Source organism: Onychomys torridus, chromosome 17, assembly GCF_903995425.1.
Source record: "Onychomys torridus chromosome 17, mOncTor1.1, whole genome shotgun sequence".
Taxonomy (NCBI): Eukaryota; Metazoa; Chordata; class Mammalia; order Rodentia; family Cricetidae; genus Onychomys; species Onychomys torridus.
This window is the reverse complement of record NC_050459.1, coordinates 8,150,696-8,721,638: the sequence shown is the minus strand read 5'-3', so window position 1 is coordinate 8,721,638 and position 570,943 is coordinate 8,150,696. Positions and strand designations below refer to the sequence as shown.

Here is a 570,943-nt window from a genome sequence, read left to right as displayed (position 1 = left end):
CCTAGTCCATCCATTTGTCTACAATTTCATGATGTCATTTTTTTAACAGCTAATACTCCATTGTGTAAATGTGTCAAACTTTCTTTATCCATTCTTATGCTGAAGAACATCTAGGTTGTTTCCAGTTTCTGGCTATTACAAATATAGTAGAAATGAGCATGGTTGAGCAAGTGTGTTTGTGGTATGATGAAGCATCCTTTCGTTTGTTTGTTTGTTTGTTTGTTTGTTTTTCAAGACAGGGTTTCTCTGTGTAGCTTTGAGCCTTTTCCTGGAACTCACTTGGTAGACCAGGCTGGCCTCAAACTCACAGTGATCCGCTTGGCTCTGCCTCCTGAATGCTGGGATTAAAGGCGTGCACCCGGCTAATGAAGCATCCTTTGAATGTATGCCCAAGAGTGGTATAGCTGGCTGGACATTGAGATGGATAATTCCCATCTTCCTGAGGAACCACCACATTGACTTCCAAAGTGGCTGTACAAGGTTGAATTCCCATCAGCAATGTATGAGTGTTCTCCTTACTCCACATCTTCACCAGCATGAGCTGTCACTTGTGTTATTGATCTTGGACATTTTGACAGGTATAAGATGAAATCTCAAAGTAGTTTTGATTTGCATTTTTGTGATGGATAGGGATGTTGAACATTTTTAAGTGTCTCTCAGCAATTTGAATTTCCTCTTGAGAATTCTGTTTAGATCTGTACCCCATTTTTTCAACGGGGTTATTAGTTTCTTGATATCTAATTCTTCAGTTCTTTATATATTTTGAATATTAGCTCTCTATCAGATGTGTAGCTGGTAAAAATCTTTTCCCATCCTGTGCACTGCCAATTTGCCTGAATGATGGTGTTCTTTGCTGTGCAGAAGATTTTTGGTTTCATGAGGTCCCATTTATTGTTGATCTTAGTGCCTATGCTAACAGTGTTCTGTTCAAAAAGTCTTTTCCTATGCCAAAGAGTCCAAGGCTATGCTCCACTTTCTCATCTATCAGAATCAGTGTATCTGGTTTTATGTTGAGGTCTTTGATCCACTTGTTGAGTTTTGTGCAGGGTAATAAGTACGAATCTATTTGGATTCTTCATGCAGACATCAAGTTGGCCAGCACCATTTGTTGAAGATGCTGTTTTTTTTTTTTTTTTTCCTCCAGTGTGAATCTCTGGCCTCTTTATTAAAACACAGGTGTCCATAGGTATATGTATTTCAATCTGGGTCTTCAACTCAATTCCATGAATGAACATGTCTGGTTTTGTGCCTATACCATGCTGTTTTTGCTGAAAGTCTGGTAGAATTCTGCACTAAAACCATCTGGCCCTTTGCTTGCTTTGGTTGAGAATCTTTTAATGACTGCTTCTATTTCACTAGCAGCTACAGGTCTGTTTAAATTGCTTGTCTGATCTTGATTTAACTTTAGTAAGTGGTATGTATCAAGAAAATTATCCATTGCTTTTAGATTTTCCATTTTGGTGGAGTACAGGTTTTTAAAGTTTGTCCTTATGATTCTCTGGATTTCCTCTGGTATCTGTTCTTATGTCCCCTTTTCATTTCTAATTTTGTTAATTTAGATAGTCTCTGTCTTTTAGGCTTTGTCAATCTTATTAATTTTAAAAAAGAATAACCTCTTGTTTCACAGATCCTTTTATTGTTTTGTTGTTGTTTCTATTTAGACTCCAGCCTGAGTTGGATTATTGCTTGTTGTCTACTCTTTTTGGTTGTTATTTCTTCATTTTGTTATAGATAATTCAGGTAGGCTGTTAAATTACTAGTATAAGATCTCTCCAATTTTTTTATGTAGGCCCTTAAGACTATGAGTTTGCCTCTTAGACTCTCCTTCATCGCGTCCCATAAGTTTGAGTATGTTGTGTATTCATTTTCACTCAATTTTACAAAGTCTTTGGTTTCTTTCTTAATTTCTGTCAACCCATTTTTCATTAAGTAGAGAGTTGCTCAGTTTCCACGAGTTTTTATGCTTACTTTCTATTTTTTCTGTTGTTGTTGTTAGGAAGCTTTAATCCATGGTGGTCAGACAGGATGCAGGGTGTTATTTCGGTTTTCTTGTAGCCATTAGACTTGCTTGTGTATAAGTATATGACCAATTTTAGAGAAAAGTTCACGAGGAGCTGAGAAGGTAGATCTTCTGTGTTTGGCTGAAATGTCCCAGCTTCAGTTAGTTCCCACATCTCTGTTTCAGCGTTGTCAGGTGACCCATCTATTGGCAAGAGTGAGGTAGTGAAGACTCCCACTATCCGTGAATGAGGGTCAATATGTGGCTTAAGCTGTAGTGGTGTTTCCTGTGTTTGGGGCATAGATATGAAGAATTAAAACGTAGTCTTGGCGGATTTTTTTTCTTTGAGTAAGTAGTGTCCTTCCCTATCTCTTCTGATGAGTTTTGTTTTAAAGTCAGGTATTAAAATGGCAACACCAGCTTGTTTCTTAGGTCCATTTGCTTGGAGTATCTTTGTCCACCCTTTACTTTGAGGTGATGTCTATCCTTGATGTTAAGGTGTTTCTTGGATTTAGCAGAAGGATGGATCCTATTTTTGCCTCCATTCTGTTAGTCTTCTGTCTTTATTGGAGAAATGAAACCATTGATATTGAGAGATATCAATGACCAATGATTTTATTCCTGTTATGTTGTTGTTATTGGTGGTGGTGCTTTGGATATGAATGGCCCCCATAGACTCATGTGTTTGAGTGCTTGGCCCATCAGGAGTGGCACTATTGGGAGTGCTGGCCTTGTTGGAGTAGGAGTGGGTGTTGTAGGAAGTGTGTCACTGTGGAGATGGGTTTTGAGGTCTTACATGCTAAAGCCAGGCCTAGTGTGCCACAGACTCTCCTTCTGTTACTTGTGGTTCGAGATATAGAGCTCTCAGCTTCTTCTCCAGCACCATATCTGCCTGCATGTCACCATGCTTCTTTCCATGATGATAATGGACTGTAAACCAGCACCAATTATATGTTTTCTTTTATAGGAGTTGCAGTGGTTATGGCAACAGAAATCCTAAGACGGTGGTGGTGGTGGTATGTATGTATCCCTTTTGATTTTGCTTATCTGGTATGATTGGTTCACTGTGTTTTCTAGGATGTAGTTAACCTCTTTAGGTTGGAGTTCACCTTCTAGCACCTTCTATAGAGCCAGAGTTGTAGATAGATATTGCTTAAATTTAGTTTTATCATGGAATGTCTTATTTTTCCCATATATGGTGACTGAAAGTTTTGCTGGTATAGTAGTCTCAGCTGGCATCTCTGGTCTCTTAGGAGTCTGCAGACATCTGGTCCAGGCCCTTCTGGCTTTTTAAAAAATATTTTTAAAATTATATTTGTGTTTTAATTTTACATATCAGCCATGGGTTCCCTTGTCCTCACCCCTCCCCCTTCTGGCTTTTAGGCTCTCTTTTGAGAAGTCAGGTGTAATTCTAATAGGCTGGCCTTTATATATTACTTGGTTTTCTTCCCCCCTTGCAGCTTTTAATAGTCTTTAATCCTCCTTCTTTAGGTAAAGGAAATTTTCTTCTATGATTTTGTTGAATATATTTTCTGTGCCTTTGAGCTGATATTGTCCTTCTTCTATTTCTATTATTTTTAGATATGGTCTTTTCATACTGTCCCAGATTTCCTGGATATTTTGTGCCATAAGCTTTTGAGATTTAACGTTTTCTTTGACCTAGGTATCCATTTCTTCTTTCATGTCCTCACTGTCTGAGATGTTCTCTTCCATCCCTTGTATTTTGTTGGTGAAGCTTGCCTCTGTGGTTCCTGTTTGAGTTCTTAAATTTTTCATTTCCAGATTTCCCTCAGTTTGGATTTCTTTATTGATTCTATTTCCACTTTCAGGTCTTGAATGGTGTTATTCATTTCTTTCCACCATTCACTTGTGTTTTCTCAGACTTCTTATGAAACAAGAGTTTCTATCATAGTCTTCCTATCGAGTTCTATCATATCTGTCATGTCTATCATATTCATAGACTGTTTTAAGGTCTTTTACTTGTGCTTCATCTACGCTGCTGTGGTAGGGTTGCTGGGTTCTGGTGGAGACTTACTGGTTATTTGGGGTTTTTACACAGGCATCTAGGCACACAGAATTGAGAAAATTGTAATTCTAAGTGCTGATGTATGGTCTCACCTTTGTTGGGTGACTGTTCAATGGTTCTGTTCCTCTCTGGTTCTTAGGAGAGTGTGGGGGCTGTCTGTTGCCTGTAGGGAAATCTTCTGGAGTGCTGACAGGTATGGGCACTGGGGATTCCAGGTAAAATGTGTTTCTGGGCTTTGGGATCTGAGACTTAGGAATAGAGATGAGCTGGAGGGGGTGGGAGAGGAGTGGAGGCTTGCCAAAGGGAGGAGATCTGAGTGTTCCACCAGGATCTGCTTAGTTAGTCTCCTGGGAATGAGGCCAGCAAGTGAGGAAAGGCCACAGCAGAGGTCTGCTACAAAACTGGGGATGACACTGGGAGCCTAGACTTGGAGCAATGGAGAGACAGGAAATAATCTGCAGTTAGCCTACCTGCTTCCATGGCAGGAGTAGTCTGTGGGTTCCTAGGGAGTGTCTGCTGGAGTTGAGTGCTGGCATAAACTAACACATGGGGGAGTTAGGAAGGGAAGATCTGTGGGATTCACTGGTCAGGGGGTAGAGGGAAGGGAGGCTGCAGCAGATGTTCTGTTGCAGAGCTTGGGATGAAACTGAGGGACTGGACTTGGAAGAATGGATCGAGAGGTGAAGATCTGCAGTCATCATACCTGCTTCCCTGGCAGGAGTGGCCTGTGGGTTCCCAGGGAGTGCCTGCTGCAGATGGGGGAGGGAGGTTTCAGGGGAAGAATTGTGGGATCCAGTGATGGACAGGGAGGGGGAACACTGCAGCAAGTGTTCTGTTGCAGAGCTGGGGAGGAGACTGGGACATGGACTTGGGAGAATGGAGGGAGAGGTGAAGATCTGCAGTTAGCCTACCTGCTCCCCAGGCTGGAGATGCCTGTGTGTTTGCAGGAAGGGCCTGCTAGAGTTGGGGGTGGTGATGATAGGATTATCTTTCTTTTTCTTTTCTTTTCTTTTCTTTTTTTTAAATAGATTTATTTATTTATTATGTATACAGTATTCTGCCTACATGCATGCTTGCAGGCCAACAGAGGGCACCAGACCTCATTACAGATGGTTGTGAGCCACCATGTGGTTGCTGAGAATTGAACTCAGGACCTCTGGAAGAACAGCCAGTGCTCTTAACCACTGAGCCATCTCTCCAGCCCTCTTTTCTTTTTGTAAAATGATTTTGTTTGTGGCTCCAGCTAAGCAATTTTTGATGGTCTGATGCCAAGAGGATGGCCTCATGTTTCCTGATTTGTTTGTTTGTGGTTCTTGTTACTGCTACAAATCCTAGTCTTGTCTTCAATTTCTTTTTCTTTCTTTCTTTCTTTCTTTCTTTCTCTCTCTCTCTTTCTTCTTCTTCTCCTCCTCCTCCTCTCTGTCTCTCTGTCTGTCTGTCTCTCTGTCTCTGTCTGTCTGTCTTTCTCTCTCTCATATATATATATATATATATATATATATATATATATATATATATATATATATATATATATATATATATTCTAGCTTTGTAGCCCAGACTGGCCTCAACTTTACAATCCTAGCTCAGGCTCTAGAGCTGGCTCTTCAGGCATGTGCCATCAGGCCTGAGCTGCTGTTTTCTTCTCAATCTTTCTCAAAGTCACTTTACATAATTGTAAGCAAGTGTTGAGATCAGGTCTCCTCTAAGTTACTCCATGGTATAAAAACAGTGTTTTGGGTTTGTTTGTTTGTTTGTTTGTTTTTCAGGCAATAACTTATCCCGAGACTCTATTTTATAAGCATCTTTTGTCTCCATTATGAGGATGGAGGATGACTGTGAACCTGGATGGACACAAACACCACCTTCTGTCCAGCACCATCCATACAGTGCATATTGACAAATGACTTATTCCTAAACCCAGCACAGTGGTGCATACTTTTATTCCCAGCACTTGGGAGGCAGAGGAAGGAGGCTCTCTGTGAGTTTAAGGCTAGCTTGGTCTATGTATTGAGTTCTTGGTCAGCCAGGACTACTTAGCGAGACCCGTCTCAAACATAACAATAAATGATTTATTCCTTAGAGTAGAAAGTGCCCTGACAGTCATAACGCATATTGATAATTTATAGGTACATGGGTATATTAAAATCATAACAGGGAAAACCAGGCTAAAGAATATACTGGACATACCAGATCAAGGAAAGGGCATAACTCCCTTACATGTTCTCTATAAAGAGGGAAGCACCCACCACTGGTTGGGTGACACAGTACAGTCCCTTACCTGTCATCTTATACCAGGATGTGTGTGTGTGTGTGTGTGTGTGTGTGTGTGTGTGTGTGTGTGTGTAAAAACATGCAAAGAACCCACAACTGTCCCTGGGGGCCTAACTCAGATCAATCCATGCTACTGATGTGACCCAATGACCTGCCTTCTGCTGTCCTGTGGTTTGCCTATCCGGACCTGATCCTCCCCGTTCACCTCTGTAGCCAGACTCAACTCCATAGCTCAGCTCTCAAGCTTGTGACCCACAGCACCAGCTTCTCCCCTAAAGCTGTCAGAATTTACTGAACATCAAGATCCCCAAGCTACAAAAATCACATTGATTGTGTGTGCACACGCTTGAGCAGCCTCCTTCCACCATGTGGGTCCTCGGACTCAGTAACGTGTGCTGAGCCGTACTGCAGGCTTCTGCACACCAATCTTAACCAGCGGTGTCTATAACCTTCAAACTATTATAAGTGCAGGACAGTTGCATTTATGAGGTGGAGAAGGCTGAAATGAGGAAACGGACAATGCATCATGTCACTGCTGCTGGCTGGGTATTAGGTTAACAAGCCAATTACAGAGATGTCTGGACGGCTGCCAAGTGGCAGCCCAGGGGATTTCAACTGAGCTGTGCCCAGGATCAATGAGGAGTTTGTTTCCTGGTGATCTCCTGGGCAGAGACTGTGAGGAGTCCCCCAGAGTAGACTCTGAAAAAGTAACAGCTGAGCATGCTGTGTGTCTCTTTATATGTGTCTGTGTGTCTCTATATGTGTCTGTGTGTCTCTTTATATGTGTCTGTGTGTCTCTCTCTTTATAAATGTCTGTGTGTCCCTTTATATGTGTCTGTGTGTCTCTTTATATGTGTCTGTATCTCTCTTTATATGTGTCTGTATCTTCTTTCTTTATATGTGTCTGTGTGTCTCTCTTTATATGTGTCTGTGTATCTTCTTTCTTTATATGTGTCTGTGTGTCTCTCTTTATATGCCTGTGTGTCTCTCTTTATATGTGTCTGTGTATCTTCTCTCTTATTTGTGTCTGTGTGTCTCTGGTCTGGTCTCACAGGCCCAATATGTTCAGTGTGTTGTCAATACAGAAACAGAGTTCTGACCTCAAAGGACATAAGAGATCATTTATTCCAGAGCCAATTATGAGTAACCATGGTCTGGGAACTCAGATTCATGGTATACTAAACACTATGTTTCAATGTGGTAGAAGTTTCATTATGTTTTATAGTAACAGAACAATGTGCAATGTGATAGCCAATTTTCCAATATATTGAAAGAAAACATCAGGTAGGAAGGCAAATAGGTCTAGTCTCTGCTACAAGCCTCAAGCGCTAAACAATGACATCCTGACCCTGTAGGTTGGGGAAGCTGGAGATCTATTGGCACGGTTAAAAAAGAATTTTAGCTGATTGTTGTTATAAGGATGTCAAGCCAATGCTCACAGCGGTGGTCTTACCCTGCAACATTCCAGCTTTCCAGGGCCACTGAAGTCCTAACCAGTCAACCAGCCTCTAAGGTAGCCTAATGGTAGCACAAGTGCTGTCTTTTCTGAAAACCTCAGTTCATAATGTCCCACATCCAGTGTGACTTCAACTGTGTCCTGCTCAGTTCGCCAAGTCCAGTGTGTTGTCACTCCCAGCAACGGATGGTGGCTCACCCACACGAGCAAAGTGCTGACTCACTCCCTTGACAACCGGTCCCTTCCAATGGTGACCAGGTGCTGCTCCATCCACACCATGCCACATTTAGCAGACATTTGAGCAGGGTATGCAGTGGAACCCTCCTTTTGCCCATGTTCTCACTCACTGCCCCAGGGATGCATGCTGGGGGAAGAGTTGGAGGAGTGAAGGGTGGCCCACCGAAAGACAGCAGCAACAGTCTTGGGCGTCTGGGTCAGCGCACCGTTTCTAGTTATTCGAGTTTCTGTAGAGTCGCGCGTCCTGGCTAGCAAACTCAAACCTGTCTGTGTAAGGCACTGAGCAGGTTATATAGACTGCTCTCCGCCGCACGAAACAAACGAAGAAGAAAGGGCTTGTCTCAGAGTCGGTGGCTGTGGAGGACCACCGCGACCAAAAGCAACTTGGGAGGAAAGGGTGTATTTCAGCACACAACTCTAAGGTCACAGCCATCACTGAGGGAAGTCAGGGCAGGAACTCAACACAGGAGCATGGCAGCAGGAAATAAAGCAGAGGCCATGGAGAAATGCTACTCACTGGCTTGCTCCCCATGACTTGCTTAGCCTGTTTTCTTACAAAACTCAGAACCACCTGCTCACAGGTGGCACTGTCCCCTGGGGGCTAGACCCGCCCACACTAATCATTAATCAAGAAAATGAATGCCCCACAGGCTTGTGCACAGACAGTTTCTTGGAGGTATTTTCTCAAGTGAGGTTCCTGTCCCTAATAACTCCAGGTTGTGTCCAGTTGACAAAACAAACAAACAAAACCCACAACAACAAAACCCAAGCAGGACAGGGCTGCCTTACATCTTGGGCGAAGGGCCAGAGGAGCAAGATCCCCAGCAGAGGTGACATCCCAGAGACGTCCACAGCTATGGAGATGTTCAGCAGAGGCGATCTCTCAGGGACACCAGGCCAAGGAACAGAGAAGGGGTACCGAGAGGCTCCAGGGTCATACTCAGGAGCAGACTGAAAAGAGAAAGCTCCAGAGACCTCTACTTTTATACCGAGCCTTCAAGGAAAGAAAGAAATAACAACCAAGAGGAAGAGGCAGCATCAGAAACAGCAGTGACCCAGATGTCTATGAACTGCAGCCAACTGTCACTCAGCAAGGGCACTATACACAAACCTTCTCAGAGCCAGTCTCGTCTGACCTTGACAAGGGTGTCCCTGGAGTAATTATTGTCTTCATTGAGTAAGGAAACTAAACTAGAGAAGCTGAGGAACTCTCTCCAGCAAAGCAGACTTCACCATAATCTTTACCCTCCCACAGAGAGGGAAAGGCTGACAACAGAGAAATTAGCTGTCCCAGTGGAAAGCCCCTGGGCACCTGCCCCTGGAGCTGTTGTTTTCTTCTGCCTCTGTTCCATTTTGGGTGCCTCCCTAGATGCCCTATGATTGCTTAAAGAGATTGCTTTCAAGTTTAAAATAACCAGGAAGAGTTGTGCAAGGTTCTATGCTGTCTTCACTCTAGAGACCATATTGTGATACAAGCATTCACTGGCTTGGCGTCTACACTCTGTGCAGGTTAAGAGTCATATTGAGGGGCAGGAGAGATGGCTCAGAGATTAAGAGCACTGACTGCTCTTCCAAAGGTCCTGAGTTCAATTCCCAGCACCCACATGGTGGCTCACACCATCTGTAACGAGATCTGGTGCCCTCTTCTGTGTACATAATAAATAAATGAATTTAAGAAAAAAAGATTCATATTGACTCAGTTCTTGTCAAGGTAGCTAAGACGGTCTTCTCTGTAATGAAGAGTCCTGGCAAACCAAATGCTGTCTGTGCATCTTTTTTAAATACAGGGTCTCATGTAGCCCAGGCTAGCCCTGAACTACTGACCAGGAGGATGGCCTTGAAGTCCTGTCCCAAGTACTGAAATTACACCAGCTTCCCTTGGTTTTCTTTTGGAGTCAATGTGATAGTTTCAGTTAAGGTGAGAAAGTGACAAATCTCTTCAGTGGCATCAGGTATCAGGGCCTGTCAACTAGTGGCTATGCAATAGCCTCTGCCTGGGCTGACATGCCCTGGGTAGTAGAGACTTCCTGCCTGCCCTTCAGGAGGTAGGGAAAGCCAGCACCCTCCTCAGGCACTGAAGCACTTTTCAATAACAGCAGCAATTGCCTTGGGACTTTTCTCTATGGTGACATAAGCAAATCAGTTGAAAACATTTTAAGTATCTATGTGGCTGGGAAACTGAAATCTACCTGAGTATTATCTTACCCCAGGAACTGTTTCCCAGGATGAGATAGTCTTTTCCTAGGTAACAGTACCTGCTGTACCTACAGCTATCTCCAAAGCTCGCCTCCACCCAGTGATGGTATGGTCTGAAGTGCCTCTGAGTTCAAGGATAGATCCCCAAAGTGGAACTAACTGCTACAGAGGCAGGAGGACCTAGTAGAAAGGACCCCAGGTAACAGGGTGGAAGAGATTTTTTTTCAAAGGAAACTATGATATGAGACCTGCCTCTCAATTTCTGCCTCACAGAATGGCATGTTCTACCACACAAGCCTGCCATGAACTGCTGCTTGGCCTGAGACCCAGAGCCACAGGGCCACCTGATCTGGGACTGGAATCTCCAGAACCATAAGCCAGAATAAGCCTTTTCATGGTGTTCATGCCTCAGTTATTTCAATACAATGCCATAATACTGACTTCACATGTTTGTTGCTGGATTCTAACAGCTCTCTCTAGAAAGGGGGTGAGAAGGTGTGGAGTCAACAGCAAAGACACCAGGAGTCAGGTAAAAGCAAACAACAGACTCGTTTATTCAGCAATGGGGAGAACCTTATATACCCTCCTCCCAACACCCAGGCTGCATCCTGATCAGGTGACATTGCATGGTCACCCATCATTGACTAGGTACAATCAGGACCTCTGACAGCACCTGTTGCTAGGCCCTCAGGCAGCCTCCAGGTTGGCTTATCTCTTGGCCTAGGTATCCTCCTACATATCCACCCTTTTTTATTTATTACTTGGGCACTCAGCGGGAGCCAGAGTTCTTTGCTCAGGCCTTGTTGACCCCACTTCAGGAGGGCTCAGCAACAGGACTGTGCCTGTCTTAGATTGGCCTGCCAAACAAGCTTTTACCTGTCACTGACTATCAGCCCTCGAAAAGCATCCATTCCTGGAGAGTTACCAGGGTGGGGGGATGAGGCGGTAGGTAGCCTTTTGAATTTCAGACAACCAGGCATGCATAACCTCCTGCAGGTGACTGCCAGAAGGATGCCTACGAGCCATTAACACCTGAAGAGTTAGTCACCTTAGTTGCTGCCGGCTGCTGTGGAATATGCTGCAGGAGACATTTAAAGAGAGTAAGGATTAACAATACCACCCCACCAATTAAGGCATAGGTGAGCATCCAGGAGGGATCAAATAGCCTTTTTATATTATGTCAAACCTTTTCACAAAATGAAGAGCCAAAGGCTATAACCTCTTCCCTTGTCTGATTTAATTGGAAAATTTCGTGTGTTAGCTGTAATGAATAATATAGAAACTTAGTTGACCATGGGCCCTTAATATATTTAGCCAGCTCCTGGCATGCTAAACTAACACTCTTCACCTCAAAAGGCATCATACAAAATGAGGAAAAGTGAGGGTCGCAATTGAGTCTCATCAAGGTATTTAAAGTGCTAATTTCTTCCTCTAATAAATCAATTTGTCTAGAGGGGCAATAAGAGCAAGAAAGGGGAGTACATACATTATCCATCCTGGGTTATTCCCACCTTGGTAAAAGCAGGCTGATCCATGGCCAGGCACACATCTCTTACGGGACCCATATTGACATGGTGGCAGTCTGAGGAAAATATGAGCATATCCTTGCCCACGGGTCAGCAGGGGGGCTGGCAGCTGCCACTGGAGGGAGATAGGATCTCTCCATCTCACCAGGGGCAGGGACATGTTCCTTGGCAGAAACACCCAGTGCTTGTAGGCTAGGCTGAGCCTCTTGTCATTAAAACAGAAAGCTCATATGAAAAAGGACCTCTGTTAAGGTCAGATGAGGATCTCTCCTAGCCTCTGGCAAGATAGTCCTGACCAACAGCTTCTTAAGAGCTCTGTTGGGCTGGATAGTGGTGGCACACACCTTTAATCCCAGCACTCAGGAGGCAGAAACAGGCAGATTTCTGTGAGTTCAAGGCCAGCCTGGTCTACAGAGTGACATCCAGGACAGTCACCAAAACTACACAGAGAAACTCTGTCTCGAAAAAACTGAGAGAGAGAGAGAGAGAGAGAGAGAGAGAGAGAGAGAGAGCACTCTGTTGGTCTTTTCCACAATGGCTTGTCCCTGTGGATTATAGAGGATGTCAGTGGTATGGGAAATCTTCCAGGACCCCAGAAATTTATTGAATTATTGAGAGAAATAGGCAGGGCCTATTGGTTAGATTATTAAGGCCACTCCACGTAGTTAAAAGGGAGGTTTATTTTGTGGGGTAACTTACAAATGAAGGGGTAGGTTACAGGGTCTGGCAAGGGTATAGCGCAGTCCGGCGGTGTTCTCTGGAGAACTCTGCTCGGTCTACCTCCAGCGTCCAGAGTCCGGGAACCAAGAGACAGAGCTCTTCCCGATCCTTCGTCTTCCGCTTCCTCCTCTGCCCCGCCTTGTGGGCGTGACCATTACCGAAGCCTCAGTGGGGGTTGGAACTTCCAGGCCAATGCTGGGATGGCTACCCACTACATCTCCCCCTTTTGTCTAAATAAGAAAGCTCTAACATAATACAAGACTATATACAAAGAGATGCTTATCAAATATTGTCTAGGAGTAATGAGGGATAATGACCTAGATAAGTTGGAATTACAATAAGTACAAACAATATCAAGCAAAAAACACATAGTAAAATCCAGGGAAGTCTAGGGCATGGGTAGGTGGCGTGTTACAAAGATCATTCCAAAAGGTGTCCTATCCTAAAGAACCTGAGTCTAATACTTAATATATCCTATCTAAGATATTATATATGTATATATACTAAGTTGTAACTATAACTGCTAATCTCCAACCTCATCAAAGACCTGAGAAGGAATATAATAATACCTGAGAAATGGGAGAAGGATGTAAGCAACTTTCGGGAGTCTTGCAAGAGTAGACAGAGACAGCTAGCAGCCTGGACAGTCACCTAATGTTTCTCAGCATCGTTGGTGCATTCAAATTGGCTACAGGCCTAGAGTATCTGACAGACCATTTTCAGAAGCAGGAATTCTGAAAGACCATCTTACCCTGTCTTGGCAAAGTATAGTGGTCGCTTTCCTTGTGTCCCGCTTGTCCAGAAAGGACAGCATTTGTACTGTCAGCAGTTGAGGCAAGGGCAGTTCTTTGCCCAGTAGGCCATTTTGTGCCAAGAAGACAAACTTCCAATTGGAAATGTCTTAGAAGCCCAACATTCTCTCGGGAACAAATTGGTGCTGCCAGGAGCAATTGTGTCTCACGTCAACAGAATTCTAAGATATTTAAATGCCATGTTCTCTAGGTCCATGAAGTGTTTGAAGATTACCTGTCCATCTGACCTATGTATTTATTAATCTGGATGACCTAACTAACATAATTATAGAGATGACAAGCATAGGTGACAATAACTATGCAAGTCTTGTCTACCTAAACAACCTAAGGACAGTTGGTAGAGCATGGGACTCTTAATCCCAGGGTCGTGGGTTCGTGCCCCACGTTGGGCGCCAGATATTGGTTAGACTATTAAGGCCACTCCATGTAGTTAAAAGGGAGGTTTATTTTGTGGGGTAACTTACAAATGAAGGGGTAGGTTACAGGGTCTGGCAAGGGTATAGCGCAGTCCGGTGGTGTTCTCTGGAGAACTCTGCTCGGTCTACCTCCAGCGTCCAGAGTCCGGGAACCAAGAGACAGAGCTCTTCCCGATCCTTCGTCTTCCGCTTCCTCCTCTGCCCCGCCTTGTGGGCGTGACCATTACCGAAGCCTCAGTGGGGGTTGGAACTTCCAGGCCAGTGCTGGGATGGCTACCCACTACAAGGGCCATTGTCAGTCTTAAGTGCCCAAGGTACCCCCATAACTACCATGGCCAACTTAAGGGCCTTGAAAACATTGATGGCCTTCTCCCCAGAAAGGGCAAGGGCCTAAACAAAGGAGGAACAGGTATCTATTATCACATGAACATATTTAAGATTGCCAAAGGAGACATACTGCATGACATTCATCTGCCAGATGGCATTAGGCAACAAGCCCTGGGGAATAACCCCTGCATGTTGAAGTGGTCCTAAGGAGGCAAGAGGGGTGCAAGTGCACATGCCCAGGACAAATGTTTACATAGGGAAATGGTAATTCTGGAAGTCTATTCAAATTCTGTAGAGACAGATGGAAATGCTGGTGAAGAGCCCTGGCTTGCTCTAGGAGATCCATAGTGGCTGTTAATTTGATGGTGTCTGTGACTTCATTTCCTTGAGCCAATATTCCAGGTAATTTGGAGTGAGATCTAATATGTGACAGGTACCCGGGCTCAGTCCTCTGATTTAGGACATTTTGTATGAGCAGCATAGTGCTGGCAATGGGAGTCAGTGAGTCTTTGACTCGAGAAAAGGCCATCACATGAACTGCTTGTATAGGATACTGGCTGTCAGAAAAAAATATTAATGGGCTTGGTCTGGCACTCCAACTAGAACCTTGAGGAGGGCCAATGTCTCACCCAATTGAACAGAACCAGGGTTAGGGATAACATGTGTAACATCTTTGGAGCCAGGACGCTGGATAAGAGCACCATATCTGTTTTTATTGGAATCTAAAAAGGCCAGGGTGGCCTGAGGGTTGGGAGTGAAATAGGGGACTGCATGGGGCTGTATCTTTATTGGAAGTGGGGGGGGGGAGCTCTGCTAAGATCTTGCTTTTTAGCAAATGATTGTCAATAGTTGCTATGAATCTTGCAACCACTTCCTGAAATGAGATAGAATCCTCCTAGGGGGACTGGGTATTCTTTAAAGAAAAGGGGAGACAAGCTTGTCTGGATCTTGTCCATATGTTCTCCTTCCCAGCATTTGTGCCTTAAGGCCAAGTTGGAAGGATTAATCAAACTCAGAGGTGACTTTGAGTAGATCAGAATGTGCCTGATGATCCATAGAAGGGGCCCAAATTGCCATAACACTCCCCAAAACCCCCTGGGTGTCCAGAGGATCATTGCCAACAAGGGCTTTTGAGGGTCGTGGCATTACAGGCTAGAGGAAGCTGGACTGGCCAAAACCTTTTGTAGTAGATCTCTACCCTCATGAGTAAGCCTAACCTTGATGGACGGGCAGGTGGGGCCCTCCAACAATGAAAAGAGGTATCTTATCTCTTGATCAGGGATGGGCAGAAAAGGTGTAAGCCAATTAACCATGCCACATAATTGCTGTAATTTTGAGAGTGAGTACAAGTCCTTCATCTCCAATTTAAAGGAAAGGGGGCAGACCTGTTTAGCAATGGAAAAGCCTAAAAAGGCAAAAGGGGGGGTACAATATGAACCTCATCTGGTGCCACCATCAGATGTAATGACGAGAGATCTTTTAACTCTCTTTCAGCAGTCCCTTGCAGACAGACTGCTTCCAGACGTGCCAGAAGATCATCCATGTAATGGATTAAGAGGATATCCTTGGGAATATTCACCAAGGCCCGAGAAACATATAACTGGCAGATTGTGGGGCTATTCTTCATTCCTTGGGGTAAAATAGTTCATTGATATCTCTTGGCTGGTTTATGCATATTAGGTTCCCATACTGTAAAGGCAAAGTGGTCTTGATCCTGTGGCACCTAGGGAATTTGAAAAAAAAAAAAAAGTAAGCCTTAATATCTAAAACTAATATATAATAAGATGGGAGGAATAGAGCCAGGGTAGGGGAGGCCTAGTTGTGTAGACCCCATTTTTTTCAATTTGATCATCAACTGCAAGAAGATCCTGCAAGAGGTGATAGTGTCCTGAACTCCTGGGAATAACAAATATGGCGGCGGGGGGGGGGTATATTTACTTGTAGTTGGTTCTATGTGCCCCATCTTTAGTTGTTCTGCAACTAATCCCTTTAGGATTGACAGTGTGGATTCAATTATACACCACTGTTCCACCTACACGTCTTGATCTGAGAGCCATGTCAACGGATTAGGGATAGGAGGCTCAATTGTGGTGGATTTCTGAGGGACAGTGGCCCTTAGAATTGAGGGTGCAACTCATGTTTAGGATTGCGATTTGTCAAACCTGTCTTTTCATGGGCCTGAAGGTCATCAAAGAAAGCTCTATCATCAGTAGTTAGGACAGCACCCATATCCTCCAGGATATGGCTCCAGGGGGCTCCCTTGTTGCCATCAATGTCTTTTCAATGGACCAGATGGGTGGTAATTTTTGAATCTTGTTGGCCTCCTACTCCAGTAATGGAGGGCCAGGTCTAAATTTCCAATGGGGGAGCGGAGCACCTCCATCTCCACCAAGCCTTTAACAGCTTGTCCATCAAAACAGACAGTCATCATTGGGGAGTGTGGAAAACTGGGCAGTGTCCAATAGAGATTTTTATTACCAGAGCTTCCTCTTACTGGCAGGGCTGAGGAGCACCCCAACTAGAATTTAAAGGGGCTGCTGCTTTGGCAGGTTGTAATCTGCAATCCTTTGCCCAGTGAAATCCCTTATTGCATCTGGAGCATTGGGTCCTAGGTTTTGCCCAGGAGCAGTCATCCTCCAGGTCAGCTGCATCCCCAGCAAGATCTATCTACTTGTGGGCCCTTGGGTGTGTCGTTGGCAGGCTGCCTGTCCGAAAGGAGGGCATCCAGGGAACAATGAGGGCAGTGATGGGACAGTTACTGGAGTCAAGATCTCTTGTAGCCAGTACCCACTTGTGAATGTCCTCCTTGCGGAAGGTTGCAACCACATTGCGAGTGAGGGCATTAAGCCAAGTGTTTGATTAACATTTCCCTAGTGGGGCCTGGGTCTGTTCTCCACTCCACTGCCTCATTGACAGGTGCAAGAAAATCAGTAGAAGAGTCCCCTGGCTGTTGAGTAAGACTGTGGAAGTAAGCTGAAGGGTCTCTCAGGTGCACGCCTTAAAAGCCTTGGAGGCCAGGTCAGAAACCTTTTGGTAGTAGGCTTGATGGATGGGATGGACAAAGTTACCTCGTCCAGTGAGCATGTCAGGGGTCACTGGAATGTTAAATAAAAGGTTCATTTGTGCTTGAGCTTCTGCTTGATAACTGTATGAAACCAGCTTCAGCACAGCTTTGAGCAGACTCCACCAATCAAAGTGCATCTGTAGTTGCATTGCTCATTGAGTGAGGACCTGTTCAAAGGTAAAACCAGGCCTGACTCATGAGTTGCCTTCTGGATAAGGGAGAGTTCAGCTATGGGGGTGGGAATCCAGGGCTGGCTGGTGGCATTTTTGGAAAGGCCTCTGCCAGCCTTTGAGGCCTGGGGGGTGGATGGTTCTGTGGTGGCTGGTGGACATACCTCAGCATGAGGGAATGTCCACCTTCAGGGGCAGATGGGCATTGAGGCACTTCACTTCTGGGGTACCGAGGAGGAGGTGCAGCCTCCTGAGGCGGGAGTCGGGCTGAGGGGAAAGCAGCACATGTGGTTTTAACTTTGGCCGTGCTGTCCTCAGGTTTCCAGGGGCCTGAACTGTCCACCTCCCCATCATGAGATGCATAGAGAGACCAGACATGAAGGGGAGGAGGTGATGGAGAGGTTACCCATCTGTAGAGGGAGGCAGCAGGCGAGCGACTGTCAGAGAAGAGGCAGTCAGCAGGGGTGGGAAATTGTGTCGGACCTTTAGAGTTTATGCTTGGGGGGGGTCCTCCATGGTTTTTAAGCCACGGCCATATGCCCACACAGTGTCTCCAGACAAGGGACAGCTTTCGGGAGCTGAACCTTGGTTCTGCCTCCTGGGGGTCAGCCCTTATGTGGAGGCACTAACCAAACCGAAACAGAAAAAGTGTGCCTTCCTAACCGGACTGGCAGACAAACATGACCGACAACACAGAAGAAGGAAAGAAAGGGGGGTCCCAAGGCTCACCTGCCGAAGGGACCAAAACCACACAACACTGAGAGGCCTTCTCACTGCAACACACCATCTTGGGGGTGCAGTCCAGTGCTGTGAGCGAAGGGAAGGAGATGACTAGAACCAGCATCAGGAAAGTGAAAGTAACCACTCATGCCGTAAACAGCGACAGCAAAAACACAAAAACCAAAACCCAAAAATTACAGCTCCCAGGAGAGCTCAAAACCCACGCCAGAAGTTCTGTTCAGGTGCCAGATGTTGCTGGGTCCTAAAGGCTCCCTCGGGGAAGAGGTGAGAAGGTGGGAGTCAATGGCACAGACACCAGGAGTCAGGTAAAAGGCAACAATAGACTTGTTTATTCAGCAATGGGGAGAGCCTTATATACCCTTCTCCCAGCACCCAGGCTGTGTCCCCATCCAATGACACAGCATGGTCGCCCCTCATTGGCGACTGCTGCTAGGCCCTCGGGCAGACTCTCAGCCTCCTAGGCCTTATTTTCCTTCACATGGTACCCTTCACCTTCTGTCCCCAACAATTCTGTTTCTTTCAGTTTGATAACAAATAGACTATGATTTTGCATCTAGGTAGAATACCTCCCCCTTTAAAAGTTGTGCTCAGCACTTTTTTTTTTTTTTAACAACATACAAGCAAGACACTGATAGGTAAATTCTAGGGTGTGTGTGTGTGTGTGTGTGTGTGTGTGTGTGTGTGTGTGTGTGTTGTTTTTGGTGTGTTTTATTTGTTTGTTTGAGACAGGGTCTCTCCATTTATTTCTGTAACTAGCTATGTAGACCAAGCTGGCCTCAAACTCACAGAAATCCTTCTGCCTCTGCCTTCCAAGTGGTTAAAGGCATGAATCACTACGTCCTATAAGTTCTAGAATCTTGATGGTCTCTTTAATCAGGATGTCTGGCCACCTTCTTTCTGAAAATAAGCTATCAACTCACTGAATCTCAGTCTTCAGTTTTGTGTCCCTCGGCAAATGCCAAGCCGGAATTAAGCATGGGCTGGGGTCTGTCCTGAGATTTGGGGGATAGAGTAATGAGGTGTGTGTGTGGGGGGGGGGTTACCATAGAGTTCCTGCTCCAAAACAGAGAAGGGCAGCCAAGAAGACCAAAGTCCACCTCAACTCTGAGGCACAGGGTGGCATCTGGCAGTTTCCTAATCAGCAAGAGTCTGTGAAGATGGGGCTAGGAATAAGGCTCAGTTGGTAGAACATTTGCCTAGCATACACAAACTCTTGAGTTCCAGCCACAGTACCACATAGAACCATCATCCCAGGATTTGGGAGGCTGCATGAGGGTTAAGGGTTCAAGGTCATCCTCAGAAACATAGCAAATCCCAGGTCAGCTTTAGTCACATGAAACTGTCTTACAAAAAGAAAAAGTAAAGAAAGCCTGTAAAGGCAGAGGTGCAGTCTCAAACACACTGTGAGATAAAATCTGAAAGGTATTTTGGTACTTCTCGGTATCAAAGCCATACCCTCAAGCCAGCTAATCAAACACTCTATTTCTGAGCTAGACAGCCAATATGAAACAAAAACAGATTTCCTTGATGGTTTAAAATGAGTAATATTAGGGGCTGGAGAATGGCTCAGTGGTTAAAAGCACATACTGCTCTTAAAATAAACCTGAGTTTGGTTCATAGCATCCACACTTCGAGGCTTACAATCACCTTAATATCAGTTCCAAGGGATCTGACATCTTCTGTTCTCCATGGGCACCTGCACTCACATGACATTAACATTCACACACACATACAATAAATCTTTTAAAAATGAATAACATTAACTTATCTAGTTTTCATATTTATTTCATTTGAGAGTGTCAGGAAACAAAACTGATAAATATATGCCTGCCTGGAGCAGAGGAAGCCTACTGTGACAAAGGACAACCTCCAGGGACAGCGGATGGCCTGAGTGTGATGGGTGGGACATCTGGGACATTGAGTTCTACCTTGCAGCTCTGGAGGCTGAGACAAAGGAAGTGACAGACAGGTTACTGCTGAGGTAGCAAGGATGATTCCACAGGCTTCCTTGTTGTCTGTGGTTGGCCTACCATCTTTCATGTTTGACGGCAGTCTCTGCCCTCAGAGCCAAGCCCCAGGCCTCATGGGGCGCCTCCCCCTCCCATCTTTCCCTCTTTTATCACTCTTAAGCAGCACAATAAAACCTCTAAAAGTTCCACCTTGGTCCACTTAGTTCAGAATACAATCTGGCTTCTGCCTTTTCTCTCTATCCCTTCCTCCCTTGAGACAGGTTCTGGTGGAGAGCAGCCACGCAAAGATGGCTCGGCAGCACCTGACGCCTGACACTCTACATTGACTGAGCCTCACCCCACTAAGTGACTCCTTTCATGATACCATCTTTGGTTGGAAAAACGCAGTTCCAATTTTAAAAGCAGGGAGTTTTTGTTTGTATTTTCTTTTATAATAACTGAACAAAAGTGGGCATGGTGGTACATACCTACAATCCCAGCAGTCTGGAAGCTTAGGGGAGAAGGATGGTGAGTTCCAGGCCAGCATGGACTACACAGACTAAAGTAAACAAAACAAACAAAAACAAAATTGAGCAAAGTGTGTGTCACCAACTAATTGGAATACTGACACTTGATATACCCAGTCCACAAATCCCATGAGCAGACTCTGGGGACCCATTCATTAGTGAGCACATCAGTCTATTTATGCACAGGTACAGAAATATGCATTATATGGGGCTGGAGAGATGGCTCAGCAGATAAAAGCAATGGCTGCTCCTCCAGAGGACCTAGGTTCAATTCCCAGCACCCACATGGTGGATCACAACTGTCTGTAACTCCAGGGTCCAACACCCTTATACACACATACATGCAGGCAAAACACCAATGCACATAAAACAAAAATAGATAAATCATTAGAAATATGCATTATTGTGTAAGTAATTGTAAAAGCTAGAAAGTGATCTTGAGGAAAGATGTACTCTAAGAATCCTAACATTATGTTTTATTTTACTAGACCTTGACACTGTATGCAAAATAAAACCCAAGCTAAATAAGGCAGTGAGATGGCTTAGCAGGTAAAGAACCTTGCTGCCAAGGCTGATGCCCTGAGTTCAATCCCACAAACACAAGTGGTAGAAGGAGAAAGATTCCCAAAGCTGTCCTCTGATTTTCACATGAGCCACGAAGCGTGCGCGAACACACAATAAATAAATAAATAAATAAATAAATAAATAAATAAATAAAAAGAACGTGTTTTTTTTTTGTTTTGTTTTGTTTTTTTTTTTTAAAGGCAAACTAACAAGGGTTTGACATATGGTCCAGTTCCTTTAAGAATCTGTGTCAGGAGGTTGGAGAGATGGCTCAGCAGTTAAGAGTGCTGACTGCTCTTCCAGAGGACACTGGTTCAATTCCCAGCACCCACATGGCAGCTCACAGTTGTCTGTAATGCCAAGATCTGACACCCTCACACAGACACACACAGGCAGAATACCAATGCATATTAAAAAAAACAAAACTGCCTCAGGCTCACAGCTCCCAGAAGACAGGGGAAAGTGCAACACCTCCCTCTTTTTTTGCAAAAGCTGACAAAGTACACTTGTCATTTTGCAAAATGAGACTCTCTTTCCCAAGCTAGGCCTTAAAAAGATGCACTCAGATTAAGATGGATGGCATGCAAAACAAAATCCACTTCTCAGTGAACAAAGCTTGAAACATAACAGGCAACTAAGTAATAACATAACTATTAAAATATATTCTTGCCTCATCGATTATGAACTTGAGACAGATTCCGTCTCATATTTCCCATTCATTAGTCACTGCTCAGTGAATCGAAACATCGCAGTTTTCTATCTAGATTGGAACATTTCCCAACATCCTTCATGTTCACAAGGAGTGTTTGTTGTCTGAAAAGATGGCTATGTCGTGTGTTAACACAGGTTAACAATTTCCCTTTGTCAATTGTCTGTTTTCTAATTACTTGCTTTTCACTACTTAATGTTGCAACGTTAGGTATGTAGCCTGATGGCATGCTTATAATCCCAGCAGCTGGGAGGCTGATGCAGGAGGATGATGCGTTCTAGGCCAGTCTCCGCAACACAGTAATTTAAATCTCTACTATGTAGCCTCCTTAAGGAAAAACATACATATGTAACAAATATATATGGCTAGGAAAATACTTCAGTAAGTATCCGTGAACACTGTCCATTCCTTAATGTCTCAGTGTAATTTAAAAAACCCCTATTTTTAAGCACAGAATTGTACCATTTGAGACTTCCGTAGCGTATTTTTCTCGATAAATAAAATTTATTTCACCGTGTGCCCAGCTTGCTTTCGTGACTCATGTTTGGTAGTTACAGACGCCAGGGCCCCTCGATCCTCCCCTGCTCGGTCTCCGGGCAGCCATCCCAATTAAAGGATAGCGGTGTAACTAGCTGCACCCTTGTTTTCGGGTTTTTAATGAGGAGCTGCGCTCCGCAGGCACCCAATAAACACTAATTGGAGGAACTCAGGCAACCGCGGAAGCAGCCCCAGGGCCGACTGCCAGCCAACACTCGCGCCCAGGGTCCTGGATCCCTACTCGCGAGCGTGTTTGACGATCAACAGCTTTCGTAGCTGCGCCTCCAGCACCCGCTCAGCCAGAAACTGCGCAGCTGCATTTGCCCCAGGCCACACCCACCTGCGCGAAGCCACGCCCAGCCGCCCCAGGCGTGGACCACCACCAGGCCGGGCTCTTACCCCAGACCCCACCCCTGAGTTCCAGGCGTGGCTTTCAGGTGTCAATCACAGATAGGCGGGATCTTGGCCGTCCCAGGCAAGGTTTTCATTCGAGGTTGCCTCCGGTGTCCGGGTCAGCCAGGTTTCAGGGAAGCGGGGTCTCAGGAGCGGCCGCCTGGAGCGTCAATCACAGCCAAGCCTGGCTAATGCGCAGGCCCTTCCTCACCTTCACTCCCAGCGCTCGCATCAGCAGCGGCCTCCCCAAGCCGCATCACCTCCCGGCCCCGCCCATCCCTGGCTGGCTCAGGTACCACCAACCTCAGCACCAGCCGCCTAAGGCGGTGTTCCCGGCCAGGCCCCGCCCCGGACCTCAGGCTCCGCCCACTCCTGGCCGGCTTCAGAGACAGCGGCCTGTCCAGGCGCAGGCCCCGCCCCGGAACCCAGGCTCCGCCCACTCCGGGCTGGCTCTTCTTGAAGCAGCGGCCTGTCAGGCCCGCCCTGTCCAGGCGCAGGCCCCGCCCCGGAACCCAGGCCCCGCCCCATCCCGGGCGCCAGCCTCAGCACCAGGCGCCAGAGGCAACGGTCTCAGCCGGGCCCCACCGTGTCCAGGCGCAGGCTCCGCCCCGCCGCCCAGGTCCCGCCCTCAGTGCTCGCCGCGCTCGGCAGCGGGTGGGAAGCGGCAGCGGCTCGCCCGTCCTTTGTGCTTGAGTGGCGGCGGACTCGCAGGCCTTCGCCGGCACGTCCCTCTCGCCGGTCCGAGTCGCGCGCTTCCCAGCGACCCCATCATGTCGGCGGGAGCGGGCGCGGGCGTGGAGGCAGGCTTCTCCAGCGAGGAGCTGCTGTCGCTCCGCTTCCCGCTGCACCGCGCCTGCCGCGACGGGGACCTGGTCGCACTCTGCTCGCTGCTGCCGCACACGCCGCGCGCTCACCTGGCCGCCGAGGACTCCTTCTACGGCTGGACGCCCGTGCACTGGGCCGCGCACTTCGGAAAGGTGGGCGCGGGCACTTTAAGGCGCCATTTTCCGCGTGGTTTTCTCTGAGGGTCAGAGTGCACCCCACCGTGCCTGGAGAGCGCGGCAAAAACTCGGTCGGCCGCGCCAACACCCCCCCAGGCTTCCAGGGCGCATGTGCGGCAGAACGCGGTCTGAGACCCAAGGGGTGGGGGCGCGGAAGCTGCGCGGGCCCGACGGAGCCTCGAGGGGTCCACGGCGCATGTGCGGCGCCGCGCGCGACCCAGGACCTCGGGGGGCGCGGGGAGTGCTGGGAGGGCGGGGAGGAAGTGGGGTCGGCCTAGCCGGCGCCCTGAAGGACCCAAGGCGCATGTGCAGCACTTATGGCTGTGGTTCGAGAGAGGGGGTGATGTAGGCCGGAGCTGGGGCGATTTGCGCGGAGTCCGCCCCCTCTCCGGGGAGTAGTGTAGAGGGTTCCTGTCTAATGGAAACCCGGCGCAGAGCGCCTTTAAGACGGGAAGGGATGGGCGCCGTCCTCGCGGTCGGGGGTGTCAGGTCGGCACCTGATGTGACCGCAGGCCCTCCTCCGACCGGGCCCGCCCTGTGCAAGCCTCGCTGTTGGTTCCATCCTCCTGGGCTTGGACGGATGGCGGACAGTCGTGAGCGGGCCTCCGTGCAGGTGGTCGCTGGGAAGCCACCACGTCTGCTTAGTTACCTGCGGACAAACTTCGCCTTGTACTGTTTTGCCACAATGTAAGATACAGCTAAATGAGCTTTTTCGCTTCTACGGAGGACGAGTTGTAGACTTGGCTTTGGACCAGGGATGTAACTGAGGCGAGGACTCTGTTTTTGAGCTGTCTTATAAACCTGGATAGTCTTAAGATGTGGAACCATCTTGGAAACCCGTTCTGACTGGTAGGGAAAGCTCTTAGATCGCAAAGGCAGCGCCTCTTTCCCCAGCCTGGCTATCTGTTGTTGCCTCCCTTTCTGTAGGTTTCTAGCATGTTTTCCTCAAGATGTACGAGTGATGCTGAAGTTACCCAGTCATTTGTGAGGGTTATTTATTCCCGGAAGATTGGTCATTATTAAGGCTAATTATGCCTTGCTTTTACAAAATGCCACCATTTAAAAGTACTCTGCATAGGTCCAGACCCAGTTTCCTCGGTTGAACATGACCTAGCTAACAGGTTCATGTCCTGGGAACTCTCCACGTTAAAGGTTAATTAAAAGCTTTTCATCTGACACCTATTCATCTTACCACTGGTTTGTACTTTTATTTTTCCCTTGGGAAATTAAAGGAACTCTTCACCAGCCATTGCTTTCAACCTCTAACACTGTTTTGTTAAATCTGTTCACTGCCTGCTGTGCAAGTTTTGTAGCCTGCCAGTCAGTAAAAACTCAGTTTATATTGAGGTGATCTTTATGAGGACAAGCTTAAATTGCTCAGAGAGACAGATAAGGAGACTCAGGGTGCTGTTTGTTCTTGGAATTGCTTACAACCGAGCACAGTTTCTTCACTGCCTTGTGGTCCATTGAGGAGAAACAAGCAGTTCAAAATTGGAGAACAAGTAAGTTCCAAAAATTTCCTGGCCACATGGTAGGCACTTGGTGCACATGTTGACCTGTGATGGCCTCGAAACCAGCAGCCAGCACAGCAGGACCTGGCCTATATCTTGTCTCTGCTTGCCAGTCTTTCCGTTAGTCACCTGCTGGGTGGGCTCAGCTGTGCTGTGACCTTTTTTATCCCCATAGTTTTCTTCCTGTTTAGTTTTTAAAGACTGAGAGAGTGGAGGGGAATGAGCTTTGAAGACTTTCGGTGTAGACAGGTTGTGCACACGATGAAAAAGTCTGTGACTCTAAAGAGTTTACAGTACTTAGACATTTTTTGTAGCCTGCCAATCATTAACAATTTTATCATGTGTGTGAAAGTCTTGATTAGAAGTTTTAGAATAATGCACTCTTAGTATAAATGTTTTGAAAATTTTTCAGTGTTGGGAAGAGATTAAATTACTGTTAGAAGAAAAAATGGTAACAAAAATGCCACTGGTAACCATTGTGGAATTGAGTTTATGTACTGTTATATTAGTTGGTATACTGACATGTCCTGTTTTTGTCCTTCTGCCTGTTTGAAGCTGGAGTGCTTAATCCAGTTGGTAAGAGCAGGTGCCTCACTGAATGTCTCCACTACCCGCTATGCCCAGACCCCAGCCCACATTGCTGCTTTTGGAGGACATCCTCAGTGTCTGGTTTGGCTGATTCAAGCTGGGGCCAACATTAACAAACCGGTAAGAAGGCCTGATTGATGGTGCCTTTGTTTGTTTTTCCAGTTACAGTTTTTCACATGGTACTGTTTTAAACTGAATCCTTAATTAGAGTTTGATGTCTTTACCTGAGGCCAACTGGAATTTGTTCCTTCAGTTACTTGTGGATAATAAGCCCTTTCCTCCCGAGGCAAACATTCGGTTTGTAGAGTGCTTTTACCTATGTGACTCACCCAGATTTGATTCAGTGATTTGCCCAAGGTCACAGCTGATAATTGAAGGCTGTTGGCCCACAGCCCAGATTTCCTGGCTCCTGCTCACTGCTGCCTTAACTTCCTAGATACTGGAGAAACACATCAAGACCAGCAGAAGGATGGCTTTTATCAGCCTGGGAGTGGGTTTGCCCTTCAGACACAGGTTGAGGGTGGTGACTGGGTGTAGAACTGTCTCTTTAAGTGTCATTTACTTAGTGGGAAGAAGTTTGTGTTTAAGTGTGAAGACTAGAAGATATATGAGTCAGATTTTTTATGGTGTATTTTTATGGATGTTTATATTATTAGCCTATAGTAGAGAAGCATATAGTAGATGGTCTGAAATGGAGCAGACAGAACGTACTGCCCAGCTCGGGTGGATTACATGCTGGCAGCTCTGGTAGCTATGATATATGCCCGTTTTTCCCCCCTTTCATTTTCTTTTTCTGTTTTGTTTGTTTGTTTGAGACAAGGTTTCTATGTGTAGCCTTGCACCTTTCCTGGAACTCACACTGTAGCTCAGGCTGGCCTTGAACTCACAGAGATCCGCCTGCCTCTGCCTCCCAAGTGCTGGGATTAAAGGCGTGTGCCACCACTGCTCAGCCCCCCTTTCATTTTCTATATACTTTTCTTTTTTTAAAAAAAAAAATTATTATATGTGGGTATGTGCACCTGTTTGCTGAGCCCAGTGTTGGATCCTCTTGAAGCTAGAGTTACAGGTGTTTGTAAGCCACCTGAGGAGGAGGGTGCTGGGGGTGAGACTTGGGTCCTCTGGGAAGCAGTACATGCTCTTAACTAACAAGTCATTTTCCAGTCCCTCACATGCTGCCATTCCCTCAGCAGCATCTTGTGTGAAGGGTCTTGAGCTGCTCCTTCCTGCCTCTCTCTTGAGGTTTGTTCCTGGGTTATGACAGTTGTAAAACAGTTGTGGGTCCTTCCTGAGGATAGGTTAGCTACCCACGTAAAATGGCGAGTGTCTGGGCCATGGGTGGGAACGAGGACTGTAGGAAAGGGGTACAAGCGGATCATGTAGGTTTTTTTCTCCTGAGACTTATAGTAAAAAGGCAGTGTAAGGAGAAGCCCCTTTTTGTTACCGAGACTTGACTAGAGACAGCTTTAGATCCTTACATATTTCCTTTTCTTCTTTCACATGAATTTCTTCTTTTGCACCCTCACCTTGCAGGGCAGAGACATGTCTGTCCATCTGCCTGACATCCATACTGTTGCTTCCTGGTGTCAGCAGAATGGGCACTGTGGATTTGAGTCTGGGTTCTGCTGTTTGGCAGTCTGGCTTTGGACAAGTCACTTACTTATTAGACTGTGGTTCCAGTACCACCAATAAAATATGAGTAATAAGTTTGTGAATGGAAATAGTTCGTATTTGCTGTTAATATAGACTTTAAGTTTAAAATTTTCTATATGTTAACTTTTAAGTAGTTAACAAAGTGTGTAATTTAGAGAGGTATAAAGAAAGTGGTACCTTTTTGGGGGAGGGCTTTTTAAAAGCTCGATGCTCCTTTTGACTAGTATTTCCTATTAGTTCATTGTTTCGGCAGCTGTTGAGAGTACAGGCTCACAGGTGTGACTGTGTCCCCACTGTTCAGTGCGGTGCCTTCAGATAGCACCACCACTTCCTGGCTTCCCCACAGGTCTCCCTAGCCTTGCTTGTAGCCTCCCGTGGGCACTTCTGAAATGTAAATAGAGACCACGGGGCACCATTGAGAAGTGTGGTTTTCTTGCTTCAGTATCCACCTCTCCTTCAGAAGTGTAGACCACAAAACAAGGGCAAAGTAGCACTGCCTGTCCTCTGGCCACTGTTACTATCCCTCCAATATCCCTCCACCTTTTGGGGAATTTTTTCTCCTGTTCCAAAATTAACTAAGATTTTTTTTCTTTTGAACATATTTTGCAAAACCGCATCTAAATCTGTTAGCTTTCCTGCAGAGTGTGTCTGTCTCTGTGTGTGGTATTTGTATGTGCTCATTTGGGTATGTGCAGGTGGGTGCATGAATATGCGTGGGGCAGGGCTGGAGGTCAGTGTTGAGTGTTTTCCAGTTGCTCTCAATCTGTTTAAGATGGTTTCTCACTGAACCTGAAGCTCCATCAGTTTGACCAGGTTAGCTGCGGTGAGCTTCAAAGACCTTCTAGTCTCTTGGTTCCGGTTCCAGGGTTGCAGACACACACACCACCATGCCTGGCTTTCATGTGGGCACTGGGGATCCGAACTCGGGTCCTCCTGCTTACACAGCAGATACTTCATAGACAACCACCTTCCCAGCCAATTTTTGTGTAGTTTTTGTTTCCTCTACCCTTCTTTAAAAAGGTAGTTTGGGTGGGCATGGTAGCACACACCTTTAATCCTAGTGTTATGTAGGCAGAGGGAGATGGATCTGTGTGAGTTCAGGGCCCTCCAGTCTGTGTAGCAGCTTCCAGTACAGCCAGAGTTGCACAGTTGACAGACCCTGTCTCCAGTAAAGGGGGGAAAATTTGAAAGCAGTTTGCTTTTTTAAACATCTGAGTTCACTGTATAGTTCTTGGATAGTCACATGACTTTCTTCAGAAACCCTAACTTTTTCCTGAGGACCTTTGTGTCAATTCCAAGTCCATTTAGAACCTTGTTTAAGTAAGTGCGTGCTCTTCCCCGTGTGGGGCGCTGGGAAGGAGCTCGGGCATTTGCTAAATTTATGAATGACCCTTTCCCACACACTGTACAATTGCACTCCTGCCCTTTTTCTGTATCCCTTAATTATGTGGTATGCAGGTACTGCTAACTGCTGCTCCTGGGACCTTGAAGTGGGATCCATTCAAGTACTGGCAAAGCTCTCCCACAGGGTTTCCTAGACAGCACTCACTGCATATCTGACAGAAATCCTCCTCTTGCTTTGGCTCTTACAGCCTAGAGACATTGTACTGGAGGGATTTTCCCGTTAAAGCCATATAAGCAAATTACTCTTCCTTTTTTTTTTTTTTTTTTTTTTTTAATATGACATTACACTCCGGAGTGGCTTCCCTGAGTGCTCACTCCATCTGTTGCCCTGTTGTGCCTCTATTGCGTTTGCCATGCCAAAGGTCTGTTAGCACTACAAAGCTCCCCTGTCTGGCTTAGTTTTTTCTGTGTCTTTACCCTGTCCTCCAACTTGAGATCATCTTTTCTAAGATCCAGTTCCAGTCAAGACAAGCTCTTTGCTTTCCTGGTGTCAGAAGCTATAGAGAGAAGGACATACAGGAGGTTGGACTTTCAGTTGCCTTGTGATCGTTTCTTGGCCTGGGGGGTGCTGTTTTAATGTGAATTTGTTTCTGTTGGTCATAAGATAGTTATTTTGAGTTTCTATACAACACATTTGTGCCAAGCTCCAAGATAAAATGATTGGTAATTCAGCATTACTGGCCTTCCACCATCCGTATGAGACACCTCCCAAGTCTTCATCAGTATCCTGTAGCTAAGTGTTGTGGAGAGCATGCCCTGCAGCCTGGCTGTCAGCAGCCTTTCACAGGTACACAGCCTTCTGCCCCACTTCAGATTTTGCTCACATTACTTTATTTCAAAGATAAGGGAGGCTATGCATTGATTACCTGCTTCTCACTGTGAACAGTTTTGGTAAATCTCAGCATGTGCATTTTGTGTTTCAGGACTGTGAGGGGGAAACTCCCATTCACAAGGCGGCCCGCTCTGGGAGCCTGGAGTGCATCAGTGCCCTGGTAGGGAACGGGGCTCATACCGAGTAAGTGTCTTCAATTATTCCCCTCACTTAGAGACGTGCCCAAGGTGTTACATCCCGAAATAGCATTTAGAGCAGCAAAAGCCTTAAACATCTTTGTTTCTAAAGTTAGCAATACAGCTCTGCCTTTTTGATCTGGTGTTACTGAGGAAGGTTGGGTCAGGCTGACCACTGGCAGGTGCAGGCTCCATTCCCCCAGCTCAGAGTGAGACAGCAGAGTGGAATGAAAAGAACAGTCGGTCCATTAGAAACCGGAACTCAGTGCCATTGACTTTGCCACTAAGTAGCCATGTCACTATGGCAGGTCTTCCTCGTGTAAACTGGAGCTGTATGCAGAGAGACTTCACTTTCTTGGAGTCTTTGATGCTGAGGGTTAGTTTAGAATGCCCTTAATTTAGGGCCATTTGCATGAGCTGTGGTCTATTACCTGCTAGAACAGTGCTAATGTGTGAGTGTGTTAGTTCAGAAATGTGTCTTGTATGCAAATCATTAGCTAGCCATAGTATTATACATTATCTAGGTATATTCATTTGTTTAACTTTTTTTTATATTGTAAAAATTTTCTTCTGCAATTCACAGCATTAACAAATGGATGCGGTTTTTCACCCTTAAAACATTGAGTGTAAGCTGTAGAAAGCAGTAATAACCAAAATAACTGATAATACCAGCATTTAAAATTTTACTGTAACTTAATGAGTAATTCATTAAAAATTAATTAGAAACCACTTTATTTTAACAGGAAATGTGAAAATTGAGACTTTTGGATGCAGCGAGACCCACAAAACTTAGTTTAACCCTTTGGTTTCCATTTCATTGTTCTGAACATAGGTCCTGAGTAGCAAAACCATGTATGTTAGCTCATGTAGGCATGTCTGTCTCCAGAGCTCAGCTTAGTTACTGTCCTAGCTTCCGTTCTCTTCTTTATTGGCGAATGTTGCCATTAGTTCGGGCTTGGAGATTTAATGTTATAAGTATGGCCTGTGTTGCCTAAGCATAGCAGCACATGGCAGTAATCCAAGCACCCAGGAGGCTGAGACAGAAGGAGTGGACTTTGAGGCCCACTTGAGTTACATTGTGAGACCCTGTCTCAAAAACAAAAAAAAAGATATGGCATGTATTAACTGCTACATTTTAAGGACCCTTGTAACTATATTTAGTTGTGATGTGAGGTAATGTAAAAACAGTTTGATAATGTGAATATGTATTATATAATCTTAAAACATTTAAGATGATTCTCAGTTGCTTTAAAGTTACAGAATCAGTTTTATTCACTGTATTTATATTAAAAACTTAGACCTTTAATACCAAGTTTGATTATAAATATAGTCATATATAACAATTGATTAAATTACTTAATTATCATTTATGGAAATAATGGGCAATTAAAGTTGGCTTTTTTAAATAGCTTATTTTTTCCTAAATTATACTTTTATTGGTCCTGAACATTTTATTACAGAGATGTTAGTTTTAATTTTGATGAATAACTTAATCCTTTGAGCCAGTAAATATCTGTCAGTATGTCCTTTTTTTTTTTTCTTTCTTTCTTTCTTTTAAGTAGGTATCTTAAAATATGAGTATCTTTTATTTACAATTCTGTCATTGGTTACAGGACCCTCAAGTGTCTCTTTTCTACCAGGTGTGGCTGAGCATGGCCTCAAGTGCCAGTCTGTCCCCCATCTCAGTACAGGAGCCACCCCCTCGAGACCCTGCAGTATGGTGACTGCCCTGGAAATGAGCTTTCACATTTTTTTGGAAGGAACATTTAACTTGAACTACCTAGGCAAAAGCAATTTTTAAAATCAGAAGTCTTTGGCCTGGAGTTAGACTACAAGTAGTCATTATTTATTGCTATTGTGTATGTGGTTATTCATTTTATCATCTAATGAAAATGTCGGTTTTACCAGTAAGCTAAATTGAAAACTGCTTTTTACTGTCTGTTCTGCACATTTTTGTAACTTATCTTGTTAGTCTGTCTACATAAGCAGTTTGACTCCCCCAGATAGCAGTGCCTAGGTCTGTGTTCCCCTGTAATGCTACTTACACGGCCAGATATCGTCCCAGCACATAAGTCTTCCCTAAGACCAAAGGTTTAGCAAGTTTCCTTATATTAAAATTACTTAATATATTGTTTCATTTCATAATGAGCCAGATTGTTAATTCATTTTATAATCTATAATACTTAGGAGATTAAAAACTTTCCTTCTCCTGTGACTAGGTTAAAAGCTGCCTCATACTGCTATTTTTAAATTAATGATTTTGCTCTTAATTCCTACTCTGCCTTTTATATGTCTGCTACATTAAAGTGGCCAAAGACTAAAGTTGTGCTTTTTTTGATCATCAGGTAGATGGTGAGGGTAACTGCTAAGTGTCTGTGGCTAGAGTGGTTTGTTATATGACTGACTTGTTAATGTAGGTTGCAACTGTAAGATAACACATTTCAGCAGCTGTGCATCGTATTAAATTATCTAGCACCACACGTGAGTATGTTGATGGACTTTTGTTTTCTTCTCTTAATGTAAATCTGGAGTTTTGGTGCCAAGTTATCTTTTCCACATGAGCGTCTGCTTCTGGCTTATGTGGTAGTCCTCAGTAATTGCCATTTTTCACACTGCAAAGTCTAAATACACAGGCTCAAATCCCAGTTCTGTGAGCACACTAAACGTTTGTGTACCTTAAAGGACCTGGAGCTGTGTCTAAGCATGTTGAACTCTATTGAACTTCTGAGTCAGTCTCACAGGCAGGGCAGGTACCAGTCTCCCCCCCCCCCCCAATAGAACATGGATTCATTAGAAGTTGTGTATTTTGGCAACCAGATCTAGTGGGGTACCTTTGAAATAATTACTGAGCCTCACTGCCCAGGAGCCGGCTGAAGAAGCAGCAGAGGGCTGAGATGAGCAGGCTCCTTCCCCGCGTGTGGAGAGGGGGGGCTCAGTTGTCTGTGACAGTAGACTAGCCACAGTTGGGGGCCCTGTGGATCTGCTAGGCTTTCACAGTCACTGAAGCGGGTGCGTGTGCTTCACCTGGAGCCCGCCTACAGGCAGGGTTATCACCAGCCAAGCACATGTGAACATACTTAGATGTGTGAGTGCTCTTGTAACTCTCTTCTGGGCAGAGTGTAACCAAGTCTTAGCCATTCGCTTCTGAAGTTGATGGTTAATTCACTTCCATGCATCTGTCCTTGAACGTCAGTCCTCCTAGGAAACGTCTCAGACTCATTAGGACAGTCAGTCTGATGCCTTGGTGCTTTGAGTCCTTTCCACCTCACAGGCTTGCCACTTTCCTGACTGAGGGTCTCTGGCCTTGCTGCTGCTTTTTCCTCCACTAGGACGGCAGGATAGAGGTGGCTGTGCAGGTCTGCCCACAGGCTGAAGCAGTCAGTGTATGACAGGGCTCAGGATTATTTTATTAATATCTTAAATGACCTAGATTTCCCTATTTCTCTAACTGTTGCTTTTATATTAAATTGGTGTTTTAAAAACAAACCAACAATTTATAAATACTCATTTTTCTTTTTGCTAAATCGTAGTGGAACATGCTAAGTATTTTAACGTATGCAAACAATAATTGTGTTTCACTTGCAATGCTAATCATCCTCAGTAACGTTGAACTTGAAATGAAAACTTGGCACCAAACTTCTTCAGGTAGAAACTTTAAAAAATAGTTTCTTCCTATTGTTAACTGAAGAGTGCATTTATGAAAGTCTTCATGATTATGTGTTTGGATACCAAAGGGTTAAAAATACACCTGTATTTCTTTTACTGCAATAACAGATGTTTGCTAATGTTTTGACTGTATAAATAGACATTTAGTAAATGTTTTTATTTTTTTATCTTTTGTTAATGATTCCATTTATTTGCTTATTTCCATCTAGGAATAGTTACTAATGTATTTGAGATACAGCATACCAAATTTTAAAGTAACCAGAATCGTGAGTTGATGGTTTTTAGTCCATACTGTTAAACTTTTGTTGAAATCCTGACATAAATTAGCTTCATGCTGAAGTTACTAGAGGTACTTCTTAAAGACAGCACTAAAGCAGTGGCGGTGGCCACACCAGTGGCCTGGCTCTGTGGCTGCCCTGCACCTCATGTGTGTATGTATTTTTAATCCAGTGTTGCCTGCAAATGTGATCCCTTATGATTGACGTTTCCTGTGTATGAACCATGCCCGTTTAAGTCACGCAGAAGATTCTGAATCTGTAAAAACTACACATGTCAATGTTTTACAGCTACGTAATTCGAATTGACTTGGTTTTTTCAAGTAATCCTAGAAAGGGGGAGCATTCACATAGAAACTGCTGAAACTGCCACAGGTGCTTCTCCGAAACCTTACGGTTGTGGCATTGAATGTTCAGTATGGCTTCCCTTCTTCACACAAGCATACTGTTGAGGTATTTGTTGCGGTGATTGGTTTTAATGCTAATCTAGGAATTCAGATATAGATTCTTTAGATTTGCATGCTTTGCTTACCCTAATTTATGATATCTACCTTTTTATTTGTAAACTAACAATAGCTAAATTCAGATCAGAATTTTAACAGAAATATTTACATAAAAATTGTGGTTATTTTTTATTGTCACATGGCATTAACATAAAGTATCACAAAGGTGATGTGACACCTTGAGTTATGAAAATGATGTCAGGTGTTTCCTGACCTGTCATTATTATGTTAATTAAAGAAAAACCACTCGTTGGAATGGCTTCTCTATTCTGGTATTGTGACACTGTAAGTGGAAAATCAGAGGGATAGCTGGCCTCTGTGACAGTCAGTTCTGAAGCTTCTTGGGAGGAATTCTTGAGAAATTAAATTTAATGCTCCATTCAAAATATTCCTACAGGAAATTGTGTTGGGTGACAGTTTGATTCATTTTTGCCACTTTGGCAAACTATTTAATTTGTAGGTGAGATTACTTTCTTCTCATGTGCTAGTTTTCTGATTCTGAAAGATTAGCAAGAGGGCTGGGGATGTGGCTGAGCAGTTGAGAGCTTGTCTGGCATGTATAAGGTCTAGGTTTGATCCTCAGCACTGCTGACAGTCGCCTGCCTGGGAACTGTTTGCCTCCCTCTTGGAGGGGATTACAGAGCTGGGATTGACAGGCAAGAGCAGCATATGGAGCTCAGCCCCATGAAAGTCTGATCCCACCAGCCTCCTTCTCAACTCCATTTCGGAGCCCCAACAAGACCAGGCTTCCTAACAGACTCCCCATTTAGTATTTTGTGTGTGGATGTCAGGGTCAGGGAGAGTGGGTCAGGCGGGGGTCAGGCTGGGGTCAGGCTTAGGCAGTTGTACCATTTCTCCCAGGTAATTTGTCTTTGGACTTCGTCAGCGCCTGTCTGCAGGACCCAGTTAGTCCTGTGTGGGGAGTACTGGTGAGGCACAGGCTGAAAGGGTGGACTGTTAGCAAGCACAGAGGTCGGGAATGAGTCGTGTCCTTCATTCAAGTGCAAGCCTCGAAGGAATTAAAATTGGGAAAGGTAGTTGGAAGCCCTCGAAAGCAGGTCTTACTCTTCATACTCCCGCCTACTGATTGCACTGGGAGGCTCTCAGATGGAGGCATAGCAGGTAGTGAGACATGGATGCTTGGTCTGATGGTTTCCTCGGTATCTAATATTTTGTGATAGATTTGGCAATTTGTAGAAAGTTATCTTTTTTGTTTGACTCTATAATGAATCCAGTAGTGTATAAAACAATGAAGAGGACCTGGAGGGTGCTGGTTGATGTGAGGTGAACAGCCTCATGCTTGTCAGCAGCTCTGACTCTGGCCTGCTGCTGCAGGGCCTATGAGCTAAGGCTGGCTTCTCATTTCTAGATGCCAATTTAACAGGAACCCAAATAGAAATAATGGACATTATAGGTAAAGTTCCATGTGACTCGAATATCATTGTCCATAAGCGAGGATAGAATATAGACACACTGTGCAGCAGCTTTCAGGCTACAAGAGCTGATGTTGGGGAGAGAGAGAGTATATTCTGCCTACTTGGCCCTCCCAAGAAAAAGTACTATATCCTGAATTAGATGTTGCCTGCCAATCAGTTCAGGCCAGCTGCCCTGTGGAGGTCTTTGATTTGATTGGACAAGACTGAGGGGCTGTCACTCAGGAATAGAGAATACAAGTGGTGAGTGAAGGTGAGCGAGAGAGGAAGTGATCGGACATTGAAACAGATGGCAAGTGGAGGGTGGTGGCTGGTGTTTGATGTACCAGCATCACCGAACAGATCTTCAGCTTGTGAGGGCAAATGTTAAACTACTGTGTGGTCAGTCCTGAGCAACACAAGACACCATACTAGAGTCAGAAGGGTGCTTTATATTCTATTTTCTGATAATGCTACACGGTAGTGCCAGTTAAAATTGAACACAATTACTGTCTCTGCAAGCATTGTGTAGCACAGATTCTGATGTGTCCGGTTCACTTTTTAGAACTTGTTTCCTGTTCATGTTTACTTCTGGTCCTTCAGAATTACATGAGGCTCAGCTTGACCTTTGCTCTACTTGCTGCTGCACCGGGTGGGTTGGCTGTCATTTTTTTGAGCTTTCCTCTTCAATTTGAAAGTTGGCTCTGTAAACATCTAGAAGTTGGTTGTCTGTAGTGTAAATAGAGGAAAGTGCCAGTGGTGACAGCTCCCTGGGCGATTGGGGACAAGCTGTTAGCCAGTCCACTGCAGTTTATGGTACAGATTTCCTAGTGCATTACTTACCCTACTATTGAATGTTGGCTTCTCGTGTCTGTGTTCTTTCATTTTGGTGAACAAGACCATCCTTTCCCACAGAAATGATCATTTGAGGGCTAGTGAGACAGTGAGTTCAGTCCCCAGCACCGGTATGGGAGAAGAAGACAGTCTAACAAGTTGTCTTCTGACCTCCACACATAGGCCATAGTACACGTGTACACACACACATGGAACAGTAAAGAGATAGGCCATAGTACACGTGTACACACACACACATGGAACAGTAAAGAGATAGGCCATAGTACACGTGTACACACACACATGGAACAATAAAGAGATCGTTACAGATTTTGTCTGTAGTGTTGCTCGTCTTCAAATTCTCAAGACGTTTAAATTTTTCACATAATTTGTTTCTTGACAAGTAGACATGTCTAAAACATCTTTACTTTGCTGTCTGATAAGCTCCACACTTTGATAAGAATTGTAAGCCTTGTGGCTGTGTGGGGCACTTAATATCTGTTTGAGTCGTGTTGTAATGACAGGTGGGCTTTGTTTTGGCCATGTATTAAATCATGTTTTTATATTCACATGTCAGTAAAGATGCTGGAATGAATGTACATCACAGTTAACTGTGCTGAAGTCTTAACCACATCAACTTTAGTTCTTACTGGTCCTGTGTATAATTGCACTTTATTTTTAAGGAAGTGCTACTGATTTCCAGGATTCTCAAGTCTTGCCTCTTTATCTCACTAGCCTGGACTTGAGGGCTGGTAAAATCACTCAGTCAGTAAAGTGTTTGTTATGCAGGCATCAGGACCTCTGGTACTGGGGAGACAGGCAGATCCCTTGAGCTCCTGACCAGCCAATCTAGCCACATCAGTCAACTCCTGGTTCAGTGGGAGACCCTGTCTCCAAACACAAGATGGAGAATGATTGAAAAGGTCAGTAAGCCTCTAGTCTACACACACACACACACACACACACACACACACACACACACACACACCGGCACTATACCCATGTGCACCACACCTACCACAAACTGGGCTTGAGTCTACCTTCCATATAGGTATTACAATTAATGAGTGTCCAAAACAGTTTCTGCAGCTGGAGCCTTATGCATGTGACCACTGGAAATAGAGTATAAGGCTGTGATTATCCTTGTAAACTAAGAACCGTTATTTGTCCCTGAGCCTCTAGATTTTATGCTCCAAATTTTTAAGTTTGTTTGTTTGTTTGTTGCCTTAACAGTAACCCTAAAGAGCACAAGCGTCAGGGTTTGGATTGGTCACCTCTGACACAAAGCGAGGCCTTCATTTCATCACGTCTTGGTGGGCGTGAAGAATAGCTGACTGAGTAGGTATGGAAGCCCTCCTCACCGTTGGTGTGCCCGCCGGTGCCAGTTGATGAGCTTGAACCAGAGAACTGTTGCTTCCCTGCAGCCCTGCTCTCAGAGCTGCGCACCTTCCTGCCTTCTGAGGGAGTTTTAACAGCATAGCTTGTGTTCCCTCGGTCTGTGACATGTTTAGTGTTATCACCAGGTGACACAGTTCCTTTTGGAGAGTAGGACTGAGCCTGCGGCAGTACTGCAGGGTACTGTACATTTTCAACTCGATCACTATGTTTCTGCAAATTTTCCTACGGAGGGCAAATCGATCAAAACGTAATTTGCCTTGTCTCAATGTAGGGGCCAATGGCAGGTTACTTTGTTAGGATACCTTCTGAACTTCCACTTAGAGTGTCGCATATCAGCCAAAAGTCTGGCTTATTTTTGCACTGTGACTTTGTGGTCAGGGAGCCACTTGATAAGAATGCCATGGACAATGGTGTCAGTACATGCTTGTTATAATTTTACCCAGGCTAAAGGATGGGCTCATTTTAAAATGAGGTACAGGTGATACAGAGTCTGTTTCAGGTGAGGTCTGAAGTAGAGTAAATTTAGATTCTTCAGACTAACAGAAAACACAGCTTTGAGAAGTCCAGTAGGAAGATACCTTATAAGTTAGTATATTGATTTTTGTTTTTGTTTTACTGTCTCCCAAATCAAATATGTGTAGGAAAAGTTAGTTACAGACCAGGCTGATTAACTGCTCCCTTAATGAAGATTTGCTGTAGATCTGTTGTCAGCTTCAGATAGTTTAGTCAGTTTGGCAGGAGCAGACACCAGGGTCGAGTGCTGTGGGTATAATTCATTGTTTTTGTGTTGTACAGCCTGAGAAATGCCAGTGGCCTGACCGCAGCGGACATTGCACAAACCCAGGGTTTCCAAGAGTGCACCCAGTTTCTCTTGAGCCTCCAGAGCCATCAAATGAGCCGTTTCTGTCAGAATGGCACCTTGAGTGGAGGCCATGAGAGCATACTTCCCAATCACATTAGCCTGGGAACAAATCGAAAGAGATGCTTGGAAGACTCAGAATCTTTGGGAGTAAAGAAAGCTAGAACCGGAGGTGAGACCCTTTGGGCGTTGTTTACTTGTACAATGTTCCACTTTACTTGTTAATGTATTTTTTTAAGACCTTTGCTTGTTTCATATAGTGCCCAGTTGGTATACTGAAATTGTAGTGTTCCTCTGAAATAAATTGTACATGTCTGTTACAATTGATAGGTCCAATTGATACTTTAAAGACAGGTCCTTTGCTTTTCCTTGTTGATATTAAATTTTAAATTCTGCTTCATTTTAAACAATTAGATTTAGCTGGAGAGATGGCTCATAGGTTAAGAGCAATGACTGCTCTTCCAGTGGACTCAGGTTCAGTTCCCAGCACCCACATGGCAGCTCACAGCTGTCTGTAACTCCAGTTCCCAGGGACGCAACACCCATGGCAAAGCACCAATGCACATAAAATTTAAAATTTAAAAAAAAAAATTAAATTACAAAAAAGAAAGGCTGGGCGGTGGTGGCATGTGCCTTTAATCTCAGCACTCAGAAGACAGAGGCAAGCAGATCTCTGAGTTCCAGGACAGCCAGGACTACACAGTAAAACCCTGTCTTGAAAAACAAAACAAACAAACAAAAAAAGAACAACAAAAAGATTTATTTATTTTACACATGAATGTTTTGCCTGCATGTATGTTTGTGTACTATATGCTTGCCTGGTGTCTGCAAATGTCCGAAGAAGGCAGGCATTGGATCCCCTGGAACTGGGGTTAAAAACAGTTGTGAGCCGCAATATGGGTGCTGGAAATCAAGCCCTGGCCTTCTGTAAGAAGTGTTCTTAACCACTGAGTCATCTTTAGCCCTGGTCTGCTTCCTGTTTTAGATGATCATTAATATTCTGAGCACACTTTGAAATGCCAGACCTAGAGGGTTTTAAAAACTAGTTTCGTTGTTGACTTTTGAGATAGGGTCAGGTTACATGGGCCAGATTGGCCCTCAACTTACAGTGATCCTCCTGCTTCAGGCTCCAGAGAGCTGGAATTATAGATCTGCACTGCCAGCACTAGCTCACAAAGTTGTTTTGTAAACTTGGCCAGTGTCTCTTTGCTTGAGCATTCTGGTCCTTTTAAAGGATTCCTTAGTTTCCTTAAACCTTGTTCTGCAGACTCAGCTGGTTATGCTGGTTTTCTGTGGATTCCTTTTGGTTGGCTGGTGATTAGAGGTTTCGTTTATGCATTAGTACCTCTGTAGACCCTTCATAGGCAGCTGCACATTTCTAACCCGCATCCTGCAACTGCTAATGCAGAGTAAAGTGAGGCAGGAACCTAGCATGACCGTCTGGGCTTTTGTGGGTGATGGTGCATTGTGTGGGAGGGAGGCCCACTCCCACCTTTTTCCCAGAGTATTCTTGAAGAGAGAGGAGTGAGAAATATTTAGATAGAAAAATACAGGGGTAAGAAACAGAAACACTGGATAGCCATAAGAGAGCCTGGATCAATACCCACTGGCCCCTTCTGTCTCTTCTAAAGGGCTATTTATAGGAATGCCAAGGGCTGGAGCAAAAGACCTCCCCTAGCTCAGCCAAGTGCAGACCCTTCCCAATCACTGGTAACCACACTTGTGGTCAGTCCATCCCCTTATGCAGCCTTGCTGGGTAAAGCAAGCTCAGATCTCACTAGGAAACCTCTGTGGGCTCCACAGTGCGTGAAAGCCAAAGCACTCTTCCAAACACTCGAAGTAGTAAGTCCTCATATGGACACCATAGTTGGTTCTGGTAGGGCCATGCATGTGCGTGTGGCCCAGAGCTGCTCTTTTTCTGTTTGCTCTCCATGACTTGAGCAAGTCTCTTCATAGTTTAGAGTTTATGTGAACAGTTGGGCACAGAGACGTGTTGCTTCCCTTCCAGCCCTGCTGCTGCTCAGTGTGCTTCTCCTTCCGCTGTCGGCTACTGTGAAGTGTAGAGCATGGGCCGCTGTGATGGCTTTCCACAGTCAGAATGTGCTGAGTGCTCTAGGGAGCCTTTCTTCAGTCTGTGTGGTGGCCCGCATTCTTGCAGGCTTGGTTTTTAGCTGGCAGTCCAGCATATTTTCTGACTTGTTTTCACTGTCATTTTTGGCATGTTTTGATGGCTGTTTAAATGTGTAGAAGTTTGCTCAGTCTGAATCTCTTATTTTGTTAGAGGAAATAGAAGAACATTCTATTGTAACACAGGTATGAGATTTTTCAAAAGTAATTCTCCACTGTTAAAGAGTGCATGCTGATTTTGCTGAGGAACTGAGTTTGATTCCCAAGAACATCCTCTCTAGGGGAATCTGACACTTTTCTTGTGGCCTCTTGGAGTACACGTACATACTCACACACAGACACAAACGTGCACAAAACAATAAAGACATTTTAAAGACTTAGATATAAAAATAATTTCTAGGGGCTGGAGAGATGGCTCAGAGGTTAAGAACATTGACTGTTCTTCCAGAGGTCCTGAGTTCAATTCCCAGCACTACATGGTGGCTCACAACCATCTATGAAGAGACCTGATGCCCACTTCTAGCCTGCAAGCATACAAGCAAACAGAACACTGTATATGTAATAAATAAAATAAATCTTTAAAAAAAATAATAATTTCTAAGGTTGAAGCCACTTTTCCACTTGTGTAAAAATGTATAAGCACACAGAATATTTGGGTGCGTATAAATAAATAGATCAAACTTTCATATTAAACTTGTTCCATTCTGTCTTAGCATTCTAGAATTATATATGGTGATCTCAATATGGAATTCTGTTCCTGAAACCAAAGCTCCAGCAGATTTTTCTAAGCTCACTCCTCAAGAGTTTCTTATCAAACGGAAGAATGATGAAAGTGATTCCCAGGAAGTGTGGTCTGGCTTCAGTGTCCCGCTTTGAACAGTTGGCGATGGGCACAGTGGTGATGAAATGCTTAGATGTACACACTTGAAAGGATGTCTCATAACGGTGTTCTGGTCGGTCAGTCAGACAGAATATAGACGTGTGAGCTGTAGACATGGACCTGGGGACGGGACATGAGAGCTGAAGTTCCTTGAGCAATTGGTGTTGATGAAATACACTGGGGTGGTACTTCCCCCAGTACCTGGTTTCCAGAACTGTGTGTGTCTGTTTTCCCCTTTACCAGCCCTTTGCTCAAGGCAGCATGACCAGTGGACGTGGGGATGGCCCTGCACTGGCTGCGTCTTGAGTCAGCTGAGGTTTGCTAATGCTCTCAGTTGGTCTGAAGAACTCAGTGCTCTCTCAGTCTGTGGTTAGTAGTTGCTTTCTTTGGAAGTCCAGACTGACTGGACAAGGATTGGGAAAGCAGCTGCCCTGAGAAACAGCCTGAGTGTGACGTGGGTGTTGCAGCCATGAACACTGCAGCCTTCCCTGACCATGGTTGGCACTGAGGTTTCTGGGCACACCTGTGTCCTGGAGTGAGTTTGGCATAGAGTTTCGTTTCTTTTCTTTTCTTTCTTTCTTTTTTTTTTTTTTCTTTTAATTTTTCGAGACAGGGTTTCTCTGTGTAGCCCCGCCTATCCTGGCTTTTGCTCTGTAGACCAGGCATAGATCCACCTGCCTCTGCCTCCGAGTGCTGGGAGTAGAGGTGTGTGCCACTGCCGCCCAGCTTAGGGTTTTATCTTTGTGTCAGTCATCCTTGACAGGTGTCCTGAAGGAAAACAACCTGCCTAACAAGGTTGGTAAATAATAGATAATTTGCTAATTGTCTTAAATATGAAATTCACAAGAACTCCTCCCAGAAATAAAATTTCCACTTAGTTCCTTTAATTTGTTATGTCATCAGTGTCCTCAGATGTGCAGCAGTTGTCTGTTTATATTTGTTTTTAAGTTTTTAGGGGGGGGGCAAAGCTTACCTCAACTTTTCCAAACGGATCTTCATCCTGATCCCTGGAGGCATCATTTCTGTGTGTGTGCACCTAGTGTTGTGCCAGGGGACCACATGGTGCCTGTGGCTTTCCTATCACTACTGTGGTCCAATTTTTCCCACAGTTGTGAGCAGCCTGTTTCACACACAGTCCTTTGCACTCTTGAAATCCAACCTCAGTCCTTCTGGGTTTCTGCAGAGCTCTGCCAAAGTCTGTGCCTTGCTGCCTCTCTGTCTGTGTTGTCCCCCAGGTGGGCTGCCTCAGAGAAGAGCCTGGGTGTAGACCTTGAACTGCGTTGCAAGAGATAGTTGATGGACAGATGAGGTAGGTAGGTGACAAAGATGTTTGAGCAAACAGCTCTTGTACATCACAGTTGGCTGCTAGAAGCCAATATGCAACTAGTTCTGCACCCGCTCCTTTTGTTGGAGTTGAGACCTTCCTCTAGCTTAGCATTCCCTGATAATGAGTGTACTTGAAACTATAAGGGCTGCAGGGCATGAAGGGATGGGCAGCACAGACTTGTACCCACCTCTCAGAGGTGAGTGGGCCAATACCAAAAGCCCCTTTCTAGGGTGCTGGAAGTGTTCTGAACCTTGTGGGTTCATTGTCTGAAAGTCCTTGGCTGTTTGGGCCTGTGTGCTTAGCATCTGCTGCTTTGGTCATATGTAACTTATCAGGGTGAGTCTTGGAAGCATTTCTGTTGGGTGACTAGAGCACAGAGCACAGGAAGCTTGGCTGTGCGGCCTTAAGAGCGGTTTGTTATTGGGTGATGGTGCTGCACGCTTTTAATGCCAGCACTCAGGAGGCAGAGGCAGCTGGATCTCTGAGTTGAGGCCAGCCTGGTCTATAGAGCTAATTCCAGGGCTACACAGAAATCTTGTCTCCAAAAAAAAAAAAAAAAAAAAAAAGGACGCGCTTTCTGCTACCTTACCAAGCCCAAGCAGAAAAATCATGGGTCACTCTGAGACATCCACATAAGCTGCCTTCTGAGATGTAGCTCCAATGGCTTCTTTAGTAGTAACTACTCCGGCATCAGGGTATGATGGGGAGCATATGGAGTCCAGTATTCCTAGGAATACTGTGGTCTTTAATTCCACGGTCCATGACCTACATTTTAAAAGTAGATAATGCTAGTTGTGACGCCTGCTTGCAGCTGCTCTGCTTCTGCCACAGGCAGCAGGAACAGCACCTGGGCAGAAGTCACGGCAATCGTGATTCTGGGGCGGAGGATTATGAGTGTCTTCCCAGAAACCCAGAAAACGCGATGCTAAGCTGCAGAAGGGATTTCCCTTTCTCTTTCCCCTGCTGGGTCAGTGACAGACAAAGCCCTGTGTGAAAATCTACCTCATGAGGCTTCCCTGGGGCACCACACCTTCTTGTGGTGCTGGGTTCCTCTGCCCCTGCTCTGTAACTCCAGCCAGGCCTGACCGAGATCAACGTCTTTGGCCCTGCTGCTTGGAAGGGTTATTTTCCTGTGTTTGTTTTTCCTGGCCGGTTTGTGGGTTTCATTCCCTGATAAGGGAACTGCCTGCCCTAGGTGTTGGGCATCAAGAATAAAAAGACCATCCCTGACCAACTGGTGGTGGTGCACACCCTTAATCCCAGCACTCAGGAGGCAGAGGCAGGTGGATCTCTGAGTTCCAGGCCAGCCTGGTCTACAGAGTGAGTTGTAGGACAGTCAGAGATACATAATGAGATGCTGTCTTGAAGAAGAAAGAACAAACAAACAAAACCCATACACCTCTGTTTCCTGAGGCTTTGTGGAGGACAAAATGGCCTTCACGTTTATTGGATGTTTTTATTTTGGGGACAGTTTTCACTGTGTGGTCCAGCTGGGCTCAAACTCATGGTCCTCCTGACTCAGCCTTCCAAATGCTGAGAATATAGAGGGCACCCCACATTTATGCTTCTGGCCAGTGGATATGAAGGCATTTAATCTATTTTCCAGAGACGTGGACTTGCACAAAAACAAGCACCGGTAGTTGCCACTTTATACGAGGCCTGTTGAGACACTGAGCTTCTGGCATGGCTGTTTAAAGAGTACTTGGGTTTGGTTGAGCAGACACAGCAGAATGGGGACCTCACTGTCCTCGGGGTCCCAGTGGAAGGAAGCATTGTTACCTACTCAGGTGGATAGTTGACCCCTCCAGATCCCGACTTCTGTGGTTGCTCCTGGTGGCACTGACCTTGTGGAGTAGAGCCAGTTTGGTACTGAACTAACTTGAGACTTTTGGATTTTAAAGAGCTTTGTGTGAGGACAGCTTAATGGCTTGTAGTTCCAGAAGTCCTGTTTAAGATGCTTTTGGTCTCCCCCCGGTGCAGACTTGCCTTCCCCCAACCATGTAGCTGGCTGTTTAGGTCCATCCTGCACTGCTCATTCACTGGGGTTCTCAGTGTCTCTGTCACATTCACATCTTTAGGGAAGAATGGATGTTGGTGCAAATAATTGAAGACCTTCATGCCTCTAAAATGAGGACTAGTTAAAGCTATAAAGTTCATTTCTTCTATTTTGAAAACTACTTCGTATCCTGAGTTGTTTATTTGTATCCTTTGACCAAGAGATAATTGTAGGTATTTATTGAAGAAATGTCAACGAAGATGAGCTTATGAGGGTTGTGAGTGTGCAGTTTGGGAGAGCGCAGAAGGGAAGCAGCCTGGGCGCTGTCTGAGGCCATACAGTGAATAAAAGATTCTCTTGACGTAGTTAGCATGCAGAATAATAACTGCAAATGATATTTTCATACCTGTATTGTACCTTGTTTGACACGCCTACTCTTCTTCCCCCCAAATAGTCCTTCCTGTGCATGCATGTGCAAGTGTGTGCGCGTGCAAATCTAGACTTTACATGTGAGAGAAAACAGTGTTTGTTTTTGTATCTAGCTTGTCTTGTTTGGTATGATGTCCAATTCACAAAATTCCCTGCAGATGACATGCATGCCTCCCCGCCGCCCCCCACCCCCACCCCTCCCCAGGCTACTCTTCAGCTCTGGCTAGCCTGGAACTTGCCGTGGCTTGCCTCAAACTCACAGAGACCCACCTGCTTCTGTTTCTCAAGTGCTCAAACCACACCTGGACCAAGATTTCACTCTTCATGCTTGAATGGCTGATATATGTGTCAGTGAAGCAACTCTGAAAGCCATCTCTTAGCATTATTTTAACAGACAAAAGAAGCCCATCCTTACTAAGATTAGAAGCCATTTGTCAAAGAGAGGGGAGGTTTGGGACACAGGTGTCTACAGAGCGTGGACCTGGCAGGGAGTGATGCTGTCCGCACTTCCACCCTCAGACACAGAGCCAGTTGAGACTGCGTAGTGTGTGCCTTTGGTTTGCTGTGTTGGGGACTCAAAGCGGACATGGCTGTAGTGGGTCCCTGTTGACAGGCTGAGCTTGAGTGTCACCCTGTCCTTCCGTAACTGTCTGAGTTAACATCAAGACTGTTCTGAACGTTTCATAGTGAGAATTGTCTTCACTAGTTCATTAAACCCACTGGTGGTGGGGCAGGGTAGGGTGAGCTTAGAATTATCTCAGGTTATACAACTCTGTTACCAAGGAACAGCTTGGGAATTACAGCTTTTGCCATCAAAAAAATGAGCAAAAATCTGAAATTGACTTTGAGCTGAAATTGCATACTAAAACACTTTTTTATTGTAAAAAGTACTTTCGCAGTAGTATAAAAGTTCAATAGTGCTCTTTGCTTCTTTAAATTGTTTGATAGTTGTTAAGCTTTTAGTGTAGATAAAGGGGATGGAAAGCATGGCTTTGGTTTCTTTTTGGACACAGAAATCTAAAATCACCCATTTCCCGTGCAGTTCCCAGCCTGGATCACACCGTGCCACTAGCAAACGGCGAGGCTGAAGAGGATGCTGACAGAATGCATGTTGACAGAGAGTTTGCTACCGTATCAGGTGGGAGTGGACAGTTTCCTGTTAGCTGCAACAACACCCCAGTGGTCGAAGACACCAAACAGCAGGAGAGTGGTTCTGTTGGACCCAGAGAAATAGAAATATATACTGTTTCAGCAATGCAAACCCCTTGTCGTTGCAAGAATCAGTATGCTTACTATTTCTAAGTTCTCAGACTTTATATTTCCTTAACCAGTGTCTTTAAAAAATGTTCTATTATAATTTACAGTTTGGGCACTTGTATGGATGCAAGAATTAAGCATTTCATTGAATTCTATTGCTGTGAGAATTAGTGCAATCTCCCGGTTTTGATTTGAAGCTTTTCCGTGATGTGCCTTGCTTGTTTCTCATGAGGTCTGCAGTTGGTTTCCTGACATGGCCTTTGGGTGACTCTGCACATGCTGTTACAGAGACTTCGATGGCTGTGCAGCATGTGGACAGCTCACGGGGAACACTGGGAACGTGGAGGGTGGCTGCTGTGGCTGTGACCCACTGGTGACAAGTTTGGGCTATCTGCCCCACGCCCTAGGTTGCTTTGGTGTCTCGCAATCCCTTGAAGACTGTTCAGATGCTGACTGTTTTCAGCAGTGCTTTACATGTTAAAATGTTCAGCATATGACAACAGTTAACTCCTACTTTACAGTTGAAAGTCAAAGGCGCTCAGTGTGTGCAGGGTTTAGGCTTTCTGAAATGGTGTGTTTACTCGGCGTGTGCCTTTCTCCCGTTCTTCGGGGGATGGCGGGAGGTCACAGCTGTTCTCCACACGTCTGTCTGTTTAGAAGTGCTGATTTTATAGCAGGGGGGGTGAAAGGTCACCTGTGTGCTCCCAAACCACAGGAAATGTTTGTGTGCCCATAGCACAGTCATGCACAGTCAGCCAAGTAACTGGTGAAGTGGGTGCTCAGCTCTGTACAGTTAGCTCAGAGAGAATAAGATTTGCTCTCAGCAGATGCTGTCTTTGCTAACAAAGGAAAAGTAACAAATGACAGAGCCTGTCCTTTATGAGGACGACATTGTTCTCTTCCTGGTCAGCAGGAGTAACTCCTTGTGTTAACAGCCAGCCCCGTGCTAAGCCAGTTTGTCCTGGATGTCAGAAGGCCATGTGGGCCTTCTGGTGCTTCCCAATACTTACTGGCTGAAGAAATGTGTTAGGAATCCCTAGACATCCTTGCCAATTCCTTGTGTGAAGTAGCACCCGTGTACTCAGAAGCCTGAGGAGACAACTGCCACTGCCCCGGGGTCTTACAGAAGGAAGGTGTTCCTCCTTAAATGCATCTCCACTTTTGAAAAGCTGTTTAGTGATCTCTTCACGTTTTTAATGCCCCTCACTTGAGACTCGAGGGGTGGGGGGCTCTCCAGTGGCTTCTTTGCCGGCTCAGTCTGGCTACCTGTACCCAATGCTTTGGACCGAGTGGCTTCCGTTCACAGCTGGGGGAGGGGGGTGTCTGTCATAGTCTCAGGCTTCTGCCCTCCAGATGTTGGTACATTGCCCTGATTAGCTAGACTGCCAGGTTCCTTTGATTTTGAGATGAAATAGTGAAACTGATTTACTTCAACTGGGTACTAAAGGAGGAAAAAATGCTGTCTGTGGGACATTAATAACTTTGAAATTTACCATCCTATTTATGAGTTAACAAGAAAGGTGACTTTATTTAAAAAAAAATACAATTTTCCCCTTGAGAAAAACTTGCTTCATTTTAAAAATAGTTTTGTTCCTAGTATTTGAAATATTAATTCTCTAATAGAGAAAAGCTATAATTTTAGGGGGGGGATTATCCTCTGAATGTGTTCCAGTTACTAAGTTAGGATTACTACTAATCTGAAAAAAAAAGTTGATGAGGGATCTTGATGTTTTGTTTACTTAATAACCACAGTTCTTGACAGGACACATGTAAACTGTAGGGTACAGGAGAAAATCGCTGTGTTCATCCACAAGCCACTAGAGCTGAGCTGGTGTAGACTTAGTGTCTGTCTGTCTTTACAGCCCAGAGCACTGAGATAAAATTCAATATTACCAAGCAAGAGCTCCTTCTTTTACTGTGTGTGAATTCCTGGGAACATCAACTGTAACTCTCTGTACTCTAGATCTGTGTGTCCACATGTGTTTTCGTATAGCAGCAGCTTGTCAGTGGACATTTACACCTGTGGACTAAACTGTCCACACTTTTCATCTTAGATAGTTTCTGAAAATGGCCAGATAGGAGATCTTTGTTGCTGGACTCAGTAGAGACCCTCAGGACTGCCCTTGACCCAGGACTGCGAGAGCCACGGTGTCGGCAGCCTTCCTGTGCTAAGGCGACCGTGCTGTGCTGCACCACTGCTGAGCAGCAATTGTGGGGTCTGATGCCGAGGGGCGTGTGGCTGAGACAAAAGCGGTTCCTTTTAGGAATCATGTCCCTGTGGTGCACTAGGTCAAGCGTCCTCAACGTAGCCACTCATTTGTCGCCCCCCCCCCCTTGACTCAAAGAGTTCCCTGTCTTAAGTAGAGAATGTTCTGCTGGGTTCTGGGCCCTTCCGGGATGATTGACACTGTTCTTCGGGGGTTGCTTTCGTAGATAAGTATCTACTGTCCTGTGTTTACTTTTGGTGACAGCTTGCATTTCCGATCTCTCTCCAAGGCTACTGAAATATATACACTTTTCCTGTCTTACTGGACAAAATACTACAGTTGTGTTTTACCTCTAAATCTGTCTGTATAACCTTAAAAAAGGACTGGTTTGTTTAGAAGGGGAAAAAGCAACAGGACAAACCCATATCTTTTCTAATTGTGGCAAGAGTTGAACATATTGCTAGTTTCTCCTTCCCCATTGGTCTGCGTTTTGGTGACAGGTATATTTCTTAATGCAGATGTGAAAAACGGTAGCTCCGTGTTGAATACATTGACAAATGGAAGTGTCATCAATGGACATTTGGACTTCCCCTGCGTGACACAGCTCAATGGGATGGAGAGCAGGAGTAACCCGTGCTTAACAGGATCTAATGGAATTAGCAGTGGACAGCCATTTTCCAGTGGCCAGGGTTCTCTCTGTGCTAATGGGACTGAGGAGCCAGAAAAGACCATGGGCATTAACCCTGAGATGTGTGGGTCTCTGCATCTGAACGGGAGCCCAAGTAGCTGTGTGGCCAGCAGGCCATCCTGGGTTGGGGACGTGGGAGAGAACTTGCACTATGGACACTACCATGGGTTTGGGGACACTGCCGAGAGCATCCCTGAACTGAGCAGTGTGCTCGAGCACTCGAGCTGTGTGCGGGTGGAGCAGCGTTATGACAGTGCCGTCCTGGGCACCATGCAGCTGCACCACGGCTCCTGAGCCCAGCCTGCCTCAGCTCCACCGCAGAGAGCCTTTGGGTTCCTTCACGAAGTGAGTGCCGCTAGAGCAGAGGGCTTCCCAGCGCTCCTGCAAGAGCACTTTGGGGGGGTTCACCTTTTTTTGACACCAGCCCCTTTTTGTTTCTTTGTGAATTCTAGCTGATGAGGATGACTTGGGTTAGTAAATGAGGTGCCTGGTAACACAGGCACCATTTCAAATCATTTACCAGACAACACAGCTCTTCCTGTGCAGGTGCAACCTTACAATGGTGTCTTACCGCCACCTAGGAAGAGGACTGTCAGTGGCCAGGGCACAGTAGTCTCCCTGTTTCCTGTGGAGACCACTGCCTGTGTTTCCTTAGGAACAGGCTCTGCCTGGGGTAGATTAGGGTGGTTGTGTTTTTACTCCACATTTCTACTTGGTCTCTGGACTTTTTACCACAGATAATGGTTTTCTTTATATTTAGTGGAAGTCACTGTTTGTAGGAACTGTCAGGTCAGAATATTTTACTATGGTGACCTATTTTTTTGTTACTGTTTTTTGAGGTTTTCTGCTTAAATATATATACTACTATATATCCAGTTAACCGAGAGAATTTTGGATTTCTCTTATTAAAACTGCATTAAATTTATGGTTTTATAGAAATGAGCTTTTGTTTAGGCAACTAGTGGTTACACTGCAGACACCGCAATGACTTCTGATTTTTGTAATAACGATTGGTGCAGGTGAACTGTGAAATGAAGAAACCAGTGCTTTAAGGATGTACTAGCATTTTGTTTTTAAACTGTTCTTTACAAATTGAATAAAAAACCACTGCTGATGTGCAGTCTGAGTGTCCTTTCTAGGTGGAGTTGGGATTGGGTGGGAAGAGGTGCCCGTCTGTTGGGTTGCTAACACACTCTCAACTTTGTAGCTGACCCACTGCGCCTCGTGGCAGCATTGTTGCCTCGGGTACTAACTTTTATAGGTTAGAGTGTTCTCAGCCTTAGTTTCAGCAACTGCTAAAATGAACTTCGGCCTTTTAAGGATGTAAATTATAGTTAGAAAACCACAGTAAAATAGCCATCTGGCATGCCTGCAATAGGCTACTTCAGATAGCCGTTTATATGTATTCTTGTACAGCTTAGACTCATGTGAAGAATATTAAGTTTTGAAAATGTCCCTCATAACAGTCAAGGTCAGAACCCTTGACTGAGCTCAAAAACCACTCTCCAGGGTCTGAGAAGCTGCCTGTATTGCTGACTTCCTGAGGAGACTTAACACCATGCCCTGTGAGCTCTACCCTGAGTATCAAAGGCTTGATACAGAAGCAGTTTGTCAACAAGTTCCTGAGCAACTCTCAAAATATTCTATAAAGGGGGCTGGAGAGATAGCCCAGAGGTCCTGAGTTCAATTCCCAGTACCAACATGGTGGCTCACAGCCATCTAAAACAGGATCTGATGCCCACTTCTGGCCTGCATGCATACATGTGGACAGAGTACTCACATATTAAAAAAAAAAATTCATGGGGGGGGGGGTGACGGACGACAGCGCACGCCTTTAATCCCAGCACTCGGGAGGCAGAGACAGGAGGATCTTTGTGAGTTCAAGGCCAGCCTGGTCTACAGAGCGAGATCCAGGAAAGGCGCACAACTACACAGAGAAACCCTGTCTCAAAAAACAAACAAATTCTATGAAGATAAAAATGTTTGACCCATCTTGAAAATTATTTGGCAGACTATGACTGTTAGGGTGGAAATGCTTTCTAGAACCTGCAGTGGGCAACATGGATGCTTTCCACAGTCATTAGTGGCAGCTGTGTGGTCACCAGCATGGTGGGGAGGAGTGAGGACCTGGGTCCCAGCACAAGTGAATGCGTGCACACTGCCACTGAGCAGGCACACTGCCAGCTCTGCTGTGTTTGTTTCCCTAGTCAGGCTAGGGCTTAGAGGGAAAGAATGCTTTCAGAAATTGTCATTTCAACACCCTCCAAGAATGAGCCTAGGGGCCTGGAGAGATGCCTCAGTGGTTAAGATGTTCTTCCAGAGGACCCGGATTCAGTTTCCCAGCACCCGCATGCCAGCTCACACAACTGTCTGTAACTCCTGTCCCAGGGGATCTGACCCTCACACGGGCAAAACACCAATACATTTTAAAAAATTATAAAGGAAATAAAAAGCAATGTTAAAAAAAAAAAAAAAGAAAGCCTAGATGAAGCCACACCGTGGCAGAGAACAAGGCAGGAAGAGGTGCCAGGGTTTCCATTTTCAAAAAGAAAGGTCTGAATCCACATACAACTAACATTCTAAAAGTAGAAAAAGACCACATCAGAACAGCCCTGCTGGGTTTCCCAGCTTCCTCCTACCACCGCCCTGTCCTCGGGGGACCCCTGGTCCAGAACCGCCTCCAAGGACCCCTAGTTAATGTAGTTACCATGTTCTCGGCAGCATTACAGAAATTGTAGCTGGGGTGCACCTGTCTCTGTTTCCATTGAAGATGTTTTCATGACCGTCATGGGCTAACGCGGCTCTTCTGACAGTTGGAGGTAACTGAAAGCCAATTTTGCAAGCATGGTTCATGAATCATGGTGTCAAATAGCACATGACAGCAATACCAACTCCTTATTCTGGGGTTCTGAGTTTGTCTCCAGGAAAGGAATATGAAAGGCATCCTGAAGACTGTCACTCCAGCCGCGTGGGCTCCTCGGCCAGAGGCTGAGGGGATTTAGAGCTGGAGTGCATGTTCCATGCCAAAGACCACTGTGGGCAGAGCCTGCTCCTGGGCTGCAACTGTCTGGGGGCACCGTCCTCTAATAACCACTCAAGTTATAACGATGCAAGTTCCTAGAGAGGCCAGAAATCCAAATGCCATGGCAACAAGTGAGGAGGCAAGAAGCCAAGGACTTGGTGGACGGTGGAGCTCAGCCCTACCGAGCTCCTTATTCCTTCCCACTGTGCTGGTGACCACAGTGGCTGTCACTAAACCACCTGTGGAGAGCATTCATGTTGCTCTTCCCAGACCTTTGGACAAACACCCTGCTAGCCAAACTAGTGGAAACACATGAACTATAAACCAATAGCTGAGGAGCCCCCAACTGGATCAGGCCCTCTGGATAGGTGAGACAATCGATTAGCTTGATCTGTTTGGGAGGGACCCAGGCAGTGGGACCAGGACCTGTCCTTAGTGCATGAGCGGCTTTTTGGAGCCTGGGACCTGTGCAGGGACACTTTGCTCAGCCTGGAAGGAGGGGACTGGACCTGCCTGTACTGAATCCACCAGGCTGGGCTGAACCCCCATGGGAGATCTTGCCCTAGAGGAGATGGGAATGGGGGGAGGGGGCTGGGGGGAGGGTGGGAAGAGGGAAGACAGGGGAATCTGTGGCTGATATGTAAAATTAGATTAAATTATAAAATAAAATAAATGAACACCCTGCTAGCATCAGATTTTCGGCAAGTCTCCATCTCCAAAGCCACCAAACTGCATGCATGGCCCTGACTTCCATCACCGGGCATGGTGCACACCCAGTCAGGAGACCCATAGCACAGGGTTACCTGTCTCCTCACACCTTTACCAAGTCCAGATGATCAGAGACCTTGGTGACTGAGCAACAGAACCACTGTGGGTCTCAATGAGAGTCCTGCCTGGGAGGTTCTGAAGAGTGGGTTGTAGCTCCTGACCAGAAGTGCCTCGCTGAGCTGACCATGTCCCCTGCACCCTGGTGAGGACAGCAGTGATAAGTGGTAATGTGGGCTGGTGCCACAGCCCATGTTCTGCCTTCAGGCAGTGTTCGCTGACGGCGTTAATATTTACTGTTCTGTGTCTGTGTGTGGGTATGTGTGAGCGCAGGTGCCGGTGGAGACCAGCGACATTAGAGATCCCCAGGAGCTAGAGTTACAGGTGACTGGGAGCTGCCCAACATGAGTGTTAGGAACAGCACTCAGGTCCTCTGTAGGGGTAGTATGCACTCTTAACCACTAAACCCTCACTCAGCCCCTGGCTTTAGTATTTAATGAGGGGGCTGGGTGAGACATTTGATCAGGAATTGGTTTGAAATATAAATGTACCGCTGCCTTCAGTAATAAGCTGTTGAATTTAATCCTCCTTCCCCCACTTCAGGAAATCCAAGGGTTCAGGGACCCTAATGTCCTCTGATAGAACAGTGGGGTGCTGGTGGGGGAGATGCAGCCCATGTCTTGTCAGTGAGGAGTGACTTAAGCATGTGTTGGCTGCATCCTCCCCAGGCATCTGTTCCACACCTCCTGTGTCTGCTGACCTGAGCACTGGTCACTTCCTATTAAGGTCCACTCTGAATCCTCCATGTCAGTTAGTGAAACAGAACAAGACTGAGAAGCATGTCCACTTAAACACAGTTCACATCTTTTTCTCCTTAGGTCATTTTTAAAAAATAGTTTGTGGAGAATTTGATGCGACATATTTTGATCATATGCATCCCCTGAATCTTTGCCCTAACTCCACCCAGATCCACTCCCACTCCAGGCAACTCCAGTTTGTGCCGCTCTTAGGCTCCTGGGTTTAGAGTCATCCACTAGAGCGTGGTCAGCTTACAAGGAGCCACGGTCTTTAAAAATCGGTGTTCTTACCTTTCGGTGTGGTAACAGATGTCAAGCATTTTGATGTAGCAAGAATTGTTAGAAGGTCTTACTAATAAAAAGAAACCCAGAGCTAGGTATTGGGTTAAATGCTGGAAGATCAGAGAAGCAGAACAAGCCATAGCTACCTCACCTAACCAGTTCCTCAGCTGATCCTGTTTCCTCAGACTGGAAGCCTCTGAGTCCTCATCCCGAATGGATCTCAGCTGAACTGCTTCTCAAAAGTCTGAATGCTTAACTAGCCAAATGCTTCTAGTTTCTGGTTTTCACACCTTATATACCTTTCTGCTTTCTGCCATCGCTTCCTGGGATTTCTGCCTTCAGAATGCTAGGATTAAAGGCGTGAGTGCCACCATTTTCTGGCCTCTGTATCTAGTGGCTGTTCTGTTTTCTGACCCCAGATAAGTTTATTAGGGTGCACAATATTTTGGGGAACACAATACCACCACATTTTGGTCCCTCCCAGGATCAAAGAGCAGGAATCACCCTCATAAAGAGTCACTTCCCTTGAAGGGTTAGTGAGTCCATGTCTAATTGCCAGCAAATCAAGCCCTCAGTCCCCCTGGGGACAGACTGTAGCGAGACATTTTACACAAGCCGGGTGTGGTAGTACAAGCTTAAATCTCGAATTCAGGAGCCTGCGGCAGTTGAATTACCGCAAGTTCAAAGCTAGCCCGGGTTACAAAACCAGGACAGGTTAGTTGGAACAGTGTGACAGCCAAGCGTGTCATTTGGCAGGTCTTTAGCCCATCTGCCAGCAGCTGGCTGCAAACACCAGCCTCCTGCTTGGCTGCTGCTGGCAGAGGAGCTGGAGGTAACTGCAAGTGCATTTAGGAAAGCCACTGCCTGGAGTCAGTGCTGCTTCCAGGAGCCGGATGCCGGCTCTCCACTGGAGTGTGTAACAGGTGCTTGTCTGTCCACCAGATGAGGACAAGTTGGCAGGCAAACCTCTGGGTGGACAGACAGGGCTGCAGCCAGGTGCCATCCCTCTCTCTGGTGCCTCCGGGCTCTGCATCATGAGAAAGTCTGCTAGGACTGACAGGAAATGGTGCCCCTGTGCCAAGACAGCAGAGCCTTCAACCGTGAACCAGACACAGCCTGCTGGAGCTGCTAATCTATAGGGATCCCCCACCCCCACCCCCACCCCTTAAATGAATTAGTCAGATTCACTATCAGCAAACTGAAGACTGGAACATCCAAAACCAGGCTGAGGGTTGTACTGTGACTAATACAGAGCTGGCTTAGTATTCCTAAGACTGAGTTCCAGCCCTGCACCCTCCCACAATCACCAAAACCAAGGTGGACACAGTCAGACGAAGGGTCATGGAGGGGAGTGTCTTGCTCCCAGGCCCGCGACCCCTTGGAGATGACCCTCATTCTCTCATGAAGAATGACTTGGCACAGACCCAGTTCTCCGGCATCTCTTGTGGCTTCAGCCAAGTCCCCTCTGAGGGAGAGATGGGCTTCCATGCGAGGAGAGCAGGCAGACTGCCCTGAGTAAAGACAGTGGGCCTGCCCGGCACATTCTGCCCCAGCTCCAGTCAGGATATCCAGTCGTACTGAATGGCAGCTGAGGCCAGGATGTAGCCTCCTATAGACCCAGGAGAGCTGAAGAAAGATGCCTGGCCTCTGCTCAGGACGCCCGGATTGTACCCACCAGAGGGTAGCTTGGCCCTCTCCCAGGTACGTGAGGGGCTGATTGATGCTGAGGAGGAAGTGCCATGGCTGAGGGTTGGGAGCCTGTGAACATGGGAGGCAAGTCCATCCACATGTGTGGGGAAACAACATGGTGTCACTTTGTCCTACTAGGAAGCATGTTCTCGTGGAACTTGGTTGTACAGCTCGCTGTGACCATTGGGGCACAAAAAAACCCTGAGGAGAAAGTACTTGAACTATGCAAGTCCCTAGTTTCTGGTACAAGGCTTGTTTCTCTTCCTCCTCCCTCTTCCCACCCCTCCCCCCTCTCTCCCCATCCTCTTCTTCCTGCTCTACATTTATTTACGTGTGTGCACATGCACACACCGCAGTACATGTGTGGAGGTCAGAGGACAACTTAAGGAAATGGTTCTCCTGCCTTCTTGGGGATGGAACCTGGGTCTTCAGGCCCGGTGGCCGGCACCTTCACCTACTGAGCCACCGTGTGACCATTTACCAGCCACAGACTGCCCAGACACCCACCGATATCTACAGTACCCAGAAGGAGGCACGCGGGACTGCAGCTGCCTCCTGTCCTGCCAAGGCTGACTTGAGCAGCCTGTGAAACATGGATACACCAAGGCAGTTCCCAGGTGCTGCCACAGTAGGAGGCCTGATGCTTATGCCGTACATGGGAAGGCTGAGGCAATTTTTAGATGTGTGGCAATATTCTACACTAAAAAACTAAACAGAAATATGCTACATTTATAAATGCTACTGGCTGAGACATAAACGGCACTGATTCCTGAACACCTCTGCTCTGAATAGAAACTGCTCCTGCCGGGCGGTGGTGGCGCACGCCTTTAATCCCAGCACTCGGGAGGCAGCGGCAGGTGGATCTCTGTGAGTTCGAGGCCAGCCTGGTCTACAAAGAGAGTTCCAGGAAAGGCTCAAAGCTACACAGAGAAACCCTGTCTTGAAAAACCAAAAAAAAAAAAAAAAAAAATAGAAAGAAAGAAGAAAGAAGGAAAGAAACAGTGCTCCAAGATCTCGGAGAGAGCCAGGCTTGAAGGGGTTAATGTGGGACACTTTTCTCTGAAGTGAAGGGACAGCATGGGTAATGGGAAAATATAATCCAAGCCGTCTCCACAAGTATAAAAATGTCACCCGAAATCCATGGCATGGGTAATTAATATGAGCAGATAATAAAAAGCTAATACAGGAAATACAGAGGCTGTCAAATAAAAGTAAACCATAATATAAGTCAGAAATACGCATAATTCGAATTGGCACAGCAAACGTATCCCTATAAGTGTTACAGTGTATGAAGTAAAATAAAATGGAATGGATTTTTACAAAGGTGTCCGTAATACGCGGAAATACAAACAGCCCAATAAGGATGAACACACAATAGAGCAGATTAATACATCTCAGGTCGTTATAATCCCACGTATCCAGTGAAGTATTTCAGTAGATTTAAAATGTGGGCCAGCAAAATTGCTCCGTAGGTGAAGGTGCTTGCTGACGACCTGCGCTTCCTCCCCCAGGACCCACGTGGTAGACAGAAGTGGCTCCGACAAGTTGTCCTCCAAATCACACACTGCACTGTGGTGTGTGCATGTTCACATACACAAAACAAGAGATTTAAAATGGGTGAGGGGAAGGGAAAAGCCAATCCTGCCTAGAGCTAGCTTGAGGCATTAACAACACTGTCTTAGAGTCACCAGGCTGGGCAGTCTTCCTCGGATCCAGATGTTAGCAGACAGCCTCTGCACCCAGCCTGCTGTGGGTCCTACCCCGCTGAAGCTGCCTGGCTTCTTTGCTCCGGGATCCGACTGTCTTCCTCTACCAGTAGAGGGCAGCAGCACCGTCCTCGCAGTAAAGCCAGCTAGTCAGAGCAATTCTGGGCTGTATTTTCAGCAGACTCCACATGGCACTTACGCCTCTGTATTGAACCGGGAATGGTGGTTAGGGGCAGCCAGTGACTGCTCTGTGCCAGACTCTAACAGCATCACAGCCAGTCCCCGGCTGCTGGGGATGTGAGGGGTTGTGAGGTCCTCCACTCGTTCTCTGAAGCAGGTGACTCAATGGCCACTTCCTGAGCGGCTGGCCTCTGTACAGACCGGGCTGCATTGGACTGACAGGCCGAACCATCCACAGACAATCCGCGGACTTTGGTGTCGGTGACCCCCTTTGTTTCACATTCAGCTGGGAGAGAAAAGGATGGCTCCCAATTAAACAAGAACACACTGTGTTCCCAACACCTAGCATGCTCAGTTTACACTTGTCAAAAGAGCTATTTTCAACTTATTTAGACATAGCCTTTTATCAGAATTTCTCCTTCGCATCCTTAACTAGGGAAACACGACAGAAGCAATTAGTTCTGACTTTCTTGTTGTTTCTTTTGGAGCACAGCCCATCACCCAGCTCTCTGCTGTGAGCAGGCATACCCACAGTCAAGCTCATGTGGCTTTGAGACAGGGTGAGTGGGTCCCCATTACTCTCCCTGCAATGGCATTCACCTTGCAAGTTTCAATGCAGCAAGGCTGAACTTAGCCTGCCAGAGGCACAGCCAAGCACCCTAACTCCAGAGGGTACACAATGTGAAGAGTGCCTCCACCCCACAGCATTGGGTCTGCAGCCTAGTGAAGGTGTGTGTGTGTGTATGTGTGTGTAGCTGTGGATGCACACAGGTGCATGGCACTGGGTCTGCAGCCTAGTGAAGGGGTATGTGTGTGTGTGTGTGTGTGTGTGTGTGTGTGTGTGTAACTGTATGCACACAGGTGCATGGCACTAGGTCTGCAGCCTAGTGAAGGGGTGTGTATGTGTATGTGTGTGTAGCTGTGGATGCACACAGGTGCATGGCACTGGGTCTGCAGCCTAGTGAAGGGGTGTGTGTGTGTGTGTGTGTGTGTGTGTGTGTAGCTATGGATGCACACAGGTGCACAGCACTGGGTCTGCAGCCTAGTGAAGGGGTGTGTGTGTGTGTGTGTGTGTATGTGTGTGTGTGGCTGTGCTGCAGACACATGGGTGCCCTGCCAGTTCTCTGAATCGTGAGGTATGAAAGTGAATAGGAAGACATTCACTCTTGGCAGCACTCCATCTGCAGGTGACTCATGTTCCCTGCTTCCTGTATTTCCTCCTTTTCTAGAGTAAGAAAAGGTCATTAAAGACAATCATGGGTGGCCTGAGAGATGGCTCAGCAATTCTGTTCCCAGCGTAACTCACAAACACCTATGAGTCCATTCCAGGGGATCTGATGTCCTCTTCTGGCCTCCATGCACAAAACACATCCAGGCAAATACACGTATATGCAAATAAGCCTTTTAAAAAAATAAAACAGTAACAATACAAGACCACTTGTAGACTCAGATCACTCTCATCTTAGTCACAACGGGATTTTTTTTTTTTTTTTTATGAAGACTAAAGCCCGATCCTCATACTCACATGGGGAAGATGAAGGGCCAATTACAGACAAGAGTCGGGAAAGTGTCCCCCGAAGGCTGAAGTGAGAGCAGGGTGCCTGGGTTTATGGATGGAGCTTAGTCAGCATGGGAGAAACCAGAGCCCAGAGCAGCCTGGCTTTATGCCCGATCAGATGTGTTCTGTTTAATAAACCACGTAGGTGTGCATGTAAGTAAATGATGTGCAGGTCCAAGGGCAGTAACTGGAGAAAATAACCTTAGATCTTGTTTGTGGTTTGAATCTGAACGTCATCCCCCACAGCTGATGTGTTCGAATACCTGGTTGCCATCTAGGGGTGCTGGTTTAGTGAGACCCGGCTGGCGAAGGCAGGTCACTTGGCCTGGCCTTTGAGGTTATGGCCTGGCTCTGCTCCTGGTTCATTCTCTCAGCATCTGATCACCCATGTGAATAATCTCATCAGATACTCCAGTTGCCATGAGTGCCGCCATGCCTTCCCCACCACGGCAGGTTGGGTGGTCTGAAGACAGGCACACATCGTGGAAGAATTGCTGTACTTTAATTACATTAGAATTAAGAGTGTGATCAAGAGACTGACAGGCCAGGAAGTAGGGAGAGATGCTGGCTGCACACTAGCCTAGAAAAGATCGTGGAGAATATGGGAAGAATTCATGACAATCAACAAGAGAAGCTAAAAGTGCCCAACGATCACTGTCAGGCAGTTGAGAGGTGGTGAAATGGTCTGTAAGACATGAAGGTCTCAGCTGGGTTAACAGTCCCAGAACATCGAGGTCCAGTGAGCCACCATTTCATACCTGAAAGCCAAATGGAGTCCAAACACTGCTGGAATGTAGCACAGAAATAAAAAGGCCATTTTTCTCCTCTTCCACTCCAGAGAGGATGGAACTGTCATAGCCACTGCGGACACACAAGAGTCCATCTGTCAGACGCAGGCACCTCCTCCTTCAGCCCAGGATTTGTACACACCTGGGAAATCCTGGCCTACAGAAGCAGGACTGTTGATAAGAGTGTCCACGGCAGAGGACTGATTCCTGGGAAGAGCTGCAGGCTATCCAGGCTCCCCTCCGTAGGCAGCCACGTCAGCCACCATGCTGTACTTTGCCCCAGTCTCCAGTCTGCAGCAGTAAAGAATGGAATGAGGCTCGGTCCGTTGACAGGATGTACGATGAGCAAAAAGACACGTTGTAAAAGATCATAAGATGCTGTTTGTCCAAGCATCCAGAACACCAACACCTTAACAAGAAATGCATACGCTGTCACACACGGGAGCTAAAACTCCCAGGAAAAGCAGAGGAATGGCTCACATAGCAAGGGGCAACAACTTCTCCTACAGGGTCGCTAAAGGGATGGCCATGGAGCCATGGCGTGGGCATGCTGCAAATGGAGGTGTTGGTCATTCCTTCCCTTTAGACTGTGTATAGGTTCTGAATATTCTTTCATTGCATAACCTCACTTCACAGCCTAAGAGACAACAAGAAATATGTATTGTCCTTGCCTACTGAGCATGGGGACCCTTCACAAACCCTTGATTCACAGAAGAGGGCGTAGGGAAGGCGGCTGCAGGCATGTTCGGGGCTTTGGTTCTGGTGTTGCTGGAATATGCGTGTGCGTGTGTGTCTTCCACAAACCTATGGTCTCCACTTGTCGGGATGGACCTAGCACTGACTCTGGTCTCCTGGGGGTTATACCAATGTGGAGAAGCCAGCCAACTAGGAGTACTTAGAGGTAGCTTCAGGCCCCCGGCAGGGACTTTCGTGAATCCCTGAAGTGTCAGGTGCCTCTTCCCATAGTAACAGGGATGTCCAGGTGTCTTGACTGTATGACAGCAATACCCTCTGGCCTTCACCTCACACGCATCTAGAACCCCCAGCCATTCCTGGTTGAAACAGGTCCACATGCAAACTGGCCTGGAGAGAGCGGAACCCTGGTCTACTCAGAGTCCCTGCGATATAGTCAGGCGTTCCTCTCTGAGTCTTTTATGTTCATTTAAGGTCAGCACACAGGTGCTGGGTCCGTCAGCTGACTTGTGCTGATGAGCCTGCAGGGGTGAGTGTGATGCTGACCGCCTTCACATGGATGCCACGTGTGGGAACTGTGTGATCTCACACAGGTCCACCAGGGAACACCTACCTGAATCCACTCTATGGGGAGCAAAGAACATGATATAAAGACACCTATGTATAAAAATGCCATGATGATGCCCATTCCTTTGAATGTTAGCTAAAAAGATACTAACAAAAGGAACAACAACCCACAAACAAACAAACAAACAAAATCCACACTTCTGTGAGTAGAAAATTCAAAAGAATATATTGATACAGTCACACTGTGAGGATATGCATGAAGGAACCCCTGACCTGTTTCCCAGTCCACACATCCCGACCTTGGCCCCCGAGTCTCTGGTTCCCTGCCCTGGCTCAGGGAAAGCCGAAGGTGCCTGGGTACCCCCCAACCCCTCGCTAAGTCTTGTCCATGACCACAGAGCTGAAAATATGGGCGGAGCTGGACAAGGGGAGGAGCAAGAAAGCTGGCCACTGAGTGAGCAGCAGGGACTCCATCAGCCAAAGTGCTCCTTGGATGCATGAAGCGGTACCTGAGGGTCTCTGTGAACCTCCTCTCCTCCGTTAGAGCGCAGCAGGGAAGCTGTGTGGGTGTTGAGCAGAGAAACAAGATGACTGGGAGAAGAACCAGCCACAGATGCCTCCTGCTGGGGCATCAGCTGCCACGGACCTGAGGCGCAGACACCACTGCTTAGCAGGCTGCAGGAAGAAAGACCTGGACCAGAACTGATAGGCCATGGGGTGGGGGAGCAGGCTAGAGACCCACGAAGACCAGATGCCGCAGTTCACACCACCACCTATTACAAAACCCCCTTGCACAAGAGGGAGGCCATCCTTCCATCTAGGCAGACCTGGCACCAGCTGGACAACCACTGCCGCTGCTGTGGTTCAAATGAGAGACATCTTCCTTAAGTCGTGGGCATTTGAACACCTGGTCCCTGTGGTACTTCAGACAATGGCTCCCACAGCTGATGGAACTGTTTGGGAAGAATTTGGAAGTGTGGACTTGTTGGACCAGATATGTCACTGAGGGTGGGCTTCAGGGTTTCAAAAGTTAGTTCTCTGTCTCTCTGTCTCTGTCTCTCTCTGCCTCCTGCTTGTTGCTCAGATGTAAGCTCTCAGCTATGGCTCCAGCACAATGCCTGCCTGTCTGCTGCAGTTAAATGCTCTTTTATAAGTTGCCCTAGTCAGGGTGCCTCTTCTCAGCAACAGAAAGGTAAGTAAAACAGTCCCCAGTGCGGCTGTTTGGAGATTAGGAAGTGTGGGCTAGCCAGGCGGTGGTGGTGCAGGACTTTAATCCCAGCACTCGGGAGGCAGAGGCAGGCGGATCTCTATGAGTTCGAGGCCAGCCTGGTCTACAGAGAGTTCCAGGATAGCCAAGGCTACACAGAGAAACCCTGTCTCAGAGAGAGAGAGAGAGAGAGAGAGAGAGAGAGAGAGAGAAGTGTGGTCTTGCTGAAAGAAGTTATGTCACTAGGGGTGGGCTTTTAGCTTTCCAACCAAAGTTATCTTGCTTTGATTTCCTGAGCTCTCAGCCGCTGCTCCAGTGGCCTGATGCCTGCTGTCCCCACTCCACCATCATGGACTCGAACCCTCTGAGACTGTGAGTCCAAGACAAACTCTTCCTTCTATAAGTTGCCCTGGTCATGGTGTTTTATCACAACAATAGAAAATTGCCTCAGTCTCAAAACTCAGCGGAGTCGGAGGAGTTCTGAGCTCCAAGGCTATGAAGATACAACTGACCTGGCATCTCGGGGCTACCCTTGTCTTCCTGAGGAAGCAGCAGCAGGTATGACCTGTTCGAGCAACTGAGTCAAGGCAGGCAGGGGGCCTCTTTCCTTTGGTCAGGAGTAGAGTTCACAGGCATAGCACCCACCTGGGCCCATCCATGGGGCAGCGCCTGACCCTGGAGATGAGGATGTCTGCCCTGACATCACTGTAAAGGAGGTCCCAGCAGAAGGCCCCTCCTGGAGTGCCTGTGGGAGCCGTTAGACAGGTGGCCCCACTTCCCTGCATGTGTCTTGTTCCTCAGGCTTTGGGTCACCTGGCTGCTGCAGCTCCACACCCCCGGGACGGTTTCCAGGGCTGACCCCGGTGCATCGTGGTGTCCCTGGAGCTAGAGAAAACATGTATACTTACCTGCTACGGGGCTGTTCTGTACACACTGGCAGTCAGTGCCAACAGTGAGACCCTTGTTCCTCAGCAGAATGTCAGAGGCGTGTGTGTAGAAATCAGATAGTAAGTTTTAAGGGTCAGTTTCTCCCCTTGTGCCTTGTTGGACACAGGTCTGATGTTTATACTGCACTGTGCACTCCAGCAGCTTCTGTCCATTCTCCTTTCCCATCCCAGCTCTGTAGGAGTGCTGGGGTTACAGATGTGCAGCACGGCACCTGACTTCTTATGGGGGTTCGGGGACTCAGGTTGTCAACCTTATGACACGAGGGCCTGGACTTACTGAGCCATCATCTCACCGGTTCTAGATGAAATAATTTTCATGGGGGTGCTGTCCTATCTTTATTATAGGCTTCCATACGTGTACCTGGCCTGTCCGTGTCCTGTGACAGAAGCAACGGTCATAGCTCTGACGATCAACATGTCTCCTGGGGCTGCAGAGATGGCTCTGGGGTTGAAAGTGGCTCTTGTCGAGGACCCAAGATCAGTTTCCAGTGCCATGGGAGTCCCCAAGTCTGACCCTCCAGTTCAGGGGATCCAACGTTGTCTGGCCTCTCTGGGCTCCTGCACACATGTGGGCCCCATAAACTCAGACAAGCACACACACATACACATAACAATAATTAATTTAAAAACTGTAGGCAGAAACTGCCAGACATCCTCCTGGGTGGCAAGTTGCCGGCCCATGAAAGTCATGGACATTGTACTAGACGCTGTGAGTGTTTGGTTGTGAAAATCGGGATTCTGTTATATTCTCCTGAAGAGTGCTGGGTTTTTCCAATTTACATTTTTAAAAATAATTTATTTAAATTTATTTTATGTGCACTGGTGTGAAGGTGCCTGATTCCCTGGAACTAGAGTTACAGACAGTTGTGAGCTGCCATGTGGGTGCTGGGAATTGAACCTGAGTCCTCTGGAAGAAGCAGCCAGTAAGTACTCTTAACTACTGAGCCATCTCTCCAGCCCCTCCAATTTACATTTTAACCTTGTTGAAATCAAACTGCAATCTCAGTTTCCAGCATGTCTATTTAGTCTCCACTCACCACTTCTGTTCTTGTCTTATTTTTATTTTGTTGTTATTGTTGTTGTTTGAGACAAGGTGTTTCTGTGTAGACCTGGCTGTCCTGGAACTCACTCTGTAGATCAGGCTGGCCTCGAACTCAGAGATCCACCTGTCTCTGCCTCCCGAGTGCTGGGATTAAAGGTGTGCGCCACCACCGCCCGGCTCCTGTTCCTCTCTTTCATTATTCTTATTGTCCGTGTTTTGGCTCCATGTGTGTCTGTGTACCAAGCACACACCTGGTTCCTTCGGAGGCCAGGAGAGAGCATTGGATCTGCTGGAACTGGAATTCCAGACAGTTGTGGCTCTTAGCCACTGAATCTTCTCTCCAGCCCCCAGCACCTCTGTTCTGAGCTGAGTTGTCTGGCACCATCTCCAAGAATGCTCAGTTCAAAGATCAGCTAGACTTGGGTTGTTTATGCACAGAGCCTGGGACTTCCCGAGTACGCTGTCTTCCCTTTTTCCATATTTTTCCCGCCGTGTCCCTGAGGCAGGTCAGACTCCAGGTCTTCATGCTAAAGAAGCTTCCACTTCCTACATTTCTCCAACCCTCTGCTGCCACCACCACGACGCTAGCCAGGGGCTCCCCCCAGCCTTGCAGGCTGATCTCCGCCAGCCCGTCTCTAGAGCTCTCTTGATCGGGGCCACAGCATTGGTTACTTCTCCTCGTTCCCGAGATCAAATACCGGACAAAGAGCGACTTAAAGAAGGAAGGCGTGTTTCAGCTTGTTTCAGGGGCACGGGGTCCACCCTGGTGGGGAAGGCGAGCAGGGAGGGCAGTGTCTGTGATCAGCAGAGAGATGAATGCTGGAGTTTCACTCGCTCCCTTCTCGTTCAGTCTGGGATCCCAGCCCATGGGATGCTGCTGCCCATATTCGGGGTGAAACATCCTTGGAAACGCCCTCACACCAACCGGCTCAGACGCTTGTCTTCTATGTAACTCTGAAGCCCCTCGGGCCGACAACAAGGATTAACCAAAGCAAGTCGTTGTCAGCTTGATCTGATTACATCACTTCAAACAGGCCGCCTGATCCGGCTACGGCTCTCCCCCACGTCCCCTCTGCCCTGATGTTTCTTGTTTGTACGACTCTGCGTGCCCTGGAGTGAGCTTAAGGATCAAGAACTCCAGCCCAGGGGTGTGCTCCTACCCTCACCTCTTAGCCCCTCCCCGAAGCCTTCTGGTAATCCTTCAGCCATTGGAGCAAGTTCATTTCCTGGAAAGGTCTTAGACCTCGAGGTGTGCTTTTGGGTGACTTCCAACAGGAGAGCCCAGGTGCTTTCCTGGACAGCACCAACCAGTACATAACTTATTTACGGCACACCATCTCTTGTTTCCCTCAGAACATGTCCCAGTTCACCAGGCGCCACCACTGTCCCCCAGGTCTCCAACAAAGACCCCTCGGCTTGGACAGTACCACACAGTTGTGTCTTGGCGAGAACAGCATGACTTTTGCCTGAAAGTAACTTTTTTATGTGGTGAAACTCAAGCATGTGGCTCGTCCTTGGCACGACTGCCCTTGGTCATGGTTTAATACAGAACAGGCTGGAAATCCCCCAAAGTGAGTGATTCTACTTGTTTTTCCAATTCTTGTGTGAGTGTGGAGTGTGTGTGTGTGTGTGTGTGTGTGTGTGTGTGTGTGGTGTGTATGAGGGTGCACGTGTGGAGGTCAGGAGAGGGAGGCACCCTCTTCTCTCATACTTAAGCTTAGATCTTTGAGGCAAGGTCTCTCCCTGAACCCGGAGCTTGCATTTACTTTGCTAAACTGGCAGCCAGCAATCGGTCCTCCTGACTCTGTCCCCCATAGCACTGGATTATACAGGCATGCATGAACCCACACCCAGCTTACTTGGATACTGGGACCTGTGCTCAGGTCCTCACAATTGCAAGTGCACTTAACCACTGAGCCACCTCTCCGGCCTCAGATGGGTGGCTCTATTTGAGCTTTAAATGTTTGCATGAAGGTTTCTCAGTAATAAACTGTCAAAGGAGGCCCAAGCTGCTCACACATCCCAACCTACACAAGCCTTCTCCCCAGCCCTATTCTCCTCTTCCAGGTTTCCTGCTTCTTCAGGGAGGCTCCTAACAGCACGAGAGTAAAATGGAGACCAGCAGGTCATCGGAGCAGTCCCTAGGTTTGTGGGTGGAGCCAAAAAGCTCTTGGCTGCGTAAGGCTTGAGGGATCACAGCCTGCCCCACTCAGCCACATGTACGAAGCCAGTCTGTCCACCCTTGTCTGGGGTTCCTCCAGATGCTGCAGCAAGTGCAGTCTGAATGTGCCACATACCATAAAATTCTTTTGGGGGGTATGGGATAGAGCTCATGTCATTCAGGCTGGCCTCAAACTTAATATATAGTTGAGGATGACCTTTAACTTTTGATCCTCCTCCATGCTGGGGTCACTGGTGTGTCCCACTATGCCTGCTTCATATGGTACTGGGGATGGAATTGAAGGCATGTTACCACTGAGTTCCCCGGTCCATGTCCCCAAGATTGATAGTGTACCCGTCACGAGGAAAGAGCCAATGCACAGCAGGTAGGAATGGTTCCCCTCTCCCAGGCTACGCTGACAAGGCAGCATGTTCACAGCTCACATGAGTGGTATCCTCACCAGTTCTGATATAAAAATCCCTTCCCTCTGTATCCGGTGGGCATGGAGCACGTGATGCCATTAGCAAACCTTCCTGGAAGGATTCAGAGGGCTTTACCGTGCCAGCTCCAAATGGGGGAAAGTCCGCTTCAGTACAGCCTGTGAAACCCAGAGTCCTAGGGGCAGGAGAAAGAGGCAGGATCTGATTTGCAGCCTGGCAAATCCTTTGTTTTCAAACCAACACTAGATTTCGTAACTTTTCACCTTCTCGGGTTTCCTGAACTAAATGCTAGACCCAACTATTGCTGTACAGATGTGACCTGCCACCCATTGTTGGGAGACGACAGAATCCACCCTGCTCCCTTAGCAGACAGCATTTGGCTCTTCCCTTCAGCACAGATCTAAACAGCTCTGAAGGCACAGTGAAGTCGCTGACCCTCCTGACGCGGCACACACAAGTTACCTGGGCAGTTGGGGTGTGGCTCTGTTGGTACAGTGCTTGCTTTCTAGCCTGGTATTCAGGAGGTAGGGATGGAGGGAGGGACAGAGGCTCAAGGTCATACTCAGTTGCATCGTGAGTTCAAGGCCAGCTTGAATTACTTGACACCCTATCTCAAAAACCAAAACAATCCAGGAGCCTGAGTCCAGATGAAAGCCAACACAGGGCCAGTCTGTTTTCTCCGTCTACATCTCTCCAGGCTTTGTAGAGGCCTGGTCAGCCCCACTCTCTTCTTCCTTAAGAACATGATCTGGCCAGTTTGTGGGGTCTCTGTACTTCAGACTTGGCAGCAAGCCCCATTTCCCGCTGAGCCATCTTTCCAGCCCTTAGTGCCTATTTTTTTTAAAACATGCAGCCAAGAGCATTTTGATAATAACTTAAGCTATTCTGGACCACAATAAAATTTTAGCCCATCTGTCTCTAGAAGGTTCCCTCAAATATCTTTCCAAAAGATGCTGATTTTCCTTGTTACTTTAAAAAACAACAAATCACCTTTCTCTTGAAAGTACAAATTACCAGTGTTTTGTTATTTTTCATTTTCTGCCAAGAAACGTGCATCTGACGGCCATTTGTCTTCCAAATGGTAAACGACAAATCTTGAATAAGTATACTTTCTTTCTTTTTTTTTTTTTAAAGGAAAACTCTTTAATTCACCTTGGAGCACAAGGCCCTTTTAACCAGCTTGCTGTAAGGTAAGGAGGATAACTTTATGGGTTAAAAAGGGTTTGACATTCTGCCCATTCTGAAGGCTGTAATAGCCTTCTCTTCATGAAGATATGTTTTTCCATCTTCAGGTCAACAGAGCCACCCTGGAAGGCTCTGGCTACAGCTTCACTGTCTCACTTGATGAGGGAATCTGTGTGGCCCTGCGCTGTATCACTGTGACCTGCTCTAAACCCTTTCCTTCAGTTTGTGGGGTGCTCACAGGTTTCCTATCAGATGTAGTCCCATTTTAAGAAATAAGCCACTTACTGTCAAGCAAATATGCTTTATGGTACAGCTTTCCTCCGATATATAGAACTTCTTTAAGTTTTAATTTTGATCTGAGCACATCAGTCCATGCCTGCAATCAGCACTTGGAAGACGCAGGCAGGAGAATCTGGAACAGGCCAGCCTGGGCTACACATGGAGAACTTGTTTCAACCATCATCATCCATAATAATAATAAATATAAGGCATATAGTAAATTTAATTAGCCACAACCATTAACCATATCATGTATACCTTGATTAGAAGTGGTCTATTTATAGGCTCGCTGTCTACCCATGAGATAATCAGAGCTACGGCAGGAAGCAGAGTCATTTTATAGGAGAAAGTCCTTTACGGAGTAGATCCAAGTTGCCATCAGATCCAAGACGCACTGACTTTACTTAGGGCACATATCCTCCATGGGATTCCTGCCAGAGCTGCAGAGCCTCAGTCCACTCCTGAAAAATAAAGTCATGCAGCCCCCAGGTGAGAGGCACCCTAAAAACCGTGGTGCTGTGGATATCGCTCTGTGTAAATAAAGTTCTGATTGGCCAGTGGCCAGGCAGGAAGTATAGGCGGGACAAGAGAGTAGAGAATTCTGGGAAGTAGAAGGCTGGGGGAGACACCGCCAGCCGCTGCCATGGAAAGCGACATGTAAAGACACTGGTAAGCCACAAGCCATGTGGCAAAGTATAGACTAACAGAAATGGGTTAATTTAAGATAGGAAAGGTAGATAACGAACAGCCTGCCACGGCCATACAGTTTGTAAGCAATATAAGTTTCTGTGTGCTTTCTTGGTTGGGTCTGAGCGACTGTGGGACTGGCAGGTAAACTGGTGGGTAAGAGAGATTTATCCTGACTGTGGGCCAGGTAAGAAAACTCTAACTACACCGTGGCTTGGAATTCTCCCCAAGGATCAGGTAGTGGTGGACAAGACGATGTAGGGCGCTGTCCCGATGGGAGAGGCCTAGGGAGATTCCACAGTAAAGGCAGGTCACATTCGGTCCTGAAAGAGAAAGCAAACTTAAAGCTTAAAAGTAAGACTGTCTGTGCTGGCATCAAGAAAAATGTGCCTCAGCGGTTCGTGTTCCTGGAGTTGTGTCCATGCCAGTGGATGCCCACACGCTCCAGAAGAGAATTTGACATTGCTGCTGTCGTTGTTGCTGTTATAACAGTGACGACCACCACTACTACTGTTTCTGGGATTGCCATTTCATAACTGGTTACTACAGCTAGCACAGTGGAGACCCTGGCAGCAAAAGTAGCTACCATAGTTAGTTAATCTTTCATTCTATTGGACATGATACATTTAATTCAATAGTTATATACATTTTTATTGGTTTTGCAAGTTATAAATTTACAAACTCAAGTTCCATTTGCTCTCAGGATACCATCTTACAAGGACTCCAATTTGCAGTAAAGCTCGTTAAGGAAGGGAATGGCTCAGCTGCCTTTAGCCTACTGGCTATGGGTGAGTTAAGACTTCTGTTGGTCTTTTCTGTGTCGAACACACAGATTGCAAGCCCAGCGCCACTTAGAGATCTTTGGCAACAGTTAACTGTGCAGCTCTCACACGATTGAGCCTGTATGATAATGAGTATTCAGAGACGGGTAATGCCTGGGGGGCGCTCACCAACCTAAGACAGAGAAAAAAAAAAGGAAAGAAATTGAAGACAGCAATGTTCTAAAACAGGAAATGGTGATGGTGTCAGGGGCCTATGAAGATGCTGGACTAAAAGCTATCAAATTGTGCAAGCAGGAAAATTGTATACTATGTGAATTATCTTATAAAAGATCTTATAAAAATAAATAAATAAATTGGAAAAAAAAAAAAGGTAAGACTGTCCAGGCCAGTGAGATGAGTCAAGGTGCTTGCAGTCAAGCCTGACAACCTAAGTTCAATCCCGAGGACCCACATAGGGGCAGGAGAGAGCTGACCCTGGGTAGTTCTCCTCTGACCTCCACACATACTCTATACCTCCACAATAAATAAGCCAATACATAAATAAATGTAATTTTAAAAAACAAAGCAAAATTGTCACACTTAAAAGTACTTCACAAAGAAACCAGGTCCGGGTGGAAACTGATCACTGGGAAGTCCTGTCTGGCTGGCTGATTTTTATGTCACCTTGACACAGTCTAGAGCCACTGGGGAAGAGGGAAACTATTGTTTGAGAAAACTCCTCCATAGACTGGATTATAGGTGAGTCTGTATTGTTTTAATTAGTAATTGGTGTAGGTGGGCCAGCTCAGTGTGGGTGGGGCCACCCCTGGGCAGGCGGTCCTGGGTGCTACAAGAAAGCTAAGTGAGCAAGCCATGGGGCACAGGCCAGTGGACACTGCTCCTTTATGGCCTTGCCCTGAGTGCCTGCCCTGACGTCCCAGGATGGTGGACTACACTGTAAGGTGAAATAAATCCTCCACGTTGCGTTTGGTCATGGTGTTTACCACAGCAGCAGAAAACTAAGATGGTAAAAACCAGCCCAGAGGGCTGTGGCTCAGGAGGTCCCTGGCTCCAAGGTCTGTGCTGTGACTGTAGGGATGGGGTGAGGTTGTGTAGAGCTCTCTTGTTTTCCTGTAAATGTCCTTTGACCCAGCACGTGCCTATACTGAGCCTGGAGCTCAGTCCTTCCGTCCAAAGTTTCCCACATGTGCTGCGGCTCTTTTGCAGGAGTGAATTTTCTCTTTTCACCCATTTTCTGTCTTTATCCCGGCTGCTTACGACACACCTGGATAGGTTTTCTCAACGGCATTGGACTAAAGCTGCTACTGAGTTAGAACACTAAGCTTATCACATATTAAGTGAGTTTTCGTGCTGTACTGTGGCTTAGGGTCCTAAATAGTAAAAGTGTGTTTTCGTTTTCCAGTGTCTAGCAGGGTCTGCATCATCAGCTGACATTTCCAGGTTTGGCTATGCCTTCGGCTGTGGGTGACAATGTCCGGCAGACCAGCCCACCACTTGGTACTCTGCAGGTTTCCCTCAGCCTTGACTAGCCACTTAGGATTCTAACCTGAACTGTGACTATTGTGACACAGAGGTCCTGCCTTGCCAGCCTCTGGTTTGCTAGGGCTGGTTTCAACCTGACATTCGAGGCAGGATTCTCTTTTTTTGTGGGGGGAGCTGAGAATTGAACCCAGGGCCTTGCGCTTGCTAGGCAAGCGCTCTACCACTGAGCTAAATCCCCAACCCTGGATTCTCTTTTCTTTTGTCTGCCTTTTTAAAAAAATGATATTGGCATCTGGGCGGTGGTAGCGCATGCCTTTAATCCCAGCACTCGGGAGGCAGAGGCAGGTGGAACTCTGTGAGTTCAAGGCCAGCCTGGGCTACAGAGTGAGTTCCTGGACAGGCTCTAAAGCTACACAGGGAAACCCAGTCTAAAAAAGAAAAGAACAAAACTGGACTTTGGCAGGAAAGATTAACTTCGGCTTATGGTTTTAGAGGCTCCATCCATCATGGTGGGCTCTGGCTCTGCTGCCCCTGCACTTGGAGTGAGGCAAATGTGTCTCAGCAGCAGGAGTATGTGACAGACAGAGAGAGGATGGGGACAGAGGCAGGACGTCACTAAGGAGGCAGGTGTGATGGTGCCGCCTTCAGTCTCAGGAGTCAGAGGCAGGCTCATTCCCGGAGGTTTGAGGCCAGCCTGGTCAGGCAAGTTCCAGGCAAGCCAGGGCTAGTGAGACTCTCTTTCAAACAAACAACCCTAAGGAACCACTCTCATTTCCTCCACCTCCATCAAGGGTCACCTCCTAGAGTCTCTAGAACCTTCCCAAATCTTTTGCACTATGCAAAAGATTTTTTTAATGCCAATACTCTATTTTTCAAGGATTAATTTTCCTTAAAACCAGATAAATCAGAAGTCCAGTAAACCAGACACAGGTGGGGGGTGGGGTGGGTGTTACAGTCAACTCTCCCACTTACACACCCAGGTGCCAGTGACCATCTAGACTCAAACTCCACAAGGGTCCCGCTGTCACCCTGGATGGTCTACATCAGCACAGTTTAGGTGAGCTTATTCACAGAAGTCCGGAATCCCGGCCTCCTTCTCTAAAGTTTCTCTGTCCACGTACCATGACTTAACTGTGTAGCCGTGTAAATACAAGTTAATGGAAAAGAAGAGAAACCACTGAACTGGACCGCTCTACGGGAGTGTCAAAGCTATCTCTTGGTGGGGGGGGCGGGTGAAGAGAAGCAGAATGTCAGGAAAGCAATCATGTTTTATGATGGTTGACAGGGTAGAGTCTCTGTGTTGTTATGTGCTGTTCAGATTAACTAGACACCCTTGCCTTGGGTAGTTGACATTTGGAGGCTGATTAAAGACAGGTTTCTGGTAAAAAAGAAACCCACCATAGGCCTCTGTTTACCCAGCCAAAGTCCTTGTGTTTAGGACACTGTCACCAGCATTACTAATTGGGGGAGCAGTTTGGATCTCGCATACTTCGAGTGTGTTTGCACTGGCACATGCTGCTTTTCTTCGGGCTCACACTGGCTCAGCCCCAGATAGCCCGGAGCAGGCACTGATGGCTTCTACCACAGCCCTGTGGGGAGGTGATACTTGTAAGGTAATCACCACAGCAGCCTTGCCTGGAGTACCACGCTCCCAGGCACAGATAAGGGAAGTGCAAGGTTTTCGCCTCCATTGTTTGGAAGGTTTTCTTCTTGACCAGGCCTTTCCCGATGCTGAAGGCCTTCAGCGTGGGGGGTGACCCAGGAAGCCCTTGTCAGCTCTGCTGAGGTATGGGTGTGACAGAAGACAGGCGAGCTTCGGAGCCAGCTTGGAACAACTTAGGCTTCACACACGTGAAAAAAAAAACAAAAAACAACAACAAAAAAAAACCACATCACCTTGGGTCTCAAGTCCCCTAAATCAGCCCCTTGCCTCGAAGAAAGGGGTAGCATGGGTCCTGTGTTTTATCATGGAGAGGCTTATTAAGATGTCAAGGAAATACAGCCCTCCAGGGAAACCACTCAGGAAGGATGGAAGGAAGAGGAGGTGGGAGGGAAGAAGAAGTGCCAGGCTGCTGTTCCAGGGTTGATGGGCCAGAGGAGCCCATGGTCAGATTCCTGGGTGGCTGAGAGTACTGGGCTGGGCGTGGGCTTGCCTGTGATGAAGAAGCAAATGTCACCTTCCAAAGCTGGAAACATGGTACCAGTCAACCCATGAGCTGGCTGCCCGAGCCCTGGTTGGCAGGTACCCTGGGAGAGTCTCTGGTTGCCCTGCAGTGTTGGAAGGCCTGGCCCTGAAATGCCAGCTCCAGTGGGAAGAGAAACAATCCTAAATTACTGTAACACAGGAAGTAGAACCATCCTGCCAATCCCTCTAGGCACAGAGCAGGGCATGAGCAAGGCTTGCAAACTGACCCTGGAGAAAGAGGCACCTGGGTTACCAGGGCCTGTCAGGAGAGCTATAGCTCACTTCAGCCACAGGATATGACATCTGTTTTTACTCCGAAGCCAAGTCATATTTTTCCAAGTCTGTCTCAATGCTGGGTTTTCTTTTACTGGCAAACCAGAATGGCGCCTTGTAAATCTGAAGGCAACACTTTTTGGTAACTTATTCCTTCTGAGGACATAATTGGAAGATGGAGAAACCTGTATCTCTGCCTCCCTGCACAGTATTCTAGTTCCTTAGGGCCTGGACACAGTGCCCATGCTCCAGGAATAGGACTCTAAGATCCTGCAGTTCCTTTCCTTGGATAAAGTCAAGATGTGGTCACCTCACAGGGTCAAAAAGAGAACCAAGTCCTGTTCCACACAATGCTCCTCCCCCTTAAGTCACCTCCCCATTGCTGTAATACAACACCAGGACCAATGCAGCTTATGGAAGAATGTTGGATTTGGGCTTCGGGTTTCAGGGGAGAGAGTCCATGGGGCCTGGAGGAAAGGCTGGGGGAGGAGATGCCAGCCCGCTGTGGGCAGCTGAGAGCTCACATCTTGATCTGCAGAGAGAGCAGAATGGCGAGTCTTTTGGAACCTGAAGCCCATCCCCAGTGACACACTTCCTCCAACAAGGCCACACCTCTTAATCCTTCCCAAACAGTTCCACAAATGAGGGACCAAGTGTTCAAACATATGAACCTATAGGGGAGGCAGCGTTCTCACTCAAACCACAGCACCCTGCTTCCCTCCCCCCTCCCTCCCTCCCCCCTCCCTCCCCCCTTCCCCCTCCCCCCCTCCCCCCTCCCTCCCTCCCTTCCTCCCCCCTTTCCTTCGTTTCTGGGATAAGGTTTTGCTATATGCCCTAGGCTGGCCTCACACTCCCAGCAATCATGATGCTTCACCTCCTGAGTGCTGGAATTATAGGTGTACCACCACAACCAAAGGAGAGGTCTGGGGGCTGAACTTGGGCTCTCTGGAAGAGCAGCAGGTGCTTTTAACCACTGAGCCATCTCCACAACCTGAGCCTCCTCAGCAAGACCCAAAGAGCTTTCTCTGTCCTTGGACAAAAGCAAACAGATGTCTGCCTAGTGTCCAAGGGATGTGGCAGATTCGAGGTGACAGCGGCGCTGTTGTCTTCTTCCTCAAGGACCACTTTCTTCTCCTAAAGATGCTTGGATGACAAAGAGATAAAATATCCTTCCAGCTTACCAGCATCCTGGCAGACACGTTAGGCTTCACGCACACTCAGTTACAAACACTGTTTTCTAGGCAGTCTTCCATGGTGGTAGACTTGGTTTGTTTTGTGTTAATTATTATTGTTGTTGTTGTTATTATTATTATTATTATTATTATTATTATTATTATTATATTTTACCAACAGTTAGTGGTACTTTTCCACAGGGATGTTTCTGAGTTTTTATTTAGCCAACTTCATCAGTGTCTCACTGGCTTCAGCTGTCAATTCTTGAAAGGTCAAGCTTGTTTTCTTCTCTCAATAATTTATCTTTTACACTGTTCACACATACTCATAACAAACCGGGGATGTATACTACCTGGTGAACTGTCATGTGCTGTTGGAGCTCACTGGGAAGCTGGCCCTGGAAGCAGGGTTGGTTGACACAGTTCCAACTCAAACATGTTTATGTCAAGTGTCCTCCAAGACCACAGGTCTGAGGATGGGTTCCCCTCACTCCACTCCAGAGAATAGTAAAACAGCCCAAAAGTGAAGCAAATGCCCTTGAGAACAGCTGGAAGGTGATACTTTCCCAATAGAAGGAGACTATAATTGTTCATCTTGTGATAGAAAACAGTGTGGCAGTTCTGCAGGAAGCTGAGAATAGATCTACTTCAAGATACAGCCATACCACAAGTGGGCATATTCCCAAAGGACTCTGCATTCTACCACAGAGATATTTGCTCATCCATGCTCATCACCACTCTCTCCATAACAGCTAGAAATTGGAAACAGCCTAGATGTCCATCAACTGATGGACAGATAAAGAAAGTGCGGGACATTTACACAACAGAATGTTATTTAGCGGCTAAGAAAAATGAATTATTAATTTTCAGGTCAATGTAAGAAACTACAATCATCCAGACCCAGAAAGATAAATAGTGCATGTTTTCTCTTATATGTGGATGTTAGCTTTTAATCTTTAGATATGTGTGTTTCAATTAGAATAACCACCAGGGTCAGGGACCAGGGGAGAGGGGGATCTTCCAAGGAAGGGGAATTAGAATGTGGTGTTACAAAGGAATAAAGGGGAGCTGGAACAGGATTGACTGGGAAGAGAGCAGGGTAAAGGAGGGATTATGGGGAGAGACAACTAATACTAAAGGGCTTTTGAAAAGTCATGTAGAAACTTAATACTGTAGACACTTCCTAAAATATGTAGAAAGGAATTTAAATGTAGTTACTATATAATGAGAGAGATGATGCCCCAACTAGACATCAATCCTATGCTAGCAACTAAAACGCCCAGTACCAGGAATGGGTTACATCTGTCTAGTCACTGGGTAAAGGGATCTCATAGGCCCTCCCCCCAATTATTGCTAAGGTTTTGGCTACTCTCCACAGCGTGGTAGTAAGGCTGTCTCGCTGAAGGTAGCACATATATGTCATCAAACAGGGAGAACTTGAGCTGGTTTCCTGCTAGAAGCTTTGCCCCTACTGACTAGCATTCATAGACACTATCGGAGAGAAGAAACCATCAATTTCACCTAGCTGCAAACCCTGCAATCTACCAGTGATCTGCCTGCAAGATATGCTGGTACAATAATGGCACAGATGTTATGGGAGCCACCAACCACTTTCTGCTTGGATTTAAGGCCCGCTCCATGAGCTGGAACCCATACCTGACACTGCTAAAGTGGCCAAGAACCTGAGAATAGATAGGCCATGGGTATGAGGGGGTGGGGGGGGAGGAACCTACTGCTATTATTCTGCTAAGGAAACACAGCAATAAATGACTATGAATAACATATCTCTATACCCATGGATGATTCCAAGGAAACAGTGTCTTCCAGACACAACAGGACTGGTGTACATACAAACTCAGAGTCTTGTGACAGCGTGCCCAGGACCTGCACAGGTTCAAACCAGGCAAAATCCCAGCTCTGAAAAGGGGAAGCAGACACCAAGTCCTGCCCATCCCGGGAAGCTGTTTGCAACTGTTACCCACTGGGAAAGGGAAATCAGTTTTCTTCAATGGAGAGTCACTGGGTATATGAACCACACTCCAGAGCAGGCCCCACATTTGGTAGTAGTCAATGCAAAATGGACTCCATGTTTTTGTGTGAGCTTTGTTGTTGTTATGGTTTGGCGTTTCTGTCTTTTTGCTTTGTTTTGTTTTTTGAGGGAAGAAGAAATAACATGAGTTAGGTGGGAAGGATCTGGAAGGACCTGGGGAGGAGGGTTAAGAATATGATCGAAATATAGTGTATGAAAAATTTTTTAAATATAATAAAAAAATAACACGAAGTCAGAAGTTCAGCCACGGGAAGCTCACCCAGAGAGAGCTCAGTTGAGAGCTCTGGCGTCTGTCCTGTTTCTGCCTCCCTGTGTGAGCCTCGACTCGATGATGCCGCCTCTGGCCATCACTGCAGCTTGCTTTTTTACTTGGAAGCCTTCCTGAGGGGCTGCTGCTCACCCTGCATTCCGCTGGTCAGGAACTGGGGCTGTCCGCCTCAGCATGCTCCCCCAGTCCATTCTGTTTGTGAGCCCTGATTTGACCTTTTGTTTGTTCTCAACTGCTAGATGCTGCGAGTGCCAGATTCGATGTGCCACTGTCTACCTGTTGCTCCTCTCTAGCTGCTATTCGCTATTTATTCTTTTACCTTTAGCTTGCCATATACTTAACAAATCATTCAGATCCCTCAGTGCTCCTGTTGTAGGCCATTCTCCGGAATGTGCACAACCAACTCCACACAATACACTACGTAAGGAGCCAGAAAAGGATGGGATGTCTCTGGAAGTATGAGTCCCCAAGTCCTCATAAGAACCACAGAGAGCAGTGGTAGAGCTCTCCCACCCCAGAAGCCTCTCCACTCACGCCCTCCGGTGTCCTGCACAGCCTAATGAGTGGTGGTGGCCTCACCTCTGCCCATCTGAACCTCAAGACCTCAACCTGAGGCTCTTAGCCCTGGGCACCATCCCTGTGTCTCCACCATCTTCCAGAGCCTAATGATAAGGAGTTCAGAACAGTCCCGGTCTGAGGAGCAGAGTACCAGCCAAGCAGGATGACACCAACAACCTCCAGCCTCAGGGCTGCCCTTTCCATTACAGGCTCCGGTCCTGAACTCCACACAGCCTTCTTTGTCCCCAACTCACCTGTTTCGCGGCACATGGAAAGGTAATGATCCCTTGGGGCTGTCATGGCTTGGGTTTGCTAAGCTGCTTTCCGTCTCTCTCAGTGCAGAACTCAGGGACTTGAGCTGACAGCCTATAAATATATACTGCTCTCCCGATTTTTTTTCCAATCTAGAACCCAAGGCCTTGTACACACTCAAGTGTTCCACCATCGAGTTACTGTCAATATGCCCCCGACTTGGGTCTCCAGATGTTGACAGCTTGCAGCTGACACTTAATATTTACTACAAGCTCTCACAAAGAACAAGAAACACACGTCTCTAAAAACAAAATGCAATTATGTAGCCTAGATGTGTGTTACCTAGAACTCGACCTCCCCCAGAGGAAAAGTTCCTCATTAAATGAATTAATATCATCACTTGGAGGCCAAGAGATGATGCAGAGGGTATCTAAGACTCCTGCCAAAACACGACCCCCCAGTTCTTTATTGGGCACCCTGGGAACAGTCACTGAATTCCTCCATTACGAACCTCCTTCCCTGTGTTTTGAACCTTCAATGTCTCTTCCTCACTCAGGCTGACAACACGCACAAGCTGCTCACTCTCCCTCTTCTCAACAGAAGTAAGACACAAGCTTCAGCCATGCTCTGCTAGGGGCCCACGGGGTGCTCCAGCTTGGCCAGGCCCAATCCTGTGCCAGAGCTGTGCTAAGTGAACATCGGGCCGCCGTGTCCGAGTCCTGAGCTCAGGCCTTGTTCCACTCCTCACAGATCAGACTGGAAAGGCTTTGGAAAAGCCATCACCTTCACTCAGACTGGCTCCTGCCCCTACTCCGAACCTTTCAGCTTCTTCCTTCTGAGTGCGACCTCCCTTCAGCCCTGCATAGCCTGTAGCAGAGGGTTTGGCTCAGGCTCCATGCTGGCTTGTGGCGTTTTGAATAGGAAACACTTCACAGACGCTCCATAGCCTGGGGTCTGCCTCTTGAGCAGTATTACTCAGGATAGCCCAAAGGTAGAAGCCACCCGGAGTACATCACCAGACCGCAAACACACTCATGATGGCAGTCTCAAAGAGGAAGACGGTTCTGATCTATACTACAGCTAAAGGTCACTAATTCCTCCATGAGGGATCTAATGAAGCCTGAAGTGGCCGCAGTCATGTGAAGGCCCAGCGAAGTCACTTTCACAGACGTGGGAAGAGGCTGGAGATGGGGACGGAGCCCCAGACCGGAGGAGGAGGATGCCAGGCAGGCAGGGTGTTAGGTGACAATGCAACTCCGTCTGTATGTGGTCAGAAACCTCTGCGGTCGTGCCTCATGCGGTGGTTAGGCTGAGCAAGTGCGGAGTGATCAGGTTTGACATTCAGCTCAAAGACCAAGGGAAAAATAACCCGCTTTCTCCCACCAGTCTGCTTCCTTGTGCTGACACCCTCGGCTGGCATCATGGACCAAGAGGAAGCAAGACAGACACACACAGCAGTAAAATCCTGAGATCCTTTTCTACAGATGTAAAGTGTGCACTTAAAGAAAAGGCCCTTGTTGGGGGAATGGTGGCAAAAACAGCTTTTTTTTTTTTTTTAATTTATTTTGTTTTTTCAGGACACTGTTTCTCAGTGTAGCTCTGGCTGAACTGGATTCAATCTGTAGAACAAGCTGGTCTTGAACTTGGAGATCTGCCTGCCTCTGCCTCCTGAGTGCTGGGACTAAAGGTGTGTGCCACCACCGTCTGGCAAGAAAACAAACAAACAAACAGACAAAAAACCAAAACAGCTTCCATGTTAGATATATTTCTCCACATTAAAAATAATTTATAAAATGGAAGCTAAGTTGCTCACTTATGTCTTCCCACTCTCCAAGCAGTGGCTGCCCTCAGCCCAAGCACCCAGGGGCACCATGGGTCTGAAGGAAACTGACAAGTAAATACAGATGAAGGACAGAAGACTCATGTAGCACCACCCTGAGGCCACACCGCTCTATTCACACTTATTAGGCAGGCTTTTCCAAAATCAGAGCTGCTGGGGGGCTTCAGGGGAACAGAGGCCGAGTGTCAGTCGACAGACCTGATATTTAACCCCTAGATGACTAGGCCTCTCAAAGGTCAGTCGCTTGAATTGCCCTTGGCTTCTGAGAGATAGCATGATGAATCAAAAGCCTTCTAGATCTCCCCATAGACACTGGTGGGCCAGACAATGTCACCAGGCCCCTTCCACTAAAATGACCCAGTCAAAGGTCAAAGGTGCAGGACTTCAGCCAGCTCCTCCCTTATCTTTACACATGGATTCTGCCAGAAACACTAGTGCAGTCCAGAGTAAAAAGATCAGCGACTCCAGCAGGGACATCACCGTGACAGCTGCTGACGCTCTTGTCCTGAGGGCAGCTCTTTGCTCTTCTTTAGGCCTGAAGAAACAGACCCATGCGCCACCAAGTACTTCCTCTTACAAGGACATTGCTGCTGTCGCCTGTGTCCCCTATGGGAGTGGAATAAGCCCTCAGAGTTGGAAAACTGCAGCCAGCTGAGCTCAGGACCTTAGCGTGCTTCTAGTCCCAGCGGTTCTGGGGCTGCCCCTGGAGCTCCATCAGTGTCTCCCCCACCTCCACCCCACACCTGAGTCATCTCCTCAAGTACTTCTCACCCTACAGAGCATACTTAGACTTGTCCCCCAACACGTTGGATCTGCTCTGCTGGACATCCCACAGAAGCCCCTAGGTTAGCCTTGAGCCAGAGACCTCCACTTCTGGAAAGCCACACCGATGTTGAACCGGTTGGCGGGGGCAGATAGATGCCCCATGTCACGGCTCAGCAGTGCCCAAGCCTTGGGGTGTCTCCCTCACCTCCTCCTGCACTTCTGTCTCTGGTGGTCGAAAATAAAGTTTGCTGTCTTTCGCTTCAGGAGGCAGACATCCGAGGGCTTCACTGGGTGAAGGTCAAGATGTCAGGGGTCAATGCCCAAGGATGCTGGGGAAGTCCCCTTTCCACCTCCAGCCCCTCCAGGCTTCCTTCCGTCTTTCTTTGGTCTGGAGTTTCTTCAGAGTCTCTCTAGCTCCAATCCCCACTATCACAACTGTCATCTGGAAGTTCCTCCTTGGACATTCTCGTGTCCCTCCCAGAAGGACCCCAGTGACATCAGGAGGACCTCCCTGCCTTTGTCACACCAGCAAGGCTCCCCTGACATAGAAGGCCTTCAGGTGAAGAGCTCAGAATTGGGAATTCTGGGGAGGTGGCATTGTTTTGTGTATGATCTCCAATCACTAATCCACTGCACAACTCCAGAAAGTATGTAGACCCTGGGGCTGTCTCCAACTCAAAGGGATAGAAGGCTTACTCCAAACAGAAACCCAGGGCAGCAGGGGGCCTTCAACTTGGATCTTCAGAGGCCCCCAACAGCAGGTGACAAAGTCAGCTGCTGCCAAGGGACAGCGGATGGTACTGTGTCAGCCGTCCCCCACAGATACTGAGACAGGGTCTCTGGTTGCTGTCTGCCCTCGCCAGCCCACTTGGCTATTTCTTTACCATCAGCTTCTGACCTGGCCTCCCTTGAGGTCCCCGCACTCTCTACGTGGCTTGCCCTCACCATCCTGTCCTTCCCAGCCCACTGCTCGAATGAGATCAAAACTCATGGTCCATGTCCTCCTGGGGAACCACCAGACCAGCATCTGTCTCATCTGTGCCGGGAGCCCAGAGAGGCCTTTTCCCGTGTTTTGTTGTCTTTGGATGGTCTATCAGTATGCAGTCTAGACTGGCCTGGAGTTAGTTCATGTCTCTTTCCCCAGCATCGCCTGCTGGCTTGAACTAAGGAACCTCAGGGTTGTGTCTCTTGAACCACTGGTCGCTCTCTCTCTCTCTCTCTCTCTCTCTCTCTCTCTCTCTCTCCTCCTTTTTTTTTTTTTCAAGACAGGGTTTCTCTGTGTAGCCCTGGAACTCCCTCTGTAGACCAGGTTGGCCTTGAACTCATAGAAATCTGCCTGCCTCTGCTGAGGTGCTGGGATTAAAGGTGTGCACCACCACCGCCACCGGCTTCCACTGGTATCTCTTGAAAGCACATGCTCCATAGAGTCCTTAGAGTCAGGTGTGGGACCCTGCTCAGCCAGCCCAGAGACTGTGTGCTACAAGCCTTGCCCTGGGTTTCCTTTTTACCGCTTTAGGCTGGTCTGAGAAAAGGGTCAGGCCCACCTCTGTGGCTCTGCAGTGGCAGCAGGGACATGTGGAGTGACCGTGGTCTGTGCACGCCAGGCATGTTCGCTCTCCCTCTACCCTACCCACCACTGTCCTGGCATCCAGGGACCTGGAAGGCCTCTCAGGCTCCTTTTCCATCTGAGTCTAGGCTGCTGAGGACTGCACAGCCTTATGGAAATCAGGCTTCAAAATTCAAGCCATTGAGCTCTAATTCCACCAGAGTCAAATTGTCATTAAAATTTCTGCTCACTCTTTCCTGTACAAGTACTCTGAGTAGATTCTTAACCCATTTTGGAAAGTTGGGGAAAGTAATGGCTTACTCCAAGGTGCTTGGTGTTTGTGAGGCCTTCTGGTATGCTCTTGGCTCCATCCTGGAGACTGTCATTCCCAGACAGACAAATGCCACATAAGGCCCAGGAGGAGCCCAAAACGTGTGAGATCTGGGACAGGTAGGACCTCTCTGTCTGCTGCTGGAAGGCTTCTTGGGCTCTGCCTCTCAACTTTTCTCAGGGTTATCTTCAAAACTGGTAGACTGCCAGGCAGTGGTGGCATACACCTTTAATCCCAACACTTTGGAGGTAGAGGTAGGCAATCTCTGTGAGTTTGAGGCCAGCCTGGTCTACAGATCGAATCCCAGGACAGCCAGGGATTATATTATACAGAGAAATCCTGTCTCGAAAAACAAAACAAACAAAAACCTGACTCTTTAGCAAAGAGTGAAAAGGTGTGTTTTGCTTGTGGCTATGGTGTGTGCAATGTCACTGGTGGACACCTTCCTGTCTTTTTCTTTATGTAAGTTCTCACATATGGAGAACATGGACTGAAGATTCCTATTACAGCCAAATTTGGTGGCTCATGACTAGATTCCCAGCACCCACAACTTTGAGGCCAGCCTGAGCTACATAGTAAATTCCAGGCTAGCCTGAGCTACAATGTAAGACCCTGTCTCCAGAGAACAAAATAAAACCAACAAAAAGAGAAACTTCATGTATTTGTGCCCCCTTGTATCTTTTAGATTCCACATTATAATCTTGACATTTGAAGGGAAGCTCTGCCAGAGGGCATGGCTGCACATCTGTAATCCCAGCATTTGGAGGTGGAGGCAGAAGGATCCAGAGTTCAAGGTCATCCTGGGCTAGCACGGGCTATTTGAAACTCTACCTCAAAAACAAAACACAACCACCACATTAAAAAATTTTTTTTTTTTTTTTTTTAGATGATTTCAAACTAACAGGAAGGCTGCAACAACCAAACTGACATCTTTTCGTGGTCCCCAGCTGCTGGGGTCTGACCATGGCTGCAAGCATTCCCTTTGTATGTACCTAGCTGCGCTTCCTGAGTCACTGGAGAGTAAGTTTGAGACTTGAAGTCACTCTCCCAGTGCCTGTGGCACAGCCCAAAACATGTGGACACGACCACCACGGCTGCTGAGCCGCCCTCAGACGCAGCCTCTGCCCAGCAGCACAGGCTGTCTCACTAGCACCCTGCGCAGGGCCAGGATCTAAGCCAGGCACCTTGCATTTAACTGCCCTGTCCCTCCGGAAACGGTTAAAGGAGCGGCTGAGGGGTGTGAACAGTGAGCAGGCCTGAGCTAGGCAGGCTGGCGTTCCCACTGCACCTCCCCTGTGCCTCTGCTGCACTCATAGTGAACTTCTGCAGCTGCTTGGTTTTTGCTGAGTTTTAAAACTTGGCATCTGAGTCCAGGAGAGCTTGCAGGCAGTGTCTGAGCTGCCCCCCCCCCCCCCCCCCCCCCCCACCCCTCCACCCCCGCCATTATGCTGGTTGTAAAGAAGGAAGAGGAACCATGAGGGGTCCATGAGCCAATCTGAGGTCATGGCCAATGTCAGTAGAGGACAATGTGGGAGCATTTCTGACAACAGAAGAGGCAAACTTCATGCTGCCATCATTTTTCTACAACTTTGCAATCTGATTCACATAATCGGGCAATTTACCCATGCTGGAAATATCTCTGTTCCCCTAGTGGAGTGGCTGCATGTGGTTTAAATTAAGGTCCAACCGGGCCACTTCCCAGTTAATCCCATTAACACAGATAGCTCATGTGAATAACCAACTTCCCGAGAGTCCCACAAGCCACAGGGAGGTGTTGAGTTACAGGATCAGAGAGTCTGAAAAAGGAAATTGCTTTGATGGTTTTCAGAATTGCAAAATAATTACTTGAACTTGGAATGACTGTATTTGGCATTCATTGAAATTGTATTTCCTGTACACACAGGTCCTAGGAAATAAATGAGTCAACAGTAGTCCCTGGAATCAGGATCTAACAGGTGGTACTCTGTTCCCAGCAGTACACAGCAGGTTGGACACCCTGGACGTCCCTCAGATCCAAGTGGATATATGAAAATGCCTGCTTTTCAGACACAGCCTCATGCTATATAGTCTGGGCTGACTATAGGGGTCTGAATAAGAATGGATTCCATTGGCTCATTCATCTTAATGCTTGGTTCCCAGTCAGTGGAACTGTTTGTGAAGGATGAGGTGTGGCCTTATTGGAGGAGGAAGGTTGCTGGGGGTGGTGTAGCATGAATCTTAAAATGTCTTATTAATAAAAACAAACCTGTGGATCTCTGTGAGTTCGAGGCCAGCCTGGGCTACCAAGTGAGTTCCAGGAAAGGTGCAAAGCTACACAGAGAAACCCTGTCTCAAAAAAACAAAACAAAACAAAACAAAAAACCTGGACCAGGTATTGGGGTAAATGCTGGAAGATCAGAGAAGCAGAACAAGCCATAGCTACCTTACCTCGCCAGTTCCTCAGCTGATCCTGTTTCCTCAGACTGGATGCCTCTCAGCTGAATTGTTGCTCAAAAGCCTAAAAGCTTAACCAGCCAAATGCTTCTAGTTTCTGGTCTTCACACCTTATATATCTTTCTGGTTTTGCCATCACTCCCTGGGATTAAAGGCTCACTTCCTGGGATTAAAGGTGTGAGTCACCATGCCTGGCTGTTTCCAGTGTGGCCTTGAACTCACAGAGATCCAGAGGGATTTCTGCCTCTGGAATGCTAGGATTAAAGGTGTTTGTGCCACCATTTTTTAGCCTCTATATCTAGTGGCTGTTCTGTTCTTTGAGCCCAGATAAGTTTATTAGGGTGCACAATATTTTGGGGAACACAATACCACCACAGGGTGGGCTTTAAGGTTTCAAAAAAACTGGCCCCCAGCCTGGCCTGTAGAGCCAGGGCAGTTACACAGAGAAACTCTGTCTCAAAAAACAAAACAAACAAAAGAGAAAACTGACCCCAATCCCAGTGTCTTTCTTTCTGCCCAGTCTTTGGGGATCAAATGTGAGCCCTCAGCTATGCTCCAATGCCATCGCATCTGCTTATCTACTGCTACACTCCCCACGTGACGGCCAGGGACTCGCCCTCTGGACTGTAAGCCCCAACAAACTCTTAAGTTGCTTTGGTCATGGTGTCTTATCACAGCAACAGTAAAGTAACTGAGACATGGGCCTTGAACTAATCCTCCTGCCTCAACCTCCTGAGTGCTGGGACTGCAGGTGTAAACTACCATGTGTGCCTTGAAAATAGGCTTTTGTTAGTTTGTTTTGTTTTATGAGACAGGGTTTCTCTGTGTAGCTTTGATCTTTCCTGGAACTCACTCCATAGCCCAGGCTAGCCTCGAACTCACAGAGTTCCACCTGCCCTCTGCCTCCCCAGTGCTGGGACTACAGGTGTAAACTACCATGTATGCCTTGGAAATAGGCTTGTTAAAATGGCATGAGGGTAGGAGAAAGCCACAGAGGCTGAGACCTGGGTGAGCACCAAAGTCCTTAATGCCAACAGTTTCTCACCAAAAACTACACAGACCCCCCAGATGAATTCAAAGTCGGGGGTAGTTTTAAAAGGTGCCAGTAAACAAACAAACCAAGCTCACATTGAAAGGCAATCTGATGAACTACTGACTTCTGCAGAGTAAGAGTAGAAGCTGGAATCAGTCAGTGGAAGGTTCACAGTGTGCACAAACGTTGTCTGCCATCTGCAGGTCCTCATCCTGAGCCACCGCCTCATAAACGTGAGATACATACTTGGTACTTTCCACAGAAGCTGAAAGAGTGAACTTGGCTTCATCAAACAGAACTTACACCAGTGCTTTAGGCAGGAAAACAAATCCAGATAGAACTTCTAAGGTGCAAAAAGCAAAGAAAACAGACACCGAGTGTGAGCATAAATCCAGACACATATAGGCGCTGCAAATCAATGCTACTGTCTATTTTGAGAGGAAATTACAGCCAAATGCATATAGACTGGTTTTTATATTGGGAAGGTATGTGTGTGTGTGTGTGTGTGTGTGTGTGTGTGTGTGTGTGTGTGTGTGTGTAGTTCAGGTCTCTCAAATAGTGCAGTGTCTCAGTTACTATTCTCTTGCTGTAATAAAAAACCATGACCAAGGCAACATATAAAAGGAAGCATTTAATTGGGGGCTTGCTTAGTTTCAGAGGGTGAGTCTGTGAGCACCATGGTGGGGGGCGTGGCAGCAGGCAGGCAGGCAGGCATGGCACTGGAGCAGAAACTGAGAGCTTACATCTGATCCACAAGCCCACCCCTAATGACACACCTCCTTCAACAAGGCCACACCTTCTAATCCCTCCTAACCAGTCCACCAGCTGGAACCAGACATTCAAATTTACCAGCCTCTGGGGGCCCTTCTCATTCAAGCTACCACACAAGGAAAGTGGTAACTGTCAACAGTGAAAGCAGAGTGCCCAGTCAGTCCAAGCAAGAAACCTTACAGGAAGAAGGAGTTTTTCATACTCTGAGAAAGAGCAGTGTTAAGGAGCACTGACTGGCTCAGCAGCTCCCTTCTCCACTCGTCCTGCCGAGGTAGGAAGCAGAACTTCTTGCTATCCACTGCTCTGTTAGCTGTGGCCACTGGCAGGCACTGGTGAAGATGAGGTAGATGGGGGGAACTCCCCTCTAGTTTGTAATGGCAGCACTAAGTGTCACATGACACGTAGCTTGCTTTCAACCCTATTTTCTCCCGAGTGGAGAGATGGTACAACAGTAAAGAGCACTGGCTGTTATTGCAGAGGACCTAGGATTGGTTCTCAGCACCCATATCAGGTGGCTCAGGACTCCAGCATGTACAGAAGACCAGTTGAGGCACCAAACCTTGTGGGACTGAGCAACTACTGGATTCTCAGACCTTCCATTCACAGCTAGCCACTGTTGGACTGCACCAAGGCTGGGCACCAGGCAGTAGATGGTACAAAAGAGGGACAGGTCCTGAACCACAGTCAGGTGTGGCCTTGTGTGAATCAGTCCCTCACCAGAGAGTGAAACTTCGAGAGAAGCTGGGGGTGATGGCACACCCTGTAATCCCAGCACTAGGGAAGTGTAGGCAAGATGAGCAGGTGTTAGATGCCAGCCCCAGCTACATAGGGAGTTTCAAGCCCATCTCAAAAATAAACAAAACCAAAGTCCCCAACCAGGAACTGGATCTTCTTGGCCACAGGGATGTAAGGAAGATCGAAACATAGAAAACAAACCCACACAATCTTAGCTCATAAAACTAAAATACTTTCATCACCTGCTCAAGGCTAATGTGAGCAACATAAGACTTAACAGAGTCCACACCTGTTGGAAGAAGTTTGGTGGCAGAGCACTTGTCCTGGAGCAGGGCTGCATGGGTGTCATCCCTAACCTTCAACAGTGAGTGTGCCTGCTCGCAATGCTCAATGCTTTGACCTCAATTTGGCTTGCTTAACAACCATCAAAAAATGTACTGTGTGTGCGCAAGCAGGCGTGCACTCCGTGTGCACATGTGCCAGGCACAAGTGTGAAGGTCAGGTGTGAAGAGGACAACTTCTATGAGTCCAGTCAGTCTTGGGGGCTGGAGATGGCTCCCACGTTAAGAGCACTGGCTGCTCTTCCAGAGGTCCTGAGTTCAGTTCCCAGCAACCACATGGTGTGATGTTGGAATCTTAGATCGTCTTTTAATAAAAAACCCAGAATCAGGGTGAAGGCTGAAAGATCAGAGAAGCAGAACAGCCACCACCCATCACCTCACCACTCATACATACAATAAATAAAATGTAAAAAAAAATACATTAAAAGAAAAGAGTCCAATCTTCTCAGTCAGGCAGCGGTGATACTTGCCTTTAACCTCAGCACTCAGGAGGCAGAGGCAGGCAGATCTCTGTGAGTTCAAGAAACACTCTCTCAAAAAAACCAGGAGTCCAATTTCTCCTTCCACCAAGTAGGTCTTCAGGAGTGAACTTAGGTGGCCAGACTTGGAGGCCTTGAGTCTTCTGAGCCACTAGTCCACAGGGATTCCCCGCCATATACACCTCCCCCCCCCCCCCCCCCCCATGACAGGGTCTCTCTGTGTAGCCCTGGCTATCCTAGAACATACTCTGTAGCCCAGGCTGGCCTCAAACTCAGAGATCTGCCTGCCTCTGCCTCCTCAGAGCTGGGACTAAAGGTGTATATCACATCTGGCCACAAGTTTTATAATAGACTGCTACACTTATTTAACCTGTTGCTTCTGGTAACTTCCTTCACCCAGGATTTTAAATGGAGAAAGATACTATCCCCATCGTTTTTTAACAAAATGGGGCAATACCAAACATGAGGTAAAAAGGAAGGATGGGGATTCACTCTTCTCATTGCCTGTGGCAGCACACCAGGACCTCAGCACTGGGGAAGGGTGGGGTATAGCACCCTTCTGTTTATGAGTTAAAAACTCAGTGGAATAGTCTACAAACCCCTAGAGGCCACTTCAATCCACAAATAGGCCACTTCTTTACTGCTCCCACGCTGTGTAACTATCTGTTGCCTTCCTGAGCCCCTCCTACAAATTCAAGAGGAAGTTTAGATCATGCATGCCCTGTGTGTGCCTCAGGAAAGCCCGCCCAGGCTAGGTTTCCAGAGGGAAAAACCTAGACCCCATCAACTCTCGAGCTACTTGGCCTTGGGGATCCTGAGACTAAAGGCAGTAGGTTAACTTCAACTTAGCATCTACTCTTTCCAACATACAAAGGGCAGTCTCAGAACAGGCACAGCTCTACTCATCCTGTGAGTAGGATCCTGTAACTAGGCAACTCCCTTCCTGGCACCTGGGGTGTCCACCCTCCTGAACCCCTCAAACCTCACTTTATTCAAATTGTCCTTTCTTTTGTTCAATTTAAAACAGGTGGAGCTGGAGAGATGGCTCAGCGATTAAGAGCACTTGCGGAGGACCCGTGTTTGACTCCCAGCACCCACACGGCTCATGTTCACCTCTAACTCCAATTCCAAGGGGCTCAATGGGGCTGGAGAGATGGCTCAGAGGTTGAGAGCACTGGTTGCTCTTCCAGAGGTCCGGAGTTCAATTCCCAGCAACCACATGGTGGGTCACAACCAAGGGGCGCAATGCCATCTTTTGGCCTCTGTGGGCACCAGACACAAAGTGGTGTAGACATCCGTGCAGGCAAAACATCTACACACGGAAAAACAAAAACAACCACAATACCAACAAAAGGTATTGCATCATATAGAAATTATGGCGGACCTATCTGAACTGTGTCCACAAGAGAGTACTGAACGGGTAGAAGCTGCTGTCCTAAGAGCAGTATCCTGCTCCAGTGTCCGCCTGGGTGGCAGAGCTCTCCTGCGTCATAAATCCTGCATCGTAAATGACCACAGCCCTAAATCCTGACACGTCAAGGTGCTGGCCTGTGACTTTCTTACTGCCCACTGGACCGCAAACAACACAACTTGTCTGAGGTGGTGCCCTGATTTGTGCGCATGCAGGGTGGTCCCATGGGTCACTATGAGAAGACTCTCAGCACGGCGAACGGATCGCCGCCATCTTACTGGAGTAATGGCCCTTACTTCTCAAAAGCACGCTCACAGGAAGCAGGCGCTGCCGAAGTGAAGAAGAACCCCAAAGGGCAGATGAGGGCCACATACAGCAAGGTGCTCCCTCTCCCCTACCTGAGCTGTCTACATGAGGAAATGTACCTTTCCCTCTTCTGACTTTTCATTATCGGCTCAATTAGAGAGGAGCCGCTCCCAAACAACTGTGAATTTTTACCTTCTTTGTTCCTGTGAGTCTGGGTCTCACTGTGTAGCCCTGCTGGACTGGAATTTGTCATTTAGGCCAGGCTGGCCTCAAATCACAGAGATCTCTGCCGGCTGCTGCACCCAGTGTTTTTTAAAAATTGTTTTTGTGTCAGTGTTGGCCTGCATAAACGTAGGTCAACATGCATGTGCCTGGTGCTCGTGGAGGTCAGAAGATGGCATCGGTTCCGAGTCAAAACTGTTTTCTGTAAGAGCAAGTACTCTTAACCCTGAGTCTTCTCTCTGGCTCCTTTTATCAAGTATTTTAATTCTCATCATTTATTAAACTCTGGCTTAGTATATTTTTTGGTTGTTTTTGAGACAGGGTTTCTCTTTGTAGCTCTGGTTGCCCTGGATCTCACTCTGTAAACCAGGCTATCCTTGAAGTCACAGAGATCCACCTGCCTCTGCCTCTCAAATGTTGGGATGAAAGAAAGGTATGTGCCACCATGCCCAGCTAGTAGATTTATTCTTGAAGGTTCTAATCCTCTGCTAGAAAGTAAATACTCAAGTGTCTGTGAACATCAATGAGCACAAAGTTCAAATACTAATGTACAAAGAGCTCAATTTTAAGAATTATCAGCTGTAGATCAGTGCTCATGCAGTAACTCTACAATGGAAAGACCAGAAAACAGAATTTATGCCCAGTGTAAGAAAAAAGCAATTGTTAGAAAACAGCTAACTGCTGTACACTACAAACAGAAGGAGCCACACTTACAGTGACCAAGCCAAGGCCCCAGACTCTGGCAAAACACATCTCAACGTACTCAGAGCTCAAGCACAGCACACAGCACCCAGGGCTAGAGAAGTGGACTCCAGTTAAGTGGGTAGTTAAGGACACGTGCCATCGATGGGTGGCCAACGCCAGCTGTCAGCAGGTCTTGGTCCCACACAAGCAGCCACAGACAGCACATAAGGAAATAAACATGGCTGTGTTCCAATGAGTCTTTATTTATGGACACTCCAATCTGAATTTCATAGGACTTTCATGTAGCATGAAATGTGATTTTTAAAACCACTTAGAAACACAGAGACCATCCTTAGCTCACAGGCCACACAAAACAAATGGTGGGGCTGGATCTCAAGTACACAGTCACTTTCTACCCTCTGCTCTAAGTATTTTTTGACATTTATTTGCTGGCATAGACATAGTGTCTACTTCCTTATTACGTGAGATCAATAAGATACAATTTGCTTAAGGCTTTGTCTAAACTGCTGGTGTATAAATTTTTAAGACAAAAAATTTAAAATGATTTGTATGTTAAAATTAAATGCTAAAGAAACAAATTGGCCAAGTTTCATTTATTTCTTGACGCAACATCTATACAGCTCACACACGCAGCAGGACGCGCACCTTGGCTTCACAACAGCACCAGGCTGCACTTCCGGTTATAATACAGCAGGGGCAAGGTGGCTGGAAAAATGTACATTTATACACTTCATAAGTTAAAGGTGGCCACACTATGACCTAGGGTAGCAAAGGCAAGACTTGGACCCACTGCCTGGACCACTTGTGTCTGGCCTATTAAAAATGTACCCAGTCATTAAAAATGGCCAGTTGGGGAATAGGCCATGTATAAAATATGTCATGTAAAATTTACCCATTAACCTTTTTAAAAAATAATATTTAGACATTAAACCTTTGACCAACTTGTCATGTGGATATACATTATGGCAGCGAGAAGCACACTTGCTGTACTTCAGCAACCTGGCTAATTTTTTTTTTTTTTTTTTTTTTGTAAACCATAACATTTTTGTGAAAACAGCCAAATTAAATCTCTTCTTTATACATCTGTTAGGTTATTTCCAGGTCACTCCCCAACCCCAAAAACCAGTCTGACACTTGCTGACATGTTTAATTCGAACCTCTATTTGTAGTTTCTAAAACGCTGATCTGCAGACCCAGTCTGGCTACAGGTACACCAACCATGAAGACACAGGCTGTTTCCGCCATCCCGAGGAGAGGATCCATTTCTGACAGTCTCTAAAAATACTCATCTGCCCGTCCTGGGACCTGGGTTTTGCTCTCCTGTGTGCATGTCCACACACTACCTGTTGCAAGCCCTCTTTTTCTTGGACTTTTCCAGGGCTTTGTCCATTGTTTTCTCGTTCTCCCCGCGACATTTGGGGCAGTACCACTTGCCCTTCGGTTTATGGTTGAGTCCCACACAAGAGAAGTGGAACCACTCGATGGGGCACTCGTCGTTGTCACAGCCGATCATCTCTCCATAGGAGACCTGATTGCACAGACAGTACGTGGGCTCGTTGGGGTCGATGGGAAGGTCTGCGGGAGAGGCTTCCCTCTCTGCTTTGGCCTTGGAGCGTTTCTTCTTCTTTGAGGTTTTTGCTTTCTTCTCCTTGGGTGTTCCTGAGGTGATGTCGTCGTGGTCGTGATTATTAGACGCGTTCTCTCGGTTCTCGTTGTTTCGCTGTCTCCGGGACCGCTTGTTGTTGGGCTTGTCCGCCTGAGTGATTGTCTCACTCTTCGACTTGTCCTGGCCGGCCTTGCCGCTGCTGCCAGTGCTGTCACTGATGTCCTGGTGTGCCTCGAAGAGCTCCACGTGGCTGTCCACCTGCCTGGTGCGGTTCTCCACCAGCTCCACCATCTGACTCACGATCTGGATCTTCTCATCGCCCAGCTCCTGGCTGCGGATCAGGGCCCTCTGGATGCAGTGCAGCACCCGCCTCTTCTGCGTGCCGTCCGTCTCACGCTTGAACTTCTCATAGTAGTCATCCAATTCTTTCAGGATCTCTATAGACAAACACAGTCTGTGTTACACACTCACAGCAAACTGGTAAAGAAACCCAATACCAACTATGTAAGCTTTTGGTCTAATTCTCTTATTTCTAATCTAAAAAAAACACAAGGGGCAGAAACAGCGAAGGCCAAGTTTCCCCGTGTGAAACCCTTGCCATGAGTGAGCCGTGTTCCCAGTTAGTGAAATTGAGGTGATAGAATAAAAGGTTCCAGTTAGGGAAGTGCTTGCAGCCTGAACTTTTTCTTCCCCCGTCAATCATATGTCCACAGCTTCTGTTGAAATATCTTGGAATAACTTAAAAGCTTCGATTCTGTACTTCTTTGTGTTTGGGTACTGCTCTCCACCTTATCTGAGACAGAGCTCCAGGGACCTTCTTATCTCCACTCCCCAGCTGGGGTCACAGGCACTTTTTACCTGTATTCTGGGCATCTGAGGTCAGGTCTCCCTACCCCTTGCATTTGAACATCTCAATGTCTGGAATGCTCTACAGAAGGCATGTAGACTTAGATGATGGTGCCCTATGGTTTAAAGACTACGGTTAAAACAGAGGCCCGCTGTGTATCTGTCCCTTATGACCACTCTAGCATGCTGTTCTCTATTACTGAAAACAAGAATGCTCTAGTCACAAGACAACCTTGCTTTAAAACAAAAACGACAGTTTTGACTTTACAAATACTTTCATCTACTGCTTACAATATTAAACAATCAAACAAACAAGCAAAAAACAGTCTCTCTGTGTATCCCTGGCTGTCCTGGAACCTACAGAGATCCGCCTGCCTCTGTCTCCGAGTACTCAATAATACCATTTTGAGAACTAAACCCTAGTATCAAATTAAAGCCTTCCTAGGAAGGCTAAAAATAAGCCTGTATGCTTATAAAATGTCATTTGGCAAATGTAATTAGACAATTTCCAAGAAATAAAAACTGCTAAGTAATCTAATTGAAATCAAAGAATTCAGCTCACAATTTCAGGACCCAAGACACTGCAGCAGAAGCCCAGTGTGAGACCAGCCTGGGTTACACACTTAGACCCAGTTTAAAAAACAACTAGCTTTTCCTTTGCAGACAGGGTCTCTGGAGGCTTGGGTGTTTTCATGGTTTGGCTTTGTGGTAACCCATGCCACAGCCTAAGGAGGGGTTTCTGCTTAAGGTGGAATGACATCAATATTACTTTACAAGAAGTGCTGCAGACTGCCCTCATCCACCAGCCCTGCACATGAAATTTACCAAGCAGCCCAAGGCATAGACAAGTGCCAAGCCCACCTCTGTGTGCGTATTTATGTGAGTACGTGAATCTCTGTGTCAGATTAAGGCTGATAACAAGAAAGCATGGGATGGGTGGGCGGCTGTAAAAGCTGACAGAAGGGAAACCTATGAAGTGGGTGGCTTGAAACAGTGTAGTGCTTAAAGACCACAAAGGATCTCACGCCAAAGATGTCAAAGACTGCTTCAAATGCCAGAAATGAACAAATAAGATCACTGGTCATTTTTAAAATAAATATGATTATTGTTCTTGAGACCTTTTGGCCATTTCTTTTTCTTCTTTTTTTTTTTTTTCTTTGAGACAGGTTTCTCTGTGTAGCTTTGCGCCTTTCCTGGATCTCGCTCTGTAGACCAGGTTGGCCTTGAACTCACAGAGATCCGCCTGGCTCTGCCTCCCGAGTGCTGGGATTAAAGGTGTGCGCCACCACCACCCGGCCCTTTGGCCATTCTTAATGCAACCACTGAAAATGCTTTTAACTAGGGCACTTGTGTGGACAGGCTGGAAGTCAGAGCAGTATCTAGAAAATTACCACCCCACCCTGCTCTGTTGTCTCCTGACAGTTTGAGGTCAGCAGACCTCTTTTGAATTCCACACCACTGTGGTTTATACAGGCCAGGCAGGGCCACATATGGAGACCCTGTCTTAAAACAAATAAAAATAACAACAAAAATCCTACTGGACAACAACACAGGGCTGACTCTGAATGTCTCAACAGGTAAGGCCATGTCCAGGTTCTGGAGGTATTCCAGGAAGAACCACACAAGAGGATGAATAGTCCCAGTCTCTAAAGAGGTAAGTCAACTGATCTGACTTATGGAGGGTAGCCCCAAACATTCGGTTTTTAGGGTATGATGGCACATACCTTAAATTCCAGAGGCAGAGGAAAAAGCGAAATCTACAAGAGTTCCAGGTCAGCCAAGGCTACACAGTGAGACCTTAGCAAAAAAAAAAAAAAAAAAAAAAAGAACGATGAACAAACCAACCAACCAGCGTGGGTACCATGCTATACAAACATGCTGTACAATCAAAGCTGGCCTTGAACTGCTTGCTGATCTTGCCGCCACTGGGATTGCAGGCATGTGTCACCACGCCCAGCCAATAAGATAATACTGGTGGTATTTTGTAGAAGAGCAATTCTATCCATTGCTAAGTTAAATTTAAATGTAAACAAATGCTTTTTTCAGCTTTAGGTGAGGCGTGTGGTGAAAAATTCCATTAAAAATTACCACGAAGTCACCGTGGGACCCACAGTAGCAGACTCCTAATTACCCTAAGCAGAGTATTCTAGCAACAAAACCACAGCTCGGCTTCGGACTGCTGCTGGACCACCATAAAGTACCGGGGACGATAAAGGTGGTGAATAAATCAGTACCATTTAGTCTGTCCAATTACCAAAAAGGCATTTAACTTACATAAGACAGCAATTAAGTTTTTAATGAGGCATTGCTTCCAACGGGATATGATTATAACATTCGAAAAATAACTCAGGCAACAAACTCCATTTACAACGAGCAAGCCACAGTCTCTTCTTCCAGATTCTTGCTTCAGACACCTGAAGCACTAGGCGACCGTCAAAAAGCTCAACCTGCAACAGTAGTTCTGAGCAAAGACTTATTCCAAAGCCGGCCCGACATACAAGCCCGTAGGGGCCGCGTCGGCGGGGCTCCAGGTGGACAGCGCCCGGACACGGCGACCCGCAGTCCCGACCGGGGTGCTCCCAGTTCACTCACGCCTCCCGGAAATGCGAGAAGCGGCCAGAGCTGCCCGCGCGGCGCCAGAGCGGCCAAGGCGATCGCAGCGGCCTCCCGGGAGCCGACGCCGCCATGGCCCCGCGGCCGGAAAGCGACTGCGACGCCTCCAGCCTATGAGACTCGCGGAGCGCGCTCCGCCCCGCCCCGAGGCCTATGTGAATCGAAGACACTGAGGGCGGGGACCAGCAGTGAGCCCAATCAAACCGCAGGACCCGCGAGGATGGCCCGCCCCAGCAGCGGCAGGAGCCAATCCAAGGCCAGAGGACGGGCGACCCGAAGACATTCAAATCAACTCGCCTCCTCCCTCCGCCCGGCCCTCTTCCACAGAGAGAATAGCAGGCAGCGGAAACACAGACTGGAGCGCGTCCCCCCGAACAAGGCCCGCCTCCATGCGGCCGGCCCCCCCAATGACTGCTCAGCACACTGATAAGGACATTCCACGGAGGATGTTACGACCAATCACAGGGCCGCAGAGGCGGAACGCTCCGCAGTATGTTAATGACTCCCCTATAAACGGAGCTGCGAAGCTGCAACTCGGATAGAGCGCGCAGGGGCGCTTTCCCCGGCAGGTCTAGCTGTGTGGGTCTGAACGGCGGCCCTCCACCTCCCCCAACTCTTCCGTTTCCCTGCTGCGCAGTTCTGTAAACAAGAGTAAACTCCGAGCGGCCATCCACGTTCTAAACAGAGCCCCCTGGCCTCGCAGCAAAGTTTCCCCAACAACCAACAGTACCCGGCGGGCACGCAGGCTCCGCCTCTTCGCCACTCGGGGCAGCCCGGGTCTCCGGGAGGACTGACTGCAGGTCCCTCACCTGCCCCGTCCCTGTCCGGTCGGAGCCCAGCTCGCGCCCACCGAGCGCAGCACACTCGTGCACCTAGTCGGCTGCGAGCCTCCCTTCCACCCTCTTCCTCCGCAAGACACACCGCGCCGGCGCCCCTCACGGTCGGCCCGGAGCCGCGTCCAGAGCCAAGGGAGGGCCCCGGCAAGGCAGGGCCTGGGCGATCGCGCGACCCCGGGCCGGGACTGCCCAGGACTTTATGTAACACTTAGATCCAGGACCGGGCGGGGGGCGGCGACACTCCGGACCGGCACTCAGGTCCGCGGGAGCCCGGCCCGCAGCCGTCCCTCCAGCCGAGCGCCCGCGCCCTGCGGCCGCGGCGTCCGTACAGCAAGCGCTCCAGCTCGCGCAGCGGCCCGCGCCCCCTCCCCGAGGACGCGGCCGAGCCCCGCGCCCCCTCCCCCGCAGCACCGCCTCATCACTTCACTACAAAGAGCGCTTTGGTCGCGCAGCCTTGCAGCCAGCCGTTCGCGCTCCTTCCTCCTCCGTGTCCCGGGGCTCGGCACACAAGGACCTCGGCGTTATCAAAGGCGCTCCAGACCTTTTGTTCCTAGCCCTCCGAGGACGCTACCGGGAGCTCCGGCTCCAGCAGGACCAGCCAGCCCCGTCGCCGGGACCCAGGGATGGACGCGGCCGCCCCCGCCCATCCATCACCCGCCGTACCTTGGTATTTGGCGTCGATCTCCCGCATCAGCGAGACGTTCCTCTGCAGGTCGAAAGGCAGTGACTCGATTGAGTCCAGGTAATCCTCCACATAGTTCACCAGGTGGATCTGCTCCCCGTTGGCAGGACTCAACATGGTTCACCCCGGAGGTCCCCGGCGACTCGGCGGCTTTCCGCTTCCTCCACCCCCCGCCCCCCTCAAACAGCACTGCAAAATGCAAAGCTCTCGCCCTCCCGCGCCCCCCCCGCCACTTCGGCCGGGCCGGCCGGCGGCTACATCGGGCGCCCGCCGCGCCGCCTCCGGGGCCGCGGGGACCCCGGCGCCTGCAGGCGCGGGCCGCGGCGGCCGAGGCTCTGGCGCACGCCCCGCCGGCGGGCCGTGCAGGCCCCCTCCCGGGCGCCGGGCGGCGCGGGGGGCCGTGCGTACGAGCGCGCACACACCCAAAGGGGGCCGGCCACCGCCGCCCACCCGCCACCAGCGTGGAGAGCGGAGAGAGCGGGGCCGGCAGCGGGAAGGGCGCGCTCCACCGCCCGCCTCGCCGCACTTGTCCAACGTGGAAAACCCAAATACCAGTTTCAAACACTTGGGAAACATTCAGCCCCGCGCGCAGCGCGCATGCGCCTCGCCACCCCCCCTCCCGGAGGCGGCCCCGCCCCCACCGCATTCACGCCCCTCACCGTCCCGGGCCAGGGGGCGGCGGGCCGCGAGGCCGGCCCGCGCGGGGGCGTGGCCTGTCACTGTCGCTGGGGGCCGGGGTCGCGGAGGGGGCAGCAGCAGGGCCGCCGGGGCAGGGGCGGCCGGCGACGCGAAACTTTACTAGGAGTTTGCTACTCGGTGGCGGACCTACTGGGCGGAGCCGCTCGCCGGCCAGGAACGGCGGGGTGGTGGCCTGCTCCTCTAAGGACTCTCCGTGGCCGGGCGAGCCTCCAGACCGCCGCTTTCGAGACCCGACTACACGGAGAAGAGCCACCATCCTGCGGGCTCACTGCATTCCCCCGCCTCCTAGCACGGTATAAATAGGGCCCCCGAACAGAACTGGCAACGGCCACAGCCAATCCCCTTGCGGCTCTTACCTCTGCGGCCAATCGGGACGAGGAGGAGGTGTGGTGGGGCCGGCAACGCCTCCCGCACTCCCTAGTACTAGAGAGCTGTTCTTCGCGAGGAGCCCCGAGCGGGCGGGTCCAAGGGAGGCGGAAGTGGGCGCGCATGCGCAGGTCTCTGGCACTGGCTGCGGACCCGCGCGGGAGGGCATCGAGCGAGGCGCGGAGGGACCACCACTCCCAGCATCCTCGGCGGCCGTCCGCGCCTGCGCCGTCCGCCCCCGCCGTCCCTTTGTGTCGCCTCTCGGAGCTGAGTTTGGAATGGCCTGGAGACAAAGGGGGCCCCCGAGGGGTGCTGCTCCCGGTTCAGCTCGGAAATCTGCGGAGGGCGGGCTGGCGGGAGCAGCGCCCAGATCTTAGCCCTTCCCCTGCCGCACCTGAGGCTGCCCGTGTCCTCATCATACTGAGGAGCCTGCCTGCACCCGGGCGCACGCCCGTAGGTTCCCGCAGCCTTCGGCTCCCCATCCCGCCCTTCCCCCACAGTCCCGGATTTAGGGCTTTCTGAAAAGCCCGGGCAGAACAAGTGGTTGCCTAGGCGACGGGCCCCGGAGGTCCCGCCCCCTTCCGGCCTAGGCACCGCCCTGGGGCGGGGCCTGGCCTGTGGTCGCAAAATTCGCGCCTTTGCATGGCTGCGTTCCGTTCTGTGAGTCTCAGGGCCTCGGTCTTGCTCTGGGCGGCGCTACCGGGTCCGCTGCTGTGGCCTCGTGTGCCGAACGCTTGATGACCGCTCTCCGCCTCGCCTGCTGGAACGTCGCCGAGGCGCCAGGTCTGCTCACTGTCTTCCGCCACCTCCGGTTTGCATGGTGTTGTATTTCAGCCTCTGGGCTTCATCCTCCAGCAGAACAGGACTCACCACTTCAGACCTAGAAGGTGTAGTTTGAAAGAATTTGGAACGGCTCGAGAGACACGGTGACATCCTAACCGCCTCGGCACGCGTGAAAGTACTCTGCAACCCCGTGACATCTACGTTTCCAATGCAGTATATCTACAATAGAGTACTGCGGGGGGCGGGGCGGAGCTCCTGGCAGCGGTCGGCCACAGGAGTGTCAGTGCAGCAAGAGACGTTCAGTTCAGCTGTTTTGCGAGCGGGGTCGTTCAGACTGGGACGTTGGTGTGGGGCTGGCTGCACCTTGACTCGCAGGGCGTGCAAATTTCTGTAGGCGAACGTTCGCTTGGATGACATCCTGTGGTGGTTTTTACTAACTGATCCAACGGCTTTCAGTCCTAGCCAAAAACAGGAGAATGGAGTTTCACTTAATTGCTGGAAGAAAAAATAATTGCCCACTACTCTGCACTACTCTGCACAAAAGCCTAACAATATGACTTGGGAACACGACGTGGAATAAACTGTGGAGAGGGGTACAGAACTGGAAATGAGAAGTGGAGCCTTTTCCTCAGAGGTCATAGAAGCAGTTTAAGGGCACAATAGCAATTAAGAGACAGATATTTTAATCTCAGGGCCATGAATGAACAATATTTATCTGGGTTTAATAAAGATTAGGTAAAACTGACCCTTTCCAAAGATAACCAAGCTGGAGTTTGAACCTGGTTACCTTTGAAAGTCACAATACTCTCAATCCATTCTGCTGTTCATTGAGTCCATAGATACACAAACCCAAAGGCATCTTATTCAGTTGACCAGGATTATGTCACAAGTGCTACTGCATGCTAACTACAATGTTTTATGTTCTGAGAATTCTGAGTATGTTCACCTCTTTGGGGTAAAAATGTTTTATTCTTTTAGTTGGCTTTATAAAGTGGCTTTCCGGGCAAGCTCAGAAGACCAATAGATAAAACATAGTTAACTATACTCAGGCATTTTAAGTATACTGTATAGAAAATCAAAGGCTGGGAACATGGCAGTTAACCTGAGTTCAAGCCCCTGAATCCACATGGTGGAGAGATTGAACTCAGTCTGGAGAGTTGGTCCTCAGGCCCCCACATGAACACGTTATCCCTTGTGCCCTCCATCTGCATACACACTAAATTAATAAATGCGATCTTTAAGAAAACCGCTTCCTGTAAAACAGAGACAAGCAATGAACATGAGCCAGAAAGAGAATCTGGGAAGATGTGTGTTTGAGAGGCTCCTTGAGTCCCTGGTTGGAGGTGTTCCCTGGGTGAGGTTCCTGGGACATAGGGCACCCTCCTGCTAAATGTCAATTTCCCTTTCTCACTTCAGCTAGCCTGAGCTTAGCATCCATTGCCAGCCCAAGCCTCTGGACATGTACAACCTTTTCAGTTTTCATGAGAAACAAACCTGGGGACGGCAGGATGGCTCAGCCAGAAAAGGCGCTTGCCATCAATCCTGACGACCTGAGTTCACTCCCTGTGACCCCACATGGTGGAAAAAAACTCCCCCAAGCTGTCTTCGGACCACCACACTTTCTGTGGCATACACATACATATACAAATAAGTGTAATTTATTTATTTATTTATTTTAAAGCTGGGGACCGAACCCAGGGCCTTGTGCTTGCAAGGCAAGCACTCTACCACTGAGCTAAATCCCCAACCCCATGTAATTTTTTTTTTTAAGGGAGGCGACTTAAGAGGAACAGGAGTCTTTCTGAGGTATATTCTGATAAATTGTCCTGGTTGCTTTCACTTCACCTAAATAATCTGTGTGTGCTTAGGAATTCAGTACACACGAGGATTGTACATTTAACTGTCAGTACAGAGTGGGTTATATTTATCATTTTCTTTTTTGAGACAGGTTAATATTGTACTTCAGGCTGGACCAGAACTCACAGTGAGGCCCAGACTGGTCTCAAACTCCTGAAGAGCCTCAGATTCAGCCTCCTGAGTGCTAGGATTACAGGCGTGAGCCACCACACACATCCCACAAACATTTGAATGACCCTCAGAAGGCTTAACAAGGAGCAGGCTTGCTGCCAGTTGAGGTACAGTGAGTGCATGAGAGACTGCCTTCCAGCAGACAGAGAACGCTATTGTTAGTTTTGAAACTGATTTCCTCTGGCCAATCGAAACATGCCAGCTGTCCGAAATCATGGAAAGGTTGGCTCTCGGTATTCCTAGAATTGCTTTTTAAATGTCTGCTCCAGCTCTTAGTTCTGCATTCCAGCCTTTGGTTTCTGGGTTTTGGCAGGCACGTATAGGAATAAAAGCTTTCTCTAGCTGTATTTTACTACCTGCACGGGAAGAGTTTCAAGGGACTTTCTCAGGCCAAGCTCTTTGGTGAATTTGCAAGATATGGCAAGGAAGTCAAACCAGTTTACAGGTAAGTATCAGGGAGTGGTGACCCCCACTTGTAATCCCCAAACTGGGGGAGCCTGAGGCAGGAGGATTTTCGAGCCAAGTAAGCTAGTAAGACTTACATAGTGTGCCTTTAATCCTAGCACTAAAGGCCGATCTCTGTGGGTTTGAGGCCAGCCTGGGCTACAGGGTGAGTTCCGGAACAGGCTCCAAAGCTACAGAGAAACCCTGTCTCGAACCCCCCCCCCCCCCAATAAAAGATTTACATAGTGACAGCTTGGACTACTGAGTGAAACTGAGCGGGGCAGGTGGGGAAAGAGAATGCACATTGCTATAGAAAGGAGACAAATGCACACACATACGCAATGACAAGATGTCCTGTAGGCTGTGAGGAAGAAGGGAGAATAACACTCCAGGAGAACTTGGGACGTTTGGAGACCATGAATGACTACCCTAATGCAGGACAGTCTATAGTACATGGCTGTTTAGCTTCAAGCAGCCTGTGAGAGTCCAGAATCTTCAGGGAAAAGTACTCTAGGCACACGGCTACATAATCATTTGCTTTTCCAGAGAGCACCAAAGAGTGAGACCAAAAGAGCCGAGGCCGCTCAGTGTCGTAAGGACTGAGCAAGCAAGGGGACATGACAGTTATCGGGAGATGGGTGGTAACTTTCTTTTTCTTTTTTGAGACAGGGCTCCTGCATCCCCTTCCAGAAAGCTCTGGTTACAGATGGACACCACCAGTTTGACTCTAAACAAATTTTTAACCATTTGTTCTTATGTGTATGGGTATTTCGCCTGCATGTCTGTCTGTGGACTACATGTGTGTAGTGCCTGCTGAGTCCAGAGGAGGCATTGGATGGACCCTCTGGAACTGGAATTACAGACTATTGAGTAGCCCTGTGGGTGCTGGGACTCAAACCCGGGGCCTCTGGAAGAGCAGCCATCTCTCCAGCAGACATTTCCAGTTACACACACTCGAGGGAAGTGTCATTTCCTGGCGTTGTTCTTTCGTCCTAAGCCCACGCGACAGTGTGAAGTACACGAATACTGTGTGTACTGGAGCACAGACATGTCTGGGGATGTAGTGTTGGACTACACGTGCTGAGGGTGGCTAGGTGCATACTTGCAGATATGCTGTGTGTACGCTGGGGTACAGTGTGTGTGAAGGCACACATCGGTGTGTTTGCAGACATGATGAGTGCACGCTGGGGTGTATAGTGTTTCTGGAGTAGGCAGTGTGTTGGAGTGCCGGGTTGAGGTCACGTCCTGTGCACGCTTGGGTGCACACCAGGTCCCAGCGGCAGGCATAACGATGTACACCGAGACGGATCTACCCACAAGGACGGGCTGTGAGAGGAGAGCCCTGTTTCTGCGGCCATCACGCTATCATTATGCCGCTACACTGTGCAGGGTTCACCACCAGACTCCAGCCAGCAAGTATTCGCTTCCGGGAGTGGGCGGAGCCCTGTGACACCATGGGCGTGGATTCTGGACCGCTGGGCGGGGCTCGTCCTTCGTGACGGGGCGGGGCCTGGCCTGCAGAATTTTGCCTTCTTCTGCCAGGTCTCTGGATCTGCCCCCGCCATGCTGCGGTTGCGCGGGCCTGGGCCGGGCGCTCTGCTGCTCCGGGAAGCGCTGGGTCTCGGGCGGCGTGGGCGAGCATGGCAGCGACCGCAAGGCCAGGACACTGGCGTGGAGGTGCACAACAGCCTCACCGGCAGGAAAGAGCCGCTGATCGTGGCCCGCACCGACGCCGTCTCCTGGTGCGTGCGGCGGCGGGGCGGGGCGGAGCGTCGTGAGGGTCTGCAGGGGCCAAGTCAGCCCCGAAATCTGGAAATGTGGTCTCCAGAGCGGGCACCTAAACACCGAGCTTGTGTGATGGTTGTTACAGAGGGTTTAGGGCACTTTTTTTGCAGATATCTCACATGGTGGGTCTTAATTTGTTCCCAGGTATAGCTGTGGTCCGACTGTGTACGACCATGCACACCTTGGCCATGCTTGGTAAGTTTCCTGGATTTGAACTTTATGACAAAGTCAGAGGGCCATTTATTATGGAAAGGGTAAATTGTTAGGTTTTTTGTTTTTGTTTTTCGAGACAGGGTTTCCCTGTGTAGTCCTGGCTGCCCTGGAACTCATTCTGTAGCCCAGGCTGGCCTCAAATCCACAGAGATCTAGCTGCCTTTAGTGCTGAGATTAAAGGCATGCGCCACTAGTTAGTGTATTTTTTTTTAATCTGTTAAGTGAATTGAGTGATGACTGCATTCTGGGATTTGTGAGATGCCAGAATGTTAGTCTCGTTTGGTGTTTGTACCTGTTCCGAGTTGTGAACGCATTACTCAGCTCTGGACACTCAGAGAACTGGTGTGGAGGAATGGAGAGTGACCGGTTTGCGAATTAGATGTTTCTAAGGTTGGTCCAGGGACTCGAATCCAACCATGGGGCGTCATTGCCCGGCCTTGAACTGGTCACTTTCTTGCTGAGTCCGGGTTCTTGTTTCGAGTGGAGACAGAAATGACAACAGCTCAGTCTTTGGAATGTTCTTGGCAGTTTCAGGAAATAGTATATATGAAGTGCCACTTAACCCCATGTGACTCGTCTGTCCTCAACCGCGATGACAGTGGTAACTCCGTGGCCACACTCTTGGGAAGCATTGGAGCTGGGATCAAGTTCCTTCTGCATTTGTTGACATTCCCCATTTCCTAATATCTTGTTTGTTGTCTTGCACATTTCTACTTGGGTATTTTTAGACCTAAATTAAACACAAGTGTGAACGCCAGATGACATCCTCAGATGTCATCATCAGGGCCGTCCCCTGTCTGTTTTAAGACAGACTTTCTCTTGGCTTGGACCTCCACAAGTAGGCCAAGCTGGCTGGCCAGTGAGCCTCAGGGATCCACCTGTCCGCCTCCCCTGCACTGGGATAATATGGGAAAATCCCAGTTCTAGAACATGGACAAGAATGGTCAAAAGCTGTTGCCATTTGACTCTTTATTGATGTTGTATTACAGGACTTTTTTACACACTTAGATGCAAACTCACTCAACAGCTCTGAACTTGAAAACAGCAATACCATATCCTGAAATTGGTGCAGTTGCTTTGGTTGCTTCTTGCAAGAACTCATCTGGGCCTGCAGGTGGGACCCAGTTTGTAAACAAGTACTTGGATTAGTTCCCTAGGAACCAGTTGTCATCTATAGCACACAGTTGGGAAGTTGCATAGTGCTATGTTAAATTATAACACATTTCTTTTCAAGAATAACACTGATGGGGCCGGCAAAGACAGCTCACTGTGTAAAGGCACCTTCTGTACAAGCCTGTTGACCTGTTTGACCCCAGGACTCACGTGGTGAGAGGAGAGCACTGAGTCCCAGACTTTCCTCTGACCTCCACATGCACACTGCTGTAGGGTGTACACAGCCACCCTCTGTGTGTGTGCATGCACACACACACACACACACACACACACACACACACATGGAATAATAATAAATAAAATTGGGGCTGGAGAGATAACTTAGTGCTTAAGAGCACATGTTGTTTGTAGAGGACCTAGGTTCAGTTCCCAGCACCCACACAGTGACTCACAACCATTTGTACTTCTAATTTCAGGGGCCCTGACACCCTCTTTTGACCTCATTAGGCACCAAGTAAACATATGTGCACATACATATATGCAGGCAAAACACATGTACATGAAATAAAACAAGTTAATCCAAAGTAAAATAATTTCAAGTTAAAAATAGAACAGGGGCTGGAAAGATGGCTCAGAGGTTAAGAGCACTGACTGCTCTTCCATAGGTCCAGAGGTCCTGTGTTCAATTCCCAGCACCCACATGGTGGCTCACAACCATCTGCAATGAGATCTGGCATCCTCTTCTGTATACATAATAAATAAATAAATCTTTTTAAAAAATAGAAGAACAATTTTAATTCTGTGTTGAAGACAATCCAACAATTTGTTTTTCCTTCAGCTCATATGTTCGATTTGATATTATCCGAAGGATCCTGACCAAGGTGTTTGGCTGCAATGTGATCATGGCAATGAGCATTACTGATGTGGATGATAAAATAATCAGAAGAGCTAACGAGGTGAGCATAGCTGCTTCTCCTTGGTTGGTAACCTGGTGGCTGAGTTCTTTGCTGATTGTATTTTCCTGTATTTCTTTTTCTATTCTGCAATTTATTTTTTAATTTTACTTGCATTGATGTTTTGCCTGCATGTATGTTGTATGTCTGTATGAGGGTGTCAGATCTTGGAGTTACAGACAGTTGTGAGCTGCCATGTGGGTGCTGGAAATTGGACCCAGGTCCTCTGGAAGAGCAGTTAGTGCTCTTAACTGCTGAGCCATCTCTCCAGCAGCACCACCACCTCCCCCGCACCTTTTTTTAGAGACAGGTTTTCTCTGTGTAGTCCTGGCTGTCCTGGAACTTGTTCTGTAGACCAGGCTGGCCTTGAACTCACAGAGATCCACCTGCCTCTGCCTCCCCCAAAGCTGGGATTAAAGGTGTGAGCTGCCACCACCTGATACATGTTATGTTGTGATAAACCATACTGGGTGTCTCAGTGATTCAAACCAGAGTCACTCTTTTGATTCAGGGCACTAGCTTGCATGTCTAGCTTCCTGGGAAGATGGTGGAATGTGCTAGAAGCCCAGGGTTCATTTGGAGTGCCCAAGGCCTGGCCCAGTGGCTCCCTGTGAAGGAGGGGATGGCTAACTTGGAATGACTCACATCATAAGACAGAGTTGGGAAATAACCTGAATAGCAAGGACTAGGATTTTTGACACTTGCCCTGTATAGTTTGTGTTATGGTGAGTGTCCCAGTGTGCCATGTGACCAGCCACTAGGGAATGAAATGTAACTATCTGACTTTGAGAGTGGGGTTCCCCTGAACAGAGTATCGAGGGAGTAACCCAACCAGATGTTTGGCCGTATTTAAAAAGCTATAGATAATTCTTTGTCTATATATGCATGTCTATACATATAAATACATGTGTGTGTATCTATATGTGTGAGTGTGAGTATGTATATGTGTTGTGTACTTGCTTTCTCTGGGCTGGACGAGCATTACTATTGTGAATCAGAGCAGCTGGGGTCACCTTGGTATGGGACCCTCAGAAGATCATTCCCACTGCTACTCCCTCCCCGGAAGAGGAGGGAGGCCTTCACATCTCATGAGATCATCAAGAGGCCTCTCACCTGAGACTGGAGTGGGATTCTTCATTGATGTTGCTGGACAGTTAGTTCCTCAGGGACTTCACTGTTGCTTAGTTGCCTTTGGGTCATCCACGCTTCTGTTGGGAACCCCCATAAACTCACTGGCTCACCACGGACTTGGACGGAATCCTTCCTTTGGTCCATAACCTTCTCTGTGCTTCCTTCCATCTCTTCAGTAAAAAACACATGGTACTGTGTGTGTGTGTGTGTGTGTGTGTGTAGGACTGATCTGTGGTAGGTTGTATGTATTTTCCGAAGGCAGGCAGCTTGATGGGAATTAAGGTGTCTGTGCCCTTCTCCCTAGAATATTCTCCATCCCTTCCTCCTTCCGCTCTCTTCCTGTCTTTGCCTCTGGTTCCCAGACAGCCCCTGCTTGGCCCTCTTTCCAAGAAAGACTACAGCAGTTAAACACTGTTGTCCTGCACGTGGATAGACAGACGACGGAACATACTACTGAGTGCAGAAATATATATAATAATTAGTGGGACTTTGTTTTATGATGAAAAATGGCATTTTAGATCACTAGGTTCAGATTATCTAGTACATAGTACTGACAGTTGGGTAACCATCTGGAGAAAATAGGAACCCAAGTTAGGGCCATGCCTCATCGCCAACTTAGAGCAGATCAGAGATTAAATATAAGAGTAGTGGAGACACAGATTCCTAGCAGAAATCCCAGGATGTTTCTCTGGCCTACTTGGGGAAGAGTTTCTCAGTATGTTTCCAAGTGCAAATCCGTTTATGTAGAAAGACTCAGAAAGAGAAAAGGGTGGAAAATGTAAACCAAGTTTTCAGTGTTCTGTGAATGACTATACATACTGTTAACAAATTGAAAAGGGAGAACTGAAGAGATGGCTTAGTGGTTAAGAGGACCCAGGTTCAATTCCTGGCACCAACATGTCAGATCTAACATCTGTAACTCTTCTGGCCTCCTTTGGCACTGCAGGTGGTACACAGACATGTATGAAGAAGGCAACATCCATGAAAGATGAAAGGTATCAAGATCAACATAAAAATGAATCTCAACAGAAATAGATGTAGATATGTGCAAAAAGAATACCACAACGTATCAAAACACTTCCTACAAATGTTAATAAAAGTTAATAAAAGAAAAGTTAAAAAATGGGTTTGGGGCATCTGGACATATGGGATGTGTTTCCATTTACTCAAAATTTAAAAAGATAAAAACAGAAAAAAAATGAGCTGGATGTGGTGGCACACTCCTTTAACCCCAGCACTCGGGAGGCAGAAGCAGGCAGATCTCTGTGAGTTCAAGACCAGCTTAGACTACAGAGCGAGTTCCAGGACAGCCAGGACTACCCAGAGAAACCCTGACTCTAACAAAACAAAACAAAAAAAGGGAAGAAAGAAAGGTAAAACTTACAGCCAAAGGCATTTAGGCGGTGTGTGGACAAGATCTGAAAGTGTGTTCTGTGCCTTACAACTGTCCCTGGAGAGGACGTGGGACCACTGGGCGCCGTGGACGCCGTGTCTTCCACAGTGATGCTACCGTGTTTGTGTGTCACCTCCACACACTGCATCATCCCAGCAGTCTAAGGAGGTGTGGGGTGAACCACGGGCTGAGCATTCTGGCTTAGTGAAGAAGTGGGTAGCAGGCTCCTGGGCCACCCACCGTCTCCCTGAGGTCGTCCTCCATGGTTGTGCTTTCTGAGGTGACTACTGCTTTCGCAGGAAGTCAGCTACCAGGCTCCATACATGTCACTCGGAAACTCGAGAGAGATTCTTGATGTCCCAGAGCAGAAATTTCTTATCTCATGGAAAAGGAGCCATGTTTCATGCAGTGGGTAGGTGTGCTTGGGGCAGTAGGATGGCCCAGCACCAAGGGTGCTGCGTAAGCACTTGCTGAGTGTATGTGGACTGAGGGTTCTTATACAAGGTGTGCATGAAGGCTGCTTTGACAGGGTCTTGCTATGTAGCCCTGGTTGAGGTGGAACTCACCATGTGGTCTAGGCTGGCCTTGAACCAATAGAGTTCTGCCTGCCTCTGCCTCCCCAGTGCTGGCATTAAAGGCGTGCACCAATAATACCCAGCACCTGATTCTTTTAATTTTTCTATAAAATTTATTTGTTGACAACTTCATACATCGGTGTGTGTATGTCTGTGTGTGCATGCGTGCTTTGATGTTCTCTTGTTTGTCTTTATAGCCCATTGGATTAGATGGTGCTGTCTATATGAGCATGCCACAGCCGTGTGGAAAATGACTTCCCTATTCCAGCAGCCATCAGTTGCCTGTGGCTCTTCAGCTGGGGTGGAGGAGCCTCACTCCCCCCCCCCCCCCATCTGCTCTGGGATTATTGACAAGAACTCTGCTTCTGGGCTAGCGCTTCTGTGTCCCCTGCTGGGTCCCAGCCTCCTCTGAGAGTCCAGCACTAAGGGTCCCTGTGCCCAGATGTTCTACTGTGGCAGCCTTCTGCATACTCAGGAGCTCAGCACAGCCCCAGCCTAAGGACATCAGGACCAGCTCCCTGATTCCTGTGTCATGCTACTCAAATACTTCTCTAAGGCTTTTTTTTTTTTTTTTTTTTTTTTAATTTTTAAAAATTTTTTTATTTAACCATTTCTTCCTGCTGTAGGTAAGGTGATAGGTGAGATAAATATTCATGTCTTGGTTTGTAAAGGAAATGGCTGTTGTACTCTTTTGTAGAGGGGAGGAGAGTCAATTTGTTTCTCAGTGTATGGTAAAAATGGTACCCAGCGTCTCTCTGTACCAAGGACAGGACCCACAAGCCTTTTAACTACTGAGCTTGAGGGTAGGTTTAACACTTACAATCAACATTCCCTTCTTGGGGCTGAGCCCCAGTGGGGCACATGGTCACTGTCCTGTCTGCAGGGGTGGCCTGGTCTGCTATAATCGGTCCACGTGGTCCTCCAGGTGTGCTGACATGGTTGTCTGGCCTTGTGCAGATGAATGTGTCTCCCGCTTCTCTTGCCGGCCTTTTTGAAGAAGAATTTAAACAAGACATGGCGGCCCTGAAGGTAAGCTGTTGTCTGCCCTTCTGTAAAGGGCAGTGGTACTGACCTGCTTGATCCAGAATGATCCAGTGCCAGTGCCTGAATACGGGCCTTGTGGTGTCAAGGAAATAACTCTAGACCTGCAGGGTTGACCCTGTGATGGGCTCAATGGAGGGAGCCGGTGATGAACTGGGTCCCTCTCCTTTGGGTCTGAAGGAGCCCGTGTGCATAAGTTCGGATGATGTGATTGCAGCCTTTCCAGAACGTCCCTGGTGTATCTTACATTCCTATCAGAGTCAGGCACATTCCTGGCACTGAGGTCTGGCTGCCTGGCTCCTTGTTCCCCTCCAGTAGTCTTGTCTGTTGGGAGTTAATAGGGAAACCTCACAGGAAAAGCCAGTTGGATCACTGGGGCATCATGCCTCAGATGGTTGAGCCTGTGCATGGGTCCTGTGAGCTTGGAAATTGCCCAGGGTTCTTAATGTCTCTGCTTCTTTCCAGGTTCTGCCGCCAACGGTGTACTTGAGAGTCACTGAGAACATCCCTGAGATCATTGCTTTCATTGAGGGCATCATTGCTCACGGCCATGCTTACTCGACAGACACAGGTAGTGTGAAAGTTAAAACTCATGCTTGGGGGACACTGGTGGAGTTCTGAGATGGAGGTCATGCCTGGCCTGATATGTGCTGACACTTCGCTGCCTATGTTGATATGGGGTTCCTGTGCTGCTGAGCAAATCTGTCCAGTTCATTTTTAAATTGTTTGTTTTTATTTTTGTGTGTGCATGCACATGTGTGTTGCTGAGTGTAGAGGCCAGAAGAGGGAGTAAGATCCCCAGGGGCTAGAGTTACAGGAAATTGTGAGTTGCCCAACGTAGATGTCAGACAGTGTGGATCCTCTGCAAGAGCAGCAAGCTGTAATACGAATTCTAAATAGTCTTTTAATAAAAGAAATCCCAGACCCAACATTGGGGTAAGTGCTGGAAGATCCAGAGAGACAAAGGAGCCACCACCTCTTACCTCACGAACTCCTCAGACTGAAAAACCCTCTGAGTCCTCATCAGAAAGGCTTCAGCCGAAAAAGCCTCTAGTTCCTGTCTCCACAGCCTTATATACCTTTCTCTGCCTACCCATCACTTCTGGGATTGAAGGCGTGTTTGCTTCCCAGTGCTGGGATTAAAGGTGTGTGCCACCACTGCCTGGCTCTGTTTCTCTCCTAGACTGAATCAATCTCATGTAGTCCAAGGTGGCTTTGAACTCACAGAGATCCAGACAGATCTCTGCCTCCTGAGTGCTAGGATTAAAGGTGTGTGCCACCACTGCCTGGCTCTGTTTCTCTCCTAGACTGAGTCAATCTCATGTAGTCCAAGGTGGCTTTGAACTCACAGAGATCCAGACAGATCTCTGCCTCCTGAGTGCTAGGATTAAAGGTGTGTGCCACTACTGTCTGGCTTCTACATTTAATCTAGTGGCTGTCTCTGTCCTCTGATTTTCAGTCAAATTTTAATAGGGTACACAGTATATCACCACAGCAAGCACTCTTAATTACTGATCCATTCTTTTTTTCAGATTTTATTTTATCATCTTTAATTGTATATAGATGTGTGTATGTCAGGGGGTTGACACATGAGTGCAGTACTGTAGCTGACATTTTCCTGTGTCCCACCTGGTCCACAGCCGCTCAGACCCAAGTAAACAGAGGCTTATATTAATTAAAACTGCTTGGCCATTAGCTCAGGTTACCTACTGACTAGCTCTTGCACTTAAATTCAGCCCATTTCTGTTAATCTATATGTTGCCACATGTTTTGTGGCTTTACCTGTGTGTCATTACATGCTGCTCCCTGGATGGCTGGGGCTGGCGTCTCCTCCTCAGTTCTGTTTTTCCTTCCCAGAATTCTCCTTGTCTGCTTATCCCACCTATGCTTCCTGCCTGGCTACTGGCCAATCAGCATTTTATTTATCAACCAATCAGAGCAACACATTCACAGCATATCACCCATCACAGTACACAGGCCAGAGAGGGGCATCTGATCTCCTCGAACTGGGGTGACAGGCAAGTTGTGAGCTGCCTCGTGTGGGTGCTAGGACTTTACAGGAGCCTTTGGTCCTGCAGGAACTCTCCAGCCACCAACCCACTCTCCAGCTTTTCAGGTCCTTGCTTCAGCTTTCTCTTACAATCACAGAACACAGGCAAGCTAGTCCTGACCCCTGTCGAGTCTGGGAGGGGGGTAGCTGTACAGATGCTCACTGTGATCCTATTTCACTTTGGGGTGTGTGTGTATGTGTGTGTGTGTGTGTGTGTGTGCATGCTAGTGTAATGTAGGTATGTTAAAATTCTATGAAAGTGCATATTCAGCCTATCCAGCTGAGCAGTTACAAGCAGAAGTTTCTATGCCGAGTCTACATGGTCTGTAGAGCCACTTGACCAGATACCAGGTAAAGACAACCTTACTTGGTTTTAAGCAAATCCTCCACTTCACACTGGCCACCTGCCCTCTGGTAGTCATTATCCTCGGAGAGCTGTGGAAGATGCTGCCTCTGCCTCCTGCACACAGTGGCACCTCATAGCCTGCCATGTGGCCATTGCTCCAGCAGCCTCACCAGCCATCTGGAAGCTCCTGGCTGACAGCCTGCTCCCAAATAGCTGACACAGAGGCTTAATATTAATTACAAATGCTCAGCCGATAGCTCAGGCTTATTACTAACTAGCTCTTACATATTAAGTTAACCCATTTTCCTTATTTTGCTCTGCCACGTGGCAGTACCTTTATTAGCATGACACATTCATCTCCTGCTCCCTCTGCGTCTGGCTGGTGACTCCTCTGACTGTTTCTTGGGAAGGATTCCTGGATAGCTTCCTGCTCTCCTCCTGCATGTAATGTGTCGAAAAGCAAGGGTAACAGTGTTCCCACATAAATGTGATAAAGGATGTACGTGGCTGGGAGCTGACCACACAGCTGGTAGGACTCCTCTCAGTGTGAAAGAAGCATCATTTCAGTACAGGCACTGAAGCCTCAAACTGTTAAAACTGACGGAGTAGGGACGTCACCAAAGTCCCATGTACCTGGGTGATGGTTTTCCTAATGAGCCCACGGCATTTGTTCACCCAGACTCAGGATGCCGTGTGGATCATCAGATAGCAGTCTGCACAGCCCCCGTGCTTGAACCACACCACGGTAGCCTCCCTTCTCCTCCCTGCTTTTTGAGAGGGTTTCTCCCTAAGGCTGAACCCACTGTTTGAGCTAGGCTGGCTGCTGCGCAGTGAGCTCCCAGGATGCCCGCCTTCACTCCTTAGCACCGAGGTTACAGGCATGGGGAGCTGTTCCTGGCTTTTATGTGGGTGCTTCGGGTTTGAACATAAGTCTCTTTGCTTTCACAGCAAGCACCCTTACCACTGAGCCGTCTTGCTATTCTGTTGAGGAATTTTCCCAAGAGCTGGAGACAGGGCAGGTCCTTCCTGTTGGGCTCAGCCCTGGGCTATTCATCTCCAAGCGTGCCTTGTGTCTGAGGGTTTTATTGCTGTGAAGAGACACCATGACCACAGCAACTCTTATAAAAGAAAGTGATTAATTGGGGCTGGCTTACAGTTTCAGAGGTCTAGTCCATTATCTTCATGGCAGGAAGCATGGCGGCATGCAGGCAGACATGGTGCTGGAGAGGGAGCTGGGAGTTCTACATCTGGATCAGCAGGCAGCAGGAAGAGAGTGCAACACTGGGCCTGGCTTGAGCTTCTGAAACCTCAAAGCCCACCCCCAGTGACAGGCATCTCAGAACTATCCTGGAAGTGCGTGAAGTGTGCAGGCATTGTTGGTGTGGAAGATGCCTGGGTGGAGAATAGTGTGTGTGTGTGTGTGTGTGTGTGTGTGTGTGTGTGTGTGTGTGTACTGAACCTGTAACTACTTGTCAGTTGTTAGGCTTGCTTCCCAGATGTGGCTGCCTCAGACGGGGAAGTGCTGACCTCAGGACTGTCTATGCTCAACAGGCAGTGTCTACTTCGATCTGCAAGCACGAGGGGAGAAGTATGGCAAGCTCATCAATGTGGTCCCTGGTGCAGCTGCAGAGCCAGGTGGGTGCTGGTGGGCGTCCCTGTGGGCCTCAGCCTCTGACTGTGGGTGCTGAGGTCAGATCTGTAGCCGGGGAGATGTGGGTTGACTTGGGGTCGTCAGCCCTGCTATGGGGTCAATCCATGTCTATGAACAGACCAGCAGATGACATTTGATTGCAAGTTCAGCATCCCGTGCCTCTGTCCTGCTCTGCACCCAGCCGTGCTGTTTGCGCCCTCTCCCTTCTTCTTCTGGAATTTTCTCTGCATGGGACAGCTTGCGCGCATGTCATAGCGTGGCCCTCTTCTACTTGCTGTCCTACACTGAATTCCTGACGTAAGTCAGTAGATTCCCCTGCTGTTTGGGCTTCAGCCGTTTTGTTAGGTTGATGTTTTGTTGCATTGTTTTGTTTTGTTTTTTGAGTCAGGGTTTCTCTATGTAGCCCTGGCTGTCCTGGATCTCACTCTTTAGACCAGGCTGGCCTCGAACTCACAGAGATCCACCTGCCTCTGCCTCCCGAGTGCTGGGGTTAAAAGTGTGCACCACTGCCCACTGGTCAAAGTCATTTTTATGGAGAAGAAATAATAAACCTGCAGAACTAAATTTAAACTATCTATTAAGAATGCCTGCCATAGCAGCATGTGCCTTTAAGTTACTTATTGTTTTTTTAACTCTTTTGGGGGCCCTGCTGCCAAGCTTCCAAAGAAATCACAGAGTCTTATTCTCTCTTATGAAAGCCTGGCCTTTTCTTAACTTAAATTAACCTGTCTACCATGTGCCTCTGGGCTTTTGTCTTTTTCTATTTCTGTATACCTTTCTTTACTTCTCACTCTGTGGCTGGCTGGGTGGCTGGGTGGCTGGCCCCTGGAGTCTTCCTCTCCTCCTTTTCTTCCTCCTTCCCTCTCTTTTTCTCCTTCTATAGCTTCTCTCTGCCTGCCAGCCCCGCCTATCCTCTCTCCTGCCTTGCTATTGGCCGTTCAGCTCTTTCTTAGACCATCAGGTGTTTTAGACAGGAAAATAACCCAGCTTCACAGAGTTCAACAAATGCACCATGACAGAGTGCAGCACAGCTTTGCATCATTAAACAAGTGTCCAGGGCATAAACAAATGTAACCCATCTTAAGATACTGTTCCACAACAGTCACTGCTCTAATTCATGACCCCCATGGGTCCCTGGGTGCTTTGTATTATTCTCCAGTCTTCTGTAAAGTTTCTCCTGTGTTCCTCCCCGACGTCTCCTGCCATTCTTCTGAAGAACCGTCCCCCATCCCTGTTTGCTCAGTGGGATTTGCTGGTTATGTTACACAGCTTTCTCTGTATGCCATGTGCTTTCTACAGATGGGCAACTAGTCTGCAGGCTTAGTCCAACTCTGAGTGTCTGTGGATAGACTTGTGGATAACACACTCATCACCAATCGGTAACTTAAACTTAAAATTTTTATCATTTCTTTTTGAGACAGAGTCTCACTATGTAGCCCTGGCTATTCTGGAACTTGCTATGTAGACCAGGCTGTCCTCAGAACTCACAGAGTGAGGCCAAGTACTGGGATTAAAGGCGTGTATCACCATACCTAGCTTCAATCTAATTTTTAATAGCCTTGTCTACTTGGCTCTCGGAAATGATATGCTACTTTTACCCAGTCAGTAGCCTCCTGCTGTGTCCCATGCCCATGGGCTGTGGTTTGAGGCAGACTCCAGACTCGGGTTGTGCCTTCCAGGAAGAGGACTTTGGGAGAGTTACAAGTTCTGGCAAAGGCGAGCTAGTTTTGTTGATCTGTATTTGGTTTGTGGAGACAGGGTCTCCTGTAGGCTAGGCTAACCTGGAACTCGCTGTACAGCAGAGGGCGCCCTGGAACTTCAGACCCTGCTCTTACCCCCCACTGCTGGGACTAGATGTGGCCACCAGGCCCAGCTTTTGATTTTACTTCCACAGGCTTTGGTTTTTTCAGTGTCACTTAGGGTTCAAGTCCAGCAGTGAAGGTACAGAATTCCCCTTGGCCCTCCTCCCAGGCACAGCCCCCCCCCCCCATCCCCCAGAGCAGTCTGAGCCCTCAGGGAACTGCATCACCTGAGTTTATAGTTCATGTTAGCATAGCCCTTGGTGTAGACAAAAACGTCTGGACAAATGCCACATGTCATGTTCCCACATGACACCATCCCATGAAGTGGCTTCCTGTCCCTGAGACCATCTTGCTCCATCCTCTTCCTGCCTCTGCTACCTCAACCCTGGCGACCTTTTCACCATCCAAAGCTGTTTCTCCAGAATGTTGCAAAAGGGTACACATTCAGCCCAAGCCTCTCCAGGTTCGCCTCTTTCTGTTAGTCACAGGCTTTTGTGGTTTGCTTTTTGGAGACAGTCTTGCTTGATACTATGTATCCCAAGGTGGCCTTGGCCTTGGTCTTGAGGAACTCTTCCTGCCTCAGCCTCCCGAGTGCTAGGGTTAGAGGCATGACCACCATGCCCAGCTAGTTACATACTTTGAAGAGTCTTGGTCTTTGCATGCTCTGGTAGCCCAGCTCTCACGGATACTGAATAATGGATGCTCTGTTGTCTGTGTGCCGGAGTTTCTTAGTCCATCCACCTACTGAAGTCCATCTGACTGCATCCATGTTTGGGCAGTTGGGGATGATCCGGCTGCCATGGGTATTTACGTGCAGGATTTTCAGTATCTTGGGTAAGCACCAAGAGAATGATGGCTGCATCACATGGAAAACCTGTTTGCTTTTGGGAGAAGTTGCCAGCGCCCTCAGCAGTGAGTGGTAACCCCCCAGTCCTCTCAGGCAGCCCTGTTGGGAGTCACTGCCTTATTCAAAAGCACGGTGTGAGTAAAGGTTTGAAATTGGGGATTAGTGTTTAGCAAAACAAAGGTCCTGAGCGATCCTGGCGCCAGGACAGGCTCCACCCCCACCTCCCCACCCCCACCCCCATGTGTCATTTCAGGGCGAGGGTTTTCACTTTCTTCAAAATTTGAATTCGCAGCAGTAACTCAAGGATGCAGGAGTGGGTCCTGCTCGGTGACTTCTAGGTTGACCTGTGGTCACCCCAGTGAAGAGAGGTGGCCCGGCACTGGGTTTCTGCATTGCGTCACCCCTGCCCCGCTCTGGCTGATTGGGAGCGACCCCTCCTTTATGACAGTGCTTGCCTTTCCTCCCCACCCTCCCAAGTGGCTGCATGACCCGCACGTGGGTCCCCAATACCGTGGTTGTCTCTGTGTGTTTTGTGTTTCCAAGTCTTCTGTCATACTCTCTCCCCACTCTCTCTTCATTCTCCCCTGCCTTTATTCTGAAGAACCATTCCCATCCCCATCTGCTCAGTGGGATTTGTCTCTGCTGCCTGCCCTGCTGAGCGCCTCTCTGTCCCTGCCAACTTTGCCCCACATCAATGTGCCAGAGACCCCTCTGTGATACTCTGGCCTTCCCATGCCGTACCGGTCCTGTTGACTAGCCTGCGATTCCCAGTGGGCCCCACCTTGGGCTGTGCTCGGTACACACGTGACATTGTGGGGCAGACTGACCCAGTGACCTCATTTCTGTTGACGTGAGTAGAGGACAGTAAATCCAGTGACAGCCACGGGACAGTGAGTTGACTGCCTGCCTGGCATTTAAGGGAAGACAGAGTCTGGGGGACTCACCGAACCCTCTCAGGTCTGTTGAACACAGCAGCTCTGCACAGTCCCTCGGGGACGACACACCTCTTCTGGCTCTTCCTCTCCTGACTCTCCTTGTCCTCTCTCCTGATGTCGCTCTGTGACGGCCACCTTTGCCCTCGGCGGGATTGAACTCAGTCTCTCAACGGTGGCTGAACAGACCTGGCCAGGCACTGGGCTCTGAGTGCCCCGGTGTTTGCAGGCTCAGCTGTCCCTGCGTCTTGGGTACCACACCTCTGCCCCGCTTGGTGACATGGAGGCATTAGTCCTGCTGCCCCACTGGGGAAGCATTGGGCACACTGGGAAGAGGCGTGGGGTTTGCACAGAGGGAACTCGCCACCCTCTGGCCGGGACACAGCGAGAGTGCTGTACAGCCATTTCCCACTCATCAACCCTCTGTCACCTCCAGTTGACTCTGAGAAGCGGCACGCCGGCGATTTTGCCCTGTGGAAGGCAGCCAAGCCTCAGGAGGTGTTCTGGAGCTCGCCGTGGGGAGACGGACGACCTGGTTGGCACATCGAGTGCTCTGCCATGGCCAGGTAAGGCCCCAGCAGTTCCCAGGCTTCGAGTGTTCTAGCCAGGTGGCACAGGGTGGCCTGGCTGGCGGAGAGAACGTCCTGGAGGCCCTAGGGCAGCTATTGGGGGTGGGGAGGAGAATGAGAAAGAATGACTAGTTCAGCCCAGGGCATGCCAGGCCTTCGCTTTAGTCTCCTGTTAGCAGAACAGGCTCCTGTCACACAGCAGCAGGGGTACCTCATGGTCCCTAATGGGTAGCTCAGGCCTCGAGCATGGAAGTACAAGAGCCAGGTCAGGGAGGACCTTAGCTAGGCATGGCACCTCTGAAAAGACATTTGAGGACATGTATGTGCCCTGGCCAGGCCACCTCTCTGGAGTGCAGAACTCCCCTGTGTCTTAGGAATAGCCCCCCTACATCGGCTAGGAGAGTTGGACTACTCTCTGTCCTCAGGCAACCCTGTGTTTCCCTAGGGTTCTGCTGACAGCTGCAACAGTGGGTCCCCACATGTTTACGGTGTGAGGAAAGCTTCTGGGAGTGAGTGTGAGGTGTGGACCCTGATGCTGAGGCCGCTCACACACGCTTGCACTCTGCCCCGCAGCCAGGTGTTTGGAAGCCAACTGGACATCCACACAGGCGGCATAGACTTAGCTTTCCCACATCACGAGAACGAAATAGCCCAGAGCGAGGTCTTCCACCAGTGTCAGCAGTGGGGAAACTACTTCCTACATTCTGGTAAGCCTGGCTTGAGGCCAACTTCTCTCCGGTTCTGGCAATTCTGCGGATTGGAAATACCCAGATCTGCTGGCAGGGAGGTTGGTGGGCATACCTGAAGTCATGGCGTGGATTTCTTTTTTGTTTTTTGTTTTTTGTTTTTTGTTTTGAGACAGAGTTTCACTGTGTAGCTTTGCGCCTGTCCTGGACCTCACTCTGTAGCCCAGGCTGGCCTGGAACTCACAGAGATCCGCCTGGCTCTGCCTCCCGAGTGCTGGGATTAAAGGCATGAGCTGGGCTCTGTGTGGGTTTCTGTAGTGTCTTTTCTTTATTCTTTGCCCATTTCTATCTGTATACAATGTATCTCTACCATGCCGATCATAGCTACACTCCACCCTACCACTTCCTTCTTTTGGTAACCTCTGAGCCCAATTAGTGTTGACTGATCTTGTTGGCTTCACCTTGTGTCAGCCCTGTGTTGGTAACCATGGCTACAGCAAGCTCCTGAGTGTAACAGCCACATTCTGTCTAGAAGACATTTCACAGCCCTCCTCCCTGCTCTGCCTTTTAAATTCTAGTCTTTTTTTTTTTTTTTTTTTTGAGATGTCCCTTGAGCCTTGTGAGGGTCTAGATCTCCCATTGAGGGCTGGGTAGTCAACAGCCACTTATCCTTAGCGCTTGGCCGTGTTGACCTGCCGCCCACTGCAGGAAGAAGCTCCTCTGGCCAAAGCTGAGAGCAGCACTGTGTGTTGAAACACAGATATTTAGAAGGCAGTTTGATGCCGTGTTGTTCAGCAACGCGACAGTACAGGCTCCCTGCTAAGGCCTGTGACCCCCCCCCACCCACCCAGCCAGGGGCTTTTGACCAGGTTGACGGCACCAGGCACTCATTCCCTCCTGTGGAGCAGGCCTCAGACCCAATCTGAACGTGCTGTTACTACATCGGTGAAATGCGGCAGAGAGAACCTCAGAGGCACCAAAATGCTCCAGTGTTACACTGAAAGGGAAAAAATTCAGCACTTCCTCTTGAGTTAATTTGACTGAAAGAAAGCCCAAGTTTGAATTCTCCACCTCTCTCCCTGTGTCTTCCATTGTCTGTCCCTAGTTTGGTTTCTGGCTTGTCTGGCGTCTGTTGTGTGTCTGTCTATGCCTCCCTGATGTCTGACTGTGAACCTGTGTCTTGTGTGTCTAACCAAGGGCTTTGCTCTGAATTTATTTGATCCCATGGGGAAGGAGTGAGGGACACGTCACAGAAATTAACAGAGTTTTCCAAGGGGGTAAGTTATCTCCTCCAGCTAACCCCAGCCAACTCAGTTCTACAAACACACCATCACAGAGATACCCGTGTGCTGCTTCCAACATATATGGTGGTTATTTGTTGAACAATGTCCCTTTTGGCCTGCTTATTCTTTTTAGCAAGTGATTACTATAACACACACACACATACACACACACACAGTGCTGTCTGGGTCAGGGGCCTGGAAGCATACATAACTTAGGAGTCAATCTATGCATTAGCTTAGGTTGTAAAAGTTGATTACATGAGAAACACAAAACGAGTTAGGTTGGTTTTTACATTGTTCTCTTAAAGGCAGGTTAAACAAACAGGCTGAGTACACAGTGGGATTTCAGGCTGTCTTACATGACCTCAAGGTGTATTATTATAACTTGGCTGTGAGGTCCAGTATTGCCACAGGTTACCATAACCTTTGTGCCACCGTTACATCAGTGGGCACACCATGCCTGGCAGGTTGGCATTGTAGCTTGTAGAATTCACTGCTGGGGGATACTGTTAATGACCCTTCTTCCTCAGATCATCATAGCACCTGCTGGAGGGAATTTTTCAGGTCCAGCCTGTAGAGGGGCAGAGGCAGGTGGATCTCTGGGAGTTTGAGACCAACCTAGTCTGCATAGTGAGTTCCAGAGCAGCCAGGAATACCCAGAGAGATTTGTCTCAAAAACCAATACCCTCCACCAATAACAACAAAACCCAAAGACCCCAGTGGGATGGCAGTGGCCATGGTTCCCAGAAGCAGGTCAGAGGTGGGAATGAGCTGGCATCTGAGCTTGGTGTCACGGTGGTAAGTGATAAGCAGGAAAATGCACTTGTTGTGTGTGCTGAAGGTCACAAGGTCAGCACTGCCCTTTCAAATGACAGTTCAGGTAGGTGAGGCAGACAGGATGAAGGTTTGTCGGTGGTGGGGTTCTGAGGAACCAGACACAAGCATGTATAACATGGGACATGTGCAAACGTAAATGCAGTTCCATTAAGTCCTAGAGTTTGGAAGCCGTGGTGCCCCATAGAGTGACATAAAATGCAAGTTCACTCTGGTGATGCTTCCTGTATCACCAGAAGTCCACAGAGAGGCTGCTGGCCCGGAACATGCCGGCCATCCTGTGTTCTTGACATGAAGTGCTGCATTTCACTTCCCTGATACTGTCAATGCCGCATATGACGTATGTAGAATTCAAGGCTCACAGTTTTGTGTCATTGGAGAGGACACATTTTTAATAAGTTCCCAGGAAAATCAATCTTGCAGCACCCTTTGTGTGAAGGTGCATTTGGAAAAGAGGGAAAGTCTGTCTGGAACACAAAGACCCTCCTCTGGAGATGAGCCTCATTGAGACACTGAGTGGGTTTGGTTTTCCGCCATGTTTCTTGTACCCATGGGAAGACAGCTGTAGCAGAAAAACTGACAGCCACACCCCAAACCTGGGTGACCAGTGACAGGTGACCGGCTGGTTCCATCAGTGTTTCCGAATAGGGCAGGGAGACGTGTGGGGAAGCTGTGCTGTCCTCACACTGTCTGTTGGCTGGGGGCTGAGTGGGCCTGTTATCGTACCCCGTGGTGCAATCTTGTCCTTGGAGGGCTGCACACAGCACACATTGCTGGTGAGGTTCCTGTAGGTGTGGGCCACTGCCCTATATCTTGGGGGGGGACAAAAGCCTCATGGCTCCATGGGCCCAGCCATGTCCTGGCTCAGGGCTGTGGATAGAGAAGCTGAACTCCGCTCTGGTGTCATGTTAATTGTGCAGGGGTCTGCCCAATTCAGGGTGACCAGCCCCAGCTATGGTGGGGCTCAGGGCTATAATTATATGGGGTGAAGGAGGGGTCTCCTCACCCAGCTCAGAGGAATGCTTTTCTTTTTGTTTCAGGGCATTTGCATGTGAAAGGCAAAGAAGAAAAAATGTCCAAATCCCTGAAAAATTACATCACCATTAAGGTAATGTTAAGTGGTGTGCATTCCTCTGCAAATGGGTGGCTGATGACTGCAGAGTGGCTTAGGGGCCTGTGTGGGTCGAAAATCACAGCATCAGCCTCAGTCCGTCCCAGCTCTGCACGGCCCCCTCCAGGGAACCACTCTTCCTTGGCTCACGGTCCAGGGCACCTCTTCAAGCCTGCTGTTCTTCCCTCCGCTGCTTCCTCCAGGGACCTGCTTTTCCCCTCGCCTTCCCGGAACATCTCCTCCCCCCCCCCCATTTTTTGTAAATTTTTAAAATATTTATTCATTTTTATTTTGTATGAATGCCATGCCTGTATGTATGTCTGTGTGTGCATGCTTGGTGCCTATGGAGGCCAGATGAGGCTGTTGGATCCCCTGGAACTGGAGTTACAGATGGTTGTGGGTTGTGAGCCTCCCTGTGGTCGGGAGAATCCAACCTGGGTCCTCTACAAGAGCAACCAGTGCTCTTAGCATCTCTCAGCCCTGCATCCCCCCCCACCCCCAGACAGGGTTTCTCCGTGTAGTTTTGGTGCCTGTCCTGGATCTCGCTCTATAGACCAGGCTGGCCTTGAACTCACAGAGATCCGCCTGCCTCTGCTTCCCCAGTGCTGGGATTAAAGGCATGCGCCACTGCTGCCCTGCATCTCTTCCCTCTTGTAAATTTCCTCTCAAGATTCACATTTGTGAGTGGCTGAAGAACCCTTCCTAAATGGCTTAAGTGCCATGCTCCGTGGTCAAACTTGTGCCAAGTTTAACTGGAAAAGTGGACCAGGGCAGCACTCCTAACTGCTTCCCAGGCTCCTGCCTCCCAGACCCAGAGTAAGCCCCAAGGGTTATTCTGCCCTTCCTGGGAGCTCTCAGTCAGATCAGAGTCCCAGGCTAAGCGCTCAGAAAGCAGCTCCTGTTTTGTTTTGTTTGCTGTGCATGGAAGACTGCTTCTTTGCACCTTTCAGATGCTTCCGCCGGGCCTTGAAAATCCTAATGGCCAAAAGACAGAATAACAAGAGACAAACACAGAGAACATGTGCCACATGCCTGCTTGAGTGCAGCCCACCGTGGCTCAGAGCCATGGGGAAAGGGCTTGAGTCGGGGTGGCCAGGTGGGGCGTCTTGGCGAGTGCCGGGCTCTTCTGCGCAGGGAGGGTCGCTGTCCCCGTCGGGAGGGGCCTGGGCTAATGGAAATGTCCTTTGAAAGGACAACCCGGTGCCACTTTCAGTGTTTTCCTGTACCTGCTGGTTCTCAGCAGCTCGGAGTGGTCCTCGTGCCAGTGTGTGGATTCTGGGGAGGCCTGCTCTGGCACCGGTCTGTGTAGTGCACCCACACCTTTACACACAAACTATTGAGTTGTCAGAAAGCCCATGTTTGTGACATTCCTTTCTCTATTCTCAATGCAACTACCAACAGCTAGGTAGCTGATTTCCTGCAATCCAGATGGCTAGGGTCACCAACAGTCCCACAGTGCATCTCACTCACCTGTGTTCTGATTGCCGCCCTTGTGGCCAAAATACACTTTGTAGCTTTTCCTTCTTTTTAAAACCAGGACCCAGCTGGGTGGTGGCGGCGCACGCCTTTAATCCCAGCACTCTGTGAGTTCGAGGCCAGCCAGGTCTGCAAAGCAAGTTCCAGGAAAGGCGCAAAGCTACACAGAGAAACCCTGTCTCAAAAAACAAAACCAAAAAAAACCAAACACAAAAAACCAGGACCCAGTGACAGTCTATGAGTTCTGCTCTGCTGCCCATCTTCCCTGGCTTTCAGGCTGACTTCACTCCATTGTTCATGTTAGGCTTCTGGTATAGGGCAGATCCTCAGCTCTCATTTTAGGATTGTGTGTGTGCACCCTGGCTGGAGTTATAAGTAGAAGTGAGCTGCCTGACATGGGTGCTGGGAACTGAACTCCTTTGTGAGGCAGTATGTACTCCTAACCCCTGAGCCATCTCTCCACCCTCAGCTCTCATTTTCCCCAAACGTGGACTCTGAGGAGTCTGAGCTGCTGTTTCGTTGAATACCCCACGTTTTGGGTCTGTCTGTTTCCTTCTGGTATCCTTTCACCGTCTCTCGGGTGTGTGTTTTGCTGGAAGTGATGCTCACAGGTGTGGTTGTGTTCAGGTGGGGCTGTGGTTATGCAAGCATGTCTCAGGTAGTGGGAGCAGGTCTCAGGTTGTGGGAGCAGGTCTCAGGTAGTGGGAGCACGTCTCAGGTAGTGGGAGCACGTCTCAGGTTGTGGGAGCACGTTACACGTGCTTTGTCGCCGACCGTGCTTTCCTCAGGGTTACGCTCAGGGGTGGTGTTTGGCCACTGTGTTACAAATGACCACCAGATCCTTCCATGCAGGAAGGCTTGCCTCCCTTCTCATGAATTTGAGGGATCTGAGCCGGGATGCCCTGCTCCCCAGCCTCCTTCTACCTGGAGCTTTGGGGGTTCTCATGGTAGGGGGGCTCTGTTCTGACACCTCTTTCACAGTGGATTTTTCATAGTGGATTTTAGACTCACTGTGTGTTGAGGGTGTGCTTGCTGCATTGTGAATTCAGTCCTATTCTTTAGGGAGTTAAATCACCCCAGACTCAGCCAGGACAGGCCCCGTGGCTCCCACACCCTGTGGACATGGCCCACTTTGTCTCCAAGTGACCTCACATAATCTTCTGGTTTCTGTCTGCCTTCTCAGGGGGGTCTCACTGCCTGCAGGCAGGGGTCTGGGCACACGTCATGCTGACCAGCACTTTCTGACTTCCTCGGGGGTCAGAACTGAGGGTGAAGACAGACTACATAAGAAACAGGTCATGTTATTTTCCTGGGACATTATTTAAGTTTTTACCTTTACCCCTTTATTACAAGCTTTTTTCCCCTGTAACAGTATATGAACTAATTGCTTTAAATTAAATTACACAAAATAAGTAGAAAATTAGTGATGCTGGGCGGTGGTGGTGCACGCCTTTATTCCCAGCACTCAGGAGGCAGAGCCAGGCGTATCTCTGTGAGTTCAAGGCCAGCCTGGGCTACCAAGTGAGATCCAGGAAAGGCGCAAAGCTACACAGAGAAACCCTGTCTCGAAAAACCAAAAAAAAGAAAATTAGTGTTACAATGTGACAATTAACAGTAAAACAAATGAGTAAAATTTAAGAGTTCTGGTCTCTTATTTGTTTAGCGGCCTGCACTGGGGCCTCACCTGCTAGGTAGGTGCTCTCCCACTGAACCACATCTGCAGCTCACGTTTTTTACTTTATATTCTGACCCACATGGTGGTAGGGGAGAACCACCTCCAGCAGCTGTCCTCTGACCTCCACACACACTGCAGCATGTGTGCAGCCACCATGTACACACACACACACACATACTGCAGCATGTGTGCAGCCACCACGTATGTACACACACACACACACACACTGCAGCATGTGTGCAGCCACCATGTACATACACACACACACACACACACACACACACTGCATGTGTGCAGCCACCATGTACATACACACACACACACACACACACACACACACACTGCATGTGTGCAGCCACCATGTACATACACACACACACACACACACACACTGCATGTGTGTAGCCACCATGTACACACACACACACACACACACACACACACACACACACTGCATGTGTGCAGCCACCATGTACACACACACACACACACACACACACACACACACTGCAGCATGTGTGTATCCACTGTGCACACACACACACTCCATCTCTTGGTTACTTGCAGTTCTTTGTGTGTGGTTGAGGCCCCCTGGCTCTCACCCGTCCATGGTAGCATGTCTATTGTTGTCCTTGTTCAGATCATGTGTTGACAGTCGTGTTGGTGAGACCTCACAGTTGTAGCTTCTCTGTTTCAAGAGACCCAGTTACAACAAAACCCCTGCCCCTCTGGCTCTTAAATTCCTTTCGCCCCTCTCCTACAATGAGCCCTGAGCCCTGGGTGCTGGAGTTGTGATGTAGATGGATCAGTTGAAACTGGGTTCTCTCTGTTATGGTCCCTGCCCATTGCAAAGAGAAGTTTCCTGATGAGGGGCGAGAATTATGCTCATCTGTGGGCATAAGGACAAATATTTAAAATGTACTTAGGGACTATGCTGGTTTAATAAAGAGGTGGTTGTAGGTTTCCCTCCAAAATCCATAACTTCACTAGCCCTAGGTAGTTATTTGGCTAGGTTTCCAGTACCAAGCAGGCCTAAGTCCAATTAAGAAGAGTTGTTGATTACTTCCAAGGTACAGGTATCATTATTGCCCCCTTAGGGTTACAGTGGTTCATGGGTTCATCACAGCTGGCTAGCAACATGGGTTGCTTCCCTCCTTTGGAAGCTTGCGTAATACCTTCTGGTACTATGAAAGCTGGTCTCCAGAGTGGAGGCTTTCAGGTCAAGTAAATAGTTTCATAAATAACCAGCAGGGAGGTACCCACTGGGTGTCACAAAATCAGAGCATCCTCGGTGGTCAGGGAACAGGGCCATCACATGGGCTGGGCAGGGCCCTCGATCCTGACCTCAGTCTGACCCTGAGCTTGGATGTCAGCTTGTTCTCATCTGGACTGAGCTGTTGTTCATAGTACGAATCCTAATTGGTCTTTTAATAAGAACCCGGAGTAGGTATCCGCCTGAAAGCTGAAAGATCAGAGAAGCAGAGCAACTAGTTCTAACCTCTATGAAATCCTCAGCCTGGAGGGAAGCTGAGCTCCTGTCTCCTTTTGCCTTATAGTCCTCTCTCCACCCAGCCCTATCACTTCCTGTCTCCACCTCCCAAGTGCTGGGATTAAAGGTGTGTGCACCACTGCCTGGCCTCTATGGTTACTAGTGGCTAGCTCCGTGCTCTGATCTTCAGGCAAGCCTTATTTGTTAGATCAAGCAAAAGATCACCACATTGTTGTACTCTCTTCCCCACCAGTGAGGCCAGGTGCAAGCGTGGCCTTTCTCTTCCCATTGTGCACACTGTCCCTGTCAGTCACTGGGTTGGCAGCCAGTTCCCCATCTCATGCCAGTGGCAGGTATGAGGCTGTAATGGGAGAGCTTGTTTCCCAGAGCCTTGTCCACAGTGTCGGGTATTCCTCTCAGCCCTTCCCACAGCTCTGACAATGACCACGGGAACGTGATGAGTAATGGAGAAGTCGCTGGGGATCAGTGATGGTTTGGGTCGGGCACAGCAGGGCTTGGGTGCAAGCCCTCCACTTCACCACGGCCAGTGCTGCAATCCTGAGTGACAGCTGCCTCTTCCCGTTTCTAGGACTTCCTGCAGACCTTCTCCCCTGACGTCTTCCGGCTTTTCTGCATGCGCACCAGCTATAGGTCAGGTGAGCTGGCGCTCATAGGCCGGGGAGGCAGAGTGCAGGCCTATGTCAAGCCCATCCGGGCAGTGTGCTTACTGGCTTGCCCCAGGTTTACTGAGAAGCAAGCCTGGAGGAAACTTGACTGGGAAACACAAGCTTGGTGCCCCAGGCCAGGCTGCTCTTCCCAGAGTCCACTGTCCTGTCTGCCCAAATGTGCACCTGTCACTGAAATGAGCCCTGTTGCCCACAAAGTTCCAGGACGGCTTTCGCTGAACCTGTTCAGGGGCAGGGCTCATCTGTGCAGGTAGCCCTTGGACCATAGCACTGTCTTGCGTTGGTTTCTCAGGTACTGTGTGTGCTTCAGGGCACACTAGGCATTTCCTCAGCAACCATCTCTTCCTTTGCAGCCATTGAATACAGCGACAGTACCCTGTTGGAAGCCAAGCACCTCCTGCTGGGGCTGACCTCTTTTGTAGAGGACGCACAAGCCTATGTAAAAGGGCAGCTGACCTGTGGCCCTGTTGAGGAAGACCTGCTGTGGGAGAGGTCAGTGGGTCATACCATGGCATCCTCACTGGGAACAGGTTGCTAGGATGAAGAGGCCTCTGGGAGTACCTGCATGAGGCAGACTCCCTCGGGGAGCTGGCATCTAGTCATTTCCACTTCCCTTTGCTTCTGAGCCCTGCACAGGCTGTGTTCATCTGAGCAGGGCATGTTTCCGTCGGCTCACGATTGCCACATTTGGTAGGGAGGGGCTGTCACATCTATAGTTGACCGTTTATTACAAAATCACCCGAGTGGATACCATGCACTCAACAAGTGGGCAAGCTCCCTTCACTCAAGTTTTTATTTGGCTAAGGTGGTAACTCAGAGAATTTGTTACAAAACAGTAAACATGACCTAGGAAGGGTCCCTGAGTTAAAACATTTTTACTTCTTGGAGAAAGATGTTTGTGTATTGTTGGTGAGAGTTGGTGGCAGGCCAGCCTTGGTACCAGAGGCTGCTGGAGAGCTCCTTACCCGCCTCATCATGCTAGCTGACCCCATATCTCACTCCAGGCTGACCAACACCAAGAAGGCTGTGAAGGCTGCGTTAGCCAATGACTTTGACACACCAAGGGCAGTGAATACCATCCTGGACCTTGTGCACCACGCGAACAGACAGCTTAGGGCAGTCTCAAAGGTAACTTGAAGAATGCTGTGGATGTCGGGGCGGGGGCCAGTCCTAGGGAAGGAATGGGCACTGACCACCAACAACCAGCTAGACTAGTCTCCCAAAGGGTCTCCGCCTTCAGTAGTAAGCACATGAACATGGGCAGTGTGTGTTTGTGCGCACGCATGCACAAGCTCTGTGCTCCTGACAAGCAGATGGTTGTGTCACATGACTGCCACTGAGTGTTGAGGAGCCTTTCTGGTGGCTTGGAGGCACCTGGAGGGAACTGTGTGTGTTAAAACAGGAAGTTGGATTGGATGTGTAGCTCCATGGTGAAGTGTTTGCTTAGCACATGCAAGGCCCTGAGTTCAATCTCCGGGACCCATGGCCTCTCCTCTCAAAAAAAAAAAAAAAAAAACCAAACAATGAGAAGCTGTCTGCTGGGACCTGGACAGATATCACCCAACTGGGTCTCAGGCCACCTGCTGAAGCAGGTCCAGGGGGATCTAGCACTGAGGGGGCTCCAGGTGGCCATGTATTTTTGGATTCTTGAGTGACTGTCAGCACCACAGGTGGGCAGTGTGTCTTGACAAGCGTCTAGGGGCCCATGTCCATACACGGCTCCGGACAGACCATGGCACCTTTCTTCTTAGTCCCTGCATGGACACCAAGGGGCTGAGCATTCTGCCCCAGCTTGTTCAGGCTGCCATTACCCACACTGAAGGCGACCATTGGGTCAAACCAACCGCACTCAGGGAAGCTGGCTGTGGGTGCTCCCAGAGTTCTTGAAGCCTGCTTTCAGCCTTCTCTTCACTTCCAAGGATCACTTCCTGTGAATCCTACACCACCTGGCCACCTCTGGGGGCTTCTCTAGGGGGAAGGAGAACACAAGCTGACCAGGGAACAGGAATGAGGCTTGGCTCATATGGGTCTCTGAGTCAGTGGACAAACACCAGACTTTGCAGGATTCCCTGGTTTTCTACTCCCAATCTGAGACCCACAGTTCCCATGACCTTCCCTCTACCATGCTCCATTCTCTGTACCCATGACCGTGCTTAACCCACAGGACTTAGATGTGTAAGGTACTGCCATGGTGTGAAAGGCAAGCAGAGGCCCACGTTATCAGCGTACCTGGACTGTAGGGTTTGTCAGCCTGGCTGTGCAGGGGCCCACGGGAGCCAAAGCAGATGCTCAGACCTCATACCCATCCTCCTGCAGGAAGCTGCTGGCCCCAGAAGTCCCACTGTGTTTGGCGCCATCATCTCCTACGTTGAGCAGTTTTTCGAGACCGTTGGGATTTCTCTGGCAAATCGACAGGTATACCCATCTCTTTCAAATGCTTTGTTCTCAAACTGCCTACATATTGCACGCTGGCCACTCTCCTTTGGAAAGTGTCCACCGAAGGACGACTGGTCCCTGGTTTACATACTGGAGGTGCACAGTACCTGTAGCTGACCTTCCACTGTTGACCGGCATGCAGCAGAAAGGCAGTCAGCCCCCAGTCTACCAGTTGTTCTGGTACCCAAGTACAGAAAGGTGCATGTGAGGGCATTTCCTGGGCCATAAGAGATGGCAGTGGGCATGAGTGGGTCCCTTGTTCCCTACAGCTGGCATCTCTGGTTGCAGGAGGCCCTCTGACTTCCCCACCTGTCCAGTAGGTTCCTTCACAGAACAGGGATGATCTGCCTTCCAAGCCCTTGATGAAAGCCAGCTGTGTGTGAGGTCCCGCCTGTGTAGTTGGCTCTATATGAATGCTAGGGCCACATCCTGGTCATTCCTTCCTGTGACGTTCAGCTGTACCAAATGGACAGGGCAAGGCTACCAGGTCCGTCCACAACCCTGTCCTCCCTTCTAAGCGAGATGTCTTGGTCCTGTGAAGCCAGCCTGCCTGGTCTACAAGGGATACACAAGTCTCCTATCTACTCAATTCCAGTTAAGTACATGGCTTATGGTGCTGGCCATGTTCCCTGGATGTCACTGTAGAATTTCCATGCAGGTCTCTCAGTGCATGGAGGTGAGGTGTGTGTGTGTGTGTGTGTGTGTGTGTGTGTGTGTGTGTCCAAGTACACATGATTGTATCTAAATTGGCTCTGGCACCTGTCTATGGATTCCGAAGCCCAGGGTCACTATCTACTCATTGTTCTCTCCTGTAAGCATCAGGGAGAGGCCCCCAGGAGCTGCACAGGTCAGCTCTTTTCTCTGGGTGGCCCCTCCTCTGCACACAAGGGTCTTTCTGCTGGTTGTCTCTGGCCCATGCATGGACATCACTGTGGGTTCTCAAGTCCCCTTTAGGGTCCCTTTGCTGCTCCCTCACTTCTCTCTGCTGCACCTCCAGCTTTAGGGCTGTTCTGGAGGGACGAGGCAGGGGCTCAGAGCCATCCGCCCAACGGTTCTACATGCACTTTTCTGTGTCAGCATGGAAACCTGGCTGTAGCCAGGCCACACCTCTGTCAAGGCTGGTTAGTGCCACTCTCTAGTAGTGGCAGTCCTGCCAAGAGTCTCCTGCTGGCTTCCAGATAAAGCTGCTCTTTGCTTTAACAGGGGAGCAGCCTTTGGGCCCCTTAGCCACGGTGTTTGTACAGCTGGACAGATCACTCCATGGGAGCTCAGTATGTGCACACATGCACATAGGGTGGGCTACTTGACATCTACATTGGCTTACATACTTGGCTATGGCAAAAGGTTTGTTTTCATTCATGCTTAAGGCTTAGGCTACTGGACTCTCCTGAGATGATGGGAGTCTGCTGATACTTGTCACACCCTCCAGTTGTTGCTGAGGCCTAGATGGGACCAGACTGTTATCATCTTAGCTTGAGCCAATCCTGGTACTAGCTAGCCTCACACCCTCCAAGTTTGCCCAGAAAGAACAGCATCAGGGAACTGATAGACATGGACCACGCAGGCCTCGGCCCAGAACTAACCGAGTGTGGTCTAGCAGGCCGTGGAGGGCACCCTGCCTGGCTGGGCCTACTCATTTGACAGCGTCTCATTTAAACGCGGCTCAGTGTGTTTCAGGAGACAGTAGCACAGCAACTCTGCACTGTGTGGTCGATGAACTCGTGCGCTTCAGGCTGAAGGTCCGACAGTACGCACTGGCCACACCTGGGGCTCCAGGGGAGGCCCGGAGACGGCAGCTCCAGGAGAGGCAGCCCTTGCTAGAGGCGTGTGATGCATTGCGCCAGGACCTCGCCACCCACGGCATCAATGTTAAGGTTAGCAATACTGCAGATGCAGGGGACACCAACGTTACAAGAGACAGTAAAGGGGCAGACAGCGGCCAGTCCTCCAGTTTCTGAGAAGATGGCGGCAGATGTGGCGGGTGTGAGAGGGAGGGTGTGTAAGCTGGAAGAACTGCCAAGCTCCACCCATGTGGGCAAGGAGCTGGGTGTCAGAGTGCAGTGTTAGCCCTCTCCTGACACCCCGCTGTTCTCTCTGACCTGTCACCTTGAGTAAGAGGACATGATGCCTATTCAGAGTCTTCTCCTTCAGGACAGAGGCAGTACAACCTCCACATGGGAACTGCTGGATCCAAGGACAAAACAGCAGAAGTCTGCAAGCTGAGGATGAGGCAGCTGCGGTCCCACATGCCACCATGCCATGGTCTGCTCTTCTGTGATGAAAACTTTATATTAAAGTTGCCAATTGTGGCTATTTAGCCAACAGTAAAAGTGAGCCGTTTGTGTTCAGAACTGCCTGGGCAGTACCATGATGGCCACGTAAGTTCACATCAGCTGTTCAGGAGACATTCTTGAACATGGCTGGCTGGCCCCTGTGACCCAGGACTGGACAACAGGAGGGAACCAAAGAGCAGAGCCCATTGGTTAGCATGCAGTTGCCGGGCCACTCGGGAGGGAGGCTCAGCAGCAGAGGAGGCCACAGTGACCAGCAGGTAACAGTCCCGGGTGACAGTTAAGCCAGTGGCCCCAAGTCTCCTGCCCTTCCCATGGACCTCTAGGGATCTCCAGGTGCATGGCCACTGGTGATTCTCAACTACTTCAAGTTAACACCCACTCACTGAGCAGAAAACTATAGGGCCAAAGAATGCCCACTGGACCCTGTGAACCTCAATTAAAAACCAAACTCTGCACCCACCAGCCACCCGAGAACTGGAGCCTTGTGAGGGGGTGTCTAATACCAGAAGGGCACAAGAATCAGAGAACACAGACTCCAAATGTCCTCAGAGCAGGCCCAGATCCAGTTGGGCTGCTGGGAGGGATTTTATTCTTATTTTCTCCTCAGCTTCTGCTGAGAAGCCAAGAAAACCGCACAAGATCAGATTACTGTCAGAACATATCAACTCTACTTTAGTCAGGATAGACGGCTATGTCCTAAATTCTCTGTCAGCTAGTTCAGCTGTGTGCAGCTGAGCCCATGGCCCGGGCGTACATGGAGGACAGTCTGTGGCACCCCTCAGTCTGCACTGGCTCAGGTCGAGAAGAGCCTGCTGAAGGTCGTTCCTACCTCGGCGATCATGTCGCTAGTGGTCATGGAGCGGCCGTACTTCTGGAAGGCCTGATGATTACACTCCCTTGTGAGCGTGCAAGCACCCCAGGCAGCCACCAGCAGTGGGCTGGAGCTGTAGACAAGAGCAGAACCAAAGGCCTCGCTGTAGGGCCCTTTGAAGAGCTCTGACTTCACCCCATTTCCACCTTCAACTCCCAAACAGCAAGCTCAGGCCAGCTGGGCCTGGCCTAGGAAGCACCAGGAGGCCCTGGGTCCCATCCCTAGAGATGGGTCGGAACCTGACAGAGGGAAGCAGTTTTTCCTGGTGTGAGAGAAGCGCTTGCTGGTGGTGGTACGGCTTTAACGGTGCTCACTGGTTGTCTTAGAATGTGGTAGTGCCTGAGGTCTTCATGCAGACCTGCTACTCCACTGCACACCCCACCTTGGGCCACAGGACAGACTAGAACCAGCCTCTGCACCATTACCCTGCAGAACTGAGCAAAGTCAAGTCCACCTGAAACACCGTTTGCACCAGTGGTATCAAGTGGGGCTCCAGAAACTGGGTATGGAGTGGCCACGTGTGGCCATAATGCTCCATAGCACGGGTCACATGTGGGGATCTGCAAGCTTAGCACCCTACTGCCTTAGAGATCACACACCTATGAGGACCAGTGTCCAGAGGGCCACCCCTCCAGCCTGTCTGCTCTCTACTTCCAGTTATAGAAGGCACTGCTGAACTCTCCACAGCATGTCCTTAACCAACCATGGCTGCTTGGATTCTCCCCAGCGCCAAGGCCCCACCCTCAGCAGTAGGTTTGGGTCCAGCCTGTGTGTAGAAGCTCCTGTGGACAGGTGGACCTTGGTCCCGGATGTCTCCCATGGAGCACTGGCAGTTCATCTGGCCTACAAAGGCACGTGACACGAGCTGCCAGAGAGATTAACAGGCTCAGAGTGGGACGACAGAGGTGTGCATACCCGTTTGTCTTCTCTGGTCCAGCCAGGAGGGCCCAGTGCACCAGGACACCCAGGGAGCCCGACAGGAGGTCTCCTTGCCCACCACACCTGCGGCCGCTGCCTTCCTGGCTGCACACAAGCACTGCACAGAACAGACACGAACAGGCATCAGTGCCAACGCCAGGAGCTGCCCTCCCCTGTTCCAAGGAGGACGAGCCCCTGAGGAGAGCAGTCAACACAGGGCACATCCTGAGCCCAGCCCAAACGCCATCTCAACCATGCCTCCAAAGCCCCACCAGCAGCATTCCTGGAACCCACCCAGCTGCCTCCTTTACCCACTGTATCCCTGTGCACCGGAAAACTGTTTCCTGGGGAAATGCTTTCAAGCCTGTGTAGTGGGTAGCCATCCCAGCATTGGCCTGGAAGTTCCAACCCCCATTGAGGCTTCAGTAATGGTCACGCCCACAAGGCAGGGCAGAGGAGGAAGCGGAAGACCCAGGATTGAGAGAAGAGGTCTCTCTTGGTTCCAGAGAACACCGCCAGACTGCGCCATACCTTTGCCAGACCCTACAACCTATCCCTTCATTCGTAAGTGACCCCACAAAATAAACCTCCCTTTTAACTACGTGGAGTGGCCTTAATAATTTCACCAATAAACCTGGGGCTGCATGTCAGTGTGCTGGCCTCAGGAGCACCTCATGGCTATGGTCCGGCTGCCCTGAGAACACTCGTGCATTTCCTGTCCTGGCTGTGGGTGGGTATGAGTTGGTTCACCTGCGTGACCAAGTGTCCCTTGGTACTCTAAGGACTCGGAATTGAGGTTCCTATCAACGACCCCCAGTCTCACAAACAGCTGCTTGTACTCAACAATATGGTGGCCTGGCCATCTCTGAGAGTGCAGAGTGGCACCCACGCACTCCTCCCTGCCCCCACTCTGCTCTTGGCCCAGCAGCCCTTAGGCTCCTGGGGGAGGCACCTGACATTAGCTAATGTCAGTGCGGAGGTTTCCTTCACTTCCCAGTTATAACAAGACAAAATCCAACAAAAGACTCAAATGACTATTACTACGTGTGGGTGCCTCGGAGAAAGGAGAGTGACAGGCTAGGGACGGTGGCCTAGGACTATGCAGGATCTCTGTCTCAGACTGCTCCTGAAAGTGTGTGTGTGTATGTTTGTGTGTGTGTATGTGTGTGTGTCAGCCAGAGGGCAAGGTCTACGACCTTTGCTAAGCCTGCAGTGAGGTCTACACCATGCCGTGTCACCACAGCCCCATGCAAACCTCCAGGAGCAAACACAGAAGGACTTTACAGAGGCCATGGCCGGCAGGTTAAATGTCTGTCCACAGGTATGAATCAGTGTGAGGCTTCCAGGCTCATGTCAGCATGGCCTCTGAGTGGCATGGCAGGTCTGCACTCACCCTGCTGACCGTTGGAGATCAGGTCATGCTCTCCTTTCTGGACCACTGTGATGTTCCCCAGGGCTTGGCTGAGCTTCAGAATGGAGTCACTCTGGTTTGTGGTGTCTACCGGACTGCTGAACTACAACACAGGACAAGCAGAGAAAATCAAGTCCTGGACACACACAGGATTCCCCTGGACAAGGTGAGTACCCATCCTGTCTGTCACAAGTCTCAGATGCTCATGGCCAAAGAAATCAAGGGCACTGGTTAAGGGCTGAGGGGTAGAGGGTAGGAAGTTGGCAGAACTTCACTGGTACCAAGCCCTCCAAGGGATGCTGACACCAACGCTTAATCTAGACTTGTCCTCCTCGACCTGGCTAGTCCAGGTTTGTAGAAACAACACAAATCTGGATGAGGATGATATGCACGCCCCTCCCCCACAGGGCACAACAGGCTTTTGGGACACGCATTATCAGGATCATGGTTTCATTTTATTTCACTCTGTCCCCATACTCCATGGAGCAGAGGCTGTAGGTTTACAAATTAGCCCTTTAGGACAGGGGGTGACTTGGCCTGTGAGCACAGCCGGCAGTTCCTGGCTCAAGCCCACCACACCATCATTCATCCAATAAATTCACATGGGAGCTACAGGAGATGAAAAGCATGCGTGGTAGAGCCCAGGGCAAACATCTACTGGGGATCTGCAGTCAGTCTCCCTGCAGAGACAGGTCCATGCCTTGAGATGGGTACAACCTGGAGCCCATTTCACCCCGGTCAGGTCTCTTCTTCCCCAAAGCTCATGAACTCACCACAGCTTCCCAGAGCCTGCTGAACTCCACACGGTTGGGGGTGAGAACGGCCTTCTGGTAGCCGTGGATGAGGGCCGGCTGTTGAGCCACCAGCCATAGGCCGTCCTGTGCAGAACAAGGGTGCACCTTCACCGCTGGGCCTCAGAGACCCTGTGCCGACTGTGTGGGGAGGTGAGAGGCCACACTCACCGCGTCGATGACGACAGGGATGTCCCTGGCCTTGGTTGCTTCCAAAATGCCCTGCCAGAAAAGCAGACAAGCTGAACAATGGACGGCAGATGGCTGTGCGCACGGCTAAGCCCTGGAGAGGCCAGCCAGCTAAACACAGCTCACCTCTTCAAAGGAATGGGGTGTCCAGGGGCTCCCCCGGAATGTCAGCACCGGATGCAGTTTTACAGCCTAGTGATCTTTTGCTGAGACAGGCTCTGCCCGTGTCTCCCCTTAAATCTTGAGCACTGCTTCTGGGCCATAAACCAGCCTCATGAGTGACGTCACCTGTACTTGACAACAGCCTGAGTGACTGTGTTATCTTAGGAACAGGCCAATCTGAAGCCTACAGGCATTGTTTACCGTGGTCAAGCTCCCCAGTCCCTAGATCCTGGGCACTGTCTCTGAGTCAACAGCACCCATTTTGGTGAAAAAAAGCCAGAAGGGCTTTGTAAAGAATCTCAGTGAAAACATGTCTCACATTGTTGTGTACTTGGGTCTGCGGGAATTGTGATCTGAATGCTTCTTTCAAAGTTGTGCTGTGTTCAACTATGGCTAAAGTAAAACCATCTGGGCCAGACTCTACAAGTCTGGCTGAAGAGTTCCGTTCTTCCTCACCCTGGTCGTTTCCCGGCCTGCTGTAAGCCTGCACGGGAGCCTCCCACAGAACCAGTGCATCTCCTCAAGAGGAGGAAAGGAGCTGGCAGTGCTCATGTGGTCCCAAGCAAGCAAACAGGACAGCCAGTATGAAACAGCAGGGGCAGGCCCAGCATGTGGCTCCCAGGCTAGCCCATGAAGACCCACCTGCCACTGCCAAATACCTAGCTCATGTTACACTTCAGTATTTCCAAGTCTCCATTTTGGGGCATTCTCCAACTCAACAGTTATCCACTTTTCTTACCATTTTATGTTATGCTTTTATTTAGCAAGTGATCATATAACAGTGAAGTGTTTTCCTGAAAGGACTAACCTCAATCCCATACTGAAAGCTTCAAAGGCCTCTTCCCATAAAAAGTACAGATGTGGGGCCGCTGTGACATGTGCACACCCACACATGCAGCATGTGCACACAAGCACATTTTTAAAACTGAAAGGAAAAGGTGATGGACAAGCAGTAGAAAACACAAGGAGACAGAGTGACTGTAACCGGACCCTGACCCTCTCAGTGTGTGTTTCCTGGGTGTCCTAGTCAGGGTGACTGTGCCATAGGAAACAGTGAATAAAGGAACTGGGGAGGAAAGGGTTTATTTGGCTTGCACTTCCACATCACAGCCCATCATTGAAGGAGTCAGGAGATGATGCAGATATGCAGAACCGCCTTGCTCTTGATGGCTTGCTCAGCCTGCTTTTACAGAACTCAAGACCACCAGCCCAGGGACGGCACCAGCCCAGTGGGCTGCCCCCCCCCCCCCCCCCCCCCCGTCAATCACTAAGACAATGCCCTACAGCTGGAGCTCATGGACGCCTTTCTCAATTCAGACTCCCTCCTCTCTGATGACTAGATTGTATCAAGCTGACAGACAATGTCAGCGTAGGAAACACATTGTGTCCGGCACTGGCCTACGGTTCCGAGTGTGGACACAGAAGCCCCCTACGCAAGGGCAGGGCACATGAGCCTCAGAGAAGCCCATGCCTCTCAACAACACTGCAGCCTGATTGCCGTGCTCCGCTTTACTGTGAACCCACGGGGCTGCCATTCAGATCTTAGGTTCACTTCTGATTTCCATGCTACTTGGCAAAGTGACACCAAGTTCTCTTCTAGTTTTCCCTGATAAAGCAGAGTAGCAGCCCCAAGCTATAGCTTAAACACTGGAAAGGGTCATGGTTCTCTCAGAATGGTGAGTTCCAGCACCCAGGAGCAGAGCCCTGTGAAGGTGTGTGTGAACATTTAAAATATCACTCACACGCCTTTAATCCCAGCACTGGGAGGCAGAGACCTCACTTACAAAGAAACAGCCAAAAGCCTAACAGTAAGTACTACATCTGATACAGCCATTAAAATAGTCTAAAAGTGAGAGACATGCACTCCCAGGAAAGTATCTCCAGGACCCACAGAACAAGCTGCAGAGGAAACATGCTGGGATGACCAAGCATTCTAGGTAACTTAGGTTCAGCATGTGGATGAGAAGCTTCATGGTAAATGCAGCAGTCCTGAGGCTTCATCTACAGGGTCCACACATCCTCCGGAGCCCCGGCCTCTTGTCAAATCAAGAGGCTGATCCTCAGACAGCAGAGTCCGGGCTCCAGTGCAGACAGTCCAGATACACCGTCACTGAGAGCACTGAATTCCAGGACACTGCAATTGCGAAGAAGGGAAAGCCTGACACACTGCACAATCAACTCCAGATGCCACAACACACTGCCTAGTCACACACCAGCACACAGCTCGAGTCCTCTCAGGAAACTCCCCTAACGGAGAGCTGCAGAGACAGAACCACCACTAGGAGCCCTGGCAAGCAGGGTCACACCAGAAGGGACATACACATGCTGCTCCTCCCAGAGCAGAGACTCTCATCCAGTCTGCTCCGCTCTGGAAGCTCCTCACTGATGCTGGTGGCCTCGGTTCCCCTCGGCCCCACAACACAGTTCCATCCACTGCCAAGATGGGGCCCGAAGACCAACCACCATGTGCAGCTGAGACCCAATTCTGTATATGAGAGGCAGAGCGCTCAACAGTGACATCACTTACCCTGGCGTTGTTGAGAAGAAGGTTGTCCCTACCCAGGCCAGGCCCCACAACAAGGACATGCAGCCTGGGGAGCCACTTCTCCACCTCCTCAACAGCACTGGAACTGTCACTAGAAAAGGGAAAAGGCAGAAGGTTTTTCTCCAGGCTTTCAGTTACTTATTTTAAACCATTTAGAGTGTGTGGTACTGGGGACTGAACCCAGGATCCTGAACACATGTCTCAGCTCCAAACCATTTTATTTTGAAAATAATTGAGGTTTGTAGTGAACTTGTACAATGGTGTGGACGTTCCCACAGACCCCTTTTCCTAGCCACTGCTCATGTGAGCATCCTACATATGCACATTCCAGAATATACCAGTAATTCAAGTGCAGACTGTCAGCTCTGAGCAGCTGACCCATAACCCCATCCTGTCCCTGTCCTAAAATGCATCTGGACCCCACCCTGCATTTGACCTTTTCATCTCCTCGGTCTTCTCCATGGACTAGTTTATTTTTTGTTTTAGCTTGTTTGTTTTTCAATCTGTGTATCCCTGGATCTCCGCTCTGTAGCCCAGGCTGTCCTTGAACTCAGAGATCCGCCTGCCTCTGACTCCCGAGTGATGGGATTAAAGGCGTGCACCGCCACGCCCCGCTTGTTTTAGCTTTTAAAGGCTGCTTCTGCCTGCACGTATGTCTGTGCACCACGTGTTCTAGTACTTGCAGAGGTCAGAAGAGGGCATCAGATCCCTTCACACAAGCAGTGTGGATGATTAGGAGCTGCTATGGGGTCCTCTGCAAGGGCAGCTAGTGCTGTCCCTGCTCAGCCACCTCTTCAGCCCCACTTTATCTTTACTGCGGATGATGTGGGACAAAACAACGATCCTGTCCCGAGCACCTTCAGCTGAGTTTCTGTGCTTGGTGGCACTGCCCAGGCACTATGTGGGCCCTGTCATCACTGAAGCTCTGAGAAGTCCCTGGGACAGGCTCTGCTCAGCTCAGCTATCCACTGAACCACACTGAACCAAGCATTGTGAGCATGTGCTCAGGCAACCCTGCACACTGACAGCATCTGTGGCTCCCGTGTCCCAGGTCTCTCCTTTAGTTCTCTCACTGTCTTAGCTGAGGCACAATATGGACTCGCTATGATTTTCTTTTTTTATGGTGCTGGGGATCAAACCTCCACTTCTTGAGCTACATCCTAAACCTTTGAAAGGTTTTATTTGATAGGGCTGTTAGTTCAAGATGGCCTCCGATTTGCTGACCTCTCTTTTTTTTTTAAGCTGAGGATCGAACCCAGGGCCTTGTGCTTTCTAGGTAAACACGCTAAATCCCAACCCAAAGAACAGAACTGAATTTTTGGGTTTTCTTTTGTTTTTTGTTTTTTGTTTTTCGAGACAGGGTTTCTCTGTGTAGCTTTGTGCCTTTCCTGGATCTCGCTCTGTAGCCCAGGCTGGCCTTGAACTCACAGAGATCCGCCTGGCTCTGCCTCCCAAGTGTTGGGATTAAAAGCGTGTGCCACCACCTCCCTGCTGGCCTCCGATTTGAAAGTGTCTGGCCGGAGCCCTAGCTGGGGTGAGAGGTGCGTGTGCCGCAAGGCCTGGCTTCATTATACTTTTCTTACTCCACGTAGCACCCAGAGCACGGCAGACGCGTGAGTGTGGAAACACAGCTGCAGGGCAGACACCCACAGTGCAGACTCACAGGATGGGGTGCACGATCAGCTCTGGGCTGTAGGACTTGATCACAGGTGCAGCCTCCCTGGCACAGAACACGTGGGTCAAATCTGCACCCTGAAGTGAAGTAAGAGGTGTGCTTAGAAAAGGCCATTCAACAGGACCACAAAGTAGCTCTCCGCTCCAAGTCACACACTATGCGTATGATGTCTGACCACCTCTGTTTCTGAGTGTTTATGCCCCCAAGCCCAAATACCAATGAAAGTAGAAGCCAGTGGCTCTGAGGAAGGCTCAGTGGCAGAAGAGGATGACTGGGGATACAGCAGACTTCTCTTCACTCTCGGGGGTGGGGGGGGGGGGGGTGGGGAGGTGCCAGAACCAGGCACCAACTCCGCCTGGTCCGGTTCAACCTTCCCAGCCCTTTATACCAACTGCTTAGCTGGAGTAGAGACACGAGCTGCTGACAACACATCCTACAGAGGCCTCCCAGGATCCTCTTGGTGAAGTAAAGCGCAAGCCAGCCTCAGCTCTGAGCGGGCATAGAGTGCCCAAAGCTGTCACCTTCTGCTCTAGAAGGTGACCTCCCCTGAGACAGGGCCTCTCACTGAACCTGAAGCTAGGCTGCTGGTCAGTAGACCTCGGGGAATCCTCCTGTCTCTGCCCTCAACAATGCTGAGGTTGTTTTTATGTTCAGGAAGCTGTGTATTACTTCTTCTGAAGTTGTACATAAAACGTTTTTACATTCCAAAAAAAGGGGACAAATACTATAGAACTGTATTACATGAAATATATAGAATATACAAATTCTGTCTATGGAGACAGAAAGATTAGACATTATCTCAAGATAGAGAAGAAAGGAATATAGAGCAATGATTTACTAAGTACAGAATCTCTGTTTTGTGTGATGGAAAAACCCCACAAATGGATATTAGTGTCAGGACATAATATCATGAATGTAATAAATCAATACAAGTAATGTAATTAATGGATATCATAAATATAATTATTGAATGAATACTGCAAATATAATCAATGAATACCACAAATGTAATTTTTAAAAAAGTCACTTTATAAACCTTCAAAACAACAACAAACACCCTCAAAAAACAAACAAACAAACAAACAAACAAAACAATGTTGAGGTTACAGGCACATGGCCAAGCCAGGTTTTTAGTGGGTGCAGGGGATGTGAACTCAGCCCTCCTGAGTGCACTTCAAGTGTTTTTACATGTGCAGCCATCTGCCCAGGTCCCTAAATAACCCAACTTTTCATCAGAGAAACCCCAATAAAAGACTCTGAGGTAAACCTACCACTTTCAGAGCTGAGATTCCTGCAAAATATGGTGCTCCTGTGTACCTAAAATGGAAACATTGGAGTCAAGATGTCAGTGAAGCAAACACGTGTCTGCCAGTAATAGGTCACCAATACAAACAAATAAGAATAATATGTGAGGGCTGGAGAGATGGCTCAGCAATTAAGAGCACTGACTGCTCTTCCAGAGGTCCTGAGTTCAATTCCCAGCAACCACATGGTGGCTCACAATCATCTGTAATGAGATCTGGTGCCCTCTTCTGGCCTGCAGGGACATATGCAGGCAGAATACTGTATGCATAAATAAACCTTAAAAAGAAGGAGGAGGAGGAGGAGGAGGAGGAGGAGGAGGAGGAGGAGGAGGAAGAGAAGATGATGATGATAGATGTGAATTATCAACAAATGATACAGACTCTAGGCTCAAAACACAAATTCAACAGTTAGGAGATGCTCAGTAAATGTTCACACACGAGTCGGAACTAGAAAAGCTTCACATGAACCTGGGATCGTTTCTCAACCCTGGCTTGTGAGACTCCACCAGGTACAAGGAGAGCTAGAGAGAGCTGCAGGCTTCTGTCAGGGATGAGGTGGGGTGACCACCAACTCAAGACTGTCAGCAGAGACCAGGTCCTCAGAGTAGACCCCTGTCTTCTGTGAGTGACACCAGCAGAAGCCACACAGGACCATTAGAGCCACATAGCAACTGTACCCTGCTGTGTGGTTCCCAGCTTCCTGGCCATGCTCTCATGGTTCGTGACAATCTCTAAACACAGCAGCATGCTTGGCATGGTGTTCACATACAGGGTGACTGTGCTCATGGCCACTGGTATCTGCTGTCATCTGTGTGCCCACCCCTGGGAAACAAACCAGGGACAAATGCTGAGCACACAGGACCCGATCCCCTTCTCCACAGTGACCTGCTCTTCCACAACAGTGTCCACAAAGTGTGTCCCAATCACCAGAGAAAGAACCACACGGCGACCACACACATTCTCACTTTCCACAGGCAGGGTTCTTCACAACAGGACACCGCAGAGTGGACAAAGGCTGCTCAGGCCCACGGGAGCTCACAGTCCTCCACACAGCACGTGGCAGGCACCGGGCAGAGGACAGTGGAGATGGTAACAGAGGCCAACACCTGAGGCGAGTCTTAAGCCAGATCAGTGGAACATTCCAACCCAAAAGCCATACATCCAGACCTACCCCGGAGAAATGCGGTTTCTAGAGCAGACGGTTTGGATGAGCACAGTGTAAGATGACAGTATTTCAAATACAAACCAACTGGGTACCCAGAAGGCACAGCTCTCCTCCACATTACCACAGCAGGCGCTACCACTGCTGCTGAGAACCTACAGGCAGCCAGTCTCCACCACAGCACACCAGGGACCACAGCAGGGGGTTCACCTGCTGCCAAAGCACTCCTACCTCCTGATGAACCCGCAGGGAGGGCAGGAGGGCAAACCCAACACACCCCACCATATACACATCGAAATCTACCAGCTAAGACTTCAGCAGGAAGTTTTGTTCTGTTTTGTTTTTCAAGAGAGGCTTTCTCTGTGTAACAGTCCTGGCTATCCTGGAACTCACTCTGTAGCCCAGGCTGGTCTTGAACTCACAGAGATCCGCCTGCCTCTGCCTGCCAGGTGCTAGAATTAAAGGCGTGCACCACCACTGCTGCCACCGCCTAGCCAGCTGGAAATTCTGAACCCAATTATGAATGAAAATTCAGAGGGAAAAGCAGAGCTGGCGGCTGGAACCAGCGGCGGTTCTGTCCCCCAGCTCTCACCAGCTGCTTGGCAGACTGTGAAGCACAGTGGAAAAGGTGGACACGGCTGGATTTCCAAGTAGGAAGCCATTTCAAATCAATCACCTGCGAACCTGAGACAGATGGAAATGAAGGCTGGAGACCCGGGGGGAGGTAAACAGCGAGGCTCAGTGGGATTATAGCTGTAACCCCAGCACTGGGAGGAGGAGACAGGAGGACTCCTGTGAGTTTGAGGCTAGCCTGGTGGGAACTGTCTCAAGAATAATGCAGCTGTCTATGCACAGAGGAGTGACCTAAGTGTAGGCAGACTCACACAGGAGCAAGGGAAGAACTGGGCCAGAGGCAGAAGGATTCACACACAAGGACAGAGTATAGATCCTTACACACTGAACACAGCCGTAAAGAGAGAAGATACAATGAGTCTCTACAACACCAGGACCGACACAGTCAGACACGACTTAGAAACACTTGCAAACTGCATAGCAGGCCAAGGTTTGCCGGGTACTCACTCTTTCTATGAGGACAGCCAGTATGCAGTATGCCAGGTACTCACTCTTGCTATGAGGACAGCCAGTGTGCCAGTGTGCAGTATGCCGGGTACTCACTCTTGCTATGAGGACAGCCAGTGTGCAGTATGCCGGGTACTCACTCTTGCTATGAGGACAGCCAGTATGCAGTATGGAAACCAACACGTGCAAAACTTGTAAAAAGGCCGCACAGGCCCACGGGAGGTCACAGCACTCCACAGCACACAGACACACCACTAGGGTGAGACCAAAGCACGGCCATACTAACGCTCACCAGCGGGCCAGTCAGCTGGGCTGCTCAGACCCTTCCTTATGTAGTCAGAAAGGTGATCAGAGAGAAGCACTCTGCACTCTATCAGACTGCATTTGCAAAATATCACTGCACCTGGATGGCCGGATGGACAGACAGACGGCCGGCCGGGCCGATGGGGGCAAGAAAGGTAGGTGCAGAGATGATGGCGGAGGTAGACAGACAGGCAGGAGGGATGGCCTTTCTAAACATGGCTGTCTTACAGCCAGCACTCACTCTTGACAGCCCCCGACGATGCCTATTCTTCCGTCCTGCCCCTTGTGTTTCTTCGAGGTCAGAGCAGGCACAATGTTTCGAACCAACTGGAAAAAATTCTCCATGTCCTTGGTCGAGTGTGCTGGGTGGAGGGAGAACGCTCTTTGTAGAACTGCAAAACAGAAGGATGACGTCATTAGAGACTTGCGAGTATCCCACCATCCAACACGCTTCCTGCCAGAGCTGCCCACAGGAACCCCTTTCATGGAGGCTTCACTCTTGGTTCTCTTGGGGGGGGGGGGTCAGAAAAGACAGCCTGACAGCAGCACACGGTATGCCAAGCTCTCTGGGGGACACTTCATCTTCCAGAAAGTTTATCAAGCTATAGATCGCCACTGAACACATTCTCTGCTTTCATCTCAACTCTAACCTCTAAAGCTTGTGAGGGCGCTCTCTCGTCACACCTGGAAAGCAAGCTCCTTTTGCAGCCTTACACCACGGTCAAGTCCGACAGAGCCACCCTATTATTCTCAACCGCATTTCCACACTAGTTGGATACTATTAAATGACCTAGGAAGGCTCTAAACAGCACTCTCAGATCAGGCTCAAGGTGGCACTGTGGAGCAACCGCACTGATAGAATTCCCAGCCCCTGGCTCCAGAGTGCAGCACCTAGTCCTAATCCACCTTTTGTCTCTCCGTTACCTCGGTTTCTCTGTCTCCCTCCAGGTGACTCTAGTCAGTTTCCCAAGGGTACAAAGCCTATGCAAAACTTGTTTTGGAAGAATCCAGCAAACTGTGATATTCCTTCCCGGAATATTTGCATTTGGCACTGTCTCTTTGGAGGCCCAGTCAGGTTGTTTTGAGGATATGGAAATCAAGTTGCTCAAGTGTAAATGTGGAGAAGAATAAAAATGCCCTTGGCTAAGGGAAGGGAGGGGTCTAGTCCAGGAAAGGGCTGAGTCCTCCTGCATCTGGAAAGGCTAAGACATCCTTACGGTGCTGTCTTCTTCCACAGACCCATGTGAACCCACACCCGCACAATACTGCACCCACCTTGTTATGTCTGATTGCCTCCACTGTAATTGGCCCTTCCTGAAAAGCGTCCTGTAGATGTGTAGTTTGTCTTAACAGCTACACCAGATCAGCTGTAAGGAAATGTTGGTATACACCACAGAACCCAATGCACAGTCTCTAGGGTCATAAAACGTAATTTTTTTTAAGATTTATTTATTTATTATGTACACAGTGTTTTGTCTGCACATATGCCTATAGGCCAGAAGAGGGCGTCAGATCTCATTACAGATGGTTGTGAGCCACCATGTCGTTGCTGGGAATTGAACTCAGTACCTCTGGAAGAGCAAACAGTGCTCTTAACCTCTGAGCCATCTCTCCAGCCCCCATAAAACATGATTCTATGCACTACCTACAGATTCTATAGAATTTAAAGATCCCTGGAAACACTGTTTTCCTAAAACACAGGCCGACAAGATCCACTTCCACAGCTCCTTGGGGGAAAGACACCTCAGACTCTTTCTGCCTGACCTTGCTTACTTTTACTCAATAAAATATTCCATTATTTCCCATGGGGGTGTGGTTGGGGAAGTAGTAAGTGTGCACACGTGAGCGTGTGTGTGTGTGTGTGTGTGTGTGTGTGTGTGTGTGTGTAGACCAGACATCCATCAATGTTGGATGTTCCCCCGTCACTCTCCACTCACTTTCTGAGCCAGGGTCTTTGTCTCACTGAGCCTGGAGCTGTTGAATTGGGCTAGAGCGGTTCAACAGCCAGTCCCAGGACCCTCCCGTCTGCCTCCCCAGCACCGCAGTCCCCACTGAGCAGTAAGCACGTCACTCACTGAGGCTTTGCCCAGGCCCCTCCCCCTTGGAGCCAGGCTCTCTGACTATGGACTGGCTGGCCAGGGTCCTAGGGTTCTGACAGGGTCCAGGTCTTCGTGCTTAGGTGGTAAGCACTATGGACTGGAGTCTCTCCCTGAGGCTCATGTACATGCACAGATGCCCACGTGTAAGGACAGAACTGATCTCCACACCCCACCACCTTCACCAACTCCTGAGCCTACAGGGAACCTCCGGCTCCGTGGCCCTGAAAAGAAGCCTGTCCCGAGCCTGTCATCACAAGCCACCTCTGTCTGCGCCACTCCTTCCCACACCTTCTTCCCAGCCGCACTGTCTTCACCACACACAACAACAACAACAACAACCCCCCCACACACACAGCACAGGCCCTCTCTTGGTGCCCTGGGATACACCTGAATGAAAACATTCAGCATGCCTGTCACCTCACAGGACTCAATGTCCACTGCAGTGAGAGAAAAGAGACAGCCTATGTTTGTCCCAGGAGTAGCGGCATCTGAGGAAACACTGCCCTCCCCTTGAGCTCTCTCTACTCACCCATCTGAACCCTTGCTCCCATTCCTGTCCACACCCGTGATGAGATCCCTCTCTCCCCCAAGCCCCTCCTTTCACTCCGGCTAAAACATGCTGTACCATCATCTGTTTTTTTGCTTGTTTGGTTTTTGGTTTTTTTGAGACAGGGTTTTTCTGTGTAGTTTTGCAACTTTCATGGCGCTTGCTCTGTAGCCCAGGCTGGCCTCGAACTCACAGAGATCCTCCTGCCTCTGCCTCCCGAGTGCTGGGATTAAAGGCATGCGCCACCACCGCCAGGCCCATCATCTGATCACTGAGTGTGAGAAATGCCAGGCTGAATGCCTAAGGTCATCCTGCTCAGTAGCAGCAATTACCATCCACTTACAGATGAGAAACAGGCTCCAGGGAGGTGGCGAGGTGCTACGGTCAGCTGTTAAGTGAAGCTGGCAACTTTGGGCAAAGGCCTCCATTACTGTACCTTTGGAGCTGTTCCTTCTGTTTCAGTAATACTGGGAGAGACTTGCAGAGGCGGCGAAGGACACTCTTTAGACACCTAGAGTCAAGACTCCTTGAGCGTGCCTAGAAACATTTATGTCCACCATCTTTATGACTAAACTGAGCATGGCAAGAAGAGTCTGTGTCTGTTATCTTCACCCTCCACAGGACTCTCTACCTTGAACAAAGCAGCGCAGAATGTGTCTAGCATCATTCCTTCTTGAACAATAACCTAAAACTAAGCATGCTCAGAAGTCACCGTAACCTACGCTGTGCCAGCCCCTAAAGCCCTTCCTACAGGAACGACCTCCCTGCTATGTAGTCAGGGAGGGCACTGCTCTGAGGGTAATCTGTGTCCTTTACCTGCTTCAAGTAATGGACTCTGCTCCAGTCTCTTATCTCCCGGCTGTGCTTTGTGACTCAGTGCTCACCAAGATGTGAATATCACACCATTTACCAAAATGCTGCCACTTGAAGGCAAAATAACTTGTTCTTTAGCCAAATTATCTACTCGATTAACCCAAAGCATCAAACCTTTCTCAAATGTTCTCTAAAATCATTTGGTAGGGAAAAGAAAACTCTGTCATGAAGTACAGCATGTTCTGTTTTTAACTAGAACTGTATGAATGCCAAGTAAAATCCAAACCACAGGGCTGGAGAGATGGCTCAGTGGTTAAGAGCACATACTGTTCTTCCAGAGGACCCGGGTTCAATTTCTAGCACCCACACAGTAGTTCACAACTGTCTGTAACTCCAGTTCTAGGGGATCCAACACCCTCACACAGATATATATGCAGGCAATACACCAATGCACATGAAATAAAAATAAATTAAGGGGTAGGGGATTTAGCTCAGTGGTAGAGGCTTACCTAGCAAGTGCAGGGCCCTGGGTTCGGCCCTCAGTTCTGGCATAAATAAATAAATAGAGAGAGAGAGAAATCCCAACTAGGAACCAGCACTCTGCCCTGCTCTCCTGATTCCTGCCAGTGTTCTGAAACAGCTGTGTCCACCACACCATGCTCCTACACTGCCTGGTGAGTTGACTTGTGGAGAGAACGCTATAAGACAAGGGCCAAATTATTCTGGGCTAGTTTAGGGACTTTAATATTTACTTATTTTAACTTCTGAGTGTGGCTTAACATTCTTGCATTAAGCAGACTTCCCACATGGTATCCTCTTGTGATGGTTAGTTTTTATTTCTCTGTCAATGTGGCATAGCCAAGAGTCACCTGGGAAGAGGAAGTCTCCGATCAGATGAGCCTGTGGCCATGTCTGTGGGAACTGTCTTGAATTCTGACTTATGTAGGAAGGCCCAGCTCACTGGAAGCAATGCCATCCCCAGGCAGGTGGTACTAGGTTACTGTGAAATGATCCTCGTGTACACTGTGAAGACTTGTCACTAGAATTGGTTTAATAAAATGCTGATTGGCCAGTAGCCAGACAGGAAGAATAGGCAGGGCAACCAAACTAAGAATGCTGGGAAGAGGGAGGGTGAAGTCAGGAGTCGCCAGCCAGACAAAGATGAAGCAAGATGAGAATGTTGCACTGAGAAAAGGTACCAAGACATATGGCTAAACATAGATAAGAATTATGGGTTAATTTAAATGTAAAAACTAGTTAGTAATAAGCCTGAGCTACTGGCCCAGCATTTATAATTAAGCCTGAGTGGTTATTCAGGAACTAGTGGGCGGGACAGAACCATCTGTTTACACTGGGTGGTATAACAAAGTCAGCTGAGCCAGTAAACCGAGTTCTTCCAAGGTCTCTGCTTCAGCTCCTGTCTTGAGTTCCTTCCTGACTTCCCTTAAAGATGACTGTAACCTGGAAATAGAAGGTGAAATAAACCCTTTCCTCCACAAGTTGCTTTTGCTCATGGTGTTTATCACAGCAACAGGCAGCAAACTAGAAGATACCATGACTATTAATCTGTTCCACAACAGGGCACATTAGGATAACTTGAATACACTGAAGTGTCAGTCACTTTACATTAAGACAAAGATCTCTGTTGGTAAAAGGCTGGAGGAAGGTCAATTAGATTTCCCAACACTTTACACTCTTGGATCAAGTTTTAGTTGGCTTACTGCCACTCCTAGTGGGTTTATCCACTGAAGTATTAAGAGGCTACTTAAAACATAATGCTGTTTACAGAAGTGACTTTGTCACCAAGACAATCCAGATTCTGGACAAACGGGTAGTACCTGTTTGCATTCTGTTGGCTTTGAAGAAACTATGGCTGAGAATAACTACCACCACTTTTATGCCCCAAGTGCTTTAAGTTAATGTGAATTCTAAGTTGGATCATAAGACAGAAATCCTTACATTTAGTGAGACCCACCCTAAGCACAAATGACTTTGAAGAACTAAAGCCCAGAGCTCAACCCATTCTGTGGCAGTTTAGCAAGTCAATGTAGTAATGAAACTTCAGATAAGCACAAAGAAAAAAGTTACAAATCAGAGTGTCTGAACCTAAGGCAAGAAAAACCAAGGGGAAAAGGTCTCTAAATAAAGGAGTATTTAAAAGTCTTTTTATGAGTGTGACTGCCATTACAGACTTGGAGGTACCACTTCTCCAGTGCGTTCCCAAAAACTTAAACTGAAAAACAAAAAGCCAAAATCCCTCCACATTTTACTACTGGCTATGATCAACAAGTGTGTAGCTCTTGGTCAAACCTTCCTAGTGAATCCTACAGCAAACAGTAAACTTCACCATTTCAGTCGCTTACTCCCAGGGAATGCCAGCTCGGTCACTTCTTTAGAGCCTCTATTTACCGTCTGTCTACACAAAGGCAGACAACAGCTCTCTCTCTTTGCCTTGTAAGAAATGGGATGATGTACAGGGGACATTAGAAAAGTAACAGTCTTAGATGCGCCTAGCTGGTCTACAAAGCCAGGGTACGTAGTGAAACTTAAAAAGAAAAGCGTCTAACTGGGGCTCCGAATCCCGCAAGTCACTTGAATCAGCCCATCTCTCAAAGAAGCCCCCCAGAACATAATCCCCCCACTCCCCAAACTTTAAGGTATAGGAAAGAGGGTGAGCCACACCTTGGCTCCTCCCACCTCCTCCAAGAACTTGCAAGCTTTGAGCTAGGGCACAGGTACCAGCCAGTCCACGACCCTGCTCAGGGGACGGCTCGCGTCTCCCGCACTGGTTCTAGCCCAGGCCCCCAACAATTCACGGGAGCAGGGGAGCCCCGTCCTCGGTCAGGCCCGCTGCACCGGCTCCCCAGCGCTGGACGCGCACGCGCCAGGCAGAGTCGGGCCCCGCAGGGCCACCCGCTCGCCGTGGCGTCTGACTCGGGCCCACCCGCCCGCAAAGGCGGCCCCGGCCGGTACCTGCGTGTAGCGGCGGCCAGTGGAGCGCGATCGCGGCCGAGAGCAGCGCCACCACGGCCGCCCTGGCCGCCGCAGCCCCACAAGCGCGAACGGCCATCCGCGGGACGCCGGTATCGATCTTACCTCGCCTGCAGGCGCCGATTGCCACACAGTGGACACCCATGGCGGCTCAGCGGACTTCCGGGTTCCCAGCAGCCCCCGCGCGGCCGCCGGGCCACCCGCCATTGGTCCTTCTCCTGGGCTCCTGGCCAAGTGAGTCCGTCCAACCACTGCCATTGGCTTTGTCCCTGTTTCCCCGGCGAGACTCCGCATCGTTGAGCCACGGCTATTGGGTGTTCCTTCTGGGCTCCCGGCGGCCCCCGCGCGACGCCGGAAGCGTGTTTCTGACTCGTCCCACCCCCGAGGTCAGCCTCCACCAATCAAACTCTGCGGTCTGCTCAGACGATTGACAATCAAGACGCCCAATCCTGACTGGCCCCAGATTGAGTCTTGTAGTAGGCTGCTCACCGAAAAACCTTGGTGGTTTAGGGGTCTAGTTCTTTTTTTAATCGTAGTGTTTGTCTGTGGGCGTTATGGGACACGATTGAATTGGAGGTCAGCTTCCTTGGCAGCCTGCCTGCAGCTGGACATCGTGTTGTCCAAGCAGGTGATGTCCTTGTCCCTGGAGAGTCCCACAGCTAGGTCTACAGGCCCATGCTTTGCCTCTCTCAAACCAACTTCTGGCCCCAGCTCCTCGCGGCCTTTGTCATCTCAGTGGAAGACAGCTAAACCCCGCAAACTGGAAAGCATCATACCCATACCTCTTGTGACTGCCTGCCTTTCGTACCTCCACTTTCATACCCCGAATGAAGCCTGGGTGATGACAAGAGCCACCTGGGTTGTTTTCTGCAAAGTGGCTTGAGCAGAGCAGAGAGAGAACATAGCGAGAATAGCAGGGTTATAAGGAGAATGAGTAGCTGTGGGGATGGAAGTCTGTGAGCTGCGCGAGTTTAGGGTGGAGGAGCAGGTGAGAAGAGCTGGATTGATGGCATGGACTTTAAACTGTTTAACAGGTACAGGTGCTGAGGATACCTGGAGGCCAGCATGAGCTTTTGTATGCTGAGAGACACCACAGGTAGCAGTCACATATTCTTTATGCCAGAGGTAAGGGAAAGGACTCCTTTAATTACAAATGCTCAGTCGATAGCTCAGGCTGGTTACTAGCTAACTCTTACATTTTAAATTAACCCATGTTTCTTACCTGCCCTCTGCCACATGGTGGTACCTTCTTCCAACACTGCACAGTCTCCTCTGCACCCGCCTCTTGATTCCGTGGACTCTGCCTTTCTTCTTCCCGTCAACTTAGTCTGGTTCTCTCTCACCTAACCTTATCCTGCTCAGCTATTGGCCAGCCAGCTTCTTTATTAAACCAATCAGAGCAATACATATTCACAGTGAACAAAAGGATTATTCCACAGCAAATGTTGGCTTTTATCTAGTCCCAAGAAATCTCGTAGTCGAGGCGGAGCTCATTTATGGGTGTTTGGACCGCCTTTTGGAGTTTGGGGAATTGGAGTTTCCTTTGGACCTGACATTAAGGAGGGTCCAACCTTTTGGCACTGTGACACTAAACTGTTTTGCTGGAGAAACTTGCAATGGAGTTGAAAGAAAAAAATAGTGTTTTAAGTAAGTTATGCTTTGCCCTGGGTCCCAATCTTATCTACTCTCAAAGGCATGTAGTCCCCTAAGCTGGAAATTAAATTGGCAGGACAGTGTTCTCAGTCTAAAGGCTTCAGGGAGGTTCCTTCCTTCCCTTTTAGCTTTCTGTTACTGTCTAGCTCTTGGTATGTCTGCCTTGAAGTCACATTACTTTTGTTCCTTTCCATGCATTACCATAGGACAGTCTCCCTGTGTTTCTCTACCTTAGGAGGATATTGCTCACCCTGACTTAATACTCCTGTTAATTGCTGGACAGTGGTGGTACACACCTTGAATCCCAGCACTCAAATGGCAGAGGCAGGTGGAGCTCTGTGAGTTCGAGGCCAGCCTGGTCTACAGAATGAGTTCTAAGACAGCCAGTGCTGTTACACAGAGAAACCCTATCATTAAAAAAAAAAAACGAAACCTGTTAACGACCTCACCTTAATTTGATTATTGACAAGGATCCTTGGTTCCAGAAAAGGTTAGATTTATATGGATATGGCTATGATCTCAAAATATCTTGGAATGGACTCCATTTGCCCCATAACACCCACTAAAACCTTCCTGGTCCTCTACAATACCAGAGTAATGTTTCTTTTAAAAATGATTATGGGGCTGGAGAGATGGCTCAGAAGTTAAAAGCACTGCTTGCTCTTCCAAAGGTCCTGAGTTCAATTCCCAGCAACTACATGGTAGCTCACAACCATCTGTAATGAAATCTGGCGCCCTCTTCTGGCCTGCAGGGAAAGAAAAAAAAAACGGGGTTGGGGATTTAGCTCAGTGGTAGAGCTCTTGCCTAGCAATTGCAAGGTCCTGGGTTCAGTAAAAAAAAAAAAAAAAAAAAAAGATTATGTTGCCGGGCAGTGGTGGCATATGCCTTTAATCCCAGCACTTGGGAGGCAGAGGCAGGCGGATCTTGGTGAGTTTGAGGCCAGCCTGGTCTACAGAATGAGTTCCAGGAAAGACGCAAAGCTACACAGAGAAACCCTGTCTCGAAAAAACAAATAGACAAAAAAAGATTGTATTAGTGTTCTCTAATTTCCCCGTCACTTGGAATAAAATCCAAGGATGGTTCCATGGCTTTTTACCCCCACGTGAGTCCCACTCTCCTACTATTGTCCTGTCCCTCAAAGCCACACCAACTTTTTTTGTCCTCTGTTCAGCCTACAACTCACGTGCCTTCTCTGTTGCATTATTTATTTATTTATTTATTTATTTATTTATTTATTTATTTATTTATTTATTTATTTATTGAGACAGGGTTTCTCTCTGTAGCTTTGGAGGCTGTGCCGGAACTCAATTTGTAGACCAAGCTGGCCTCGAACTCTCAGAGATCCACCTGCCTCTGCCTCCCGAGTGCTGGGATTACATGCATGAGCCACCACCGCCTGGCTATACTATTTTTTTTTTTCCAATTTATTTATTATGTATACAATGTTCTGCCTGCATATATGCCTACATGCCAGAAGAGGGCATCAGATCTCATTATAGGTGGTTGTGAGCCACCATGTGGTTGCTGGGAATTGAATTTAGGACCTCTGGAGGAGCAGCTGGTGCTCTTAACCTCTGAGCCGTCTCTCCAGCCCTCCACTGTTCTTTCTTAAAGAAGCACATGATGAAGTTGCTGTTGCTGTTTAATTTAAATTTATTTCATGTTTGTGAGTGTTTTGCCTGTATATATGCCAGTTCTCTGTGGAGGCCAGAAGAGGATGTTGAGTCCCCTGGACCTGGAGTTACAGGTGGTCGTGAGCTGCCATGTGGGTGCTGGAAGTCTGCCTTGCCGTTCCTTCAGGCCCTCTGTTACTGTTCTTGATCAAAGGCATGGCTACAGCATTCCTCAGTCACTGCTGGCAGTACCAGCAGTGTGAGGGCTGGAGAGGAGACAGTCACCCTGAGTGCCGATCTTCTAAGTGTAGTTCTGCCACAACCTCTGCCTCACTTGTCATGGGAGGGCCAGGAGCAAAATGTGAATCAAAGTCTCAGATGATCAGAGCTTTTCTTAGGTCTGACCTACTTGTGTGTGGTGCTGTGTTGGGCATTAAAAAAAAAAAGTATGTGTGTCTCTGTGAGTATATTTGCACATATATGAAGGTGCCCGTGGATGTGGAAAGAGAATCAGATCTGGAGTCACAAACAGTTGAGGGTGCTGATGTGGAGGCTGGGACCTGAACTCCTGTCCTCATGATTGAGCAAAAAGTGCTCTGGACCGCTGAGTGCCTACTGGCTCCCTATGTTAGGTGTTCTTGGTAATTTTCTCCTATAGAAAAGCCAAGAACTGCCGGGCGGTGGTGGCGCACACCTGTAATCCAGCACTCGGGAGGCAGAGGCAGGCGGATCTCTGTGAGTTCGAGGCCAGCCTGGTCTACAGAGCGAGATCCAGGACAGATTCTAAAACTACACAGAGAAACCCTGTCTGGAAAGACAAAGAAGGAAGGAATGAGATCCTCAGTTGATCTTCAAAAACCATTAATACATTTATTGAGACATTTCTCACCCCTCCTCCCATCTTTTTGTCCAGAGTTATAAAATCTAACTTGAATTTCCCACTGTGAAGGAGTGACATTCCCATGGCAGGGTTCATAAGCCATGACCTAAGGCCAACTGGAAACTGAGTGGAGATGAAGCATGAGGGCTTTCCTCATGCCCTCACAGCATGCTTGTGTTGTGATAAAAAGTCCACACACACACACACACACACACACACACACACACACACACACCTGGCATCCTCCCTGGAGTGCAGTGACCTCATCGAGGCTCTTAAATTCTGTTTGCAGGCACAATGAAGTGTTTTGAGTGGGGCACTCGAGGGTTTCTGAGATGATGACAGACATTGTGGTTCCAACAAGTTGGTTTCCTTTGCAAAAGTAAACAGCCTGCATGAGGGCAAGTTCATGGTCACAGTGTCACTTACCAAATGTCTGAGGAATTCCTATTTCCTGTTTAGACAAGCCATGAGAAACAGGTCTGTGTGGCCTCTGGAGAAAGCTGAGGAGAGATGACACTCTGCCAAGCAGAGAGAGTGGAACGTGTTTCTCTACAGCAAGGCCAGGGTGGGGGCCAGGTTTTAATCAGAGGTAATAAGTGGTTATACACCCCACTGGCTGCTGGCTCTTCCCAGGTCACCCCTGCAGTAGAGCTCAGACAGGACATTTCTGTCATTGCCCATCAGTTCTGACATTCTCCATTCAGGAAGAAGAGGACAAGGTCGCTGTCCCCATCTCACCTGGTGAGCTGTCCTAACATTGTGGTAGAATTTAAGTACCGTTCCTTCTGATTGAACCCCAAAGAGACTATCACAGTGGCTTTGTGTTCCCCTGGGAGTATGTTCGTACCCCTCGTCCTGTGATTGTGATGAGCCCAGCTCTTAGGATTCTTGACTTTCCTTTCTCACTCTGCTGGCCAGACCACCCTGTGGTCAGCAGTAAGGACTATACATCACTTTGTCTTACTTTTGATGTTAATAAAAGTGGTTTTAAAATTAAAATGAACAGGTCATGGTAGCACATGCCTGTTGTGTGATATTTTGTGTTTTGATGGATAAAGCTTGCCTGGAGATCAGAGGGCAAAGCTAACCACTAGTTAACCATAAAGACCAGGCAGTGGTGGCACACACCTTTAATCTCAGCACTTGGGAGGAGGAAGCAGGAAGATCAGGAGTTCAAAGCTACCCTACAATACACGAGATTGATCCAGTCTAAAAGAGAAACAGAGACAGGCAGTGGTGGCACACACCTTTGATCCCAGCATAACTGGGAGGTGGAGACAGGAATATAAGGCAGGTGAAGACAGGATCTTATGCCCCCATTCAGTCTGAGGATTCATAGAGGTAAGAAATCATTGTGGCTGCTCCTTTGCTTCTCTGATTTTTCAGCTTTCACCCTAATATTTGCTTGTGGGTTTTTATTTGAAAAGATCAGTTAGGATCCCAATTCACATGCCTGTAATCCAGCACTTAGGAGGCACAGGCAAGAGGATTAGGAGTTAGTACAAGGCCAGCCTGGGCTACATGAGCCTCTATCTCAAAACTACAAGATAAAATAAAAGTTTAAAATTAAACAGGAAACATGAGGTTTGTTTTAGTTTTAATCCTCTCTGTGTGTGGATGTGTGCATGTTAGTGCATTTGCTGGATGAGGCCAGAGGTGTTGGATACCCTGGAGCTGGAGTTACAGGCAGTTGTGAGCTACCTGATGTGGGTGCTGGAATCAAACTCAGGTCCTCTGAAAGAGCAGTATACACTCCTAATCACTGAGCCATCTATCTCTCCAGCTTATTTTTGACAAATACTTCTTTTTACGGCTGTTAGAACATGGTCAAAAGAATGATGCATGAGGAACAATGCCTTGGGGAACAGAGAGGCTCCAGGGTGAAAAGCAGAGGGCCTTTTAGCTCAGGTGCATTTTGTTCCCTGGATTGTTCTTGGACGTGATTTCATGCCTCCTGCGTTAAACATTTGCTTTCCATTCATACAACGTGTTTATTCTTGTTGGATGTCAGGACACAGCTATAGAACCCGATCTGGTCGGCGTACCCTGATCTGGATACGGCCTTCCGCCTTGTTCTCATACTTCCCAGATACAATCTATAGTGCGTGCCAGGCCATTGTGTTTAAATTGGTCTGTCCTCAGAAAGTTCTGGGAAAGGGCTGCTCTGTTAATGTTTAGCATATGCTCACTGATGTTTCTTTACATGTTTTTCTGAAGTCACACAACCTTCCCTTTGTGTGTAAAACGTCAACTGAGACTGAAGTAAGGTGGTCTGTGGCATTAGACTGTAGCCTTCCACATTTTTCCAGATTCTCAGATCCCAGGTCCAGCAGACAGGATCTGAACATGTCAGAGAAAGCCAACAACCAGATGTGGTGGTTTGAAACCCCCCAGAGTCTTAGGCCATTGAGCACTTGGTCCCCCAACTGTTAGCTCCGTTTGATGAGTCATAGGTAGTGTGGTGAATAAGAATGACCCCCCCAAAGGCTCATATTTGATACTTGGTGCCCAGTAGGAACTGTTGGGAATTATTATGAGATGTGGACTTGTTAGAGGTGTTTGAAAAGACTCAAGTCATTTCAGGTAGTTCTCTCTGCTTCTTGCTCATGTGTAGGGATATGGAAAGTCTCAGCTACCACTCCAACGTCATGCCTGCTGCCGAACTCCCCATGACTATGGACTCCAACCCTCTGGAACCCTCGGAGCCTGAGTGAGAAAACACATTTACTAAATCCTGACCGTCCTCAGGTCAAACTAAGATCAGCCTGACCCTCGGGTATGTATAGTACTTTAGGGGACCCATGCCCCACATGCTATTGCTCTGCTTCTGTAACCACAAGGCCTTCCGGTCCCCTCCATATCAAACATCGTGCTGACATAGCTGTGCCCCGTTCTTATTAAAAGTTCATGTCCTGGGCTGGAGAGACGGCTCAGAGGTTAAGAGCACCGACTGCTCTTCCAGAGGTCCTGAGTTCAATTCCCAGCACCCACATGGTGGCTCACAACCATCTGTATGAGATCTGGTGCCCTCTTCTGTATACATAATAAATAAATCTTTAAAAAAAAAAAGTTCATGTCCTGTCATGCTTGTTAGCAGCCATTGCAGCTACGTCAACAGCATATACCAAATTTGTGATTTTTACCTTTATAAACCCCCTGCTCACTAGGCTTGGGGACATCTTGTAGTCACAGGTTGAGTGCCCCTGGCCAGGCCTTTGTGGCTCGTTAAAAACTTCTCTCTCTCTCTCTCTCTCTCTCTCTCTCTCTCTCTCTCTCAAAGATTTATTTATTATGTATACAGAAGAGGGCGCCAGATCTCATTGCAGATGGTTGTGAACCACCATGTGGGTGCTGGGAATTGAACTCAGGACCTCTGAAAGAGCATTCAGTGCTCTTAACCTCTGAGCCATCTCTCCAGCCCCCAAAACTTCTCATAAAGAGTTGATCTTGTCTCCTCTCTTGGGTGAAAACAACCCACCCAGCTACAACAAGCCCCAGATTAAATGCTTTCTTTTATAAGCTGCCTTGGTCATGGCATTTCATGGCGACAGAGAAGCCACTAGTACCCAGGAAAAGAAGAAATCCCTTTTATTGTGTTCTTAAAGATAAACAAACAAAACAAAACAAAAACAAACTACAAGGCTGGATGTCACTAGGGGTAAAGCACTGGCTCTTGGGAATAAGGCCAGTCACCAGGGGCCAGAGCAGTGTCCATGAACCAGAGCCTGGGCTGCCCTCCTCAGGCTGGACAGCCACCACGTAACGAGAAACAACAGGAGTGGTTTTCTGGCAGTCTAGGATTAAGGCATCTGCCTCAGAAGTCCACAGAGGAGCAGGATCCTTCTTGCTGGTGGTGAGGTGTTCTGGGGTTCCTCCAGTTCCTGTCCCTGTCACCCCTGCATTTCTCTTTACATTGTCTCAGGGTTCACATTCCCCTTTTATACCAGTTGCATCACGGGGCCACTTCATATGGTCTTAACGGATCACATACGAAATGACCCTATTTACACACAGGGTGACGTGCTGGGAGCTAGTGGGGTAGGATTTTAAGGAGCCGGGAACACAAATCAGTCCCCGTGGGCAGCCAAGCTGCAGGTCTAGCGCCTTGCCTCCAGCGACATGGGGCGGAAAGTGTTCCTACACTTCTTTCCTCCGCCCACTGGCCCAGCCTCCAAGTGCCCAGGTCCTACCTGTCCCGCAGTGCACAGCAGGGCCATTATGCATTCCAGCCCAGGTGGCTATACCTCAGCCAAGTTGTCCTGTGCGCAGCTCCAAAGAACATCTCCAGGAGGGGGGTCGTTCAGTTGGATTCCTGCCCCCGGGGCATCTGATGGAGTCACCTTACTGCAGGAGGGCTTCCAAGAAGGAAGGCGGAGGTGGTCATGACACCTCCACACTCACATCCCCTGCAGGATGTCTGCTGTGAGCAAGGACCCTCAGGATCCACCCTTTCCATCTGGCTATAGAAGGCACTGACCACCACCAGCAGGGGGCGCAAGAGGCTGGCATGGAAGTTACCTTATTTCTGATTATGCTCATTTGGGCTCATGTGGTGGTGGCTTTCACACATGGCTGCACATTAATACCATCTGCACCTGAGGGTATGGGTCTGTGGTATTGTGTTCCCCCAAAATATTGTGCACCCTAATAAGATTATCTAGGGTCAGAGAGCAGAACAGCCACTAGATACAGAGGCTAGAAAATGGTGGCACTCACGCCTTCAATCCTAGCATTCCAGAGACAGAAATCCCTCTGGATCTCTGTGAGTTCAAGGCCACATTGGAAACAGCCAGCCATGGTGACACACGCCTTTAATCCCAGGGAGTGATGGTAGAAAACAGAAAGGTATATGAGGCGTGAGGACCAGAAACTAGAAGCATTTGGCTGGCTAAACTTTTAGGCTTTTGAGCAGCAGTTCAGCTGAGATTCATTTGAATGAGGACTCAGAAGCTTCCAAGTCTGAGGAAACAGGATCTGCTGAGGAACTGGCGAGGTGAGGTAGCTGTGGCTTGTTCTGCTTCTCTGATCTTCCAGCATTCACCCCAATAACTGACCTCAGGTTTGATTTTATTAATAAGACCATTTAAAATTCGTGCTACATGGGTCTCTAAAAAATGTCAGCGGTGGAGGGGGGGGTTCTCAGAGGTTAAGAGCACCAACTGCTCTTCTAGAGGTCCTGAGTCCAATTCCCAGCATCTACATGGTGGCTCACAACCATCTGTAATGAGATCTGGCACCTTTTCTGTATACATAATAAATAAATAAATCTTTAAAAAAAGAAAGAAAACCATGAATAATAACTTAAAAAAAAAATGCCAGCCGGGCAGTGGTGGCACATACCTTTAATCCCAGCACTTGGGAGGCAGAGGCAGGCAGATATCTGTGAGTTCGAGGCCAGTCTGAACTACTTAGTGAGTTCCAGCACAAAGGCTACACAGAGAAACCCTGTCTTGAAAAAGCCAAAATAAATAAATAAGCAAGCAAACAAATAAATAAAAAAATAAAACACTATCTGTGGAAAGACTTGAAGATTCACCTCAGCAGAGAAGATACATAAACAGCAAACACATGTAAAAAGAGGCTTAGCAGCTTGAGTCACTGGGACAATGGAAATCAAAACCAGAGGGAAAGACCCTGACACACCAGCCAGGAGACTAGAATAAAAAGACCAGCATACCGAATGTTGGCAGGAGAGAAGTCAGGACTCTCATGAGCTGCTGATGGTGGGACAAGTGTGGCCACAGGCAGGGGACCACAGCTCGAGTGTCCAACATGAAGTGAAAAGAAAAAGCCATACCACTGTGACTTACGTTGATGAGGAATTCCTATTCCGTGGAAGGAGTCAGACTCGGGCTTAAGCATATGGCATCATTCCATGTTTCCAAATAAAAATTGGACAATTCAAATTAGCCTGTAATGACAGAGGTTCACAGTTGGTTGATGTAGGGAAGATGGGGAGGGGCAATACATGGTATGGCCCAGGAGTTTAGGAAGCCCCTCAGGACAATGATGTGCTCATGCCAGCTGTGATCACAGGTGAACAGACGTGTCAAATGTATCTCTGTGCACATTCCAAAAGTGTACACTACACCTTTTAACTACACCTCAGTAGAGCTGTCAAAAATAAAAAAAACAGGGGTTGGCAATCGTCATAGAGAAGCCTCTGCAGGCAGCTGATGGGAACAGATGCAGAGACCCACAACCAAACATTAGGCAGAGAAAGAGCCCAAACTGGAGCTCTCCATTGGGTCTCTCCTCTTGGAGAACCTCACAGAGGGGGGCGGGAATTGTAGGAGTCAGAGGGCTGGAGAATAGACATCAGGAGAACATGGATCAAGGATCGCAGAACCAGTTAAGCAGGGTTCATAGCGCCTCACAGAGACTGAGGCAGCAACCATGGAGTCTGCATGGGTCTGCACTAGGTCTTCTGCATATGTGTTATTGTTCTTAGCTTGATGTTCCTGTGGGACTCCTAACAGTGGGCGTTGGGGTGTCTCTGACCCTTTTGCCTGTTCTTGGGACTCTTCCTCCTATTGAGTTGCCTTGCCCAGCCTTGATGTGTGAGGGTTTGTGCCTAGTCTTTTTTTTTTTTTTTTTTTTTTTTTTTGGTGCCTAGTCTTATTTGTATCTTGTTATGCCATGTTCAGTTGATATCCCCGGGAGGCCTGCTCTTTTCTGAAGGGAAGTTGAGTGGATGTGGGGGAGAGAGAAGGAGGAGGACTTAGAGGAGTGGAGGAAGGGGAAACTTCAGTCAGAATATATTGAAAAAAATAAAATAAAATAAAAAGGTGGGGGCTTGGTGAGATGGCTCGGTGGGTAAAGGCATCTGACACCAAGTTTGACCACCTGAGTTCAGTCCCCAGGAGAAGGGGAGTGATGATTCCTGCAGGTTGTCCTCTGACTTACACACACACACACACATACACACACACACACACACTCACATATACATACACACACACACACTCACATACACACACACACACTCACATATACACACACACACACACTTTAAGTTAGTCATAACTTGACGATATTGGTCAATTTTTAAACTCAGGACTCGACGTAGTGGTCAGTGATTTCTAGAATTAAACTCTGATCATATATAGCTCCTAAATTATGTGAGGCTCATGCTAATATTCACATCAGCAGTTTGAAGTATGGATTGCTAAAACTGGGCATTAAAACTTGGTTCTTATAGGGTCTAGATAGCAGTAAAGTCATTAACTGGCTCAGTCCAGGCCAGAAGCAGTCAGACTGCAGATCCCTTCCCAGATGTCACATGTGTGCAGAACCTTGAGGGAGGCTTCCTGGATCTGTTTTCTTGTGCACACATAGGTGGCCAGGATGGAGTATAGCTCAGTGGTAGAACATTTGCTCAGCATGTGTGAGGACCCGAAGCCTGGCAAGTACATATGTGTTTCAAACATACAGATATTTCAGAGCTACAGCACGGAGGAATTCCCAACATCAAGGAGGAAGCCTCAACTGGAGTTTCGGTGGCATGGTGGCTTTCTTTCTTCAGAGATGAGTCCCGGGTAATAGTGGCCTGAGAGGTGCCCTAGGCTCTTCTTGGCCCCTGACTGTGTCTATTCCCTCAGCTGCTCAAGTCACAGGCTAAAACTGTAGCAAGCACTTGGGAGATCAAAACACTTTTGTTTCTCTTGATAACCTAAAAGTGTCTGTGTCTGTAAGCCTTGGAAGAGGAAACTAAATTACAAGATGAGATACAAGATCTGGCCCATTTTCCCTCGGAAATGCTGACATGGCATTCCCTTGGGAAGAGAATCTATTGTTGCACTCAGGGATGGACCTATAGCCCCCAGCTGGCTTTGCACCAGTGTGATAGTTCAGCTCATGTGCCTGCCTGGCCCTGTCGATTGATAGTGCCTTCTTTTGTTCTTAGTTTTATGTTTTAAAACTAAACACAGCGACTGTAACAAATCCAAACACCATGAGGCTGGAGGGATGGCTCAGTAGTTAAGAGTTCTGGTTGTTCTTGCAGGGGACCCTGGTTCAATTCCCAACACTCACATAGTGGCTCACAACCATCTGTAACTCCAGTTCCAGGGGATCCAACACCTTCTTTTGCCCTCCATGGGTACCAGGTATGCACATAATGCACAGATATAGATGCAGTCAAAATAACTACACATTTAAAAAAAAAAAAAGAAAAAAAAAAGTCAAGTGCGACACACACACACAGACACACTCCAAACACCAGCATTGTGAGGTGAACTGGAACTATGCCCCTTCAGTTCATTTCCCTATGGATGACTGTTACTGGCCCTTTTGTATTCACAGACCACAGTTTTTAGTGCACATCCAAATATATGCTGCATATATTCAAGAAAAGACTTTACTAACTGCTGTATACCATTAGTAAAAACAAAAGATTTAAAAGTTCCCTTGTAAGTGAAGGAACCCAATGTAGAGTCTCTGTGTGCTGTGATTTCTCCATATAACATTCTGGAAAAATCAGAACTACAGGTCCTGGTGAGGGCAGGCTGAATACACAGCACCTGTGGAGTGTTAGTGCCATAGACCTTTCTGTATGGTCTGTATGGGTGGGTCTGCGATGCACTCTGCTGATTATGCTTGACAGCCTGACTAGATGGAGAGATTCCCAGGTGACTGGTAACACCCTCCCCACCCCCGAGCCTGTGAGCCTGTGAGGGTGATTCCAGAGCCAGCTAGATCACTGGGGCTCTGACCTAGTCAATGGTTCCATCTCCCGATGGATTCCAAATTCAAACAGGCTATTGGGAAGTGATGAAACTTTGGGTGGTGGGGCACTGGGGTGCGTCTGAAGGGTGGTTTTCAGCCATGACTCCCTCCTTCTACCTCCAGCAGCTCATGAGGTGAACTGCTGTTCTCTGCAATGCCCTTCCTCTGTGACGTTTCTGCCATGCCCTGGACGTGAGACCACGGGCTGAAACCACAAGGCCAAATAGCTCTTTCCTTCTCTTACTTGTCTGGGTCAGGTGTTTTGACCCAGTGATGAGAAATGAGTTAACACACAAGGCCTTCCATTGCACATTTGTCCAGACCCATAGCATGTACAACATGAAGATGACCCCCCACCACGCCCCCATAAGCCAGACTTTAGTTAGTGATACTGTCTTAGCAGCTCACAATGAGAATGAGTGTGCCACACTAAAATGAGACATTATGGGCTTTTCACCACTGTGACAGAGTACCTAGGAAAACTAAGGAGGAAGGGCTTATTTTGGCTCAGCCTCAGAGGTGTCTGTCCATAGTCACTTGGCCTTTTTCTGTGGTCTGTTCAGGGGCAGAAGAGCAAAGTGGGGCAGGCTGCTCACTTGATGGGGAGGGGAAGGGACCAGAGGAGGTGTGTTCATCCTTTTAGTTACCTACAGATCTACTTCCTCCAGCTAGGCCCTGCCTCCCAATAATGCCAGGGTATTGAGTCCATCAAGGGATCCACCCACTGATTAGTTTGGAGCCCTGTGAATGCAAAAACACACTCTCATCACTAAGGGAACGAGACAGCCAAGTCTGCGTGATAGCCAGGAACACAGACTTAAGAGCACTGGAAAGACATGTTCCACTATGGAAATGGTTGTAAGAGATTTTATTAGTTACAAAGGAAGTCATAAATCCAGGCATTTACCAAACACATTGGTGGGGACCATGGTGGGGGCAAAGGTGTGTGTGGGGGGTTACACAGGAGAGGAAAGTCACCCTGTCTGCTCAGGCCTCAGATGCTATCTGATGACATTCTTAGCTTTGGATTGGTGGAAGCCAGTCGCATGCTGAGACTACATTGTAAAAGTTTTGAAAGTCACAAGGCTGTTAGGTCAGCCACAGGAGTGGCTTTCAAAGGAACTAAAATAGTCCAAGATAATTTGGCTCCGGTCTGCAACATTTTAACTCTCCATGAGCAAGCCGACCAGTCATTTGTCCTTGTAGAGTCTGTGAGAATGGTGCCACCTCCCCACATCACCCTCCCTACCCCCCGGAAACTTCAGTTCCCAGTTTACCCAGGATCCAGTCACCTCCCGATGATGTGTTATCGAAGCGCAGAACCCTTTGCACATTCTTGGTCTCACGGATAAAAGAAGTCTAAAAACAGACACAGAAGGGAACCCAAGGACAACTGTTGAGGTCAGAGAGGACTCTGAGAATGAGCAGCAAGGTGTGGGGGTGGGGCGGGGAGGTGGAAAGGACAGAGAAAGCCACAGTTTGGATAGAGTAAAAGTGAAAAGATGAAGCACGCTTTTGTGCTTCCTAGGTGTGGTAAGTGAGATGGTAACGGGTCTTGGGTCTGAAGGCAGCACTCTGCCCTTTCAAGACAACCACGGAGCTATTTTCCCTTACATGGTCTGGTTTAACCACAGAGCGGACAGTTGCTGTGTGTGGCTGAGACTCATAGGGATAGCTTAAGATAGGCAACACTGCCTGTTGCTGTGGGTTTACCGTCCAGCTTTGTTAGATCCGGCACAGAAGGAATAGCTAATTATAGTTCAGGTACCTTGACGCTTTAGCTTTGCAGACAGCTTAGATCCCTCCACATCAGTTGAACTTTAACCTCAAGCAGCCTGTGGCTCTTCCCTCATTGAAAGGCCAGTGATAGCTTGTTTTCGACCCAGCCATCATAGCACTTGAAATTGACATCCTTTAAAAACTGTAACTCTCAGCCTACCCTTCCATCCTCACTTGGTTTGAGGTTTATAAACATGTAGTTTTTTGAGGCACAGTCCCACTACTACACAACAGAGGCTGGCACTGAATTCAGTCTTCCAGTTTCAGATAATGTATGTGCTGCTATGCCTGGTTCAAACGAAATATCTCTCTTGCTCCCTTCTTCCCTCCCCAACACATCCTAGGTATAAGCTACGACCTGGCATTTGTCTTCTGTCTAGGCACATCCATATGCACACATATAGAAATAACGTAAGTGATACACACCCATGGCAGAAAATAAAAGCAAAACCATGGATAGGCCAACCCCCACCCCCAGCTCAGTACTTCTCTGCTCTTTTTCCATGTACACGTGTTTGTTTATTTATTTATTTATTACGGATACAGTGTTCAGCCTGCATCCCTGCAGGCTGGAAGAGGGCACCAGATCTCATTACAGAGGGTTGTGAACCATCACGTGGTTACTGGGAATTGAACTCAGGATTTCTGGAAGAGCAGGCAGTGCTCTTAACCTCTGAGCCATCTCTCCAGCCCCAACTTTTCTTTTCTTTTTTTTTTTCTTTCTTTTCAAGACAGGGTTTCTCTGTGTAGCCCTGGCTGTCCTTGAACTCAGAGAGCCGCCTGCCTCTGCCTCCTAAGTGCCAGGATTAAAAGAATGGGCCACTACGCCTGGCTTATTTTATTGTTCTATTTCTAAATGTTTCTTTTTGTCGTTTTCGATTGTAAGTACATCTCTACAGGAAGTAACCCTTCTCAACAAATAAATCATGAAATTCAGAATGTTTTACCACTGAGAAACTTAGAAGAACGCTGGACCCTAGAAGATCCTCTGGCAGCTCACCTGCTGAAGGGGTGAGACCGGGAGGTGGGGTTGGGGGACTCATGAAATCTTGCCTCCTCTGGGCCTTGAACTAGGCATTTACATAGACCCCGCCCATTTCAATCCCTTAGCTTCAGGCGTCTGGTTACTGCCCCAGCCTGGCCCAGTAACTTTCCTCCAACAAACTCTCAACAAATTAGAAGTAACTTAAATTCCACTGGGAGGGCAGGGGAGAGGCGGGGTGGCTAGCAAGAGCCTGGGGCTCGGAGGGAGCGGGTTTCACGAGCTGGTGAGCCTTCCACGCCTCAGAATGCACCTTTCCACCACATTCTCAAGAGCGCTGGTCCTCAGCGCACCGGGCAAGGTGCCTGAGGCTTTGCCTTCTGGTCTCAGTGGAATCTCCTATCTGCAGAGGGAGTAGCTCCTAGGAGTGTCTCTCCTTTCGCAAACAGGACCCGCTGCGCTTTACCTGTCCCAGGGTAACTCCTCCGCCTCCCTGCAGGCTGGAGCCGTAGGAGGAAGGATTTTGAGCGCATTTCAAGAGTTCTCTGTTATAGGAGGGAGGAAAGTCTTCGCTAGCAGTCACTGCAAATACAGTCACGTTTTCCTGAACAGCAACTGCCCTCTATTGCTGCACGAAAGGCAAACCCACCTAGCAAGTATCTCCCGGTGCCCTAGCCCCCTCCGTGTCCGCCCTCAACCTCAGCAGTCTTCCAAGGGACCTTCCCAGCCGCATAAACTCTCCAGGGTTCCCTGTGTGGCTGCAACCAAGGTGCACCGAGGAGCGCGGGGCCCGGGCGGAGAAGCGAAACAGAGCCGCGGGTCCCGGGACCAGACACACACATTGCCCGCTGAGCCACGGTCACCAGCTCCTGCGCCGCTCTGCGCCAACCCGGGCTGACGAGGAACGCGAGTGTCGGAAGGAAGGTGCTCTGGAATTTTCACCTTCGGTCCCAGGTCCTAGGCTCCAAGCTTGGCCGCACACAAGCCATCCCAGGGTGGGGGTTGAGCTGTACGGCGATCCTGCTACAGCCGGGCGGGGGTGGGGAGTGGGAGTAGGCAAGCGTGAGGGGGCGTGGCGTGGTCCGGGCCCGGGAGAGGGGTTCCAGGAAAGAGGGTGGGGGGCGGGATTGGAGAGGGGCTTGGAGAAGGAGGAATGGGAAGGAGTGGGGTCTGGGTGGGCAGGGACCGGGGCTCTGAGTCGGGGAGGGAAATAAAGCGGGGACGGGTTTGGGATTTCAGGGATGCGGGATGGAGCTTGAGTAAGAAGGAATGGGGAAGAATGGGGAGGGGTGGGCGTGGAGCTGGGGTTTAGCAGGGGAACTTAGGGGAGGAGGGATGGGGAGGGATAGGGGCGTGGTAGAGGCGTTGGAGTACTGGAGAAGGGGCTTGGAAAGAAGGCTGGGGGCGGGGCCGGGGGCGTGGGCGTGGTGGCCGGGAACCCCACGTGGGTCGCAGGGCTGAGTTCACTCTCGCCTGCAGAGCCTGTGCGCGCTTCCTCTTTGGCACTTCAGCGCGTCCTGACCACAGGTCAGGGCCACTAGAGTCCGGAGTCCCTGGGAGCTCGGGGTCCGCTACCCCTGGCGTCCTGAGCCGGTGGCCAAGGGGCGCAGGAGCCACCTCCTCCGCGACCATGCGGAAGCCGGACGGGAAGATCGTGCTGCTGGGGGACATGAACGTGGGTAAGACGTCGCTGCTTCAGCGCTACATGGAGCGTCGCTTCCCGGACACGGTCAGCACCGTGGGCGGCGCCTTCTACCTGAAGCAGTGGCGTTCCTTCAACATCTCCATATGGGACACCGCAGGTGAGGGCGGCGCCGCGGGGACAGGCTGTCTTCAGGGCGCCGGGGGGCCGAGGAGTTGTCTCCCGGCAGACGCGAGGTCTCCCCCTCGGGTTTTGGCGTTCACTGCCCCTCTGTCCCCACTTGTCTCTCCTTGCCGATTGGGAAAATCTCCAGTTCAGCCCACCCTGTGCGCAGATCGAGGTTATCCTGGGAGAGATCCCTGGTCCGCACGACTCCGCTTCTTAGGTGTTTTAGTACCCCCTCAGGGTACCCTCTTTTGGTGTGCCTGGCAGCTTTGGTGTGCCTCTTTTGGTGTGCCTAGCGCTGCTATTACTGGCCCCTTTATGAACGAGGAAACTGAGGCGGAGAGTTGCACCGGCCCGCTGCTGGATGTAAGTCGACTGGGGAGTAGAGCTGGAATCGCCTGGCCTCTGCAACTCAGGGTTATTCACCCACTGCTGGGTCTTGGCTGGTGAGCAAGTCATGTGGGTGAATAGCAGCTTCCTGTACTGGCATTTTTAAGATAGGTAGTGAATTATTTTTAGTGCGTGTACTGTGCGTAGATTTTTCAGCGGTTCATATTCGTCTTGGACTTCACAGCTTAGCCCTGGTTTGTTTTGTGTTTTCTTCCTTTTCCGTGATAAATAAGATACTTTAAGTGAACACAAACAAACAAACCCGGAAATGGTGCGGTATAGTTTTCATGGAGTGAAGTTTCCGATGTCTGAAACTCCAAGTTCTGATGTACTCAGCAGTCTTGCTTCTAATTCCTGACTAGCGGCTTGGGCATGTCCGTCTGTCGGATAGTAATACATTCTGTGATGAAAACTGAATTAGTGCCGGTCTCGGGCTCCTTCTCTGGTGTCCTGGTTCCTGCTCTTCCCTGATCCTTACGGAGCCATCGTGGGGAATGCACTGGTTCCTACTTTCTGTGTCTTTTCCTCTGACTCTGGCGAGGCCTCTGATTTTTCTCAGGCTCTCCACCTGCCTCCCACTGAGCACGGTGAATGCAATCTCTGAGAATCAAGACCAGTCAGTCCCTTATCTCCTTCCCCAGTCTTGGACAGAACTCCGCCTCTCTGCTGGGTTTAACAGGCTTGCCTGCTGCCCTTGGTTTGTAGGGGGAGAAAGCAGAATTGGTCAGCTTTTCCCCACATCTCTTGATGTTTCTGGATTAGACATAGGTGTGTGGCCACAGCCTAAGGTTTCTGTGTCCCTGCAGGGCATGAAGTAGCTGTTTCACTTTGGTGGGCGGGGCCACTTTCTTCATCAGGCCAAGGATGTGATGCATCCGGAATCTTGGTTACCAAAGGATTTTGTAACACTGCTGATGTGATATCCTGAGACTTTATTGGTCCCCTGAGTGGGGGTGGTGGCAGCTCAACTCATTTCCTGGCCTCCCTGGCTGCTTCTCTGTTCCTGGAACCCCAAGTGTGAAGTCAGATGACGCTGGAGCAAGGCGGGGACCTTTCCACATTCCTGACGTCTGTGCACACATACCAGGGGGACCGAGGTACAGAATCAACAGGGGCCCATGTCACAACTTTGTGCCTACTTTGCCAGTGACTTCTGGGCTGCCGGTCACCTGGAGGGGGCAGAGCAGAGGGAGAGTAGCTGCTGTTCAGGAGTTTGTTTGGTGGGGTAACCAGTTTAAAGTCTCTGACCCTTCCCCAGTTGACTTTTAGCATAATTTACATAACTAAGGCTGACCAAAACTCACTCTCCAGCTCCTTGCTGCTTTTGGTGACAGGTACGTGGGTGGTGGCAGTACACACCTATGAGGGCTTTGGGACTAAGTCAGAACCACAGCAGCTGGTCAGACTTTGTGTTTGGCTCTTGACTGTTCACTCAAAGCCAAAGCCAGTGTTTGGCACCTGGAGCTTGCCAGTGCTGGGTGTGGCTGGGGATGGAGGGAGGGGCTTGCTGGCATCTTAATCTCTTAGTTTCAGAGGTAGCCCAGAGGCACGTAGGGGACAGACCTTGTCTGTCTGTGTCCAGGCTTTCCCCCATTATGCTCTGGTTACTCATACATTCAAACTCATTCCCAAATGGTCTGGTAGAGACAGGGGCACTCACTCTTTGTGGTGTGGTCATCCAGGACACAAAACTGCCATGATCAGAGATGCCAACAGTGTGGTGGTGTTACCTGCCATTAAGCAAATCGATGCCAAGCATCATCCATGTGCTAAGTTCTGTTTCTGGCCCAGACCTGTGCACAGCAGGGGACTGAACAGGTTAAACAGCAGCCAACTTGGGGCCATCCAGTTGTGCCTGCTTGTAGAAGATCATCTCATGGGCTGTAGGTGGACTTTTCTTTCCCGCCCGCCAGTTCTCAAATAATCAACATGGATACTTAATATGAATTATAAATGGTTGGTCGATAGCTCAGGCTTATTACTAACTTATTACTAACTAGCTCTTACAACTTAAATTAACACATGTATGTTAATCTACATTCTATCACGTAGTGTTACCTCTCTTTCATCTTGCACCTCCTGTTTCCTCTCTCTGTCTCACTGGCGACTCCTCTGACTCTGCCCTTCTTCCCAGTGTCCTTAGTCTGGTTTTCCCACCCAACCTTATCCTGTTCAGCTATTGGCCGGTCAGCTTCTTTTTTTTTTCTTCTGAGATAGGGTTTCTCTGTGTAATTTTGGTGCCTGTCCTGGATTTCACTCTGTAGACCAGGCTGGCCTCGAACTCACAGAGATCCACCTGCCTCTGCCTCCCAAGTGCTGGGATTAAAGGCATGCACCACCCACTGCCTGTCATCGGGTCAGCTTCTTATTAAACTAATCACAGTGTAGTTTACACAGTCTACAGAAGGATTATTCCACAGCAGTGGGCTTGTTGACTAGCATGCCCTCATAGTGGGGGTGGGAGGGCCATGGGACCCTCACCTGCATATCCAGCTGCTCCCTGACACCTGTGTATGAAAGTCTGCTTTAATTGCACCTGGTCTCTAGATGGGCTGGAGTATATATAGGCAAGGGAGAAAGTAGGGGAGGGGGTCCCGTCAACGAGGTTATGGGGAAGCCTCATCTCTGCCTAGTAAAGACTTTCCAGTACAACTTTTTTTGGGTGGAACACCACACCCCTGTAGGTCATACTCACCTAAGCTCTATAAGAAAGCCCGGTAACCTCATTGGTTCCTTAGAGTGAACTTTTTTTTTTTTAATTTAATTTATTTATTATGTATACAGTGTCTGCTTGTATCCCTGCAGACCAAAAGATGGCACCAGAGCTCGTTACAGATGGTTGTGAGCCGTCATGTGGTTGCTGGGAATTGAACTCAGGACTTCTGGAAGAGCAAACAGATGCTCTTAACTGTTGAGCCATCTCTCCAGCCCTAGTGTAACTTTATTTTTATGGACTCGTGCCCTGGGTTGTCCTTGGGACCTGAAAGGAGGAAAGAATTTTAGGGTTGGGGATTTAGCTTAGTGGAAGAGCGCTTGCCTAGAAAGTGCAAGGCCCTGGGTTCGATCCTCAGCTCAAAAAAAAAAAAAAAAAAAAAAAGGTTTAGTTTACATGCTGGGTGGTGGCGAATGCCTGTAATCCCAGCACTTGGGAGGCAGAGGCAGGTGGATCTCTGCGAGTTGGAGGCCAGCCTGGTCTACAAAGCAAGTTCCAGGACAGCCTCCAAAGCTACAGAGAAACCCTGTCTCAGAAAAAAAAAAAGAATTTTAGTAACAACAGGCTGGTCTTGGCACTTCAGAGTCCAGAAGAGAAAATCAAGACGTGAATTTCCCACCCAGCTCAGACTTTTTTTTTTCCTGTTGTTGTTTTTCCGAGACATGGTTTCCTCTGTGTAGTTTTGGAACCTGTCCTGGAGCTCTCTATGTAGACCAGACTGGCCTCGAACTCACAGAGATCTGCCTGACTCTGCCTCTCAAGTGCTGGGATTAAAGCCCTGCGCCACCGCCACCACCTGGCCAGACTATTGTTTTGAAGGCGAGACAATAGTATGAGAAAGTGGCCTAGTTGCCTGTACAGACCCCTACAGGCTGGGCACTCCTCAGATGTTTATCCTAACCCTTTTTGGCTGCAGCCTCAAAGTCCCCCTCCATCCCAGTGCCTGACCCTTGGAGATGAGTTTAGGAAAGCAACTCAGAGCCCCAGCTCAGACCTGGGTCCTGTTCCTTCCTCCATGCTCAGCCCCTGTATCTTCTCCCTGTCCTGTGGTGTTGGCACTGCTGCTGGGAGCTGGGGGTCTTGGGATAGAGCAGATGGCTTTTGCTTGTGTCGTGGATCAACAGGATGCGGATAGGTGGGGAGAGCTTGATGTCCATAGCCTGCTCTCTTCAAAGAGACTGCTGTCGCTGGATGCTCTGGCCTTTCGGTCCTTGGCCATGCTAACAGAAGGTTGTCCTACACACCCAGGGCACAGCAGACATTCCACAGTGGGTGTCAAACACTCCCTGTGGACCAGGCCACTGAGAAAGCCTCACACTATCACTTTTCTGATGGTAGTACCTCCCTCTGTCTTTCTCTTCCATGCTTTAATACAGATGTCAGGGAGAGCCAGGTCATACCTCCAACCTTTGCTTGGAAGGTGCTCAGTTTCATCACCTGAAGACTTGGCCTCCCACACAGCTACAGACACAAATCGGTTTCCTGAGACCATGTCCTTTCCCTCCCAGTTCCTCCAACGTCTCTTTCCAGGAGACTTTTCACCAGCACAGCCTGCGGCCGATCCTCATCACGTGGCTTCCAGAAGCCTAAGGTGGTAGAGGGCTTGCTTCCCTCTGCCTCCCCACCCGTGAACTTGCCACAGCCCGTTTCTGAAGCCATTCTAGGCAATCCAGGCCAGTTCTTCACTGCCCACAAGCTCCTGACCTCTCTCTGCCCGTGGCACATCTGGGCCACTTCACGTATGTCACAGCGGCATCCCACCTCCGTCACGGGCATCTCTAGGGCTAGTGTTTATTTGGTTTGCTGCTCTAGCCAGTAGAAACTTAAAACAATGTGTGTTATCGTCTCCTGGTCCGGAAGTCAGCAGTCCTCAGCCTGCTGCAGTTCAAATGACAGCAGTGTTGTTCCTTCGAGAAGGACTCCTTCTCTTTGCTGCTTCCGCTCCTGGAGGCTCCCATGGCTCCTGGCTCCTTCGTCTTCTGTTCTGGAAGCCAGCTGTGGCTGGTGGAGTCTCCCTGGAACCCTGTGATTGAGGGGCCTGTCCTCCAGGATCTCTCCTTGTGTTGAGGTTGGCTGAACAGCAGTCTTTGTTTTCCCTTCCCCTCTTCTCTCTTTGTAAAAACTTTTCAGGTGGGCTGCAGACGGGGATAGGAGGTACCCCACCCGTCCGCTTCAGCTCCCCTGGGGCGGGCTTCTGGTTGTATTTTCCACTTTGTTACAGTGTAACTTCTGGCAAGTGCTCACCTCTGCTTTGGAATCTCCCCGCCGTCAGGCAGTGAGGGTAGGGTACCTTTTGTGGCCCGGTGAACATTCTCTAACTGCTGGGCAGGGTGTCCTGACTCCAGACTCAGAGGACTTTGTGACTGGTCCCTGTTCACCGTTTTTCTCTCCTCCTGTAAGTATGCACAGAAATGGAATCCACGGATTTCAGGAAACAAGGAGTTAGATGTGTTTGCTTTTCCCTTCAGTTTTAAAAATTGAGGTATATTTACCACACACACTTTGAGGAATACTTAGAGACAACTAGAATTAAAACAAACAAATGTATTATTATGCTTGTTGCTGATGTATACACACACACACACACACACACACACACGTATAGACAGGCACATGCATGTCACAATGTGCATATGCAGGTCAGGGATGATTTTGTGGTGGTGTTTCTCTCTTTCCGCTGTGGCCTCTGGGGATGGAACATAGATCATCATCAGCCGTGCACACCTACAGAGTCATCTTGCCAGCCCCAGATTATTCGAACTTTATTGAAACACTTGAGCCTGGAAACTTTGCAAATGGGGCATTTTCTTGAAAAGCTACTGGCCTAAGTGGAATTAAATTAGCAAACATGAAATACAGTTCCTCAGGGTGTTTTAATGTAATGCTTAGAGAGCCTAGGCGTGGTGTTACTTAATTTACAATTTTACTCCTATTGTCTAGAAGAAACATGTGTCACAAAGAGTGTTAACACTGTTTATTGGTGTAATTATTAAGGCCACTCCATGTAGTTAAAAGGGAGGTTTATTTTGTGGGGTAACTTACAAGTGAAGGGATAGATAACAGGGTCTGGGAAAGCGCAGCCCCCGCGGTGTTCTCTGGAAAACTCTGCTCCGTCTACCTCCAGCATCCAGGGTCCAGGAACCAAGAGAGCTGGCACATCCGGATCTCTGGTCTTCAGGGTCCTCTCTTGGCCCCGCCTTGCATGACAGTTACCGAAGCCTCAATGGGGGTTGGAACTTCCAGATCAAAGCTGGAATGGCTACCCACTACACATTGTCACCGAACTTGCCTGGCTAAGGCACCATTTTTGTATGTTGTGGCTGGGTTTTCTTCTTTAGTTAAAATTATTTTCTGTGCATGGATATTTTGTCTGCATGGAGTATCTTCTCCACTACAGTCTTGCAAAGCTGATACAATGTCACACCAATCTCAGGGGAGGCCGCTTTCCCTAGGAATGTGCCTGTCAGTCTCCCTGTTAGTCTTTCAAGGGCCCTGGCAAGCTGCAGCAAGATTCCTGTGCACAGGGAGTTTACACAGTGAGGAAGTGGCTGAGCTGGAATCGGAGCCTGGTGAACTGCTCCAGGGTTTGTGGACTGAATCACCAACCCCTGTCGTTCCCTTCCCAGGATGACATCATACTCAGGAGAGAGTGGAAGGAAGAGAGCTGCTCAGTATTTGTGTTCATGACCTGTACATGCTCGTGCACATCACCGCACGGTGTGTCATGAGCACGTCACTTCCGTGAGCTGGAAGGGCATGACAGTATACTAAGGTGGCAACTCACTAACTGCAGGAATGTGTTCTGATACCTCAGCACTCTTCTCTCCTGTCATATGCTTTTCCCAGTTGACGAGCATTTTTGAGTGGCTGAAGTCTACAGTACTATGCTGTGCCTGGCCACGGGGCAGGATGCCTCCTTAGGCATTCTGGCTGAAGACTGTGTCCTGCGGCCAACTCCTGGTGCATGGAGTCCTGGAGATAGAAGCACATCGTCTTAGTCTGCAGTCAGAGTTCAGGATGTGCTGCTTGTAGACACCTGGCTTACAAGCGGAGCCAGGAGCGAGGCATGAAAGGCTGTCTGTGTAACAACACACTTCCATGCCTGTCCCCAAGACTGAGAGCAGTCAGGAGTGTCACAGTGCCTAGGGGTGGGACGTGATGCGCTTCACTCAAGCAGAGGCAGAAGGAGCAGCTGTGGAGCTTTGTAACTGCCCGGGAGGCCACAGGCTCCCAGCTCTCCTGAAATGACTGTTGTACTGAGTGGACACAGGCAGAGAGTTGTCTGTCACTCACAACTGCACATGGACTCTGGGGGAGGAGCTTGGGACAGCGCAGTCTTGCCTCATTGCCCAGTGGGAATGTACGCCACTGTAAAAGCTGAAAGCTTTTCTCTAAGACGGGCTCCATTCAAGATAATGCCAAGAGTGCTGGTCAGAGCAACAAGACAAGGAAGGAAAAAGGCATTCCCACTGGAAAGGAAGAAGTGAAATGGTCTTGAGTCTGCAGACGCCATGCTTTTGTGTGCAGAGAAAAGGGTAATGGTTACAAAACCGGTTAGAGACGACAAACTCACGCAGTGAAGTTTCAGGACACTGAGCTGAATGAAATGGGGACATGAGCACTCTGAGGTATGGCTGGGGGCAGGTTTTTATTGTAGATATGAGGAAGAGTCCAGAGCAGGGAAAGAATGTAGAGGACTGAACAAGGACAGCAGAGTGAACTAGGCCATGAGAGGAGTAGGGTCAGAGAGAGAGAGAGACAGAGAGAGAGAGAGAGAGAGAGAGAGACAGAGAGAGAGAGAGAGAGAGAGAGAGAGAGACCACCAAGAGGGCAAAAAGAACCAAGAGAGCAAAGAGAACATGTGGCGGCAATGTCAGGATTACTAGGAATGAGAACCTGGGGGAAAGGAAGTGAAGCCCGCAGGCTGGAGAGGGTTAGGGTAGGGGGCAGATTGAGAAGAGCTGAGAGGAGCCACAGGTCCTGTAGTGTGCCTGGAGGAGGAAAACATCTGCTTCGGTATTCTAATAGGCAGGATAGTTAGCCGTTTGTCCCCAGTTTCTTTTGGACCTGACACAAACCCACTTAGAAAAGTATTTCTGTATGCTAACGATGAACTATCTGAAAAATAAGAAAGCAGTTTAAAATAAATTAGATATTGGAAATAGATTCAGTCAAGGAGGTGAAAGAGCTGTGTGGGAGTTTGAATGTAATTGGCCCCCATAATCTCATAAGGAGTGGCACTATTAGGAGGTGTGGCTTTGTTGGAGCGGGTTCAGCCTTGTTGGAGGGAGTGTGTTACTGTGGGAGCGGGCTTTGAGGTTTCCTATGCTGCCCAGTGTTTCTGTCGACTTCCTGTTGCCTGCAAGATGTAGGACTCTCAGCTACTTCTCCAGCACCGTGTCTGCCTGCACACTGCCATGCTCTCCACCATGATGATAATGGACTGAACCCCTGAAACTGTAAGCGAGCCACCCCAATTAAATGTTTTCTTTATAAGAGTTGCCGTGGTCATGGTGTCTCTTCACGGCAATAGAAACCTTACCTAGGACAGGCTGTGACATAAAACTGAAGTATTGATGACAGAAACTGAAGAAAGAAATACCTGGAAGGAGCTCACATGTCCGTGCATTGTGAGACTATGGGTAATTGCCGAAGATGATCTACAGATTTAATTCTAGTGCTATTTTTCATTTTCAAGCAGAACAAAAATCCCCCCCCCCCCCCCCCCCCAAACTTCTGTGGAACTCCGAAGATCCAGAATAGACAAAGCCATCAGACCAAGAAGAACGACACCTGGGTGTAGTGGGTAGCCATTCCAGCTTTGACCTGGAAGTTCCAACCCCCATTGAGGCTTTGGCTACGGTCACGCCTATAAGGCGGGGCTGAGAGAGGACATTGAAGACCCGAGTTCTGGATGCCGGGGCCTCACTTGATTCCAGGACCCTGGACGCTGGAGGTAGACCGAGCAGAGTTCTCCAGAGAACACCGCGGGGCTGCGCCATACCTTTCCCAGACCCTGCAACCTACCTATCCCTTCATTTGTAAGTTACGCCACTAAATAAACCTCCCTTTAAACTACGTGGAGTGGCCTTAATAATTTCACCAATACCAGGGACTTCACACTACTTCACCTGAACATAGACCACAAATAGGAACCGACAAGCCTAAGCACAGACGCACTGGCTGATGGACGTGGCAGGAGGCAAGAATAAACTCACACATTGGTGGTCAGTTGATTTTTAACAAAGGGAAGGGGCACTCTCTTCTTCAGTGATATTGGGAAATGTCCCTGTGCAGGAACAGGAACCTGGCCACTTCTCATTCTTTCCACAAAAATCCACGGGCGTGGGACCAGGAACTGAGATGAAGCCATAAGGGAAAGCTACTCCATACTGTTCTGGGGGCTTGTTTTCTTTACTTTTTGTGGTCTTCAAGCAAAAACCGTCAGAGGCTACTGAGATGGCTCTGTCGGTAAGGACACTTACTTGCTTTACAAGTGTGAGGACCTGAGTTTGGATCCCTGGTACCCAAATAAAAAGCCTGGCATGCCTGTGCACTCGCCTGTCACCCCAGTGCTGGGGGTAAAAGAGGAGGCGAAGACAGAAGGCTGGACTGATGGGCTGCCAGCTTGGCCGGAAACCAGCAAACGCCAGGTTTGGTGGGAGACCCTGTGTCAAAGGGGTAGTAGATAGGTGGAGATGAATGGAGGGAGGTGTCTGAGACCCTACTCTGGGAGCCACACAGGCGAGGGTGCACTGGCTGCACAACTCCGCACACACCAATAAAGAACGGGAAGTGAGATCACATCTAACTAAAGCGCACAGGGAGGCCTTCCTATGGAAGTTCCCTGCATAGGCAGCACTGTGCCGAGCAGGGAGAACTCAGCTGCATTTGTGCTGGGTCTGCCCTGGCCATTGCTCCAGACTGTTTGAGGACACATTTCCATCTTCCAGAGCTGGTGACCTATTGCTTACTTAGCCAGCCACGTTTCCTGAAGAGATTGCAAAACACATTCCAAACTTAATTAATTTCAAATCTGATTAACTCGGGTTAGCTGTAGTTGATACCATTTTTATGAAAGTGCCTCTGACCATCAGAGACTGAGACCTTTGTCGGCCCTCACAGCCAAGTTAACAATATGCCTCAAGGTCACTTATAGAACTCAAGGTCACATGGTATCGTGCTGTGAAGTCAGCCTGTGTTCTTTCCTTTTCCTTTCTCTCTCTCTCTTCTTTCTTTCTTTCTTTCTTTCTTTCTCTCTTTCTTTCTCTTTTTCTCTCTCTTTCTTTCTTTCTTTCTCTCTCTCTCTCTCTCTCTCTCTCTCTCTCTCTCACTCACTCACTCACTCACTTACCAAGTCTTACTGTGTAGACCAGGCTGGCCTCTACCTCCCAGAGATCCACCTGCCTCTGCATCTTGAATGCTGGGATTAAAGGCTTGCATTACCGCACCCCTGCTGAGCCTGTGAACTTAACCTGCCTTTAACAGAAGCGTGTCGCAACCAACCTCACCTTGGATTTTCATGCAGTCGTCTTAATGTTTACAGCCTAAACTAATGCATAGCTTCACTCTTAAGTTATGTATTCTTCCATGCCCCTGACCCAGAGTAATGCATGTGTGTGTGTGCATGTGTGTGTGCTGATCATTTGTTGAAATAACCAGCAGGTTTTAAAACAACCTCCTATAACAAATATCCAACATGAATCAACTCGATAGCCATATTTTTGCAGTACTGTTTGTTATCTGGGTCATCAGTTGGGGTCAGATGGAGCCCATAACGTAATCCCTTATAAAACAGATTTTTGCAAACTGTCCCTCACTCTTTCCCATGCAGTGCTTTCTTTAAAAAAAAAAAAAAAAAGGGGAAACAGCCGGGCAGTGGTGGTGCACACCTGTAATCCCAGCACTCAGGAGGCAGAGGCAGGTGGATCTCTGTGAGTTGAGGCCAGCCTGGTCTACAGAGCTTGTCCAGGACAGGCTCCAAAGCTACAGAGAAACCCTGTCTCAAAAAACAAAACAAAAAACCCAAAAACATTGTTTTTCAATTGAAATAGAATTACATCACTTCCCCCTCCCTTTCTTTCGACAATGCCCTCCCAGCTAGCTTCCCTCGAACACCTCCCATGTGCCCCCCCCTCAAGTTGATAGCCCCTTTTTCTTTGATTGTATTAGTTACATATGTGTGTGTGCACACAAATATGGGTAAATACAACCTCTGAGTCCGTTTTGTTGTCTGAAGCATATGGTTTCAAGGCGTTGGACAACTGATAAGGCGGTGCATTCCTGAGAGAGGCTAATTCTCCTTCTCCCAGCAGTCAATAGCTGACTATAGTTCTCTGAGAAGTTTTCTGCCATCCATGTTAACCTGTCCACTGACATTGCCGCTGTTCTGTCCTGTTTATACAGCCAATTCTAGGAGAGAGTGTTTTCCAGCAGGCTTCCCAGTATTCCGGCTCCTACAATTTTTCTGTCATCTAGTCTGTGATATTCCTTCAGCCATAGATGCAAGAGCTGTGATGTAGATGTATCTCTTGCAGGGTGAGCTCCATGGTTCATTGATCTTAGCATTGTGTCCAGCTGTGATTTTCTGTGACGGTCTCCATCCACTATAAGGAGAGCCTTTTTTTTTTTTTTTTGGTTTTTCGAGACAGGGTTTCTCTGTAGCTTTGGAGCCTGTCCTGGAACTTACTTTTAGGTGTTTTAAAATTTTACTTCTGCATACATTGTTGTTATATTTTAACAGGATAATCAGTTCTTATAAAAAAACACTCAATTATGGATGATCTAAGAATGTTGCATTTTTTTTTTTTCCGAAGGAAACTCTGTTAAAATGATTTTCTTCTAGGTCTGCACAGATGGTTCTCTAACACCTGCAGAAAGACTTCCTCTCCCTGCCCTTTCTCTTCCTCTTGCTACGTAACCCAGGCTGGCCTCGAACTCTGAATCATCCCAGCCTAGGTGTTTCTGATATTGCCCTGTCTGCCGATGGTTGCCAGAGTGACAGGTGGCTGTCAAGTCCTGTTTCCTGAGAAAGAGCTGAATAGGCTGCTTGTCCCCCACCACATGTTTCTCAGAGGGCTTTGTAGGCTGCAGAAGGAAGGAGCACTTCCACTCAGCAAAGACCTTAGCGTTCCGGGACGTCTGCAGTACTGTGCCCCACCAGAGTGCTTCTGAAGAACGTATTTCAAGAAAGCCCCTTTAGACTCTTAATGTGGTTCTTGTGGTTCGGTCTTGACCTTGAAGCAAGTTAAAACTTGTTTGAAGCTGACTGTAGCTTCCTGCTTTTACAAGGAGACTCTGGAAGGGATTGGATTTTTATTTGTTAATCGCCTTTGAGAATCAGTCGCCAACAGGCCACGCAGTGTCTGTTGAAGGAAAAGGAGATCTGGAGGGTGGCTTTATGGGGGTTCTGTGGGTGCTTTTGTCTTCACAGCTAAGTCTGTTACGTAAGTAAGAGTATTTTCCTGGGTGTTGAACGTCTCTTTTGTTTGTATTATTTGGTGTTATTGGGTCACTCTCAGTAAATTCTTGCTTCATAACAGCTGTGATTTCAGCTCTGGTCACTTACCAGACCACCTTAGTGTTTTCCCAGCACCTTACCAGAAGGCCCCAGCTACGGTATCAACTTCTGTGCACTGTCATCTCTGTGGGCCATGTGCTTTCTTTCTGCTTTTTTCCCTTCCAGTGACCAAACCAGCCACTCAGATGGCACTGATGAGTTGGGCGAAAATACCCTGGCATGTTTAACTGTGACGCCAACTCTGCCCCCCAGAGTTCTCTCTGTCACCTTGCCTTCTGTGATCACAGTGGTTAGAAGTAGCTGTGGAGGCCGGGTGGTGGTGGCGCACACCTTTAATCCCAGCACTCGGGAGGCAGAGCCAAGCAGATCTCTGTGAGTTCGAGGCCAGCCTGGTCTACAGAGTGAGATCCAGGCCAGGCACCAAAGCTACACAAAGAAACCTTGTCTTGAATAAATCAAAAAAAAAAAAAAAAAAAAAAAGAAAAAAAGAAAAAAAAAAAGAAGTAGCTGTGGTTCACCTCTTCACATGCTGCGTTTGGGTGACTGTGGTCAGGCATTTCCGACCGATTCAGCGTATGTTTCCACAGAGTGGGAAACGCAATCCAATGAATCTCATTTCGTCTCCAGTGCGTACGGCATTACATGCCTGTCTCTGAGAACAGTTCACCTGCACTTTTGTGCATGTCGCCTGCGAGGAAGCTGCAACTGTGGAAGGAGCCATGCTGGTCATTCCTTATGCGGATTTGCCCAGTCCATGTTTCCCTAGACTGTGGCATACCAGCGTTCTTCTGTTATTTTTCATGTGTGTATATGTGTGTGTGCTGTGTGGTTGTGTGAGGCCGATGTGGGGTGTCCTCCTCAACGGTTACCTATTTTAGTTTTTGAGGCAGGGTCTCTCCCTAAATGTGGAGCTCACTGTTTTGGCCAGGCCGGCTGGCTAGCGGGCCCCAGGGATCTGCCTCTCTCCTCTGTCTCTGCCGGGTTTACAGAAGCACACTGCCATCCCTTGCTTTTTAGCCAGGCCCTAGGGGATCCGAACTCAGGTCTTCTTGCCTGTGCATCAAGCCCTTTACCGACAGAGCCACTCCCTAGTGGCCACCGGCATCTTTTTTGCTGACATCTGTTTCCCCAACATTTCTGAGAGTAGAACCTGAGGTTGACAGTGTACATGGTATGAGGGGCAGGGACCTGAACTCTGGCTGTCACCTGCCCTGCTGTCGATGTGGACAGTGGCTCCTATGACCATGGCCTGGCACTGTTTTGCTGGCTCTTATGTCCTAGGTTCTGTGGTTCAGAGCAGGACATCTGCCCCTCCGCCACACAGCCTGGGAGGCCTGCTTTGGCAGGTAGGTCCTTAGCCTCTCGTGGGCAGCTTTTCGGGCTTACACCTCTTCTTCCTGTGTTTGTCAAGAGTGATACAGAGCCACACTTGGCTATTCATTTCTCACACAGTAAGACGGGAGGGCGAAGGTCGTTCCTGGGCCGCCCCATGGCCTTGGATTGGGTTTAAAGTTGAGAAACAAAGCCAGATGCTGGTGTCTCTGGGAATCTCTGTCCTCGAGTAAGTCTCGTGCTCAGGAAGTGAGTGGCTTTGCTGACCTGGTTCAGGGGTGGTGTTTGGGTTTTGTGACGCAAGTCCAGTGTCATCTGATCTGCTCTTCCCGACTTCTTGTCCACTGAAGTTCGTGATTGGCTTGTCTTGATTCTGAAGGCAGGATGAGGAATGGCTGGGTTGGGAGGAAGGAGAATGCCTCTTGCCCTTCTGATCCTTGTACATTGTGGGGACACCAAGGAAAAGGAACTGTGAGTTTTGATCGCTTCATGGTTTCTGATTTCCTGGTGAGGGCAAAGGGTGGCGGCCTCCAGTCTGGGCCTGAGTCGCCCAGGGCTGTTTCAGCCAGTCTCGCACACTCTGTGGCTTACCACAATAGAAACTTACCCTCTTGAAATTCTGGAGGTTGGCTGTCTGAAGTTCAGGTGCCGGTGGCTGGCTTCACTGCAGGGCAGAAACCAATCATCTCCTTCATCTGGGAGATCCCCCACAGTCCTGTTCCCCAGATCTGGCTGTACCTCTGTCTGACCCTGTGCCTCCTCTACTTCCATGGCCGCTCACAGCCTGCTGAGCACTGGGCACCCTCCAGGGTGCTAATCTCCTTAGCTAATCTCCTGTGTTTCCAGATAAGGTCACAGACACAGGGTGGGGATGAGGACTTGGGTTGCCTTTTGGGGGCACAGCTGAACTCACATTAACGACTGTGGAGTAAATTTACCTAAATTTTTGAATGTGAGTGGTGTTCTCCTGGCTGCCTGTTCACTTTTCAAGATGGAAGTGAAAGTTAGAAGTCTGTGTCAGGCTTCTGAGAGGCCATAGTGTCCTAAGTGCCACTTCCCATCTGGGGCGGAGAACAGTGTATGGTCAGATGGTCAGAGACCCACTCGACCTCCTCTGGCTTCCTGTCAGAATGCCTGTGCCCAGGGCATGGGGTGAAGCTTCCTGGTTACCCACGAAGCCTTAGTAGTTGCTGAGGGGAAGGGCTGAGATGCTGGGGCAGGCAGGGCAGTTAGATTCAGGCAGCTGGGATTGCTGGCAGCTGCAGCTTGGTTGTGATCAAGAAGAGGGAAAAGATACAGGCTTGATTGGCACTTGACTGGTGGCTGTGAAGGTCGGTAAGAAGATGCCGGTACTGTTTTTCTCCTTCACGGTCTCTTTCCTGTGATGGTGGAGCATCCCTTGAGTCCTGGGACCTAGCCACCACACAGGTTGAACAGGTGCAGATGGCCTCCGCCTCAGAGAATCTGATTACATCTGTGTTGCTTAAACATAGCTATGTCATGTGTAAACTGAACAGTGGTGATGTCGAATAGCGTAAAATATACACCCGATTTAGAAGTGGTCCAGACAGAGGACACTGTCTCAGTCACTTCCTGTGGATTGTATAGTGATGTGAAGATGTAGCTATGTTGGTTAAATAAAATACAATATTAAACATTACCTATAATTTTATAGTGTGTGTACCTACCTGTGTATTTGTGTGTGTTTGTATGTGTGCATGTGCATGCATGTGTATATGGAGGTCAACCTCACGTGTATCCTTCCTCAGGATGTGAATCTCCTTGTATCTGACTCTCACTGACATGGAGCTTGGAGTCAGCTAGGCTGCCAGCAAGCTCCAGGATCTCCCTGTCTCCCATCGCATCCTGACCTTTATTTTATACCTGAGTTCTAAGGATCAGACTCAGGTCTCCTGTTTGTAAACACTTCACTGGCTGAACCATCCCCAGCCCTACCTACCCTTTTTAACTTTTTAAATGTGGCTATTAGAACTATTTCACAGGGGAATGGCCCTTTTATTGTTGTTGCTGGAGGGTGCTGGTCATCATCCAGTGATTAAAAATAAGAGGAATCCTTTAAAACCCATTTGTAAGCTGAGTGAGGTAGACGTAGGTGGATCTCTGAGCGTTCGAGGCCAGCCTGGTCTACAAGTGAGTTCCAGGACAGCCAGGGCTGTTGTACACAGATAAACCCTGTTTAGAAAAACCAAACAACCGAAACCAAAACAAGCAAATCACAGTAACAAAACCTTCCCTAACATGCTGCTTCCCATGATCAGCCATAGGGCCCAGGAAAGGAGCAAGTAAGCACTGATTATTCAGGCTTAAGGGGTCAGAGGACTCTGGAGATGGAGGAGACCAAGAGATGGCTGAAAGCATTTTGCGAAGGACATGGTTTTATGGACAAGATGGTGAAGGGGGTCCTCCTGCTGGGGAAGTGGAGGGTTAGGTCACAAAGGAGTAATGGGGGGAAGTTGAGGACTAGGCTGGAAAGGAGCAGTGTGGGAGACTTGGATGCCAGGCCAGAGATGCTGCCATTGGCCTTGGAGTGGGGCTTCATAGGGCTGACAGGATGCCAGTACATAGGGAGTGGGTGGTGTGTCACCACCACCATGGCCACCCAGGTCTGGGTTTGGGGGCTCAGAGTCATGTTGAGAATGAATCTGGTCACCTGGGAAGGCCCCCTGGGCTGGGCCAGTGTTGGGGTGAGGCAGGGAGCCGGGCTGCCTCCCAGCCTTTGAACCTGCTAGTCTGGTTCTGGTGCAGGTGGCCTGGAGGGTTGCTTTGGATGGTTTGCTGGTGAGTGTCTGGGCAGGCAGTCCTGAGACAGGGTCACCTGTGTGACCTACAGGACTTATGTCCAGCCTTCTCCCCAGAGATTTATGGGCTCACTCAGGCAACTGAGGAGCTGCTGTGTCTGCCAGGCATGTCATAGAGTTCTGACATCCAGCCCCGGCTGAGAGCCACCACCCAGATGACATGAGGGTGGAGGAAGCTGGGGTTCCTGCTGCAGGTGGCATGGAAGATGTTGGATGCCGGAGATAACTGTGCCAGTCTGAGCAAGGTGTAGAGCGGTGGTTCCTAACACTGTGACTCTTCAGTACAGTTCCTCATGTTGTGGTGACCCCCAACCATACAGTTATTTTTCATTGTTACTTTGTAACTGTAATTTTGCTGCCGTTATGAACCGAAATGCAAATATCTGCTATGCAACACCCGTGAAAGGTCGTGACCCACAGGTTGAGAACTGCTGGTGTCGAGGCTTCTTGACCAGTGACTGAGTCACTCCAAGGTCACAGGACTTTCTTTTTTGTGTGTCTCCTCTGGGGACACTTGGAATAGGATTTAGGACCTTTGGACAGTTTAGAAAACTCTCTAGACCCTAAGTTTATTTCCCAGGAAGACCCTCTATGTGGGTCCTGGGGATGAGCGCAGGGAAGTGACTGGATTCACCATGTAGAAAATTCCCTTTCACAAGAAAAAGATAAGAAAGGAGGAGGAAGTCACTTGAAAATCAGCAAAACCTACGATTTTGGATTCCTTACTACAGTCTCTGTCACCCCTAGGCCGTTAGGTGTGAAGGATGGTCCCAGACTTAGGCTGGCTGCTGATGCCACTGTGGGCCCCATTGCGGGACAGTTTCCGGTCTCAGCGGCTCCTCATACTTTAAAGGCTGAAGGGAGTCTGTGTACGCTGCTGCGGGGGATTTCCACCACTGGATTTTCAGCAGAAACCACCGGCTAGGCCAGCGGGTCAAGAAGGGTCTGAAAATGGGGAAGTGGTCAGTGGGGACCAGTCTTAGACCTTCTTGTGTGGTTTGAAGACACACAGGATCAAGTCAGCTCATATAAAATGAAGCATTTAATTAGGGGTTGGCTTACAGTTTCAGAGGTTTAGTCCATTTTCATTACGGCGGAGATTGTGGCAGCATGCAGGCATGCATGGTGCTGGAGCAGTAACTTGGAGTTTTACATCTTGATCCAAAGGGGAAGAGAGAAACACAGACGCTGGGCCTGGTGTGGGCTTTTGAAACCTCACAGCTCAGACCTCAGTGACACACCTCCTCAATTCCAGGCCACAACTCCTAATCCTTCTGATCTTTTCAAGCAGTTCCACTCCCTGGTGACTAAGCATGCAGAGAGATGAGCCTGTGGGGGCTGTTCTTGTTCAAACACCACAGGGGCAGAGTGCTACTTCTAGAAAAGTCAGGCCTCTTCTTGGGCGCATGGTCGTTATGGGGCATCAGACCCGGTATGTGCAGGTCCTGGTCAGGTGTCATGGACCTTTCTGGTCCCCTTTGAAACTGCAGCTCTCTGAGGCTGTGTCTCTGTGTGTTGTGTTGGGAATGGACCTTGATGGGTGGTTGAGAGATGATGTATTAGAAAGACTGGCTGCTGAGACCACTCTGTATTTCTTGGGGAATCTTAACAGTAAATGCACCCTTATTCCTGAGGGTACAGCTCCTAAGAAGCCAAAACATCCCTCCAGTAGGGTTAGGCCCTCCCCCCAGGGAAAGCACCGTAGGTTGAACCATCCAAAGGGGATGTCTGGATTTCTGTCTGGGCTGGTGCTCTGGGAGCCTCCAAGGGGCTTCCTGAGCCAGAGTACTAAGTTGCTGAAGATCCCAGTGTGTTTGTCTCATCTGAGATGTTATCAGAGGAACAGCTAGACATTTTGGACCAAAACCCTGACCTGTGGCCTGCCTGGGGTGGCTTGTACAGGATGTCATCAATGGTACTGACTTTTTATTTTTGGAGACGGGATCTCTCTATATAGTCTTGGGTATCCTAAGCTCATGAAGTAGACCAGCTGGCTTTGAACTCACAGAGATCTGCATGCTTCTGCCTCCTGAGTGATGGGATTTAAGGTGTGCACCACCACGCCCATCGATATTGTTTCTTTTAGAAAAGCCCTGGTGAATGGAAGAGCCTCAGATAAAGCCCTTGGCTTGCTGCACCACACTCTTGTGTATACTGTCTGCAGTGGAGGCAATGGGGAGCAGCCATGTACAGCAGGGTCCCAGGCAGCCCCATCTTATGAATCTAGGGGGACATGTGGCCCCTTTTCCTTGTTGTGTGAAGATTTCATTACTTGTTTTTTGCAAGACATCCCTAGAGAGCTGTGCCTTCCACAGGACCATTCCCTCAGATACTTTAAAAACAGATGCAGATGGAATGTTCTAGATCTGGTATGTTGAAGGTAGTTTATGGCTGGCTATAAATGTCGGCTGAAGTTCACTAGACTTTTTGAAGTAGAAGCTAAAATTATCTCTCCAGTAGCATTTGTGGGTTGAACTTGGAAACACTGGGGACATCTTAATTTCACTAAAAAAAAATTAATGTAGCTAATTAATTAATGTTACGGCTTGCCCAGACCGAGTCCTGCAGGTCTCCGAAGCTGGGCTCTTGGCTCTGACCTTTGTCCTTGGCGCCACCTCTGCTTACCTTTCTTGGCTCACACCATCACAGGAGTATTTTTTTCAGCTCCCATCCAGTGGGCTGTGAGGCCGCACGTGGCAGAGCTGGCTTGAACAGATTCCCTCTTTCTTTGGGTTTGCCTGGGACTTACAGCATTTATCTGAGTTTTATGTTTCAGCAGCTATTTTTTTAAAAAGTGTGTTTATTTTCTGCAGTTCTGGGTAATGGGACCCAGACTAGTGATCTCAGTTCTGGGTGCACAGTGCATCTAGCTCCTGGTTCATGTGGATATAGGGTCTGAGGATCAGTATTTTTTTGTTTGTTTGTTTTTTTGTTTTTTTGTTTTCGAGACAAGGTTGCTCTGTGTAGCTTTGTGCCTTTCCTGGCTCTCGCTCTGTAGACCAGGCTGGCCTCGAACTCACAAAGATCCACCTGCCTCTGCCTCCCGAGTGCTGGTATTAAAGGCGTGCGCCACCACCACCCGGCCAGTATCAGTAATTTATAAAGTGCCCCTTCCCCCCACGACTCAGTGAGAATATGTGGGCAGGGTTGTGCATGATTTCTATCAGACATACCCATTCAGTGATCTGGAACATAGAAATAAAAACCACAGACATTTGGACTCAAAGGCTGTTTGGTTTTGGGGAGACTGGAGACTGGGCTTTTTTTTTTTTTTTTTTTTTTTTTTTTTTTTCAGAGCCCCAGTGTGCTGAGCTGGGTTATTGCAGGCCATTGACTTCTGTTTTCTCCTGGTTTGCCTCTGGGTGATTTTTAACCCTAGGGTAACAGCCTGTCAGTGAAGCACCAGGATTAGGGAGAAGGTCATTCATGGGTCACTGCCCATGTGACTAGCAAGCCTGGGAGACAGTTTGCAGATGTATGGCTGGAGAGGTAGAGCAGGACTGAGTGTGCACCCGATGAAGGGTGAGTGGGAGGAATCAAATTCATGGTTTATTGATCACATGCTAGGCACAGCGCTAAGTTGTTTACAGGGATGAATTCATTCTTATTTTCTCAACTACCCCTTGACAGGTGTTACTCATATCTTAACAATGGGATAACTTAACTCAGTGCTAAGAGGCTTGCCCAACTCACGGGGACTTTCTGTGTAAATTTTGGAATTCCCAGAAAGTCAGATGCCGGCTGCCAATGCCAGTGTTCTGGGAGGAGCCATGACACACTGTCTGTAGTTCCTTGGTGTTAACAAGGTTCTCAGGGAAGCCAAGCACCTTGGTGAAGGACCCAGGAACCCAGTGTGCTAAGGAGTGGGGGTGCGAGAGGGTGAAATGCCCATGTGTTATCAGAGGGAGGGCCTCAGGATCCGCTCAAACCTGCCTGACTTGTGTACAAGTTCCAGAACACATATAATGTTACAGAAGGAAAGTCCTCTTGACATCCAGTTTCTCTGCCTTGTGTTGCCGTTCAGTTGGGGCCATCTTGTTATGGACAGTGTCCGCATCTGTGCATCCTGAGAGTCCCATTAGCAACTCTAAGAGCTACAGGTTTTTTGTGTATTTTTTTTCAAGACAGGGTTTCTCTGTAACAGTTGCTCTGGCTGTCCTGCACCTTGCTTTATAGAGCAGGCTGGCCTCAAACTCATAGAGATCCACTCGCCTCTGTCTCCTGAGTGCTGGGATTAAAGTTGTGCACCACCACCGCCCAGCTGAGCTACGAATTTGAGTATGAAGACTAGCTGGGAAGTTCGTCAGCTGGTCTAAGTTCTGCATCTGCTTTGCTGACGTCATTAATGGCTGGTCATACTGTGACAAGCACCGTGCTTTGACTCTGCTCTGCTGCATTCGGGGTTTCTTGTTTCACGTCTCCTATTTCCTTCAGTGTTTATCATCTTTATTTTTGTGTAATTACTATTTACTTTTCAAAAGGCAAATTCTACTTTTTTTTCAGGACAGAGTCTTGCTGTGTAGCCCAGGTTAGCCCGCAAGTCACAAACCACCTGCTCTGGCTTTCTGAGTGCTGGGATTGTAGGCGTGTACTGCCACACCAAGCTGAAAATCAGACAGTGTATCTGGGACAGAAAGCTATTTGGGGCGTGGGTGTTAATACAGTTCTTTCTTTGTCCTTAGTGAACTATGTCATAGAGACCTGAAAAAAATCCTTTCAGGGCTGGTGGAATGTCCCCACTCTGTGTCCTTATGGCCACGCTCTTGTGAAATCTGGTGGCTGAACGCATAATATTCTTACTGTTGGAAACTTCATGAGCTTGGAAGGTTGTGCTGAGAGATGCATGGTGTGTGGTGTGGTGTGTGTGTGTGTGTGTGTGTGTGTGTGTGTGTGTGTGTGTGTTTGTGTGTGAGTGTGTGTGTGTGCATGCACATTTATTATGTGTATGTATACATGTGTGTGTTAGGGGGAGCTTTTCTTTTGTAGGCAAAGATCTGTCTTGTCACTGTTGCAAGCCCTGTAGAGGGACAAAAGTCATGCGTTCAAGGGATAACATTGTTTGGCTGGGCATAAGTACTCTGTGTCAGAATGCAGCCATCTCAGAATGATTGAAGATGGGGTGGAGCTTGTTGCCATCTGGCTGAAAATAATAGGAGTGGAAAGCTGGCCCAGGACACCATCATTTCATAGTCCATGGAACCCTTGGCTCAAACAAGGGTCTGAGAACCCTTCAATACCTCAGTGGGATAAGTCCAACCCTTCCTCAGATGATAGGTTAAAATGCACTTGGCACAGACAGGCTGCCAGCTACACTGCTGTGTTTTAAGATTATGATTAACCTTGGCAAAGTAGTGATGGAAGGCAGAGGCAGTGGAATCTCTGTGAGTTCAAAGGCAGCCTGGTCTTCATAGCAACTCCAGGCAAGCCCAGGGATACACACACCGTGAGACCCTGTCTAAAAACAAAAAACAACCGTACAGTTGCAACGTGTTTTTACGGGTGCCTGTTTCAGTGTCAGCAGTTTCTTTTCCTGTGTGATCAAATACTCTGACAGAAGCAATGTAAAGAAGGCTCATAGCTCAAGATGCGGTCCATCATGGTGGGGAGTCAGAAAGTGGAGCTGGTCCATCTCCCCATGTACACAGTCCAGGATCCCAGCCAGGGAGTGCCCCCACAGCAGCCGGGTTTTCCCATCTCAGTTGATATGATATTTATGTATGCAGGCATGCCCAGAGGCCCTTCTCTAGATGATTCTAGATTCTGTCAAGTTAACAGCACAAACCATATGGTAACGAGATCACCGGCAGTGGAATAACCGTGCATAAACCATACATACAGTCAGGAGATCACCGGCAGTAGAATAACCGTGCATAAACCATACATACAGTCAGGAGATCACCGGCAGTAGAATAACCGTGCATAAACCATACATATAGTAAGGAGATCACCGGCAGTGGAATAACCATGCACAAACCATACATACAGTAAGGAGATCACTGGCACAGACTGTTACTGTTAGAGACCCATGATGGGGCTGTGGCTCAGTGGCGGGTGCTTACGTCACAGTCTCAGTATTATACACACACACACACACACACACACACACACACACACACACACACACAAGACCCTTTGGGCAGTATTGTGTTTTTACATTTTATGTGCATAGGTGTTTTTTGCCTGCACATATGTCTGTGCACCACTTGTGCAGAGGACAAAAGAGGACATCAGATCCCCAGGAACTGGAGTTCCAGACTGTTGTGAACCATCATGTGGGTGCTGGGAATTGAACCCAGATCCTTTGGAAGAGCAGCCAGTGACTTTTTTTAAGCACAGTTGTCTTTTTTTCGTGTGTGTGTGTGTGTGTGTGTGTGTGTTGTAGCGGTGTGTGGGCCCATGCTCACACACAGGCCAGAATAGGACATCCAGTGTCCTACTCTAGCATTGTCCATCTTTGTCCCTTGAGATGGTGTCTGTAACTGAATCTGGAGCTAGGTTAGTGGCTACAGGCTACAGCAATTCTCCTGTCTTTCTCCCTACCTCAGGGCTAGGCTTATGGGTATGCATGTGGCCATGTCTGGCTAGCTTCCTTTTTTCTTTCTTTTCTTTTCTTTTTTTCTTTCTTTTCTTTTCTTTTTTTCTTCTTGGAGACAGGGTCTCAATGCCAGCCTGGAACTCCCATAGATGTACCCTACACTGTCTATCAAGTGCTCCTGAGAATTAAAGGCATGCTCACCATGCCTGAACTATGTGTAGCTTTTTACATGAGTGTGGGGATTTGAACTCAGGTCCTCAAAGCATCTTGTTTTAAAGTGAGAACAGGCAACCAGCCTCTGGTCAGGAGGCCCCTGTGTGTCCCTCGTGCTGAATACTGACAGTGTTGTGTGGTGAGATGGTGTGAGGACTGCTTCTGATGTCTGAGATGGAGAGCTCAGCTTTAACTGGACACAGGGCCAGCTTTAGCAGGGCATGGAGTTCTGATTGGTCACCTGGACCAGCCTTATCTGGCCATTAGTATCTCGGTCCCCTGCCCTGGGATCCTAAATCCTCTGGGGGTCCTGTGGGGGAGCCTGCCCACAGCGTTGTGGTGGGTGCATCCTGAGATGACTAACCATCTTTCTCCATTTGCCTCCTGCCAGGGCGGGAGCAGTTCCATGGCCTGGGCTCCATGTACTGCCGGGGGGCGGCCGCTGTCATCCTTACATATGACGTGAACCACCCACAAAGCCTGCTGGAGCTGGAGGACAGGTTCCTGGGCCTGACAGAAACAGCCAACAACAACTGCTTGTTTGCCATTGTGGGAAATAAAGTGGACCTGGCCATGGGGCAGGCCACAGAGGGCGGGGAGAAGGAAGGAGAGGCCTCTGGGAAAGCAGGCAGCTGTGTCTCCTCCAGGGTACCCAGGCAGGTACAGCCAGAGGATGCAATGGCCCTTTACAAGAAGATCCTGAAGTACAAGATGCTGGATGAGAGGGAGATGCCAGCCGCCGAGCGGATGTGCTTTGAGACCAGTGCCAAAACTGGGTACAATGTGGACCTCCTGTTTGAGACCTTGTTTGACCTGGTGGTGCCTATGATTGCCCAGCAGAGGGCTGAGGAGCCATCCCAGATTGTGGATATAGCCAGCTGCAAAACACCCAAAAGGACTAGATCTGAGTGCTGCACCTGATGGCCGAGGTTTCTCTCCCATCACCTGGTGTGTGTGGGAGTCACTGGGCTCAGAAGTGTTTCACAGAACACTGTGTATAGAGGGCAGTACGTGGAAATGACCACTAGCTGCTAATACAGGCCAGGGTACCCAGCTACCTTTGGATATCAGGAGGTGGGACTCGAACCCTCTGCAGAAACCCTCTATGGAGCCAGCCTGATGCCACCTTGTCTATGCCCTGTGCCTATCAACAACCATCGTGGAGCCTGCAGTCTGGGGACCTGCCTTGGGTTGCACTTACCTCTCATGGTCACTGGTTACTACATCCTGCACCCTGTCTGTTCTCTGTGATTCATCTACAGCCTTCCTGTTTGATACCTGTTCTTGATACATTATGATGCCGATTCTCCATGTTTTATTTATACAGAAATCAGGAATGGCTGCTTTTATACTGGGTGAAGCCAGGTAGGCTACATATTATTAAAAAGGATTTGAGGAAAAGCCTTGCTATGAGGAGTGTTTAGCTTTATTTGAACCCCAGGAGATTCCTTGATTCTGGGAGTGGGGATAATGACCATGAACCTGTCATTAAATTATGACAGTGGGTCTCTCTCTCTCTCTTTTTTTAAAATAATTTGTTTATTTGTATTTTATGTACATTGGTGTTTTGCCCACATGCATGTTTGTGTGAGGGTGTCAGATCCCCTGGAACAGGAGTTACAGGTGGTTGTGAGCTGCCATGTGGATGCTGGGAATTGAACCTGGGTCCTTTGGAAGAACAGTCAGTGCTCTTAACCACTGAGCCATCTCTCCAGCCCTGTGAGTCTCTCTTTAAAGTTTTGTTTAGTCCTTATAAATTCTCGGATATTTGGATGAGTCCTTTACCAGGCTGTCTGGATGGCTTCAATTGCAGTAGTGGCTATACTCACAGCCTTGATCCTGATCTGGTCTGAAGTGCACCCCCGCCCCGGCCCACATTCCAAGTCAAAACCCCTTTGTGGTTTTCCTGTGGGCGGTGAGGTGGCTACCCTGAGAGAAGCTGGCAGGCAAATATGGAGACAATAGTGCCTGTGTTCTTCGAAATTTCATTGAGAGCAGGCAGGCAGGAACTGGGGCTCCGTGAGGTGCAGAGGCCAGCCCCTTGTCAGATCTGTGGGTGGGTTTTGCTCAGGCTGCTGCAGGCCTGTGTCTTGGCTGGCCAGGCTGCTGCAGGCCTGAGTGGCCTTCCCTGCTGGCATCTGTCAGAGGAGACACAGGGCTGCCGTTGAGCGTTGAGCGTGGGATAGAACATCGAGGCCAAGACTTCCTCCTGCCGAAGTGGATCCCCAGGCTCCCACCTCCAGTTTCACAATAGCTTGTTAAAAACTGAAAGTGGGTGAGTTTGCTTTGCACTGAAGCACCCCAGTGGGGCAGAAGCTAGACTTCCTGTCCACGAGTTGTATCTTGGCCAGTGACATCTGGGAAGTGTGTGACTCAGAGGCCCTGGGGTCATTCTTTGATACTTCGGAGTGAAACTGTTGTCACATGACATGATTTGTGGTCCTGGGTGGGCAGGTAAATTCCCAGGATCCTTTCTTCCCAGCATTCTCTGGCTTGAGTGCCAGCTGCTGTTTCCTTGAATGGCTGCATGGCCAGGGGCTGGCATTCAGGGACCGAATACCAGTTCCACTTGAGTGTGCTGCCTGGATTTGGTGCTTTAGAAGTAAAAATAGCCATGGGCTCCTTTCGCGGTCTTGCTCTAGAACACTGCTGGCCCTGGGTGGCCTGGGTGAAGGACAGTTAACTCATCAAATGCCTGCTTAGAGCCTACATACCCACCCTCAACTCCCTGGGGATGTCCTTTCAGGAGAAAGGAAATGATGCGAAGTCTTGAATGGAACCCCAGCACCCTGCTCTACACAGTGTTTCTTGGGGACTTTGTACATCAGCCTTGGTCCTTCCATGGGGAACCAGGTCCTTGGGTCCTATTTATGGGACCACAGGGCTTCTGTTTCTCTAGGAAGCCACCAGTTTCTGTGAGTTCTCAGTGGGTGACTTGCCTTTGTGGACCGTGTGGATGGTGGCAGGCCGTGGAAGAGGTCTGAGTACACGCCCCCAAGCACCCTTCCTGCCTTTATCTGGATGTGGTAGCTCCAGTGGCCAGGGGCCTGGGCTGCCATCAGGGAATTAGAAACTTGTTGTTGGACATGTCACTCAGGTCCCTTAGTGTCCTCAAACAGAGGGACAGTTCTAGAGGTGTCCCACTGCCCTGAAGGAATCAGGCTTGGCCGTGGTGTCGGGGAAGTTTGGGGTTAGCTATGTCAAATTCTGGCTGCTGCCTGACTGGAGCCCCTATTCCTCAGGTCCCGGGACAGCTTCCTAAAAGGCATGTTTGCCCTGTCTCCCTACTGCAGACTGACAGGAAAGTCTCAGACCAGGGCCCGGTTCCCACTTTGCCCACTATGGAGTCTTACAGTGGGTGCTTTTTCGGGAGCTCTGGAGACGGGAGAGAGGGGGGGTTCTCTCCACAGTGGAGAGGAAATAGCACTGAGTATCTCATCAGTTCCTGTTCCTAGTGGTCCCCAACTGTGCAGAGCCACCACTGGAGGAATGACCACAGATCTGAGAGACTCAGGGACCCAGAGATCTTAGCTGGGCATGGGGTCCGCTCTCCAGGCATTTGTGCCTCTTGAAGGTACATTGGCTCCAGCCAGAGGCAGGGTGGTCCTGTGACACTTCCTATCTGTGCTTCCTGCCCGTGGCTGGCGTCCTTGCTCTTCAATCCTCCACAGCCTGTGACCCCTTGTTCTCCTGGACCTCACAGTCAGCTCCAGGCAGAGTGTGCAGGGCACACCAGCACACACAAGCCCCTTGATGCTTGTCTTGGGTGTTTGTGGGCCCAGGCTCCCCCTCAGGTCACTGACATGTCTGCAGTTTCTCTGTGTGGTTCAGCGCACCTGGAACTCACTGTCTTGCCCCTAGAGGAAGTCCTGGGAGCGTGTTTGTCCCCAGGTGAGGACCGGAGGCTTGCAAAGGGCCTCTGTGGCCACTGTGTATTGGGAGCTAGAATGAGCCAAACACTCCTCTGCATCCTGCTCTCCTTAGACTGAAGAGGACGTGGTGTGGCTGGGGAATGCAATGGATCTGCAGGGCGTAGGCTGCACTCTGGTGGCCGGAGTTGTTTCTGTCTCATAAATGTCAAGTGTTTCCAGTCCTAAATGAGGCTCTCCTGTAGCAGGAATCTTAAAAGTTCTTATTAACAAAAACAAACCTGAGGCCAGTTATTGGGGTGAATGCTGGAAGATCAGAGAAACAGAACAAGCCAAAGCCACCTCACTTCACCAATTTCTCAGCTGATTCTGTTTCCTCAGACTGGATGGCTCTCAGCTAACTGTGCTGCTCAAAAGCCTGAATGCTTAACCAGTCAAAATGCTTCTAGTTCCTGGTCTTCACGCCTTATATACTTTTCTGCTTTATACCACCACTCCCTTGGATTAAAGGCTCGCTTTCTGGGATTAAAGGCGTGTGTCTCCATGCTGGCTGTATCCTTGAACACACAGAGATCCGCCTAGCTCTGCCTCCCAAGTGCTGGGATTAAAGGCGTGCACCAACACCGCCCAGCTTCTGCTATGGCTTGCTCTGACCCATTTTTCTAGCCACTATTTTTGGCTCTGTATTTAGTGGCTGTCTATTCTCTGACCCCAGATAAATTTATTAGGGTACACAATATTTTGGGGAACACAATACCACCACAGTCTCCCCTGGCCCAGGACAGTTCAGCAGCCCTTATTTCTCAATTCATGTCTCAGTTTGTTTCTGAGGGGAGTCACAGAGGCCTGGAAGCCTATGTGGGTGACTGCATTTGTTGACCTTCCTGGTAGAGCTCCTCCTGGAAGAAGGGAAGCCCTAGAGATGCTCAGGGACCTCCCCAAACATAGAATGAGGATTAAGCCACCACAAGGCAAAAGGATGAACATGTCCCACCACAGAGTGTGTCCGAGTCTGCCTCTCGGGAAAAATGGCTCTGTAGGAATCGCTGCAATGCTAGGGCTACTTAATGCCACCGTGGTACCCGAATCTACCAATCTGCCTCCACCCTATCTACCCCTTGTTCTTGGACTTTGGCCATGCAAGGGACACAGAGCATTTCTGGTCAATCCTGCATCTGGCAGAAGTTTATCTGCAGGAGGTGTCGGGGCAGGGTATGTTCAGAGCCAGGGAGGACAGGTGATCTATGTCCCTGTGTGGCCTCTTACCCTTGCAGCCCATCCTCCCAAAGGACACCGAGTTAGCTACTTTCCCATTGCTATAGTAAAACACCATCACCAAGGCAACTTAGGAAAGAGAGCATTTAATTTGGCTTACTGTTTCAGAGGGTCAGAGTCCATGAGGGCGCTGTGAAAGCAGCCAAGAGCTCACATCTTGATCCACGACCACAGAGAGAAAGGACCAAGAATCCCATGAGTCTTTTGAAACCTTGAAGCCTGCTCCCAGTGGCATATCTCCTCCAACAAGGCCACATTCTAGGTAGATTCCAGAGCCATCAGAGGCTGAGCTATGTTCTGGGAGGAGTGTGCCTTTCTTTCTTTTTTTTAAAGGTTTATTTATTTATTATATATACAGTGTTCTGTCTGCACATATCTCCACAGGCCAGAAGAGGGCACCAGATCTCATTACAGATGGTTGTGTGAGCCACCATGTGGTTGCTGGGAATTGAACTCAGAACCTTTGGATGAGCAAGCAGAGCTCTTAACCTCTGAGCCACCTCTCCATCCCAGGGAGTGTGCCTTTCAAATGCTGAAAGTGCAGTTGGAAGCCATTTGGGGACTAGTGAATGACCTTGGCAATGTACTTGAGAGGTGCCCAGCCTCCTCACTCTGACATGTGAGTGATTCTTAAAATATTTCTTGAGAAATGAGTGACGTAATACAGACAGGATCAAATCTGCCCAAACACAGACAACAGCAGCATGTTCCCACTGGGACACGCACATGCCAAGGCAGGTGGGTCTCTGGAGTTTGCTGGCGGGCCAGCCTAATTGGCAAAATTCCGGACCAGTGAGGAGAGACCGTGTGTAAAAAGGAAGGGTGGGTGGCACCTGAGGAATGATCCCTAGGGTGTACTCTGGCCTTTATACACATGGCCTTTATACTCATGGCCTTTATACCTCTCTTTCTCTCTCTCTCTCTCTCTCTCTCTCTCTCTCTCTCTCTCTCTCTCACACACACACACACACACACACACACACACACACACAAAAGCGTGCGAGCTTATAAAGTGGTCAGTCAAATACTTAGAATATCTTTATTTGTGGTATTACACAGGAAGGCATAGAACAGCTTGCTGCAGGAACGAGGTGGGGGAGGTGTTTAAGGTGATACAGGCTGTGGGGCACCACTGTGAACAGCTTGCTAAGTGTACCTTCCTGCAGATGCTGGTGAAGGCTGGCGAGACCTCTCCCTCCCTGTCGGGTTGGCTAGAGCCGGAGCCATGTGCCACTGTCAGGGTCTTAAAAGGGCAGATGCCATCATGTGGGGACTTGGGAGGTAGCAGCTATGGATTTGGTAGGAAATAGTACTGCCATCCCCTCCACCAAGGAAACAGGTGGCAGTGGGCCTCAGCCATCATGGCCAGCCCCCTTTGCTGTCCTGCAGAATGTCTGCCTCATTCTAGAGAAAGGGTGAAGGAAGGCGAGCCACACAGTGGAGGCACAGAGACACACAGACAGTTATTGTTGGCTACCCCTGGTGGCACGGTGCCCATGTCCTACATGGTGAAGGGGTTCATGGGCTGCTCCCATGTTAGCAGGGCTGAGACCCACAGGTGGTAGGGCCTGGAGGATCCAGGGCCCACTTGCTGCCAGGCAGTTGGTGCAGAGCTGTTTTGGTAGTTTTCTTTGGAAAGAAAATGCTAAGATCAACTTTGGGGTCAGCATCTGAGGTAATAAGTTAAGAGTAAGCACCAAGCTGGGTGTGGTGGCACGTGCCCGTAATCCCAGCACTTGGGAAGCTGAGGCAGTAGGTTTGCCACAAGTTGGAGGCCAGCCTGGGTTACATAGTTCCAGGCTAGGCAGGGATGAAAAGTGAGACACTGTCTCAAACACAAAATAAAACAAATACGGAAGAATGAGCACCAAAGAGGCCTTCCCACGCGGCTGCCGGCGGGCAGGGTGGACGGCTCACAGGTTCTTCATGCACACTTGGCAGCGGCTAATATGGGTGCGGATGAGGCCGGCCTTGAGTGTGTCGGCCGATGGCGTGCCCTGGAAGTTCTGCTCAGGGATTGTGGTCAGCCAGAAGCTGTACTTGTTAGCGAAGTAGTGGCAGGTCCCACGGCCTCCGTTACACTCGATGAAAGGCGTGGCACGGAAGTCCTCCAGACAGCTCCCCGGGGACACCAGTGACTGGCCGCCGCCTTCGTCCCCAGCTGCGGTGTGCTGTGCAGAGAGCAGGAGATGGAGTGTGTTAGGGGCCACGTGCTGGAAAGACCTCTGCTGAGTGTGTTATTCAGAGACACCCAGGCACCTCTGCTGAGTGTGTTCCTTACACACTTTAAGGCAGAAACTCCTTACGTGGCCCTAGTCCTGGAATCAAAGGACTGCTCCTCCCTTACTGTCCCAAGTGGCTCAGACGAGGAGCACACTCCTTGTTTTTAACAGGCTCTCATGTGGCCCAGGCTGGCCTCGAGCTCTCTGCATAGCAGAGGGTGACCTTGAGTTCTTGCCTCCTGCCTCCACTCCTGAGTGCAAGGCTTACAGGTAGAGGCCCCTGAGCCCAGCTTATTCAGTGCTGGAGATAAAACTGAGGACTTTGTGCATGCCAGTCAAGTGCTCTACCAACCAAGCCACCTCCTCCAGCCCTGTTTGTTTATTAAGTCAGTCACAGGACTCCCTGTCAACACAGACCCTGGGGGACAGTGCTCTGCCATCAGGGTGCCCGGCGATGCTGAGGGGCTGGTGGGCCTCACGTACAACGTCACTCTGATGCTGGAGGATGGTGCAGACATGGCACGAACCACGGCACTCATGGCTGGCTGCTTAGTGAAAGCTGCAACCAGGAGATAGATACAACCCGCGGATATGGCTGACTACATTTTGGTTAAACAAAATGTAAAAGGCAATAAATCAATCATCCACTCAAAGTGCCCAAGTACATGGGAAAGAAACAAAAAACCTGTAATAGCCAGGGATTGGTAGCTCATGTTTGTAAGCTGAAGCAGGAGGATTATGAAGAATTCAAGGATAGGGCTGCAGAGATGGCTCAGAGGTTAAGAGCACTGACTACTCTTCCAGAGGTCCTGAGTTCAATTCCCAGTAACCACATGGTGGCTCACAGTCATCTGTAATGAGATCTGGTGCCCTCTTCTGGCCTGCAGCCGTACATGCTGTATACATAATAAATAAATAAATCTAAAAAAAAAAAAAAAAGAATTCAAGGATAGGTTGGCCTAGTGGGACTCTTTAGGAAGAGCCAAACTAAAACAAAACAAAGAAAATTAACATGTGAGTGAACACCATAGGATCAGACAAGGGTGGAGGCATGAGACCAGTCAGTGTGTGCTGTGCAGGGCGTCCTGCGTTCCAGAAAGACTCGGTACAAGGGTCTCAGCACTTTGATGGAATTCTTCTGTTAACTCTGCAAACCAGGGTGCTAAGACAGACAAACAGCATTGTGTGCCAATGCCTGGTGGCAAATTAATCCTCACACTGGGCAAAGAAAGTCCCTTCCTTACCTGGCACATGGCTCAGTTAGCCTGCATCAAGCTGAATTATGGTCCTCCACTCCTGTTTCAGGTGTATGACTCACAACTTGAGCCCCATATAATGTGTGCGTGTGTGCGTGCGTGCGCTTATATGGAGGTCACAGGTTTAAATTGGGTGTTTTTTGATTGGTTTCCACTGTATTTTTTGAGAAGGAGGTGTCTCCTTAAATCTGGCACCTTTTGGCTCGTCTGGCTGGCAAGAGAGTGCCTAGCAGCCTACTGTCTGTGTCCCAGCACTGAGGTTACAGGCATGCTCCACCTGACTGGCATTTACATGGGTTCTGAGGATCCAAACTTTACCCCCCGAGCTCAGATCTGCAGCCCTGCCTGATTTATTCTTCCAAATGCCTGTGTCTTTCCTGTGTCCCAGCTAGGGTGGAGATGGGGAAAGTTCCACCTGCTTCCATGCTCAGAGAACAGAAAAGCTCCACATACCATGAGGAAGGAATAGCCGATCCATAAGCTCCGCCACCCGACTGGGCAGTGGGGTATAGTGACATCTTGGCTGTGGACGGCAATGGCCACAGCTGGGGCCTCACACACAGAGCAGCGGCTGATGTAGGGCTTGATTTCCTCCTCAGCCACGGGCATCATGGGCAGTGGGGCAGTGGTGGAGAGCCAGTAGGACTTGTCATTGCGGCTGGCATAGTAGCAGACGTCACCCGGATTGCAGTACAGAAAGGGCATAGTGCTGAAGCGAGCCAGACAGGAGCCGGCCAGCCCTGCGTGAGGAGCACAGGAGAATGTGTATAGACCTGCCTTCACCTCTGTGCCGCCACTGGGCACAAAACCGGACTCTGACTCTGGCTAAGGCTCTCTCCAGCTCGGGGCAGGTGTTAACTTTTCACACTGCAAAGCTTTCAGGCAGACAGGGTCCACCCTCACGGATCAGCGGGGTTTGAGCCCTGCCCTCAGCCCCTGTGCCCACTGCTAGTTTGGGTCCTATCTGGCTTGTGTTCTCTCCAGTGCGTTGTAAAGCTTACTATGGGGATGGGGCCACAAACAGGAATGTCCACATTGCTAGAGTCCAGCTGGTACACTTCTAGGAGCTGCTGATGGCCCGGTGTCACCAACACTGACACACAGAACACTCCAGCCTTCCACATGCACTATGGCCCCTCCGAGGGATGTCAGCCAGACACACCCACCCATTGAGCTTGTGTGTTTTATATATTTTTTTTAATTTGCGCCCATTAAAGGCATACATGTACGCATGCCTCTTTTTTTTTTTTGAGACAGGGTTTCTCTGTAGCTTTGGAGCCTGTCCTAGACTAGCTCTGTAGACCAGGCTGGCCTCGAACTCACAGAGATCCACCTGCCTCTGCCTCCCGAGTGCTGGGATTACAGGCATGCGCCACCACCACCCAGCCTCTTTTTTCTTTTTTTGTGAGCATCTGAGTGGAAGGATTGATTTAAGTCCATCCCCTCACGTCTCTGGTCTGTCTCCAACTTATGGTCTAGGTCTGGGGTAAAAAGCAAGAGAATTGTGAAGCAGCTGGAGCCTCTAACGGGGAGGGCAGTGCTTGGCTAGAGCTACTTGTGAGGCATGGATGCTATGTCAAATTAAAAGGCCTTGTGTGAGGGTCCTGAGGCTGAGGGCATGGTAAGACTTCAGTCCCCATGGCCGTCTCAGCCTCAGCTAAGCCTGGAGAAGGTGGTGGGCCATGAGGCTGGGAGTTCGTCTCGGGGGCTCACAAACTCACAGTGACCACCATCAAGCTGGGGAACAGAGTTGGGACGTGACGGCAGCACCTACCTAAGTCCTGGTTGTGGGCTTTCTCCTGGCCCTCGAAGTACAGCAGGCTGTACCCACTCCAGAGCTTGTTCATGCCCACAGGACACATGGGCTCCTGGTCCGTCTGGCTGTGTTTCACCAGGAGGTAGCCAATGCTGACACTGCGGCCTGGCATCCCTGGAAGGCCTGGGCTCCCTGGACGGCCTGGCTCCCCTAGGACCCGAGAGAAAGTGGCCACTATTCAATGCCTGTGGGCCCTCAGGGCACCAGGGCAGAGGACAGCATCCCAGTTCGTTTATAGGATACCTGCTCCTCTTCCTCCGCAAAGCTTGGGGTTTATTTAGGCTCTCTAGACCAAAAGCCTCAGCAAAGATAAACCTACATCAGCTCAGGAAGCCAACGGGACAATAATGATGGCACCAGACATGAACAGAAAAGACAGTGACTACAGGCACACTCCTCCAGGGAGAGTGGGTGCACAGCAGAACTGGGGCGCCTTGGGCTGAGAGGCCTCAGGGAACTGTCAGTGCCCCCTGCCTCCACCCCTGCAACTAGGTCTCTTCCTCCCAGGATGTCCACTTCTCAGAGCAGCAGCTCAGGGCAAGGCAAGCGAGGGTGTTCATTCGGGGTAGAACACTCTTCGGGAAGAGGGACACCTACTTGCTGTAACTGCTGCTGAGTGAGGGCCCTGGCTCTACCCAGGAGACCGAGAGCATCCCATCTGGCAGTCAGCCATCACTGGGCCCTGTCACCCACCAGTCTCCCTGAGGCACATCCTCTCTGCCTGCTTTCCATCGCAGTTTCCTGCCTAGGACGAACTCTGACGTGCCCCTGCTACAGGACCTGTGCCTCCGTTGCTGCCCACCCCTGCCACCACAGGGCACTCCGTGATGGCGCACTGTCTTTTGACTGACACTGGTGACACCCCTTGGGTTTTGTTTTAGCAGAGTGCCACTGCCACTTAGACCAAGCTTGGGTTGATTAAAACAAATCTTTTTTTGGGGGGGGGGGGGGCGGGCGGGATGGAGGAGCATAAAAATTGCTGTTACTTCTGGCCCATATACCAATACTTTTAAGAAATAACGCAGCTCCCTGCGGCACCCAGGACATGCTTGGGTTGTGACTACTGCTTTTGTCCCAGCTCCGCATGGCACCTGTCTGTTCCTCACCTGTAGACTGGTGAAGGTGTCCCCACCCTCAGCAGAACTTCTGTCCCATCAGCCACCCCATCACGTACCTTCCTGGCCGACTGGGCCCTGCTGTCCCATGGGCCCTTGGTCTCCTCGGAACCCCGGAATAGCAGACACACCTCCTCTGCCCTGGGGCCCAGCCTTGCCTGGAGCCCCACGGAAACCTGTGAAACATCAAGTGAGTTACTGTGCTCAGCAATGTCAAGTCAAAGAGGACAGAGCTGGGCACAGAGCAAGGGATGGGGACCTTTTCTCGGCATGGGGTGGGGGGCACAGGGGCCCTGCCCAGAGCCCTACCTGGATCTCCTGGAGGGCCCTGAGGCCCCATCTCTCCCTGTGCACCGGGAAGGCCTCTCCTGCCCTGGGGACCCATGGTTCCAGGCTGGGTGGCAATCTTCTGGGGGATGCCTGGAATGCCTGGAGATCCCATGGAGCCAGGAGCGCCTGCAGGGTAAAGAGCAGCCATGAGTGCCAGGAACAGGGGACCCCGTTGCTTTTGACACACATTCCAGCGAGGGACAGGTAGGAGCTGTCACCCCACAGGCTCCGCAGGCATCACTTACCTGGGAATCCTTGGTCTCCTTTGGGTCCTTTGGGGCCTCTGTCACCCACGTTCCCAGAGGGCCCAGTGTTGCCCATGAATCCTTGCTCACCCTTAGGCCCTGCAATGAAGACAGGCGGGTCAGGACCAATGCACGGAATAAGGTCTGCCATCCCCAGCCGGCAGCGCTGGTCCCTTCATACGGACGGACACTGTTACCTTTCTCCCCTGGAAGACCAACTACACCAGGCTGGCCCTGGGGCCCTGGGTCTCCAACCCATCCTTTCTCTCCAGGCAATCCTGGAGCTCCGGAGCTCCCCTCATCTCCTTTGATTCCAGGAAGTGCATCTGACCCAGGTGGTCCTGGAGGGCCTCGGTAGCCTGAGGGCGGAAGTCACAGCAGGTAATGGAAAGGGTACAAATGGGCCAGGGAGCCCCCTCATGGACACGCTGCTTGCTATGGGGAGTCTGGCATTATACCTAGTCGTTGCCCTGGAAGCCAGCTTCTGGAGAGCTGGCAAGAGCAACAGTATCTCTTTTAAAACAGGACAAAATAAATAAACAAAACCCCAAACCCCAAACCAAACCACAGTGAAACATGTCACATAAAAGTTGCCATTTTAAAGTTTTAAAGGGAACACCCTAGGCTTTCCCACATCACACCCCAACCCCAGAGGCGCTCACCATCCTTGATAGGCTCCATCCTCACTAAACCACACCCTCCTTGACCCAGGGAACCATCTACTTTCTGCCTTGTGGGTTTGATAGCTCCAGGGACCTTCTGTACATGGAGCCATGTGCTATTTACCCTTTGTGACTGGGAAACGTCACAGAGCACTCCACCCTCATCCCCCATCATAGTGAGCGTGTCAGACATTCTATCCTTTTCCAGGTTGGCTAGCATACTGTAATTCATGAACTGCATTTTGCTTATCTTTGATCAATGGTCACTGGGGCAGCCTCTGTCTCCTGTCTTTTTAAATAATGTCTTTAGGAGCACTGATGTTCAAATAACTGTTAGTTGGTAGCTTCATCTTTACACATCTCCGCTCCCTGCTATTTTTATTTTTCATATATGGTCTTACTATGTGTTTCAAGCTGGCCTGAAGTTGCTCACGCTCCAGATGTTCTTGCCGCCTCAGAGTGCTGGGATTACAGCCATGTGCTACCACACCCAGCTCCGTCTCTTTTTAATACTTAGCTAGTTCGCGGTAGATGTGGTTAGTGAGCACAAATTAAAGATACAAACACTGAATGGTAAGAAAGAAGCAAACTTGGAGCAGTTCTGAGGCCACACAGGCAGGTACGGGCTCATCCTGTCATGTGGTGTCATGGGGACTGTGTGGTGTGGGTGACAGTTGGTGGTGGCACCTGTTCCTTTGCCTGTCTGTACAGTGTGTGGTATAAAACTCCTCCCCTGGACATGTCAGCCATTACAGCCGCTGCCTACCTTCTAAGCCAAATATTCCTGGTGCCCCTACATCACCAGGTGCCCCGGATATGTTGGATGGCGGAGAGATGCCAGGGAAACCCTGAAGTCCTGGGCTTCCGGCTGGGCCACGCTCCCCTGAGGAGAAAACAAAAGTCAGTTTAGTCCCATCTGCCCATTTTCAGGGATTCTACCCTCCTCTCATGCTGTTCTCTCTAGAGGAAGTGTCACAGAGGCTGAGATGGGTGTCCTTAGGACAAGGGACATTTCAGGGGAGGAAGAGGCATGTGACTGTCCCACCAGCTCCTGCCAGCCACCAGTCACCATGCATCCCGAGAACCCACTAGAAAGCGTTGGTCGCCCATGGATTCTCCTCAGAGGACCTTGGACATGCTGTGGGGTCTGCTCATGGAGACAGCTACTTACCTGGGGTTCCCCGCTCCCCTTTCTGCCCTGCAGCTCCCACGGGGCCTGGAAGTGTGTTGGCTTCTCCTCGGTCACCCCTGTCTCCAGTGGGGCCTGATAACCCTGGGTCTCCATGGACGTCAGCACCTGTGGTAGAATTCCGAGAGCAGTGGTTGGTACCAGCTCCATCCATGCAGGGGAGGTGGCCTGTCTTGTGTGTTAGGACAGTCCTCAGAGTGTCAAGTAGAGAAACGGGCAGTCACCACCATGTCTTCTAGCTCTGGTCTCAGCATCATGGAATGTGAGACTCACAAGGGATGCCACAGAGATCACGGTAGAACCTTCTCTCTAAGGACAGAAGACTTTGGTCTTCAGAGAGTCTGAGATCACGGCAGTAGCTGGCCGTGCTCGGGGATCCCACCCCAGGTCTCCTGGTTCTGGTGGCTGTTCTCATGCTCTGCCTTGACTGGGTTTTGAAAATTTGCCCTTATTTAAAATATTTCCTGTTCACATGTCAGGTACTCAAAGCAAACTGAACAATACACAGTAATTGCCACGGCCCCACCACGGCCACCACAGCCTCACCAGGATTACTGCCATTTGCCAATTGAAACTGAAACCCAACTGTTAATGGGAACATTAGTGCATGTATTTCCCTGCAGGTAGATGAATATTCACTTGTGTAAAAATCTATTAAGTTTGATCAAACAGCACTTATAGGATGATTTTTTTTCCTCTCTTGTTTAAATGTATTTTTAAAATGTTCCTGCCAGGTGGTGGTAGCGCATGCCTTTAATCCCAGCACTTGAGAGGCAGAGGCAGGTGGATCTCTGTGAGTTCGAGTCCAGCCTAGTCTACAGAGTAGTTCCAGGAAAGGCACATAACTACACAGAGAAACCCTGTCTTGAAAGACCAAAAGCCAAAACAACAAAATTCCCACTGGACAGGGATGAGTTTTATAAAATCACTGTGGATACCTGGGGATCCAGGGAAGCCTTTAGTGCCTGGCAGGCCGTGCAATCCGCTGATCCCTCGGATTCCTGGAAAACCTGTGGGAAATTGGCTTATCATTAGTCATGACATGTAGGACACCAGGAGGCTCTGGCTGGGAGCGGTCCCAGGACAGTACTAACATGTGTCTGTCCCTTTGTGCCTGTGAGCAGCACTGACCTTTATATGACAAGCAAACTGTCACTCTTACGTGGCCCATGAGCCTAAACATTTTCCAGACACTTTAGGACTTTTAGAGCTGGAAGGGGACAAAGAGGCACTATTCCTGTGATGCCTGTCACAGCATATACCTGATTATAAAAGCTGTACTTGGGCTCAGTGGGTAAGGATGAAAACTCAAGTCTAGTCCCCCCATGGAAGGAGAGAACTCACCTCCCCTATATGCACCCTGGCACACCCTGCTTCCAGTCAGTTGTGTGTGTACACACAGAATAAATGTAATTAAAAAAATACCCATGAAGCTTTGCTTGGAGCAGAGAGCTTGGTGTTTAATTCCATTCTCTCGATTTCTGAGTTTAAGCATTTATAAAGACAGAGCACAGATGGCCCCTGAGGTTGGGTGTGGTCATGGGATCCCAGGGTTTTGTGTCAGGGTCTTGTAACCTTTTACATGGGCACATGGCAGCCAGCAACAGGACATGAGGACACTTGTGTATGTCCTTCTGACCTGCTTATATCCTCTGCAGAGTGATTATAGAAAGGCCAGAGACCTACCTCCCTGGAAGCTTCAGGTCACTTTTCTGTAAGCATATCCACTCTTTGCTTAGGAGTGTGTCTGGCTTATGGCTAGTGGATTCCACAGCTGCAAACCTGTACTCAGAGTGTCCTGTGACCATAGTCAGCCCCTGACATATCTGCCCCTGTCTACCCGTGGGGCCCACAATGTTAGCAGCCTACAGAGAGATTCCTATCCTTGCAACCTGGAAACTTGGCCCTGAGTGCTGGTGGTCACTTGTCTGTCTTCCTGGAAAGAGATTCCCTTACCTGGTAACCCTGGTACCCCTGGCCAGCCGTAATCCCCCTTGTCACCAGGCACTCCACTCCGTCCTGGCTCTCCCTGTGGCCCTTGCAGCCCTGTGAGCCCTGGAAAACCTGTGGGGAAATGTGCAGGTAAGTCTGAACACGTAGGAGACCTTGCAGGTGCGGCAGGCCTCTGGGGAACCTCCCAGGAGGGCCTCACTGGCCCCGTGCATTCCCCATGACTAAGTGCTCCCATGGCCCACATGGTATCGCTGTGTATTGCTGGTCTCCAGACAGAGCCAGGCAAAGGGGAAGTACATGCAGGCTGGTCTGCTGGACGTGACTGCAGTGGAGGAGGAAATGGTAAAGGTGGCTGGCCACTTGCTGCAGGTCCCAGGGGGCCACATCTCTGGGCAGGCTGGTTACAGTCTCACCTGTCTGTCCTTTGAGTCCGGGAGAGCCCGGGCCTCCAGGTATGCCTGTTATCCCCGGAAATCCAATGTCACCTTGGGCTCCTTTCTCTCCAAAGTATCCCTTGAGTCCTGGAACCAGAGATTTGCTGTGTGGAGTGAGTGTGCTTTCTAGGAACGACACATGCTGGCGTGTGGCTGCATCTGCTGCCTCCCAGACATGGGGGCTGCTTCTGGCTGCAGTCACTTCCAGGAGACGATGGAGGGAGAGCTCGCTCTTGGGTTCGTCCTCCAGCTCAGTAAATGATTCAGACTCATTCATGCACAGTGACTTGGAAGACCTTGGTCATTCATTGTAGTCTCTTAATGGCAACACTCAGCCAGGCCCAGAGACAATGCTCTGGGCTGTTGGTGATTGAAGAAACAAAATAACTTGTGTACCTGGAATTCCGGTGATTCCCCGTTCCCCCTTCAGGCCCGGGTTTCCTGGTAAGTTCACGGTATCCCCAATATCACCTGTGACACGCAGAGAAGATGATGAGATCTAGGGAATTAGCTTCGGGCCTTCTTCTGTGCAGTCTGGCTCCAAATGCCCAGCAGCACCCCCAGGCCCGATGGCACCTCACACAACCAGGAGCTAAACTCTGGCCTCCTTCTTCTACTGTCCCAGTGACACTTACCAAAGTCCCCAGTGGGGCCAGTCTCGCCAAAAAACCCTGTTCTTCCTGGAGCACCCTTTTCACCCTAAGACAAAATCGAGCAGAAACAATATTGAAGCTTCCTGCACGGAAAACCCAGGACAGGGCCTGAGCCCTCAGGCCGCCACTGATAGGCCCAGGGAACCTTGTCCTTATATCAGCTCGTGGCTTTTAGAAAAGTCTTTGCTGCTCCCAATCCCAGAGCAGAGGAGGGGAGTGGATCATACAGGACGAGCAGACAGAGGCACCCACTCACCCGGCTTCCTGTGAACCCTGGGAATCCGGTAATTCCAGGAGGGCCAATCACCCCCTGCTTCCCTGGCAAGCCTGGTATGCCTGGGACTCCGATGTCGCCCTTGACTCCTTTGATGTAACCGGGCCTCCCCGGTAGCCCGGGGAACCCAGACACCCCTGGGACCCCAGGCATTCCTTGGATACCTGTAGAAAGAGCAGTGAGGCCTGGTGAGGGCAGCACCCTTTTCTCCCCATGCCAGCAACTTCACTCCAGACACATCTCCCAGTGTCCGGAGCTACAAACCACAGCACAGAAAAGAGGCTCGGTTCTGGTGTCAGGAACAGCCTCAAGTATAACTGGGGGAGACGCTGAGGGGTGGGGAGGCTTAGAGCCCCAGGTAAGCCTGGCAGAGTGCAGGGCTGTTCTGGAGTCAAGGCAGGGCCCCCCAGGCAGGGTCCCCAGCTGTGCCATGCCTCACCTTTCACGCCGAGGTAGCCTTTCAGGCCCATGGGCCCTTCATCTCCTTTCTCTCCTTTAATATCCTTCATCCCCGGCTGGATGATAGGAGGTGGTCCTGGGGGGCCCATGTCCCCTCGGTTTCCTGGAAGGAAACAGAATTCTATCATTTCCCAAGACCTTCCCACCCCCAAAGGTGAGGGAATCACACATTAAACCGGTCTTGTTCTCAGAGCTCTGCTGTTGAGCATGGGGATGGGCATCCAGGGGGACCACAGCCCCGGAAGGCTACAGGAGCCACAGTGAGGGAGGGAGATGGCAGTGCACAGGATAACTGCATTTTGACTTAATTTTAATTCTTAGCCCTTTGTTCTGTTTTGTTTGAGATAAGGTTCCACATGGTCCAGGCTGCCCTTGAGCTCACTAAATGTAGATCTTCCCATGCCCTGGGATTATGAGCATGCCCAGTCCTAATTTAACTTTAAACCATCAACTGCTGCTCTATGTCCTGAAGTATCTAAGTTAGCGTGAAATTTTACCTAAAAGCACAGGTTTGGGTTAAGATCTTGGAAGGACTATTTTGCTAGAAAATCTGTTAAAACTGTAACTTTTAGCTAGGTGCAGTGGGGTAGGCCTGCCATTCCAGTTACAGGGAGACTGAGGTGGGAAGTTTGAACCAAGCAGTTCAAGACCAGTCTAGGCAACATACTAAGAGTCTATGTCAAGAAAACAAAATGAAATACTAAAATGAACAAACAACTCTTTGGGTATCCCCCCTCCCCCTGCATGGGAATCTAGCCCTGGTCTTCACGCACAGCAGGCAAGCACACGGCTGAGCTGTAGCCTAGCCCTAACCCATAAGATGCTTTCATTGTCGTTGTCGTTTGGAGACAAGCTCTTGCTCTGTAGCCCTGGCTGGCCCCTTATGTAGACTAGGCTGTCCTCCAACTCACACAGAGCCTGTTTCTGCCTCTGTTGGGTTTCTTTCCTTTCCTTGTTTTTCTTTCTTTTTTCCATCTGTTCTTTTTTTTTTTTTTTTTTAAAAGATTTTATTTATTATGTACACAGAAGAGGGCGCCAGATCTCACTACAGATGGTTGTGAGCCACCATGTGGTTGCTGGGAATTGAACTCAGGACCTCTGTAAGAGCAGTTGGTGCTCTTAACCTCTGAGCCATCTCTCTAGCCCCATCTGTTCTTTTTAAGTGTCCTTGTTGATATAAGAATTATATGCCATGCAACTCACTGTTTTTGTTTGTTTTTGAGACAGGGTCTCATTATACAGTTTTGGCTGTCCTGGAACTCCCTATGTAGACCAGCCTAGCCTTGAACTCAGAGATTTGCCTACTTCTGTCTCCCAAGTGCTGGGATTAAAGGTGTGTACCATTACACCAGGCTACAATCACTGTTTTGTTTTGTTTTGTTTTGTTTTTTTGAGACAGGGTTTCTCCTCACAGCCCTGGCTGTCCTGAAACTCACTCTGTAGACCAGGCTAGCCTTGAACTCACAGAGATCCACCTATCTCTGCCTCCCAAGTGTTGGGATTAAAAGCATGCGCCACTACACCAGGCTACAACTCTTGTTTCTTGGGTGGAGTTTAACGGTTTTTAGTGTGTTCAGCTGTGTGCAGCCATCACCAAATCTAGCCTCTGGACACTTTCCTCCAAAAGGGTTAAGCTCTGTAATCGTTACCAGCCATCCTCCTGTCACCGACCCCAGCCCTCGGAAACTGCTCATCTACTTTTATCTACAGGCCTGCTTACCCTGGACAAGTCACACACGGAACTATGGGAGCTGGAACCAGGGTTCACTGCTTGTCCAGTCTTGCCTGTTCTGTCCTGTGTCTATGCCACATTTCATATCTGCGGGTGGGTGGCTGTTTGGCTTGCTTCCATTTCTGGTTATTATCGATAAGGCTGCTCTAACTAACACTTGCGTAGAAACTTTTGCCCAGACGTAAGTTTTCAATTATCTTTTCCAAGGAGAATTTCTGGGTAGCTTCCTTCCATCTAGAGTGCTGTCCCCTCCTTTGCCAAAGGCACACCCCCTTTTCTTTTCTCTCTCTCTCTCTCTCTTTTTTTTTCTTTTGAGTCAGAGTCTCACTATGTAGCTGTGGCTTGAATTTACTATGTAGACCAGGCTGGCCTCGAACTCACAGATAGAGATCCAACTGCTTCTTCCTCCAGAGTGCTAGGATTAAAGGTGTGTGCCACCATGCCTGGCTGCATGTCTCTTTTCAGAGCACTCTCTTCTCTACTCTGGGTGTACCACCTCACACTTGCTATCGGACAATTGGGATGGAGTGGGCTTTTGTGACCATTGTTATTTATTTATTTGTTATGTATACAATGTTCTGCCTGCATGTGTCCCTGCTTCTGGGGATGGACCTAAGGGCCACATGCTCTGCCACCGAGCTTCAGCAGCAGCCCCTTTTCATGTTTATTTTAAAGACATTTTTATTTTGGGACAGGGTCTCACTAAGTTCTCCAGGCTGGCCTGGAACTTTGAGCCTCTCGCCTGCACCTCCTGGGCAGACGGGGTAACAGTGTCATCGCCATGCCCAGCTCATTAGCAAGAACTGTACAAGACCATAGGATTCCTCAGGACACTGTCATCCACACCTACGACACACTTTGATCATAGTTTATCCCCTCTTCTCCCTCCTGTTGTTCCCCTTTCTCTTCCTGGCTTTCATCTCTCTCTCTCTCTCTCTCTCTCTCTCACACACACACACACACACACACACACACACACACACGTGTGTGTGTGTGTATATATATATTCATTCTACATCTGAGAGATAATGTGATAGTCAGATATTTGCCCTGCTGTGTCCAGATTGTTTACCGAACACAGAGACCTCTGGATCTTAAGCAAGGCCATACCTTTAACACCCGGCTCTCCAGGCAGGCCCTTCAGACCGGGCACTCCAAAGAATCCAGCCTCTCCTTTGATTCCTGGGAAGCCTGGTCTTCCCTTGAGTCCCAGCATGCCCTGGAAGCCGTCCATCCCTGGTGACCCCCGGTCGCCTTTGGAGGAAGAAGGAGGTTAGTAGGGACCGAGTGTTGGGACCTTTCGGTCTCCTGCATCCTTGACACTGCGGCCATGCCACTCACACGGAGACTGCTAAGATCCTTGCCCAGAGCAGGGATTTCTGAGAAAACCACTTTCTAAGAGTCATGTACAGAGGATGTAGGGCCAGCTGTCTGCAGGTAAGAGCCCATGGAAGTCAGGTGGATGACGGTGTGAGTGAGGGTGGTACAGGAGAAGGTCCCACGAGGAGACAAAAGTGACCCCAGTCTGGGCAGATGCCCGGGGCTGTGGGGAGGTCACCAAGGTACTTCCAGCAACTTCCATCCATGAAGGACACTTGCAGCTGTTTCAGTGTGTGTGATGAATTCAATTCCAGGGGTCAGGTGTTCAATAAAAACCATCATCCCAGGGTCTGCTTCTGTTTTCAGCGGGTTCTGTCTAGAACCTTCCTTGTGCTGACCACCCTGAGGGAAAACCACCTTTCTAGGCCAGGTGACAAACTGGCATGCGAGGACATTAAGCAGCATCTAGGATCTCCTAGGTTCCTGTGGCTGCAGGCCTGCAGGTGTGTGAGGTCAGCCTCCAGCCAGCGGGGGGGGGGGGGGCCCCGGGATAGCTGCTTGAGTCTGAGTATGACCCACCTCACAGCCCCGCCAGAGGAAGTGCTTGCCTGACTTGACATTTACCTTTTTGCCCAGGGAGGCCAGGCATCCCCGCCATTCCTTTAAAGCCAGGGCTTCCGGGATGACCACGCTCGCCTGACATGCCGGCATCACCTCTGTCCCCAGACAGACCTTTCATGCCCACAGGGCCAGGGACACCAGGCTCACCGGGTTCACCCCTGTCTCCAGGCAAACCTATCAGAGACAGAAGCAAAATGAAAGGGCATAGGGGTAACCCGTACGATGCCTTTGAGAAGGTAAATTTCCTTGGAGGAAAACAGAAAACTGTCCTAGCAGAGGTGAGCTTAAAATATGGCCTGTGAGTCTGGCAGGGGGAGACTTCCTAGAGAGAGAGGTCACTGTGATAAAGCTGGGGGCCAACCATGGTGGGAGAGTCCAGTGTGGCTCTCCCCAGGAATAGCTCCTTGTCTCCATGGGACCCATGCTAATGGCATGGTGGGCAGCAGGGCACTGCCAGCTTTGACAGGCACAATGACCCAGGGTTAGCCAAGAGCCATTTTTGACAGAGAGGCCAGCTGATGCTTGGTGGGCCTTGCTCCTTCCTGAGTCCCTGGCTCAGTCCTGACTCTGGAGAACTGCCACTGTCTCCTTTTACCCCCTACTGCCCAGGTTCCTTCATAGCAAGGAGCTGGTGGCCTTTAAATCCCTCCCTTAATACATTTGTTTATTTCAAATCTCCAGCAGCCCTCAGCTTGATATTCATCACCTTCTACCCTCTGCCCAATCTCCTTGCCCAGGCCACCGCCCCTCTCCTTCAAATAAGCTCTCAGCTCTTGGGCGCTTGTGCGTCTGTTCTGGTTGCCCGGTTTCTTATGTACCCTGTTTCCACTCTCCTGCCGCCTCCTCAGTGCCTGGTTCTTCCTGTTTGCATGACTCCTTGGCCTCTGAAATGTGCAGCACGCTTGTGCTGACCAAACACAAGCTTGTTCACGAGTGAGAACATCTATCTAATGAAGTGTGGCTCATTTAGAGCTGAATTTTTCTTTGTATTTTTTCTCCTGGATCTTTATAGGCCATGTGTGGAGCTGGTAAGCCTCTGGGAAGGCCTGAACCTCCTTCTTAGCACTTGTCACTTTGTAAACCCAGGCACCAGCATGGCACGCCAGAGAGCTGGCTTCACTGGAGTCCAGGCAGCAGTTTTGGATACAGACAAAGCCACATATCAGGACCCCGGAGACCAGGGCACCAGGAAAGGCCTGGTTCGAAAGAGGATCTGTGTGTACAGTTGATTGCCTACAGAGATGGCGAAGGCCTCTGCAAAATGACAACTGTGGCAAACCCTAGATTTTCCCCCAAGTTTAGGAATAAACAGTCCACTAAGCACTTTCTCACTTGTCAGTGTATGGCACCTTTATACATTAAAAAAAAAAAAAAAGTTCTTAAGAGCAAAACAAAAAATTAGGAAGCCAGATCCAGTGGCTGCTTATACCTACAGTCTCAGCATTTGGAGGCTGAGGCAAGAGAATTGCTTGAGCCCAGAAGTTTTAGATCAGCCTGGGCAACGTAGTTAGAACGTGTCTCATAAAATTATAACAAAAACCCAAACTTTAGGAAACGTTTGCCAGTTCATGAGATGCAAACGTCTTGGGTCAGCTTTGTGCTGAGTGCCCTGAGAGCTAACCACCCCTGGGAGAGCTAACTGCCCCTGGGTCTAGCAGCCCACCATTGTCTGTCAGTACCCTTTGGACATCTTTACCCCAACCACCTTCTCCGCCACTCTGAATGTCTCCTCTCCACATCAGAGCAGGGTTTTTGAACCTTTGCAGTGAAATGTTCTGTTTGCTCTAATGAAATCACACGTAGGCCCTCAACATACACAGCAGGTGGCCAGGTTGAGCTGCCCACTCCAGCCGCTTAAATTCTTTTTGACAAAATAGAGGACCTGTTTTTGGAACCCCTTGCAGCTCTTGGGGGATCCTTGGAATACAGTTTGATGAATCTCTAGGGAAAGACCATTTTTGGTTGGTTGTTAGCACCAGTGAGAACTCCGAACTCCATGTGTTTCTGGGGTGCTGGAGTCTTACCTCCAAGGCCTGGGGAGCCTGGCAGCCCCAAGGGCCCCTCTCGGCCAGGAGCTCCTGGGAATCCATGTTGTCCTGGGGGTCCAGATAGTCCTGGCTGTCCTGAAGGTCCTGGGAAGCCTGGCTGACCCTTAAGCCCTGGCATCCCGGGCATCCCTTGGCTTCCTGCAAGGATCAGAGACAAGAGCTGTGAGACCATCTCTGCTTTATTCATCACAGACAACTCCTACTCAATCAGACTCAGTCTATAAAAATATCAATACGAGCCAGGACTACAGAAAGCATGCCACAAGGGAGGAGAGCTAAAGCCACAAAACACATGAGTCACTGGGATGCAAAGACCAGAATCTTGAGTGTTTCCTTCTGTATTTGCTACTGCGTGAATATTCCAGAAAGAGAAACACAGTTGCTGCTGCACTGTAAATCCTTCCTTAGCTCTTTCTGCTTGGCAGTATCAACATTCAGCCACCTTTAAAAATACTCCTGAAGCCTGGGCAGAGAGCTCAGTGGTTGAGGTCTTGCACTGTTCTTGCGGAAGACCTGACTTAGCTTCCCAGAGCCTGCGTAACTAACTCCAGCTCCAGGGGCTCTGGAGCTCCTCCTTCTGGCCTGCTGTGGACCTGCATTCACTTGTACCCTTGCACAGGTACGCCCACATAAACATAATTAAAAATATAAAAGATCTTCAAAGTATTTTCTTTGCAAACACTTAGATGTATGAGTAAAGTATCCAATCATATGGACTCATGGGGTGTGTTCTAGTCCCTTCCACCAGCCACCTGCTCTCAAGGCAGTGCTGTGAGGAAGAATATAACTTGGTGTACACATCCAATGGCTATGTTACAGATGACGTCTTCAGTACCCTAGAAACTGAAGAAGCAAGTCAGTGCAAACACCAGCCATTCTTAATGCATTGCACCGAGTTCCACCATGACACCAGTTCACTGATCTGCCAATGATCCACAGCATTACTCTTTACACTAAGGCAAAGCCAGGCACCTTCGGATGGGGGAGTGGCGTGGGCTGTGGCTGCATGCCTTTGATTATTAATAGCACTTATTGCTCCCAGTCTTTGCTTTTGGGTAGCTTCATTCTTTGGACATTTTGCTGTTTTCCTTACAGATGTTAGTCCTCCTCATGAGACGCATACTAACAGCCTACATTGTTGAATTTCCCTTCATATAAACTTTAGTTCACTGTTCAAACTTTAATTTTGTTTTCAGTATGTAGACAATTAACATGTGTTTGGAAATGGGATACATTTTGGCATGCGGTGATATGCACGCACATGTGAGTTCATTGTGTGCATGTGTGCACATGCAGTTTTTTCTCTTGGTTGCATTTGCCATGCCCCACCCTGCCAAGTGGCTAGATACTACAGGCATCTACTGTCTTCCAATTCTTTCTTTAACAGTTGGCCTCTGACCCCCTTATATTTGGACATTTTCTTGTTGATTGATTGATTGATTGATTGACTGATTCACTGATTGATTGATTGGAGTAGACAAGGCCTGGCTGTCAAGTTCTGATCTGTGTATTTACTCATTGAACCCATAGCCATGGGCAGTGGGAGAAGCAGGGGACAGATGTGGAAGGGACTGGGTCTGTCCTGGCTGCCTCAGGACCTAAAGTCAGGCATCCTGACTCTTTAGTGACTAGGGAGAGGTTGGATGAGCAGGTGGTGGATTTGCAGCAGAAGCCTGCAGCTGAGGTCGGAAATGGTGGCTCAGGCCTGTAACCTTAGCACTTGGAGGGCCAATGCAGAAGTACTATGAGTTTGAGGCCAGCCTGGGCTACATGGTGAGGCTATCTCAAGAAAATGAATGAAGGAGAAAAAGAAAAGAGTTTGAAGCCAGGTTCCCTGAGGAGCATACATGAAATGCTGGCTCCCTGGCACCCAGGAAATGAGGACACATATTTTTCAATTATCTATCTTTAGAGTGAAGAACTAGGAAGAGCCTTGCCAAAGCAGGCAGGCAACATGGTCAGCTGGAGAGTCCCGACCAAACATAAGGCACCCTCCCTGACAAGCACTTTAGGCCACAAGTGATTAGACTGCAGGCAGAGACCCATCCAGCAGTTTCTGGGATATGTTCTTCCCAATTTTCACACCAACTACAGGTCTGAGGAGAAGGCGGCATGTCTGCATGGTGAGCAGAGGAACTAGAGCCCAGAGGTCCATGGGTCTGTCTGTGAAAGGTCTCAGGGCCTTGTTTCCTGGCCATGGAGGGTTAAGATGTTGTTAACACTCCCCAGCTGTGCTGGGATGGAGTGAACACAGAACAAGACCACATTCTCTCATACATGCATTAATCAAAGTCCCTGAGAGAAGGGCACTTACTCCGGGGGCTGTAGTCCAGCTGGGACTCACCCCTCCACCTGTCAAGTGACTCACCTCTGAATCCAGGGGGTCCTCTTTCTCCTGGAGGCCCTTTTAGCCCAGGGTGTCCCGGTAATCCAGCATCTCCCCGGGGTCCAGGTTGGGCCCCTAGGACTTCTCCTGGAATCCCTCTATCTCCAGGGGGTCCAGATGGTCCTGGAAGTCCAATGGGACCTGGGAGTCCGTCTGGGCCAGGGAGGCCTGTGGCACCTTTGGATCCTCGGGGTCCCATGAACCCTAAAACAAAACAAGGATGGTACCCTTAGCCACAAGTCTGCATTGTCATGTTCTGAGATGGTGTTGACATGAGTCGAGAAAGAGCCAGTGCGTGGTGTGGCCTTGGAGGGTAGCTCTGCAGCCTGAGAGCCTGCCCATCACCCTCTTGGAGCCTGGACCTCTCAATGGCATTAAACCTCTTCGATTTCCTTCACCATCAGCTTGCAAACTCTTTGCTGTATCAAAACATGGATGTAATGATGAAAACAGACCCCCCAGACCTAGAGATGTTTGGGGAGTGGGTGGGAAAGCTGAGGGACATTCTGAGTGGCGCTGATGAGGGACCATCAGACTGTATGCTTAATCTTTTTGAGATGGAGTCTCACTATGTATCCCTGGCTGGCTTGGAACTTGATATGTAGACCAGGTTGGTCTCTACTCACAAATATCTGCCTGCCTCTGCCTCCTGAGCACTGGGATTAGAGGTGTGCACCGCCATGTCAGGGACTGTGTGCTTAACCTTAACTATCTACCCATTTGGACTAAGGGAATCCTGGGGGAACTGGAGAGGTGGCTCAGTGGTTAAGAGCGCAGGCAGCTCTTGCAGAGGACCTAGTACCCACACGGTGGCTCACAATCATCCTTAACTCCAGTTCCAGGGGGTCTGATGGCCCCTCTTCTAGTCTCTTTGGTACCAGGCATGCACGTGGTACACATATCTAATGCAGGCAAATACTCTTACACATTACAAAAAATAAAATAAAAACTTGGAGAATTAGCAGAGCAGACCTTAATATTTCCTGAAATGATGAGGTCACCAGGGCACTGAACTAATCAATATGTTAGTTCCTTTATGGATTAATAACATAATGGCATTGTTGGGAGGTGGTGAAGGTAGGATATGGGGCCTAGCTGGGGAAGTAGGGATCTGTTCTTGATGGTTACATCTTTCCCTGGATCTTCCTGTATTGCCCCTTTCTCTGCTTCCTGGCCACCATGATGTGAACAGCTCTGCTCTGCTCACCCCACCGTGATGAATGGATACCTATGAGCCATGAGCCAAAGTAGATTCTCCCCATTGTGGATTGTTTTCTCAGGTGGGCAGGTCATGCACACCTAACTATCGACTGGTAGCCAATGGTGACTGGGCTGTCTATATGTTCAGAATACTCCCAGGAGGGGACAGTGCTACCACTGAGGGACATCTCCCTGTGTCACATCTGCTGCTTCTGTCAGGCCTCTGCAGCAATCCAGCACAACAATGATAAAAACAAGTCAAGGATTTTTAACTTCAAAAGAGCATGGACAATAGTTAGTGATCCTGGGAGATAACTGATCTGGGTGAATCTGATCACACACGAGAGCCATTCCCTGAGTGAGCATAAGGGCACAAGCCAAGCTGACTCACCTGGGGGTCCTGGGAAGCCTTCACGACCTGGGTCTCCTGGAAAGCCCTTAAGACCTGGTGTTCCAGCACCTCCTGGGAATCCTAGGGTTCCTCTGATGCCTTTGATACCTAGACACCCAAGGAAAACACAGCCACGTTAGACCCTCTGAGGACCAATCCAGCTTCACTGTGAACCAATGAGGTCTGTCAAGGAACTTGGAAGTGATGAAGGTAGGGAGCCAATGTAAGATGGCTCTTGCTGTATGTTCCCCAGGCAGAGCAGGGGCCCAGTGTTTACTACGTATATTCTTTTTCTGTTCATTCATTCACTTATTCATTCATTCATTCATTCATTCATTCATTCTTTCTTTCTTTCTTTCTTTTTTTTTCTTTTTCAGAACAGGGTTTCTCTATGTAGCCCTAGCTATCCTGGAACTTACTCTGTAGACCAGGCTGGTCTTGAACTCATGTGGATCTGCCTGCCTCTGTCTCCCGAGTGCTGAGACTAAAGATGTGCGCCACCACTGGCCAGCACCATGTGCATTCTTTATGGTGTGCTTAAGAGCTGGCTTCCCTGGGAAGTGACCACTGTTGTGGCCACTTTGGGATGGCAGAATCCCACTGTGTCGAGAGATGAGCAGGCACGCAGGGCCAGTGGAGGGGAAACCCAAGGTGGGAAGCAGAAACCCCAGGCCATGACATGAAGGCTGAATATTACCTGTGGGGCCTGGGGGTCCTTGCTGGCCAGGTGATCCTGTGGGGCCTCCAACGCAACCTGGAGACAGAGGAGAGGCGGGTGAGCTGAAGTGATGTCAATGCTGAAGCTCATGGCCTGGGTACCACTGTGGTCAAAAGCAGCCAGGGACATCAGCTGCCACTTACTTAATAACCTAATGGTTCTTGGCTCTGATGCAAACAGAAGTGAAATTTCAACATGCAAAGAAGTCAGAATATTAGCATAAGGTGCAAAGGAAATCAGTCTAATACAAACTGGTACTGTGCTGGCAAATACTACTTCCTCACAGGGACAATATCCCTGACTCAACCACATCATGGTGAATCCCCACAGGTCTGGGAGGACAGATTTCTTCCACCTGAGAGCATCTGTCAGGAATGGACACACTTTGTGACTTCTAAAGGAAACCTTTGGTTTCTTTGTGAATGGGCATTGTTCAGAGCTAGCCACCTCTATTGGCTGCTTAGAGCGGGTGCAAAGTTAAACACGGTGTCATGGTGTGCATAGGAACGGCCCCTATAGGCTCATGTGCTTCAGGTGTGGTCATTAGGGGGCGGCACTGCTTGAGAGGGACTAAGAGGTGTGGCCTTGTTGATGTAGGTGTGGCCTTGTTGAAGGAAATGTGTCACTGGGGGTGGGCTATGGGGTTTCAAACGCTCAAGCCAGGCCCAGTGTCTCTCTCTTCCTGCTGCCTGTGGATCTGAATTTAGAACTCCCGGCTACTTCCTTAGCACCATCTGCCTGTGTGCTGCCATGCTTCCTGCCATGGTGAAAATGGACTCAACCTCAGATGCTGTAAGCAAGCCCTCAATGAAATGCCCTCTCTTCTAAGGGTCGCCTTGGTCATGGCGTCGCTTCGCAGCAATAAACATTAAGATACCAGGGCTGCAGATACTCCTGGGGCCTAGGATGCTGCTGCTCAGCTGGCCTCTCTGCCAAGTGCCGTTTACTAAAGAAGGATGTCTTGCAAGCATGGCTGTTCTGGGCATCCTTCGCGCCCATCTACATGAGAACACAGGCCAGGCTCCCGTGGGGCTCTTGCCATTGAGTCCCACACTTTACCCTCTGGAGCGGTCACACAGTCTAGAGATACTTGCTCATCATCACCGTACCTGGCTGAACGACCACTTGCTGGCCACCTCCAATGGGCCTTTTCACACCTGTGTCACAGTCTGGAGAGACACAAACGAAGAAGGAGGCAAGGTGAGAACCGCTGAAAGCCACTGACTTACCCAGGTGTGTGCACGTGTCTGAGTGTGCATTTGTACATGTGGTCCTGGGCAGGTTGGGCAGGGGTGACCTCATTTGCCCAAAGAAGTTCTACATTCCAGCTACCTAGCAGAGAGGGCAGTGGTCCCAAGGATCCTGCACTGCACATCTGGTCCATGTACTGTGAACAGATGTGGAGCATGAAGCTCTTGCCTGGTTCCCTGGGCACACATGCATGGGTCTAGAGGAGCAGGGGCGCAGCCACGCTGACTGTCCCAGGACTCAGGAGGATGGGAGCAGGATTCCTTCATACCTATCTGTCCTGGGGTTCCTGGGGGACCTGGAGGACCAGGTAAGCCTGGAGGTCCTGGAAATCCAGAATCACCAGGGAAGCCACGTTCGCCTTTTGGGCCTGGTAAGCCTTGTCCTGGAGGACCCACTTCTCCTGGAAAGCCCTTGGTTCCAGGTAAGCCAGGGAGACCTGTGTCCCCTGGAGGGCCTTTGATGCCATCACCCTGTAAGAAAATCCTAGTCACCTTCAAATGCATACCAGAGTCAGCTATGGATTTCCAGCTCCCTTCCCTGTTTTGCTGGAACTCTGTGCTGTAGGTCATAAACAGGAGATCCGGGAGGAAAATGTGACTGAGTCAAAGTTAGGTTTTATAGCCAATCAGCACAGTGGAGGGCCAGCCGGCTCAGGAGACACACATTTATATTCAGGGCCATGGGCACAGGAGCTCCAGTCCATCTATTGGCATTAGCATGTGTGACATGAGGGAAAGCATCCTTAGAGGAAAGGGAGCTCACTGGAAAAGAAGGAGCCATGTGCTCTTAGAATAAGGAGCGATTGCAATGAGGACAGGCTAGGGCATGTCCTGTGGTGATGGTTCCAGCCAGCGGGGCACTTGGGTGGGCAATGGCGGGATCAAGGTAGGGAATGTGAGCTCTGGGCAGTGGGAAGGGGCAATGCTCATATGGTAGCACCCACCAAGGCCCCAGTGTCTGTGCTAGATATAGCTAATGAGATGCCGCTTGCCCCAGAGTCATGGGTGAAAGGGGACTTCTGATGGTAGGTAGGCAGGAGCTGATGAAAGTCAGCCTGCCTATGACATTACTTTGCTCCTTTGCATTCAAAGGTAAGAGAGCTCTCTTTCTGTTTGTAAGGCTCTCAAAGCATGTGTGCATCCATATTTTTAGCCTCTCTAGTGTGTGTGTGGGAGGGGTTAATAAAACATTTCACAGGGCCACTAGAGGTCATGGAGTGGACCAGTCCAGACTTAAGAGATGGTGTGTGTGGGAAAGCTAATGGGTTTTCTGCAGGTGGACATTTTTGTTCTTAGCTTATGGCTGGAGCAAGCAAGGTTTGTGAACACTGAGGGAGACTGCCTCTCCAAGATCTGCTCTGGGAACAGAGAGGGAAGACACCTTCCTGACAACACATGGGTCTTATTCTATAGTAGACCATGATGGGTATTTCTCTACTTTTTGAAGTGTTCACCTGGGGCTCGACATTGGACTTCAGTCACTAGTCTTTAAAAGCATGATGTCTGCTGACTGAAACAGAATGGACCTCTCCTGAACACGGGGTTGGCTGAGTGCCAGGGCCAGGGCCATGGCCCCTTCATGTGTAAAGAGCGCAAAGGCCTTGATGAGTGGGCTGGACTGGCCGCACCATGGCAACTGCTTACCGGAGGACCAGGAAGGCCAGGAAATCCATCCAGTCCATCACGTCCTGGGACACCGTCATCACCTTTCATCCCATGTACACCAGGGATACCTGGCTGTCCTCGCTCACCTGGGAAAGATTTGCATGTGAATCTACCCATACAGGGCCCCACAGGGTGGTAATTGAGCCAAGAAGTGCTCAGGCACGGAGAACTAACCTTTGGTGGTTACTGTCCTGGAGTCCCCTTTTACTCCTTTGGGTCCCGGAACTCCAGTGGGGCCTGGGGCTCCCTGAGGACAGAAACACATGGATGTCTCTTCCTTCTTCAGACTGTTAAAGGATCTTAAGTTATACAGTTTGTGGGCAATCGCCTACTTGAAAGAACTCTCCACAATGCCAGAAACACCACATCTGGGCTTTGGGAAGGTAGTCACGAGCCACAATGACCCTCCCAATGGCTAGCTTGGTTCTGTGGATAGTAGAACTGTGAAACTGACTTTTTAATAATTAAAATCAACAAAAATAGCTCTAGGTAGTTTCACTCTAGGAGAGTGAAAACCTAGAATTTCCACATTCAAACAACAATGTCTGCGCCGGCATCCTTGGCATGCCTGGACAGGAGCTGAGGACAGCTGAAATGTGACCGGGAGCTCAAAAAGGACCCAGGGAATCTTAGACTCAGTCACTTTGAGCAGCGCTGACAAGGTAGCGTAACTCTCAACTACAATCGCCAGAATCCAAACAGGTAATAAACCTCCAGGACAAAGGATAGGAATGATCATTTATGAGGTATCTTAACTATAGTTAAGAGCACTTGGTGCTCTTGCAGAGAACTCAGGTTCAATTCCCAGCCCCCACGCGGCAGCTCACAACCATCTGTAACTACAGTTCCAGGGGGATCTGATGCCCTCTCCTGGCCTCTGTGGGCACTGCATGTGTGTGGTACAAGCTCATTGTCTGTCTGCACATGGGCACACAGGCGAAGCACCCATACACCTACAATAAAAATAAATACATCTGTAAAAGAAGACAGGAGCACTTGCTGTCTAGATGTGATCAACCGAGAACAATAGCTTCTTTTGCAAAGTGAGGCTGACAGCATGGAGGGAAGACGTGCCTCGAAGAGCAGGTTACCGACGGACCCTCAGATTGTAGGCTGTGAAGTTGACTGCAGCTCCACAGGGTGGAAACCATCTGGGACTGGATTTCTGTGTGTGAGGCATTACCTGGTGGTGTGTCATGGTGAACTATCTGCATGAGTTTGGGACTCCTGAGTGTTGGTTTAATAAGTGGAATGGTCTGCGCACCTGTGGACCACCTTGTGCTAGGGAATACCACGGGACCTTGATTTGTTGAGTTAGTTCTCGGCAGAGAAGGGCAACACTTCCGGTGTTCAGTACAGCTGCTCACACACAGATGGTGCCCGTGGGTGATTACTGACTGACTCTAGCGTTTCAAGCACTCTGCCAGGCTATAAGGCACAAATACTAAGAACTAAGCAGCCACCAGTGTACTAACCAACTAACTCTCCATCCACCCATCCATCCGTCCATCTGTCATCCATCCATCCATCTGTCCATCCATCTATCCATCCATTATTATAAACAGCCAACCAATCTATCTTACCCAACTAGTCAAATGTACAACCACCCATCCCTATTTATATAACCAATTATCTACCACTTTTCTCCCTCTCTCAAGCCCGTCCGTCTGTCCGTCCGTCCATCCATCCATCCATCCATCCATCCATCCATCCATCCATCTATCCACATATCCAACCAGCCAATCAGCTAACCAGCTATGACCACAGATCACCATTGCAGGCATTCCTACCAGTCATCTGGCCAATCAACAATCCATCCATCATTTATATCCATCCATCATTTATATCCATCCATCATTTATATCCATCCATCTATCCAACCAGCCACTCAGTCACAATCTCACAATCTCTCTCTCTCTCTCTCTCTCTCTCTCTCTCTCTCTCTCTCTCACACACACACACACACACACACACACACCATCCTATAGGCTTGCACACACAGACACATAATTAAATTCAGGACAACAAGCACAAGCAGAGGCTGTTGGAGAAAAGCACGCTGGTGTGCATGCACAGGCGGGAAGCAGGCACACTTGGGTTATTTATAGGTTTCAGGGGTACCATATGGGATCCATCGGGCTTCTAGGAATGAGTCAGCTGAAGAGCTGACTTGGTTTTCCAGGATGGAGTATATGGCTTTCACTTCATGCTCTTTTCTGAACAGGTTAACAATGCTTAGACTTGGGGGGCCACTGTCTTTGAAACATTTTGTGTGTGTGTGTGTGTGTGTGTGTGTGTGTGTGTGTGTGTGTGTGTGTGTTTGAAAGGATCTTCCTTATGTAGCCTAGGCTAGCCTCAAATCTGTGATCAGGCTAGCATAGTCTTTCACACTAAGATGAAACAGAGTCTCTGTTCTTGTGTGGCTTAGGTTCTCTCTTGTGCAGAGTTGGATTGTTGGAATTGTTTTTGGTCAGGTGCCTCAGGAATTTTTTTCTCTATGGCTCAAAAGATAAATGATAGGGCATTCAGCTGTTGTTCTCCATGCTTGGCACCCCAGAATGTGGGAGGCTGAAATGGGAAGACTGCCAGGGATGGAAGGGCAGCTTGGGAGACATAGTGAGGCTGGATATATGTGTATGTGCATAAATAACCACATGGGAGTGTGCCCAGTGCTCCACCCTTGCAGGGCGGCATTCCACAGGGTGGCTATGCAAATGCCCTGTTTCTACACACACACACACACACACACACACACACACACACACACACACTCATATATAATGCCATTCCACACACTTGTATACACTTGAGAAGATGTGGGGCTGCAGTTCCCTACTGCAACCTGGAAGTTGCACCTCTAGGTCCTGTGATAACCTCATGTCTAACTTTGAGAGAATGAGGGAATGCCTTCTAGCAGATGACAGTTTCAAAAAGCTCACGACCTTTGAAAAACCCCATACACTGGCGTGTGAGTGAAGAGTCTGGCCAGCCTCCGGCACCTGTCAGCTGCAAGGTACCAGTGGCCAGCAGGGGCTGCTGTTTTCTCACCTTGAATCCTGGGAACCCAGGGATACCATGCACGCCCGGGTCCCCTTGGTCCCCTTTCTTTCCCAGCTCCCCATTGGCACCAGGAAAACCCTTGGGTCCTGGCAATCCTGGAAGACCCCCGATGAACTGGCCACATTGGCAGTCTCCGGCTTCACCTGTAGGGAATGCGGGAGGGATGTGTATGTTAAACAGGGCTTGGGACTGCAGAGGGAGAAGACAGACAGACAGGAGGGCTGGTGATTGCGAAGGTTAGACCCTGAGCTCTGGGATTAAAGGCATGCACCGCCACGCTTGGCTTCAGACTGTCTCATTTTGAGTGTGTACATATATGTGAGGTGTCTTGGGTGGAGACTCTCATCAGAATATAAGGTGTTTTATATGACTGTACACAGCCCAAAGTTAACTTTGTCCGATAGTTTTGGTGCAGCTGTTTTGACGGTGACCCAGCATATGACGCCTGCTGTGGGATGTCCCCCTGGCTGTGCCATGTTGGTTTTCAGAAAGTTTCAGATTTGGGAGCATTTCCAACTTGAGCTCAGAATGCCCATTCTTCACCCTCAAAGAAATGAAGGGTGGGGGCAGGGCCAGACTGCAAGGTAAGGTGACATGGGGGCTAGATGGTGGTCATCATCCTGACCTTCCCACCCTGGCATTCCTTACCTTTCCATCCTTTCTGCCCTCGAGCCCCTGGGAAACCTGAAGGTCCTGGGTAACCCACTCTTCCTTCTGATCCTTTCAGGCCAAACAGGAAGCCTAGGAGAAAGTGCACAGAACAAGAACATGCATGAGATACAGCATCAGGTCCAGCACAGGCTCTCAGGACATGAACATCTGTGAGAGACAGCATCAGGACCAGTACAGGCTCTTAGGACATGGTTATCCATGAGAGATAGCATCAGGACCAGCACAGGCTCTCAGGACACAATTATCCATGAGAGACAGCATCAGGACCAGCACAGGCTCTCAGGACATGGTTATCCATGAGAGACAGCATCAGGACCAGCACAGGCTCTCAGGACATGGTTATCCATGAGAGACAGCATCAGGTTCATCACAGGCTCTCAGGACATGCATGAACATCTGTGAGATACAGCATCAGGTCCAGCACAGGCTCTCAGCCAGGTCTATCCCAGTTCCCTGGATCTCCAGTCCCACACCAACACCTCCAAAGACAGACACTTGGACAGTCACGTGGCCCCAGCCCTCAGGGAGGGACAGGAACTAGAACCTACAAATTTAGCTTTTCCATCAATGTGTCAAGACCAATGTCTTTCATTCTGAGAAACACTCAGTCCAAACAAAGATTTGGGCTTTTCAGCCACATAACTGGAATTTCAAGATGGCCACACATTTCTATTCTCCCTCAGAGACCCCTGCCCCACAACCACAAGGGAAAAACAACAACAACATAAGAATTAAGGTAAACCTATCTCTCCACTCTGTCCTATTTTGGAGTGGATGCACACTGTGCTCAGACCTTCTCAACTGTTCTTTCAGTTCTCCATGCACACGTGAACACACAGGCAGATATGTAAACATGTGTCTATGGCAACTAATGGGAAACCTCCTGACAAATTGGTAATAGGTATTGTTGACCTCATTGAATAATCTTGACCCTGACCTTCCTCTCCTAGGTCCCTAGGGTTGGAGTAATCACTGCAGTGCCCCAGTGACTGTACAGATGTATAGCAGGTAACCAGAGATTACACATCCTGAAAAGCCTTTGGGAAGGCTGCCACCTGGTGGTGGATACCAGGCTGCATTTCAGGCCAGCATGGCTGGAAGGAGCAGCTGAGCATGGACTCCTCTGCTCCTCACTGCCTTACTCAGTAGCCTAGGTTGGTCTTGAACTTACAGTGACCCTGCTGTCTCCGCCTCCCAAGTGCCAGGATTACAGGTGTGAGCCACCAAGCCTGTAGATCCAGGAGTGTGCATAGCTCCCACAAACCCCTCTAAATAAGCTATACGCTTGTGGCTGTACAGGAAGTGGAAAGGATGTGGAAGCAGCAACCTCAAAGGCTCTTGGACAAGGGCAGTGGGATGGTGTGTGAGAGCTCACAGGGAAGCAGCGGGCTGTGAGTGGCGAGGGAGAACCGTTCTGTGTAATCTGATCTGGCTGCACATCTGACACAGCCTCACTCACTCATTCATCCATCCATTCATACCATGAGCTGGCGCCTGGGCTGTGACAGGCAGCAAGCCAGGAGCTGCCTCGAGCTGACAGCTGAGATGCAGGGACGAAACTAACTCAATCAGCAAACAAATGTGAATTTTCAGATCATAGCCAGCACTGTGAGCGGGCCTCTGGTGCCCAGAGAGGGCTTTCTGAGGAAGTAATAGGAGCTAGAGCTGATAGAAAGAGCTGGCCAGGCAGGGAGCTGGAGGAGTATCCACAAGTGGATAGAATGACCAAATGGCTCCTTAACGGTAGACAGCCATGACCAGAGGATGTGTAAAGGTACATGCAGGAGTGTTGGCATGGAGGAGAGGAGGGGAGGGGACCCTCTTGGGCTTTTGTTTTGTTTGTTTTGTTTTTTTGTTTTGTTTTTTGAGACAGGGTTTCTCTGTGTAGCTTTGTGCCTTTCCTGGATCTCACTTGGTAGCCCAGGCTGGCCTCGAACTCACAGAGATCCACCTGCCTCTGCCTCCCAAGTGCTGGGATTAAAGGCGCGTGCCACTACTGCCCAGCTGGCTTTTATTTCTAAGGGCAAAGGGGGTCCTGAAAGAGTTGAAAGGAGAGAGGCTCCCCCACACACTGTGGGTCCTGTGTGGAGAGCGAGGTACCCAGAGATTCCTGGGTGCTAGCTCAAGCTCTGAGGCTGCCGAGGAGCAAGGACACCTGGGAACATGCTGGCCAGGAGGAGAGTGGGAGGGTGGCGATCTGCAGCTCCACTCTGGGCATTCTGAGGTTAGGGAATTCTCTTTCTAGTCAGAAGTTTCATGTTTGTAGCTCAGAGCACAGAGGAGTGGCCATGTTTGTACTGTGCTACGTTCCCATTGGAGAGTTTACTGAGGACCAATAACGATAGAAGGGACCAGAGAGAATTTTAGGGGCTCCATCAGCTACGAGATGGGGGGCATTGCAAGAGAGAGCTGTGACAAAGAGGCCACCAACAAAGTGTCCAGAGAGGTGAGAACAGTGGACAGACCTCAGGGAGCCTGTGGGGTCCATCTAGGAGCTGCTCAGGTCTGGACTGGGCTCTAACCTAAGGCTTCCAGCCCTCTTGACAGGTAAGGAGAGAAGTAGAGGGATTCATCACCCGGACTTTAGGACCATTGTCATTTAAAACTAGAGACCTGTCATGGAGGACAAAGAGAGACGTCCTTCTTGGGAGGGAGTAAGATCTTCACCAAGGCACAGAGGTGCCATCTGTCTGTTCTCTGGGATATCTCCCTCTGTTGAATTCATTCATAATTCTGAACAGGTTCTTTGGGATGTGGGAGACCTCAACAGGACTTCCACGGAGAAGCCAGTAGCTGATTCGGTCAGCTGAATTAGAAATGGCACCCCCAGAGCCTGCCACCTCAAATGACAGCTGGCACCAAGGTTTGCTCTTCTTCTGGTGTGAATGACTAAGCATTCTGCTTCCCAGTAGCCGCAGCACATGAAACAGGATTAAACCCGGTTCCCGAGAAAAGACTCCCAGAATTTCAGTTCTGAGAAAGGCTGAATTCTGTGCTAAGTTTCAAGGTGGATACTAAGTTGTGAGCCATACTTCTAAAAGCCAGCGTCTGCTACTTTTCACAGAAGAGGTTGTTAGAAAAGCAGGTGGTAACAATGTGTCTCCCAGAGGAAACGACTGAAGAAGAGCTAAGGCCGGATGCTTTTAGTTGATACTTTCCTACACCAGTCCATCTTCTGTAGCCGTCCCCTTATCAGCTGATAATCCTTGTCAGATAGCTGAGGTATCTGTTCACTTATGTCAGTTTATCTGTCAGTGAGGCTGTGAACCACTTACTGAGCAAAATTCACACATGAAGACGTTCTATGCTCCTGACAGGATGGAGTGACAGGGAAGGTGTCCTCACGCACGGACTGCATGCTTTTATGCTTTTGACACACGTAAGGAAAAGCCTTCAGATGCTGCACGCAGGAAAGGCAGACTCATAGAAATTCATATGTCATCAATAAATATTTTCCCGTCAACATTAATAAATAAAACTCACACCATCAATACTGCTTTCAGCAAATAGGAAACATTAAACAATAGCTTTGCTCAGCTGCATCATCCAGGGAAATAACACTTCAAACTTTTCAAACGAATGTGCTGTCTTCCAGATGAAAGAGAGCTGGGAAAGCCGAGTCGTCGTAAGTTAAGATGTCACTGGAGAATGTAAAGGAGAAGCAGAAGTGACTGGCTTTCTCTGCATTTATTTTGTATAAGCATTTTCTTTCTATGGAAGACACACTGCCAACAATTTTCCTTCTGGAGATGGTGTAGAAGAATGTTCCCAAAGCAATTAAAACAGCCTCTGAATTTGAAGTTTAACTAGAACCTAACACTGTCCATTAGCAAGTAGGATGCCCTGTCCCCTGAAGGGAGGACTCAGGAGATGCCCTGTCCCCTGAAGGGAGGACTCAGGAGATGCCTGTCCCCTGAAGGGAGGACTCAGGAGATGCCCTGGCCCTGAAGGGAGGACTCAGGAGATGCCCTGGCCCTGAAGGGAGGACTCAGGAGATGCCCTGGCCCTGAAGGGAGGACTCAGGAGATGCCTGTCCCCTGAAGGGAGGACTCAGGAGATGCCTGGCCCTGAAGGGAAGACTCAGGAGATGCCCTGTCCCCTGAAGGGAGGACTCAGGAGATGCCTGTCCCCTGAAGGGAGGACTCAGGAGATGCCTGGCCCTAAAGGGAAGACTCAGGAGATGCCCTGGATGAGAAGGATGGCTTCTGTGGATGTCCGGCTCAAAACTATGGCACACGTACAACTAACTCCTCAGTAGATAGAGTGTTCTTGATATAAGGACAGCACAGACCATCACAACCTAAAAATGCTACCTTAGCAGACTCGGGACCATCCCAGCTACTATGAGATCACCCTGGCTGACTCAGAGACCAGCTCAGCTGCTGTGGGGAGGCAGGCTGGCCAAACTTTCATCCTCAATGTACAGACTCTATGGGTCTCCTGTCTCCCTTGGCCAGTGGCCACTGTTCCTTTTGCAGCTATCTTTTCAACCTTTATCTCCTGTGACCTTGACTTTGCAGTGACAGAGAAGCTGCTGTTATCACACACTGAACTAGACTGTTGAAGCAGAGGAAAGGAGCTGTGAGTTAGGACAGGAGATGCCTGCAGAGACCTGGGTACAGTGACTTCAGCTCAGAGCTCCTTCCAGACACAGCACCTTAGATGTCCTACAGAAGTCACTGTGTAAGAGCTGTGGGATTGCTGCTTCTCTACCAGCGGAGAGGCAACACCTATTGTCATGGTTCCAGAGTGGACCCTGGGAGTGCCCACCACATCCTCATCCACTGGCCTACTGAATCAACTCAGAGCCATTTAACAGAAAATCCCGGATGACACTCAGCTTGGTTAGGCTCTAGGTGAAACCAGCCACTTACCATCTGGTCCAGGTGGGCCTGGAGGCCCAGTGGCTCCTTGGAGACCTGGTTTCCCATCAGCTCCTGGTGGACCTGGATAGCGTGCTGGGTGGCCCGGTTCCCCCAAGAAGCCCTTGGGTCCCATCTCCCCTGGAAGGCCTCTTTTTGTATCTGAAACCCAAGAGCATTCGAAGTAGGTGAGTGTTCTGATATTCAAAGGCTGTGCCAGCTTCCTGTCACAGGGGACCACCATCAGGGACAAGCGTCACGGACTAGCTAACACAGAAGTGATGGTCTTGGTACATTTCTCCACAGCTTGTCTATTTTTACAACTTGCACAATGGCGGGGACTATCACCATTTGCTGACAACATTGGACCGCACCCCGCTTCTTCCATCCAGGGACCAGATCACACCAATCACCCATCAGTGTCACAACCTAACCTAGCTGGTGGTTACAGCTGCATGTGCCTTCATCTCCTCAGCAGCAGGAGGAAAGCCACATGGCCAGCAAAGCCTACTGGTCCATGTCCACACCTGAGACCAGGTACTTTCTGATGCTACAAACCTCCATCCATTACCTTCATCTCCAATAGACGGGCCTGGGGGCCCCATGGGGCCAGGGTCTCCTGGCTCGCCTCGGCTTCCTGGCTCCCCATGAGCACCTGGGGATCCCGGGTCACCTCTGGCACCTGAAAGCAAGACAGGTCCCTTGCGGTGAGAATCACTGTCTAGGACCAAGCCCCCACCATAGCAACCAGGCTGTCATTTTTTGTTTGTTTTTTTGTTTTTTGAGATAGGGTTTCTCTGTGTAGCTTTGCACCTTTCCTGGACTCACTCTGTAGACCAGGCTGGCCTCGAACTCAAAGAGATCCGCCTGGCTCTGCCTCCGGAGTGCTGGGATTAAAGGCGTGCGCCACCACCGCCCACAGGCTGTCATTTATAGGCACTGTAGGCATCCATTTCCCAGTGGGTACATGATGCACAGAGAGAGGCAAGGAGTGTTCAAACTCACAGCCTCATTGAGTAAGATCCTGATAAATATAAGACAACACAGAGGCACAGAGGATGCCAAAAAGACACACAGAGGTTTCAGGGGAGAGCAAACTGACTTGAGAGGACTCAGTGGAATTCTAGGTGTTAAAAGCTAGAACCTGTGTGTCTCCTAGAAATGCAGACATGCCCTCACTTACAGATGGAATCACACCTGGAAAATAGCGAGTGTTGTCAGGCAGAGCCAAAGTGACTGTTTCTAATGACACATTTAAGCCACCAGGGAAGCTGGGCTGTCTCTGAAGGTTGTGTTCCGAACACCTTCATTTTGCTTCACTTAGAAATCTGTCTGGAGAGTCTGGGTTCACATTATGCACTGAAGCTTTTGTACCAACCTTTTGCCAGGGCTGGATGGGGTGAGTAGACAGAGGGTCCTGAGGGGCCTTGTTCCCCACGTTCTCCCTGGGGAAAAGAAGACACTGTGAGTCTAGCCTTCTGGAGTCCTCTTCATTTACATATTGCCCAGGAGTGGGCAGAATGTGGAATTGGTTTAACAGGGCAGGTTTTCTTACGATCCCACCTGGACTGTTCCCATGGCAACATCTCTACCATGTGACAGTGGGGAGTCCCTGCATCCCAGCCACCAGACAGACATAAAAGGGAACACCGCAGCATGTGAGGATCTCCTTGTGAAGCCCTTGCCAGGGGCAGGGATGCCGGAAGTGGCTGGGAGACTGTGCAATGGTTTCTAGGCTCAGACCTTCACAGTGTTGACGTCTGAACCATCTGGTGATGGGGGGAGGGGACACAGCATGGAGATGCAGGGACACCCAACACCATCTGCTCTGGAGAACATCCCATGTAAACTTCAGATGCACCCACACACTTCCCTGCTCTCCCCAGACACACCCTCTAGCAGAAAGTTCTGGGTCCCCTCTCAGCTACCCTGGATTACCTCACCTGGTCTTCCTTCTTTGCCCTCATGGTTAACTACACAAGTTCCATTCTCCATCAGGAACTAGAGGTAACCACCCCCATCTTTTTGTTAAAAGCTCTTGCTGCCCTTCGGATGGGGGCAGGCATCACACAGCACCCCCACTCTGGGGGATCACATTAAAAACCACTGCTCATGTCCTCTGCTCATGCGGTTTAGGTGAGGAGCAGGGTATCATAAAAGAGTTACCTTGGGTCCTCGGGGTCCACTGGGGCCTTGGAAACCATCTAGGCCTCTGCTTCCCTGCAAGAAAGATATGGGCTTGTTATCTCCACCTCCAGAAATCAACCCCATGCCACTTCCGCCAGCACAGCCCAGGCAGCCACCAAGCATCCCCTTAGTACCCTCCCACCCAGTGCACCATCAACCCTCTCATGTCAGATGCACGGATGTCTCTAAAGCTGCTTTGCTTGACCCAGGAGCCAGAGTCCAAATGTGGCTTTTGTCTGTAGTGCCTGTCAAGTCTCTGTAGTTCCTAGTGTTTTAATTTTTTCAGATCTATTTTATGTGTATGAGTACTTTGTCTACATGATTTCTTTCATCTGTGCCATGTGAGTGGCTGGTGCCTGTGGATGTGAGAAAAGGGGACAGATGGTTGAGTGACCAAGTGAGTGGGTGCTGGGAACAGAACCCAGGTCCTCTGTAAGAGCAGCAAGTGCTCTCAACCATGGAGACATCTTCCAGTGCCCTCCCTTGGTACTTTTTCTTAGCTTTTCCCCCCTTGGTTGTTGGTGTTGAGAACATTGGATGGCTTGTGCTTCTGCCCCAGTGGCACTGTGTAATATGGTGTCTCCACCCCCCTGCCCCCTCCATTCCCCACCCAGCACCCAAGTGAGCAGGGCACTGTGGAAGACCTGTCTCCATCTGCAGTGGCAGCCATTTTTCCTCAAGCCTCACTCTAGGGACCAGAGAGCTGCCCTGTTAGCAATGTCTTAACTGATGAGTGGGGTCACATCTGATTTGTGTGTGGGGTCACACCTGATCGGGGGAGGGGGGTCACACATGGTTAAACTCTTCCTCCATGATGAGTTTAAAAAAAAATTCCAGATGCCCGCTGGGCGGTGGTGGCGCACGCCTTTAATCCCAGCACTGGGGAGGCAGAGGCAGGCGGATCTCTGTGAGTTCGAGGCCAGCCTGAGCTACCAAGTGAGTTCCAGGAAAGGCACAAAGGTACACAGAAAAACCCTGTCTCAAAAAACAAAAACAAAAACAACAAAACAACAAAAAATTCCAGTTGCCACCAAACAGAAACCTCAGAGCCTCTTGATTAGGAATTTCTCTTTCATTAAAAAATCCTTAACACTAATTTGGTCTCCAGTGTTCTCAAGTGCCTGTCAACAAGGAAGCTGGACTGGTATGTAAAGCTTTCTGAGAAGCTAGTCCCTCTTGCAAGAGACCACATGTGGCAAGGCCCCCAAGCCACGTTGGAGTGAAGTAGATATGGTCCTGTCTAGTTACTTTACAGATTTTCACACCCAGGAGCCCACATGTTGTTTGAAGGTCTAAAATTGTGTGATTTTTTTTCTTTCTCTTTTTCATTTACAGGGGCTGTGGCTGACTCTGGGCCTCTCACACTAGGTGGAGCTGAACATTCAAGAGCGGTTGATTTTATGTTGTCAGAGAGAGAGACCCTGAGCCCTCAGGGAGACTCATCAGCAGAGGTCCTCAGTAGCTGGCAGGGGTGTACTGTCAGGAAGCATTTACAGCTAGGCTTCCAGAGAACGTCTCCTCAAATGCCGAAGAGGAGGCTGCTGTCTTATGGTTATGTGTTTCCATGTCTTTCTGGACTCTAAGTCTGTCCTCAGGCCCTAGTGCAATCTAACTTAGAGGCCTTGGGGGAAAGACTTCTCCTGGGCTCAGTCTGAGAGGGCTGTGGGACAAGAAGGCACAGCATCATGATGCCACTGAATGCCCAGCCCGTGGGCACAGCCATGCTGCCTGCTTGTAACTCCCACATAGTTGGAAAATCACACCTGGGTAGATGTGACTTGTGGGGTCTGAGGATTTCTGTTGCAATCCAGTGGACCTGTCCACACAGGGATGGCCTTTTCCTATGCTGTGCACCCACACTACACTGTGGTCAGTGCATGGTCCCAAGGGACTAGGTCTCCGTGAGCATGCACTATAGTTGCTCCAGGGTGGGAGAAGACCCTGCTGTCCTTAAACAGGTTTACCCAAGTGAGGGAAACAATTACATTTCAGAAAATGCAATACAACCAAATGCATAAACCGTTCACTTTGCTAGGCATCCATGTCCGTGTGTTCTTGTGTCCATGTGTCTGTGCACACAGGCATGTGTGGAAGATTCTTTGTTCTCACAGGGAGGCAGGGGCTTCCCTAAGATACATGGCTTTCTCTGCTTCCTCCTTCTCTGGCACGCTGCTTTAATGGGTCACTGTTCACAGTGGCTCCTTGGAGCTGCCTTGGGTTCTGGCTCCAGAGGCCAAAGCTTCAGCACATCTGGAAATCTCATGTGGAGGCAGCAGCTGGGCCAGTTGGATAATGTGGTTTGTACTAACACGCAGTATGATGAGTCATTTGTGTATGTCTGCCTATTTCCCTATTTTTTCAGTTGGGTAAACTATTTCTTCCTCTGACCCATTTAAGCGCAGATGGCTGTTTCTTCCCAAGCTCCAGAGAGAAAGCTGGATGGCCATCCCAGTCATACTGGTGCTTGAGCAGCAGCAACCAGAGGACCCAGGGCCCAGGGCTTGCTGGGCCATAGTCTAGGGTCTAGTCTTCATGGACCTGTAGGTCCAGGGGTGGCTGTGCAGACACGACAGCTCCTTTGTGTTCCCTGAAGAGTGACAACATGTCACCCGCCCACCTCAGCAATGCACTGACTGATGCAGCTGGGTTTTGAGTGTAGTGTCTGCCTTAGGTGCCTCTACAGTAGCTGCATCCTTAAGCTAGTGGCATTCTGGTCTCGTTTGGGAAGCAGGGGGACAGTCATTGCCTCTAGTGTGTTACCTCTAGGGACACTCTTAGCAAGGACTAATGTGATAAGGGGGTTGGATGTAGTTAGGGTGAGGCCTGGCTATATCCTGGGGCAAATGTGGTGTCTGTGTGTACCCCCACGGCTTCATAGCATGTGTGGGTGCGTATGTGCCAAAGTGGGGTGACCCCTACATGGGGGAAACATGGAACAGCATGGCACAAATGTGCTTATTATTTCTTTGTTACGAGCATGCTAGGTTACCTGACCCTGGAGGCTGCCATAGATAAAGCCAGACCCCAGGACTGTGGGTGACAGAATGGTGCTGGGCTCTGCACTCGGTGGCCCGAATTGTGCATACAATGAATGTTGTGAGTAAATAAACCATTAATTAGATGAAAACATTTCTATGTGTACTTTCTGCTCCAGCTAGTGTTTAGCTGATGCTAAATCTTGTCTGGACCTGTAATAAATTTCTCACACACGTTTTCTTTTCTTTTAAAAAGTAAAAAACAAAAACAAAACCAAAAACAAAACAACAACAAAAAACCCCAAAAAACTGTGCCACACACAGGAGAAAAACAACCAGGTTATCGTTAAACATAAGCAAACATCACAGTATGTGTAGCTCTCTAAGGAATAGAGGGGGACTCATTCACTCAGATGACAACCCATGAGTGATCATGACACAGAGGGGTGTGAGGCCTGGGGCTGGGGACCTAGTGACAGAGACCTGGGGTGGTTTCTCTAGAAGAACCAACGGACTGATGAGTAAAGTCCAGACCGACGTCAATGCTCCCCTGGGGCTTTGAGAGCTGGCATGATGACTTGGGAGCCTGTCAATGCAGGGGACATCCCAAGTGGGCTTTGGGGACAAATGCAGTTTGCTGAGATGCCACTTGTAATACACACGAGGTTCAGGGCCCGGAACACTTGACATTTTGTGTGTCAGACTTACTTTCTGCCCGAAGATCCCTTTTTCTCCATCAAGGCCAGGAAGACCCTGTGTTGAACAGAAAACACAAGCAATAAACAGTCTAGAAGAGGTGACGAAATTCCCCGGAGGGCTGCATGGCAGTACCCATGACCTCGAGCAGCCTTCTGCTTTCAAGGTTTGGAAGCTCAGGTGCAGGTGGCCAAAGCCCGCCCCACATGCTCAGGTGGCTGCTGATGCCCATGGCTCCGAAGGTGACATCTTCCTCTTACGGATGAGCCTCCCTATGATGGAGGGACGGTCTTACTGGACTCTGGGTGACCAGAAATGAACCCGCATTCTAGATACTCTCTGCAGTTCATTATAAAGATTAACCTCATACCAGGAGGAACCTCCGGGTCAGGTACAGTACTTTAAAAACTTCAGCATAGGGTAAACATGGGTTCATGAGTTGTAGCAAATGCACCTGAGGGGATGTCCCTGGTGGTGCATGCCCAGCTGGTTGGCTGTGCCCAGGGTGGGGCCAGAGGGCCATGGGAAATCTCTACTTTTTGCTCAGTTTTTCTGTGAACCTAAAAAACTGATCTAAAAAAAGAAAATACGTTTCAAAAGCAAAAAGCCAACTAGCCAACCAGCTAGAGTTATACAGTACATGGCTCACCCGCATTCCTGGGAATCCCATGATGCCTTCCTCGCCCTTCAAGGTGGTGCCCTAGGAGAGAGAAACAAGAATGTGAGGAGTGCCTAGAGCAGAGTCCACAAGTGGGGTGCTCTGCAGCCTCCCCAGGCCCCTCAGTGACAGGATGCCACAACAGGTAAGGTGGGGGTAGAGAGAGTACAGGGCTGTGTGTGGGTCTTCATCCAGGATGCCACATGTCACCACCACAGGGTGAGTAACAGTGAGGAAGAACTAGAAGGTGAGCCACACTGGATGGGATACACAAGACTGGCCCAGAGTAGAGGCCAGCCTCTCTCCCTCCCAGCCCCTCGCTCACACATGGTCACGCTCAGCTTATAGCTTAAGATAATGTTAATTCCTTGCGCAGCCTTGGTGCAGTGGGAAGGGGCTTGGACCTGCCTAGGCTCGGTGTGCTGGGCTCTGCTGACTCCCCATGGGAGACCTTGATTTGGGGGATGTGGGGATGTGAGGTGGCTTGGGAGAGAGAGCTGGGGTGTGGGAGGAGGAGGGATCTATGGGTGGTATGTAGAGTGAGTAGAAAATTTCTTAATAAAGAAAAATGAAAAAAAGATGTTATTTATTACTATAATTATATTATATTCAATATTATCATACAAAATATATTATGTATCTTTGATACCTTCCCATGTAGAGAAGTGTATGAGAACCCAAGAACCCAAGGGCTAAGACCAAGAGCACACCCCACCGTTCATTCTCACAGGAGCCCCGAAGGCACAGCAATCATGGAGGGAAAGAGTTTCATCAATGAACTTACTGGTATCCCTGGCTCTCCTCTGCTTCCCTTCTCACCCTGTGAAGAACACACGGAATAAGAAATGCTTGTACCTTTGAGACCGGCGGTACTTAAGCCCCAATCCCGGCTTAGGATACGGGGTTAGAAAGTACTTGATAAAACTTTAAGCAATCTTGATGAATACCTGGCAATCAATAACAGTGCTAAATGCCTGCAGTTTCAAAATTCAAATGCAAAAATGATGATTTTTTTTCTAGCATTTTCACAAGATGAATGAATTCTTATATGATTTGTGATGTGTCTGGGAGCCTTTCTCTTTTCCACCTGCACCAGCAACAGGGCACAGGCACTTCTGAGCATCCAGGTACATGGAGCTAGCTCCCACGGATCTGTCCCACAGTGGGAGAACACACCACACCCCAAGAAGACCCCCAAATGACCACACTCAGTCAAATAAGGTCTGCTTAGGAAAAGGCAGTTAGTTGGAATACACTAACATCTCAAGCCAGGAGGCTTTAAAAGCAGCATAGACTTTCTTCACTCTATTTTTGGATTGTTTCGGACTGGTAGGTCCTTGGCCCATCTTGGCTGCCAACACTTCAGAGCCTGCAGCTCACAGTCGCCCCCTGCTGGCTGGCAGGAGGCATGCAGTCCCTCTGAGAGCTGGTGCAAATCGGATTTTTTTTTCTTCCCAATTTAGCGGTGAGGTCTTTCCCATCTTAGGATGCAACTGTTTGCATAAGATGAAGCAAGCGACATCTGCACCCTCTTTTCCTAGGTCAACTGGGAATGACCACCCTTTTACCTTGTACAGATCCGGATGGTACGTTGTTGTTGTGGGCCCAACAAGCGTGGTGTCGGATGGGATCCCGTTGGGTCCTGGCTGTCCTACGTCACCCTGCAGATTGTTCAGCAAAAGTGACAGTTTTGAATCAGAAGAAGGACGTAACTTGGGTGACAACACAATCCTATCACACACGCCATTTTGTTTTGCATATTACTGAATGCCTGCTTTGGGTCGAAACAAAAATCATTCTAAACCATCATATCGCCACATCAAAATCAAAATCATAATCTAAAGTGGTGTGAACCAAACTTCCATCAGTAATTGTTTAGAACTGATGTGTCGAGGTCACAGAGATCACTAATAATTCTACATTACACCTGCTTCTGTGGGATACAGCCTTTGGCAGATTTCTTTTTTCTTTTTTTTATTAAATATTTTTTTTTTCTTAAGAAATTTTCTACTCACCCTACATAACCACCCATAGATCCCACCTCCTTCCTCGATAGATTTCTATACAAGGAAGTTGTTAGGTCTGACTCTGGTGTCAACTCAAGCAAAAGGTGTTATATACGCTAAAGAGCAAAGGCTAGACCAAAAATCTCCAGGAGGCGGTCACTGCGTTTATGGCCAGCAAGCCTCACACCTTGCCACACCCTTTCTCCTGAAACTGATGAACCCACAAGAACCTGACTGAGTGTTCTTCTGCTAGGTTCCACATACACATGACACCTGAGTTTGGGCTCAGCCATCGTGTAACCGGCAGCAGATGAGTGCTGGGTCACCCTCTGAAGCAGGTTCTGTGTGTGTTCTGAGTGCTAACACGCTCGAAGACTGCCTGAGGCCACAGCACCCATGTCGGCCTTGCTGTGTTCATTAGTATCCGATTAAGGCCTTTTGTGGATTGCAGACCTGACTTCATCTCCACGGTCCCCCACGTGACTATTCCCTCCCGCTAGTGGATTCTTCCCAGGTCCTGATTCCTTTCATTTTACACGATTACTATGGGATATTTCATTGTAGGAGGCTTTACATTTTTATGTGTTTTGATCTTTAATTTTTTCCCCCTTAGTATCTTAGGAATTCTGATTTCCACTTATGGAATTCAGTGACAGCATGCACATAGTACACCCAGAGGGACAGATGTGCTCAGGGAGCAGGCAGGCTCACAGGTGAATGAGAGTATGGTTGGCTGGATGGGGAGGCCGCCACGTTCCTCCTCCGGGCTATGGGTCTTGGAAGAACAGCAGTAGGAGGTAACAGAAGTCACATAACACTTTCGTGACTGAAGTCAGCCAGGGCGGCCATGTGATTGTCCTGTGGTAATTCCAGATTATTCTTCAGCTGAGTCCCCCCACCTTTTTGCTTCAAGACAGGGTTTCTCTGTGTAGCCTTGGCTGTCCTGGGACTCACTCTGTAGACCAGGCTGGCCTCAGACTCACAGAGATCAGCCTGCCTCTGCCTCCATGTGCGTGCGCCACCACCGCCTGGTCCGGCTGAGTCCTTTTAATCATCTCTGGGTCTCACACCTTAGAAGACACTCTTAGGGGATACTTCCACTTCCCAGTCCTTAAGATAGGTGGAAGTCACATGTCCCTGTCAGAATCTACGCCAGCCTGGACAGTTCACATTCATGTCTCACTGGTACACAATTGTCCCTGGAGTGTGGGCGACCTGACACTTGACACAATCCTTGTGCAAGTTGTGTGTTTGCAGGTCACCTGGAGAGCACCGAGTCACCCTGGGCAGTGATGGTCACTAGTTCCTGTCATCAGGTCTCTTTACCTTTTCACCCTTCTCTCCGTAAAAACCAAGTCCTCGGTTGCCCTGGAAACAGAGATGATGTCTATGAGTTTGTAAGAATCAAGAATGACAGCGAATTGAAAGATTATTTTAGAAGAAAAGAGACCAGACCCTCCCTGTGCACTTTAGGAACCAAGCACCTCTGCCTGGTCCTCTGCCTAAGGAAGGCCTGAGGAGTGGTGGAGAGGGATTCTGTCAGCTCACACATTAGCACTCTGCCCATCCAAGGGAGGTCAGAGTTTGCCCTCAGGTTCTGGGTCCTCTAACGTAAAGTGCAGCCCAGATCATCGTCCAACACCGCATCTGGAGATCCAAGTCATCCCATTTTGATAAAAGCCACCCTAACTTCAATAGAAACATTCCTTGCTTTAGGGGATTTAACACCGATTGCATTTCATATTTATGTGCCTGTTTGGATTGTTTTCTGAGGCAAAGTCAGGCCTGCGTCTCAGCCAGTGTTTATCTAACAGCTCCTCTGAGGAGCAGCTGGGCTGGAGTCAGCCCTCCCTGAGGTCTGGGACCAGCCATGCAAGGAGACACCCCCAAATTCACACACATTTCCACACAGTGCTCTCTCCTCTTGGCCCCAAGCAGCTGTGTCTCTTTCCCAGGGTCTCTCTCTTGTTACAGTGAGCAAGAGTCACACAGGACCCCTCCAGGCTCTCTCTGCAGTCCACTGTCTGCCCCCTTCGATGCTTAGATATCTTTTGAAAATAAAAGCAAAACCTTTAATTAAATTCTGCTTCTCTTGCTTCGCCACCTGCCTGGGAGCTCATATCAAAGCACAGCATGGCGGCCATGGAGTCCCCACAGCATTCCCTGCTCAGAGCTGCTTGTCAAAGTTGCCAGGAAGTGACTTGGCCTAGGGTGAGGGGGCTGTTTGTATTTGCAGCAGCTAGGGGAGATCTGAGGCCAGAGCCTGGGCTGGGCCACTGGAGCCTTGGCCCTGCAGCCGCGCGTACTTCCGCTGTCCTTGGCTCTAGGCCCTTCCCATCCTGCTCCGGGCTGTCTGATGGGGGTGAGTGTGTGTGTGGGGGGGAGTTGGGAGGGAGTTGGGGGGGTATCCAGGAGTCTCCTCGAGTTCCAGCTCCAGCTGGAAACTCTGTTGGAGGGGTGGGAGCCTAAGGGGTATGGGGGGGGGTGGCAGGCAAGGTCACCAGGGGTCAACAGAAATGGGACTGCATATGGAGCAGGCGTGGGAACATGAAGACCTGCATCTGGATATGGAGCAGTGGATGGCTCTTCCAAGCTTCCTGCTGGACCCCAGTATCTCTGATCAGATATTTTCCTCATTAACATTACGGAGTCTGGACATTTGTCCAACTTTCCCAGGTCATAACAAACCCTGGCTCTCTGTTCTCCAAGGTTTTAACAAACCACATGCTTGGTTGTGCTTCCACACAATGTAACAAGTACCACAGTGTCATGGGAGCAGTGTGGCTCTGGGCCCCTGGCCTGACTCAGTAGTAATGGACATGTCTCTAGTGCTGACCTGAGGCTCCGAGAGATTCTCACTATAGCCAGGTAGGACGGGGGTCTCCCACTTCCCTGAAACAAACACAGTGTCCCCCTGGCCACCCTGGAAAATTGCACCTACAGATAAACAGGAGCAGCTAGGCTGTTCAGCTGCACCTCTTTTATCCCGGCTCATCAGTGTGATTTGCACACAGCCACAGAGGTGTCATGGAGCCCCAAACAGCATCACCCAGCATCCTCACATCGGCTTGGACCTGGTGCTCAGACCTTCCACAGGATCTCTTCCTACACAGCAAGTCTTAAACTATACAATGGCTCTCAGCGTAATCTACACCACAAATAGCTGTCAGCCAAGTTGTTCTCTGGTTGAAGAATGCAGGCATTAATCACCAAAGAGCCCTCCCCCGCCTCGTCCCTGCCAACTTACTGGTTGTCCTTTGGGTCCAGGGGGCCCCGGTGGTCCCTGCAGAAATACAAAGACATGCATATTTTTCTTTCCCTCCCAGGACCCAGATGACATCTGCTTGGAGGTCCTGGGAAAAACCATCAACTGTCCACTTCGAACAGTATGGTCAGAGCTTCCCCACATCTGTCTTGGTGGGATGAAAAGCCAGGAGGAAGATGGGGTCACAGTCCTTGGAATGCGCTGCTGTCTACCCACAGCTGTTCCCGGTTTGCTTGTGTGTTTTGGGCTTGTGACTTTCGCCCATGTCCTTGATGTGTTTGTTTCTGTGCTTTGTGAGGTCCCAGGCCCTGTGACTGCACCAGATTCCCCATATGACACTGTCACATTTTGGTGGTGGAATCACAAATGCTCGTGGACAGAACGGATCTGTAGGTCAGGTCCATAGACTCAGCACCTGCACATGTGTACCCTAAGGTCCTCGAACAGTGCCTTCTATTTGTTCCATACACTTTTCATGTGTGTGTGTATGCATGTGTGCACGCATGTGAGTGTGCACATGCAAGAAGGCCAGTGGCCTTCCTCAATCACGCCATCATACTCTATTTTTTGAGGCAGGGTCTCACACTAAACCTGTTGCTTACTAATTCAGCTAGGCTGGCTGGTCAGAGGGATTCTGGGATCTTCCTATGTCTGCCTCCCCATCTCTGTGATTACAGGTGTGTTATACCATACTTGGTTTCTCACATGGCGCCAGGGATGGGACTCAGGCTTTCATGCTTACACAGCAAGCGTGCCACTGACTGAGCTACCTCTCCAGCCCCTCTGAATTCTATTTAGAGGAAAACCCTAAGCGGCTCAGTTGTTGCTGTATGAGTGAGCCAGCCACTCCCAGGGGGAGCACTGGGCATCCCGTCCCTCTGTTGCCCCATCTTGGTGGAATCTGCCAGTGTTGATGCGGAAAGACTTCCATCGCACAAGGGTTTTGTAAAGATCAGAATCGTTACTACAACTGAGCATTACAGTCTGGAGGAAATTACAGGTGCCCCTCCCAGGCTGTGAGCATGCACACGCAAGGGCAGCCTGAATCCCGAGAATGGGGTTCTGGAAGCAAACTTTCTTGTGTGTGCCATCTAAGGCCCATTTGTCTTACTGCTAAGAAGTGCTCTTAAGGAGGCAGAAGTCTTCTTGAGGTAGCCGTGATGTGCTTGGGGCTCAGTGTGCTGGTGGGAGTAGGCGGGGCTGGGGGAGTTGGCTGGGCTGGGGAGCACTAGCCCCCTCCTCCTCCTTCCTTGCAAGCCTCTATCCCCTGCCCCCCTTCTATCCCCTCACACTTTGCTGTGTCGTTGATGGAAGGGTGGGACAGCCTGTAGCCTCCAAACAGTGGGCCATTCTATAAAAGGTACCCAATGGTGTCTCCCCTTCTACAGTGGATATGGCCCAGGTGGGATGTTCCTGTCACACATGGCCTGGCCCAGAAAAAAAATCTGTTTCCTTCTTGTTGACGTGAGTCGGGTATTTGGTTTGCTTTCTCCAGGGATGATGGTCCCTTGTCACATAGTTAATATGGAACCTGGAGAGCTTACACATGATGGGAGGGCCCCCAGCCAGAACCAGTCTGTGGCTCAATGGTACTCAGCAGGTAAAAAAAGGAACATCAATGGGTGACCTGACATGGGCCTGGGGGTGAGCAAGCACAGGGACTTACCGGTCTTCCGGGAGCTCCCACGGGACCCATCTGTCCTATTGGCCCCGGGTGGCCAGGAGGCCCCTGTGGACAGACAAAGAGAGCATGGTTTGAAGACAGGCAGACTGGTGTGTCTACTCTGATATTTTTCAAGTTCTGTATGGAATAGTCCCCAATGAAGATGATACTCACCTGGTAGCCGACCAGTCCGGGCTCTCCAGGTTCACCCTGGTTGAGAGGAAACAGGGTTAATTAAGAATTAAAATTGTGTGTGTGTGTATGTGTGTGTGTGTGTGTGTGTGTGTGTGTGTGTGTGTGTGTGCATGTGCGCATATGGGTGAACAAGTTCGTGCAGGCACACGTGAGGTCTGAGGTCAATATATTCCTCAGGAGGCAGCCACATTGTTTTTTTGAGACAGTCTCTCATCGGTCTGGAGTTCCCTAAGTAGGCAACTCTGGATGGCTACTGAACCCCAGGGATCTGCCTGTCTCTACCTCCCCAGTGCTGGGATTATGTATAAGACACTGTGCCCCACTTTATACATGGGTTTTGGGATTTTTAACTCAGGCCTTACGCTTGCAAGGCAAGTCTTTTGCTGACTGAGCCATCTCCTAAGCCACTGAGAGTTACTGGTTTTAAGCATCTTTGGGTTCATTTACCTCGATGGCAGAGTTGGAAGTAAGCCTGGAATATAGAAGCCCTGACAGACTGAGGTATTTGGTCTGGGGCATTGAGAACACGGAGAAAATAAATCCAACCCAAACAGAATAAGATGACCGCCCCCAACCACAGCCTTGAGCTCCCCCATGAATCTGTGAATTCCTTCTTTCACTCAGAGCTAATTCCTAACTAGCTTTGTTGACAGTTTACAAGGGCTCCCCGAGTCCCATCTCCCACCTATGGCACACATACCCTGTATTTGTCGCGGTCTTCTTGAGATAGTGCATAAGGTTCACCTTTCTGCCCCTTGGGTCCTTGGGGCCCCTAAAGTAGCAGATACACCACAGAAAGAAAAGCACAGAAGAACCTGTTATCTTCCAGCGTGATGACACAGGTGACTGCCAGCTTTTGTTCACGATGTCCAGTGTCCCCAGGAATTACATAGGCAACCCCCATACCAACTTCCTCAGGGTCTAAATATAAGTCTGAGGCTTTTTATTTCATACTCTTCAGAGTTACAATGGAGGGCTGGAGAGATGGCTCAGAGGTTAAGAGCACTGACTACTCTTCCAGAGGTCCTGAGTTCAATTCCCCGCAACCACATGGTGGCTCACAATCATTTGTAATGAGTTCTGGTGCCCTCTTCTGGCCTGCAGTCATACATACTGTATCCATAATAAATAAATAAATCTTAAAAAAAAAGAATTACAATGGAAACACTTTATAGGATTTAAATTATCTTCAGAACCTCCACATTCATCCTGTGGCATAGAACTACGTTATCCTTTCTTAGTGATGGTATAGGTGCCCCAACAACATAAACAGGAAGACTCTTAAGAGATATTTAATACAGGAGAACGGCTTGACTTCATCAAAGCTGGGCAATCTGTACAAACGAGTGTACATTATCTTTGAATAGCTATATGTAATCAGTATTTTACATGTGTCTCTTGGTCATGAAGCTTAAGCTTGACAGACAGAGGAAGTAATGCATTTCACTGAGACACCGAACCACACCAAAAAGATACAGGGGTGAGCTGGTGCTGCAAGGTGGAGGTGGACCCATTGACAGAGAAAACCACTCGCCACAGGATGAAGGTGGGGATGCGTGCTCATGGCTTCTTTTCACCTCAGTGTGTTTTCAACATACAAAGGCTCAGTGAAAAAATGTTACCATAACCTGGATTTGCAAATATAGTTCTGAAAGAACACTTTCGGATTCTTTGCAAAGATCCCAAGAATGAGGTACTAAATGGACAATTGTAGGAGTTCTATTGCATATCTGCCTCTTTGTAGATGCTGGAGAGCCTGACCACCTTCCAGGTGCCCAGACAATTCCTCGGTGCCCATGACACTTGGGACAAGACTCAAGCTTTCCAGTTTAGTTGTGTTGTTACAGCCATCCACTGTTATTTGACTTAGAATGCTGGAGGAAATGGTGTGGTCCTTGGAAGACAGTAGGCAAGAACATACACCAAGCCACTACTTATCTTCTCCCTAATACTGAGTCAATAATAGAGACGATGAACAGTCAGCTGCAAAAGAGGAAGAAAGAGGTGGGCAGGAAGAGCAGCTTCCCTCGGCTAGGAAGGCAAGAACAAGGCGTGGCAGGCGGCCCTCCTTGGCCGCACCTGGGGAGTGGAGCCAATGCCACATTATGTTTGGTCCAGTTACACTGACGGCTAAACATACCACCACGTTGCCCTTATACTCACAGGGAGGCCAGGGAAGCCCCCAGGTCCAGAGGGCCCTTGTGGACCTGCGTCTCCTCTGGTCCCATTGCAGCCATCATAGCCGGGTCTTCCTCGGGGCCCACCTTGCCCTGGGTGTCCCTGGAAAGCAGAACGGTGTGTGAACAGTCGGTAGATGCTCTCAAAAGCCCCACCCCCAGCACAGATCCAAGGAAAAGATAACTCAAAAAATGGACCAAAGAAGGAACGAAAGATTAAACAGGCAAAGATGTAAGTGTGCCTTAAGCAGGGGCAAGGCTTCCTCACAGGCCGTACGGAACTTGGCTTTCTCTGTCTTGCCTCGGGGGCCTTTCACCAGGCAGTGGGAAGAAGAAATCCTGCAAGCCTGCAAGAGCTGTTAGATGCAGCTGCTGGATGGCTATACCAGCCTCACTGAACTGTGCTCTGGCGAGCCAGAGAGGCCAGATCTCAAGTTTAGGGGGTAGTCACACCCCAGGGCCGGATCTCAAGTGAAGGGGGTAGTCACACTCCAGAGCCGCCTGGATCAGCTTTCTTTGCTGACACAACTGCTTTAATTGTTTCTTGGTCGTCTGAGACAAGGCCTCACTTTGTAGTCTAGGCTGGATGCCAGCTTGAGATCCCCCTGCCTCAGGCTCCCAAATGCTGAGGTTACAGATGTGCACCACCATGCCCGGCAGAGGCTTAGATTTAGGCAAGAATATCAAAACCCTTTGGCATGTCAGCTGGGGAGGCAACGTGACCAAGAGCCTGTCAGTGACCAGAGGGGCTTGGGTTGACCTGAGAGGGTTCAGACAAACGGGGTGGAGCCAATAGCCTACAATTTGTGCTTTTTTAGAACACAGTCTGTTTCGATATTTACCAAAACAATACGCATTTAGGTATTTAGGTATGTTTTGTAATTGTGCAATTTCTTTAAATGATGTATCTTAGTAAAAACCAAACACATTCCAAAGTGGTTTTCTGAGGCCATTTGGATGCCTTTTTTTTTTTTTTTTTAAAGATTTGAGAAATTTGGAAAATTTTAAGAGTCTGGGAACAAATCCCACATAAACAATGATATTGAAAAATACTGAAAGAAATTTCTTTCTTTGCACATCTCCTTGCTGTAGGTGGCTTTGGCCTGTGCAGTTGTGCTGTGGTGAGTTGGCGGTATCCCTGTTGCTCTGTGGGTTCAGGAGTGTCCCTTCTCCTTTCTGGGGGCCTTCTGGGTAAGGACAAGAGGGGCTTCTAGACCTGGCCTTTCAGTTCTGCCTCAGGGAATTAGCTTGCTACAGGGTTCGCCCCAGCTCTGCCGCCCTGTGGTATTTCTCTGAAACATCCGGTTGAGGTCTTCACCCGTTTGGTGGAGACTGCCTAGTGTGCTTCCTTCCTAGAACTGACCCACAACACTGGAACATGCACACCAACATGGCCTCAGTTTACAACTGAGCTTTGAAGGCAGTGTCAACTCACACTGACCGAAACATCCATCTTTCAGTATCTCGTTAGACACCTTTCTCTGGGACACAGCTCTAAGCTCCTCATGGATGTTGCCTTACATGGCTTCGACCATGTAACACGATACAGTCCCCTTAAGATTAAGAGTCACAAACTGATGAGTGCTGACAGATGACATTCAGGCCCCATCATCTGTGCTGTATTCTCTGCAGTGACTCTGGCATCTGTGAGCAGAGCGGAAACTGTGGACATGGTGGCGACTGTCCCTCTAACTTGGAAATCATTTGCTTCTGATATGAAATAAAAATGCATATGCATGAAAAATGAATGAAAATGAGACACACAGTTTCCATTCTGTCCCATAATGTCCCTCCATCTTAATTAATTTGAATTATCAAACCATCAAGACTAAACTGCCGGGCAGTCCTAAGAGTTCCAGGAAGTAGTTTGAAAATGGGCAATTTAGTTCCAGGCTGTTTGTGGGAAAACATCTTTTATGATTTGTTTATCTCTAGAAATGTGTGGATTCTGTATTCAGCCAGTTTCTCAAGATCCCAAGTAATACAACAGTTACTTCATTTTTCCTGACTACAGTGTGGTGTAACCCCAAGTCTGCAGGAGCACACCATGGGTGACACTGAGGACCTGGGGCATGCTGAGCTCATGGTCTGCTGAACATGGCTGCCTTCCCTCTGCTCCACTTCCTTTAAGACTGTGGGGCTATGGTTCTGAGGACAAAGAGCAGACTTCCCTTCCCTGGTTCCTGTTCCTGGTATCAGCCCTGCAAGTGAAGCTGGGGAACCATCTCCTTCCCTACATGTGCACACTTAGAGAGCAGACACATGCCAGTAGTGCACAGACACTGTGAACATGGGTGAGGTTCACAGAGTCCATGCCTCTGGCCATAGCAGCAGACAGGACGTGTGATAAACACACTCATCCCTGAGCTCTGGCCAGGAAGCCTGCCCTGGGAATCTGCTGGCTGAGTCCTACGAGGAAGGCTGTGAGTCAGGCTGGCTTTGTTTTTGTTGGTTTTTTTTTTTTTTTTTTCCACAAGAAGTAAAGTAAACTAGCCTATAAAAACACTTTTATTGCATTTTAAGATTTTCTCATGAGCAAATCATGCTTCCCTGCTGCCCCCAGTGTGTGTGTGTGTGTGTGTGTGTGTGTGTGTGTGTGTGTGTGTGTGTGTATGTGGTGACCTTGAACTCATGGCAATCCTCCTGCCCTATCCTCTCAAATGCTGGGATGACAGGCATGAACCACACCCCACCTGGAACTCTCCTTTGGACTCGTTATGTCAATTACTACAAAGACTCTGGACTACTCAGACTGCGGGGCCTTCATTCTATCCTGGTCCTTGCTGGGTCACTTCATGTTCAGATTGCCCAGGTGGCAGATCAACTCTCAAGGCCAGCTCTTTACCGTCTGTGAGCCATGCTCTATCTTTTTGACTGCCAACAAGGTCAAGTTTCAGCAAAGCAGACTCAGTCCTGAAGCCCTATCTATAAGAACCTTCAGGAAGGAAACCCATTGTTTGCCTGGAATCCAGGAGAAAGCCAAATGTAGAGAAACCCCCACCCCCACCCCGTTTGATGTTATAAACAAAGAAGCTGTTCCATTTCAAAGGTTTCTTTAAGTTAGAAATGCATTGCTTAGAACACACACAATGTTTAACCTTCTCATCTTCCCAAACACTTACTGGAATTCCATCTGCACCGGGGAATCCAGAGACGCCTCTTGCTCCCTGTGAATAATCAGAGCAATTAAAAAGCAGAAAGGCCCAGTGCCACCCACAGCAGAGGACCCAGCCAGGACCCCCAGAGCCACCCACAGCAGAGGACCCAGCCAGAACCCTCAGAGACCACAGAGCAGAGTAACCCCGCAAGGACCCCAGAGCCACCCACAGCAAAGGACCCCAGCCAGGACCCCCAGTGCCACCCACAGCAGAGTAACCCAGCCAGGACCCTCAGAGCCCACAGAGCAGAGTAACCCCGCAAGGACCCCCAGAGCCACCCACAGCAGAGTAACCCAGCCAGGGCCCCCCAGTGCCACTCACAGCAGAGGACCCAGCCAGGACCCCCAGAGCCACCCACAGCAGAGGACCCCAGCCAAGACCCCCAGAGCCACCCACAGCAGAGGACCCCAGCCAGGGCCCCCAGAGCCACCCACAGCAGAGGACCCCAGCCAAGACCCCCAGAGCCACCCACAGCAGAGGACCCAGCCAGGGCCCATACCACATCTCCTTTTGGTCCGGTTGGCCCAGGAGCTCCCCGTTCACCCTTGTCTCCTTTGCGGCCCTGTAGTCCTGGGAAGCCTTGCAACCCTGGAGGCCCAGTGTACCCCTGGGTGCCCACTGGCCCCGGCTGACCCTGTGGGAACAACACATGTTCAGTGTCACAGTTGAAATCAAGCACGCATTATCAGCTACAATCACTTTCCAAATTGCACTTCCCATTCTCCAAGATCTACCATCTTCAGGGACATCATGTAAATGGCCATCTTCTATCAGAGCCACCCCAGAGGGGTCGCTGGCTCAGGAAAGGGGTCAGAGAGTTCAGGGGAGACACGTTCAGCAAGGGACATGAGAGTGCTTGGCAGGTGAGGTTGACGGCGAGCGACTGAATGTTGAATTGCTTTCCTGGGATTAGACACATGCTTGGCTTTTAGAAGTCTCTTTCAGGTAAAATGCTCCCAGCAGTTTTCTCAATATAACACATACAGGAGCAAAACAAAACATAGCACATCCTTACAGTGGAATATTACTCAGCCTTAAACAGAAATTACCGATACATGCGCCAACAGATATGAACTTGGAAGGCAGACGCTTATGAAATAATCAGGAATAACAAGTACTAAAGGGTCTCATTTATGCGAAGTCGCTGAAAGGTTCAAGACCTGTCTACTGCCCCATTTCCAAGCCCCATGCTTGGAATGGGGGAGGCTTACATCTTTGTTTCTGATCTTTTCCTCCATGGCCCACATGGGCAGTCTTGACTGTGCATTGCCTTTACTGTAAAGTGTATGTCTTTGCTGAGTGTTGAGAGGTCATCTTTAGTGTTTCATAGGGTTAAAATGAGAGGACAAATTTCATAGGAGGTGAGGTATGGGGTGGGTGTCATGGAGGTGCCCATCCAGGAGCAGGGACACCTTCCTCAAAGCTGTTCATGTCCCTCTTCCACTGGTTCTTGTAGGAGCCACAGGTGGATGGGAGAGTCCCATTCTTTGAAGATAGAGACTGGTACCCCAGAGCTCAGGCATCCTACATCCTCAACCCAAGGGGAGTCTGGAAAGGTCCCCGAGGCTCCATCTGGCTCAGTGCCTGAGTGGTAGATATGGGCTCCACTCCTCCATCCTTCATACCTTCTAGCATCATCCAGCCATGCCACACCATCAAAAGCCCAGCCAGGGTGGGGCAGACTCAGCATCCCGAGCAGTGGTGGAGTCCATGCATCATAGCCTCTTTGAAGAACATTACAGACAAGAGGCTGGTCCCACTGTGTGGCTTCCCATGGGGACAGTGGCACTGTGGGCTGGACACAGGAACCTAAATTCCCCGTCTTGGAAGCACTGTGGTTTGATTGCTGTTTGTGTGTTCGGGAAAAGAACATGTTTTGGCTCTGACTTTTATGGGTCTTTTCCAGTCATGTCCATCTTGGCTTCGTTTGTGGTAGTGACAGATCTAGCTTTCCTGGGATTAGACACAGGCGGCGGCCGAGCAGCCTCAGTACCCCATGTCCTGTGGAGGCCACCCCTTGCCAGTGTTTACAATGTCACTCCAGGGGGATGGGACACTCCTCGTTGTGGCATCTATCTTTACTGCTCACAGCCTGCAAGTCTGCCAGTGGGGGGCTAATCATTCTAGAGCTGAGGAACACACAGGTCCCCAGCTACCACAGGACTTGTATATGGGCCACAAGACAACCCTCATTCCCCATGTTTAAACCCTTTCCTGGACCCCCTTGATGGGGAAGACACAGAGTCCCCTGTGAGCTCATTTCTGCTCACTGCCAGCAGACCTCTGACCTGCACTTCTCAGTGTCTAGCTTTGGGGTAAGCTCGAGGCTTGTCTCCTCTGGAACAGGCTGTCACCTCTTCATTGCACAACCCAGTGCTTTCCTACACTGTGCAATCCTCACCTTTATCTAGATCCAAAATACCTTCCTAGCCTCAGAGGGAAATCCAGACCCATTTAGCAGTCATTCCCCACCCCCCCCCCCCACTACCCTGCCCCTGGCTTCCTCTTCCCCAGTCTCTGGCAACCATCCTTCAGCCTTCTATCTCTGTGGCTTCCCTCTTCCATAAATCAATAAAAAAAGAAATCACGTGATGCACGACTTTTTGAGTCTGGCTTCTCTCCCTCAGCATAACGCTTTGGGGGCTCACCTACACTGTGGCACGGACCAGTACTTCATATTCATGGCTGAATATTATTCCATTGTATGGGTATACCTCAGTCTGTCTTTTCATCTACTCATGGGCATGTTTGAGTGTTTCTGTATGTGTGTGCCTGGGTATGTATGCCACAGCACACATCTGGAGATCAGAAGACAGCTTTGTGGAGTCAGGCCTCTCCGTCTACCTTCACACGGGTCCTGGGGAATTAAACACAGGTCTCCAGGGTGCACCACAAGCCCCTTCTTTTGCTGAGCCATCCCATTGGCCCATCCCACTTCGGTTATTTCCAATAGCCCTGCTATCATCACGTGTGCCAACCATCGGCCTGAGTCCCTCCTATCAGCTTTCGGTGTCTATCCCCAGGACTCACTGGGTCCCATGACAGTTCTACATCCAAGTGTCTGAGCTATGACCAGCCTTTTCCCTCAGAGGCTGCACCATTTCATGGCTCTACCAGAAACACTCCAATTCCACTTCACCCTCATGCCAACACGATTTTCTTTTTCCTTGGCTCTAGCCAATCTTGTCAATTTGAACAACTCCTGGGTGTTGATGGACTAGGACATTCCACAGCTTCCAGGCTGCTTCTCTCAGGGAGGGGGCATCTGGGGGAGAATGTGTGTTGGGGCCTGGGGCTGGCTGCCGTTGCCAGGCTGAACCCTGCCTTGTGGGGTAACTGGGCATTTGTGCACATTCTCAGTGTGCTCCTGGGAGGTGTGTTTGGATCATCAGGCTGGGGCTTTCCCCAGGATGTCCTGCCTGGGCGGGGGAGTGCACCGTGGAGTGTGAGCAGCAGCTGCACACACAGGTGATGAAGCCTTCCCTTTGTGCTAATCAGAGGTCGCAGCCATTTCCATCCTCTGGTGAAAAGTCCAGCTCAGAAAACTCACTTCCGTCTCTTCCTTTCCTTGTGCAAAGAGGTTAAAAATAAATCTGTCCCAGGAGAAGGTGTCTACACATCAGCCTCAAAACTCCCAAATCCACAAAGCTCTTCAAATTCCTGCAACATCCCTGAAAGTCTCTCCGTCCCATGGCCATCTCCGTAGGGCAGGGACACAGAATAGATCTTACAAGCCTGTGGGCACTTTTCAAAGGACCTGGAAGATCGCGCCGTACCCTCCACCTCCACCCCATTCTATCCATAGGGATGGGCTTTTTAGGAAGCGGGACAATGAGAACCATCCTTCCACTGTGCATCTCGGGGAGGTGGCCCACCAGACGTTTAGGAGCAGCAATCCCATTTTGTCCCCTGGTGATGTCCCCTGGGAAGTGGGGAACACCGGCAGGGAGGAGCCATCGCTGGGCATAGAAAGGCCCAGTATCTAAGGCTGTCTGCCTGGATCCTGACTGACCAAGTTCTGTCCATGTGTCTCTGGGTGGGGTCAGTCATTCCAACTTCATGGCAAACTCACTAGAAGTGCAGTGTCCCAGGCATGGCTCTGGCCCCTTGGATCTGTATTCCACACAATCCCTAGCAGTTCCTGTGTGCATTGCTGCTGAAATAGCACCATGTCCCGCCACTCCACTTCCCTCCACTGGTGCTCAGGGAGGAGACGGTTATCTTTTAATAAGAAAAATCTCTTTAGTGCTAAGTTGTAGCCCAGAGAGAGGTCTGGCTTTTGAGTGAGGCAGAGGGAAAAAACAGTTTTGTCAGCTACATATTAACTTTACTCAAACTTCCCTAGAAGACAGCATAAACAGGAGTTTGTCTTTCCTTTCTGGAGTCATGGCTGGTGTGTACCTGGTCACCAGTCATTTTTCCAGAGGTCGAGGCCAAATTCAAAGCCCACTTTACTAAACTCTGTGGTTCTGGAGGAGGTGTGCTGAGACCACCAAGAGTGCTCCTGAATCTGGGAGTGTCTACATGAGGGAACAGGGCAAAGTGTCATCAGACTGTATGTGTGCATGCAGGCGCAACTGGACACTGGGCCAAAGGCCAGAGAAGCCCAACACCCGTCTCCAAGGACAGAACCTGTCCCCATGCACACCAGGATGTTCAATCCGGCTGCAGCCTTTCCTGGTAGAGCAGAATAGATCCCAGTGACGTAAAACCCAAGGCTGAATGGTAGGAAATTCCCTCTCCTTCCTAAGCCGACTCTTCCTGTCTCACCTTTCATGGGCACCAGCCACAGACCCTCCTGCCCTCCCAAGCTCCTTGCAAACTCTTCCTTCCTCTGAGGGCAGTAGACTACGGCTCTTGGTGACCCTGGGGAATTCCTAAGTGCTCGTGAGTTTCTGCAAGGCTGATGGCACACACTGGAAAAAATCTTTGAGGTGTCCGAAAAGGTCTAGACATCATCAGGATCCGGGAAACTTATACTTTACCCCAGAATTTAGAACTGTCTATTGTTCATAAGGATGACCAGTTCACATCTGTAAACATGTTAGATCACCCACAATGTGAATTAAAGAGGACCAACTGAACAACATTGGACTCGTTATACGATGTAGGTTGATAAGGACCTTAGAACTACTCTCCAAAATAATTTAACAGATCATAGTTAAAGAGTGAATAACATCTGGGCTTGGTGAGATGGCTCAGTGGGTCAAGGCGCTGGCTGCCAAGACTGACAATTTGAGTTCCACCCCTGGGGGCTCACTCGGTGGAAGAAGGAGAGAACGGACTCCCGAAAGTTATCCTCTGTCCTCCACACATACACAAACGCCATTCGAGAGTGCGACCCTCCCCCACAAATATATGTATGTATGTGTGTATGTATATATATGTGTGTGTATATATGTGTATGTATGTATGTATGCATGTGTGTATGTATGTATGTATGTGTATATATTTTAAGTAAATAAAATCCACGTGTGATGAAGCCAGTTCTCACTCCACTCAGGAACATTCCACTTGAAATGGATCAGACTCAAATGAAAGAGATGAAAGTAAAAATCCCCAGCCAACCACCACCACCACCACCATCACCCCACTACCACCATCATCACCACCATCACCACCACCACCACCATCACCACCACCACCACCATCACCACCATCACCACCACCACCACCACCACCACCACCACCATCACCACCACCACCATCACCACCACCACCACCATCACCACCACCACCATCACCACCACCACCACCATCACCACCATCACCACCACCACCACCATCATCACCACCACCACCACCATCATCACCATCACCACCACACCACCACCACCACCACCATCATCACCATCACCACCACCACCACCACCACCACCATCATCACCACCAAAATGGCTAAAAGAAAACATTACAGGGGAAGTTTTGAAACTTTGGGTTGTAAAAGATTTCTTAGACACAAAAACCACAAAACAAAAGAGTTGACAAGATTACAGAGTTTGATTCTCCGAATACTGCTGAAGACAAAAGGGCTCTAAACTAGTTAAGTCTGGCCCTAACTGGCTCCCTGGTATGCTTCTAGCAACCTCTGTGGCCATTCTGCACTTGTGTACCTGGGAAGCCGCTCCCCCAGCAGTCCTCAGCATCCACCCGACTAGCACATCCTACACACAGCCTGCTGAGTGTCTGGCTGCTTACGGACTCCCCTGCCGCTGTCTGGACCCCCCCCCCCCCCCCCCCCCCGTTCTATTTTTAGAGCGTTTTCCTTCTTTGTCTGTGGTTTTGAGGCTTGAGCCCAGGGTCTGGCACCTGTGAGGCAGATGCTCTGCCACTGATCTACACCCCCAGCCTGAACCCCTTTGGAGACCATTGCAACAACATCACAGTTTCCGAGGCTCAGCCTGCTACCCTTATCTGTCCCAGCCCCATTAAGTTCTGTAGACCCCTTGAGCCGTTCAGGAAATACTTCAGTCTTGCTTTAGCCCTGCACCAGCCCGGTAGAACTGCTGGTTGTTGGCTCCGCAGCAGAGGGTTTGGCCTAGCTGTCGGCACAGCAGACGGAATGCTGCCCAGGCCCTCATGATGAAGTCATCAAGGAGACCACCCAGACTCATGGAAGGAGGCCTGTGTATCAGACCGCTCAGCATCTGATTAGATAATGAAATATTGTGGGCAGTTGAGGTGCGGGTGAGGCAGGGCTCTGGAATTCGGGACGCTCCTCCCCCAGGAGGCTCAGGGCTGGTAACATTTGAACCTGGCTGCTTTCAGGACAACTGCCCACAATGAAGAGCGGACCGTGCTTAGCAATGGGTAGGACTCGGGTAGGACCGCTGTAGTTGGGGGGGGCGGGGGCGTGCGTGTCAACAGTTGCAAAGAATCAGGGGTGTGTACAGACATCAGTCTGTAAAAAATCTATAAAAGGAATAATTTTAATGTTTACTGAGTATCTCAATTTTGAAATGAAATCAACATTCCTGGTGGGAGGCACAGGGCCAGGGGGTGATAGTGCAGTTCCAGCGGTCAACACCAGGTGGCAGTCAGCCTCAGCCTCGAGGCGTGTTAGGAAACCTATCCTCTGACATGAAGGTTTTGCGCCTCTCCAGGGTCACATGACTCATCTTGTGGACAGAGGGCGAGTCCCTCATTTGTCATGGGGTGCTAACATCCCTTAGGGATAATCCCGAGGAAAACTGTGCCGGCCTAATCCAGTCCGTCCAAGGGGTCATTACATTCCTTTTCCCTGTGACAGAGTGGTTGGACTCAGTCTTGTTAAAGGAAAAGTACACCAAGTGTTGACTTTGGGAGCCTGCTGGACCCACACCTACCCCAGTGTCCTATGCCACAGTGACTTTAAATGACATTAGATTGAATTCCTCCCTGGGACTAAGTTAGAACACACCTAACAGGCCTGGATCTGGGACATTTCCAGTGTTGTTAACCCACTAGAATTTTAATTCCTGCAAAGTCCAGGAGCGCATATCGTTATTTTGTTCATTCTCTGGGGGAAACTGAGGCAAGGGTGTGGCCAACTAGCCTTGTACATCCTGAGGGAATGAGTTCACATGGGAGATGGCCATGTGGCTCTGGAGACTCATTGGCAGCCTGGGCATGCTCACCACAGACAGGAACTGAGGTGTGAAACCAGGCAAGGCCCAGGGCAGGTGTGATGAATGAGGACAAGGATGTCTCCCAAACAGCTTGGGGAAGAAGAGTAGAACAGGACACAGCTGGCAGAAACGTGTTTAAGAGCAAGATAAATGGGTACAAACGTGACTTCTGAGAGGCTAGGAGACGGACCGCAGATGGTGGACAGCCTTCTCCTACTGAGAGATCTCACCTGACCTGGGACAAGTTCACTCTGGCCCTAAAGGGCCGGCAGGAAGGCATGCTGGGTGGTGGAGCAGCCCTGGCATTTCCCACCCCTCTTTTCTCACATCCACTCGGCCTCTGAAGTGTTTTTGTTTATCTGATGTTTTTATGTTTCGAGACGACAGGGTCTCATCTAGCCCAGGCTGGCCTCAAACTTGCTACATAGCCAAGGATGACTTTGAACTCCTGATTGCCCTGCTTCTATCTCCCTGGGGATTACAAGTGTGAGGCCCCATGCCCAGTGTATGCAGTGCTGGGAATCAAACCTTGTATATGCTAGGCAAGCTCTCTACCTGTGGTGGTATTGTGTTCCCCAAAATATTGTGCACCCTAATAAATTTATCTGGGGTCAGAGAACAGACAGTCACTAGATACAGAGCCAAAAATGGTGGCTAGAAAATGGGTCAGAGCAAGCCATAGAAGAAGGCGGTGGTGGTGCATGCCTTTAATCCCAGCATTTGGAAGGCAGGGCTAGGCAGGTCTCTGTGTGTTCAAGGATACAGCCAGCATGGAGACACATGCCTTTCATCCCAGAAAGTGAGCCATTAATCTCAGGGAGTGATGGCAGAAAGGGAAAGATATATAAGGCGTGAGGACCAGAAACTAGAAGCATTTGGCTGGTTCAGCATTTGGCTGGTTAAGCTTTCAGGCTTCTAGCAGTAGTTCAGCTGAGATCCATTTGGATGAGGACTCAGAAGCTTCCAGTCTGAGGAAACAAGATCTGCTGAGGAACTAGTGAGGTGAGGAAACTGTGGCTTGTTCTGCTTCTCTGATCTTCCAGCATTCACCCCAATAACTGGCCTCAGGTTTGATTTTATTAACAAGACTCTTTAAGGTTCCTGCTACATCTACCAATTAAGCTGAAGTCCCAGGCCCTTGCTGGAGGTAGAACCCACATCCTTCACATGCTAAGTAAGTACTCTGGCACTGGGCCACACTCCAGCCCTAACCCTTGAAGTTTGATTGTTAGTCCACACCAGATCACTTACAGTCTTTCTTCCCTGCACCTTTAGAAGGGTCTGCTCTGTGGGGTGAGCCCCATGAGGAGACTCTCCAGTCCTCAAGGGCAGGGCTTCCCTACAGAACCACTATGACACTGTCCCAGCTCTCATGCTGAGGTTGTCTTCTGGGCAGTGAATAAGGGGCTGAGCTCACGCCCAGGATGGCCGTGACTTTCTGGTGTCCCGTACTTCCTTCCCCTGATTTTCATCGAAGATGACCCTTTTGATGACACCGAACACATAGCCAAAATGAAAACAGACCACAGGAGATCCATCTGCCATCTAGTCTGTGGGGAGATAATGGATGGCTCAGTTACCCAGACAAGGGATCCAAGACCCAGTGACAGTCTTCTGCATTCCAGAGAATGACTCAGCAAGGAATATCCTCAGGACACATGACCATTTCTTTTCTTTTTCCTCTCTTCTTCCTTTTTTTTTTTTTAAATTTATTTTTATTTTTATTTATTTATTTTTTTGAGACAGAGTTTTGTACAGCTCGGATATATCCTGTATCAATGGGTGACTGAACTTCCGGTCCTCCTGCTGCCACAGTAGGAGCTGAGGAGTGGTCTGGGACTCTCCCTGCATGCTGGGCAAGGACTTCGGCGACCGAGTTACATCTCTACCCTTCTTTCTTACTGAAGATTTTATTTTATATGTGTGAGCGTTTTGTCTGCGTGTATGTATGTGTACCATGTGTATGCAGTGCCCGAGGTCTACAGAGAACGGTGAATCTCTCAGAACTGGAGTTATGGACAGTTGTGAACAGACACATGGATTCTGGGACTGGAAAAATCCAGGTCCCCTACAAGAAAAAATCCTACAAGGTCCCTTAGTGCTCTTAATTGCTGAGCCATCCTAGCTCTCCTTTAAATGGCATTTAAATTTTTTACTTTATTTTCTTTAATTCTACTTTATGTGTGTGAGTGTTTGGCCTGTATGTATGCCTGTGCATCCTTGTAGGGCCTGGCACTCCTGTTGAAGTGGCCATCAGCTGTAACTCTGGAGTTAGCCAAACTCACTTCTTGTCCTGAAAGTCTGTTAGGTACCTCACTCACTCTCAATGGACCCCCTCCCTTCTGGACAACTGCCCAAGCATCCACAGATCCCTAACCGCAGAATGTCGAAAATCTATCCTAGGCCTTATTCCCTCCGGTCCCGTGGCCCACAATAACCCTGAATCTCCTTTTCGTTCTCTAGAGAGCACATCTAGAGTCTAATTCTGGACAAGTGGAGACACTGCTGGTGTCTGGCTCACAGCCGAGGACCCATCACTGTTCAGATGGAGCTCCTGTCCTGCGTTTCCCGCCTCGATCCTGTCCTGCCACCGCCTTCAGGGCCCGTCACCCCCATTTCATCCATGTACTAGCCCGTTAGCTAGCATCTGGGCCTCTCCCTAATGATGCCCTGGAATCCCCTTTGCTACCTCCATGGGGTCCCTCTGAAGTCAAGGGAACTCTTGTGCTATGTCTAACGTAATCCTGTACAGTCCCTGTGGCCACCATGGAGCCCCCGATGCTCCCTGTGTATTAGATAATGTCTGATGATGCCTAACATTGCAAACACTTCTTCTTTTTTTTTTTCCTGGAAAGGCTGCTCCTTGTTTCTTCTTTGAGCTGATATTGGAACAAGTCCTCTTTGATATGCTCCTAGTTTCTTAGCTGCTTCATAACGTCCCTTATTAAATCCCTTCTGCACCTGTTTCATATCTCAAGGGGCCCAGTGCGGTGCTTGGGCCACAGGACACTTGTGTGTGTGTGTGTGTGTGTGTGTGTGTGTGTGTGTGTGTGTGTGTGTGGCTTGTGGGGTTATAAAGGCAATTTGATTAGATTTTTGAATCCTGTCTACCTGTCTCCAGCTGGCTGCCCCCTCAACTGCCTAGGAAGCACCCCTTTGTAACTGCTCTGTCTTCTTCCTCCCCATGACTGCCGGGGCATGCTTCCAGGACACCGGAGGCCTTGTGCAGGATCAGGCTGAGTGTTTTCCTTCCCTGAAGGACTTTCAGACTTTCAGGGACATGCATGCAGCAAAGCCCTCCAGGCTCTGGGAGGCTAGGCGAGCATGGAAGACCAGTCTTCACCTTCCAGCACGCAAGACAACCGAGCAGCTGCTCACAAAGGGAGCAGGCACTCTCAGGAGAAATGTCTATCCGTCATCCACCTGTCTATCCATCCTCCATTAGATCTATTGCATATGTATGTATCTATGCCTCTTTCCATCTGTCCGTCTCTGCCATGTACCTATCATCGCCTCAATCATCCATCCACTTGCCTATTTATCTAAGCGCGCGCGCACGCACACGCACACACACACACACACACACACACACACACACACACACACGGACTGTTACACGTGTCTTACAGTTAGAAGGTATGAAACATATCTAAGAGGAGAAAAAGCACAGAGAAACGTGTAGGCATTTTGCTGAAAGCTGACTTGGGGTTTGTGAGATGGTGAGATGGCATGTGACAAGCAAGCCTGGTGGACTGAGTTCAGTCTCTGGGACCCATTAGGAGTGGAAGGAGAAAACTGACCCCACAAAGTGGTCTTTCACCTCCATGTGCATGCTGTGGCATACTCCCCCCTCCCCCGCTTCCGTCTTGTGACACACAGTAATAGGTTTCAAAGGTTTGCTCCCAATGGTACTGGCGTGAAAGTGCCTTGGCTTATTTGTAAATCACAAATAACCCCAACCTTAAGTTTCTTATTAAAATACTGTTGCCATAGAAGCTCATGTCCAGCTAGATGTATTCTCCTTAGAAAGCAACTGAATGGGCTTTGCCTGTGTTTGAGGGAGGTCGGTGGACATAGAATGGTCCCTGGGCATGACGCCTAATTTTCTGGCACATTCTCAGCCTGTAACCTCTTGAAGACCAGGTGGTATGCCAGTCTTGTAGTAGAGCCTTCACCTGTGACTGCGGAGGGCCGCACATGGCCATGACTCCCCACCTCTATATAAAGCCCTCCACATATCTAGTGGGAGCTTCCTGGTGTGTACGGGCCTCTTCAACTCTCTGACCTCAGGCAGATGTATGGTCATGAATAATAACCCACGATCTGGCTGACATTTGGGAATTCTGGTTCTTGCGGTCAGAGAACTTACTAGCTACTCCATTTGGCAGCAATTTCTGTGATTCAAATATTAATCTTTTTCATGCAAAACAGTAGCACTTCTCTGGATCGGATGTGCTGGGCAAGAATCTGGGAGGCAGAGCCTGCACCACCAATGGGCTGGCTGTAGTCATCCTACAACAGTGATTCACCACACTGCCATCTCCTGAGTCCTAGCTGTCTTGTTGCTCATCCGTGCCCCTCCCCACAAAGCAAGAGAACAGACAGTGCCCAGTGGATGCTGCCAGTTCCCCTCAGTGTAATGTACTGGCAGATGAGTGGTAATGCAAGCCCTTTCCTTTTCAAAGACCCCACTGAGCTGGGCATGGTGGCACATGGCCCTCATGGACCTCTCCTGCCTCTTCTCTCTTGGACTTCTTCCTGGGCTCTTTAAATTCTGCTGTCCCTCAGACCTCAGCCTGGTTCCTCTGGTTGCACACTCTGATACCTGACTTTACATCAGAAGAACTCAACGGACCCAGAAGCTTCAGTGTAAAAGACCAAACAGCAAAAGGAAACAACTTTGAAACCCACCACTGTAATGTTATTTCTTAAGTTCTATCATCTGGACAGAATCTACTCTGGTCTGAGTATGTGCGGATCCCCATGTTGAAGTGACTCTCCCCCAGTTTGCATTAAAGGTGCTGCTTTCAGATGGTGCTGAAGTTACAAGGTAGGCACCCCCATAAATGAGACAGTGTCCAGATGAAAGACTACCCTGTGCACATTGGCACAGGAGCTAGGCACTGTTTGTGAAGCAGAGAAACTCCCATGAATGCTGAATCTGTGGTGCCTGGGTATGGGGTTGTCTCGTTTGCATGTGTGTGTGAGCACTGTGTGTGCAGTGCCCATGGAGGCCAGAAGAGGGTGTTGGAGTGTCTGGAACTGGAGTCATGGAAGGGTGTGTGGGTCTGGGGACCTCATCCAATTAGCAAGTGCTTTTGACTGCATCTCTCCAACCCCCAAACTATGGCTTCAAGTTCTCCGGTACAAAGCTGGGGTTTTCAAGTCCTTTGAGTTCCACAATCCTTCAAAACCTATGCGGTGGTGAACAAAACCCCCAGAGTCATTAGCAAGGATGGTTGTATCCAGAGAGTAGCAGAGTTGCGTGTTTTCTAAACTGAAGGAGAACGTTGAAGAAGCTTAAAAAATTGTGTTCATTCCCATACACAGGCAAGTACACAAACCAAACCCCACTGTCCCAGAATCACCTCAGATCAGGCTCCCTGGTCCACAAGGTGTTAAACCCCTCTCTGTGGTACATATGATGCTCCAGGTTGCTTGACTATGTCCTTATTCACTTTAAAATGTGTGGATCAGACCATTATGAGATGGAGTGATTCCCATGAGCGTCAGAAGGGGACCCTCATCACAGATAGGGTTATGAAGACACTGTCTCATTCTGTCCCAGAGCAGAGAACCAAAACCCACTGTGGAGTCAACACAAGAAATGAAGTTGGAATAGAGGGCAAAAATGGAACAACTGGATGGAAGAGCTGGCCATAAAACCAAAAAAAGTGGAAGCCAGCTTCATGGTTAGGAAAGAACTGGAAATGTGTGGGTGTGTGCTCAGGGCCTGAGGAAAATTCCGGAAGTCATGCAGATGGTTTTTGTTAGGAGGCGTTGGAAGCCCAGAGGGCTGCATCTCCTTGGGAAACAAGTCGATTTAAGCAATGTATTTCTCTCTTAAGTAGTTTTCTGATAAACTTACAAAATGCAAAGCTCATTGGCAGGGTGAAGTCCAGACCCTTCCCTTGGAGCCAAGAGCCCTGTGTTTGAAAATCCCTGGAGGGCACAGCAATCTAGGACAGGCATCTTACTCATTTTCTGTCCTCTTATTTACAGATCTCACTCAGCTGTAAATGGTTTCTCCAGGTTTGGCAGATGAAACTTCCCTTCCTTTGGAGGAAGGAAATGTCACAGTCACAATGACCATTTTCTTGGTTTAGGATGTTTCAACAGAAACATTAATAAACGGAGACTTATATTCAAGGAATCAGAGGTCAGGGTACTGACCTTAATAATGCAAGGAGGCTTCCTACTTCCTTGAGACAATCTGGAACTCCTCTTTGAATACCTATGAAAAAGAACTTTCCATAGGAGGTGGGGAACCTTCACTGATAAGGACCACTTTAGAGTCTCTGTGGAAGAACAAAGATCTCTACTAGATATAAGGTTTGTGAATTAATGTTTAGAAAACATCTCAGGTTTCATTTGAACATCTACTGGAGAACTTTCATACCAAAACTTGTCCAGGAGGTGCATGAAAGATTTAGTCTTTAGAAACAAAATGTACTTTATGAGTAGCTGAGGAGACTGGATCTGCTTGCTGGGCAGTGACTGATGAGTTTGTACAAACAACCCACCTAAAACCTTGTGAAAGTCTACAACTCCAGCTGGCTGAGCGCTTTGGAGAACTAATCAGATTGCTCCACAGTTACTGGATGTGTTGCTAACATGGACCATATTCAAGGACATTAGATTCTCTTAGCCCTGGGGACATTACTCAAGTCATTGAGAATTTTCAGGGCATGTCCTACAGAGGGATCTTCTGAAATTACCAGGCTGTAGACACCAGCGTGAGCCCCACACAGACCCCGCCAGCATTCATGAAGCTTCCCTGCAAGAGGAACAGGTGCTTTATGGCTTTCCTGCCAGGAAGAGGATGGGTGCAAGGCCAGATTAAACTTCATTAGGTCAGTGTGTGGGAATTTACATTTTAAACAGTTTCATGGCAAATCTCCCAAAACATAAGTGATATTGAAAAGTTCAATTATTTCCCCATGTATTTCTTAAAAGCTGCACTGTGTCACACACCCAGGGAATATTACATGCTTTGGAAAGGAACAATTTCCCAAGGCCAGGCTCAATGTGACACCCTTGCCTTTGGTCATTTGTGGGAAAACAACCAGCAGAGGGGTTCCGACTTGCAGAACTATAGATCGGGGCCAGCCAAGCTTGGGGGCCAACTTAAACACACCCTATGGGCAAACTGCATTGTCTTCTCCTCACTTCCACAAGTCAGGATTGGATTAGTATCTTTGGGGTTGACCTATGACCCTTAATATTCAAGTAGGTTTAAAAAAAACCTCAATGTAGCCCGGGATGGCTTGGAACTGCTTTGCAGCCAAGGATGACTCCACCTCGGTCGCTCTAAACATAAGGTTTAGTAGTTTTGCAACTGGGACTCCAGGGGTTGTCAGCTCAGGAAACTGTGCAGTAGGTCGGTAACCAATTTCAATGGGTGTCTCCCCAGTGCCCCTCTTCCCTTCTATCTGTTTTTATACTCCCTTTACAACAGTTACCCGAATGCCAGACTCTCAGCAGCTGCATCACAATGCATGCATTCTTTTCATTTTACTGCCAATTAATTAAAAAAAAAAAAATCTTACAACCAAAACTTGGCAGGAATTTGCAACTGACTTTTTTTTTTTTTTTTTTTTTTTTTTTTTAATTCTGAGTGAATGAGCAAGAAAAAGGTAGTTTGATGTAACTAAAGAAGAAAATAGTTCTATTGGAATGTGGTCTCCTCAGGAAGGATGCTTTAAAGAAACTATGCCATGCTTACTTGGTTGTTGATGACGTCCAACTTCCACCCTTTTTGTGCAGGATGTCTGGTTCCAGGCACAGTTGATTGTGACTTCCTCTATCCCATTTATAAGCAATGGGGACTCCAAACTCCCCTCTAAAATCCCGCTTCTTTATGTTTACTGATGCTATTTAAATAGGCAATGTGTTTCCCCACAGCGAACACAGTCTCCTCTCTCACGGCAATATGTGAAAATGGCCAGGGAAATGAATTTCCAAGAAGGGACAGTCCAAGGAAGAGGAAACAGAGGGAAATCTGATTCTGATTCAGATTTTTGTGTTCTTCTAAAAATAACATCAAAGCCCTGACTGTCTGTCCTAGGGATCTGGCCATGTTTTTGTGGTCTGTGTCTGTCGGTTTTCCCAGGATGGACGGCTTCTTTTCTTAGGATCCAGCTGCTTTCAAGCTGATGCTAGCCCCTCACTCAACTCTTCAGAGGGCTGTTTAAGTCTAACCTGAGAGAATCTCTACTCCAGTCAAATGGCAAGAAATACATTTGTGACTATAAAAAACCATGGTGGAGGAGACTCATCACCTCTATCCACCCATAGCCTCCATATCCAGGGTGGGTCTTATTCCTGCTGACCCGGCCCACGCCCTCCCATCTCCACAAAGGATCATTTACCCCCAGGAAGCCGGCAGAATCACTGAAGATTGCTCTCTACCCCCTTCACCCCATTCCCTCTGCTACATTTCCCGAAGTGGCAGTCCAGGTCTGGGCCAATACTTCTGGCCTCCAATTTTGATTTACTCCCCACATGTCATGTCTGCCTTGCCAAGATTGTGAAATATGCCACCTACACTGTTCTTAAAAAGTAAAAAGAGTTTAGCGCATTACTAATGGAAAATATGTATCCGTCACTAAATGGAAAGGAGAAATAGAAACTCATTTTTAATCTCTCTCTCTCTGCCTCTCCCTCTCCCTCTCCTCCCTCCCTCTCTCCCCCCTCTCTCTCTTCCTCTCTCCCCCTCTCTTCCTTTCATATTAAGCAAGCTCCCACATATAAAGAACTTGACCCTGAGAACCCATTCGATTGAGTGACAGATCTGGGACACGGAGGCAAAGGGATGTCTTAGGACACTGTGGGGGCGTTTTTGGTTCCGAGTCAGCACAGGCCACCTCTCTGTGGACCTGTCTGGCAGAGCCATGCTGAGGGCCGCATCCAAGACTCCCGTGACGCATCGATGAATGACCAGCATGGGAGACTTATCTCCAGACAGACAACTGTGGGGGTGGATAGACAGCTGGCTGGGAGAACGTTTCCAAAAGCCCTCCGACTGTCATGAACTGTGAGCAGGGCTCCCTGCATGCTTGGCAGGCTTGCTCCAGCTGGAGCGGCTTTATGACCAAGGATGGTAAGGCTGTGGATAACTGCATTAGTCATATTGGTCAGCCTGGGGCTGGCAGGGCTCAGGACTTGGGGAATTCAGGGGCTTGACTTGAACCACAAAATAAAACCACAGAACATTCGAACATTTATGAGGTCCCTTTCCTGAAATCTCCTTGTGCAGTTTATAGATCAGTTCTTACTAAACAGCAAATCTAATGCAACGGTGCCGTGTCAACAGCAGCTGGTAGTTAACCAGCCACCTTCCATGTTCTCTTCACACAGAGTGGGTGAGAGGGAAACTCGGTCATGTCTATCATGACTCTGAATGGATTTCGGAATGCAAGGATTACAAGATGCTCAGGGTATTTACCTTTTGGGCTATTATCAGAGTTTAGGAAGGAATGGGAAGGGCAGGGTCTCAGCTGGTCCAGTGAGTGAGCCCAGCATGCGCAAAGCTCTAGGCGTGACCCCGGAGTTGAGTGTGGGTGCACACACCTGTGGAGAGTTTTAGGTCATCCTCAGCAATGTAAATTACATATTAAAAAGGGATGGGGCCTGTGTGATATTCCACTGAGAGAACCCAAGGCAAGGGGCAGGCTCTCAGTCCACAGACCTTCTGGTTGGCCAGGTTTCATTTTTATCACATGTGGGGCTTCTGCCTCAGGGGAAAGGCAAGTCCCTCAATAGATGGCTTGGGAGTAGTGTGGTGTCGGGACAGCTGATGGCTTCCCATTCCCAACCTGTGGTCTTCTGAGACCATCTTGACCCTCTGACTGCAGGATCAGAGTAACTTCCAAGTATCTTCCCAAGCTCTTAGGCCTGTTGATAAATCATGAAAGAAATCTGTCCCACCGTCACGGAGGGAGCTGCAGACTGAAGAATGGGCAGAGGGTGAGGAGAGTGAGACCCTGAGCCCCTCACACGGACAAGGTCCCGAACTGTGGCACGTCCCTGGCATGACGCTCATGAGTGTGTAGTCAATCAACTCCTTGAAGCCTTCTCTCACTTAACATGGCAGTTTCCCACCACAGCCAAAGGAAAAGTAGCCTGTCCCTACACGGAGGAAACCCTGGGTCTGGGGGGCCTCCCTGAAGCTGCCCTTGTGAGCCATTGTAGGGAAAAGCTGGCCACACTGAGCACCTCTTAGCCACTGCCTTAAGATCTAATTTCCTGGGAGACATGTGCTGGGAAGAGGGGCTTGCAGGGAGGGGTTCCCCAGCTCTCAGTTACAGCGCACAGCAGCCCATCTCCCCGTGTATTGCTAACAAACTGTGGTGATTCTCCCGAGTGCCCTCACACTTCATGGTTTCATTTTGACTCATGTTTGGATGAGTTATTGACTGACAACCAAATCTATGTCAGCAAGAAGCAGGAATGGAGAGGTGGGCGGCTGCCAGCAGGCCTGTGTAATGAGCAGCCCATGGACCTAGGCTCCTGTGTTGGATGTTTTAGTGGGATCTCATTCTAGCCAAGCAATGGCAGGTGATGGTTTAGCTGAGGGGTGGGGTGGGGTGGTAGTCACCTCCTGAATGTGCTCAGGTGTGGTGGAAAGGAGGCATCAACAAATTGGCTAAAGACTGAATGAGGGACTGGGATGCCTCAGATTGCTCTGTGGTTTTGGGGTGCAGAGTATCTGTTTATCCAGGAGCAAATGTTTAGCGTACAGGAGGCCCTGCATTCACTCTCCCGCACATGGAAGCAGCCAGCAAATTCCAGTTCCTTGGGTCCTTTGTCTCAATAGTCTGATAGCCAGAGGGAGGGACAGTGTGTCTCTTTAGCATATCTTCATTCAGGAAGTTTCCGCCCTGCGGTCCACGTTCCTGCATGCGCAACTTCCCGGTACTGTCTGTGTCAGACGGTCCCAGCTGGACATCAGCACCTTCACACCACAGCCCCTGGGGAGGGGCAGGCAACACTCACTCTGTGAGGGGCCGTAGAGCATGGCCCCCATTGTACCTGAGGCAGGTGGGGCTAAAGTTTTTCTTTAGCATGAGAGTTTTCTTTGAACTGTCTCAAATGATAGCAGAAAATACAGATGAACATAGAAGACTCAAAACCTAATACTAAAAACCTTACTCCCCTGCGCTTCAAGTACATTTCAATACAAGTGTCATTTCATCTTTACAGGCTTACACCACACTGCACGATGTGTGCTCACAGTCACTTCAACCCGGCGGCGTCTAACCCTTATGACTCCTAGACAGGACAGCAGCTGGTGGAGAGAGACCAAGCTTTGTGAGGTGTCGTTCCACATTTTGAATTCACTCCCCCACTTTGGTCAGCTTTAAAATGGGCTTGCTGGAGACCTCCGGCAACCTCAGCAATTTAAAACCCCAGCCTTTCCTGCGTGGGGCTGCTCTCAGCAGTCTCTCCCATCTTCGGGACCAGGGCAAGGTCCCTCAAAGCAAGGAGCCGCGGAGGGCTGCTCAGTTTCTTACTCATTCAGTTGATGCTTAGTTTCTTTTTCATTCCTCGTCCATGCCTTCTGGCAAATCTTTCCATTCTAATTCTCCACACAGCCAGGACAGAAACCAACCAATCAGTTACCTGCTACGGCCTCGCCCTGGGCTTGTAGACAAACCTCACTATCCCCTATTTCACTTTCTGGGGATAAATGTGGCCCTCTATGCCTTTCAGCAAGGATGAATGGGCAGTTAAAGGAAGGAGGAAATGGAGGTCCCCACGAGAACAGCAGCCGCTTCCAGGGCAGGAAATATCCAATAATTATTCCTGCCACAATTAGATAAGGGCTGGGAAGGAGAGAGAGGAAGTGGAGGGGATTCTCAGGCATCCCCTGGGGAAACAGGAATGGGACAGGCCTTGCACTTATATGGGTTTCTTTATGCTGGAGAAGGGACACCATCTGTGGGTGAAGAAGTCACAGGCATTGCTGAGTGGAGGCACAGAGAGCTGGGGAGAGTCCTGGACACTTGCAGCTCTGGCCATACTGCCTCTTCTCAGCTCCAATGCATTCCTTTCCTTCTGGATCCTTTGGAGGGTGACTGGCCTGGCCTGGCTCACCTCTCCGGCCCTCTGCAGATGAACAGCCCGCAGCTCTCACCTTGCAGCTGTCCACGTCATTCTTTGAACTCCCTCAAAGTCTTCCTGAACCGCCTCAAGCTCCCATGAGCTCTCTTGACTGCAATTACTAATTGGTCTGTTTTCTTGTGGATTCTTCTTCCTCCTCACTGATCAATCCAGGTTGTCAGGATTCCAACCCTTTTTCTCTTCTAGATAGAATCTTAAGTCTGAAGTTTATCATCTGCACCATTTATTGTTGAAAACCTTATTAAGCTATCCTGAGAGGCAACAGGATGGTGAGAGAGAGAGAGAGAGAGAGAGAGAGAGAGAGAGAGAGAGAGAGAGAGAGAGAGGGAACAGAAGTCTAAAGCTGCTCAAGTTGTATGGGCATGTAAGGAGGAAAGAAATTCAAAGCAAAGAATGATTAAGGAGTTTCTAAAGAGAGCTGGAGAGAACCATCAGTGCTCACATTGTCTAGATGAAAGAGCAAAGTGGCCTCTCCTGAGATGGGGGCAAAGTCCCTGAAGGAGCCATGGCCATCAGTCCTCAGTATCTCCATTGTCACGCATTAGAACTTCCTCCATTTCTCTGTCATCTCTGGAACCACTAGGTTAGTTAAGGTATTACCTACTGAGCAGGGTTTTAACTCTACAGCTCCTGGTGCTCAGGGTTATGCAAGGCCATGGGCCAGGTCATGGTAGATCCATTCTTAAAGAAAGAATTTCTTCTTCAAAAGTCATCCCTAAGGACTCGAAGAACAATACAAGAATGTGTTGTGAGTTCTCTGGGAATTCTTTCAACACAAGGAATCATCAGCAGGATTGAATACTTCCAACATTTGGTGATAGCCACAGACTCTGCAGAACACCAGACAGCCATACCTAGCACAGTCTAGTCTGGGAGCTCCTGTCTGGCTGCTGACTCGGCAGAAGACAGTTCTTTTGCAAACACAAAGCCCCAGCCTCCTGCAAAGCTCAGGAGATGCCAGAGCTAGGTTTTCAGGACGCTGACCATGCAAGGGGGCAAGGAAACCCACTGCGCTCTGTCTAGGGTTCTGGACGCACAGTATCCAGTAAGATTTTCTAAAATCAACCCCAAACAAAAAGAAACCACAAGAACTGACCCAGAACACTACTAGAAGTGAATTTTTTCCACTAATGAGGAAATGCCCTAAAAATAAGTCTTGACCCCACTCACTTACCCACATTTATAATTTACTTGTGACCCAAATACTGAATAAACAGCAGGAAAAGATACTGCCAGACACAGACAAAAACCTTCCACTTGATACACATCTGTTTAGGAAACAGCCGTCAATATATAAATGAGAATTTGATTCAAGTTTGGTAATAATCCCAAATGTTCAGAATACCATGGGAAAGAGGACTCACTGACCACACAGGCTTGATGTGAGGGGAGCTCTCTGGGGTCCTTGGCTGTCTGAGGGGGCCTCTCAGGCATGCACAGCTCTCTGTATAGAATTCCTCTCTGAGGAACATGCTGGGAACGCGTCATTGAGAATCACCATCAATGGAGTCAAAGGCTGTGAGAACAGTCTCCCCGTCCCAGGAGGATGGGTTTCCGTTGCTCTGTGGAATAGCTAGGCTGAACTCAGAAATTACAGATTGGAATGCTTACCAAGTTTTGAAACATGACTTCACGGAGAACCCCCAGGCACATGAGACTTTGGACCTGATGCTTCAGGGTCCTCACCTGCGCTTGAGGGCCTCCTGTGATCTCAGTCACCCGAGAGTGCTTGGTGCACCAGGTGTCCAGAGTCCTCCTGGCCTGATTTTCTAAGGCTGTTTGGCTGGGTCATTGTGTTCTTGGGTGTGTGTGGGGATGATGGTGTGGCTGTCTCCCTTGGAAGTAGATCCTCTTAAGCTGCAGGAACCCTACTCTTCAGGTGCTGCCATGTGACCTGGAGATTCCCTAGGGTAGTACCTTTCTAGAGAGCACTAAAAGAGATGGTAAGGATCCTGACGGGGCACCATGCCTTAGAACCGTTGACATCCTTGTATCCAGCATGGGACCAGATACCTAGGACATACATAATGCACCTTGAATAATGTGGGCAGAGCCCTCTAGTTGTTTTCTCCCCCAAATTATCCAATATTAAGTAAAACAGATACTTAATAAAATTGAATTGGCTTGAGCGAGCACGCACTATGTTGATTGGAAATGTTTGACTAATATATATTTATTAAACATAGGTGTTTTTTGAGAAGGGAGTGGGAGTTATAGAAGGAGTGAGGTCATTTTAAACAATTTTGTTTTGAGACAAAGTCTCAAACATCTTAAACAATTCAACTTTGGAAATATCTAAAGCAAAAACTATTGGATATACTCAACAAAGAAGGCTGTGTCACCCACATGGGGCTGTCCTCATCCCCACAAGCTGAGGTAAAGGTACCCAGCCCAGAGGACACTCCGCAGGAGCCTGCTTCCAGGGTCCACTTTGCTCTGGCATTCACATCCTGGGGAAAAGCAGTCACACGGGATGGGAAGCAGGCCACCTGAGAACACGTGCGATGGAACGTCACCCTGTGTCACCTTGCCTTGGGCCGGGAATCTGGTAGACCATAAGGAAGATGCAGGGCTGCAGAGGACTGAATCTTGCTTGCAGGGAGGCACGGCTGACCACATCAAGAGCTGGCCTCATGCTTTGATGTTTATCATCTCATCTGTACTCATCTCTGTGATTTCAATCAGCAAGTGGATTCACTCCAGCTCTCTGTCATCTCTCTCTCTCTCTCTCTCTCTCTCTCTCTCTCTCTCTGTGTGTGTGTGTGTGTGTGTGTGTGTGTGTGTGTGTGTGTGTGTGTGTGTGTATGGGGGAAGGGAGCACATAGCCCCTGTTAAGCATTGAGATATGCAGTATCCCAGTGATGCTCTGCTTTAGACGTTGGGAGGTGGGGTGGCTGGCCCCTGCCTGCACTGCCTCCACAGGTCTTCATTATAGCTTTACAATGGCCTAGAATGATGTCCCGAATGAGCTGGAGATGCCCCATCATCAGCCCAACTGGAAGTACCCTGCACAAGGGAAGGTGCCCGGAGCCAGCAGCTGAGTGAGGAGCAAGCCAGCTTCAAGCACCCTGGAGGGAGAGCACAGGGGCAGAAGAAGCACATCCAGCAAGGGCTGGGAGTGGGAATCCTCAAGAGGAGAGCTGTGAGCAGATGATACCAAAGGGTGCAGAGCAGAGAATGTGGAACACATGGCCACTGGGGTAACATGAGGAGCCTGACTCTGGGAGGCAGGGAGCTCCGGGAAGCCGCTGCAAACAGACCTTTGAAGTTTGGGTGACACTGTCCATCACGCATAGGCTCTGGCGTCAGAGTTTTCCCTGGAGTTATATTTAAAGTGGGGTCTGTGCCACCCACTCGCTGGACGGCAGGCAGTGAGCTGACCCTGGTGTCTGCGAGGCGCACAGGGCTTTCTGCTGACTCATCATGTGGAAGTTTTGTCCATGGGTGCCAGGTTTAAGGGCAAGAAGCACGGCAGTCTGATGGATAAAAACTCCTATTCTATAAACACCTTCCTCCCAGCCATAATTCATCTTGCTCTTGGGCTTAAAAATGTGCCAACAGAGCTGAGTGTGATGGATCACAGGACCTGCTCTCTTTCTCATTCAATGAGTAAAAATAAATCGTGGATTTCGGGCAGAGGAGAGTGGCAGTACCAGAACCCTAGAAACCTCCCCCTTTTCCAGTGGTGTCTGCAGCTGGAGCCACACCCGGCGGGGGCTCCTGGAGGAGACAGATGCAGGCAGCGCAGGGCAGAGCTATTATGAGCTGTCTAGGGTTTCAGAGGGCATATAAATAAGACCGTAACAGCTTATCTTTGGTCACCGAGGTATAGTCTTAGGAATTGTGTTCAAATTAAGCCTTGGCCCTAAGTTTTCTCCTTGGCCAATTTTGGTGTTTTATTGTAAAGGTAATGCTGAATTTTCTTAAAAAAAAAAATATGACCTAAGGATGCAAGAACGACTATATTTTGCTCATGCAATTGGTGGGCTGCTTTGCACACAACCCCAGAGGTTCAGGTTGGAGGGCAGATGAGGAGGAGCAGAGGGTGGACATCCTTAATGCTGTGACAACATCGCCTCTTAACAGACCCAAAGGGCCTCGAGCCCAGTGGAGAGAGCAAAGGCAGAGCCAGGGCTAGCCAGCCAGTGTTCCCCGGGCCCAGGGAGGGTGCCAGGAGGGGTGGAATGGGGGAAGGGGGGGCTGCTGCCAGGCTGGGAGGGAGGAGCCTCAGATGCCTGACTTCAAGCTGGGGTCTTGTGTCCCAGCCAGGAAAGATTGCTTATTTGGCTTCCCTGCAGGCCTCTGAGTCTTCCAGGATGACGTGCATCTAGAACAACCCAAACCAAAAAATCCCAGAAGCCTTCTAAACTTAGAAAAGAGCACAGAGCTCTGTCTGGGTCGATCACTTGTGCTCCTTCCCAGTTTGGTGCCACCAGCAGCCAGCCAGGCAACTGCCCAGGTCGGTGTGGGATGCTGGGGACCAGTGGCAATGGGGCTAGTCCTTGGTTTTCCTGCAGGGGTGCTGTCCACCTACACTGCAGATGATCTCCCGCTCTGACAGCACAAGTCGGCCAGACCTGGTGGGTTTCTCTTGTCATCTCGACTCAGGATTCCAGTCACATAACCCCAACCTGCTCAGTCTCTGGATGTCTGCGAGGCTTCTTTTCATAATATGTAAATGCCCACTGTGATGGCAAACCTGATGTGTTTGGGTACTGAGATGGCCCATTCAAGTAAGTTTTCTGGGCAAAGGTTTCCTCCACCGAACAGCCAATCTCCCTCTAACACCTTCAGCAGAACCCTTTCTAGAAGCCCCGGACTCAGAAGACCACCCCAGAGGGCCAGCTTGTCTTTAATAATGACTTAGATGTGTGTGTCACAGACCAGGGCTTTCTTTTTCATGTGAAGAAGCCACATGACGGGTGCTCATTAGGTCTGTGGGCATGACAGGCTACGACAATGAAGTGGATGATGCTAATATCCTCTATAGCTCTCAGCGACCCTGTGACAGCATCGGGACCTCTCTATGGCTACAGCTTACTAACTGCCTTACAAACTTCATTTCTAATCTGTACACGGAACCAGTGGGGGACATGTTTTCCTTATTTTTGCAGGTAATGGAGAGATCAGTAACACTAAAGAAGGGTTTGATGACATGGTTAGGACTGGCTGAGTGGGTTGCATGTGAGGTTTTTGTTTTTAACGTCAGCACAGATTCTGTTTCTGCTGGACTGTGTTTAACACTGGTAGACACATCCAAATGTGTCTTCCCAGGAAGCTGATACGTTGGTCAGTCTCTAATGTGACTGAGCCTTCTGTAAAGCTCCCTGGGAGGGGGCGGCGGTTTCTCACAGCACAGGGTGTTTCAGATGCAGGTTTGCTTGGGACTCAGGTTCCCCAAGACCCTGGGGATGTGGAGTGCTTAACCTTGCCTCAGTGCTTCAGTGTGACCAACAATGGCAGCCGACCTGGGCTTTCCTCAGCCCTTTAAGTCGGACACAGGCCAGGTTGTCAGCTTGCCAGGCTGGCCAGCGGACATCTTCATTAGCTGAGCCATCTTGCCGGTGTTCACACAGGCATTCCCTTCCTGAGAGCAGTCAGGGCTCTGCGCCCTTTTAGTCCACTTCACTGCTTTTGTTCTTCGCCGTTAACTCACGCACCTCACCTCTTGCCTTTCTCCCCCAGCACCTCTAAACACCTTTCCCCACCCTCAGATCTTACTAATCCCAGCTTGCCTTTGCCTTCCTTGAATCGGGTTGCTAAATATCAGCTATGTGCTTGGGATAGTGTCCTCAGTGGGGGACAGAAGATGATGTCAGAGATGTCAAAGGCTGGGAGGTATGTGCCGGTTGTAGGCTGTGCAGGCAGGTGAGGTGCCTCTGAGAAGCTGACCCTGGGCAGTCTCTCCGTGCATGCGAGATGTTAGGTGGAGACCCAGGAAAGGGTGGCCGCTCCTATGCCAGAGAGCAGGGCAGTCTGGGGACTAAGAAGCATCTGTTTTGGCACGAGTGCGGCCTCATTAGAGAGGAAAGACCAGAGCCGCCTGCCTGAGCCAGGGCACATGAGATCCTGCCAGACTGCTGGCCACGTTCTGGCTCTGAGCACTGTAGTGACAGGTGACTGGTGTTGGCACGTGTGGAATCACAGAGCTAAAGACAGAAGGAAGGCTTTAGAGTCCACCTTATCGACAGGACATCAAAATTCCATTTGAGCCTTCAAGACGATTGCTGTTGGTAAACTTTCTCTCTAGGCTTTCTTCTACATGGTCCTCCTGAAATCAATTTAAGATTGCTACCTCGTTAGCATACAGACGGGGCGTCTTTGTTGCTTTATGGTGGGTCTGATCTCCCTGCTGACAGGGGATGGGTCATAGACACTTAACCCTTCTTGGATATATTTGCTGTCCAGAGCAAAAGGGACAGACTTTGTACTCTCCACAGTGGGGCAGGTCCCTAAACTTGGTGGCCGAGCACATCAGTCTAAATGAGATGAGATAAAATCATCACAGACTGCCTTGTAATATTATTTCTTGGCTTACTGTGTATACGTCTAATCTAAATATTCAAGTGGAAATAAATCTCTTTCTGACTTGATACAGACTCAGGAATCCTACATTCCAAGCCACAGACGCACTAAAGCCAATTAACCTTTGTCAAATGAATAAAAAAATAATTTCTAAACCCAGACTCCTAAAGAACATGGTTTGCAAAACACCATCTTCCGAGTTCACAAATGGCAGTTCCCTCCCTCTCCGTCTCTGGGCCTCCCTGGGTCATGTGAACAGTACGTATGACTAACCCAACCAAGAGACAGGAAAACAGCACTTTTCCTTTTTCCTTCTTTTTCTGTCTCCCCACGCCAGTCCAGACACCAGCAGCAGAATCCCAGTGTGGACCTGGGAATACATCTGTCTTCCCAAGCATTTGAAAAAATGAAGTAAACAAGGGCCATTCTTTGTAGGGTAGTTCCTCTAAGCTGGTCTTTATAATGCAAGTTGAGTTTTTTGGCCAGATTTTTTTTTTTTTTTTTTTTTTTTGCTTTGAGATAAGGTCTTCATATGTATCCTTGGGTAGCCTAAAGCTGCTAAGTAGACCAGGCTGGCTAGAACTTACAGAAATCCTCCTGCCTCTGACTTCTGAGTGCTAGGACTAAAGGTGTGTGCCACCATGCTTGGCTTTTGGCTGGAATATTTCTACTTACTTATTTATTTTTGAGACAAGGTTTCTCTGTGTAGCCCTAGCTGTCCCGGAACTCACTCTGTAGACCAACCAGACTAGCCTCGCACTCATAGAGAGCCGCCTGTCTCTGCCTCCTGAGTGCTGGGATTAAAGGTGTGAGCCACCACCATCCTGCTTGGCTGGAATCTTAAAGATGAAGTGAATTAAGTCCACCAGTAGAATTTGTGTACATATTTTATATAACACTCATTGGACTGGCCATCTCCACCCCAAGCCCTCTTTCTTCAGTTATGAATGGCAACCTCTCACTATTGGGTTGAGTAAGAATCAAGGGATTTTCTTACATTGTCAATTCCTCCTGCTAAAACTCCCGGGATCTTCTGCACAACTGTGAAAGTGTTATCTCCTGGTCCCTTAGATTTTATTTACTCCACGTGACACACTTTTCATATCTTGTATGTACACGTTAGTATATATGCTTTGAATAATTTCTGAAGCGACTATGAAGACTTTCCATAAATAAAGCGGCTGTATTTGTCAAGTATCTAAGGAAGAAGATGACTCACGCTGTTGTCCACAGCACCTGCTTTTCGTACTTATTCATCAGCAGGGCCGTGATTCAGAGTTCTCTCTGGGGAAGCGGGCGGAAGATGGGCGCACATTGTTCTACACAAACTTCAAGTCTTGTTTCTTCTCCTTAAGTCTTTATATGTGCCGTGGAAAGAATTTATCCCACTTGGCTCACAACAAGATGTTAAAGCCTCCATATAGCTGTTTTGAGGACAAAGGTTCCCCAGTGTCCCACAGCACCTCGTGTGAAAACAGTGAAGGCTTCTTAATGGAGGCCAGCGCCTTCGCTCCGTGTATGAGCTGAAGAGCAGAAATCCTCCTAGACTCCCATGCTGTTTCTGTCTTCTGGTCTGAGGACCCGTCCCAGCAGCAGGGAACAAATGATGCTGGTGGATACAGGCTAGCCCTGGGGAAACCAAGCAATAGGACCACAGCAGCCCCAAAGCAAAAGTGTCCCTTTGAAATATGTACTAAGGAAGAGACGGATGGCACCAAGCTCCTAGACAGAAAAATAAAGCCCACAAGCGGAGGTGACGGTATAAAATCTACCGTAATCAATGGTAAGATGATGGGATGAGTGCCATGCCTGGCAGCGTGCTTTACCCAATGAGCATAGTATATCCACTTAATCTATCCCTGGCTGGAAGTGAGGCAGATGATCCCGGACAGTGTGCAAGCTTGACCTCTGGTCTAACTGGAGGCTTCCTCAATGCAAACTCCAGCAGTATTAAGAAGGGACTTATCTGAGACTCACTCCTCTGTGCCTGAGGCCGTGAGGCTCTCAAACACTTACTGTGCATGGTTGGGATAATAGCGTTCTGTGGCTGGAGCCACAAAGCATAATATGCTATGTGGACCCTTGAACAATTGGTTTAATGATTATTTCTCTGTGGATTTGCCTCATTTAAGTTTTAAAAGTTTCCAAGTTTCTGAGGAAACAGTTATCCAGATGTGTGTGAACAAATTGGGCTGTGACTGGTTTGGGCTGCTGTGCTTGGGGCAGGGTGTAGAGGAGGCGGGTGAATCCAGGCCTTCTTGGTTTAAGAGACAATGAGGTCTTTGCAAAGTCTTCTCACCTCCTATTGTCTGATACTGGAGGTAAGGAGCTGACATTCTGCAACTACCTCTAAGATAATCTGGGATTCCAAAGAGTTAGCTCATGCAGGTACAGATAGGGGCATCTTTAAAATGTTAATCTTTAATCTAAAAACTAGAATCATGCATACAAGTCATCATTACTGTGGAGTAGGAAAAGGCATAGGGGAAGTTTCTTTAAAAAGAATTCTCCCTATTAAATATGAAACGAGTCTGGTAACTGTTGCGCGTGGGCATGTGTGGAATGAAAAAGACCTATGACCCCTCCCAGCTTTTCCTTCGGGACAAAAGCATTCCAAAGGATTTCTCTGAAACCCGCCTGGTAAAAGGCTCCCTGGGGACTGATCAGCTCTTATCAGACACAGGTCTGGTCCAGCTTGGCTAAAGTCTTGGGTAGATTGTTCCTGGGGAGATGGGAAGGTATGTGCAGAAGATATGGAGGAGTCTCCGCCACATTGATGGGTGCTTAGGAAGCTGCCTGGTGGGTGGGTGGACATAGCTCAGAAGGGCCCACCCTGGAGCAGGAGGGCAGATGGAGTCAGCTCTGGCTCTTCCACCCTCTGGGATGAGGAGGAGGAGGAGGATGCACGCCCCCACACTGCTAACTCTGCCCTGCTCCCACAGGTTGGCTGTTCCACACAGTGTTCTTACAGCACCACCATTTCAGGGATGAAAGAAAGACCAAGTAGCCTACGCCAAATGCCTCCAGAGACCAGAGGGGGCCAGCCCTGGACCCAAGTGCTGTAGGACAGAGTTCAAGTGCACTGTCATGGTCCCTCTTGAGCCCACTTTGGAGGTATAGAGTGGGAGGTGGCAGCTGACACTGGAGTTCCACTCTGCCCTGGCCCTGGCTTCTGCATTTGAGGCACCGTGACAGCAGACATTGATGAGTGAAAGGAATTAGTCAAACGGAAGGAAAGGAATTTTTGCCAGAGACAGCCCCTAGAGGAGTCCTTTAGGTCAGATAGCCTTGGCTGTGGAGGTCATCCTGTGCATGGTAGTATGTTTAGCTAGATCCTAGGCTCTACTACAAGATTCAGGAGGTGGAAGAGGGACAGGGAGCAGGAAAAGTAGACACTTGCCTCACTGTAGCTACTGTGGGCACTCTGCCCCATTTTACAGAGAAACCCAAGGGGAAGGGTGCCTGGTACACTGAACGCCTGGGCATCTCTATGTTAGAGCTGGGACTGGACCCCAAGATAAGCTCCTCACGTGCAATGTCATTTTCAGCCCTGGATGGCAAGGTGGTGTCCAACTGTAGGGTAAACCCAGCAGCACATTTCCTGCTGTGGAACATCTCCCCTTTACCCTGGGCAGGGGCGGGAGGCCTGAAAAAAAACCCAAGGGTTGCAAGAATGACTTCCCAGCCCCACAGCCCCCACAGGAGAGCTACTGGCAAGGCTGCAGGGCACCACCCTTGGCTCAGAGGAGGAGGCTGGAGAACCTTCCAGGGCAGCCGTGTACTCTTGAGCTCAGGAATGCTCCAAAGAGGGAAGAGTTTCATGAGACTGTGGTGGCGTAATCAGGCTATGGTTAGGAGTTGGGGGTGGGGGTGCAGGGGAGGTGGGAGTTGGGGGATCGTCGCGATGTTGAGGGGCACGGAGGGAACACCGGCCACGTTTGTAGAAGCCTCCTGGTGCACAATCAGGAGACTCCCTGAGCACCAAGGAGGAGGAGTGAGCAGGGTGCTAGATGGTCACAATTCCTGCCACAAAAGTGCGTGCCCAGGGGTGGGGAGGCTGGAGAAACAACGTACAGGACTGCCTCCTCCCTGCCTCAGCTACTCCGTGTAGGAAAAGAAACCACCCATGCAGAAACGAGGCTGAGGCAGAAGGAGCAATTTGGGACTGTGAAGTTTCAAGCATGTGACACAGGCTCATCGTCTATCCAAGGATGTCCATCAGGGCAAGCCCTGGATCTCAGTTCAATGTTTGGTCCTGGATTATTCAATTGTGTGATTTGGGGCAGCTTACATTATTGTTCTTGACTTAATTTCGTCAAAATGAATCGGAGAGTACTTCACAGACCTATCAGAATTACGTGAGCATAGAGTACTCCCGCTAAGTCCTGGCATCACCACAGCGACCAGGGGCACGCCACTTTCTCCTCCCATAATTCACACCACGCACTCAAACCGAACACAGCGCAGTCGAGAGCGGTGTGTTAAAACTTCAATTTGATTCAGTGTGTTCCTTGGGATTCTTGGATGATGTGCTGACCATGGCTGTACAGTGCTGGGCTAGGTCCTGGGAAAGCAGGAATCCAAGCAAGGATAACGTCAAGCGGTGTTCCTCTCTGGTACAAGCTCCACCAAACATGTGTATAAGAGAGCAAGGAAAACACAGAGGCAGGGAGGCACCAACCTGGCAGACGGGGAAGACAGGCAGGAAGATGGGATTGACTCTCACAGAGGTAAGACTATGGGCCATCCTCGCATTTCCAGAGTTCGTAAGCACCGAGATCCAGGTATTTACAGCGCATGTGTATAACAAGTATTTGAGAGCTGAGTCCTTGCAGGTCAGGCTGTTCAGCCCAGGGATGCCCTAGACATGAGCATGATGGGATGGAGAGAATGCAGTCTACATCTCATATTACATGTCCCTGTGTTTCCCACTGACTACAGACTGATGAGCAGTTGATCATATTGGGAGCAATGTTCTCTGAGGTATTTTGATTTTCTTTTTCAAAAAACAGTAGTCCAATGCTTCACCCCCTAAAGACCTCTAGAGGAGATACTTACTCTATGAAGGGACAGTGGAATACACTCTCAGAGGTGTACACTATGTTTGATGAGCATCAAGTTCTGTGAAGGGAAGGAAGGTGGACACTGATGTCTTCCCACTTAGAAGAAGTGCTGCTCTCTCATTGGGTATTGTGCATGGGGCAGGAAGAAGGGGGACCCTGACTTCAGGGTTCCAAGTCAGTCTAAGGATTCTGAAGACCAGGTGTGTTACTAACATGAACAGGTACCCCAAACGAGTAATATCCCAGGTTGGGGAGACTCACAACCAAGTCATTAGGCTTCTTTTTTGCTTGGAAAAGAAACGGGTAACGGACATCCTACCCCTGAGCAAGATGAGGTGGACAAAAATAAACGTTCAGTCATTAAACCATATTAGTAAGAAATGGGGTAAATATCCCACCGTGGATCACATGTGTCAGAATCCATGCCGAATTTTGGAAGTGAACCCCTGTGAGTCAGAACAATGGTTTTCCACAACACCCATTGTGCAGGAGGAAGACGGGAAGTCCAGACACAAACAAGAAGCAACAGCAAGCCTTGCCAAGAAGGGACAGGAAACACTTGCTCATGTCCCCCCAAAAGTGGAACAAGACACTAATTATTATTGCAGATGAATGTTAAAAATAATGCATGCTTTACTGTAGTGGCCACAAAATGAGATTTCAATAAAACATTGTTAAAGAAAGAAAAAAAAAACCTCTCAGTATAATTATATCTACTGTTTAAATTGGAAGATTTATCTTCATAGGTTATCTTTCTTGGCAAAACGTGATAAGATTTTTATAGACAAGAAAAAAAAAAGCTATCTTCTACAAATGATGTGTTAAAAATAATCGCAGTGATAAACAAACAATAAAAGGTTTAAATTTTAGACAACAGGACAATACGGCTAGCTTTGGTTGAAAGAATAGGGGGTGGGTAAACCCAGGAAGAGAAGTCACGTAGGACCAGCCTTCCCATTTCCACACTCCACCCTGCCTGGCTCAAAAATCACTCAAAGGAAAGATTGGGTCTTCACAGACAGAAATTTACTATTAAACAAGAAAGTCTGCTGAAGGACTTTGGGTAAGCTTTTGCTCTTTGTGCCTGGATCCACCCCCACACGAGGTCCTAAGGCCCTCTTTCAAAGAACCCACCTCTAAGAGGGGACCCTGAGCCTGAGGGAGTTGGACCCAGTGAGGTCAATGGCCACTGCCAATCACTTATTAAATACTGGATTGTTCATGCTTCATTTACGGTGTCAGCATCTGTGAACTGAGGTGAAATTAGTTGGAAAGCCCCGGGGTGGAGCTGGGGACAGCAAAGAAACATACAGGGAAGGAGTATGTGGGGGTTCCCCAGCTCCTTAGGGTAGAATTTGATCTTGGCTTTGCTGGCCTCCTTTCCCATCTGCCAGCCAACTCCCTGACAATGTCTGGAGTCCTTGTGGCTCAATGCCAAGAACAAACAGAGATCAGTAGGGGACATGGCGACAGTAGAAGGAGAGTGAGCAAGTCTGGGTGGGTCTAGAGGGTCCCACCTCAGTGCCTATGGCTGTGGCCAGATGCACAGGCAGAAGCCAGGTGCGTGGGGAGACAGCAATCATTGGACTGCTCAGGGTCTGACACAGACATGGGATGAACTTTAAAAGGCAACAGTGTATTCAAATAACATCCCAGGACATTAGAAAGTACACACTGGCCTCTCTTTAAATGTTCAGACAAGAATGAATGCTAAAAATAACAAAAAATCCCATAGTGTGCAATACTAGCCAATAAAAGGGTTTTCTATGACTGTAAGCTGTTGATCTGGGAAGACAGGGGATATAAACTTTGATGCATACATGTATGTGATTTTAAAGGCACAAATGTGTGTACATCTACATGCACACAGGCACAGCATTCAGACGCTGCAATCCTGAGCTTGCTGACTATAGCATACTTCTTAATTCTAAGAAGCATAATGGCAACCAGAAGGGTCTCTGCATACTTCAGCGGCAGCTGGGAGGGACGTGCTGCCATGAGGACATGTCTTGTCCCCGTAAATGTCAATTTTAGAAGACAATTTATTCAGCTCTGCTGTTGGCTTTGGCTTCCCATGACTCATCTTTCCTTCCAAGATAGCTGACATTTTTGAAGGGCACCCTTTTTATTAAATTTTATTTCTCTCTACTAAAGAAGTCATTTTCATTTTCTGGACTTGGAAGGCCATTTTTTCACCCACAAAGTCCTTTCTGTTTATTTGTTTCCTGGCTTGTTCTCCTTGAGGGTATGTAGATGGCCACATACCCTGTCTATCAATGCTAGCCTTAAAATAAAGCCCCCAAAATACCAGTGGCAATTCACATTTAGAAACATCCTTCTTGGTCCATGGCCACTTTCATGGGATGTCTGTGTTTGAATTGGGTCAGATTTAGATGAGAAAGAGACAGACAGAGAGATGGAGAAAGAGAAACAGAGAGACACACTAAGGGGAGAATGCCCCACATTCTCTTTTTCATACCAGACACTTCAGTTACACCTTTCAACAGTAATTCAACAGTAATTCAACGGGACTCAAGATCATCTTGGACTGAGGTTAAAAGGCAACTGCCCCAGTGGAAGACTAAAAGAAGAGAAAAATAATCTCATAGAGAAAATGTACTGAATATCTATCTATCTATCTATCTATCTATCTATCTATCTATCTATCTATCTATCTTTGAGACTGGGTCTCACTTTGTAGCTTCAGCTGAACTGGAATTCACAGAGATCCGCCTGCCTCTGCCTCCCGAGTGCTGGGATTAAAGGTGTGCACCACTACATCTGGCTAACATGGTAGAGATGTAAGAGTATACTTGGTCAGGATGCTGAGAAATTAAGGCAGCGTTTTGGAAGTGTGGCTTCTGGTCTTTAGGGAGAAGGTTTGCTCCACTTCACAGGTGACAAAAAGGACTGAAGGCCAGTATCTCAGAAGGCAGAGGAGAAACTCAGGAGAAGGTGGTCATGAGGCCAAGGTTCCCACACGAGGCTTGGATTAGGAAGTCAGGGTATACTTAGAATTATAAATGTTTACTGTTAAATTAAGTATTATTTTGAGACAGGGTCTCTGTAGCCCAGGCTGGCCTAGAACTCTGCAGTGATCCTCCTGCCTCAGCCTTCTGAGTGCACAGTATCAGTCTGTGATACAAAAGGCTGAGACTCCCTTCTCCCTAAGCTTAGCTGAGGTACAATTCAGAAGGAACAGAGGTGGTGGAGGATGACAGGAGAGGAAGCCCCCTTGGAGGTGAGAGGTTGAAGTGAGGGTGGGATGGAGACAGAACTCATCGCCATGAGGTACCCGGTCTGAGAGCCTTTGCAGGGGGGCTGGGCTGGTGGAGACCCCAAAGAGGAGGTAGCATGGGTCATGGCCACCTCCTGTCTTGCAATTTCATAAAGCGCCTTGGTGCCAGTGACCACTACCTCTGCCCCGATGACACTTGTGTGCTACCAATGATTGCTCTGCCTGACAACCACACTAAACACGAGGTGCCGTGAAAGACCTAGGCTGACTGGAGGCCTAGGAAGCTGCCAAAGACGCTGTGTAACTCTGTTTCAGTCTCCCTGGATCCCAAGGCAAATGTCCTAACGCTGTCATTTAGTTCAGTTCACTTTCTCTGTCCACTCATGGAAATTCTGAACCATCGCTATTTGAATGCAGTTCGATCACAGCAGGTGAACAGCTCCACCCTGTACACCGTAGAGCGGTCAACTTCATGTTCAAATGATGCTTTTGGAAAATGGTGGGTTTTAGCCACCTCCTGGACATCACTCCCTGGTGAGCAGACCACATTCCATGGCTCCCAAGGTCTCTTGTTTCTCCTCTATTAAGAGCAGACAAGTTCACGAATGATAGCTGGAAGAGAAAGTGTCTGAGAGACTGGAAGCCGACAAGAGAACCAGAGAAGTGGCCTCCAGACAGAGAGCTCGCTTGCTTTCCCGCTCATGCATGGCTGCCCTTGGGCTTCTTTTCCATCTCCTCCTTCTCGCCTGTGGTGCCGGGGATGGACCCTAAGCCCTCATGCACAGCTGGCAGCTACTCTACCACTGAGCCTAGCCCAGCCCAGGCTTGGAAGTTTCTTTTGAAGGAAGCTGTGAGCTTTCATGTGGGGACTTGATGTTGAGTGATGGTCCCAAAGAAGCAGGGAGGCTTTTGAGCCCAATCTTTAACAGCTGTCTTGTTTTGTGCTGATGTGACAGGGTTTCTCACGTAGCCTCAGCTGTCCTGGGACTCCCTATGCAGACCAGGCATATGCTGTGTGTTTAACCCTTGTGTTTTCCCTGGATCTCACTCTGGAAGGTTGCAAAGCTATTCTGCATCCCCTTCCCCCTAGGTTGCCAGGAATGTCTTTCAGACTTCCTTCTCTGGAGCCATCTAGGAACAAACAGGCATTCCGAAGCCTCAGAGCTTCTTCTTCCCTTCCTTAGAAATTCAGTCAGGTGCCCTGCCATTGGTCTACACTAGTAATTCCTTCACTGTGCAGAGAAGCAGGAGTGTTTGTAAAATGTTGGGAAGGTTGGCTTCTGCAGCCCCTTTACAGTTTGGATTCTCTGTCTCTGTCTGTCTGTCTGTCTCTCCAGGGTCTCTCTAGGTAGCCCTGGCTGTCCTGGAACTATGTAGATCAGGCCAGCCTTGAACTCACAGAGATCTGCCTGCCTCTGCCTCCTGAGTGCCGGCATCAATGGCATATGTGCTCCACTGCGCCCAGACCCCCTTTCCTGTAAGTTGCAATGGTACATAGAGCTTGGGGTACACAGTGGACCCCCAGGGGTTCAGGCAGCTTGCCCTCTGGGGACTGATGCATCCTCACTGGTGAATAAGATCTGCTGATTCCACAGGCTGGGTTGAAAAGAGAAGCCTAAAAACAACACATACAAAGGAGAACAGCTTTCTCTGAGAGGATTCTGTGAGTTTTGTAGCAACTCAATGTGCATCCCTTGGTGCTTAGGCACACGCAGACCCTTTCACCAAATCCAAGAGACAGATGCCGCCTAGGATGTAGTCACAAATCTAATCTAAAGTCCTCTGACAATTGTCATCCCAAGCCCTTAAGAATGCCATGGTTGCCATGTGACATCTACCTTTTTAAATGCAATTATTCCCATGCAGAGCCTGGACCTGCCCCACTTTTATTATGGAGAATCCAACCTCAGCACCATCCGTTTCTTTATTTAAGACAGGCCTTAGGTTTGAAGATCAGTTCTGTGCCTCCCAAAGACAACACCGACACTGTAAGGAGCCCTGAAGACTGTCGCACCTCACCCACTAATTACCTTCCATTCTTCTTTTTCTTTTTTCCCATTGTGGTCCCAAACCCTTTGCAACAGCACTTTAGGAATGTGCACTTTTGTCCTATAGGGAGCATGTCTTTAATGCCTTCACTGCTAAGGCGAAACTGGCCAACTAATGTGGGCCTTGTGCAGAGTTTCTGTGGGGGCTATTTCTGTATCACATCTAGAACGTCAGTGTCTGGGCTGGACACAGAGGCAAGGGACAGGGATATTTTGATCTTTCTAATCAGTGGGGACATGTGGCCTTTGGAAGGCTGCTTTGTGCTTCCCATATGAGTCAGACATTTGGCCACTTGAATGGCGGCTTGTCTCCACCACAGGGAAGTAGCCTGGGTGGGGGCAACAGAGGGCTGAGCACTGAAGGCTGCTCAGGGCCACAGGTTGATCAGCTTCTTAGGACAATTCCAAAATGGCCAAGGCTGTCAACAATAAATTAATTTAGTATCTGCCCTGAAGCCATTGAAAGAAACACAAGATGAATGTGGATCCTTGCGCTTAGGATATTGAAGAGAGAGTAATTCTCACTGTGTGTGGTGAAGATGGAGAAGCCAGGGCAGGGTCTTATTTCCTGTTTCCCAGTACCCATTGTGTGTGCAGATGGAGGAAGAGCCAGTTAAAAGGTCCCCTGGGAGAGGAAAGCATAAAGAATTGTGTGGTTGGGTCATTTCTGCCATAGTGCCCTGGTTATTGTTTTAATGTATCTAAAAGAAAGCGAGGAGAGTAACTCTGTAACTGCGTGCACTCTCTTAGTGTCTTCTCTTCGTTACTGCAGACACGGCTCCTAAGCCTACCCACAAGGATGCTCATTTGGAGCCTTGCACAGACTAACTCTGAAGGGCCTTTGTGACCACACTGTGTCACCTCTTCCACGAGAAGACCCCAACTGTCTCAGCTGCTGCCTGAGGGACATAAAGCCACAGAAGGTCCTTGAAACACCACACATTTTCCCACAACTTTGGTCTTTTCAGAAACCCTGTGATTGTTAAGCACGGACTCAAAGTGTAGAAAAGAAACAAATGACCTTGACAACAGTGTGCCTTCTCTCACAGAGAGTGAAAAATGCTTGAATGCCCTTGGGGAAAATGCCTTAATGCCCAACTTGTCAAAACATTCCACCAGGAGGCGGGAAAGGGAAGCCGTCTGAGGCCAGAGCTCTTGTCTGGCTCACAAGAGGCTTCCCTGACTGCAGTTAGCAGCAGCCTGTGGGAACCAGTGGAGACCAGCTGTCGCTGTACTGCCGTTCTTGGTGGACCATAGGGATGTGCCTCCCTGAGGAAGAGTGCTCTGATCTCTCAGATGGGCCTTCCCCACCTGCACCAGCTGCTGGGCCATTTCTATGCCCTCGAACATCCAAATCAATGTCTGCTTTCTATCCCGTTTTCCAGAAAACACCTGCCATCAGGGAACAGGCAACTGGGGCTAACTTTTCTCTTCACTTTGCTGCCTCTTCTGAGCTACACAATTCCTTCTCTAGGGTTGGCTCGTTCTGCTGTCAATCCAGTGGTCCAGAGGGCATCTGTGGCTCTGAAGAGAGACAAGGGCTTTCTCTGGATCTCCAGGGCTGTGGGACTCAGGAAGGATGCTAAGTGAGTGTGGCTCTGAATCAGCCACCTTCCCTTAGCTATGTCAGGAGTCAAGATGTTTAATTTTTGTCACGAGAGGACCTGAGGAAGGCTGCTAATGTATTTTCAGGGCATAGGAGTATACAGAGTTCATCAGAAAGAGGTGAGGGTGAATAATATACAGAAGCACTGTAATTCTTGGGGACCACCCCACCATATCAGAGTATCTGTCTGTCACTGCACATGGCCCTGTCTTTGTCCTGTGTTGCCATCAGTTGGTTGTTTACCAGGCACAGGCTTAGCTGCTCCAGTAAACAGCCATGATGAGAATAACTTCTGTTAAGGCCAATGACCTTGCACTAAAGATTTCCCCATTTCCCATTATTAATGGATTTGGCTGATAAGAGCAAAATCTGGAGTAAAGCTTATCATGGTCCAGGTAAAGAGAAAGGTGGCTTCAGGAGTAGTGGAAATACATTCTTTCTTTTGTGTGTGGATGTGTGGGGAGGGTAATGGAACCATGGGGGCTGAATGTGCCAGGCATGTGTTGTTACTCAGCCACACCCTGGACCCAAGCACACTATCTGCTGACCGGTGCGTTCTTCCTACAGTGGTGTTCTGTGACTGTTCAGGGAAGCTGTGTATAAATAATGTTGTCTTCTAGAAATGCCCTTTTTCTTCTTGTAACCCAGGCTGCCCTTGAACTCCTGCTCCTCCTGTCTCCATCCCCTGATGCTGGGGTTATAGGTGTGTGCTACCATGCCTGGCTGTATTTTTCCCTCTTGGATGGAGCTCCACGCTAGGCTTTTCTGACTATCAAATCCTGAATAGTGTTTCCATCGCCTTCTGATGTTAAATATCGTCATATTAGGATGAAGTAGAGGGGGTTATTTGAAACTGTGACCTTCCCTTGGAGCAAGATTAACTCATCTAAACAGCTGTTCACAATCCCTGTTGCTCGAAAGAAGAGGCCCCCGCTGGGGTGGGTGGATCACCAGTCACCTGTGTGGAAGGCACTTGGCAGACGAGGGTCTCATCAAAGCGACACATAGAGCCTCATATTGGAAAAGCAAGAAGACTGACATTGCTATGAGGTCTTGGGCAGAGCCTGGAGAGATGGCTCAGTGTTTAAGGGCACCGCCTGCCCAGTTCAATCCCTAGCACTCACACGGCAGCTCATGTCTGTAACTCCAGTTCTAGGGGACCCTACACTCTCACACAGTCATCCATGCAGGCAAAACACAAATGCACATAAAAAAAAAAAAAAAAGAGGCCTTGGAGAGAGGCAGAGAGCCAAGCGACTCCCCAACCCCCCAGGAACTTCCTTTACGGGCTGATTGACAGTCCATGGGTTAGCATTCTACACAAGCTGGGCCTTGGCCTATTTACTTTTGAGATCACATCTTTTTGTGAAGATATGAGCTCAACAGATCACGAATGCGGGTCTAACGTGCAGGAAACTCTGGCTTTCTATTGTTCCATTCTTCCCTAGGATTTACTATCCAGGATATTCTGACACACTAAGTTCATTGTCACTGTCTCTTTGCTGACGCTCCCTCCCTCCTCTCCTCACCAGACTTGACCCTAAGGACACAGGTGATCCTCAGAGCCCCTAGGCCTGCATATCTCTTTCACTTGAATTTATCAGTTAAAGTCAGATCTAACGTTCGTCTTGCCTGCTCAAGAGCTTGTTTCTGGCGCTTACCCCACCTCTTGGACACTGCTGACGAAATGAGCTGGAAGGGAATGCCTTTTAAGAGTGCACATTTCAGCAATGTGCACACTGGCAATGAGGAGACGCGGACGGCTCAGGGTGCTTGGATGTTTTTGGTTCCTTAGTGTTTCCTGACACATGATGGATGTGCAAGAAGCATTCATCAAGTGGACAGATGCCTTGCCCACTGCTGGTCTATGACTGCTGTGTGATCCCATTCCCTGTGTTGGAGCCAGGCTTCAGGTCTTTCACAGCGCTTTCTCTCTCTCTCTCTCTCTCTCTCTCTCTCTCTCTCTCTCTCTCTCTCTCCAGGGTTTCTCTGTGTAGTTTTGGTGCCTGTCCTGGATCTTGCTCTGTAGCCCAGGCTGGCCTCAACTCACAGAGATCCACCTGCCTCTGCCTCCCGAGTGCTGGGATTAAAGATGTGTGTCACCACTGCCTGGCCTTTCACAGCATTTTCTTAGACTCAAACTTGACCCAGATTTGAATGGAGCCTAAAATATCGTGACCCTGATTCAGCTAAGCAACTTCTTCAAGGAAGCTTCCTAGAGCTTGTCACGTCCCCTGCAGATGCCCCTCAGGCTTGCATAGCCCTCCTCTTCTTCCAACTTCATTTCCCCGACTGTTCTGCACTCAGGTCCCCTGTGGGCACCCTGACTTTATCCTCGAGACACACCCAGCACCCTTTGACACCAGGGACACCATCTTCTGCTCACTTTGCTCCTAGACAAAGGCCTTGCTTACAGCTGCTGGAGTGGGATCTCATGAGTGCTAAAGTGTAGAATCCCACATGCAGAGGAAGCTGGGGATCTTCCTAACGCAACGGACACCAACAAAATGTGATTTTTCAATGCCCAGCGCCATATGCACTTTAAGGGAATATGGCTCTGATACATATCTGGTCCCCATGAAAACCTGTTCTTAGGGATGTCAGATTGTCTGTGCTCCCAAGTCCCAGTAATACCAACCCCCTGGTTTCTGAAGTGGGTGAGAGCCACATGTAGACACAAGTCATAGGGACCATTTTTTGCCCTTGCCTGTGGTGACCGTCTGAAACACTGCAGGTGACTTCTGCTGGGTGTGCCAACTGTGCCATGTCAGCCTATCAGGGCAGGCTGCTCCCAGCTGCTGTGGCCTCTGTCCTTTCTGTTCTTGATCCAGGGGTTTTTATCACCCCAGGGTCTCTGTTCCTCCACAAACAGCAAAGACCCAATGACAAGGCATTCTTCCCCACCACCCTTCTTTTTTAAAGACCGAGTCTCACTCTGTAGCCCTGGCTCGCCTGAAACTCACCACGTAGACCAGGCTGGCTTCTAACTCAGAGAGATGCCCTCCCCTCTGCTGGGATTAAAGGCCTGCACTACCAAGATCAGCCACCATTCCCTTCATATCCTGATTTCTTTCACTTTGATTTACATTGTTAAAGTTAAGGAATCCCGGAAGTTTAAGAACTGTTCGATCCCAGAACAGGGACCCATGGTTTGTGGTGGGAGACTCTTAGGGTGAAAAATGCAGCAGCCAAGCATTCCTTATTGCCTTGAGCATCACCTCTCTACATCATGCATATACAATAATAAAATTTAAAAAATTTAAAAAAATTGAAGTAATGGACTTGATCAGAACTCATGGTCAAACACTACACGCTAAAGGCTAACTAAAAAATGAACTGACATTGACCTCATTAGGAAAGGCTTTAGACCAAGTGGTTCTCAACCTGTGGTTGGCAACTCCCTTTGACAAACCTCTATCCCCAAAAACACTTACATTATGATTCATAACAGTAGCAAAATTATAGTTATGAGGTAGCAATTAAAATAATTTCATTTCATGGTTGGGAGTCAGCACAGCATGAAGAACTGAATTAAAGGGTCTTAGCATTAGGAAGGTTAAGAACCACTGCTCTAGACCAGCTTTGGAGAAGTGTGGAACATGGGCAAGGCTGTTTTCACCTGTTAGACCATGGTGACACTGTGGCTTTGGACATCATTCTGTGACAGGATTCACTCCGTGTTTTCCACTGAGCTGCCTCTGGCTTCCCAGTGTGTAAGGAGAGAGGACAGGTTAGGAGGTCCTAAACCATCTGTTAGAGTTCTATGTGTCGTAATTCATGGGAAGAGGAAGGTTTGCCCCTGCTTTGCTGCTTCTGGCTCTCGCCAGGGAGTGAGGGGGACAGAGGGCTCTGCCACACTTCCTGCCTCTTCCTACCTGAACCCTGTGGCTCACTGGAATTTTCTAGAGGATGGTGGTTCTGCTTGTGGGAGGCAATGACCCCTTCCCTGCAGCTCAGCCCAGAGGGTGGAGAATTGTGCTCTATGCATTTTATAGAAGCCCATTCACTTTGTAACTTGAGCGTTCTCTTGGAACTGGAGCACAGTGCATTTGTGATTTCTCCTTGGAGTCCAAAAGTTATCCAGTGACCGAGTTTCTGCTGTTGGCTGTCACCATGGTGAGAACACAGTAACGAGGGTACCATGTCCATATAAGGCTGAGTTAGCAGAGCACAGTCTGCAGGGAGGATGTGGCAGCTACAACAGCACTGTGGGGAAAATATATGGTGGGTGACCCCAGGGGAAGCTGTGGGAAAGGACACACCACACACAGGCTCTCTGGGCTGCAGACTCCACCCTATTGCTATTTTTACAATTACATTATTGAAGGAAAATATTATTGAACCAAAAGAAGTAGCCCTGCCTTCTGCAGAAATATGTATGGGCGACTATGTTATGAATGTCCTGTCTGCGCGCGTATACCTGGTTTATAACACAGAAACCCTAAATCATCATCATCGTTTGAGGTGAACAAACTCACTTGGCCCAGGAAGAAATTATCTTTGGTGAAGCGCCTGGTGGCATCTTTGGTAAGGCACGGAGTACCATTAGCAGTCTCTCTGTCAGCCCTGTTTTACTCTGCGATGTGCAGTGATATACTTGGATTAACATCTTGTGTGCTGACTGAGCCTGTAGTCTCAGGGCATCTTTCTGTCCCCTCCCAGGTACAAGGATGAGGTAGAATCAAGCTAGAATCATGCATGGGACTGTACCCTGCCATGTGACTGGCCACCTGAGCATGGAATGCTGAGAGGAAGACACTGAGGTGAAGCCCCATGGTGGGTATCATTTCCTCTGTCTTGACAATCTGCCTGGCAATGGGAGGAAAGCCAGTCCAGGCTAAGTTCTGATGACCAGACTGGTCCAGCGAAGGGAAGAGTCAGTTTGTCACTTTATGTGACCATGGCGAAACCAGACCCAGGAGCTTATTTTGTGAGGGACACTGGGAAATGACAGGACCTCAGTAGCTGTGATGTGGACTCCCTAAATTCCAGGAACCCCTAGAGACTCCTTCCTGGAACCTTTAAGAAGAGCTTGCATGGAACCTGACAGCACACTGCCATGCAGTCTCTGCTCAAACAGTATTAGTGGTCTTTAGGGAGAACCAAGTCCCCAGAGGGGCACTGTGCAAACCTTTTATCTCCGGGCTCTGCTCTGGATAATCACAACACATCAGGAGTGCCAGGCGGCAGCTGCTCCTTGGACTCAGGCTCTGGCTGGGGCTGGCTTGTCCCAGGAGGCAGCATGCAGTGTCCTCATGGGGTCTAACTCCATCTCCCCTGGTTGGTTCTGGAGATATCTAGATTTCTGCACAGCACCAATCGACCTGCTTTGTGTCCATATAAGGCTGAGTCAGTCTGAGATCAGGGAGCCTGGGCCTGTGTTTGGGCACCCTTACCACTCAGATCATCTCAGCCTTGGCAAAATCAACAGCAAGGATCCGGGAGTTAAATATAAAGAAATGAGGCTGGGTGTGGTGGTGCACATCTTTAATTCTAGTACTCGGGAGGCAGAGGCAGGAGGTTCGCTATGAGTTTAAGGCCTTCCTGATAACATAGAGAGTTCCAGGCCAGCTAGGAATACACAGTGGGACCCTGTCTCAAAATAGACAAACTAAACCAAAAGGGCATATATCTATATCTACTGTATATGTCTGTCCTTTTAAAATGTTGACAAATGATCTTCAGCTAACAGTCCCTAAAGGATACACTCAGTTCGAGTAGAGAATCCATTAACTTAAACTAATCCTCACTGCCTTCAGAATTGGGGCTTCTTGTGCACAGAGTGAGGGATGTGGGGCCTTCAGCTGTGATCTTTGTCATTAACACAGTAATCAGTCAGCCAAGTCAGCAAAGACCATCACATCTGAAAAGGGAGTCCTTGTCATCAAGACCTTTTGCAGGACCTTGTGTGTGTGTGTGTGTGTGTGTGTGTGTGTGTGTGTCCTACTGGAGGTGCAATATGCAATTGGTGTGTGCCCCAATCACAAGGGCTGTGCTGCAGGAGAGGAACAGGAACAGCTGCCCTAAATGCTGACTTAGGGATGGACCTGGGTGAAGCTCACTGGGGAATTAAGAGCCGCTGTGATTGACAACCACAGGTCAAGTGTGCCCAGCTGCTGCCCAGCTGCATTGGTGAAGCAAAGGGGAGGTGGGCGGGGCGTGGGTCCCAGGAAGAGAGATGCAGTGGACACAGGATGGCCCTGTGTGGAGCACCACTCCCCACAGCCCCACACATGCAAACTGGGTTAGGGGCCAAGCCTAGGACCTTGTGGATGCTAAGCCCATGAGCCAACACTGAGCTCCACCCCAGTGAAAAAGAGGTATCTCTTTTTTAAAAAATGAAATATAGTTTAATTATATCATATAAGATCTGAAGAAATAGTTAACAGTTGGGGTTACGTTAATTGTTAAAGAGAGTCTAAATTCATTTCAAAATCCATCAGTGCCAAACGTGTCTGAAAACAAAGCATAAGTGTTTTCTTTTTCAGTCTATAACCTACTAAAGTGTTCAATGTTGAAGCTACGAATTTAAAAACGTATGGTTCACACAATAATGAGCCTGTATGGTGCCCGCAAAAGACAGGGAGAGGAAGAGAAAGGAGGGATGTGAGGGCGGGGAGGGGGCGGGTTGATAAAGGAGTGGAAAATGTGTGTGAGGGGGTGAGAGAGGGCAGTGGGGGGTGAGAGAGGGCAGTGGGGGGTGAGGTCACAGCACATTGCAGACAAGTGTGATATTGACAAAAAATACATGTTGCCTAGTGAAGAATAGGATGCACACATACCTTTTTAAAAGGTGTGCAGTAGCTTATCGTTGTGTGTACCAGAAAGTCTATCTTTCTGGTGAGATGGCTCAGCGGTAAAGCTCATGTACTGCTCTGACAGAGGACCCGGGGTTTAGGCCCAGCACACACTGCTCACAACTGTCTGTAACTCCAGTTCTAGGAGATGTGATGCCCACTTCTGGCCTCTGTGAGCACTGCACACAGGTAGTGCACATACATACATGCATGTAAACATTCAAACCCATAAAACAAAAAAAATATAAATTTTAAAAATTAACCCTAAAATTAGAGGCAACAGAGCAAAAACAATCGCCTGAAGACTGAAGGAAGATGCTAAACTTGCTGCATGGCAGGGATCGCTTGGTGACCTTCTTACTTGTCTGGGAAATGACCCTCATCAAGCATACTCAGGGCGTGAGTGATTCACAGGATTCCTGTCTGTGGTGCAATTCCAAAAGCTCTCAAGTTTGCACGCCCCCCCACTGCATTACTGGAGTAACCATTATATATATATATATATATATATATATATATATATATATATATATATATATATATATATATATATATATATATATAAAGTAGTATGCTTATAAAACATTTGCATATATAAAACATGAGTCTAGAATGTCGCTGTATTAATCACACACACACACACACACACACACACACACACACACACACTAATCTTAAACAATCTTGTGCCTGCACTGAACAGTACCAGAGTTCTCTATGGTTCCTCCCTAAACATCACAATAAGCCATGGGATTTCCTCCCACTTACAAACATTGTTGCAAATAATCTGTAAACTTCAGCACACAGGAGGGCAGTAGGTTCCCGGCTGTGTTATAGAAGGGACTCGAGCAGTCTCAGGTTTGGGTCCCCAGCGTCTCTGGAACCAAGGCCCCCCCATGGCTACCTAGCGACATCTGTGTTTGTGTACTCATCACCATGAGAAATCGGAAAGGAGAGTGGTTCAAATGGAGCCCATTTTGTAACATAAGGCACGATGAAAGGGAACTGGTTGTCCTGTGTCAGTACAGTGTGATCGAACTGGGTAAGTTAAGGCACTTTCAAACAGCATCAAGAAATATTATGTTGTGACTTACCCGAGCTCCTTTCTCGGGGAAGCACTGGCAGCCGCCGCTGCAGTCCCTCCCTCCGCACGGCACATCCAACTTCTTCACCCCCTGCAGAAACCAGACAGAAGACAGAGTTTACTTACGAGTGGCATCGCAACCTGCTGCGAGTCCTTCCGACTCTAACATCAAACTGTCATCCCAAACGGTCCACAAGCCCAGCTTAGAACAGACGTGGGTTCACGGCAAAACAGCAAGGAAGGTACAGAGTCCCCATCACGTGTTGTCCCGAGCATGCGCTGTCTCACTGTGGGGCCACATCCCACGCCACTGCGGCATGCATGTTGACGTGAGTGAGACAAAGGTGTGACCTTGTCCCAGCAGCTCACGGGGGCACAAGGGCTTGCTGCTGGCACAACACACACACTCTGCAGGCGACAGTGTTCTGAAAAAACCGCTGCCTCCAGATGCTGAGCCAGGAGCCCCGGCATGAGCGTCAGAGGAAACATCCCTCAGACCCAGGGCTGGGCAGGGAAGCAGAATCCTAGGGCCCAGGAGTCAGATCCTCAGTGGTCTGGAGATTCAGGGCACACTTTGAAGGCAAGTGATCCGTGGGGAGGGTTTGGTATGACACTCTAACTCCTCCTAAGGACTATCGATGAGGCAAATGAAACACACCTATCAGCATGCTACCCCAACAGCACCTGCTACTCAGATGGGGTGCATCAGCAGGAAAGTTGACCGCCCCCTCCCCATGCTCTTTGTGGCGAGGAGGAGACACCGAGGAACGAGCCTTTACTAAGAGCTGGACTGGTTAGCGGCTAGCTTCTTGAGTCTCTAGGGCCTGGGGGTGTTTTCTGGCCTCCTCCTCTGTATCCCAACATTTCTGATGAATGAAGGCTACAGAGCCTGGGTCACATGACCAGGAGCCTGGCCTTTCCCTTTCATTCAGACCATGCCCACAGAACACAGGAAGTGGTAAGTAAGTTGACTCCCTTCTTCCTAGTCAGGCACCAGCTTTGGTCCCCCCAGAGTCCCCCACAGATGGTCTAGTGCAGTCCTTCCCTATGCTGGAGCAGGACAGAGCAGGAACTGCATCTGTTCCATCTTGGTCACACTGATGCCATCCAACCCACAGAGCCCAGACGTTGGCAGTTACACCTAAGGGACCTTGTAATGTGTACGGTAGACACAGTTAACGCCTATCATTCACTCAGCCAAACTTTAGGCAAGTGGGCCCAGCAGATGACAGAATCCCTCTCATGCCAAAAGGTTTTAACCATAGAATTAAAACTTATTTACACACTTACACATTTTTGCGCCCCTGCGAGTTGTTGGGGCCAGTGCACACGAGGAGGTTAGTGGACAGCTTGTGGGAGTTGGCTGTCTCCTTGTATTATGTGGATTCCAGGGACTGGACTCAGCAAGTGCCTTTACCTCATGAGCTGTATCTCACCAGCCCTACTACAGAGTTTTCACTGTGTTAAGCCTCAAAGACTTAGAAGGTCACTGGGAGATGTAAGTCTGAGCACACAAGCCGGCCCTTAATGTTCCTAGCCTTCTAGGTCTCCCGGTGGAGATGCCCATGGTACCGCCGTAGACCTTCACATGGCTTACACAGCCCAGGTTTCACGTTCATGCTGCACTGGGTGCGCAGGCCACTGTAGGTGTCTGACTCAGCACCACCTGGCCACAGTTCACCTTGGGGATCTGCAAGCCCTCAGGCTCTTTTTGTTCAGACATAAACGTTTTCTTGTCGGCTGAGCATTTTCTAGCAAGGTCTCACTCCACAGCCCCGCGGTTGGAACCCTGATAATAATTCTCTACCTAATCTACTGTCCGATGAATTTCAACAAAGCCCAACCTTCTTGTGTCTTTTAAGAAGCAATTCCCCCGGAGCTCTTTTTGAGGTAACAAAAACAACAGGAGGTCCACAGTGTAAAAGCAAACACATAAAATCCGTTTGTGCCTTTAAAATATACACGCATCTATGATTTTAGCAGTTCTTTGTGGCTTCAGTGTGTATCTCCACTGTGGCTCATCAAGTCCAGGTTTTGAAGGTGGAATTTCTAGAAACAAGGAACACACTGAACTGTGGGTTTCCTAGAAGGGTGCCGAGGCACGAGTCTGGATGAGCCGCCACACTCATGTCTCACTATATGTGACTGTGACCTGACTAGACAGATATCTTGGCAGTTGCCCTGCATTTACCAACGAGTCACCCAGTAGTTGTTTGGAAAGCATGGGAAAGGAGAAAACCTATGTTCCTATTCTCCACCTGGTGCTTCACATGGTATTTTTAATTTCGATTTTAGAGCCCCTTGCCAAATCCCTATCTATAAATCAATGGTTGAAATGATTTTAAAGGGTTTCAAATTGATCCAAGAGGCTCTTTAGTCTTAAGGTTAGGGTGGTCCCTGGATTGAACTGTAGAAATGAGCAATACCAGCTGGGGCACCCTGTCTAATGAGGTGGGAACCAAACACAGTACTGGAAGGCAGCCCCTTAGACACCAGGCCACCTGTCCTTCAGGGGTTCTCTTGTGCATTCCAGCATCTACAAGAGCCCTCAAGACATCAAGTGGAGTGTCGGGTTGCTAGGACCAACAGAAATATTGACACACAGGGGCAGGGCATGTGCTCCAGACAGACTCTCAGAGACCGAACATGTCTCTGGACTCTGGAGTGCATTCTCCCAACAGGAAGCGGGGCTCTGGAACATTCTCAAGAGGTGAGTGCCTTCCTGAGACTATGGATGAGAACAGAGGGGAGCTTCTGAGTGGGCTCTGTGCCTGGACACCCACCCCCTGCTTCAGAAGGAACGCCCAAAGCTCACACAAGCCCCACCCCTCCACGTTTTGAATCTGAGTCTTATTCCATTGCTTAGCATTATTATTCAAGGTCAAATCATGATCCTAATGCTTAACAAGTACTTAATAAAAATGGCAGGCTCTTCCCTCTTGACCACCTTGGGAGCCTGATCACCAACCACCTCAGGGATGGAGACCATCCTGGACTTTATTCCCATCTTCACAAGAGCGAGTTTCCCCCATACAGCTTTTTGAGTCCTCGCCAAGCATTTTACATTTCCCTTTTGACAGAATCACAGGTTAAAACAAGGATCCCAGGAGGACCTGGCCAAAAGGCGGCTGAGGTGAAGTTCCTAGGTGGGGGCTCCCAAAGGCTCACCGTATGCTGTGGAGTGCGCACAGCCATTCAGGTGAGCTGGGCAGACCCTGCTTAGAGGAAGTTCTCAATCCCAGGATGAAAATGACTCAGGCTGGTAGTTACGCAGGTGATCCACAAAAGCGGCCACAAGATCTCTGTCCCTGAGACCCGCCTCATGTGTTTACGCCTGCTCTGGAGTCGCTCCCCCCTTGAGATTCCTGGACCAGTAAGGAGCCTGTGTGGTGAGCTGGCTGTACTGTGAGAGAATATCTGGTACTCCACTGCAAATTATCTGGATGCTGCAAGGAGGGCTGGAGCCAATCATCAGCTTTCCCTTGACAAGGCCACTCACTCTTCATGGACTCACTTACACGCTCATGCACACTCACCCCCCCTCACACACTCATATGCAATTACAAGTTCATTCACATGTATTCTTCACTCAGACGTAAGCACCCTCACTCCCCAAGTCACTCGCTCACACAGACCACCTGTTCTCTCATCCTTTGCTAAATGCTTACTTTGGACTTTGTGCTCTGCTGGGCTCTGGTACCTGTTTTGAGGAAGAGACTAGCTGGAGACTGAGCCAGGAACAAGAAGGTGTAGGGTATCATCGTACCTGTTTGGCAGAACCACTCAGACTCGCCCATGTGCTCACCCTATGGAGACTGCCTTGCTGGCATCTGTTGGTGAGCCTCACTTCCAAACTCAGCAAGGCCTAGGGATGTCAATCATCGGCTCCTTCCTGAAGAAATCATACTAGCCATCCTATCACCTGCCATCCTGAACACTGAGCCCCATCTAGTATACTGGCCCTACAAACAAGGCGGAAAAATAAAAAAAGCTAGACAGAGGAGGGGAGGGGACATGGCTGTCAGAGCAGGGGAGGGGACACTAATACCCACTCATCATCAGCTTTGGACATATGCTGTATTGTGGAGCCCCAGTAATGTGGAAGTAATGTTAAGTCTGGAGCCATGAGACCGAGCTGCATGTAGCTTCCATTACAGACATGCAGGAGGCTGGCTGTGCCCATAGGAGTCATGAAGTGGGGATAATGCCTGCAAAGAGTTCCCTGGAGCAGACTGTGTGGGCAGCCAAGAGGAGAGAGAGTAGAACTCCACAGCTCTCAGAAGGCACAGTGGTGAAGATGCTGGGTACGGCTGAGGAGGAGGGATCTGGAGGTGGCTTCACAGGATAAATGGGAAGAGGGATAACAGATTAGAGACTGGGATTGTCACCCAAATAGGTCACCTCTAAACAACAGCTGTCCTCCCACTGCCCCTGATACCCAGAGGGTGGATCTGGAACAAGTCGGGAACACAGATAAGACCTACCACAGCTGCCAGGAGGTGGTGGCACATGTCTTTAATCCCAGCACTCGGGAGGCAAAGGTAAGTAGGCAGGCAGATCTGTGAGGCCTGGTCTACAGAGCAAGTTCTAGGACAGCCAGGGCTGCACAAAGAAACCCTGTCTTGAAATAAACAAACAAGCAAATAAATAAAGACAGACAGACAGACAGAATGGCCACAGCCCTCCTCTTCACACCATTTTCAAGTCCAACTTGCACGCAGACCTTGTGTGCAAAGGAGCCCAGAGGAACAGCTCATGGAGGAATGGGTCCTTCCATGGCTGTACCAGGCCGAACACGGCTGAGCTCATCAATGAGTGGGCCCTTTGCTGGAGCACAAGACTCTCCTCCAGGTTTAGTGGAGTCTTTGGTGGACCCTGAATCTATGCATCCTAGGAAATACTTCTTCAACCCTCCCTTTGCCCTGACCCCATGCCCATGGGAACTGAGAGAATCTTGGAGCGCAGGTCTCAGACACTGGATTTCCAGTCAATGTAGCAAATGAGTTTCAGTCTCCTTCCTTCTTAAATGCCACCTTTCAGGGCTCTTCTCTCTCAGCTGAGTTTTATCCCACCCAGACTTGGTAGCCAGCACAGCTGCATGGTTGAAAGTCATAGGGCTTGGAATGCCTGGACCACTTAGCACAGGAGCAAAGTGAAGCTAAGCAGCATTTTGTAGAGGACTCTGGTCACCCTGCACGTGGCTGCAAGTTTCTAGAACAAAGGGCAGGCACTAGGCAGCATTTCCCACTTGAATCCCTCCCCCACTTTTGGAGTCTTTCTTAATCTTGACACCACTACTTTGTAAAGATCTAAGACTCTCCACATCTTTATCAAGTTCATCCTGGATACCCCCATGCCACTCTGGATGCATGGTCTGGGTTGTTGTGAGCTGGTTGCTTAGGGGAGATCAGAAGTCTTTAACACCTTGTAAGGAAAGGCAGACTCCAGCTTCCTGAACCAGGCTCCTCTCAGGCTCCAAAGTCAGGCCTCAAGTTGCTGGCTCTCTGGTTCTACCATCTATAAATGGAATGTGGCAGGGCAGGACAGAGATGGGTGCTAGCAGCTGCAAGATTAAGAGCACATCCGGTCCCACAGTTCCAGCAGCTTAGGAGCACTGACAACACAAAGTATCACGTTGCCTTCACCAGGGACAGTGTCCCACCAGACAGACAGGAAGATGTTCCCCCTTGCCTGGTAGAAAGAGCGGGCTCAGTCCCAAGTGTCACAGGTCACTCAGCACTCTGCTCCTCTCGGAGACACACCAGTACTAACATTCAGGACACTGAAAGTTATTATCTTTGAATAATAACTTGAATACCAGAAAACAGAACACACGGGATTTAGAGGTCTTAGGACAATCTCTCTAGCTACTTGTGCAGACCAGCCACGGTCCATAAATCGACGGAAACGCACCCAGGTCCCTGCAGATGTGAGGACTATTTAAAGCTGGCATACCATATGTGAATGAAAGGGGAAAATGCTGGCTATTGTTTTTGACTTGCACATAAAAAAAATAATGATTCCTCAAATTTATATGAAGATCCAAGAACAAAACTCATCTGTCCTAAAACAAAGAATATTTTGTCCTCTACATGTTCCAAGAAACATCTTGTCCAAGGAAGTACTTTTAAGCCGGTACACCTCCAGCCAAAAAGAGCTGCTTTGAAGGAAACTTAGAGATATCTCACCGCCGGTCGCCCCCACCATCCAACCCCAACTTCCTCTGCAGAGGAGTCGTGAGTGGCTGAGTCTGAGCAACCTATGAGGTAAGTCTTTCTGTCTAAGGTAACATGGCTCCTCTTGCAGGCAACACATTCTATACAAGACCTTCTTTTGTCACAATTCCAGTCAAGCTGGGCGTCTTAAAAATCTCTTTACTCCACCAGCAGGCCAACTAAGGGGAGAGAGCCAACTTGGGAACAAGGTTCCCAGTAAAGTTCTATTAGTTTATCAAAACAGGAAGTATAAGCCATTTCCGCACATGCAGCTTTAGAAATTAAGGAAATAATTCCAACATGGTATTAGCAAGACAAGGTATATGGAAAGGAAATGCAAATCGTAGCAGCACACACAGTGGGCGGCCTGGAGGTCCAGCCCGGCTCTCTGCCTTTGTTTAACACCGTCTGGGTCGAGTGCAGCCACTCTAGAGCATCCTGGAACCGTTGCCAGCTCGGGAGAAAGGCAGACGCTGACAGAAATGCGCTCTCCGCTCTCCTAGGGGGCTGACAGCCTGGAAGGATGGCTCGCCACCAATTCCAGGGTGGTGTGGCCACTGTGGGCCTTGTGCATTCATGGATGGGAGGTCTCAAGGGGAAGGGAGAGGTCAGGCTGCTCTGAAGAATGAGAGAGGCAGGAAGATGGAGTGCTACAGAGTTTCTAGGATGGGGATGGCCAAACCACAGGGGTGCACCTGTATCGGCCCAGGTGTGCACCTGTGCAGTAGCATACCTGTCCTCATCCTTGTCCCCAGGGCAACATACTTGTATGCCTCATCTGAGTCCTGGGGAACAACATGCATTCTTGGAGATAGAGGCGGGAGTGTCAGGAGTTTAAGGCCAACTTCAGCTACATAGCCACCAAGGCAACTCCAGGCTGGTGCTTTTCAAACCTGATTTGCTTTTGACAAGGCAACAGGCTGCTGGTGGTGGGTGTTGCTGAGAGCAGGAACCTGACATGGGAGAGGAGCCTTCCAGCCTGGTCCCCAAGTTACATCATTGATTCTGATGGCTAGCAAGGGCTAGATGAAAGACTGGTAGGCTGGCAGACCTGAGCACGAGGAAGGGCAGACAGACACACTGGGTAGGAGCTGAGACTGGTGATGTGGAAAAGGACAGTCTGGGTGGAGAATGCCCTGACTTTGCTGGACTCCAAACTGAGGCCAGCCACTCACTCTCCCACAGGAGTTGAGGACTGACTGAAGGCTTCTTAGAGACTCTTAGCTGTCCAAGTCCAGGGTCATTAGCATCAGACAGACAGCCTAGCTTATGGGCCTGGGGCTGCAGACACAGGAATGAGAGCTGAGCCCCAGCCAAGGATGTGTGAGCCAGACACTGCCTCAGAAAACACCTAGCCTAGGGCTAGAGATGATCTCAGGTGTGGTGGGCGGGACTGCAGGTGGAGACAAGCGGGCTTTGGGCATAGGGAGGAGAGGGGAACTTGGCATTTCCTCTCACACATGCTTATCCTGCCTTGGGCTGCTTCCTGTTTATGTGTTTTTCTTATGGAGGCAAAACCCACCTGAGTGTGTCTCCTTTCTAACAGGTAGGAAGGTGCATTGACCTGCTGCTGTGGGCAGGGAGAAGCCCATGCAGGTGTTGACGCCTGACAAGCTACTCCTAGCCTCCTGTCCAGAAGCACTCCTCCCCTTGCTTAGGAGAGCAGCTGGGTCACAAGGAGGCATTGAGGCTCCTTTGCTGTGTGGCTCCATTGAGTGCCGCGTGAGGGATCTAGAGATCTTCATCTCGAGTCATCTCATCCAGAAGGCTGGAACTTAGGCAGCAGAGCCAGGCAGTGGACCTGGGGAGAGGCTGCTGGGAGGCAAAGCTGGTGACCAAACAGGTGTGGTCAGCTGCGGTGGAACTGTTGTAGGATGTTGTAGCGAGCTCCTCTACCAGCGAGGAAGAACGACCACCATTCGAGGATTCTTTTCAGATCACACTTTATTGGAGCGCCTCTTGATTAAGGGAGAGCGGGAGGTGAGGGGCCCCAAGAACCAAAAGGCAGCTGCTTATATAGGGAACCAAGTGAATGGGTCAATCTGTGATTGGATCCTGCCAGAATGCAAGCACGGGGAGCCACGGGATAGGCTGAGGACATAAGGCCAAATTACCATATACGCGCATACACAAACCTCGAGGCACACAGCCCAACAAACACAGCCAAATATGGAGTTGTTTACAGCAAAGCTGTCAGGAAGTCGGCGCCATCTTAGAATGGCAGCTCCCTATAGGATGTCATTTGAAGGGGTGCTACTTTTGTTTACGTTGCATTTGCTTAACTCTGTGAAGCTGTGTTACTGTGCCTGTGTAAAACACCTGATGGTTTTAATAAAGAACTGAATGGCCACTGGCAAGGCAGGAGAAAGGATATGCAGGGTTAGCAGGCAGAGAGGATATATAGAAGGAGAAATACAGGAGGAGAAAGAAGTAGCTAGAGAAGGAGGAGGACACCAGGGGCTACTCAGCTACACAGCCAGCCACTGAGCACTGAGTAAGAAATAATGAAAGATATACAGAGATAGAGAAATGTAAAAGCCCAAAGGTAAGAGCTAGATGGGAAAAGTTAAAAAAAAAAAAAAAGCTGGCAAGAAACAAGCCAAGCTAAGGCCAGGCATTTATAATTAAGAATGAGACTCCATGTGTTATTTATTTGGGAGCTGGCGGGCCCTCCCAAAAGAGTGAAAAATATGGAATGGACCAAAGAGCGAGCACAGAGCCTGGAAAAACGGCAGAAATGCAGTCGGCACAAGGGGACACTCTGACTGCAGTATGAAATGCCTGCATTTATTTCCATACCATCTATTTCCTTTTCTCTTAAGATTTGATTTTTGTTATCTTTAATTACCATGGATTAGTGAGTGTATGTGTGGGAGTATGTGCACATGGGTACAGGTATCCACGGAGGCCAGAGGACTCCCTGAAGCTGGAGTTGCAGGCAGGTGTGAGCTGCCACACACGGGTGCTGGGAACTCAGGTCTTCGATCAGAACAGTATGCACTCAATTGCTGAGCCTTCTCTCCAACCCATCATCGCACCCAATATCTGAATGCTGTTGTCCATTGACTTCCTTTTTTGTTTGTTTTCTTTGTTTGTTCTGTTTTGAGACAGGGTCTCACTATGTAACCTTAGCTGGTCTGGGACTCCCTGTGTAGCCCAGGCTGGCCTCGGACTCACAGAAATCTGCCTGCCTCTGCCTCCCGAGTGCAGGGATTAAAGGTGTGCTCTACCATGCCTAGCGCTGGTTATTTATTTTTATGTCTTTTAATGATGTGTATGTGTGTGTTTGTGTGGGCTACGTGCATGCAACTGTAGGTGCCTACAGAGGTCAGGGCTGTCAGATCTCCTGGTCCTAAACTTATAAGTGGTTGTGAGCTGCACAGTGTGGGTGCTGGAAACAGAACCTTGGTAAGAGCAGCAAGTGCTCTTAGCTGCTGAATCATCTCCCCAGCCCATCCTTAGATTTCTAATTCCTGCTGACTTCCTAAAATCCATCTTGTTACCTGTCCCTTATGGTTGCAATGGCAGCATGATCAATTGCAAAAGCAACTAAAGATTTATTTTCATTGCAGTTTGGGTAAATGTGTGACTCTGTGGCCAAACTCCAACCTGAGCAAGGGGCCGGGGCTGGGTGGTGGTATCTTGTTTACCTGCCTCCAAGGGCTAACTTGAGCTCAAAAGTCTCATCAGGCAAGAATGTGTCCTTTGGTCTTGCTGGAAGGAAGTCCCACTGGGCCCTCCTTTTAGACCCTTCCCCCAAACCTGCTGCTTTCAGGAGCATGGCTAGTCAGGCAGAGGTCCTGCCGCTGTCCCTCAGCACACCAGGGAAGCAGTTCTAACCACTGGTTGAGGTCCCTCTTGCTGATGATGTCACACAGCTGGTACTATTCTGAAATCTTCCATACACACCAGGCACGTTGGGGGCACTGTTGTATGCACTCATAGCCCAAACAACGGGATCAAATACCAATTCCTCCTATCTGAAGCCATTTTACTGATTTCTAGGAGTTTTTTGTCAGGTCTGTCAATGGACCAATTTTTGGAGACCACCTCCGTTTGTCCCTCCATCTCTTAGACTGGTACCCTTCACATCTTCCCTATCACCACATCTGGCTGGTGAGTACTTCTGGTAAGAGTCCTTTAATTTGGAGTCACCTCACGCGCTGCTCCCAAGACAAAGCCTGCTCCATGTTTACCCCCTCAGATCCCTGCCCTCTTATTGGTCTCCGGGCCGCCCTTGCCTCTCCTATCACCTACCACCTTGGCTCTGCTCTCCCTCCACTTTCAACATCTCCTTCCTTTTTCAGCTCCAACTGAGCACTTCATGAAATATTTTCCCACAGTAATGGAATGTTAAGGATTTTAAAGGCACCTAGCATGCACACCCCTGACTTTGCATCTTCCCCAAAGGATGTGTACACACTGTTCCCGACCCCAACCTGGAATGTCCTTTGCACTTCACCATTGTGTGCAGTCAAGACTCAGTCGGAACAGCCACTCATGCTGGGGAAAAGGAAATCAGCACACTGGCTTCACTTCCCATCCCTACCCGTCCTTTTTAGGCACAGGGATTTCTGCTACAACACACCACATGACTGTATCTGAAAGCTATTCACGTTTCTACTGCACACAGCAAAACTAGCCAGGCACGTGGGGGAAAAGTGCTGGGCAGAGCATGCTCTGCCTTCTTACTTCGTAACCAGGGCTCTAATAAAATTAACCCAATTAAAGTAATAGTAGAGCTTAAAAGACATGGTAACCTCCCAATAAGTTAAAAATAGCACTTAGTTAAGAAAAGCACAGGCATCATGTAAAGAGAGGGGTGTGACTGGCACATAGAAGAGAACAAAGCTAATATACCCAGCACCTGGGAAGGGCCTGCAGCAAGCACCTCTGAGACAGTGGCTGTCCGGGACGAGGCAAGTAAAGGACATTAGGACCTGACACCACATGTACTGACATGTGTCCCCTCCACGTTCAACACCTGTGAATCTGCCTTCATGTGGGCCAGACCGAACAGAAGACACCACACATGAACTAATGCTATCTACCGACTGTCCATCAGCAAGGATGAATTAGAGAGACGCGCTCTAACAAAGCAGACCCTGTGATGTTATTTGCCCCAAACTCGCTGGGTAGGTGTTGAGGAGGAAACTGGCCCCCTTAAAGATGCCTGGGGCGGGCTGTGGACAGTGGTCATGTGGCAGCCTGAGGCATGCTGGTCTGTCTCAGAGTTGAGACTAGTCAGGATCGTGCAGCCTTCATCCCAGAGGCTCGAGATGTAATCACAGGTAGATGTCTCAGTAGTGTCTCATATTAGATCCAGAATAAATGTTCCTAAGTATTTGTTATCCTGTACATGTGCTGTTCAGCCAGAGAGACACAGTCTACCAAGACACCATTTAATAGAGGCATTACCTCACGGCCTACCTACACTAAATTCTAATTATTTATATGGCATGTCAGTTCTTAGTGTTCTTCGGCCAGGAGTAAAAATGTGCATGTTGGTGTTGGCATATAGGTCTGAAGTGAATACTTAACATTGCTCATAAAAGAGAAGTGGACCCATCTTTGAAGCTGTTTTCTGCCTGAGAAGTATGCCTAACTGATGAGCTTGGTTCACTCCCTCTGGCCACACATTTTGTGAAGGATCTGAGAAGAAGAGAATGGGAGAGACTGAGCAATGCTCCGCACAATACAATAACATTTCTGTTCTGTGCACCGGAGACTGGCCCAGGCACGGAGTGCCTTGCTTTGTATTGGCATGTAAGGAATGGTAGAGGCCCTGCCTGGGCAGGCTGCGCTTTTGATATGCGTAGCTTCACCTTGCAAACCCTGTCCACGCCACAGGGGCCCTGGGGCCGGTGGAGCTCTGACACAAGAGTGTAGCTGTCGGGAGCACCTGCTTGCCTGGCTCCTGAGCTGTGGTTTTTGCCTTGTCTCCTATGTACGCTTGGCCAAGGTCACCAGCCCTGGTGGTGTTTGGAAGGGCATGTGTATGACTTCACACATGAGTAATGACTCAGGATTCCTTTGTTGTGACCTCATACTCCTGAGCAGTCAGCTCATGAAGCTGGAAGGCCTGTGGTTAGTCTACTCTGAACTGTAGGAGGGAGGGTCTGTTGGTCAGGGCGAGAGTGCCTATCAGTGTGTGTGGCGTGCTGCCGCTGCTGTGTGAATTGTCTACCCAGATACCCACTGATCATCTGTGTGTACCTGTATATGCAGGTGCACATGCGTGTGTGTTCACGTGCCTGTGGAGGCCAGAGATTGATGGTGGTGTCTCTCTCAGTCACTCTCTACTTCAAGTTTTGAGACTGGGTCTCTCCCTGGCTTACCAATTCTGCTAGACTGACTGTCTAGGGAGTCCTGTCTCCCCCTTGCCAGTACTGGGATTACGGGAACTTACCACCAACTAAGCCATCTCCTCAGCCACCCTCCCAACCTTTGATTCCTAATCTCTTGTCCCCTCACCTCCCTGTAGAGGGCTTGGCTTATTTTAATGTTCATTGGATGCATCCTTAGATCCCAATGTTATCCTATACACCGAGTTGGCCCTGCTGGCTTAGACCAAGCTTTGTCTGCTGACCCTACTGATGGGGCTTGTTCAGAGTTGAAATGCATATTTTCAGGAATGAGCCTGCGTTGAGAAGGTCTGTACCGGGGCTGTGAAACTTCAGGAGCTATTTCTGTCTACTCTCTTGAACTGGTTTATGAACACAGATGACTTTTCCAAAGTCCTCAAAGAGGGGCCCTACATACAGATTGGGCCTCTGGGGCCACCAGCTGCCTGGTGTCTTTGCCCTGCCTGGGGTGTCCAGTCAGTCCATCTCACAGCAAGAAACACAGCCTGCTGTGAATCAGGCCGCATTTGGAGGAAGGCATGCCAGCCCTGCAAGAAAGGCCCTGTCCTCCAGTCTCCTCAATTGTGGAGCACATAGAATCTAACATCTTGCTATGAGCCTGGAAAGAGAAGAACCCAAGAGAATTTCTGGGCAGGGCTAGCTGAGGCAGGAGGCCTCCATGTTTAAGCTTTTATCTTGGTTTATTCCCACCCACTGAGGGATGAGGCCACGCCATTCCTTGCCCAGAGCTCAGAGCAGGTGACATTTCCATCATCCAGAGAGCTTACTGTTTATGGAGACAGGGGGATGTTTTAATTCTTCATCCAATGACCTACATATATCACTCAGAGTCTATGCCTAGCTACTGGAATTACCATGAGAAAGGCAGTATCTTCATCCTAAGTTCTCCTACTGCTGTTTTCTCTGGAGTAAGATTTTGAGAAACATTTAGCATGTTGATTTACCCCTAATAAATAGGCCTCTTGGTTTTCTCTTTAAGAAAAGGGGCCAGGCGGTGGTGGTGCACGCCTTTAATCCTAGCACTCGGGAGACAGAGACAGGCTGGGCTACAGAGTGAGTTCCAGGACAGGCACCAAAGCAACACAGAGAAATCCTGTCTTGAAAAACCAAAAAAAAAAAAAAAAAAAAAAAGGAAAAGAAGAAAGAAAGAAAAAAAAGGGAGCTGTCTCAGGCATGGTTTGTGTGGTTTAATTGCTGAACTTTGTCCTTAAGGTCAACTAATAAGCCAGGGTCTTTGGGGGCCCAAGCCAACACCCCTATTTTCTATGTATTGCTATGAGCCCACACTAAAAATTCATGAATACTGAGCAGTTCTCTGGATGTATCCAAAGTACCCTTATCAAACACAAACAACTAACATGCTGGGTCTATAAACATCTAAGAGTGGGCTTCCTCAAATACTCTAAGTGATGTCATCTGGCCCTTCTTTCATATCCGTTTTTATTATGTTCCTGTCCTTTCAAAACAGACTCTGTACCACAGTCCCACAAAAGCCAGGAAATGTCACCCCTGGCAGCCGCAGACCTGGGAGCAAGAGGAAACTGATAAACTTCAAACACCTCCAGCCAGGGAGGGAGGAGCTGGGCTCTCACAAAGCAGTTTGATCTGGTGCCCTCCTATCAAGCTACCATCCCTTCAAACAGGGAATTCTTGCTTTCCCATTTCACCACCAGTTACCCCTACCCGCAATGTCTTTTCCTGAAGAACATCTCCAAATGTCTGAGAGCCAGGGAGCCCAAAGCACACAGGTCCCTGGCATTGTCCAGGGGGAACATTCACAGTCCACCTGAACCAGACACTCAGCCACACAGAACAAGCAGCAGGGGAGGCCATAGAGACAGACACCAGCACAGGGGACATGGTGACTCTGACCCTATTGTCTGGATGAACTTCTTGCTTTACTGATGTCAGTCAAGTGTCCAGTTCCTTCTATATGGCAGGTATTGCTCGTTGATCCAAGGTGGTATTCTTTGGGCTTGGGTTGTGTCACATTCTAGCCAAGAAGCCCAGCACAGAGACTTCTGGACTGTGGTGACACCACGTCACAAAGCAGAAGACACGGTGCTTTTAGGGGAGTTGGTGTGGAAGGCACAGATGGAAGAGAGTCAGTTTGATTATGTTTGAGGGATTCTCCTAACAGCTGTAGTGTGAGTCTGTGGCTTGGACCCAGTCTGCGCTGGGTTCTGCCTTGTAGGCAGTGACATCACTGTTCCTTCTATGAGCAGGTCCATCAGTAGGTCTCGCCTGCCTCCTTCCTGACCTTGACCTTGTCATGATTCAGCGCTTCCTTTCACCCAAATCTCCACCCAGGGAGGAAGCCACTGCCAGGAACTGCAACTCCCTCACATACCATAAATGACCAGGCTGCACATATGCTTAGGTCTTTCCCTTAATGGACAATTTTCCTTTGCTTGGTAGCAACACCCAGGCAGATAAATAGCCAAGGTCCTTAGAAGTCTGTGCCAACGGTGCCCCTGAGATCACACAGTAGATAACCCAGGGAGACCAGAGGATCAGGGAGGTCAGAGGATGTGTGTGGTGTACATGCTGGAGGGGCTTTTAGGTGACTTAACAGTCCAGGATACAGGGAGACCTCCCCCAACCCCCCCACCAAGACCTTCTTCCGTTTTCTTTGTCCCTTTCCAACTTGTTGTGACAAAGCATCCTGAGACTCACAGATCTTTCTTTTCTGGTGGAATTGTCCTGAGGACTGGACTGGTTCCTGGGGTGATGGGGGTGAGGTGATGGGGGTGAGGAACCCTTAGGACGATGCCACTCAAGGAACCGGAACACTGTGTTGCAGAAGGATGTCAGGGTGGACTAGGGGACAAACCCACCCCCTTCCCTTCTTCCTGGCTTGTTATACCTCCCTATGGTCTCAAAGCTCCTGACCCCTTCTCATTCAGTTTCTTTATATCTTCAGAAGGAGATGTCTTTGAAAGACTGTAGTCCATTTACAAGGATGGTTGCTGGTTTGGAGGCAGCCACACTGAGTTGTATCTATAGCCTGGGCTGCCCGTGACTTTTGTTGACCACTGGGCTAGAGGTCCTTACACTTGGGAGTCATGAAACTGTCTTACTACCAATCTCCTCTATCACTCTCAGGACCCAGCCACACTTACGGTGTCATGTAGACCAAGACAAACCTAATCACTATACATAGTATTACTGCTAGATAGGAGTTTGGGGAAACACTTAGAAACCTCACACATTACTGGTATACACCAACTCATCCTAGTCACCGTTAAATCTCTGAATAGCTATGGATAATCTGTACTTGGGTAGAAGGCCAGTATCTGTAGGCCCCCCCAGACACCTTCCTGATTTCTCCTTCCACCAAACCTGATAAAGGGCCATTATGGTTCAGGCTCCATCTAAACCATATGGTTCAGGCCCCAGAACTCAAGTTTAAAATCAGTTTGGGAACTGGTAAAGATGACTAACATCCCATGCCCCATGTTGGTACAAGATCTCACTAGATAATCCAGCCAGACTCTCCTCAAACTTGTAACTCTCCTGCCTCAGCCTCCCGAGTGCTGGGATTGCCAGCTCTTTCTTAGTGAAGCTCGATTTTGGGATCTTCTTTCATTGTCTGTGTCTTAGGCCAACATGATAAAGACAGAGGCTAATGCACATCTACCTAGACCAGTGGTTCTCAACCCATGGGTCATGACCCCTTTGCAATCAAACGAACCTTTCACAGGGGTCACATATCAGATATCCTGCATATCAGATACTTACATTGTGATTCATAACAGCAGCAAAATTACAGTTATGAAGTAGCAACAAAAATAATTTCATGGTTGGGGGTCACCACACCATAAGGAACTGTATTCAAAGGTCTCAGCCTTGTTAGGAAGGTTGAAAACCCCTGACCTAGACTATCTCATGGGAAACAGCAGTAGCAAAGATGCGTGAGCCCCACAGGGCTTCGGAGGCACAGAAAGGCTACATGCTGTAGACAAGTGTTTACCCACTGAGTGCCAAGTGTTTAAAAACCTTTGTTCTCCAGCTGGAAAATTTACAGTGATTGTCTCATAATGTCTCTCCTTTTATACCCTCTTTTTAGTGATTGGATTTGGTTGTCTTGAGTAAGCAATGACATTCTGCATTAAAAAAAAAAAAAAAACAACTCTCTCTTTGTTTTTTTTCCTTCTCGGAAACAAACAGCTGAACTTCCTCTGAGTTCCATCTCAGGCTCCTTTCTGCAAGGTGGTACCCTGAAGAGGCGTTGCTAAGCAGCCAGCCCCTCATCTCCATGGATGGAATTAATGGCTACTGATGGCCTGGCCCACAGAAGTAAAGGCAGATTTTAGATCTGCCAACCACTGGCCGCCAATTTCTCCCCGAGTGTACCATTTCATTCCTTTTATGGGGCATACAGCTCTCCCAGAAACTGTCGTGTGGTTTCAAGACCAGAACAAAGCCCCAAACAAAAGCCTGGTCTCTTATTCAGCATGTCCTACAGGCTAGCAGCCAGGACCTGGGGCTGGGGAGGCCAAACAGGATGGGGATGGAGGAGATCATGTCTTCAGGGCACAGAAAACAAGGCACCCTTGCAAAACCGAGGCTCACAAATCAGGAAAACAATGTGTCATGGTTTGGGTCTGAGAAAGTCCTCTCAGGCTCATGTGTGGAATGCCTGGTTCCCATCTGGTGGCACTATCGTGGGAGACTGTGAAACCTTTACAATAGGAGCCCTACCTGGGGAAAGCAGATCACCAAGAGCAGGCCTTGGAAGCTTGGAGGCTGGCTTCCACTTCCTGTTCTCTATGATGTGAACAGGTTCCCTCTCCTACTCTGGCTGCTGTGAACTGACCTGGACCAGGTCTTCCTGCCGGGTACTGTGTTCAGTGGTACAAAAGGAACTAACACACACTTCCTCCTCAGCTTCAGGAAGGGCTGCCCCGTAAGATCCCCAATCTCACTCGTGTGACCTCTGATGTGCCCACTTCAGCTTTCCCCAGAGGCTGGGCTTGGGGCCTGTGCGGGCTGGACTCACACCAGCTCCCACCTTGTTCTAATGGAACAACCTGGTTCAGCAGCTCCTGGCAGCCCCGGTACTCTTTGGAAAATCACTTTTGTTTTATCTGCTCTCTTCTCATCATTAGTATCCCATGGCATTTTGCTCTTTTTGCAGTTCATGGTGGACAAGCCCTATGGCACTGACCTCTGATGGGCTTAGTTGAATACTCCTTCACTTAAAATTGTGGAAGATTTTTGTGTGTCCAAGTCTGAGCCAACTGTGGACATGCTTACAGAATATAAAAACATAAAAGCTGCCTCAGCAAGGACTCATAATGTTTGTTTAAAAATTAGTCCAGGACAATTCAGTAGCAAATACCTACACACAGGTAGATGGCCCATTGGGAAGAGTTTCTTGTGGTTCTAGAGCCACAAAAGAACAATAGCTCCAGGGCTTTGCCACCATGATGCTTCTTTAGAAGCATGTCCTTTGATGGTCACATCTAATTGCCAAAACATCAGTAAAGTGCTGATGCTGGAAATGAACTCAGGACCCGTCTTTGGTATGTGCTCCAATACTGAATCCCAGCCCTAACACCCTAATCTTGATAGACGAATGCTTGGCTTTTCCTAAGCTGCTCTGAAACTGATGGGGACACCCTGTGTCCCCAGAGAACACACTGCGGGGCCTCCCTGAACCATCCACACATGACTACTGCTCACAGGTGCACATCGGAACTTCTGTTGTAACTGGCAGGGGAGACGGCAGGGGATCCAAGGGTCTCATGCAGAGGCCAACACCATTGCTGGGTGTGAAATCCTGCTCGCTAGTCCACCATTTACAGCAGGAGATAATCCTCCTCTGCTCAAGGCTTCTGACACTGAGAAGTTGAGGTCCCAGAACCAAGCAGCCTTGGGGTGAGTCCTGAGACTCTCAGGATATCCCCCCCCCCAATCCCCATGTTCCTCTAGGAACCCTGGGTGCAGACAAGAGAACACTCATCTTCTCCAGGACACATAACAGCTGCAGGTTTTCTTGTCGGTGTGACATAGTACTCTATGGGTATAATCTGGGTGACTTGGCTGGTTGTCCCTGGGGTCAGAAACAAAGGCAGCAGAAGCCAGCCCAAGCTGGCACCAACAGTGCCAATGAGTACAGCCACTGTGCCAGCCTCCACGGCCACTCTCCAAAGTGCAATCTGTTTTAAGGACCCCATAAAAACCTGCTTGTTCAACTTCATTTTGATATTCACTTCCCACTTTTTTATTCATCTTTTGCATGAATAGCTCCATTATACTCAGCCCCCTGAGCATGGCATCATTATGGCTCCCCACATGTTCATGAAGGGTTGACTATGCCCGAGACACACAATCAAACATATTATCAGAGAGTCATTAGAATATTTTCCAGGAAAAGAGGAAATGGTCAACTCTTAATTCTCGGCATCAATGTTCCAGAATAGTGGAGAAAATAATTCAGAATGGCCCGGAGGGAAAAAAGTTAATTAAAATACCCCAAACTGTCTGGGAACACGTACAGATGCAAGCGGCTGTAGGCCGAAAGGAGGAAACAGAGCCCGGTGACCCTCGGGGCAACAGTGAGAGTTGTATTGCCACCAGAAGAATAAAGATCCCAAATAAGTCGGCAGGCCGCTAGGCTTTCATGGTAACCTTTGAATTTTGCTTGCCAAAGCTATCCTTCCCCATCCTTACTTCCCACACATGGTCTAAAGACAGTGAGTTTGTACTCACCAATGAAGAACTTTAGACACCCCCCCCCCCAGAAGAAAGGTATATACAGTAATGTTGACTCGACACCCAGCCCTGGGGAAACAGAGGCAGGAGAGTCACAAGTCCAAAGCCAGTCCAGACTACACAGTGAAATCATATCTCAAAAGAGAAATAAAATTCCTTCCTAGTTGTTTTTTTTTTTCTTCTTCAAGGGTGCATGTCACCCTCTTGGACATGTATGCCAAAGTCCTGGTGATGGCCATGGGGGTGAACGGGACAGAACCAAGAACTCATCTATCTCCTGGAGGCACCAGAGAACTTCACAGCGCCACAAAGAGAACTCCATTTGAGAGCTCCATTTGAGAACAGGCAGGTGGCTGCTCCCTGTGGGGCTGGTGTGATGTGAGCAAAGGACACTCAGTCACTGGTCTCTGGTCTTCCTGTTAAACCTCTTTCTATAGAGTTGAGGTGACACTCTATAAAATGTCTCACTCTTATTTTCTTAGCATCCGCCAATCTTCCTGCAACCAAAGCTTTTCATTAGCCAACCACGTGCAAATGATGCCTGCCTGTCATTTATGGCAGGGATGCTTTGGGATTTTCTCAGCCATGCTCACAGTATTCTGTAAGAGGGTCCTGTCCAGGCTCCCTAGATTACACATCTACCGGGCAAGGTTATGAGTTTGTTTAGCTGGTAAGCATCTCAAATGAGTGTTGTGGATGCCATGGTGGATAAAGAGGAAACAGAATGCTTCTCCACTTGAGAATGGAAGCTGCTTTCAGATGTGGACATAGCCATGGATCTGCCCTCTTGTGCTGATCTTTGTTGTGTGGTCCAGGAGAAAGGCTTTGGGACAGGGTCCTTGGCATGCAAGTCTAGTACCTTCTGATATGTGCACAGCAGCAACACTCACAGGGACAGCCAATCACAGCAGGGTCTGCATGACTGACAAGCCAACAGCAGCAGCAAGTGCCTCAAGATCCCCGCCCTGCTCAGAGTTTCACATTTGAGCGTCAATGGCTTCCAAGGAGAGGTACATTAGTGCTCAGCCACGGTGTGTGCTACCCAACTCCACAGAGGCCAACTGCATGTATGTCTCCGGTATCACCCTAGTGCTCCGAGTTCAGCATTTATGCACACTGCCTATAACTTATTCCTCTATGTGTCACCAGACACTGCAATAGTGGAAGAAACGCAGATAGGTAGCTTGAGTGATACCTGGCACCACCAACTTAACTTTCTGGGCCTGGTTTCCTGGTCAGCTGAACGAGGACAGAGTTCCTACTTCCTATGGCCTCAGGGAAGGTAACTTGAGGTCATGTGCCTGAATCACCTAGTCCAGGGCCTCCGTCTTGATAAGAACTTATCTTGGAACAGAACAATGTATTTATTTATAGTCAAAACTATGCAAAGAAGCAGCTGTGACTCTCTGGAAGGCCACAACCCAGGCACAGAGCATGGCAAAGGCTTTCTGGCATACAGTGCTCATGAGCCCATAGGGATCATGTACTGTGGGGTAGTGAGATAGGACCCCAGGCTGTGGGCCACCCCTCCCCAGGACTCAGGAGCCTGCTGCAGTTAGACGGACTTATTGGTCTGGCACTCCAGTCAGGAAGTCTTTGAAGAAGAAAAGGCACTACAGGAAGCCACCCCTGTGAAGGGACTGGAGAAGGTATGGGAGTCTGTAGGCACAAGGTTGTGCAGAGGCTCAACGGGGCTGAGAGTCACTGCACACCTGTGGAAGACTCAGGACTTTGCATGGCTGGATGTGGGATGGACATGAGGTCCTAGATGGGCAGGGAGAAAGCTATGATGCCTTCTAAGAACTCAGAGACTGAAGCACCTCTGTTTTCATTAACCAGAAGTTGGTTCTGTGAAACACATTTCTTGTCTTATGTCAAGGCCAGTTAAGGTGAAAGGAGGGTAGGCAGGGAGGTGCTCACAAATGGCATCTACAGTTTGGATAGTCCCAAGGCCAGAGTCGGGGTGACCTGGGACCCAGTCATCCCACATGGGACCCACCTATTCCAGCAAGCCCTGCAAGTCCTCAACAGGATATGAGGCCTCCCACACTCACTTCTTACTTGGAGCTCTGACCTATGTAACCACCATTGGAATACAAATTCTAGAAATATCACTGTGTGTTTAGGTGAAGATCTCCAACTGAGCTTGGCAGCTGAGATTACTGCTGACGTCAGAAATATGATATAAACCAATGACACAGAAAACCAGCTAATATTGGAAAGATTCCCTGGTGACCTTTCAAAAATCAAACTCTCAAGGCCAGCAGGTTATAGCACGAACAAGGAAAGTGATTATCCTGTGGAAAGTTTGCTAAAAACTCCATGAATCCATATCTTAGGAGCTCATTTCTTGCCTTCTGTAAATCACGCTTGCATTGAGGAAGACCCTAAGAAGACACAATGAATGTTGAAGTTCAGGAGGACAAAAGAGGAGAAGAACATGCTCTGTTAGAAAGTGTCCTGAGAAGGGAGATGTCACACTCTTCACAGCAGCAGGCATGAAACATTGGTTTATGTTGGTGTCAATATGTCCCTAGTATGTCTCTATGGACTTGAATCTCTGACCCGACCTTAGAGACAGACAGACTTAGAACACTGTTTCCCAAGCCACTTTCTACTTGAAAGGAGTCCAGAAAGTCTCTGCTCTGAAAAGATTTTAATGTCCTCCTCCATGCCTACCAGAGAAGTCTGTGTAGTGTGCCCATGTTTGATAAGTACTTCCTGGTTTAAGATGCCGTAGCTAGTGCAATAAGACAAGAAGTGAAGTCTGTGAACTAAAAAGGAGCCAAGCACAATTTCAGATAAAGAAAACATATTGGAACCTCTGGTAAAAATCTGAGTGATTTGGGGAAAGCAATAACCATATAGAGAGATTCTTAAGTTGAACTAGATTAAAATGGAATAGTTAGGGTCAGCAAGATGGCCTAACAGTGAAGGCACTAATGACTTGATTCCTGGGATCTACATGACGGAATGGGAGAATCAACTCGACAGTTGACCTCTGATCTCCATATGCTCACTATGGTATAGACGTGGATGTGTGTTGCTTTTGGTTATGGTGTTTATCACAGCACCAGAGAGGCAAACTAAAACACCGACCATGGGGCTGCGAGGGTGGGTGAGCTCCCCTGTCTCTCCTGTCATTACAGCAGTCTAAGGGAGGGTCAGGATGGTCATGGATGTGGTCCCAGTCAATCTTCTTGTGGTGGACCGGGTCACTACATGGTGAATATACAGGACATGAAGAACTCTTCATGTCTCTCCAACGTTTTCCAACAACATGGAAATCTCTGAGATGAGAAAAATGGAAAATTGGTGCACAAGAGAATTGTGGAAGGTTGGGGGTACCCTAATCTACCCCCCATGCCGAGTGTTCCCTCTGCAGTCACAATGAAGCTGCATTTCATGGAGTTGGGGATATTAGAAACACGAACCACCATGCCTGGCTTCTGGACACTAACAGTTCCCCTTGGCTGTGGCGCGGCATCATCCTGACTCTTTATCACTATACTTTAGACTCAGTATAAACCCATCTCTTAAGTTGGAAAAGGCAGAGATCATTCTAGAAGAAAATCACTTCAGTAAATTTCCTTTATTAAAAAAAAGTCACATGGAAAGACAATGACATAGTTGACCCCAAGAGAATCTGGACACACAGGATTTATTTAAACAGCATTTCTCCAGGAGTGATTTCAGGCAGAGGTCAGAAGGATGTTAGCCACACCCAGAGGAATGTGGTGGGGAAGCAAGCTCCTAGCCGGCCTGCCTGTGGCTTGATTACCAAGCTATTTAGAGAAGAATCAGTCAGCCAAACTAGGTCAAAATCTGCAGCCCAACGGGATACTGGTAGGAAGGCAGCAGGGAACTGCTGGGTGGAAGCTTCGTGAGCTCAGCTGTAGGTGTGTATGGAAGGCCAAGCCTTCTTAAATGTAGGAAAGGCTTGGGAAGGCACCTGGGCCTCTAGATCAAAGTGGTGGGACATTTGGGGGGGGGAACAGTGATTTCAAAAGGGCAAGTGGATGGAGCTCAGGAACCACTTGGGTAAACAAAGCCATGCACTTGGCTTTGAATCACAAGTGGCTTCCAGAAACAGTGGCCTGAGGAGGTTTTGCCCTCTTCTCTGAGCTGCCCCATGACTGGGGACAAGCAGCTGGGTGGTTCAATAGACTTCAGGGGGATTTGCCCCAATCAGACTGACACTCTGGCTGGGAAGAACTTGGGCTCTGGACAGTGTCCCACTCCCACCCCCACCTCCCGGCTCATTCCGACCCACCACACACCTACACAATGAAGCCATCCAAGGAAAGTGCCTGGGGACCACAGTATCTTTCCACACTTGCCCTGCAACTCCCCCGCCTCAAATCGCTGACACATCAGCCGTCTGCTTAGTGCCCATTATGATGCTGAGAATTCATTTCTTTAGCCTGCTCGGGGTGAGGTCAGGCAGCTCTGAGAGTGACTTTCAAGATAAAACCAAACCCTGCTCCCCATTCAAGGGGCAGCAGGGAGCCTTAAAATCGTCAGCAGCTAAACTCTGTACCTGTCACATTTTATTAGAAAACTGCCCAGCATATCTGAATTTCAGAAAGAGTGGAAAACAGAATACATAAGTGGTCGCTCAACTCAAAGCCACACGCATATTGCGTCTGTCACATCTGTTTTCATGACAAGGGGCTGCGGAGATGGTCTAATCAGCCAAGTGCCAGCCATGCAAGCATCAGGACCTGAGTTTGGATCCTCAGGACTCATGTAGAAGTTAGGCACTGTGGTTTATATCAGTAATTCTAGTGCTGGAGGGGGGGTGGTGGTGGTGCAGAGACAGACAGATCCTTATAGCTCACTGGCCAGACAGTCTAGTGAGAGACTGATAAAAAAATAAGTGGGAGACAATAGAAGACACACACACACGCACGCACGCACGCACGCACGCACGCACGATTAAAAAGGTGACAAGCTGGCTTCCTAATTCTGTATTTTCTCCACTGACTATGGAGTGGCATGAGTTGTTGAGTGTGCTGAGACGTCAATGGGCATCTTTCCCTTCCTATTAGGACCACTATAGTACTTACAGACTTCTGTTTCCTCATGTCACAACTAAAAACACCCAATGGGGACTCACAAAAGCACTTCACGAAGTGATAAGTGACCCACAGATAATGTGCTTGGGACAGATACTTCACACAAAATCGGGTCATAGTCTCAGCACCAGCTCTGTAGAGGTGGCTGGCATGGCCGAGGCTTCTGTCTCCTCTTTCTCTATGAAAAGGGATGCCGCTCCTGCCTCCTGCCTCAGAGTTCATTCTTTGTACAATGCTGACTCAGGGACATGGTGGATTCGGGGGACTTTTCATACTTAGAATACAAGAGGAGCTGTGGTCATGTCTGATATCAATGGAAACCTAGTCTACCATTGAAAACATTTGCATTGAAAACATGTAATACTCCAGGGGCTAAAGAAATAAATAATTTGTTCAACTGTCTAAAACTTCACGATTGGTTTACCTCTGTTCTTGTAGTGACTGGATGTCTTATTTTTTGAGCGAGTTATGAAGAGTGGGCACACTGCACTAAAATAGAAGAGTATATTTTTATTTTTTTAAATTAAATTAAATTTATTTATTTTTGGTTTTTTGAGACAGGGTTTCTCTATAGCTTTGGAGCCTGTCCTGGACTAGCTCTGTAGCCCAGGCTGGCCTCGAAGTCACAGAGATCCACCTGCCTCTGCCTCCCGAGTGCTGGGGTTACAGGCGTGCGCCATCACCGCTCGTCTAGAAGAGTATATTTTTATTTTATTTATTTATTTTTGCCACAATATGGGGACCTCAAAGAAGCTTGAAGTTCATAGCACATATTAGTTCTACCAAAGTCTATGAGTTTTGGCTAGGGGAGTGTCTGCTCATTACTTCTAAAACAAAACTCAAGAGTCAGTGAATCATGTAATGTATCCCCCAAATGATCTAATGTAGAAAATGATTTAATTAGAAGAATTACACGAGAACATTAATTTATCAAGCTAACATGGACTTGGGAGGGTTTGGGGTCTTGGTTCCTCCAGGCCCTGATGTGTGTGCTCGACATTTTGAGTTCCCAACTTCAAGAAAAGTCTGGGTTTGTCAAACTTTAAGTCCAGTCTGGCTCTAAGATGTTATATTCTATGTACCATACTGAGGTGAAGGAGACCAGCATGGGCTGGTGCTTCCTCAGCAAGAAGCTAGGTTGAAGTAATTCCCTAATTTATCTAAGAGGATTAGATAAGACAGAAAAGATATAGGACCTGAAGGACTCTGAAAGGAGAAGTAAAATTTTAAGGAGTGTGTGTGTGTTTGCAGTGGGCATGTGTGTTAGGAGAAGGGGCTGTCGACTTGCTGTACTGAGTATGGAACCCTGAGCCTTATGTGCGTTAAGCAGGTGGTCTACTCCCCAGCCATGACCTCCAGCTCCTCACTGGTGGATTCTAGGCACTAAGCCATACCCCCTGCCCCACCTCCACTGGTAGATTCTAGACTCTACCACTGATTTCCGACAACTCACCGCTAGCTAAGACATCATGGCGTTTACAGGCTCTTCAGGATGGTCCAATCAAATGGACCACACTAGTTGATAACAGTGACTGTTATCCTCACAGTACTTTGCAGGGGGCCCTGGGGAGAGGTTTTCCTAAGAGTATTTCAGCTAAGAGTATTCAGATGAGTTGGGCATGGTGGTTGGTACACACCTCCAATGTTGCATACCTATAATCTCAGTAGAGGCAGAGGCAGGCGGATCTCTGAGTTTGAGGACAGCCTGGCCTACAGTGTGAGTTCTAGGATAGCCAGTGCTACTCAGAGAAACCCTGTCTTGAAAAAACAAACAACAACCACAACAAAAGGAATGTTCTGGTGAGCTTTGCAGAGAGGATCAGCTCAAGACTCTCTTATGCTCAGTTGGCTGAGCCCAAGTCACTTTGGTCAAGTCTATACTAGTGAGGTCTTCAGAACTTGATTCTAGCCAATAACTCTAGTCATTAGTCAACAGCTATTCAACAAATTACTATGCTTCTAAAGCAAAACTTCAGGAAAGGAGAAGTTTCTAGTCTGACTTTCCTAATCGTACTAATCATGTTGAACATGTGGCTGAGAAACTATGAAGATGTTTATGTTCACAACTTTGTTTGAAAGGCAACAGGCAAGTGCTGGGACTCCACTCAGGGCAGGGTTGTAACTGATCACAAGAACAGAATTCTTAGGGTGTGGGTCACAGCAGGAGGCCTCTGGAGGGAGCTGGGGGGGTTTAACGCTTCACTGACACCCACAGTATAAATTCTTCTCTTAAAACAACACAAGCCAATGACTTCAAACTGAATTTCTTTGTTTTTCATTCCAACACCCCCTTGACCTCTTCACTGTGCTCAGAAAAGCCAGCTGGGAGTACAGGAGAGGGTCACCCTCCCTAGCCTTTTAGAGACAAGGCTTAGATGTGAGTCTGTCTCAAGGATGTGACAATGTTGAGGCTTGATACCAGGAGGGCTGGCTGGGAGGTGGCCTGGTTCTGCGTGGTCAGTGATGAGAGGTTAGGGCAGCTGTGATGTGTGCTCTCTGGGGCAGGGGGAGGGAGAGGGGGAGAGAGCACAGTGTGTGAGAACTGAGGCCAGGGGATATGGAGGGTGGCGAGTCCACAGAGTGCCAGTTTACCCAGCTCCAGCTTGGAGGCCAGGATGAGGCAGGACAGTAACAATGGGGATGATAGGCCACACTCTGGGACAGCGTTACAGGGTCCAGGGAGGGGAGTAGATCAGCAGAGGAGGATGCGGTACATGTAAAAAGCATTCCTGAGCCTTAGGCAGATACCTCAAACAGAGCCAGCCACAGTCACAAGCTACTCTTTACCCACAACCGAGACCCTTTAGTCGGAGAGGGTCAGGATGTTCCCAGTCTTGAGATTCAGCAATCAAACTGAGTGTTCTCTGCTGCCAAGCAGATCAGAATGAAGATTTGAGATGGTTTTAACAGGCCTGTGGTAAGAGATGTATGGAGCTGCTCCTGTACTGAAAAACTTTTGGAATTCCTGTCCCAGGCTCAGGGCTCAGGGAAGCAGTGATGCCTGGAGAGAGGAGGCATGCTGAGGTCCAAAGGGGGAGGGGACCCGGGGCCACAGGAGAGGAAGTGCAGTAACCAGAGCCTTAGGGAGGCATTCATTCTACACCAGCCCCTGCAAAGGGCTTCCCCTACATTCTGAATGGAATCCTTTTGGCCACATATGCTGGGAGGATTTGAAAGTTCTCTCGCAGAGCAGAGCAAAGGCTTAAGACATCAAAAGTTGCAGCTGTAACAGATGGAGCCTGATTTGACCCATGCAGCCTGGACCTGGATGTACAAAAGGGTTCTGAGACAGGCCACATTTGTGGCAGGGAAGAACTAGCTCTCCCTTCTCAGAAGATGACACTGTGTAAATCCTGAACTTCGAAGGAGGGCCAGAGGCCACAGGCGTGAAGGGTCCAGATGAGGTGTGGGCACACACAGTCCAGTGAGGTGTCTGTGGGAGGAAGTACCAAGATACAGGATTTCCTGTGTCCCTCATCTCTCACTCTCTCTACCTTGACTCAGGTGACTCAGGGTGATTTCTCTTGGAGACACCTATATGAACAATCACGGCTTTGCATCTTTGTTTTGTTTTGTTTTGTTTTTTTCTGACAGGGTTTCTCTGTGTAGCTTTGCGCCTTTCCTGGAACTCACTTTGTAGCCCAGGCTGGCCTCGAACTCATAGAGATCCGCCTGGCTCTGCCTCCTGAGTGCTGGGATTAAAGGCGTCGCCACCACTGCCCAGCATGGCTTCGCATCTTTATTTGAACCTGTAAGACGTGGCTGCAATTCTGCTGACACTGGACAGATGTTCAGCTAGAGAATAATGCACAGGACTGACCACTGGGATCAGAAACTATCAGCAAACGCCTGTAGAAAGCAGTGGAGGAGGGCTTGTGGGGGAGCTGGCTGCCAGGCTCATGTCAAAGGAGGGAGCTTCCTGAAACCCTGGACTTCTAGGAACACTCTTGAAGCTCCGCGTGGCTTTCTGTTTCCCATAACCCACTCTAAATGCTTATTCAAGGAGGGTTGCCCTCAGATTCCCTTCTAATACCTTCAGCCTCAACCTTGTTAAAGTGACAGCTAAGGCTGATTATGTGGGAAAGCTCACTGCTACAGGGGCCATAAGCCACAGATATCATATTATTCCCCTTTTCGGTCTTTATTGCAGACCAGGGTCACACTTGCGATTTACCCTCAGAGTTCAGGCCCTCATAAACAAAGCTAAGAGTTTGCAAAAATAGTCATTCCTTTGCGTTCTCACAGGTAAGCAGAGGAAAATGTCTTTCCTCATAACCATTTCCTAATGCTTACCTGTAGGCATGCAAGTTATCAGGTTACTCAGAGCATTGCAGAAGATTGTCAGCTCTATATGCTACTGGTGCCCAGACAGACCAGGCAGAGGCAAACCTAAGTCCCAGGGCTGCCAGGGCCCTTGAGATCCTGTGTTTCAGGCTAGTTGTCCACATTGTGGTCCCCAAACTGTAGCATCGTTAGAGTCAGGAAAGCAAAGTCCCAGGCTGTACATTGACCTGTGAATGGGATGTGGAGAGGGGTTTGGACAGTATGCTTGCTCCTGCTGCATTGCCAGCCTCCAGCCAGGGTGAGGACTGTTTCTGGTTTGGTATTTTGTGCATCCAGGGAAGGACCCTGGCTCCTCTGGGCACTCTGGTTTTCCTTCTCATCAGGGGGCACACTGAATGGGATAAAGTGCCTTCTAGGGTAGGTCCCTTTGTTACATCCACACCATCAGCTTAGAGGATAAGTCTCAGAAAAAGTGAGTCTGGTCATCCCCATTAGGTGTGGTTGGGACAGTGATTGGCTTTCTAAGGTGTGTGTGTGTGTGTGTGTGTGTGTGTGTGTGTAGGTCAGATGTAGATGTCAGGAGCCCTTCTGAATTGTTTTCCATCTTATTGTCAGAGACAAAGGAATTTCCCTGATCCTGAAACACACAGATTTAGCTAGACTGGCTGGCCAGCTAGCCCCGAGTATCTGCTGTCTCCACTTCCCCAGCCCTGGGATTGCAGGAATGCAGACACCTTGGTTGGCTTTTTCTGTGGGCTCTGAGGTTTGAACTCAGGTCCTTGCGCTTGCATGGCAAGAACTTTAGAGATTCAGTCATCTCGCCAGCTTCCACTTCCCACATTCTCACCACTAATGAATGACCCTAAGGCTGAATTTCCAGCAGCATCAAGGATGCCATTGGGCAACCTCTGTGACTCCGAGGACAGAGCTCACTCAGCCCAGTGCGCTTACTGGCCATGTGCCCGCTCCCCTCTGGGTCTGCAGCTCAAGGAAAAAAATGCAGGCTATGAAATGGAAATACTTTGGCACACTATCTTGCAGTTGAAGCATATTTTGCATTAGCTTGACTCTGCAGATAAGCCAATGTCTGCCTACCCCAGTAGTTTTGAACATGGCAATTCAAATCAAGTAGAACCAATGGAGAAGAATGTCCCTGGCTGGCTCTGAGCGCACATTTTTGATGGACATGCTTTTGGCACTCAGCACACAGATTAGCACTGTGATTCTAAACAAAAGGCCCCAGCCATTTGGGTTCTGCCCAGGACACATCTTTGCCCTTTCTTTTCCTCTGGTACCTTCTGAGTCAGGCTTCACCACCGTGCCAGACACTGACTGGACACAGGGTGTCTCTTTTCCTACCTACACCAAGTCCCCAGGCCCCATGGCTAGGACAGGACCCTCTTTTCTTGGACTTATCTGCTCAGCCTCCATCGTAGGTAGCAGGGGCTGAGAGAAATCTTGTTCTCACAGCATCATGGCCACAATTCCTTCAAACCCCAGGCTTCCCACTGCAGAGACTAGGGATAGTAATTTCATGTTGTATGTTTCAAAAAGTTTTAAAAAGGAAAGCCCATGACGATGGTGGTGGGGGGTGTGGGGGAGGGGGTGGAGGGATGGGGGCACCCTCTCCTGCCCATGAGCCCCCAGGCAACAGGAATGGGGTCACTTTCAGATGAACACCGTGTCTGTCTGTATGAGATGTGTGAATCACATCCTAAGTGTTTTAAGTCTTTTAACTGATGAAATGTGTACAGGAACAAGGCTCTAAAAAGGTGAGAGGTCATGAAGGCTGGCTTCTGTCTATCCTTAGTGATTCGAGGTTAATTTAACCTAATGAAGAGGAAACCCTGATGAGAAGACAGAGATATTGTCTGGCCCGTGGGCAAGCCAGAGCAGGGAGAGCCTGAGGTGTGGTAGCAGTCCTCCTTGAAGGATCCATGGGAAAGACAAAAAAGGCAATTTTAAAAATCGGTCTGTCCGTCCGTCAGTCAGTCAGTCAGTCTGTCTGTCACCCCTCTGTTAAAGACATAGACTTTGAGTGGTTTTACTCCCTTGCTTTCCTAGGGAATGGAAGCAGCTAGCCCAGAGGTCAGACGTCACTCAAGAGAATCAAACCACGGCTGTGTCAAGTATTACTGCAGTTCAGCTGTCCCTCACCACAGAACTTTCTGACAAGATTCATTCTCATGGGTTTGTTTGGTTTTTCCAGTGCCTGGGATGGAACCCAGGGTCTCCTGCATGCCAGGTAAGTGCTCCACCACTGAGCTGTAGCTCTAGCCTGCTTTTTGCCTTTTTATTTTGAGACAAGATCTACCATGTCATCCAGGCTAGCACTGAATTCACTCTGTCGCTCAGGCAAGCCTTGGACTTAGGATACTCCCTGCCTCGTCTTCCAAGTAACTCGAACTACAGGCTTTCAACACAAGAGAGGTTCAACTCTACTCTTAATTGCTTATACTTCCTAAGTAAAGAATTTTGGATTCAAAAAGAAAAAAACACACACCAAAAAACAAAAAGCCAACTTCAAGAGCCAGCATGAGTAATCTGACTTCCTTCCCCTTCCAGAGCGAAACAGCTCATTCATTTCTAGAACGTCAAATTCCAATCAGGTGAGATGCAGATAACAGCCTGCTCTTGTTGGAGAGCTCAGGAGCCACAGAAGGGAAGAACACCCCGGCCAATGAGGGCCAAAGTGCACCGGGGTCCAGGGGCTCACTGGCTCAAGAGTGGAAGTAACCTGGGCCCAGTGGCTCTTACCACCTTGGATGGTGGGATAGGTAGGACTTGTGCCAGCTCCTGGCTTGTCTGGCAGAAAGAGACCATGGTGGATCAGCAGAACCTCCAGGTTGGTCAGAAGAGAAGCAACTGAAGCCAGGGCCTCTGGTAATGGCTAGAAACACTCTTCTCTTCCTATGTCCCAGTGTCCAGATGTGGATAAGCACACCCAACTAAGTGTGACAGCAGAAGATGCTGCCAAAAAACCCAGAGAGGGCCAGACCTGGGCCTCGGCGTTCCTTGTGTTGTAGGAAGAGGGAGGAGGCCAGACAGTTAGATGTGGGAAATCCTGTCAAAGCTGGGGTCCCCTCTGGGGTGGGGTGGGGCACTGGCTCTGGTGGGAACTGGCAGCGGAAGGTGGCTGCAGACAGGAAAGGAGTGTATCCTGGCTTACTCAGTTATGACTTGTCTACTTGTGACAGCGAAGAAAGTCAGGGAAGGAGGCATGACCCTGGGAGATGCCCGTGGCTGGCCTTTTACCAGAGGGCCAGATGCTTCTGATAGAGCTATAGACGATGTGAAGGCACTTCAATCTAAAAGCTAGTGCTGTTAGGATATGCTATGGAGGGAATTTCTATTCTCTTGTTTTTCTCCTTTTTTTATTTATCATATTTGTGTTTTAATTTTACACATCAGCCATGGATTCCCCTGTCCTCCCACAAAACTCTTTTTTTTTTTAAAAAATTATTTATTTTTATGTGCATTGACATTTTTGCCTGCACGTGTAGTTTGAGCAAGGGTGCTGGATCACAGACAGTTGTGAGCGGTCATGTGGGTGCTGAGAATTGAACCCAGGTCCTCTGGAAGAGCAGGCAGTGCTCTTAACCACTGAGCCATCTCTCCAGCCGAATTTCTATTCTTTAAACAAGATTCTAGTTGCTTCTTTGTCTCACACTCTGCCAGACCAGGTCCCGCGAGCTTTCTCTCATAATCACATTACACTTGGATCTTGAAGTGATTTGAATCCAACGGTCTTTGTTATAAGCCTTTCATTTGTCCTGAAAGTAATTTAGCTGTACCTTGACTTAACTTTAATGAATAATAATAATAATGATAAAGATTTCCCCTTTGCTGGTATTTCTTAGAGGAAATGGAAGTAACTGTCTAGAGGCATTGGCGACGTGTCTAGAGCAGCCCCTACCAGCACTGGGTGACTTGTGTACTGGCTCAGGTTCTGGGTCACCACAACAGTGACCTAACAAGGGACATGCAGATGCAGTGCTGCACGGTTTCCATGCCCCAGACACTGAGAGAATGGGCAGGAATCCTCACCCACTCTAGACTTCCTGGTTAAGATGGCGGGCTAGGGGGCTGCTTCTCTGTAAGCAGGCAAGAGAGAAAGGGGTAGTAAGAAAAAAAAGGGCTTCATCCCAAAGACAGAAATGGGTGAAGGAAGAAAAAGGTAGAAAAGAGGGTCCAGATGAACGATGGGCTGTGCAGTTCCCTGGCTTTGAGAAGGAAAACTGAGGCCACTTCCAAAAGGGAAACAGCCCTAGGCTCACGATAGGCCCAAAGCCTCCACAACCGCAGACCCAGTTATGAGTAGTTGTGAGATGATGATCTTTTGGTAGACCGGTCAGTAGATGAGAGGTATCCTATTTTGTCAAAGTCTCGGGACTGAGTAAAGGCTCGGAGAGGCAGCTGTCGAGAGCAGACAGGCCAGACACTGACAAACTGAAGGGTGTAGGCCCATGGGACAGGCTCAGCCTGGGAAGTGCATAGGCTTTTAAATATATCTCTGTATCTTGAATGGTTTAAGGATGCTGACACTGCAGTAGTTTGTGGCGCCCTTGCTGAGTGGTACCTGGGACTGAATCTTCAAGAGCAATCTGCTTGGAAAGAAGATCTCTCAACCGAGAAGAGGGAGGCAAACAGACATAGAAACCACAGCACAGAAAGGCAGGAAACAGAAGAGCTAGATGACAACGCTCTTCCAAGACCATAACTCAGTCACAGAACACAAAGATACTGAAGTAAGTAAAATCCCAAATGATGATTTCCAGAATGTTCTGGTAAAAATGGTCACTGGCCCAAGAGCCAGCCCAAGCAGATTTTAACCCAGAACCTAGAGGAGAAAGTCATCCAAATGGATGAAAGAAGTGAAAAAAAAGTTACACATGGAAAAAAACGTCATCAGTGAAAGACCCCCAAAGACCACCAGAAAACTCTTACATCTCATGAGCGCTTTTGGCAAGCCAGTAGCCGGATACAAGATCATTAGCTTTACTGTCTAGCAATAACAAAGTCACCGAGGAAGGAATTGGGACAGGTCGGGGGTATGCCCTCTTTAACCCCTTCAATACCTGCAGAAAACACCTGCGAATAAAGTAGCCAGGGAGGCAAAAGGCTGCCGCAATGCAAGCTTTAGGGTATGAATGAAAGATACAGGATGAAAAGCTCTCTCATGCTCACAGAGAAGTAATTACTGGGAGGTCAGTGTGGACTCATCATCCCTGGCATCGAAGGGAGGGACAGAGGTTTAGAATGGACCAGTTCTGGGTCCCTGGATCCTACCCATCCTTGGGACTGTTCTGCCCTCTCTGCCTCAGTTGGTCCCTCAGTGTCAGTGGCTGGAACCAGGCTTAGCACCCGCCGCCTGAAACACCAGCAATGCTGAGCTTTCCACTGGCTCAGGAATACCAGTGGCTGGAAGTATCTTCAGGGTTCACATTCTTTGTGGGGTCTCTCTCTCTCTCTCTCTCTCTCTCTCTCTCTCTCTCTCTCTCTCTCTGTCTCCTGGGGCCAGTGCCACCATGGGTGAGGAATGGGGAGGATGGGGTCACAGAGGGAATGAGTCTTTGTGTCTTTAAATGATTGCACCCTGGGCCCAGCCAGAGCCTTCAAAGGCCATGTTTGTGACCCTGTGAGCCTGCGCCCCCTTCTCTCACAGGGCCCCCGTAACCCTGCATCAAGTTCAACATACAGAGAAGAAGCAGTACTCAGTGGCCCTGCCAGTCACTGGGTAATGGCTCCATGGAATTCAAAACACAATTTCTCTAATTCCCATGTGGGAGATCACCAAAATGGGCAGAAGCAGCAAAATAGGAATTTTATGGGTGGAGTCCAAACAATCCCTAGGAAAAAATGCAAATGTCCACAGGCACATGCCCAACTCCCAACAGCGGCTTCATCCAGTGGATGTAACATTTAATTTGGGGAGGGAGGATGCAGTGAGGAGAAACATTTTGGTGTAATCTTTCACTGATTTTTGTCTAAGTAGAGTCTTCACCCAAAAGATGTTTTTAAGTAATGGTAACTACATTCACCCTCACTCATTTCCAGGCAATCTCCACTTCTTCTAGGCCTCACTATGTTTCTGGCTTCAGAGCACATACTCCAGTGGGGTGCCCACACTTGAACATAGATGTAGGGTCACTGGAGGTGAAGAGAGCGTGTCTGGGCAGAAAAGGAGATGATTGGTGCAGAACACATTCAGTGTCTGCTTCTTTCCCTCTTTTTCATTATAAACGGTCACAGGAGGTCATTTCAACACAGCATGTGACACCCTTTGACTACGTCCCCTTCCTCACCATTCATTACCCTCTCTGGGCTTTGGCTTTTGAGACAGCGTTTTGCTTATGTTGCCCAATCTGACCTCAGACTCTTCACCCTCCTTTTCCAGGCTTCCAAGAACTAGGGTTACAAGCTGAGCTTGCCTTCCCAGCCCTGTGAGGATTAGGACTGATACCCTAAAATTATGCAACTCCAAGAATGGTTTGGAATCCTACCTTCAGTTAGACTCTTCAATGGGTCCCATTTCTGGGTGAGCACAGGTATCTGGTCTTTGTTGAGCAAGGTCTAATAGGAAGGGGGCAATAGTGTCTTTGGACTTGAGTGAGCAGCACACACAGGAATGCACAGGGCAAATGTGTCAGGGTGGGGCAGAGGCTGTACCATCCCCGCTGCTGCCCTCTGGTTATCAGCAGCAGAGTGGAGACGGGTCAATGTGCCAGGCCTGTCACTGACCGAGTTCCCCAAGGGCTACCTGAAACAGAGGCAGTGGCCACTGGGTGATCCCACACAGAGGCCTGTGCCATGCAGGGGTGTGTGTGTGTGTGTGTGTGTGTGTGTGTGTGTGTGTGTGTGTGTGTGTGTTGGGCATGCGTGAAGGAGTGGTTGGGGATTCAGGGTGTCCTGGGTACACCACTGCTTCTCCAGTAGTAATCCTTATCTCCTGTGGGATCGGGCGTGGAGCCCTCCTGTTCTCCACAGTGAGGACACTGACCGGATGGAGGCTGAGTGTAGTCCTGCTGCCCTGTGGGGAGGTTTCTGCTCTCTTAGGGGCAGTACAACTGTTCGACGCAGTCATTCTGCCTCAAGTCCAAGAAACAATCGAGCAGCCATTTTCCCTTCCCAGCTGGAAGGAACTGTTTCTTCAAACTCCTCTCCCATCGACACAGAATCCTTTTGTGACCCAGATGTGTGCCCCACTCCCCAAGCCAAGGGAATTGTGGACGTCAGCTGGGCTCTCCCCCGTCCATCCTGACACTGTTCAGGGCATGGCTCAGCCCCAAACAGCTCTTATTTCAGATTCTAGTCACAAGTCCAAGGTTGCCTTTCCATGGAACCCACTGGGGTTCCTCTGTTCCTTCTCTGGGTCTAAGGGGACAGCACAGAGGCTCCACACTCTCTATGGATGCACCCCCAGCCTCCAGAAACCTCCACCGCTACTGTTGGGGAGCTGCCACGCTAGCCTTGGGAGATTTCAGGGGAGCTTCACCGCCAGTCACATGATGGGTCAATTCACTGGTCATGGGTGATCCCTGTTTCTGGGTCCCTCTCTTAGAGGTGGGGATGAAAGTCTCAAACTCTAGAGCTGTGTGGGTCCTTCAGGAGACCAGAACCCATATTCCAGCTCCCTGTAGGGGCAGCTGTATCAGTCAGTCAGTCAGTCAGTCAGTCAGTCAGTCAGTCATGACAAAGGACACTGATCACAGGTGTGCCCTACGATAAGGGGAACAAATGCTACGTGCATTCTACCTCACCACCCTGCAGGGAGGGGAGCCTCCTGCTGCCCACCTGGAGGCTCTCTGGGAGAGGAAACTCCCACCCAGCCAGTGGACAAATCTCTTGGAGGCACAGGGCCGCCCTGCCATGTTTCCTAAGTCAGCAGAGTGACTTGCACTCACTGGAGGGGGAACAGCCCCGTATTTCTTTGACCTTGGCACGTCTGTTGGCCACTGAAACATGATGGACTCATGACTGAGGTTTCACTAGCTGCTAAAAACTCCTAAGACCTGGGCATGGTGGTGCATGACTTTAATCTCAGCACTCAGCACTCCGAAGGCAGAGGCAGGATGGTCTTTGTGAGCTAAAGGCTCTTAAACATCACCAGCATCACCAGCATCACCAACATCACCAACATCACCAGCATCACCAACATCACCAACATCACCAGCAGCACCAGCAGCACCATCACCAGCATCACCAACATCACCAACATCATCACCACCACCACCACCACCACCACCACCACCACCACCACCACCACCAAAACACCCAAGAGTTTCAATTATCTGTATTCTAAAATAGTTAACACAGGCAGAAAAATTGCAATGACAGGGTAGGTTCCTGTATACCCTCCACCCAGACAGGATGACAAGCTAACACTTTACAAACATTTGTACATTTCTCAAAAGGAAGAACATTAGCATATCCAGTTGATTTCAGCGAAGTTTTTCACTAATGTGGCTTTTCTGTGCCAGGACCCACTTGGGGTGGCACACTACATTTGAGGCTATGTATGATGTACAGGAAAGCACACTGCTCTAAAAATCAGGCCCAGCCAGTGTGGCAGAACAGGCCTTAGCAGAGCAGGGAGCTGCCTGGAGCCAAAGACAGGAGGCCCCCACCCCCAAGATGAACAGATTAGAGTTCACCAGGGAAGCCCTGGCTACTTATTGTCCTTTGAAATTTACCCTCTAACTACACCCACAGGACTTAGATACCCACAGAGTCCCTATAAGATTCCATATCATCTTATTCTTCGGTAGATTACTTAAACAAAAAACCTCATTGTCACCTGGAGAAGTCAGTGGGGACAAAGGCCACAGCCCTGTGATACTGTCATTTAATTGAAAAGATTGGCTGCTAGAAGAGTATCACTTATTTACTGGATTCCAGAAGCTTCTCCAAACACGACAGCAAAGGCCTCACGTCCAAGTTGCTATTGTGTTTCATGCTAGGGAGCCCTGACCTTCACCCATACCAAGTTTCCTCACCCCAGTGGGCATCTAAGCCCCAGGCCCATCCCCAAGTCTTCAACGTACCACAAGGCCTGGCAGAGGTGGGCAGCTCAGGCTACCCATAGTCTATCTCTGACTAGCCTGGGTTGTGGGGATCATCGCAGGAGCCTCCTCTCCCTCTGAGCTCCAGCAGCCAATTAGTGGCCATGCAGGAGGAAACACCTCTCTGCTTGGTTCTCAAGGCGAGGCAGCGCATGGCCGAGCTCAATTTACCTAACACCTCTCACGGAGTCCTAGCCAACAGCCTAAGCAGCAAAGCACCGGAGGTGGGTTTCAAAGCATTTTCTAGAACTCTCCAATCCTAGACACCCTCTGACAACCCCCCCAGTGGCTGCTTCCCCAGCAATGGCTTCCTCGCCGTGTGTCACCGCGCTGTTGGAAGGTAGCTGGGCTCTGTACTGACTTCCCCTCACTGAGCACACATGTTCCTCTCTTCTCCCCAGACCTACAACTGCAGCCCTTTTGAGTTTTATTTTTCTTTTGCTTCAAACATCTTTGCTTTTCTGTTCTGGAACTCTGCCCTTGAATTTCACCTTTTCTCCCTTTCTGGTTCTATTTCCCCAGACAGGGCTGGAGCCCTTTCCTGACCATGCTCTCTCTTCTGCTCACATTTCCTACCCTTCTCTAAGCACGTGGGCTACTGGAGGAGATCTAAGTTCTCAGAGAAGGTGACTTCCAAGGCTCCAGAGGGCTGGAAATGCTCATGGCTCCATTATACCAACAGAGAACTCTCACAGTGACTTCCTCTTCTTAGGGGTCCAGGTTTCACACAAAGGGATCAAAGCCTCGGGGAAGTGGGAACACATTGTCCTTCTCAGTCTCCAGACTGACCAGCTCCCTTCACAGTCCTATGAAGTGGGCACTAGTCCCCAAGTCCCTATGACTCAAACATACATGGAACCTGGGAGTGCCCACAGTAGGCTGCAGCTGCTCATCCAGTTGGGGTCATTACTCAGACAGCCTGCCTTGAAGGATTCTGGGATGGGAACCCCTTTATGACTCAAACTTTGCTCTCAGGATGGGCATTTGGAAGTTTTTCTGGCCTTGTATTCACATTTGGGAGCCTTCAGAAGTGACTATGTGGATCCTGAGTTGCATAGGCAAACATCTGGGTCCACACTGGGCCCTAAGTTTCTTTCCCTTCCTCTGTGCTCCTGGTCTCCAGAGGAGCAAAGGGAGACCCCCACCCCCACTTCCCAGAAGTCAGTGTTTGAGCTTTACTGTTTGCCCAAGGTCAAGACCAAGGAAAGTTCCCATATGAGAAGACCCAAAGATAAGCCTCAGAGGCATCCTTACTATTGACTTAGGCACCCAGGAGGCTGGGTGTGGTGGCGAGGTGCCTGGCTCCCATACTCTTAGCCATTTACAAAAGAAAGATCCCAGGCATGCTATTTGTACTTTGGGCCTCCCTCCACCACTCCCCAACCCCCCCCCCCACCCCGCACCTGCAATATGGGCAGGAGAGTTACCCACGTGGAGGTTATTTTCCTGGAGGCTTTGATGTACTCACGTACACAAATTGGTATACAAGGAGCATTCATCAAATAATTACCCATTCTCTTCACTAACTATTCGGCCCAAAGCACAAGAAGATACAACCGGGGGTCCTATTTAGTGAACTGACCCACCCCAGGAAGATTGCGGATACCAAAAACAATGGAACAGGACCACACAGTCATGCAAACCAAGAGGAGAGGAGCAGAGCTCCTGCACCGGTAAGAATTTCACGCACAGCATTTAGGATCAAGGAATTGGGGCACAGATACGAGCTGTGGAAAGGCCAGTGGTCGGCAGAAGCTTAGAAGTAGATCAATGCGCTGTTGACCATAACTAATGACACGCTGTTTCAGGCACACAGATCACATGACTGTGGGAAAGCCATCGCAGGGTCCGCCTACTGTATTTGCACATTTAGAATCTAAAGTCTGGAGGAGAATGAAACCAGTACGCACAAGACCTCAGCTCATGTGAACAGACCAGGATTCCCAAAGTTTTCTGTGTCTTGAGATTGCAGGGTTCCAGAAAGCACCTCAGAAAGTCCTGCCGGAAGGTCTGAGACAGGCGTCTGGGATCTGAGTTTTTGTAAAGCCTTCCTAGGCAATTTGGCTTCGATGAGAAGTATGTATTCTTGGTCAAATCCAAGGGTAGGAGGGCCAAAGACACTGAGGTGGGTTTGTAGCATGGAAAAGGATATTGAAGGCATGGAGCTGTGTTGTCTATGCGGGGAACATGGCCCTGGTGACAAGCTCAGATATTCTGGGAAGTGTGGAATACACCAAGGCTTGGAGTCATGAGATGAGGGCAGGGCTGTGTAAAATGCCTTTCCATAGCAAGCCCTTTCTCGGGGGTTTTACAAATAACACCCAGTAAGGTCTTCACCTCAAGAGTGAAGACTCGTAGCTGGGCAGTGGCTCCGGGGCCAGGGCCGTGGGAGTCAGCACACTGCCTGGCACTTTCTAGGAACTTGGGTGTAAGTGTCCTATGGATCCTGGCCAAGTGGGAGTCACGCATGAGGGCCCACAGGTAATGGCTGTCCTAACGTTTAGGGTTTGCTCTTAAGGACTGGGGCAGGAAGGAGATAGCTCAAGCAAGGCCTCTCAGGACTCTGGCTGGCCAAAGCCTGGTCAGAGCTTTCTCTTTCTCCTCATGCTGGGCCCTGGGTCCCAGCGTAGCAGAAAGCAACTGTTTGGTGGGACCAGTTCCCACTTGCTGCAAGCCTGCGAATCACTGATGGTTCGAGCTGGTGAAGGATGGGAAAGGAGGCAGGGCAGACCTCCTTCCCCCAGCATGTGCTGGCTCCAGACAGAGTGCACTGGTGTCCCCAACCCCTATCTAGGCACCTGTGCTACACAGACAGGACACCTGGCCTGGGCCCTCAGTTTTCATGCCCCTTTTAAACACCACTCCCCAGGAGGAGACCCTCCACAGGGGTGTCACCAGGACCCAGCTCTGTAAAGATTGGCTACATAATGTGGAAGCTCCCAGTGCTTCCTCGAGTCTAAAGGCAATTCTGGCAGGCCTGCCTTGGTCGTGGAAAGAGCAACCGGTGTGGTGTATAAACTGATCGCAGATGCCTTGGACCACAGGCCTCCCTCTGGCCTGTAGCTCTTGAGGGCCTACTCAAGATTTGGGAGAAACCGCGGTTTCTAGCCCATTGTTCCTAACAACGTTAAAGGAGGAGGTTGCCTCCTCCTTGCTCCGCCCTCCCCGGAGTCTCATATTTAAGCGAGAAGCTCTCTGCCCACCGCAGTGCCTGGACACGACCGCTGAGTTTCTGGAAACCCTTTGCTCCCAACCCCCTTCATCCGTGCGCCTCATGGCCTAGTGACAGACATTCCTCCCTTGCTGCTAAGGCCCAAGCTTGGCAGCAAACAGTGCCTGAGGCTACGTTTTAATTATTAGCTCCCGAGAGAGGGCCGACGCCTGTGTTGCACGAGATGTGCGGCTGGCGGACACAATAGACACACCTACACGCGCACGCACACTCAAGTGGGCTCGGCGTGCTAGTCTTCCATGAGGCTTCGCGAGCGTCCAAACCCCTCGCAGGCGCAGAACCCCAAGCGCGTGGAGTTCGAGGTGTACTTACCGCCAAGACGCTCTGAGCCAGAAGCCCCACTGTCACAGTCGCCAGCAGCAGCCACCTACACCGGAGAGGGAGGGAGGGTGGGAGGGCGACATGAACGTGCGGGCCCCAACTTGTCAACTCCTCAAAGTTGCATGCAAGTCCCCCCCTGCACCCAGGAGACCAGGCAGAAGGTGACTTACCCTCGCAGGGCAGGGCCGGACACTGAGAACTTCACTCGGTCCATGATCCCAGTCTCACAGCTCTAGGCTCGGCTCGGTCCCCTCCTAACCTGAAGGCAAGAGACAAAGCAGGTTAGCAAGGGTTGCAGCGGTGCGGTCCCCTCTGTTTCCTTGCGGGCTGACCAAAGTCCCGTCGCATCAAGAAACAGAAAAAGGGGTACTCGTCTCCGTAGGCCCCTGGTTGGAGTCACTTAGCCCATGCAGCGCCATCCCCATTCCTCCATCTCCTTCCCATTCCGATCCAAGGGAGCGCGCGGCCTCTGCCTGCCCGCCGCGCTCCAAGTCCGAGACTTGAGGCCTGGGTCTAGGCGCCTCCCGGGGGTCGCTCTCACCTAAGGGTCCTGCGTCAGGAGTTGCTGCCCGCGCTCATGGGCCCCTGCAGAAGCGCTGGCCCGCGGCACACCAGCGGCCAGGCCCTCCCGGCTCTGCTCCGTGGGTGCCGGCCTCCCGGCCCCAGCGTCCCTGGCCGGTGCTTGGCCGAGATTAGGGAGCCAAGGGACTAAGGGGACCCGGGCGCGGGAGGAGCTGGGTGAGGAGCGCAGAGCCCTGGCGTTCCCACTCTCAGCGACACCAAGTCCCGAGCTGCGCGCAGCCTCCGCCTCTTACCCGCGCCGCAGGGTCCTCCCCTTGGAGACGCCGCCCGCGCACCGCCGAGGGGAGGGGGCAGCGCCAACAAATTGGGGAGCTCCTCCGGCCGCGCGCTCAGGTCTCTGCTCAGAGCCGCCGCACCCGGGACGGTGTGCAGGGCTCACACCCGGGCCCTCGGAGACTGAGCTGCTCGCCGCAGCCCCCGGGAGCCGGGCTGCCGTTCCCTGCCGTCCCCGTTGGTCCCCCGCCGCCCCGGGCGCGCCACCATGGGGCCCCGGTTCAGCGTCTGGCTTCTCCTGCTGCTCGTCGCCCTTCTGCTCCACGAGGAGCGCAGCCGGGCCGCTGCGAAGGTGAGTCCCTTGCGGGCTTCGCTCCCCAGCCTCCCGTCCTGCACCCCCCGCACTCCGCGAGGCCTCTTTGTCCCGCGCCCGGCGCGGACAACCCACCCGGCCCTCAAGGGTGTCCCGGGTGGCACGGCCAGGTGTAATCTTCCTGCGGGTCTCCGCTCATGGTCCCTGTGGGCTGCGATCGCGCATCCATTACGGGAACCTCCTTTGTTACGGGCTGGGTACGGGAGAGTTAGGACTGAAGCTTAGAGCGCACCCGCGGTGGGGTGAGGGTGCCGGGGAGTCAGGGAGATTTGAACCCTCACCGCCGAGGCGCTCAGCAGCGGGGAGCGCGAGTGGGTCTGGGCTGGAAGGGTGGGCACGCACACCCCACGCCGCTCAGAGTCCCACACACATGTGCAAGGGGAACCGCTTTGGGCGTGTTTCTGGTTGTTTGGAAGACTCTGATGGTTGAGGCCGAACAGCTCTGGGCCGTTTGCCTGGAAACATCTGTATTTTTTGCTTTCCCACGGCTTTTGTGTAGCCTACGGCACGCTTGAGGACAGATGCGAGCTCTTCTACGCATCCTAAAAGTCACCTCCTCGACTCTTGCCTTTTATGAGTGTGTGCCTGAAAATTATAACCACATTTAGACTTGAGTGTGAAACCAAAGAGAAACTCCATCGCATTGTTCCCTGCGCAAATTGTTTTTTTAGTTTTTGTTTCCTCTGGGGCTGTGCTTGGCCGGGAGGGCGCTGGGAGAGGTTTGCAGGAGCCAGACTTCCAGCGCTGGAGGAGCCCGGCCAGACTTTCTGCCTTCGCCTCTAGAGAATACACTTCAGCTGCTGCTGTGACAGCCATACAGGCCCAAAGGCCACAAGGTGTGGCTTCTCAACAGTTTGCCTTCCCCCTCAAATGCCTAACAATGATGTTTGCTACTTACAGGGCCCTTCCAATTAAAACAAAAACAAAAGCAAAAACAACAACAAAACCTGTTTAATTCTGCATTTTTTTTCCTTTTAAGAATTTCACCTCTTTTGTGCAGGACCGATACTGATCAACTCTACTATAAATTATTAACTGTTACATACTAGAATAAACTGGTAATATGTACTCAGGTTTCTTAATTGAGTTTTGCCTCCCTGGTGGCAGCTTCTTCATTGGTTACTGAAGAAGGACGATTACATCAGCGACCAACTTCAGAGAGTTCCCTCGGGTCCAGGTCTCTCCCTTCACCACAGGTGGTTGTTTAACTACCCTTTCTTGAGGTGGTGAGGGTAGTTTCTCAAAAGAACAGGCTTGCTGGGCTGGGCCTATAGTTGGTACAGGCTTATAGTTCTTGCTACTTGGAGACTGAGGCAGGAGGATCTCAAGTTCAAGGCCAGCCTGGGCTACAGAGTGAATTTATGGCAGCCCAGGCAGATTCTTGAGACCCTCCCTAAAAAGAAAAAGTAAAAAGAGGCCTATGGATGTAGCTCCATGGTTAAGTGCTTGCCTACCATGTGACCTGGTTTAGACCCCAAGGTGGAAAATATTGACCAAAAGACAGTGCTTCTAAGAGGACCAGGTTAGGTCACTGTAATGGAAAAGCACGAGCCGCTGTTTAGATTTAGATTTTTCTGGATGATAGTGTTAGCAAAGCTAACTGTAAGAGCTAACTTTTCAGAGACTGAGAACTTTAAAAAGAATGAGTCAGCCACACAAACTCCTGATGTCACTTGAAAAATCAAAGGAACTAATGCTGAGGTTTGAGACTGCTTTACTTCCTATTAATTGTTCCGTATGACCAGGTACACTCCTGGCCACTGGATCTGCACTGTTCCTCAGGCTGCCTTGAAGTATCTGAAGCAATCTGGCCTGTGGGCACCCTAAGACATTACCTTGATATGGTATTTGCCCTGAAATTATAAAACCTGTTAATGTGACTAATGTGTTACTGACTTTTGAGTGTATATATAGGAAGATCCATTAGAAATATCATGCTAATTTAGAAATCATTGTCCTTTTCATGCTGTAACAGTTTCCCTTCTGCTCCTTCTAAGCCTAGCTGTGAAGAGCTACCACAGCAACAAAGTAGCTTCTAAGTCAAATAGTCTCTAAGCACACCATTTAGATGGTAAGATGCCACAGGTCTGCCTGGTGATGGACCCAGGGTCGTGGACTTGCTAGGCAAGCACTCTATATGGATGCCTGCCTGTCCAGTTACTTTTCTGGGTATGAGATGTGAACTTTCCCCTAAGTGTGGCCATGCCTGTCCAGCAGTCTTGCTGTCTCCTGACTATTAGTCACTTCTCCAGGGACTGAATGACCAAAGAACTCAAACGAAGGGAGATTTTATTCCCATGCCAGTATGAGTGGCTCTCCTTAACCTTGGCTTTAGATGAGAAGGCTGGTTTCCTATGTAAGCCCCAACAGGGCACATGGGGTGTGTGTGTGTGTGTGTGTGTGTGTGTGTGTGTGTGTGTGTGTGTGTTGGTGAGGACAGTCTGTAGTCCTCTTGCTCTTTTACAAGGAACAGTACTGGAAAAGGGCAAGAGCCTCTGAAACCAGCCAGAGGTCTGTGCATTAACCATGTGTGTGCCAGACTGGGCTCCACCAGAGGTACTGATCGCCACTTTGAGTTACTGAGTGTACACAGTATGAGTGTATTCAGGGATAAGGGGTTTGTGTTTGCTTTTAATAAACAGATGAATTAGAGTGCTTTTGAACCTTATGCCTCAGTTTCCCTTGTAGCCACTCTCGTCCTCTTTTTATATGGACTCTTTTGGTCTTCCTTTATTCCACAAATGTACTCAGAACACCCACTTCCAGTCTGCAGGCGCTGGCCACAGGGCAGGTCCCAGGAGGCAGCATATAGTCCTGAGGACACAGACTGAGAAATCCTGAGACGCAGACAGTGTCACAACCAAGGGAACCCAAGGACATAGAAGACCTTAGCCCAGCTTTGGGGAGACAGGGAAAACTTCTGGGAGGGCGTTATTCAGAAACCTGTGGAAGGCATGGGGGTTTAGAAGCTGTTGGCTGTTGGGACACTGCCCCATAGCAGAAGGCAGAACGCGGGAGGGCATTTCCTGGTATCTTTTAGTCTTAAGGGTCTTTGCATTCCACAGCGACCTTGAAATCTCTCCTTGGAGATACCAGGAAGCTTTGTTTCTGGGATTAGCTGTTGGAGTGGCTGACCTTTGGTCTTTCAGAGTCTAAGACCAGTAAAAGGCCAAAGTGTAAGCCATCAGAGATAAGGAGTGCCAGTCCAGCCTGTGACCTGTCCCTTCTCTCCAGGTGGGAGTGGGGGGAGGTTGGAAAGTTAAGCATGGATGGCCTACCCAAGGCAGGAGTGCATGTGGGAACTGATCCAGAAGACCTACGCGGGTTTGGACAAGGGCAGGAGGGACCTCACGAATCCCACATTATTCATTAACAGGAGTGGGCATATTCCTGAGAATGGGGGGAGGGTCCAACAGGCCGTTACTTAGTGAAGAGCTGGTAAAGATTTTTCCAGACAATGGAACCCAGGAGTCACGCAGGACCACAGTGCCTTGGAGATAAGGGGAGGGCTCTGAGAAGCGACTCTGCATGCATCTCTGTTAGGATGAATGGCACAATGTTTGTCCACAACTGAACAGCATTGAACAATGATTGTTCCCAACACTGGAAACAGATTAACCTCATTAAAGTGTCTCTCAGGCGGGGTTGGCATTTGGAACTCGGGATAAAGTAAGCAAGAACAACAATAGAATGCCTAACATAGTATCTTGGCGCATTGTTCTTCCTGACCAGCAAATATGTCAGCCACAGAACAATACCAAGGACGATGTCTGCCATTGCCCAGCACACAATGAAGGGTCAGAAATCAGAGCTGGGTCACTGGGAATGTCTTCTGAGGTCTTAACTCCAGGATTCCTTTGGGGTTAATGTTTGATAGTCTATTACTCAGGGGCCCGGGTCTACCCTGTACTCTCTGCCATTGTTCTCCTGGCTTGGTCCTGGACTTCAGGGTCACCTTCCTGCTCTTTGCTTCCTGTCCCAAGCCCACTGGGCATGCCTCTGGAGTAGGCCTCAGCTTTCTTTCCTTCTCAGCTCTCTGCCCAAGGAGGACTGCTCCCTGCATTCTCCATCACCCCTGCTCATGGCCTTGAGCTTGCAGCCCATAGGATGGCGCCTCACCCTAGCTGTGCCGCCATTTGATTTTGACCTTCAAGTGTGTGCAGAGCTGAACTTGTCAGATTTTACCCATGCAGGCTGGCCTTCTGATACCCCACCCCCATTTTGGTTATTTCCTAATACCTGTGGTGACCCCTGGCTCTGATGTTGTGCCCTTCTCTCTAGCCCCTCCTGCTCTTGGCAGGATTGCCACCAACCCTTGTTGTTCCCCACCCTACCAGCGCTTGCTCTCTAACACGTTCTATCTACAGTGTGGGGCTGATGCTCTTTTCTCATAACTATACACTTCTTTTTTGGTGTGGTGTCAGCATGGCCCACTGGGCTATGCAGACCTGCTTGGTATGGGTGCATGGATGCACAGGCATCCTCCTCCTCACTACCTGACCTCATGCTGCTCTCAGGAAGATCCTATCTCTCTGTCCGCAGGAGCCGATTTATTTCCGATGCTCCTGGCTCTATTTTCCCCTAAGCTTCTCCTTTCTTCTGAATCCCTTGTTGCAATCTTCCCTAGAGTCAGGGTGTGGATTTTAAAGTCCATCATAGTGAGAACTGATGCTGTCACTGTCCTCTTGGAGCCCCTCATCCCGGTATAGAAGGTGAGGATAATCACCAGGGCCATGGAGGCCTGCCTATTGCAGGGAGGTTGTGTGCATGAGGTAAGTAAACACAGGGAGGGCAGGCCACTCTCTCTGCCACGTAGGTATGGCATCATCTTGGGGAGTTTGGTTCTGGCATCCCTGCCAATTATAAGATGCCTAAGGACACATCTTTTTAAAGTACCTTGACTACGTTTGGGAGAGAGCCTGACACATAGGCGGAGGCATGAGTTAATCACTGGTAATTAATTGGTCCTAATGTCTCCAGGCTGTTCCCTCAGCATCCCCTGGGGAGTCCTGGTGGGGCTGTGTACTGGCTCATGGAAACTATGTCACAGTGTCCATCCTGGGGTATTATTAGGGAACACAAAGGAAAAGGATAGCCAAGGAAGGTGTTTCTCCTGAAGTTGGAATTCTGAGCAGATAGTCCAGCACAGACTAAACATGACATGGAAATACACAGTGTTGACCTCCCCATGTAAATAGTTTATTCCGTGGCTTAGTAAAGTTCACTATGGAAGCCTGGCTAGGTTTGGATTTTACACTGCACACTACAAGCGCACTTCATGTTATCTGGGTTTTAAATCTCTCTCGGTGTGTGGTAAGTTAAGATGTGAGTGTGGTTTCTGAGTGAGATGTAGCAGATACACTCCACCTGCCACAGGGCCTTTGTGTGCTGTATCACCAACTGGAAAGGAACATCGAAACAGCCTTGTCCTCTGTTGCCCTTGTAACCCACTCTTGGGATGACTTCAATTCATGAGTGAGTCAATATTTTGCTGTATTTGGGGCCTTTCTTATTTGAGAGACAGCCTGAGACACTGGCTGTGAACTGAGAGAAGCAGGTGTTCCATTTCATTTGCCCAGTACACCAGCCGGGAAGCCATTTACATGAGTATTCACTTCCACAAGGTGTAGCTGACGAGAATGGACATTGCTCAGCACAATTTTTTCCTCCTTCTCCTCGTCCTCCTCCTCTTTCCTGTCTGCCTGTCTGCCTGTCTATCTATCTGTCTATCTATTTATCTATCTATCTATCCATCCATCCATCCATCCATCCATCCATCCATCCATCTATCTAGTTTTTCAAGACAGGGTTTCTCTGTGTAGCCCTGGCTGTCCTAGAACTAGCTTTGTAGACCAGGCTGGCCTTGAACTCATGGAGATCTGCTTGTGTCTGCCTCTCCAATACTGGGATTAAAGGCATGAGCCACTACTGCCCTGTAATTCAGCATGATTTCTAGAGGTGCCACATTCTTCCTGCATTTGGTATTTAATTAAAATAGTTTAAGTTTTTGTTGTTGTTGTTAAATTTCTACTTTGGAAAATAAAGACCTGCCTTTATTGAGACAGATGAAGCTAAATCTTCCCAAGACATTTCCATCACTCCCCTTCAGCCCTTGTGCTGGATAGTTTTATGTCAACTTGACACACAAACTAGATTCATCTGAATGGAAGGAACCTTCATTGAGAAAATGCCTCCATAAGACCCAGCTGTAGGGCATTTTCTTAATCAGTGACTGATGGGGGAAGGTCCAGTATATTGTAGGTGGTTCCATTCCTAGGCTGGTGGTCCTGAGTCTTTAAGAAAACAGACTGAACAAGCCATGATGAGCAAGCAGCTCTCCTCCATGACCTCTGCATCAGCTCCTGCCTCCAGGTTCCTGCCCTGTTTGACTTCCTGTCCCGACTTCCTTTGATGATGAACAGTGGTATGGAAGTGTAAGCCAAGTAAACCCTTTCCTCTCCAGCTTGTTTTTTGTCCATGGTGTTTTGTCACAGCAATAAGAACTCTGACTAAAACCGCCACCCAGTCTCCTTCTGGGAGGAATGGCATTTCCTGGATAATAGCAGTAGCCATGTATCTTTTTTTCTGAAGGATAAACTTCTAGTTCCAGGTCGGTACTCATTTCCTGTTTAAGCAGGTAACATATGAACCCAAAGCTAACAATTGTGATTTTTTTCCCCCTGTGTCTTACAGAAATCAACAAGGATAGATAATGTAGTTGGTGAAGGATTGAGCTTCTATGAAACTTTTTAGCATTTTTTTTATGTTCAGGCAATTATGTTCCCTAATTAGCTCTTAGTTTCTAAAAAGGATTTGTTTTTATCTCTGTGTATACATGCACCTGAGTGCAGTACCTAGTGGACTAGAGGAGAATGGCCTTTGGAGTTGGATCCAGGTAGTTGTGATCCACCTGACATGGTGTTAGGAACTAAACTCAGGTCCTCTGTGAGTGCAGTGAGCACCCTCAGCCACCCAGCCATCTCTCCAGCCCCCCAATTAGTTCTTCAGTTTTGAATTACGTTTTAGATTTTTCTAAGGAACATAGTAGCACCCCAATTTGCAGAAGTGTCATGTAAGTGAGTGCTTTGCCTGTGCTAGGACCAGCATGCCCCTGTGCCAGAGCTTATTAGATGGTGATGGCATCATCAATGCTATGGCAGGTTCCAGTAGGTAGACAACACAGACCCAGAGTTTGGTCCATTTATTATAGTGTTCTCTTGGGAAATCTGTAACTTGGGAACTTAGTTAGAACCCAGTGTGTATGTCAGAGGGGTGGGTTGGTCTTGATTCCTGTGACTTAGCTAGACAAAAGAAAAGCCTGTTTCTCTGTTAAGTGAATGTTAGGAAATCAGATGCAGGCACTTATCTTTGGGAAGACAATGGGACAGGTCTAGGGAGGAAGGGGCTACGGATCTGCCTTGCCCTGCTGGGGGTCCATGTAGGCACACAGGCTCTGGCCTCCTCATGTGTCAAGGCAGTGACCCTATTGATGAGGAGAAAATGAGCTATTGTTTGCAAAGCAGTTATGCAGCAGGCAGTAATTGCTTAATGCCGAGCAATATTCTGTTTGTTCAATGAAAAGCAAACTCCGAGGAGTAAACAGTCAAGCAGTGATATCACAGGGCAGCTGGGGCTGGAGGAAATCATCATAACATTGGTACCAGCATCAGCACCACCAAGGGACAGACGGTACACCCAGAGTTTCTGCATCAGCAGTGTGGGGTGCACCGGAGGCTCTGAATTTCTAGCAGGGGACATTACTGGTCTTAGAGACCATAGTTTCTGGTTATTCTCTTTGCTTTTTCTAGGCAGTGGCTTGATGGATGATTAGGTTCTGGCCAGCAACCTAATGCTACCAGGGACCTCCATCCTCTTGACCTTAGACGGAAGCCGAACCATTGCATATGAAATGCTCTCTCCTCATTCTTCTTTTCTTGGTCCTTATTGGGGTCATTACTGTTGACAACCAGTTGGGCATATTTCTTATAAGGTCCCAGTAGCATGTACATGGTGTGTGAAGAAGCAGATGCTGGCGAATTAATTTACCCCAAGAACCCTTCTCTGTACTAGGAGGAGAGTGAGTTGTTGCACAGGGCTTTGCCTGTGTCTCACCAGCCTTAGTGGTGGGATGTAGGCAACTCACCTGCTGAGGTGGCAGTGAGCATTTGTGGGGAGGTCAGCCAGGGTGGAGCCCAGCAGGGGTATGTGATGACCTGCATGCAGGCCCACAGCACACCACCTCCCCGCCTTCCCTGGCCTGGGCCACCTGGTTCCCAGACTGGGAATATCTGATCTGTGTCCCATTACAACCAAACCCATTTCCTGGAGATTAGGGACCATTTGGGGTTAGTGGTTTAAAATAACTCCTAAATTTTGGTCAGGAAATGGCCTATAAAATTAAGATGAGGTTACCAAGGCGGGCAGGAAAATAGGTCAATGCTGGGGAAAATATCCAAACTATCAGATAGTCGTTTTGTCTTTGGATCAGATCCGTTTACTTTGGATACATGTAGGAACTCAGCTTAGGATCAGTGATGCTGGCTGCCTGGAGAATGTGCTGGTTTTTTTGACATTGTTTATGCCGTGGGTGAGCCCTCTCCATACACCCCTCATCTAGAGCTGGTCATTGATGGACACTTCAGCATGCAAGGCCAGTGCCAACACCAGATGTTCCTTATCAGTACATTATCCAAGTCTGACCCAGACGCCATTGGGCTCCTTCTTCATAATTAGATTTTGCTTCTCCAAATAGTTGAAAATTGAATGATTATATTTCTTTGTTCTGGAATTCAGGCTTTTGAAATTGAAAAGAGAATTCTTTTTAAAATAATAGTTTAATGTTTTCTTGTTGACTTTGGGTATTTTCTCATCTTTCATGGGGCTGTGGTCCACTAATGCATTCTGAGACATGGCTTTTCCTCTTCAATAGCATTTTCTGTCATGGAACATGCCAGGGTGAGGCTGCCAGACTCAACATTCACAGTCATCTGAGCATTGTTTCATTTTTTAAAAAAAACTTATTATTTTTTACATAAGTTAAACCAAAACCACATCAAGAGCACCCCAAAATACAAGTGCAGAGCAGCAGCATATTGTGGGTACCATATGTCACCTCTTGCCCTGGCTTTTAAGATTCATTCCACAAATGTGTGTTTGTACTCTCTTTGGGTTGAAACACTGCACAGGGTCAATATTGACCATGAACTTTGAATTCTGGTTTGTTGTTAAATAAATGTCAGAGTAATTTTAATAATGAGATGATATGATGTTATGCTGAAAATGAACATGTGATCTGTCCCGTTTGAGCCCCAAAAGTTGTTCGCATAGTTCCTGAAGCTCTAGGACCAGTGTCATTCAACTGCAGAGTCAGAGGTGGTGAGGTTAGATTCCTGACTTACCAGAAAGTAACTGTGTTGTTGGACAAGCTTTCTGACCTCTCCATGCCGCCATTTTCTCATCTATAAATTAGTGGCCCATTCCTTTAGGATTGCCATGAGGCCCGTGTCTGGTTGTGTGAGAGGCAGATGGGTGAGTGAATGCTGTATTGCTAGATGCCGTTTCTCATTGTCTTCTTGGTTGGATTGTTTGATCTTCATTTGTAAATAAAACTGTGATGTTGGAAAAGCTCCCTCTTTTCAAACGCCTGCTGCATTCTTTAAAGTGAGCAGCTGGATAGTTGATCAACTATTGTGATGAATGATATTGACATATATAATCAAATGTTATGGCATAATTTTTGAGTGCTATGCTTAAGGTATTCCCAGATGGAAAACATGATAGAAATACAACCAACCAAGGAAGACTGAATGAAATGTCCACAGTGCTCCTCTGGGCAAAGTGACAATGTCACTACATCTTCCTGGAGCGTTTGATGCTTGGGTATTTACAGCTGTTTCAGAGGCTCCATCTTCCATAGATACCCTGAGTGGTGAGTGTGCAAGATCAAAGTGTAACAGGAACTCATCCTTTTTGGGAGTCACTTTGAGATCCTTCCCCCTCACTTTGGAGGAGCAGAAGGGTGCAGCTTGACTTTGGTCTATCTCTGTGTGAACTGTGCGGTTTAATGGCAAGCACTGTGTTAGAATGGAGGAATGGGAGCTAATGTCTTGTGGCTGAGTCTGGCAGCCTCACCCTGGCGTGTTCCATGACAGAAAATGCTATGGTGCAGGCCAGGACATAGACAGGCTCGTACTGTGTTCAGTCCAGAGCATCCAAGTTAGGGAGAGAGCCTATCAGCAGATGAATGCAAGGAAAATGCAGCCGATACACAGTTTCATTTAGCCCTAAAGAATTAAATTATGTCATTTGTAGGAAAATGGATGGAATTGGAGATCATGTTAAGTGAGATAAGCCAGACTCAGAAAGACAAACATTTTCTCTTAAGTGCTAAATCTAAATCTAGGTGTGTGTGTGTGTGTGTGTGTGTGTGTGTGTGTGTGTGTGTGTGTACATGAGGATAGCGTGAAGGGTTGTTTTCCAGGGGAAGCAGCTAAAGGAAAGGGAGGAGAAAAAAAGGAAGACATTGAGAAGAAAAAGATAAATATTACATTTTCTCTTAAATATGGGATCAAGGTTTTAAAAAATATATATTAAAAAGATGTAAAGGCTAAAAAAGACCCATGTGTGGGGAGGGAAGGGGCCAGTGAAAAAGGGGAGATGAGAGAGTTGTAGAGGGTTTTCAGTGAGATACGGATATGAAAATGCCATAGCGAAACTCATTATTTAGTCTGTAACACAATCAAGTACTAACAGTAGCGGCCAACAGGATGGCTCAGTATCTAATGTGTATGAGGACCTGAATTCAATTCTCAGAACTCAGGCTTGTGGGTGTGGGTTTAATCCCAGCACTTGGGAGGCAGAGGCAGGTGGATCTCTGAGTTCAAGGCCAGCCTGGGGTACAGAGCAAGTTCCAGGACAGCCAGAGAAACCCTTTCTTAGAAAAACAAACTAACAAAACCAAAACCAAAACCAAAACCAACAAACAAAATCTAGGCATGTTAGTGTGCATTTGTAATCCTGGCACTGGGAGGCACAGGTTTCCTGGGGCTCCCTGGCCAGGCAGTGAAGCCTACTGGGTGAGTCCCAGGCCAAAAGAGGATGCCTAGGGAATGTCAATCAAATGTGTGCGTGTGCCCTGGAACACACAAATAATATAAGAACCTGTCATATACACGCTCACTCCTGAAGCCATCTGAGAATGTAGGAATGTTCAGGTCAGAAAGTTACTTAGGGGGAGAATGTAATAATAAAATCTGAAAATCCCTCAAAGTGGGGAAACCCCAGACAGCCCTATAAAAAGCCCTCTGCACAGATCTCGATGTATTTGAGTCTCATTTTATATCACCTTTTCTTTCTTTAATGTTATGTGTATGTGTGTGTCCTTGAATGCGTATATGTGTACCGTGTGTGCAGGAGCCCCCAGAGGTCAGGGGGTGTAGAATCTCCTGTAACAGGAGGTTGTGAGCTGCCATGTGGGTGCTGGGAACCTGGGTCCTCTGCAAGAGCACAGGTCCTCTTAGCACTGAGCCATCTCTCCAGCCCTGTGTCCATTGTTTTATTAAAGAACTGGCTTGTGTGTGTGTGAAGTGTGTTCAGTGAGCACACTGACACCTGAACCTCCTAAAGAGAGGCTTATTAGTGATTATATACACACGTGTGCTGTGTATTTTGTGTTCATATGTGCATGCGTGTATTACATATGCTAAATGATATTCATTCATGCATGCAGTGAGTAGTCACTGTACACCTACTATGTATCAGGCTTGGGAAAAGCACGTAAGGGCAGCTACTCTTGGTGACTATGGAATTAGTACAAGTCAACAGCCTCTACCTTTTATCAGGCCCAATTAGACACGATTTTAAAAATGTGTCTCAAGTTCAGAAATCCAAATCTTCTGATTTGTAAGCTGTTGTAAATGCAGAAAGAGGCCCCGAGTCCTTCCCCAGAATCTTGTCTAACGTGTGTCCCTAAAGTACTCCCGTGAGACCATCAGATATTCAGAGTTGCTCCATTTTAAAAAGACATTTTGAAATGTCTCTAGAGTAGGAAATGGGCTAGCTTATTTCTCTCCTCTGCAAAGCTAGCCATGGGAAATGGCTTGGGTGTAGGGTGGATGAAGCCATCAGATGTAGAAATACCAGATGTAAAAATGAGAGGGATGCTTCAGAAGGCAGCGTGTTCTGATGATGGTGTGTGTCACAGCAATAATGATGCAAGAATGTTGTCCTTTGCCTTAAAATTGCAGTGCTCCACAGCCAAGTTAGCGGGAGTGGCAGGGGTGGGTGTGGGAGGGAGGGTAGGGGCAGGGGTGGGTGTGGGAGGGAGGGTAGGGGCAGGGGTGGGTGTGGGAGGGAGGGTAGGGGCAGGGGTGGGTGTGGGAGGGAGGGTAGGGGCAGGGGTGGGTATGGGAGGGAGGGTAGGGCCAGGGGTGGGTGTGGGAGGGAGAGTAGGGGTAGGAGTGGATGTGGGAGGGAGGGTAGGGGCAGGGGTGGGTATGGGAGGGAGGGTAGGGCCAGGGGTGGGTGTGGGAGGGAGGGTAGGGGCAGGGGTGGGTGTGGGAGGGAGGGTAGGGCCAGGGGTGGGTGTGGGAGGGAGAGTAGGGGTAGGAGTGGATGTGGGAGGGAGGGTAGGGGCAGGTGGGGGTGGGTTTACAGATGGTGTGAAAGGGGATGCTTTCATCATTCCCAGACACATGTCCTGGGGACTCCTGGCTACAAAATGCACAGTGATCTAGCTGTAAAACTTCAGACTGATGTAAAGCTGAGGACAGAAGAGCCATGCTGTCAGCAGTCAGAGCCAGTCCCCAGCCCCGTTCTGACTTCTACATCCACTGTTAACACCAGAGTCTTTTCCTGGGAGTGATATGCTCTCACTTGGGAGACCAAGACTTCCCAGGTCCTGGGTAAGAGGAGGCTAATGTGTGGGTGGGGATGATGCACTGGGGATGGGAAGCTGTCGCAGTGAAAATCATCGCTGATTTCCCAAGAGGAGGGGGCCAGGCTCTTGGTGAAAGGCTGATTGTCCTAGACAGTGGGTAGTGCATATGCCCTTCACCCTGCAGGTGGGGGCACCTTACTACGAGACAGAGTGCAACTGTCTGCTGTGAGGCTTGTTACGGTATGGAGGGAGCTGTTGTGGTGGGAAGGTGATGACCCTTCAGGTGATGGCTCAATTGGCTTTTCTCTTCTGAAACAAAAATATCAGAGATTGAGGGAGAAGTCAGATGAGATAGAGTTTTTTTTTCAATGTGTCTCAACCCTATCTTCTGAACTGCAGCCCCGAGTCGGGGTCACTTCATCTGAGCCGCACTTGCTGGAGCAAGTGACCTCGGGTCAGAGTGACAGATGGCTGACCTGAGCCCGATGGTCTGTTCCCCACCTGTGTGGTTTGAGAGGTGTTGGTGTTAACCAAAAGCTGCCAGGCAAAGGGAAAGAATTAGGGTCATTGATTCTTATTCTCAGCCTTGTGGGTCGTGGAGTGGCCACTTGCTGGTAGGGTTGCAGTTGCTCCCAGAACCAGAGTGGGGACTGACAGGGGAGCCAGGGCATGCTGCAGTGCAAGTTTTACCCAGCATGGGTCTTCCAAGCTTTTACTTTGCTAATGTCCTTGGAAGGCCTGACTCCCTCCCCCATTGACTTAGGACAGAGAACCCAGCACTCCATCAAGAAAACCTGGAATGGACACCAACATCATCAATAGAGTCAGACAGATGATTTTTGGGGATGCTTTGGAGAAGAGGTCAATGTGGGAGCTGAGATGATGATGATGATGATGATTTATAATCAGTTTCTTTTTTCATAATCCTGGAACTACCTCCCCGCAACCCCCAGACAGAATCTTACTATGTATTCCTGTTAATTCTCCTGCCTCCACCCACCAAGTGCTGGGATAAGAAGTATGAGCTGCCATTCCTTTTGGTCATCGTCTGAGCCCTTGCAGAGGCAGTGGGGGGTGATGAACGGTGCAGACCCCTGGCAGGGCATGGGATAGAATAGAAATGTCTTCCTGGGTTTTTCTCCTTTGCCAGCCTCTTTTTCTGGTTAAGGACAAAAGTGATTTGTAAGACCTGTCCTCCAGCTGGAGTCCTATGAAAGGCTGGGGGGCCAAGAAGTCACAGTCAAGGCAAGGTTTTTGTGAACGCCTTTAAATCATAGTCAGTTTAATGGGCCCTGTGCACCGGGCTGCTTTCAGATTGACGCCTGGAGTTTTTCTAGTCTCTAAGAGGTGAGTGGTTGAGGGAGTTTGGATAACAGATTAGAGCATGATCTGTTGATATAGGTTGACCAAGATAGAAGGCCCTTTCTGGATGGCTAGAAACTAGGCCACAAGTGTCTCAGAGCATGAGTTCTTAGAGGCAGGCAGGATATAGGCCCTGCTGAGGGTGCTGGGTGGGAGCCTCAGCTCTTGGACCTTGCTCTGTCCGAGGAGGAGACATCTTGGCAAGCGTTAATCCTATTTACTATGTAAACTGGAGGTACTTATCTTTTGTTTCTCAGAAGTGCTGGTGGTTTTCTCATGTGTGCAAAGCCCCTTTCTTCAGCATGGATCACTTTCTTCCTCTTTACCTCTCGGTGCCTGTCACAGCACAGGGGCACCCCCATAGAACAGGGGTCAGTAAGTAACCCAATTGGCAAGAGGGAGCCAAGGTCTAGGAAATGGACCTCTGAAGAGGAATACTGACTGAGTGTGGTCATCTGCAGATGGCAGGACCTTTCAGTCTTTGCAGATGCCCACCTCAGAGTTCTGAAGGAGGGGAGAGAGATCAGGAACCCACCGAAGAAGCTTCGGGACAAATGCTTCCACAAAAGCAAGGTGGCAGGAGTGTGAGAAACGCAGTGGCTGTGTGGAGCGTCATGGAGTACCTGGTGTGCTCTGTAGATCTTGATCTGTGCAATCATGGAAGGATCTAGAAAGCCTGCAACCACACAGGCAGAGAAGATGGCCCCAGAGTACTGCTTGCCCATGACCTGGTCCACTGATGGGCGTGATCTGTGCACTCCCAATGGAGTTCTGATTTGTCTTCTGCACCACGGTTTAGGCAGCTAGCTGGTCATGAAGGGACCACGGCTAAAGCCTTCTACGTGTTTTCTACCCAGCCTCAGAAGCAAAAGGCTGGGAGTTGCTGAAGGAGTAAGAAGGGAACAGGTTTGGGAAAATTCTGGTTTAAAACTTAAAAGTAGCTCAAAAAGACAGGTGGGGTGCTGGAGAGATGGCTCAGTGGTTAAGAACACGGACTGCTCTTCCAAAGGACCTGGGTTCAGTTCCCAGCACCCACATGGCAACTCACAACTATCTGTAACTCCAGTTCCAGGGAACCCGGAACCCATGGTAAAACATCAATGCACATAATATAAAAACATAAATTAATTAAAAAAAAAAAAAGCCGGGCAGTGGTGGTCCACGCCTTTAATCCCAGCACTCGGGAGGCAGAGCCAGGCGGATCTCTGTGAGTTCGAGGCCAGCTTGGGCTACCAAGTGAGTTCCAGGAAAGGCACAAAGCTACACAGAGAAACCCTGTCCCGAAAAAACAAACAAACAAACAAACAAACAAACAAACAAAAAAAAAGACAGGTGGAGTTTTTCTAGAGAGGCCCCTTGGTATGGGTGAGGTTCCTCTGAGAAAAACTTAGGGAAAGAGGCAGGGTGCTAACCAGGATGGATGCTTTGGGATGCCCAGCTGGGGGTGATGCCATGTCCCAGGAAGAGGCCAGCAGGTTACTTGGCCTCTGTCCTTCCTGTCCTGTCTAGTTCTGTGCTTGTCTAAGTGATGGAGACCCATCCCTGGGCAGCCTCAGTGCCTCAGCTCCTGTGCCACCCAATGGCATGTTCCACGGTTCACTGACCACCCCTCGCCGAGGGGACTGACAGTGTGCATGGGGCCACTGGCAGGACAAATGTGAAATAGATACAAGACTAAACCAAACAACCAAACCAAATGCTCTAAACCAGTGCTACTGGCTGGATCTAGTGGGATGACAAGGGGAGGTGGAGGATTCGAAAGGTGCACACCTCCTGAGCTGGGGTGATCCGGGAGTGGACCTTGGACAGGTACCTTCCCCTGGGCGGCCCCGGGCAGCCCAGACGCTTCTGAAAATGCTCATGTTGTACTTTGGGAGTGGAGTTGGAGTCCAAAGGGAAGGGGACAAGTGAGCTCAGGAGATGGAGAAAGAATGCCCCGGCGAGGCTGCCTTTTAAGGGAAACTCTGGGGTAATGTAAACATGTTGTTGGTCATTAGATGTGCTGATTAAGAGGGTAAATCATAAAAGAAATTATGTCTTGGACATGAACTTTTAAACAGTGCAAGGACATTTTGATGGTAAGACTGAAGCCGCAGAGTGCGTCCCCAGGGGAGACATGGGAATCCAATCCTGAAGGTTGTCCCGGGGAGGCTCACAGTACCATGCCCAGGTTTGCGGTGTGGTCCCCGTGTGCATGTGGGGATAAATGTATCCACACGCTGCATGCCCGAAGAAAGTAAACTTTAAAAGGCCTTTAACCAGGCTATAAAAGGGAGGAAAAAAATCACAAAATCTATGCAACAGCATGTAAAAATTATTGAGTGTGAAATAGGACCGCCCTGTTTAGAGAAACATCAAATTGCTTTCGAAGGGAGCCAAATGCTTGGAGTGCATGCAGCTAGCTAGAGTTGAGGGGGAAGAGGGGTGGGTGGGAGTGAGGGAACTTGGGGAATAGCTTTGTTCCTAGCCAGGACTGCTGCCAGGCCAGCCCCTTCTTGTCACCCTCTCTTTTCAAGGTAGGAACTCTTTAATCCCTTTCTTGGGGGAGCTTGAAACAACCTGTTTGTCTTTCTTGATGCAGAGAGCTGGTGAGCGATCACCATTTTGGCATCCTGTCATGTGGGGTGCAGGGGGACCGCTTCCTCTGGAAGATGGGGGAAAAAGCGGCTGTGGCTGGCAGTGGCCCCTAAGGAGCAGCCCACAGCATCATGGGTATCTGGTGTCTCTGGATTGCTCTAGTTTTTCAGCTGACAGATTTTGTTGGCTCCTGAGGATGGCTACGATTATGTCTTAGGTCTGGAACCCAGATGTGCAGTAATACAGCATCTGAGGAGGCAGGAAGTGCCCACAGTCCATGAGTGATTAATGTTTTGGGGGTAGCTAGCTAGTCAGTCTTTGGTGGATAGGTGCTTCCTGAGAGTGGAGGTGACCAGCAGAGGTAGATTTACAGGGCCTTGTTTTCTCAGGGGAAAGGTGCTGGGAGGTGACTGGAGCCCAGGCCATGGAGAACAGGAGGCAGTGGTCCTGAGCCCCCACCTTGCGGAGTCTCTCATCCAGGCAGCCTCTGGCACCTTCCTGACTCTAATTGCTAATGACTCTAGTCCTTTACTTCTGGGCCAAGATGGTGCCATTCAGACACTAGTTCTTTGAGATCAGAAATACGTCCTCAGTACAACTCTGGGGTCCAGGACTGGCCCAGCAAAGAGACCTTCCTAGGGCTTTAGACAGGAGTGCAGAGAGAATAGGAAGCCAGACCCGTGCATTTCAGTGCGAGTTAATGATCTTTGCTCCTTTCTAAGACTTTTCCTGTAGTTAGTTTGGTTCTTTTGAGACAGGGTCTCTCACATCCCAGGTTGGCCCAGGATAACCTTGAACTCCTGATTCTCCTGCCTCTACCTCCTAAATGCTGAGATGACAGGCATCTACCGCCATGTCTGGGTTGATGTCTACATTCTTGCAATTTCTCATTTTTATTTGTCCAAAGAAAACACATTTGGTATAAAAAGTCCAGAAGAGTTGGTGCAGTGAGGACCAGCCTGCCAGCAGCTCTACCCGTGCTGGGAAATGCTTAGCTCTTGGTTGCCAGAGATGAAATTCTCTGCGTCTCTTGAGACCTTCTTTATTTCTCAAGGTGGTTATGGCATAATCACTTACTTTTTTTTTTTTTTTTTTTTTTTTTTGCAGTGGATTGCATGCGAGCCTGGCTGTGGGCAGGCTTCTCCAGCCCCCTTGGCCTCTCCTAAGGGGAAACTTTACACATCCGGGGACTTCGGGGGTTACAGCTCCTGGTTAGTTCCTTAAAGGAAGCGTTGCTTTCAGAAAGGCTGTGTTTCCTTCCATAGACACTTCCTACCCACAAATAGCTTGGAAGCCAAGTTACCTCCTCATGTCCTTGAGCTCTGACCAGGCGTTTCTCGGGCAAGGCCACTCTGGTTCATGGCCCTCAAGAATGGTATGGGATACATTACTCCATTTACCTCTCAGGAGACCCAGCCACCAGCTCACACTGTCACGTGCCTCAGCTGGATGGAAACCCCAGGTGGGAAGCTGGGCTCTGGATCTGGCTTGGGCTTGGCTTTCTCCTGGAGGAAACTGGGAACTTGAGAGATAAGGTATTAATAGTCCTGGAAGTGTAGCAGACAAGGGGGTGGGGAATATTAGATTTGTAACTGTGTGTAACAGTTTGGAGGTACTGTCCCATTAGGGTGGCCTTGGGCTGTGGGTGGGGACCTTGAGTCTAGGGGCAGAGATCTCCTGCTGCCTGGCTTTTGAAATGCTGAGGTATCACAGGAGTTTATGGGAATGCTGCTGCTCTTACTGGAAGTTCCAGCAGAAACCTGTGAGGGCATCTATTTTTCCAGTCACTGAGAAGGGAAGATCCTACCCTTCTGCCCGTACCCTGGCTCTTCCTGGCTCTTCCTGGCTCTTTCCGGCTCTTTCCGGCTCTTCCCCAGGTGGGTGGCCTCTGAGTGAGAAAGACACAAGGCGAATCTCAACTCCTTCCTCTCCACCCTCAGCCTTCATTTTTCCATCTGCCACTCCTGAATTTTCTAGAGTTTTGTGTTGTTTCCAAACTCCTTTAAAGTTCTCAGAACTCATGCTGGACAATAGAGTGGGGATCCGTCTAGATGCAGGGTCTGCCTAGCTCCTGTGGAGGGCACCGGTCCACAGCCAGGGACATGGGAGCAGACACACACTCTAACCCACCCCCCTGTCTTCTGCCTGTGCTTGGGTGCTGTGCATGCATGGTGCCTCACTGAATGCTCTGCTCCCCTGCAGCACCCAGAGGCTGTAGGACCTCAGAGCTGCACCTAGAGAGCCCTCCTCAGTGCCCCCAGGGAGCCTGGCCTGTGGAACATTCTTAGATACCTGGGGGTCTCCATCCCTGTGTGCTGGCTAACTTTCTGGCTTGCTTTTCTGTCTTCCTCCAGTCTAGTTCCCTTCCCCTGTCTTGCCGCCCCTCCTCTTCCCAGGATGGATGTCCTGGGATGACTCAGCCTCTCTCTGATCCCAGATGCCTCCACCCTTGACCTTCCCTGTCTTTTATCCCATCCCTAAGCAGCAGAAGATCTCCCTGCAGACTCTGATGCTAGCTAGGCTGTCCAGGTGGAGCCTCTGTGTCATCTCCTGCTCATTTCCTGGCCTCCAGCCAGCACCCTGCCCTAGAGCTTTAGGTAGTCAAGTGTCCTCATGAGAATAAATCAGAGAGGCTTCCCCGTCCTTGCTTAAGTGCCCGCTACTCTCTGGTTTCAGGTCACACCCATCTTCCTCTGCTGTGAGTTTGTTACCTCCAGTTTAGAGTCATTGTCCCACTTAGCTTGTCATCCTCCCAAGCCATGGAGTGTCCTCATGTCCAGGCTACTCTTTCCTTCCACACTTGTCCAGACTCTTCTCTCACACACATGGAAGTTAGATGCCATCCCCAGGCCCCAGGGAGAGTTCAGGGCAAAAGCCAAGTTGAGTTCTGTTCCCAGAGGGTCTGGCATCGTTTTAGGAAAGGACCTGGTGGTGACTGTCAGTTGAGTTTTCCATAGAGAACCAGGGTCACCAGATGTTGGCTCACACTCTTGGGCTTCGTTGAGTTCCACGGGTTGCTAGTGGGGTAGAGAGTCTAGCCTGTACCTGAAGGTCTCAAGCCGCCATGGTCATGGAGGAAGGTATAATTCCATTTTTTTCTCTACCTTTCTGTTCTGTATAGATCCTCAAGCCAATGAGTGGGGAGGGGTAATGCTTCCTGCTGGCTCACACACAGCAGAATCACTGGGTGACCCATGGCCCAGCCAAACTGGTTCATATAACTGGCTGTATGACGGCTTAGCTCAGTGGCTGCTATACAGCAGTCTATATTACTATAGGTTGAATATGCCCAATACAAAATTCTGAGATCTAAATAATTTAAAACCTGAAACTTTGTGAAGGCCAGCTTGGTGCCATAAGTGGAAAATGTCACACCACGGGACTTCCGTTTTGTGTACAAAATTATGACATTATTGCATAAAATGGTCTTCATTATGTATGGACAGAACTTTATTATTCATTTACACTTTGGTTCTGTCTTCAAGATAGTTGTTAGGTACATGCAAGTATTTCTAAATCTGGAAATCTTAAAATCAGAGTCAGTTCTGAGGGGAGGAATTTTGGGCCCTCTGTGATGAAGTTGATCCAAGAATCCAGTTCCATCTGTGCTGGGAAATTTATGCTCATTGATAGCATGTCCCCTCCCCCCATGTTTCTTAAACAAAACTGATGAAGATGATGGCTGGAGGGTCTCGAGTAGATTTCTATTCTGGGGGTATGAAGACTGCCATTGGCGTGTTGTATTGACATCTCAAGACAAACACCCCTGCAGCTTCCTGAAGATGCTAATCCTCTGGGATTTCTGAAGTCAGCAAGCATAATTTGGAAGTGGCAGGGGCTCTGCTTACAGATCTTAGAGGCATGCTGTGGGTTATGTCTATCCATTCACATGCCCGTCAAAAATACAGTTACATGGGCCTACACGTGCATGCTTGTTTTCTAGCATACACACACACACACACACACACACACACACACACACACACACTCAGAGAGAGAGACAGAGACAGAGAGAGAGAGACAGAGAGAGAGAGAGAGAGAGAGACAGAGAGAGACAAAGAGACAGACAGACAGACACACACACACACACACACACACACACAGAGAGAGAGAGAGAGAGAGAGAGAGAGAGAGAGAGAGAGAGAGAGCGAGAGCAATCAAAGGCTGCCTGCATCTATGATCTGGGTCTGGAGGATCCCAAACATATTCCCACCATACTGTCTGGATGTGTGTATTGGTGTATGTGTATGCTGGTGTATATGGTAGAATGCATGCACACATGTGTGTGTACCTATGCAGTGTCCAGATGTGGCCTTCCTTGTATGTCTTTCCTGCTAGTTCTGAGTAAGGTGGTATGATGCTTGGATGTATACATTCCCATCGCCCTATGTTATTGGCATTTACATTTTACTTTGGGCTGAAGAGTCAATACTATTAAACAAGAAAAAAAACCCCTTAAATGTAGACTATAAAAACAGCTGTTGAAGTTAAAACCTGCTGGCCTACATTACTCCGTTTCTCTGGCACGGAGGAGATGATGCCAGGAGGGGGTGGGGTTCCAATGTCCTAGCTGTGTGTACTGGAAACCTTGTCATGGTGATTTGTGATGATGGTGAGGTCCATCCTTGAATAAGAGAGCAGGATGGTGACCCAAGAGCCACATGGCCAGGCAAGGGCTGCAGACCAGAAAATCATTAAAGGTGGCTGCTGTCCTTCAGGTGCACATGGATGAGGTCAGAATGGAGCAGGTGGCTCGGGGAGTGGGGGAGCGTAGATAGCAGAGACCTTGGAAGGAAGTTCCCACAGACTGGGCTTCTGAGGAGGCGAAGGGCAAGGCAGCTGGCTGCAGATGTTCAATGGCATGTGAGGGGGAGTGATGTTCCTGACAGGTTGGCAGACCCCGTAGCCTGAGGAAGAAGAATCTCCCATTTTGTATAAGTTCTGTGGCTATGTGAGTTATTATTTGTTCCAGAATGTGGAGGCTTCCTTTTAATCAAGAAAGTCATTATGCCCAGATAGGTCAAGGACCCCAAATCTTGATTAGTGAGTATTCTTGACTATCTAATTTGTAGGTTTTTTCCTTTGTTTTGAGACATAGTCTCACATAGCCTAAGCTGGTCCTGAATTGGATAGGTGGCCGAGAATGATCTTGAACTACTGGTCCTCCTGCCTAAACCTTCCAAGAATTGGGATTACAGGCATGGGCCATCACACCCAACTTCAGAGTTAAAAATAAAATTGAGATCCTATATGATCTCAGATGGCAGAATTCTTGGTTTCTCCAGCCCCGTTTCCTGGGTAACCAGTGGTTGAGTATCCCAGTAGCACCCACTCACACCCTTCACCTAGGTTTCTGGAGATGGAGGCTAGAGGACTAACTCTTGAAATCCCACCACTGGATTTGTTTTGGGTTAACAAACACCTTTGGGATGTTGAGAAAGGCTCAGTAAGTGTCTCTTTCTCACGTTTTTGTTTTGGGAATTCCGAATCCCAGCTGTGGGGGATGAGGTGACCCTTCCTACAGTCTCCTCACCACACAGCAACGTTGCTTCTTCTTACAGCTGTTATCCCAAGAGAAGGAGCTGGCAGAGAGCATCTCACGTATTTGATGGCTGCACAGGCCAGCTGTCCTGTCAGAGATGCTGCTGATGTTGGGTGAAGGATGTTCACGGGAAGAGCTGAGAGCTGTTAAAATGTTTTTTAATGTCCAAGTGTTTAAGAACACTTGGGACATGTGGAAGGGGGCTATGACTCAGGGTGAATTCTCAGTACTGCAAGGGGTGGAGTGGAATTGGGAACCCAGTTCAATGGGTCCTGAGTTCAGCGTTTAGCACTTACATAGAGCTGGGCTTGGTGGTGTACACCTATATTCCAGTGCTGGAGAGGCCAAGACAGGCAAAGTGCTGGGGTTTGCTGGCCAGTTAGTCTAGCCTAAGTGATAAGCTCCAGTCCCAGTGAGACCCTATCTCAAAGAATAAGGTGAGGCCAGACTGCAATGATGCATGCCTTTAATCCCAGCACTCAGGAGGCAGAGCCAGGCGATCTCTGTGAGTTCGAGGCCAGCCTGGTCTACAGAATGAGATCCAGGACAGGCACCAAAACTACACAGAGAAACCCTGTCTCAAGAACAACAACAACAACAAAAGAATAAGGTGAATGGTTCCTAGGGAACAACACCTAAGACTATCCCTGCGCTTTACACATGCATCTAGGCAGGCACACATGAGCACACACAGACACACACAGACACAGACACACACAGACACCCACACACACACAGACACACACACACACACAGACACACACACACACACAGACACAGACACACACACACACACACACACACACACACACACACACACACACACCCCATTTGGGGTGGGAAGAAGAGCCCTTCTCTCTGCTTTATCAATTCAAGAGGGTTGAGTTCCCTCTGGCAAATACCCAATAGGGTGGTAGAAATAGATAATTCGTTAATGTAGACCCCGAACATGTGGAGGGAGGGATGAAAACAACTATCAAGTGAATTTATTAAGAAAGAGCACAGAGGGTCGGGGATTTAGCTCAGTGGTAGAGCGCTTGCCTAGCAAACGCAAGGCCCTGGGTTCGATCCTCAGCTTAAAAAAAAAAAAGCACAGAAAAGACCGTGGACCCCAACAAAGAAGGAAAATTGACAGAACTGTCTCTGTGGGCGCTGTCAGAAGACTGAGATGTGAGCGGCTTTCTGGGAGAACAGCAAGGCTCAGGGGCCACCTTCTTTCGAAAGTTTTGCAGAGGCTGGAGTGGATCTTCGGCAAGAGTGGGTCTGCTCACGGAGGTGTGATGCGCGAAGTTTGTGCCATGTAGCACAGCCAAGCCAAAGCTAACTCATCTGTGAACAAGAACCTGAAGGTTCTATGTAGCTCATTTTTAGAATGCTTTCCCTTGCGATACAAGCGTATAATTGTTTTCATTCTCAATAGCATAATGGGCACTTTGTGAGGGATTTATGGGAATTATGGACTTTGGAATGTGACTTTTATTTTAAGATTTTTGAGGGAACTCCTAGTGGTATTTCACTTTTGACCTTTATATGAAGTCTGTAGTTGGCCAGTGCTATGTAGTAGGCATCAGAGGAGGATTTTTTGTTGTGTCTGAGATCTCGATGTTCTAGATACCATGGGATGGGATAAACATGTCACACATGAAGTGGCTAGTTACACCCTGTCGGTTCATTAGACAAATTAACATATGGTGTTTCAATTCTTTTCAAAATGAACCATAAAAAACAAAACAAAACAAAACAAAACAAAACAAAACAACAACAACAACAAAACCACAGTGTTCTCTATACCTCTTGTACCCCTGCTTTTCGTATGGGGTTTAGACGTAAAAGCTGGGTCCACCATGGCAGAAATATTGTCAATAGTGATGAAAAGGAGGCCAGAAAGAAAGGGAAACCAGGAGGAGATCGAGGGCTCAAGCCATGTGCAAATGCATGCTGGGAGGTTTCGGAAAGGAAGTCAGTACAGTGGGGTTGGGGACCCTGGCAGGCAGGGTGGTTCCACAGAGCAGTTGGCCCTCTTAGTGTCTGCCCTGGAGGACAAAGCCACTCAAAAGGAGGGTCACCGAGCCATGGTGCAAAGCATGTTGGGAACAAAAGAGAATAGTGTGATAGGGAACTGGCTAGAATGTTGGCTGATCATACTAAAATAAAAAATGTGAATCCTGGGGTTGGAGAAACAGTTGGATGGGGGGGGGTTACGCTAAGCGCTTCTGGGTGGCCAGCTTTTTCATCTCGGGGAGGTTTCCCCTGCAAGAAAAGGCACGCAGAGGAAGAATCCTGCATATTTGGGGTTCCTCCTTAACCTGTGGGTGTGTGTGGTCCTCACACTCAAGAAGAATGTATACAGTGGAGGAAACACAATGCTGAGCCAGGCCCAGGGCGCATCGCTGCTTTTGAGGGACTTGAGATCTGCACAGAAACACGTGTTTAAATGTCGAGATGCCTAGTCTGGCGTGGTGTGAATTCAAAACAAGGAGCCCCATATGGGAAGCGGGGAATGCCAGGTCCATCACAGAGGGAGGAGGGTGTGAAGGGGGATTAAGTGCCAGTAGGCCCTGCTTCCTGTGGGGAGCAGTGGCTGTTGATCCAAGTGTCTGTCAGGCTCAGTGAAGACGCAGCTCTTGGAGGTCTGAGGTTTGTGGTGGATGACAGGAAAGATGGTTCCGGTAGATGCCACAAAGTACAGAAAGTATCTGGTAGCTTTACAGACACTGAGACCGCTGAGGCAGGTGTAGCCTGTCTCTAAGCACTGTGTATGGGACTGGAGTGATACTGGCACCCTGAGCCCTTCACTGGGCACCTCACAATGGAGCTGTAGGGATAGCACACAGAGGAGCAAGAAGCAACGGCTGACCTGTCCACCCATCGTGGTGCCACTTTAAAAATGATACAAATAGGAGGAGACCCAGGCCAAGATACAGTGAATGTAGACCGAGAACCCCACAAGGGGGACACCGGAGGTCATTCCAGAGACAGTAGCAGAAGAAAACAGGTTCAAAACTGGGGAGGTGGAAATGCTTTCTGATAGGGCATGAAAGGGGAATGAAGAGAAGCAGTTTGGAAAGCGGATACACCATCGGAGAGGTGGGGAGAACAACTGTAGTTTGGCAGAAGGATCGGTTCCTTGCCCTGTACACAAAATGCTGGCCGCTTCATCCCTTTGACTACCCTGTGTCCAGGAGACTTGGGACAGTGCTGCTTGTGGCTTGTCAGTGGACAGAAGCTTTGCCTTTGCTACAGCAGTAGAATGTGAGTTCGAAGCCACTGGTTTGAGGAGGGCAGGAGCCAGCCGGGTCTACTCATCTACGTAGCGACATAGTGAGTTCCATCCAGGGATGCAGTGAGACCTTGTCTCTTCATCATCTTCATCATCTTCATCATCTTCACAGCAACGACAGTAGGAATCTTAAAAAACTTACTTCAGGGACTCTAAAACATTACATAAAGTCTAAGGCGTTCAAATTGTGCTTATTCAGGTATTTTTCAGAATTCAGGCCATAAAAAAAAATCGAAGCAGAAATGGCAAGAGAAAAAAGAGAAGGGGGCCACGAATGAAGTGGGGGTCAAGGTCTCAGCTGACAAACACAGTGGGGGATGGGATCAGAAGGAAGGGGAAGGACCCGGAAGTGCTTTCAATGTGGTACTGTCTGAGTAAAAAGCTTTTACCATAGTATAAACTTAGTTTTCACTGTACCAAACTTTATATACATCTACTGTAAACCAGAAGTATTTCTCTGAAAATCTGGTGTACTGGGGATAATAAATCTTTTAATGATTTATTTTTATTTTATGTGCATTGGTGTTTTGCCTGCATGTATGTCTGTGTATTGGATCCCCTCGAACTGGAGCTACAAATAGCTGTGAGCTGCCATGTGGGTGCTGGGAATTGAACCCAGGTCCTCTGGAAGAGCAGCCAGTGCTCTTAACCATTGAGCTACCTCTCCAAACCCATGGAGATAATATTTTTAAATCTTTTGACATAGGCACTTCTCAGTGAAGGTGGCTGGCAATGAGAAATTTTGAGTTCCATTTGTGTTAGTTTTAAAAGAGGGAAAATAAAGCAGCAGGCAAAATATGAGAGAATTAGAAAGTTTCCATCAGCTACCAACCATAATGCTAGGGGAGGTTACACAATAATTGTAAAAGATGACATGGGAATTGAGGAGGAAACACAGCCAAGTGGATATTGAGAAATCTGAGGGAAATGAAATTGCTAGGTTGAGTGAGGGTGAACTTTAACTCGCTCAATGTGCAAGACTTGGGTCAAGGAAGGCGTGTGGGAGGGAAAGCCAACATCTTCTCAGGGTCGGCTGTGCACGGAAAGCTGGATCCACCCGGAGTTGAAAGGAACAGGCTGCTGCAGGGGCTGGAGAGCATAGCACGGTGCCAGGCCTCTGGATGTGCTGCTTGGGAGCCTTACCGTCGTTCTGTCCGCCATGTTGTTTGTGTTTTCCCTAGAGAGATACCAATTGATTTGAAAACTGTGACAAAAAGACATCCTGCAGAGATGAGATGTGGCAACTGAGATTTCAGGGGAAGATGTATTGAACAAAATGATGGGGAATGTAGAAAGGTTGATATCACTAGGAGGTTTTTTCTTATATGTTTGGTTATATGCCGTTTCATGGAAAAGGGGACATGTTAACATGGGTAGTGCAGAGTTAGGACATAAATACCCAGCGGAGCACCTCAGTGGTCAGAACCGCGTCTCCAGAAGAACATTCCCATAATCTATGTTGAGCTTATTGGAATGCAAATTCCAGTTAAGATCAGCGGTTGAGAATCTCAGCTGTAGCCCCAGATACTTAGAGTGCCTCGAGCGTTGTGAGAGAACCGTGGTCTGGGAGAGGAAGCCTGTCACGCTCTGCTTTTGACAGTCTGGAAGTAAGTTAGAAGTCTGAGGTTTCAATAGTAAAATCTTCTTAAAAAAAAAAAAGTTTAGAATGTGGTACATGACAAATAGCACATCAGAATTCCCCCCACAGGCCACCAGCTCATGGCCTCCATCCCAGACCTTACACTCAGTGTCTGTACACTGTAGGGTTCTTAGTGATTTGTGTGGGTTTCATGCAGGGTCACAGAATCAGGACAGGTAACAGTGGGATGATAACTGGGTCTTCATGACTCTTGTCTGTTTTGATTGGCTAGGGTGGAGGGCCAGCGCATGATCAGATACTTTCGGATATTTTTCTGCGTGTATTCACAACGTTCACATACCTACCAGGATACATTGGTAGGTACTGATGATTGGTACTGAGAAATTAGCCTCTGAGTACGTTCTGGGGGCTCTTTTCCCATACACATGTTGAAGTAGCCTGGGTAAAAAAGTGCTCTTCTGGGTATGGTAGAGCCCCAGCAGAGAAAGGTATCCGGCAGTCTTGAGACTTAGATATGGTGTTCAGAGCCTGGGGGAGGCCCGTCAGCATCTGCAGGAACTCAGCAAGCACCTGTGCTAGCAGGGCAGTGGCCAGCCATGAGAGCAGGTGTCTGATGAAGCCTCCTGCTGCTGTTTCCTAACTCCGGGTTGTGCATGCACAGACATCTTCTTTAATAGACCTGTCTTTAAAGTGGCTTTGGTTACAGAGAGCAGAGAGGACAGTCCCAATCTTCCCTCTGCCCCTACTCAGGCTTAGACACACCCCTTCTCCCCCCACCAACATCCCCGGAGTGTAGCAGGAATCTTAAAAAGTCTTATTAATAAAATCCTCTGCAGACACCTGAGCAAAGGGAAAAAAAGTGGAAGGAAAATAAAGATCCTACAAGCTGAAAAAAAAAAAAAATCAAACCTGAGCCAGGTATTGGATTAAATGCTGGAAGATCAGAGAAGCAGAACAAGCCACAGCCACCTCGACTCACCAGTTCCTCATCTGATCCTGTTTCCTTAGATTGGAAGCCTCACAGTCCTTATCCTGAATGAATCTCAGCTGAACTCCTTGAAAGCCTGAATGTTTAACCAGCCAAATGATTCTAGTTTCTGGTCCTCATGCCTTATATATCTTTCTGTTTTCTACCATCACTCCTTGGGATTAAAGGTGTGAGTCACCATGCTTGTCTGTATCCTTGAACAGATGGATTTTTGCCTCTGGAATGCTAGGATTAAAGGCGTGTGCTACCACTGCCTATCCTCATGTTTAATATTGTGGCCGTCCTGTTCTCTGACCCCAGATAAGTTTATTAGTCTGCACAATATTTTGGGGAACACAATACCACCACACTGGAATGGTCCATTTGTTACAGGACACATTGTGCATGGCAAATAGCACATCAGAATTCCTCCCATAGGCCGCCAGCATCCTCAGCCCAGAGTCCATGTTGATGGGAGGGTTCATGTGATGGCTTTGGATGAATGTAAAGTGGCGTGTGTACACAGTACTGCCCCAAACTGGTCCTCTGCCCTCAACACTCTGTGCTGTGCTTCTCCATCCTCCAACTTATCCCCAGCGATGTCCATCATCTAACTGGACCCACAGTGCTTCTTTCTCCAGAGTCATGCTGTCGAAAGCACACATCTGTACAGCCTTTGCAGACTGCCCTTCTCTTTGCTGTCTACATTAAGGTCCCTTCAGGTTTGTTTGTTTGTTTCAAATGGATTGAGAGACCAGTTATTTTTTAATGCTGAATAATATTGCATTTTTCAGGACAAACTACAGTTCTCCTCTTGAAGGGCGTTTTAACTGATCCCAAATGTGACTTAAGCTGCTATAAAATGGACCCATGTGCAGGTTTTTGCATGGCTATGCTTGAGACTCATCAGGATCAATACATAGATACATGATGGCCAGATCGTATGGCAGGAGTGTCATTAGTTCGGTAAGACATTGCTAAAGTGCCCTCCTAGATGGTTGCACAGCTTCTGTGTTCCCACTAGGAATGGGTGTGCATTCCTGTGGCTCCACACCATAGCCAACGTTTGATCATGTCAGTGTTCTTGACTTCAACCATTGTAATTGGTGCATCCTGGACCCTCATAGGTTTGCTTTTCATTTTCCTGCCTGTGTGTGGTGTAAAAAAATGTGTCCTGTGTGTGTTCTTTGTGTCTTGTCTAGTGAGGTTCCTGCTGAGGTCTTTGACCTTTTGCTTTAATTTGATTATTTTTTAAAAATATATAATTGGCAGCTGTCATGCCTTACCCACTTTTACAGGTGTTTTCTCCCAGCCAGTGCCTTCTTTTTTCCTTCTCTGAGCAGTGTAGTTTGTTGGGCAGAAGTTTCAGTTGTGGTGAAGTCCAGTAGAGCGATACTTGGTTTCACCCAGCATGTGTCAGATATTGTATAAGACCATCACCAAGCTCAGCATTGTCTATGTTTTCCTCCAGGAACTTTGTAATTTTGCATTTTACATTTTGATCTATGACTTACTTTGAGATAATTTTTTTTTTTGAGCTGAGGATCGAACCCAGGGCCTTGCGCTTGCTAGGCGAGCGCTCTACCACTGAACTAAATCCCCAACCCAAGATAATTTTTATAAAAGAAACAAAGTCTATGTCTAAGTTTTTAAATTTGTTTGCTTGTCTTTTGAGACAGGGTCTTGCTGCATAGCCCAGACTCCTTAGACTAGAAATCTTCCTCACTCTGACTCTCAAGTATTAAGTGTAGGCTTGCAGGATCACGGCTGGCATATATATTTGTTTTTTGATTTTTTTGCATGTGAACATCTAGTTCTAAAAATCCATTTTTACCTCATGGTGGAGATTTTGAGTCTTCATTAAAACTTAGTTACCTGGTTCCTATTCAGAGTTTGATATCTTTCCTCACATATCTTTTATACATACTAAATATTTCACTTTTGGTGTTATAAATGTAAATGGCACTGTGTTTGGCCTTTTCATTTCAAACTCCACTTTTTACTGCTGGTGCCTTGGAAAGGGACTGGTTTTTGTATTTGAACTCTGGGTTCTGACACCTGGTGATAATCCAGTCTTAGTTCTAGGAGTTTGTTTTTTTGTTTTTGTTTTTTTACACAGATAAGTATGCCATCTGCTGAATGCTTTTATGAAAACTTTAGCATAAAAATGGAAATAACTGGAGTAAATTAGATACTTCAGGTCACCCAGGAAGAGACATCCATATCTTCTTGAAGATATTTAGAGCTAAATAGTGCTTAGCATTTTTCTTGATTAATTTTATTCACACCCCACACTCATATGTACATATACATGTATGCACTGCATTTTATAGAGGTGCATATATTTCTTGTGTTTTTTTTTTTCCATTTTAAAAAGAAAGCCAGAGATGCTAGCATTGCTTGTTGCCATTATTTGCTGACCTGCTCTAACCTCTCACATCTGCCTGCTTTCGATCTTGGCATGGTCACTGCTTTGTGGCCATTCCTTTCCATTGCTGGGTAATGAGGTGGTTGAACTTGTAGACTCCCAAGAGCTCATGTGTGATCTTTGGGCCACAGATAATCTCTGTCTTTGCTGTCCTTCAACGTAACCACGGCAATGCCCTTGGAGAGAGTGATGTGGAGGGTCACCTCTGCCCCATGCTTCCGCATTCACAAAGCAGCTCAGCAACTCAGCTTGTGGGATGATGCCACCCCATTTAACTGGGAAGGGACCGAGAGAGAGTTGGGGACTTGCTGACAGCAAACTGTGGGTGGGATACAGTTACATCTCCTAGCCCAGGCCATGGCTGCTTCCGTGAGCCAAGCGTCAGAGTATACCTCAGGCAGCATCATTACATGTAGGTTGAGGTGTACCCCCAAACCCCCTTATTTTCAGTGATTTAAATCTGAGAAGACCGACTTTCCCACCATGATGTGCATGTATCGATGTGACATCTGGGTAAGTGGAGGCACGCCGCTATTTGTCACTATTGGGCCTTTGTAGTTTCCACCCAAATCGCTGAGCACAAGAGCGTCTCCTCTGTGCTTCTTTATGTTTATTGAAAAACTAGGCGAACAGGTAATTAATACCAATGTAATAGACCATTTCTAAATACAGAATTTGAGCTGACCAGGTCCCAAACGTATGGCTCATAGAAGCTTCAGCCTGTTGAGACATGGGGAGATACGGCACCACTGGTGTTTTAAGCTCCAGCCCCAGCATCATGTGTGTCTGACAATCGTGTTCCCTTGTTGGATGAGTTTCTGGAACCCTGACCCAGATCCCTTCCTGTGACTGTCATTAGAGAGAAGACCCACATCTGTGCAGGGCTGATGGACATGGGGTCACGTCAAACAGTTGGTCATTCTGACCTCAGAACTAGAAGGTGGGGCCTGGACAACTTCATACCTGCTTTCTCGCCTGTCTTGTTCTTGTGCAGAGAGAAGGATAGGACAAATATCTAGTCTGTTTTCATTGCTCAGATGGTTTACAGCTCAAGCCCCTTTTCTTTCTTTCTTTCCTTCTTCTTCTTCTTCTTCTTCTTCTTCTTCTTCTTCTTCTTCTTCTTCTTCTTCTTCTTCTTTCTCTCTCTCTCTCTCTCTCTCTCTCTCTCTCTCTCTCTCTCTCTCTCTCTCTCTCGCTGAATATACTCCCTAATGTCAGATGATGGATGTGTGTGTGTGTGTGTGTGTGTGCGTCTGTCTGTCTGTCTGTCTGTGTGTATCAGTGTGTCTGTGTCTGCCCAGCCACCCCCCACACCCCGAGTGGCCCCAGTCCACTGGGAACCTTGTTCTCTCTACATGCTTCTTAACCTAGAGATTGTGGCCCAGGCCGGGGCTTGGGGACTTATGATGACTAGGAACAGCTAAAGAGAGGCGGCCAACAGCAGTAGGCTGGAAAGAGAAATGCCTTCAAGGGTTTCCCCATTTTCTACATCCTAACCCTGCAGAGCGTGGTGCTCTGGTGACAACACGGCAGAAAGAGGAGATGCTACGATACACCCCTCTTTGTGAGCTCTACCGGGGATCCTTGGGCCCCCACTGAAGCCTTTCTAACCAAGTTCCCCCTCTGCCTTCTCTGGAGGCTCCCAGGCAGCCTCGGTGCCTCTCTCCATGGGCTCCCTGGACTTCAGATGGAGCTCCCTTGGCCAGGGTGAGTGGTGGGGAAGCGCAGAGCACACTGGGTGACCGGAAATCCTCTCTAGCAGCACATTGTGTTATTTGTGCTCTGCTCAGCACCCCTGTGCTGGCTGAGAGTGGACTGGCCTCTGTAGCTCATTCTGTGGGCTTCCTCACCCCTGCCTCCCAGCTGCTGAAGTCTGGCAGGATGTAACTCCACTGCCTGGTGCCTTTTTCATACCCCGACCTTCCTTTCCAGTTTTCAATTATTTCTTTACATTAATTAATTAATATTTATGAGACCTATCTGGCTGGTTTGTGTTTCTTTGCTTGCTTTAAACAATATTTTCTTTCGTTGTTTGTTTTCTTAGAGAGGCCCAGGATGGCCTTGAACTCACCCTGTAGTCAGTGCTGGTCTCAATCTTAGCTGGTTCCCCTGCCTCTGACTCCTGAGAGCTGGGATTGCACGCATCAGCCCCCACTGTGTACAAGTCTACATCTTCCTTTAAAAAGAGCTTTTAAATAAAAACCAGTTCGTTTTCTTTAAAAAATTTCAGGGATTATGAAAATAAACTCCATGTCCCCCCACTTTCTCATTTGATTCTTCAATCATTTACATTTTGTGACCCCTGCCCCCCAAGAGTTATGAATTTTGCTGAACCTCGAGAGAGCAGGTTTACAAAGTCATCCCTGTGGGCCCCTGGGCTGCTCAGCATTAGACCTGAAGGCTGGAATGTTCTTTGACTGTACTGTGTGATATGTTTATTGAGTTCAGCAACTTTAACATTGTAACAATGCCACACTCTTTAGATTGTCGATTTCTTTGGTCTGCTGGCCTCGGACTGTCCTTTACAGAGGTTTGTCCCCCGTCAGCCAGGGGCCAACCTGGAACTGTGCCGCCTGGGGCCTTATGTGTCTGTCCTTTGGCCACCACCTTTTGGCTGACCCAAATTTTCTCACCCAAATCAGGCTGGGCCAACCTTCTGTCAGTCTGGCCCAGAGCTGAACACCTTTCCTTCCTTCCTTCCTTCCTTCCTTCCTTCCTTCCTTCCTTCCTTCCTTCCTTCCTTCTCTCTCTCTCTCTCTCTCTCTCTCTCTCTCTCTCTCTCTTTCTTTCTTTCTTTTTTCACAAGCTTCTCCTGGCCTGTTGTGGCACATCTGTGCTTGTCACAGTGCAGAGAAAGTTGGCTTGGCAGATGACCTGGCCTTGCTGGGCACGGTGCTGGGTGGATGCTATAGGGCGTCAGCTCATTCCGGGGCTGTGCTGCTGAAATCGCTGAGGTGGGGAATAGCTTTCAGCTCTTTATCACCCTAGCAATCTTGCTGTGTGGAGAATTTCCCCTGGCGCATGACTTCACTCTCTGGGTTATGCACAGCCTTCGGGCTGCTGGGCTCTGTAACCTTGTTAGAAGCTTTCACTACTGGAAGCCATCCCCCAGCTGTCGGTCTCCCTGAGGTGGCCTGTCAGGGACAGTGCTGGCAAATGATTGAGTGGGAGGCCTTTCTAGGCCCCGAATCTAATAGAACCCATGTTCCTTCGACATCTGCTCCTCTGAGAACAAACGCTTTTGCTGAGGTGGTCACGGAAGTTTGTCCCGTTGACCCTTCAGCAGTTCCTGAAACCCCAGCTTTGGGCTCACAGAGTGCTTCAGGAGCACTTGAGTCCTCACCTTCCCTGGTAGGGTGCTCAAGGATGTGAGGCTTGCATGGAGATTTCCTTACACAGGGCTGTAGTCACTTGCATTAAGTTGTTTTCCTTGCCAAGCAGGAGCTCCCCGCCCCCACACCTCCCTGATTCACGGTGGTGCCTAGTTTCTCACCTGACTGAGGGTGGTACTTCTGTGTGGAGTGTGGTGAGTTTCTGCTGCATTGAAGGTTCTAAACTTTAAATGTTCTGGAAGTCGGAGCTGGGAACTTGGGCTAGAACTGTGTGCAACTTCTGTTAGGGATATTTAGGGCCTGACACTCTCCTGATGTTCTTAATTGTTGAGAAGAGACCCAGCCTTTTCTGACTTGGTCTGCATTTGGGGGAGAACTGGGGCATCCAAACACGGGTAATAAATCACCTTTTCACTGTGGTTGGCTGCCTTCTTTACCACGTCTCTGCTGTTCTTCAACCTCCCCTGTGTCTTCTTTGCACCTAGCTGAGTAGACATGAGGTAATGCTTCCTTCCTTTCCAGATGATGACATTTGAACTTGAAGCATGAGTGACACAGGTGAGCTCTAAGAAAGAAAGGAGAAGACAGTCACAGTCAATGACTGGAGACCATGCCCCGAAGCCCAGCACCTTCCTGAGCTCCGAGGCATGCTTAGCCAGGCCAGCATTAGAACACTAGCAACGGGTGAAGAAGGGAAGACAAGTATTAAAACACAACGAGATGATGGAAAAAGTGTAGCAAGACATGGCGAATGCCAAGGCGCCTTGCTCCCTGAACTCATGGGGCTCAGGGGATGCAGGGACTGTAGCCCCGTTGCCCCACTAGGCCAGAGCGTGATGATCTGCCAGCCTCTGAGAGCTAGGGGAGGGGAGGAAGAAGCGGGAAGAGGATGGGGAGGTAGGAGGGAAGGAGTTTGATTAACAATGGAAGGGTTGGAAGAATCACATATGGGATTGCAGCTGACACTCTTAAGCCCCGAGTGGCATCAGTTGAAGTCACCGAGGGTGGGATTGCTAGGGCGCTGTGGGAATGGAAGGAGTAAGCCTGCTCCTCAGAGGTGAGGATGAGCATGGGCAAAGCTTGTTACTTTTCAGAGCTCTGTCTCTTTGAAGAAGGACCAGCGTCAGTAGACTTTGATTTTAGAACCAGCTAACCTGCACTCCTGTGGGCGGCTGGAAGACCTAGCTAGCCAGGGCTGGTGGAGGTCCCAACCTCGGTACTCTGCAGAGCCCTCATCTCATTCTGGACAACTGGGAACACAGCTGCTGAGCCACTGAGCCTGCAGAAGAGTGACAGGGTAGGGTGCTCTGAACTCGCTGATGCATTGGCTCAGAAAAGAATTTCTGGCCTGCTTTTTTTTTTTTTTTTTTTTAAATAGTAAGCATTTAACTGTTTAATTTCAACTTAAAAAAAAAGCTATAGTTAGAAATTTGGCTATCTCTGGTCATAACATAGATGATCCAATTTTACTTCTTTATTTAGTTTATTCCTTTACAAGGAATGTTCATTAAGCTAGCACACCGTTTCCGATAGGGGGTTTAGGTTGCTGTTAATGTACAATATTGTAATGAGACACAGTTGGATATGTCCTTCCTGCCACACAAAACTTGAAATAAGTTTTCATTCACTCCATTATTTAGAAGATACCTTGGACTCCATTTTGGTGATGGGTAAGAAGGAGCTCGCTCACGTCCATGCCTGTCTCTGACGGGGTTCACATGCTCCCGTGACAAGATCAGTGCTTGCTCATGCTCAGGTGTGTCCGGGATGGAACACAGGGATGTGGTTTCCCCGTGATCTCCTTGTCCTGGATGGACATGTTACCAGGGTCCTTCCCCATGCTCATCAGTCTCACGGTGCACACGTATGCTCTTTCCTCTTCTGAATTCATTTTTCTGATTTTATAGTATTGGGTTTAGGGTATGACATCATCCCTGGGAGTCAAGGCCACCTTAAGTTCATGAAAGACCTTTTCAGCTATCTTTGATGGCTTGCCCTCGGGTGGGGGCATGCAGGAGAGAACATGCGTGTGCTCAGTTTAATCTTCATGCTTTCTGCTATGTGGAAGTTTTCCAGGAATGCTCGCTCAGCACACTGGGTCCAGTAACCAGAGTTGTCTGCTGGGGGCCAGTTAGGTTTATTTGACCAAAGTTCAGGTTTGCCATTGGAATGTCCAGCTCCCAGCGTCCTGCTCACTCTCCAGGTCCAGCAGGGCCTGTGCCAGGATCCCGCCTTAGGGGCGACGTGCCGGGTGACTCTGCCTTGCTGGCAGTGAAGTACTGAGTCGGTCACTCAGCCTTAGCAGGAAGGGCATCACAAAGGAGCATCTGGAAAGGGCAGTGGATCAGGGCAGTGGGAACCATAGACCTTGACCTGGAAATTCCAGGCTGGGGTATAATGAGCGCAGCGGGCCGGCAGGCGTGTGCTTCCCCAGTGCATTGTCTGTGCTTTCCTTCCGCAGTGTGTGCTGGGCCCCGGGCTCAGAGCTTTTTCTTCCTATACTGTAGCAGGCCTGTGGGAGGCAGGGCACCTCCGAGGTGGTTGATATCTTTGTGATTTTGTCTAAATAAAGACAAGAATTAAGAGCAGAGGAAGGGACTGGGTGTGGTGGTGCACATCTGTGAGCTCAACACTCTGGAGGCTGAGGCTGGAGGGCGGCCATGAATTCAAGGCCGCATAATGACTTCCTGGGCAGCCTGGGCTACAGAATGAGACCATATCTTAAAACAAAAAACAAACAACAACAACAACAACAACAACAAAACATGCAACAAAATGAGCAGGGGAAGGAAGGAAGCCCAGGGAAGACTCTGGATACCCCTACTTAATGTACACGCATACGGGGTTCATGGGATTTCCTTTGGTTTCACTTGTAGACACAAATAGGCTTGCCAGGTTACTTCTCTAATGGCCTCATTCTTTTAAGGGCTTGGAGCCCTGGACTGTGTGGAAGCATCCCCAGACCTCAATGTCTCCAACTGCACCATGGCAATCACACAAATTTTTGTTGGTGACAGTCCCATGAGAATCTGTGTCTAAAGCACCTATTGTACAGATGAGGATCTGGGGAGACCTTTGTTCCTTTCCTTCCTTCCATGTGTCCGCAGAATGCTGGATCCAGTCCCTTGGATGCAGGACAGGGCTTGTGCCCCTCTGTGCGTTTTGGGTTCCTTTAAACAGAGTTCTGTGTTTCCTGGCTCCTGCCTTTGCACAGCTGGACCCTGAAGGCCATCTGCCTGTAAGAGCTGAGTGACCATCCTCCCATGGAAGCCCCAGAGGTTTTGTTTAAATAGTTGTGCTTTTCTGCTACATGACAGGCACAGTTGCTGGGGAAGAAGCTGGAAGAATATTCAGTATGGGTAGGGTGGGTCTGGGCAAGCACCCAGATGCCTCTGTGCTGGCTTCCTTCACTCCAGCCACCGCCAGCCATGGTGAAGACTCTCCCAGAAACCTCACAGGAAGTGGTTCTCAGAAAATGCCTTTTGGATGCCAGGACCCTCTGCTTAGATTCTTGTCCCTGTCCCTGCTGTGTGGTGGGAGCTCTCCAGACATCTTTTTTTTTTTGCCAGCATCCTTATAGCTTGCTTCTGTTTCCAAAGTGCATCTTGGGTCTTCTGTGAACATGAGGTCCTTCCTACATGACCTGTGAGGAAGGATACAGGCAAGGGATACCTGAGGACTAGAAAGAATGTGGCAGAAGATAGAGCGGCAAGTCCTGGGGTCTAGGGACAGGAGGGGTCAAAACCAAGGTTTTCTTCAGGGAATGCAAACTTATGCAACAGCCATGCATTGGCATTGGCTGCACTGTCTGGCTGAGGCATCCATCCCTAACAGGATGTGATGAGGAGGAGGGGCCTGGAGGCAGCAGCCGTGTGTGTGTGTGTGTGTGTGTGTGTGTGTGTGTGTGTGTGTGTTCGTGGATCTCTGTGTCAGGGAGGGAGGAGAGTGACTTTTCTAATCCCCAGCTGTAAGCATTGCTGGCGGAACATTGAGGCCTTAAGGAGAGCTCTGGGAATTTGAGAACAGAACGCTTCTGCCTTATTTTTAGTCATCCCAGTGAGACATACACTATTAAAACCACTCTCTGAGTCATTTTTAAATGTATAGCCCACTGGCTTTAGGCACATTCTTGGAGTGATCTTTAAGTGCCCAGCTCACATGTTTAGGCTTTAGGCATGCTCATATGGTTTCTCAGCCCTCACCACCACCTGTTTGTTCCCAGGGCTTTGCACATCTTAGGACACGGGGGACTCCAGTGCCCAGTTCTGGGTCTGTCCTTGGTGGACTAGTTATGGTGATGAAGTTGCAGAGAAAGCGCAGGGACTGGGGAGTGTCCCTGACCTCTGAGTCTATGGGAATCTACAGTCAGTTTGTGGGCAGCATGCTAGCCGCAGGTGCAACCCACCCAGGGTGAGGGGACTTTGCTCTGGGTCTCAGTCACTGAAAGCTGTGGCTATCCCTCAGCTACAATCAGAGTCATACCAAAAGCTAGAACTAGTGAATTATTACCTGCGACACATCACCCGGTAACCCCAGGCTATACAGCACAGGAGGGAAAAAAGATCGACTTTTTAAAATATTCAAAGTATATTTTATGACCTAAACTTATTTTTTAAAGAACTGCCCATCTCATCTTAACTTGAAGGATATATTCATTTGATTTAAATTTGCTAATCACACAGTGGTAGCAAAGGTTCTCCAAAAACTTAAAGATGTCAATTATGTTCTGTATAAATGCTGGGTGTTCGACGTCGTGTTTTTATTTTCGACTTTGTGTTATTATCTATCGATCTCCTAAAATGAACTTCAGTAGAGCCTGGGGATTTAAATATTTAAGAATGTAAATGAGAGGGCAAAAAACAGTTGTATTTTTTTTTTTTTTTTTTTTTTTTGAGTTAAGGACCAGGAAAGGGCTTGCTCTGTTTCCAAGTACACTCTAGTTTAAAATGGGAGTCAGAGGCGTCGACTCAAAAGCTGCTGTAGTCCATATTTACTTTCACAATAAATATGAATGATTTAGCTCTGGTAAATATTTTTCTTAACTTCCCTTGGGAATGACGGGCTTTCCAATGCCACAACACAGCTCTATAGTTACATAGCTTTCTGTTTGTCGATGAATCCGCCTGTTTGTCCTCCTGGGTACTATGGAGAGTCGGGGTGGGTTTCTTACGGCTTGGGAGGACTACTCTTGGAGTTCCTAGGGACATCTGGTCTGGCCAGGACCTCTCCATACCAGTGTTCAGCTGACTGAGGAAGTCCCACAGGTACCGCGTGACACCATCAACCACAGCGCCAATATCCTAGCGGTGCACCGAAAAACCACAGCTCTGACCGACTGCGGTTGCTACTCTGCTGTGGTTTCTTCCCTCATTTTTCTTGTGTGACCATAAGTGTATAGTGTTTTAGGTAGGTCTTTCGAAAGTGCCATTTATGGTCTACACAGTGGCAGTTGGGGTGCACCAACCATTATCATGCATATACTTAGGAAGGTTTTGGTTCCATGTTGCTCACATTGGCGTGTGCCTGAGAAACATATCACATAGAAATCTTCCAGATGGGTCCCCCGCTGCTTGTCAAGTGCCACACCAGTTCACTGTCTTTGCAGGTGTTTGTGATGCAGCTGCACTCCTTACATGCACTTTCTGTTTACATTTTGTCTGAGTTTTCAAGCACAATTTTAAGGATACAAATCAGATGATGTTATTCTTAGGCGGTGATGTTTCCAAGGTGACACCTCTGGCTTTGAGTTTTAGCAGCTGTCACATATAAAGAGTGAAAATTCTTCTGTTTCTTTGAAAAACTGCCTTACAAGTGAGGCTGTTAACATTTGGGCTCCCTCCTGGCCATGTGGGATTAGTCTAAACACGCAGTTTTCTACAGCATGCCCCATAGCAGGCAAGTAAGCTGAACAGTCTTGATGGCTACATGCAAGGACACTTTGTAGTATCTCTGGGATTGGGGATAACAGGTCCTGAACCAACAAGACCCTGCTTGCACATGGTGAGATTTGCTTCTCTGCTGTGGTTTCTTCCCTCATTTTTCTTGTGTGACCATAAATGTGTAGTGTTTTAGGTAGGTCTTTCGAAAGTGCCATTCATGGTCCACACAGTAGCAGTTGGGGTGCACCAACCATTATCATCCATATACGTAGGAAGGTTTTGGTTCCATGTTGCTCACATTGGCATGTGCCCGAGAAACACATCACATAGAAATCTTCCAGATGGGTCCCCCGCTGCGTGTCAAGCGCCACACCAGTTCACCGTCCACGAACAAGAGAGCACCCCTGTGCTGTCCTCACGATTTCCCGTCCTGGATTGGGGTGCTCCCATCAGAATGGCAGCGACACTCCCCATGTGCCCAGGTCATCACTGATATGGGGTTCTGCCTCTCATACCATGGGATGTCTTATCACCATAGTCGGTTCGTTCTACTTCCTGTTGGAATGCCCTCCTTTGCCACCCCAGACTCTGGCTTGCCAGCCCTGTCCTGAAGTTCTGTGGTCCTACTCTCTCTATGAACAATATACAGGTGCCCCCTGGGCCACAAGCATTGTCATCCACAAAGGCCATTCACTACTGCCTTCCTTTTCAAAGACCCTGAGCTGCGAGGCAGCGATTGGCCCCTGAGGTGTGCGTTTCACATACATACATTCTTCTCCCCACTCTTGAAAGGAGGGACAGGACTCCTGTTCAGTCTCCCAGGGAACAGGCAACCATTTGTGACTCTCCTCTATCTATCCTCATTTGTAGGCGTGACTCTTGCTGGATTTCAGGTTGGCAGGACCGACGGTGACGAAGCTTTGGACGTAGACACTGAACCTAGACACTGAACCAATATGACTCTATGCATATTTTTTTTCCTTTTTTTTTTTTTTTTTTGAGACAGGGTTTCTCTGTGTAGCTTTGCGCCTTTCCTGGAACTCACTCTGTAGCCCAGGCTGGCCTCGAACTCACAGAGATCCGCCTGGCTCTGCCTCCCGAGTGCTGGGATTAAAGGCGTGCGCCACCACACATGCTACACAGGCTTGTTGGTTTCTCTCTCTTCCCCTCCTTCCTCTCTACTCCAGAGTAGAAAATGACATGATATCAGCAGCGATTTAAAATGTTTAGTTGCCCAGTGAAAGACAGTGGGGCACTCTACAACTGGCTTCACGAAACCCTCATTTTGAGCCACGTGTCAATCATTCCTGAAATACTTCCCTAGTCACTTAGGCTTTCTCTCTTTCCCCTTTTCAGTTTGCTACAACTAAGGCTCCTTAAAGGCTCAGCTGGCGGAATGCGGAAGGATAATAAGACGTTGCCTCTGCTTATTCACTCAGTATGCAAAGCAAGCCTTTCTGCTCTGCTGCTGGTACCTGTGGGACCTTCAGGTGTTGAAAGACGGCCCTGCAGATGGGAAATATTTACTCTGTACAGAACTGTAGGGTGTCTGTGAGTTAAACCAGGCCTTGGGCTTGGAATGGTTCCTGTGATGTAAGAATGTGCAGCACATGCTCTGGGTCACAGAAGGAAAGACACCAGGAATACCCCCAAGAGCTCCCAGATTCTGTATGTGACCCTGTTAGGGACTTCTCTGAAGGTAGCATTGGAAAAGGTGGTGGGATTTGACCTGGGGGGTCAGATGTAAGAAGTGGTAATGGACTCTGCATTCAGGGGGTGATGCTGGGCAGGAAGCTAGAGGTGTGGGGGGAGGGAGAGGAAACAGGGGAGTGGGGAGAAGAAGGAGAAGAGAAGAATGCGAACAAGCCTGGATGGACACACTGCCACCTCACAGAGGGATTCAGTTCCCCAAAGATGGAGGAGATAGATGGTCCACTGTTGCCGGATCTTTAAGCCTGGCTCTCTCTTGGAAGACAACTGAGAGGTCTGTGTGGCCAGACTTGTGTTGATTGTCTTCGAGAGTTCCATGGCTATGGGATCAGGTCGGGAAGAGAGAGAGTCTGACCTCATGGGCCAGTGAGGACAGCATGCAGGGGATGTGGAAGGTAGGCTTGTGGATGTGTACCGAAGGATGAGTTCCGTCTGAACGTAGTAGGGACTGGCTTAGTTCACTTCACTGTCCCCGGCCAGTGACTAACCATCACGGGATGATCACTCTAGGACATGTACTCCATGGGTCCCAGTGGACATTCGGAGCCCGCCAACCCATCATACATGCAGCCATGCAACGGCCGCTGCCACATGACGACTAATTATAGTCACATCTGCCTGCAGCTGGAGATGAAGCACTCGGCCTTCATTATTTATCCCCCCCTGGGGTGTCCTCTTTCCCTGTAAGAACTTTAGATGTCCGCCCCATCCAGTGGGACAGGAGTGGAAAGCAGTGAGAATGAGTTAGCAGACTGGCCCAAAGCGGGGAACGAGGGCAAGGAGTGCAGTCACATGTGGCTAGTTCTTGAAGCCAAGCCCACACCCTGGTTTCCACAGCGCGTGGTGGTGGGAGCCCACATGGGTCCTGCAACGCAGTCTCAAATGAGAAACAGATGGAGCATGGATCGCGCAGGCTAAGCCTTAGTCATATTATTGGGGGTGGTGGCGGAGTGGGGGGAAGTAAGGCGCTGAACATTAGACATTTAGTGGGTGTGCTAATTTTTAATTTTATTTTTGCCAAGAATGTATCAGCACTTGTAGTTGTTTTCAAACTGGAGCAGAGTTATGTTGTAAGTTTACAGGGTAGTAATGGTTGTTCTGTGTCTGCCTTCCATTATCAAATGAGACGGAAATGATATTTTACTGAACTAAATCCTCCTTTCAGTTGAATGGAGATAAAGAATAGTTTTCCCGTCTCTGGGGGGTGGTTTCTGTCCTAAATCATCAAGACAAAATGATAAAATACTGAGATAAGTGCAGGTGAAGGTGGATGGGAGCCCCTTAGACTGCAGGGGACAATCTTTCACCTTTACATCTGCCAAACATATTTTTGGAAGTTCAAAAATCCGATGCACATGTCAGTGTTTTGTTTGTGAGAGAGCTCTGGGCCTCCCAGAGGCTATACACACCGCCAGAGACCTATACTCCTGACCCGCTTTTCACTTTTTATTGTGAGACGGGGTCTCCCTAAATTGTCCTGGTTGACCTTGAGTTCACTGTATAGCCCAGGCAGACTCTGAACTTGAGATCCTTCTTCCTCGGCCTCCTGATTAACTGATACCACAAGCTTGTGCCGTCACACCTGACTCAAATCTAATCTTTTAAGCACTTATTATCTATGCTGTGATATATGGCCTCTATCGTGATTTCCATTTAGTTACCAGTTTTCTAATTCTCTACGCAGTTGAGGATACATTCTATGGCATTTCCAGTTTTGTGCCGGGTTGTGTGCCCCGACCCTCCTACCCACAGCACATGAAGGCTCTGCTTGCTGCCGCTTTTCCTTCATTAGTGTATGCCTTTAACTCTGCTCCAGTAGCCCGAAATGCATTTCCTCTCTTCACATATTTCCTTCGTTGGGTAAGTAATTATTCTGAAGACCCCTGAGGAAGTACTCTGACAGGAAGTGCATTGGGCTTGCAATATCCCCCATGAAACATTTTGACATTTTGTACAGGATAGGGAATGTGAAAAGGAATCTGAAAGATAAGCTGTTTGCGCTTGGCAGAGCTCCACATGTCCCTATTTGGAGGGATGCGAAACACATAAAAATTGTCCAAGTGGGGATGTTAAACGTCTACTGCCATCAGAAGCAAAGGACCGACTCACCCTGTGTGCTCCTTCCAAGCTCTACTCTGATAGCCCTCATTCACAGTTAGTGGATCCGTCCGGTAGACCATCCCTCTGCACAGTAGCCTGGCAGCTGGCTTGTGCTCTGGCTCACTCCCACAATGCTCTGACACAGCAGGCATTTTGTCTCCTGTCTGTCACGTGGAGCCTGCTGTGATGTTAAGAAGGGCCTCTTGGTGTCTTTAGCTCAGGGACAACCTGGAAGAGCCTTCGTTTCACTGAAGGTCCTTGACCCCTGTCTCTCTCCCTTGCCTTCTTTGGCACGGACCGTGTGCACTCTGAAGTCATGGTGTATTTTGTGCCATCTAGCTTGCCCGTTCTACTTTCTGGGAGCCTTAGTGGGAATGATAGAGAAAGTTTTACTAATACAAATGGTTTTAACCTGTCCTGAGAGGTTGGCGGAGATACTCAGAGAATATCAAAGGTATTTGCCTGCGGGTTACTTCGTGGGCTTTCTGCATTCCTTGGTTATTGTGCCTTCTGCTTCTGTTTATTGTTGCCTCTGCTGTTGGAGCTTTCTGCACCCTGTGTCTGGAGGGGGCCTGGAGGGACAGGTTACACTTTTGTTGCTGTGACCAAGGACCCAGCAGGAAGCAACTTAAAGAGAGCAAGGGTTTATTTGGGCTCATATTTCCAAGAGACAGTCCATCATGGAGACGGCAAGGCAGCAGGCGACTCTGTAGTGACAGGAGCATAGAGGAGGGCCTCTTCACATTTTGGTGGATTAAGAGAGAGAGAGAAAGAGGTGGAGCTGAGCTATCCAGCCTCAAGGCCACTCCTCTTGACCCACTTCCTTCACTGAGGCCCTGACTGCTAAGGGCTCTGTGACCTACCGAAACAGCTCTGCCAACTGGGGACCGAGCAGCCAAACACCTGAGCCCAAGGGAGACCTCACCACTTAAACCACAACGCGGGGCATTGGAAACACACTTTTCTCTCCAGCTTTCCACGTGGATGGATTTTCGTGCTCGTGTTGTTCTGGGCCACAGGCTGTGTCTAGTGGGACGTGGCAAAGAGGACTTTGGGAAGTGATGCAGTTTTCACCCAATGTTCTCCATTTTTGAGACTGTAACTGCTTTTTAGTTGAGAGCCCTCTGTGGTACCTATCCCCGTGTACCCGGCTATCTGTCCACTCTCTTGGCCATGAATGGTCAACTTCTGTGAGAGAGGCCAAGTCTCACCGGGTTTGTCCTTTGAGATTATGTGGTCACATTCCAGGGCCCTAAGTGGGCAGCGTTCCTGACCAACTTCCTCCTGCCTGTATCTCATGGGAAGAGAGAACAGGACTTAGCTAATCTAATTGACCCTAGGAAGGGAAGGGACTGTGCAATTCACAGAATGTTCCAGTTCCTCCCGTTCTAGAATCTGAAACAGATGGGCTGGGAGCTGGTGGATGTGGCCCAATGTGCTCCAGACATGGAGAAGAATGAGCAGGCCTCATAAAGTCCCTCAGATCTGGAGCCAAGGGGGCACTGCTGGGCTCACAAACTGCACACATCTTTTCATTTTGCGGAGGGGCCTCAGGAAGTCACGAAGTTTGTGACAGCCCTGAACATGGGAGGTTCCTCATAACCTGACATCTATGTAAGTCATAGAATCATGGGCCCCTTTGCAGTCTGATAGGTTGCTGTGCATGGCTAAGACTTTGTGAACAAGGCTTTTGTTTCAATTAGTTATTTCAGAAGTAAATGTCAACCCTGACTGAAAGGGGACCTCAGGGTACTATTTGTATTGGTTTTAACTCTGTGCCCCGGAACTGCAGAACAGCCCCGTGTCCTGTGTCTGGTGAAATCCACTTCATGAAAATGGAAATCATTAAGGACAAGAATAGTGACATTTCAAACTAAATCTTATTAAACAAAGTCAACAAGTATCACATGATTTGTGGCTGTTTTTTTATTTATTTTTTCTTCTCTAAAACTTGATGGTTGTTTTCAATCAAGTTATTTACATGAGATGCAAGGCCACCCAGAATATGACACAGAAAGCATGGTCTCCAGCTTGTCTCTATGTGGGTCTGGTGGTGTTTGCCTATAATCCCAGCCCCGAGGAGGTTGAGGCAGAGTATGTAGTTCTAGGCTTGACTGATGATATAGAGAGACCCTATGTCAACCTTGACTTCTCATCTCCAAATCTCCTCCTCCTTTTTTTCTGAAAAGCATATTGTAATTTAGATGTTACTAGAACAGTCTGAATTGCTTTCTGCGGACCAGAATTCTGGTAATAAGATTTCCTGTGCCTAAAAAAATAAAATAAAATAAAGATTTCCCATGTGAATAAAGATATATGTATTGGCTCTGGGATTAGACTTTTCTTTGTGTGTAACGCAGAGTCTAGGCTGTGGGGGGAGGGGCACTCTACCTATTTGGTTTTGTTTTCAGATTCTGTCAAGAGTTTCTTAAGACCTGCAGCAGGTTCCAGACAAGATGCCCACTAGTAACCCCCACACCTCAGGGCTTCTGTAGTGTTAGCCTTGACTTTCACAGTCTCTGCCCAGGGTGGGGGTTGGGGTGCCCCCTGTACTTTACAGAATCCACTGATGGTTATAGGAATAACTCCAGGATTGATTTGAAGAACTCTTCCAGAGTGAATGGAGTTGAACTTCCTAGATGGCAGCAGTGTTTCAGACAGAGAATCCCAGCCTCATCACGTAGCTGTCTTTAGCATCTCTTCAAACAGGATAGTTCCAAGGAAGGGCCATTGTCTTTCCCATAGAAAATCTGGTCATCTCGAGCGGTTGTTGACTCTCTGCTAAGGGTGGGTGGGTGGTTGGGAGCCAGTTCTTACAGAGACCTTGCCGTCTCTTGCCTGGTTAATTTCTCTGGGTGAAATCAATGGGAAAGAATGAGAATAATCAGAATTTCATAAGTGGGGTGAAGTGCCCTTGCTTCCAAGCACACGGTTTTGGGCAACAGCAGATCCCAGTGAGGAGGATGGCCACTCTTGGGACTTGGGGTTGCCTGCCTCCTGGTGTCCCTGCTGCTGACGCTGAGGCGGCCTCAACAATGGGTGACTTGCCACTGGTTAATGAATTAGGAACACCCTTTCTTAGTGTGGGCTTCAATACCCAGGCAGGTTTTGATAAAACAGCCCGAAACAGCGCCACACCAAGCTCAGGTTGTGGCTAACGGCTCAGGGTGTCCCAGACTGAATCACCATGTCATGGGCCCCAGGTGGTCAAAGGTGGGGACAGTTAAGTCAGTGGTCAGTGAAGTCCTTCCGTGTTTCTCTGTGTGCTCCGGATGGTCTCTCTTTAGTCCAGGCTAAAGGCTGTGGCCCTGGTGGCGACAGAAATGCACATTCAGAGGCAGGCAGAGCACAGGGAGCAATTTGAAATGTCAGGAGGGCTGTGAGAGCGCATGCTGAAATAGCTGGGGTGTGAGTCAGCTTGAGGAACAGATCTTGACCGCTGGGCTTTACTTGGCTAGCTGTCAAGTGTCCCCATCTCCAAAATATAAAATTAAGAACAGCTCACCGTCTTGGAGGCACTTGTTCAGCTTTAACTCATGAAATAAGTGTCTCCAGATGGGGTTGTTTTGGGCAGAGGATCTCCATGGTGATGGAGCCTGGAGGATGCTGTTAAAAATATAGGCATCTCATGAGCCAGGGACTATTAATAGCATACTTTTAGTTTGAAGGGACTGTTACCACCTGAAGCAGAATATGGGTCTAAATTTTATTTCTGAGCTGAGAGACTGCCCCTAGTAAAGCTTGCTAAAGGGCTCCTCCTCACCCTTTTTAACACCATGTTGTTGTCTACAGTGGTTTAAAACTTGGATTCTGCCAAGGGCATTGTGAAGTGTGGTGTGTATGTCTTTTCTTCTGTTGGCCACTTAATGCCCTCGAAGCCGGGCGGGGTTCTGATTTCAATCTCGTCTTAGCATGCTACGTAAAACCTCTTCATTTTGTCTCCGTACCTGTGGGATGGAGATGCTCTTTAGAAATGATGATTGCTGGCTTCTCATGGGGCCTTTGAACGCGTCCCTATCTCCAGCTGTTGTTGATTCTTTCTGGAGTTTTTTGCTTGTCTCTAAGTCCCTGGAAACACAGGGGACAAGCAGAGTCCACCTTATGGAGTCCTTGTTCTCTCATGGTCTTAGATGTGAAACTCCTAAATCAGAGCTGGGCCTTTTCTTTGCCTTGTAACACTGCTCACATAATCCCTAGGTGAGTCCATTTCTAATAGACAAGGGACAACCAGTCTTGTGACATGTGTCATTGAGTCTAAGGCCATGATCCCCAGAACCCAAGGATTTCTCTATGGAGCATCATTGGTCACCTCCAGGCTTTGTCACTGTGGGGTCTCACAAATGATAGGTAGGACTTGCCTCGTAACTGGATGCTGATGTCGTAATTCAGATCTTTTTTTTTAAAATTATGTTTCTTTCTTTCTTTATTATGGGTGGAGATGTGTATGTGTGCCATGGCACCCATGTGGCAATCAGAGGACTCCCCTTCCATTGTGTGAGTTTTGGGGGATGGACCCCCGGGTAGTCAGGCTTGGGGACAGGTACTGACCCATCTCGCTGGCTCTCAGTTCACGTCTTGACCCGACTTTGAAAGTGATCTCCTGTTGAAACTTGTTTTCTCTTTCAGGGTGATTGTGGTGGCTCTGGCTGTGGAAAATGTGACTGTCATGGCGTGAAGGGACAAAAGGTGAGTGGACACACGTCATGATCCTTTCTAAATGCTGCTGCCCCTCCCCCCAAAGCATGAGCCTAACTTGATAATCAGCAGCTGGGGGGCGGGGGTGGTGGTCAATCTGCTTCCTGCTTCAACAGCTTCCCCAGAGCAGCACAGGGAAGCAGAGTGTTTAAACAGTGTTCTGAGCAACCTTATCACAGTAACAGGCACCCTCCAGGCATCCTCCTAATCAGTGACAAGGAGCCAGGAGAGCCTGGAGACCCTCCCTGTACCGAAGTGTCTTTTTACTCAATGGTGCTTTTTGGAATTGATGGATAAGGACTAAATTTAGTTTTTGGTTTTTTTTTTTGATAAAAAAAGTTCCTATATGCTTTGAAGGTTTTCTATCCACATTAATGGTTTTTAAAACAAATTTTCATCATTTACATACTTGTCTAGATTTATTTATAAAAGTGGGAAGTGCAGCTGGGCGGTGGTGCCGCACACCTTTAATCCCAGCACTCGGGAGGCAGAGGCACTCGGATTTCTGTGAGTTCGAGGCCAGTCTGGGCTACAGAGTGAGTTGCAGGAAAGGCTCCAAAGCTACACTGAGAAACCCTGTCTCGAAAAACAACAACAACAAAAAAAACCGAACAAACAAAAAACAAAACAAACAAACAAACAAAAAGCCATGAAAATGGGGAGTGCTTGTTGTTTCTCAGATGTAAAATGCCAGTTACCAGAACAAGCTCTCTACCCTCTTACTTAAGAATTAGGGATCTAGAAAAAGGAACTTTTCTTTCTTTGGTGGGCCAAACTCACCTTTTATTTTTTAAATGTAATTTTATTTATTTTTTGACAATTTCATACATGTATATAATGTAGCTTGGTGGTGTCCACCCCAAAGTTCTCTTTTCTGTCACCTCTCAGACCACGCAATAGAAGTCTGGTGTTTGTGGTCATGAGTCCTAAATGGCACACCAATGTCTTCAGTTCCCAAGGGCATTCTTTTGATATTCTAAAATGTCCACACATTAAATTCATTTTGGTTTATTGTTCTTAGAAATAGGATGGGAGCAACACACACACACACACACACACACACACACACACACACATACACACACACGAGAGAGAGAGAGAGAGAGAGAGAGAGAGAGAGAGAGAGAGAGATCGCAGTAGCTCCTACGTGAGAGAGAACATCAAAGCCTGAGAAAGGTTTCCATCAGTTTCTGAGAGGTGCCTCCTGATGTCCCCCGAAGAACACTCGGACAGGTTACAGCCTGCAGTCCCTTCTGTGGGAACTGGACTTTCTGGGGCTGATGGCCACATAGCTTTGCACTGTGTCAGGCTCTTCCTGGAGATGGGATTTGCAGATTGTGCTACCTGAGGAGTTGCAGGTCGATCTGAAGGCTGTCATCTTGCAGTCCACACCATGCCAGACATCAAGCCATTCTCGCTGACTTTCAGAGCCAGCCTGAACTGTTTATTTTCCCAGCTGCCTAGAAGATCCTATACTCAAGGGTGGGCCTTGCATCCAGTGGCTTCTTGTCCTCAGAGATGACCTTGTGAGCATGCTATCTTAAATGATAGATAGGGCCTGGACGTTCTTACTTAATAAGAATTCCCTCTCTTAGCTGTTGGGGTGGTTAAAGGCATCCCAGTGTCTGGCATTTGCTTCATGCTTGAGAGTTAAGCGTGTATGCGTTGCTGGAACAGGGATTGCTAAAGGAGTCTTTCTAGTCCCCTGACCATGGCAATCCTCATTTGTATAAAACTACCACTGTTTCTCACCCTGCAATGTCCGAAGAAGGAACCTGGATTAAACTAGAGAGTTAAGAGGCTCCTCCTGTAAAAAAAAAAAGTCACAAGCAAGAGGCCAGATTCCAGAAGAAGCCGTGGAGACGTACATGGCTGCCCTGACAAGGCAGTAACCTGTGGTCTGGAGTGAGAAAGGACAGCTTCCTGGGTGAAGCAGGATTAGGGTCACACCATGTTCCCGGCACCTGGCCTGTTTGCATATAGGTTAGAATCTGGAGTCACACATAGGTGGAAAGACATGTTAATTTATTTTCATTAATCACTGAAAATTGCCTATGCCCAGTTGATGAACACTATAGTAGAAGAGTTTAACCTTTTTGTTTAGTGGTTCATGCAGGGGGCCGTCCTGCAGTCCTGGGCACACAGAGAGTCTTAATTAAGCTGTGTGGGTATCCCATATCTTCATAGAATACTTTAACCCAGTGGTTCTCCAGACCCTTGCCAAAGATGTGGCAGGAAACACATTACCCTGTCACTACTCATTATGCTGCCTGTGATTCATGACCCCTCTCCACATGCTTGGTGTGTACCACAGAGCTAGTGTCATCACACAGGATGCCCCCTCCCTCGGCTGTCTCGCTGTCTACCGTACATGCAGTATCAGGACCGAAAGGGCCAGTCTGGAAGCAATTCTTTGATTTCTAGCTTGGAGAGCTGGGAAGCATTTGGTCTAGTGTTTGAGGCAAGCATGCACAGGAGAGTTTTCCTCCCGACTGGGTGGATGTCTGGCTTGTGGCTTGAGCCTCCGTAGATAACACCGTCACTCAGGTCCCCTGTTTGGCTTAACAGACATCCTCACACAGACAACAGCTGTTGCTCACAGACACTAGAGCTAGGCTTGGGTGTGTCAGAGTGGAAAAGAAAAGGAGGGGCGGGGTCTTCTGTGTCCACACCGGCTCCTGCATGGTGGTGAGCACTTTTTTACGTGTTACCACGACACTTACCTTACCATGGAAGAAAACAGCTAGTGTGGATTCTTGATTTGGTCACAACATTTTGAGTATGACAATCTTGTGTGTGTGTGCAGTAGGTCTGTGTGCATTTAGGGATGCTTGCAGCCTCCTAGTTCTTTACATATTTAGTGTGGGAAGCACACTGTTCCACTGTGACAAATAGAGATGCCCCTGGATATAGCTAAGTATGTCTTGGGGTAGGGGAATCAAGACCTACTGGATTAACCCAATCTTAACAGCTGCTAGTCAGAGCCATGGTTGGTTTCATTGGTAATATCAGGGTAGGAAGGTAAGTCCACGTAGCTGAGCATCTGCAAAATCTGTGCTGCCCTCTGAGCTGATAGTGGTGGGAACAGTGTCTGGAGGGTACCTGAGAAGTCAGCCTGTTTCCAGAGAGTCAATGGGGCTGTCAGCCTATTAGGCTAACAGACCACAGGGGATCATACTGTGACAGGGAGCTGAACAGGCTGGTCCTGTGCTTGAGTTCCAGTTTCTCCCCCCAAGAGACAGGTTGTGGGGACCCTGCCCAGAGTGATATCATTCAGTTGATCTCAGAAAAGCTTGTTCCTTACACCAAGGGAACCTGTTTAGGGTGTACCAAGAGATGCAGGGCTGCACCTCCCTCTCAGTGAGAATTCCCATAGGAAACACTGGCACACAGGTGACCTTGAAGGGAATTCATGGCTCTGGTTAAAAGTCAGTGAGTAGCCCTTATTACTTACTGGGCATGTGGCCGTCTCTGCTCCCTGCCAGCAAATGTGGCCTTAGCATGTACACAGTCAAGACCCAAGTCTAACACCATGGTCACTCCCTTCTTCCAACTCCCGTGGAAGATACGCTGTCCCTTATACATTCTGTAGGCTCCTTAAGGTTCTGGTGGGCGTGCCTCTGCCTATCCAGGGGAGTGTGATATTGGTCAGTTTGTGTTTGGTGCCTTTTCTGGTTGCTCAGAGGACAGGGTCAAGGACATGCAAAGTAGGAGCGAAGCCCTCTCCACAAGGAGCGCTCACTTCTGATCCCAGCCGACCCTACGAAGAGAGGTGGAATTTTCCAGCTTCTCAGATCTAAGCGCTGTTTTGCACTGCCTGCCTCCCATCGCTGCAGGGCCAGAGGTTGCCATGCCTCCTGTCTCAGAACCGGAAATTCTCTGATTCCAAGATCGTCATGGCTTGCATTCTCGTCATTTTTGGGCTATGCTGTGATGATCACTAAAAATGCCTTAGGCCATAACATCACTTGTAAGATACAGGACTCTTCCCCTTGCTACATCCCAAACACAGGATTTGTTCTTAGTCATCATTAGGTCTGAGGTGACATTCTCTTCTGAGGCAAGCATTGACTTTATTAGTATTTTTGGAGAACTCAGTAACCTTCTACTTACAAATGTATTCATTTTGTTGATTTTTTTTTTTTTTTAAAGAAAACACTTTGGTCATGATTTTATTGTGAAATACAAACGTACAAACACAATGTTTTTCTATATTCTGCTTTAGTGGCTATCTTTTATTCCTTATTATTCCTTGTGTCTGTAGAATTGAATTCATCGAGGATGACAGGAAAAGGTTATTTTTTTTATGTGAAATAGAATATTGTAAATTTATTTCCCACAAATTAAGCTATGCCAAGTATATTGTTAAAATGTTAGAGGTAACCCATTGCTTCCCAGGCAATACATTCTTTTGTGTAGCCAATGAAAGGTTTTTGTGAAGATTTTTGCTTCTTTGAAACACTGAGCCACTTAGTTGATTTGAATAATCAACAGGTTATTCATAAGAATAAGTAACTTTACTAAATACTTTCTTTGAGAAGATATTTCATTGAGTTTTGATCAGGAGAATCTAGTGTATTTAGAAAGGAAAATTCTTTTCAGTGTATGAAGTATATAAAATCAAACTGCACAAAAGAAATGCTATTACTCACCATAAAATATTAGAAGACTTTCTTACTAGGCGAAAAGTTGGTTTGTGCTCTGAGATTCTCTAAGACTGTCCCTAGCATCTTTTTAGTTTGGTGGGACATCTGTCTGCTTGTCAGGGTTCTGAACAGTCTGGAGAGGCAATGGTATCCTGTCCAGAGTTTCCCTAATGTGGTCTTTACACTGCCTTTAGGATGTCAGTACACAGCCTTTGGTTTGGGAAGGTTCTGAGGACAGTTTGGGAAATGGGAGAAAAACACACTTTCTTTTTTTGCCTCGGGTGGCTCAGAACTCTGGGGCAGGTTCCTCCGTCCCACAAGTCACTCAGGCTAGTTGCTCAGACCAGCACATACCCAGAGCTAGTGTGAAACCCAGAATCCCGCTAAGGAAGTTAAATGCCCCCACGGGGTGTGCACACATGGCATGGCCTCAGTGCCAGTATTTTTAGAGTTGTGATAAGCATGAGGAACATTTACTTGCTGCCTCAAATCATGACGGGTTCACAAACTGCAGACCAGCCTCACATCTAGCTAAGCCCCTCCAATCAGACAAAGACTGAGACCAAGTGACCCGCCAGCAACTCCCAGGACCCAGACTGAGAGACACTGGATGGCCTGTCAATCACAGCAGAGCTGTGGTGGGCTTTGTAGCTTTTGCTGGAGGAAGTGTGAGCTGGGCGCGCTTTGGAGGTCTTTCTGGAAGCATCAGTCATTCACTTCTAATTCACCTGTTTCCAAAATCATTATCCTGTGACTTGCAGGAGAAAGATGATTCCTGTTCTGGGTGTCCCAACTTTCCTGAACACTCAGTGTTCTTGTGATGCTATCTGCTTTTCCTGTAGTTAGTGCATTGCCATCCCAGTGCTGCCCAGACTCGCCTCTCCCTGGCCAGCACCCCTTAGTGAGGTATCATTACAGGGGCTTCTGTGTGAAATGTTTCTGCATTTCTGAGAAGGCAGGGCTCCAGGGCCCCCATTGTGTCTGGCTCCAGCACTCTGGGCCATGCATGTTTGTCTCTAGGCTCTGGGGATGTCCCCTTCCCGTTTGGTGGGTGATATGGGCCAGCATACGCTCTTCCTTTTCCATGTGTGTTTGGTGTCTTGTCATGCCAAGATTTTTTCCAGATGTCCCGATATCCTATTTCCTCACACTGCTCATGAATCATCCCCTGGCTCCCTGATCGTGAGAATCGGCGTGGATTCCCACAGCCACCTACTTGTGTCCTTTTTGGATAGAATTTTAAAAGGATTTTTATTAAAATTGCCAGAATCCCAGGACACATATTTGCAGTTTGCCACAGGGAAGATGCTAAAAGGATCCATGTCCATGTGGGTGTCTCACTCTGCCCACTGTGTCCTGTTCTGTCTCCCTGGTATATCAGTACCCTTTAAGAGACCTGGAGCTGCCTCTGTTACTGCTCATATTCATCTGCCTAGGTTTCAACATCAGCTCCATGTGCCCCATGGCCGTGTGCCTCGCAGGCCGTCAGGCTCTGGGGTAACTCTCCACAGCTCTACACTTGCAGCTGTTTGGAACGTACCTTCTCCAGCACAGCTTGGAACATAGTAAATGCATTTGGTTCCCATGTTCAGAAACAGCAGTAGGGAATTTAGTTAGTGCCTTGAAATTAGGTCCAGAGGTTGGCTCAAGGCTCTGGCTCAGAAGTCCATGGCCCTGAATGTGATAGATAGTCCTAGATCTGAAATGTTCAGCTTTCCGCCTGATTGGAAGTGGGCTTTCCTGAAAGATTGGCCATGGAATTCTAACCCACAGCCAATCCTCAGTAGTGTGATATCCTGTGGCTTTAGCAGCCTGGTGTTTCACATGAGGCCACACTGTGGGACAGGCATTAGCAGCTCTTGTCTTGGCTAGCCATGGCCAAGTTACTGTATTTTCTTTTTGTATATGTGAGTCCAGCACAACACTGGCTGACAGGAAAAGAGTTTTTAAAAGAGACAAAATGAGGTTTTTATGTTTTGATTAAAGAGCAAAGACTTAGCATAAGTCCCAGCAAATGAAAATGCCACTGGATTTCCCTCTTGCCTGTTGGTTGCTGTCACGAGTACACGGCGTATACTTCCAGGCAGCAGTCAGGCTAATGATGAAGTTGGAGCATGGGTGTCAGGAGCTACATCCTCAGAATGACATTCCCAGAGCCCCCGGGTCCTTGTGACGTGGTGGGGCACAGTGGGCAGCTAAACAAGGAGATAGTTAGTCAGAGCTAATGAGCAGACCAGATGACTTTGGGGAAGTGGTCTCTCTTGTGTTTTCCCGGTTTGGCAAACCCATTATGATGTCAAAGGCTCACCTCCGCTCCATGTCCGCATATGGTCTAGCATACCTCCTGGCTAGCTGTATAATTTTATAATGGTATAATGCTTATCTGGCCCCACATTCGATCAACTCAGTTTCTTCCCATGTGGTTCTGAGGTGAGGAGGTGGAGGTGTTTTGGGGCGGGAGGGGCCTGATGTCTAACGCACCGCAAGGAGGCTGCTCCTGGCATCAAGTCCCTCAGTAGAGTGAGTCCCCTGTTCGTCCTGCTTATAGACCCATCTGCTAGTAAAGGAAGGGTGCTTTCAGAAATGGTTGCTGGCTGGGACTTTCTCACATTTCCTGGGATCACGAAGGCTTGTCCAGTGTCCTGCCGAAGCATGTCCCATCTAGAGGTCAGCTCGTGGCTCTGGGTGAGAGGTTCATGGCTCTTGAAGTGGCGTGAACTCCAGGGACTAAATTACCTGGCTCCAGGATTGATTTGGACATGGTTTCCTCTGGAAGATGGGCCCTCTGAGCCAGAAGGTTTCTGAGCACCCCGGCCTTCTCTTCTCCCCTCTGTGGGGTCTCTGTGCTCCCGGCGCTGGTTCCTAAGGCAGGTGGTCCTTACCAGATAGCCATAGTGGAAGAAGTCACCTGGCAAATGGTACCGAGATGCTCCAAGCGGGACCTGATGCTCGGGCTCTGAGCAGAAGCAACCACTGGAGAACTAGTACCTCAGTGCGAACGGATAGGATAGAGCTGTGGAGGCGGTCCAGCTGTGCACTCACACCCCTGAAACACGGCAGTGTGCTCGGGCATGGCACGTGAGTGGCCTCATTCGCTTCTCCGCTGCATGCCAAGTTTACCCTCATGGTGGAAGGCTCCATCTCCATTGTGGGAGCTGGCTTTACAGCAGGAATGTCTTGTCCCACTCTCCTGTGTCACGCTGATCTACTCAGACCCTCATTTTATGGGTGAAAAGAAGGGCCCTGATGACTCTTATCCCTAGACTCTTCTAACACTTTGGAATGCTGTGATATTTTCTCCAGAACCCCTCCTACTGGTTTATCTTATAAACAATAATCATGATTCATCCCCGTGGGTGATGCGGGTGGTGCTCTTCACTCTGTCTCCTGCTGATAAGGATTAGGAGCCCCAGGGGGTTGGTGTCTTGCTCAGAGGTCCTTGGTGCAGAGAGAGGTCCATACTGTCCATTCCTGGACCACACACGGCGCTGGGAAAAGGCTGGTAGGCAGCAACCCACAGCCTAGTTCTGGAGGGTGCCCTCCTCCTGGGCTCACCATCCTGCCTTACACTGGGGACACTTACTTCTTCCAGAGACAAAGAGGGACAATTAATTGAGCATCTTCATTGCCAGGGCAGAAGCAATACACAGTTGAGGGGACTTCCAGCCGAGCTAACCATAACATTCTAGCATCTGATTGAGGTTAAAGTGAGTGATGTTTTTCTTTTTCATGGGTCTTTGATGTCTTGTCTCTATTGAGGAGCAACATACTTTGGGGCCCTGGTGATTCCAAGGCCTGATGCTACCGACTGAGGCCTGAGATGGTGTTGGTTTGTGGGGAATTTTACAGGCTTGTTTCCTGGGCCCCAGACCATCTCTTTACCTTTCTTTATAACAGTCTCTCCTGTTCCTCCCTGAGTTACTAGATCTTTCCCAACCTTCTTTCCTTCCTTTGCCTGCTCACAGCCCAGGTTCACCTGGTCTAGTTCCCAGTATTCCAGAATTCCTTCCTTGCTCCTGACCTGTGGCTGAGGGCAGAAGAATGGGGTGAACACCAACTGGGTGGGGAACCCCAGAGCTGTAAGTCAGTTCTGTGAGGTGAATATCAGAAAAGGGGATCAGGGACCCTGACATCTTATGTAGTATCAGGATTGTTTTCTTTGTCTTAGTCTGTTTGGGATGTCGTAACAAAACACCCGACACCAAATGACTTATAAACATAGTTCTGGAGGCAGGAAGTCTGAGATCAGGGATTCCTTGTCTGCTGATGGCCTGCTTCCTCACAGACAGGTGTTGCTTCTGAGAGTGTTGATTCTCCCCTGACCCCACCACCTTCCCACCACCTCTTCTTCAGACCACCTCCTGGGGACTAGAACTCGACACAGGAATCCTGCATTCAGAAGCGAGGTCCACCTGGGGAAGGCGGTGCCCGTCATCACTGCACCTGTACCCTAAGGTGGACAGTGCAGAGAGAGCAGCTGTGTTTGCAGCCAGGTGTGGACCTCTCCGGCTCCTACATTCCTTCCTGGTGACTCACAGGAAAGATCCGTGACCTCTCAGGTCACTCCTGTCTGTCTTGGTGTCAGAGAAGACTTTTGAGCACTGGCCTGCCCAGTGTTTTATCAGCAAGGGGAACTGGAATGTGGTGGCTTGCAGGACTCTTGAGCTGACTTGAGGCTGAGGGAGGTCAGCTGTGATGGTGATTTTTTAAGTGGACATTTCCTCAGGGTCAAATGCTTTTCCAGTGATGTGTTCTGGGAAAAGGGCCCTGTGATTCAGCAGTATTTACCAGTGAACCTTCATCATTCATTCATCTTGCAAGCTCTGAAGTGAAGTGTCCGGAGCTGCTGACGTCTGGGTGGCTTCCTTCTCTTTGGCCTGAGTGACGCCTGACGGGGAGCCCTGTCCCGACTCCTAATCTGCTTAGGTCTCCATGTTTTATCTTCCAAATACTTTTCCTCAGAGATGGGAAGTGACTTCTGGGATTCAAAGGAAGTATTTAAATCTAGCTCAACTTCTTTCAGTGACGTTTCTAATTGTCCTTCATCTGGAGGGAGTTTGTCAGGAGTGTTAGGTAAGGACCAGGAGCTAAGGAGAAGGGTAGGTTCTAGGTCATGAGCATGGGAGTGGACAGAGCCATAGTCCTTTGCATGTCACCTGTGAGCTCGTGTGTGCGTGTTCTAGGCCCACAATGTGTGTCTTTCATTTGTTTACCCAGCCTGGGACTATGCATGTGCATTCTTTTTTGGTTTTTCGAGACAGGGTTTCTCTGTGTAGCTTTGCGCCTTTCTTGGAACTCACTCAGTAGCCTAGGCTGGCCTCGAACTCACAGAGATCCACCTGCCTCTGCCTCCCAAGTGCTGGGATTAAAGGCGTGCGCCGCCACCGCCTGGCATGTGCATTCTTTAGGGCGTATTTCACTCAATGTCCCAGATAAAGAAAGAGGGGGGATAGAGATACATACATACATAGATAGATGGATGGAAGGATGGATAGGTAGATGATAGTTAGACAGCCAGCTAGCCAGCCAGTGCTGACATCAAGACAGGGTCTAGACTTCTAGACAGCTTATATAAGCTTGGACCTTATTATGCACATCCTATGTTGCTTCCAGCCACATGAGCACCCACCGCAGGTGAAGTCGGCTTTCTAAGGGCATTTGCCTGCACAGTGACAGATGTGCCATGCACATGCTTGGGACACTTTGCACCCTGTCCAGCGTTTTGCTGCTGAAGTCTTTACAGTGAGCGAGGCACTTAATCACACGGTTCATAAAGTAGCTGTTCAAGGACAGGGGAGGGGCGTGAGCTTGTCATTTCTGTATGACCCGCTGTTGCTGCGGCGTCTCTAAGGACTCTGGAGGATGGACAGGCCCTGAGTGTCTCCATTGGTGTGCAAGTCTATGTGTGAGCTCAGGGGTTCCAGAAAGTGAGCAACTGTAGACCTGGGAGACAAAGGGCGGGGTGGGGGTGGGGGGTGGGGGTGGGGATCGTTTGGGTTCTTGGCTAATGAGTCTTCTCAGCTGCAGGGTCCGCTCCTCAGACCTTGGACCCTTGGATCGAGGCGCTGTGCTGGCAGCTGGCTTCCCTCTGTGCCGGCTTCTCCCCTTCCCCCTCCGTCCCTCTAACGTAGCTGCAGTTGGTCATCTACCCTCTAATCTTTTTTTTGAATAGCAAATTAAATGGGAAAATGTCATGGTTTTATACTGTACCATCCATAATCTATTTTATGGGAAAGTTACTGCCTCATAATTAGCAAACTGTAATGAAATTCATTTCCACATCTTGGTTACTAGCCAAAGAACTTAACATTTAATCTATGAGTATTAAGCAATTAAGAACATAAAAGCAGGAAATGATACTATAAATTTAGTATGACTTTACAAACCTCTATAAAATAAGCCGAGTAAAAATGGCACAAAGAGTTTACATTTAAATTTTTATTATTTGTTATGTAATTGGGCCAGAGCCTGGCTTCAAGTGTGCCTCCCTTCAGCGTCTAAAGACATGTATGTCGATTTTGAGACGCAGTGAAATGACCCGCTCAGGAAAGCCGTTTTCGGGTGCTGAGGCCCCTCTCATCTTGCCATTCTGTACTGATATGGCTTCTTCTTTCTTCACGTACATTTAAATCAAGATTGTTTTGATCCCACGCAAAAAGATCTAGAAGCCCAGCTTCTTGCTTTGTTTCCTGAGTGCCTGTGGTCTGAAGGAGCTGGGATGTTAGGGAAAATCCCTTTATGTGCTGGCTCAGGTTCTTTTGACAGTGGCTTCCCCGGTTCACGAGGCTGGACCCTGTGAATCCACAAGCTCAGCCAAGGCTACCCCATATTAAAGGGAGAATTGAGGTTGGGGATTTAGCTCAGTGGTAGAGCACTTGCCTAGCAAGCGCAAGGCCCTGGGTTCGATCCTCAGCTCAAAAAAAAAAAAAAAAAAAGTTAAGGGGAGAGTTGACTGCTCTCATTTTTACCCACTTGAGGAAGCCCTTTATCTTTCAGATTTGGGGTGTGGTTAGTGGAGTCTGAAACCACACTGGATCCCGGGGGGAAATGGGTCTGGTGCTGAAAATTGCCTGATAACTTGCCGAGGGACAGAAGTTAACGATGGACTCGGAGCTCGAACGCCATCAGATCTGTGTGGGCTGCAGCATGAGTCCTGGGACCTCATTAGGGGATGCGCTGGTGTGTAGCAGCCTTACAAACAGGAAGTAACCGAATACTTGCTCAAATTTGACCCTTGGAATACTGCTGCCAGGTCAGCCAGGCAGGGTGGGCATCTATTTACCCATGGGAAAACTGATTTTTAGAGACTCCAATTGGTTGGCATTGGAGCCGAGACCATAGTCTTCTCTGTGTGTTGAGGTTTTCCCCTATCAGAGCAAGTTGTGAAGGCCTGCTCACTCCTGGAACATGGCTGCCTGCCCTTTGCAGTCCAGGCTGAAAGGCCAGGCTCCTGGCCTACATCTTTGCGTTATATTGTTTTCTTGTTTTTCTAGTAAACATTTTATATACCCTAAGTTACTTTTTAGGATATCTGGCAAGTTCCCTCCTGTTTAATTCCAAAGACTGTCGTGTGCTTTCATATTATTAGTTATAGATGTTACTCTCAGGGTTGGGTCCTCTCTCCTCCCCTCTCCTCCCCTCCCCTCCCCTCCTCTCTCCTCCCCTCCCCTCCTCTCCCCTCTCCTCCTCTCCCTTCCCTTCACTTCTCCTTCCTCCCTATCCTTTTCTTTCTGAGACAGTTTCTTGTAGCCTTGAACTCCAGATTCTGCCTGCTTGGGTTCCGGCTATGTGGACCGAGCCTGGTTTGTCAGGATATTTATTTCGTTGTTATTGTTCATGTTTTCTGTTACCACAGACAAAAAAGCCATGGCCAGACTGTGGCATTTCCTGACATTTATATGTCCTACTTTTGTTTCAAGACCCCGTCACACCCACACACACTCTCAAGTTAACGTCTTCACCCTCCAAGGGCTACTTAGGAACAGAGGGTATTTTTCAAATTTCCCGTTAACGCAGAACACACTCTTTAAATTGTTGGTTCAGATATAACAAAGACAAGCAAACTTATCTTTATGGGCAAAAGATTTATTATTTTTTTTTCCTTGTCTGAACTCAGGAAAGATCTAACCCCCTGTGAAATCTTGTTAACAATTATCTATGCTCTTGAAGTCTCAGCCCTTCCCTAAACAAATCCCCCATTAAGCCAGAGCACAGAATTTTGGTCATTTTCCTGGAACTTGGGAAAAGAGGGGCAGGCGCATTGCCAACAGAATGTGACATCTGGTAGTTCTGGGCAGCCCTCGAGGACCATCAGCTCTTATGGCCCAGATCAGGAGCAAGTCCAGCATTCCTCTCACATCTACCTTATTCTTTCAGGACAGCCTTCATCAAAGGAAGAGTATTCTGGGGGGGTTAGTAGTAAAAAGTCAGAGCTGGGGTAGTTCAGTGTCCCCTGGACTGGGGGCTAAGGGAACACTTATGGGGTGTCTGCAGCATTGCTTTACTGTCTACACCAAGGTGCCTTCTTGCTGTGTGCCCTGGCCTCCCCAGAGTGACCGCCTGGGTGGGGTGAACTTAGTGTAGCATCTGATGCTATTCCCTGCCCACCTGAAAGACCCCACCAGGGAACTTTGTGCCAGAGAAAGAACGTGGGATGGTGTCACAAATCAGGACAGAACAAAGCAATTAGAACATAGCCTTTACTTACCTCACTCTGGGTTTTGTTCAGTGTGATGGGCTGCCACTGTGGACTCAGGAACTCCCTGTGCCCCCTTGGTACCCATTTGTATGACTGAATTACATTCTGTGCCCTGCACTAGTACCATACCATCATTTAACAAACCAGATCTTCTCAGTTTACAAAGTCGATGCAAAAGCCAAACTAAGAAATACCCACGATGCAAAGTGGAAGGGACCAGCAGGAGGAAAGGGGGCAAGAATGGGGACTGGGAGGAGTGGATCTCTTCATTCAGTACAATTAATATTCACCAGGAAAACCAGAGGAATCCATAGTTCATGATGCTTCTACAGTTATAGCGTCTTGTTGCTTTATTGCCCCAGTCTTTAGGCTTTTCATTTCATAAATTTTCAATTCTAATTTAAGTTCTTTTCTGGACAATTCTACCTCTTAGGTCTTTGTTGAACTTTTTCTCTGTGGTGCTCTTGAATGTGTGTATATATGCACATGCATGCACATATGGGTACAGAGGAGAGACAGGGTCTCACATAGCCAAGGCTCACATGGAGCTCCTCTTGCCTCTGCCTCCTGCAACTGCACCCAACTTATGATGCACTCTTGCTGTGTTAACAGCCTGGATCTACTGAAGATGTGTAGATCCAGTGCGCCCTCTGGTGGTCAGATTGAGAGCCACAGAGGACCAGCTGCCCAAGAGAGAGAGAAGTTTCCTGAAGTCTGCTGTGTCTAGACTTCTCTAAGGAGGAGACATTTAGTTGGGATCCCTTTGCGTGTCCAAGGGGTGGATGCCACTGCCCTGCAGGTAAAGCTTCCTGGAGCTACCTGTGTCAGGGGGCCAGAGAGGGGCTGGGGTGAAAGGTCTCTGGCATCTACTGAAAGCCGTGGAGGAGGGGGCAAGTGTGTAGCTCAGATCCCAAGGCTGAGCAAATAGAAACTCTGCAGGTGTGGGACCTCCTCTGGTTTTCATGAGCTTCTGGCTGAAGGCCAAAGACAGGCAGGGAAGAGCCCACAGCACCTGGTGAGCACAGAGGCAGCCTCCTGCCTCCAGTCTGGGGACCTGCTTCAGGGAATGTAGGACTGCCGCACGGAAGGATATTACAGAGCGCTGCACGCGCGCGATGTCTGCATCTGCATGCTAGTCATTCGCCAGCACTCCATTCTTCTGCTGCTGCTTTTTCCCCCTCCGTCAGTGACCTCCTTCGTGGGAAAGTTTTGACTTGTCTGTGATAAGAGGGTATTTGCAGCTCTTGGTTGTTCCTGTGCTGAGTGAATGGTTCACTGTATCTCTTCACTACCTTTGCTGTGGTGAGCCCCACGGTTAACTTGCTAGCAGTGTTGAGGTCCATGTTGCACCCTGTGAGCTTAGCATGGTAGACCTGACACTTACTGAAACGGAACTGAGGGGCTGCCCCGAGTACAGAAGTCCTCCCCTTGTCTCAGCTGTTCTCAGCTGTTCTCTGCTGTGTGGCTTCTGTCCTCTCTCCCTACAGCAGTGCAGTGTCAAACACATGGCATGCAGGGAGCTCCCAGAGGGGCCCTGTCACAGGAGCTTTTCCATGACCCGGTGACACAGATTACAGTCTGCCTACAACTTTCCCAGCAGTATCGCATTCCGGAAACGGTCCTGCAGATGCCTGTTTGGCTAGGCTCAAGGGATTGAACTTGTGGAATTTTGGCTAAGCACCGTGGTCCTCCATTGACCGTGGTCCCCCATTGACCATGGCCCAGCATCCCAAATAGCTTCCCAGTAACCACATGCACTGGGAGCTATGGACAAACAATGCACAGCTTTTATCTCTCAGCTCTGTCCAGCCTTGTGTGGAAAGTAGCATCTCAGGGCACCAGATGACAGAGGGACACAGCTGGCTCAAAATCATGTCCAGGGTAGAGATTTTCCTGTTCCTGCTTATCTGGGAGCAGAGGCATCAGCCAGGTGCTAATGGGGCCTCAAGGGCTAAGCCTGTGCCAGGAACCTGGGCTCTATCCTGCCCACGATTTTTCAACATGTGAAGATTGTAGGATGTGTTCATGTCCTTGCCCCTTACATGGGGTACGCCATGCTATTGGTTATCCCATATTCCTGTCTCCTACATGCCAAACACTAACTGAACAACTTGTCAAAGAAGAGGTAGAGGGTGGATTGCACTCTTCAATCATCCAGTTCCCTGCATTTCCTATGAAAACCCATGGAGATTGTCCTACCCAAGTTTTGCTCCAGGTATAAGCAAACATCTTTGCACGTGCTGTGGTTCCCTTGAAGATCCATGGTCCTATTGTTTAGAATGTGAAAATTCTGTTAAAGTTTGATTGAAACAGGGGTACTGGATCAGCCATTGAAACAGTCATAATTTATCCACTTAAAAATTTATTTCTCAGAGAACAGAACAGTCACTAGATATAGAGGCTAGAAAATAGTAGCACACACACCTTTAATCCTAGCATTCCAGAGGCAGAGATCCGATTGGACCTCTGAGTTCAAGGCCACACTGGAAACAGCTAGGTGTGGTGACTATCACACCTTTAATCCCAGGAAATGATGGCAGAAAGCAGAAAGGTATATAAGGTGTGAAAAACCAGGAACTAGAGCTGGTTAAGCTTTTAGGCTTTTGAGCAACAGCTCAGCTGAGATCCATTTGGATGAGGACTAAGAGGCTTTCAGTCTGAGGAAACAGGATCTGCTGAGGAACTGGCGAGGTGAGGTAGCTGTGGCTTGTTCTGCTTCTCTGACCTTCCATCATTCACCACTCCCCGCCCCCCAAATTATTTCATATATGCTAAATTAAAAAATATTTGGTTTAATGTATGAATAAGTGCATTTTGCCTGCGTGTCTGTAGGTCTGCTACATGTGTGTCCAGTGTCCAGCCGGCCAGAAGAGAGCATCTAATCTCCTGAAATTACAGATGGTTGTGAGCCACCATGTTGGTGCTGGGAACCAAACCCTGTCCTCTGCAAAAGCAGCCAGTGCTCTTAACCACTGAGCCGTCTCTACAGCCTCTTAGATAACTATTGTAGACGCAGAATTTTAACTCATCATGCAGGATGAACTCATTATGTAGCCCAGGCTAGTGTCCATCCTCCTGCCTCAGTTTCCTGAGTGCTAGAATTACAGCAGTCATACCCCTGTCCATCATGATTGCTTTTGATAATAGGGTCTTTTCTGTGGCCGTTCACTTTAGAAACATTTACCTTCATTCTACTTTTTGTGTTTTGGTAATTATTTCTTGAATTTAGACATTCCCTACTCTTTCAACCTCGAGTGTTTAGGTACTTCTTATGCGACTTTCTGGCTGATACTTGAGTTGAATCTTAATCTCGTTTTATAGCTTTGAGGAGGGACGTGATTAGGTATCACAAAGGAGCCCTTTCTTTCCACGTTTTACGAGACCCTTATGTGCTTGCTGTAGATAATACGGTAAGCAAACATTTTCAGTTCCTCCCGCATGAAGCTCTGTGTCCAGCCTAATTTGGAATGGCTGATGTCAGCGCTGAGAAGGCTCTGCTTGCCTCCTTCCTTCATCTTCATAAACAATGGCATTTTGTTTCACCGCTTCAAGTCCTGAGCTTTGCTGGAAAGCATAGCCATAATGGCTTTCCTTGCTGTATACAGCCTTTCTTTATACAGATACAGACTGGATTTAAAATTCCATATATAGTTAAAATGACTTTGGGGCTAGAGAGGATGAGTTTTTTCCTTGATGCATACTATTGGTCCATACTTATTAGGCACGGTGGCATAATTTGATGGCTGCATTTGGTGTGTACCAGGCAGGTTAGATCAAGGTGGCCGGCGTCTCCCAGTCATCTCTTGTTTTAGTGCTGAAGATCTACACGTTCTGTCTTCGACAATTCCTTACAACAGTGAAGTCACACAGTATGGCCACATCGAGGCTTTTGTGTAATATTTTACAAGCTTCTCTTGACAGCTGTCTATCTCTTCCTTCATCGCTGGGATTAGAACCCAGGGATCCACATGCAAATGCTCGGGTGCTAAGCTATACCCCCAGCTCCTCAGCCTTAGTGTTGCTCACCATTGTGATGGTAGACCATAGTTGTGGCGGTCAGTTGTGCCTGGGACGAACTGAGTGGCCACCCTGTCCGTTGGCTCTGCCTGCAGTGCATTGTGGGAGCTGGCTGACAGGCGCTCTTCCTCTCCCACTCTGCATTTGGCCTTGAGCTTAAGGGTGGTCACAGCTGGAGTACTGCCCACCGCAGCTGCAGAATCTGGCTCGGAAACTCCTGGCATTGATGGCCCTTGCACGGCATGTCCGGCTCTCTTCTCTTCCCTCTTTCCCAGTGGAAATCTGCTAGAGGCAGGGACGGAGCCATTTGGCTTGAGTGCAGCGTGCACTGAGTGCCAGCTCATTGTATGGTTGCATGGGCGCTCGTCCCTTCTATCTGTTCTGTCTCTGTCCTCATGGTTGTCCTAGGGTGGACACTGGGCATCCCGTTATGAACGTATGGTTTTTACTAGAAAAAAGCAGCACAATTTAAAATACGGAGAATAGCGAAAAGCTAGAAAAAAGCAGCACAATTTAAAACACGGAGAATAGCGAAAAGCTTGTGGAGGGAGAAGTCACTTCCTTTTTAGTTGATTTCAAAACTCTTGGGAGATGCAGTTGCTTAAGCACTTTAGCGATATTTGGGGAAGAATGTGTCCTTGTGTGGAGGCCAGTCTGGGAATACAGAATTTCTTTTCTGTTCCCAGGAGTGTGAGGGGTCACCAGTGACATGTGACCAGTCGGTTCAGGATGGGTGTCGAACTTTTCCTACAGTGTGAACGTAAGAGGGTCTGTTTCACTGGCTGACATCATGCTGTGGGTTCGTTTAATATGCTACTGGGAACCAGCTTGCTCTAGTGACCTAGATAAGGAAAGGCCTGGGGTGGGCTGACTTCATTTCTAATTCTGGGTCAGAGCTGACTCAGTGAAAATCTGGTAGGAATCAGTTCGTCTGGCTCCCGTCCCCACTGCGCTCATTCCATGATTAAAATGAGAAATAAAAAAAATCTTATCTCTGTTGGTCTTCTGGTGATACTGCCAATATCAATTAAGTACTAAAAATACTCCGCAGACACACTAGAAAGTCCTCCAATGGCATGCCCTTCTCTTCCTCCATGGCTCCTGTTGGGCTATTTGAGGAGATACAATTCAATTTTGATTTTATGATTTTTTTTATTATGTTGGGGGCCAGCTGTTCACAGTTTAGTTGTATTCTATTTTGAGCAGCACTTTTTGACATCTGAAAATGGGATACTCCAGTTTGGTGATCTGAATCGAATGACAGCGTCTTTGCAGTCAGCATTTCCTGTGGTTGCATGGTGCCACCATCGTGACAGTTGAGGGGAATGTGTCTGTTTCACCCTGCATTTGGACAAGACTTAGAGGTCTCCTTCCTCAGCACTCACCAGACATCCAGGAGAAGGATTCAGCGTCCAGGTCAAACCTCATTCGAGAGCACATAGTGTGCTTGAATCGGCTCCTTCTAGTAGATTCCATTGATGCTGGCCCAAGAGTGCTTCCAAAGTATCGGAATTTGCTAAATCCCCTCTCCTTTGAATGTTAAAATACTGCCCCTTACTAGTCAGAGGCAATTTCTAGACTTCTGGCTTCGGCTCCAGTGAAATGTACCCATGAAAGCCAGGGGTCACTACCACACTTCTGTATTTATAAAGACCTGGAGGACTGGTGAGACACTTGGCACTGCCAGGACTGCTGGACAGTTTGGAGGAAAGAGCACTGAGTCCTAAGCAATCATGCTGGCCAGCTCTGAGGTGCCATCTGCTTTGAAGTCAGCTCTAACAGGTTACCTGCAGCAGAGAGGATGGGCTTATGGTGTTTATTTTAATTGATAATCAAAATATGGCAATCTTTCTAGAACATCACTCCGTCAGGCCCCTTGCTCCTTTTGCTACAGAATGCACACTGTTTCTGGGGTCACAGGCTGGTCCCTCCTTCCTGTGTGTTCTCACCTCACCGGTGCTTCTTTTCTGCTTGGTCTCCACCTCAAGGTCTGACACCCCGCCCAGCGCCCCTGGGCCTTTCTCGAACCCGTATTTCCCAGTGCTCTGATTCCTTTTGTCTCTCCCCATGCTTATTTCACGCATCTTTGGCAGGCCAGCCGAAGGTCCAGAGTCTCACAGTTTTTTCTAACCATTCTCTGTTCTTTCCCAGTGTTTCCCAGCCCTTGTCAGACATTTGTACCGTGAATGATAGTCCTTATTTGAAACATCCCGTCTCTTATTTCTTTTCTGGGTTGGGGCAGAGGCCACCAGTAAATTTTGATCTTTGCTTTGAAAAGTTTACTTTTGAAAAGGAGCAGGATCCAAGCCCACTATCAATTGATCATTTGTGTGCTGAGATCAGAACTTGGACTCTGATTGTCAGTATTTCTGAGAGATCACAACAGGTCATCTATTGATAACAAAAAGGGGGTTGGGGTTAGCTCAGTGGTAGAGCGCTTGCCTAGCAAGTGCAAGGCCCTGGGTTCGATCCCCAGCTCAAAAACAAAAACAAAAACAAACCAAAAGGGTGCCAATATAATCAACTCACTGAAAGAAATCTTAATTACTTTTAGTTTATAGACTTTGCATATTATATAGCTCTTAGTATGTATAAAACATTGTGTTAGGTGTTAAATATTAAGAACTTAACATAGAGCACCTGGAGAGGCTTCATTATCCATTCTCACACTTGTGGTGGACTCTTACAATGTTGAGTGGTACTGAGAAAGGCTTATACTTTAGTCCATTTCCTTTGGCAAAGCAGCCAGTAGGCTGAGCAGATTGGTGGGTAGATGGATGGATGGAGAGATGGATAAATGTGTACATGGGTGGGAAGATGGATGGCTTATTGGATGTATGTGTAAATGGGTGGTGAGTAGGTGAGGATGTGGGTGTGTGAGGTAGGCAGATATGTGAATGGATGGATATGGAAGGGTAAATGGAAGGGGAGATAGATGTGTGGACAGATGAGCGGGTGAGTGGATGGATGGATGGATGGATGGATGGGCAGATGGATGAGTGAATGGATGGATGGATGGGTGGGTGGTTAGATGGGTAGATGGGTGGGTGGGTAGATGGGTAGATGATGGATGGATTGATGGATGGATGGATAGATGATGGATATAGGATGAGTTGGTAGGTAGGTGAGATTTGTTGTTAGATTTGACTGCTCTGATTGGGAGGTTGATGAGTTGTACCATGTGTCACCTGAAAGCTGGTGACTCCAGGAAGCCAGTGATGTAGTTCCATCCAAGGCCACAAGCCTGAGAACCTGGGAACTGCTGGCAAAGTCTGTGAGTCTGAAGACCGGGAACCTGACTTGTCATGTCAAGGGCAGAAGAAGATTGGTGTCAGCCCAGAAGGCACCAAAATTGCCTTTTGCTCTGCTGTGACTCTGTTAGGGCCTCTGCTGGCTGATGTTCCAGCCTTCATCACTCAGAGGCAGGTCCTCCTCACTCTGCCTGAGATGCAGATACTGTTTTTAGAGCAACACCTTACAGGCACAGTCAGAGTTTTGGACTCTGCTACTTGGCCAAGTTAACACCCCCACCCACCGGTCACAGTTGACTGATCTTCTCTCACCCCTCCCCCGTCTGACTTCTGTGCTTTTCTGCAGGGAGAAAGAGGATTTCCAGGGTTACAAGGTGTCATTGGGTTTCCTGGAATGCAAGGACCCGAGGGACCTCATGGACCACCAGGACAAAAGGTGAGCTTGACTGGAATGGAAGAGGGCGGATTGCAGGTGTTTCCAGTCCTGTGACAGTGACAGGAGCCATCCTAATGGAACCTCTGTTCTGTTGTAGGGTGATGCTGGAGAACCTGGGCTTCCTGGCACCAAAGGGACAAGAGTGAGTACAGTGGCTGGTGACCCTGGGGACTGAGGCACCCAGAGCACAGAGCAACCTTCGCCCAGGGGCTGCCTTCCTTCCTTTCCTCTCTGCTCTCTCCTCGGCTTCTCCTTGCTACGTGGGCCACCACCCTTCTAACCTGTGGGCTGTCATGGGCCACCACCCTTCTAACCTGTGGGCTGTCATGGGCCACCATCCTTCTAACCTGTGGGATGTCGTGGGCCGTCACCTCTCTTACTTGTGGGCTGTCATGGGCCACCATCCTTCTTACCTGTGGGCCGCTACTGTATGTAAGCAGAATTCCTTTGCTGTATGAGCTTGCTCACTCCTGCTCATTCTTATTCAAGGGTCCCTTGTAGACATTTTAATTTGGGAGAGGGGGTGGTTAATTATCTGTACAAAGTCATGTGAAGGAGAAAGCATCATTGAATCTATAGAGACATTTTCAGAGCCCGGCTTGTTTATTTTCTCCACTGCGTTATTTCTGGAGAGTACAGATGATGCTCTGAGGCACTGAACACAGAAACATAGGGCTGTGTCTTGAAGGGTTTGGCTGTGGTTACATAGGGAAGAAGGAGGTGGGATAGTGTCTGTGGCACTCCTTGGCATTCCCATGGGTTCATGGGGCAGAGAGAGGGGAAACGTGGCCACTCTATGGATGTAGTCGACCGTACTTGACTGTTTAGGAATTAGATAAGGCCTCTCACTACAAATAAATTGGAGTTTATCCCACAAACACTTCTTCATAAAGTGTTTATGATTTTAACATGAATTAAACATTAATTTTAACTCATACTACAAGGGATTCAATGAGGACAATGTTATTTTGTGTGTTCACAGCCTCCATTTTAGAGGCAAGAAGTAGTGTTTTTCACAATTCCTTGAGGCCTGCACCTTTTGCTGGGTCTCTGCCTCCTTCCCAGAATGCTCTCTGCTCAGTGCTCATGTTCTAAGCATCTTTAACTGGGAAGGTATGACGTGGGCAATATGGCGTCCCTGTAGTTGGTTGAAAGGCTTTTGTTCTACCTTTACAGGGACCCCCTGGAGTAGCTGGCTACCCTGGCAACCCCGGACTTCCTGTATGTATACAAAGTACTCACATCGATTTCATGAAATATCCTACCACCTGGTGAGTTCCTCTTTTGCTGACTTCTTCGTTTGATTGATTGCAGGGTATTCCTGGCCAAGATGGTCCTCCAGGTCCTCCAGGTATCCCAGGATGCAACGGTACAAAGGTAGGCTGAAACCCGAGACCCTCCCTTGTGCATGTGTATGTAGCCTCACACAGGAGCATGGGGTTCAGTCACTGGGAAGTTACTTACCTGGAAGCTTGCTTTCTTGGATGAGAAAATGCAGTTTCCCCATGTTAAATATTAAATTAATATTAATATGAAATAACAGTTCCTTTCTACTTGAACGTTTTAGCCTAAAATTGCTCTATTAAAGATTTTACCTGGAATCAACTACTCAATCAAACCCAAATCTGCTGCCCTAAGTCTTTAGTTTCTGTCTTTCTTGCTGGGGAGTGTGGTGTTCCCTCTGTGAAATGGCACCCGGTGTCTCACTTGTAGCAGACCATGCATGCTGCTCCCAGAGCAGCTGGTGGGATGGTGATGTCTGTTGTGAAGTGTTGGGGTGTTGTGCATCTGTGTGTGACATTTTCCATCTCTCTTAGGGAGAGAGAGGGCCGCTTGGTCCTCCCGGCTTGCCTGGATTCAGCGGGAATCCTGTGAGTAGATGGTTGGTGCTCATCTCTTGCTACTGCTAATGTTTTTGGAGAGACAAAACTGATAGCTAAATTTCTTTTCTAGGGGCCACCAGGGTTACCAGGAATGAAGGTATGTTAAATTCAATTTAATTTTGTTCCATTTACCTGGTTTCCTCATAAATCGATTGAAAACACTCCAAACAAATGTCCTGAACTATGATATATGAAAAGGATGTATAAATCACACAGAAAGACTTAGGTGAGCGTGCTGTGAGCCACATGAAGAATTCAGGAAGTGATTCTGGCGTCGGCCGCTGGGATTCATTGGCCAACCTGCCTGGTCTACTTGGTGAGCTCTAGGCCAGTGGAAGAAAAAAGAAAAAACAACACAACACAACAAACAAAAAACCCAGAAACAAACAAAAACTAAGCTTGATGGTTCCTGAGGAACAACCTTCAAAGTTGTCTTGTGTCTCCCCAGCTCCCCAGATCTAAGTCCCACCCCAGTACTGAGTGGATTCCAATTTTCTTTGCATGTCTATCAGTATCTGCATCTTTTTTTCCTTTCCCCTCTTCTAGGGAGACCCTGGTGAAATTCTCGGCTTCACCCATGGAATACCGTTGAAAGGGGAGCGAGGATTCCCTGGTATCCCTGGGATGCCGGTAAGCCTTTGCTGCATACACACACTTGCCCCCTGGCTGGACTGCAATATTGTAATCTGTTCTTTTCTCATGCAACTGTAGGGCCCACCAGGAGTACCAGGACTCCAGGGACCCGTTGGTCCTCCAGGATTTACTGGACCACCGGTAAGTTTTGAGGATAGTCACTTGGAGAAGAGAGGTGGGCCTGGCTGAGAATCTTGCCCTGTGGGTATTTCTTAGTTCAGCTTTATTGTTATGAAAAAAGTGTGGGCTGGAACTTCCAGCTCCTAATTCCCACAGCTGTGGGAAAAGGGTGTGCTTTCTCCTGTGGCCTCTCAAGACATCCTGGGACAGATCGCCTGTCTGTGTGTCAGGGTTACTGGCTATCTATGAGTTCAGGCACCATGGAAGCCAGACTCAGGGTCACTAGGGTGGGCTCTGCCCTTCGTGCTGGGGAGATGGGTGGCAGAGGCAGAGGTATATCGGAATTTAAGGGTCAGTTAGGGGCGGGGCACAGACCTGGAGAGGATCCTGAGATGACCTGAGCACCTGGAGGTGACATTGAGGAGGCTGTTCCTCCCCTGGCCTCTGCACAGAGACATTCTGTGCAGAAGGAGGGAGACCTTTCCTCACCCTCATTTTCATAGTGCAGGGAAATTAGTGTTAAAAGACTCATTTACTAAGAACCAAGTGTGCAAGGGATGGCAGAGGGGATCAAGTTTGCGGTCTGCACATAACCCGACTGAGCATCCTCTCAGAAAGCCTCAGGCCTATACTTTAAATTTAATCTTTTTCTTTTCTTTTTATATTGTTTTCTCCACCTGTGTAAATAGAACCCATTCACTTTCCTATGGATCGATGGCTTCTTTTTATATTACGGAGTGCCTGGCTTTTCTTTTTCTTTCTTTCTTTTTTTAAATGGTTGTGGAAGCATTCTGAAATTTTCTTGCAAATATGGGACCATTGTTTTTGGCATCACCACAGTCTACTCCCCAGAAGAATTGGTTTTTCAAGGTAGAAACCTGTATCTAAAGTGGGAAGTACTGTTCCCACGTGGGCAGCTCCAGCTTGGAGCTCAGGCTAGTTAGTACCTTTAGGCCTTCAGCACCCGAGGGGCAGTCTTTAGCCTTGGAGGGATGTCCGCCCCTCCTCATGATTGTCCTGACCCATAGCTGGCTATTTCAAAGCTTTATCGGTCTGTGTAGTAACCATCAGCCTGCCGACAACAGAGTCATAGGATGACGTCAGTATGGAAGACTGTGCATGCCTGTTTCCCCTTTGTTGGACAAAGTACCTAAGGAAGACAGTTCACAAGAAGGACAGATTGGTCTTGTCTCATGGTTTCGGAGGGTTTGCTTCATGCAGTCCTAGATTCTGTGGTTTCTGTGAGGAGGCAGAACAATGTGGTGGAGAACGTGAAGTGACCTGCAGAGGAACAGGGAAACGGTGTAGGGACAAGATACCTCCTTCAGAGGAACAACCCTAGTGATTCACGTCCTCCAACCATGTCTCCCCACCCCTGCAGGTCCCTTCCTTAAAGACCCATCAGTGGTTAAGATTCCGGTGGTGTAGTCATCTTTCAGTGCCACCAGCTAAGGACCATGCCTTCAACAAAAGCCGTGTGTGTGTGTGTGTGTGTGTGTGTGTGTGTGTGTGTGTGTAGGGGTACTTCATCTTCCAGATCATAGCTGGTTTTGAATATTACTTAACTAAAATGCTCTCTCTTACAGGGTCCCCCAGGTCCTCCTGGCCCTCCCGGAGAAAAGGTAAAAATGTTTTTCATTTATTGCTTTCAGCCTTACTATAGGACTGTGGTGAGATTGCCATGATCCCTTCTGTAAGTTACTGGAGAGAGCTCTGGAAAATTGCCCCATCCTCACTCATATATGGGACTGCCTGCCAGTATGTCGTATTGTCTGTCCATCCCTATTATCATCTGTCAGCCATTTTTCTATTATCTAGCATTCATCTACTATTCTGCTCTCCCTCCTCCTCCTCCTCCTCCTCCTCCTCCTCCTCCTCCTCCTCCTCATCTTTGAGACCTCCCAACTACATCTACTCATCCCTTAGCTATTACTTTGGATTCATTGATCATTCCCTTACCTTTCTGAGTCCAGAGTTTAAAACTCTTATAGTAACAAATTCTTTATTATATGTGTAAAAACCATTGCACAGTTATTGCATAAATGTGGCTTTTCTTGCAAAGCTTATGGTATTTTAGGACAAAACTGGCCCCATCTGTGTGGAGATTTTAGGATGTCTGGCTAATGTAATAGACAGCCTTAATAATAAAGTGTAATTTGTAACCAACAGGGACAGATGGGCTCCAGCTTCCAAGGACCAAAAGGTGACAAGGTGAGTGAGTCCCCATTGCGGTTCCTCTGCGTGTTCTTGTGTCTGGAGGGGACATGGATGAGCTGCTAGGATTTACAGTTTATTCCACCTTGCCAGGAAGTGAGGCCGATGGTGGCGCCCAGTGACGCGAGGACACCAAGTCCCCTTATCCAAACAGGGCTCAGGCAGCACGTTCTTCAGATCTCAAGTTCATTTCAAAAGAGTGAAATTTAAACTTTGGCCTCCTAGTAACATAACTATTAAACCCAACCACGAGAGCAGCCATTGTGAGGAGGTGGTGATGTAGGTGGTAACTGATTTCCCCTCGGGGACCAGATGGGTACCAAGGATGTGTGTGTGCCTTGGAAGCAGGGTGGTGGTGAAAACTGGACAAACATCTTTTTCTTGGCAAGAAAGGCAAGCAGTGGACCTCTGGTCCCTTGCTGTGCTCTCCAATAGTGCCCTGGGTAAGATAACGGGCATTATGACAATCGCTGCCTGTCTTTGGGTGTGCAAGCTGGTGTGAGCCACTGCCACCAGAAGCTACCAGACAAGGTGGGTCTGGACAGAGCCCGGGCTAATGGTTGTTACTGTTGAAGTCTTGGGCTCTCGTTCGCATGTGGCCGACTTTCCCTTTAGTTCCAAGTGTGGCTAGCTGTTAAGATGCCCGAGTTAGAAGAATCTAATGGTGCTCTTGATTTTTGCTCACCTAGACTATCCCCATTCTTGCCAGTCTCCTGTCAGCTAGTGTGTGTTCTCACTGATAGAGTGGTGTGTGCTGGTGCATGCACAGCTGGTGTGCGTCCTCACTGACACAGTGGTGTGTGCAGGTGCATGCCAGCTGGTGTGGTGTGAGTCCTCACTGACACAGTAGTATGTGCAGGTGCATGCCCAGCTGGTGTGAGCTCTCACTGGCACAGTAGTGTGTGCTGGTGCATGCCCAGCTGGTGTGAGTTTTCACTGACACAGTGGTGTGTGCAGGTGCATGCCCAGCTGGTGTGTCCTCACTGACACAGTGGTCTGCTGGTGCATGCATCACTGATGCAGTAGTGTGTGCTGGTGCATGCTCTGATGTATCCTGCAGCTGTTCAGGCTCCCAAGCTTGGGAAACACACTTCTCTGGTTGTAGACACCCACTGGTCTGTTTTCCTACAAAAGCCAAGGCCCCTGCTATGGGAGGATAGGGTGCCAGTGTTTAACCTCTGGCTTTTTACCACCCTATTTCAGTTCTTGTTCTGTTTTTGTACCTAATTAACCTCCACTTTTGACATGAACAGGGCGAGCAGGGGGTCAGCGGCCCCCCTGGAGTACCCGGACAGGCACAAGTTAAGGAAAAAGGAGACTTTGCCCCAACTGGAGAAAAGGTACGCCTGAGCTCTGTTCAGCGGATGTCCGCTTTCTGATGTTGGACAAATTCTGAGGGAGAAAGAGAAGCTGGGTCAAAATGCAGATTCTCCAGCCATGACCAATCTTGCCCTGGGAAGTGGGTTTAGAGGTGTCCTGTCCCGTGATGTTGAGTAGCTTTGAGAACAGAAATGGCTGTCCTGGGACCATTCTGTGCCGGTTCACCTAACCAAGGGTTTCTTAAATAAGCCTGGTAGGAGGGAGAGACTGTGTGGATGGGAGGGGTCCAGCTGAGGCCTAGGAGGAGGGCATGCATGACCCATCCTTTCACCAGGGTAGCCCAAGCCATGCTAGGAAGGGGCTACCGGAGGCCAGTATGCATCTTTTGTTAAATATAGGTGAAAAAGAATTATTTTTTTTTTTTTGCAGGTGTGTGTGTATGTGTGTGTGTGTGTCTGTGTCTGTGTCTGTGTATGTTTGTGCATGTGTGTACAGGTGCCAACAGAGGCCAGCGGCATTGCCCCTCTGGAGCTTGAGTGACAGGTGCTTGTGAGCAGCACCGTGTGGAGCTGGGAACTAAGCTCACGCCTTTGCAGGAGCAGTATGAGCTCTTAAGAGCTGAGCCATCTCTGCAGCCTGGATTTTATTTTATTTTTCTTCATGTGTTTGATGTAGCATCTGGAAAACTGAACCAGGCATGGTAGTGCACCCCTGCAATCCTAACACTAAGAATGCTGAAGCAGGAGGATTGCCACAAGTTCTGGGCTACATGCCAGGCTAATCAGAGCTTCATCAAAAGATCCTGTCTCGAAGAAAAGAAAGGAAGGAGAGGAAAAGTGGGGGGAGGGAGCAGTAAAAGTGTGCTATGGCTTTTAGATGGGTGATTGAACCACTAGGTGGGTGATTTAGCTGTTGGATGATACTGATCTGTCTCTCTCCAACCCCTCAATTCTTTTAGGGTCAGAAAGGTGAACCTGGATTCCAGGTGAGTACTCTGGCCCTTTTGCCATTATTATTTTTATGTGAAGGAGGATACATTCTGGTATTGGTATTTCCTACCAAAGCCAAAGTGTGTCTGACTTCATGTTGTATTTGCATTTATCAGCGAGTCTAACTCTGTCTCCTCTTGTCTCTTTAGGGAGTACCAGGGGTTGGAGAGAAAGGTGAACCAGGGAAACCAGGGCCTCGGGTAAGTGCTTCCCAGATCTGTCCACTCCTCACTGTAAACACACTCTCCTCTAATGCCCAGACTCATAGAAATGAAATGGAAGAATGGATATACATCTGTAGAGTTTGCTAATTTCTTCCTCAGACTCCACTGGATCTGCTAGGGAAGGCTTTGGGAGGACTGCCTGTGCCTGTCCGCTGGGGACATTTATCCATCTTGTGCTTGGGTGTTTTTGTTGATCTTCCTGACACCAGATCTGAATCCCCGCCCTCTTGCACACCAGGCTTGAGTGTGTGGCTGGGACCCTGACAGGCTCACATCCTTCTCCCTATCTGGACACAGCAGCAGAATATCTTCCTAGCTGCCAGTTGCTGGGAACATCTGATGCCTCCCTGAAGTCACGTGTGGAAAGAAGCAGCCTTATGTATCAGCCTCTGTGCTCACTGCCAGTGGCAAAATAACCCCTTGGTGCCTAAGACATTGACCTTGTAGCTGGGTGCTCTGTGCTCTTCAGAAACGGAACCATCTTCCTTTCTGGTGAACCATCAACTCACGTGGCCTTTTTCCCTGCCTGTCTTGTACTTCACAAGGGAGAGCGATGAACAGAGCTGTGGTGTGGCCATAGCAATTTGTGAAAGACTCATGTCTACCTCTTTATTGTGCAGGGAAAGCCTGGAAAAGATGGCGAGAAAGGAGAAAAGGGAGGTCCGGTAAGTCTCCGCCCTTTGCAGCTTCTGAGTGAACGAGGGCCGCTGTTCCCCGATGAGCATCCTTGCCCTTCTTCCCTTTCAGGGCTTTCCTGGTGATTCCGGGTACCCAGGACTCCCAGGACGGCAGGGCCCTCAGGTGCGTGGTAACGTTGTTTTGAGTTTTTACCTCGAATGGGTCACTCATCCTAGAAGCTTGCTCATTTGTTTGCTAGGATAGAGAACTCTAAACTCAAGGGGAAGATACTTCTACTCGGTGTGGATTCAACACAGTTTGTTGACTTCCCCAGGGTTGATGAATTATTTAAAAGAAGACTATTATGTGACACACGTGTCCAAGCTCCTGTCTTTTTTGTATAGATTAAGTTTTCCTGATTACAAAGTAAGAGAAAGTGCAGAAATAGAAAGAAAAGAAAGCATGGCTGAGTTCTGCCTCCTCCTGTTCCTCGGTGAACACCTTCATGTCCCTTCTACAGCATGGGTTTGTGGGCCCCTCTTGCCTTTTTCTCTTCTTAATTATTTAAAAATACTTATTTATTTATTATGTTTACAGTGTTCTGGCTGCAGGCCAGAAGAAGGCACCAGATCTTATTACAGATGGTTGTGAGCCACCACATTGGTCCTGGGAATTGAACTCAGGACCTCTGGAAGAGCAGCCAGTGCTCTTAACCGCTGAGCTATCTCCCCAGCCCCTTTCTTCTTAAAATTTAAAAAGTGACATCAGTTGATTGGTTGATTGTGTGTAGGCACATATGTGTCATGTGTGGAGGTTGGAGGTTGGTGAGAGATCCATCCTCCCCTTCCATCATGGGGGTCTTGGGATTGAACTCGGGTTGTCAGGCTTGATGTCAAGTCCTCTCACCCACTGAGCCATCTCACTGACCCCCATCTTCCTTTTTACAATGAACCATGTTTTGTTAGTAAAAATAAGGAGGCTCTCATCTGTGTGGACATCCATAAAGCAGTTATATGTAGACATTTTTAACATCTGTGCCTTCTGCTGATTGGGTTCTAGATAATTTTAAACTTGTTTGAAGCCAACACTGGAGGTCATATTGGGACGTCCAGTGTAAATCCAGACATAAAGAAAAACCCCATAAGGAATTAGAGTTAGATACTGTGCTTCATAGCAATTTAGAAAAGAACCCTTCTGCTTCTAAAGGCTCCCTTAACGGTCCTTCAGGATGGCTGCCACATAGGAGGGTGAACATTGTGTCTTCATCCTTCCACTTAGGTGGTGTAGACATCTTTGTTTCCATGTCACCTTTGCGTGACATTGATGAGCTGGGCTCCTACAGAGTGACCAGGCCGGTCCCAGAGGGAGAGGTTGGGAGAGGATGATGGCTGGAGGGTGGTGTAGCACCAGAAAATTCCTGACGAGCTTTCCGCATGGTCATCTGTATGGTGAGGCTGCAAGTAACGGTGCATGTTTTTTTGCAGGGAGAGAAGGGTGAAGCTGGACTTCCGGGCCCCCCTGGAATTGTAAGTAATACGTGTGTTTGAGATGGGCTCCGGGTTGCCTAGGATACTCGGCAACTTCCGCTTGCGTGATGCTCTTATCTGAAGTGGGTGCCTACCATATGAGTGATTCATAGTTTACTCTGATTTTGGCAATCACACTTTTATCATTTGTACCTCTGGAAATGAAAAACTTCACACATGGGTAACCTAGCAAACCTATTTTGAAACCTGTTTTTTTTTTTAATTTATTTTTTTACTTTTTAATTGTCCATGGAGAAAAATTTAGTAGGAGGAGTAGATCAACCATCACCTGTTCTAGTAAAACAACTTTTGGTTTCTAAGTAGCATCCACTCCTTGCTTGTGTGCATTCGAACCCGCTGTCATTTTAGCCATTCTGTTCCAGATCAATTTTTGAAACAGTGGGCACCCCTGTCCTGTTTGCTGTGGTGATGTGGGTATAGGACTGTGCCACTCGCTGTGTGGGTGACGGCTTGGGGGCCGGAGTCATCCTTCCTGAGGTCACATTTCAGCAGCAGGACTCCTGCCCTCTGAACCCCCTCCTGAGCCTAGCATACCCAAGGCTCTCCCCTCCTCCGTGACTCACCCCAAGTGTGGGCGGGTCCTCACCTCACTTCAGTCCCATCCACACATCGTATTATTTAGTTTTAAAGGTTTTTACTTCGTGTATTTTTTAATTGACACATTTTACATGTACTTGGAATGTACAGTGATTTTTTTGATACATGTATATGTAGAATGGCTGGATCAGAGGCACTTAGTGACACTTTCAGGAGGAGTGTCCCCTCATTTAGTTGATACAGAGGGATACTGTAAAGATAGCGTCGCTGCTGTACTCTGCTGTTTTCTTTGCTCTGTGGGGATTCAGGATCATGCTGAGCCAGGTTTCCTTTTCTCAGTGAGGTTGGCATGCTTTCTTCTGGTCTGTGACTGATTTTTCAGGAAATCTGTGCCCTCTTGATCTTTAAAGAAAGAATATTCTCCAATAAAAGGGGGAAAAATAGTGTGTGTTCCTGCCCTGTACATCAGGAAAGTCCTGATGGGTGTTCCTCTGTCGTACTGTGAAGCAAGCCATGCATTTCATGGCTTGGATGCATTTGCACATTTTAGACCAGGCCTTAGTTAACTGAGTGATACCATCGCTGCTGCCGGGGATATTGTGCAAGCCAGCAGAACTGCCTGGAAGTTCCACACACCCTCACTCTGTAGCTCTCCAGTCCCTTCTCTGCTCCCTCCACACACCACCACGTCTTTGCACCCATTTTCCATGAGGTAATACAGTATATGGTGCCGTGTGCCACCAGCTACTCCTATACCAGCGGTGACCTGTGCTTTAATGCAGGTGATTGGCACCATGCCGCAGGGAGAGAAAGGAGAGCGAGGTCACCCCGGAGCACCAGGGTTAAGAGGAGAGCCGGGCCCTAAAGGTAGGCTGCAGCTTGTCTGCTTTCTTGCCCCGCTTCTCTTCCTCCCCTCCTTCCCTCCCTCCCCTCTCCCTCCTCCCCTTTCTCCTTTCTAGCTCCCAATCTTGCTGTCACGTGCCCAGGAGCCCTTTTCCTCCGTGGCTTCCTGAGGATGCTGTCTCTGCAGGGGATGCTCTGCAGGGGATGTTCTGTGGACTCCGGTTCTGTCTTCCCACCCTCTATTGTGGATGCCTCAAGTAGCCCCTGCTAGACCGTGGCAGAGAAACAAAGTGTCTACTGCATGAACGACCTCACCTCACTTTGTCCAATTCTCTCTTCTCTTTCAAGGTTACCCTGGAATACAAGGCCAGCCAGGCCCTCCAGGTGAGAGTCCTTGTGTCTTGTGGCACTTTTGTGGCGTGTCTAGCCCCCTGTGTCTGTCACACACGCTGTGCATGAGGCAGGCTGCAGCTCATGTCTCTCTAGTTATTGGAGCCCAGTGTGCACTGGCATGTGTTTGCTTTACATTTCACAGACCCAGGTTAGTGTGTTGTTCCCCATTTGTAGGCTTACATGTAGACAGCAGTTGCTTGTTTCCCAGGGGACTCTGGCTTGTCCTCTGGGCTGGCCCTCTGGGCGCACATCTGTCTTTGCATGAGTTTTGGCTCTGCCAGAGTTCTTCCAGCTGCTGGGCTGTAGTTCCCTCTAACACAGGCGCATGGCATGGTATCCCCTTGCCTTCCTCCAGCATCTCTGCTCTGCACTTGTGCGGAGGCTTCCAGAGTCCTTCTGTCTTTTCTGGGCTCCACATGTGGCTGTTCCCTCCCCAGGACAGCAGGGCTGGCTGTGTGTGGCCCCCTGAGCTGTCCTGCCCAGAGTCCTCACCATCAGCCTTCTGGGCTATGTCAGGCCACCTTCTGTGACCCCTTAGCACCTTAGCATGTAGAGAGACAGACGTTTACTCTGCATTTTCAGACCTAACCTCACCTTGTCCTCAAGCCTGGCCTGACCTCAGGACCTACTGGGTTGTGCTGATCTAGAGTGCCCCCTCAGTGAGGACCCAACTAGACATGGATCGAGTGTATACAGCTGTCATGCTGCCTTTAGGCTATTTATATAATTTCCTGTGCTGCTTGCAGGCTTCCCCGTTCCAGGCCAGCCTGGTGCTCCTGGCTTCCCAGGCGAAAGAGGAGAAAAAGGTGACCAAGGAGTCCCAGGTGTGTCTTTACCAGGACCAAGTGGAAGAGATGGAGCCCCAGGGCCTCCTGGCCCTCCTGGCCCCCCTGGACAGCCAGGCCACACAAGTAAGTGCCCATGTGTGTCCCATCAAATGCCGGGAACCTAGGGCAGAGTTGGGTGGGCACTGTGACCTATGCTAGTTATTCACTTTTTGCTTGAATAGTTTTACAAAATTAACTATGCTACAAAAAATTATCACTAGCAATAAAATAGACTTAAAGGGAAAATCAGCTCATTAACCAGCTCTAAGTCTCCTGGCATTGGAGGTTAAAGGTAAGCAGGGTGATTAGTTTCACCTTGATTGATAGCTGAATGGATTCTGCTTCATGTAGAGAGACTGCATAATGCTACTTAGAGTACACAAGGGGCCAGATTGCACTAGAATATGTCACAGCATAATGCAGACTAGACAGGGAATCACATGGAGTTTTCCTATATCGGCTTTCAAGAAAAGCTGAGCATGAAGTGTAAGCTCATGATTGGCTTATTGTGATGCTGTGATCTCATTTCAGTAAGTATCAGAAAGTTCCAGAAGATTTAATATGGGAGCCTATTAGACTTCTGGGCTAAAACTAGGGTGAGCTGTAGTGGGTATCCACAGTAGGAACCCGATCTGGGGGTGCTCACCATGGTGGGCTGTAGATGGGGGTCTGCAGTGGGACCCCCGTGTGTGGTTGGTCCCAGAAGGGTTATGATCTTGGAGCTCCGATGATGTTGATTCCAAGAACTCAAGCCCGTCCGGGAAGGAAGTTCCCAAGATGAGGCTGGCAAGAAGACAGATAAGGGCCAGGGGAGTGATTGAGTCCGGATAGGCGGATCCCTTGGGAAAGGATTAGTGTGACTCTCTGGTGGGGAGAATGGACAGATTCTATGTGGCTTTATGGAACTTCCTCCTCTTTGGTGAGTTTTGAAATGTGAAAAATGAGGATGAGGTCTGGACATCCTGGAGACGTTCCATCTAGTACCTCCTGTTCTCTGTGTTGGCTTTGTTTTTTTTGAGTTAAAAATCACAGGCTCATTTGGAAGTAAATGAAGATTGAATTCCTAAAATGTTCCAATCAGCCTCATGTATTTTGGTTTGATAATCAAGGGTCAGATTGGGAGAGAGTAAGAATGCCTTGCTGTGTCTTTTTAACCAGTTTTTAAACATTTCTTTCAGATGGCATTGTGGAGTGTCAGCCTGGACCACCTGGGGACCAGGGTCCTCCCGGAACTCCAGGACACCCTGGTTTGACAGGTGAAGTTGGGCAGAAAGGTAAGAGATGTTAATTTATTTTATTTTATTTTTTAAAAATGGTAGGTGTGTTTGTGCTGATCAGTTTCCCCTATCGACTGGCTTAGGCTTTGTCAGATTAGGACAGGGTGCAGGCATAGTCCTTGTTGCTTTATTTAGGGATCTTCCACATCCACTCCTAAGAAGATGCAGTTCACAGCTCAGATGAGGTTGATGCTGGAGCTATGATGAGGAGTGATGGAGAGACTCAGCCATGAGGGCCAGACAACTGTCCTTTTTCCTCACTCCCAGGATCGAGAATCCAGTCCTGCTTTTGTGTTAAAGCCTCAACTGATACCACACGCTTTAGTTCAAAGCTTAAGAGTTTCCTTCTCAAAGTACACACGTCCTTCCTTTAAGGCAAATCAGGGATCTATACATGGGATACTGGTGACCTTTCAAGTGTTTGCGCAATTGGGGCAGACAACCTGCTGTTGATGGATTAACCGGCTTTACTCTGGGCTCTCAATTTTATCTCTGCCCTTTCAAGTGCTTGCTGTGATGTCAGTGCAGGGCACTGATTTATCTCTTCAGCAGTTGGATCCGGAGTCTGTTGCTGTGTGAACCACAGTGTGAGCACTGATTTAGCCCCGACTAAACAATGGCATTCCGATATTTATGTGCTTGTTAACCTTGGAGCAGAACACACTGGGGCCCCATAAAACCAGCCCCAGGGTTGGCCACTTCTGCCTTGGACTGTAAAGAATTTTGGCTCTTTAGAAGTCTAAACGTTGTATGGAACATGGCTTCAGAGGACATCTTCAGGCAGCCGCCTAACTGTCCTCACCACATGCTGTCTACTCACTGAGATTAATTATTCTATTTTTGTGATAGACTCAATGTCTGGAGTTCTTGAAGCTGAAATCTTGTCCATCCAACTCATCCTCTGAATCCTAGGAGATGCAGAGTGTGAGTGTGTGTGGTGTGTGTGTGTGTGTGTGTGGTGTGTATGTGAGCATGTATGTGAGTGTGTGTGGTGTGTATGTGACAGTGTGTGTGTGTGTGTGTGTGTGTGTGTGTGGTGTGTATGTGAGCATGTATGTGAATGTGTGTATGTGTGTGGTGTGTGTGTATGTGTGTGTGTGGTGTGTGTATGTGTGTGTGTATGTGACAGTGTGTGTGTGTGTGTGTGTGTGTGTGGTGTGTATGTGAGCATGTATGTGAATGTGTGTGTGTGTGTGGTGTGTGTGTATGTGTGTGTGTGGTGTGTGTATGTGTGTGTGTATGTGACAGTGTGTGTGTGTGTGTGAGTGTGTGTGGTGTGTATGTGAGCATGTATGTGAGTGTGTGTGTGTGTATGTGACAGTGTGTGTGTGTGTGTGTGTGTGTGTGTGTGTGGTGTGTGTATGTGTGTGTGTGTGTGTGTGTGTGTGTGGTGTGTATGTGAGCATGTATGTGAGTGTGTGTGGTGTGTATGTGAGCATGTATGTGAGTGTGTGTGTGTGTGTGGTGTGTATGTGACAGTGTGTGTGTGTGTGTGTGTGTGTGTGTGTGGTGTGATGTGATGCTGGGGACTGAGCATGGGCCCTGTGGGATAAGTGTGAGACTATGTCACTAGTGGGTAGTGCTATGGGCCGGAGTGAGGATGGAGAAAGGAAAAGTGTCTGGAGCATCTTCAGGACTCTCTCCTGTGCCCACTCTCAGCAGCACAGCAGAGCCTTCTGTTGGCACATCATATATGAAGCACATATTAAGCACACAGGCTAATCATACATTAACCATACATTAAGCACCCCATGTTTCCTCCTTCAGGTCAGAAAGGAGAAGGCTGCCTTGCTTGTGACACAGAAGGACTTCGAGGCCCTCCTGGGCCGCAGGGGCCCCCAGGAGAGATTGGTAAGTGGTAGGGTGTGGGATGAAACATGTTAGAGATGGCCTTAGGGTCCAATGCCAGCTCCATCAAATGCACAGGCATGACGGTGAGGATGAAAGCTGTACCCAGGGTGAGCCCACGGGGACAGCCGTGGTCAAGACCACCTGCCTCAGTGGTGTTGTGTGCTGTCCTGTTAGCAGGACCATGGCCGAGTGGCTCTCCTAACTCCACAGTCAGTGGGCTCAAGGGAAGTCAGCATGTCTGTCTCCCAGGGTGTTGGGGCTGCAGGTTGGGGGACCCTCACTGACCTGTGCACAAGGCTCATGATGCTCCTCTGAGCCTGACTTGGCAGTCTTAGTTAGATTTATCTACTGCTCTGGATGTCCCTCAAATGGTAGTCCACTTCACAGCAAGATTTTGATGTGGTTGAGTCTTGCTTGGGGCAAAGGGTTTTGAAAGACTTGTCTCACAGCTTCTGTGTACTCCTTTCTCTAAGGTTTCCCCGGACAGCCAGGGGCCAAAGGTGACCGAGGCTTCCCTGGCAGGGATGGCCTTGAAGGACTACCGGTAAGTGTACTGCTGGGAAATCATGCCCATGTTTGAAGTCAACACCATAGGAACCACAGTCGTGGATTCTCATCTGTGCTTACTCCGCGTGTTACAGGGGCTGATCCAGTGACTGTGGGTGCATCCTTTGTTCATGCTCACATGGGAGACCCAGAGAAAAAGTGAGACTTAGTCCACAGTCCATGCCCCCACAGGCATCTCACCTCAGTGTTCAGGCTCCACTGGGCAGCACAGAGTTCTTTCCACAGGGTCTCAGGTTCAGATGGTGCCACCAGTGGCCACCTCTCTGTGTGACCACTACCAGTGGCATCCTTTTAAATCTTGTCAGGGATGGGTTCAGTCTAAGAGCCCTTGTTGAGGGAGGGAGAGAAGGTGACATTCCACATCACTAGCATCTATTCTGTGGATGACTTTTCCAGTTTATAGGTGAATCCACATAAATTCATAAGGTTGAATATGAAAACTTTCGGTTGAACAGAATTCTAGCTGCTAAGCTTTGTTCTGAGAGAAGCCATTCTGAGAAGAGAAGGGATCCACTTTTAATACTTAATTGTGTAGACTCGGTCTGTTGGCAAGCTTTTCTTCACCCTGCCCCTCGCTCTAATAAGCCTGCTGTTTTCTATATTTATTTTCAGCTTTGTGTTTTTGGTTAGAAATCAAAAGGTACATATTTGGCCTTACCCTTTTCCGATGAAACTCTTTAAAATTCTTCACTTTTGGATATTGCTCGGGGAGGCCAGGGCAGAACTGAATCAAAGCAGGATGGAGGCAGAGCCTGAATGGCCCAGTGGCTCCCTGCTTTTGAAGTCAGGTCCCAGCTCTTTGTGCCAGAATGGCGCTGGTGCCTAGAGGGCCAAGTTGGAAGACACAGTTGTTTAAAACAGTTCTGATCAGAGGAGATGTTCAAATAGCGATCCGTGGTGGGGATCAAAGTGAGGAGAACTTTGAAGGAAGCAGAAAGTGTCTGTACACCTCTGCCCATCGCTTCCTCCTTTATCGACCCAGCTTTCTCGGGGGTCCTTCCTGCCTCTGTTCTGGCTAGAACCTAAGGCAGACAGACATTCAGCTCCCAACCCAAGACATCACAAAAGTGCAAGAACAAAGAGTTGAGGGGGAGGGACAGCTGGGCAGTCATCAGGATAACAAAAATCCAGAGCACAGACGCTTGCCTCCGGCTTTCAGGAGCCCGACTGTCCCAAGATGAGCAAAGCCTCTGGAAGCAGAGGAGCGTGTAAACAGCTTCCAGCAAGACAGTCATTTCCCTTTATTGGAAGCTAGATCACAGCTTCAGATGTGGTCCTCATGATTTGAATGTGGCTGGAAAACGTGGAACAGTGGGACATAGGCTGAGGTGAACATGTGTGGCAGTGGCTTTTCTTTCTGTTTATGTTTTGTGACCTTTGCCTTGGAAAGCCAACTGTTTGATTTTAGGAATGAATAAATAGTATAGGCACTGGGGGCATCTACCCACTAGCCAAAACGTGTTGTGTCTGACTTGGCCCAGGGGCTGTGTGGACAGTGTCAGAAGTAGGTAGTACAGTTGTCCCATCTTCCCCGGTTAAAGCGGCCAGTGCCAGGCTTTCAAGGCAGCAGTGGATCCCACAGGGGACATGGATCAAACAGGCTTTGGATGAGGCACCTTTTCAAAAGCATCTTGGATCAGGATTTCGTGTGTCGAAAAGGTTGCTGAGACATTTTAGCATCATCAGGGCCACTTTGAAAGAAATCAAGGGGCTGGAGCAAAGGCTCAGTGGTTAAGAACACTGGCTGTTCTTCAGGAAGACCTGGGTTCAATTCCCAGCGCCCATGTGGGAATTGAACCCTCTGTAACTTTAGCTCCAGGGGACCAACACCCTTTTCTGGTTTCATGGGTACAGTCATTTGTGTAGGCAGAACACCGTGTACATAAAATAAATTAAAATAAACTAGAACGTGAGATTCTCTGCCTAAATCCTTAGCGTCTCTTTATCGCAGACATCAAGGAGGCATACGGAAAGCTTTGGTTCTTCCAAAGCCTTTCAGACACAGGAGGGACAGGCCTGTGGCCACATCATCCCAATGACACTGAATGGTTTCTGGAGTGACAGCTATATAACATGGTAGAAAGGCCTGAGTGTCCAAGGAAAGGCTTTGGAGGACCATTTAGTTTCTTCTAGGATTTACAAGCCCGTAGTTGTGTATAGTAACTCTAGAATCCAGTTAAGAGAGCCACCCCATTTGACAAAACACTGAAACTCCTAGTCTTCTGCTAACATTTCCAGCAGGTGGCTGGCAGAAATAATCATTCTCCATTCTTCAGACTTGTGCAGACAATCTCATGTCCAGATTCTAGCCCAGACCATCTGTCACTGTCCAGTGGAGTGCTCTGCCACACCAGAGGTGTTCTATGTTAGCATCACTTTTCAGCTTGGAATGCAGTGGCTGATGGTGGTATCTGAGCCCTTGGAATGTGGTAGCATGGCCGAAGACCGATTTTTTTCCAGTTGTTTAATCTAAACATTTAAATGGCATAGGATAGGGTAGAGAGTAGCTACGAGATCTCCCATCCTTGGGTGAACTTGCAGTACAGCTTCACGTGTGGCCCCCAGGGTTCCACAGGGCACAGCTGGCCGAGTCCCTTAGCCTGTGTGCTTTTGACTCTTAGGAGGTCTATCCCTTCCTTCTTCACTAGTTCCAGACTAGACTGACTTTGAGCAGGCCACAGAGCCTCTGCAAGTCCCACCCCTGTGTGTGCCAGGAGGGTTCACTATGTAACACCCCACCTCAGCAGTGCTTAGGTGGTATGGAGACCATAAACAGGCTTTAGAAACAGGAGCATTTATTTTTATACCCATATGCCACACTACCAGGCTGGGTACACGACTCAATTCTCTGCTAGACTGAGACTCCCATGTTTTCCTTGCACAGTTGAGATAAGGGTCAGAAATGGTACATGAGGGTGGTGTCACACATGGGTGTGTGACCAGTGGTCGCCATTTTGTTTGTTTGTTTTTTGAGACAGGGTTTCTCAGTGTAGCTTTGGATCCTTTCTTGGAACTCACTCTGTAATCCATGCCTGCCTCTGCCTCCCGACTGCTGGGATTAAAGGTAGGCACCACCACTTCCCGGCTTAAAATTAATTTATTCATATATTTTATTATTTTTTAAAAATATCAATTTCAACTTTAATTGTACTTATGTGTATGGCCATAAGTGGGTGTCAGGTCCCTGGAAGTGGAATTATGGAAGGTTGAGAGCTGCTTTGTGGGTCCTGGGAATTGAACCTGAGTCCTCTGCAAGAGGTAGCCAGTGTTCTTAACCACTGAGCCAAAATAATATTTCACATCAAACCTGCTTAGAATTGATTTTTTTTAAAATGTGCATTGGTGTTTTGCCGCATGTATGTCTGTGTGAGGGTGTTGGATCCTGGAATTACAGACAGTTTTGAGCTCCTATATAGGTGGTGGGAATTGAACCCTGGCCCTCTGAAAGAGCAGTCAGTACTCTTAACCACTGAGCCATCTCTCCAGCCCCTTGGCCATTTTTTAAAAATATAATTTTTGTGTGAATTTTCCTCTGGATTGGTCTCCTAACTTCTTCCTCAGAGGAGTATACATTGTAAGTACTCACAGTGGTGTGTGATTGGGACTCACACCTACTCCAAGGGCCTTTTGATAGGGCTCATGAAAAGAGATTAAAGAAGGTGCGTTATGGAGAGTTTAGATTCTGCCAGGTCCTCAGGGGGTCTGATGTGCCTGTCTCGTGACCAAGACCGAGCGATTGGAACGGTTTGATGTCGCTGTTGTCTTTCCGCACCTCGGCTCTCAAGGCAGCTGGAGGAATAGGGGTGGTGGGTGTGGACAGTCTTTGTAGATTCGACATGCAGGGATAAAAATATTCTTGTGTATCTCTTGACAGAGTCTTGGGAAAGTCCAAATAGCTTCCCCAAATACCAAGATTAAAGAGCAGGCCCTGGACTCTTTTGCCTGGGTTTTCCCAATCCCTCGTGCCCCGGAAGCCCTTATCATTTCCGGACTGTCAGGTGTTAATGCAAGAAGGAAGCTGAGCAGCTCCAGTAACGAACACCCAGAGCAGACAGACAATGGCAGCCCCAGCTCTAGCTATGTCGGCTGCCTCCTCCTTCAGACATGCGTCTTAGAGTCACGCATGTGCAGTGCCTGCCTCCTCCTTCAGACACACGTCTTAGGAGTCACTCATGTGCAGTGCCCGCCTCCTCCTTCAGACACACTTCTTAGGAGTCACGCATGTACAGTGTTCCACCAGTTGCCAAGATGTTCTCTGGAAGGTTTAGCAGTCATTAAGGAAGAGAAGTTACTCCAGGATTTCTCAAAGCTGGGCTCAGTGTTACTCCCTGTCCCTTCTGGTCCATGTGGGATGCCTAACAGAAAATCCTAACAAAGTAAGGGATTTTAAGACGGCTGTGGATCCCAAGGCTTCATCATGGAGCTGCTGGCTAGCATCTACATGGCATCTAAAGATGTGGTGTTCCCGGAAGGGTGCCTCCTCAGCTCCAAGACTGACTGACCCCTGATGCATCCCACAGTAGGTTTCTGGTGACATGAGGTGGTTTGTTTGTTTTATTTTACAGGGTCCACAAGGTGCACCAGGGCTCATGGGCCAGCCTGGAGCAAAGGGAGAGCCTGGCGAGATATTTTTTGACATGCGGCTCAAAGGTGACAAAGGAGACCCAGGTTTTCCAGGACAGCCAGGCATGCCGGGAAGAGCAGGAACCCCTGGAAGAGATGGCCACCCAGGACTTCCTGGACCCAAAGGCTCCCCGGTAGGTCCATTTCCAGACTTGGAACATGTGCTTTACAAATGGGGATCGGCAGAGAGCAGAGAAATGAACGCTTTGAGTCTTAACTATGGAGCCTTCCTCAGATGGCATACACGGGCTTCCTGGCCAACGTCCATCCATGAATGTAGGGGTTAGTGGTGGAGACTTGTATAATAGGTTACAGATGGTGGAGTCTCTTTGATGTTTTAGTGACTAAAGAGATGAGTTTTTCTATCTTGCATCCTCTGTGGGAAATAATTCTAAAGCGCACCTATTGTTTGAAGTCTGGGATTCCAGACCTCTAGCTGTGAGGACTGCTTAGGGAGAAGAATATTGGTGTCCCTTCTTAACTCCAAGTTGACCTGGCGGTGCATGGTGTCGTGAACAGTGGCAGCTGGCTGGACGCCTGTCACTGTTTTGCTGTGGATGACACAGGAATAGGTACAGAGGTCAGTGTTGTCTCTTGACCACCCTTCCTGTCTTTTGTCTCCTCAGGGTTTGGTAGGATTGAAAGGAGAGCGAGGTCCCCCCGGAGGAGTTGGCTTCCCCGGTAGTCGTGGTGACATCGGCCCACCTGGCCCCCCAGGAATTGGTTCCATTGGTCCTATTGGTGAAAAAGGACAACCAGGCTTTCCTGGAGGCCCTGGGTCCCCAGGTCTTCCAGGTGAGACTTCAGGACCTGAACCGGGGGTGGGGGGATGGAGGTGGAGGGTGGGGAAGAGCTTCAAGGCCACAGAAACTCAAGTCAGGAATGCAGGATGCACTGTTTCGTGTCTTCCCAGAAGAGGGATGTGACTAGATGAGCCCTTCAGTGGTCTGTACTCCATTTCTCCTTGTGTTAGATGGGCCAGCTCATGCACAGGGAGGGGCCACAGATCAGCTAAAGTTGGCCTCTTGGGTAGAAGTAGGTGAAACATGAAGTCATCTTCTTCTCCTTTTGGCTTCTGCTTTTTTTTTCCCCGAGACATGGTTTCTCTGGGTAGTTTTGGAGCCTGTCCTGGATCTCGAGCTGTAGACCAGGCTGCCCTCGAACTCACAGAGATCTGCCTGGCTCTGCTTCCCAAGTGCTGGGACTAAAGGCATGCGCCACCACAGCCCGACGGCTAAGCAGTATAATCTTCACTTTTCATTGATGTTCAGGCATCTAAGTTGCAATGTCCAGATTGCCATTTAATTCCCATTGGCTTAGGTCACTCGCTGACTGTCTTTTGAGTGGTTTACGTGCCAAGCCCTGAGCAGAGGGTTGATTGTGAAAGAGACCCAGCTCCTGCCCACCTGTGCTCTCCAACAGGGTCTGCAACTTCCTATGTCATCAGCACCCAGATGACTGAGGGCGGCTGGATTTGGGGGAGTGCACCCCTTTGCCTTCTGTAAATGGGCACTCAATAATTTATTTGCTTAATGTGATTCCACACTGACCTGAATGAGCTTCCCATTCCTGAGATAATCCAATCTTGGATGATGAGGGTAGGGGCCAGAAGTGGCTTGTCACAGAGAAGGACGTAAGTGTGTGTCCCGGGAAGGATTTAGAAAGTTATAAAGGTTAGTGAAGGACTTAGGGTGATTAAAAACAGGGCTAAGGAGCCCATGAACAGAATTCCCATCAGGAACGCCACAGGTGCAGTTTACGTGGTGGCTGTGTACTCACACAGGTCTGGTGATGGTTTCCCTAGCCGAGACTATAACCCAGACTTTATCTGTTCCTGTCCTCATTGGGGACATTCTTTCCTCCCAGGATACAGGCGGTATTAGCCCATGTTCAGTGGTGAAGTCCAAGGGTGGTGCCTTTTGTTGCCTCCATTGCCGTGAGCACAGTGAGCAGGACTCCATTACTCACTGTACTTGGTTAATAGAGGACCTGGACTGTCTCTTACCACTCTCCCAGAAGCAGGGAAATACTGGGCTGGCTTTGGAAGATCCCATGAGCCAGAGAGGGGGACCTTTGGTCACCTTCCCCCATGGTTCTGAGTTCACAATCAATAAGTACAGAGTTCTGGCTGCCCCTACAACTTGAAGAAGGCATGGAAGGAGTTAAATCAGACGTGAGAAAAATCAGCAGCGTAGTTCCTGGGAGATCCAGGCACCCCAGGGAAGAAGGGTCTAGAAGGAGGTGTTGCTAGTTTTGTTGACCAGCTGTTCACATTCTGGAGAGTTCCTTGCCCTCCAGACCCTGTCAGCCTCTGGATCAGAAAGTTGACCTTTGATCTGCAGAGCTGTGTTTATGTGGTGATCATAAATGGTTGGATCCCAGAGGTTCAGGATAGCAGATGTGTGCTGGGGTCAGTTGGTTCTCACAGTCTGTAGTTAGAGGCCAGCCTGGAGGGTCCCCTTCTCTGGAATTCGAATGTCATGCTGAGGAGTCCCTGTGCACACTTTGAACAGCTGTGTCCTGACCTCCAGTGACTCTCTAACTGGGAAGGGGGTGGGCCTGGAAGTGGAAATCTTTGTGTTACTCCAGGGCACTTGGAATTGTGACACTGTTCCATAGGCTAAGACACAATCACTTGCTCGCCCATCATGTTAGTGAGCAGGTGCACATTCTGGCTAGATGGGAGGCAGCTGAGAGCTATTCTGTCTGATGGGATGAAAACAGTGTTTGGTTTTTTTTTTGTTTGTTTAGTCACTTTGGTTTTTATTTATTTTTAGTTTTTGAGACACGCTAACCAAGAAATGACCCAGGGCCACTATACTTTTTGTTATGGGAGATTTTCCAACTCTCTGTGGCTTGAATGTGAAACTCTTAAGGAATCCCAAGTCAAATAAACATTTTGGTCGTTCTGGGGACACACATCTTAAGTAGTCCTGGGAGAGACTCTAGACATGCAAGGGTAGAAAGGAGAAGCGCAAGGGCTTTTCTGTGCAGGGCTTCAGGTTCCCTTTGAGGATGGGGAGTGATGGCCACAGCCTATGTGTCCCGAGAGCAGGGGCTGTGATGGAGAGCAGCAGTTCCTTTGCTGTGCACTGGGAGGATGCTGGGGAATGACAGCATCCATGCTGTCTTCAGAGAGGCTGAGATGTGACAGTTCACACACATGATTCTGTTTTATTCCCTCAGGTCCAAAGGGTGAAGCAGGAAAGGTCGTCCCACTTCCTGGCCCCCCTGGAGCTGCAGGTCTTCCGGGACCCCCTGGGTTCCAAGGGCCACAAGGTACTGTTGAAGTCTAGCTTGCCTGGTTACCACAGGGCTCCCTTATGCATTTCTTAAACTGATCACTTGCCTTTCTCACCACAGGTGACCGAGGCTTCCCAGGAACCCCAGGACGGCCAGGCATCCCGGGAGAGAAGGGTGCTGTGGGTCAGCCAGGGATTGGATTTCCCGGGCCTCCGGGCCCCAAAGGTAAACCTCTGATGGGCCTAGTGTGGGGCCGTGACTCTGGTCAGAACACCAGATGAGGATGGGTGCCCTGTCATTCAATGACTGGTCTGTGGTGAGGGTCTTGGTATCTGCTTCATGTGAATCTGTGAGAAAGAGAAGGCTGTGGCAGGGTCCCTCCATGTGTTCCGGTCACTCAGATGACCGTGATCTTACCACCTCAGGCATCATCTTGCACAGAGGGTTTGCTCCAGACGCAGATGGCACATGAGGACTGTGTGCCTGACGTCGCCACACACTGTTTCTGTCTATGTGATATATTACTTACTTTTCTTACTACTGGGATAAAATCCCTGACAGGAGCAACTGAAGGAAGGGAGGGTCGACTTCGACTCACAGTTGAGGGTGCATCGTGGTGGGGAAGGGCCTGACGCTGAACCAGAGGCAGCTGCTCACATTGTGTTTGTAGTCAGGGAGCAGAGAGAGAGAGCGATGGATGCTGAGGCCCTGAGGCCCAGCTCATATTCTCCTTTTCACTCAGTCGGGGACCCCAGCTCATGGGACAGCCCCACATCCATGGTGGGTCTTTCCACCTCACCTAGCCCAGCCCAGACACAAACGTGCCGAGAGGTTGGTCTCCCACCTCGGGCGATTCCAGACTCAGGCAGCTTGACAGTCACTGAGCAAGGGAAGAGGGTTGGGGAGCCCTTACATCTGTAACGGTTTCCACCACTCTTCAAAACAGGTGTTGACGGCTTGCCTGGAGATGTGGGAGCGCCTGGGAGTCCGGGCCGCCCTGGATTTAATGGCTTACCCGGCAACCCAGGACCACAAGGCCAAAAGGTGGGTACTGGTTTTCCCAGGCTGCCTGGTCCTCATTCTTGCTAATTGGGCATATAATGCATGGGTTATTAAACTTGGGGGATGGTTTTCTGTTTTTAATGACATAGTCTATAAGAGGCAGAAGGGAAAACATTTCCTTGAACTTTGTGAACATTTCTTGCCTGTGTGCTGGGTCCCAGTGTGAAATGTGTTTCTGACTGTGAGTGACAGATGACAGCCCTTTAAGAGCCTCTGTCAGAAAAGAAATGTCACCTGGGAGGGTGACACACAGGACATCCCATTCAAGGCTGCGGTATCTGTGTGGGCCACCCTGGTGGGCCTTTAGCAATGGTCTCCCAGGCTTGACACCCACAGATCTTCCTTCAATTGTGAGAAGTGGAAGCACCTCCCCTCTTTGCCCTGTGTGCCCTGGGCAGACGTGCCGCTGGCCCAACCCTGGGCTGTGTAATTTAGCAGTTTCTTCACCCTCCAGTGTCCTGCACTTCTTAGACTGGCTGGAAGTCCTTGGGTGGCTACTGGTCACACACACCTTTCCCGTGTCATTAGAGGAAACAGGGAAACTCCTGGAAGCCATGAGCATGAAGTGGGAGAGAGGGCTCACGGCTCTAGCTAACCATTGCCCATGATGGAACCAGTCAGGTCCCGTTCTCACTCTCTTGGACAAAAGCAAGTGTTACAGTCATCCAGAGCCTGCTTCCTGCAGACTCTCATGTCTAGGCAGCTGAGCCGGGGAGGTCTGGAAAGAAATGCTAATGCTGATGATTGATTGGCTTCTGTGGTCTTGGGGGATTTCCAGGGAGAACCTGGCATTGGGCTACCAGGACTCAAAGGCCAGCCGGGCCTTCCCGGCATTCCCGGCACACCCGGAGAGAAGGGCAGCATTGGCGGACCAGGCGTTCCTGGAGAGCATGGATTGGTTGGCCCCCCGGGACTCCAGGGGATCAGAGGTAATGCTCCAGACTGTGTCAGGGTATCTGTTCGCTTTGTGTCCCCAGATCACCTGTTGTGGGCTCAGTCCACATTGACTGGGTGGGTGGGAGACTCTGGGAGAACAGTTTTGTGTCTGTGTCGGTTGTACAGATGGGTGGTGTATGGGATGGGATACATTCTAGCCTCCAACTGATTCCTATCCTTCTTGACAGGTGACCCGGGACCTCCCGGAGTTCAAGGCCCTGCGGGTCCACCAGGGGTTCCAGGAATAGGACCACCCGGAGCCATGGGCCCTCCCGGAGGGCAGGGACCACCAGGGTCATCAGGTAGTGTGACTGCTCCTTCCTCAGAGCCTGTGAACTGTGGGGTGACAGGGGAGGTTAGCACAGTGGCCAGAATAAAGGGGGGTGGGTGCACTCTAGTTTGTAAAAACGGGCTTGGCTGTTTGCCTAACTCAAGCACCCCAGATTCCTATTGTTTCCTCCCACTGAGTCTGGTTAATGTGCCAAAGAAATCTCTGTTACATGGTCAGCTGCATTTAAGATCTTATTTAATGTGGTGTCTTCCTGTTATCTCTGTGAGGAGCGTTACTAAGTTGCTGATACCTTAAACTAATTGATTCTTTGTCTAGTTGCTTTTGGCCTTGTATCAATGACCCTAGGATGAGGCTAGGATTGGGGAGACAGGGCCAACTAGTGAAAACTGGCCTGTGTTGGCTGGAGCTAGGGGGCAGGCTTACAGAGGTCATGATGATCCACGGTGGCTGAAAGGGAAGGGTTTTCTCTTCTGAGATGGCTTACCCACTGTCTTGATGAGCCTGGCCACTAGGCATCATTCAAGCCCCCAATGCTGGCATGCTCACATGCTGTGCTCAGGAAGTACTCCACATGATAATGCCCATTCTAGAATATTCAATAAGTTGCTCACTTTGTCCAACCTCAGGTCCACCTGGAATCAAAGGAGAGAAGGGTTTCCCTGGATTCCCAGGACTGGACATGCCCGGCCCCAAAGGAGATAAAGGCTCTCAAGGTCTTCCTGGCCTCACAGGACAGTCAGGCCTCCCTGGCCTTCCTGGACAGCAAGGGACTCCTGGAGTTCCAGGGTTCCCAGGTAAGTGGCAGCTGAACTTTGCCTGGATAGCTCGAGAGGGAAATGGCCTACTTCCTCCTTTCCTGACTCCTGGGCATTTACCATTTGTGATGTAGGGACGTGTTCTTAACTTTCCTTTTGACCATAGGTTTGAAAGGCGAAATGGGCGTCATGGGAACCCCAGGGCAACCAGGCTCACCAGGACCAGCAGGCACCCCAGGGTTACCTGGGGAAAAAGGTAGGAGGGCTGACAGCTTGCAAACCACGTGTCATACTGTCTTCTGTCTTTACTTCCTGAGAATCCTGGAAAGCTCTTGTGCTATCATAGTCATATCACACCTAGTTTTAAGAAGTAGATGAGGACTGAAGAAATGGCTTGGAGGTTAAGAGCACTGGCTGTTCTTCCAGAGGACCTGAATTTAAGTCCCAGCAACCACATGGTGGCTCACAACCATCTGTAATGAGATCTGGTGCCCTCTTCTGGCCTGCAGGTGTACATGCAGGCAGTACACTGTACACATAATAAATAAATCTTTAAAAAAAGAAGTAGAGGAAAGAAATGCAGATTGCCCAAGGGGCTGGAAGACACCTCTCTCTCAGAGAGTGTGGGCACACAGTGCCATGCCTGCCTAGCTGGTGTGAAGAAGATGGGAATGGCTGAGTTTCTCTCTTCAAGGAACTGTGGACTCTCTAGTCATATGAGGGTGCAAGTCTTGAGTGCCTCAGAGCCCCATTTCTAGAGCTCAGTTCATGGACAAGCCCAGCCTTTTATTTCTTGTTCTCTGAAATTGATCAAAAAAATCTCATTCTTTTAAAAAGAAGAAGCTGACATAAATATAAGACATAAATAGGGAAGTTGATGTCAGGATGTGGAAGTTTTCTGTTCTATAATTTGTTTATAATTGGGGGGCCCTTGGGAGTGACAGAAGATGAAGAAATGAGGACACTTGGGAAGTGGGGGGGCAGGGACGGACGGACAGGGTTCATCTAAATGACATGTGTTGGAATCATGAGCGGATAATGAACTTCAGAAGGTGGCTTTGCCATCTCTACCTGGAGTCACATTCTCCCTTGTGACTCACCATGATCTGGTTCTTCTGTAGCTTTGCAGGCTCTGGCTGGAAAGAGTGCCTTCCAGACAGGGCTGGGCCTGGATCTCACTGGGCGCTTGCTCTCTTTCCTCTACAGGGGACCATGGCCTTCCTGGCTCCTCAGGACCCAGGGGAGACCCTGGCTTTAAAGGCGACAAAGGGGACATTGGGCTTCCTGGCATGCCAGGATCTATGGAGCACGTGGACATGGGCAGCATGAAGGGACAGAAAGGAGACCAAGGAGAGAAGGGTGAGTGGGGAAGAGAGCCCTCAGTGACAGAGGTGACAGATGGGTCTCACTGGGAAACCTGTTTCTGCATGCACACCAGGTCACCCTGCTTTTCTGCAACCATTGCCTCCTAAGTAGATGTGGGAGCTCATGTTTTTCTGTGACATACAGGACAAATTGGACCCGCTGGTGATAAAGGTTCCCGAGGAGATCCAGGAACACCAGGAGTGCCTGGGAAGGATGGGCAGGCAGGGCAACCTGGACAGCCAGGTAGGTGTGGACAGTATGGCCAGAGTCATTGTCAAGAAACCCACTTCTCTGTGCATTTCATAGATGATGAACTCTGGGATTTTCCTCTGTTATTCTAGGACCTAAAGGTGACCCAGGTCTTAGTGGAACACCAGGAGCCCCTGGCCTCCCTGGACCCAAAGGATCAGTTGGAGGAATGGGCATGCCAGGTAACCTGGATGTGGACATACACAGTGTGCACATGGGGCTGGTGTGATGTCTGCTGAGTGGTATTGTTCACCAGGAAGATGGAGGGCTGCTAGCCATGTCTCTAGCATACAGTCTCCTGTCTAGGAGGGACAGCTTTTGGCTGATACAGTGATCATTGCTAAAAATGAATAAGTAATACATACTGGACAGTGGAGTATGAGCTGACCATGGATAAGTAGTTGGGGAGGTGGTTCTCAGCACAGGCTGGGCAGTGACAGCCAAGACTGGAAACCTGCCTTCCTGTCTCCTCCCAAGTCTTTATGAGGTGTTCCAGTTGCTTTAACATCCTAGGCTGTTGGTGATACCTGTGTCTATATGTCATAAACGCACACATGGTGTGTAAAACTCTTCCCACTGTCTCACACTCCCGTGATGGCTTCATAAAGGTTCCTCCTGTGCTGTTGGTAGAGTTGTGTTTGTTCCCCTCTTTATACAATGATGGTCTTTAAGGGGAGGAGGGAACATTTCCCAGGGTGGCTTTGATGCGGCTTGCCCGAGGACCCCAGCCGTGTCATTGGCAGACTGATGAGCGCCGTGATTTGTGTTCTGTTATTGTTCAGTGTTAGCGATATCAAATTCAAGTTCTGTTATTTGTGACTCCAGGTTCACCTGGACAGAAAGGTGTGCCAGGCATCCCCGGCCAACAGGGAGTCCCCGGCTTACCTGGAGAGAAGGGGGCAAAGGGAGAGAAGGGACAGTCGGGTCTACCTGGCATCGGAATCCCTGGACGGCCTGGTGACAAGGTAACATCTCCCCTCTCGGTGGAAATGTTCCTGACATGTTTTTATAAACTATCTCAGCACATTCATGGACTGTGTCATGTAACACCTGTTCCAGCTAAACTCACAGTCATCTCCTCCTGCTTCTCCTCACTGCCTGTCCTCCCCAGGGAAAGATCTAGAAGCTCTTTGAGAGGTGAGGGTAGCTTCATATTCCAGGGAGGAAGAAGAAGGGTGTGTAGCCAGAAGTTTTCTCTGATCCCGCCTGGCCCCGCAGTCCCACAGCCACTTATAAAATAATCACTCAGAGGCTTAATATTATTTACAAACTGTATAGTCTTATAGCAGGCCTCTTGCTAGCTAGCTCTTATATCTTAAATTAACCCATTTCTGTTAATCTATGATTTGCTATGTGTTCCGGTCTGCTGGCATGTTGTTCCTTGGGTGGCAGGCTGGCATCTCCGCTGCCTCTTTTCTTTCTCCTGTCTCCCTCCTTGGATTTCCCACCTGCCTCTAAGCTGCCTTGCCATAGGCCAAAACGGCTTTATTTATTAGCCAGTGGGAGCAACACATATTCACAGCAGGGGTGGGCTGAGGAACTTGGCAAATGGAAAGGAGACACTATCAGCTCCACCTTTCTCAGACACAGGCTTCATTTCTTTTCTGGAAAGCCTAGCAAACGGAATTCTGCAGTGTGATATTCATTGCATCAAAATCCATTACCTGCTTGAGTACTTCTACACTGTAACTCATATGTCTGCTTCTTCTTCGCAGGGAGACCAGGGGCTCGCTGGTTTCCCAGGCAGCCCTGGTGAAAAGGGGGAGAAAGGCAGTGCCGGAACCCCAGGGATGCCAGGGTCCCCAGGCCCAAGGGGGTCTCCAGGGAGCATCGGCCATCCAGGTAGTGGAGCTGGGTGACCTCTGGGCCGTGGGTCACAAGCAAGGACAGTTCAGGAGCACACAACTTCTGCACTTTCATTTTCTCTCTAGGAAGCCCAGGCCTGCCTGGAGACAAGGGAGACAAAGGCCTCCCAGGACTGGATGGCATTCCCGGCGTCAAAGGAGAAGCAGGTAGGGACCCTTTGCTGGCACTTGGGTGGGCAGAGGATGAGCGCCCATGCTTGATGGGGGTTACAGGGGGTAGTCTGAGCCTCGTGGGATCATCCTGCACTGTGAACCAGGCCCTTGGATGCTGTTTGGGGTCTGGGGTCAGCTGGTCCTATCCCTCCACTTTCAAGGACTGAGTCTGTAGGGGGTTCATGGTTTTGGTCAGGTCGGGAACTAGGGCCAGCATCTCCAAGCTGCTTCTGTAGTGATGTGGGCATTTCAGACATTTCCCTCCTTTCTCTCTGTGAGCATTGGGTGTGGTCTATGCTGGTCCTAGCGGCAGAGAGGATCCTGAGGGAGGGGGTCAGAACTGGTTTCAGGGATGCATGTACAGGGAACAGCTCCTTATGATGTCTCAAAGGGGTCACTTCATAGGAGCCATGGTGCTAAGAGGGCCCAGGAGTGAGTGTGTCTTCTCTTCCCAAGGTCTCCCGGGGACTCCCGGCCCTACCGGCCCAGCTGGCCAGAAGGGAGAGCCTGGCAGTGATGGAATCCCGGGGTCAGCAGGAGAAAAGGGTGAACCAGGTGGGTCCTGCTCCTGCTTCTCACACAGAGCCTGCACGCCTTCTTGAGCGAACACAGAGACACCCGTGCTGTGCTCCCTGAAGCTCCTAAAACAGATGTGGACATGAGGATTGGGCTGGGGATACTCTTCTTCTCTTAGGGGGAGGATCCAGGAGACACAGATGCACACTTGGTGGGGAGAAATGCCACCTTTGCTGCTTAGCTGATGTTTGCCACGACAAGACAAACAAAATGGAAAAGAAAATTCTTCTGTGCAGTGTTTCCCCCAGTTTGGGAAAGGGTCCTAGTCCCCCAGGGTCTGGGGGTACCAGGGACAGTTTGAAGCAGGGGGACCCTGAGTCAAGCCGGATGGGGACAGAGCAGCTGGCGGGGCTCCTCGCTGCCCATTCTTCAGTTCTTTTCCTCATTCTCTGTAAAGATGTTTTTTTTTAAGGCACCTTTTCTACTTCCACCTCCGTCCGAACCTCTCCTCTACTCAGAGCTAGTGTGGTGTTGTTTGTTTTTGCTCTTTTGAGGCGGAGCTATCACCCAGCTCCCAAATAAATCACATATGGAGGCTTATTCTTAATTATGAATGCCCGGCCCTAGCTTGGCTTGTTTCTCACCAGCTTTTCTTAACTTTAAATGAACCTGTCTGTCTTTCGTTTCTGGGCTCTTACCTTTCTCTGTTCCTGTTTGCCTTTCTTTGTTTCTTCCTCCATGGCTGGGTGGCTGGTTCCTGGGTCCTCCTCCTTCTCTCACTCCTTCTTTCTGCCCAGATTTCTCCTTCTATTTATCCTCTCTGCCTGCCAGCCCCGCCTATTCCTCTCTCCTGCCTCTCTATTGGCCTTTCAGCCCTTTATTAGACCATTGGGTGTTTTAGACAGGCACAGTAACACAGCTTCACAGAGTTAAACAAATGCAGCATTCACAAAGGTAACACGCCTTAGAATAATATTCTACACATTAGTGTGCAGCAGGCTCTCCTCCCCACCGCCCAGCCCTGCACTTCTCCCACCTCCTGAGAGAACAGTGAAGTGTTGGGGGATCATCTGAGGGGAGCCCATTTGTGTCTCCGCAGTAGTCATGCTGTCCATGACTGATTGGGGGGTTTTATTCTGGCCAAGTAGAACTGGAGAGTCAGCGTCGGCTCCTGTGCAGTCCCCTCCTTGCCCTTGGCTTTATGCAGCAGGAGCATAGCTGTCAGGCCCAGAGCGCCTGGGACCCTGGGTTCTTAAAGCACGACAGGTTTTAATTTTAGCAGCAAAGGCCTGCCGCTTTTTCAGCTGAAGCCTTTTCCAACTATTACTTTCTCTGCTTTCCTGCCCTGGCCGTTCTCTGAAGCTCTTCAGCCTCTCTCTGGTCTGGGCTGCCACAGTCTCCTCTTGTGTTCTCAGCTCCGTTCATCCTATCAATGATAAAGATCCAGCGTGTGTAAGAACCCTGGCCTGCCATAGTGGGACCAGCCGCAGATGAACAAGATTAGGCAGGAAAAGACCAAGAGGAAGTCTCTTGTTGAACTCCAGGGGGCAGCAGACTAGAGAAAGGAGCCAAGTGCCTGCTTATGAGGGGACCGAGGGGGTGTGTCAAGGGTGTTTGCACCAGTCACAGGCCTTTTCTTCTCCTGGGCCACCAATGGGAGGTGCTTCTTCTGGGACCTGGGTAAAGATGGCTTCAGGGCCATTTAGGACTCCTGGGTCTTGACTTGCAATGTTCTGAGATGTGTTTGGGTCATCTGGAGCCACTGGAGTGTCCTCAGACAGTAATGGATCCACACAGCCAGGCTGCAATGAGGACGGTCCGCTGGTACCAGAAATAGGTCTGCTTGGCTGATCCATTCCCTGTCCAAGGCTGCCCAAGCCTTCTAAGGGTAGGGTCTGCACGATGGCTGCCTGTTTCCATCGAGTCCGCACAGAAAGAATAGAAACACCTACGATAAAGACTTAGAAGCTTGACAGACCTCTGAGTTCTAGCAGTGATCAACAGGATGCCTCACTGTGTTTACCTTCTGCCCTAGTGCCCCAGGGAGAGGTGAGGCCCCTGATGGCCCCTGAAGGAAATGAGCAATTGTGAGCACAGGTCATTTCCTCTCAGCACCTCAGTGATCTGAACAGAAAGGTCCTTCGGGAGTATGCATGCTGAGTCCCCAGTCCTGATGCAGGTGTCATGGCAACTGCTGGGATGTAACTATGTTCCCAGCTTCCTCGGAACTACTTCTTATGTACCTTGCAAGGGACATGTGGCACCAGCAGAGGGGACATTGCCTCCTGCTGCCTCTGCAGCTGAGTAAAAGGCATGTTGGTCTGTCTTCCTCCTGTAGGTCTTCCAGGAAGAGGCTTCCCAGGCTTCCCAGGGAACAAAGGAGACAAAGGTAACTCTCGGTTTCACATACCTTTGTCTGCTGGGGCCACCACAGTGGGGGAATAGGGGCTACAGTCCGTGGGATTTGGCATTTCCCTCTTAGCAAGGCAGTGACTGTCCAGTGGCTAGTGGACGTCCTATGGTTACACCATCTAATTCACAGTTGACATGGTATGTGGTACATGCCAAATACCATTTGATATTAGTATTGCTTAAGTTTTGGGTAACTTGTAAACATGGGTTCCCATCCCTTGTAAGCTCTTAGTTTTTTTTAAATTAGTTAGTTAATTAAAAGTGAATGCTTGAGTATAAATATGTGTGTGTGTATACTGTAAGCTGCCATGGGGGTGCTGGGCACTAACCTGCATCCTCTGTAAGGGCAGTAAGTGCCCTCAACTGCTGAGCCATCTATCCAGCCCCGACTTTCTTTTTTAAAAATAGCTTTTTTGTTTTGGAGGGGGATATTGTTACCATACAATGGACAGCATATATTTAAAGTCTGTCATTCTTTAAGTTTTGACTCAAGTATGCACCCATGGGAACAGTGCATTCTGGGTAGTGTCACATCTGTTAGCCTATAACTGCTCTCTTGCTTCTGATCTTTCATCCTGCACCCCGACCTCCAAGGCAACCCTCCCCTAAGCAAATATCCATCTCCATTAGGAGCCATGAATGACGTTATATTATGCAAGCACAATTGGTCAGTCTGCACTTTTTGTGGCCTGACTTCTTCCCGCAGCACATCTGGGGTGCAGTCTTCATGTTACTTAAATCAGACCCCCCCCCCCCCGATTGCCGAGCAGTGTTCCACAGAGTTAGCTTTATCTGTGTCTTGGAAAGAGCAAGCCCTTGGTTTTGTTAGTGTGGTTGCTTGAAGACTCTAAAACACATAAAATACCTCTGTCGCATGGCACTTCTTTTAAAATAAAGAACAGCTGGGTTCTTTTGCTCAGCCAGGGAAGCTAGCACACTCCTTTCCTCCTGGAGCCCCGAGGAAGCCTGCACTGAAGGAGCCTCCTGGAGGGTGTGTGTAGCATCTCTTCAGTCTGTGTTCCTCTGGTCACCATTGTCTTGCCCCCTCCCCCCTTGCAGGTTCCAAGGGTGAAGTGGGCTTCCCTGGCTTAGCTGGGAGTCCAGGAATTCCTGGAGCCAAGGGCGAGCAAGGATTCATGGGTCCTCCGGGCCCTCAAGGACAACCCGGCTTACCTGGCACTCCCGGTCACCCTGTGGAGGGGCCTAAAGGAGACCGAGGACCTCAGGGTCAACCCGGCCTGCCAGGTAAGGGCTTTTCTCCAGATACATGCTCAGGTTATCAAGCTCAAAACTGGTCTTTGTGGTTTCCTTTCTGTTAAGTTTAATTCGAGGGCTGCAGGAAAGGAAATGACCAAGAAAGATATGACACGGATACCATTTGGGGTCCTGCTTTAATCAGGGCAGTACTCTAATGCTTTCCAGCCCGAGCTTGCCTGCCGTGGCGGTGTTGTGGGGCCCCCAGACACTGTGGCTTCAGGGATTTTGGAAGCCAATGCTATGACGTTTTTGTGAACACTCTACAGTGATGTCGTATATCCCACACTTCATCACCATGTGACTTTATTATTTATTTATTTTAGTGGCACTGGGCATGGAACCTAGGCGTTGTGGATGCTAGGCCAATGCTCTACTACTGAGCTATACCCCAGACCTTTTGTTATCATCCTCATTGTTTTACTAAGTTGTCTGCACTGGTCTTGAACTTACTCACTCTGTAGCCTGGTACAGTGGAACTTGGTTTCCTATCTGCTTCAGTCTCTGGAATGGCTGGGCCGACAGACCTGGGCCACCACTGCCAACGGACAGGCCATGTGGATGTTGGGTCTGGGGTTTATATGAGCATTCTTCCTTGATTTCTTCGAGGCCTGTGTTGCTCTACAAGGGCCATGGGGCTGAGGTTATAGACCGCTGATAGCAGCACTGACTGCACCATAGCACAGGGACACGGTCCGCAGGAGTACCCACTCACCTTAACTCTGTGACTTTCTGTCCTTCACATTAGGGCATCCGGGACCTATGGGGCCTCCAGGGTTCCCTGGAATCAACGGGCAGAAAGGTGAAAAGGGAAATCCAGGTTGGCCAGGAGCTCCTGGGATTATAGGCCCTAAGGGAGACCCAGGATTTCAAGGCATGCCGGTGAGTGGTGAAGTGTAGAAACGTTTTTCAAAAGGAGGCTTTTCTGGTCAAGAGTCCCATATATGTGTACACGTGTGTGACACTCCCCAGACTCTAAAGCAGTGCCTTCCTTTGGTACTATTTGGTACTGTAGGAAACTATTACAACATGTTTTTTTTACAATCTACTTTATAGGAACCATTAAAAAGGAAAATGCTATACTGCTGTAAAGTATAGTTCAGTGCCCGACTTTACAACCTATTTACAAATTCAGTGGCTTGGTAGAGACTAGCTCTGTGCAGCCTTGCAATTGTCTTCTGGAGTTGGCAGTGGGACAGGTGTGTTACAGATGATGCCGTGGGCCAGTCTGCAGGGCATGTAGCTCATGAGCTACCAGTAGTGTGTGTGTGTGTGTGTGTGTGTGTGTGTGTGTGTGTGTGTGTGTGTGTTGGGGTGTTAATTTAGCTTTGGTTTCTGTAGTTTTAGGAGAACTCTACTCTTAGGCAAAGCAGCTGTTTCTATTGCACTCTTGGTGTGCCCACCACCATGGCTGAGGCTCACATTGGATTCTTGGCTCAGCCACCATCATGGCTAGAGTGTAGTTGTTATGCTTGCTTGTGGAGGTCAAACTGTAGTGTTAGCTGGGGTTCTCCTCTGCCCCCGTGTCTGCCTCTGTCTCTCCTCTCTTTCTGCCTCTCTCTGTCTCTCTGTCTCTCTCTCCTCTTCTTTCTCTCTAACGCACTTTGAAAGAGAGTGTGAGTCCAGGGAGTTGGGACATGGCAGAGTTGGAGGTGACCCCTGCTGGGTGGAATAACACCCAGGGTTTTATTTGAAGTCCACGCTGGTGGTTGTTCATCAGCAGAGAGGACATCAGGCAACGATTCAAGGGCAGACACAGAGCAGGTGAGCTTGCTGTACAGTCAGAACAAGTATTGCTGCGATTCTTCTGGGTAGATCTGGGGATCAAGCCCATGGCCCTAGGGAAACATTCTGAGCCTTCTAGTTGTGAGGGTTAGAAATGATGATGTAAACTGGCTCCACAGAGTGACCGTAGTCACTCTTACCTACCCCCTGTCCTCCATGCCACCTGTACATCCTCCAACCCCCCCATACATGGGGGGGGATTCACAAGTCTGTTTTTATCTCCTTATATATTACAATTTCTCAGTGTACAAGTAGAGGCAACTTTCCAGTTATTCACACAGTTCTGATTTCATTCATCAGTCATACTCTCTACCGGTGCCAGTCACTGTCGGTCTCTCTATATACATGTTGTATAAATAAGTGTGTCTACTCAGGTATACATGTTTTATACATGCCGATTTATGGGACTTTTCAAATTAGGATAAGCAGATCTATATAAGAAACAAATTTTTCTGCATATGCCTATGCATGCCTAGAGAAAGAGACAACTACATTGAAATAGCAAAGAGATGAGCCAATATTCTTGAGTATATGCCATTATGTTATATACACTTAACTATACTTGTATTACTAAGGAAACTTGCCCTTCTTTAGTATTTTTAAATATTTTTTCCATCACTAAAATCATAATTCACATGAGACATGAAACTGATTCCAGAGAGCAGTCACTACTCTTTGATGGTTAGGGGAAGTTTCCGGAAGGGGGTGTGGTCCTGATCGCACTGGGTTTGTCTCCATGGCAAGTGTCTGTGGTGTTCTGGCTGTGTTCATGGCACCATGCTGGCGGCTGGAGACAGTGGCTTTAGGAGTGGAGGAACTTACTGTGTATATGGACTGGAAGAGGAAGACCAGGGCGCCAGTGTTGCAATATCCTCTCCTCATATTACGTCATTTAAGGAATCATAAGACCCCCATCGGTTCACAAACCCCTGTGAGGAACATGGCAGGGCTTTCCACCTAACAGTGTCCTCAGGAGCTGACCACAGGTGTCCTGAGCCATCTCCAGCTTACACTTCCTTTGTGTATCTAGGGCATTGGCGGCTCTCCAGGAATCACAGGTTCAAAGGGAGATATGGGACCCCCAGGAGTTCCAGGATTCCAAGGTAAGACACTGAAGTCTCAGCCTGGCAGCCTTGCTGTCGAGGGCATGCTGTTCAAAGGCCTTCTGAGTACACGTGCTCCAATATTCGGTGCCAGCATGGCTGCAACAAGAGATAACGCCTTCTTCAAGTTACAAACGCAGTAAATTGCCCTGTTTTTGAGACTAGGTCTTGCTCACCTTAAGCTTATGGCAACTCTCCTGCCTCAGCCCCTGAGTGCTGGGATTCTAGCTGTTTGCTACTACTGCCAGCTAAAAATGACCTTTCTATGTGGCATGGATGGCTGACTAAAGGCATTCTGATTTTCTTAATTTAGAACCAGTAGACCACATATACCTCAGTCACTTGAGTCTCGACAAGAAGTTGTATGTTGTTGGTTGTTTTGACTCTCTTTACTCTTTGCTTTTATGCCTCTTTTGGGGGGCCCAGCACCCAGCTCCCAAATAAATCACATATGGAGGCTTATTCTTAATTATAAATGCCCAGCCTTAGCTTGACTTGTTTCTTGCTAGCTTTTCTTAACCTTGATTATCCCATTTATCTTTGGCCTCTGGGCTTTTACCTTTTTCTATTTCTGTATATCTTTCTTTCTTTCTTACTCCGTTGTTGGCTGTGTAGCTGGGTGGCTGGCCCCTGCATCCTCCTCCTTCTCTCACTCCTTGATCTCTCTTCCTTTATCTTCCTTTCCTCCTAGATTTCTCCTTCTCTTTATTCTCTCTGCCTGCCAGCCCCGCCTATCCTTTCTTCTGCCTTACCGTTGGCCATTCAGTTCTCTATTAGACCATCAGGTGTTTTAGACAGGCACAGTAACAGCTTCACAGAGTTAAACAAATGCAACATAAAGAATGCAACACAACTTGGCATCATTAAACAAATATTCCACAGCACAAACGAACGTAACACACCTTAAAATAATATTCTACAACAGTTGTGGCTCTGAGCTGTTCATTAGTTTATCAGTGCAGTCAGTGGACATGTTCTGGGTGTTAGCAGTCACTCTACAGGTGTCTTTGGTCTATCAGACAAATTGTGACCACAGACTCCCTCATGTGCCCCTGCCCTGATCGTCACTGCCTTAGAGTGGCTGCTTATAAAAGGATGGCTCCTGTCTCTAGAAAGAAAAGTTTTATGAGCTACCGCAGCTGAAAGAATAGCATGTTTTCTTCCCTGGAGATAAATGGGAACGTGTTCACTTTGTGTGTATATGCACACATGATGTATGCTTGCATATGTGTATGTCTGCATGCACATGCGGGGATGGCATGGTATGTATATTTTTGCACATATACTGTGCCTGCATATGCATACACAAACGTATGCACCCCTGTATTCTTGCATATGGTTGAAAGCTCTGTGCAGTGACAATGTCCTTTTCCCACCCAGGTCAGAAAGGTCTTCCTGGCCTACAGGGAGTGAAAGGAGACCAGGGAGATCAAGGCATACCCGGCCCCAAAGGTAGGTGAATTGGTAGTGCACCAGACTTGATTGATGACCTAGAGAGGTGCAGATGTCACCAAGCACACAGGGCTTGAGGGGTGACTTTCCAGGTGTCAAATGAGTGGAAATGGGCATGAGAAGTTCTTGTGGTCAGCTGCTGCTGGAGTTTTCAGCTGACCTGTCTTGATAGTGGAATTGTTCAGTGTGACTCAGAGTCCAGGGGAGCAGAGAGGGGCGTCAGCTAAACCACCATGTGTTGGGGATCCAGCATGTTGCATAGGCTTCGACATCAGACTGACACCAGCCACTTAATCAGGTCGGAACAAAATCCCCCTCTGCCGCTCACCCTGCTGACTCTGGATGGCTTGTGCTGTGCCCACAGTGTCAGGAGAGGGCAGGGTGCCAGCTGTTGGTCTCCAGCATGGACTAGAGGCTGGGGCTGAGAGCTCTGGCTTAGTTAAGCAAGAAAGCTGTAATACATATTGAATGTGTGTTTGGTGATGGGACAGTGCCTGCCAAAGCTGCTTTTGATCACCCTGCTGACACTAAGCTGATCCTCTGCCTCTCATTCCCACAGGTCTTCAAGGCCCCCCAGGCCCCCCAGGTCCATATGATGTCATCAAAGGAGAACCAGGGCTCCCTGGTCCAGAGGGTCCCCCTGGTCTAAAAGGGCTCCAAGGACCACCAGGGCCAAAAGGACAGCAAGGTGAGGCCTCAGGTTGTGTGGGCGCCCGCGTGTATGTGTGGGGTTTCCTTCTACCTATGTTCTAAGACCAAGAGTCTGAATTGTGGTTGATTATACAAACATGTTTAAAGTATACCAGACATAGTAATAAAGGTTTTGAAAGGAACCTCCCCCCCCACCCCCCCCCCCCCACCCCACACACCAAAAGCAAGCCAAAATACAGGAAAACCACAGGCCTTTACAACTCAATATATCTCGGCTTAGAAACATCCAGAACCTTGCTTGCATGGCAGGGCAGCAGGCAGGGTGGAGCATCAGGCTCCTGTGGGCTTCTGGGATTGCTGTTCCCTGAACAACCGGCGAGTGTCTGTGAATTCCTTCCCCATGTCCCCAGCATACCCTCCCCCAGGTGCTGGGTGGTACTGGCCATTCCTGTTTCAGAAGCTGGGGGGTCAAGGGCAGGCAGAGAACAGAGACGTTGGAGGCAGTGTCCAGGAGAAGTTAAACTTCAAGCTGCTTATGAGTGACTTAACTGTACACGTGACAACAGTAAACAGTCACATCAGCTTTCTGTGGCCTCAACACTGAGACTCTAGACCATAGGTTCTCAGTCTTCCTGATGCTGCGACCCTTTAATACAGTTCACCATGCTGTGGTGACCCCAACCATAAGACTATTCCATTGTTACTTCATAACGCTTTTACCACTGTTATGAATTGTAATGTAAATGTCTGATAAACGACCCTATTGGGGTCCTGACCCACAGGTTGAGAACCACTGCTCTAGAGATTAGCAAGAGGGGAGGTTAGGCCAACCCCACTCTCTGCCCCCCTTACTTGGCCCTTTCCAGGTCTGGCTGCCACATAACAGCCACAGGAAGCTTGGGGGAGCTCAGGGGACATTTGAGGGACAGGGTTGGGGCAACACCCGCCACGTGCAGTATGCCAGCTGAGACTCCAGCAGGGGGAGCCCTGGGCTCTGCAGGAAGCAGCGGGGTCCACCCAGGCTGCCATGGGCTGCCAGGACCCATAGGCCACTCAGGCACACCTTCTCACCAGTGATCCAGGCCTTGTGCTTGCTTCTCAACGATGAAAAATAACTTTCCAGAAGGGAAGAAAGAGGGACAGCTTGCTGCTCACCAGACAAGATCACAAATTCTTTTCCCTCTCCTACAGGTGTGACAGGCTCAGTGGGCTTGCCCGGACCCCCAGGTGTCCCTGGGTTTGATGGTGCCCCTGGCCAGAAAGGAGAGACTGGACCCTTTGGACCACCTGGTAGGTCTTTACAGCAGAAACAGTAGATCTGAGAGACCTCAGAAGGAAGTCTAAGTAATTCTAATGGGCTGCCAAGGAAGCCCACATCATAGAAGAGATGGGCTCAGGGGGAGCTGAGACTTGTTTTCTGCATAGTGATGGAGATGAGTTGAGATGTGTGCTTTCCAAAGCAGCCAAGAGGGTGGGCCCCTGTGGCTTCCTAACAGCATGGTGTTCTGCGGCTACAAAAATTCTGCTGAGCCACAGCTAGTGGAAAGTAGAATTGAAAAATAATAATGTCAGTGTTTTTCTCAAGGCCTCTGGCATGGGACGAACTTCATGGGAAGCAGAAATTAGATGACTAACTCACAGTGATGTGGTGCTGAGACCTAGGTGTCCCTGAGCAAAGAGCACAGCCCTGCAGCCCTGGGGCAGTGTGTGGTGTGACTGCCCCAGAGAATGCAGAACCCGGTGCCTGAGAACTTCCTTGAGGCTGTGTTTTACTCTGGTTTCAGATGAGGGTAAAGCTGTTTGAGTGATTCTGTAGTGACCCCACTTTGAGGAGCCCGGGATTCCTTATGAATGGAGCGGTGGAGTTAGAGCACAGGCTACTTCATCTGCTCACTGAAGAAGGGTGTGTCCCTTGCCACACACTGGGCTCATAAAGCCATTCGGAGGTGGAATGTGGAGGAGACAGGAATGCCCCCAGGAGGAGGCCTGTGCTGCTTAGTTTCCCTCTTTCCTTAGTGGGTTCTGTGCTGTGAAAGGTCAGACGCTCCTGATGCTTTCAGGCCATGCAGACAGCTCAAGTTCTTTGGAAATGGATTCTGGGGGCTTTGGAGGAGACTGAGTGGTAACTAAGGCATTGATTTGTCTTCTACAGGTCCGAGAGGGTTTCCTGGTCCACCAGGCCCTGATGGGCTGCCAGGATCCATGGGTCCCCCAGGTACCCCATCTGTGGACCATGGCTTCCTTGTGACCAGGCATAGTCAGACCACAGATGATCCACTGTGTCCTCCAGGGACCAAAATTCTTTACCATGGGTACTCTCTGCTCTATGTGCAGGGCAATGAGCGGGCCCACGGGCAGGACTTGGGTAAGATGCAGTTCTTTCCTTGTGTGATATGTGGTGGGTTCCCAACTCGATACATGGTGTCCTGGTCTCTGCTACCGTATGGAGGGCCAGATAGGCAGTGTCTCCTGAGGAAGGCTGCTCCATCTCCCTTCGCCCTCACACAAGGACCCCTTAGATTGGCAGCTTCTCTTTGTCTTTTGAGAAGCCATGGACTATGAGGGCTGATTGCTTGGCTATGTTGAAATTGATAAGAGGTCAGCTCTCACTTCTGTATTAAGTACAGTCAGGGTTCCTGTAGTGGCATACTTAGCCGATTGCAGTTTTCTTAAAATAGGGCTGCTTACTGGCTGCTCGTCTAGAAATGCACCCTCTTATTCTGATGGAGGCTCTCTGCATCTTCTGTACTGCACCCCTGACCTCCCCCCCCAATTTCTTTGGTTCATCAGGGAGCCATATATCTGCCCATTATCTTCAGCTGCCCCTGGAACCCTCCACCGAGTTACTAGGTTTGAGTTCTTGAGATATAGCTGAATGAAGGCAGAACTACAGTGGCTGTGGGGCCCACGGTGGCAACCCACCTATAGCCACCCAACACATTCCTCCTGGATGACTTCCCTCTGTTGGCGAACAGGGCGTGTCTCCTCTCCTCAAGCACATCTGCGTGGCTCTTTCCAGCTTTTCTTTTTGCCCAATCAGGGGAAATCTCATCTGCCCTTCACTCACCGTCATCCTTGCCTACACTGCATCCTTTCTGACGAGAGTGTCAGATGTCAGTTTTACATTGAATGTGGGGATCGGACCGCAGGCTTTCAACTCCTTCTGTGCTCTCTCCGGTGCAGGCACAGCTGGCAGCTGTCTGCGCAAGTTCAGCACGATGCCCTTCCTCTTTTGCAACATCAACAACGTCTGCAACTTCGCCTCCAGGAACGACTACTCCTACTGGCTGTCCACGCCAGAGCCCATGCCCATGTCCATGGCGCCCATCTCTGGGGACAACATCCGGCCCTTCATTAGCAGGTGAGCTCAGCATTCACAGCGGCATGTGTAAAATTAAACAAGAAGCAGCTGTCTGTATTTGGCCTTGAACTTACAGAGACCCACCTGCTTCTGCCTTCCCAGTGCTGGGATAAAAGGCACGTACCTACATGCTCTTTTTCTTTTTAAAAGACATATTTTATTTTATTTGTGTGTGTGTGTGTGTGTGTGTGTGTGTGTGTGTGTGTGTGTGTGTTTGAGTGCCTACGTCCTCATGGAGCTGGGGTTACAGGTGGTTGTGAGTCACCTGGTATGAGGGTTCTTTGCATGTTCTCAGCCACAGTAAACCATCTCTACGACTCCCAAATGTCCTTTTTTAAAGGATGAATCATGGCCCATTGAATGGGTGCACATTGCATTTCATTTACCTGCATATCCACAGTTCACCTGTCAGCGGTTATCTGGGTTGACTGTTCGCTTACTAAGGGCACTTGGAGTGTGGGTGTTCACACCTAAGGGCACTCAGAGTATGGGTGTTCACACCTAAGGGCACTCAGAGTGTGTGTGTTCACACCTAACCTCTTGCCATTAGTCCTTCTGCTGCATCTAGAATTGGAATTTCTGAGTCATACGTTGATGCTATTTTTAAGTGTTTAAGAAACTTCCTCCCTGTTTTTCCACAGTGGCTGTGCCCTTGGCATTTTGACATTCCCGCCAGCCATGCACAAGGGATCTCTCCCCTTCCTCTACATCCTCACCGATGCTTGCCATTTTCTGTTGTATTTTTTATGGTAGCCCAATGGTTGTGAAGTAAAGGCCAAGGAACTGTAGTTATTGAATATATAATATATGACTCATCTGCTTATGTAGTGTTCGTGCATAAAAATGATACAGATTTATGTCACTCAAATATACGCATGATCCCCCGAACCACAGAATTAATTATGCAATAACAAAGATATGTCTCACATTCCCTCTTATACCATCAAATTTTGCCCCCTTGAGGCAGTGTTACGCCCATTGGGAATGCGTAGGTCTCTGGCTGAGTGATTCCTAAATTAAGCTTGTCCTCGCTGACATCTGGAGTATTTTCAGTTCAAGAGCTTGCCTGGTGGGAAGTAAGACAGGAAGCTTTATGAGTGAGAAGTGTGAGTTGTCCATTTCCATCAAATTAAAAGTCTACTGTTCAGCTGTTACTGAAACCTAACAGAGACACGGAAATGGACAGATGTCATAAAGAGTTTACTTTACTGACCATGGCAAGAATGAGAAGTTGGGGGGTTTTCCTCAGGAGTTTAGGAGGGCACCAGGCGTTTCCAGATTCCCGTTTGAGGCAGGTCTCAATAAGCAGCCCAGTCTGTTCTTGAACTTGAGATCTTCATGCCTCAGCTTCTTAAGTGCTGGGATGCTGGGTCTACTCCACCATGTCTGGATCTCCACAGTCCCTCAAAACCCACAAGCACAAAGACAGCCTGGCAGCTCTACCAGAGGGTATAGGAGAAGAGAACCACAGGCTCTCTGTGGTTGTGCACCGAAGTCCCTCGGGACAGCCTTTCTTATTTTTATCTTTTGGAGCTATCAGAAAATCAATTTTATTGGTTTAGGCTGGAGAATGTCATTTGTTACATATCAAGGGTACATAGAGCACACAACACTCCACACACACGTGTGAGCTGCTGCCCAGGCTGTGCTAAAGGACCAAGACAGAGACTTAACTTTTTGTGTGGTTTTCTTTTTAGCTTTCCTTGGAAAACAGGTAGAAAATGATTATCACTTATGTTTCTTGATTACTTTTGGAATGACATCCATGCTGGTCTTGCTTTGGTTGCAGATCTGGGGAAGTGTGTATCTATGGACGTGTGTCTTCATGGGGCCCTCCTGGTTCTGTGAGCACACTTGAAATGCCGACTTGTTTCAATGTCTCAGGACTCAACATTTTAGGGCCCTTATGTCCCTGCAGCCTAGGGGCCTTCCAGGTCTCACATGGTCCTTTATCCACACGTACCTCTCTAATTCCCTGTTGTCATGACATGACCCTCTTCTCGGGGCTGAGAGTTACTTTGATGGTTTCCAGCTATGTCTCAGGACTTGCAGGTTCCTTTTGTCCCATGGGAAGGCCCAAAAATGCAATTTTAGAAGCACCAACACAAATATCTCCTTTTGAGTTTTGAGCCAGAAAGGTGGGAGCTCTTTCTTGTCTTTGTCCTATCAGCCACGATTTCTGAGTACTTCCTCTGGCTTTCTTCAGACAGGAGTGACATTAAAGCCACAGTTTAATCACCTGAGGTTGGAGAGCAAGGGCTGCTGCAGGTGGCCCGGGCTGTCACTAGCCATGGTTCTAGTGTCTTCATAAATACAGGGAATGGGGCCACTGACAGCCCGCTGGGTCTTCAACAGTGCCTTCCCTGGCCACCCTTCTGGAGGGCAGGGATGCCCTCTATGTGGCCATCTAAACCCCCCTCCCCCAGCACTGAGGCAGCCTGGGAAGAAGGGCACTTCTACCAGCTGTCCTGTTTCCGTGCCTGAGAGGCAGATGGCAGCAGACGGGCCAGGCGATTTCAATTTCAGTGGCTGGTGTTTAATGGATCCTATTAATTCATCTGCATTTGTATGAATAAAGTAGAAAGCACAGAAAGTGTGTGCATGCACATGGAGACACACACACACACACACACACACACACACACACACACACACACACACCACAGAAAATGGAATGACTAATCCAGCCACCCGCCCATTTCCTGTCCATCCGTATGCAGAACTTGCTGTAATTATTCACACGTTTGTACTCATTTAGCAGCGTGGCTAACACTCTCTTTACTCTGTGACTGGAATGTAATTATTTTGCTGCTGCTGTTTGTGTTTTTAAGCATGGCACTCGCTCCCTCGCCATCCGGTGCTCCCTCACTTGGGCAAGCTTTAGCACACTGGATGCTCCTACGGTTTCCGTCTGCTCTGGGGTGCAGTGTCAGGGCTGGGCTTGAGCCAGCCTGGCACAGGAGGAACCTGGTCTTGAGGAGGGACCTGGTCAGTGCTTCCCTCTGCCTCCTTTTAGGACCTGGCCTCCCCATCTTTCCCTTTTAGAACATGTCGTTAAAAGGCAACTGTTTTGAATTGAATGTTTTAGGACAGAGATGGGCTTGTCCAACCAACAAGGAGGCCCCGAACTGGAGTCTCATCACTGGTCCCTTTTTTCACTTGGAGTTGAGCCAGGAGCAAGAGGGAGAGAGGGGAGGTGGGGTGGGGTTGTCCCCAGGTCCCACCCACGCTGAATGCCTGCTCCCTCCCTCCCAGGTGTGCAGTGTGTGAAGCGCCCGCCATGGTGATGGCAGTGCACAGTCAGACCATTCAGATCCCGCCGTGCCCAAACGGTTGGTCCTCACTGTGGATTGGCTATTCCTTCGTGATGGTGAGTGTTGGGGAAACTTCATTTCCTTGGAAGGGCTCCCACTAACGCCTGTTAGCGCCTCCGTCCCTCCGAGTTTCCTAGATCATTCCCCGTTGAGCATAACTTGGAGCCTGGTTTCTTGCTTGTGTCTCCAGGGTCCCATGTGGAAAGTTGCTGCCTGCTATGAGCAGGGAGCTTCTAGAGTGTGGAAGCTCCATAGCCATGGGGCCAGCACCCCAAGCCTGACTGGCTCCTCTGGTGTATTATTAACTCACAGGAGTGCCTGAGATAAGAGGGAACATGGGTATTACCGGGAGCAGTGGCCAGGAGGACAATCTTGCTAGGGTAATTCTCAGGCTGCACCCTGGGCAGGGAGGCTCACTCTCTTGTCCTCTCAGGTTAATACCCAGAATGCACCCTGGCCAGGGAGGCTCACTCCTCTATCCTCCCAGGTTAATACCCAGAATGCACCCTGGATAGGGAGGCTCACTCTCCTGTCCTCTCAGGTTAATACCCAGAATGCACCCTGGATAGGGAGGCTCACTCTCCTGTCCTCTCAGGTTAATACCTAGAATGCACCCTGGCCAGGGAGGCTCACTCCTCTATCCTCCCAGGTCAATACCCAGAATGCACCCTGGCCAGGGAGGCTCTCTTATCACCACCTGCCTGTTTTCAGATGTTTCTTGGCCCCTTGCGTCCTTTCTCTTGAAAAGACAATTCCTACAGGGGCAATTCCCTGTGTGGAGAGATCATTATAGCTTATCCCATTTTATTACCACACTGAAAACTATTGGTTAAATGCACCCCAGTCCTGAACTAGTAAGAAAACGGGTAAGAATTTACCAATCTCAAAGAAGCGACCCACCACGGACATCGTCATTCTCTTTAAAAACCCTGGGACGGAATCAAGTTGTTGGTTTGACCTACAACTTAACATTCATTAGCCTTGTTATTTGACATGAAAAGGACTTCCTGACTGCTTTCTGAGAGAGCTGGGTGGGTGCTCTTCGCCCACTCAGAGGAGCTGATGTCTGGGATTGTGTAGGCCCGAGGACCCCAACCTTGCCTGGATGGTGGACCATCATGGGTATTGAGCAGGTGTTTGGGCCCAGAGTTTGTGAGCCTGGGGAGCAGGTGGGGGAACTTGGAACTTCACTGAGGAGACACTATGGCTCCTTCCTAGGGACAGTGACTCTCTCTCTCTCTCTCTCTCTCTCTCTCTCTCTCTCTCTCTCTCTCTCTGTGATGAAACCTCAGACTCATGCCTTATGTTTGTCCCACAGCATACCAGCGCTGGTGCTGAAGGTTCTGGCCAAGCCCTTGCATCCCCTGGGTCCTGTCTGGAAGAGTTTAGAAGCGCCCCATTCATAGAGTGCCATGGCCGAGGAACATGTAATTACTATGCAAATGCTTACAGCTTTTGGCTCGCCACCATAGAGAGAAGCGAGATGTTCAAGTAAGTAAGAATGACCCTCTGCTGGAGGGCTCTAGTCTTTGGGTACCCCTTCTTTTTCATTTCCTGTGACCCATCCCATCAGAGTCTGTTCTGTGTGGGCAGATGACCCATCAGACTTTCAACGGGGAACCAAGGTGATAGGCTTGATTCTATCTGTTGGGGAGCAGAGAAAGAAAAGAGGTTATTTGCCGTGTTTGTTTGTAGATGAATATGCTAAAATGTTTTAAAAGGCGGCTGAAATCTTCAAACAGCAGGCGAAACTTTGTATCCTCAGTAGCCAGTGAGGAGGGCGGGGCCACTCATCCCTGTGGAGTTTACATGATGGGTGCAGGGTATGTGGAAGGGACATTCGAAGGAACTCGACAAAAGACTTTTTTTTTTTAAGACTCGTGTGAATAAAAATTCCTTTCAACACAAATATTATTACTGAAATGATAGAGATGTCTTTCTATTATTCCAAGAGTCATCTGAAAACAATAGTCCTAGGGCTGCTGGTTCTGTTGAAGTTAATTTGGTCCATCTCCAGTGCTCAGGAGCACGTCATGCTCCTCCATCCTCCAGCGCATGTCAGCAGGAGCAGATGCAGGTGGCTGATGGGACAGGGGAAGCCTCTTCCTGCTTCTCCGCAGATGAGGCTGCTGTCTCCCCGCAGACAAGTCTGTCTGTCTGTCTGCTCAGCCGTGAGGCGCTCTGCAGTCATCTTGTCTTTCAGATTAGGTCATTCTTTGCCAAACACCCCAAAGTATCATGTTCTTGACTGCTAGCTTACAGGAAAATGTCAGCTGTGCAAACACAGTCTAGACTGTGCTCCTTACACCTCAGCTTGGGGAGGGCTTCCTTATAAGGTTAGTAGCTGAAAAATGGGATTTTTTTTTTTTTTTTTTGCTTTGAAACGGCCCCCAGGTTTTAATGAACCAAAATGCCTCCTTAAACATTTTTTTTTTTAAAGATAAAATTTGCAATGGAATTTGCTAGAGTAAGCTCCTTCAAGTTCAGGAAAAGAAGCTCTTACGTGTGGTGAACGACCTTTAGTAGAATTTGATGAGTACCAATCAGAGTTGATTTTTTTTACCTTTCCAATGACTCAAATAAGGTAGAATTTCTAGGGTCAAGACAAGTCTCATCTGTTAAGTGTCCCCCCTCTTTGGCTTCACCTCAGGCATGTATATCTAGACACTTACAGGGTCATGAACACGTTTCAGTTATGAATAATGTTAGTTCATGATTCCAGGCTTTCCATTTACCCCGTCATCCAACAAAACTGAATGAGCACTCACTGTTAGTTAAATATGGTGGAGAAAATATTCCTCCATACCCTGGGGAGGCTCTAATCCACCAGAGACGATGTAAAGCTAATTATAGTGCAAAGCATAGGATGGCCCTGTGGCTGAGAGGTGATGGGCTCATGTGTGCAGATAATATCTAAAACGTACCCCTGTTGTGGAACCACGGTCCTGGATCGTGGTGCATGCCTGCTCAGAGTTCAGGTGGACAGGGGTTGCTCATTGTCATCCGTGTGGATGGGTGTGTCTCTGGTCCTTTACGTGTCACAGGGCTTGGGAGAAGTGCCTAGGGAATGCACCCGCATTTCTGGTGGTTCACAAGTTGATGCTGATACCATAACTCTGTTGTGTTCCAGGAAGCCCACGCCGTCCACCTTGAAGGCAGGGGAGCTTCGCACGCACGTCAGCCGCTGCCAAGTGTGCATGAGAAGAACATAGGAGGCCCGCCTCTGCCGCCGTCACAACATGGTGCTACTCCCTCCTCGTCCTCTCCTCCCTCCCGTTTTATTTTTTAACAGCAATGAACCCTAGAATTATACCCCATGTACCTCACTGTCCACTATGAAAACCATAAAGTGCCTTATAGGGATTTGCGTAACTAACACACCCTGCTTCGTTGGCTTCTGTTTGCTGAAGGAGAAGGACAGACAGCGATAAGCTTTCCATAGTGGCACATACCTACCAAATGGCACTCATGATCAAATAAAAAATGAATTGCCTTTTGCAATCCAGTGCACTGATGTGTGAGGTGAGAACTCCATAAGAAACCCAAGGTGCTACGGGTACACGGTACCCTCTAGACAGCCCACAGTCCGTTTCAACTTGTCACCCCAGATGTGAGCGTCTGTCTCTACCACTGTCTAGTGTTTCCAAATCAGGTCCCTCGATGGTCTATGCAAATAGCAGGTCAAGGAAACTGGTTTCTTCCACCCTTTACATGGAATTCCATCTTTTCAGCCCCAAACACCAACTTATGCCCTGTGTGGTACTACGCAGCTGCTTTTGTGGAAGTCATGGCTTTCCCATGGAATAAAGATGGTCCAAAGGTAGACAGAAAATAAATATATGTATATGTATTAGTAATTTATATAGATGTCAGCAATTAGGCAGGTCAAGTTCTAGTGTAGAGCCTGTTGTTAAATAAAGCATGCTTCCTTCTCCTCTCTCGAAGACTGTGCTGTTCCTTCACAGGGTCTCCAACACCAGACCACCAAATGTGAAACACCAGCTTTCCTCACTGACTCCCAAACCAAAGAAGGTGTTATTGCCAAAGCCAAACTCATTCCTAAACATGGTGTCTATGCTCATGAGCCCTGTGCTTGGGCGCTTATGGCTATTACTCTGTTCGGAGTATTTTCAGGGTTTTAAACACTAACCACAGACTGAATGACTCACTTCCCAGAGCGATGACAGCCAAGGCCTTCGTTAGCACCCTTCATCCTGCATCCCGGCAGGCAATCTTTCACACCTGAGCACACACAGGCCACTTCTCATGAGCTGTGTCACGGCTCCTGCAGGGAGTGAACAGGTCGCAGGAGGGCAGACTCGGACCATTATGCTTGAAGTGACATTTCACTAGAAGTCCCCCCCAAAAAAACGTTTTTAAGACTACTAAGGCCTTCTGTGTAATTTCTTTAAATGTGTATTTCTTAAGAATTCAAATTTGTAATAAAACTATTTGTATAAAAATGAAGCTTTTATGGATTTGTTGCTAGAGTTACCACTGAAATATTAAAAGAAAAGTTACTGCACGTACCGCTAATAAACCTATAAGCTTTGCTGCATACCTTAGATTATTTTTATTTTGTATTTGTTCAGACAAGAGTCCTGGACTGGGGGCAGTTTATAGTGATTAACTGCAGGGAAGAGACGGCCTCCCCTTCCACCCCCTTCATTGCTCTGTCAGCCCAGGTCCCACTAGATACAGGGAAGAACTTGAGCAAGTCCATGAAAAGCCCTTGAAATACAGATCCTGCCATTGAGATTGGCTGCACCGGGCCTTAGAGCAGTGGACACATTTTTGTCATAGAGGGGACTAGAGCAGAAGGTTGGGTTCAAAATCATCTGAGGTGGTAAAGACAGATGTGTGCTGGAGAGATGGCCCAGTCAGAGGATGTGACTGTGGACCTCCAGCGTGCACATAAAAAGGCAGGTGTGACGGTGCATGTTAGTCTTCCAGCACTGGGGAGCCTGAGACAGGCGGATCCCTTTCCTGGAGCTTGCTTATGAGCCAATCTGACTGAATTGGGGAGCTCCGGGTTCAGTGGGAGACTGTCTCAAAAAATAAAAGTGACTGGAGAAGACACTGGGTGTTGACTTTCAGTCTCTACATGCACACACACTCACACATTGGAAGAAAAAGAAGTTTGTTTTGTGTGTGTGCATGTGTGTGTGACTTAAGCTTTGGCAATTTTGTGTTTTAAGACAGTGTCAGACTATATAGGCCCCCTGGCTGGTCTGGAATTTTCCCTGTAGACCAGGCTAGCTTCGAACTCACAGAGATCTACTTCTGCCTCCCCAGTGCTTGGATTAAAGGCGTGTTTCACCACACCTGGCAAGCTTCAGTTTAAACTGTGTTGAAATACAGTCTGTGTGGGATGGACGTGTTTTTCCTTTCCACGAAAAGGTGAACTCAATCAGCACAGCTGTACCAAGGATGAATTAGGACAATACATGAGAAACCTTTACATGCAAGGAAGAAACAGCATCATAGAAACACTGTGCAGAGATAAAAGAGGATAGCATACTGTGAACCAGACACGGTGCCTGGAACACTCACATTGCTAGACCTGGGACACAGGGGAGGTCTGGCTTGGGTCCTCTGCCCACTTTTGACACAACTGATGGACAGAGTTCTTGGTGCTTTCCTCTGGGAGAATGGAGAAGACTATCATAGGCTCCTCATGGCCATCACCAAGTCACTCCCCCACGGTTATATCACCAAAACCCTCAAGGTTCTTACAGTGCTGTGACATTTTCAGGCTCCCCCTCTCCCCTCCACCATCTGCTCTCAGAATGGGGATGGTCTTGGACATGTTTGTCAAAAATCAATTGCTTTTAGATGCGTGGAAGATATAGTCAGCTTAATTTTAAAAGGATTGTGTGTGTCATTAAGTACACAACTTAGGCTCCATGTGGTTATCTGGTTCCTAGACGGCTAGTGAGAGAGGCCATCGTTTCTCTGTTGAGTTGGTTTTGTGCCTTTAACTGGCCACGGACGTGAATTTATCTTGGGGATTATCTACTCTGTTTCATCCACCTACATGACTCCACTTTCCATATCAGGTTGTCTTGATTTAGCTTTAAAGTAAATCTTTCTTTAAAAATAAAATTTATGTGTGTGAGTGATTTACCTGCACATATGTACATGTGCCACATGTGCCTGTGCCTTTGGATGCTGGGAAAGGGCATTGTGTAGTTGGAGAGCTTCTCTCCAGGTGCCACCAAGCCCTGTTAGTTCAACAACCCATTTGTAAAATAAACACACAGACATTTATATTATTTAAACTGCTTGGCCATTAGCTCAGGCCTACCATTGTCTAGCTCTTACTCTTATATTTAGCCCATTTCTAATAATCTATACTTTGCCATGTGGCTCATGGCTTACCATTACCTTACATCTTCCTTGTCATGGCCGTGGCTGGCAGCCTCTCTGCTCCAGCCTTCCACCTCCCAGAATTCTCTTCTCTCTTGTCCCACCTATACTTCCTGCCTGGCCACTGGCCAAACAGCATTTTATTTATACAGAACGATATCCACAGCAGCATTGAGTCCCCTGGGACTGGCATTAAAGATGATTGTGAGCCACCATTTGGATGTTGGGGATCAAAACCCTTGTTCTACAAGTGCATTGAGTGCTCTTAACCACTGAGCCACCTCTCCAGGCCCTAAAGAAAATCCCAAAGGCAGTTCGCGAGTGTACCTCTCTCTTACTTTGTATATATTTTCCAGAATGGTTTAGCTGATTCTAATTTCTCTGTTTTGTGTATAAACTTGTGATGCAGCTTTGCTCAAACCCAGGAAACACTCACTGGTGCTCTGACTGGAGTCACAGCTAAATCTTAATCTGTTTGGGCAGTTCACACCTTTGCTGAATGATATATATGTAATTTCAAGACAGGATTTCTCTGTGTAACCGCTCTGGTTGTCCTGGAATTTGCTCTGTAGACCAGGCTGGCCTCAAACTCACAGAGATCCACTTGGCCCTGCCTCCTGAGTGCTGGAATTAAGGGCATGCACCACCATGCTGGGCTAATTTTTTATATTTTAAAATAAGATTTATCTTCTGTTTTTCAATGTCGGTGGGTTTTTTTTTTTTTCCTCACCATCATTTTACAACTATTAGTACACGGTGCTTGATGTGCTTCCTCAGATTTAAATCACTGCTTTTGAGCCGTGGTAAACAGCATCTCTAAAAACTCGGGTTTTGCCTCTAGATACTCTGTCCCTGGGAGTGTCATTGATTTCTGCGCACTGACCTTGATTCTATGATCTTGTTAAGTTCACTTTGTAGTCCTTGAAGAACTTTCTTTTGTGCTCTTATTAAGATTCTTCACACAGCATTTTTGTTGTCTGAAAATAAGGAAAATTTCATTCTTTCCTTTCTGTATTCTTCTCTTCCTATTGACTGATTGGTTGGTTGGTTGGTTGGTTGACTGATTGCCCTCTGGCACTGACAAGGAAAAAGCCTGAGTCTTTCGTCATTGAAAGCAGTGTTGACTGTGGGGCCTTTCTCTACAGATGGTTTTGTCTTTGTGCATACCGATTGTGAGTGGGTGTTAATTCTGTCAAATGCTTTTCTGCATCAACTGTTAGGATCATATTGGCTTTCTCCTTTGACTGTTCACATGGTTGGGGACAGTGATGGACAGTTGAATATTGAGCCGGTCTTATATTTCCACCATGAGGTCCACTCATTCGTAGTACATTATTCTTTTTATCTGTCAAATCTTTTGTTTGCTAATATTAGGTTCTTTTTTGTGTATGCTACTCAGGAAAGCTGCTTTTAGCTTTTTCTTGTATTGTCATGGTCTGTTGAAATTGATTTTCTTGTTGTGCAGTGTGTTCGTGTGCATGTACCATGGCCTGCACATAGAAGGACAACTTGAATGAGTCATTCTTTCCTTATGCCATGCGGGTTCTGGGGCTTGAACTCAGGTTGTCAGGCTTGGCAGCAAGCACCTTTACCTGCTGAGCCATCTCACCAGCCCTTGGTCTTGTTTATGTATCAGAGAATGCCATTTACAAAACACGCACTACACAATGTGCCCTTTTCTGTCTTCTGGAGGAAATCAACCAGAGTTGGTGCTGTTTCATCTTTGAATGTTCAGAAGAATTTGCCAAGGAAACCGCCTGGAGTCTGCAAATGCTTTTTTTTTGAAAGCTTTCCAACGGTGAATTCACTTTTAAGTGGTTGCAGGACAATTCAGGCTCTCTGTTCTTCTCGGACGGCATTGGGGGTCTTCCTTTCACAAGGCAGCCCCTCCTGAATTACTGGATTGTCTGTGCAGAAGTATTTATATAATTCCCCCACCAGCTTGTCTGTGGAGACCACATGAGGACCTTTCTTTATCCCCCAATATTAAAATTATCACTTACATTTTTTCTTTGTCAGTATAAATATTGATTTATTTTTCCATGAATGAGCTTTTGTTGTTTTGTGGGGTTTATTTTTGGGTTTTTTTTTTTCTTTTGGTTGTTGTTTTCTGTTTCTCTGCTTTCAATTTCATTGATTTGCTAGGCACAGCAGCATAAGCCTGTTAATGCCAACACCAGGGAGGCTGAGGCAGGGGGATCATGAGCTCAGGTCCTGCTTGAGTTACAGAGTGGAATCTTGATTTAGACTATTTTTCTTTGAATTTTTCTCTTGTCTTTATTATTTCCTTTCATGCTCTTACTTTGGGTTTATTCTGCTCATTTTCTGGCTTCTTCTGCTGGAAGCTTAGATGACCAGTTGGAGACTTCCTATTTTAACATCCACGTTGGCTGTTCAAACTACCTCTCTGTGTGTTGATAGGCTGCATTCATTGGTTGTGTTGTTCGGCCATTCCATTTACATCCAGTCCAAAGCACTAGCTCATTCGCTTTGATCTACGGTTTATTTGAGAACATGTTGTTAGTGTCCAAAACGTTGGTGAGGCCTCCTGTGAGCGCTCTTGTTTTACTATCTGGTTCCACTATGATTTCATTCTGACCACAGAATAAACAACTTCTGACTTTCATGGTTTTACATTTGTTCAAGTTCCCTTTATAACCCAGGGTATGTTCTTTCTTGGTGAACGTCCTTCATGTCATTGAAGCTATGGGTCCAATTAGTGTCGGCCCCATGGCTGCATACATTTCCGTTGGAATCCATCTTTTACAGCCATGTTAATCTTTCAGCCTCCAGATGCGTCATCTCTGGAGATGAGTGAGGATGTCTCTAGAGTGGGGGTGTCTATCTTCTCTCACCGTTGGAACGGTCCCTACTCTTTCCAGTTAACACTAGGCACGCACACTCTCAGTGTCTCATGGCTCCCTGCTGAGCTGACATATCTCAGGGCTCCATGCACCTCTTCATGTCTCATAATTATTTTTTCCTCAGAAATCTACTTGGCTTGCTATCGATACAGCCACCTTTTCTTTTGGATCAGTATCTTGCTAGGGTGGCGTTTCTGTTCCTTCATCTTTATCCTGACCACACAATTGTTATTGGAAGTGAGATTCTTGTAGACAACATATGGCTATATCATGTTTTCCAAATCTGTTCAGGCAATCTCTGTCTTAGCTGATGTGATAGACTGCTTTTATGTTTAATTATTGTTATATTTGGATTTTGTGTCTCAGTCTTTGTTTACTTTTTATTTACCACCTCTGAGATTTATTTAGTTCTTTCCTGTTTTTTTTTTTTTTTCCTGGTATGCTGTTTTAGATCATATTCTGTTGTTTGCTTTATTGACACATTTTAAATCCAGAAGTAAAGAATCGGTTTTTGTTGTTGTTTGGTCTCATACCCCAGGCTGGACCAGAAGTCAACAAGTGGCTAAAATTAGATGTAAACAGCAGCTCTTCTCCCTCAGCCTCCCAAGTGCTGGGATTGTAGAAGTGACCCACTCCACTGAAGGATGATTTTGAATTTGCCAGCTATTTCTCTTTTATATTTTCTCCCTTTATTTATAATATGCAGTTTATTTCTAGAACAATCTTTTGTTTGTTTGTTTTAAATATCTGAAGAGCTTCCTTCAGGTAGGCCTGCTGGGAATGGTGATCCTGGTTTCCCATTAGCTGAAGTGTGTTTATTGTGTCTTTCCCTAACAGCATGCTGAGCCCTCCTCTCTCTCCATGTCATTTTCTTCTCTTCCCCTGGGCCCCGAGGTTTCCGACGAGAACCTGCATTCCTCCTGGTCATCACTCCCTGAAGAATGCTCAGCTCTCTGGCTTTTTGTAATGTTCCTCACTGCCTTTGTTTAATTTTCAGACAATTAATTACACTACACCTTGGCGTGGATTCCGGTCCCCAGCTTCTCGAATCTGTAGATTTGTCTTTCTTCCGTGTAGAAGTATTTCTGCTTTTGGTCATGGAAGTCCAGTTTCGGGGGTAGGTTCAAGGCTGCAAGTTCTACTCCACCTGTGTGGCCTTTGGTGCTCATGCCTGGCCATTTTTGCCAGTTCTGTCCAGATCTACCCTGTGAAGGAAAACTTACCATAGCACGGTTTGGGAGGTTTTGGTGAGGGGCTCTGCTTAATCATGACATGGCTGATGACAGACAGCATGGCGGGGGCATGAATGAGAAGGAGAAGGAGCAGGGTGAGAGACAGGAGGCCAGAGAGATGCAAGGGTCAGGTCACCTCTTTGGCTAACAGCCTGTTCTTGCGGGAGCTGAATCCCTCCACTCAATATACATTTGTGGGGGTCTAGCTCCCATATTTATTTACCTCAGGGACCTTGAGGAAGAGGGATAAGAGACTTAGGTAGAAATAAAGAGGGGAGAGAAGCAGAGAGAAATGAAGGATAGACTCAGGTGGGCCTGGATCCTTATCCACAGGCCCTGACTATCTCTGCCCTAGGATATTTAAAGGAATGCCAAGGGGTGGAGCAAAAGACCTCGCCTCAGCACAGCCAAGTGCAGACCTGGTACTTAGGCCTGTGGTCCAATCATCCTCTTTATGCAGACCTGCTGGGTAAAGCCACTAGGAACCTAAATGAGCTCCAACGTATGTTGATTCTTTCTGTGATGCAATTACCTCCTGCTAGCCCCTTCCTCTCCAGGACTTTACCACCTCCCAGCACCACCACATTTAGGGACCAAGCATTGAGCACATGAGCCCAGGAGAGAATCCACATCTAAGCCATAGCAGACTCAGGCCATTTACATCAAGGATATCTGCTGGCCACTCCATGAATCTGTGTGGAGGGGTGGCCTGTCATGCACGCGCTTGACTTGCAAAATAGCAGGGCGATGTCTGGAACTGAAACAAATGTCTGAACTTTGCCATTACATTTTTCTGCTCTAAAAGGTTGTATTTATGTGTGTGTGTGTGTGTGTGTGTGTGTGTGTGTGTGTGTGTGTGTGCACACATGTATGGGGGTGTCCGTGCATGTGCTGATTCAGAGACCAGAGAAGGGCATTGAATGCCTCTTCCACTCTCCAGCTTCTCCTTTGAGGCGGGGTCTCTTCCTCCACCTGTGGCTGTGTTTATTCAGCCAGGCTGGAAGCCAGCAAGCCCCAGCGATCTTCCTGCCTCTGTATTGAGGGGACACACCTCTAGTTCTCACATTTGTGCGGCAAGCTCTCTTAACCACTGAAACATCTTTCTACCTCCACTAAAATGCCTCACACTTTTCTAATGCTCCAGTGTGCTGTACATCTCTGTGCCAGGACTCTTCTATCCCCGTATTGCTGCTGGCTCTTCTCAAACATCTGTCTGCTGTGGCCGTTACTACAGACCACACATATTGTTTGTGTTAGTTGGAGGGCCTGTCAACTTCATACCAGAACCCTCAAATCTTTGAACTCACCAGCTCATCCTGTGTCTAATTCCGAAGGCCATGGTGTTGTGTTCAGGGAACCAGAACATGACAGTTCAGCCTGAAGTCTTAAGGGTTGGGGACGCAGCACTGAGGCAGTGTGTAGCCTGGCAGGGGTGAGGCCCTGTGCTCCATCCCCAGTACTATGAGAAAATAGATTCTGGCCTTTCCACATACAAGTTACAAAAGAGGCTAGAGAGCTGTGTGATCTGGGTCATTTTTATATGAAGTTCCTCCACTCCCTCCCCACACCAAAATCATAAGCCAGGAGGAATTTATAGGAAGAGGAAAAAAACTCAGACTGTATTCCCTCATCTAGAGTTCCTCCACTCTCTGCTTCCATCTGTTTCCTCTGCTGTGTGTTATCCATCCACCTACCCACCTACCCATCCATCCCCCATCCATCCATCCACCTACCCACCTACCCATCCATCCCCCATTCATCCATCCACCTACCCACCTACCCATCCATCCCCCATTCATCCATCCACCTACCCACCTACCCATCCATCCCCCATTCATCCATCCACCTACCCACCTACCCATCCATCCCCCATTCATCCATCCACCTACCCACCTACCCATCCATCCCCCATTCATCCATCCACCTACCCACCTACCCATCCATCCCCCATTCATCCATCCACCTACCCACCTACCCATCCATCCCCCATTCATCCATCCACCTACCCACCTACCCATCCATCCCCCATTCATTCATCCACCTACCCACCTACCCATCCATCCCCCATCCATCCATCCACCTACCCACCTACCCATCCATCCCCCATTCATCCATCCACCTACCCACTTACCCATCCATCCCCCATCCATCCATCCACCTACCCACCTACCCATCCATCCCCCATTCATCCATCCACCTACCCACCTACCCATCCATCCCCCATTCATCCATCCACCTACCCACCTACCCATCCATCCCCCATTCATCCATCCACCTACCCACTTACCCATCCATCCCCCATTCATCCATCCACCTACCCACCTACCCATCCATCCCCCATTCATCCATCCACCTACCCACCTACCCATCCATCCCCCATTCATCCATCCACCTACCCACCTACCCATCCATCCCCCATTCATTCATCCACCCACCCACCTACCCATCCATCCCCATCCATCCATCCACCTACCCACCTACCCATCCATCCCCCATTCATTCATCCACCCACCCACCTACCCATCCATCCCCCATCCATCCATCCACCTACCCACCTACCCATCCATCCCCCATTCATCCATCCACCTACCCACCTACCCATCCATCCCCCATTCATTCATCCACCTACCCACCTACCCATCCATCCCCCATCCATCCATCCACCTACCCACCTACCCATCCATCCCCCATCCATCCATCCACCCACCCACCTACCCATCCATCCCCCATTCATTCATCCACCCACCCACCTACCCATCCATCCCCCATCCATCCATCCATCCACCCACCTACCCATCCATCCCCCATTCATTCATCCACCTACCCACCTACCCATCCATCCCCCATTCATCCATCCACCCACACTTCCATCTATTATTCATTTTCCTACTCCTCCATCCACCCATTATCCATTGATCTACGGTTTCTTCCATCTGTGTCTTCACCATTGACACTCCACAAGCTTACCATGTTCTAGAAAAAGCGGGAATAAATAATGCCCTGCCTTTCACAATGTTCTGTCAAAAAAAAAAAAAATCAAGTCATTGTAGAACAAACTCACTTGTCAGATGTGAAAATTAGGTCGGAACTAACAATACAGTTACGCAACTGGAAGGGGTGGACCTGAGGGTTGTTCTGGAAATGAAATAAAATACTTGCCTACTTTGCAGTGTCGCCACAAAGAGGAATGAGAGATGGGATGAACTGGGGGCCACAGGCAGTGCACATGGTGGCAGCTCTTCCTCCATGCCAGCCCTGGACTATTTTTCTGCTTTTTTTTTTTTTTAACAGGCAGGCTGATCAAAATTGATCTGAGTATGGTTCCATTCATTGTTTGACTTCATTTGTACTTGAATTACAGAGACTCTGACTTAATTCCCATGATGCAAGGCCACATTTCATTTTCTCAGACTTAAGATGACCTTACCACAATAGTCCAATTGCCCCCAAAGTGACTTTTCAGTTTGGGGGTTTCGTTGTCTCCAGTCTTTGTAACTCCAGATCTGAGAGATCTACAGGTGATACTCCGAGGTCCTTGTCCTTATTTTCATGACCATCTTAGTTGCATTTGGGGCTAGTCTGGGTCTTTCTGATGTTGGCTTCAGGGAAGAAAATCACACGTGCCGTGCGGGCGGGAGTGTCACCACTTAGCCTAATGTTCCTACGTGTCCTTTAGTTTACAAAGCAGTAAACACCCCCTCCTTACAGATTTAGGGTCACATGGATTCAGGCCATATACACAGAGTGTTAAATGATCACATATTGAAAGATACCCACTTTGCAGTGAACTTAGGAATCTCAAGTTCCCATTCTTCCTAAAAATCATAGTGAGTCATGCCAGCAAGGCAAAGATATTTTTACATGCATTAGGAGGAAAATTCCTCCCCATCCTACATAACTTCTAGAGAAATATGAATTTTTTCTATCTGTGTAGCCTTGATGGCGGCGTTGCTTACACTAAATTTCTGCTTCTGGCAGTGTGGCAGGCTCCCTTGGTTCTGCGCTGTAGTGGAAAACAGCCCATACTCCTCTCTGAGACCAGGCAGCTCCTTTCAGAGTTAAGTGTCAAAAGGTTCAGACTCCAAGTCTGTGGGAAACCCTCTCTGGGATGCCCTTCAGCTTTCACAAGTGTGCACATCATTCCAAGCTCTGTAGGGTGGAGGGCAGGTGGCACCCTACACACTTCCTTCCTGACCCCCATGTACTGTTGGGACATCAGCTGTCAGTTCAGTGCGTTGTGAACTCAGCTGTCACCGGCTCCTTGCTGGCCCTCAGACCCTGAGATCACTGCCCTTAGGACTCAAGAAACCTTTGACTTGTAAGTTGTAACTGTATCCAAGGAACAGGACAGCTGAGCTAGCTAGTCACGTCTGTGGAGTTTGCTTCCAAGCTCCAATATACAGGAACACACCTTGTCTGAGAAGAGCGGGCCACTCGGGGAATCAGTCACCCGTGCGACCTGCCCCCGGTGGCATGTCCTGCGGACAAAGTCTCCCGCGCCCACACTCCACAGGATGCTAGGAAGTGCGTGTGAGCCAGGGATCCAGTGGCCTGCGTGCACTTGCTAGCGCGGGGACGCACAGGGACAAGTGCGCGTGGGGACCCAGGGGCCTGCGCACATTTGCGTAGGGGCTCAGGGCGGAGCGGCGCTGCAGCCCCACGCGTTGCGTCTCAGCTGAGTCACCTCCCCGCAGCCCCCGCGTGGGGAGCGCTTCCTCTCACACCCCACTTGAGCTTCCTGAGCTGCGCGGGCCGCGAGGCCGATCCACCGCCGCACCCGGAATAGCCGTGCACACCCGCACCACCGCGCACTCGTGGCGCTGAGTCACCGGGAAACTGAGTCACTCTCCCGCCACCAGGAAATACCTTTTTTAGACTGCCAGTCTGAGCGGGGCTGCGGGTGACTTCGAAGGCTTGGTTGCTTGCTGATCATCAACTCCCCGCGGAGGCGTGCAGGCCTGTTTTTTTTCCATTTTCCCACGCGATTCTGTTGGCTTGCTGCTGCGGGCGAGATTGGCACAGCGTGTACCTCTGGGCGCCCTGCGGGGACCAGTTCAGGTTGGGGATGCGGATGGGAACTTCAGGCGGGCGCCCCGCGGTCGCCACACCCCCGGGAGAGGTTGCCGCCGCTTTGAAGGCAGCTATGGCACTTTCCGGAACCATCTGTAGGTGGCGCCCTTGTCCACTTGGTGTCGCGCTTTGCTGGGCCAGAAGTCCTTGGTAGGCTGTGCACTTTGTCGGGTTTATGGAGCCCGCTAGGAAGCAAAGCTGTGGTCAGACCCACGCGTTGTTTAATAGAACTGCGTTGGAAGGGAAGGGAGTGGAGAATCATCTAAACCGTGAAAGTACAGGGAGAACACAGGAACCCCGTAGTAAGTGGACAGGCTGGGCTGAGCGTGGCTCCGTTGTTAAGGCGCTGTTGTTGTTTCCTGGTCTTAAAGGCTGGTTTGCTGCCTCACGGGAGCATGGCCAAACTCCCAGGGGCCAGCCCCTTGAAGAAAACTGAGTCCTTCCTCACCCTCACCGCTGCCAGAAGCCATCAACTGTGAAGAGCTGCCCTTTGGGATCCCTGTCACAATTTTTAAGACTTCTCTTCAATGGCTTTCTGTCTAGACTGTTTCTTTCTCAGGGGTGGGGTAGGTTAGACTTTTTCTTCTCTTCTTTTCTTCTCTCCCCTCCCCTCCCCTCTCCTCTCCTCTTCTCTTTGGGTGAGGTCAAAGGGGAGGGATGCTGACCTGGGCAGGATGGGAGTAAATGTGATCAGGTGCATTATGTGAAATTCCCAAATAATCAATAAGAATATTAAATAACCAATAAAAATATTATGTTGGGAAAAATCAGTCACAGAAAGCTAAAACAAAACAAAACAAAACAAAACCCTGAGCCTTTCACCTTGTCATTGCCCACAGCTACTCTAACACTTCTGTGAAGGCTCAGGATGACTTGGCCTTGTCATGTGGAGGGTGAGGAGTGGGCAGTACTGGAGAGAAATCACGGCAGCAGTGTGGAGTGGGCTCCCCTATGGACGTGCTCCTGGGCACTGGGTGTAAGAAAAGAGGCTTGCAGCGTGCCATGCTGTGGAGAGAGCTGCAACAGCTTGGGTAGGGCTCCTGTCACCACCCCACCCCTGCTCAGGGGACCCTTTCCCCAGGGGAGAGAGAAGAGGGAATTAGGACCGAGGCACTCAGGAGGCAGAGTGATCTCAGGGAGTTTGAAGCCAGCCCGGTCTGTACAGTGAGACCCTGTCTCAGTAATGAAATACATAACACACACAAACAAGTGGACAAGTTGATGGAGATCTATAGAGGAATCCATCTATAGAGGGATCTCAGGCTTCCACACTTGTATACATGGTGAGCGCACCCCCCACAGATGATGCACGTGCAGAGTACAATTCATACTTAGCATCATAAAGGCAGCAGCACACCCTAGTATCAAATGCAGTCAGTGCATTAGCCAAGGCGATCTGGGGACCCGCTATGAAGCACAGGTGACATTTCATATCTGAAATTCCTGCAGTTGCATATTAAGTACTTTCTCTGTCACACATGCGCCAGTGACCGTAACTTACGTCTGCATTAGTTACCTTTGTCCCCATGACAGAGGATCGGGATGACTGAGCGGTCTAAGACACCAGGCTTTTCTCATTACTATGATAAAGAACCCGAAAGAAGCAACGTAAGAGAAGTTTATTTGGGCCATCATGGTGGGGAGGGTCCGGTGTCGAGAGCTGCTCGTGGCTGTGGTGGTGGAAGCAGAGGTTGTCAATTTAAGTCTCAGTGGCTAACCGGATTATAGCCCTTAGGCCCACCCCCTACAGCCCCACCTCTGCCAGTGATGCTTCCTGTCCAAGAGGTTCCACTACCTCACAAAACAGTGTCACCAACCGAGGCCCAAGAGTTCAAAATCATAACAGATGGAGACATCCTGCATTGAAACCCTATCAGTGGCCTTTGGTCCTGATGTCAAGAAAGGCTACGTTTCAGTGGAGGTGGGAAGATGGTAAATCCAGGACCCCTCCAGCAGGAAGGAATGAGTGCCTGCAGCAGGCAGGGGAGAAGGTGGGCCTCAGGCTGCCTGAAGGTGGTGTTCGTTTACTGGGAATTATCCATGAGATGTTCAGGCTCCTTCCTCAGGCCCCGAGAGTTCAGTCACCTGCCTGGGACAGTGTGCCTGGGATGGCTGGGGAAAAGGGAGACTTTCATGGACTCTGGGCTACCAGGCTTCTGTGTCAGCATGCCTAACAGCAGCACCTGGCTCTGAGCCCAGCCCACCTGAGTCGGTTCTGAATGAGTGCTGGCTGTGACCTAGCTGATCCAGGTTTTCTAGGCAGCAGTGCTCTGTAGCTTTGTGAACAAGCTGGTGGTTCTGTGGAACATGCTTAGGACCAAGTGTGACAGCTGAGAGTTTGGGCTCCGGCATCCTCTGTCAACTCTAGTAACAGCTGTGGCTTCCAGAAGAATCAAATGGCCCTGCGCTCTCTGGTTGATCTAACTGCTCACCTCTTGGCATGGCCAGCAAGCTGGTTATAAATAGGAGCGGGACATGTTGCTGTGTTCTGGTTGCTAGGTGATCCTGAAGGCTCCTGTGACATCATGTCCCAGGGAAGCCAACCTTCATCACTGCAAAATAACTCCATAAATAGGCCAGTGGGCATTAGTAGTGTTCCAGCAAACTCTGCAGAGTTTGCCATGCCTTATCAGGTAGTATTCAGGAGCTGTGGGTGACGTAGTTCAAACATGGTTAGCCAGCAGCTGTCCATCCAAGTGACCACTTGACTTAGAGGCATGGAGTCTGGCTCACAACTAACTATTTGTAGGCTCTCACGATATCTTTTGTGTTGCGCTCCCAATCACGTTAGGTGCTTTGCACCAAGGGAAGTCCCTGTTTATGACGGACTTCTGAACCTGCTGAGCCCTTCCCAGAGTGTTCATGCAGCAGATGGTAATGGAGGCACAGACACCAGACCCTGGGCCTTGGTTTTACTTTAGTGATTTTGTCACAGAGCCTCTGCCCCACCCGTGTGTTCTCCCATCCTCGTCACACAGGACAGGGTTGAGAGATGATGCTTATTAAGAAGTCAAAAATCAAACCATTTCAAGTAACCAGGTTTTCAGTCACACTGAGTGTCGTTTTCAAGGTCAGACCCATCTTTGCAACGCTCTTTAAAAAAAAAAAAGCACCACTTTGGCTGGAGGTGTGGTGTAGCTGGTGAGGAGAGCCTAGGATGTACAAAACCACAGGGATTATTCCCAGCTCCACATAAACCTGGCATGGTGGCATGTGACTCTCTACCCAGAATGCAGGAAGCTGAGGCTGAAGGATCGAGGTCAGCCTCAGCTGCACGAAACCTCCATCCTAGGGTGAGTCTGGCTAGCTTTCCCTCCAGTCTCCCTTCTCCCCTACTAGTGGGAAAAGAAAACACACCCCATTCTGTGAAATACGGAAACACCAGTCACATGCGTTCACCTTCCTTCCCTGGTTCTGAGGATGAAGTCACAGAGCTAAGGAGATTTGACATGGTTGTGTCATGGGATCAGCATAGAACTTACACTTCTGTTCTCTCCAGGGTGAAATGCCACCCACACCTGAAGGGCAGCCTTGTTTCTCCAGAGCTGAGCTGGCCATCCAGCTGGGAAAACAGAATGCCCTGCTCTGGGCAGGTGCTGAAGGTGGTGCATGCCCATAACTGAAGGTTTTCTGGGCATGGAGTTTGAGATTCCACCGGACCCTTGGAAAGTGCCGCCCAAGTGACTCTGTGCCTGTGCTCACATGTGGAGAACACCAATGTGTGCACACCTATGACCTTAGTTATTCTTTTAATGTCTTTTAGCACTCTTTACTTACGCATATCTTACCTGTCCAGTGGCTAGGTTTGGTAAGATCAGTCACAGATGTGCCCAAATCACCTTGGTTAGATTCCATTAATCTGCAAAATGTCAGTGCCAGGCAGCAGTGGTCCACAGAGCTGTGGATGCAGAAGTGCCCCCTCCTTCTTGACACAGCTGCTCTACTAAGGTCACCCAGTGTGCTGCCCTAAGAAAGTGTGGGAGAGCTATTGGTCTCCACCTCACTGGAGACTAGGAACTTCCATGGACTTCTATACACATGCCTGTGCACATTTCCCATGGCTTCCCTGACCATGTCTGTACTGGCTGGTTTTGTGTGTCAACTTGACACAAGCTAGCATCATCAGAGAGGAAGGAGCCTCAGTAGAGGAAATGCCTCCTTGAGATCCAGCTGTCAGGCATTTTCTCAATTAGTGATCAATGGGGGAGGGCCCAGTCCATGTGGGTAGTTCCATCCCTGGACTGGTGGTCCTGAGTTCTATAAGAAAACAGGCTGAGCAATCCATGGAGAGCAAGCCAGTAAGCAGCTCCCCTCCATGGCCTCTGCATCAGCTCCTGCCTCCAGGTTCCTGCCCTGTTTTGAGTTCCTGTCCTGAATTCCTTCAGTGGTGAACAGCAATGCGGAAGTGTCAGCTGATCAACCCTTTCCTCCCCAGCCTGCTTCTTGGTCATGTGATGTTATATAGCAGCAATAGAATCCTAACTAGGACAAATTGGTACCAGCATAGTGGGGTATTCGACCTGATGATGTTTTCGGGAGGATTGTGGAAGGACTTTGGAACTTTGGGCTCCAAGAACCATTGAGTTGTAAGAGCCCAGTGGGATGTTGTGTAGGAACTTAGAAGATAAGAATGTTGAGAGCTGTGCAGAAGATGGAGGCCTGGCTTGTGAAGTTTCAGAGGGAGGTTTAAAGACTCCATCAGGGTTATTTGTTATTTTGAGTTAAGATCCTGTGGTTCTGGTCAGCTGGGGCTGAAGAATCAGCTGTGGTTAACAAGACACCAGAACTACTAAAGCAAAACTTTGCTGGGAGACTTGATGCTGGTCAGCTGGATCTAAGAAATCAGTGGTGTTTAAGAAGAGACCAGCATCACTGAGGTGAACCCTTCTGGCAAGTGTTTCCTGAGGGCACAGAGAAGCTGTGTTCCAGAGGTGGCCAAGGTTGTACCTCATGCCAGCAGCCAGACTTGGTCATGTGTAAGCATTGCCAGTTTTGAAAGCATGAAGGAGTCATGGAGAGCAGCTGAGGCTTGGTCCTGTGAGAGGCCAGGAGAGGTCACTGGTGAAGGGGCAGCCTCAGTGGCAGCTGAAGGCCCAGGACAGTGGTGGTCATGCAAAGAAGTTGAGGCTTGGTGCCATGAAGAGAGCCTATGAGAGGCTATTGGTGAATGTGCAGCCCAGTTGCAGCAAGGGACCCCAGCATTTTGGAGATGCCAGGACCATGGGATGACCACCAAGAACAGCAGCAGCTGTGGAGCCAGCCAGAGCCTAAGAAGATAAACTGTGTGTGCTGCAGAGGGCAGAGCTGGAGACGTGACCTGAAACCTTTGGAGGAGCCCAGAAGATGGTGGGTGAATGAATTCCAGACATTGGACGGTTGAAATTTAGTTTTGCTATGATTTAATTGTGTCTGCCCTGATTTTCTCTCTTGAAATAAAAAAGTATTTTACTGGAACCCACAGTTGAGAGACTTTGAACCTTGAAAGACTTTGGGTTTGAAAAGAGATTGGATATTTTAAAGGGACTGAAATTTTCATGTGTTTGAATTTGTAAAGACTGTGGGGCTTTTAAAGTTATTTATGTTTTTAATGTGAGATCTTGGGGATGAATTAGAAAGGAAGGGTTGTCACTTAATAGGATACGTTTATGGGTCAAGTTGATAAGGGGTCAGTTATACTGACCGGTTTTGTGTGTCAACCTGACACAAGCTAGAATCATCAGGGAGAAGGAGCCGCAGTTGAGGAAATGCCTCCCTGAGATCCAGCTGTAAGGTATTTTCTCAATTAGTGATTGGGGGAGGGCCCAGCACAATGTGGGTGATGCCATTCCTGAGCTGTTGGTCCTGGGTTCTATAAGAAAGCAGGCTGAGCAAACCATAGGAAGCAAGCCAGTAAGCAGCACCCCTCCATGGCCTCTGCATCAGTTCCTGCCTCCAGGTTCCTGCCCTGCTTGACTTCCTGTTCCTCCTCCAATGATGGATCATGGTCCATCATTGGAAGTGTAAGGCAAATAAATAAACCCTTTCCTCCCCAACATTTTACTTTTTGGTCATGGAGTTTCATCACAGCCATAGGAACCCTAACTAAGACAATGTCGTAAACTGGGTATTCCTGTAATTCTGTCAGTCAGGAGTCAGAGAACGAAGCCACAGCAGGTCTTGCCCCTTGGTGACTGGACGGTGGCTTGCTGGCCTTCCCGGGCTTGTAAGAGTTATGCTTTTGGCTTGGCTACCTCTTTATACAGGGATCTCCTCTGCATCTCCATCCCGACAGATGTTTTCCTCTCTACTGACAGCCCTATGGATCAGGGTTTGGCATGTCATTTCAGTGTGACGTCATCTTATTCGCTTTTGCGTAGAGCTTATTTCCAAACAAGCACAAATTCTGAGGCTCTGGGGCTTTGGCTTCTCGTTCAGGTCAAGTGATTCAATCATCACCACCAGGACCCTAGCAAGATGGACTCTACTTAGCAAGAAGCCCCTAAATTTCTCCACCCGAGGTGTATCCTTTCCCAAAAGATCTCTGATTGTAGCTCGTGTTATAGGCCATATATATTTATGTGTATATATGTATGTATGTTTACTGACAGTTTTTAAAAATGTCAGTGCTTTGGTTGAATGACATGGGCAGGCTTGTTTTTATTGTTAGGAAGTGCTGATTTAAAATGTCTGTGAGCTTATTTTATCTCACAGGAAATGGACTTGACTGATGTGTCTCTTTGTTGCCTGTCTCTTTTTGGAGGAAGGTTCCTAGGAAACCACAGTGGGCTTTGAGATGACTTGGGGTTGAATACCACACAAACCCAAGTTATAATTATACCCTCCTCTGCCATAGATTTTCCAAAAACAGCCTCCCTGTTCCTCAGACTGTGAAGCCTCTCTAATAATGGCCCCATTTATTATTCACAATGTGACAGCCCAGTGATTGCCTTTTATTTAAGTGAAAGGTCAAGAGGTTTTGATTTAAACAAGGGTTGAATCAAAGGTGTCACGTCCACAGAGGTGACACACCATGAAAGATGGAAGACAGACGTTCCGTGACCTGACTGCATGCTGTGACGGCTGCACTCACCTGCTTTAACAGCATTGTCTCGTTCTGGGGGAGGGAAACAGTCCAGCTCACACCTCACCAGCTCTTCCACTGTTTCGGAAAGTCGGCCTACAATTCGGGAAGTTCAGTTCCTTACAGAAGACAACTCTCTTTTGGCAGGCAGGGGTCAGGAGTCAGGGGATACAGGGACTCCCCTCCTGATGTCCACTGGTGGAGAGAACAAAGCTCTAGGAGCCATGGAACTTTCCAGCGGAGACATACTGGTCGGGTTATCTGGGAGGAACTGGTGGCTGTCCCTTCTGTGAAAGGCAGCCACCCAGGAGAGAGACATTTAGCCTTCTTGCTGTAACTGTCTTGAGGGGTCTCCATCTCACAGAATGCCCCCTTCTCACAATGAGGGGATACACACTCATGTCACCCAAACTCCAGGCCTCTGTGGGGGGCTGGACTGGAGCTCAGAGGACAGCACCAAGCCTAGCCTCAGTAAGCAGCTTGGGTTTTTTCCAGCTGTGCTTTGTAAGGTTCTGAATAACTCAGCACTCCACATTGGGCAGGGAAGGTCTCAGACCGACCTGTCAGGTCCCTGCTGGGTCTCACCTCATTTAGTCTTCACAAGCCCATGAAGTGACTGTGTGTGCTCTGGCATTGCTGCAGAGAGGTGACGAGATGTCCCTCGGTGCTCAGAATGAGACCCGCCACACCAAGGTCTGGCCCACGTATCTTTTGTATAACATTCAACATGATTTCATGCTCGGGTGAGAAATCTGCCCGATTCACTGGGCTTCCCAGAGGGACAGACAACTTACACAAGAGAACTACAACATCTCTCAGTACATTGACCTCTCCCACTTCAAGAGGGGGGCTGCCTCCCCAGAGGACCTCCCCCACCCCGCCCCCGCAGGACCCCAGGGACAGCTCAAAGTGAGGCCACCTCCCTATTCAGCTTGTCAGTGGCCACCAGAGCACTTCCAGGACTGGGGTTCTCCTGCTGCACTTGAGGGCATCTGTTCATCTCCTCTCCCTGACTCTGAGTTAATCAGAAGTGACCGCCCCCTCTCCTGTACCTTTGTTACTGGCCCGGAACCCATTCTAAAAGCTCCCTGTAAGAGGGGCCCAACTCCACTTAGACCCCCCACAACACAGGCCTCCAAGTCTCTACCATTACTCTCATGCTGACCCCCACACCCCGTCTCTGGGGGGCTATTGGGAGTTGTCTGTGTTCTGACCGGCTGCCCACAGGTTCAGAAAGGCAGACTCTGGTGCCGATGGCCCTTCTGCATATCCAGTGCTTCCAAGATTGATCAGATAACTGAGTTCCTTTGAAAGACACTCATGGATGTGCTGCCCTGTCCTTGCAATACAAAAGAGCACCTTTCTTCCTGCGGTCACTGGGCTCTGTTGACAGGACTTGAATGTTCTGGGAAGAGTGTATCTGGATGCAGAGTGTTGGAAAATTAGGTTCTCTCCAAGAGAGATGTTGAGAGATGTTCAAGCCAGAGAATGAGCCACTTCCTGTGTGCCGTGCCTCTTGTCCTCGGGGTAGGGGATATGGTGTGTGTATGTGGGGTGTTGTCTGGGGAAAATGGGAAGTGAAATCCAGGTGGTGACAACCCTCTGCATGGGAGCAGAGTCCCAGCCATGACTGGCCTGAGCATGTCACTCATTGTCGGCTTCCCTATGTAAACCCCAGTGAGCTGCCATTCTAGACACCTTACTGCTGTTAACTGGAGAATAGATAGAAAGAAAACCAGCAAATAGCATGCCCACCAATGTTGTGATGTCTGTGCTTAGGGGTCAAAGTGACTATGCAGATAAGTTGAGTGGAGATTTGGTGTGACTGTGGTTCTGGCCAAGGTATGAGCTGCTGCTTTGTTTGCAGAGACATGATAAATCATTTTTGTCCCAGAATTGAAGGTGGTCTCTGGACCTCAAAGACTATTCAGGATCAATGATAAGATCTCAGAGAGTGACTTCAGGATCATGCAGGCATTGAGGACCCCAAACTTTTGCTTGTACCAGGCTTGGGTACCAGGCTTGTCCAGCTTCATGGGACCTGGACACACATCTGGTGAAAACACCTGTCTTCATATTTAATGATTATGTAAAGTTGGGTAATGGAGATACAGTGGTAGCATGGGTAGTCAACATTATGGTCTTCAGTATGGAGGAAACTCAATTTTATCAGCCAGTCATGGCCTTTGTGGAGAGACTTTAGCAGGTTAGTTATGGCTGGGGTAGCCTGGGGTATCTCGACATTATTCTGATGAAACACAAGTCTGTATACTCATGTCCTTGTGTGTATGTAACAGGGCAGAGGGTCTGTTAAGCTACTTGAAGAGTTCGCACCCTCCCTGGCTGCATGTAGATGGAAGGAACTTGGGGGGCACGGCATGTCTCTGCTCACCTTTCTTGCTCTTTTGAGCTCATGGGGAGAATGTTTTGTGAGAGCTGAGTAAAGCCTGGCTCACCCAGACTTGGAGCTGAGCTCACCAGGCTCCTGCAACTTCCACCTGTGCTGTTAAGGCACTTCTAAAATCTAACTGTGAGCTCACAGGACTGAGCCCAGGGGTTAACTGAAGCATGCATATTTGTGTGGAGTAGATCCTGCCAATGGCTTGATCTTGGTCAGTAGGAATGTCATCACTGTGAGCTATGGAAAGCTATAGGCCCCAGCCCAAACCATACAGGGTTTAGCCCGTTAATAGCAAGTTACCTACATAACATCCTCATGTTTGGTCGATCTGCTTCTTGGGATGTCCCTCTAAACTAGGCAGACCTCAAGCTTCCACCAACCCCAAAGCTAAGGATGCCACCAGGTACTCCTGAAACCTAGGGAAGAGACCCCTCCACTCTACCACCACCCACCTAGCTGGTGTTCCTACCAATGTAAGCTGGACAGTGTATTGACTCAGGACATTTCCCTCTGTGGCTCTAAAAGTTCACTGTCACCTCTTCCTTGGTGGATCTGTTATTCAGAGTGACCTGAATCTGTTCTCAGGTCATTGTCACTCATATTTGGCTTGCAGGAAATCATTATTTCCCCAAGGCTGAGTTGCTGTTTTATGTTGAGGGTTCATAAGTAGTAGCTCCCTGCTTAGCTGCTGGTTCCAGGCCATTTTACTCATGGCTTTTGAGTTTCTTTGACAACATGTTCTCTCGGGGTCTAGACAGTTCCAGGGAGATATTTGTTGGTCCATCCCACCATGACTGAGTATGTCCAGATGCATCTAAATCATGGCCTCCTTGGGTTAGTTTGTGTTGTGTGGGTGATCTGATTCAGTGTATAGATCAGGGAGTCTCACCAACTCATATGGGGGGAAGTTAAAATCTTTATTTTTCCAATTGCTTGAAAGAAGGTGCACTGACAGACACTTCATTCCTTGTCTGTGTTCTTTAAAATTAGCATTGTAGAACAGGGAAATACAACTCAGTGACTCAACCCGTCAGACAGCATTTCCAGGCTATATTTTGTCATGTGTTCAACTGTGTCCCCTGAAGAGATGTGTTCAGATTCTGAATCTGGCACCTACGAATGTGTCTGTGACAGTGAGTCTTAGGTGTCCACCTAATACAACTAGGGTCCTCTGGGGAGACTTGATGAGGGGTCTTTTAGATCAGATTAGCCTGAGAACATGTCTTGATTGTTAATTGATGTGGGAGGACTTGGCCCCCTGTGGGTGACAGCATTCCCTAGGTAGAGTCCAAGACTGTGTGAGCATAGACAGCAAACACAGCACACACACATGCATTTATTCTTTCTGCTCTTGACCATGAATATGACTAGATGCTTCACATTCCTGTTGCCCAAACTTCCCTACAATGGGAGGGATAGATTTTTTTTTTTTCTCAGAGTGTTTTATCACAGCAGCAAAAATGAACCAGGCCAGTGACCTTACCTGGAAATAAGGCCATTGCAGACATAGTTAAGCAGAGCTCGTGATAGAGTGGGCTTTGAATCCAACAGTCTGAGGTCTATGGGAAGAAAATGCTGTGTGAAGTCAGAGGTGCACAGAAAACTGTAAAGATGGATTCTCCTCTTGAAAGTCATGCTCTTCCAAGGCAGGGGGCAGGGCAGAGGTGCCTGTAGCCCTAAGAAGATGGATGAGGCAAGAGAGGCCCTATCTTTCCAAGACTGGGTGCATTTTGGTCAAAGTTTCCAGTCCTCAGACAGGAAAGAATAGACTTCTGGAGGAAATCATAACTTGTACTATTTTGCTGCAGCGGCCTTAGGATGCTAACATGCCATTTAGTGAGCCCACCCCCTGCCCGATTGACTATTATCTCTACCCGTGTTCCACTTCACTGCACCTCTGTTCCTATGTAGGTTCCTCCAGTAAGTGGGCGTTATCGTTGAGTGGTGGAGCACAGAGCAGTGCTTATGTACACTCCACAGACACCAGCTTTTATTGCCCACACTTCTCTGCTCTGGTGTCCCCACAAAGGAAGGAATGGGGCAACCTAGCAGGCAGCAGAGGCCCATCTGAGAGCAGGTCGGCTCAAGGTCTGAAATCCATTGGGCATGGTCTGGAGAAACTTGTTTAGCCTGTTATTTAAAAAAAAAAATTAATAAAAATTTTTGAATAGGTAACATATTCACATGGTTTAAAAATACATCAAAAAGGGAACATTGTGAAAGCTCCTTCATCTTCCATATTTACCCACCTCCTCCACAAGCTCTTCCCCACTGCCCCAGGAAACACTCTGATTAATTAATTGTTCATGTGCTCCTGGTATTTTTGAATGCACACAAAAGATAAAGTCACATGTTGTTATTCTCCCCCCTTGCTATGTTTGGAGAAAAGATGGCACAAGATGCACACCGCGCAGGCAGGATTTGTAACTGAATCGAAGGTTTTTCCTCTTGGTGAGGGCAAAGCCAAACCCAGCACAGCCAAGAAGTCTTCATGGTGCGAAGACTCACTTCCTCCAGCAAAGCAAGCAAGCAATGGATTCACCGCCAAAGCAGTCCTCTCCCCTACAAAGGAAGCTCGGAAGCCTTTTCCGGCAGCGCACACACGTTCTTCTAGGAAAACAATGTGCTGGTAGGCACATTCTGAGCATGCGCAGTTTGAGAGGCACACTACTGAGCATGCTCACTTCAAGGTCATCGTTTAAGACGGAAAGATGGCAGATGCGTGCTGGGCGTGCCTGGCTCGGGGTTATGCAGACATATCGGAAAGATTAGAACATTCCTGGGCACGTTTAACTTGTGTCGTAAAGATGATTGACACGAATTCTTCTGGGCCTCTTGGCTTTTGACTTGCCTGGTTTCTTCGTCCCAGAAAGAGTGTAGGTGTGGCCACTTAAAGCTGTGCACATCTTCATTAACTTGATCTACTCTGGAGTCTTCAAACCCCATCACACAGAGAACTGGCTTTGCTTTTCCCTTCTCTTGTCTGTTATTTTTTTTTTAATTTAAAAATCTCATTTTAATAGTTTCACACACATTTATGAAGTATTTAAACATGGTCCTCCATTCTCAATGAAACCCCTCTTCTGCACAACAGCCCCCTTTCTTGGTTCCCCATCTCCCCCTGTAGTTCTTGTCGTCTATTTGAGCTGGATACTTTTCTGTCACTTTCACAAGCTGGGGTCATCGTGTCATCGTGAAGGGAACCTCAGTTCACAAAACGCCCCCATCAGATCAGTCTGTCGGCAAGCCTGTCGGGCATTTTATGAATGATGGGTGTGAGAGGATCCAGCTCACTCTGGGTGGTGCCAACCCTAGGTTGGTGGTCCTGGGCTGTAGTTTTAAAAAGCGGGCTGAGCAAGCCACAGAGAGCCAGCCAGTGAGCAGCATTTCTCTAGGGCCTCTACTTCAGTTCCTGCCCTGGTTCTCAATAATGAACTATAATTATAAGCTGAAATAAACCCTTTCCTCTCCAAGAATGTCTAAGCAGAGGATCACTGGCTAATTGGACACACAACTACAGGCGCACATGCACAGATGACCTTTGATGGAGTCGGGAGATTACTAATGCAGGAGGTTAATTTAGCACACCTCTGTAATTAGTTATTACTAATGCTGGCAAACTGTCCTCAGTCTTTCCCTGTGCTTTTCTCTTGTCTACAAACCTCTTCGCTCCCAAGCTTGTGAAAGAAAAGTCATTTCCCTTGACACCTTTTCCACTAATGGTCCACACACAATTGCTGTCTTACTAATGAGACCCATCATGTTTTTGGAGGTCAGATGTTTGGCATGGACCTCACTGGGCTGAGCTAATTGTTATCAAGGGATGGTTCCTTCTGGAAGCCCTGACGGAGTAAGCCACTTCCTAGCCCCTGGCAACCCCAGAGTGGTGTAGATGTAACAGTCTTATTAAATAAGAAACACAGAGCTAAATGCAGAGTTAAAAGCCCAAGAGGTCAGAGCAGTAGCTAAGAGCTGATACTAAAAAACCTTTCTTATCCTTCGTTCCCACTGTCATCCTTCCCTTCAGAAAGAGACCTACTTCCTGTGTATCTGTCTTTTTATTGACTTTCTGTTCTGCCTTCTCATTGGTTGTAAACCTAACCACATGACCTCCTCGTCACTGCCTGTCTATACAGACCTCCAGGTTTCTATGGTTGGTATTGAGATTAAAGGCATGTGTCTCCATGCTGGCTGTATCCTTGAACACACAGAGATCTGCCTGTCTTGTGATCAGGATTAAAGGTGTGCGCCACCACCGCCCAGCTTCTGCTATGGCTTGCTATTAGCTCTGACCCCCAGGCAACTTTATTTATTAACACACAAATAAAATCACATTTTGGTACAAATAAAATATCACCATAGAGTGGCTGCTTTTCTTGGTGGGTCAAGAGCAACATTTGGTCCAAGAGCTATAGCCACAAAAGGAAGTTTACCTTTAACTCATCATTTTTTTTTTTCCCAGACCACTTACACTGCGGAGGTGAGTTCACCCCCAGTGAAGTTCACAGAGATAAGGGGGGGGGGGGGCGGTCAGACCGCCCAGGCCTTTTAATAGACACAGCTAGAAAGCACCTGGAATTGCAGAGGCCAGAAAGGGGCAGATTGGATTGAGTGATGCAGGAGGGCACCTCTGCAGTGTGAGCTCAGGATCAAGGCATTACTGCTTCTTCGCACTGTTGGACAGGCCCTGCCCCTCATCCTCCTTCCTGTACCCATCACCTCTGCACCCACTGCCCCCCAGAACCTCATAACCCCCTGAATCACACAATCTCCCCTGTTGTTCCTCCTCTTTGAACTCCATGTACCCCATCTTTCCCCCTGCATTCTTCCATTCTTACACCCCATCCCCCTGCCTGAATGTCACATTCTACCTCTATACCCCGCTGCCTCCTCTGGAACCTCAGCCTCTGTTGCCTTGTGGAAACCTAGAGCCTCAAATCACCAAGGGCCATGGGATTCATTTCTGTTTACAGCCTGGTGCCTTCCCAAGTACCCTGGCTACTTGTCCACTAGGGGGCAGCACACTCCACACAAAATGGCAGACTGCAGCACTGTCCTTTCCCAGGGTACCAGCCGGGACCCCGAGCAGAAAGGTCATCTCCAGGCTGGCCCATTCCCGCTTTCCTTGTGGCTCCCATTGAGTTTCCAGCACCTGACCACCACATGGAAATACCCACAAGCACGTCCACGCTCACATAACTTCACTACTTCACACACACACACACACACACACACACACACACACACACACACACACACACAGAGTTTCACAGACATACTTATACACATTTACCCTCTCCCCTGCCCATGGTCACATTCTGTCAGGCACAGGCACAACACACACCCCTACAGTGTCAGCCCCTGCCTCTGGCCTCCCCACCCCCACCCAGGTTCTTTGGCTGTAGTTAAAAGAAAGGGCAGCCCTGGGCTCCTGGTGCCAGCCTTGGTTTCTGTGGTGCCTTGCAAAGGACACCTCAGCATGCTGGGTGGGTGACAAGGGAGTGCATGTGACTTCCTGGGGTGATCCCCAGGCCTGTGGGTGCTGACAGGAACTACCTGTGTGTGTCTATATTAGGGGCTCCTAATGTCCCCAGGCATGATGCCTTGGTGTATCCCTGACGTGAGCAGTGGTGACGCTCTCTTTGTGACTCACCCGCATCCACAGAGAGTAACCCGGAATGCCAGACATGCCAACGACTCAATCGAGCACTTGGCACCCCATGAGCTGATGGCTGCCAGCAGCATGTGACCCAGGGCTCAGAAGCCTGGGAGCCTCTGGTTGCCTCTTCTCCCAGCTGGTCCTTGGACAGTGGTTGGGCCTGCAGCAAAGGGATTCATTCCCATTACAGGTGGACAGAGGATCTCAAAGAGGGGTGTGGGGTGGGAACTCTGGGAATCTGAGCAGTGCTGGGCAGAGGGAGGCTTACCCTCTGGTCCCCTCCCAGCTCCTTTCTGAGGGTCCAGCTCTGACTTTACTGTGCTTACCTGGAAAATGAAGGTTCTACATCCACAGTCTCAGTCCTTGGTGCTTGGAACCATGGGAATTTGTTCTCTTATAGTTCTGTAGGTTGATGTATGCAGGCTAGGTAATGTTGCAGCTCTTAGGAAGGTAACTCCTTCCAGCAACCTTAGATACAGCTGCATCCCTCCAGTCCTAGCTCTGGGGTCCATGTTATTCTTTCTGTGTGTGCACCCACACAGTGCTCTCTTTATGTGGATCCCAGCTCTGGCTAAGCCGTCAAAACCTCATTTTGTTCTAAGTTGTTATAGTTGGAGAGACTGGTGTTCCAAGTGAGGTGACATCTGAGGCGCTGTCCGTAGACTCCTGGGCTAGGAACTGAACACACATTTTAGGGGTGTAATTCACCCAGTAATTCCTCCTTTGCAAGGCTGTGAGATTACACTCAACGATGGCTACTTAAGACTTGGTTCAAGTTTCCTTGAATAAGGGGCATCCATAAAGACATAAAACCTCAGACTGGGCTGCCCTCCACCCCGCCACCCTCCAGTGTTCCCATGCTTGTTGGAAGATCAACTCTTACCCTTGCCTCCTCTCTGCTGCTCAGGCCACCTTAGGGTCTGCAAAGCTCGGGCCCTCAGACCCAGTATTTCTGGAATGTGGAAAGACTCTGATGATGGGTTTGGGCAGAGCCTACTGCTCCATCACAGACTGGTTGTCCCTACTGTTGGTCCCAGTAGGGAGCTGTCTCTCCCTATGGCATAACCTTCCTGGCTCCTGGGCCTAGATCTGGCCTAGCATCTGAGGCCTTCTGGCTCGTCTACGGTCTTCAAGCCTCAGGTCAGCAACCTTATTAGGCTCCCTGAACTGAAATGTAAAGGCCAGTCCCCAGCGTCAGCATAGGTTTTTGGGGTACACTCCTGTTGCTCATGTTGAAGGCTCACCCAGAGATGGAGAACCCAGAAAATCCCGGCTCCATCTGCTGTCAGACCCTGGGTCTGGAGCTCACCCTGTCACAGCCGATGTCCTCTGTGAGCAGTATGCTGCTCAGGACCTGGAGACTGGGGGTAAAGGCTATGTCTGTCTCCTCCAGCCTTTGCTTGTCCCCCGTGGATGACCACTTCACAGGAAGTCCAGCATCGTCACCATCTTCATACACGTGCCTGTTGCGTCTGTAAATACTTGTTCCTACCACTGTGGTCCCCAGTCCTTGTGACAAGAACTGTAAGTCTTTTGACTGCCACAAACGAAATGTCAGTCATTTGGGGAGGAACTAATAGGAGATTGACAACTGTCCCAGAACTCCAAAGCAAGTAGCTCTGAAGATGGAGTGACCCTGGACTCCTAGCTCTATCTCCCCCCCCGCACCTCGCCACATGAGCAAGCGAGTTCACCCTGTCTTAGGCCTGTCGAGACAGTCCACTCAACTCTGAGGAAGACCTGTCTTCTATATCCACAGCCAGCTCAGCCCACAGGTCATCTTTGCAGACCTGTTCACCAAGCTGCTCAACACACAGTAGGACTTAAGAAACCTGGTTGCTTGCTATTGAGGGGCACACACACTCATAGCCATCTAGAAGGCAATGCTCGGCATGTAGTAGGGCTTCGAAACCTAGCTGCTGCTTATTGAGGGCCATACACACCAGCAGCCATATAGAAGGCAATGCTCAACACACAGTAGGGCTCGCTAGCTGCTGCTTACTGAGGGCCACACACACTGGCAGCCATATAGAAGACAGTGCCAACAAGCAGCAGAGGGCCCTGGGACGCCGGGACTTTCCTTTTCTAGCCAAAGTCCTCAGAAAACCACAGAAGCCACGTTTGAACCTCACTTTCCACACCTCTGAACTATGGTCATGACACTCACTGGTGACCACGAGGCTCCAGGTAGTGAAAAGGACATGGGGACTGACATCCTAATGTTAGCTTAACTAAACTTGTTCCAAGCCTCACCCATTCCTGAGAAACAGTTAAGATATCTCTATTTTCCAGTATAAAGGAGACCCTGTATGTCGACGTCCCTGGAGGTTTGTGCGGCTCTGTGACTGCAGCTAGATAAAGAGACTGAATAAAGATCCTCCAGGGACTCAAGGTTAGATCTTAAAAAGAGCAGAGAGTATCACCAAGCCTGAGTATGGGCCTTGAGCTCAGATGACTCATTCCTCTGGCTCTCATGTCACATGAGCAAGACACAGAAGTACTTCAGGTCAGTTGCTGCCAGCCACTCTTGGCCAGGGTCCAGAGAGTAAATGCCACACAGGCCGTATCCTGGGGAATGCGGATGGCATCGCATATCCTTCCCTAGTACCTAGTCCTGAGATAGTGGACAGAGCTGCATGTCCTTCCTACTCTGGGGACCCTGTCCTGTAGTTTACAATGTGATGTCTGAGAAGTATGGACAAACCGGATCACAGCAGGGCTAATCACACAGTGATGCTTGGCAGGCATGGGTGCTCTGTATGGATTTCCCAGTCTTATTGTTGGGTGAGATTATCTTAAAATAACCTGTGTACCATGTACTGGGCAGATGTGAGACTTTGGAAGTGGAACTCTTGTGTCTTAGACATCATTAAAAAGATGCTGGGAGGCCATAGGAGTCTATGAGGTACTGGGTCACCCTCTGAGGACAGGCACCAGTGAACAACTTTAGGCAGGGTTTCTAGTGTGTCATGGTCTGGGCAGCTCCTCCTGAGGGGCTCACCTGTCTGCTTACCTGGAAAGGGCAGGGCTGAGGACCTGACGCTCAAGTCCCAATTCTTTGTAGTTCCAGAGGTCAGGCTATCGCCCACTCCATGAGGTCTAGCTGAAGCAGTTCCAAAGTGTGGCAGCTGGGCCAGTGGCAGCTGCATCATTGGAATCTGGTCACAGATACCTGGAGGCCCAGCCTGGACCACTGAGTAAGCAGTCTGGGTGGGACCCGGCTACCTGTCCCAGCTTTAAGCAGGTTGGTCCCCTGGGGACCTGACACAGCTCATAATGTGAGAACACCTGGCTTAATTGAACATCACTGAAAATATACCACATGACTCCAAAGAATGAGGAGCTAAAGGAACCCAGTCTTCTGATTCTCCTTTTCTAGGTATTTATTTCAGGACACAGTAGTGTACAAAGATCTGATCACGAGTTCTAGAGAATATGGAAGAACATTCTACCGACAGAGCAGCGGTCATGTGAGTCACTCACAGACTTGCACACCGTAGGAACCTCCGTTCTCCAAGTCAAAAGAGCGAATTGGTGGTTAGATAGGTTTCCCTGCGGAGAAGACAGAGCTCTGCGGAGGAAAGGGTAAACAAGCTGTCGGCAGTGTATAGAATGGAACCTGCTCACGGTTGTGAGAGACTGCTCTCACGGGCTGAAAAATGCGCAAGATGAATGTGTGTTAATTACAATGTGTTTTATCTATTACTGTTGTGGATATAGCATGTGTGTGTGTGTGTGTGTGTGTGTGTGTGTGTGTGTGTGTGTGTGTACATGTGCCATATCATGTGTGTGGAGGTCAGAGGACAGCTCCAGGGAGTTGGTTCTCTCCTTCCACCATGTAAGTCCCAGGGATAGAACTCAGGCCATCAGACTTGTTGGCAGGCAACTTTATCCACTGAGCCATTTTGCTGGTGTACACATGTGAGATCAATAACTCTTAAGCCACCCTGGAAAGACGGGGCAGTCAACCAATTCTATGGCGAGAGTTGGTGGCCTGCCCTTACACAATGCCTCCAATTACGCTTTGCAGCAATGGTATGTTATCTCATTTCCTCATGGCTGCCTTCTGTGGAGACAGTAAGATTCCATGGTGCTTGGAGACATTAAGTGGATCCCATGACATAACCTTTATTTCCACACTAAATATCTTAATATCAGCATCGAATGTTACCATAAACAACTTGCTTATCCCTGAAGTTCTGTGGACCTGTCTGCCCTGGTGCCATTTGGAGCTGTCAGGCTAAGACAGCAGTTGACCTCAGCAGACTGGATTGGCCAGTCAGGATTGCAGTGCTCATGGTAACCGCTGGATGAGGGTGACACAGGGTTGGTAGATAAAATAGGTAGAGCTATTAAAATGCAGTATGAATAAAGGGAAGGGGAGGGAGGGAGAGGGAGAGGGAGAGAGAGAGAGAGAGAGAGAGAGGGAGAGGGAGAGGGAGAGGGAGAGGGAGAGGGAGAGGGAGAGGGAGAGGGAGAGGGAGAGGGAGAGAGAGAGAGAGAGAGAGAGAGAGAGAGAGAGAGAGAGAGAGAGAGAGTTTTTTTCAGTTTGCAGGTCTTGACTATGGCCCTTAGCTAAGTGCCCTGATGTTGCTGTCCTCTTGTAGCTGCTGCCAGAGAGAATGGAGATCACTACATTCCACCATGGTCCTTCCCAGATTAACCCTGTGACCACCTGCTGTCTCCAGTTTCGGAGTACAGAAGGGACCATTGGTCCCTGGGCTTTCTAGACTCCCCTGGAAGAATTGCTGAAGAGGAATTGGGAGGATTTTCTTCCAAAGCTATGTCTTCACTCCAGCAGGAGATAACAAGCCACACAGGCAAGGACAGACACCAGCACACAAGTCTGTGTCTGCCCAGTGGATCTTTGCCGACGTCACTTGGGTGGGAGGCGGCACTGTTGGCATCCTGGGATCACACGCAAAGGGTTTGTTTTTAATTTATTACCCCTCGTTCTATGGTTCTGCCACCACAAAAACACATTTGTTTATTTTATTGGAGTAAAAAGGAAGTCTGAGGTAAGAGTCAGCTTCTGTGGAACTATGCAAACCAAGTGTAGGTACACTTGGCTCCTATGGGCTAGGTATCTTGGCAGAGGTCCCTCTGATATAGCATCTGGGTGGGGCTCTTGATCTAGGGGAGAAAGATACACGAAGAAGGGGCTGGGGGGGTGTCAATCAGTAGTGTGCTTACACACAAGCATGAAGACCTGATTTCAATCCTCAGAGCTCACACAGGAAAACGGGAAGTGGTGGTGTGTGCTTACAATCCCAGCTCTGGGGAGGGACATGAAGACTCTTGGGGCTTGCTGGCCATCCATCCCACCCAGCCAACTTGGTGAGTTTCAGGCCAGTGAAAGATGTCTCAAAATCAGAGCAGAATCCTGGCCTGTAAATGCATACATGCATGCCCTATACATATGCACTGGCACGTACACACACACACACACACACACACACACACACACACACATACACAACAAAAACAAAAACAAAAACACAAAAACCAAAAACCCATCCTGAAGATGTGTGTTGGTTGATCTCTGGTTTTCACATACACACATAAGCAAATCATATCCCAGAAGTATGAGTTACAGAAATGTCATCAGAGTGATGTGTCCTGGATGGCTGAGAGGTCCTAAGCTGTGCCAGGCATTTGGGAAACATTACTGGGTACACAACTAAGAATGGGTGAAGCTTCTTAGGCAACTGTAACTAGGGTGATATCTTATGTAAACTTACCAATGACCAGTATCTTAGTTGGGTGGCTATAGCGAAGGCTCAAGGGCCTCAAAGGGATTCACCTTTGGGCTGTCAGGTGGAGCCTCTACCCTCGATATATGGACCTTTGCTTATTTATTTAGTCTTTGTATTTTGAGATCCTGGGCTTTGTTCCTGTTAGACAATCACTTCACCACTGTGTCCCTAGCCATCTTTTTTACTTTTACTTTGTGGTAGGGTTTCCCTAAGATATCCAGGTTGGCCTCAGACTCACTGTGTAGTCCAAGCTGGCCTTGAACCTGTGATTCTTCTGGTTCAACCTCCTGAGCAGCTGGGCTTATGGGCCTGCACCACTAGGGACCTTTATACAGTGTGGGTGGCAGCTTCCCCTGGGTGTCACCATACAGTGTGGGGTCCTTTAGACCTGGCTGCTGCTTCAGCTTGTGAGAGCTATCCTTTCCCCATGTGGAGAGTAGCCTTCCATGCAGAGGTCTACTGCAGCGGCTGGGGAACGTGTGGGCTGATGGATGTGCAGCTGTTTGTGAGGTTGGTTTTAGGGTTGAACTTCTGGAAAAAAGGGCACTGGGAGCATTTGGACCTTTGAAGAGACAGACTTTTCCCCTCTTACATACTTAGGAGTAACGTGGTGGGGCCAAACACTAAGCGCTGTCCAGGGATTGGCTATTGCGTTTTGCCCACCCACCTGCTGTGGATTCAAGCTCCTCCATGTCTTCTGTGTCCTGCAGTGCGGTACCAGCTGTGGCCCATCTTTCTAATCTTGGCATGTTGGTGGTGCACAGTGTGACCATATACATTTTTTTAGGCATTTCTTGATGACTAAAGGCATCACACAAGTTTACATATAGTTACTATCAGATCTGATGACGTCTCATCCTGTTTGGTAAGTGAATTTCAAATCTTACTCCTATTTAAAAAATTATTTCTTCCTCCTCCTCCTCCTTTTTCACAAGGGTTCTCCCATATTTCAGGAAAGATCCTGTGTCAAGGGGCTGAGGAGCCCGCTCAGAGTGTAAAGGGCTTACTGTGCAAGTGTGAGGACCTACCTGCATTCCAAACCCAGAACCCACATAAGGAGCTGGGCATGGTGGTCTGGGCCTGGAATCCCAGCGATGGAGGCAGAGACAGGAGGATCCACGGGGCTTGTTAGTCAGCTATTCTAGCCAATGTGTGAAAGGCACTTGGCATTGAACCCTGGCCTCCACAATCACACACATTCAAAACTGTGTTGTAGAAGATGCATAATTTTACAATTTTTTTTTTACCTAGTTTGTGATTATCTTTTCCTGTATTCATCATTTGTTCTATTATCTACCCATCTATCTATTATATCTCCATTGATCTATTCTCCTATCAACCGTCTGTTAAGTTATCTTTGTGTCTGTCATCTAGCTGGCTATTTCTCTATACTATTTCTATTGTCTGTTCGTCTACGTACTGTGCTGGTATTTTGTTGTACTCTAACAAAACTTGCCTGAAGATCAGAGGACAGAGCCAGCCACAGAGTTAGACACAGAGGTCAGGCAGTGGTGGCACACTCCTTTAATCCTAGCACTCGGGAGGCAGAGATCTGTCTGGATCTCTGTGAGTTCAAAGCCACCCTGGATTACATGAGATTAATCCAGTTTAAAAGAGAAACAGACAGGCAGTGGTGGCACACCCCTTTATTTCCAGCACTTGGGAATCACACACCTTTAATCCCAGTACTTGGGAATCACACACCTTTAATCCCAGCACTAGGATGTTTGAGACAGGAAGAGATAGCTGGGCAGAGGAAGGAATATAAGGCATGAGGAGATAAGAATTTGCCCCTTTTGGCTGAGGACTCAGGGGCATTCAGTCTGAGGATTGGTGGAGACAGGATCTTCTCTTTTCAGCTGAGGAGCTGGTGAAGTGAGAAGTGGCTGTGGCTTGTTTCCTCTGATCTTTCATCATTTACCCCCAAAAACCTGGCTCCAGGTTTTTATTATAAGACCATTTAGGATTCATGCAACAAACTACTCATCCATTTCTCTGCCTACCTATACTATGTCTATTTTCTATTTATCTACCTACTCATTTATTTCTCTGCCTACCTACTTTTATCCACCTATCATCTATCTATATATCATCCATCTACCAATGTATCTATCAGCTACCTACCAATAATCTATCCATCCATCCATCCATCCATCCATCCACCATCCATCCATCCATCATCTTATAAAGAGTTGGCTTTCATGACTGTGGAGATGGAGAGGCCCCCAGGTGTCTGGATATGTGGTTGGTGAAATGTAGACCCAGGAACATCTTTGGCATAATGAAGGACTGAGCACCAGGAGAGCAGATGGTGTAGTTCAAGACCAATGACAGGAAAAGTTGGGTGCCTCAGCCAAAGGCAGTCATCAAGGGCATTTCCTCTTCTGTCTGCAAGTCAGTCTTTTCCTGCTAGGCAGACCTTTTACCACATTGGCGGAGCTCTCTGCTTTTGAAGACTGTCATCATAAATACTGTCAGAAGAACACCAAGTCTCTGGTCACCACATGTCCAGTTATTAATGAAGAGTCACACTGTATCTTTTTAATTTTTTTTTAAGGAGGGATAAATATTCTAGACATTTATTTGCTGTAGATGTCTTTCTGCATGCTGTGAATATATGTGGCTCTGATTGGTTGATAAATAAAACTGTATGGTCTATGGCAGGGCAGCTTAGAGGCAGGCGAGAAATTCAAAGGGAGAGACAGGAAGAAGGTTGAGAGACGCCAGCGAGCTGCCCAAAAAGCAACATGTAATGGGATGCAGGTAAAGCCACAGAACAAGTGACAATATATAGATTAATTGTTATGGGCTAATTTGAGATATAATAGCTGTCTGGCAAAAGTTTGAGCCATGGTCAATTAGTTACAATTAATATAAGCCTCTGTGTGTTTACTTGGGGGACGCGAGTGGGAGAGATTTGTTGCTACCATAGACAGGCCAACACTTATTGAGGGATTTATATCACCCAAGAAGCCTGATGGTTCTGTTACATAACCAGGACCAGCACTCACCTCTTTCCTTGGCTCCCTGTTGTAAAGAAGTGCGCTTCCATTTGTGCTGTGAGCATGGCTGTGGTGGTCATCTTTCACTTTAGGCTTTGCATGGGGCACACTAATGCTCCATGCCTATGCAGAGTATCTAGGTCAGTCCCATGCTGGCTCCCTGGTTGTCCGTTCAATCTCTGTAAGCCCCAGTAAGCCCAGGTTGGTTGATTCTGTGAGTTTTCTTATGGTGTCCTTGACCCCTCTGGCTCCTATGATCTTTTCTCCCCCTCTTCTGCAGGACCCCTGAACTCTGCCTAATGTTTGGCTGTGGGTCTGCACCTGTTTCCATCAGTTGCTGGATGAAGCCTCTCTCTGATGACAATTGGGTCAGCCACCAATCTATGTGCATAGCAGAATATCATTAGGCATCATTACATTGACATCTTTTTTCTAGTCATATTTGGTTCTATCCTAGGTCTCTGGGTCATTCAGCCTGTGGGTCCTGCTGCTCCAGGCTGTATCAGGGGTAGGCTTACTCTCTTGGCATAGGTTTTAAGCTAGACCTGTCATTGGTTGGCTACCCTCTCAATCTCTAGGCCATTCTTCCCCTAGCACATCCCATAGGTAGGACAGACTGTAGAAGGTTCTGTGGCTGGGTTGGTGTCTTACTCCCTTCATTTGAAGTCTTGCCTGGTCACAGGAGGTGGCCAGTTCAGGCTATGTATCCACTATTGCTAGAAGTCCTAGCTGGGGTCATCCTTGTAGATTCCAGGGAGATTCCCTTGCACAAGGTTTTTACCCGACCTGAAATGCTTTCCCTTTCCAGTAGACTCCTTCAGAACTCTCCTCCTTTGCACTCTGCCCCAATCTGATCACTCATGTTCTCATCCCCACTCACCCTCAGTCACTTCAAGCAATCTCTTCTATTTCCCCCCGCCCAAGGAGATCCAGATCCCCCATGAACCCTCCTTGTTACTTAGTCTCTCTGGCTCTGTGGATTGTAGCATAGTTATCCTTCATTTTATAGCCAATATCTACTTACAAGTTGCCCCAGCCAGTGGGGTTTCAATAGGGGCGACCCACCTGTGGGAGTGAATGAGAGACAGAGGACACAAGAGACGACAGCAAGACAGTATTCTGATCAAGCCTCCAATCTTTATTTTTCTCCACATGGCTTATATAGCATAAGAGGGGAAGGGGCAGGAAGGAGGGAAGGGGAAGGGGCGTGGGAGATGTGCAGGTTGTGCAACTGCAAGATGTCTGCTAAGGTAACTGGTCAGGGGCCATTTGTTCTGTTGCTAGGCTACCTGACCATAGAATGCTCTTTACATTCGGTTGTCATGGCACCTGACTGTGGAATGTCTTATCTTTGGGAGCCTTGGGTTAGTAAACAGGTGTTACTGCTCTAGGGAAGGGCGGTGGGCTTATGACTTGTTCTCTGGCCTAGCTAGTACTTTCCATGGTTCATGTTTGGTTCCTGACATCTTGGTCCCTAACAATAAGTGACTACATACCATGTTTGTCTTTCTCAGGCTGGGTTCCTACACCCAGGATGATTTTTTTCTAGTTCCATTCATTTGCCTTCAAATTTTCTGATGTCCTTGTTTTTACAGCTGAGTAGTATTCCATTGTGTAGATGTACCACATTTTTTTTATCCATTCCTCAGTTGAGGGACATCTGGGTTGTTTCCAGTTTCTAGCTATTACAAATAAGGCTGCTATGAACATAGTTGAGCAAGTGTCTTTGTGGCATGCTGAGCATCCTTTGTGTATATGCCCAAGAGTGGTATAGCTGGGTCTTGTGGGAGATGGATTCCCAGCTTTCTGAGAAACAACCACACTGACTTCCAAAGTGGCTGTACAAGTTTGCACTCCCACCAGCAAAGGAGGAGTGTTCCCCTTTCTCCACATCCTCTTCAGCATGAGCTGTTCCTTGTGCTTTTGATCCTAGCCATTCTGGCAGATGTAAGATGGAATCTCAGAGTTGTTTTGATTTGCATTTCCCTGATGGCTAAGGATGTTGAACATCTCCTTAAGTGTTTTTCAGCCATTTGAGATTCTTCTGTTGAGAATTCTCTGTTTAAAGCTGTACCCCATTTTTAATTGGATTATTTGGTTTGTTGGTATCTAGTTTCTTGAGTTCTTTATATATTTTAGAAATCAGCCCTCTGTCAGATGTGGGGTCGGTGAAGATCTTTACCCATTCTGCAGGCTGCCATTTTGGCCTATTGACAATGGCCTTTGCATTACAGAAACTTCAGTTTCATGAGACCCCATTTATTAAGTGTTGGTCTTAGTGTCTGTGCTACTAGTGTTCTGTCAGGAAGTTGTCTCCTGTGCCAATGTGCTCAAGGCTATTCTCCACTTTCTGTTCTCTCAGGTTCAGTATATCTGGATTTTATGTTGAGGTCTTTGATCCACTTGGACTTGAGTTTTGTACAGTGTGATAGATATGAATCTATTTGCAATCTTCTATGTGCTGACATCCAGTTAGACCAGAACTCTTTCTTGAAGATGCTTTCTCTTTTCCATTCTATAATTTTGGCTTCTTTGTTAAAAGTCAGGTGTCCATAGGTGTGTGGATTTATGTCTGTGTCCTTGATTCAATTTCATTGATCTACCTGTCTGTTTTTAAGCCAATACCATGTGGTTTTTATTACTGTAGCTCTATAGTAGAGCTTGAAATCAGGGATGATGATACCTCCAGAAGTTCCTTTATTCTACAGGATTGTTTTAGCTATTCTGGCTTTTTTCACATGAGTTCTGAACTCAGGGCCTCATGCTTGAGTGGCGGGCACTTTACTGACTGAGCCTCAGAGATGACCCATTTTCTGCTCTTTTTGAATCTGCTTTTTGAGCCTTCCTTTGGTGATGTCCCATTATAGCCACATGGTCCCTTTGCACATGGTTGCCAGACCTCCTCCCTAAATGGTCACTTCTTTCCAGTCTTATTGATCTCTGCCAGCCATAATAATGGCTGATAGGGGTACATTCCTGTCTGGTATGGATGTAAATATGGGTGTCTCTCTGCTTGTTACTACCCTCCCTTCTGGCAAGGTCTTTTGTCTCAGGGCCCCAGGAGCCAGCATCCTGGTGGTATTTTCATTAGCATGTGAGGCATCCAGACTGGCTTCTGTAGGTGCAATTTGCGGACATGTGCTGATTCTTGGATCATTTGCTGTCTGTTCATGGCTCCTAGGAAAAGGATGGTATGCACTTAGAGATGCTTTCTACTATCGTCATAGCAACTGAACATACAATGCAGAGTCCAAGAAGGATATGCCAATTTAGACATCATAGACTCATGGAATAGGGTGGGCCACACATGCTGTTTAGCAACCTAGCAGTACCTGGAAAATGACAAAATGGGTGGGTATTCACTGCTGGGGTACATGGACAGCTGCCCTCCTGGAGGGTGTGTAGATGAAGAGAACCCCAGTGCCCTTTGGCATGTCAGAAGAATCTTTCTTTTGACTTTGGTAGAGTGAATTTTGAGGAATGAGATAGTGTGTTTACCCCAGCACAAAGCCATGTCCCGAGCACCTCCAAGCTTTGACCCTCAGCCCTGGCTGCAGGGTATAGCAGGGCTCATGAGAAGCAAGGATGCGGAGGGAAGTTGTGTGGCATTGTATGCGTGTGTTGGCTCACAGGCACCAGAGGACTGCTCTCTCTGAGAGCACAATCGTGCCTTGTTCTGAGAGTCGCAGGCCCACATGGCATCAGCTTTCAAAGGACTCTGACTAATATGTTCCTGCAATAGTGGGAGATTCTGAGAGTGAGTCTGAGGGAAGTAAATGTCACTATTGTGTGGGGCTGTGTTTAGTGTTTTGGTTCCTGCAGACCTGGCTAACTTGGCTGTCACTCAGCTGACGTTGCTGTGGAACTGGGAGTGAGTGGTGGGGATGCTGAGGGCTGAAAGCACCAGTTCTGTGAGGAAAAAATGTCTGGCTAATGAGGGGAGCTGGTACCTGCAGCCTCAGGTCCTCTCTCAGCTGCTCCCTTCCAATCCCCACATCAGTTTCTTAGGGCACTCAAACGAAGAATAACACATTGGGGGTTTGGGAGAATGTCTGAAGCCCTGGAGCTGGAGAGCCTAGGTCAATGAGTCTAAGGGTTAGTTTCTCTGGAGGCTTCTCCTTGGCTGGCAGATGCCATCAGCTCCACATGTCTTCACAGTCATTGCTCAGTGTATATTAGTATCCCACATCTGAGTTTTATAAAGACATCAGTCATAGCTGGCCCCTCCAAAGACTTCATTTTAACTTAACTCTTCAGAGCCTCTGCCTTCAAATGCAGTAACTTTCTGCGGTCCTGGGTTTGGAGGGACACAGTTCAGCTGTATGATTGTCTCCATCCCTGATGCTCAGCCAACACAAGCTGAGTGGGCATCCGTAGGCTTCAGTAGTCTCCTCCTAGAGTCATGTGGTTATGGTATATCATGGAGGTAGGGTCACAGGAAGACATCTCAGTGAAATCCCTCAGAGATGCTCTGTTCCAACCCAGTCTGCTGTGGGCAAGGACCTGATGCCTGTGAGGTATGAAGATGTGACCAAAGCAGAAGACAATCAGGGAGTGGTCAGCCAGGAGCCTATTTCAATGGCCATAACAGGGTGGAGGCAGGACACTGTCCAGAAGACTCCTCAAGTGTTCTGGGAACTGAACTTAGTCATCTGGAAGAACAGTAAGCACTCCTAGGCTCTGAGCCGTCTGTCTAACCCCTGTTTTTTTTTTTTTTTTTTTTTTTTTTTTTTTTTTTTTTTTTTTTTTCTGACTCCCATTTTAAGATTATTGATGCCCATCATCTAAGCTCCCAGGGCTTGAGAAATGCTCATAGAAAGTACCAATTTAAGGCCTTCAGTTGGCACTTGATTCTGTTGTTTCCCTGCTGAAGGATGTGCCTAGGTACACATGCATGTGAAATAGAAGGATGTGTATAGGTACCTCATCTGGCCCTCGGGGTTCTAGTCAGGAGTGTCTTTCTATACACACGAGCCACTCTGTTTCTGGGAACAAGTTCTTGTTCTTTCCATGAATCTGGACCACACTAGAGTACTTTTCTCTTCATGGAATATGGTCCAGCCTCCTCTCACTGGGTAGCATAATCATCCTGCATCTCTATCAGTCTTCAAGGTCACAATGCACAAGTCCATGAACAAATGGGCTTGCTGTGTCTTCGGTCCTTGTGTCTACTCACAAGGATTACCTCACCAGGACTTATGTTTGGGGTTATAATGTATTCATTGTGTTTTTCTGATAAATGGGCTCTGTCCTGAAAGAGAACTCATTGCTCTGAGTTCCATGTCCTTATGGTGTCATATGTCCCTGTCTCATGTTTCAGCAGAGCAGGTTAATCTTCTTAAAACAACACAGGAAGGGAGGCTCCAATCCGCGGGGATAGAGCTCGCCACTGTTCTTAGCACACTGTGCTCATCACCGTAGAAGCAAGCCACATCATCCTCAGGTGTTCCCATTGGAGACGCTTTGTAAAATTTATGTGAAGCTTGACATTTCCTTAAATCATCTAGCTTATACCATAATATAGCCGCCAGGTTTAAAAATAGAAATTAGGGTACCCCCTAGATATTTTTGTGTGAAAAACAAGATTCCTCATAAAGCTGTTCCAGGATCAACATCCCAACTCCTCCATTATCGGCCACCACAGCTTGAGGGGCATAGAAGTCCAAAGCTAGTGTGAAATAGTGTTCTTCTGACTCCATCCTCTGGAGTGACCCAGGGTCAGTAGGTAACTTTCAGAGCTGGCCACATATCTAAAAGTATTATTTTAAATCACCAACCAAGGCCAAAATACTCAGCAGCCATAACCATCTGGATGCTTGGTGTACATATTTGTCAATGAATTTACTCACAAAGAGACTGTGGGGACATACATGAGTGCAAGGAGGTCCATGGGCTTATAGTCTTTCTACAACACCAGTGGTCTTGGGAAACATGAAGTTGTTCTTGATTGCTTCAGAAATGGCAACTATTTCTGCCATATAGACCTTGGAAGGCTCTTTGACTTGGGATAGAGACCAGGGTTCCCCTCATTTCCTGTTTGATCATAAGCCAGGCCCTCCATTTCCTGCCCATCACCTGTGCAATGGTGGTATCACGTTGGCCAGAAGATCCAAGGCCACAGCTGCCAGCAGGAGGCTATTTGGAAAGATGCCAGGCTGCCCAGTGCCACAGATGACACAGGGGGCCTAATCTCTCTGTCCCAAGACACCCAGGAAAGAGAAGAGAGCGGCTTTCCCACCAGCACACTGCGGGGGAAGTCAATTAGCGCAGCCTGAGGAAAAGCTGCTTCCTGTTGTTTACTTTCTTAAAGAGCCAATTAAGTGTTCTAGTCATCAGAGATTCAAATGAAGCCTGGGGAAGAAAGACCAAGCTTAAACTGATAAAAAGCCACACTTTGTTGTGTAGTGTCAAGAGGAGGGGAGTGCACAGACAGACAGACAGGCACAGAGGACACTACAGCCTTGAGATGGTTCACTTTGAGGGAACCTGAAGCCAATGGAGTGGGATTCAGGCCCTCTGGGACACTGGCAGGAGACACTTCTATACCCAACCTGCCTTCCACAGCTCCCAACATCTACTATTCCCCACTCCTACTGGAAGGCAAACATTTCCTGTTGCATCCTCAGGGTTTTAGGAAAGGAAGTAGCAGGGGTGTCACGTGGCCAGGATCTGGGACATACTGAGACACTGGTGAGGGTGCAGATGACTCACAAGCTAATTTTGTAGGTGAACAACATACAACAGAACCAAGGAACGAAGAGGAACCCCAGGGGATGCTTAGAGGACACAGGAAGTGCCAATGTTGCCTTGCGCTTGGCTGCATTTTCAAACACCTCACTGTTGCTATACATCCAAATGCAGTCTGAGTGTTAGGTGTGGGTGTCATAGTCACTCAGGGGACCTTGGGTTCAGCAACCTTGCAGGAGGCCTGTTGATCCCCAGCAGGGCTGTGGCATCTTGTACTCACATCTTTGTGCTCTGCTCCCAAGTTCAGGTCGCAGCTGGGGATGATGTTACACATGCTTTGTGTAGTGTCTTAAAGAGTGTCTCTCTGAGGCTGCATTCTGGTAACTGCCTTTTCCATATACCCATGTTCCTTGGCTCTCTGCAGGTCTCTCCCTTTCTCTGACCTCTGGCCCATGATGTCTACCAGTCCAGAGAGCTTCTGGTCCCAACGGTTTGCTTTGGAGCCTGAGAGCCTTAGTCTTGCCTCCTAGGACTGCTGTGTGCTAGCTGAGTGGCTTTGGGCTTGTCTTGCATCTCTGACTTGGCTTAGCTAAGAGGTCTTGGCTGCTGATGTCTATTTACCACCTTTCCATCTCATGTTGTTGGTTGTTTTATTTTGGCTCTTTTGGGGGGCCCACCATCCTGTTCCCAAATAAACCACACAGAGGCTTATTCTTTCTTATGAATGACTGCCCTTAGCTTGGCTTGTTTCTAGTCAACCTTTATTAACTTAAATTTATCCCATCCACCTTTGCCTCTGGGCTTTTTCCTTTTCTTACTTTTGTAAATCTTACTTTCACTTTTATTCTGTGGCTGGGTGTCTGCCCCCCCCACTAGTGTCCTCCTCTCCTCCTTTTCTCATTCCTTAATCTCCCAGATTTCTCCTCTATATTCTCTCTGCCTGCCAGCCCCACCTATCCTTTCTCCTGCCTCAATATTGGCTGTTCACCTCTTTATTAGACCAATCAGGTGTTTCAGACAGGCACAGTAACACAGCTTCACAGAGTTAAACAAATGCAACATAGAAGAATGCAACACATGTTTGCATCATTAAACCTATGTTCCACAGCATAAGCAAATGTAACACATCTTAAAATAATATTCCATGATAACCTCAGATGCAAGGGACACCTCCTCCTCCCTCAGGAGATGAGGGTAAGCCCTCTAGTGTGTGTAGAGAGCTCAGCCCAGTGGTTGGCCTGGGCCTATAGTCCTTGTGCTGATGTGTCATGGTTGGTTGTTATTGTGTCAACTTGACACAAGCTGGAATCACCTGGGAAGAACATGTCAGTGAGAGACTTTAGATCAGGCGACCTGTGAGAATGCCTGTGGGGGACTGTCTTGATGACACTGATTGATGTGAGAGGACCCAGCCTGAAACAGGTGGCGCCAATCTTGGTTTGCACTCTGGATGTAGGAGAGCAGAGAAATGGAGCTAAGCAAAGCAAGCAAGCAGTGTGTGCACCCAACATCCTCTCCACGCATCTTCGCTCATGTGGGTCTCTTTGAATGCTCTACCTTTGCGGTTTCAATCTCCACACCTGATACTCACGTTTCTGGACCAAGTGTTGAAGTAGCTATCTACTAGCTGAGTGCAAAACTTGAAAAGTTCACATCATGCTATTCTTGTGTGCCCGGTTATGAGATGTCCCATGTCCTTGCCTGTCTTTCTTACGTGTCCAGGGCTGTTTTCCTCTGCTTGGAGGATGGTGGCATGCCTGTGATTTTTGTGCCCTTTCCCTTTTCAACAATTCGATGGTCTGACTTGGCATTTGGGGCTGAACAGCTGAGGGAACGTCAAAGAGGCAGGCACTATCGTAATCGGCATTGGTGGGGAAAGGAAAACTTGGGGGTCCTGAAGGCACACCACTCCCCCTTGTCTCTGCTTTTGTTTCTGCGTGAGGATCGTGCAGCATTTCTGCTTACCCTGGAATCTGTGAAGTCCATGGTGTTTGGGAACACCTTTGCCAGAGCTTCCTGACGCTTCTGGATGTCTGTCCTTATGTTTAAATGGTCACCAGAGCTTCACATTTGCCAAGTAAGGAGAAGCCTCACTTCCACAATCAAAATGTCACAAGGGAATTTTTCATTTATTGGATTTCTGAAAATAAAGCAGATAAGTTGTTACGGGCAGCAAAGCCACTGTTTCGCTTCAGTTTATGCAGAAGACAAACCCCTTTCCTCTACGTTAAATGACAATTCCTCAGCTGCCTTCTCCGTGGGTAATAGCATTATTAGTTTGATAGCGTTAGTCTTGTGATCATTGGAAGTAAGGACGGTCAGACTGAGGGAAATGACCTGTGTTCTGGGCTAACGAAGGCCTTGGAAGTTTCCTGAGGGTGGAATGAGTTGCTGCCTGTGTTTCTTGTCTGATGTGAGGACAAAGGAAGGCACAGGTTTCTGGCTTGAGCTGGAAGGTGGTACCTGAGCCCCAAGCATGGGCATCTCTGAGGTCCCTGCTCTCCTGCTGTCCATCCATCCTGCAGGAACAGCTGGCCTGGGCTTCCCAAGAGGTCCTGGGGTTGCAAGTGACAGCTGGAGTCAGTGACACACTGGTGACGTTCAAGTTGTGTTCTAAAGGAAAATGACGCGCTGCACAAACACGTACTTGAACTGACAGATGCCAGGACCCATGGGCTACAGAGCAAAGATGATCGATCGTTTGCTGCCTTCTGTGTGAACCGGAGGTGGTGGGCGGTGATGTGGGTGGGGAAGAAGGCTCAATGAAGCGGGTGGAGGATGGGGAGGTAAGTCCTCAGTCTAGAGCTGAGCTCAGGCTGTCAAGAATATGTGATATCAATGTGGGAAATGCAAATCAGGGTTCTCTATTTTTAAAGTAGCTGATGTATAGTTCTTGCCTTTATGGCATTCAGTTCTATCATTTGATGTTTATGCTGGCAATGCCCCGATCAAGAGAGGGTGAGCAAGTGTCTCTTAGAAGACACTGATTCCCTCCTCTGTGACAGATGTGCAGCAGGAGCTCAGCTGAGTCACCGAGGCTTCTAGTTCAGACTCTTGGGAAGCCATGGTCCCAGCAGTGCTGTGCAGAGCTCTGGGCTCCATCTCTTGTCATGCAGTGATAGGAGTCTCAGGTGGCTGATTCTCCACCGCTGGCAGGTGAACATCTGTGCTGGCGGAGCTCAGGAGGTGTGTTTGTACTTCTGTCTGCTCATGTTCCACTGTTTCCTATGGTTCACTCTTGGCTGACGACAATGCTATTTGCAAATAGCCTCAAGAAGAATCCTGTTTTAACCTTTTTTCCCAACAACAACAGCAGCAGCAGCAGCAGCAGCAACAACAACAACAACAATAACAACAAAATACAAAGTGTTCATTGAGAAGTCATGCGCTGTTATGAGTTTTCATTGTGTGGCTGGAGTGACGACTCATCACAGTGAATCACCAGCCGGGGGCACCGGCTGCCAGTGTGCGGAGAGGACCAGTGCCTTAGAGTCCGACATCCTACATGGCTCTGCGATCTGAAAGTCACTTAGTAACGTGGAGATATGGTTTTGAGAGTTAAGGGAAATGGTGACGTTTGGAGCCTCATTTCTGAGTTTTTATTGGAGGACCGTGAAGGCCACTTTTGGCTTGTCTGGCTGGTGTGTTCTTGCAGAGCAGGGCGCCCCTTCCACTTCCAGCAGACACATCCAAAGAGGCTCCTGATGAGAACAAACCCCTGACAGTGATGGAGGAAGTGAAGCCAAGAGTTTGAAGGGGCCAAAGCGTAGAGGAATTCCTGCCAGAGGGAAAGCATTTGGGATTGGAGGGGTTAGGAAATTGCATGCCAAGATATTGAGGAGTGGCATTGTCCCCCCCTTCACCCCCCCCCCCCCGAGAGCTTCAGGGACGTTCCTGCTTGTGAATGAAATAGGCACACGAGTGGAGTAGCTAGAATGACATGTTGTGGGGTGGTGAGATGGTGAAGTGGTTAGAAGTGCTTACTGCTAAGCCTGAGGACCCGAGTTCAAGGCCTGGGACCCATAACATCAGGTACTTATTTAGACTTACAAGTCATCCAAGGATCTTCTCTTCTCATATCCTTTAGGGAAAGCTGGGCACTTCCTCTAACAAAAGTAGGCCCTGTGCCTAGAAATAGCCCTAAATGGGCAAGGCAGGCACCTAACTCATACCCTGGCAGCAGAGGAGATAAGAACCTTTGTTTGCTTGGTGGTGGTGGTGTACACCTTTAATCCCAGCACTTGGGAGGCAGAGCCAGGCTGATCTCTGTGAGTTTGAGGCCAGCCTGTTCACAGAAGGAGATCTAGGACAGGCACTAAAACTACACAGAGAAACCCTGTCTCAATTAATCCCCCCCAAAAAAGAACCTTTGTTCTTTGGATGGCTGTTGTAGAATCTTTTTGTGTTCTGTGCAGTTCTTACACACTTACCTTTCCTTGCTGCTGGGTCTACAGAAAGGACCCAGGTCCCCTCAAGGAAGCTGAGGAAGAAGGACAAACCTATGCATTCTGGAGGGGAGTATGTGTCTGCCTGACATTTGAGATGGCACAATCCTCCATGCAGAATTCAGAGCAGCTAGGACCTCCAGACAGCTGAAAAGATCTTAAAAGCATTAGAAAGAATGACCATGACCAAAAGGTTGTGCAGCTGCCCTTTGGGGTTAAGAGTAGTTACTCCTGAACAGAAGAGAATTGGAAATTTTCATATTCAAGGATGCTCAATCTTCTGACTTCTTTGGACCCTACTGGACAAAGAATTGTCTTGGGCTATAAATCAAATCCAGGGTGTCTGACCACTAGCTCAGGAGATGTACGTTTATTTTATGTGACTTTGTGACTTGATATTAGCATCCACAAAGTTCATGCCTGAGACTAGTAATCAAGTTCCAAAACAGAATAATATTTTATGTTAATTTTTGGTTATGTTAATATTTCGTGCTTGACTGTACTCATTCACAACTATCCTGGGGCGCGTGTAACCAACGTTGGAAGCACTTTCTTGTGTTTGTATAGAATGAGTAGATGAGTTCAGACTGGCCAATGGCTCAGCAGGTGAAGGCCCTTGCTATCAGGTCTGACCCCTGATTTGATCCCTAGAACCCATATAAATGTGGGAGGGGAGGGCAGCATCTACAGAGATGTCTTCTGGCCTTGACATGTACTCTCTGGTACCCCCATCCCAATAATAAATAATAAAATAAAATGGAAGGTTATCCAGCAGAATGGATTCAGTTGACATAACAAATATCAAAGTCCCAGGGAACAATGCTAAGAAAATTTCAGCTTAGAAAATATAAGTAGGGATATGAAAAGAGACAGTAAAGCCATGAAAAAGCAGGTCTGTAGCTTAGAGCTGAGGGAGAACTCACTAGAAGGGAGAGATGATGGGTTAGAAGGGTCCTCGAGGTAAAAATTATTACCTTTTCAGACTGAGAGAGCTATGCAGAAAATCCTGCAACACAGAGCTGTGCCTAGGAGGGTCTCAGATCATCTTAGAAGAGCAGGGATAAAGACAAAACTGGGGGAACCCACAGTCCAGGGAGATTCAGCATGTCCCCCATTACAGAGGTAAGAGCCGGGCTCCTTCCTCACAAGGCCAAAGACACCAGGGCAAGTCTCCTCCCAGACGCCTCCCTCAGTCATCACGCTTCATCTCAGTTTGCTCTGTGCCAAGCATTGCTCTTGCCAGAGTGCACTGAGGGCTGGTGTTGACACTTGAGAGAGAACAGCAGGTGCGGGCTGTAGCAGGCTTTTCCTCTGCGGCCAGCAACCAGCTCCCAGATCATGACATGGAGACTTCTTATTAGTTATGAATGCCTCACCTTATGCCTGTCCCACCAGCTCTGATTCTCCTCATCTATGCTTTTTACCTTTCTTTCTGTATGTCCTACTTTCACTTCTCATGTCTGTCTGTCTGGCAGTTGCCTGGCTTCTGGCACTGGGTGTGTGTCTCTGTTTTTCCCTCTATTTCTCCTCCTACTTATTCTCTGTGTCCACCAGCCCCACCTATCCTTCTCCTGCCTAGCTATTGGCAGTTTTTTAATTAGACCAATCAGGTGCTTTAGGCAGGCAAGGTGAAACAAATGCCACACTTCTTTACTTAATTAAGCAAATGCAGCACAAACAAATGTAACACATCTTTATTTAATTAAACAAATGCAGCACAAACAAATGTAACACATCTTTACTTACTTAAACAAATGCAGCACAAACAAATGTAACACATCTTTACTTACTTAAACAAATGCAGCACAAACAAATGTAACACTTCTTTTGTTATTAACAAAGGCAGCAGAAACAAATGTAACACTTCTTTTGTTATTAACAAAGGCAGCAGAAACAAATGTAACACTTCTTTTGTTATTAACAAAGGCAGCAGAAACAAATGTAACACATCTTCACATAGTTAAACTAATATTCTACACCCACAGTCAGTGGGACACATTGAGGAGGGAGTGGGAGGCATGGGGTAGGGGTTCCCACTCAGCAGAGACCCAGCAGGAAGAGAGAGGCAAGCAGAGAATCCCACTACAGCAAGTATGTGGGCCCTGACACAGGAAGCTGCTTATCCGTGTTCTGGGAGAACAACTTTAAACTTTGCTAACTGTGTGTCTTCCTGAAACTCACATGCCAAAATCCACAACCTGCAAGCCAGTGGTAACAGGAAGTGGAGCCTTATGGAGGTAATAAGGTTGTCTAAGGTGTGGGCTAAGGTCCTCAGAGAACTCCCTTCTCTTTCTGCTCTGTGAGAATATAGTGAGGGCATGTGATCTAAGAACCGGGAGGCAGAGTCACCGGATCCCATTCTGTAAGCACCTTGATCTACTTCCAGCTTCAAGAGCTGTGAGAAATAGGCTTCTGTGTTCATAAGCTGCCCAGACGAGGGTATTTTGTTAGAGGAGCCTGAACAGGCTGAGACAACTCTGGAATCCTCTGTTATGCAAACATCTCACAATGTGTTAGGCCAGTAGTGAACACTTTTGCACTCCTTCCAACTCTGTTTCCATCTGTGTGTGCAATATGTAAGCACTTTACACACAGGGAATCTCAGCTGGTGTGACAGGGGTCTAAGCTAAAACATGGCCTGAGTGTAAGAGAGCAACAGCCGGGCTAGAGAGAGAACAGTTGAATGGCTGCCTAGCAAGTGCAAGGGTGAGGCCTGGGTTCAACCCAGAGGGGCAGTAGAAGGAAAAGGGAGGAAGGAAGAGAAGGGAGGAAGGGAAAGGAAAGAGGAGGAGAGAAGGTACGAAAGAAAGAAAATCAAAGCAATAGAGTAGGGATCGGAGCATGATCCAGAAGTAAAAGTAGCGAAAAATTTTAAAAAATTAGTAAAAAAGAAAAAAAAGAGGTCACATCTGACCTCTTTCTTTGATTATTGTTACACACACACACACACCCCACGGAGTCCATTTAGTGTTTTATATACACACACAATTTCAGGCTAAGCATTTGGTGTAGGATACATCTAGGGGGCTTATCCCAGGGGAAGACTAATTTTTGTGGAATCCTCTCACAGTTGGAGGAAGAAATAGGTACAATGTCTCGTTCAGAAACTGTCAGAGAAAATGGCTTATAGACCACAGCACATTTGATGCTGGGTGGCTTTGGAAATATAGTTTACAAAGGCCAAGCATTTCAGCTATCATCTCAGTGTCAGGGGAATTCTTGACACAATCTAATGGCTGGTATAATGGCTACAGAGGTCACATGGTAACACTGTGGCATTCCATGTTCTTAGAGTATTTACAGTTGACCCCCCCCCCCCAATCTTTTCAATCCCCGATCACAGTTGTCCCATGTTACACCAATGTCTTGTCTGCATAAAAACATCTCAGTGTTACACATGGCCTTCTGATGGTAGGCTTCCACCCACATATCCAGGAAGCTCTCATGACCAGGCATGGCAGCCGGCTGCTTTGCCCACCACAAAGGTCTACCCTCTTCTGTCCTTCATTCTTTGGAGGGTGTCTGATCTTTTGACACTAGAACGTTATGGCATTGTCATTTACAAATGTGTTGGGCTGCAATCATGGCCGTTCCGGTCTCCCAGTGGCCATGTGCTGTAGACTAGGCATGCCTAACTAGGCATTTCCTGTCTGGAAATCAAGGGGGCTTGGCTTCTTCAATCTCTTTCTTTGTGTCACCAGATCTTTTAAGAGAAACAAAGGTTGGGCTTGGAAGGCATTTCCAAGCCAGGATGGAAAGATTTGGGCAACTTACTGTGACAGTTTATTTTAGGAGAGAAAATGACCTGACATCAAGGTCTCTGTGTGACATCATGGAGGTCTGAGTGAGTGGTGACATCACAGGCCAAAACTGGGCCTTAAACATTAGTGATGCCTTGTGGTGGGGAAGTCTGAGGAGGATGTATCAAGTCAGGATGGAAGGACTTCAGGACGTAGACAGAAAGAACAGTCCAGGACACGAGCGTGTTCTCTGTGGAGTGTGCTAAATGTCAGGAAGGAACATGCATGGTACCACTGTAACGGGAAGATGGTGGAGGGTGGAGTCAGTCCCCCTGGGGTGGGTAGGACCCTCTGCTGTTCCCTAGAAGCCACTTGCTGGGCATCGGGAAATCAAAGAGAAGGTATCTTGTGCATAAGAGTTAAATGTGTCAGCACAGAGTGCCTGGGAGGCAGAGTGACCGCAGAGAGACAGCGTGGAGAGCACCCTTGAACACAGACCCTGGACTCTGACACAGGGCACCCTAGCACTCTGAGAACCTCTGGATAAAACGTCTTTAACCCTCCATGTGGAAAAACATAGCAACAGTGGAGTTAGATGTCTGCTTTTCCTCTCACAGTATAGGAACTCAAAACACGTGTGAACTTGAGATTGGGGAAGAAAAACACTCATAGTGGTCATGAACCCCAAGATGCTCATACTCTAATCCCTGGATCCTTTCTAGTATGGCCGAGGAACTCTGAACATGTGAAGAAGTGGAGGCCCCAGATGGGGAGAACACCCTGCGTGATCCAGATGGTCCAAAGCCATCCCAGGGTTCCTTAAGGATGGCGATTCTTTCCCACCTGCCAAGAAGAGAGCTTCACTGTAGTTGGAGTTTTCCTGCCTGGCCCAGTCAGGACAAATCTCTCTTACCCGCCAGTCCCACAGTCGCTCAGACCCAACCAAGAAAGCACACAGAGACTTACATTGTTTAGAAACTGTATGGCTGTGGCAGGCTTCTTGTTATCTACTTCTTCTATCTTAAATTAACCCATTTCTGTTAGTCTATACTTTGCCACATGGCTTGTGGCTTACCAGTGTCTTTACATGTTGCTTTTCATGGCAGCGGCTGGCGGTATCTCTCTCCAGCCTTCTACTTCCCAGCATTCTCTTCTCTCTTGTCCTGCCTATACTTCCTACCTGGCCACTGGCCAATCAGAACTTTATTTACACAGAGCGATATCCACAGCACTTCACATTGGGAAGAACATCAGCCCTGAGGGTGGAAGAGCGAGCTGCAGAGACCCACCACTTCCAGGAACTGGGAAGGGATTGGAGGCACCTTGTGGGCCTCCACAGGGACCCCACTCTGATGATTCTTAGGCTTTCTTCACTGGGCCTCACATGAGCTCCCAACTTCCAGAGCTTTAAATTGCTTATCAGGTTGGTGGGAGTTTGTGATAGGGAAGCAGAAAATACAGACCAAGCCGGTTTGTGTTGCTGCTAACCCAGGACTGTGAACTCCCTGGGCAAGTGCTTTACAGTGAGCTAAATTCCCAGCCCCAGGTTTGCACTGTTAGTCAGACACGCATGTGAAGGACTTCATCATCTGCTTAAACTTAAAGGGTCTTTCAACCCCACACCACCCTGCATATATTCGATAAAAACAAAACAAAACAAACAAACAAAAAAAAAACAAAACCCACATCCCGGAAAAAAGAATTGATGCTGAATAGATGGTGCTCTGATTTTTCTCCCACAAAACTGAGCACTTTGCACCCCAGGAGAGAAAAACAAAGCCTGCCCTAATTTCTGGCCACCTGTGTCACACTTGGGTCATGTGATATTGAGAGCATTCTGGTTCCTGAGCTAAAAATAAGCAGCTGACACTGTGTCCTATTAATGAGAACACCATCTCATTGGAGCATTGGGCCTTGATCCACAGTGCACAGCTTAAAACCTTCCGAACCTCGTTTTTCCGGAGAACTATGCCCTTCTTTATGTTCCTCTGACTGGTTACTAAACATCATCACTAGTGCACATACGGATGTGGTCTCCCCAAAATGTTCTTAATGCGGTAATTCTTGTGCCTTCCTCCTTTACGACGGCACAGTCCCCATCACTGCTGACAAGGACAGCAGATTGTTTTCCGTAGGCTCTGCCCTCAGCTGGCCCCAACACACAGACGTCTTTTATTCATGGTTCAAGGTTAAGTCTGCTGTTTGGAATTTGGCATAGATTTTTGTAGATAAACAAGGTCATAAAAGATGATTTTTGTCCCTGAGCTTAGTCGTAAGATGGAGCTGAATGAGTCAAGAGCAAGTGTAAGACTCCGGCTAGAGATGGGGAGTCTCTCTGTCTCTCTGTCTCTCTGTCTCTGTCTCTGTCTCTGTCTCTGTCTCTCTCTCTCTCTCTCTCTCTCTCTCTCTCTCTCTCTCGTGCCTCTCTCTGTCTCCCTCTGTCTCTTTCTCACTGTGTTGGGTGGGGGGGTATCCACAGGTGGAGTTGGTCTTTGGTCTCTTGGCAACCAGCTGACTGGGATGAAGAGGTGAGTATTGTGGCAGTCCACAGAAGCTTTGCATCAGGACAGATTCATTAAAGGATGAAATAGATAGGACACACTCAGGAACACAGAACGAAGGGGTGCCACTGCTTCTTTGTCCCTGAGCTGTGGCGTCCAAAATGGGGGTGCTTGACCCTCCTCCTCCGATTCTTAAAGGGTCCACGCCCATCGGGCCAACCGCCTCCGTTCCATTGGTCATTGGACCCAATGGCGGAATCCCCACAATGGGTGAGATCACTTCGCTCTTCTTCCAGCATTCTATCCACACTGCCATGAGCTTCTTAGTCAGGGTTTTTATTGCTGCAAAGAGACACCATGACCACAGCAACTCTTACAAAGGAAAACATTTAATTGGGGTGGCTCACTTACAGTTTCAGAGGTTCAGTCCATTATCATCATGGTGGGGAGCATGGTGGCATGTAGGCAGACATGGTGCTGGAGAAGTAGCTGAGAGTCCTACATCTTATAGGCAACAGGAAGTTGGCTGCAAGTCACATTTCAGGAAGCTTAAACAAAAGAGATCTCAAAGTCTACCCCCACAGTGACACATTTCCTCCAACAAGGCCACACCTAATAGAGCCACTCCCTTTGGAGACCACTTTCAAACCACCGCAGAATGAATCCTTGATAGAAGGGACAAAGAAGAAACATGGCTTCATTTGAGCCAAAAAACTATGTTCTCCACAAAGACAGTTACTGGATGAGTTCTCCATGGTACTGATTCCATGACACTCGCCTACAATGGGACCATGCTCTCCACAGTTTCAGTGTGCAGGCTAAGGAAGATGTGCTAGTCACCCAAGGTGGCTAAGACACATGGTAACCACAGGAATTGGATGCATGGGGTGGATTGGTTGATTAGGCTCCTGGGATTCACAGTTCTCTTTGAATCCTGCTCCATATACCTCACTAAAAGAGACATTGAAATGATTTAAAAGGCAAGCAGATTTTAAGGGCAGAATTTGTGAAGTTTAAGTATTTATTTTACTTTAGAGGTTCCTAGTAGAAAAAGAAATAAAAGGAGATAAATTAAAAGAAAAATAATAAATTATCATTGATTCCCCCACCCCATAAAGTTAGCAAATATCGCCGGGTGGTGGTGGCACATGGCTTTTAATCCTAGCACTTGGGAGGCAGAGCCAGGTGGATCTCTGTGAGTTCGAGGCCAGCCTGGGCTACCAAGTGAGAGTGAGTCCCAGGAAAGGCGCAAAGCTACACAGAGAAACCCTGTCTTGAAAAACCAAAAAAAAAAAAAAAAAAAAAAAAAATTAGCAAATATCAACAAAAAGCAGTCTAGGGGAATGTTGGTACTGGCTTTTGTTCCTCTGCCATAAATAGCTGAAACTAAGTAGGCTGATGTATACCTACAATCCCAGCTCTGGGAGGTGAGGCAGGAGGAACAGGGTAAGGCCAGCCTAGCTGCAGGAGAGCCTATCTCAAACAAGAAACAAAAACAAATCTAAAACCATGAGCCACGTATTCAACACAGGAAGCTTGGACCCCATGATCCTCTGGGGAGGCTGGGGCTCAGCAGCTTCCTACAGCAGAAGCAGGGAAGATGCATTGCTGTGTGGCCTCCATGGGTGGTGGACACAGAATAGGGCTTCTGAGACACTTGGTGTGAGAAGCACTAAAAAGACTCACACACAGCTTCAAGTCCTCAGACTGGACCAGTTTGGAGCACCAGTGTGGCTGTGAGCAGAGGCAGATTCCAACAGAGCCTCTTATTGCAAGAAGCAGGGATGCTACAGTGGGTACCAAGAGATGCCACTCAACTCCCAGGCTTTCCAATCATTGAGATTATGGAAGACAGGTTCCTGGCAGAGGTACACCTCTACCATCAAGGCTACAAGGCTGCTCTAGATCCCTGAAACTTAAGGAGCCCAGAAGGTCCAATCTGCCACTGGCACATCAGCTGCCTGCCAGGATGACGTTCATATTTCATAAAGAAAACAAGAGTCAACATCACAGCATCTACAGTGTTAGTCACATTCATAAAAGATAACAGTAGATGTGAAAAATCTAACCACAACTAGGAATGGAAAAGGCTGATAGAGAGATACCTGTAAGTGACAGAAATGTTGGAACAAATAGGTAGACAGTGTTTTAAACTATAAAAACAAATGCATCTAAAGACAGAGATGAGAGAGAGAGAGAGAGAGAGAGAGAGAGAGAGAGAGAGAGAACACAGACCAGGCTCCAGCTGTTACTGTTCAAACATGATGTACTGGGCATAAGTCAGGAGGCTGAGGCAGAAGTATCTATAAGTTCAAGGCAAGTCTGGGCTACAGAGTCAGGTATTGGCTGAAAGAGGCAGGGGGAGTTTAAAACCAGATATATAATGTGTGAAATGGAAAACTGTCTGGGTTGACTCATTGGCAGTTTAGATACTGTTGAAGGAAAGATCAATACCTTTGAAAGTGGATCAGTAGAAATTATCCAAATGGAGAACCAAGAGGGAGGTGTGCATCAATTCTCAATAGGTATGCACCCAATGATACAGCTTTAAAATACATGAAAAATTACAGAACTGGGGCTAAGTATGTCAAATTTACAACCTAACTCAATAATTCCTCTACCATTGGCGGAGCAAGTAGAATTCAGTAGGAACATGGGATATTTGATATCATTGTCTCACAAAATATGATTTCTAAGACAGTCCAGTGGGTGAAAGAAAGGGATGTGCACACGTCACCCTGGAGCTGGAAGCTTAGATGGGAGGGTTGAATCTTAACTTCCACTGGTTCCACAGTGTCCTGCAAAATCCACGTCTTTCTGGAACCTCAGGAAGTGACCTTCTTTGGAAATAGGGGTTCTGCATATGTGTCCAGGACTTTGAGGTGAGACCATCTCAGGGCTTGCTGGACAGAGGATGGGAAGATGCCAGAGAAGCTTGGGAAGATGCCCAACTTTAAAAACTGAAAAAGGTTCGGTATGGTGGGGGGTGTTTCAGTGACAGGAACTCTCGTGTTCATGTCTACTCCCTGATGAGGCTGGAAGCTCTTTAAGAGTAGAGGGCATGTCTTATCCACCTCGACCAACTCAGGTTATCACAAAAATCATACCCAAAAACTGTAGCCATAAGTTTTCTTTGGTCCCAACTGGCCCCACCTGGTCCTGCAGTCCCACAACTGCTTATAAAATAATCATTCAGAGGCTTAATATTATTTACAAACTGTATGATCTATGGCAGGCCTCTTGCTAGCTAGCTCTCATGGTTTAACTCAACCCATAACTATTAATCTTTGTATTGCCATGTGTTCTCTGGCTTTACCTGCGTCCCATTACATGTTGTTCCTAGGGTGGCAAGCTGGTGTCTCCCTCACTCCACCTTTCTCTTCCCTGTCTCATTCCTTGGATTTCCCACCTGCCTCTAAGCTGCCTTGCCATAGGCCAAAACAACTTATTAACTAATGGGAACAACATATATTCATGGCGTACAGAAAGACATCCCCCAGCAAATAACTGTTCGCTAGATGCAGGAAGTGGGTGCTGTGCCATGGGCCATGCAGGTTCCTGGTGGTCGTTTTACAGTACACTGTGGTAAGACAGCATCAACAATGGTCAGTGTGCAGGAACTTTCACTCTGGTGCTTGTGTAAATGAATTGTGTGGAGTGATACCAGACAGATGCCAAAGGAAGCTGGCCAGGCTCTACGGGGCACTGGCGGGACAGGATGCTGGAGGACAGGTGGGGTGGGGAATGGTGATTGACAGTGCACACATCAGCACACAGCTGTTGGCAGTCTGAGAACACTCTTATCCCAACGGGGTTTGCTTCCAGAAGGTTCCATATAACTCAGAGTTCTTACCGGTCACAGTTCTGTTCATTTGGTTGTCTCTAAGCTGTTGTGTCCAGACTCTGTATGAGTTTTACCTTTACATTTTTTTACATGACCCCCCACATAAAGCACTCTAATAATCATTTTAATTAAGCTGCTTTGCATGATTATTACGGGGAGCCTGCAGAAACCATCCTGGAAATCTCAGGTGTGGCAGTCGGCATGCCAATTTTCCTGGGAGCAGAGGCAGGATTTAACTTGTCAGCAGAAAGCTGACCTTGGAAGTCAGTTTGAGAAGTCGCCTTTATTCATTTTCTGTCTTGAAAATTACCATGATAATAGCAATTGTTTATGATGCTCAGGACTGCTCCTTGGGAGATGAGTGTATGGGCTTTGATAATTAAAATCCTTTGTCAAATTCCACCCAGGAGCACAAGCATTCCTGGTTATTCAAGAGTCTTGAGGATGCTGAGCATTTGAGCTGGGTATTTATTTGGCATGGTCTATGTAGCTGAGATGTATGTGTGTGTTCATGTGTGTGGTATGTGTGTTCTTGTATGTATCTTTTCATGTGTGTTCAGACACATCTTGTGCATGTGTGTCCTTGTGTATGTGGAGGCCAAATAACCTTGAGTGTTATTTCTTAGTTGCTCTACTTGGTTTTTAAGACAGGGTCTCTCACTGGTCAGCAACTCTTTAAGTATCTCAGGCTGGCTAGAAAGCACCAGGAATCTGACTGTTTCCACCTCCCCAGGGCTGGGATTGAAAGCGTGTGCCCAGCTTTCTTACTCAGGTTTGGGCTTGGAGCTCAGGTCCTCAAGCATGCTTGGCAAGCGATTCAAACACTAAGCCATCTCCTCAGCCCCACAGCTGAGATTTTAACCAGGTTTCCCAGCCCAGTGCTGAGATGTGAGAGGCTCCTTTGAGCATCCTGTTCTTTGGACTCTCATTTAGCCTGTGAACTCTCTGAAGGATTGGCTAAATGTTTTTTGTTGTGAGGGCGGGAGCCATGGAGACCTCTCACATCAGGACAAAAGGCTCTGTGTTTCATTTTTGGATTATTTGTAGAGATTATAAGATATTTCTAGAAAAATACTTCTAGGGACACACACACGTTTTTGGAAAGAACATTAGAACTGCCTTTATGATTAAGAACAGCTTCTATGTTCGTATGAATAGATCAACAAGTAGAAATGAGTAGAAATTAGGGCAAGTTTACCCAAAGTATGAAGTTCCCTAAGCCAAGGTTTTTAGCTACAAGTATTAGATATGATTCCGTATTTTCCTTTCTTCTTTTTCTTTCTTATACCTTCTGTGCTCACTCTGTCCCTTGCCCCATCTATATATACATATGTGTTATAGGCATATACAATTAGCAAAGCAGTATCTAGACTCTATACAGTTGTTGAAATCATAAAGATCTGCCTGTGTTTCAGTGGTACAAATAAAGGCAAACTTGGGAGGCAGATTCTGAAGTGTAGCGCCCTGTCAACTTCCAAGGGGCGCCTTCCCCAAACATTGATTAAACTGTTCCAACCTCCCTACACAGGACTCAGATTGAAATTTAGCACTCAACCCTTGAATCACAGGACTTCCTGCTGAGGGGTAGATGCTTAGTCAATGTTCTTTGCCTTGAGTAAATTCTGGGAAATTGAAAGTAGACATAGCCATCCTTGCTGCCCTAGAGGGAACAGGCACAGAGATTTTACTCTGGAAGCTGGCAGAGGGGCCTGGGATGATGGCACTCTCTGCAGTGGAAGTAGGATGGTCATCAAGCTGTGGAGAGAAGGGCGAGGTGCCAGGAAAGAACAGTAGGTAAGGGCAGGCAGAGTGAGAACACAGTGGGTAGAGACCCCTTTCTCACCGAATTGGTCCCTGTTCTACCAAGCATGTATGCTCTGCCATGTTTCTGTAGTTTCTGCATTAAAGCTGCAGTCATCCCGCTTCAGAGGTGTGGAATCCTCCATCCTGCTTCAGAAATGCAGAATCCTCCCTCCCACTTCAGAAGTGCAGAATCCTCCCTCCCACTTCAGAAACGCAGAATCCTCCCTCCCACTTCAGAAGTACAGAATCCTCCCTTCCTTCCGGGTCCCTTTTGCATTTTCTGCATTCACACAGCAAGGTGACCTGAGGGGAAGGTGCAGCTGCACTGCTTGCAAGCATGCTTGAATTCCTCATGCTCAAATGTATTTACTTCCCCCGAGCATGCATCATGCTGCTCTAATGGAACACTTTGAAGATTCCTAGAGAGTGTTGCACAGAACCACCGTGAACTGCACCAGCAAGGTGCAAAAGGGCAGCATTCGGGCCTTGAAAGGGTAGTCTGGGCTGCACCGGAAGGAAGGCTGGAGACTGCCTCAGCACCACTGGGATGCCATTGAAGAACAGTCTCCAAGGCTTCAGGCCCCCCCTTCTCCTTTGGGGCTCAAATTCTGGGAGAAATCTGGAGTGGTATTTGGTAAGAGTTATAAACATTGTGTCTTTACTGTCTGCATCTAACTGGCAAAGAAACAAGATGGTGAGTTAATGAAGGTCATTTGGAGGCAGAGATAAAAGTCCTCACCTGGGCACAGGGGGGTGAATGGCTGCTGTCTAAACATGAGGCTTAGTGCAAACCAGTGTTATACACCCTTGGCATGTCATCAGTTTTCTCTCACACAGAACCCTGTGGTGGGTTCTCAAGACCTACTGTGAATGGCCCCCTGAAATGTTCAGCTGCATTCCACCTACCACAGGCAGTTCTGGATGGAAACTTCTTGGAGTTTAAAGTTAAGTTCTTAATGAAGCCAGCAAGGCTGGTGAGTGAGTCGGGCTTGGTATGGGGTGTGGAAGGGTTTCTCTTGGGAAAGTGCAGGGGTAGTGCATGCCGCTGCACAAAGGTGAGTCTCACACTATGGCCAGGATGTAATGGGAGGTGGATGCAGGAAGATCAGGAGTCCACCACCTCCCACACACAAGGAGTTTGGGACCATGTATCAAAAACAAAAATAAATACAAACAAAATACCCCCTAAAACCCAATACCAAACCAGACTAAAACCAAGGCCAGCCTCAGCCACACAGCAAATTCAAGGCCAGCTGGGGCAGCAAACCCCATTGTTTGTGTTATTCAGCAAACTGGAGGAATTTAGCAGCTCACCGAGTGAAGACGTCTGCACTCCGTGTTCATCCAAGCATCATTCACAGCCGTCAAGATAGACACAGGTAGATGCCCACGAACAAAATGGAACATTTTCCTTTGGAAAGGAGTGGACACTGCCACTTGTGATGAATGGATGAGTTGGCAGAACTCGTGATGCTGGGTGATCAAGTCAGACAAAGAATGGTGAGCAACTTGTGACCTCACACCTTTGTGGAATCTTGAGGAAAGAAGTATAAAATGTACAAACAGTAAGTAGAAGGATGGTTACAGGGGTGAGGGGATGAGGAAAGGGATGCAGGGGTGAGGGGATGAGGAAAGGATGCAGGGGTGAGGGAATGAGGAAAGGGAGGCAGGGGTGAGGGGATGGGGAAAGGGAGGCAGGGGTGAGGGGATGGGGAAAGGGAGGCAGGGGTGAGGGGATGAGGAAAGGGATGCAGGGGTGAGGGGATGAGGAAGGGAGGCAGGGGTGAGGGGATGGGGAAAGGGAGGCAGGGGTGAGGGGATGAGGAAAGGGATGCAGGTGAGAAAGTGTGGACTTGGCGATGATACGGGATGAACTGCCCTAGACAGACTGTGGGCAGCAGGGCACCATGGGTAATACTGTCGTTTTGCATACTGAAATATTACTTACTAAGCAATTAGACTGTGCCTGCTCCTGCCACAGACAGCAAAGGGGACTAGTGATGCCTGTGCAAACTCCCTTGAGATCATTTCACAGTGTAGGTCAGAATATAATGTTATATGCCATGTGGTAGTTTGAATGTCATTGACCCCATAAGCTCAAAGGGAGTGGCACTATCAGGAGGTGTGGCTTTGTTGAGTAGGTGTGGCTTTGTTGGAGGAAGTGTGTCACTGTGGAGCAGGCTTTGAGGTCTCATATAAGCTCAAGCCACACCCAGTGTCTCCCTTCACTTACTGTTGCCTTCAGATCAAGAACCTTCTCCAGTATCCTGTCTGCCTGCATGGCCCCCATGCTTTCTGCCTCTGAACTGTAAGTGACCCACCCCAATTAAATATTTTCCTTTATAAAAAGTTGCTGTGGTCATGGTGTCTCTTCACAGTAATAGAAACTCTGACTAAGACATGCACAAAGAAATATGGATAGAAATAAGAATAAAAATGGGCTGGAGGGATAGCTCAGCCGTTAAAGGCTAGACTCACAACCAAAAATATAAGAAATAAGAATAAATGCAACCGTGTCCCTGCTTCCTTTGGACTTGGAAATATCTAGAAGACACCACTCTGCAAGCTTGGGGCAGCCTCACTTGAGGAGGGTAAGAAGAGCCTTCCTGGGGCTGACTGAGAAATGAGTCAAGTGTTGATGCGATCAAGCTTAAGTCTCCAAATCTCTTCCCTAGAGTATTGTAGCTTTCTCTAATCCTCATTCTCCTTGGGTATAAAAAATGGTAAATAAAACTGGTCAGTTCACTGATTTTGAATTTAAATGCTTTAGTCATAGATTTTGAAGGCTTACTGAGAAAATTAGAGTGAAATTATCTACATTATGTGCCAGCACCACTTGGAACTTGATGATCGGGCCATAAATGCTGGAGATAATGCTGGTGGTAGCTCTGATTTTGAGGCTGCAAGATAGGGGTGTGCCCACTTGTCCACATCCTTCTTCACACTAGGAAACCTTGCTATACTGTGTTGGGCAAGCCAAGTCATATTGCTGCGGAATCACATGGTTCACCTGTAACTTCCTCTTTCAAAGCAAACAAAACAAAAAGCTAAGGTTGAGCTAGTGGTCCACAGTGTCCTGGCCAATGTTGACTCTAGGATTCCAGGAACTAAGTACTAAGGACTGAAATGGTTCCTATTGTGCTGAGTCCACCTGCCTTCCTGTGGAGGACAAGCAGAACAGCCATTGTGAGGTGAGCTAACATGCTAGAGTCTTCCTCTGGTGGCTATTACCAAGGTCCCGGGACATGGAGTAAGCTGACCGTGAGGCACCATGGATGTAGATGGAGCCCACAACACTTGGTGCATGCACCTGATACACACAGAACACAAGCGTGGCTCAGGCCTAGTGAGAAAGTAGGGAGAGTGTGGGTGGGTGGGAGGAGAGAGAGGACAGAAGAAGAGAGGGAGGGGGCAGAGAGAGGGAAAGAGAGGGGTCAGAGAGGGGGCTGGGGAGAGGGAAAAAGCTAGGGATGATTTAGAGCCTTGAATTAAATGAATTTCTCTTTCTAATACAACCAAGTGCTTCCTACCAACTGCTCCCTCCCCCACAGTGACCAGGTTTCGGAGAAGTGACCTGGTTTTTCTTGGGCTCATTTGTGCCCTCAGAGCCTATCTGTTTGATTCTTTTTAAGTCCACTATTAGTCTCTTTAGTGAACAATAGAATTGGCTTTGGAGATCTGGTCTGTACTAGAAGGATATGTATGTACACAAAGACGCATGGTACAACATTCACCCTTTGTTGATTTTATGTCCACGGTGTTCAGAATGGTCGTTGTAACCCTGCGCTTGGCCTGAGGTCTCCTTGGCAGAAATTCTCCTCTTAAGACTCCCCAGCTCATTTGAGCAGGACAGAAACAAGTTTTGCCCAGATACCTGAGCAGTCCTGTGCTTGGGACCATGTGGCTTAGGGAGTCCAGGAAGCCGGATGCCAAGACAGGAAGTACCCATGCTGTGCTTTAGCTCTTTGTGAGGACTGGAATCTTTCATGCAGTCAGTGGCTGGCACCATCTTGGAGAGTCAAGGTATTCAGTGCACCCTAACTTCATACCCGTGCTCAGATCAACTTCTTTAATCTATTGCTCAACTAAGTTTTCCCCAAGACCAGCCATTCTGTGGCTTCCTGTGTCCTTGCTGGGTTCACATCCCTCTCAGTGAGTGGGCAGACTGGACACTGGCCCCTTAGTTCCGTGTCCTTCAGCTTCCTCTCCTCCCATGAGAGGAATAGTAACTCTGGAATAATCACCTAAAGAGATGCCTCCTTAAAGAGAAGGTTTTCAGATGACGGAAGTGCTGAGCCCAGTGCATTCTGGGAAGACAACACAGACTGGGGAACAGTGTTCCCCTGTGTTTAAGGCTTTGTAAAATGGACTTGAGGAATCTCACATAAAAGGCTTGGCTGGCCAACACAAGTGTCCCTGAGTAGAGCTCTGTAGTAGAACTAGGCAAAGTAAATGAGGCTGTTTACCAGAAGGCTCTCTCTAATCAGAGTCCTTTGAACTTTGTCAAAAGCAGTAAATATTTGCACTTGACTCTGGAAAAATAAAATAAAACCCAGAGAAGAGTTTGAGGTGGAGTGCTGCCACATTTATGCAGTGTTTGATTTAAACTCAATTCCTAGAAATTAGAGAGGAATGTGGCTCATATGTCAAAAGCACTGAGATGAATTTACTGTGGCCTGATACACAACCAGCTTACATGAAAATGAATATATATGTGTATACAAATAAAATCTCTTAATAGCAGTCAAGGGACATGACACATCAAATTTCTGGCATGTTGTATTAATATCCCCCAAGAGCCAATGTCAGATGGTGTGACTTAAAGTCGCAGAGTGGGAGTTTCTCACTGTCTTTAGATAAAGTTGAACATCTTTAATCTTGAACATCAGCAGGCCCTAGTTGCTTCTTTATCATTTTTAAACTTCTAAACAAGCTCTTTCCCCTGACACTAGCAGGACGCATGGGGTCATGACCCCACAGATGGTGGTTTGGCTACAGAATGCCTGTACGGGGAGCGATGCTTTGTCTACATGCATGCTTTGTTTTTGCTAACTATCACGGTGTGCCTGAGGACATAGCTAAATGGGGAACTCAGAGCAGACGTCAGAGTTGGCAATATGGTGAATGAATCCACTTCTGGGATCTTTTAATACTGGTGATCTTGAGAGACAACAGCTTCTTCTAGTTGTGCGACCATGGGACCACCAGGCAGGGTCCTGGCCTGGCTGAGCTGGCACTGGAAATCTACTTTGTTTCCTGCTGGTTGGATCTATGAAAATATCTGAAGAGTCCTAGGAGAGCCATGGCTATTCCCTGGTGCCATCTGGGGTTGGCATTGGACATGATGTTTTTGTTGGTTTTTTCCTACCTTAATTTATTTAACTTCTGTTTTTGAGGGGGAAGGGCTATGAAGTGGGTAGGCTTTTATTATGAGACATTTTTCTTCCTCTATGATAATACCTGGAAGGGAACTAAAAGGCACAAACTGCAAACAAGGCAGTTAACATTCTTCCTTATTTTCAATTTGTTCCCATATCTGGGGAAGATTGTCATCAGTATTTTTAAGTGTTCGTTCTTGGGGTTTGATCCCTTATGTGCACATTCATGTTTTCTTTCTTTGTGCTGTCTTTGGTTTGGGAGAAGTGTCACCACAGGACAGAGGATCGCAATAGAATGTATGGCTGATGATCAATGAGCAGTACAGGAGAGAGAGAGAGAGAGAGAGAGAGAGAGAGAGAGAGAGAGAGAGAGAGAGAGAGAGAGTGTGTGTGTGTGTGTGTGTGTGTGTGTGTGTGTGTGTGTGAGTGATAGCCTTTGTGCCCTTTGCTGACCCCCTCAGCTCCCTCCATTGCTGGCCCTGGGAGCTCCTCTGTGTGATTGGCTTGCTCCCCATTCTAGAGAAGATTTATCACTTTAATGTCCATGAGATTGAGTTGCATCTAATCTGACTCTGGGCACCAGGGAACCCATCTTCCCTTTCTGTTTGTGTTTTAAGCCCCTTGGCCTTGCAGGTAAATGTTCATGATATCAGCTTCAATGTCATCTTTTTGGGGTAAAGATCTGGCACCCAAAACAAAGGGGCAAATGTGGAGGACAGGAGATAGAGGTGCCAAGTGTCTAGAGAACCTGGAGTAAGTGATAATGGAGGGCAGGGCAGGAGATGGGGAACTCACCGTGTTTAGGGAACACTCAGCGGGTATGGCTTCCAGCCTTCATGTTTGTTTCTGTGTCTGTGATGACTGTAAGTGGAAACACACCTCTAAGGAGAGATAATTTGGAGTTTTCATTGCTGCTTAGCTGTGTTTTGAGGCTTTAGAAACAGAACCAGGAGCTGGATGGGCAGAACATTCAGCAACCAGAAACAGTAGTTACTGGTTGGGCTCCTTGACTGAACTAGAAGAAATTGCCAAGACTTGTTGGTTTTGCCAAATACATCCACATTTTATCTAAATGGGTGAGTTGGTTTACCTGCCCATTCCCCTGTGTTTAAATGTGTGTACTGGCCCAGGCTGAACTGAGAACCTGCATCATCCTTCAGGCCAACTGCACTCAAGACCCACTGGGTGTCCCACAAGGGTTCCAAGTGACACCTCTTGTCTTTGCCAAGGAAAAGTCCAAGCTTCCAAAGGCCGCAGCTGTTTAATGGCCGGAGGCTGGGGCCTGTGCAATTGACTTTTCCTGTGCTGTGAAAAAATGCTCTCATAAAAATCACTTAAGGCAGAGAGGGCTGATTTTGGTTTATGCCAGGGAATGCACTCTAACATGGTGGAGGACCATGTCCACAAAACCGGAAGGATCCAGGAATAGAGAGAACAGGAAGTGGGCTTGGGTTATAAAGACCAGGGACCATCCTTGTGTGGTAGTTGGAATGTAATTGGCCCCCATAGGCTCATAAGAAGTGACATTATTAGGAGGTGTGGCCTTGTTGGAGGAAGTGTGTCACTCTGGGGGTGGGATTCAGGTCTCTTATGCTCAAGATACCGCTCAGTGTCACTATCCATTTTCTGTTGCTTTCTGATCAAGATGTAGCCAGCACCATGTTTGCCTGCACGCTGCCATGCTCCCTGTCATGATGATAATGGACTAAACCTCTGAAATGTAAGCCACCACCTCAATTAAATGTTTTCCTTTATAAGAGTTGCCATGGTCATGGTGTCTCTTCACAGCAATAGAAACCCTAACTAAGACACCTTGTGACCCAGTTCTTTCGGAAGGTTCCACAACCTTCCCAAACCAGGTGCTTAAGTGCCTATGAAGGACATTTCACATCACCTCCTTCAGAGGCCAGGTGGTCCTAGGCATGGCTTGCCTGGAAATCTCAGGAGAAGGCCTGTCAGCACCTCAGCATCTCTGTTCAGATCAAAGGCTGATTTCAATCTGCCAGGACCTCCTCCTTAGGACTTCTTTGATTTACAGTCACAGACAGCCCAGATCAAACCCATTAAGCCACACCTACAAGATGGTTGAAGACCCATTTCCTGTCCCAGAGACTCAGAGTCTGTGGGTCTGTAGGTCAGGAGACATGCTCTTGTAGAACAAGGTCAAAGGTGCCATAGCTGAGCAGAGGCATCAGGAAGGGAGAGGTGATGAGTCCCTTAAATCCCCACCCCCAGGCACAGTAGGCTTCTTTTTTCTGATTTTCTCCATCCCAGTGTGGAATACTGTTGGCGACCCCTTTGACTCTTTCCTTCCATGTTAATTTTCTAACGGGACAAAAAGAGACACAGGAGCCCACAGGGGTCACTGACAGGGCCACAAACAAAGCAGGAAGCTGTGAATCCTGGTGTCTTTTGCAAGTACTTGAAGGAACACAAATCTTTTAAAAATCTTGATGGCAGGGGCTGGGCATGGTGTCACATGTCTGTATTCTTAGCACTTGGGAGGTGGAGGCAGGAGGATCAGGAGTTCAAGGCAAATAAAGGCAGCACAAGACCCTATCTAGAAACAAAACAAAACAAAAAAGCAGGAGGTGAAGACATGGAAGGGGTCATGAGTGGAGCAGGAGGTGAAGACATGGAGGGGGTCACAGGTAGAGTATCAAGAAGTGTATCAAGTACATTTTGTAGAAACACCCATTTCTAGAATGGCCCACCTCGCATCGGTCCATTGGTCAACTGTGGTCCATTAAATGGCTCACTCTGGTGGGTGCACAATGGCATCTAGGTATACAGAGGAACCTGAAACTCCACAAGTAACAAAATCATTATCATTGGAGAATGAAGGTCATGATCCATGGCCTGTGCCCCCGCCCCCTGCTCTACAACAGGGTTAGCCATGTTTGACCCAGTTCTGTGATGACTGGCTTTTCAGGACAGTTTTCTATAGGGTTCCATCTTTCAGTCCAGGAGGCTGCATGCCTGTCAACTCTTGGTAGCTCTGGAGCTGTGATGGTTGGATTACATCAGTCACTGAGGCCCTGCTGTAAGCAACCCCACATGCAGCCCACACCCAGTCTAGACCCATATGCAGACATAGAGGGAAAGCTTCAAGAGTCATTCTCTTTTTCTTTCTAGAAAACACTGTTTTCATGTCAGGGAGTCCAAGGGAACTGAGTCAGGGCCCAGCAGGTGTGACTTGTCCCTTCAGATAATTTGTGAAACAAGGCTTTGCAAATGGACACAGCCATGAAGAAGTCCTTTGGATTCTCTGATGGGAGGAAGTCAATACACTGTTTTCCTCCAGCTGGCCTGCAGAAGAATGCCCTTAGCAATCCACTTCTCTCCCACAATGAGCTTCACAGACCTGGAGGGAAAAAATACCCCACTTCCTCTCCCCTCCTGACTTCCCTTGACCATAATTTGAGAGTTTGAGGCGACTGGAGGTCGGGGTCTCATTCCTTTGACAAGTTCTGACGATAAACTAGCATGTACAATGCAAGATTTGAACCAACTGTAAGGAGAAAGACGTACAGAGGCTGGCCACTGGGGCGGGGAGTTGCTTGCAGTTTGAGGATAAGAGCGGGTTGACCAAGGAATGCTCGTGTGATGGAGTTGTCCTGGATCCTGATTGTGACTGTGGACGTGGAAGCATCCTTGTGGTGAAGCCACACTGAGCTAAACATCCACAGACATGTGAGTGCAACTGATGTCATGGTTTGAATATGAAATGTCCCCCTGCAAACATCTGGTGACACTGTTTGGGGAGAATGTGGGAGTTTGGGAACATGGGATTGACTTCACTGGCTAGCCCAGGGCCATGAGGGTGGAGCTAGTGAGTTGTAGAGAGATGGTTCAGGCCCAAGTTCTCCTAACCCACTAAGTTTGTAACAGTTCACAGAGCAACCTCTTGCCACCATGGATGGCGTCCTAGCTGCCACGCTGTCCTCTCCGTGAGACTGTGGGCTAAAGTAAACCCCTTTTGGTCCCCTTTGCTTCTGTCAGACGTTTTCCCCATGGATGAAAGGTAGCCACTCCAACTGGGGAAGTCAGAATGTGATGGGAAGGCGGAAGAGTGCTGGTCCCCGGCTTGTACGATTGTTCTCCACATAGCTTCAAAAGATGTTATCATCAACACAAACTCAGCAAATGGAGCCCAGGCTCTTGCCCCCGGATTTCTTAAAACTGTATTCGAATCTACATTTATTTTGACAAACTTTTAATGAAAAAGTTATATTTATCCCTGAATATAATTTCCAAATTTCTGAAAGTTGACAGAGCAATGGGGAAACACCATCTGATAAAACGCAGAAGTGAAATGGCATCTTGATCGTTTTAACTGTGGAGAACCTTTTCCAGATGCTTCCACCAACGGCATAAAAATTGATTCGTACACACTCTTTTGGGGCTGAAAGATGGTGCCCCTTGGAGGTCCTGAGACAGACACATGTGGAGATCTAAGCTCTTGGGGCTGTGCTGGAGAGAACACTTCATTTCTTCCTGATTACAAGCAAGTGCTGTTTATAGAATGTTGGAAAAGGAAAGTACAAAGAAAGAAAACATGCTCCAACCCTGGGGTGCAGAGACAGCCCTTCCCAACATTAAGTACATACACCGGCTTTTTTTTCTCTATGCAAATACAGGTTTATATGTCACAAATAACAACATGTCTGTGGGTTTATAGTGTATCCTTAAGTATGGCTGTGTAAGTTTGGTGTTTGGGAAGTATCCATCCATCCCTATGGGGTTCAGATTGATTGATGAGATGTCTCTTCTGATGCCAACATTATGCTTTATGAAACATGGGTATTAAATATTTTATCATCCTAGACTAGACTCCATAGAGTAACCATTTGCTTGGTGTTGAGTGGGTAGGTTGTTTTGAACTGTTATTTATAAATCATGCTATAAGGAAACCTATAATGCCATTTCCCCTGAATTTTGGGCTCTATCTTTAGAGCTGATTCCCAGGAAAACAATGAATGGGTTTTGATGGTCACTTACCAGACCTTTGACATGCATTGTAAACAGCTTTCTGAATGGGCTATGGTCTTCCAGCTCACACTATGTAGGGTGTACAGGTTTCCAACTATAAGCCCTACCCAACGATTCTGATGCCCTAGATGATACTGTTTTAAACACAATATGAGTAAGGAACTTTCCTTTAGTTGGAAGTTTTTCTGTGTCCCACCTGGTCTGCAACCACTCAGACCCAAGTAAACACACAGAGGCTTATATTAATTATAACTGCATGGCCATTAGCTCAGGCTTACTACTGACTATCTCTTATGCTTAAATTCAGCCCATTCTGTTAATCTATATGTCACCATGTTTTCCATGGCTTTACCTGTGTGCCATTACATGCTGCTCCCTGGACAGCAGGCTGGTGTCTCCTGACTCTGCTCTTCCTTTTCCCAGAATTCTCCTTGTCTTCTTATCCTGCCTATACTTCCTGCCTGGCAATTGGCCAGTCAGTGTTTTATTAAGCCAGTGGACAAAAGCATTATCCCACAGAACTTTTCTAGGTGTGTAAGCCATTTGCCTTGCAAGCATGAAGTTCTTGAATCTGATTTCTCAGAGTTCACTCTGAAGCACCAAGCATGGTGTACACATGTAACATCAGTGCCAGGAGGAAAATATGGGAGGATCCCTGGGGATCTTGCAGGCCAATCAGCTTAGTGGAATCAGCAAGCTCCAGGGCAATGAGAGACACACAAGCTCATCATTTTTGAGGGACAACACCTAAGATTGTTCTGTGGCCTTTTCAAGCATGTGCATATGAGTACATACACACACACACCACACCACACCACACACACACACACACACACACACACACCACAACACACCACACACACACACACACACACACACACCACAACACACACACACACACACACACACACACACACACACACACCTAATAGGTATGGTAGCTTGAAAGAAAATGGCTCCCAAAGGGCATAGAACCATTAGGAGGTGTGGCCTTGTAGTTGTGGTCTTGTTGGAGGAAATATGTTAGGATGGAGGTGGGCTTTGAGGTCTCATATATGTTCAAGCCACATCAGCAGGTAACAGGAAGTGGTCTGCCTTACTGATCAAGATGTAAGGGCTCTCAGTTCCAGTACCATGTCTGTCTGCATGCTGCCATGCCCCACCATGATGATAATGTACTAAACCTCTGAAAATGTAGGCCATCCCATTGAATGTTTTCCTGTATAAGAGTTGCTGTGGTCATGGTGTCTTTTCACAGCAATAGAAACCCTCACTAAGACAAAGGGTGAGTCTAAGTCTCCCTCATGGAGACTCAGGGAAATGTGTCACTCTGTGGTGTTAGGCCAGAGTAATAGTTAAGGTTCTTAGATTTGAGCAGTTGACATTGAAAAGGTACAGGGTTCATCTGTGAGAGGAAACTGCATGGGCCCTGCCAGATGTCCACAACACGTGGACAGATGTAAACTAGCCTGCTTCCTATTTAGGGTTACGTTCGTCTTTCATCAACTGCTTCCCATTATCCACCTTTAAAGCACGTGGTGAAGATAAAAACAGAGGATGTATTGATTTTTCCGTCATGGTTCCCTCTAGAGCAAGGAAAGCTTTTCATCCTCTGCCTCTGTAATTGAAACCATAGATGTAGTTGCGTTTTCTGGAGGTAACTCATCTTTCCTAAAGTGAGTGAGCCCTTCCTGACTGCACACAGCATGGTATGGCATGCACTGTAAAGAGATCTATCCTTGTGTAGTGCACATGTCTTTATATACATGGCATTATCCCTCACAAGGGCTTCTGATCACACATCGATAGCTAGAGCCCACCTGTTTGGAGCCGTGTAAATCTCCTCTGAGATCAAGTTGAATTATGTCACAGCAAGCTGGCTGTCACAAGTGTTCACACATGGTGACACACTCTTCCACAACATAATGCAGCTCTCTCAGCCATCCTAGGAGCCCTTGCTTTCTGACCTGAGTGTATGTGGACAGGGCATCCTCACAATAAAGGCACACTATGGAACCTGATTCTCTGCCCACATGTCTCACTGAGAATCTCCTGTTTCAGGGGCTAGCAGGCAAAGTAAAGGGAGGGAGGTGTTTGTAGGAAAATACATGTAAACTACATGTTCTAGGGGCTGGAGAGGTGGCTCAGTGGTTAAGAGCACTGACTGCTCTTCCAGAGGACCTGAGTTCAAGTCCCAGCACCCACACGGTAGCTCACAACTGTCTAACTCCAGTTCCAGGGAAACCGATACTCAAGTCAAAACACCAATATACATAAAATAAAATTTAAAAAGAGGGTTGGAGAGATAGTCTGGTGGTTAAGAGCAATTGCTACTCTTGCAGAGGACTCGGGTTTGGTTCCCAGTACTCACGTGGCAGCTTACAACCATCTATAACTCAAGTTCCAAGGGATCCAGCACTCTTAAAAAGAAAGAAAGAAAGAAAGAAAGAAGGAAAGAAAGAAAGGAAGGAAGGAAAGAAGGAAAGAAGGAAGGAAGGAAGGAAGGAAGGAAGGAAGGAAGGAAGGAAGGAAAAGAAAAAAACCTCTGTGTTCTACTGGAAAATGTCTCCCATTTAAAACATTTTAAAGCAATTGTTTATTTTTATGTGCATGAGTATCTTGCCTGCATGTATGTCTGTGCAATGCATAGAAGCCATAAGAAAATGTAGGATACCCTGGGACTGGAGTTACAGATGGCTGTGCACCACCATGCAGGTGCTGGGAATCAAACCCAGATTCAGCGGAAGAACTGCTAGTACTCTTAGTCACTGAGCCATCTCTCCAGCCCCTAAAAATAGCTTTTCATGACATTTGTTTATTTGTGTGTGTTTATTAGTACACGGGAGTGTGCATGGCACCTGTGTGGACATCAGAAGACAACTTGAGGGAGTTACTCTTCCCTTACATCATGTGGGCCTCAAGGATCAAACCCAGACTCTCAGACTTGGTGGCAAGTGCCCTTACTCACCAAGTCGTCTTGCTGGTCCAGCTCTCCCTTTCACTGGGCTTCCATCCCTCTGTTTCTCATCTCTGCAGTGAAGGCATGCAATTCCTTCCAATGGATCAAGCCTCAAATCTAATCAGAATGCGGTTGTTTAACCCCACACCATCTATACCACTATTGTACCAGTGGGCAAACCTCACCTGGCAGGTCAGTATTGTGTCATGCAGGGTTCATAGCTAGGTGAGGTCATTGGTAACGTTTATCCCCCTAGCAGCCAGCCTAGCACCTTCTGGCACCCTGTAAGTTAGCCATAGGGAAGTTGCCAGCTCAGTCAACTTGCTTTCTCTTTGTCCTGAAACTAAGTGTGTGGTTCTTCGGCAACAGGGCCTCAGCATGCACTGAGTGCAGTCGGTCCTATGTGGAGCGTCTGTATAACCTGCTCCAAAGCTCGGGGATACTGCTGAAGAGGAAGCAGGAAGAACTGGGGCTAGAGAGTTGTGGAGTGCTGTGTTCTGGGTGCACCATAGCAGCTGCACTCATGAAAACTGTTGTCACTGGCACAAAAACCTACATGACACTGGGCTCATCAACATTGTGGCTGGAGAAGGAGCTGAGGAGGTGCACCCCTCCCCAAGGACTCATTCATTGGTGGTTACTGGCTATCCTCCTCCTCACAGGTGCAGCCATTGGGTAGTTACCCATGTGTTAGTAAATAACCCTGCATCCATGCTCATGCAATCAACCCTAGTTAAACTCACGGGTCACCAAAAGTTGGGGAAAGAAGAAAAGATTCTGAAGCAAGAGGGAAATCTCCTGGGAAGAAGGTATTCCACGGAAGTGAAAGGGGGACATAAAAAAATGGAATAGGGGCAAATATGTTCAAAATACCTTATACACATGTATGAAATTATTAAAGGGCAAGTGAAAAATAAGAAAGGAAAGTACATTAGTAGTATTTTTTTTTACATATATAGCCTTATTATATGAAGCTAAATCACCACTCATTCATATATTATCTGGTAATCTCAAAATTGTCATTTTGTTAGATGAGATTTTAAAGACCAGGAGCCAGGCCCCACTTCAAGTCAATGCTGCTGGCCCCAAGCTAGGCTGATCTCTACTGGTTGGATCTTTGGACTCTTTTATCATTCATTCTGAGAAATGCAAGGTTGATGACCTTGGGCAGAAGTGGGGCTGCCTCTGAATTCTTCTCACTTCTTTCAAATCTATCCTGTGAGCTGACTGCAGAGGTACAGCAATGGCGGTCGGAACGTCTGCTATTCTTATTTCTGTAACTCCTGGTGGGATTCAGTACCAAACAGCTAAGAACGATGCATTCCCCATGACCCTGGTGATAGACCCCGGGATTCTAGTCCTGATGGAGACAACACAGATTCAGGCCATTGTTCACAAAACCTCTTGCACTTCTTGGTGTCCTCTAGGGCTCCACAGAGAAGAAAGGCTTTGGTCCTGCTGTACCAGGAATGGTGACATGTACTTCCTTCAGTCACTGTTCACCTATCCCTGCTGTCTTCCATCCCACCTTCCCCACAGCTATGGGCCATCCTATCCACTGGCTATAGTGAAGAGAACAATGATGGTCTCATTTTACTGAAAAGGAGAAAGCAAGTAGTCTTGGTCGGTGCTCAGCACTGTAGAGGGTAAAGATCCCCAGAGGATGCTGGGATAATGGAAAACCAGTTCTGACCGGGAGAAGGAAAGTCAGAGTAAGATGGGGTTTTCCTTTAAAATTCTCTGCATAGGGTGCTGAATCTCCTAACCCTGTGTCCTGGGGCCAATGTCAAGGGCCCAGATCTGTCAAGAGTTCCATTGGGATGCGTTCATGTTCACCCAAAGTAAGGAGCTGAGGGAGGGGCTCTCCTGGGCTCTGGCCACTGGAGTTCAGCAGCAGCAACCCTGAGGATGAGAAAGACTCTGATAACCATCACAAGTGATAAGCTCTTGGGGAAGAACATCCTGGTGGACTACTGTGGCCTGGCCCAAGCTCTGTACCCATGGGGAAGGTTTTATGTCTTTGTATTCTTATCATCTGACGATTGGCATGTGTTCCCAGTCCCTTTCCTTTGTCCACTTCCTCACTGGCCACCAGAGATTTGGGGACAGGCTGGCTTTAGAAGCTGGGGTGCCACAATCCCTGACAGTGCTTGTCAAGGACTGCTGAATGAGCTGTCAGGTCTAGTGGAGGCCTTGTTTGGAATTCCAGTGTGACCTTTTAAGGAATTTTCTCACAGGAATCAAGAGGCTACCGTCTAGAGGTTACATGAGCAGTCAGCAGTCACTGGGGATAAAGACTCTGCAGTTGGGCTGCCTATAAGTTGGGTGGGAGCTCCAGGGGCGCATCTTTCATGAGTCCTCATCCATGCCAAGATGGCCTCTGAGCCACCCGCAGTCCTGTATGTAACCCCAGTAAACTTGTGGCTTACCAAACTAGGATTATTCTTTGGGTTGCTATCACCCCTAGGAAGTCACAGAATCTGAGCCCATTTCTAGGGAAAATGAACCCACTGCCTGCTAGCCATTGAGGGTGATTTTCTTTACTACCTAATCCACATACACCTACGCTTTGTTCTCTGATGATGTTTGCTGTTTTGAGTCTCTATGGGGGACATTCCCTGGGGCTGACTACCTTTTTATTGCCAGCATGGAGTGGGGGCATGCACAGGTCATGGTGTCCCTCTTTCTGGGTATGTTGTATCTTCTTATGGAAGAAGATTAGCAGAGCCACCTCTGTCTGAGGCTCACACTTTCCCCAGAATCCCTCCTTCCTGGATATTGGCTTAAGGTCTGACTATACCTTAATAAGCTGATTTCTTCTCATTATTGCTTTGTGAAAATATCAGCGTCATATTTTAAAATCCAGTGGACATACTCACATACCCCACAAAGATGATCTCCCTAATCATAATCCTAATAGTAAAAGAGTTTTAGCTATATTTTACTTAATTTTTGGACTTAAGAACACCGTAGCACTCTGGCAGAATGAGTGTGTCATGGCTGTTCTGTTGATGGCTCAAAGCCAATAAATCAAGGTAGCTTTGGCACCATTAAGGGACAACAGGAAAGAGGTTAGGGGAAAGTGGAAGTGAGTATGCTCTCAAAGCAAGAACTCAGCAGCTCTGGGCACCTCAGCCATCACTCTGCTTTACTGTTGCTTATCCCTTGTTTGATTCCTCTGTCTGGTCCTGTGGATCCACGTGGATGGCTCATGCCTGCTGGGTCTGTAAGCCCTGCAGTGGGTGTGGATAGCTACCTCTTGCAGCCAGGGGGAGATGGACAGGACTGGCTCTCATAAGCATGACTGATCTTACTCTACAGTTGGCTCCTCTTGTCTTACACATGGCAAGACCCGGTCACCATCACAGGGCAGCCCCACCAACTATTCCACCAACCAGAACTGGAAATTCTGCTACAGATCCCACAATGCTGATGCCTGGAACCTCTGTGTGATATTCCTGATTCCCACAAAAGTGTAGCTTCCCTCACAGAGTCATAAAATGAGACTTACAACTCAGGATGTGTCATGTTCAAAGACTGGACAGGATCTATCAGAGCACACATGTGTCTTCTCATCTGATGGCTTGTCTTTAAAATGGCCTAGGTTCATTTGCTGGTGTGTGGCAACAAGAATTAAAATGGAAGAAGCATGGTTCATCTTTCCTCTAGCAACTCATGGGTAGATGCCACAATCCTGCCTTGGTTTTGGCCAATAAATAAACAGTGTGTCTAATGTCATCCTACATGGCTATACCTCCTGGCTCTAATTTTGTTAATTTTGTCTCTATTAGCAGACAGGTCTTTGGTTAAGGATCAAGTCAACCAAGGTGGCCAAAAGGATGAGAGACTAAAACCTTTTGTGTGGGTCATTGGTAAGTTCCCATGATCCTTAGTTCAGTTGTTACCCTAGTGTTGATTTGAGTGGCAGGTAATGACTGACTGATATGTTAAGAGGCAGCTGCATTTCTCCTCTGTATCAAGTCCCATCACACTGAGCAACACTCCAATTCCAGAGGCCCCAGAGGGCACAGGATGACATTAAAAAAAAGAAGAAGAAGAAGAAGCAGGGCTAAGACACAATAGCTAAACAATGGAGACAACTGGCTACTTGATTTATATCACTCAGGGACAAGATGAAACCAGAGCTCCTGGGAGGCTATGGAACTAGTCACAATTAGATGACTAGAGCATAGAACTTTCTCAAAACTTCAAGAGCTTCCTTTTCCTATCTGAGGGCTGGGACTAGCTACCTCTTTGGGATCATGGGTTAATTGTCTCAGCCAGTACTGCCTTTCTAGAAATAAAGATGTTATCAGTTGTTTAGAAGGTTGAATCTGGACAAACCTGGTTGATAATGGGATTTTCTCATGCGTCATTAACTGAGTATACAAAGGCTTCCCTATACATGCCGCCTCTCAGGAATGAAATACATCTTAAAAATTCAAAATATTACCTGTGTTTAGGGTGTGAGTAGAAACGGTCAAGCCATCTGAAATTCCATGAGCAGTGAGCCCTGGAATATGAACACGCCTTGGAGCAGTAAGCTTGGGAGAACAACATGTTACAGTGTATCATGCCCCGCCCCCAATGACTTTTCTGGAACTTTCCACCTACTGCCTCCCAGGCCTGTGCTTACTGGGGTGCAGTCCCACTGTCCTTAGCAACAGATGGTGTATTCACTGCCAAATAAGGTCTCCAGGGACTTTGCCTTTTGCTCTTATTTCCTACAGTCTTCAAGTGGCATTATTAACAAATAAAGCCAAAAAAAGAGATGATTTTTTTCTTATTCCAAAAGACATTGCAAAATAATGCTCTGGCTCTTGTCTTCCCATCACCGCTGTGATAAAATGCTGGACAGATGCAGCTGAGGAAAAGAAGGACTTGTTGGCCCTCCGTTTGCTGGTATGGCCCCTCATGGGCAAGGAGGCATGGCAGAAGGAAATGAGGAAGCAGATCACATCTCATCTGTAGTCAGGAAACAGAAAGAGATGAATGCTGGGGCTCAGCTCACTCTCTCCCATCCATCCCCACCCACCCCATCCCCATCGCCAAGGAGAGAGAGCCAACTGGAGGTCATCAAGGCTATGAGCTCTCAAAGCCTATTCCCAGTGACATACTTCCCCCGGCAAAGCTTCATCTCTACCAACTGGGGACCCAGCGTTCAAAATGTGTGTGTGTGTGTGTGTGTGTGTGTGTGTGTGTGTGTGTGTACGTGTGTGTGCGCGCGCGCGTGTGTGTGCGCGCGTGTGTGTGTGTGTGTGTGTGTGTGTGTGTGTGTGTGTGTGTGATTTCTCATTCAAGCTGTGAGCTGTCCTTTTCTCAGGTAGCCTTCTGTGGCTGAGCTGCTGAGAGCTTCTCCCTGCAGGGCCAGCAGTGAACACCACTCTCTTGAGTGTCTAGCAGTGGGCTTGTTTTTCAGGGCCTCTAAATCTTCTTGTGCCATTTCAGGGTCGGGGATGGCTGTCATAGAGAAGGGAATGGGTCACCTTCTCAGGAAGTGACTAATGCACCCAGTGCTCAATGTAGACTGTACAAGATGGAAGATGGGCTCCAGATAGTACAGAGCTCAACCTGGTCACAGTATCATGGGACATGAGTGAAAATCCCACTAATTACAGCCCTCAACAGTGGACATTCTCTGGTCTTCGTCCACTCACAAGGCTGGGGTGCATGACTGACTATTACTGACAAAGGATGCTCTGCTGACCCAGGAGGCAGCAGAAGCTATAGCCCTGAGATGTAGATGCTCAGGCGTATTAGATGAGGGGTTTCCAGTGACAGGACCTATGAGATGTGTGGAGTGTCTCTCTCACTCATATTTATTTCAAGAGAACTAATTTATAGTATACTAAAGGATGGTAAACCCATAAACTACCAGGTAGGCAAGCAAGCTGGCTTATGTTCCTAGCTCAAGTCCAAAGGCCACAGGCAATCAGATTTCAGCCAGTTGTGTGATGCCCATCCAATGGCGAAGAGTAATTTGTTTTATTCAGAGACGGTATACATAAAATTGTGACCCAAATATCTGGGCACTCTAGTCCAGTCAAGCTGACATAATAATTTTTACCATCATACAGAGCCATTGGAAAGGACCGAGGCCACACATACCTAGTTCTTCACTGAGGACACTCCTGATTCAAATTATTCCAGGCCCAAGTTCTCTGTCTCAAGTTGCCATGGATATGGAGAAAATTTCCTTCATGATGGGGACTGAGTGGGAAGACCTCCTCCCAATTCTCTGGCTTTTTGAGACAAGGTCTCAGGCAATAGCCAAGGCTGGCCTGGAACTCATTATGCAGTTCAAACTGGACTCAAACTCACAGCTATCCTCCTGTCTCAGCTTTTTGGGTTTTGAGATTACAGGCATCAGCCACTATGTCTTGCATTGAGCTGCTTTTGAAATGATTGGAGGGCATAGTCCTGAAAGTGGTAACCTTGCCTCTGCAGAATGCCCTCCCAGCACTTGGGTCCACAGAGGACTCAGCCACACACACCAAAAATCAAGTGATGCAGCATTACAGCACAGAAGCTTCTCTTTGGAAATGGCCTTGGTTGAAAAATGAATGGAATGGAAAGAAGAACAGCTTTACTGGGCCATGTATGTAAGACAAGGACATTTGCCTTGAGTTTTCTCCCAGACTGAGGTAATTTGCAAGAGAAACCTGAACCATATCTACATTTTACTGCACATTTGCACATAACGTTGGCCGATTAATACCATAATGAATTATTGAAACAGAAGAGAACATTCAGTGGTCATGACACGCTTCTGAGCTTTTATGGAGGCTGGAAGGAACAACATGATCCCTCAATGGCCCTCTCTGTACATGAAGCCACTTTGTCATGAGTTTCAAGGATGATACACACGGAGAAACATTATTATTTTTAATGTCAAATAGTAAAAAATCAACTGCACAGAGGCCAAGAGAGCTTCGTGTGTGGGAACTAAATGGCCTGGACTTTTCCATGGCTATTTAGAAGCAGTCCATTTCATTCTGTGTGGGGCTTGAAGTTCTTCTGAAAGAATGTGAAGGTGGCAGGTAGAACCTTCTGTGAAAGCAGACTCTGAACTGAGATGTCAAGTTTTCTGTTGTGCCTGGGAGAACAGAGGATGCAAATTGTTTCACCTTTGCTGAAGGAGAACTAAGATGTGGGGATGTGGAGGGGCTTTCTTGTAAAACTCCAACACGCTGATCCTTGGGAGTGTTCCTGATGTTCGGTAGTGCTGGGTCTCCAGACTCAGGCCCGGGACATCCCAGGCATGAGGTTCTTCAAGGCTGTGGTCTGGAGGTGTGGCTGTGGTCGATGGGTGTTAGATCCCTAACCTCACACCCAAGCCTTTTAACAAAGAAGCCCTCCCAGTGACCACTGCCCACCAGCCAGCATCCTCTGCTTCCCTGCCCCTCTCTCCTTCCTGGGTCTCCACATTCTATTCTCTTCCTCTTGCCCACAGGTGACATTCTCTTCCCTGCCTTCCCTCTCACTCATTCTTCCCCAGCATCTCTCTTCTGGTGTCTTTCTTCTCAGATTCCCTTGCTGCTTGCCTGACAGAACTGAACAATGTCTCCATTTTTGTCCCTGTCCGGGGCTATCTTCCCCTCCTTGCTGTGGGGTCCACCACGTTCCCCCAGCCACTGGCACTGTGGAGTTTTCAGGGAGACCGCAGGAGACATCATGTCCCATGGTCACTGTGGCATATTAGTTTTGACATTCTTCCTCCCAGCTGCATACTCCAGAGACAACAGGTCATTCCACTGCCCCCCAGCACAGGGAACACTCTGCACTGTGTTCTTCCATATACAGTAAAACCCAGAAAGCCTCGGCCCAGATCCCTGTTATCAGGGAATGTTCTGTGGAAAGGACATACATGCATCTCTTTCTTGTAATAGCTGGTGATGCACAAATAGGCTGAATCATATTTAAGGAATTTGGAAAGAAAAGTATTATTATAACATTGAAATTGAAGTCATTTGGGGGTCCCTGTGTAATTATTCTATGTGTGATTATTTGGGGGAATTTTGGAAGATGTTGTGCCAACGTTGTCCCCATCGGGAACAAAGATAGCCTGAGAGGTTAGATGTCAGAGCTGAGCTTGGGGGACAGGGCTGAACTGGAGCCAGGAGTCAATGGTCTTGGCTTTGCTGGCCTGTGTGGATAAAGGACATTGGAAGGCAGTGCTCTGAGTCCAGTGTGTGTATGTGTGTGTGTGTGTGTGTGTGTGTGTGTGTGTGTGTGTGTGTGGGTGTGTACAGTTCCTATGCACATGCATGTAGTATGCTTGTATATTCATGTGGGAGTATGTGGAAGCCAGCGGTCAACCTTTAGTGTTAGGCAGGTGCACTTGCTTTGATTTTTTGAGACTCACTGTCATGGAACTCATTTTCATCTATCTATCCATCTGTCTATCCATCCATCTATCTATCTATCTATCTATCTATCTATCTATCTATCTATCTATCTTAGGCTAGGCTGGCTGCCAGCAAATCCAGGAATCCTCCTGGGATTTCCGTCTGTGATGTTTTGACTCCCATCTCCAGCACCCGTGTCTCGGTAACTAGGACCTCGGGCACTGGTGCTTGCTTTGCTCACAGTGGCTCCCCAGTGTAGAAACACCTCCTCCCCCGAGCTCAACACTGAGCCAGGGGTCATCAGAGCTGCTTTGTTGATCCCTTTACTCTCTTACTGAAAGTGGGTAGCCCACAGTGACCTCAGCAGAACAAATTACCCAGGACACCATGTCCTATAACAGCACCCGGCACCCCATGCTTCCCCTTCCTTCCCCAGACAGTCTCACTTCCACTTTCAGAGGGTGGAGATCCCTGTGGCTAGCTCTTGGGACTCCTTCTTCTTCCAAGTGGGCTGGAGGACAAGGAAAGCTGCTCACTTTCCCACAGTGCTTCACTTCTAGGAAGAGGGAGAGTAACATTGGAAAATGTAGAACGTTACCAAAGCAAGACCAGCGATACCAGTTAGCTGTTTTTTTTTTTTTTTTTTTTTTTAAAGAGACATATGGATTTCAATCTCTCCCCTGTGAACCCTTAAGATTTTTGGGGACCAACTGTCCCTCTGCTCTGTAGACTCAGCTTTGTACTGTGTCACAAGCCACAGACACACTCTGTTTGGGGCATATTGGACCAGAAGCATCTGTGTTGAGAAGTTCACCATGAAATTGAAACCCGGTATTATGCAGTGGGATAACTCTTGCCTCATATTGGGTTCTAAACATGTTCAGCCACGTGGACTGCACAGCTCCAGTTGACTCCTGAACAGACCATGCTGACATTCTATAACAAGCCAGACAGTACCTGTTCAGACATCTTCAGTCATCTGTCTGTCAGTCTGGAGCTCTGTCTGTTCATTTCTCTCAAATCTCCACACATTTTTCCCTAATACTCCCACTAAGCCATGTCTGCAGCCCCAGCTTTCCCATTTCCATCAGTTCCTAGGTGAGTGATGACTCTTCTCTTCCACTTCTAAAATTTCTCGTGTTCTCTTGAGGAAGCTTTTGGACTTCTTTTACTCCTCAGCAACTATCTGCACATCCTTCAAGGTCTGGACCCCTCTGCTCTTGGCATCTTGGTAATGTCTTTTCAGATCTGCCCACACAGAATGACCTGTTCCCTCCTTGCACTTTGAATCTATTTAGACTCTCACACCAGCAAGCCTTAGGGCAAGTCATCTCTTCCCATTAGATTGAGAAAGTTGGAGAGTTGGTTTAGCCATTGAAGGCTAGTCTCACAACCCCAAAAGACAAGAGGACCAGAGGGCCTGAGTTGGGCTCCTAGCACCCACACTGATTGGCTCACAACTGTCTGTGACTCCAGGTCTAGGAGGTTTAACTCCCTATTCTGGCACCAGCAGGCATTGCACACACACACACACACACACACACACACACACACACACACACACACGAAATCTTAAAAAATAAAATTAAACTTGGAAGGTAGACTGGATGGGTTTGGAATCCCTGGTCTTTTGATAAAGAGGGATGCTACTCATCTGTTCTGGGATTTGTCTTCTGTAAGTAGGAAGCTGGAACAATAACAACATTGCTTGAGGTCAGGAGGATGGGTTGAATATGTGATGGCTGACCTGGAGGAATACAGGAACCCAGGGTTGTTAGTGGTGGGTGGCTTGGGAACTTACCTCTCATGGTAGAGGTTTGCCTAGAAGGATGTGCACACACAGTGGCCTGAGAGTGAACTTTGGAGGAGGTATAGAGGACACCGCACTTCCCAAAGGGGGAACACCTGTAGGCTGCTTTCAGTTCACTTGAAATAGCTGAGAAAGGGGTGGGGAGAAGAACCCTGGGAGCCTCTGGGCAGCTCCTACCATTCCCGTGTGGTAAAAATGGAAAGATTTTATTATTAATTATGTGTAGGTGTGCACATGTGTGCACATGTGTGCTGGTGCCCTGCAGAGGGCAGAGGTGTTGGATGTCCTTTGGAACTCTAGTCATCAGCACTGGGAGGCACCTGACAGTGCTGGCATTGGAACTCAGGCCCTCTCTAAGAGCAGCGCGTACTTGTAACTGTTGAGCCATCTTTCCAGTCCCACCTCTACATTTTTAAATATGCCCACAATCCATATGTCCCTTTATTACTGTTTTGATTCAAGTATTCAGTGGTTTGGACAACATTCTGCAGGCTAAGCAACCTTGAACTCGACATTAGGTACCACTGGTCTCAGCCATGCTTTCAAGGAAGTTGGATGATGATTCCGGTTCAGGTGTGAGTAGGGTAGAAAGACACAGGTTAGTATATATCAATCACTCTTGTGATTTTTCACTCCCAAGCAAACAAAGCAAAAGCAACAATAAAACAAGCCTAAAACCCAACAAAATCTCCCTTCTCAGTTACAAATTTTAAACGATGAGGCAGGAATTAGAAACATTGCAAAGTCGCTTGGTTACTTTCCTCCAGGAGTCGACAAAAGTCAAACCCAGCCAACATTGTCACATTCCCGAGTTAAGTCTTGGCTGAGAGACTAGATGGCAACTTAGTATCTTTTTACATGGCTGTGATAAAGTAACGCTGACAAAGACAACTTTTTAAAAAGGGGTTCATTTTAGCTCACAGCTCAAGGATCCAGTCTGTGGTAGGGGGATGCCGAAACAGTTGGTCACATTGTGTCCATAGGAAGAAGAAAGGGATGAATGCTGGTGTCCTCAGCTGCCTTTCTCCATCCCTACAGTGGGAGAGCCCAGCCAGGGAATGGCCCCACCCACAGTGGGCGGGTCTTCCCACCTCCATTAACCTAATCAAGCCTATCTCCACAGCTATTTCCAGGGGCCGTGCCCCAGGTGATTCCAGGTTCTGTTGGGTTGACAATTAACACCACCAGTCACCTTGTCTCTCAGTGCTGGGTTTCTCTTGGTGACTAAATCCACCTAGCTTTAACATCAGATGTGCCTGCAGGGAGAGGTCTTAGAGCCTTCCATGGAACTTCAGACAGCTGGCGGAAGGTGAAGGGTTGGCCGGAAGCCAGGGTGTCCCAGGCCACTTAGTAATGACGTGTGACATTCTCCTGGTAAGACCCCAGCCTGACCCCAGCTGTTAGTTTCCCCAGTTGTTAACCACAGGGTGCAAACACTCCCTGCCCCCATGCCTCCCGCCTTGCCATGCCACACTAAGCCTGGGGCAGGCTCATGTTCACAGGAGCAAGTCATTATCCAAATTAATTAGCTGATTTTCCTTTTGTATAAACATCCATGCTCAAGGCTAATTGCTCATTTAATTAAAACCTTCAGCTCTAATCAGGATTGCCTTTTATGTAATTCACACACATTTAAGGTACCAACTGCTGCTATTGCCTGTGCCATAAACAGAGACAGAGCCACAAAATGCGCAAAGGATAACGGAGCAGAGTTATGAAGAACAGTGAGGGAGAATGAGCGCCAGCACGTTTCCCATGCGGTGGATTGGCTTTGGAATATTTCCTACTGGGAGAGGAACTTGGGCACTTTTCCGTTGCTATCACCTTTTCCTTATTTTAGTTGCAACACTCTGCATACCGGTTTCCGTTTATTTGCAAGCATGTTCTTGAGAGGGCATTATTTGACCACCATCCTGTCAGCGCTACTCACCAAACTACCTTTAATCTCCTATATTCTGAGAGCAGTGGGGCTTTAAGAAGTCTTTTTTTTTTTTTTTTTGAGGTTCACTGGCAGGGTGGATTGCAAATGGGTTTGAGGTGGGTTGAGATCGAAGCAATAGGCCAGGATGTGGGCCAGAAGTGTCTTAGAACTTGACTGTCCTTAGTGATGGCTTTTCCAGAGTATCTACTATTTGAGTTTGTAGGAGATACAGACACAGAATGACCTGGGCTAAAGAGAGCAAGGGAAACTGGAATCTCATGGGATAGTAAATCTATGGGTTAAGCTATTTCTACACACATTAGACTTGGGGACCAAATCATGTCATCAAGATGTGGTTTTGTGACCCTCCTGGTACCAGTCTTGGTTTTGCTTCAGACTTCCCTGGGGGAAAGGAAGTTCTCCTCACATTCACATCTCTAAGGATGTCAGTGAATGTCTTGTTTGTCCTGTGAGGACCTGTGTACCTGTAACTTAGTCGCCATGGTTGAGCAGACTTCCTATGCTCACTGGAGAGGAGTGTCAACTCCACCCCATGACCAAGGCACAGCTCATCTCCGCTGGCAGTGACATGAATTCAGATGGAGAAAAGAGGGGTGTCTCTCAGGGAAAGCTTGTGACATTGGGTGGATGGGGAATGGGAACATGACACACATCTGGAGACTGGATCAAGTGATATGGTCATCATAAAGCAGGGGCTACGACTGGGGGTCCCCACTGAGAAGCATCCCACAGGGATGCTTCTTGTATTTAGAGATGGTGACAGATGGGGCCTGGTACCATCCTAGCGATATGGGGCTCCACCTGCCCCTGCCCAGCCCTGCACTGAATCTATTGTGAAGTGATGGAAGTCTGCCTTCTCCAGCCTCTGTCCCATTTCCAGGGGCTTTTGTGTGTCTATGGTCCACTATCCATTCATCCTTGTGCTCCTGGGAAGTTGATGGTTTGAAGTTTATCCAGTGGAGATTGCTCAAGCGTCCTCACTGTAGTGTAACTGGAATGCTTAGGGACACGGCTGTTCTGCTCAGACACCTATACACACTATATATAGCCACTGGTGAGGGCATGCAGGATGATCTGGTTCATCACCCCCCTGCTGTCCACCACCTCATCTGTCTGGAAGCCCTTTGCCGCCTTCTCTCCTGCTGAGCCTTTTCCTGGTGGAGTTCTCAGCAATGCTGTGGGCTGTCTGCTGGTACTTAAGGTGATGGCGTGTGGATAGCAGAAGAGAGAAAGAAGTCCTTGTCAAAGCAAATTCATTATTAATGCTCCATCGTCCTCTTGTCTGGATCACAGCTGTTCAGCCTGGAGCTATGAGGATGTGACTGTATTTGCAGTGGTGCCTGGGGAGGCCATGTGGGCTGTGACTTACCCTTCCCAAGAGGACAGACAGCTTGACTTGGAGAGCCATTCCTTCTGCTGGGCCCACGGAGAGGAGGAGGGAGACAAGGCAGGAGAAGATCTCTGCACTCAGGGGAGGAAGGCTTGATTTTGGAGCATAATTTAGTGGTTGAGAAGTCATGGCAGTGTTTATTATGTTATTTATGATGTTGGGAGTGGCTTGTAGCTGTAGCAATGAGAATAGGAGGCTGCTTGATCACATCTTGGTAGACCAGGAAGCTGAAAGCTTGGGCCAGAAGTAGGGTCAGTTATAACCTCAGTCCCATTCCCAATGGTTTTCCACAGCCATGCACCACCCCATGAAGCTGCGGCTCACAGCCTTCTAACGCTGCGACCCTTTAATACAGTTCCTTGTGTAGTGGTGACCCACCACCCCCAACCATAAAATTACTTTCTTTGCTACTTCATAACTGCAATTTTGCCAATGTTATAAATCATAATGTAGATATCTGTGTTTTCTGATGGTCTTAGGGGATCCCTGTGTAGAGAGGCCAGTACCCCACAAGTTGAGAACCCTGCTCTGAAGGTTCCACAACCTCCCAAACAGTACCTCTGACTGGGGAGCAAATATTTGAAGTTGAGAGCTTCTGGAGACGTTTCACACTCAAACGGTAACAGATTTGTTTCTTAGATTCTGAACCCACCCTGGGAGAAGACTTACTGTTGGCAGGACTTCCCTAGAGAGGGCTTGTTTCTGAGTCCTGGCCTTGTAGGTAGGTGGAAGGGGTTGGGAGGAGACAATAGAGTTGGATGCAGAGTTTCTGAGATGCTCAGATTCTCCCTAGAAGTTGGTGGTACCACCAGGAACACAGAGTCCACAAGACAAGCCAGAGAAAGTGGAGGAGACTTTGGGCCAGGGTGAGCAAGGTGCTCTGGGGTTGGAACAGTGGTGACTCAAGTGCTTGTTTGCTTCCCCCCTCTTGGCTGATTTTACTGTGAAGCTAATTAATAGCTTGAAGTGTTCCCCCCATCCCTGCTTCAGTCAGAACATATCTGCAGACAAATAATAAATAAACAACAAATAAACAAACAACTAGACGCGTCAGAGAAGCAGAAATGCCCCATCTCTGGATTTGATTTAAAACCCAAAGGTAAAGTGGCCACCATTGTCTCTCTCCTTTCTCCTTCCCCCTCTCCCCGCTCCCTGGGGTCTTATTAAACATGACCATATTTTTAGTGTGAATCCTTCACTATGCCAGAAATAGTTGCTACAAGCAACTGTGGGGAGGGAGGGAAGGAGGAAAGCGTGAAGGTGTCATAGAAGGCATTAGCTATTTGTTGAGTGGAAAGCTGCCTCCTCATTCTGACTGCAAGCATCCCTCCACCGGGGAGGAGAGATGGAAGTCCCCCCACCCCATCTTTACACATTGCTGCGTGCCTGTGAACACGAACAGCAGTGAGGGAAACCTTTGCACAAAGCCCCTCTGGCGGCAGACTCACACACATTTCCTGTGGAGGGGATTCTAGCCTCTTTCCACAGAGATTCCATTAGTCACAGGTCATTGTAGTTGTTGAGGAAGTGAGAACAGTTTATTCTCCTCACAGAGGAGTTCTGGACTAATTTGTCGTGTGATTGTGTTTGGAGCAGTCTGCCTCCTTTTGGGAGTCTACAGAGGAGGGCTGAAGAACTGTGACAAAGATTTCTTATTTGTCCCGCTAGGTTGTCAACACATAAATACAAAGTGGTTGTTTCTTTTTTAATGGTTATAATTGAAATATGTGGGGCAAATGAAGTCAAGTGCTGGCTTGTGTCCCCTCTGTGGGAACGTTGACCTCTATGAACTGAGTGACACGGATGAAAAGATCTCTAGGAAAATATCAGGATCTCTCAAATTGCAGAGCATGGCTGAGCTTGCTGAAGAATGCGGTGATTACTCATTATGAAAAAATATGGCATTTTGTGAAGGGTGAAGTTGATTGCAGACAGTTGAGTGCATAAGATATACTGAAAGTCAGATCTGTTGTAGACACAGCCCTTGTTTAAGAAAAGTGTCAGAATTTATTTTAAAACTGTAGTTAAGGGATTTGGGGGAGGTTTTTTTTTCCAAGCCATGTTGAAGTCTTGACAAGCTTTTGGCCAGTTCCCATGAGTCTCCATCTGCGTACGTGTGGCGCAGTGACATCTTACTTTACTTAATGTTTGTTCTCAGCCGGTGTTCTCCTCCACAGAGTGTTGTGGGCTGCACGGGATAAAAGGCACTTTGTGCGGTGCCGTCAGCAGCGTTGTGGAAGTGAGTTTTTAGTCTCCCTGTGAGTGGCATTGAAGCCTGCCTTGGCCTTCAAGTACATTTCCCCCATGCTTCCTGTGGCTCGCCTTCCCTTTGTGCATCCCCTTTGCGATCATTCTGTAATCTAGTTAACAAAATCTTGCAGCTGATGGAGTATTAGTTACTTCTTATTGCTATGGCCCAAAATACCTGACAAGAATCCACTTAATAAGTTTTTTTTTTTTTTTTAAGTTTAAGGGCACAGTCCATGATGGCCGGGAAGGCATGGGGTCAGGAGTGTCTGGGCGCTCCTCTATTATAGGAGGTTGCTTGCTCATATCATAAAGCAGAAAACAGCCATGGGATAGGAATAGGGAACCTCAAAGCATGCCCCAAATTACCTGCTTCCTCTAGGCTCTCCATCTGCAAGGTTTCAGAACCTTCCCACAAACAGTGGTCTTATCTAGAGTCAATTTTTTCAAATACATGAGCCTGTGGGGCATTTCACATTCAAACCACCACAAACACTTTTTATTAGATGCTCAGTGTGGTCAGTTACTGTAGACGGGGCCAGAATATGAATCTTTACTTCATCTTTGTAACAGTTCTGTGTTAATCTATGAGTCCAAGTCCTGAGATTGTGTTACGAGAATTCGTACAAGATCAGGAGGAGATTGAGGCTCAGAAAATGTCACGTGACTTCTTACATGCTCTCTGGTGACTTACATAGAACTGAGTCTCTCAGGGTTTTAATTTAAACCTTGGGTCACGATAAAATGTCCTCAGAGCTTTCTGTGACACTCATGGGGCCAACACAGAATTCACCCAAAGGCTGTGGTTATCTCAGACTCTGTTAAGCACATTGAACCCTCAGTGCACAGTCTCCAGCTCATGGCTTGTAAGATACCTCAGTAGTAGGGAGGGTGTGGTCCATGCAAGTGATGAGGACTGCATTCCAGAAATATGACAATATAAAATAACATCCTAATCTTGGGGTTGATTTTCTGGATAGGGTGGGATAGACTCAGATGACCTGAGGCACAAATTTGATGTCAGCCTTATTTTCAGCAGCCACTTCCCCATGATTAAGGGTGCCTTTGAGTTCTGAGTAACTTGGGTCTTAGGCTCAGCATCCCACAGTCTTTCCTATTGGGCAAAGCCAGAGCTGTTTCTTCCCTTGGGTAGCCCATCCTACCTTTCAGTTACTGTGTCAAATGTTAGCAGGTTGCCAAGCACTTCCTCATCACGCTGGAATATAAGTGCTAAATGTGGGTTCGGAGTTTCTGTGAATTTTCATTACCTTCTAACAAGGCACGAAGCACACTGCGTTAGCAATGTTTAAATTGCAGCTTTAGAGACCAATCATCTGGAGGACAATGGTAACGCAACCGGATTCCTTGCCAGGGCTCCGCTAAGCTTTCTCACCTCAGAGGCATGCCAAGGTTTGTGAGTCTTGAGTACAGCTAGGTGGGTCAAAACCACACCAGCCTCTGAGTGCCACATACAAAATAGCATCTGTCAGGAAGCCTGAAGCAGTATGCAGCTCTGGGATGCTTCTGAGCCACAGACAAATGGAGAAAAGGAAGTGAATTAATTTAGAATGTTCTGTGTTAGTTACTTTTATCACTCTCACGGTGAAAACCAGCTTCAGAGACGGGGGGCGGGGGATTGTTTGGGCTCCTTGGTAAGAAGGGATGGATTCCCTAGTGCTAGAGAGGGTAAGGCAGCTGATCACATGGTCAGGAAGCAGTGAACAGACACTTCTACCCAACTCACTTTCTCCTTTTCACTCAGTTCAGGACCTCAACCTATAGAATGTTGCAGTCTTCCCACCTTAATCAACTCGATCTAGAAAATTCTCATAGACATGCTCAAGGGTTTAGCTGCTAGGCTCCAGTCTAGATCCTGTGAGCTGAGGATTTGGATGAAGAGTGAGAACCATCATGAATGATTCTGCATTCTCCGTGGGTGGGCACATGGAGGGAGGGGATTCTCCATTACCTTAGACACATTAAGACCCTGCCATGATACCTCAGCTGTAAGACACCAACTCTTGGTTCACCCTAAGCTCCAGGTAGAATCTAGACTATCTGAGAATGAGGCAGACCCCAGTTTACCTAGACCTAGAAATCTGCCACCAGCCAGGCATGAGCTCTGGCCAATTTTCCATCCACTTCTCTGCCTCTGTTGAAGGGGAAACTCACTACACAAGCCAGCTCATTCATAGGAATGTCCTGTAAACACTGTTCAGGGGATGGCCACTGGCTGTAACTTCTTTGTGGTCTTTTGACTTAGCTTGCAGAGGTGACAGGCCTTACTCTTCTATTTTCGGATGAGGACAAGTCCCATTGTGAAGAGTATCTCACCCACAGTGACTCCTGGCACTCTGCCCCATGTGTGCCCTGAGATATTTAATTTTAATGTCACACGTGTCTCTGGCTCTAGTTTTCATGCTTATTGACTCATTTCACGCTTAGGAGCTCCAACTGCGATTTTGTCATTAACAGTCACAGGCTTTTAGCTGTTTTTATAAATCAACTTATTTTTACATTGAATTATTAGACCAAACACATCTTCATTTCTCCCTTACACACAAACACCTCATTTTCTCTTGTGTTTAGAATTCTTAGCACTGAATCCCAAGGCCTTTTTTTTTCTACTTAGGGGAACTTCCTTGATTCTTATTTCAGAGTTTCTTTCAAAAGAATCCCTTTTCCCCTCAACACATAAGAAGAAATATCAGTAGTATTTTCCCATAAAATGAGACTCTAAGTATCCACACCTGTAGGACTCCAACAGAAATTCCCCAGGTAGGTACTGAGATGTTAATGTGAAGACTTGAGCCTACAAAGTTTGGAGCAATGTGCACACATTTGTCAAGAGGCCCTGGTGTGTGCTTCTGCTACACAACAACCCACCATGTCTAGATTCTGTCATGTAGGTGAACATCAACCTCCAGAATTCCGCTCTGATGTCTGTGGGTCTCTTCTGTCATGACAAAGATTAAACACTATTTTGTGACTGTGGTTACATTCAAGTCTTCTCATTAGTAACCATAGAGTCATAAAACAACATATCAGGCATGTGTTAAGAGCTAAATTTTAAACCTCAACAACAAAATAAACCTAAGAAGTACTTTAAAGAACATTATGATGTAATAAAAGAGGCAGTTTTTGAACAGATGGATTCAATGATAAATGAATGTTGTCCCCAAATTTGGCTTGTGTTTTGGAGGAAAGAGCAGATCAGTTTGTGAATCATGAGGGAAGTGAATTTGTTTAGGTGGTTACTTAGATATGGCAGAGAAAATGATAACTAATTTATAATTTTAAAGGTGGGTCATGTGGAGGAGCAGGTTTATTCTGAGAAGGAACAGTAATGTGCAAAAGGGGAGGGATATTCATCATCTGTCAGAGAGGAATAAGGCATCCAGGAGTGGCATATAGAATTCCCACTCTCATACCGCTGCCTATAGCTTACCCATGAGAACACATCACTCGCAAAGAAGCTGTAATCTGAGAAATGTAATCTCTAGTGGTTGGCCAACTGTGTAGCTAGAATCAAAACAGTATCATTTGGGGTTAAAAGAGCAGATTCCTGGGACAGACTTCCTGGCTTCAAATCCCTACTTCACTATTTATTGTATAACTAGAACTCTGTGATCTTAGGCACGTTGCCTCTGTTTGCTGTGTATAAGATTCCACATATGTTAAGTGTACACAATCCCATCTACACCATGAGAACGAACTGTTACAGAGTCTTTAGAACTGTTTGGTATACTCACATAATCCCATCTACACCATGGGAACGAACTGTTACAGTCCTCAGAACTGTTTGGTATACTCACATGCTTTGGCTTAGAGTGCAGGAAATTAACAAGCCAGCAGCACTTAATTTCAATCCCTTCCATTTTGTACAGAAATATTTGATCAATCAGTAATGTTGATTTTTTTTTTTTTTACATTCCACCTATCTCCATCCCTACTCTACCACTCTGAACTTACTTCTTTCCTTATGGTGTAAAATACACTATTATATTAGTTTAAAGCGAAAGCATGACTGTTTCTTTACCTTTCCTTCAATCTTCATGATTCCTTAGAACTTCTCAGCATTAATGACAAAGGAAGAGAAGGAGGAACAAAGGAAGGGAGGGATAGTGGGAGGAGGAGAGACTTCCTGTTCCCTGGGCTCTCAGTCCTCAGTCCCTGAGCACCCTTTCTGATCGCTTTTATTGTCATGACACTTTCATAGCTATCACTGTACCTTGACCATAATCACCATTTTCTCTCCCGTATTTTCCCTCCTGCCCGCTGTGGGTCTGTTTCTTCCCCGCTTCAGCTGTTTAAACCCACGTCTGTCTGTCTTTTCCCTTCCTGTACTAGTTAGTTCTCCCATTGCTGTGATCAAATACCTGGTGGAGTCCAATGTGGGGAAGAAAAGTTTACAGGTTCACAGTTTGAAGGGGGAACATCCCATCATGGAGGGGATTGAAGGGGTTCACCCATCATGGAGGGGAGTTATGAGAGCAGGAGCAGGAGGCAGCTGGCCACACCGCATCTGCTGTCAGGAAGCAGACAGCAATGGATACCACTTCTCAGTGCATTTTCTTCTCTTTTGCAGTCTGAGACCCCAGCCTGCAGAACGCCACCAACATTTAATGTAGGCCTTTAAAACCCAAATAATTCAATAGAGAAACTCCCCCACAGACATGCCCAGAGGTTTGTCTTCTAGAAGAATCTAGATCTTGTCAAGTTGGCAATAAATATTAGCCATTACAACTCCACCCATCATCAACTTGACACCCAAGCATACTACTTTATCTATACCTTCCACCCATATGGCCATCGTACATTATACAATGCATTAAGTCCAACTTCAAAAGTCTCTATGGTCTTTATCAGTTCCAACCTTGTTATAAAGTGTAAATAGAGTCTCCTCTGATAAAATAAGTTATGTACTTCCAACACACAAGGGCAAAGGGAAAAATGCTGTGTGGGCATAGCAAAGAATGATCAAATCAATGCAAAAGTAAAACATAGAAGGGCAAATACCAGGTCCTGCATCTGGAGCTCATGGAGGGATCTTCTGGGCCCCAATAGGCTTGTTTTGGATAGCCACATCTCTCCAGGACTGTGAACAGAGCACATACAACGTCCCTGTAGCTGACTCCTCTTGGTGACTGCAGCTTTCCCAGTGGACAGCAGGGAGGATTAGCTTTTCATTGCCAACTTATGACAATCTAGAATCACCTGAGAAGAGAGCTTCAATGGATGGATCGCCTGTATAAGGTTGGTTGGTGGACGGCCATGTCTGTGGGGAATTGTCTAGCATCTAGACTGTTAACTGATACAGGAAGTCTCACCAGCACCAATTCCTAGGCTGGTCTCTGAACTGTGCAAGCATGGAGAAAGCAAACCAGCCAGGTTCCATTTGAGTCCCTCTGATCTTGGCCATGGATGTGAGATCACTAGCTGCTTGAGTGTCTGTCTTGACTTCCCTGAAATGATGGACTGTAGCCTGAAAATGTAAGCCAAATAAACCCTTTCCTCCCTAAGTTGCTTTTGACTAAGGTGCTTTATCACAGCAATAGAGATAAAAACAATATTCCACGGTTCTGGCATACCCGATATCCTGGTATCTCCACTACCACTCCAGCTTCATTGCCTTCCCTAAGTGGCCTTCAAGAATCTTGGTACAAGCCCCCACAATCCCTCACTTTTTCATCATTCATGATGATACACCAGGACCACCTGGACAGCATTGCCAAGTTCTACCGACTGGGATGTCGCCCACCCTCCTTGCATCAGAGCTGCACAGGCTTCTCTGTGCCTTCCAGGCTGACTCTAACCTTCCGCGGCTCCTCTGTTTCTTTATATACCCGTCATGATTTAGGGGAAGATTTGTTCTCAGCTGTGATGAGTAGCTTTTGTCCCCCAGTACCCTTTCCTATATGATTTCAACTTTTAAAAATGCTTTTTCAGCTTCTTAGGTGACATCAATGTCTTTCCTCTGACCAGCCCTCCACTTGTTTAGTGGTTCTGGCTTAGACATTGATGGAGGGCAATGGAGCTCTCAACAGATGATTTTTGAGGAGGGAACCTCTGCAGGGTGATAGTCACAGTCTCTTGACTTTCACGAGTTAGAGCCTTCAGTGGATATGGTCTTGCCCTCAGAGGACCCTTCCCATTGTACCAGTGCAGAGCAGGACCAGACTGGTCTGCAACTTTAAACTCCTGCCCAGGCCAAACAGCACTTTCCCCCTCCCCCTCCTCCTCCTCCTCCTCCTCCTCCTCCTCCTCCTCTTCCATTTGTCTTACTCTACATCTGGACAACAGTAGTAACAATGACATAGCCTTGATGCCATTTGTCTTGAGGTCCCCCCCCCACCAAATTAATTTATTACTTTCAAATTCAGTCTCATGCAAATTCTCAGGACATGGGCAGACTACAGCCAGGTTTCTTTCTTTCTTTCTTTCTTTCTCTTTCTTCCTTCCTTCCTTCCTTCCTTCCTTTCTTTCTTTCTTTCTTCCTTTCTCCCCCCTTATTTTTGCTAAAATATAACACCCAGGCCCCTAATCTGGCTCCCAGTAGAGTCCTATTCACTCTGAAATAACACAACATCATGAATTGTGCCTCCAATGCCCAGATTTCTCTCGGCATCCCAGTCTTCCAAATTCCCATCTGGAAGTTCCATAAAGCTCTGCTCACAGCATTCTGGGTGTCTCTAACTCAGAGTTCCTAACACTTCCCCCTTCCCCCTACAAATTAGTTCTAAAGGCTTCACAGCCACTGTTCAGGTTCATCTTAACAACAACCTTGCTTCTTGGTATCATTTTTTGTAGATGAGTGACTTTTCTCATTGCTTAGACCAAATTCCCGAGAAATGCAACTCAAGGAAGAGATGATTTTGGCTTCCAGTTAGAATTCCAGTCTACCATGGCAGCAAGGCACAGTGACATAACTCAAGTTCACACTGCGTTTGTGATCAGGAAGCAGGAAGTGATGAGCCCTGGTGCTCAGCTCTCTTTCTCCTCTTTATTTAGTTCAAGACTGTAGCCCATGAAATGATGCAGCACACATTTCAGGTGGGTCTCCCCTCCCCATTTAACCCAATCTAGAGACTCCCCCACAGACATGCCCAGAGTTGTCTCTTCTGTGTGATTCTAGACCTGCCAAGTTGACAGCCAGTACCAACCACCTCACCCACATCACTACCCCTCTTGGGCCCTTACCTTCTGTTCCCCTTCCGTTCTTGAAGAGGCCGGGTAGAGCAGGTATTCTGAGGAATAAGCCTCACCCTGGCACTCTTGGGTACTTTCATTAGATAATGCTATATATGTTTGGGAAGAAGGCATACAGATGACACACACATGACACAAGCCTGGGCTGTCGCCTACCTGTCTGCTTATTTGGATATTTTGTTGAGGTGTCTCACTACTTTCTACAGTCTACACACTATAAACAAGCTGTTGGGCTCAGCCCAAGGGCAGGGCAGGAGGATTTAGCTCTACTTCCCAGAGGGAGGAAAATCAAAGACAATATGAGACCCCTGGCATCCTCAGCAGAGCGACTCTGCAGCTACATGACACATGCTGCTGGTCCTTCCTTTCCTGTCATTCAGAGATGTTGTATGATGGCTCCATCCTCTGTCCCTCGATACCATCAGTTGGAATGGTTTGTCAGGAAGAGCCGTCTCTTTCCTTTTGTGACAGGAGCCATAAGCCTAAGTGACCCTTGACACACATGCTGCCATATTTAGGGTTATCTCCTCTTTTCTTAGATCTAGGCCTTGCTTAAGTCTCCATAGCACCAGAACCTCTTCTCAGATATCAGGTGAACGAGCTGCAGTTAGGCAATTAGACAGTTAGGCAATGGTAGATAGATAACCCCCAGAGCAACATTTCCTGCTGGCTGAACAGCCCATAATTAAGTCCCTTCCGGCTCACAACCCACTTTGCCTACCTATATATGCCTTGAGAGAAAAATAAAATGTTGGAGTTTGATCAGATGTCCTGTCTTGCTCTCATTCTTTGTGTCTCTTGTCCCTCTCATTTGCCGGCCCTCCCTTTAGGTCCTGGCTGAAGACCCCACTGGCCCCGCTGAAGACCCCACTCTTGTTTATATCCTTTGGGTAAGCATCACTCTGAGACACTCTTCAGCTCCTCCTATCTGTTCCCACCCATCCCACTGAAGGACACACTTACTGGATCCGCCTCTTTCAGCTTTGGTATAACCCCTGTGTGACCTTGTTGTAGAAGAGGGAGTCATGCGCCAGCCAGACACATTTCTAAACACACAGACACACAGTTGGGCCAGTGCAAATTGAGAACTGGAAGTTCTTGGGGGCCACACACCCATTTGTTTATTAATTTCTCAATTAAGGTGTTCATCTTCATTGCCTACCAACCCTTCCAACTTCAGCTTATTACATTGGGTTTGGATTTCTCTCTCTCTCTCTCTCTCTCTCTCTCTCTCTCTCTCTCTCTCTCTCTCTCTCTCTCTCTCTCTCTCTCTCTCTCTCTTTCTCTCTCTGTGGACTAGGATTTGAACTCAGGCCAGGTGGCTCCAGAATCTACATTCTCAAATGTTGTGTTTCCTGCCTTTATCTTTAGAAGAAAAAAGAAACATTTAAAATGGTATTTTTTTTTTGGCCTGGAGTTAATACCTCTAGTAATACAACTGGAATTACATCGGCTCCCTTGGAAACCACATGCCATTATTAACAGCCTCAGTGTGTCATCTACAAAGCTTGTGGTTAAGCCATGGCTTCCCCACGCTTGCAAAGGAATGGGCTTTTCTCTGAGCGCTCAGTGGTGCTGAGGTCGATCCCGCTGTAGAGTGGCTCCACATTTCAACACATCAAGCTCTCTTGGGACCCTCATGCAAACCTAGCCGAGTCCCTACACTTCCCGCTATTCACAGATGAAGCATGCCTGCATGTATAGAGGGAAGTGTGCCTTAGGACCAGTGAAGTACTGTGTATAGTGGTCAGGAGTTGGGTATTTCTAGGCAAGTCCTTGATTAATGCTGCCCATTTGGGGCTCACAAGGGACTCTTGAGTAGGAAGCCAAGAGTGTCCTCCGTAAGTGGCCCTGCAGCATGTTTCAACCATGCCCCCCACTTTTCTCAAATATCAACATTTTGTGCCCTGGCCTTTACCCCATCCCCATACCTCATTCAATAAAAGCTTAATTTTTAATATCAAATAGAAGTATATGCTGCTTGATAAGGGAGGAAAGACTGGTGTTCTGGTGAATGTGTTGATTGCACCATGCTTGCTCATGCTGCATAAGACAAAAATCTCATTACACACTGCTTTCCATTTTTGCATTTTGAATACAGTCTTTACACCCTGCTCTCATACCTCATCCCCAAGCATCAGCGGAAGTTTGCCCTTCCAGTCTCTCTACCCCATTCCTCACTTGTAGTAGGACCTAAGGTGGGAAAAGTTACCCTATCTGTAAACCTTGCCTGCTCCTTCTCTCTCTTCTCTGGCCCCTGCCTCTTAGTGACTTTTCCTGTTGCCATAACCAAATTCCTGATGACAAAATGCCCTGAGGAGGGGAGGGTTTACTGTGGCCCACAGGATGAAGGGACAGTCAGTCACGGTGGGAAGGTGCGTCAGCAAGAGCTGCCCACAGCTTTGGAAAAGGGAGCTTTCTCACAATGATGCAGATCAGGAGGCAGAGAGAGGGGAATGGGATGGTGATACTCACAACCAGGGTGGATCTCCTCTTGGATTAACCCTCTCTGGAAAAGCCTTCACCAATGCACCTAAAGGTACATTTCACTACTGCCCTAGGAGTGTCTTTATATAATCAAGTGGAGAGCTGAAAAGAAAAAGAAAACAAAAACAAACATCACAGAAGTAATGTCTGAGTCACAGCTGTTCCTAGTGGTGGGATGCACGCATATTCTACTGTGACCATGTTCTGGTTGAGGTGCTTAAACAATATAAACAGGTCAGTGTCTCTCACCTCCTTCTCTCTCTCTCTCTCTCTCTCTCTCTCTCTCTCTCTCTCTCTCTCACACACACACACACACACACACACACACACACACACACACACACACACGCCGAGCCCTCCTGGACCAAGAAGCTATCAGTTCACAGACGACTGGACTGTATCCTCATGTGAGCCAATCTAATCAATTCCTTTTCTGTTTGGAATGGGTTCTGTTCCTCCAGAGAACTCTGCCTAGTAGGATTTGTGCCAACCATGGATGGTGTCTGTAAAAACAAGTCTATATTCATAAATGAATACAACACAATTGGGTGTTTGACCATCCAAAGACTCAACTCAGTCAGAACATTAAATGCCACGTGATTTCTGGGGAAGCTCGTCTCTGTTGTGAGGTGGGAGAGCTGGAGCTGTCTGTGTCCTGTCTATTAGGTTAGGTTAGGGAGGTTCCAGGCCCTTCAACATGAGCAGCTTCTGCCTCTGGCCAGGCAGGGTAGACCAGGTCCTATTGCCCACCAGTCACCAGTAGCACACAGCTCCTTCTGGAGCCACACTTATGGCATCCCTGAAATCCTAAAGGATTTTGACACGACCTATAGGTCCCTGAGAATGCCCAGGAAGAGGGAAGTGAGAAACAACAGCAATGGTGGCATGGGGTCATGAGGTCATAAGGTCATGAGGTTATGAGTCACACCTACAAAGAATGTATTATATGCCACCTGTAGCCCTTGCCAATGGACCCAAGCTTCAAAAGAACCCCTGCTTTTTAAAGGATTATTGGGTTAAGGGCATTTCAGGTCAACAGGCTCCCATCGACCCTGCTTGCAGATCAGCTACAAGCTTTATGCGCTCCCTGCAGCACAGAATGCACAGTGCTGCCTTGCATAGACAGAAGCAAGACTGCTGGATGGAAAGGCAGGCTATGGCTGGCGACTGAAGACTTGGGATGTGGCTCTGCCAGCCCTGGGTGCACCAGCCTGGTTGTATTCATCTTGCTCATGGGCCATCCTAGAGCTCAGCACACAGTAGGCCCTACGTCAATATTTGTTCATAAATGAATGAGGAACCTTTGTAGTCATGTGTGGACTTGACTACCATTTGGTGTATTTGAAGAAGGGTGTGTCCAGCCTCCATCTCCTGATGGAGATTAGGTGACTCTGAAGCTGTCCCAGCACATTCTAACATATCTCCAGCATACAGCTGCTCACAACCTGCAGATATTTGTGGGGAGATAATTACTAAATGCTTGTTGTAATGAGCAACTTGTCAAGAACCCATGTATCAGTGAGAACGCAAGGAGCCCTAATGGGATCAGTTAAATCACCTAGTCATATTCATACAGGATGAGAACCATGAGTTCTGTCTGCTTGGCAAGGTGGGTGGGGAGGGAGATAGGCTTTTGGCACCCATGGCTTGTCACAGCCCCAGGGTCCTGAGTGAGTGGATCCACAGACTACAGGACAGAGAGCCGTGCATGGCTAATGAACATACAAAGCCAGACCATCCGGGTCAGCCTGGGAGATGCCAGGCTTCCTGGTACTTGCACAATGGGGTCACTCTTTCTTGGCTCATTGTCTTGGATTTGAATTCTTCATTTGGAAGCTTCTGTGGCCGCAAGCTCTCTACAGATAGACCCCGTTTCATCTTAGGTACCTGCCACTTCCGCATCCATTTTGATTGTCTCATTTCTGTCAACTTTTGGCACCAGGGATCGTCACAACAGGGCTCAAAGAATGTTTCTGATTGTCCTAATTTCCCCAATTAAATCTTAATTTCTGGGAGTTAAATAGATGGTTCCTCACATTTATTACCTTCTGTGTGAGTGACCTTGAGTTATTTCAGTTACTGTCACGGGCCCATCATTCAAATGCTCACAGGTGGAAGAGATTACTCAGAAAAGCAGCCCAGAAGCCTGGTACAGATGTCCACATGTGTCTTCCCAGCGCTTACAAGGTAGAAGCAGGAGGCTCATCCTAAGCTACATTGTGAGCTCAAGGCCAGCCTGAGGGAGACCCTGCATCATCCTTGCTCCACAAAGAAACAACTCGGACTTTCCAGAAACATGACACCACTGTTAGACCCTGCTCCTGCTTTGGACACTCTTGAGTAGAGCCAGGAGGTAGAGCTCATGGCTCTGGGGGACCCCAGGGTGTATGTGTGGGGGAAGCTGGCTCGGCCCTTGTTCTTTTTGAGGCCTATTACTTGTGTGCTGTGCACCTCGAGACAGCTCTCCCAGCTGCATCACACAAATCCATGGTGTGAGCTCTGTTCTGCTCTTCCCCTACAGCCTGTTTCCTTGGTCACACCATAATGGGACCCAACTAAAGGGCTAAAGGCTTCTCTTATTTGGCTGCTAACTAGCATGCTCCCACTCTCTCAGCCTTTCTTTGTGTACCCCTCCCATGGCCTCTAGGCCCTGCTCCTCCTTCCCTGTCCTCTCCTCACATTGTCACCCTGCAGAGGTCTCCTCAGTCATCACTGGGTCCTCTGGTGTCAACTGACAAATGTCCCTTCCTTCCCTCTCCTGAGACCCAGACCCAGATGGCATATTTATTCAGAGACTTGGGTTGGACTGCAGGACACCACTGTCCATCGTGTATTCAGGAAGGTGTTCTCCCATCTCATCCTGAAAGACTGTACTCTCATGACACCTGACCCAAGCCACCTCATGTCTCCTTCTCACTACTTCAAAACCTCTTGGGTGTCCCCTCCCACAGCTCTCCCATCCTGTTGGCCCCTGTGTCCCCCATGGGATCCTTTCCTACCTGTGAGTGTCCTTCCTGCAAGTTAGACAGAGGACTTTAGGGTTTCAGCTTTCATGAGCTGTCACTCATGTTGGGCCGGGCTTTTGTGATGTCATCCATGCCCCTGTCAGTGTCCTCTTAGTCATAATCCTATAAGTATCCCCAATGAGTCAATTAGTCCACCCAGCTAGACTTGGGTGGCATTGTTCCTTTGGTCTAGAGTTGGTTCTCTATCTGGGGTGAGTTGACACTTTTCCACGTCTCCCTACTAATAGTGTTACACAGTGACCTACCTCTTCCAGGAAGGGCTCACTTCCCAACATTTTCACAGCCTCCCCAGATAGTACCAGTAGCTGGGACCAAGTGTTCAAACCCAGACCCTGTGGGGAAGATTTTACAATCAATGTGCGCTCTGTGTCAGGCTCCCAAGGGCTAGCAACATCACTGTAGGCGTTGGACGATCAAAGTCCTTCTTTTCTGTTCTCTCTCCTTGACACAACTAAAATAATCAAGGCATTATCTTGTAAATGTATCAATTTATAATCTTAAGAAAGATTGCAGTTTGATTATTACATGCAGTCTGGGCTCCCAAATAATTTATTTTGGAGTTTTAAAAGCTATTGACTTTAACCTCACAAAGCAGTGAAAGCTATTTCTTTTAATACGTTTATTAAGAAACACAAATAAGAATTTAGGCCCAGAACTTGGCATAAGATGGTGTGGTAATGAGCATATAGTTCTTTCACACACTAGCAATTGATTTTCTGAGTCTAAAATGATTACAAATCAAAGAGCTGTAGAGAGGGGTCTTGCTCAAGGAAATAAAGAACATCACATATTTCACAGAAGCCCAGCAAGAATTGTGTATATGTGTTAAAAAACCATAGCTTGTCTCTTTGCTCTCTGGGTCCTGGACACCTAGCACGTACATGGAGCTTGGTTTCATGACAGCCACATTCTTTCCCAAGTCCTGGGGTGGCAGAAGAATCCACTGTTTAAAGCAACACAGATTTATGCAGTTATCATTAGATGCCTGTGCTCTTGACTCCCCTAAACCGCAGCATTGCCCCCGGCTGGCCCTGCCTCCCTCTTGATCCCCACTAGACTCCTCTGCCTTTCATTTGGCCCAGGAAACAGCTGTTTTAATGCACTTTCATTTCAAAGTGGGACGCTTTCATCTCTGATCAAATGCGGAGTGACATGTATTGGAAGCACATCTCCCCGGCCGGTTGACACCGTTGCAGAAGAGACTTTAGTCATTTATAGCTTTGTCTTTTCAAATGTCATATGTGTCAGTAGGCTGGTGGAAGGCAGTTGCAGGGTGCTGAATGGAGCTGTTATCCCACTGTTCTGGGCCCCGCTCATGAGAGCCTGCTGGGTCACGTCCTCTGGAGGGGGCTAGTCAGAAAGGCTTGCAGGAGCCAGTGCACAGGTCCCTGTGTCTGATCAGGAAGCTGAAGCCTTCAATAAAAGTGCTGCAGACACCACTTGACACCATTGTCTCAATCCCCAAGGCGCTTATCTATTCTGAGTCCTTTAAGCGGCGTGGAGAGCATCTGAATATCAGAATTGTGGAAGGTGTTATTCAACGGAAAGTTGTAATGTTTTCAGGCAGAAACAAAAGAGGAAACTAAAACACCAAAGATGAACTCCATGTAGCTCCTGGTGTGTCATGAGAAGAATGTCTCTTCAATCACATAGAGATCTGGGCTGCTGGAAGGAAGGACCTGGTTGTTAGAAAAGCTGTCTGCTCACCCCCAGGCATGTGCGAGGAACTGCTGGAGAAGAAAGGTCTGAAATGTCACAGTAATGTGGTGTGTGGCCATGCCCACTGTGTGCCTGTGCCCACTGTGTGCCCGCCATGTACCTACCACGTGACTACGTGCCGTCACAGCAGGAGGCTGCAGCGAGAGACCTGCGGTTGCCACCCCTGAGCTGTGTTTCTAGAAGCTTCCAGGACCCAGCACCTTACTTGTTCCAGTTCTTTCCTGTTGCTGTGATTCTCGGCACAGCAACACCCAACTTGGGCAGAAAAGGTTACAGGCCATAGACCATCATTGAGGGAAGCCAGGGCAGGAACTGAAGCAGAGGCCAGAAGTGCTGCTAACTAGCTTTACCACATGGCTGGCTCAGCCTGATTTCCTATACGACTCAGGGCACTGGGTAGCACTGCCCACAGTGGGCTGGGCCATCCCATGTCAATCATTAGTCAAGAAAATGCCCCATGAACATACCCATGGACCAGTGTGGTAGAGGCAGTTCCTTAACTGAGGTTCCTTCTTCTCACTGTTACCCCCTCTACCTTGTATCAGGTTGGCAAAAACTAACCGGTGAACTTCTTCACTCCCAGAAGCCAGCTCTCTGTGTCCATTTAGTCTGTATTGATGACCCCCCTCAGGGTTTGCCATCCTGAGTGTCTTCCCTTTCTCTGCCTGGAGCAGTGGCTTCCTCCTTTTGGGATTTGGGGAGACTGGTCTCCATTCCCTTCTGTTTTTATTCCACTAGAGGAGGAACCCTAAGGGGTTGCTGACCCAGGAGGTCCAGCTGACGGAGGGGATGCTGATCAGTGGTCAGTGTCGGGCTCTGTCATCAAATGAGAGAATGGCAGGCCCACGTGTCTGCCCCTCAGTCTGTTCCCAGCTCTCTTCTCATCCAGCTATGATGTGGACATGGAAGTAAGACCCCCACATAAACACCCACTCCACAGGGAGCTGAGTCAACACTCATTTCTCCTACAAAGCTCTGAGACAGCAGCTCTTTCATGATCCTGCCTCAGAAAGCTGGACACTGCTTGCTCCTGCTGAGGATTAGTGCAGGCTCTGACCTCCCATTCTCAGAGCATTTAGTTCAGAACACTTGTATATGTTAATCTTTTCTCTATCCTTTTGAGATGTGGTTAGCAATCCAGGAATATCTCAGTTCAGGGCTTGGGAACAACAGCTTGAAATGGAATCATCCAGAAAGAAATGGAGCCATGTCTCTGTCTCATGGGAGGGTAGGAGCCACAGCAGATGGCTAATCCTAGGGTCAGTCTCTCTCAGCATCTCAAATCAGCCTCCCTTCAGCACAACATGACATCCCAGAAGCCTCTGCCTCTGCCCTCAGTGGCCTGTGCTGGAGTGTCTCCCCTCAACCACTGTATTCTGAATGGCCCAACAAGCCTCCGAATCCAGAGGCAAACACTGGTTTTGGCCATTCAGGACTAGGTGACTTGTTACAGAGTGCATTCTAGAACAATGTACCTGGAAAGTGCTCCCCCATCACAGAAGCTGAAGACCTGTGTCATCATCCCGGACTGGAGGAGGCTGGAGAAAACTGGGAAAGAGTCAAATGTTGGGTGTGGCCACAGTCTCCTGGAACCCACTTCCTGTAGCAGCTGAAAAGAGTAGGACCCTGCAGATGGATCTCAGGGTCTCATGGTAGACTTCCAGAAGAATTCTACAAGTACCACAGCAAGCTTCTGGGATCCCTCAGGCCTCCACCCACAGTGCCATCTCTGCCACGTTCTATGGAGGCAACGAGAAAAGTTCAGACTCACAGACAGGAAGTGACTGACCTCTGCTGAGAGCATCCCTGGCTATGAGGACACACTTGACCACATCCAGCAATTGTAGCATGAATTCTATTTGGTCTTATCAATAAAAACCCAGAGTCAGATATTAGGGGGTAAGAGCTAAAAGATCAGAGAAGCAGAGCAGCCAGCCACTGGAGTTCTTACCTCTACGGAATCCTCAGACTGAAAAGGGGCTGAGCTCTTGCCTCCTCCAGCCTTATATTACCATCTTCACCTCCCTAGTGCTAGGATTAAAGGCCTGAGCTTCCCCTGCCTGGTTCTGTTTCTCTTTTAGACTGAATCAATCTCATCTAACCCAGGGTGGCCTTGAACTCATGGTCTTCCTGCTTCCTCCTCCCAAGTGCTGGGATTAAAGGTGTGTGCTGCCACTGCCTGGCCTTTATGGTTGACTAGTGCCTAGATCTGCCCTCTGGTCTCCAGGCAAACTTCATTTGTTAGAGGATAAACAAAATATCACCAAGAGCAGTCACAGACCTCAGGCTCCTCTTAGAGCTTCCCCAAGGACATTCTCAAAGCATAACTGAAATCTCGTTAGTCACGCGGCACCAGGGCATTCTTGGTTCTGGCCTCCTCCTTTTAAGGGTTAGTCTTCTTGCCAGTAAAACAACAAACATCAGAATAATGACAATAACTGCTGTCACCTGTGGATGCTGTCTTGGAAGGGTTTTGAGTGCAGCATTCACGGTTGGTCCCCAGTTTACCCTGCAGTGACAGCCATGTTCTTTCCCTGGGCACCGAGAGACAATGGAACTTCCCAGACCCTCAAGGCTGGGAAAGGTGGCTCCTGGCAGCTGGCTCATCACCAGCTCTCTAGGCTCCAGTTTGGGGTGCCAAGGTCTGAAGACAAGGGAACTGTCTAGTTCCGGGGAAAGGAGAGACACTGGGCACTGGTTTCCTCCACAGGGATCTCGCAGTATTAGTGAGGCAGCCATGTTGGGTTCAGTGGGGCAGGAACTCTAGTGGCCTCTTGCAATGACACTTTCCTGGGAAGTTCTGCCTTCTCTTTTGGGGACTTCAGGGAGCATGGCGGCATGTACTTCTTGAAGACTATCTGCAGCCACATAGCCGCCTGTCACATACAGGTGTAGTTGTTCCTCTCAGCACGGTGAGATATACAAACCTTGGTCATCTCGCAGACCCAAGAAACAAGGTTCTCAAAGGGATAATGATTTTCCAGTTTCATTTTACTCATGGATTTGAGCATATTTTGATAAATTAGAAAAAAGAAGTACTTTCTGATTACAAACTCTACCCATTTTTCATTTCTCTACTGCATTCTTCATCTTTGATTTGAGGATGCTCATTATTACATCTGCATAAAATTAGCCCTTTCTGATACAAGCAGTGGGTATTTAAGGCATGCCTCGTGTTTGTCCTGGCTCTGCTGCCGTGTGTTTCACACACTGGTTTTCAATACTTTCAAGGAATGCATGGCTTCCTGGTTTGAATTGGAGTTAGATGGTCCTTCTCCTTCAGCTGGAGATTTGATTTTTTTAAAGCTTACTTTTATTCTCTTATCTCTGTGGGATTGGCCTTGGTCTGCAGCACAAGCTTAGAAGGCATGCTCTTTATCGCAGGACATGGGCCATCTGTCATGTCCAGTGATACACTGATTCTCCATTGCGGTTTGGTGACACCCGCATTGTAAACTAAGTCACCCCAGAATCTAGAATCTGTGCCTCCCTCTGCTGGGCCAATGAACCTGGCACAGCACTGGGACTACTCAGGTTGCCAGTGATCTGGCCGTCAGGCAGAACTGGACAGGCTGCACTGTTGAGTTTTCCTGGCTATTTGTGTCTTCCAGTATTCAAAGTAAAATTTAGAATTTCAGTCTATCTCCAGTACCGAGATTTGGTCCTTTTTTTTTTTTTTGGTGCTGTGTCAAGAGTTTGAATTAACTTAAAAGAAATCCAGCTTCTCTGATGTTGAGTTTTTCATAAATCTTTGTGTTTGCTCCTGTTTCTTGATGTCATGTAAAATTTTCCTGACACAGCTCTCTGGTGTTCCTCAGCATCACCTCAACCTTGCTGCCCCTTTTTGGGGACTTCTCTTGGATTGTAGCTCACGGTGCCTTTCCTGTGTGGTGCACACAATTGTTTATTTTGGCAGTTGTGAATGGCATCATGTCCTCTGAGAGCTACTAAAATCAAGTCAATGTTTTTATTCTAGCTTGAACTTTGAACTCTTGCTGACCCAGTTTCTTTCCCTGCATTCTCCTTTTGTAATGGCTTTCCTAAACTTCATGCATGGTTTTCAGTTTTATTTTGCTTAAATTTTATCTCATATTTCCTCAAGTGTAGCCCTTCTAAACTGACTTAAATTATGAGCATCTTCTTAGAGAAATGTTATCAGCCACCAGAGTCCACTCCTTAGACATGAACTAAATGTAAAAATCCCTGCTCACTAGAAATAGTAGTAACAGTACTACCAACACCTTAGATACTTCCCTCTGGGCCCTCTCTCCCTCCCTTCCTCTCTTCCTCCATTCCTTCCATTTATATATCTACCACCGATCTATCTGCCACCTATAAATCTATTATCTATCATTTATTATTTTGCCTTTTTTCAATCTATTATCGATGTCATCTATTATCATCTATCAGTCTACTGTCTGTCATTATCTGTAATCTATCGTCTAAATATTATCTACCTATGTTTCTTTCTTCAATCTATCTATCTACCATCTATCTGTTGTCTATAAATCTACTATTTATTTATGTATTTATCATTTATTGTCATCTATCTATATATCTATTAGTCTACCTACCCACCTGTCAATTATCTCTACCTAGGTCTAAATGTCAATGTCTTTCTATAATTCCTAGGTGCCAGCCTAATCCCAGTGTGACAGTACTGAGAGGTGTTAGGGGGCGCTCAGGACCTCATCATGAAGTCCTTAGGGCTGAATTTGGATGCACAAGGGCCAGCTGCCCCAGTGGGAAAACACTGCAGAAGATGATGATGATTCAGAAGCCCACTGGATGTGAGCAGCTCAGCTCTGAGGACCAGAGGGGCTATGCCTACAACTTTGGAGAGTTTCCTAGCTTGCAAGCTCTTGAACTTGGGTGCATTGTCCACACAGCCTGAAGAGACCCAGAACTGCTTCTGCTGGAAAGCTGGAGACAAGGTGTCTGTGTGGATAGGAGGCCACCCTTCTGCCATGGAGGGGTTAACGGTGAATTTCATGGAGAGGCCAGCGAGTTCCTAGGCAGGTGAGACTGGGGGTGTGGAAGGAACAAACGTGGAGCCATGAACTTGGGAACTGGAACTGTTCCTTCAGTCGTCTGTGCCAATGCCTTGACTCTTAATGACTTATAGCTACAACCATTGATCAGCGCACCCCTCATCCCTCATCCGAGACGCTCCTCCTTGTAGTAGATGGTAATTATCGCAGAAACCCCCTAATGTTGGCAGCCTTTTTCCTCCTACCTTCCAGTTCCCAAATAACTGACACGGAGACTCAGTATTAATTATAAATGTTTGGTTGATAGCTTGTACTTATTACCAACTGGCTCTTATAACTTAGATTAACCCATGTTTCATATCTAAGTTCTACCACGTGACTCATGGCTTGTTACCCACTTCGTACATATCCTGCTTCCTCTGTCTGGCTGGTGACCCCACCCTTCTTCCTCCCAGCAATCTTAGTTTGGCTCTTCCACCTAACCTTATCCTGTCCAGCTGTTGGCCAATCAGCTCCTTTATTAAACCAATTACAGTGACACATATTCACACAGTGCTCTCAAACCGGTTAATGTGGAAGGAATTAGAGGCTATGGAGCGCTCAGCCCTACGTGGAACATACGTAGTACATCTCTCCTTCCAAGGCACAGAGATCTTTGTGGAAGAGGGTATAGAAGGATTTTGAGAGCTGGGAGTGTCAATAACATCAAAGACACAACAGAGAAGTTTCATGTATGAAATTGTAACAGTGGTGACAACACACACAAGACCTCTGCGAGCTCCAGTCAAACGAAATTCCAGCATGGAGTGGGGAAGGTGGGCACAAAACACCAGCACGAGCTGAGGAGCTGTTGGCATTTGATAGCTTCTGGGAGAGGGAGTGTACAAGTTACTTTTCTATTACTATGAAAAGACACCATGACTAAATCAAATTATAGAAGAAAGAGTTGGTTGGGGGGGTTACCGTAACAGAAGGTTAGAGTCTGTTACCATCATGGCCGGACTGTGGCAGCAGGCAGGTAGGTACAGTGCTTGCTGGAGCAATGACTGAGAGCTCAGATCTGATCCACAAACATGAGACACAGGAGAGAGAGAGAGAGAGAGAGAGAGAGAGAGAGAGAGAGAGAGAGAGAGAGAGAGAGAAAGTGAGCACTAAGTGGGCCTGGTGTGAGCTTTTGAAACTTCAAAGCTTACCCCAAGTAACACACCGTCAACAAGACCACACCCTTAATCCTTCCCACACAGTTCCACCCACTGGGGGGAAATATTCAAATATATGAGCCAGTGGGGGCCATTCTCATTCGAACTACCACAGAGAGGATCATTTCCTTTAGTGATGTGACCCCTGGTTATGTTAGCCACACACCAAGGCAGGCTCCACTCCCACGATTAGCTGGTCAACACAAACTGAACTTGATAGGGAAAGAAAAGGAAATCTTAAAGCTTGGAGGGAAGGGATGAAAGCCATTATGACCGGTGCTTATTCACCCCTCTCTTCCAGTTCTCCCCGGCTCCCATTGCCCTCCACACCCCGCCACCTCCTTTCTTCCCCTAAACTCGCCCAGGCTTTTTTTACACACCTTCCATCCACTTAAGGCCCCTTCCCCTCATGGCCCCGGTTCTCTTTCGCAGGTGTGTACACATATAAATTTAAACCCACATTCCACAAGTGAACTAGCACTTGCATATGTCTGGTGAATGCCGTATGGGAACTAACACAGTGAATATTTCAGTTTGCTATTGATGACAAACCTGTTTCAATGTCCCTTTGTTTTTAGGTTTAAGGAGAACAGAAAGTGAGTCTGGTAACTGGCTCTCATACAACCCAGGGCACACACAGGGTTGGCCAGTCATCCCAGAAAACCAGGAGGGGTTCACTTCTTAGAGAGTTTCAGCATCAGAAGACAGACTCCCTGAAATCCCATCTCCACTTGCAAAGTGCTTACGTTAGAACTGCACCATGGGCTGAAGGCTTAGTTAAGTCTGGCTGTATTTGTGCGCATGGGAGGATGAGGAGGAACTCAAGCGGGAGGAAGGAGTAACCAACTCCTCCTCCCGAGGGGTGCAGAGGTTGCCAAATGATAGGAAGAAGAAGCAGAGCCACCAGGCAGGAGTCACCGTAAAGGTCCAGCCCTCGGTATCGCTGGTCACTGCTTCAAAGTGGAAGCCCTCCTCCATGACGCCACCACAATGTCTTGATGCACACTTGGTTTTGTGACCCCCACCAGGCCAGAATGTTTCTCCTCCTCTGGGCTTGCACACCGCTGCTCTCTGACATGTGCCTGTGGCTTCAGGAGCACACTGTGGCAAAGGGACAAGCGAGGCTCTCCACCCATCCACCTGCCTCCTTGTCAAGCTCTTTCCATCTCGCCTACAATCTTCTCCCTCTCTGACGTTTGCCTGGCCAGGTGACTGCCTGGAGCCAGTGAGGATCAGCACCCCCGAGGCCAGAGAAGCCAGGCAGGTGTTTACGTGCTGCATTTCTCTGTTCCGGAAACTCTGTCCGGTCATGAGAGCTTGTCTGAGAAAAGTCAGAGGAACCGGAGTTGAGCCACAATCCTTTTATCTGAGGTCACCAGAGGCAAATCACTTCTCTTCAAGCCTCCATTTGTAAGTAAACCCAGCCAGGCCTGTGCAGCCGTCTAGATGGTCCACACTGACCAGGTATGAACTCAACCCAGGTCAGCAGAGATCCACAGAGGTGGGGATCCAATGACACTTCTGTGTTAGCTGAGATTTCCTGTTTGTCACTCACATTGTTGAGGCAGCAGATAGCTGATACACTGGGCTGACGCTTGGCATCTTGGGAACTCATCTAAACCACACAAAAGGATCAAATGCTGGGACAAAAGGTATGACCTCCTGTGAGATCTTAGAGCCTGTTGTATGCCTGGCTTGCTGTAGTGCCCATGAGGGCCCATCAAAGCTGACTGCACAGTTTGAAATCACACTTTGTAAATTCAATGATTTCTAGTCTTTCTGGAGCACCCAGCCAGCAAATGTGGGTTTTAATTAAGCAATTGTGAACACTGAATGACCCAGGCTGAAAGCTGAAAGAAATCAGGAGGAAGAGAACTCATGCCTCAATTTTACCCCATGAATTCCAAGAGTCTGGTGATAAATCTTAAAATGATCTAAGGTTTATTTTTCCATGATGCCAGGAGGAAAAATGTATAGAAAGGGGGTCATATTTTAGAAGAACAATAGTGTGCCTGTTACAAACACATATATATTTCTGTTCGTCATTATGGAGGTATTTGTGTGCTTGCCAAGTGTGCTACATGCCTCCGATTTAAAAAGCCAGAGAAAGATGGTTTTAATAAAGTTTCCTAATGTAATAGAAGAGGCATAATAACATCCTGCTTCAAATCTCTGGGAAAAGAAAAGTTCTTTTTGAAATGCCTTTTTTTTCCCCTTCAAGAATTATTTTCAACTAACAAGGAGAGGAAGGAGCAGTGAGGCCCCGGGTTGCCCCATAGACTCATGGCTGCCCTTTTCATGTGGTTGGTTGGTGATATTATTAGGGGTTCAGCTATACTGTAATCAGATGAAACATCCAGAAAGCTAAAGAAGAAGAAGTGAAGGAGGGTCCCCAGGAAAGCCAGCTTTCCATTTCTGTCATGGGTCACATCGATGACCTCACGTGAAACCGGCACTCGGAGATCTGTGTCTTGTGACACAGCACTGGTACTGGAAGACAGGGGCTGTTCTCACGTGAGTACAGCCAGTCCTTCAAATCGAGGCAGTTACATAACTGCAAGGCAAAGACACACGATCTCTGCAGTCACCGAGGAACCTCTGGCAACCGGTCAGCCGTGACCTCAGTCGCATGCACGTCAGAGCAGCCACATTGGGCTGTGGGTCACGGGGACGTCTGTACCTGCTCTGTGCCTCGTGATTTAGTCTCAGGAGTAAAAGCACAGGGTTTGTATTATTTTATTATTTCTTTGCTCTGTGGATTTTGCTGTTGGCATGCACACTGGGCGAACTGACAAACAGGACCTGCTCGGGGACTCAGGAAAACCCTGCTTCAGCCATTGGCTTGTTCCTAGAAAGGAAGGGGTTTGAATGGCACCCTTTAGTGTCAGGCAATGCCCTGGAGGAGGTAGTGACCTCAGTGCTATTTGTGAGGGACAGAGACACCCAGGGGAGGCACTGTCCTTAGCAAACAGGCAGAGGTGGCTATTCCCGATCATAATCGGGCACTTGTTGTCTGTGGAATTGTGACAAACTAGGACAGGTCCCAGAGGGACCGCTCAATGATAGC

The 570,943-nt window shown here is 48.4% G+C and overlaps 7 protein-coding genes across 16 annotated transcripts; 4 read left to right on the top strand and 3 right to left on the bottom strand.

Moving 5' to 3' along the window:
- Window positions 1-23,157: 23,157 nt before the first annotated feature.
- Window positions 23,158-50,780, top strand: Ankrd10 (ankyrin repeat domain 10). Of its 3 annotated transcripts, none has more exons than XM_036166636.1 (6): window positions 23,158-23,620; window positions 25,711-25,863; window positions 29,721-29,812; window positions 38,689-38,924; window positions 46,554-46,649; window positions 49,494-50,780. In XM_036166636.1, exons 1-6 carry the CDS (start codon window positions 23,414-23,416, stop codon window positions 49,955-49,957), a joined length of 1,248 nt encoding a protein of 415 aa, XP_036022529.1. In that variant the 5' UTR covers window positions 23,158-23,413; the 3' UTR covers window positions 49,958-50,780. The 3 variants fall into 3 exon arrangements, with proteins under 3 accessions (XP_036022529.1, XP_036022531.1, XP_036022530.1); XM_036166638.1 differs by lacking the exon at window positions 23,158-23,620 and adding an exon at window positions 25,043-25,146; XM_036166637.1 differs by lacking the exons at window positions 23,158-23,620; window positions 25,711-25,863; window positions 29,721-29,812 and adding an exon at window positions 29,813-34,199.
- Window positions 50,781-91,820: 41,040 nt separating this feature from the next.
- Window positions 91,821-99,258, bottom strand: Ing1 (inhibitor of growth family member 1). Of its 3 annotated transcripts, none has more exons than XM_036166654.1 (2): window positions 99,237-99,258; window positions 91,821-93,641 (listed from the first exon to the last, which is right to left on the bottom strand). In XM_036166654.1, exon 2 carries the CDS (start codon window positions 93,493-93,495, stop codon window positions 92,938-92,940), a length of 558 nt encoding a protein of 185 aa, XP_036022547.1. In that variant the 5' UTR covers window positions 93,496-93,641; window positions 99,237-99,258; the 3' UTR covers window positions 91,821-92,937. The 3 variants fall into 3 exon arrangements, with proteins under 3 accessions (XP_036022547.1, XP_036022546.1, XP_036022545.1); XM_036166653.1 differs by lacking the exon at window positions 99,237-99,258 and adding an exon at window positions 99,011-99,118; XM_036166652.1 differs by lacking the exon at window positions 99,237-99,258 and adding an exon at window positions 98,163-98,363.
- Window positions 99,259-103,987: 4,729 nt separating this feature from the next.
- Cars2 (cysteinyl-tRNA synthetase 2, mitochondrial) lies at window positions 103,988-135,076 on the top strand. The gene is made up of 15 exons (XM_036209330.1): window positions 103,988-104,243; window positions 104,431-104,481; window positions 106,451-106,568; window positions 110,622-110,693; window positions 111,171-111,276; window positions 114,653-114,736; window positions 118,770-118,899; window positions 119,476-119,609; window positions 122,746-122,813; window positions 128,046-128,112; window positions 128,496-128,634; window positions 129,147-129,270; window positions 130,459-130,557; window positions 132,246-132,452; window positions 132,730-135,076. The coding sequence occupies exons 1-15, from the start codon at window positions 104,065-104,067 to the stop codon at window positions 132,799-132,801; spliced, it is 1,650 nt and encodes a 549-aa protein (XP_036065223.1). The 5' UTR covers window positions 103,988-104,064; the 3' UTR covers window positions 132,802-135,076.
- Naxd (NAD(P)HX dehydratase) lies at window positions 133,404-151,960 on the bottom strand. Of its 3 annotated transcripts, none has more exons than XM_036209333.1 (10): window positions 151,839-151,960; window positions 145,525-145,675; window positions 142,706-142,751; window positions 141,423-141,511; window positions 139,742-139,850; window positions 137,035-137,085; window positions 136,846-136,950; window positions 136,055-136,175; window positions 134,659-134,779; window positions 133,404-133,816 (listed from the first exon to the last, which is right to left on the bottom strand). In XM_036209333.1, the coding sequence occupies exons 1-10, from the start codon at window positions 151,876-151,878 to the stop codon at window positions 133,666-133,668; spliced, it is 984 nt and encodes a 327-aa protein (XP_036065226.1). In that variant the 5' UTR covers window positions 151,879-151,960; the 3' UTR covers window positions 133,404-133,665. The 3 variants fall into 3 exon arrangements, with proteins under 3 accessions (XP_036065226.1, XP_036065224.1, XP_036065225.1); XM_036209331.1 differs by having other exon boundaries at window positions 151,716-151,920; XM_036209332.1 differs by having other exon boundaries at window positions 133,752-134,779; window positions 151,839-151,921.
- Window positions 151,961-168,904: 16,944 nt separating this feature from the next.
- Rab20 (RAB20, member RAS oncogene family) lies at window positions 168,905-194,067 on the top strand. Its single transcript, XM_036166920.1, has 2 exons — window positions 168,905-169,173; window positions 193,092-194,067. The coding sequence occupies exons 1-2, from the start codon at window positions 169,002-169,004 to the stop codon at window positions 193,619-193,621; spliced, it is 702 nt and encodes a 233-aa protein (XP_036022813.1). The 5' UTR covers window positions 168,905-169,001; the 3' UTR covers window positions 193,622-194,067.
- A 5,520-nt stretch (window positions 194,068-199,587) lies between these two features.
- On the bottom strand, window positions 199,588-340,052 carry Col4a2 (collagen type IV alpha 2 chain). Of its 3 annotated transcripts, none has more exons than XM_036166640.1 (48): window positions 339,763-340,052; window positions 339,118-339,206; window positions 338,939-338,993; window positions 297,681-297,761; window positions 251,857-251,991; window positions 251,322-251,366; window positions 248,186-248,302; window positions 246,723-246,794; window positions 246,002-246,037; window positions 245,831-245,893; window positions 244,147-244,182; window positions 242,226-242,267; window positions 240,462-240,554; window positions 239,678-239,713; window positions 238,885-238,935; window positions 238,248-238,292; window positions 234,544-234,597; window positions 233,756-233,822; window positions 232,949-233,059; window positions 232,390-232,539; window positions 227,492-227,584; window positions 226,832-226,986; window positions 223,958-224,030; window positions 223,763-223,869; window positions 222,388-222,589; window positions 221,978-222,037; window positions 220,848-220,904; window positions 220,151-220,258; window positions 218,542-218,763; window positions 216,150-216,311; window positions 214,129-214,299; window positions 213,295-213,438; window positions 210,433-210,555; window positions 209,976-210,157; window positions 209,702-209,765; window positions 209,463-209,537; window positions 209,046-209,153; window positions 208,636-208,743; window positions 207,618-207,689; window positions 206,662-206,787; window positions 206,257-206,373; window positions 205,026-205,187; window positions 204,829-204,927; window positions 204,563-204,709; window positions 204,313-204,429; window positions 203,097-203,288; window positions 201,776-202,062; window positions 199,588-200,015 (listed from the first exon to the last, which is right to left on the bottom strand). In XM_036166640.1, exons 2-48 carry the CDS (start codon window positions 339,159-339,161, stop codon window positions 199,758-199,760), a joined length of 5,124 nt encoding a protein of 1,707 aa, XP_036022533.1. In that variant the 5' UTR covers window positions 339,162-339,206; window positions 339,763-340,052; the 3' UTR covers window positions 199,588-199,757. The 3 variants fall into 3 exon arrangements, with proteins under 3 accessions (XP_036022533.1, XP_036022532.1, XP_036022534.1); XM_036166639.1 differs by lacking the exon at window positions 339,763-340,052 and adding an exon at window positions 339,489-339,754; XM_036166641.1 differs by lacking the exon at window positions 339,763-340,052 and adding an exon at window positions 339,489-339,754 and having other exon boundaries at window positions 339,118-339,201.
- On the top strand, window positions 339,780-460,311 carry Col4a1 (collagen type IV alpha 1 chain). Of its 2 annotated transcripts, XR_004943010.1 has the most exons (53): window positions 339,780-340,094; window positions 388,396-388,455; window positions 409,423-409,512; window positions 409,610-409,654; window positions 410,689-410,733; window positions 410,827-410,889; window positions 411,330-411,383; window positions 411,466-411,492; window positions 411,942-412,025; window positions 412,107-412,169; window positions 413,735-413,770; window positions 414,318-414,359; window positions 415,616-415,702; window positions 416,641-416,667; window positions 416,821-416,871; window positions 417,516-417,560; window positions 417,643-417,696; window positions 418,998-419,039; window positions 420,380-420,464; window positions 420,789-420,824; window positions 421,580-421,744; window positions 422,839-422,934; window positions 424,705-424,788; window positions 425,262-425,332; window positions 429,921-430,112; window positions 430,605-430,773; window positions 433,165-433,257; window positions 433,342-433,446; window positions 434,168-434,265; window positions 435,062-435,212; window positions 435,408-435,521; window positions 436,138-436,305; window positions 436,433-436,522; window positions 437,473-437,625; window positions 437,776-437,874; window positions 437,973-438,062; window positions 438,706-438,845; window positions 439,596-439,722; window positions 439,812-439,892; window positions 440,355-440,453; window positions 442,753-442,803; window positions 443,886-444,071; window positions 444,829-444,962; window positions 446,896-446,968; window positions 448,349-448,420; window positions 448,980-449,108; window positions 450,263-450,361; window positions 451,224-451,436; window positions 452,255-452,432; window positions 454,130-454,146; window positions 455,688-455,802; window positions 457,065-457,237; window positions 458,877-460,311. XR_004943010.1 is itself a non-coding variant. In XM_036166642.1 (52 exons), exons 1-52 carry the CDS (start codon window positions 340,011-340,013, stop codon window positions 458,956-458,958), a joined length of 5,010 nt encoding a protein of 1,669 aa, XP_036022535.1. In that variant the 5' UTR covers window positions 339,780-340,010; the 3' UTR covers window positions 458,959-460,311. The 2 variants fall into 2 exon arrangements, 1 of the variants encoding a protein (XP_036022535.1); XM_036166642.1 differs by lacking the exon at window positions 454,130-454,146.
- Window positions 460,312-570,943: the final 110,632 nt, after the last annotated feature.

Bases quoted from the DNA above. Each gene is read 5' to 3' on its own strand.
- Ing1 (XM_036166652.1), bottom strand. From the start codon at position 98,298: ATGTTGAGTCCTGCCAACGGGGAGCAGATCCACCTGGTGAACTATGTG. The intron at 93,642-98,162 runs GTACGGCGGGTG...GTTTGTCTATAG, and splicing joins GATCGACGCCAAATACCAAG to AGATCCTGAAAGAATTGGAT.
- Rab20 (XM_036166920.1), top strand. From the start codon at position 169,002: ATGCGGAAGCCGGACGGGAAGATCGTGCTGCTGGGGGACATGAACGTG. The intron at 169,174-193,091 runs GTGAGGGCGGCG...GCCTCCTGCCAG, and splicing joins CTCCATATGGGACACCGCAG to GGCGGGAGCAGTTCCATGGC.
- Col4a1 (XM_036166642.1), top strand. From the start codon at position 340,011: ATGGGGCCCCGGTTCAGCGTCTGGCTTCTCCTGCTGCTCGTCGCCCTT. The intron at 417,561-417,642 runs GTAAGTCTCCGC...CTTCCCTTTCAG, and splicing joins AAGGAGAAAAGGGAGGTCCG to GGCTTTCCTGGTGATTCCGG. The intron at 436,523-437,472 runs GTAGGAGGGCTG...TTTCCTCTACAG, and splicing joins AGGGTTACCTGGGGAAAAAG to GGGACCATGGCCTTCCTGGC.
- Ankrd10 (XM_036166636.1), top strand. From the start codon at position 23,414: ATGTCGGCGGGAGCGGGCGCGGGCGTGGAGGCAGGCTTCTCCAGCGAG. The intron at 23,621-25,710 runs GTGGGCGCGGGC...GCCTGTTTGAAG, and splicing joins GGGCCGCGCACTTCGGAAAG to CTGGAGTGCTTAATCCAGTT. The intron at 29,813-38,688 runs GTAAGTGTCTTC...TGTGTTGTACAG, and splicing joins GGGAACGGGGCTCATACCGA to CCTGAGAAATGCCAGTGGCC.
- Naxd (XM_036209331.1), bottom strand. From the start codon at position 151,878: ATGGGTGTCCACTGTGTGGCAATCGGCGCCTGCAGGCGAGGTAAGATC. The intron at 145,676-151,715 runs GTACCGGCCGGG...TCTGTTTTGCAG, and splicing joins CTGGCCGCCGCTACACGCAG to TTCTACAAAGAGCGTTCTCC. The intron at 137,086-139,741 runs GTAAGTGATGTC...CTTTTCTGGCAG, and splicing joins TTCTTCTCAACAACGCCAGG to GGCATTTTGGAAGCAACCAA.
- Cars2 (XM_036209330.1), top strand. From the start codon at position 104,065: ATGCTGCGGTTGCGCGGGCCTGGGCCGGGCGCTCTGCTGCTCCGGGAA. The intron at 104,482-106,450 runs GTAAGTTTCCTG...TTTTTCCTTCAG, and splicing joins GCACACCTTGGCCATGCTTG to CTCATATGTTCGATTTGATA. The intron at 128,113-128,495 runs GTGAGCTGGCGC...CTTCCTTTGCAG, and splicing joins GCGCACCAGCTATAGGTCAG to CCATTGAATACAGCGACAGT.
- Col4a2 (XM_036166640.1), bottom strand. From the start codon at position 339,161: ATGGACCGAGTGAAGTTCTCAGTGTCCGGCCCTGCCCTGCGAGG. The intron at 338,994-339,117 runs GTAAGTCACCTT...TCTCCGGTGTAG, and splicing joins TCCGGCCCTGCCCTGCGAGG to GTGGCTGCTGCTGGCGACTG. The intron at 246,795-248,185 runs GTGAGTATAAGG...CTGCTACTTTAG, and splicing joins GGGGCTTCCCTGGCCTCCCT to GGGCCCCAAGGACCCAAGGG.